Source organism: Aspergillus campestris, assembly GCF_002847485.1.
Source record: "Aspergillus campestris IBT 28561 chromosome Unknown P168scaffold_1, whole genome shotgun sequence".
Lineage (NCBI taxonomy): Eukaryota > Fungi > Ascomycota > Eurotiomycetes > Eurotiales > Aspergillaceae > Aspergillus > Aspergillus campestris.
Genome location: NW_020194336.1, coordinates 3,927,824 through 4,445,014, shown reverse-complemented (window position 1 = coordinate 4,445,014; position 517,191 = coordinate 3,927,824). Strand labels below are relative to the sequence as shown.

Genomic DNA, 517,191 nt, shown 5'->3' with positions numbered 1-517,191 from the left:
CCCACATTTAGTTTCCTTTCGTTCTCGCTCAAATTTTCCCTTTTTTTTTCGTTTCCCTCTGAAATTTGAACCCTTCTATGGACTGACTCGTAATTATAGTTTCAGGCCTTCAGCTGGAACAGCTATCTATAGCTCCATTCGCACGCCTAACCGAGGTCATACCAGCTCCCTAGGGCAGTATACAACCAAAAAAACCAACACCCTCTAACAACATACAACATAGACACCATAAAAAAATACACGAAATACACAATACAGTAACCACCTTACTACCATACTACTAGTCAACCAGTTAGTAGCCAAAAAGGATCAGTTAGTCGCAACCGCCAGCAGATCAAAGTAAGGAGTTCCCGCGTGATCGACACAGCAAACGTCGCCCATCCAGGCCTCTGATTCGGGGCTTTCCTCTGCCAACCGCGTCACTGCGCTTGACACCGGGGCGGACGACGACGGGGCGCAAATCACCCAGCTATCTTGCGTGTTTCAGGATTTCCATTCGACGGGGCAGCAAATCTTCTTCCCCACAGCCTTGGCTTTTCGCCGTGAACGCAGTGGGAGGTTTGGGGGGGGGGGGGCTCCATTTTGGTTCCACTTGTTTGCTTGGCCTGATTTGTTTGTTCGACTGTTGGGAGTGGGAACTTGAGGGCTGGATATTGTGTTGGTTACATTTGTAGACGGGGTGGTCGTGGCTTGTACCAAGTTGCCCCTCAAAAAAAAAAAGAAAAGAAAAGAAAAGAAAAGAAAAGAAAGAAAACGAAGAAATTGAGAATGTTGAAATGCGTCCAACAGCCTGTATTGAAATGGGTGTTCTGAACCAATTAAACAGGTTACTGATTTGACTATCATTTGACTATCAGGAGAGATTCCGTTCAAGGAAGGAGAAGGAGATTTTCCCGGTCGATCCATCTTCAACAGCCCACAATCCCCCTCCCAAAGTTTCCTAACTTCCTAACTTCCTCGGAAAATCGAGGTTTGGAAAGTGGAGAAAACGTCGTTTTGGATAAGCTTGGTACGACTAGCTCGGTAACAGTCAATTACGGGCAGAAAAATGTCCAGCTACTTACTAGCTATAAAATGTGGAAGGGAGCAGCTTCCTTCGTGCGGAGAACTTGCGCACGCCATTGTTGGTTCTGCTGGCTTTAGTTTAGCTGCTGTGAGTCTTCCACGGTGTACGGGACAGTGCATACAGACTATTAATATCTGTCTAGCATTAAAGTACTTATGTCGTGGAGGTTCTTCGCAATCGGTATCTTTCTCTTCCAAAACCCGGCCGCCTGGGGAAGTAAATTACCAAGTATGGAAAATTGGAGATAGTCAAACCAGCCAAGGCGACGGCCCACCCCCTGATATCTATCCCAACCATGGAATGCCAACCCTTCTTTTCGTAAAGGTTGAGCCGCTTCACTTACAGTATGTCGCTTAATGTCATGCTGTAGGATAGTGTCTCGGGAGTTGCCAAGCGGAGACCTGCGTCCTCACTTCCCAGAAACCAAGAACTCGGATCATGGAATTCTACATACAGTAGTTAGCCCCTGTGCCTAATGCATAGTCTAGGGGGCTCACACGAGGCGACAAAGGCCACAGTCAGCTGAGGCTGTCAACAGTCCCGATGCGGCTGTAGACGATCATGGTAGTGTTAGCGATGGCCCGCTCGCTCCATTCCTCAAACCCCCAAGTCATGTACATGCTTGACTCAGTCCGCAACACCTTGTACCGTAGCGGAATGCGGAACCAAACTTCCTTCGATGGACCCCACTCCCTGGAATCTGTACCACTGTATGACAGGCGTCAAACTGCCATTGAAGTCTGAACCCAGCCGGTATTGACTCAAGCGCGCGAGACGCATGACACACCATTGTCGATTTACCTCCGACAAGATAGTTATCAGACCCGTTCGTTTCCTTCCCTCCTACCCCAATCATCCATATCGTGTTAGATAAATCACCCCCTCTTTGTGTCCCAAGACCCAAGCGAGCTTCTCAACCAGCACCTACCTAGTGACGATACTGGTCCGATATCGTACTCGAAGACACCTCTTACCCGTTCCAGACAAGGGGGCATCGCACTACAGGAGTCAAAAGAGGAACTCAAACCGCCCGTGCTGGGACCGGATCCAACAAAGGGACGATCCCTGACCTATTCGGATTAGGGGTGGGGGCAAGAGGGATGAGCAGAGCCCGTGAGGTTGTGTCAATGTGAACGCCGAGCATCCTTCGGAGGAGCATTATCTGGGGAAAGAAATTGTTGTGGAGTCGGCCGAAACTCGAGCTGGGGTTCCTAGTCTAGTATGGTTGGGAGATTGCTTGAAATGGAATGAGTGAGTGTAAAACATGGTTCTGATCTTACCGGCTGCTGGGCGGTTCAGTATTCCTTCCTTGTCCGATGGAAAGGTTTGGTATAGGGATGTACTGCGCAAAGAATGTGGTAAAAGTGTTCCGACGCGGCGGAACAACAAGACCAATTATAGCCTGGCACTTCCGGAGCAGCTGGAGGTTGCAAATACCTAGATCAATACTGAGGTAGGCTCAGGTACCACCATCACCCCGCATCAGAGATAGGTTCTGACCATTAGATTGAGCTAGTGGGATCCTAGCGGTGTAATCATGCAATGAGATGATGAGATCCCATCTCCCCTGTCCGAAGTAAAGACACAAGCCAATGACCTAGGTACAACAGCAGAGCCACACAAGCTGATATCATTGGTGGTCTGTAAACTTGCTCCGATCCGCTCCAGGTGGAATGTAGGTAGTTAATATTAGGATCTTTATAACCCAAACACAGCACTATGGTCCTACCTAGAGAGGTTGCGAGTCATGTTGATCACTGAGAACAATTCACTCTGCATTGATGGATAGTGACCGGCCAGTGCCAGATCAGTGTGAAACGAAACAAGACCCTCCCAATATGTAACTCCTCCAATATGTTTCGAGATATTGTACGGTGTAGTGACTGGACTCATTATGACCTCAAGGCTAGGGAGAAAATAAATAAATAAAAAATAGCGCACAACACATATCTACCATCTCCAGGGTAATCAACTTAGACATCTGCATAATTAGCCTGTCTAACACCTTAGTGACTGTATATTGCGACCGGGGTCAAATCAGATCATATGACGAACTTAACGGCCCTAGTCTCCAAGCTAAACTTATCTTATAATCGAGCACGAAGTATCCTTACTCGCCTGGACTAGTTGACCGTAGATTTAAAGCCTCTCTGCCCAGAAGTTAGTTAGGTCATCCGGCGGAGTTTAGGCGACAGGGGACCCGGGCAATAACTCCAAAGGTATCCATTGGTATGTTGGTGACCTGCATGTCGCTGCAACCGGAAAGCCACCGAGCGGGGTCGGGAGCCCGGGAGGGGGGGAGAGAGGGGAATGTCCGGCCTCCGTATATGATAGTATCTTGAATGTGAGGGGCAGATAAGTTTAGGCGACCCACCTGCTGTTCGTTGATAAGTTGATAAGCGCTGGAAGCGTGTGTATCTCGTTCCGATACTCCTGGAGGCGTACTTGGAGGTGTGGTAGTGGAAGGGGTGATTGGGTGGTGATTTACTTGTTGGCTCTACAGTGAATGGATGATGTCAGGGGTAGTAGAGTAGCTGCATTGTCTCTATGCTTAACAGGGTGGTATTGGTAAAATCCACTAGGTCTTAGATGTTGAAGACAAAACCCCACTTTATAGTGCTGTTGAGTTGTCTATATTCTTACAAGCCAGTCGCAGCACAGTTGTTCCAGATATAAATATCTTTTATATTAGCGAAAACTTTCCTCTGACCCACTTCGAGATCCACATGAAAACGCGGCAAGTATCATATGGTCGGTAGCAAATATGTAACGAGGGTATGTAGTGTCTATCATTCCCAAGTGTCCTTATCCACTATACTCAGTACTGTGCGGTGACGGTGGCTTACTAGAATGTAAGAAGATGCCCCTCGGCTTAAGCGGGGAATTCTGCGGCTATAGAATGGCTTAATCCTAGGAAATCGTATTGGGTTTGAATTTACATTGCATTCTCTTCTTGCTCTGATATAAGGAGCCGATGAGAGCTCCGGAGTGTAGCACTGGCATACACGGGCATGAATCCGTCCCTGCGATTATTCTTCGAAAATATGGAATACCTCCGGCCATTGGCTCTGCATATCACCAGAACTTCTCTTGGGTATATCAGTCAGGTTGAGCCCGATACCAAATGTTGATCAATGCTTTGGCGTAGAGACTATGGTCTTATGGAGCAGATTCCAGGTCGGCCTTAAACGAGCCCAGAAAATCACCCGAAACCTTGGCCATTTTGGTTGATCGCTCATCTGACCGTCGCTCATTGATCTTCGAGGTCTTTCCCAGCTTCAAATCCACCTTCTCGCGGAGCACCTCGTAGATAGAATGGAACTGCATCTCATTGTACACCATCATCATGCGTTGCTCGCGCATCTGGTTGACGGTCTCGAAGACGGGGTCCACATCACCAGTCACTCGGAGCAATTGTCCCGACTCAAGCTCCTGCAAGAGATGATCGAGTGCGATAAACACGCCTGTGCGGCCGACCCCTGCACTGCAGTGCACAATTAGCGGGTTATCCGGCGTGCACTTGGACGTCGATAGCGGGATTAGATGGAGCAAGGCGTCGCGATCCTCGCCCTTGAGTTCGGAGTAATCTGCCCATCTGAGGAAGAGGAAGTGCCAGACAATCTTTGACTCGGATCCAAATGTGAGCTGCAGTTTGCGAACTTCCGAGTATGATTGAACATCGACCACTGTTTCTAATAACGTGACATGTCCCAGCACCCCGTCATTCATGTCCTCCTCGGAAGCATCGTTCGCAGAATGGTCGCTTTCGTCTTCACGCAGGACCATGGTGGGACTCTCGCTGCTGAGAGGGAAATACTGGGAGCACTTCTCCCGACTAGACTCGAAGGTCTGGGTGAGCATGACGACCACGCCGACGTCCTTGGTCTCATGAAAGACCATCTGCCAGAAGTGTGAGATATTTTCGAGTTTCGGGCCCTATGTAGTAGAACGGGGTTAGAGGCAGCCTTTCACAATGAAGTAATACCGCCACACTCACCTGGGTGGCAATGTATCTTCGTTCCTCCTTGGAAAGCGAATCCGTCAACACGATGGGCGACGCATTGATGAAGTCGCACTTGCCATCGGGAACCTGCAGATGGATGCGAGAATTTGCCCACGCTTGCACGTTCAAGAATCGATTTCTCGCCTTGACCTCTGGGTCTTTCTCCAACGCCCAGCGATGCGACGGATCCTGTGCCATGATGCCTTCGTTGAATCGAGCTCTTTGGATCTCTTCGGCTTCTTCGAATCTTTTGTGAATTTCTGAGACGACACTATGAGCCACGTGACCCAACGACAGCCCGACCAAACGATCCGCCAAAAGACCGAAAGAAAGGGAAAGAAAAAAGTCAAAAGAACCAACCTTGTGGTGACTGGCACAAAAATGGAGGAACCTCATCGGTATCTCCCAATTCCAATGCTGGTCTGTCCAGCTCAAGCCCGTCCATAACTTCCACCCCCTCTTCGTCATCATCAGGCAGACTGCGTTTGTTTGCAGAAACACTGGTGCCGACCTCGATAGGATGCGCCATTTTGGAGGTCAGGTCTACTACTTCGGTGCTGGAGGCCTGTGAGGCATTGTCAAAATGACCACCTTGAGCATTGATATCGGCCCCCTTATCCGACAGTATCTGCATAGACTCGTTGATTCCGTCCTTCCTCTGTTCATCCTCGACCAGAGAGGGGCGACCTGTTAATCTTTTATCTAGGAGCTCAAAGTCTGTCGGCAAATCTTTTGGCTTTAAGAATAGCCAGTTTTCCGGCTCGCTGAGACGTGGCGGATCGTCATCGTCTTGGATGTCGAACTCAGAGGGGTTCGGTCCATCAATTATTCGTTTCCCGTCATGAGTAACTGCTACAACAGGCATATCATCCAACGGTTCTGTAAGGTGATGCTGCGGGGAGCTTTGGGTCTTTCTAGCGTCTGCATTAGTGCTGCTCTCGTCCGAACCTTCCTGAATACTCCACGTATCGTCCAGACTGTCTTGTACATATGACAACGAGAGAAACCCCAAGAACTTCAAATGCTCTGCGATATGATCTGAGAGTTGTTTGTAGGGCCGTTCCTTGATAATGGGTAGCAAGTTCGCCGGTACACAATCACAGAGAGGACATATGAAAGGGTCACGGGTTGCTATTCTTTTGTTGCGTCTCGCTCGCCCTTGGAGCTGCGATTTTGAGAGGTTTTCAGCATGTTCATCTTTGAGATGGGTTAGAAATGGCTCTTTACGATCGAATTCTAGTGGTTCGACGTGCTCAACGTCACAGTACCACATCTCCGTGTGAATCTTCTGTGCCCAGTTGATAGTATGTCGCGTATGCATATGCTCCGTCCAATCATTCTTGGATTTGAAAAACCGGGGCGGCTCTCTGCATTCTTCAGAAAGACAAACATATGGCTCGAGGTCCCGGTCGATGTGAACCCTAGTTTAACTTATTTAGTCACCTGATTGTCAAGTATTAACTGTCTACTCACTTCCACGAGTTTTCTGATAGCTTGCTGCTTTTCAATGGCTCGGAGCAGATACTGCAGGATATGTATTTCTCTCCGGATTTTGGTCGTGGTCTGGGGGGATAATAGAATGATGTGTCTTGGTTTTCTTGGACAGTAGAGCCTCGGCTTATCATAGATCCACTGGGTTTCTTGCCCCGGGAAATATTATTTCGCACAACATGAGACGGCACGGTGTCGACTGCTGTGCTTGCATATTGTCCACTATTGCCTCTATCGTGGAATATTATGCTTGGACCATCCGGTTTTCCTGGCTTATCATTTGCACCGCCCTGTACTGAAGATTCTGGATCTAACAAGTCCTTCCGTTCATACGCTAGTTTCTCATTGTGTCTCTTGAGATACTGCATAGATAACCCACGGATATGTATGGATGTGCCGATTTGGTCGCAAAGGGCTTGCCGTGCGTGGGGGAACTTCCTAATCACAAGCATACAACAGAGCGACTGTTCGTGTCCACTGCTGTGGGTAGAATATCTTGGCTGATGGCTTTGTCGTCCCGATCGGCGTATAGAAGCTCCCAAAACTATAAGTTTATTGATCGCTGTGCCGGCGGCTTTCAATCCTGGTCTGGCTATAGCGGAAAAGTCCGTCTCGTCGACTTCGTCATCAGGAGCTAAACCGGTCTTCTCCTGGGCCTCTGAAGTAATATCAAGTTCTGTGGTCCTGTTAGTTCTGAATACATTCAACCTCTGAAAAGGTGTCTCCCACACGTACCCCATTGTATGTTTCTTTCCACCATATCAAGAAGCTCGATAACCATGTCTTTTATATCCGGAAATGGAGCCAGTCGAGAATCCAGAGATGCTCTTTGTGCCGCAAATACTCCAACATATTTTGCCCAAAGATAAAAATGTCCCTTCAGCTCTTCGATAATCAAGCTTTTTTCGCTGTTGTTTTCGGCTTTTGCGAAGCTTTGCTCAAGGAGTCTGGAACATAAACGCGCGGAATCATAGATAGTAGTATGGTCCTCCATGGAATACATGCCTACTATCATATGTAAATGGATGCTTAGGATTACCAAAAAAGAGGGACAAGGATAGAGGTGTGTTTGTGTGATGAGACACTTGGAAAGGATGAGAGAGCGCCAAGGTGGGCAGCGAGGATTGGAAGAAGCGCTGATTGTTAGTTACCCCGCCCCGGCCTCACTGAACTTCTGATATTCATTCTGCTTCAGAAAGAAGGTGCTCGTTGTCCGAGCAAACTTCTTTCTAGAGCTGTTTATCGCTATCCTTTCTGGACAACATGCGGCTTTGCGATGATCCAAAAGGCTATGCACGACTATTTCTCTCAGTTCTCCCTGAATTTGTGAAAGCGCTTCCCCGTCCTCCTTCTCCCTCTGTCACCACCGGGTTGCAACACGCTGCTTCGCGGGAGAGTGAAGCATTGAAGAACTCAATCACTTTGTTGAGGATTGAATTCAGGGAAATGCAAAATACTTTCGCCGAATCATGTTGTTCTTCTAACCTCACTGTCGACGAATTCAATACCGCGAGGGATGCTTTGGAGGATGTTCTGTACTTGCTGGAGGGATTGGCAGACAGCTTGATCCCTGTTCATCAAGGTAATGAGCACCCCCATTCTCATATAACCACCTTTGTCCACTCTTTTTTGACCTCCTGTCTAGTAAATCAAGCCAAGGAACGGGAGTTGCCAAAGCTTCATTCTTTGAGTGATACTGTCCTGACATGCGAAACGTCCATATCGTTCGGACCGGCAGCAGCACGTTATCGATTAGTACACTCTCAAGCTCGGCAGTTCAATGAGACCATGAGACGAATATTTGATTCGCCAACAGTTGACACAGAGTCACAAACTCGCCCCTTTTATCATGAAGAGGAAGCCACTTTGGAGGGAGACAACTTAGCTATGGGCGAATTAATTCAGGCCAAACGGCTCTCTGATACGGCAAATGCTCTGTTCAAGTTGTTGGCAGAGGAACTCAAATCTTGCGAGCCATCCCACTCAGCTCATATTCATCTCAGTGGCTTCAGTCAACCAGAAATTGACATGCTCATGTCCCTCTGCGGCCCAAATGGGACTCGAAATTGTCATGGTGTTTCGTGGAGGGGCAGAAGCCACAACCGCCCTTCGGTGGGAAACAACTCCCCTAGGCATGGCATATGTTCTACCTTGAAACGCTATTGCAAGTTTAAAAAGCGCCTGCTAATCGAAATAAGCCAGGATGGAAGCTGGAGCAATGCTGAATCTTCCAGTGGCCGAGTGAAAGACGACGCCACAGCACCGACATTAAAACTGGCAGAGCTACTCCATGTGAGGAAAGGCACAACGATGTCTTCTGCTAGATTACTTAGAAAAGACCGCCTCCACTTGGCAAAGTGCATTACTAAATCTTCACTTTACCTCTTGGGCGGCCCGCTGTCACCAGAGGCGTGGAGAATGGAGGAAATCTATGTTACACAGGATCATGACTCCCAGACTTGTTCTTACAAGCCTTATATTCTCCAGAAATTTACAGATCAGATGTTGAGAGAGCCAAAGCGGGGCTCTGAATCACTTCTCTATCTTGGAGTTCTCCTCTGGGAGTTACTATTTGGCCGCAGAGTCACGATAATGCCTGACGACGAAGAGTACGACGATGAGTATCAAGATATTTCACTGTTCAACGCTCTGAGCCGAGAGGAAAGCGAACTGCGCGAGACTTGTGTTGAAAAACCTTTTCTAGACATCATAGCCAACTGTCTCAACATCTACCCTGAGGTCGAACTGGATGACCAGGAATTACGAAACAAGGTGTACTGGGAGGTCCTGAATCCACTCCTTAGCTATGTCGAAGCCTACCAATCCAGCATGTCGACAGCAAAAGTCTGCAGAATGGAGACTACGTGGCCCTTATTCCAAGGCTATGCGGAGGAACACTTGGACCCAAAAGCCGGAACGCCTAAATCTTCCCCAGAGTCCAGTTCACTTCCTTACAAACACCCAAAAAAAGATCTATATTCAGATAGAGGCTCTTGTCGTGATTATCATGATGTTACAGTCGAGTCCCGAAGCTCTCAATCCTTGCCAGAAGAGTCTGAAGATGAACCTTATAACGGACTTGGGAAGCGAAAGATGTCTCAAGTCCCAATGAGCGAAAGAAGCGGGAAGTCACGCCTAGAACCACAGAAATACAACATTGCCATTGTGTGTGCTCTTCCCAAGGAACATCTTGCGGTTCGTTTACTGTTCGATGAGAAACACCGCAAACCCGATATTCCCTCGGAAGACTCCAATCAATATGCATTTGGCTGTATTGGGCGTCATAATGTTGTTACTGCCTGTTTGCCTGTTGGAAACTACGGAACAAGCCCTGCGGCTCTCGTCATTGCTAATATGAAACGGACTTTCACTTCCATCAAGTATTACCTCTTGGTTGGCATTGGTGGTGGGATACCGAGCAAGCGGAATGATATACGTCTCGGAGATGTTGTGGTGAGCATCCCAGAAGGGGCCTTCCCTGGAGTCATTCAGTATGACCGTGGAAAGCGTCTAGGAAATGATGAGTTTGAAAAGACAGGTTCTCTTCCGCCTCCACCGCATGAAATACTGAATGTTATCAGCTACATGCAATCTGATCCAGGCCTCCCTCCGGAGCCACTCCAATCGTATCTCAAGGCGATCTCAGACCTTCGGCCGGAATATGGACATCCGGGAATGGAGGACAACAAATTTCTTCAGGGCAACGGGCTCCCTGTAGTTGATGAAAGTCACACATCTGAGTTGACAAACAGCCAACGAATCAACGCCAGAGATCATCCAAAGATTCACTATGGTTTAATTGCATCCGGGGATCTGGTTATAAAGAATGCGGAGTTCAGAGACCGTCTAAGTCAAAGATACAATGTACTTTGTGTCGAAATGGAAGCAGCAGGAATCGCAAATGTTGCCAGCTGTCTTGTCATCCGAGGTATTTGCGACTATGCCGACTCCAGCAAAAGCAAAGTTTGGCAAGAGTATGCTTCTGCTGCTGCTGCATCTTACGCTAAGCTACTACTTTTCTATCTCTAATGTCAACATTTCTAATTTAATTGTTTATTCCAACAAAAAACCAACGCCTTTCCACTGTGACCCACAGTGACTCTATAGTATGCACCACCGTCAAAACTCGCAGCACGCGGCTTGCATATATTATTACCAGCCGTAATCATTCCTCGGGGCCTGTAATATCCAGACTTATTCCTTGCCTGGGACACTGCAATAAAGTTGTTCCGCAGAAAACACCCTTAGAAACCGGTGGATACTTGCATACCTACTGCTTATATGAGATATGGCACAGATTGACCAAACCCGTCCATACTTACAATAGTATATAGGAGTTTAGCTGGACTTACACTCAATTGGCATGGAGAGTTTCTACCGTACAGACTATTTCAATACTTTGCGGACTCGGACTCATTTAACAAGTAGCTAGAGATCCTCTCCTGTGCATAAATCATTACCCTTGCATCGAAAAATAGGTAACGTGTACTAGAATATCAGCATCTGTATATTGTACTATTCTGAGATGGCTTCTTTCTCTCAAATTCTTGAGTATTCACTGAGAACTTCTTTTCGAGATCGGAAGCCTGTCTCTCCAGGTATGAAGTCAAGTTACTTGATGCTGTTATCATGCAGCATAGAGAGCAAATCTCTCGACTAAACGAGTCCAGGTATAATCCTTCAGTCTTATTGGATCGACTTCACAAAAGCCCGTGACAGGCTAGAAAAGGGCGCTTACAATATCGTGGAGACCTGGCTACGTCACAGCCCCTGACATACAAATCCTTTACATTGAAAGAGCCTTTACATTGAAAGAGCTTTTACAATGTATAGGCCTCTTTTTCATCTACATGTTTGAAGTCACTTGTTCTGACGCACTCTGCCAGCTTGTAAAAAGAGATTAGCTACAGGCTTTCTTTCATGAGTCTCCGTCGAGTTCATGCCCTTCACTGAAAATAAGTTCTACACCCTCTCAATGTGAAGTGAAGGCCACGCGGGTCCGACGCGGAGCCCTGAGGTCATACCCAATATTGTTACTTAGTCTTCACGCTCGGCGACGACTCACGTCCTAACACGGTAAAGAACTCATGATGGACAGCGTCATGAGTTAATTTGCTATTATTATGGCACCTGTATATAAGCTCACACGTCCCGTGTTTCCTATCTTCAATTCTGTCTCTGGGTCTTCTTGTACTGCAACATCTATCAGAATATCTCTAAACAAGGACGTGCATTTACTACCGAGATCGGGTTTTTTTTCCTGATACTACATTTCTAATGACCCAAAGACCCAAAAGAAGAAGAATACAAACGAGCCATGTGTCAGATGATTGTGTTTTGGCATTCCTGCGGCCATCTCTATGCTTCCTACCTACAGTGTCCTTTCAAAGAGCTAGACAGACATGAGGACAATTTTGCTACAGCAGCCAATGTAGATGTCAAATGCTGGGCGTGCAAGATGACTGAATGCCCCGTGACCAAACAACTGAAGACAACCCTTCTGACCGTCGAGCACCTCGAAATTATACTCGGAGAGTCGTCCACTGACCCAGGTTTCCTGGAGTCGGTCATCGGGTTCTACGCACACGGAGACCATTCCCGCTACTGGGACCAGCCAGGGCCCCGCAAAGCCGAGTACGTGTTGGACGATCCCTATATGGAGGATATGGAAGACGAGGCCTATCTAGAAGCAGCTGCCCGGACAGGGGAATTCGCAGGTAACGCGGGATTCGCCTTTGATCTGGAGATCGCGCAGGCTGCTCGAAACGATCCCCAGAACCACAATAATCTCAATTGGTTTGCGAGAGGCGCTTACTCGACATACCCTTTCTACTACCAATTGTCTGATAAGTCTGTGTTCCAGCCCCCAGGAAATGTGCCACGCCCCGAGCCCAGGGATGCCGGCGAGGTCCGACGGCCCCTCACTCTCCCAGAGGAATCTCTTCACAAGAGACCGGCATCGAATCCCAGGTACGGTAATACGACTACACTTGGTGAAGACAGTCTTCTGGCGTCTGCATTTCACCCGGATGATGGCACCTTGTCTACAGAGAACAGCCCCACGAGCGAGATACCGCAGCTAAGCAATAATACCACAGGCCCCATCCAGAACGATCCCGCCTTTGATGATTTGAACAACATGCTGGTTCCCATGTCAGCAAACGTCAATAACCCCATGTCCAATGGTGTTGAAAGCTCTGCTGAGAATAACCTCGCAGTTCACTTTCAGGGCAATGTCGTGGTGCCTACTCAAAGCGACGTCGCTGATCCCTTAGTTGACCCTGTCACTAGTTTTGTTCCTAACGCCACCACGCCTTCCTTCTCCAACGGAGCTACCATCCCTTTCCTGGAACGGTTGATTGACTCTATGCAGAATGGCACTGCGAGCCCCACCCAGGGTGAGCTCATAAGCATCCAGACGAACGCAGTTGCTCCCATTCAAGAAAACGAAAAACACATCATGGACTACGAGTATACCCCAAGGACGACCACCAACAGAATATTCAGTTACGACACAGAGCTACCAATAGAGGAAGACAATGCCAATGACCTAGCCATTGACAGCCCTAAAAACGACCCCGAATTGCCAGACCACGGACATTCTTCCACTGGGGCACAGAGAGAAGGCGAACACTTCAACAACCAGCAGCCTCAAGACCCCCAGCAGCATCAAAATGCATTTGTATCTTACCAAGCTTACTACCAATTCACCCACTCTACACCCACCTCCACAGCAGGGGCTTTTCCCGAGCTGTCCATGGACTCAACTTCTCCTGAGCTGCCGCCGACCCAGCATCCCCGTTCCCAGTTTTTTTCTGGGCTTGACGACGTTGGCGACTTCATGCTAGACAATGTTTCGATGGATGGTAATCCCCCATCTAGCGATACAATCGAGGATTGGTCAACTATCTATGACCAGGATAGTGTGGGGGATGTGATGCAGGATGACGACAGAGAAGCCGCGAATGAAGCTTACTCTCAGACTGAGGAATGATTCTCTACCATCTCTTCGATATTGATCGTTCAGCTGGAGCTTTTAATTTGGGGTGTTCCTAGTGACACACAAAGACTACCTTCATGGTTGTTGTATTTGGGACGCCCCTAGGTCGGTCCTTATGGATATGTTTGCTGGAAACCTGGCTTGTCAGTTAGTGGGGGGATTTTCTGCAACGAAGGGGAAAGGAAAAGCAATGCTCCTGCAAAGTGAATTACAGATAGAAAAAGAAGAGAAACCATCTTCAAATAACGTCCTTTCTATGACTGTATAGTCGACTTTCAAGTTGGTCCTGTCTTGCTGTATCTCCGCGTCACATACTCCAGAACAGACCCAATACTGGACATCTTCATATTTCCACCATACTTCGTCTTCTGCCGTTCATCAACACTCAATCCATACATAATAGAGCTGTATACCAATTTCACTGCCATATGCCATATATAGCAGTCTTTTATTCCTGATATCCAATGTTCCTCACTATGTTATTTCAAGCGGGGAAGCAGTCAAACAGTGCAAACACTGGTAACCAGATGAACACCCGCTTGATATGGAATCCCCCGGCTTGACCTTACCCGATTGGTAAACACCGCGGTAAACATAGACATCACCAGCCACATGTATTCTCGGCTCGTCCGAGGCCCCCCCCCCCCCAGCCCTGCGCAAAGCTCCCTCCTTTCTTACTCAACACCCCTTTGTATTCTATGATCCCCCTCAATCCAGCCTCCCTTTTATCTTGCTCCCAATCCAACGCTCGTGAGATGTGATTTGAATGCATTGCAACCCACAAAGTTCTATGCGCCACCTCTAATTGCCCATCAGCGACCGCAATGTCTTACCGTCAAGATCCTCGTCGGCGGGTCGCACCTGGCACCGGTTTCAGCTCCTCGGGGCGACGAACGGTCCTAGGATACTACGCCCCTCTAGCTTTAACTGTCAGCGTGGCGGCAATCGGCATTGCGGCGTGGATCTGGAGTGAACGCAGTGAAGATGACGATGATGAACGCGACCAACCCGGAGACGACAATCGCATCCCCGCGTCCGGCCCCGATGGGGGTGTCTACCCCCACGACACATATCCTGATGGTTTCGCCAGGGCAGAAGAGGGTGAGGGCCTCCCCGGCGACCCTGGCGTGATGGCCCGCTGGCAGGGAGCTTTGCGCCGCACCCCCAGTCCTCAGCAGATCTTCGACGGCGCAAGCAAAAAGGTCGCCGCTGGCGTGGCTGCTGCGGGAGCGTTTGTCGGCGGTGCCCTGACCTCGATCCGGGAGGAAGACCGAGGGGCCTTTGAGGACCATTCTCGGTGGTCCGAAGAGGTGGAATCTAGAAATCAGCGCAGGGACCAGCCCCCTGCCCCGTCTATGAGTGGAGCGCTCCCAAGTCGCGGAGTCGGTAGCGTCGATAGAAAGAAGACGGTAGCGATTGTGGTTTCGTCGGAGACTTTACCGGTTGACCCTGAAGATTTAACGTCCGACCATGTGGTAAGTCATCTCGTCTGTGGTCCAATCTTCTTCTCCAAGTGCCGCCTGCTGATGATTGGGACAGTCCATTCTTTCTCACCTCCCTGAACATGTAACCCCCGAGACGGCTAAAATCTTCGTCATGATCTACGCGCCCGGCCTCAAGCATGCTCCCCACCAGGGGAATGATTCCCGCCCTACATTGTCCATCGCTTCGTCATATTCGAACATTGCCCATGAAGAAGCTGCCTCTGCCGACCTCGCCAGCGGCGATTTGGCCTCTCCCGGTTCCCACCACGGCGATGAGAGCGAGGATACCTCCCCGCTTTTCAAGACCCTTTACACCCAAGCCCAGGCCATCGTTGAGAAGGAGACCACCATCATGGCGTTCAGCACTCCCGGAGGCTACGTGCACCTGGTGCGCCACATCTCGCCCGAAATTGTGTATGTCCAGGAGTCCTTGACCGGGAAAGAGGGGAGCGCCGCACAGCACATCTCTGGTTGGGTCCGACAGGTTGTGGTCGTGGTCGGTGATCGCGGTGGTCTAATCGACAGCGAGGATGAGTCGGCCCTGGCAGACAAAGGCGAGAACTGGTGGGAAAAGGAAGGCATGACGGGTATCGGCAAACGGATTGATGTTGTTGATGTGCTCCGTGTGGGCGATGATTGGCGACGAAGGGTGGCTGGTTTTGACTAAATGGCTGAAGTGATGCCCACACGGTCTCTAAATGAGACACTGTTGATATGCTGGGCTATTACTTGGATGTTTATATGACTTGTTGTTTTCTGTTTCTTATTATCTTTACCTGACGATCGATTTGATTCCCCTTAATGAAATGTGTATACTCGCGTGATGCGTGCATTCATGGATGATTGTGTAACTTCTACTTTTTGCAGAAAGGAATCGTGTATATAAACAAATGTACATCATTGAGCTCCACCAACCTTTGAGCCTTTGTCTACCTCTTTATTCCATCCTCATTCATCCAGAACTGAATGACTACATGTCATGTGATAAGGCTCCCCAGATGCCGCTAAACCCCATGCAGGTATCACGTGCCCCGACCTCCTTCACGCCCGCGGCTTGGCATCACCAAACTCCCTCTGACGAGCCACCGCAGTCGACGGGAATCAGCTTCGCCGCATCTCCCCTGCACTCCTTCGCAGGTTTTTGGTCTATGGCCGTCCGTGTCCTCTTTTTCTAGCGGCTCCGGGCTTGGTGCAAATTTTCGATTCAGCTCCGGCGTGTTTGTTGCGGCGCGGTGACACCCTCAGCTCCCCACATGTCTCGCGCCCCGGTCATATCATCCACGATTTCCGGAGTTCGGCTTCCCACCATCGTCATCCGATCTGCCCTTCCGAGAAGTCGCATCCGCGAGATACCGACTGTAATCGCGTCGCACACCCTCTACCGGCAACATGGCGACCGCGATCTCTAATCATACCTCTCACCCGCCGAAGATGAAGCGACCGCCCCCGCCTTTTCCCCAGACGGGAGTGAATGGCGTCAAGGCTCAGCAGTCCTCGTCCCCGCAGCCTGCCTCGAAACAGCTTCCGGGTTCGAGTCATACCACCTCCGCTAGCTCTACCGGGCCACCGATTACAAACGGCGCCAATGGCGCCGTCGATTCGAAAGGTGCCCCCGGCAAGGGCCCCCTGAATAAATCGAGGAAGGATGCGCAGAAGGCGAATGATCCAGCCGCGCGGATACCAAAGCATTTGGTAAAACCATTGTCAACTGACATTGAGCGTCGGCTGGGCAAGAAGTGCCCCGAGCCTTATGGTGAGACCTCGCAATGCTGTGTGCGGAGAACCCCTGTTTACTGACACTCGCGCGCCCGTCAAAAGTCAAAACAACTTCCTATATCCTTAAGAAATTCTCCAAATGTCCGCCATCCCTTATCGTACACCTACATCCGACACATTTTCGTTTCGAGCAGCAGGACGGAAGCTTTCCCTACAATTCCGAAATGAAAGTCATCATTGAGCATATCCGTGCTGGGACCGTTCCGCACGATATGATGGAGGAGCTGCTGCGGGCTAATGTTCGCTTTTACGAAGGTGATTCCACATCATATGGACGACGAGCTGTGGACTGTGACTGATTCTTTCTTTTTTCTTTGTTAGGCTGTCTCATTGTTCGTGTAGTCGATCACAAGTCGGCGGTAGCGCAGGCGAGGAAATCGGCCGCAAAGTCATCGAACGAGAACAACGCCCCCTTTTCAATCCACAACTACAACGAGCATATTACTCCGTCGGCCTTTGTACCATACCCGAAGCAGAACCAATTGACTTCGGAGAAATCAAGCTCGAAAGAACCCGCGTCAAACCAGTCCGGCGTCAAGGCTAATGGGGATCCGTCGACTTCTCCCGCCGCAAGAAATGAGTCAACTTCTACCCAGCGAAACCAGCCTCCTCCGAAGCCTCGTGTTTTCACCACTGTCCTTCACCCTACCCCCCGTTCTTTGCAGGCAGAGCTCACTTTGCTTGCCACTACACCCGATCCACGAGCCGCGAAGCAGACCAATCAAAGTTCGGCGACCTCTGCTCCGGGAGCGGCATCTGGCCAGACCGACCGCGGGCATGTCGCAAAGAAACAGAAAATGCTGGTTGAGCCGTCGGAGCTCGTGGAATGCGAATCTAAGCTTACGAGGGCGCTGGCACCGCCCCTCTTCCTGGAACCTGTTAATAGCTTTGATGCTGTTCAAGATCTCCTGAAATACATGGAAAGCCCTCTGCATCGCGATCCGCCACCGTCACCGAAGAGGAGAAAGAGGACTGTGGCCGAGCTTGCCGCAGACGAGGCGTTGGCCGCCGAAGAAGAACGATTTATGCTTATCATGGATGATCGACTGGAGCCTACGACGTCAGGAGGCGCCGGTGCGACGAAATCTACTGTTGATGAGGCCGGTGGTGGTGCGCCTTTCGAACCGCGCTTTTCGAGATTCAAGACCTTGGAGAATATCCGCATGCAGCACGAGGAGAAGGCGAAACGCGAACACGAAAACAAGCTCAAACAGGAGATGGTCAAGAGACAGCAGCAGCAGGAGCAGGAGCGAGAACGACGTCGCCTCATGGAACAACGACAAGCGGAAGAGCATGCCAAGGAAGAAACTCGAAGGCAACAGTTGGCTGCCCAGCAGGCACAGGCACAGCTTGCAGCAACCCAGCAACAAAATCGGCACATCATGGCACAAGCCAACGGGGTCAGTCAAGGGCCGCAGTCCTCGCCAGTGGTCCGCCACCAAACACCCCACAATACCTCATCGCCTCTTGTTAGCGTTCCCATGAGTATGACACCGTCGATGCAGGGTGCGGGGAGTCCACCGAGACCGCCGTCTGCTCTACAGCATGCTCACCCGAACGTCATGAGCCACCCCATGGCAGCTTCCCGAAGTCAACAAGGACAGAGCCGTCACGGAACTCCGCAGATGACCCAGGGCACGCCAGCCATGTCTCATGCGACACCCATCATGCGTAATGTAACGCCTACCCAACGCATGAGCCACGCCAGCCCGAACCGTCCATCGATGGCCCCGACCCCCGTTGTGAACCAGTCGATGATGGGGACTCCGCAAATGGCTGGTGGGATGGGCCTTACGCCTCAGCAGCAGCAGATATTGATGCAGCAGAGACAACAAATGCTAGCTCAGCAGGGCCAGCTGACACCGCAGCAGTTGGCTCAACTGCAAGCTAGCGCCCATGCCCAACAAAATATCCAATCCCACCAGCACAACATGATCCAGGCTCAACACCATAATCAGCAGATGCAGCAGCAAAAGGTTCAGAATCCGCAGGCATACCAAGCTCAGTTGATGCGGGCGCAGCTTGCGCAAATGCAGATTGTCCAACAACAGCAACAGCAGCAACAGCAACAGCAACAACCGCAACAACCGCAGGCGCAACCTCACCCCCAACCTCAACCACAACCACAGCCGCAGGCCCCACAGCCGCAACAAGGTCAAATGCACCAGGCCAGCCCGCAGTTGAACTCTCAGCAACAGATGTTAATGGCAGCTGCTCAAGCCAACGGAGGCCAAATTCCACAGCATCTCCAAGGAATCAACAGGGCCCAGGGCGCCATGGCCCAACGGTACAACCACCTTTACCAGCAGCGCTTACTGCAGTTACGGCACAGCATGGCGAACCGTCTCATGGCACAATTCGGGCCTCCTACGCAATATCCACCGAACGTCTCACACCAGTACCAGGTTGGGCTGGAACAGACAGCCAAGACATGGATCCAGGAGATCATCCGACGCGAACGAGAAATGGCCCAGCAACAACGAGCCAATCAGGCTGCGGCCGTCCAGGCCCAGGCGATGCAGCAACAGCATCAGCAAAACATGATGCAGGGCGGCATGGGCAAGTAGACGTGACATCTCTTGAACTCGTACCCCCGCCACATGCACACTTCCATCCTTCACCTCTATGCCTATCCTTCTTGTTCTATCTATTTAGACATCACATCACGATCGACAGCGAACTGGACTCAACAGGGTCCCAACTTCTTCACTTCATTGGGCTATGTACACGGGACTATGTGTTTTGCTATAAAACAGGGCGGCGTTTAACAAACGATCGATCGACACTCGATCTTGGAGTTCATCATTTTCCTCCCTTCAATTTGCTTTTCTTCATTCCATTCTACCCTATCCTATTCTATTTTATTCATTTTTTACGTTTTGTACCACTTGGGAAGCGTGGGTTCGGTTGGCTGGGATAGCCTGGTTGGTCGGTCGGTCGGTCGGTTGGTAGGTTTTGTTAGCTGGCTGATTACTTACTTACTTACTTACTCGCTTACTTACTCACTTATTGCTTGCTTGCTTTGCTTCGCTTGAATTTCAAGCCCGGGAATGGAGAGCAAGAAACAGACTTGATACCATTTTGTACAGATGCTCCCCCGTTTTGCGTTGACTTTTGTTGGCAGATTTTGCCTTCACATTTTTGTCGTTATAATGAGATTTGATTAGTTTTTCTTTATTATTGATTGTCTGGTATTTGGTGCTGTAGGGGCGCTATTCTGAATATATCATTTCTTTGACTGGATTTTGTAGTGTTGTGATGTATGTTGTAGTGTTGTAGAGTTTGTTTTGGGCTCTTTTGTTTGGGCTTATTGTGGATGTGTAGTAAATATCCAAAATCCCCGGCTATAGTCACTGTTATAATTACTAGTAGATGGTATAGGATTACTCCTTATTATAAGGCATGGTTTAATATAGCCGTTGTGGAATGATTTTCCGAGAATAGGGGTTGTATATATATATATACCCCTGATCCTATCTGGACAGGTATATACACCACAGACATTACTCTAAACAGATATATCGGAGCAGAACAACTACAGCGATGCACGATACGAATAGACCTAGTGTATATCATGATCTGATCAAATAGAACCGAAGAAAATTGATTATCTAGAGTCATGGCGTCGAATACATATCCCTAACACTCACTTCGGAGCTGACTGACTATACCAGTCTTAATACCTATGTCGAATTTACTAGAAACCTATTCACTCTCTGAAAGAGACAATTCAATTACTATAGTAGAGCTCTAGATCTTTTGGGTAACAGGTAAGATTGCTTCTACGCCCCTAAATCTGCATGGTACTCGACATCCTGGATGTAGCTGGTGTATATAACTACACTACCATATGTGCCATTCTAGATATTATCATGCTAGATATTTCCCATGGTAGATATTTACTACTGCTGCTAAATATCTTGATCCATCATAGAAGCCGTTCGAGCTCCTTTCCTTAAACTACATATCCATCGATCAACATCAGCTCGTCCAACAATTCGCTATCATCTCACCTCCAGTTAAAAACCCCAGAAGAGAGCAGCAGCTTCTGCCTCCTCCACCTCCACCTCCACCACCATAAACTCCCAATACAACCAAATAAGAAACTCACGCACTCGCTCACCGACTACTCAAGTCAGCGAGCAAGTGACCAACCAGCCAACTATGGCCTAGACTAGCCTACCTACCTATCTAGGTAGGTAGTTGACTATCCAATTACTAACAAAAACGACCTAGATTCTTCGGTGCAACACGCCACCGCATTTCCCAGTACAAAGATAGACAGACAGACAGACAGTCAACCAACCATCCAGTAAGCCAGCGAGTCAACCAGTCCAACCAATCTCAAACGAATCGCGCTCAACATGGCATGCGTGTGTGCGTGCGTTCGTGCGTTCGTTCATGCGCGCGTACATACTTGGATCTCCGTCGCATGTTACATGCATATCGAACTATGTATGGCGACCGTCGTGTTGCATCTGGAGGACTGTCTGCCTGCCAGCCTGCCAGCCACTGTTTTGTTTTCTTCTACCTGCAGTAATGGCTGGCCTCAGTGAGTGGTTGTGACTATCCTTTACTATTACTGGTACTGGGACTGGGACTGTTGCTAATGTGGTCTTTACGAGGTTATGTGACGCTACATGACTACACAACTACTGCAGACCTAGACAGTCAGTTCCACACCACTATTTCCACACTGTATACATAATATAACCAGCATATACGGAGTACACAAACATAACAAAGACAAAAAGAGCAGAGACCACCATTACCTGCGGGAATAATCTCCAACACAGCCCACACCTAATGACACAAACCCATTATCTACCTACCCACCGATGCAAGAAGGTGGGCTCGCCGTGCTGCTCTTTTTTTAGGCCGTCCTTCTCATTCATTTCATTTCATTCCAATGCGAGCTAGACGCAGAGGACCCGCTTGTGGATGATGGTGGTTCCAGAGGACTGACTCACCTCTACTTCCCGGTCCCAACCACCTCAACCCCAATGCTATCTGGTGTTGTTCTGAGAAGGAATGGTTTCACTTTCTCGGGGAGAAAAAAAAAAAACGGAACTAGCTATTTGTTGATGAGACAATACGGTAGGTATGTATGTATGTATGTATGTATGTATCCTCCGAACAAGCTCGATCCTATTACGGATACAATAGGCTAATATCCGCGTGAGTCAATCGACAAAACAGTCGAAGCCGAGAAAGCCCCAAACAAACGACTAGATTAGCTTAAATCGGCGTGTCTACCTAGGTATTCAGTACCCAGCTAGTTCGCAGTCATTAGTGAGGTTAGGTAGGTATTCAAAAATAAATAAAACAAACTGACGTATTGGAGAATGGGAGTACTACCACCTGATGGACGGTCACGCAAGGACGCAATGACCAGCAGTTAGTTCGTTACTCCAGCGTTTGATGTATTTATTTATTATTATCATAATAACCCATTAATTTATCCTATTTTTATTTTTTCTTTCTTAGGAAGAAGAGTCCACAGGCCGTTCGTTGCCTATCCACACCCCCAACGGGGGAAAAGATAAGCATGGACGCACGAGACGTAGAATTTAGGATTGGGGGGCGGTGATGATTATTTTCCAGGATGATCCATGTTACCTTCCACCGAGTAGGTAGACAGATTGATCTGATTTGGTCTGGGTATTGTTCCACCCCCACACACCGATGGGCTCCAAGAACCGGGAATGGAGATGCAATGCAATGCAACCCAAATCAATGATATTGATTCGAGCTTGAAAGACGCAGGCTGACTGCCACGGTGGCGAGAAGGGACGAAAAACAAAACAAAAAAATGAATAAAAACAGCACCACCTCCCGGGGACGCAAGGGGGTGGTTAGGTGGGAGGTGGGAGGGGAAAAGCCAAAGGCACAGATTGCGCCCGCCTTCGAATCTGGCTGGCTGGTTCTAGGGTAGGGTGGTAGGGTAGGAAGTAGAAGGCCTGAGGTAATTTGCCTTTACCTGCAACAGATACCTACTGGTAAGTGGCTCATTGGGCCCCGCCGTTCGTGCCCTGCATAAACATCGACGAGATAGGAATAGGTCGAAGCATGGGAGAGGAAGCTGCATCGCAGGTGAGACATGGGAGAGTTATTGAGAGAGGAAGGGGGGTTCGTCCTCTGATCTCGGTGTAGATCTTGATGGAAATCATCCGAGTCGCCCCCTATATTGATTTTTTAATGGCCGTTAATCCGCCTAGAAGGATGTTCTCGACTCCGAGAACTTCCAAAACAGAAAAGTGTAAAGCCTGTTTTATGCACGACTATTGATCAACGTAACCCCAAGAACTCTATCCCTGTACGTACCTGCAGCAAAAAGGTAGGGAAACAATGAAGACAAAAATAAACGAGAGAACCAAAGAATAAGATATGGACTAATGTCGGAATTTCCATATTCAGTCTGCAGTCCCACACACCACCTCCCTGCTTGTTAGGACTAGAGATTAGTAGATCGCGCAACTTCGTCAATTAGGATAGGATGATTTTCCATTTGTCACCGGGCAACTGCTCGAGGCTACTAAGACTTGCTATTATCAGTCAATGCATTGTGTAGGATACGTGATCTCTGAAAACTGGAAGGCTGGTAGGTAGACAGTGGCTGTTCATGCCTCGTTAATTCCTAGCTGCTGTTCTTCGATCGGTCTATACAGACCATTCGCTCTGCAATGGATGTTTGGCACTAAGTGTCGTTAAAGCGAGGAGATCCGTCATCAGATCCCTATTTTAGCAGCGTTGGTTCCTGGTGTTGTACGTATCGTGCCTGGTCGGCCCATTATTTGGAGACGATCGGACAAATGTACGGCTGGTAGGGACTCTTTTCTCCAAAGCCCCCCCCCCAATGTCTTACAGGCAATAGAAGGAAATTGACAGATAGGTTCATCTGAGGGTGGGGGAGAAACTAGCATTCAATTAGATAGCTTGGTCCTGCGTAGACGTAGACTCATATCGACTGAAATCCCATAGTTGGCATGGATCCCGACGCAGGAACTAGACCGACTGGCGCTATGCATGATCTCCGTTTCCCGTTTCTGGTTGATATGCTCTTTTGTCGTCAATGATGATGACTACCATTGGTGCTTCGTCAAACCGTTGGGATTCAATAGTTCGTGGATAATGGTCGTTCAAGACACCCCTCGAAAGGTCACGTCATCCCAGAAAAGTACCCAGAAGCTCGGCACTTCTTAGGGACTGGTTTCCCTTGCTATAGCTGATCAATATATTGATTGGAAGGGGGCACCTACCTATACTAGAACGCTTGAAACAAGATTCACTTATGCTCTTGGCGACCCCGCCCATGGAGTTTAAACAAGGAACAGAAAGGAAGCAAAGTAATATATCGACATACAACTAGGGGGAAATCCGGGGATGGATTTAATTGTCCGGCTGATCCTTGCTGCATACAGGGCCCGTGTTGCAGGGGCTTTGCTTCCAGGTTCGTAAGTAATCAATCTATCTGGTGGCGGGCCTGTTTTCCTCCTGGAGATGAGATGAGCGGGGTATTTATTGGTTTCTTGGCGATTTGGGGACAAACAAGGGCAGTTGGTCCTGGCTGTAACGTCATCTACCTTTTTCTGGTAGGGACCCCAGTATCAGCCCTATAGTCACTGAGCTGGCCATTCTAGCAAGGATATGGTGACGGATCACCAACCGTTGAGCGGGCATTTAGCACGCTGGGTCACCATTCTGCTGTGATTGTTATTGGCTGTGTTAACCGGCTATGTCGAGTGGGTTAGTTGCCTTTCAGCCATGGTATAGAGATGCGGCTCCGAGCCAAACCAGCTCCGTCGGCCCCCTCGTCGGACAAGCGGCATGACTTATCGATAATTGAACTATAAGTCGCATCTCCCGATACTTCCTGTCCCCCTTCAGTGCTTTCGTTAGAATTGGCTATTGCGATGCTTTTCCATAAGGCTCTACGTGTAAACAGCGCTAGGCCGGGGTGTTTGGTTGAGTCGTAGAGTCGTAAACGTAGATTTGATAAGAAAATGGCCAAGGACCCACGAAGTAGTTTTTCTGTAGCCGAGTGAGCCGCTTGCGTAGATGATCGTATGGTGCTGGCTGTACCCGTCGAACTATACATTACCAGGGTTTTGATGGGGTTGACGGATGATCAGTGGGTTTTTGTCCTGATATGGCAATAGCCGAAGCCTTTCAAATGCCGAACCATTGTACCACAACGTATTTCCCGTATATACGTTCCTGCTATCGAGACAGGGGTAGAGAAAGTTTTGACCGAAAAATAAGAATCACTGTTGTAACCAGTCACATGTGGCTCATCAGCGTGGCTTGTGGCGAGGTAGGAGGGGAATGCCTCATTGCCGAAGGGAACCTCCGTAGCGGCCCAAGATCAATAATATTGGCAATCTAGCTTCCGTCTTGCCTAATGTGACTTCCCCTTGTACAGATCAGCCGAAGGACCTCGGGATAATTGGAACGTAGGTCGATGCATCGGACCCCCTATTTTCAAATTCTATTCATGGCACAAAGCACACAGTGTGGGCTGATAATGGACTGCAAAAATGCACGTCTGAGGCTTGTGGGTGATTTCTACTCGAATATGAGATGACGGCGCGGTGCACTAGCAAGAATCTGACGGATTGCTTCGCAGGGGAGCTATCAGATATTCCCCACTCGGTCTCCTGCCAAGGCCTAGGATCATGGCGTATGGGGCACATGTCGGTCATGTAGTTCACAATATTCTGGTCAAAGTCTGCTGAGCGGTCATTGAGGTCTACGTCGTTTGTATCCAATAGTCGATGAGGAAAGGATCGATTTCTTTGCTATGATCAACAATTGCCGATCGTATCAATGGGGCTCAATATCTTTGTGTTCAGTGTACGCTTAGAATGCGTCAAAAGGATATTTTCGGGAATGGCCCTAAATCTGGCTGGTTGGCAAAATCTCCAACCAGAGACCTATCGTCCGTAAGAAGCATGACACCGAGATAACAGGCTACATCATGCGTGCAACGCCCTAGGCTTTTGGCTCAAGTTGCCAAATCCCGACACGAGAAGCTCCCAGCGGCTCGTGGACATTCTGACAGTGTAGCAAAATGTATATAGATATACGATTTAGTTCGACACAAACAAGACGCAGGTGATGCTTTCACGAGACGGTGGCTTTCGTAGATTAAACTTCAGTATGTTTTGATGCAAACCTCCCGCGCCCGGAAGAGACAAGCAATCGCCGATGTAACTGCTGAGCTCAGTGGCGATTCGGCTCAAACGAGACGGAATGTGACTATGGTTTCGTTTCGGTCCACCAGACAGTAGAGTCCAGGGGGCTCTTGGATAGTCTGATTGGTAGAAATCGGGCATTTGGTCTTGCAGGAGGGTCAGGCCACTCTGGTAGGTTTAACATTCGATTGACGCGTGACAGGTCAAAACTTTGCTGGTCTTGTCTTGGCCAGGGTGGCTCGCCATTTGACCGCTGACTTGTAGTGCTAGAGGGCCAAAGCAGCCGTCGGCCAACCTGGCGACCAAACAAAAGGGAGGGGCTATGGGAGAGAAGTGTTGTTGACCAGCCATTGGACGGCCTTGGAGCGGAAAGCGATTGCCGTTGTGACGGTGTGGATGGTAGTAGGTATGTGACCATATTGGGAAGTCAGCCAGCCCGGGGTCGCACATCCCCACATTCCAATGGGTGGGACTTTCGTAGGTCAGATAGGGTGAGTAAAGTACCTGGTATCTAGACACCTAGTACGAGGCTATTACTCTGTATTGTACTGAGACTGTAAATCATCGGAGGGTTCCTGGGACGGCGGTTGGGGAACAGTTGGAGAGCGTGGCTGTTTGCCCGACCGGTGACTGGTCGATCCTCTGCTGGTCCAAGCCTTGGGGCGGATGATGTGCGTCTGATCAGGGATCGTCGGTCAAACAAGTCCCACAATTGTCTGGGCTCAGTGGTTCACTGGTTAGTCCCGTCGATCCCAGAATGAATGGGTTCCCAATTTAGCATCCCGAGTCCAGGCTACGTCCATTGGGGCACCCTGAAGTGGGAAGCTTCGACACCTGGGCCGAGAAAGTATGTTATTTTCTGTTGCCTTCTACCCACTTAGAGTCGGTATACGCTCTTGTCAAAATTGGGTCAAGAGTAGTTGGTAGCACAAGCAATGAGTTCGAGCTGGTAGGTTGGTCGCCTTTGGCGAGTTAGAATGACCAGATCGGCGGAGATGGATCCCGTGTTTCACTGGCGTGCTCTGGAAGTTCTGCATGGTACGTAGAATTGATGTGAAACCCAAGACGTGATTGATTGACATTATTCAGAATCACGATCGGGTCATACACACTAGGTGGTCGAAGGCAGAGAACGCAAGAGATTCTTTTGTGGAAGGAAGCCATAACTGGTTGGTCAGGAAGGAGAGAACCTCAATGGTTACTAATTGTTTGGATGACTCATGTCATTCATTACCATTCATAAATCTCATAAATCGAGGTTCGCACAGGCCACGCTAGGCAGTAAACCCTTGTTACATTGGGTTCCGAGTTTATTTTTATTGTTTATTTATGTTGTGTTTTGTCCAAGGCTTTTGCTTTCTGGTCAATCTATTATTCCATTTTACTAACAATCAACCAGGATAGGAAAAAAGAAGGGATCAAGAGGAGTTATAGATAGAACCACTGGGTGGGCGAAGACTGGCTCTGATGGCAATCCCGAGGAATCTGTTGACCCACCTTGCTGTGAACTGATACTAATTCTGCTGAACTAGAGGATGGGCAGATATCTCTTCATATCGTGCTATTTGATTTCTGTATTTTCATAATGGTTATTATAATGAATTTACTTTCATGCTCCTTGTACTCTTTAGGCGCTATCTAGAACTGAGTTTTTGCTGAGGAATCCATTATCCTTTCAAGTTATATATGGTGTGGCTCTCGTGTTTGGATACCAAGCTGCGCCAGTAGCATCGTTCTAGCGTAGATCATTAATCCTTCCACCTTGGTTCTAGACTGAAGCGGTCTGGGGAGAAGAGGTGGAGGGTGTGGAGGCGGCCCCAGAGCTTGGCCGATTGGGATTAACATTCATGACTATGGCCTCAGTGGCGTCACAGTGCACGGTGCATTCCATTGCTATTATCAGAAATTAGATGAAGATCTTCAGGCGAGGGCGGTCGATAAGGAAGAAGTCTGTAGGAACGCTATGGAAATTTAATTGCGCAATCCTGTTTCGTCCCCCACGATCTTCCAGTCCGCGTTATCGTTGAATCGATCTCTAATTATTTGGTCCCTGGACATCCCTTGGCGGAATTATTTGATCAAGAGAGTTTGGAGGGGAGTATTTGCCTTTACCTTGATTTATCTCGATAGTCTGTTTGCCAGGAAGGTGTTCCTGGCAAGGAAAACCGGCCTCCCTCTTTTCTCCATGTGGAGATGGGAAAATGTCGATCATTCAGGGTCTTGGAACTTGGACTTGGGGCGGATACGATGGTTGCACGGTTGCACAAGAGAGACATTCTCAAGACATTGTCCAGAGCATTAAAAAAAAAAAAAAAAAAAAAAAAAAAAAAAAAAAAAATAGAACAGAAAAAAAAAAAAGGTCAACTGGCAATGGTCCAAACCCGCATGTATCTGCTGATGCTCAGTTACGTTGAGTCTCGTCAGGATGGAGATTGATGCGCGATCCAGCGGGGCCGAGTGGGGACCTGGTACCTGCGATACGTCCGTACCGGCGTCCTCTGTAAACAATACCAATAAGAATCGACGTACCGGTATGGATCAGGTACTAGGGGGGGGGAAAGTTAGTACCTAAACATGGAAAGGTATATACTACGTACCTACGTCGAGTCTCTCGGGGAAGCTCCCGAGTATGGTGGATGTGTGGATGACGAGTGTCGATCCCTTCTTTGGTTCTTTGGTGCTCAAGCCCCTCCCCAGTCATGGTCGCGAAGATAGTGGACTCGGGGCGTTGGGGAACATTCCAGCGGTCCTGTTAGTCTCTGTTACACTACTACACCCTCCTCCTCCGTCCCCGTCTCTCCATTCCTCGGAAGAGGGGAGAACTGACCGGTGTGGTACGTGGACATTGGTTGAAGAGAGCGTACAGGAAGGATCTAGTTCGACCATGAGGCATCTAGTTATCGTTTCACCCCGGCCCACCACTATGGAACGAGTCGGTATGTTTTATCGGGAGTTGGCTCAATAAAGTTAAATGAAACCAATGAAGATTCACGATAGTAATAATAATAGCAATGGTGAATGAAAACCACGCTAAGAACAATGGCAAAGACACCCGGTATTACCTTATATTGATTGCAGATTGAGACTTGATGAAACCAAGGTCGATGAACCCCGTCCAACGGTTGAAGCATGGATTAAGAGAAAAAGAAAATATCAGAATCAACCAGAAGACAATGAATGCCATTATGATGGTTGATTTTGTTTTCCTATCAATATACAAATCAGAAAAGAAAGAAAACAGAGTAAAAGACGCATGATCAAAGACAGCAAGAGCACGAAAGGTTGGAACAACAGAAACCAGAAAAATAGATAATAAAATCAAAAAAGACAGAAAGCCGAAAAAGAAAATATTAAAAACAATCAGAAAATAATAAACAAGAAAATAGAAAATAGAGAACGAAAAAGAAAATCAAACAGAAATAATAAAAGAAAAGATCCACTTCCCAGACAGGTATAGGGCCACCTCGAATTCCGAGAGGGAACAGAAACCTGAGGTTGCTGTAGGGCGACAACAGCCACAGACAGGAACATAATGTTGGAGGTCTGGATCTTCTGCGTCCTATAGTAGGCCTATACCTACCTGGCCCATACTAATCGTCCTCATAAATACCATGGTTAAATTCGTTAACTAATCTTCCTATAAACCTCCTTCCCCAGCCTGATCTGAACGACTATTACCATCACCTCCCTTGGTATACTTTGCTCTCTAGGTCTCCTACCTTGCCTCTCCACTATATCTATTCTATCCTTCTTCTTTCTTCCTCCACTTCGAGTCAGGAACCACGCCTTCAAGGGTCAAATAATCACGGATTATACTTCTTCGCCGCTAATAATCCTGAGACATTTCATCCTACCTGCGTCGTCGACGGCTGTATCCAGTCGTCCCCTTGCTGGTGTTTCCCTGGCCACCCTTTTGGCCTATAACTACATCCCCCTCCGGCACATCTGAGACCAATTCCCACCCGGTTCATCACCCCTCGATCCCTCAACCCTGAGTCCAGGATCCTCCCGTATACCGCGTCAAAGGGTTGCTTATCACCACTCGACTCTCGCCCTGTTTCCTCCGTCCTTGTCTTTTATCTCAGACACAGTCGCGCCTCCTAGGAAACGGTGACCTTGAGCTCCGCCTCTCCAGATCAGGTCATTCGCTCTTCGTTACTCGAGGAACTCTGTGGTCTGCATTCCTGGCCTTGCTTGGGCCTCTCAAGGCACGCGACGCGCCTCTCATTTTTTTGGATCTTGTCTTGACTTTGTCGCTCTACTTTGGGAGAAGAAAAAAGAAGAGCGATGATGACTAGCTGTAAGTCCGACCGCCTCCCACCCCCCTCCTCCCTCTGCAACCCTGCCACATATATTGAATGTCCTGGCATTTTGTTTATTTCATCTCGTCCGTCCTCCTCCTCCTCCATTCCCCCAACCTCACTTCCTTCTTTCCCTCCCACTCTCTTTCAACTATTCTCATGTCGACCATCCTTCATTCCTTCTAGCGATTGTGCTCAGCACATCAGTCTTTCTCTTTCCCCGTCCCAGATGCTACTCTCCTTCAGTCCTCCACTTGCTGCATACTGATCCTCCTTGCCTATTCTCCACATTCTCTAGCTCAAGATTTCCTTGTGTTGTAGTCTTTCACTTCTTGTTCGTTTACTTGCATCCTTGGACCTGTCATCGTCACAACCTTTGGTTCTCTATCAGTCATATCATTCTTGTTCAAACGAAGACTAAACGGTGTGGTGTATAGGTGGAAATCAGGACAAGCCTCTTGAAAAGGAACTCGTGAAACCGGAAGATATGCGACACGCCTCTGATCGGTTGACTGTTGAAGTGGACTGTCCGTCATTGGGTTCCAGCGAGTGCCCGTCTATGAGTTCGAGTTTCTCACCTCTGGAATCACCTACCCCCACCCCAACGAGCATCTATAGCCAAGGGTCGCTTGCCTCGCCCAGCTGGCACGAGACCGGGTCATATCCTGGTCACTCCTTTGACCGAACGACCGGACCGGCGCCAGTTCGAGGCCCTTTCCGCTTAGCCAGCATGAATTCCAATGAGAACATGGCGTTGCCTCACTATAGCGGCATGGATCCGCACGAGCGCATGCCGATGCCGGATTTCCTCTCCGGATACGACGACAACGTCGAACAGTTCTGGATTCCTTCGGATGCGCCCAAGACCTATGAGCCTGGACATCAGGGTCTGCCGTATCCGCCGGCCATGCAACAGTACCCGCAAATGGTTCGGGGAAGCTATCGGAGCCATGCTCCTTCATACCTCCCAGAGTCCGCTACCAATCCTTGCCTATCGCGGTCTATCTTCCACCATTCCGAGCGTGTGCCGACGTCGATGTCCATGAGCAACATGCTCCCGTGGATGCCCCCGCCAAGCGAGTCGATTGCGCCTCAGACTATCGCTCCCTCACAGGTCGCACCCGTGACCCCGCCGCCTTCATACACGGACTTCCCGGCCTCCATGAACAATTTCAAGATGCACACGCCAACGACTCCAGTGCGCTCATGCTCTCTCGGGACCGCTTCTGGGACCGACACGCCGATGAGCCGTCTTTCCGGAGGTGCTGCAGACTACATGGATGACTTCCAGCAGTCCCCTGTCTACGCGGATGGCATGGTACCGCCCCACCGCCAACAGTCACGGAAGGTTGCTCGCAAGCAGTCTTCCCGCCAGAAGATGTCGCTGGATGCCCTGCCCCATATCATTCGACAGGTCCAGTTCAAGTGCCAAGAGCCCGGTTGCAAAGGGCGATTCAAGAGACAGGAGCACCTGAAGCGGCACATGAAGAGCCATTCCAAGGAGAAGCCCCATGTCTGCTGGGTTCCCGGATGCCAACGCGCGTTCGGACGAAGCGACAACCTGAATGCCCACTACACCAAGACCCACAGCAAGCGCGGCGGTCGCAACCGATATGTGGCGACTCTGGATGAGACGAGCCCCGACTTCGATCCCGACTTCCGCGGGCAACTCTCCCAAGATGGTCGGCCTATCTACGGGTCAAAGCTGGAAGACGTCATCCCCGACACTCGCGAAGTCAGTGTCGACGCCTGGGATGACTGAAGTACATATTCCTACTGGAACAAGCATGATACCCCATGGCATGTCCGCTTGCCAATTTCCTTCTGTCGTTAGATGGGCACAGATATGCAGGGCCAGGCGAACCTCGGTCGGCGCGTTGCGGCGTTTCATGTAAACCATGTCCTGGCACTGTTTACTGGACCGCTTGTGCTTTATTTCCTATTTATGTTGCATACTTTTTTTATTTCCTATCTATCATGTCCATTTGGTGAGGCTTTTTACATTTCCTCCAAACTCAATCGTCTTTGTTCATTGCTCATCTTTCCTTTGTTTGTCCTTTTATTCTTTTTTTTCCTTTCTTTTCTTTTTTCTTTCCACCTACAAAGGTCGAATAATTTTGCATCACTCGGACAGGATAAAAATGGAAAAGGGGGGGGACGAGGGAAGCATTGTATGATCGTGTTGCTTCCGATCTGACAGATCCACTAAATCACTCATCATTATATGAGATAATACCAGCCATATACTATATGTTATTTGAACAACTCCGCCAGCGGTACCCAAAAAGAAACCCGAACCAAGTAAAAAGCAGTAAAAGCAGACTCGTCTTCTGACAGCTATCATCCATCCACATCCGCTTTGACATTGTTGTATAGCGGGCCACGAAGTTAGTGAGTGATTCGTGACGCATCAGCTGCCCGCTGCAAGAGCCCCTCAGCCTGACGAAGTCCGATCTGGCGGCGATCGTTCCTTGATTGCCCCGTAGGCGATGAGTAGATGGCGCATGGAAGCCGTACCGAAGTCAGCAAGACCATGACACGTCATAAACATGAAGTGTGCATTGCTGGAAGGTAGCCATTCCCCGCCTCTTTTTTCACTTAACACTCCTACTTATTCCTTGAATTTATGATTTGTTTATTTATTTATTGATTTTATTAATATCATCGTTATGAGACTGTATATTACCTATACCAATCCAACCCCCCAATCTCCCACCAAGTAATTCCAAACGCAGAGCAGAGTCGATCAGCCGACGATCGATATCAGACGGTGTCATATACGACGCACGGGTGTACTGCCGGTGTCATCCTTCAGGGCAGTGATTGACCGTCGATCCGCGATCATTCCCGCAGTGGGTTCATTTCCCAGGGGTGCTGTTTGTTTGGTTCGGTGTCTAGTCGTGCTCCACATTCCGTCTTGTCTTGGATGAGAGATGTGCTTATCTTATTGGTGGGTTACCAGTAGACTGGGTGCCTACTAGATAGAAGTGACTGGTGCCCGAGAATGGGGCAACATTGTAGTACCTAGTGACCTTGGCTGTAGTAGCAATAATAGGTATCTGGGTGTCTGGTCCTCGTACGGAGACTTTGACCTCATTTTGTCTACTTATTTCAGCCACCTAGCTGTGAGGTATGCCTACTAAAGGCCAATGCTACTGAGTGACGGGTGTGGGCAGGAAGGTGGGTAGTATTGCAGTTGCATTTCCATTGCGTAGTAACGGTGTCTATCTACCGCTGTCTTGTCCATGATGTATGAGCATGGTTTAGGTGAATAGGTAGGTAAGGTGGGATCTGCGCATACATTCAGTGACATACATACATACATGCCGTATACTGGGTCTTAGTGGATAGATCGACACTAGCTCTTGATTTGCGCTGCACTATGGAGTACGACTGGGTACTACCCCCGTCAGGTTAGTGGTGAGGATCACTGCCAGGTTGTGGTTGCCTTCAAGTAGATATAATATTTGGATTGTTGGTCTTTAATTACGGAGTAATGGATGAGGGCATATTTGGTGGTTTTTGCTTAATAAGATAGGGTTACAGAAAATATAGCAAAAAGCACCTTCGACAATAACATTAACAGCAATAATACTAATGGTAATAGAGAGTAGTAATACAGAATAATAATGATACTAATAATAATACTAAAAGAAGAATGAACGCCACATGATTGGGCCAAGAATCCCGGATACCTGGATATTCATGGAGCTTAACGCCGCTAATGGTCCCACATGCCAGGATATGTATTTCTATTTCTTGAAATCGCAGGTTGTGTCGTCTTATTTATTTATTTTCTTTCTGTCTTGGTTCCTAAAACATCAATATATAAATAGGAATGAGCTAGATGGATTTATCTGATCTACATAAATAAAAAAACACCTAGCACTACCGTCATACACCTTGAGTCTACTTCAAGGGCAAGGTGCCCGACAGCCTAACGCTGCGGGTCGATCACCAGGAGTACTGTACCTAGTATCCGTAGATCACTGGCACTAAGCCACCTACTCCAGATAGCACCTACTCCAGATAGCATTTCAATGTCTGGGAAGTATCTGTAGCACCTTCCCATTTGTTACACCGAGTAGTCCGTAGTTCGTTGTACTAACCCCCACTGCCACGCCCCAAGAATGCGCATATCCCTATCCCTGTTCGGTGTGATGTCGCACTGCAGCATCTCGCACAGATGATCGACGGCAGTGAACTATTCGGCTGGCCTGGTATCTTGGCAGGAGGCCCATACATTTATCTGATTGGCAGGGTCTTTTATCCATTATGTGGACGTGCTTCGTGGGCTGACTATCTGCTAATAGACTAATCTTGGGAAGGAATTCGGAGACTGGACCTGCAGAATTGCAAATAAATCTCTCTTACTCTCTCTTTTGGGTATATAGTCTTGCGCTAGTCGGATTTGAGGATGGATTGTGGGGTGAAGGAGGTGCAGTGCAGTGCAGCGTGTGCCCTGAATAGGGGACGGGGCGGTGTTGTGGAAAGTTTGGATGTAGGCACTAGACTGAATACAGATATTCTGCTGTAGTGCCCATTACAGCAGGTTATTGATGGAATCACAATAGGTTAATTGTGCCGAGTCTGGCGGTGTGGTCGCATACCAACCATGCATGCCGACTTCGCCGATACTACCTCGCTATGTATGTGTGTACTTTCTGCCTTCGGTAAACAAGCTTCGCCGGAGCTCTCGGGCCTCTGCGTCATTAAAAAGCAATAGCTCGTGGGCTAATGAATCAATTAAGCCAATTAATGGAACGGCCGTTGGTGTTGTACTCGTATAGCATGCCAAGGCATGCACCTCGAGAATCCGGCGGTATCAATCAATTGCACGGTAGTAATCCTACTAGATATGCATCCATGATCTCATCTACAACGACCAGCCACCCAGGCCTACCCTGAAGGTTAAGTTCCGTGCGGTTGTTGACTATTCCCAGCCTATCGTGCCGTGGATACTGCGTGGAAAATCTCGGGAAGGCTGAGAGAAAGCGGATCGAAGCCGTGGAATGCCAGGGATGGCCAGCTGGCCGGCCTGGTCGTGCTCCATCCTGGTATGCATCATGTGCTACCACATCTGACTAGGCTGGCTGAGTACATTAGGTTCTTATCCAGAACTGGAGGTAGCCTGAGACAGTAATTTACCAAGCAACTCACGATCCCCTCCTGGTCCTCCTATTTGGCTGCCCTTCTTCTTCATGCGGCGGGGACCTGACCGGAATGGTTTGAACTCGGGGACAGTACCTAATTTCCCATGAGTTTCTCAATGCAAGAAAAAATAAATAAAAATAGATGATCAAAATAGTCTCACCGACTCCTTCTGTCGATCCACCTACTCTGGTTCTGGTGTTGTGCTCTTGAGCCCTCTTGCTCTAGCCCTCGTGACCTCGTCCTTCCGTTCAGTGTGGTTTCTATTTCCATTTTCAGTTTCTTATCAATCTTGCTTCTACAATTATTCCCCAAACCTCGATGTCGTCAGACAGGGTCCAAGGCAAGGCAACCACTGATAGCTGAAGATAGCCAGCTTCCGTGATGTGCCCCTAGGCCAGGATTGACACAAAATCACCACACATACAGAGAAAAGAATAGCCACTACCCCAGACCAAACTCATTAATTCAATCTTCAAGCCAAGTAAGTACCACACCAACGTACTAACTCCCATAGCAAGAAGTCTGGATCCCCACTTTGTGATATGTGATCTCACATGCGGCCATCTGGAAAATATTGGGTCGATAGTCTGCCTGAAGCCTCCTCTCGGTGTTTGGTGGGACCTTGTAGGGGAATTTCTGAGGGACATTGTCCGGAAGGATCAAAAGAAATCAAGTTTTTCAGCCACGAAAGTGTGGCCGTCGTCTCGCACTTGGCAGGACAGCAGGTTTGAGGGCGCGTCGGTTGGTTCTCATTTCAATTATTGCGTTGAGACTTTGGTACGATTGCGAAGCTAGTGTTAATATCTGGATAGTCTGGATAGTCCCAACGGTCTCGAGAGGCTTAACTTACTGTATCCAAAAAAGCGGACAGATGAAGAACTTATTGAGGTATATTGAAGCCTACTGTTGACGACAATGGAAACAAAGGGTATTGTTCTATACACTTATGCAGTGCACAGTGTCCGTATTAGTCACGTGCATAACTATGGCCGGTTGAAAACGCACTAAATTAGCGCGCTTACATAACCTCGCCTTTATAAGCCCACATTCGCGAAGCAAATTCTTCACCTTCCAAGCAACAGCATTTATCGTGCGTTTCTCAATAATGGCCTCCGAACCACGTTGAAAGACTGTATCCAAGCGATATAGTACTTTGTACTTCACGCCTAGGATGTTCATTGATCGAGAGTCAGGTCTACAGCCTGTTAATGTGCAGGATTAAGACCCTCCGAATATGAACCCATAACCGACGCAAAGCAAAGCAAAGCAAGAAAACAAACGTCTCGCATTACTATGATGACTCTCCTTCTTTCTGGCACGATGCAGACTCTGCAATGGGTGTCCATTAAAATATCAAGCTCAACAGTCTGAGTTCCATCGAGACGTTTGTTTGCTTGCCTTGTCTTCGGATATGATCGGTTCATAAAACTTTTTCCATATAGCTGCTATACAATCAATATATCATACCATGACCGTGCAAACCGAATCTAAGAGAGTAAAATCAAAGAAGCAGATCAAGACAAATCCAGTCCTAAAAACAACGTCCCCTCCAACGGCGTCTCATAGTAAGCCACGATCTCCCGAAACCCAACCCGCCGGTACAACCCAATCGCCCCCGCCATCATAGGGAGCGTATCGAGCCGCATCTCTCGATACCCCAGCCCCCTCGCCCGCTGCACAATAGCATCCACCAACGCCTTGCCCAGCCCCATGCCGCGCGCCTCGGACGAGACAAACAGCCGCTTCATCTCACAGCATGTCGCCGTGGCGTTTGCGTTTGCGTCCACATCCACGCCGGGCTTGGTGGGGAGCGGGCGGACGGCCACGCATCCGAGGGGCTGGTCGGGCTTGGTGGTGCTATATGCGAGGAGGATCTCGCCTTGAGGAGCGCTGTATTTTCCCGGGAGGGATTCGAGTTCCTCGGTGAAGCCTTGGAAGGTGAGGTCTAGGTTGAGCCACTCGGCGTAGGCTGTGAAGAGGGCTTTGGTGGCGGTGATGTGGGCTGGTGTTTCAGCGGGTGTGATGCGGAAGGGACGCGCCTTCATAGTCTCTTCCATCGTTTCTTGATACCTAGTATATGTGCGGAGGAATATAGGCCTTGTTCAATCTCGTGGATGTATGCGATGCGGATGGATGTTGCGTCACGTTGCCCGGGGTCAACTGATGATTGGTTGCGAGCCTGATCACGAGTTGAGATTGTGCTATAGGATTGGTCTATGGATAGTGTGAGTCTTCAAGTCGTTGGAGATTCGAAGCACTTGTCGCCCCATATCACATCCAGTTGAGCCTGGTCAGTTTGCTGATATCGCCGACTGTGAGTCAGAGCTTGACTCATAGACGGGTATATGACAGTCAACAAGCACATGATTCAGGTGTGAGGAATGCTGCAGATAAATCTCGACAAAAAATGAAGATATTGGGACATAGCTATTAGGCTAAGATGATCGTAGTGTCGATATTGGTATGGGCCTGAGACCCTAAGCCAACAATAGTAGCAAATCGCGGCTGAAATAATCCTCTCCTATTGACTTGCAGGCAATCGTCACGTCAGTCTTCTGGTCCAAAGTTCGTTATGTTTTTTGATCTGTATCTTCAAGGTGTTTCAAGGGACACGGACCCATTTCTGATCTGATAGATCTTGTTAACATGGGTGTAGTCCATATCTGTGGATGACTTCAACCTCTTCATATTGAGAATCTCCGTCAGCTCAGCCACTGACGCCCGAAGTGGACGAGACAGCCCACTAACCCGTCGAGCGAAGCTTATCGTCCGGTTTTATTTTGATTGATGGCCTGTCAAGCATAACCCCTGTCTCCAGTGCGGGGGTAAGTCTCCCAAATGCAACTCCATCTTCGTATCATACCCTGCCTGAAGTTGTGGGCAGAACGTCCTAATTAAACACTGTCGCGCAAGCTCCCCGTTGAGAGAGACTGTTAGTATGCTTCCATTCTATTTACAAAAAGGTACTGTACGAAGAAACCGTTGTTGATTCGCTTGATTCCGCGCAATCTGACAATCCAGAGTGAAGCTGTCAATCAGTTTCACGGAAATCCTATGACGATCACTTCACCAAACACAACGAAACAAATGCAAGATACAGCGAGGAAAGACTACACGATGCAACGCTTTGATACATGGTCCTGGATTTAGATGACCCTGGGGTACTCCGTGATCATCAATTCCCTAATTCAGCGTTATGGTGCACTCCGTTCCCGCCCAGTGCCTGAGTCTCGTCCGATGGCCCCCCGACGGCCATCGCCGGACGCTAACTGCAGACGAGCGGCGCGTCGCGCCATTGGCTGGGCCCTGTTTTAGCACGAGATTAACCAAGAGACGAAGAGTCTGGAAAGGTGACATCCGATCGTCCATTGCCTTTGGGATCTCCGCTTCAATCACAACTCCTGCCGAATCAGCAGGCGCTTACCAGAACATGTGACGTTGTCTGCAACGTTCGATGTTAATTGTCCGCAGCGCTGGCCAAGTCGCGGTCAGACATATGGTGGCGTGAACAATAGGAAAGGAAAAGACATAAATTGAGCCATGTGCCGGCCATCCCCCAATTCGTATTGTTCCTAGGCGCCCCTCCCCCACAACTCGGTCGCTATCATTGACGAAAGCCACAATCCGCCAATATGACCGCTACAGTATCGAAGCCGATGGGCATCTTTGCCCTCAGCACCCTCGTCGCAGGTGTCCTGGCTGGCCCTCAAGCCTGCGAGGCCGACACCCCGCTCAGCTGCCAGGGCGACGCCAAGGCCAGCTGCTGCTTCAATGCGCCTGGCGGTGCGCTTCTGCTGACCCAGTTCTGGGATACCGACCCGGTGACCGGACCCAAGGATTCGTGGACCCTCCACGGTCTCTGGTTAGTCAGACCCTGTTAGCCCTTGCAATGTGACTGCATTTACTAACAGCATGCTAGGCCCGATAACTGCGACGGCACCTACGAGTCCAACTGCGACAGCAGCCGTGAGTACTCGAATATCACGGATATCCTCGAGGGCCAGGAGCGGACCGAGCTGTTGGCCGATATGAACAAGTACTGGAAGGATTACAAGGGAGATGACGAGACCTTCTGGAGCCATGAGTGGGACAAGCATGGTACGTACTACTCCCCAACTAGGCCTGATTGTCTGTTTTGGTGGATATAGTCACTGACATACATGATGCAGGCACTTGCGTCAACACCATCGAGCCTGACTGCTATGAGAAGTACACCCCCCAGGTGGAGGTGGGCGATTATTTCCAGAAGGCCGTCGATCTGTTCAAGAAGTTGGACACCTACAAGGTAGGCTCCACCCGATAGACTCACAGTCTATCAATCCCAAAGCAACCATGCAAAGAAATAAGAAGAAATACCGGAGATGCTGACCTCCAACGCAGGCCCTCGCCGATGCTGGCATCAAACCCGATGAGTCTAAGACCTACAAGCTCTCGGAGATTGAGGCTGCCTTAGCCAAGCTGCACGGCGGCAAGAAGCCCACCGTCGACTGCGACAGCGGCGCCCTCAACCAGGCCTGGTACTTCTACAACGTCCAGGGCAATGCCATTGACGGCAAGTACGAGCCGGCTGAGCCTCGTAAGTTCCATACACATTTCTTTCCCAACGCCTTTCGGGCGTACATGAGCAAAGTGCTGACTTGCCATAGTGGCCGATTCTGGTTGCCCTAAGGACGGCATCAAATATCTGCCCAAGTAAATTACCACGAGTGCCACGATTCCTGTGAGGCGGTCCCCGGCAAGAAAAGCGTACGGGCTTTCCCAGTGGGTGCGAAGTGATCAATCCAGCTCTTTTGAGAGCGGGTTGTAGCAGATCGGTAAACTCTGACGGGCTTTGAGATTCGATCGGGAAAATATGTATGTATTGGCTTAGCTGGAAACCGCATGTGACCTAGTATTAGATTCATGAAGACCATTGAAACACTGAGAGCTGTACAAATAAAAAGCCCACTGTATACCACTTTTTGACCCATCGAGATTCTAAGCCACCAATAGTATAATTGCCACCGTCAAGCTTCGTCCCAGAGTACTATTGACCGAAGGGTAGTACGCGCAACCTCTGCTCGTATACTGCGGTTGTATTCGACGGTTTGCTAGGATTTGAGTAGCAACGATTGTTTCTTTGTTCTCTTTAATAAGACTTTGGTCATGATGGTTTCGAGACAATGATATCTCTAGCTGGAAATGTCCACAGTCCATTCGGAATCTTTCTTCGCGTAGAAAAAACCCTTATAGTGTGACATGATCGAGGAATAGGAAGCCGCAGCCCACGCAAACCAGAATGAAAGTTTCCGTGTTGTCTTGCAATTTTTGCGACACTCTTTCAGGACTGAGAATTGTCCGCAATTGGACATGCGCTGTGGTTGGGCAGGATACAGGATATTTGATCATGCCTGCTTGTTCTGATGCCGTGCCAACTCGACACTATTGGATGGTTGCCTGTACACACGTTTAAGTTATCAACCAAGTATACTGGACCTTTCGTGGAAATCCAATAGATTTGTTGGGTTTGTTGTTGGGCAATTCCGGAAATATTGGTCTCGGGGCGACAGGGCTACCCGTAGGCGGGATAAACGAGTACACCCACGAGTTCATCCCGCAGCCATCTGCTATGGATAAGGGCCATAGGGCCATTCCACTGGAAGGACATCTTTGGTGTATCCAGTAGAAGTAAAGACGTAAACAGGAGTCCGTAAGAACCCCTAAATCCCCTTCAAACGGACATTTCTCCTGTCTTCGTCCTCCTTGGCGCCAACACGGTCCAAGAAGTCCATACGACCAAGGAAGCCCTCTTTGGCTCTGCTGTGGACGGTGAGCTCGTCCCGGATGCCAGCCTGATCCACGTATGCAGCCCAGTCCAAGCGCGACTTCTCGACCGTATTGATCTTCGGGCCACGAGCATTCTCCTCCTGGCCTGTCGCATCGATCGGCTGCTTCTCCCAGCTTTTTTTGATGGCTCCAGTGGGGTTAGGATCAAATCGCGAGACCTTGCGAAGTGGCCTGCGCAGTTTGATGCCCGGTATTCCATTCGCGTCATCCTCAGCATTAGTGGCCACCGCTCCTGGATTATGTTCGTTTGCTAGAAAGAGCCTTGCTTCGGCCGAGTCCTTCGGAACGACCTTCTCTTCGGTGATCATCTCCCCTGCAAATTCATACGTCCGTTTGATCTTTATCATCTCATCCGTATGCTGGGGTTTCTGCTGTGTCTCCTCGGTTGGTGCTTGCTGCTCGCGCATGGCGGTGTCTTGTCTTTCTCCGTCCGCCATGTTATCGTCTGTTTTCTCGGTATGCGAAGGTGCCGCGGGGGAACCGGAATCGCGTTCGTTCATTTTGGCCCATAACGCGTCAACGTCGACTGTTGCGCCATCGATCTTAGCAAGTGGTTTTCGTTCTTCCTTCCTATAAGCAATATAGTCAGAATAGTTTCTTGTGATCCACGATCCAACGAACCTACATTTGCATCTTCATGGCGCGTGTCCGTACAAACCCTCCCGGGCCACCCTCGTCGTCGTCGAGATCCAGATCGTCTTCATCGTCACCTTTAGCCTTAGACTTGTTTCCCTTTCTTTTTTTCTCTTTTCTCGATTTTGCTTTCTTTATCGTGACTTCGTCTCCGGAATCTAGCGCAGCGTCTTCTGTTTCGGCCTTTCGTTTCTTGCTGGCCTCCTCATCGGAATCGGAAGACAACACCTCATCATCCTGGCCGTCGAGCTTGAAGTCTTCGTCCGCCTCCGAGTCATATTCGTCGTCATCTATCTCCATCTCAGGATCCTGAGATACTGGTTTGGCTGACATTGTTGCGCAGAGATAAGGGAAAGCAGTGATCGAATAATTAATTGAATCTTCATCGAGGGTAAAGCTGGAAACCGATGCGATAAAAGGATTCTGCCAGGCGGTGTGTGGGCCCAATCTACGCATGTTATGTAAGTAATCTTGACCAATCATCAATGACTATTCGAGTACCGAGGTATATTATGGTGGAGAAGGGTTCAGGTACGTTCGCGATCAACTTACACCACCAGCCTAGCATCTACGCTGTATGCCACCAGCTCTTCGGCATGTTTTATATTCTGAGATAATACCATATGGAGCGGCTAAATCAGGGCAGGCATCCAGCCCACCTGGAGCCACTGGAGCTTGAGATTCTAGAGCGGAGAGATGCCTTCGGCTTGCCCCCCAAGGCTATCTGCGACGTCTTGGTGGATGTCTTCTTTAGATGGGTATCTCCAATCTTGCCCGTGGTGAATCGGCATGATTTTATGAAACACTATCACCATACTGAAGAGCGTCCGTCGATTCTTTTGCTGCAGGCAATGTTCACTGTGGCATCTAGATTCATAACGGGTCAACAAAGTCAAACAGTTACAGCAGTTTCACCGCGCTGGTTCTACAAGAAAGCGAAGGCACTGTATGATGCTGGATATGAGCAGGATCTCCTAACTGTCATACAGTCTGTGACACTTCTGGGGGTCTACTGGGATGGCCTTGATGGTAAGATATCCTACGAGTTAGTTGTTATGAAGTGTTGACCTGTCATAGATCTGACAGAAAGTGGTCTCTTTTATTGGAGTCGGCTGGGGATTGCATTAGCACAGGAACTAGGGTATCACGAGAGGTAACAAGTAATCAGGTTTCTATAAATTGCGAATGCTCACACATCCTGCAGAGAAAAGTATTTGAATCTCAGTCAGCCAAAGCAAGGTCTGTGGAAGCGCATCTGGTGGACTCTTTACACGCGAGACCGCTCTGTTGCTGCAGCTTTTGGTCGCCCACTACATATACACGCGGATGACTGCACAGTGGAAGAGTTGACAGAAATCGACTTTGTCGAGCACGACGAAGAGCTCCAAATCGAGTACCCTACTGATGAACTCGGGGCGCGATTCTTCATCCAGTATGTCAAGCTCTGTCAACTCATGGATCTAGGCCTATGTTCGAAATTGTCATCTCGGTCAGATCAGGCTAGTCGACAAGTTGAAACCGCACAGTGCGAGCTTGGGTTGAACGAGTGGCTTGTATCTTGTCCACCCACACTGGAGTGGAGGCAATCGCGCCATAACTTCTTATCCGCCATGTTATTCTCTACATTCCAGTAAGTACTACTTCTTCAAAAATAAGCCATTGCTTTGTCGCTAATGTATAGCAGTACACTTGTATGCCAGTTGCACCTCTTACAGGCACCAGTGTCTTCCGTGGAGTCTCGAAGCTCGGCATTTCATTCCGCCTCGACTGTAATCTCAATTCTGGAAACTCTGCAGTCTCACGACGAGCTCCAGTACAGTCCTTCTTTTATGTAAGTCCTGACTCTGGTCTTCATCTGAACAATAGCTAATGACAACTAGTATCTGCCATGCCGTCGTGTCCTTTGTCACTCTCAAGTGTCAAATGGAGGCTTCGGTGCCGTCTCTCCTTCACGCGATTCGATCGAAACTCGAAGCCAATCTCGAAATAGTGGAAATATTATCTCGGACATGGCCCATCGCCAATATATTCCTGGAGCTGTTCCAGAGCATGACGAGTCCGGAACGGTTCAACCACTTGCTGTCGGCTGCGGTGGAAGAATGCCGAAAACGCGCCGGTGGTGAGCAAACAGGCACATCAAGACCAACTGGACCTTTCAGAAGGCCGAAAGTAAAACAGGTGATTCTTCCGCAAAGCAGGCTTGTTCTCCAGATCCTACGAAGGGAAACCTTTAGGCAACCGACCAACCTATACCAAGCGTCAGATGCAGCCAACCAAGACTCGACGCTCAATGGAGAATCTTCCTCACATAATGCTACATCGGAAATCTTAGACGACTACGAACTAACTTCAGGGGCACTCGAGCCTTCTGCGGTGTTGCGAAACCTGCAGGAGATGATTCGGCTCCGTCAGAACCATACCTGAGTCGCTTTTAGCTCCTCTATGGGTATGGTGTTACGGAATGGTTTAGATTGTTCTCGCCTTGCAGTGGGAGACCATGACGGGGATTACTTCTCGCAAAGTTACTGGGGCTTGCCTCGTCTCGAATCCGTTGTGGATGGAGATGCTCGTATACATCCAGAAGATTGCTACGCAGTTGAGCTTAAATTTGGACCCAACGGTGCTTATTCTGGGCAGCGGCCTTATGCCCACCCAATACTCTCCCGTCGCCGGATCCAATCTCGAGTTTGTGCCCGTCTTTCATGAGTATATTTATCAGGTCGGTGCCCTGTATACTATCTTACAAGACGCGACATGTGAAATTGATGCTGGCGAAGCTGAATACGAGGAATGAGCTGGTATTAAAAGCGCCCGCAGGCTCATCAGCTATTGACGCTGTGCGACCGCTGGTTCCCACTTCGATCTATACATAAGCGAATATAGATGTGACATTGGGGCTAATTAGATTAATTAGTTTGCTAGCTGATTTGTATTAAATGCAGTTAATGCTGGGAACAATTCCATTAATGATTAACAGGCACATCATTTATTAACCCCTCCCTTATTGCTAATAGCATTCAATAACGTAAACCCATCATCCCCAATCTGCCCAAGCACGTATTCTTCCTGTGTTCCGAACCATATTGCCGATGTATCATCCTCATCCAACGCCGGTGGAAGCCACCGCACATCATATCTCCCACTATCACTGTGCGCAGCATGGACCGGAATGATAGACGGCTGACGTGAAAGACACCAGTGGCGAACAGCAGCCACGGCACTATTAGATGTAGTGATAAGTAATCGCGTTTGCGAAGGATGCCACACTATCTGTCTAACAGGGTGTTCATGGACCAATATCGAGACCAGAGCGGTCGTCGGTCCCAGCTCCCAGATCCATACGATGTTGGGCCGGATTTGGTCGACTGTCGTTAGAAGGTTGCCGTTAGAGTTGAATGCGATGAGGGAGACGCCCCGTGGGGAGCCCGTTGGCTCTGTGATGACGCTGAATGCTTGTGGCCCGGAACAATCACCGTATTCGAGACTGCCGTCGTTGGCGTACCGTTCGCTCCAGACGGTTGGGGTGTGTTGGTCGATCTGGAAACTGTGCGAGAGGGAGGTTGAGCAGGAAAACTGGAAACTCTGCAGTCAGATACATTCCCCCCAAGATATGTAGAGGCAGTTAAGGTGTTCTCACGGTTTTGGTACTCAACAAGTCGACTGATCCATCAACCTTTGCAATAGCCAGATACTCTGACGCACCTCTCCCACCATCGACAGGTCCCCATTCAAGGCCTCGGACGCCTAGATCAAAGGAATCGTCAACTCCTGGAGGACCAGTGTACGTTCTAAACAGCTGTCCATCAGCCGTGAAGATCAACACCTTGGTGCCGCAGCTAGCAGCATCCCAGACGGCAATCCATCGCCCATCCGGGCTCCACTTCAAGCCCTGTGCATCGACTGTTGGAAGCACCGAGCGTCCAATCACTTCATAGGATCGAAACCCATGGATCGTGAGGATGTCTGTCGTGTCGGGCTTGAGGAGAACCGCAAATTCCCGGGTCCTCGGTCGGTAGCCGAAGCCATTATAGTGGGCGAATTTCGGGCTCTTGATAACCTGGCTGCGACCAGTGTCCAGCCCAAAGATGGTCAACTTAGTGTTCCATGCGTGGAAGACGATGACCTCGTTGGAGTCGCCGCCGAAATCGATGTTCATGAAGCCCGGCTCGAGACTTTCGATTTCAGCATGCAGGTCTAGTGGATCGAGCTGCCAGACAAGAAGACGCGTATCGCTTGCATGGAGCAAGCGTCTTCCGGGCTCGTTATCGTCCCCGGGTGATGAGGAAGGTTCTTGTCGTGAGAATTTTAAGAATTTGGTGGTGTTTTCTTTGACCTTGACGGTTTGTACATCCTTGAATTGGGATGAGGTTGGATTGAGATGGACGAAGACTTCTTTGCCATTGATCTGGGCCGCATATGCCCCATCATCAGATAGTGATATCGACGGTGATACTGATTCCATGAGTCAATTGATATCCAGCGTGTAGAAGATAGCGGGAGATTCACCCCCTCCAGTAGAGTCCATTATTGATCCACGACAGACTACTGGTCGTGATATGCACAATTTGAACTGTGATTAAAACACAGTAAATCAAAATGTCTAGAAATCATAGAAAAATTCCCCTTGATATGTTCATAATGCGCATCTTATACTAACAATTGACTGCCCGAGAGCAAGTCCGGTGTCATGTAGATAAATCCCACTCAATGCGGTGGAACGGACGCCAAGCCTCAGATAAGATAAAGGCAACGGGTCAAAGATAGTCCGTTCCGCGATAACGCCGCCAAAAAAAAGACCGATTCCCAATCGAGAGGAAATCTTCGGTATTGAATAGCGACAGCGCCTCTTTGCCCATTACACTGTGTTTGGCCTCCATTCGCAAATATAGGCATACTACGACACCTTGTCCCCCTCCTGGGGCGATTTTTACCCGCCGTTGAACGTTCAAATATCCTGAAAATGGCTGTTCCCGAAACCCAGGCTCCGCAGCAAGCCCCCGCCGAAGCGCAGAATGCGCCGGCGAAGCTGAGTTCTGAGCCCAAGAAGAAATTGCTGGGCAGGGAGCTCTATAAGAGTCTTGGGAGCCCGAAGTACATCGTTGCGCCTATGGTGGATCGGTCTGAGTTTGTATGTGTTCTTATCCACTCGTCGCGAACTATTCACTGACATTTTGATTGAAATAGGCCTGGCGCATGCTCACCCGATCTTTCATGCCGTCCGATAGTCCGACCCCACTGCTTTCTTACTCTCCTATGTATCATGCGCGAATGTTTGGCGAAAATGCGGGTTATCGTGACTCGTGCTTCAGGCCTACTCGCGCGGAAAACGGCGACGAGAACAACACTCCCTACCTCGACGGAAACCCCTCGATCGATCGACCGCTCTTTGTGCAGTTCTGCACTAACAACCCGGATGAGTTCCTGGAAGCGTCTAAGCACGTTGCACCATATTGCGATGCGGTGGACTTGAACCTAGGGTGCCCGCAGGGGATTGCGAGAAAGGGACATTATGGAGCATTTCTGCAGGAGGACTGGGACCTGATCTACAAATTGATCAACCGGTTACACAACGAGTTGCCAGTCCCAGTGACTGCCAAATTCAGAATTCAAGAGACGAAGGAGAAGACACTCGAATATGCCAAGATGATCCTGTCCGCGGGCGCAAGCATCATAACGCTGCATGGACGCACGATAGAGCAGAAGGGTCACAACACTGGCATCGCAGATTGGAGTTACATCCGGTACCTGCGGGATAATTTGCCGCCAGATACCGTTATCTTCGCCAACGGCAACATCTTGAGCCACGATGATCTGGAGCGCTGCCTTGAAGAAACGGGCGCCGATGGCGTCATGAGCGCTGAGTGTAATCTGTCGGACCCAAGTGTCTTCAGTAAGCCACCTGCAGAAGGCACTCACGGACGAGAATACTGGCGCGGTCGAGACGGGCGAGGCGGGTACCGAATTGATGCGGTATTCCGTCGGTACCTCGACATCGTCTATAAATATGTTCTAGAACAGCCAGCACCAGAACGGAAGCCACTCTACCTCCCATCTGATCCCGAACAACCCGAACTGGAAGCCGATACATTCGCCGAAGAGGAAGGCGAGGGCCCACCAAAGAAGAGGCTGAAGCGGGAAAGGAACAAGAGGCCGGCCTCTCCTAGCTTAGCAGTCATGCAAGGCCATCTCTTCCAACTCCTGCGGCCGATGATCTCCGTGCACACGAATGTCCGCAACGCACTAGCAGCCTCACGGCCCGGCGACATGGCCTCCTTTGAACGTGTCCTGTCGCTCACCGAGAAAGCGGTCAAGGCAGGTCTAGACGAGTACGAGGAGCACCCCGAGCGTTTCGAGACACCCGCAGATGCCGAGCTGAAGGGCTCCAAAGTGACAATTGCGGAGTACGGGCGGCCGTTTTGGGTTTGCCAACCGCACATTCGACCACTGCCCGAAGAAGCTATGGAGCTCGGGGCGCTCACGGCGAAGAAGAAGGGGAAGGGCAAGGAGAACAAGCCTGCTGCAGACGAGGAGCCTTCGGACAAAGAGAAGATCCCGGATACGAAGGGAACTGCCACGCCCTCTGACAAGCCAGTAGAGCCGGATTCGGCTACGGCAACGCCAGACCGCTTGGTGAGCGGGTGAACAAAGCGTATGTGGTTCAGGAGTATGGGATATCATATTATTATGGGTTGAGCGTTGGGCTTGATCTACTCATGTTAGTATATACTTAGATATTAGAATTGCATAGCGTCTGCTAGTTAGATAATTGCCAATGCATGTGTCCTATCACGCGTGGCCAGGAAGTCATCTGATCAATTGGTAGGCTTGAAAACAATTGGTATCACGAAGTCAAATACAGAAAAATTTAGCCAACCCAAACTCCAAACGAAACCCTTATCAACACACAGTGTACTCAGAAATCCATCGTAAGCTGCGGCGCCATCTTCTCAAGATCCTCAACCTATGCCAGCATGTCAGTTAAAACGAAGAAGAAAGAAAAAACATATCCAATCCAAGTATACTTGTAAAAGGGGAGACAAACCTCCAAAAACCCATCCCCCCCACCACCCTCGGCCCTCTCATAAGCAGCCCTCGCCAACGCCTCCCTCACAAAGACATCCACATATTTAGCAATGACCGGATTCGCCTCCTTCGCGACCTTCGTCTTCGGATTCTGGAAATGCTGGTGCAGCAACCGCGTGAGCAGCTTCGTCGGGATAGCAGGCTCACTCGAGAGGACGTCGTCGGCTTCGGCCTGCGCGTCTGTTATCTCCGCGAGGATGTAGTCTGGCTCTGGGGAGGGTTCGCGACTGCTGATGCTGCCGTTGCTACCGCTGCCTGATTCGGAGCCGGATGCCGATCCCGGTGGACTTTCGGTGCGCGCGGGGCGCTTGTCTTTTTGTTTCTGTGTTTGCGGCTTCTCTTTTGGTTGCGCGGGTTGAGAGCGTTTGGCTTTTGGTTTAGATGAGGAGGATGAGGCGAATGCTGCTGTTGATTCTTTTGGTACTGCGGGATCGGTAGGCTTGGAGGGCTTCGTTTTAGGTTTCGCTTTGGATGTGCTCGTGGAGGGGCCGGCGGCGCTGGCGCTTGGGGATGCGCGACTTGGAGGATTAAAGGGAAGGCGGCGTCTCTTTTGGGGAGGTTGTCTTTCGGGAGGCATTGCGGCTGACCGTGGAAAGAATAAGCCCTATGCAGATGTGAGAACTTATTTGGTGGATTTACTTCTTCCTTTGATGCGGCGGGGACGAGATGAGATGAAATGAGATGCCACGATAGATGCGGATAGATACGCGTGGGCCAAAACGCGTGGTCATGTGATACTGCTTATATTTGACGTCATTTTCTACAATTACGGGGTATATATATATGCTACAACACACAATTGCCCCAGTAGAGTGTCTTTGAGGATACCAAAATACAGTCAAGGTTGACCTAAAGACCAAGTGGTTCCCCTTGTGGTCTCACGACCGTCACTTCTAACTCCGCCTCTTCCAACACCTCCCTCGACAACTTCCAGTCCACCCCGAACAGTCCCGAGTTGAACCGACATGATCGCAGCTCTCCCAGGGGTACACCATTGTCGGGCTGAGACCGTAATTTCTCTAGCTGGCTTTTCATGTCCGCCACCGCGAGTGCCGTGTTCTGCAAAATGACGGCAGGCGGGCTGACAGAGCGCCCAAAGCCTCTCGACGTGAAAAGACAGATGATCCAGTGTCTTTTCTTTCCGTGGTCTTCTTTGTAGTCTTCTTCTTGTGGTGAGATTATGAGTGATGTGCCAATTGGCAGTTGGATCTTTCTAGTGGTCTTTTGCTGCTGTGTTTCACCAGAATTCTCAGCCCCGGTTGTCAAGAATTGCTTGTTCTCGAGATATTTTTGACAGTGAGCTCTGTAAATTTTGAAAGCAGCAGGATACTGTACTCCATTGGTTCTTTGTTATCAACGAGTGGCAACCAGAGGGGTTTCTCTATGACCTACCTTTTTCTTGAACGCTTCAGCGATCCCCTTCCCCCAGCTTCCTTGGCAGTTACACGCATCTGAGCAGTGCGAAGACGATTAGCTTATGTGCTCTCTTTCTGTGGTAGAGAGGGAAAACCACATACGAATCAAGGCCGCTCCGTCTGGCGCGTCGAAGAGATCGCCTTGGACTTCACTTATCTTGCTGCTCGGGCTAGAGCTCATTGTGACTGGATGTCTAGAACACAAATCGTGGTGGACGGATGGATGGAATTTTGAGACAAGCGTGCTATGTAGCAGGTGGGGATGCGAGAGACTTATATGGAAGGTAGAAACAGGAGAAATAACAGATGGGTGAAAACAGTGCATAGCGTCGAACAACTCGTATTGGCCAAGCGGGATAGCAACCTAATCAACAGGCAACAGCACGTCATTGAGTCATTTCACACGAGCTATGGTATACTCAAATTCATTTATTCATACAACATCTATTGATATGCACGCCTTTTGTCTTTTTGTCATAAAACCCAAAGAATAAAGTGCAGGAATTTCCATCCAGGACATCAAAGAAGAAAAGGAGAGAAATGCGTCACTAAACATTGTCCGAAGATCCAGGAACCGATCGTCTGCGCGAAAGCAGGCGTCCCAGATCGTGTGCCTTCTTGACAGACCAGGACCTTCCGTCTTCTCTGCCAGCGGAAAGCTCGCTGTCTTGGTGCTCGTGCCCTGATGCAGACGCAGCAGTTGATTCTCGAGATCTATGTCCGTATCCCCACGAGGAAGAAGTCGTCACACTGCTAGATTTCAGTCTTCGAGTCATCGATCGCGAGATGTTTTTGAGAATCCCTGTCTCCTGATCATAACGCTCCAGCCGGGCAATTTCACCCATAACAGTCACCCCGTTGTTTGCAAAGTTTTCCTCATGAACAGGGATGTACAGAACCACACCGCGGTTTGGGGGGACTTGAAGCAAATCTTGAAGGGCCGACTGAATCAGGATGGTGCTGCGGAGGTTTGTAATCGGGGCTATAAGGTATGGCAGCGCATATATCTTCATCAAATAAGCCGGCGATCCCAAGACGCCAAATTGGATACATGCATTCTGCTGGAGTGTGACCATCATGAAAGGGGTGGGTTTCTGGTAGACCTGTGCGAGGCGAGACGTAATTTGTGAGACGAGAGTTTCGTTATCCTTGATCTGTCTTGATCAGTCCTGATCGGACAATTGCACCCTTGATCACGGTTACATACCCTGGTATTGTACTTAATATCCACTACAACGATCGACTCTTGATTGATCCGGGTCCTCGGTGACACCATCGGCCCACGAGCGCTGAATGCATCCTCGAAATATCGAGTCTTCACTCGAGAAGCCGGCTCCTCCTCGAAGCTTTTATTCACCAGGCGAGGGGGCTTTGTATCTGTCGATGGACGGGATTTCATTTCCGGAACCGTGCTCTCTTCCTCTTCTGCCTCGTCGATGAACACCGAGGGGATGATAGGGTTTCTCTCCAAACTGGACTTCTGCTTCAGAGTTACTTCTGATACGGTCCCAGGCATCATCGCGTGGAACATTACAGGAGACTCGAGGACCGGGATTATGGGATCCAAATTGCTCGAAGAGTCGGAAGTGTTGTGGTAGCGCTTGAAACGACTGAGGTCCAATCGATGGTGTTTCGAGCTCATGATTACCCAGATCGAATGACCGCTAAACACTCAAGCCAGTCCAGCCAACCCTTAACGTGTTGCAGCAAATGGTGGGTTGAAAGAGATGCCGCTGATGCTTTGTCGGAGAGAAGAGCGAAGGTATCGCATGATCCCTTGTAAGATACTGGCAAGACTTCATGCCTGGACCTTCCTATCTAGTTTGGCCGAATCTGTCTTCAACGTGTGAGGTTCCGAGTTTCGCCAATTTAGGTTATACACGAAAAGAGGAAGGAACAAGTGGCACTCCTGCCATTATCAATACCAACCATGCGATAAATCGGTGCTTTCTGAATGACCCTGACGCGATGCAGGAAATACAAATCAAGTTCATACGATAGCATAACCCAATCGCCTAAACACCATCCACGAATGCACGCCAGTCAAGTCAAAAAAGCCAGATAGTCAAATGCCGAATTCCCACTGAGAAAAACCTTGTCTACCCTGCGTCTCTTGTCCCATACCACGTCGCCGTCGGAGATGCGTTTGATATAGATGATGCGATGCTGGGGGATAAACTCCTCGTCTGTGGTCTCTCTCTTCCACGACCCCAGACCAAGCTCCAAGCGCCCTTCAAATCGGTCTTCGTATCCGATTATGTAGTCGTCATTGTCATAATTCTCATCCCAAATAAGGCGATTGATCACATCTGTGCTCACCAGGTCAATATGGATCTATAAAAGGGATTTGCAATGATTGTGAGGCTGTACCAGACACGGGGCGCAACTTGTTCTCTTTGGCCGGGGAAGTGTAGCCGGTGCTCTTCGGTGATCGGCTTGCAGGTGATGGAGTTCGTCTTGGAGACGAACTTTCTTGAGGCGATCTTTCTTGAGGCGAGCTTTCTGAAGGTCGATACTCGATCTGCTCTGATCCTGGGACTTCTAGGTGTTGCTCCGACGCCATGACTTAGGACTGATTTTTGTTTTCGGTTATAGAAATATGAAGAAATTTTTGTGATGCTATTGAATACAACTCCATTCCAACTGCTTTCTCCTTATAACATTTGAAGGGTTCCTATTTACACATGTCACTGAAGCCTAATACGCCTCAGGCCCCCTTCCTAGAAAGCATTTCAGGATCGAGTCACGTCTAGCTGAGCGTTGCATCACGCAGGATGGTTAGGCTCCCTGGATTCTGACACGAACTCCAAGAACGGAGATTGAGATGTAGAGAATATGGGGATACAAAGCCATTCGTGGTCGACCAACAAATCATAGTCATCGTGTCGTTACTGCGATGAGTCAAAGGCTGTGGCTGTGGTGGTAACTATCGAACGCCTGGTTGATGACACATGACTCATCCATGCGCATTGAGCAAAAGTAGACTCATGCCTTGTGGAGCATGATCATGGTGCTTATCATACTTTTTTACTGAACAACACAACAGGTTTAATGAGTTGTCGCAATCAATGTCAAGAAAAGAGTATTGAGACTTTGTCCTGATCGGGATGATGATCCGCCCGCGGTGCACCCAACAACGTTCGCTTGGCTCCACCATCTCTCCCGCTGTCGCGCCCGACGCGTCCCTCATGGAAAACCTCCAAAGACCACACTCACCACTGCGCTCCTCCATAATTTGCAATCTTATTATTAATGAGGCTGTCAGGACGCTATCAATATGAATGACACGTCGACTTCTTTGCTCACAGAGCATTTCAGCTACACCCCTTTGGTCAGTATACCTATCCTCGCCGAGTTGTACCGTTTTGCGCTCTGCACCAACGCGCAGCACCCCACTTGCTCTTGCTAACCCAGCGCAGTCCCTGATAGACGACATAATCAACTCGATCAACAATCTCATCTACCAGGCGATCTCGAGTTTAGAGTCTGGTCTCTTGTCGACCCCGCCAGAACGGCTAGGTTTCGGCCACGCTCAGAACGGCTCCACGATCCCTGACACCGACGAGGACGGCAACGTTGTTTATCCAGAGGCGCAGTTGGAGATCGAAAATGGACTGCATCAGTTGGAAACGCTCCTTGAATCGACCGTTGACAAGGCGTTTGATAAGTTCGAGATCTACCTACTGCGAAATATCCTTACCGTGCCGGAGGATTTACTGGGTTGGGTGAGGCTGAAGCACTACGAGGTGGGTCTCCATTTTTGTCGCGCATAATCGTGTTGCTGCATTATCAGTCGTCTCTGTGCGCATGTTGCTAACTAATTCCTCCCTAGAACCTTCAACTGACCCCTCCTCCCGATGCGCCGACCCCAGAGACAATCCAGCTACAGCGCAAAAAACTACACGAAACCAGGAAGTTGAATCATGCTCTAAAGCAAGAGAGTGCCCGAAACGAGACTATCATTTCGCAGCTACAGTCAATTCTATCGACGGTACAAACGGCGGATGGCGCAAATGGCACCAAAGAGGAAGCGCAACCCGCAGACACAACCACCCCCTCCGCGCACCGAGGCCTCGACCTATCCTTCTTAACCTCCAGTCCAGCTGCGCGGCAATTACGAGTTGGTGTTGACGCTGGCTCCGGCACTCAACACACGCCCCTCACAACCAACACAACGTTCATACTCTCCCAACTCCCCGCTCTGCAGGCGGTGCTGCGCCAGCTTCGGCCGAAGCTAGCCACGCTGCCCAAGTCGGGAGACGCCATGGAGGTGGATTCCAAAGGCGACGAGCGACGAGAATACATTGAGAGTCGGATCCGACTGCATCTCGAACGTACCGGACAACTGGCCGTCGGTAGCAACGGCAATCCGGTCGTTGCTGGCCGGAAGATCGACATCTCCGAGGCGCACGCCCTGGAGATGGTCACCGGGATGCTTACCCAAGGCGACAAAATGACCGACTAAGATGGATGGCAAAGATCAATGAACAAAATCCTTTAATGGATCTTCTCTATCTCATTTTTGGTTTGCAAGCATCTAAAACCTATGCCGACCAGGACACGCTCCATGTCTGCTGGTTTCTCCGGAACGGAACGACGTCCACCTTGTCCGACTGCAGGATGTCCATGATCGTCTCGTCTTTCCTCTGGAGGGTAATGAACTCCTTGGTTTCCTCGCCAATGCCGTAGAAGGCTCGGCCAAATTTGCTCATGAAATTCTCAATAACCTGGGGAGTGATGTCTTCCTCTTTCAACACGCCGTTCTCGCAGGCCTGCTCAAAGGCGTCGACCACGAGCTGGGTCGTGTACGGCTGCGTAAACACGCCCGCTGCGATCTTGTCCCCTCCCCGCTTGGAGGCAGCCGGGTGGGGGGCACTGTCCGAGCCAAAGAAGAACTTGGGGTCGCCAGAAACTGCCGCGCGGAGGAGGGCGTCGCGGTCAGCGGGCGTCTTGGCAACGGGCTTGCAGAAACAGAACGGGTCGCCGGCCCAGTGGTCGATGATGATCGACAGATGGTGTGCCGTGATGGAACCGGCCACCGTGGGACCGCATTTCTTGACGGCCTCGACAGCCGCCGCCGTGGTGCAGTGCTCCAGGATAATGCGGAGCTTGGGGAAACGCTCGTGCAACTGCAACAGGGTAGGCAGGAAGCGCTCCTCCGCGGACAAGACCGTGACGTCACCCTTGGAAGGAATCTCGCCGTGGAGGTTCAGGACCAAGTCCTGACGCTCCATCTCGGCGAACACGGGATAGAACTCGGTGTAGTCTACCACACCCGAGGAAGAGTTAGTGGTTACACCGGCCGGGTAACTCTTGACGCCGGCGATGCCTCGCTTCTTGGCGTCGATGATCGTCTCGGGCGTGACGGTCTCATGGAGGTACAGAGACATGAGGAAGGTGACATTGGGCTCGATGGCCTGCAGGCGCTTCTGGTACTCGAGCGCACGGTCGACAGTGGTCACAGGGGGGACCAAGTTGGGCTACAGATGTTAATGGCTAGCCAGAGTAGATAGACACAACAGGCCTCTTTCTCACCATGACAAACACGGTGTTGACGCCTCCTTGTCGGATAGTGGGCGTCACAAGCTCCATCATATCTCCTTCGCGCAGGTGCACTACATATAAATCAGTAAGGCTGTAACAAAGGGGTAGTATACCGTAGAGTAAGGTAATACGATCGACGCACCATGAAGGTCCGCAGAAGCGGGGAGCCTGACTCCATTCAATTTCGACAGCGGCATTCTGGCACGAGATAGCAGACGCGAGGTCAAAGACATTAATCAAAATGCTACTTCAACCGCGGTGTAAATCAATAGAATATAAACAGCAATATAGGGAGAATTCCGGGGGCGAGTCCAAAGATTTTCTGCCTTTTTTTTTTCTTCCCCGCCAAATTTTATCGGCCGTGGGGGTGATTGTCATCGGGGTTTTGATTGGCTGGTGGGTCTGGTGATGTCACGGGATTGGGGATGCACGTGAAGTTGGGGAAATACTGAGCCTGGTATTCAGACGTCTCTTCATTCTGTTTTGTTTCTGCTTGATTTCGATTTCCATGATACCCTGCTGTCAGACCATTCCATTCGTACGACTCCACCTCGGGTTTGATCCAGGTTCTCCTGATGAACCTTAGCTGGTTAACAATAGAGACCAATCACAATCATCTGGGCCTGATGCAGCCGCCCATGTGCTGGAAATGAATGAATTAGTGGCGCTTCCGAGGCCAATAAACAGCCATATTCGACACCCCTGATGCGATGAAAGGGAGCGTGCCTTAGAGTTCGTCAGAATGGAAATCCAGTTCTAGCCTGCGACGCTCATTCGTTCCCTCTTGAAGGACAAAGTTCCATATAACCGCCCACTCGGATCCTTTGCCCTGAAGATATCCACAGTGGTTCTGCAGAAGATGTAGTCTGGTCTCTCCGCATGCAGTGACAGACAAACCAGCGCCTGGGATCTGGTCAGCGGCTCGAGGGTGTCTGTTACTGGTGTTTCTGCGCAGGTCTAGAATCATGAGGGTGTGTGATGATATCTGTATATCGGGTATTTTTTTACTGTGACGGCTTTTAAAAGACTTCATTGTCCGTTCCTTTGAATGTATAGATAGGTGTTTTTTTTTTCTTTCTGCAACACTTGTTGTTCTTTCCTACTTTCCTTCCTTTCGCTCATGCTTCTATAACCCAACTTCTATCCATCCTTAGTCGTTTTGGTCTTCTGGAAAGGCCATTTCTGAAATATCATCCATTTTTCATCCATTCTTTCGACACATCGGTTGACTCGCCACGATCTACTTCTATCTCATCACACAACCCCTACACCTACCATCTTAGCTTCCCACTTAGCTTTATAATTTTCAACACATCAAAACACAATGAGCTCAAGCTCTACCACAGAATCCTACCACGCCTCCTACGCATCAGACGAAGCAGAGTCGAGCTTCCTCCGTCGTGATCGTTATCTACGCGTAGTACGTCTCGGACTCGCCGTCCTCATCTTCTCGCTAGGGGTTTCCATCATCGGCTGCGAGGGTGCCCCGCTACACCACTACCGCCAGACATCCGTTTACCAGCAGGCCTGGCTGCCTCTGTGGCCGCTGAACCTTGATATCCGTCCCACGATAGCGATATTAGCCTGTGGGTGTGTCGTTGCGGCCTTGAACCTGGTTTACATTGTAGTGGCGCTTCTTCCGTCGGTTAGTCTTTTATTCTTCGACCCATATATCTTATGTCTAGACCTACGTTCCCTACGACCCGAAACCATGTGAGCAATTAACTGACTGACTCTGATCCAGCCCCACTCAAACATAAAACGCCTCAACCTCCTCGCATCAGCAACCTCCATCGCAGGTTTCCTAGCAGCCCTTATAACCCTCCTCTTCACAATCTACCTCCCCAACTCCACCCAGCCCAGCAAATTCACCTCATCAGAAACGCTCCTTTCATGGACATGCAAGTGGAAGACTGTCCGCGGCAGCCCATCCACCATCCCCGCGGCCGCGCACTTCGGGCGCGACTGCGCCGCCAGCCGTGCGGGACTGCTCCTTCTGGGGGTGCTTTTGGGACTCGAGGTTGTGAAGGGCGCTGTTGCTGCTGTGGGGGTTTGGTGTGGGTGGAGGGTGGCGAGACTGCGCGGGGCGCAGCTTACGCAGGCGAAGGTTGAGTTGGTGGGGAAGTATCCGGGGGTTTGATTTCTCTTTCACTTTTTTATCTCGTTTTTTTGAGTATGTGTTATTATGGGGATGGGAGGGGTTGGGGTGAGAATTAACCACTGGATTGGTTTAGTTAGTTAGTTAGTTTGCTTGTTGGGTGTTAAGGGGTATTTGAGGATATATGGCGCATGAGGGACACGCTACTGCGAACTTGAATTATGACGAACAATGCATGCTTTAGTTCCTTGGTAGGTTAACAGTATATGAACTATATCCAAGAAGCTCAGACTATATACACCCCAGACACTCACACAGTAACCTACAATCAAAGCAAACTACAGCTTCGACCCCCCAGCAGGAAGCAACCTCAAATCCTCAAACGGCAGCCCCAAATACTGCCACATAAAATGCCACCGATCGCTCCCAAAAAACGGCTCCGACGTTCCCTCCTCATTCGTCACCCAAAACCAAGGGCATCCGTACGCGCCGAGCTCCTTGACAGCGCGCTCCGTCACGGCCGACAAATCCGCCTTGATCTCCGGGGACGACGCGGCCGCAATCACGTCGCGGACTTCCTGCTCGGAACGGAAGACCTTGCCCAGGGCGGTGGCTAGGTGTTCGGGCTTGGAGATGTCGACTTGGCCGTTCCACATTGTGTCGTAGCAGGCGAGGAAGGCGGCTTCGAGGGTTGGTGTGGGGTAGGATTTTTTGATGTGGGTTAGGGCTCTTTGGGGCTGTTCTTGCTTTAGCGTTCATTTCATTTGACGTGGTTTGTATAATAAATAGTTCAATACGGAGAGGAGGGTATGTACCAGTAGAGACAAAATGGGGAAGAAAGAGGGTATTTGGAAGTCATGGCCGAAGTACTTCTGGGCTCGTTGGCCGTCGAATTTGGAGTAGGCTGCTTTTGCGGGGAGGGTCCAGGGAGGTTTGTTTCCTGTGAGGAGAAGGTGTGTTGGTTTCGTTCACTCCATTACTTCGTGGTAGTGGTTGTAGGTTGGACTTACCGCTGCCCACGTTGATCCCGCCCAAGAAGACAGGAATGTATCTATTAGGTGTTAGCATAGCATTCTGGGCTCTGTCTGTATGTGGTAAGGTAAGTATTAGGATGATAGATAACATACTCAATCTCCACACCCAGACTCTCCAGAGCAGCCTTGTTTTTCTGGAGATAGGTGAGAGCGTAGAAGCTGTATGGCGATACTGATATACACGTGATTAGCGATTATGCTTTCAACTCAGTATTTTATCATGTTGACTCACCGCAATCTAGGTAACATTCAATCTTCTTGCCCATTGTGTCTGTCTTGTTCTTCTTATGATGTGTATCCGTACTTGAGTTGGTGGTTGTAGATGTGTTTCATTCCAGGCACGGGTATGGTGGATGTTGAATTGATGTTCTTGTGACCGTGTGGGGAACCGAGGCTGCCGATCTACACGGTTGCCGACGTCGGGTCGGCTGGGCAGCTTTCCGTGAGGGGCCTGATTGCCTTGAAGTATACTATAGTCTATACTGTACTTACGGAAGTTTTACCCCGGAATTATTGTTTTTCTAGGTCCTTTGGTTGTCTTGTCTTATTAGCTGGTACAAGAAGACGGAATCATTTTCCTTGTTCATCCTGCGCCAATCATAATTCAGAGTTCCATATAGATCAGTCCGATTGTTCTATGTATTCCTGTATATCACCAAGATATCGCTGTTCGTTGATTTCGAACTCTGGGTTAACACTGCAGTGTTTTCTATCGAATTTTACAAATTAAACACCCCCCCTCCCCCCCCCCCTTCCCCGCCATGTCCATCAAGGTCTCTTTCGCACTACTCGTCAACCAGCAACAAGTATCCCTAACATCTTTGGCTGCCGTGAAGACATTCTTTACGGTAAATTTGTTTGAAAGGTCCGAAATTTCTGAATCTGAGCATGCATGTAACAAAGAAGGCAATCCTAGCCTGACCGTGGCTCATCTTGATATGCTCAATACCCAGCTGTAAGCCTACAAATTGGGGCATTGTCTAAACCTACATCATAGTCCTCGCTACATATATCTTTCATCTGGGTCATAGTGCCCTCTGTCATCTCCTTCCTAGTCTCTCAGCCACGCAGACCAAACCGCAGACTAAACCCCCAGCCTCTCCACTAACAGGATCAGCTCGTATTATCCTAGAAACCTCCGTACATCTTCATGGCTCCCCTCTACCTGATTTTTCGCGGACCCTCTTCCAGCCCACCCACAACGCCACAAGTAGAAGAAGCTAGAAGGAGGAGGAGGAGGAGATCATCTCCAGATCCGTGTCCCTGCAGGTTTTCGTCAGCCTGCTCGCCCTGTCCAATGAGCCATATTCATCACACCAAGAACTACCGGCAGTACCCGGTCACACTCGGTCCGGTCCGCTGCTTAGCAGCCAATGTAGAGGGGGTCACACGTGGCATATATGGAGTTAGCGGTTGATTTTCATGGAGAAATGCGCTGTAGTGTCTGGCATGCTTGCTGTGTCGATCAGTGTGCTGGCTGAGCCTGCGCTGATCATGACCTGGGAGGTTGGTCTACGGGGTCGTTGTGTATTGTTGTGTTGAAGTTACGGGAAAGATAGTGGTGTCAGGGAAGGAGATGTAATTCGTTACTACTTATTCTCAGCTGTCGCATTGGATGTAGGGATGTTTGCGAAGGTTAAGAGTGGCATGATATCTTTGTAGCAGAGTGGTAATTTCGAAAGTTCCTTTATTTGTAACACTTGTCAGTCGTAGTCGTTTATAATTCAAGCCAGTAAGCCACGGTCAGGGTTTATTACGATATCCAATGCGAGGAATGTTAAGTGATGGTTACTGGCGACTGGTCCTATTGAGTAAGATGAAAAAACAACAAAGCAATATAATGGCCTTGACAGCGCATCGAGACGAAGGATGTCGGACGAACGGAAGGTTATATAGAAAGAGGGCGTATGGCGTAGTGGGAATGTTTCGGCCGAAGATACGAGAGGAGCATCCCACTTTGATTATTGCAATTTTGGCGATCACGCCATGGGGGGGCTTGTTGTTATGGAGGGATGCTTTTTTTTGAATTCCGCCAAATAAGGGCTGTTGTGATGACGTTTCTCAGCCCTTTATCGTTTTGCTTGTGTAGGGTGGGGGCAAGAGTTCTTGGATTCATCCTTGTCACTGAGTAGACTATCTTGTGGTTTGCATGATCAATCAGCTATTGACTAACTGGTGAGCCGCTGATTTATATATTTGATTGTAGATGGTGTTCTTCAGTGCATGTATGGTGGGGGGCCATTGCAACCCAGCTTTCAAATTAGCAATTTTCGTCGGCCACCCCTGGTTTGATCTATTGGGGCTGATAGAGGGGTTGCATTCACTTAGGCTGTGACTGGACCGGAAATGCATATCCTTGCTGGGGCATTCCAAGGTCAAATTATTTATTCATGGACACTGCAGTCAGATCGGAGATTCTAAAGTCATGCGGAAACATGGATATGATGAAAAGCAGGTTGGGCTTCCACTGAATGGGCGGATTGGATGGAGTATGCGATGATACGTGAATGAATATCAGTGATCCATAGGTATATCTACATATTGTATAGTCGGGTTTGATTAACAAAAAAAATAGAAGTAATCTATATGATATATACTCAGTCAGAATACGTGATGCAACCTATTGCTTACTAGTAAGAGATTCAGCTGGTCGAATCCTTCATGCATGTTCATGTAGCTAGCCATAGATCTTCTCTGTCCAGGTATGCATTATGCTGAATACCTACCATAGTGCCAAACATGCCGCAACTGAAAATACGAAACTACGAATGAACATTTTGAAATCCAATATCTTGGTCAGGTCTACAGTCATGGCACACATCCATATTTACGTAGCTACCAAGTGACGTATTAGAGAAAGTATTGCATTCTTGGAGAAGTCACATCAAACTGCATGATCAACGATTGGGATGAAGGATGCTAGGGTGTTGGACCAAGCAATCCCCCAGAATAAAAAAACCAAAGAGGCAACCCAAAAGAAGAACCAGGCGCAATTGCAACCTTATCAGGTAAAGGAGGGTTGAAGATCTCCGTAATTCAGTCAACGGGCCAGGCCGCCCCACTCCATACTTCGTAAAATCGCCCACGACTGTTTCACCTGTTGAAGGTATGATCGCCAATCTAACATCGAATATCCTGCTTTGACGCATCCCTGATGTCTAAGTCCTCAGCTCAGGACTGGCTAACAGCTCCCGTCTATCCTCTCTGATCATTCGCTTGCTGGTGATACGATCTGGATAGTTCCGCATAAACATGTTCGTAAAATGCGTTCCATAATGAATACCCTCCCTAGGCTTTTGCCCCCCGTCATATCCTGGGAGAGGACGCAGCACTGATTGGAAGCTCGGCTCATGAAAGTAGGCGAATGCAAAGCGCTCCCGAGTGTTAAGACCCACCTTGTGTGGTGTGGAAGGGAGATAAGAGTCGGTTAAATATTGCATCATATCACCTAATTAACAGTCAGTCACGCGGCTCGAAGTCTTGTTGAAGAGTCAGCTTACCAGGAAATACTGTGAAAACATCGGGCATTGGTGGCACGTAAACCCAGCCAGAGTCGTCCTCGTGGAATCCTGCTGCACTTTCTTCCCAATTTGCAGTAGCTTCGTCGGCCGAAGGGGGGCGGATGAACAAGCCTGACCCTGTTATTAGCAACAGCTGTGATTGCAATATCCGGATACTAACCTCCCACTTCATCTTGGGCAGCAATGACCAGCAGACCGTAGTCTGTATGAGAGCCAATGCCACGACCTTCTTTGCCTTTCCCGTTCGTGTTGCTCACAGCGGGGAACCTGCACACTTTGTCAGTATCTACCTTCAATGCGGCTAAATCGGATTGATATACCTGAGAATACGCATGTGATGCCAGCCATCGTTTGTGTATTTGGTCAGAGACCCTGGTGGGACACCGAGTCCACACTCAATAAGCTGGAGGAGCTTCTCTCCGCTCTGGCCAAGGTATTCCATATACTGCTCCATGGGATCTTTCATCTCCAAGTCTGGCCAAGGACACGGGCCATGGCAGGGCCAGTGGTTTCTCACCCGTGGCTCAGACAGATCCAAATCTTTCGTGACGGTGAAGATTTCCGAGTAGTCGGGTATACCGTCCGTAATCTCTTCGGCGGACGCTATATAACCAGAATAACTCTGCGAGTCGACACAGGCCGCTTTCTCACTGTGAGGCTTTCGAAAGAATCCTTTGCTGGCATCGAAAACCTCATCCATGAGAGACTTTTTTGTGTCTTTCATGGAGATCTGGAGGATGCCATCACTGCGCCAGGCATCTACTAACGCTTTTCCCAGCTCGACATCTGTCGGAGTGCCGGTGACCTGGGCCGGGAGCTCAAATGTCTGCAGCTCACCAGGGCGAGCGATATAGTTTGGCGGCATGGTGGCTCCAAGGTCTTGCTTCGCGGGAGTAGCCGCGGTGGCTATGCCGTGAGAGGTAACCATGGTTCTAAATCTTCTAGAGTAGATGACACGGGATCTGGTTATAATCGATAGCATGAAAGATGCGGGCACAGAATAAGAAAAGTCTGGTCTGATCTGATGAGATAAATGCTTTGTCTCCGCTTTTTTACTTAAGTGGCTGATGATGGTACGCAAAGAAGGAGGGAGTTGGGCCCGTATAAATACACTTATGGCCGTTGCATTGACATCAAAACTGTCGATCTCAAGCCGAACCAACTTCTCGCTCATGACCATTGTCCCCCTCCATCACACTAACTGCGGACAACTCGGGTCTTCGCACCATTGGAGACTTTAGAAAGATTATGTGTCTCTATCTAGAATTAGAAAGAGCCGACCCTTTCCACGTCGGGAAATGATGTCACTAGTCTGTAGAAAAGCAAGATATGTCCAGTCACGATATGCTTTTGTCGCTTCGAACGTGCCCCAAACACAAGGAAAGGGATATCCTGATGTTGTAATTCGTGACACTGCCTGTATGCACTGTCTCACCATTGGGGAAACAGAGCTGTTCATCTTTGATAGTGTATTCTATGAGCTCTCTGGCATGGTCTGCAGAGCGCCTGGCCAATGAGGCAGAGATTCCGCCATATTCCGAATCTACGACTGAGAATTCTTGCGTACCAAGTCCGTTACCGTTCCCTGCAGCTAATACTCTTGCAGCAGCGGACCTTCCCTTTGAGGTGGTCTCCGGTTTCTGAAGCACACATCTATGCCCTCGATGTAGTCACACGCATACACCACTGCATACTGGGGCTACTGCTGTAGGTGAGGATCGGACTGTATCCTCATTTATCGTCCAGTTGGCAGATAGTCAATGTAATCAGTTTTATGAAAGAGCCAATATATATCTGCAAAGTCTGAATTTTGTTTATTTTACACCTCTATTAAGTGATTGAGTGGGTGAGGTTGGGTAGGTATAATGTGAGGTAATAAGTCATATGTCCAAATGAGCTTACGGATTACAATAGAGACCATCAGAGGTTCTACTTCACTTGTAATCAAGAGTTGTGAAGAGATGAATATCCAGATCTGTAGGTATATGCTAGATTTAATCACGATGAGCTTCGGTTGCGCAGAGCTATAATTTAAAATTCATATGACAGTAGCCCTAATGCTTCCCCTCAGCGATATTGTAAGTGGACTATACCTCAAGGGTGAGTGTTAGAAACTTTGATAATAACCATTCTAGGAGCAGGCTGGCCAGACAATATCAAATACATAGATATTTCGTTCTTCTCTTCTACCTTAATCAAATTACGCGCAATGCTTCGCAGCAAGTATGCTGCACGTAGCCAATGCTCTATTTGGATCAATTATTCAGAGATTCAGAACCAGCGTGATGATCGTAAATATGCATGCTTCAAATGTCACTACTAATGAGATAATAATCCCTATCTACAATTTCGCCTTCCTCATTTTCACGCTATCCATTCTATTCCCTTCATCATCCTGCTCTGCCACCTCCAGAGACGGAAGCTCCTGTGGCATGATTCGTCGCGGGCTCGACCCAGGCACAACCGAGTATCTCGAGAAGTCTGTCACGCCACGATGCTGACGTAGGAAGTCCTCGTCGAGCGTCAAAAGTCCATTGACCTTCTGCGCGGGAGAATCGAGGATAGCCAAGATGGCATCAGAGAAGATAGTCTGCATCGTCTATCAGTTGAAGCTTTCTCGTATATTACCAAGAGACTTACAGGTTTTCGGAGATCCCGTTTCATAGACTCGTTATTCGCGGTGGTCATTTCCGTCGCGGCAGATTCAATGGACTAGTCACATTGCATCCAGCTGTTAGCCTGCCCCCCACATAAAGCTCAAGGAAGAAGAGTGCAACCTACCACAGCCGGCCAAATACTAGTAATAGCCATACTCCTCGCATCCTGGCGCTCAAAATCCATCGCCAGACCGCGCGTCAGAACGCTCATACCCACCTTACCTAAACCATTCAGTCAATACACGATCAAATTCAAATATAGTGAGCGGAACAATAAACAGTGACACACCCATAGCATAAGCCGTCTTTCCCCGGAAAAACCGCGAATAGATCGGCGGCGACACAACAACGATGCGCCCGCGCCGCCCGTTCCGCTCAAACACAGGCAGCACGGCCTGCACAGCCGCATACAAACCCTCCGGGTTGACGCGCTGCATTAATTGGAACCGCTTCGTAGGCGTCTTGGCCACAGACGACCACCAGATCGCACCGGAGTTGTACACGAGGACGTCCAGGCGGCCGCCGGACAGACGTGCCGTTTCTATAACCAGACGCTCGACCTCTCCAACATGGCGCACGTCAACGGAGAGGGCATATGCCTCTCCGCCGGCTTCGACGATTTCGCGTGCGACGGTGTTGATGGTTGAGTGCGGGGAATTGGGGTCTGGGGGGAAAGGCTTCCCCGGGGCGTAGGCGTCTGAGGTTGTTTTTGCGGCGACGATTACTATTCTCTTGTCAGTGTACTATATCTGATCGTAGATATGCTCATTTGTTATGGTAATTATAGAAATCATGAGGAATAGTAGGAATAATGCATACCCTTGTAGCCAGACCGGGCCAAATCAATAGCGATCTGGCGGCCGATGCCTCTCGAGGCGCCGATGACGAGCGCGACGGGTTGAGAAGAAGACATGTTGGAGTATGATATGGGGTTGTTCTAGAAAACTAGAATACTTTTTCTAATCCATTGAATCAGGGAATCTCCGCTTTTAAGAAAAGTGAGGGACTCTGGAGTATCCTCGGCTGACAAGGTAGGTGACGTGTTTTGTCGTTTCCCCGACGCCCAACTGACGGTGAATCGCCGAGCTCGGGTCGGCCCGTCGGCGATGCTGTTGTGCTATAGATAGTAGTTCTTGGTCGATTCATCACAATTATTTCAGCTCGATCAAGTTCCTATATTTTCTTCACTTTTACTTGGAATTTACTGTAGACTTGCAGCTATATTGGATTTGTGGATTCCCCAACCTCTATGTATCGGATGAAGGCCTACGTTGCGCGAAGAGAGTACAGTTCAGAGTACTCTACAGTTTATTGCAAACAATATATTCCTAAGTCTATTCTTCTGAATCTAAGTCACAGAAGCTGTGGTTTTGCATTTATTGTGATAATGACTTCCATGCTCGTCTTTGCATTTGCGACCAAATCATGGAAATGGCATTCAGACTACTTTGGTAGATCCAACGTGGGCCGTCTCCATAGTTAGGCTCATCACTGCGGGGAACCAAATAAACTCCGAGGTGAAACTCGGAGTCTTGTTGCTGAAACAATCATATATCTAATCTAGTCTATAAATGTCAATGACCCGAGCATTGTGGATGTCCAGGCTAGAACTCAATCATACATCTGCATGGTAGAAGCCCTACTTCTAACTATATATTTCGCAAAAGAGAATACCGAAGAATTCCCTGTGAGATAGGTAATCATATTTTCCATGGATTGGGGGTGAGTGACACTGAAAAGTTCTATGCATGATCTCGTACACTGTTTGATGTTGGCAAAACAGCGCAATGCGACACCGAGTATGCATGCTTCTATGCGTCATGTGTGTTGATCAGTAACACACATGCAGTATCTTCGGGATAGGGCATGATACTGTGTGTAACACCAACATGTGTTTCATTCTTCAGGTTATGCGAGTGCCTACATGCGTATGTCAGGATCGACATAATATTGATATAATATAACTCCAGCCTTATCATTGACACACTACGAGTTCTTGGATAGCTTACGCCTTAGCTCTCTCTGGCTAAGTGCTTTTCATGTAGATATTCATAGATGATATATACTATGACACACTCAATCGGTCTTGTCATCCAGGTGACTTCAAACTTTAGTAGGTTTTAGTATTAGAGTTCGGCCAATTCACTTTATTGGAATCTATAAACTGTCATCACATGGAGTATAAGGCCACAGGACTTATATTAAGTTGCTTGGGGCACAATATCGAATTTCTAGGTGCGGTGCGTAGTTACTGAAGTTCTAATGACTGGGGTTGCCACCGGATGGTCGAGGTTCAGGATATATACACCAGGGACACAAGGGTAATATCTGATAGTACTCATATGACAGGCCCTACGCATGACTTAAACACCTTGGCCGAGGCATGTTTACACGAGAGATCTTTCTCCGCTATATGCCATGAATTACACAGCTTGACAGAAAGTATAGGAGGCGACTTGACATGCCGAACCTCTTGCACTCGTGACAAAGCTATAGAAGGACTTCTATTACTCCCCATCGAGATATATAGCTTTTGTTTGAGCATAATACTGACGTTTTTATATAAAAAGGCATACAATGACTAACAATCATGGTAATATAGAAACTGACCATCTTAATGAGGTATTGACATTTCGACAAGGCACCTAAATATGTACCTGAAAAGACGCCCTAAACACCAGTTCAGGCATGATCCATATCTTATCGGACCCTATCTTATCAGGCACCAGTGCTGATTGCCATACTAAAAAAATAGAGACACACCAACCAATCACAGCGCCCCCGCTAACCGACAGCGGATGAGGGCTTAGGGTTTGCTGTCACGTGCGGCTGAGTCACGCCCCACGGGAATTTCACACTCTACCGTAGGCTCTGGGCGAGTTCACTTCGATTTGATCGATTGTCGCGCAGCTCTTTCCGTCGTCGAACAACCGCATCACAGACAAAATGGCCCCCGCAAGAAAGAAGTGGTCCAAGGGCAAGGGTACGTTTATCTCTACTTTTCTCCCAGGGTGTTTTTTTGTTTCCCATCGGCGAGGGGATAAGCAACCACCTGGGATGATTCGGAGACCGCCAGCGAACTATCATGGAGGTCATGAAGAAGGATAAAACTAACGCATCGAAATACAGTCAAGGACAAGGCCCAGCACGCCGTCGTCCTCGAGAAGGCCACCGCCGACCGTCTCAACAAGGATGTCCAGTCCTACCGTCTGATCACCGTCGCCACCCTTGTCGACCGTCTGAAGATCAACGGCAGCCTTGCCCGCAAGGCCCTTGAGGATCTCGAGGAGAAGGGCCAGATCAAGAAGGTTGTCGGCCACTCCAAGATGAACATCTACAGTATGTCCCCTACCACATATCGCATGGGAGTCAGTCCTACGAAGAAAGAAGATGGAAAACTGACCGGTACAGCCCGCGCCCCCACCGCCGAGTAAACGTTTCGAACAACGCTGGTTTCCTCTTTTTCTCGCGGTTTTGCTTGTGTTTCCCTTTACCTACGAATGATATCAATATTCGAAGTTGGGCGGGCGAATGATGGTTGTATCTGAGTGAATGACAAAAATTCAAATAAATCAATCCCGGAAGTCAGTCCCGACAGTCGTACGGTAGCGGAGGCAAAAGAAGTTTAGGAACGGACGGCGAATGATGTCCGCGGGGACACGCATAAGCACGTAGATTGAGGAACAAGACAACGACAAACAGACTTATATGCAACTGTACACCCAGTGTACAACATAACACTACCCAATAAATCCAACCAACAAATCTACCAACCTACGCCCTCCCCTTCAAATCCTTCCTCAGAGGCCTCTGTTTCCTAGCCGCCTCACACAACACCCTCTTCTCCTTCTCCTCACCCTCACCATCCGTAACAACCTCCCCCACCCAAAAGTACTTCTTATGATTCCTAAAGAACCCCTCCCAATGCGCCACCTGCTTGTGCACCCTCGCCCTCGCCAGCCTTCTATCCTGCTCACGACGCACCTTCTTCTCCCCCGAGGTCATCCCCACATCATCCCCCTCCTCATCAACAGGGATGAACATCTCCTCAACGCCTTCCAGATCAGGCGTCAGGTCCTCCTGGAAGCAGCCAGTGACGAACGCGCGCGTGGCGTCGCGCCCGGCGAAGAAGTTGTAGTTGCCGCCAGGGCCGTAGACCATTCTGTTGGCGGAGACGTCGAAGATGGACCCGTTGACGGCGATGTAGAGCGGGAGGGTGGTGTCCGTGCCGTTGTAGAGGGTGAGTTGGGTGGGTGTTAGGTGGATGGGGCCTTGCTGGTGGGGGTGTTAGCTTGTTTTGCTTTTATTGATAGGTTGCTTGTGTATGTGGGTAGATAGATAGGTGGGTTATAACGAAGAAGTAATAGGGGAATGTCTACCAAATATTGCTTCATAACCGGCCACCGCGTATACCACGGTCTGTATCCCCACAGGACAGACTCGCCCGTCATGTAGTAGGACAGGCCACACGAAGCGACCACCAGGGTAAGCAGCACGCGGAAGATATCCAGAACGCTGATGCCGCCGCCGCGACTGCCATTGTTTTTCGAGCGGGGGGTGGCGGACGAGGATGGTGATTTGGGGGTAGCTTTCGCGGTCTGTCGCTGGCGGAGGTCCGACATGGTCGTTGTCGCTGAACTGGCGGTGCCAGTGTAGAATTGGCTTATGAGGGTGGTGTTGGGGGATCGATTGAGGAGAAGAAGAAAGTCATTTGGGATGGGGTCATTGCTTTCTCGGCGTTGCGGTAGATGGTGAAACGACTGGCGGCTCTTTTAGACCGAGGTCCTTCCAGTAAACTGCCTACTAGTAACTAACCATGAACAACAAACGCGTCTCTACAGAATCCCCCCAAACTCACCCACAACTAAAATGACCTTCAGCATCGAACTCACCAAACCCCGAAAACCCAATACAGAGCTCTCCTCCGAAATCCGCGCAAGCATCCTCCCCGGCCTACAAAACAAGATCCCCGCAGCCCAACTAGCAAAGCAGTTCGGCGTCTCCCGGACCACTATCTACGCTACAAGACAGCGTTTCCAACTCCATCAAACTGTCAAGTCTTGTCCTCGCAAGGGGAGGCCTGCAAAGTTGAGTGATGCGGCTGTACGTTATATATCGCTTATAGCGCGTCGACAGCCTGGGATCTCGTCGAAGACACTTATGGAAAGCGCTCCTGAGGGGGTCTCGGAGACGACGGTGAGGCGGGCTCTATGTGAGTATGGTTTACGCGAGGGGGAGGGCAAACTTTGGGTCGTGGGACGGCGAGGAAACGACGTGATAAAAAGGTTGAATAATGCCTTCATTGGGCATTCATCGTTTCCGACGAATGCTCACGTTGCGAGACATGTTAAGACGCAGATTCCGGATACAGATTATTTATTATGACATCAAATTACTTCGAAAATATCTTCATTCATAAGCACAAGGCTATTTCGTTTCCAACTAAAGCGCAACCTGTCATCCAAGTCGCCCATCGTATCAACCACTCCAACTGTCTATCCAATCCTCTATTATAGCCGCTTCCAACTCGCATCAATATCTAGAAAGAATCTATTAAACCACGTTAGCATAATTCAAAGCACACAGTTGAAAGCAAATGAATATTGTGGTATTTCTCTCAGACATCCAAGGAAGTAATGCGCACAGTGCACGTCTGAATTAGGTTCGATCGACGGCTAGCGTGGAAACTGCGAATGTAGGAAGTTTTTCATCATCGAGAAGGGATGTGAAGTAAAATATGGGATGGGAATGGGAATGATAGGTGCTGGTGTCCATAACATTCGCGAAGAGAAGAAAAAAACAAGCACTGCTTACCTTGCTCATAATTCTGGTGGAATATCCCTGCTGTAATTAGTGGTCAAACAACATTATGTTTGGGGACAATGTCCATGTCGGAAAACCGACGTTGGCTGGCAGGAAAATATTATGGGAAAGAGATGAGAAGGAGGGAAAGTAGAGCTTTTTGTAGTACGACAGAAAAAAAAAAAAAGTGTGGGTCAAGTCTCCGCCTAGTGCCGACTGCCTTGGTGCCTGAGGTGTCTGTTACTGTCAACCTAAGGCTGCCAGCATTATGGCCAATCGTGGATTATTGCTAGGGTATTCGGTCGCATGGATATTAAGCACCATTTGTGAACTTAACAATGCAACCATCAGAGAACTACCAGAGTCCTACCAAATCGCACAGAGGAGAGGTGGTGACTGAAAACAGGCCAGCCCACTACAAGGAACCGTACGGCGCAAGAAATCGAACCGGTACTTGATCAGTTAGATTTATTCGTCTGGCTGCCCTGACGCCTTTGTTATTCTTGGCTCAGGGTCCTGGTCTTGTTCCCAACTGCGAGAGAAAACATCATTCAGCGCCTCCTGGAAAGTGCGGCAGTTCATGTCGATCAGGCCTTTCTTTTCCTTCGCCTCGGGGTTGCGGATGACGGAAACGAGACATAGATATCTAGCACTGTCAGCGGGATTCGTTGTTATACTGAGAACGACATCACGTACTTGTTCATTTCGAGCAAATGTATCATCGTCTCATCATGCAGCACCACGTGGCTCTCGGCTTCCTGGCCCTGCTCGCCCCTAGGCTTGCGGTCGGGATGGTCCCACGAGTACAGCTCTGAAATGTCCACGATCACGTCGATGTAATCCGAACACATCTCGTAGCACGACATATCTACCGGCCTGGTGTCGGATGCAATGTAGATTTTGCTCAGCACATCAAATAAATAAGTCTTCTCAAAGCCGCAGTTGTTGGAAAGCGTATTGATCAAGTTCTCAAGGGTCGATAGATTAGGTATCAGCTTCTGAATGACCTTGCTAAAGGCCTCAAAAACGGAATAATCGTAGATGGATGTCAGATAGTAGTGCACAGGTGCGTTCTCGTATCCCGCATCGCTAAGCTCGTCCGAAATCAGCTGCACAATATCCTGGAATGTATCCGTGCGGTATTCATCCGAGAGCCCATCCACCTTGTGAATGAACACCTCAATGTTGATGTTGGGATAATATTGCTGGACCGTCAAGATTGTACGATTCAAGCGCGCGACCGCATCCAAGTAGTCATCCTGGGCGTCGATCACCCAGACGAGGGCACCCAGGCTACCAAAGATGTCCTCCAAGTCGAATGACGGCTCCAGGTACTCCAACTGGCCGGGGAAGTCCCACACTTGAAAATCCATGAACGAACTAGAAGGTGACCGGTCAGCACAAGGTCCGACACAGCAGAACTAGATCCACTTACTGGATAGAGTCCTTTTGGATGCGCGTGGTTGATTCCAAAAACAGTGTCTCATTTGGGGGCATTTTGTGAAAAACAACACTGGCAATGGAGGACTTTCCGCTCCTAAGATGGGTCAGTATACCGTAATCTTCATGCCGGAGAGGAAACCTACCGGCGCAGTCCCATGAGGAGAAGACGCGGTTTGGCATTTTGAGCTTTGCTCTTCGCGTGCGCGGACGGGGCCGCCGGCTGATTCGCAACCTGTAGGAGATCCTCCAAATTTAGCTCAGCACTAGATTTACACACGCGAGGTCTGCCATGCAACATGGATTCAGCGAAGACATGTCTCTCCGGGCCAGGGTCCAGGTACCTGGACCCGTGGCGTAAAGGGGTAATCATGAAAAGCAGAAGTCGGACTTGAAGGGGTCACGGGTTGCGAGTAGGGGATGACAGGCTCAAACACCAAACATATAGAAACAGTTCCTTTTATATGATAGATGATCACGGGATTGTGACAGCGAAAGAGACAGGCGTCCATAGGTGCCAAAGCACAGTTTGCGATACCCAACAAGATGACATGGCTGTGGTCAGGGTAGCAACGGGAAGCTGCATACTCCTGGAAACGCACGGAAGGGGCGTTCGTCTCATTTTACAACCAAGAGGGCCATGGCGTCTTGAAGTTCGGGTGCCCCTGGAGCAAAAATAAAATGAAGGTATCTCAGGGGTACTGCCATCGCACCACGTCATGGCAAGATCGGGACAAACACGGCCAAGGCATGAATCGGCAAGAACAACGCCGGAATCCCAACAAAGATTTCAGAAAATAGCTTCTTACCTCCATAATATAAGATCTTTGATCAATAGATTACAAAATCGGAAAATAAAGCATGGAAAGATTCTGGACGCCAAGTCAGCTTCGTGGTTCTATCTGGCAATGCCCGCTCTGACCCATCTTCGCGAATCCTATGTGAGGGCAACGTCATGGAACATACCAACAACAGCGCCGTGGCTCTTCTGTCGATTAACAGAGCTTGGAAATAAGAGGGAAAGAAGTAGACTATTTGTAATACGATGCCAAATATTTCACTTCTTTTGGCGAGCCTTCAATGGCATGGACAATGCCAGTCAGGGACCGTGTAACGTGAGCCCTAGGATTGATTGATTAAGCTCCTTGCTGCACAGGATCCGAAAGATAGTTCAGCACATTCCGACGATCATGGCTGGTAGACAAATTGTTCTGCCACACTGAGGGGGAGGAGAATTGGCGGGATGGTAAGAGGGTCCTGGATGATCCCCGGATTTATGTCCTACACATGAATGAGGTAGATGAGGGGAACCAGGAAGAGATGTGGGGGGTGGGGAAATGTTGGCCGTGGATGATGTTAGGTAGAGATCAGCGTCGAGAGTGGTCGTCAGCAATTCCAATTGACCGGATACATGCGAGATGGGATGGTTTGAGCGGAAACGACGTCTATCTCTGGCAAGTCGTGTCGAGTAAGAACGAGAGTTGCGGCCTGGAGTGGACTGACCGATGGAGCGGAGACCCCAGGCGACGGGCGAACCTCAGGCAGAGATAGCGAAAGCGGTGGGCGATCCCAAGGCTTGGCGGATTTGTCAGAGAAACAAACCCATTTTCTCTTCTTATCATTCCTAATCATTCCCAGATCTACATAATGAGATCATGATCTACTGTAGGATAGATAACTGGAGGTGGACATTCTAATAGTCTTGTTGCTGGGTTTGATATCTGTGGAGTAGTCATTGCAATTTATCAATCTGAACAGTCATTTCGACCATGCCGAGGTTCGTCATTGACAGGCCCTCTATTCGTCCGAGCGCCGACGTCCTCATAGGCTCATACCTATACTTATCATGACACTGGCATTCGCTACTTGTTATTCTATCAATAGATTACAATACATCAAATGTATTTTTATATAATTCCATGCAAATAACGACTCCAGCCTTGTCGGATCCCACGTGGTCCACGATAGCCGGTCCCGGTCACCTGATTGGTCACAGCCGTCTCCAACCTGAGGCGGCCGGGCCTTAGTATCTCATCCTCATTCAGGTCCGACATTGAGTCAGTCCGCTTCACTCTCCTGCTCTGTTCAGTCCAAATTGATTGAATTGTACTGGCATTTGGAATTGACAGGAGCTTTTTTGTGTTTTCCTTTGACATTTATCCAATTCCCGATATCCCTCTCCAGATGACCACCCTCATTCCCCGCGGGCCGTACTCCGAAGACGAGCTTGCCCAGCTCTACCCAAAGGAACTGAAGCTGCAGTTGGTGCAGGTGGTATGTCAATGCCCTCACAAATTACAGGATCAAAAATTGCTAACGGAAAGACACTGTATAGTTTCTTCGACATGGTGAGCTCCTAGTCTCGCACCATATTGCGCAAAATCCCTATTGACCGCTTCTTGTGTAGGTGAACGGACCCCAGTGTCATCGCGTTTCCAGAATGTGCAGTACCCTCTCGATCAATCTATAATTGTCTAATCGACATTATACTAACAGCACTTTCTATTTAGGCTGGCCTCGCTCCATGTAAATCCCCTCCGAACCCGATTCCTTCCCAACCAAACAGCTAACTGACGACTTTCCCCCGCAGACTGGTCATACTGCAATGTCGCCCGCCAAATGGTCCAAATGGCCGCAAGTCGGAAAGATCTCAAGGCTTGGAATGGATTCGAATTCCGTCGCAAGATGGAGTCGTTCGGAGATAGAGACCAGGCCGTAGTGACAGTCGGTCCGAGAGGCGATATAGAGGGCATCTGGCAAGTTGCAATTCCGAAACATCACCTGCGGAGAACCCACCGCTGACGGAAACGCATATAGTCAACACGGTGAATTGACCGACAAAGGACGGGAAACCACCTTCGCGCTTGGGCAGCGTCTCCGACACCTGTATATCGACCAGCTGGGCTTCCTGCCCAAGATCAAGTCCGACACCGAAGACATGTACCTCCGTGCGACCCCCATTCCCCGCGCGCTCGAGTCCCTCCAAGAGGCCTTCTGGGGCATGTACCCGCCGAATGCGCGAACGCAGGACTTCCAGCCGCCGGTGATCGTCGCTCGGTCCGTATCAGATGAGACTCTGTTCCCGAATGAGGGCAACTGCCGTCGATTCAGACAGCTCGCCCGGTTGTTTGCCGACCGAGCAGCACAGCGATGTACGCGGCATTCTCCCTACCCAGCAAACACAATCTAACCTAACAAACCGGATAGGGAACAACACGGAACAAATGGATTACATCAACAAGAAAATCTCCAAGTGGATGCCTGAAGAATCCCCCAAGGTAGCCGTCGACGCGCACCCGCGTCTCTCAGGAATCATGGACACGATCAACGCCACAGACGCCCACGGACCCGCCACCAAGCTCCCCGCCGAATTTTACGACAAGACCGCAAGGCAATACATGAACGACATCGCCGTCGACGAATGGTTCAGGGGCTACAACGAAAGCAACGAATACAGAAAGCTCGGCATCGGCGCCCTCCTGGGCGATGTCGTCGACCGCATGGTCAGCACAGCCGTCGACGGCAGCTGGAGCAGCGCGACGTCAGCATCAGGCACCTCCAGCGAAGCGAAGCACATCAAAATGGCCCTCAGCGGCTGCCACGACACCACCCTCGCCAGCATCCTTAGCAGCGTCGGCGCCTTCGACTCCAAATGGCCACCCTTCACCTCCTCCATCGCCGTCGAGCTCTTCTCCCGCGCCCAATCCGCCGCTCCCTCCTCCCAACCCACCTCCCCCAAAGACGCAGGCCTTTTCTCCCTCTTCTCCAACCAGCCATCCCCCACAGAAACAGCCCGCACACCGCTCACCGACCTCCCATCCTCCGCACGCACCGCCCTCCAATCCCACTACGTCCGCATCCGCTACAACGACGTCCCCGTGCGCATCCCCGGCTGCGCCGCCAAGCCCGAGAACCACCTCCCTGGAGACGACACCTTCTGCACGCTCGACGCGTTCAAGGAGATAGTGGATAAGTTCACGCCGAAGAGCTGGACGAACGAGTGTATGCGGAATTTGGATCAGGGGCTGTATGGGCCTGACGGGCGGGAGAAGATTCCTGCTGGGTTTTAGTTTATAGGCTGGATTATTTACCCATGAGTGGGGAAGAGAAGAAGATGATGAGGATGATGATGAGGATGATGTCTGGATGAGTGGAGTGGTTCAGGGTAAGACTATGTGGTCAGTAACATCTAGTATGAATAGATACCTGCTATATCTGCTACGGTCTAGTAGGTTAACTACATGCTTGGTTTGTAGTCTCGTCTCATATTTCTAATTCTCGTACTATAGGCTAAAGGACAGAAGGTCAGCGGCTCTGTTCTATTATATCTGGTACAATGAAGAAACTCTCCGGGGAAGAGATGTGTATATAGTACAATCCGTATCTAGAATGTCTATGTATATACAAGACCAACAACAACAACAATATGCATCTTCGTATAGAACAGTTCTAGTTTTATTTCAAGACAACCGAAAAAAACCCTCAAATGCAATCGAGCTCATAAGAAATCAACAAATAGAAATCAAAGCACCATATACAATACTAAAAAGAGTGGGGGGATTTCTAGTCGGAAATCAAGATATAAACAAGCCTAAATCCCAAACGAAAAACTTCCTCCAAAGTAATCGTAATCACCGCCCACTAACATCTCCCTCCCCATCACTAGTCCCCCACCCATCCTCACTCTCACTCCCAAACCAAACCGCCCTCTCCTTAGCATCGTACAACTCCTCGATCTCCCCAGCGGAAGGCAACGGCGTCGGAGTCGTCGTCTGCTCGGTCTTCTCCTCCGCCGCCTTGGCCTTGGCCTTCCCCATATGCTTCAGCCTCTTCGCCTCCGTGAGGAGCGCCTCCTCGCGCTCGCGGAGCAAGCGCTGCTTCTCGGCCATCAGGGCGACGTGGCGCTCGTGGCACTCGTGGAGCTTGTCGATGACGCCGGCGTAGGATTGGGTCGTGGGCATTTCGCCGACGCGGATGCGCATGTAGTCGTAGGCTGCGACGATGGGGATGGTGAGTTTGGGGCTGCGGTAGATGGTTATGGGGGCGTTGTTGGGCGTGTTGTTGGTGGCGGTGGTGATGGGGGTTGGGTCGTTGTCGATGTCGTCGGGGATGTCGGGGGTGACGAGTTGGCCGGAACCGCCGGTGGGTTTGATATTAGGTGCGGTGTGGTTTGGTTCGATGGCGGAGGTCTTTTGGTAGCGCTGGCTGAAGTGGGTGAGGACGATGGCGCGGGCGTTCATGAGGCGGCCGACTTCGAGGGCTTCGGCGACGGTGGAGTGCTTCTTGGCGATGGCGGAGCCGCGCATGTTATCTAGGAAGGTGGCTTCGTGGATGAGGACTGTCGAGCCGTGGCCGATTGTCGCGAAGGGTCGCGAGGGGCGGCAGTCGCCTGAGAAGGAGACTTTGAAACCGTGCGGGAATTCGAGGACGAGGGCCATTGCGCCGCGGCAGTGCGAGACTTTGACGGCTTGGAGGTTGGAGAGACCGGTTGCGGAGCGCAGGTTGGGATCGTCGAACTTGAGTTCCGTTACTTGGGGGCCGGGGGGCTGCGTCTCGTTGTGGCCCGGGTAGGTGCCGTCCGCACGGCAGTGGCGGTAGGTGAGCTTTGTTCGGAATTCGCCGTCCTCGGTGTAGGGCGCGACGCTGAGAGGCATTACGCGGCCGAAGCCGAAGTCTTCGACGTTGGCGTATTCTTCCAGCCACATGGTCATGTGTTCGTCGGAGACGACGAACAGGCGCTTCTCTTGCAGGAGCTTGGATACGTCGGTCTCGATGGCATCCGAGGCTGGGATCCCGTCGGGGTAGTTCTCCCGGTACCAGGCCTTGATGATGGACGCGGTGCCGAGGTGGTGGTCAGCGTGGAGATGGCTGATCCAGACCATGCGCAGGTTTTGCAGAACCTCGCGTAGCTCCTCGGGGTTGTAGACTCGCTTGAGCTGCCCGAGCGTGTTTTCACCGGCGTCGAGCAGGTAGTATCCGTAGCCGGGCACCTTGACCAGGGTGCCAGAGACGTTACGGTACTTCGACGGGGAGGATGACCCTGTTCCCAGGGCGATGATCTCCGCATCTGCCCCCGGCGTGTCCTGCTGGTATTGCGCCAGCATTTTGCGGAAGGGTTCTTTTTTCAGGCGCGTTTCGACCGTCTGTAATCGGGTCGTCACAGAGCGAGGCATCTTGCCCAACGCCGATGCAGCGTTGAACAGCGGCACCACCTCCGAGGGATTGAACGCGAAATTGGGTTCCATGTTGATCACGAGACCGGACTCTAGTGGCGAGAACAGCGACGCACCAGTCGGCTTTCCAGATCCGGTCCCCGGCTGGGGGAGAGTCACGTTATCGTGGACAGGCACGATGTAGTTATCTTTGTTGATCCGTGCCATGTTGACCGACAGTCGGGCGATACTGGCCATGGACAGGTAGTTTGGAGAATAATCGGAGCTGGCCACGGTGTGCTTGCAATGGGGCGTACTCTTCACGAATTCGTGGAGACGAGGGTGGTCTCCAACTCCCGGTCCCAGAATCCAGACGAACGCCTCCAAGTTCGTGGTTACGGAAGGGGACTGCCATTCCGGCCGGCTGACCAGGTTGTCCACGTACTCCGGCGTCGGTAGATCCACGACTGCGAATCCCTTTCCAAGCCGCGCCGGACCTAGGACCATGTCCGGGGTGATCTCCTTCCCGTCTGTGCTGGTCACGGTTTCACCCTTGGTCAGGCGAGCATAGTCTGGCCCTCTGGCAACGTTCAGTGCAGCTGCTTTCTTGGGGTCAAATTTGCCGCGAATATCGTGGCTCCGCACGACATAAGAAACAGCTTCGTCACACGGCGTCGAGGCCGGGAGCCTCTCGACGGTGGCGCCTGGCCAGGGCCGTCGAACAAAGACGTTGATGTCGGGGAGCGGCTCGTCACTTCCAGGAGCAGGGCCCTTGTACTGTTCAAGGTCTTTGGTTTCCGGGTTGCGGACAAACATGGCTGCAGGCATCTTCACCTCAGCCAACGGAGTCTCGGTCAAAGCGTCCATCTTCCACGTCGAGTTGAACATGTCGTTGACGATCGACTGCCTAGCAATCTGGTCCTCGGCGTGCCGATCCATGGCGGTGGGCTTTTCCTGGAACTCGTCGAGACTCCGCTTCCTCGCGCTGTTTTGACTGGAACTGGAACTGCCCCGCGACCGCGACGAAGACTGCGGGCTGACGGGCATAGCCCACACTTTGATATTGCTATCCGACCAAGACGGCTTCTCAAAAGGATCACCGCCATTAGTCGCGCCATTGGCCGCGCTTTCCGAGTCGTACTCCCTCGTGTAAACGGGCATGCCCTTCCGGAACACGAATCTGCGAGCAGTGGCCAGGGTGTGAGCCAGATTCCGTCCGCCGTGAAGAGTCAGATGCTGTCGCTGGTCGATCAACTGCCCATCCTTGATCGCGTACGACCCGCCATGCTCCTCCTTGACACCCTTTCCCTTCGAGATCCCCTTTTCACGGTTGAGCTCCTCCAGCGCCGTTGCCGCACTGGCGAGCGCATCCGCCTGCGTCAGGATGACACCGATCATTCCACCGGTATTCGCCCATTCCATCCGCCCGGAGAGAAACACATCGGTGAGGTAGGAGAACTTGACTCCGCGTTCCGTGCATGCCCGCTGGAATCCCTCCGAGATCTGCCCAAAGATATAGCGCTTGTCGGGGAAATGGAGGAGAAGGGCGGTGCCGGGGGTGTCGGCGGTGGGCGTCGTCACCACCTGGATGTAGGACTTCATTGGCTGGTTTCCCGTGGGCGGGGTCGGCAAGTATTCGATTCCGTGATTCTTATTCCAGATCTCCTGGTTGTAGATGGGGTAGGTCTCCCTTCCTCCTCGTCGAGAGATCGTCAGCGGCGGGAGTAATCGGTCCCCCGGTGTGCCTAGCAGGCGGCTGACTTTGTGGAAGTTCGCGGTGCTCTTCAGCGGGTAGACCTGAGTAGGCGTCGTCTCAGACTTGTGGGCTGCCTTGCGCGGTGGTCTGGGGACCGGTTTGACTGTGGGCGGCGTGGATGGTACGGGCTTGGGGGTCTTGGTTATCCGCTTGGGTTTCGACTCGGTCGCGGTACTGGACTTTGGCTTTTCAGATGGCGACGGTTTCTTGGATGGAGGTTCGCGCTTGGGAGTGCGTATGGGGGAGCTGTCAGTCTTCGCCTTGGAGGGCGTCCGGTAGCCTCGAAGAGCGGGGACCGTCGAAAAAATTGAAGCGGATCCTATCCGGGAAACGACAAATCCGCGCTGGGCTCTGGCAAACAGGCCCCCTGATAATGGAACGTAAGCCAACTTGGCTGGTAGGAGGGAAACAGAGGGAGAAGGGTTTTGAGGTCAGTTAGGCAGCATCTCAGAACGAGACAGCTCCAGAGGGAAGGGGAAAACAAGGCGACTGCTGGAGTGATTGGAGAAAAAACGCGGCGGTTGAGGGTCGGAGAAGGAATGATGATTGGCTTTAGCCAGGATGGATGGAGACCCGCCACTGAGCCTCAGTCCACTCTCCCATCCACTAGTACTACTGGAGTGTACTTCGATGTTTACGAGCTATGCCATGCTTATTACTTCATCTTAATGTGATTTGATTGTATTTAATCTCATTTCAACATCATTAGATTGGACCATCTTTCACGGTCTGCACTTTTATTCTTGTATTGCTGGACAATCCGTCCTGACAGCCAGCTCAGTAAGGTATCCATATCCCTAGATCGCAATTCCATAAGGCCGGTCCTAAAATCACAGCCAAAATCAAACAATCCGGTAACCCCTATATAATGAAGCAAAGAAGAAGAAAAGGTAGAAGATAAGTCAAAACGACGGCAGACGCAATACAAATCACGGGGTCATAACAAAGGAAAGGCATCTGGGTCTACAAAGAAAGCTTGGGGTGAGAAAGTAAAAACTAGAACTCCGAGTAGGAAGAAGAGGAGGAAGACGAGTATAAAGGTAAGGTAGAGGTGGGGGGGGGGGGGAAGGAAGAGAGAAAAGAAAGGCACAGAACAATGGGCCAGAGAGCATCGATCGGCTCAGGCTCACCCAGAGTATACGACGTGGGGAATCATTAGAGATGAGAGGTCACCATGGAGACGCGTTGGAAGGCAGCTTCCATGTTGTGGCAAAGGTAAGCAAATCGGTTCGCGGCTGCCCGAGAGTCGGTTTCGACCACCAGTTCAAAAGTAGGTGCGGATTTTCCCGAAGAGAGGTCGCCAGGGAACTCCATGGTGTTGCTGTCGGGGGTGGTCGGGGCAGGAGAGTCGGCGAAGAGAGCAAAGGCAGGGTCAGATTCGTCAAAATGGACGTCCGGGTTCTCAACGCCAATGGTCGACTCTTTCGTTTCCTCTGCCGCCGGGGCCTGTTCCATAACAGGAGCTTCAACCTTGGCTCCCGTCACCTCCGGGAGGCCAGGCACACCGAGATCCGAGGTCTTGCCAGAGAGAGCGGCGGTATCGACAACCGGAGGCTCGGGAACCTCGAGCACAGCAAAAACGGGGGCGTTGCCATAGCTGACGTCGATTCCGGAGTTCCAGCCACCGGTACCGTTCAGGCTCAGGGTAGACATATCCACGTTCTGGTTGGGCACCATCACCATACCGACCTGGGAGTTCTGCTGCATGGCGAACTCCTGGGGGCCGTGGGCCGAGTTCGTCTCCTTGGGAAGATGAGGCTGCAACGACGACTGAGGCGCGGTGGGTTGCTGGGATGGCATTTGCGACTGGGACTGCTGGGGTTGCTGGACCGACTGCTGCTGAGGCTGCGATGGCGTGGGCATCGGCAGGCCACTGGGGTTCATCTCGTCGAAGAACTGAGAGAACTGGGGCGAGGAGAGAAGCATGCGAGCGAGGTCGGTAAGGCGAGTATTCTCCTCACACAACGCACGGTTGTGGAGACGGAGATCATGGGCCTCGTTGGTTCGAGCGGCAACTTCACTCTCAAGCTGACCAATATATTCTGCATGATGTGTTAGCTCGCTGTCCGGTCTTTCATCGGTTATGTGCGGAAGATGGACATACCCTTTCTCCGGGAACGGAAAGCACGCGCAGACACCTTGTTGCGGAGCTGACGGCGCTCCTTGCTGCTGAGTTTCTTCCCCTCCTCGCTGGCGAGCAGTCGCTCGTCTTCATCCATATCCTGTTCTTCCTTTCTAGCCTTGGCCATCTGGGGCAGCATGGATGGGGACGGCGAGTCATCGGGCGAACCCATGGCGTTCTGTCTCATCTGCTGCAGAAGGCGGGAGATCCGCTCATCGACCGCGGGGTTGGAGTTGCGCGACGACTGGCTCTGGGGAGATGATGCCTGTGGTGCCTGCTGTTCTTCCATGTGGCGTTGCTGCTGCATCTGTTGCTGGCGGAGCATCTCCTGCTGTTTCTGTTGGGCGGCCTTGGCCATCGCAGCCTGCTGCTGATGCATTCCCGGGTACATCCGACCGACTTGGGTGGGTGGGCCAGCGGAAGCGGCCTCCTGGCCTCCCAGGGCACTCGGGTCGACAAACTGGCTCTTGCTACTCGGGCTGGGAGAGGAATAGTAGGTCGGGACGGCCCCCATGTTGTGGAACTCCAGATCCATCTCGGAGTTATTGCGAGCGGGGATGGTGTTGAAATCCAGAGGAGCATCTTCCCGCTTCAGTTGACCGGCATACATGTCGCCATTCATGGCAAACCCGGAGTTGGCACCGAAGCCCATGCTGTTCATCTGCTGGAAGGGCATGGCCTGGGCCAGGGCACCCGGGGGGAGACCGGTCTGCTGTTTGTGCTCGTCATACTGATGACTCGGGCCCTGGAAACTCAGCGGGGATTGACCATTCTGGGGGAAACCAGCCCCGTGGATCTCGGCGGTGGTGTATTCTGTGCTGGGGAGGGCGGGTTGACCACCGAGGGCGGCTTTTGACCGGGCGGGTTCGGAGGAGGTGTAGGTGAGTTGGTCGAGGTTCAGGAAGCTATCGATGTCTTGATCATACGACGGAGCGACCGCGGGATGTTCTGCGAGGGTAGCCATGATGAGAGATGCTGAGAGAGGTGTGAAGTTGTGCGAGGGCGTATCCGAATCCGGGGAGCCCTCTTAACGAAAGACTGGGAGAGTTGCTACAATGCGGCTCAAGTGACGAGAGAGACGAAGATGACGATGTGTCGAGGAGTGCGGAGGTAGGTAGGCAGATAGGTAACGATCGCAGAGTAGCGAGCGACGATGGGGAACGAGAGACGAGGGTAGTCTGATGGGCGGATCCAAGGGCTCAAGAGGAACTAGGGAAGAGTCGAGACCACGATTCTAGAACGAGGGAATAATGACACCCGCAAAGCAAGAAAGCAGTGGATGGGGGTGAAATCAGATCCAAGGTTGAGGGAGAGTTGATGGAGAAGGTGTAATAAGAAAAAAATAAATTAGGATAATAATAAAAAAAAAAAAGGGTAATGGTAACTGATGAGGTGGTAGGATGTGAGGATCGACAGGAAGGGTGGATGATGGGAAGGGTTAAGGGAAGAGGAAGAGGGAGGGAGAGAGAGAGAGAGAGAAGAGAGGGAGGGAGGAAGAGAGGGAGCCAAGTGAGAGTAGCAGAATGGGGTTCGTGGAGCGTCCAGGGGAAGGTTGGAAGGTTGGAAGGGGATCCGTCTCTGCTCCGTCTCCACGCCAGGAATAGAAATTCAGGCCAAAAGGGATTGCGCGGCCTCCTGACTCAGCGGGACGCCTGCCCAGGTGGGCTGCTGATTGGTGGAGACGGAGCCCTGAAGTAGGGCTTATCGATATCCGGCTAAGGCAGCAGTTCTTAGTCAGCCGGGCCTCTCCACTCTCCCAGTGTAACATTTGCCCCGTCGGCGATCTCCAACAACAACAATAACAATAGTCTTTAGTATGTATGTATTTACTCCGTATGTATGTACTATGTAGGTAATGCACAGATGCTTTGACTCCATCAGAATCCATGACTCGATGGGGATCGAATGTTTGTTTATCATGGTCAAAACATCACCCTTGGTGTCCCGGTTCGGTGGTCGGAATGGAGATAATAGCCACTAGTGAAATACCTCTTACAGAATTTAATCTGTCCCAAACAACAACAATGAGACCGACACACACCAAAGGGAATGGACAAGATGTGGCCCCTCCTCCCTTGGTGGTTGCCCTGCCCTCTCTTTCTTTCCCATTATGTACGGAGTATTGTGATTGATCTCCTGCCTCCCCACTCCGAGACTTTTCCGTTTCAAGCCGATTGCTCCCCCCTCCGGCTTCAGCTTCAGGTTCAGGGTAACTGAAACGGCGTGTTGGAAACTTTGGTTAGGGTCAGGGGCCGGTGGGCGGCCTCCATGGGACTCAGACAAGACCCACCCCCCATCCCCCCAATGACGTGAGTGGCTCTCCCTTGACCCAATCGCGCCCCCCAGCCAAGAATCGGTGGCTGTTCTTCAATTGCAAAAATCAAGAATGTGGTGTCCACATGGGTTGGCGGAAAGATCACACTCAGACGAGTGCAGAGCATTCCGGACGTATCCAATTCCTCTGTTTCATCTCTGCGCTGGTATCCTCAAGGGAGTGAGTCAGGTTAATTGGGCGATATATCTGTTAATTGTGTAGGCGCTCAGTGTCAGTGATGGCAAGTAAGTACCTAATTAAAGGAGCCATGTATGGGGGTTCCCTCCATACCTGATACCCAGCTAGATATGTACTCCTTACTCAGACAGCCTCTCTTTCTCTCTCTCTTTCTCGGTCTCCCCACCAGCGTCCACTCCACTTCGCCGCCATGGTCTAGAATCGGTCAGTCATTCCACTCGTCCCAAACAAAATCCCGCTAGGTTAATTCGAAGACCCTCAGGAACGGGTGCTCGCCAAACCCACAGAGAGTCTTCGACCGTCCTAAACTAGTCGATAGTGTCCGATGGGATTGGCGGTGAGATCCAGTGGGAAGATCGGAACAGCCTCTGGAATTACCGCATGCAAAGCTTGGCACCGGCTTTCCTACCGGCTGAAGGACCCGCCGGTCGGCCGTCTCTTGGTCAACGCAGGCCGCAGGGTTCCATCGCTTGTTTTTCTTGTCTGCTGTCTGCTGTCTGCTGTCCGCTGTCCGCTGGTCCGCGCTTAGGAGGTCATTTCAAGCTGGTCTGTTCTCCCATAGATGGGTCAGAAACGTTGTTTATTTTCTGTACTTCTCTTTGGTTCCTCTCTGCAGTGAAGCTAGTGTTGGCGTCTGAAGAATGGAATTAACTGCCAAAACCTCCAAACCACGCATCTCACTATCGGAATAACCTATCGTAGCAGGACAACAATAGACCTCAAGCTCCAACGTGTAATACACTCACCGCGCGAGATCAACAATCAAGACGCGATAGTCAACTTAGAATGCTACTATCATGCCCCAAACTCTAGCTACATGATCAAACGAAAGTCGGTCAGCATCATCATCATGCATAGAGTAAATAAGCCACGCCACGATACCAACAACATATGCACAGCTTCAATAGATACGCATAAGGATAGCTAAATCATACACCACCAATCCAAAACCCAGTTCGCGCGGATCTCCCGGTGCCTGGTATGGAACAGAGCCCAAGACCTCTTCGTCCCAAGAAGCTGGTGGCAACCGCGGTTGGTATGGATGGCTTATACCTCACTGGCAACTCACCTTAATCTTACTAGTTTGAGAAATTAGATACAGTTACTTCAGATCAGCCCTAGGGAAATGACAGTCTAACACTGAGAACAGCAATCCCATCTCTATTCCTTACTCATCACATCACCCAAACAAAACAGGCAAGTAACCCTCGATAAGCGCCACCTTGGCACTTCCATTCTCAAAACGGATGAAGCGAGAAACCAGCCCGGCCCACATAGCAACTTAAACGAGGCGAAAGAGGTGTGGATACTAGATACTAAATCCAGGAAGATGCTACCCACTCTCGCTAGTTTGCGTGAATTTCTCTCCATCCTACGGAGTAGTCCCAATCCTAATCCTAATCCTAATTCAATCCTTCCATACGTCATTTGTGAGAACTTGCCGAGTACGGAGCAAACTGTCAGATCCCGATCGTCGGCACTAGCTGGTATTCGCTCAGTGGAGCTGGTGAGACAGTTTGAGGCGAGAAGAGAGTCAGTCCACTTTACTATATCCAAGCTAGCTGGTTTGGGGTGGTGGAGACGCCGGGGCGGACAAGCCGGCTGGGTTATGGTTGGTTTTCGGAAGCTCCGTGGTATGGATGGTTGGATATGGTTTATATTGCTGCCTTCATACTATCTATCTATCTATGTACAGACTGACAATATCAATATTGATTGTGAACAAGGCAGTAACATTCTTTGCTATATTTAGCAGCTATTGTCTAGATTGTCTACGCATATATGTTCGAGTAATGCACATGGATTTTGATGTCGACATGTTGGAATCGCATGGCCATATGTCGGCTGCTATAACGGGTTTAATCTGGATCAAGTACGGAGTAGATAGAACATATCAAATTAGGGAGCCCGAGTAATATCCACCGCACTGTATGTTAGACATTGCAATAGCATTCAAGCTGTCGCTCGGGCCCGATAGGTAGACGAGCGGTCTGATTTGCCTCTACCCATTGACACCATGAACTTGCCACTCGACTTTCCAATGCGGTGTATGCTATGGATAGAAATAGAAGATGATCATAGGCAGGCGACCGAAAATGGAAAAGGAGAGAGATAAAAATCCCACATCCATTATCTGATCTCCACGGCGTGATATTCGTCATGCATGTGTAGAATCATTTCCTGGAGTAGGTGTTTTGGCTTCGGTAAACCCGAGTATCCGATGTTGGAGAGTCGATCGCAAACGACCATGAGATGATGTCAGGATCTTCACTATATCACTACGCAGCACTACTGATGATTGTGGGTTCTCTCCTTAGACAAAAACAGATCCCAATATTGATTGATATTGGGATCTGTTTTTGTCTATGGGGCTTCAGGTTATGACTGTCCTCTACTCAATCTCATGATTATGCCAACTATGATAAACTACTACAGAGGGGCGTGTTCGTATAGACCGTCCCCAATCACTTCCTTTTCAGAAATTAATATCATTCAACATTAAGGACTTTGTTGTACATGCATTTTCCCCCTGATAAAATGCCACACAATATACCACCACATTGATCTTTAAGATCTGGACGACATGCCACGATCACATATATTATACACTACCACCGCTATCCAACATCGAAGAAAAACAACATCCCATGATCACTTTTCGCGACGGCCCAACATTACTCGTCAGGGTGACTCAACTGGTCATGAGTGAAATGGTATTTGCCCGCAACATCAGGCTGGTCGGTGTCTGGGTGGCTCAGCTGATCGTGCTGCAGCTCATACTTGCCCGACACATCGGGCTCATTAGGACCGGTGGAGCGAATCGCAGTGGACTGGCCCTATCCTCGACTCAGTACTCCGCTTTGTTTGGTCGGACCTCAATCCGGCATAGATCACATACCTGGCGGTAGGGGTTCTGGAATCCACTCTGTTGTTGACCCTGGCTGCGCTGGCTCTGCTGGCCCTGCTGCTGCGCTTGATCCTGGGATCGGGTCGTGACGTTTGGGGGGATATTTGAAGTCATAACGTTTGCTGTGTGGTTGTAATAGTATACCATTATCTTGAGACTAGGGCAGCGTTTGGAGTTGTGGGTTTGGTCTGCTTGCTTGACTTTATATAGGTGGCGGGCTGTTGCGCATGAGGTCATGGAGGTTTATCTGACATCAGAATAGATGGATAGACATGGTTCATGGTATAATGTGATTTATTGGCGGGGTACTCCATATGATCTAAGAACAATGACCGCTGAATGCGGGGGAAATTATGGGGTTCCATGGTCGAAAATGCTCTTTGTGTATTGTAGTAGGCCAGGTGGTTCAAGTGACATGGTTCATCAATGGCGAATCTCGATCGATTCAACATCTCACTGGGTGGTTACGGACGCAGTAGTATGGTGGTTGTGAGTATAAGGCGTGACTGGTCTATGGCGTCCTGGCTAGAATTTCTAATACCCAGCAGCAGTTCTCAGAGAGTGGTTTCGTCATCGGGAGTTCAATATGTGAGTGACATTGGAGTTCGAATCTTCGTGGCAATAAATTAGGCAGATTTCCTCGTCTGTGCTTTTGGATCAACCTTCTACGACTTTATGTAGGTGTGTAATCATAAAATGTTACTTGATGTTATAGATATCCGCGCTCGGCAATATATATAGGTGTGGTGTCATGGCTACGCGGAAAACAAAACCTCCGAAAGCATCAGATACAATGAAAAACACACACTCTAAGTAGGAAAAAAAAAAAAAAAAACAAAGCATTAAGTCTGATGAAGCATCTATAGACAACATGATATTGGAGACATGAAGAGAAAGAGTAAAATCTGCAGCAGAAAATGTATTAAAAATATCTAGTTAACTATGGAGTAGGTAGACTGCATTCTAGATAGGTGACAAACCGAGTATTCAATCCATCAAATTCACTACCAACATTACAAAAATTATTATACCATACAGTTTATTTACAATACACATAAGCAGCAAACTCAAAACTCGCATATCCCTCTCTGGGTCAGCATCTGACATACTGTTGTCATTGACAGTGTCATTAACCGGTCGCTAATAGAGCAATAGATGGCATCAGTATTTCATCAATTGGGGCTGTGGCGCAGTTGGTAGCGCGTGTGATTCCAGTCCAGGAACATCCACAAGGTCGTTGGGTTCGAATCCCACCAGCCTCATCCTTTTTTTCTTTTTGTTTTTTTTTTTTTTTTTTCTGTTCCCGTCGCCTGGAGCAGATATGCTGGTTATGCCCAGTGCAATTGATCCCACGTAATTTTTTTGCTATACAGATCTGTAGTATGACCTATCGAATAACTGAATGCTCACAGGGGCAAAAAGAATTTGTGAAAATTCTGTTACTAGAAGAGTAATCTCTCACATATTTGTAAGATGTATCTTGTTTGTTCTGTACAGGAACTAAATTACAAAGAATAAAGATGCTGCGCTATTGCATGGAATTATACCAGTCATCTCCCGATAGCCGTGTAAGGCACACAGTACTGACCTGTTTGTGGAGTTTTTCAGCACCCCTTACTGTAAATGTCTTGTCGATCAATATTTGGAGGCAAGAGTGCAACACAAGTCAATTTATGGCCAATCCCTTAAAGGGCTGCCATTTTGCATCCGTAACTGGTTCGAAAACCATTTAAGTTCCAGAAAGGCTGAAAGAACTACTCATTCAATGTCCATCAATAGTGACACATAGGTAACTGATCGGAGGGGTTCCCCCTCTGGCCATCAAGAAACCCTTCCAGAATCGGATATTCAACAAGAAGGGGCTGTGGCGCAGTTGGTAGCGCGTGTGATTCCAGTCCAGGAACATCCACAAGGTCGTTGGGTTCGAATCCCACCAGCCTCATCCTTTTTTTCTTTCTTTTTTTTTCCTCTCACTTACATAGTTTCGAATTCGCATGCTTCCTTCTCCTCTGATTTATCTTGCAATGATTTCTCCCGTTGGAGGGCACAGGCAGTACTAGGTAGACTCGGTGATATGCACCCCACACTACGAGGTCTGTGACATGCACGTAGTATACTGTCAACTTTGGTGCCTCTAGCCCTATTGTCTTCGATTGCCGATCTCGAAATGTCGAACAGTTCATGTTTAAATGAAGATTCCGGGACCCTATTGAATATTCCCGTATGTCTCTCTACATACAATTTCCATAAATGGATCCGACGAAAGCCCGACAGCCATGCATATTTATTTACCCTGTGATCTACTTATGACATTTTGGTTTGATCACGACTCACATATTTATACAGTCTCAATCACATGCAATCAGTCACCACTATTTCTGTAATCTTGCACATGAGTACCAGTATTGATTCTTATTGATTCCTTATGCAGCAAGGGACCGCTATCCCTATCTAGGCCTGAGATTCACGGAGTCAAAGGACCAAACCTTTCGGGAGAGATGTATATCAGCTCGGATTCCCCGTCAACTACGTGCTTCCTGATAGCTGACAGCGGCGGAAGGAAATGAACAGTCTCAGTAGATATGTCCAAAGAAGTAACCAAGTCGTTCTAGATGCCTTATAGCGACTATAGACCCAAGTAGAAGAGGTGAGTCAATAGGAGGTCTGATAGACTTAGCCATCACTGGATAACTAATTATTTTCAGACGGGTATTGTCGAAGGTTGAGCAGAAGATCAACAGATATTGACTAGGATTTTTGGAAGCTGTGCGAAAGTTCGTAAACTATAGTTATTCGGTCCCCATGACCGCGACCTTGTCCATGTCGTTTGTGAAGGGATTATCATCCTGCATCAAAGCAATCCGCCGACCTGTGAAAAGGGCTTTGAGAAATAGAAGCCACGACCAACCTATTAGGGTAAAGTGAACTGCCACAGGCACACATGGAGGCGCCTCTTCGCGAAAATATCCAGCTCGGGAAGACGAAAGATGAGAAACATTTGTAAAAAACGGGGATAGTGTAGGGTACAGATGACTTAGACCAGTACAGCTGATGCAGGTATAAAAAATATCCATGCACAAGTAAGGAGAATGTTGTGACCCCCAGCTTTACAGGTAGATGGCCTATCATGCCTGAACTGATAGAACAACCCTATAGTTAGCAGGAGATGCCAAGCCGGCGTGATGATCTCGAACCATCAATGCGGTCAACGACTCGGCCCGCCTTGCTCGGACGATTCCTTATCTGCATCGCTGATTGGTTCTACCGCGAAGCTTACTTGATCGTCGTTTCTGGCCTGAGGTTGCTAGTATACTTTTTTTTTTTCCTTCTTTGTTCAGTCTTTCCCCTCACCGCATCATCCCAATATATTGACGATCTCTGAAACTACATCTTCTATTCACACAAGACCGCTGCAGAAATGGAATAACACACGCTACCCTCAGTTTAAAACCACCGAATCTATCCAGATACCAATCAATCGAACCCGAATCGATCAGAAGACGAGCCAATACTGAACACAGCCTTGTTACCGCGCAAAGAAAGAACTTTACCGTGCCATCAAAAACCCCGCATACACTCACACCATCTTCTTATTGGTCTCAATAAGCACTCAACCGATACTATACCAGATTGTACAATGGACATACGTGGAAGATTGAAAACAGTCCAGTTTTTCCAAAGTCCATTGGGGTAGTGGTGCACCCCAAAGAAAGGAGTAGGGCACGAGGTGTGCTCGACCATATCATCCGACTTTTACATACATAACGCATACGAGATACCCTCCGGAGAGACCATCTATAACCGCAAATTTTTGCCCCTTGCTTAGATACATCGCCCAAGTTAGGGCTGGGCGATTGCATTACATTTCCGTGCCTTGAGGCCGGAACAGCCGACATGATCATGGCCCGTATGTTCTGTACCCCGTCAAGTGAAATGCCCTCAACCCTGCACGACCAGGCTACACTGTCAGTCGCTTTGATCCGTTGTCTGACATGATTGTATAGTCCGGAGGTGGCAGAATCTCCTTGGTCGAGGCGTCATGGCGCTGCTTCCCCCAGCAAACTTTCTCACCCTTCACTATGCTTATTTCATAGCTGTATCCATTGTATGCAGCGTCATATTTTGGGGCGCATCTACGCCTCCCCGCAGCGTATCATACGCGGATTCGCTGTTTATGTGCGTCAGCGCCATCACTGGGGCTGGTTTGAATACTGTATGTCTTCCTTCCCATCTCAGATGTTTTGAATGCGGACTGACCTTTCAGGTGGATCTATCTACACTGAACACCTTTCAACAGGCTATCATGTTCACACTTCTCATTGCCGGGCATGCTATCCTGATATCTATCACCGTCTTGATCGTTCGGAGACGGGCCTTCAAGAAAAAGTTCAAAGGCATCTTGGAGGACCGTGACATGAAACGCGCAACCCACGGTGCTGTCGTCACGCATAATGGTGGGGCGGCTGTGGACGTTGAGAGCCACAGGAAGACACTGTTAGCTCCCCCGGCTACTATGGCCGAGGGGCAGCCAAGTTCCCGCAACGATGAACACATCCACTGGGCTGATGATGGAGATGTGATTACTCTGGCGAGCATGCAGACCCGCCAAAGCCAGCACCACCATCGGGTGTTTCCGATGGTAGGAGTCGGCGCGCGGTTGGATTTGAACAACCACCCGCGAGACGCGGCCCCAAATACGCCCAATAATGACGAGAAGGAGGAACCCCGGCTGACAGGTGTGCTCTCGGGAACGCCCAAAGATCCTGCATCGGAAGCATTGGTTTCACGGAACTCGCAGTTTCATGGCCTCACCCTGGAAGAGCGGGAGCAGCTCGGTGGGGTGGAGTACAAAGCCTTGTGTTTCTTGTCCGTAATCGTTCCTCTGTACTGGGGAATGTTCCTTATCATCGGTATTATCGGGGTCGGAGGTTGGCTGGAAGTAAATCATCCTGATATACCTGGGAGAAACGGCCTCTCTCCATTCTGGACGGGCGCCTTCTTCGCGGTATCAGCTTTCGTGAACAGCGGAATGGCCCTCTTGGACGCGAACATGACCGCCCTGCAGACAAGGTTCGTTTGACGCTCGGGACATCTCCCACGTCCTTCAGATACTAATTGATATCTGTAGCGCATACCCACTGCTCACCATGGGGTTGTTGATTCTTGCCGGGAACACACTCTATCCGTGCTTCCTACGCCTCATCATCTGGACGATGAGAAAAATGGTTCCGGATCAGCCGTCGTGGGCGACCTGGAAACTGACCTTGGACTTCATCTTGAACCATCCCCGGCGGGTAAGTACAGGAAACTCATTTCTTCACTCACTAGAGCTAAAGAACGACTTAGGTGTACACGAACCTGTTTCCGCGACGCCATACCTGGTACCTACTAGGCACGGTAATCATCCTGAACGGGATCGACTGGGCTGGCTTTGAGATCCTCGCGATCGGCAACAAAGCACTCGAGAGCCTCCCCCCAGGCTACCGCGTCCTCGACGGACTATTCCAGGCCCTAGCCGTCCGCGCCGGCGGTTTCTACGTCGTCACGATCGCCGACCTTCGACAAGGCCTACTAGTCCTCTACGTCCTAATGATGTACGTCTCAGCATTCCCGCTCCTCATAACAATGCGAAACACAAACGTATACGAGGAGCGCTCGCTGGGAATCTACGCGCACGAGGACTCAGTCCACGAGACCAACCCGTCCACAGCATCCCCCAACGCCCTAATCGACCTAGTCCGCCACCACTTCCTAGGCCGTCAAGACGCAGGCACAGCCGAGTCCTCGCGCGGCTACTTCGTGCACCAACAGCTCCGATCCCAACTCAGCCACGACGTGTGGTGGATTGCGCTAGCCGTGCTATTCATCGCCATCGCCGAGGCGCCCCACTACACCGAGAACCCAGTCGCCTACTCGACCTTCAACATCATCTTCGAGGTCGTCTCCGGGTACGGCTGTGTGGGCGTCAGCGTGGGCTTCCCTGGTAGCAATTCGTCGTTTTGCGGCTCGTGGCACACGGTCAGCAAGCTGATCCTTGCGGCTGTTTGCCTTCGTGGGCGCCACCGCGGCCTCCCTGTTGCTATTGATCGCGCTGTCATGCTGCCTAGTGAGTCGCTGGCGTGGGCGGAGGAGGAAGATGCTGTGTTGAGACGGGAGCAGACGCGTACGTGGGGGCCGGAAAAAATGCCTGTTGGGGCTGCTTAGTGGGCTGGTTGGAGTGGGATTTTCTTTTCTATGTTCAAAATTGCAGTTTCATTTGGTATATTGTATGTTAGTCTTTAATATTGTTGTGATTGGCTGCTTGGGAAACCAGTCGAATCGAGTTTGCGTGTGTGCACAAGATTGATGGAATTTATCAAGATTTCGGAGTTCTAAATAAGGACTTGCAAATCTGCAAATGTATGAAGAGGCAAGTGTATTACAATAAGAGTATATGAAGAATTGGGAGAGACTTCATTCGTAGTCAGGTGACGATTGCAATCATCCATCCTTGTTGAATCAAAGTCAACACATCCTTACACCAAATCCAATACACAAACATGTACACATGTCTCTACCACGAACAATCCAAGCCCAACTTTTATATTGACAATATAACATATAAATAAACATACCCCACAAACCACAGGGAATCAAACACAAATAGGGAATCAACAGAGAAGTGTCGGTCAACCACTACTCATCTTCCATCTCAAACTCCCCCTCATCCTCATCCTCACTCTCCAGCTCCTCCTCCTCCTCTTCCTCCCCCTCATTCTCATCATCAGACGAACCAGCCTGTTCATCACCCTCCCCGTCCTCACTTCCGCTAAACCCATCAATCATAGCCTCATCCTCATCGTCCTCCTTATCAGCCGCCCGACGGCGCTCCTCCTCGCGCCGGCCCTTCTCAAGCACAGCAGCGCGCTCCTCCCGCAGCTTCCGCTGGGACTTGACGAACGCGCCAAGCGGCGTCGACTCCCAGGGGAGGTCCTTAAGGAAAGTCTCGACCTCGGCGCGGCTGCGCGGGGCGTAAGAGACGGACGCACGGCGCTCCTCGATGAAGCGCGAGTTGGACTCGACCTTCTGGATGAGCAGCAGCACCATCTGGTTGACCTTTGTGTTTTTGTTTCCTGAGGCGCGCGCGCTGACCTGTTTGAGCCAGCGCTTGAGCGCCACGACGACGGGCACGGACAGCTCCGGGAAGGCGATGTGCTTGGTCCAGAGGACGAAGAACTCCGAGAGCAGCTCGGTGACCTGCTCGGCGAGGCCGTCTTGGTAGACGCGCGTGCGGAGGTAGGATTTGGGCGCGCGGATGGTCGTCGAGAAGTCGAGCTGGCGCAGGGTGCTGGATTTGGGCGACTTGCGCATCTCAGTGAGTTGCAGGACTTCGATGAGGGCTGAGGCCAGGGGGATGTAGGTTCCTGTGGAGCGGGAGAGACGCAGCAGGGCCCGGACGAGCTGGAAGCGCAGCGGGAGGTATTGCGCTGTGGGGATGAGGCGCATGGCGCCGAGGGTGATCTGCACGACGGGGTAGATCAGCGGGCGCATGGCGGATTGTTTGCCGGCTTGGGCTTCGACGAGGCCGTCGCAGTGTTGCGAGAGGACGCGGGACCAGAAGTCCAGTGAGTGCACGTATTGCCAGTTGTAGATGGTCTTGTAGGAGTCCTTGGAGGGGTGGGTAATGCTGCTGCGGAGATGCATGGCGAGCTGGCGGATGAAGTTGAAGCCCGCTGTGTAGGCGACGTTCTGGTCGATGCCCCACAGCTCTGCGGCGGAGTTCTTCATCAGGTTCACGCCGGCGAGGGTGTGCACCGTCGTGTTGCGGCTGCCCTTGATGACGCCTTCGTAGGTTGTCTTGAGCACGGCTTCCCTGATGCCCGCGTCGCCGATGATCATCAACCGGCGCAGGAGCAGGAAGCCCGTGATGCGGGTAACGTCGGTGGTGGCGACGTCGGACCAGATACCCACCACCGTCTTGACGAGCACCTTGAGGAGCTTGCGGAACTGGAGGAGGTAGGGCAGCATGGGCTCGATGGCGGAGAGCGTCAGCTTGAGCGTCTGGGCGTCCGACAGTCTGTTGAGCAGCTCGTGCACCGACGAGACGAACGATTTGATGAGCGGGGTGAGCGTCTTGAACTTCCTCGAGTCCAGCGACACTCTCACCTTGCCGGAGGCGGACTCCTTGACGGGGAGGTGGTGTGCAAGCACGCGCGGCACGGTGCCGAGGGCCGTGACAAGCACCTGGTGGTAGACATCAGGATCCGAGATGGAATATTTCTGCTCCTGCTGGTCGGCATCGTTGAGGTATGCTGCGGCGCGGAAGGCCAGGACGGTCTGCCGCATGGCGCGGATCGAATGTTGCTCCTCCATCAGCTTCTGCCACTTCTTGACCATCGGGATGGTCAGCGTGTTGTCCGTCTCCATCTCCTCCTCCTGCGCGGCCGCCTTCTTCTTCTTCTTCGCGGGGGCTTCCTCCTCGCCCTCGCTCAGCTCATCAACCTCCGACAGGTCACCATGGTCGCCGAAGTCGAGAAGCTCCGCGTCGTTTTCTTTCAGATATTTGTAGAATGCAGGATCCTTCTCCTTCAAAGCCTCCAGCTGACCCAAGTGCTCCTCAATCCCATCGGATCCGCTAGCATCAGAGTCTGCGGCCTCATCGTCGTCCTCCTCCGCACCGCTAGACGCTTCCTCATCACCCTTCTGTTCCTCGGATCGCTTTCGTTTCCCGATCTTGGGCGTGACGTCCTTCTTCGAATTGCCCTTCTTGGCCTGATCGGGCGTGCTATCTGCGATGTCGAACCCGCCGGCGAAGAAGTCGTCGACGTTCATCTCGGAGAAGGAGTTCTTCTTCTCATCGTCTTCACTGGCGTCACCCGCGTCCTCTTGGCCGTCTCCTCGCGACCGGGCATTTTCCGCTTTGCGCTTGTCCTTGAGGTGGTTGCGTTGCTTGACCTTGGCGTGGGCCTTTCGTCGCTCGAGGGTATCCTTGAGGTGCTTCTTTTCAAATTTCTTGGTGGATTTCTTTTGAGTACCAGCCATATTGTCAAATAGCTATCCGTTCACCCGGACAGCAAGGTTATCAGACAATCGGGTGGATAGGGATAGGGGAATGAGATGTATGGACTGAGACGGGGAATGCGATTTCTTTAGGCGGAGAGAAAAGTCCGAAAAAAAAAAAAATCGAAGGGTCGGCGGCAGAAAAAGGCGGAGCCAATCCGCCCGATCGGGTGACCGCCTTTGGCTCTCCGCCTTCTTCTGCAGTCGTTTCTATCTACTCGCTATCACCGGCTTCTATATCGTTGATAGTGGAGGGTTGATTTGTTTTATTGAACTCCATCTTGCGTGATGTACACCCAACGCCCCCTGGCATATGCCCCTACCCCCTACAGCTACACCCCGAACCCGGCCCGGTCGGCCTCCATCAATCTCGACGAGGTACGACTTGTGTAGTCTCTCATTACGTCTGTCCTCCGCTCACTGCCCCGCAGGAAGTCAAACTCGCATCCAGCTCAGCACAGCGCGATCTGTACGAATCATTAGCAGAAATCTACAGCATTATCATCACACTCGACGGCCTCGAGAAAGCCTATATCAAAGATGTCGTGACGGAGGCCGAATACACGGAGACCTGTACCCGGCTCCTGAAGCAGTACAAGTCGAGTCTGGGCGATGATACCGTCGCCCGCGAATTCGATGACCTGGAGACTTTTAAGCGGACATGGGGGGTATGTCTTCTCTTCACTTCCCTACTTCTTAGCGAGAAAGAGAATCCATATACTTTTCGAAAGTGGTAACTGACAACAACCCTCCAGTTGGAATGCCCCCGCGCTACCGAACGCCTCCGCATCGGTCTCCCGGCGACAGTCGAGCAAGCCACGCACAGCGCCCCCACCGCGACGATCGGGCCTTCAGCGTCGGGCACCGTGGGCGGCACATCCGGTAGTCTGATCCTCACGGCGACGGAGAATTTCATCACCTTCCTGGATGCGCTGAAGCTGAACATGGTGTCGAAGGATGCGCTGCATCCGCTGCTGAGCGAGGTTATCCAGTCGGTCAACAAGGTGACGGACGGAGACTTCGAGAACCGGGGCAAGATCATCCAGTGGCTGATCACACTGAACCAGATGCGGGCGACGGAGGAACTGAGCGAGGAGCAGGCGCGCGAGTTGGCATTTGATATTGAGCAGGCGTATCAAGGGTTCAAGTCGACGTTGGGTTAAGTGTCGTTCTTTATATGGAGGGAGATTTTGTTTTTGATACCTGGAGTTATGCGGAGTTCACCAATACCCTACCATGGTTTTTCTACTTGTGTATAATAGTTGCAATACAGAAAATAAATCCCACATGGATATAATTTGGGCTAGAAACCAAAGGACATCGGATCTTTGGGCCGCAGCGGAGCCGACCACGGAACGCTGCACGCGAACCTTTCCCGATTGGGAAACCACGACTTTTTTTTTGCATATTTTTTTTCCTTATCCGCCGGCATAACTGCCAGGCGCCGGTTTTGCCACGGGGGCCCGTGGCTATTCATATCAAGACGACAGCAGATGTAATTACCTCTCCATACTCAACAATCTTCATCTACCCCCATTGACCCCTTCCAAGCCTCACCGCCATGATCAGTGCCGATCCCAGCGAGCCACTTCACGGTATGTGCGCTGCTTACTCTACGATAGTGGGAGCGATAATGGTGCTGATAAGATCGCAGTGCTCGACCTCCCCCAAATCTACACCAAACCGTCCGGCACTGAACTCCTCCGCGCCCTAGACGTCCTAGCGATCAAACCACGCAGTTTCACTACCCGGGCTGCTGAAGAGCCGGAAAAGGCCCAGACTGTCCTGCCGGCGGGCGTCACTCGGTATCTGACGTCTATCATCTCGAGTCCGTTATCATGGTTGGAGACCGATGAACTCCGCGAGGCTGTCTGGGATGCGACGGGTGCGAGACTAAGCGAGCGGTCAGGGCGAACAGGTACCGTACATTACCCTCATGGCGTCTCCACCGGGTGATGGAGCGAACCAAACTCAACCCTTATCACGGTCTAACGTGTCGTTGCCTATAGCAATGCCTTCCATGTCCCGCGTATTCACAGTTCCCAGCCCATGGGGCGAAGAACTCACCCTCACGCTGCACGAGCCCTCCCTAACAGCCGACAACCTGGGCATGAAGACATGGGTGTCGTCGTACCTGCTCTCCCAGCGCCTGCACTCCCTCCTCGAGCCCGCACCGCAGCTAGTCCCTACATCATCTACAACCCCCAAGACCAGCGGCGATCGCACGCTGCGCGTCCTCGAGCTCGGCGCAGGAACAGGCCTGGTAGGCCTCAGCCTCGCGGCCATCCGCGGACACTCAGCCACAGTGCACCTGACGGACCTTCCCGTGATCGTGCCCAACCTCGCGCACAACGTAGCGCTCAACGTAGAGATGCTGGCGAAAACAGACGCCACCGTCACGACGGGCGTGCTCGATTGGTCCGTTGACCCCGACCCGTATCCCACCGCAGACGACCAGTACGATGTCATCCTGGTCGCGGATCCGCTGTACTCGCCTAGTCATCCGCAGTGGCTGGTGAACACGATCGGCCACTGGCTTAGCCGCGGGCTCGACGCGCGGGTCGTGGTCGAGATGCCGCTGCGCGATGCGTACGTGCCGCAGCGGAGGGAGTTCCGGGAGCGGATGGGCGAGCTGGGGCTGGCGGTCGTCGAGGAGGGAGAGGAGGTTGGGTACGATGACTGGGAGACGGCGGACGGGGGGGCCCTGGCTGTTAAATGCTGGTGGTCTGTTTGGGGATGGAGCGAGAAGCTTTAGGTGGATTTCTTTTCTTTTCGGCCGCTCACTATGATTTCACGAGGTCAACGATACACGATAGAAAGATGGACTAGATTGATAGAATACTAGAATAGAACCTATCATTTGAAATTGTTAGTCAGGAAGGCATTAATACATCTCTCTTGAAATCAGCTAGGCCAGAACGACATGTGTAACGAAGATATATCAAGAAGAGGGGTCGTCGAAGTATGAAGAGATCAGGTTGGTCAGTCCCATGAACCGAACGAACGCCTCATGATGAAATTGTATGCCTCAGGCATACATTGACGCCACCCAGCATGGCAATTTATTGAGCGGCTTGAACATGCATGAAACATTCCATCACTCCACTTTATACTTTATTTCTTATAAGTTTGAATCAATTTACGTCGATTTTGTGTTCATTCCAGTGATACACCTCCGAAAGCATATTTGAAGAACATACTATCCCACTACATCCACATCATCCACAACCAAGACTAGACAAAACCAACCGACATCATGGTCATAGGCCTCCTCACACTAGCAGCCATACCGACGGTGACGGGCTGCGCGATGGGTGTCAGCGAACAGCGCAAGGCCAACGAGCGCAAGAATGACGCGCGACGCATGGCAAAGTTCCACATCAACGTGGAGTGCAGAGACGGTGCGCAGACGGAGGAAGACGACGAGGTACAGGGGCGGAGGTTGGTTTTGAGGGCTGATCATAAGGTATGTATAGTAGTAGATTTCCCCGCTCTGACTCCCGCTTTATGGCTCAAGTTCCATGATGGTGATAATATGTACAAAACTAACAATACCCCAAAGGTCTACCTCTCCGACCCAACAGTCCCCTCTCACACAGCGACCACATTCTACATCGAATACCCCGAGCTCGAAGAAACGAAGCACCTCAAGCGCGGACTCGGCCTAGTAACATCCATATCAGACAACCCGCCCATGCTGGGCTGGATCTACGTCAACAAGGACACGCACGAGCTGAAGTTCGGGAACCGCACGGACAGTGTGATGCAGATTCCTGCGCCGTGGGACTGGGCGGACGACGAGCGGACGGTCACGCTGGAGGGTAAGAAGGGGTTTTTCGCGGTGGAGGAGGACGGTGGGGGGTGGGCTTTGTATTTTGATCGTGATGGGGATGAGCTGGAGAGGGTGTTGGAGGAGCAGGGGAAGTTGGAGAATCGGTTTGCGCCGGTTGTGTTTAGGAGGAGGTTGATTGAGGTGCCGGCGGCGTAGGGGGTGTTGGTGGGGCTGGTTAGGGGATGGGATGGGGAAGGACGCGATGGTGGTGGTGATGATTATAACGTTGTGAAATGATAGCATTATGATAATGATATTGAAAGAATTGGGAATTCGTAATATATTTAGGGTCTCTTCGTAAATTCTAACCTTCCATCTGTACAGCACGAGACTAATCGTCTAACCCACTCCACTCATCGCCACTGTCCTTATCCGCGACGCCCTGGTTTTGGGATTTCCGGCTGCGACTAGCCGCGATAGCAGCCTTCTTGTTGTTCTCCATGCGCCGCTCAAAGCCACTCTTCGTACTGATTCGAGACTTAGCGCGCTGCTTGTCGTCGTCGCCCGTGGACTGGGTCTGCCGGGCCTTGACGCCATGCTTTTTCAACTCCTTCCGGCTCTTCTTGCTGAGGTCCGGCAGCGAGTCGAGCAGCCACTTCTGCACGGACTTCTCGCCCTCCGTGCCGCGCAGCTTCTCACTAGCGTCGATGATGTTGGCGATGCTCTTGACGTACGGGATATCCTCCTTGGTATAATAAGTCACTGCGACGCCGCCTTCTCGCCCGGCGCGACCCGTGCGGCCGACGCGGTGGACGTAGGCTGCTGCGGAGGTCGGGATATCGTAGTTGACGACGCCGTTGATGCCGCGGAAGTCGACCCCGCGCGCCAGTAGGTCCGTGGTGACCAGGATCCAGATTTCGCCTTTGCGGAATCCTTTCATGATGTCTGATCGCTGGCCGTCGGAGAGGTCGGAGTGGAGGACGGCGATACGGGACGAGCCACCGGCTTCGACGGGGATGTCGTAGCGCAGTTCGGAGTGCAGGGCGACTGCTCGTTGGATGGTTTGGGTGAAGATGAGGAATGGAGGACGGAGGCGGACGTCGGTTGCGGACGCCGCTGCTGGGTGAAGGAGCTGTCTCAAGCCTAGCAGTTTGCCCTGCTCCGTGGCAGCGTAGATCAGCTTGTGTTGGATGTTGGGGATGGCTGAATCCTTCAGGCCGACGACGAGACGGATGAATGGGTAAGATGTGGTAGCGCCAGATGCCTCTTTCCGCTCCGCGATGGTCGACTTGGCCATATCCTCGATGTTTGACCCCATCGTAGCGGACCAGAGACTCGCGCGGAGCTCGGGATGTGTGCATGCGCGCCAGATATCGAGGGTTTGGTCGCGAAACAGGGGGTCTAGGAGAACATCGGCTTCATCCAAAATCAGACTCCGCACCAGCGGCAGCGCGGCTACCGGTTTGGTCTGGTGGGCGGAGAGCGCATTGACCAGTTGCAGCGGTGTCGTGACCAGGATGTCGCTTTTCGTGACGGCAGCTTTCGCCTTGGTCTTCTTCTCCGGCTTCTCATCGTCTTCGGATTCTTCGGATTCGGAGCTGTTCTCGTTGAGAATATCTTCGCCATCCCCATCAGTCTCCACCACCTGCATACCCTTCTTCATCAGCGTGATCTTCACGCCAGTTCCCTGGACCAGCTTTCGCCCTTCGTTAACAATCTGGCTGGCAAGCTCCTTAGTCGGAGCCACAACGACAGAGAGAATGCCCCGTTCTTCCGAGCGTTCATGGTGATGTCGCACGACCTTGTTGATAGCCGGGATCAGGAAAGCGAGCGTCTTGCCGCTCCCCGTAGGCGCAACGACCAGCAGATCCGGCTCAACAGGCGCCCCAGTCCCAGAAACCTGCGCAGTAGCAGAATCACCCAACAAAAGCGGCAAAGTACCCAGCTGCACCTCCGTCGGGACCGAAAACCCCTGCTCCGCGACATTCTCCGCCAGACGGCGCGAAATGCGATACTTGGACCGCAGCTCCTTGAACGACACGAGCGGCTGCGGGAATAACCGACGGGCATTCTTCTGTTCTTTTTTGGTAAGCGCGCGGGGTGTCTCCTCTTTCTGCTTGCTCTTCTTCTTTTTCTTCTTGGGCTCCTCAGCCGGCGCCGCGGGCTGGATGTCCTCGAAATCGCGCATATCAGTGACCTTAATCTTGTGCGCATTCAAGATCGTCCGGCACTGAACATCATCTATAACGTCGCTGGCTTCATTGTCGGACCCTGAGGCGGCATCCTCCTCGTCAGACGGCGGTTCGTCGATCTTTTCTTTCTTCGCCGACGAGGGCTTCCCGGAGCCGAAAAAGTCTAACTCGGCGTCATGGGCGTCGTCTGCGTCGCGCGCTTTGGAATCATTGTTCCTCTTTCGCTTCGTACCGTGCAGGAGCTTGTCTGCTTCGGAGTTCTGGAAAAGCTGCGGGTTGGCGGCCTTGCCTTTGGACGGGAGGGTGGACGCAGTTGTAGATGGCGTCGCACGGCCTGTTTTCAGTTTGGTGGAGCGCGTCAGAAGCTTGAACGCATCCATCTTACAAAACTGGGGGGTTTTGGGACCCAAACAATTCGGCGCAAATAATAGTCGACTACTCCGATTAAACAATCTCTAGTAGGAAGTCGTAATTAGTCAATGTCGCATAGAGTCGACTGGTGGTGGTTGCGGACGGCAGTATTCTTAGCAGGGGAGAAAAAATGTCACTCCGACATTGAAATTCTTTTCCGCACGGACCAATCAGTGTCCGCGAGCATCAACTTTATCTCTGACCAGCTTTTGAGCAGTGTAGCCCATATTTCTTGATATATTAGGTAGAGTATTGCATATAGTTGTCTTGCTACTAGGGACTTGGATACTTTTATTTCATTTATGGATCCAATTGTCGTGGGAACAGTCGTTTTCTCGACATGTTCTGCTCTAGGAACCCAATGTGAATGGCTCGTAAACATCATACTTGCGACTACATTTCTTACAATTTTACAGAGGAGCGTGCAAAGGCACTCCGCACACGTAGCGTAGAAACAAAGGAAAGGTCTATTTCCTGATAGTACAGGCAACTCCATGCCAACCTCCACACACAGCCCTCGCCGGATCCCTCGAGAATCCAGTCATAGTAAGACAACCAGATACCCAGAGATCTCCAAAATAACCTCAGACAACAGTTATATTCCATCGTCTATCATACAATAGTACAGGACACAAGGGAAATAGAAAAGGGAAGAAATGACTAAAGGAAAGCGGGGGAAGGAACAAGACGGGGCCAGCACGACTACTCAATCACGCTTGATTTAGTGGTCGCCGTGGTGCTCAGCGTGGCCCCGGTAGCCGACAATGTTCATGCGGCCGATCATCTCGCCGACAGTGAAGAAACCGATAACCTCGGCGGCGGTCACACCCGCCAGGGCGATCTCCTTCTTGCTGGCGCCGCGGACACGGGCCAGGATGTCGCCGGGTGATACGAAGTTGGCGTTCTTCAGGGTCGCAGGGTTGCGGAAGCCGTTGATCAGAGGCTGGAAGTACGACTGGAAAGTGACCAAGTTCCTGCCGAGCAAGTTGCTAGTTAGCGGATGGTTTATGGTTGCGGTCTTCGCGGACACTCACGGGGGGCTCATGTTCTGGCCACGGAAGACGAGTCTGGCCAGCTCAAGGCCGACTTTCGAGTAGTAAAGAGTGGGGGGTATCATGGCTGTCCAGTACGATGTGGTTAGCAATGATGGACAAAAAAAGATGGAAAAAGGGCAGGCAGGGGATGGCTTGCAGCATACAGCACACAGCCAATGAACACATTTATCACGCCGATGTCCTTCACTTTCGTCGAATGACCGATATCAAGAGAAGTAGATCGAGAGATTGCTATGAACAGAAAGTAGAGAAAGAAGGGTCGGCTTACAGTCGATGAGAGAGATGACCTTTCCGGTCCGGCCGCCAATCTTTCTGAGCGACTGGGCAGCGCCAGACAGGGCAGGACCAGCGGTGGAAGAGACACGCGAGAGACCATCAGAGGCCTTGGAGGCAGCGGACTGCGCAGCTTCACCGGCCTTCTCGGAGGTGGAGGAGGCGTGTCTCACGGCAGTCCTCCGAACGAGGAACTGCGATTGCCGGAGCACTGCACGGGACGCCGTGGCGGGCATCTTGAGACCTCTGAAAAATGGAAAAGGGTGAAAAGAGGGAAATTAGTCGAGAGACAGGACACGGGAGTCCAATGGAAGGTAGGTCAAGAGCCAGGGACACAGAGTCGTCGCGCAATTGCAGAGAGATGGACTCGACTGAGATAGGATTTGATTTCGGGAAGTTCAGGGAATGGCGCCTCAGGTAATCAGATCACGTGCAGAGATCTCCTCACCCGGCATTTTCTCACTGACCGCCCCACAGTGTTCACGTTACAAACCCTTGATTGAAACTTTTATACTAGAACCGTCTTGTTGTTATATTGACTTTGTCGATATACTGTGCACTCTATCTTCTCAGCTGATACGATATTATCATGACTTAGCACTAGAACTGGCAATTACTCAAATATAACAGTACAACCTCTCACCACCACTATATATTAAACCTGTGATCCCGAGCCACCTCATAAAAGACGGCATATAAACATTATGTTCAGAAGTATATGGCAGATGTGGCGGTATTCCTTAAATAATTCTAGAAAATCCTCAACAAATTTGTACGTCAATTTTTCTTTTGAGAATAATTAACTTCGGATGTTTAGCTCAATTACTACCTAGTAAATAAGGGGAAGCCATGGATATATTATATTACATGACAGCCTCAGGTAGAGGGCAGTTATTATAGTGGTCTTTGAGCGTCTGGTATAGTAAACTGCTACTGCAGTAGGCAGGAGGGCAGTCAATTGAACATCTAATGCAATGGAAGAAACAATTTTGCCGTGTTCAATATAATTTGATAGATACCTTAATCATGCAGAGTCATAATGCAAGGAAGTCATAATGAAAACGGAACGTGACACTGTAAGATGCCCATCTACATGAATCTATACAGTTTTCAACAGAATAGAAGTTAAAAAACGAGATATACTTTATGTTGCAATAAATAAGGAGGAATTACCACTCGACCACCAAAGATATCATGACACTTTGGGCCTTCTAAGTAACCCTCCGTTCAGTACGTCACTTAATATCTAGAATAGCTCCTGGCAATACAACTTCTCTTGAGCATAATCACAGTCTCAATTCATTCAGGAACAACATAGAACTATTTCATATATCTATTCTACTACGTAGGCAGTAGTGATTAGATACTACTATCTTCAGTTTCCATGTAATCAATAAAATGACGTGTGAGTAAAAAAGATCACTTGTGGGAAGTGCTTTTACTGTATCTGACCCAATTAGCCCACACACTGTGATAATATCTATGAGTGTTCCGAGTAAGAACTAGTTGGTTTTCTTTACAGCATTTTGCACCTGCTAAGGTATAACTGTTTCTGTCAGTTCTTCCACAACTATGTGATCAAGCCTTAACCCTAACTTGTATAACAGCGCGAAATCCTAGCTCTGATATATTCACAATAACTTTCTATATTCAAAGCAACAAATGGATTACTTGTAAAACCAAAGCTCCTCACATGCTGCTTCATAATATCTCTATAGCCAAAAACTGAATATCCTTTGTTTGCGACAAGCGTTGGATCCCTGACCGTCATGACCTGACGCTACACACGGCCATCTATGCACCATATCTATTAGGCGAACAGAGCAATCCCTAGCAGTAAAGCACCTCCTCCCAACTGCATAATCTGGGGATAATCTTGCAGCAATATAGCCACCCAACCTAGCCATGGAACAGATCCCTTGACAACCCCGATGATCTCTTCACGACCAAGAAACTCCTTTCCAGCAGGGTAGAGCAGCGTGTCGTCCACGACGTTATTGTCACCCTTCGTCATAATACCTTGTCTAAGATTGATACCGCTTAGTTTCGACTCTCCCACTTAGTAGTAAAATTCATCGATACCAAATCCGCTAAATACGTGGTTCTTACCTCATGGTATCTAGAACCACCGTTCGAACAGCACGGTGGACCATTGGAAGCGGTAGGCCCTTGAACCAGCAAACTGGAATCTCGCCGACTTGGATCCAGGGTTGTCTATTCCATAGAAATAGAATGTCGCCGCGATTAAAGGTCGGGGACATTGACTCTGAGATGACCACGATTATGGGATGCGTGGAGCCGGTGATGATTGTCAACGCGTTCCAAAACATGATAGGAACCGCTAGAGCGAGTGAAGCCCTTAGACATAGGCCTATAATTCGCCGAGTAAGCATTTTTAAAGGGAATCGCAATTGAAAATCAGTAAAATGTATGAACACAGCCGTCTTCGTAAGGGGGGGAGGGCTGCATTTATAGTGCGCTTAAGGGCTTGGGGGCCACATATAAGCCCCAACTAATGAAGTTAATGGTAACTAGTAACGTTGTTATTGGCAGCCTTGTCCTCCAAACGTCAGGATCAATGCGACGTATAATCAAATTTATGGAGTTATATAATTCTTAATCAGAGTTCGTTCCGTGAACATTTCTATCTCAGCAGCTACGTCGCTTCAAGAGTCTGGATGAGAGCGAAAAAAAAAAAAAAAAAAAAAAAAAAAAAAAGAAATATTATATATATATATATATATATATACAACACCAATATCTGATAGCCTTGCGCTTCATGTCTGCATTTGTTGAGCAACACAGTACATCTTCCCATACTCCCACTTAGGAACACTCCGAAAGAGAAAATTAAACACCCACAACGCGCCCAGCAGCTGATACAGCTTGCGAGCTGTGCCCGTTTATTCTTGGGTATTGTGGACGACTTGTATCCACAACTTGGTCACCACCGTCTCCCCAACCGTAGCGACGGCGTTGAGCAAAAACCAGAAGACATCCTTCCAATAGACACACCCCATAGTTTGCTAGGCGACCAGCGCATGAGCTACACAAGCGATGCAAAATCTTGCTTTGGTATATGGCTGATGATCTGGCGTACGGTGCCTCCTTCAATAGTTCTATAAATGGCAGTAATGAAGGCGCCCGCCGGAGGAGTGGTCCTCTGAACGAGGCGAGCCAGGCCCGCAACGGAGACAATAGCAGCAGATGTCGACAAGTCTAAGAATAGTCGCCAGTCGTATACTCTGATCTCAAGATAAGTCAATAGCTAGAGAAGAGAGGAGGAATACCGAAACGACCGGAGGATCCAACGCCAGAGACTAACCTGTATAGTCGCCCCCGGCTTCCTTCTATGCCTTGTGTTATCCACTACGCAATCCTAAGCTGACACGATATGATGATATCTTGAATCAAGTGTCTTTTAGTCCGAGTGGAAGGGCCACATCGAGTGTACGCAGGCCAGTGCCAGATGTGTACTAACCAATAGTAAGTTTTTCGAAATACCCGGCTCATTTCTGTCATCTCGCTTCTTCACGTAGCATGAGGACCAATGGGACGATGGTCTCAAAGAACAACCGAGGGGTGCAGTAGCGTAAGGACGACGGTTGGCTACCACTGGATTCAGTGTAATAGTTCCGAGAAAAAGCTGTAAAGGACATCGGAGTTATGCAATATGCTGACTTCTTTCCTCTCAATCTCTTATATATATACCAAATTCCTATTTACCCCTACCTAGAACACCATAGTGCGTGTTCCTATTCCAGTGCAGGATCTTTGCAGGGATTTTAAGAACCCATATAGATTTAAACTTTCTGTCAAATCGATCAAATCTCTCGTACATATTGCAATAACGTCTAGAGATGGGGTCGGGCGAAATCCGGTTAGGGCTTTGTTCGGGCCGTGGGGCGTGGCGGAGCCCGACCCGCAGCCCTATAGTACATGCTAGCCCGAGTGTTTTCGCCAATCGCCCGACATCCCGATCCGACCCAACACGAATGGCCCGTGCTGAGTTGGCTGTGGACTCACGCTTATCTGTCCGTGGTAACTTCGTGCGCCTGACTCGCGGCTAGATGCCCGTTTGGGGGCCGAATGCACTAGCGGTAAAGAATACTTAACTGTTTCGAGCCCGGATAGGGCGCCGCGCGCGTTAATGCTTACAGTCTTTGTTTCAAACAAGTCTACTCCACTAGGGTTTATTTGGTGTATGACGTACATGGACTTGTAACAGTGTGAGAACAGGGTAGTACTCTGCAGAGAGGCCGGACATGAAGCACGGGCCGCGGCAGACTTTTGGCTGTTGCCATACATAGCCTAACGTTGTCCTTGATAACACCATCAAACGAAGTTGGTGATACCTGTTCAAGTGTGAATGGCAACTTCCAGGGCTACATATCCACACCGCGAGACATAACACACAACAATGGAAGAGTTAACCGACCTCAAACAACCCATTGCCATCCGCAACGAGTACATTGCATCCTACCCAACAACCATCTATGTCAAGCAACATAAGAAATCCAAAAACAGCGCCGACGAAGACATCACAGTGTGGAGGGGGCTAGACGGCAGCAACAGGAGCCCAGACGAGAGAAAACTATTCGCCATCGACAGGGACTCTGCACCGTTGACTCAATACCGGTATTTCCGCGGTGCCTCAGGCCTTCCGCTTTTCGAGCTCGCGCTGAAGAAATATGGCGTAACGTGGTTTGTACATCTGCCGGGTGGGAAGGAGACATCGGAGTCGATTGCTGCGATCGCTCCAAGATGGAACCCGCTTAAGAACATATTGGACGTCTACGTGAGGAATTCTGCGGGGGACGGGGAGGAAGTAAAGCTCAAAGTCCGCGGGCAGGATTTGTCAAGGTCGAAAACGCATGTCTACTTCAACGGGGCGTTGGTCATGACGGCCCTGAGAATGAATGGGCATATATCACTCACCGAGCTGGAATGGGAGGTCCAAGTTACGAGGGGGTTGGATGTTTCGCTGGTACGTTCCTCGTGTCTTCGAATTGAATGGACCGTAATTAGTCTAACGTTATTGCTGCACAGGCATCGGTGATTATGGTCGTCATGGCCTATATGTTGCACATAACGGCTGCGTCTTCGTACCGTGGAGCCGGTGATTGCCGTGCAGATGGTAAATAATTTGTAGTGGTCATTGTGGAAGCTCGCGTACCTTGGAGAGAATACTCCTCCACAAGTCGGACTGCTTAGATTGTCTCCCGAGTTAGATACCCTTATTTTGACCCTAATGAGGGACTATTATATCATGTGATTTTCAAGATTAATTGTTTTTAATTTCACTCAAAGAACTTCTGCATGGCAATCAGCTGAGAAGATACTGGAATTAGCGCAGGCCAGCGCTGAACTGATCGTAAAATCTGATCAGACATGGACGCAACTTGCCTTGACTTTAGGGAGAACCGATGGAACACGGTCGAAATATTGATGATATTGATGATGATGAAGAGGTTTCAAGATTGCAAGACAAGTCAAGATACAGATAGGGTGGGAATCTCTTCAAGTCAGCTGACACGGTGGCCTATTGCAATTCCACACAATCGATCGACTTGGACATACGATCGGACCAGTAGAGTTCGGGAGGGAGATCGGAATAAGTGGAGAGAAACCCACGTAGCGGATCACTTAAGGTGATCTCCTGGGTCATCCCTGGTTATAAGCCATATGTCCGCTGCAGTAGTACTCGCCTGGATTTGTTTAAATCAAGGCGTTGAGGGTATCAATAATGTAAGACCCAGACTTCAATTACCCCAATTCTACGGCGCTATAGTAATGTATCTCGTAAACAGACCATGGAGAGACTCGGAACCCTAGAGTATGTGTATGACTATCGCGTCAACAAAGTGAAATACATGACTGCGATGCTCACTTGGCCTCCGTGCTAGATAACTGACTGAACTGGGCAGATGCCTTCTATGATACAGCTGTACCTGGATCATATCTCTATCGTTAGTGGGAACCGTTTAAGGATACTTGCTGCATTGATACAGTAACAAAAAAGTGTAAAAGCCCGCCCCGGATGCTACCTTGACCATTAACTCGCAAAGACATTACAGAACCCCGAAAACGCCGTATCCCAGACACCCTTGACCCATGATCAACCCATCAAGTCCGGACCGCATTTCTCGACGTATCACCAATAGGATCGCCCATCAACCATTGTGCAAACGTCTTGAACCCAGCTTCATTCAAGAACGTAAAATCATAGCGGTTAGTGCGGCGCACCAACAGCTTCTGGCCATCAAAGTATGCTTCAATGATACGTGGATGCTGTTGATTCAGAGAAAAGAGTAGAACCTGACATCATGATCAGCTTTTTGTGTTGAGGATGCTCAGAAGGAGGTAGACTTACCGGTGCAACCATATCATCAACAAACTCCTTCAGCTTCAGTTGGCCCAACATGATGTGGATGACAGTAAATAGTTCCCCATAAAGTAGATGACTATCATCTACATCAATGTCATTGTGCATGATGCATTTAATGTGCGGCTTGGAGCCATCAGAGACGTGACGTATATCCAATGTGCCAAATTCAGGCTCGTAAACTCGGTATAGAATATCATCACCAAATATGTAATCGCCGATCCTGGAGACACGATGAGTAAAGGAATATTTGAATAAGGGGTAGTACAGGGGACTTACTGATAACGTGACCACGTGTGTGAGACCTCTGGGAAGTGAAACCTCAACTCGCTAACATAAGACTTTAGGTAAATGGAGATCAGTCGCCCATATTCGTTGGACAGAGTTACGTTGTGATTGTCGTATTGGTTGTCAACGTATTCCTCCGTTGGCTCTGGCATATCTTCGGGAGCAAAAGAAGTGAAAAATTTTGGTGCAAGCGAGTCATTGGCATCAAGGCTTAGGGGTAGGACTTGAACTCGGTACCGTTTCAGCATGCTTTGATCCAAGATAAGAGTCTCCTTTTCCAGGGCTTTGATGTCCCTTTCCATGATGGTGAGTGCCTTGCGGAGATTATACCGATCACGAGGCTCGACGGGATCCATGGCCATGATTTAGGTAGGACTGGCAAGTAGAAGAAAACAAATACTATGACAGAGAGCTGTCCACTTTGAAGGAAATGAAGAGAAGAACTGTATAGTCTTAAATGCTCGCGGTCAACCTGATGATGTACCATGAAGGGTGGTGGTCAAAGCTCTGGGGTTGATGATCTTCACTGACGGTGGATGGAAATCTCCCAGCGTTGCCCCGCAACGGGTTCAGACCCAATCAAAGTCGATCCCCGTTGCTGCTGCCACAGCCCTGCCTCACCACCTGCAGGTCCAGGCCTCAATGGCCTCATCTCCATTCTCTTTGTTTGGTATCTTCATTGGCCACGAAGCATCGTGAGCTGTCAGAAGTAAAGCGCCATGCACGAGTCTTCTCCTAAGTCACTTACTTGTGGTGATAACCAACTTCAAAATGTCATGTCTATTGGTCAAGGAGGCGCTCAGTCACAGCAGTCGGGCCAGGTCAATCACCAGACAACAAACCTGACTGAGTGATATGGAGGAACAGTAGTGTCGCAAAACTAACTAGTACTTATACAGCACGCTATGATGCTGAGTATGGCATACTTGAAGAGGAGTATTCATGCAAGAGCGGCCCAAGTCACCTAACCACCCGTTCGCATAAAAGGCCCCGTATTCTCTGGGACCATAATCGTAGGCAGTGTTGTCCTCCTTAGCCAACTTACTCTCCTTCACGATCTATTCTGTTCTCCGCAATTAACCACCCCATTTTTCAACATGATTGACCCATCCACGCCCGTCCCAGAGACACATAAGGAATGGCAGGAGCAAGTTGACATTTTGGGACTGGGCACCCAAACCATCCATGATATCCAGTTGAAGTCGGCTTCGCATGTCTCCAGGGAACAATTCCTATTACTCCGAGTGCTTTGGAAAGTCAATGCCATCTCTAGATTACCGTCTTTCCTTGACTTGAACCAGTGGCTGCCAAAAGCCAGCGAGAAGTTGGAAAGTCTTTCCTCATGGAAGAAATACTGCCAAAGTTTCACGGGCTCCATCCCCGAAGGGACATTTGCACCAGCCCGTCATTATCAGCTGGAAGTCTCTAGAACAACACAGGATTGTCTTACTGGCAGTGTTGTCTTCACTCCCAAAGTTCACATGACTCGTTCCAAGAAGCACGCCGCACAGCCTCCGATCCGCCAACCTGATTTTACCGCCGTGACTCCTCCCTCGAAGCCCTACCAGGGCTTCGAAACACCCCATGTTGATGACGAGGAGGATATCAGTTACCTAGTTTCTTCGTCGCTGCCTCCATCTCACCACAGTACTGTCAGCCCCGACGATGAATTTATGTACCCCCCAACGGAAGATGAGCAGATTGTGAATACAGCTCTCTTGGTCTTTCTTGATTCTATCACACTCCATTTCAACCTTTCTGTTAGATGGTCCGTGCATCGTATAAATTTGACGGCGGAATTCACCAACGCAGCGTTCCAAGCAAGAACAGACGGCTACCTTGTCGATCGCAGCGGGGATGTCAAGGCCATCATCGAAGTCAAGCCGGTACTCAGGCAGACAAAAGCACCGCAGATTCGCATACAAGAGAGCCACCAGATGGTAGCTGGCTTACTGAAAGACTATAAGTCATTGGTTCCCGCACATCAGAAGAAGCCGTAAGTGAACGATTCCCCTATCATTTATTCCTCAGTCCCGAAGTAGCACTGACTCGACAGATGACAGTCGTATTATCATATCACAAGATAGGCATGAGATCTGGATTTCCGTCGCTAAGTACGATGATGAATACATCAACTATCTCCGGACAGGGGATATGAGCAGCGATCCTTTCTTGGTAATGCATCAATTCGGTCCCTGGAGCATTAACAGCGCCTCTGCCATGTCCAAAATAGGTCCAATTCTTCTAGCGATCAGCCTTAGTGCCCAGCATTACTAAATGGATGACCGCGTTTTTGATACTTGTCCTTCTTCTTGCTTTTTGTATTTATTCCCCTGCTCTGCTAGTACTAGTATGTGGAAAAGAATTACCACTCGACTGCAAAAGATGTCATGACACTTTTGCACTTGCAAATAACTTTGTACTATGGCATAGCATTTGTAGTTATATGATTTACAATATCACTTTAGTTCCTTATTTGACTTTGAGACCTCCTGGGAAGTATGTTTTTCAGTTTCTTTATCCCTGGCAAGACCCATCCCAAGCACATACATAACCAAGAACATACTAGCCGGACTTCAAAGGAGTCAACTAGTAGTTAAAGGATCTATAACATCTAAGCCTAATTTTTCTCTAACTTCCGCTGATAATACATGTATAGGGATCACCTTGCTGCGCTACTGTACCTTATGTTCGAATTTTTGTTCACTTACACTCCCCACTGTGTGAAAAGCCAAACTGAGTATAGAGCCCATCCTCGGGTTAATGTAAGACACTACGTTAACTTGCATTTCTGGGGAAGATCACTTTTATTAAGCTTTTTGGTAGCATAAGAGCACTGTGATTTGGCTCACCATAATGGTATGTTGCAGTATACAGTGATGATACAGTCCCGCTCAATCACTCAGTCATATGATCGCAGATCATAGATTCATTTATCTCGATTGACCTCTTCTTGCGTACCAGACATGATTATAGATATAGGTGGACTTGCGCCGCCTTAGAAGTGAATCAAGGCTAGTGAATCTGATCCAGGACAGCCAGTTGCTTCACCATTAGTTTGCATGAGTGATGAACAAACTGGGTGTTTCTTGTAGGTACTAGGCGACAACACTTGACCGGCTCTTAATAACAGCAACCATATATCAACATAGTTACCTTGCAACAAGAGTCAAAAGCGTGACTTGATGAGAAAGAACGGACTAAATGGGAGGTATGGTAAGTACACTATTAGTGACAGAATCCATCACTGTATTCTCACACTTAGCCTTCGATAGACAAAAGATGCATCTCCACATGGATCTAGGCCACGTCATGTTAAACATGATGTACTAGTAGTACATCGTTGTACTCTCCACCTTCCACGACAGCTTCAACGTCGTTAGACTTGGTCTGACATTGCTGTCGATGGTACCGCACACGACCATGAGAGATTGAGATTGCCGTGCGTTCCCGACTGAGTCTTTCTGTGAGACTGATACGCGTCGTCAATGCCCTGCTTTTGGGTGTAACTCTCTTCCACAAAAACATCATCCCACTAACCTACGTCAACCGGCTAATTGGACGGAATGGGATTTGCAGTAGAACAGAGCCATGGTGGGACGAGACATCCGTCCTTGGAAAATGCATGACCGACAGCGCAGAGATAGGAAGAAAGCTTGCAAGAAGCGACGGTCAATGTCCTCTTTGTGAGCTCAGCGCCCCAGCAGACGTAGCTGTTCAAAATTGAATCAAGGCTCTCATATATGGTAATTGTGAGTCATGGATATCATTCTTGAATTGAGGAACATAATTCTCATCTTGACTGCAGTGGATTTAGGGTCATCTAGGCTGATGGGGTGTGGTAAGTGTATAGCCCGCGGATTTGATGGACTGGTATCATACAGTGAGCAGAAGGCGTGAATCACAACAGACTGAGAGAGGGAGAAAGGGGCCTTTACATTATAGTCGAATATAGTCATCGCCGCCTGGGATCCTGCAGAGTACATAAACGCCAAGAGCAGTAGTAAAGAAAAAAAAAAGAAACTATTCCTATACCGGTCAACGCGTTTCCATCCTCTCGCCAGTTGCCAGTTGCGACTGGCCACTCTATTCCCTCGCTCTTTCGTAACTCCATGTTAAAACCCCCCACACAAAAATCCATAACATTCCAGAATCTTGAGAGATGCTGCCAAGACCACTGCTCCACGTCAATATCTCCGACGCCAGACAACTCCGCGCCCTCCGCGCAATCCAACGGTTGGCACCGACGATTGTCTCCACTCAGGATCATGGAACCGAAGGAAGGGAAAAATAGAAGGAAGGAAAAGAACGGCAGTAAGAATAGCGGACTGCCTAGTGTTCCCCGGTACGGTTTATGTCCGGCTATGGCCCCATGAACGGCCCCAATAGCTCTCCGACTGGTTCACAGATGCATCTCCCGGGCTGCTGGAAATACTGCCTAAAGTGGTAAGTACTTCGGCTAGCCTGGAGCCCTGTATCCAGTAACTCATGAGGTACCTGGATGTACGGATAGACTTCAGGGTGATCATGAGTCTACCAATAATGTGAGATCACATACAACAGGGCTAACAATCAATAATTGTCGGAGATTTCAATCCAACCAGCTCGCGGATTCACTATTCAACCGGTTACTTTCTGTCCCTTTTCGATTACCTCAAATATTGTTTGATATCATCACTGACTAGGCATAGAAGAACCATGCCTTTCCCTAAGCACTAGTAGGCATTGTTATATACATCTACAACTGTCTATATTATCCTTTCAGGAAGCGACATCCGACAATGCCTCACTTCTAGATCATTCTACCCATGGAATTTCATGAGGTGATCAAGTTCAGACACTAAGGTCGGACAACTACTCCACACTCTCGAATACTACGTTATCGAGGATCTTACCGGGTTCGGGATAGTTGGTTGGCGACCTCGACCATAATAGGGCATCTATTGTTTCTAGCGCCAAGTTGTGTTGCATTGTCCCTCCACCCCCGTCTATCCCCTCATCTACTTTCATACCTATCTTCTTACACGTCTAGTATACACACATCATACCATCGTACCTCATATGTCAAAACCACTCAATATCCTCCCCCAAACTCGATCATCCGATTCGAGGATTACTCCGTCTGCGCCTCCGTCTCACTTTCATCGTGATATCAAAGATCGAGCCAAGTCAACCAACCCCAAATGGGTAGACCGCGATATATTGGCGGTCTTGGGAGTGGGAAACGGGCTGGCTGCAAGTCCGACAAATGACCGAGATGACATGCACGGCAGTCTCTCGACAACGTCCGTGGCGTCAGCGTCCGTCCTAGTTTCAATGCTAATATCCCACGGGGTGCCGTGCGTCCCTGCTAGTCCACTAGGGCCTCAGCGGAGGAACCCGTACCCATGTCGTGAGACACCGTCCGATCTGACCAATGCCCCAGCCTCAGCACAATCTCCGATTATTGCATCTATTTCCCCCGCTGCCGAGCTCCGTCGTGCTGCATGCGCCCCCCTTCTGGAATGTAGCCGACGTCTCATTTTTAATTTATCTTGAACTCAATTAAACTTGTGGTCTGTGCCAAGTCTCTTCCCCGACCGACATCTGGCATAAATACTCCATGGTTTTCCCGGTCGCCAATTCTCAGTCTGGTTGACATCCACACCCATTCACTACACCGTGAACCTCAAATTACGCGGTACAATGAGAGCATCAATGCTCTTGCTGGCCCCCCTGGCTGCGGGGGCCGCCGTGCTTGGTTCCCGCTCGGAGGAACAGAGCGATTGCCCGGGATACTATCTCTCCAATATCCACGAGAAGCACAACTCTCTGACGGCCGATCTGACTCTCGCTGGCAAACCCTGCGACACCTACGGCAAGGATTTGAAGGATCTGAAGCTTCTGGTGGAATATCAGTCTGGTAAAAAAACCCCGCATTTTGATTCACCCGTCGCTTTCTATTGTACTCATGGGCGACTTTAGATGAACGTCTCCATGTCATGATCTATGACGCCGATGAGCAAGTTTACCAGGTCCCGGAGTCGGTTGTCCCTCGCATCGAGGGAGTCGATAGCACCCGCCATGACTCGGAGTTGAAGTTCCACTATGAGGAAAATCCCTTCTCGTTCACCGTCACTAGAGGGCAAGAAATCCTCTTCGATACGAGCGACTCGACCCTTATCTTCCAGTCGCAGTATCTGAACCTGCGTACATCGCTCCCCAAGAACCCTAACCTGTATGGACTGGGCGAGCATATTGGCCCTCTGCGTCTGCCGACCACCAATTACACTCAGACTTTCTGGAACCGCGATGCTTACGGTACTCCCGAGGGCACCAACCTGTACGGTACTCATCCGGTGTACTATGACCATCGCGGCGAGGCCGGTACCCATGGTGTCTTCTTGTTGAACTCCAACGGGATGGACGTCAAGATCGACAAGACCGAGGACGGCAAGCAGTATCTCGAGTACAACTCCCTGGGCGGTGTTTTCGATTTCTACTTCTTCACCGGAGACACTCCCAAGGAGGCCAGCATTCAGTACGCCGAGATCGTGGGCCTTCCCGCCATGCAGAGCTACTGGGCCTTCGGTGTAAGTTCAATTTCTTTTACCTTCCTTCCACCTGCTCGATGCTAACTGCCATTCAAGTACCACAACTGCCGTTACGGATACCGGGATATCTTCGAGGTCGCAGAAGTCGTGTACAACTACAGCAAGGCTGAGATCCCGCTGGAGACCATGTGGACGGACATTGACTACATGAGCGGAAGACGGGTGTTCACGCTCGATGAAGACCGGTACGACCTCGAAAACGTGCGTTCGGTCGTGGATTACCTCCACGACCACGACCAGAAATACATTGTCATGGTCGATCCGGCGGTGAGCGTCAGCGGTACGTTGAGACAAGTATCATCTTATGCCGGGCAACACTGACGATCGACAGACAACGTTGGGTACAAGAAGGGTGTCGAGCAGGATATTTTCCTCAAGAACTCAACGGGCGACCTTTTCATGGGTAGGAGCCTACAAGCTACCCCTACCACTTATTGATACTAATGCATTGTAGGCGTCGTGTGGCCCGGTGTGACTGTCTTCCCCGACTGGTTCAAGGAGGGCACTCAAGAATACTGGAACGAGCAGTTTGCCGACTTTTTCGACGCCGAGAAGGGCGTGGATATTGACGGCTTGTGGATCGATATGAACGAAGCCTCCAACTTCTGCCCGTTCCCCTGCGCGGATCCCTTCGCCTATGCTGAGGAGGCAGACATGCCCCCGACACCGCCCCCGGTGCGACCGAGCAACCCCCGCCCACTGCCCGGCTTCCCGGAAGACTTCCAGCCGTCCTCCAAGGTCCGACGGGATAGCACCAAAGGCAATAAGCTTGGTCTTCCCGGCCGTGACCTGCTGAACCCGGCGTACAAGATTCAGAACGTCGCCGGAGTTCTTAGCAACTTGACTATCCACTCGGATATCATCCACGAGGACGAAGAGTATGCCGAGTACGACACGCACAACCTCTACGGAACGAGTAAGTTGAAAGCAACCCCAGACTTGGCAATCACTGACCATTTCCAGTGATGAGCAGCGCATCCCGCGAAGCCATGGAATCCCGCCGTCCGGGCCGGCGACCCCTGATCATCACGCGCAGCACGTATGCTGGCGCGGGCAAGCACGTCGGACACTGGTGAGTAGCCACTACTCCCCCATTAGTCAACATGTTACTGACGCATAAACAGGCTGGGTGACAACCTCAGCGAATGGAACCAATACCGCCGCTCGATCGCCCAGATCACGGCATTCGCCTCGATGTTCCAAGTCCCCATGGTGGGCGCAGACGTGTGCGGCTTCGGCGCCAACACCACCGAAGAGCTCTGCTCGCGGTGGGCTGCCCTGGGCGCCTTCTACACCTTCTACCGCAACCACAACGGCCTCGACAGCATCGCGCAGGAATTCTACCGCTGGCCCAAGGTCGCCGACTCGGCGCGCAAGGCGATCGACATCCGCTACCGCCTCATGGACTACATCTACACGTCGTTCTACCGCCAGTCGCAGACGGGCGAGCCCTTCCTGCAGCCTCTGTTCTATCTCTACCCCGAAGACAAGAACACCTTCTCCAATGACCTGCAGTTTTTCTACGGCGATGCCCTGCTTGTTAGCCCCGTTCCCGACGAGGGCGCTACCTCCGTCGAGGCGTACTTCCCCAAGGATATCTTCTACGATTGGTACACGGGCGCGCCCATCCTCGGCCAGGGCGCCAACATCACGCTTGAAGACATCGACGTCACGCACATCCCGTTGCACATCCGCGGCGGCAGCATCATCCCCGTGCGCTCGTCCAGCGCGATGACCACCACCGAGCTGCGCAAGCAGAACTTCGAGCTGATCATCGCGCCCGGCCTGGACGGCAAGGCCTCGGGTAGCCTTTATCTCGACGATGGCGACTCCCTGGAGCAGGAAGCTACGCTCGAGGTGGAGTTCACTTACGAGAAGGGCAAGCTCCGCGTTAAGGGCAAGTTCGAGGGTGGCATCAAGGCCGTTGTGGATGACATCAAGATCTTTGGGGCTCACAAGCACACTGGTGTGAAGACTGCTAGTGTTAAGCACCGCGTGGAACTTACCAAGAACACTGAGGTGAAGTTGCTGTGAGTGTTGACGTGGTGAAGTGTTGAAGTTGCTGAAGTTGTTCTATTCGGTACCTTGTGTTATAGGGTGATATATCACCATAGAAATTAATCTATCTTTTTTGTGAGAAGACCGACGACGAGTATGACTAGAGCGTAATAGAGGGGTTGAGATCAACAAAGAACCTACTGTAGTCCGAGCGAAGGGATGAACCAGGGGAGCTGAGCTACTGATACGATGACATTTACTCACTCACCTTGACCTGGCTTGTTTACACAACCCTAAAAGAATCATACTGCATAAGACCCCAATGATCGACAAGTGCAAGTCAACAGATCAGTCATTCGGAGCTTTCCATGCGCACATACATGCACCCCAAGATTGATCCATTCTGCAGGTTTACAGTGAAGATGCCAGACATGCCCTCGAGGCCCAAAGCAAGGGATATCCCCCAACTCAACCAACCACACCGTCTGAAATACGACAACATAGGTACGTACCTAGACTGCCTAGCCACCCCCTAGACAGACCTCCTTTACATCTGGGACGCAGGAACAGAGATAAAATCCTTCCATCTGAGCTCTCCCCCAAACCCAACTCGATCTATCTTCAAACCAACCACTACCCTCACCACACGTTCTCTTCCAAAACCAAACAACAACACCAACAAACAAGATGCATCTCTCCTCCCTCCTCGCAGCATCCCTCCTCTCAGCAACAGCACTCGCCCGCAACCCCTTCGTAGACTACTTCTGCGACCTCGCCGCAGACAACACCAAATTCATCCAGCAGCCATACTGCTGCTCCGATCTGGTGCCGGCGCGACACAACGACAAGGGAATGATGGGTGATAAATGTATGGCTGTCCTCACCTTATTATCTATTCTATCGTGTTTGAGACCGATGGACAGGACGATGCTAACGTGTGTTTTTTCTTTTCCGGATATAGGCGAGCAACTCAGTGATGAGCATGTTATTGTTAAGTGTAAGGATGGGACGAAGCCTGTGTGCTGTTATACTGTTGTATGTTCCCCCCCCCCCCCCCCCCAAACCTCCTCCTTCCTTTTCTCCTGGTGCTATTCTTGGGTGTGTTTGGGTTGGGCTAATAGATTTTCTGTTCGATGCAGGGCCCGAAGTTCATTTGCACTACTGTCGCCAAGCTGGAGACGGCGGCTGATGAATGAAATCTCTCTGTGCTTGGAATGACACGATGCTTTTTTACTGATCATGCAACTCCCGGCTGGAAGAAGCGGCGGGTGGTGAGTGGTTGATGTATTATGGCTTGTCTGCTGTTATGTGATATGGATAAATATATATATATATATATATATTGCTTTGAGATTTGTGTGTCGCTTTTATAAGTTCTGTATAATGCGGTAAGCTTTGGATTTATTGTGTAGTGCTGATAGAATGTACGTCCCTACAAACGCAGTGTCGTCGAGAAAAGGCTCGCATGGCAAAGATGCACAGGTTCAGTATAGCGAGTTACTGTCACCGTAATGGGCCAAGTCTTCTGTTGGGAATATCAGTCATATCTAGCCTGTAGTATAGTTGGCTTGAGAGATATTTCACTAGGAACTCTACAATCAGTTCGCTTTCCAAGCCTGGCTCGATGGTACACGGATAGGCAGCTGGACTAGAGAATGTTATTGATTTGTAGTGATGTATCGAAGCAAGGCTTATCTATAGTAGGCTGGCATGCTCCTTGCTGGACCTATGTTTGTACAATTCAGGCCATCGACCTCCGTATAGCAATATCAATATATACTATAAGCCGGAGCATGAGTCTCCCAAAGGAAAGAAGTAAAGTCTAGAGAAAAAAATCGTGTGAGCTCATGTGGAAAAGCATTTCCCACACACGGCTCGATAAACTTTACCACAACCTTGGACCCACATCTAGCATCTTTCACCTCAGGTCCACCTTGCCTCCACCGACGACTGACTCCGTTTGTTCCATTTCGGGTCAATTCTATAACCCCAGTAAGCCAGCTCCATCGGTGATATCCAAGGTCTTCCTCCACCCTTGAGGGTTCGCGCCCATGGGTTGGGCATTGGACAGGTCACGATGGACTACCCATCCCTTCTACGCTCTAGTCATCTTGACCATTGCGTGTGGCAGTATCCCAAAGGGTTAGCTTCCATTGACATCGGATATTCTCCCCACTTTTCTAACTGTCACCGTTTATTGATACAGGCTACGACGAAGGTGGTTTCAGCGCCAGCGTCAAACTAGACTCCTTCGTAGCCGACTACAACCTTGGCCCATCGCATTGGAAGGATGACCCGACTGGCTTGGCAGACCGCAAGGCCAATATCACCTCGTTCAATGTGCTGGGTGCTGCCTTCGGTGCCCTGTTCACTTTGCAATTGAATGACCGTATTGGTCGGTTGTACTCGTGGCGTGTCGCTGTCGTGGTGTGGGCTACGGGTTTATTGGTCCAAGTTTTCTCGTCTGGGATGTATGGGATGTTGCTGGTTGCGAGGATATGGAGTGGCTTGGGGACTGGTGCTTTGACTGTTATTGCGCCGCTGTATTTGTCTGAGATAGGTGAGTTGTTTGATAGGGTCCCAGAGTCCTTCTAACGGATTTGATAGCACCGGCACGGACTAGGGGATTGGTTGTCAGTGTATACATGGTGATATTGCTGGCAGTCCTTGCCATGGGTATGTCCATCCCCCCACCCGCTCTATCAATACCAATTCTAACTATCAAAAGGCTTCTTCATCAACTACGCCGCCAGGCTACACATGCCTTCTACACGCACCCAATACCGCCTCGTCCAATCCATCCCCTTAATCCCAGTCGGCCTAGCCTTCCTCGCCTCATTTCACATCCCCGAAACCCCCCGATACCTCCTCTCCAAGCAACTCCACGACGAAGCACGCATAGCCCTCGCCCTGCTCCGCGGCAAACCCACCACCGACCCAGAAGTGGAATTCGAATTCACCTCCATCAACCACCACCTGCGCGCCCAATCCACCCCAGTCTCCCACTGGGCCGCCCTCAAAGAAACCCAATCCAACCCCAACTACCGCCAGCGCTTCTGGCTCCTAATGACCATGCAGACCATCGCCCAATGGACAGGCGGAAACGGCATCACATACTACATGGCCACTATCTTCGAATATGCAGGCGTAGTCGGAACAGAGCAGGCCCTCATATCCTCCGGCGTCTACGGCATCGTCAAGCTGGTCTTCACGATGGCGTTCACATGGGGTCTAATAGACTACATCGGGCGTCGACGCTGCGCCCTCACAGGCCTTACCCTCCAGCTCGCAGCACACATCTACATGGCCGCCTACATGGGCCTCACCCCCTCATCAACAACAACCCCCACCCTCACCCCAAAAACAAATCAGCCTCCACAGCAGCAATACTCTCCATATTCGTCTACGCAATCGGATGGTCCATCGGGCTGTGCACAATCCCCTACCTCTACGGAACAGAGATCTTCCCAACACGCATCCGCAACATCAGCTACGGGCTCAGCATGTCGCTGCACTGGTTTTTCCAGTTCGCGGTTGTGCGCGTCACGCCGAGTATGTTTGTTGAGTTGCGTGTGTGGGGCGCATATGTTTTTTGGGCCTGTGTTTGCTTTGTGGGGTTGCTTGTGCTGGGGGTGTGGATGCCGGAGACGAGGGGCGTGCCGGTTGAGAGGATGAGGGAGGTGTTTGAGGGAGTGTGGTATATGCGGTGGGCTGGGGGGTTAAAGCACTGTGATCGGGGGGACGGGGAGGGGGTTGGGGATGGTGAGGTTCGTTCTGAGAGGGAGGTGATGGCGAAGTAGATATAAATATAAGTCCCAGGATGGGGTTTAGGCGTCGATGGTCAAGTCTGATTGTCTGGTTGTGACTGACGAATTAGTAAAAGTAGTCTGGGTGTAAGATTAGTTTTCCCTGCGAAGAAGCAAGCCGTGATACTCAAGTTAGACAGTGTGGGTCCAAACTGAGGAAGGAACGAAGTTCAACTCCGAAGTCCTGTACTTTCTGAGGTTGCAAAAGCTCACTAAGCTCTCCAGAAAGACCCTTAACAATAGTGTTTATAATGTCAGCGCGTAGCCTGGTTTCCCCCAGTTTGAAGGCAGTAACAAGAAACGAGTGTAGCATAGCCTTCTGGGCCGGCAAAAGGTCTCTTAAATTATGAAGTGTGCCTCCAACAGTCCTGCGCCCTGTTGGTGAGGGTAGACATGTAAGAGTGAATATGTCCTCAGACAACTGGTGTGCGATGCTGGATTGTGCCAGCAGTGCACGAGGATATGTAAACCCAAGGTGCGAGAGGACTAATTCCATGCAAACATCAACTAAGGGGTTTTGATTGCTAGGTGTCATATTCTTCGGAATGATATGCATGCTGTGACGAAACCAGCTAGTGGAACCAGCCATGTGGTCATTCAGAGAGCATACTGAATCGCAAACAGTCAAGGGTGTGTCAAAAAATCTCGTGCACAGGTCCGTGAGGCACGTCTCAACCTCTTGAAATTCTGTAAAGGCACAGCTCATATGAATGTCAGCATGGAGTTTACCCCAGAAGATAGCGTGACATGTCTCAACTTCTTCCAATCCGGTGTTAGCTGCAAGTTCCTTCAATCGATATTCGGTATCATCCAGGCCCACTCTGAGGTTGTTATAGGAAATTTTCTGTTTCTCAAGGTCACATCTAATTTTTATGAACTTATTCTCAGCACTCTCAGCTCTCTCGAATAATGCCTTCTCCCTGTCTTTTATGATTTTATTTTCCTCATCAGTTGGATTCTGAATTTCGAGCTTTGATTGATCATTCTCAGCTCCCCAAATACGGCAGAATTTGTGAAATTTCTTATCAAGCGCGTCGTTCTTAATGTTTTCCTCGTCCAATTGCTCCTTTTGCGTAGCGGCAGTTGTGTTTGCACTGTCTAACTGCTGCAGCAGTGTTTTTATTTGGCCCTCCAACTCGTCAACTGCCGTTATTTTCCTGCTAGTCTGCAATTCCTCTATCGTCGTACCTAAGTTGTCCAGCAGTGCTTGGAAGCTTTTCTCTCTTTTGTTTGTTGCCATGTTGATTCTGTATAAAACTCCGTGCTTCAGATTTAAGTGCCCCTTGTCAGCGGACTTGAGATACATTGTTAAGTTAAGACTGATACAAAACAATGTAACAAGTAATCAACCCCGGATTCCGACATTTTGTCCACGTTGGTTTACACTCGACCGGCTTTGTGGTTTGAGTCAAAGTGAACTTGACGACTCGCGACCCTGATCAGGGCTAATTGCGAAGTCAAATAAAAATGCTCACGCCCTTTCACTGACCTTGGAATCATCAGATTGCCCCGCTTTGTGTTGTCTTCCCAGGATCTCGGCTTGAAGTTCAGGATACCATCGCAACCCTGTATCTGCGTGGCTGGCTATATAGTTTGTCAAAAGAGCCTCGCCAATTGTGCCCTTGTAAATCTCTGCCAGGAACGCATTTACATCTGAATTGCCTTTGTCTCCCCGTAAGGATAAGATATGATCTGGCAATTCGATTTGCATATCCTCTCTGGTAACATCTAGACCCAAACTTTGGAAGAACGGGAAACTTAGACGTAGACCAGCAGAAGTATCCGATTCTTCACGACAATAATGCCTTGGTTGCAGAATGACACGGTGGGTGGTAGCAACACAAACTCCCTGAGTCAGGTTTTCGAGTGATCGACCAATATTCACGACCAGCGTGTTTGCAATAGGTGGAGCAGTGATCCACTCCCCAGCTTTGTTCTGAACCTCCAGACAGGAGTGGTCTGTGCCTTGTAAAAGGTAGGTTAAAAAGCTACCATCTTTGTGAGCGCCGACACCTTGAACCCCCCCTTCTGTATTTCCGAAGACCTTGGGGCAAGGATAAGCAGCGACCCGAAAGTTGATATAACGGGTTTTTTCCAATAATCTGGTGAATACGGTGGGATTTATCTCCAGCGCCTCTGCAATCAGAATCACAAAGGTATCTGCTAATGATTGGATCTGATGCATATATGTGTCGACTGCTTGTTGGAAGCTTGGAACAGTGGATTCCGGAGGCCACTATGATACAGAGTTAAAACAATGGTCATGTATATCGAAAGACAGGACAATATACCTGGTTTGGTCCAATTAGATTATGGTAATTTGGCGCATCCGGACCTGGTGCTAGGGAATCGAAGGAAACCTTCATAGCCATTTATCTTTTAATGATTGTATTCATATTTGTACTAATCTCATATCGTACGTACTGTAAATGTCTCCCGTGCATCGCTCTTCATCCCTGTTTCTTCACTTGCCAAGGAAGCGTACCCTCGAAAGTGTTTACTCTTGGATATAGCCACCTCCTGTTTCTTGGCCGTTGGTAGATTGAAGAATAAAGCAGATTTTTGGACGAGGGCCTCCCGAGCTTCGACTTCTATCGGGGGATTTCGAAGGTAAAAGAATCCAACGCTAACAAGAGCATGTCTCAGGGCACTTAGAAACCTAGGTTTCGATGTAGGAGATACCGCATCGTCATACTCTAGTATAGGGATCGAACTGAAAATTTCTGCCATGGTCAGGCTCGTGGACGAAAAGGGCTGTGCACCACAAAGCCTATAATAGTACGGAGTAGTGAGGCTGCAATATATAACCCAAACTGCTATTGACGTGGGATGCTCCTACACTTATACACTTATGAGCGCTTAGCCAATATTCCCTCGGCTAGAATTGCAGCAAGACCCATATTTTACCGGCATAGAAGTGTGCCCCTTATCCGGAACTGAACGCGACGATCATGGATGACGTGTCTGACTGATAGGGTGTTATACTGACGCTGACCGACTTCTTGTTACATTCGTTCCTGTAATGTTTGGAATGTGAGCCTACGCTGTCCTACTCTGGTAAGAATGACCAGAAACGCAAGGGCTTACAGAGGTTGCCAGCTTCTCTATACGGAATGGCAAATGCATGCTTCTACGTTGGTGATGCCACATCAATGCAATCACACCGATCCATAGACCGATTTGCGACCTATCATCTACGACCGCAGTGAACACGGTAGGGGCATTTGCCTGGATGCTTTTGAGCAAGGGGTGGGGGGATTTAGCTAATCCACTAGTGGAATCCTAGGTCTAGGTCTCGATGAAGAAGTGGTTTCTTCACCTTTCCACCTAGGGGATCATAAGGCGCTGGGACTGCTAAATAGGGTAAGGTTAGGTTTTCTTTATATGCAGAATGCTGCTGTTCTAAGGGCTTAGAGAATCTACCACTTCAGTTGGGACCGTAGCGGGACCTGATCCCAACCCCTAGCCATATGTATTCGATGAGACCATCAGCGCCCTGTGTTCTCCTGCGAAGCTCCAGCTAGCCACAGAAACTAGGTTTTCGATTAAAATGTTCTAGGTTCCTCCACATATTGGAAGTAAGGGTGTCGGCGCATAGGAATCCTTTACTCATAGTCCAAGTCAGCGTATGACGTGTCAAAATATGCCCACCCAACAGTCTCCTGCTATCGTGGAACATCGATCACTTAATGTCGGTAATCTGGAAGGAATCAAATCTACAAATCATACTGTGAGAGATGCCGTCAAAAAGTAACAACTTGACGAGACTTCGAGTCTCTTGGACTCTTTTATCGTACTTCTAAAATGGTCTTCTTACACATTATAAGCATTCGCATTAGGAGACCATCCTCACCAAACCTTTGGCCTATATCACACTTCTGCCAACATTACCCATACTGACAGATTGCTTCCTTTGCTGTGGTTAGGAAAATAAGCGGATCTGGGAAACAGTAAAGTCATAAGATCTGCCCTAAATAATAATATATTGACGTACGGAGCAAAGTATGAATTATGCATAACGGTGGATCCTGACTTCGTATCCCGGTGAAAGTCGCGCATCAACTCTTGAACGCAGTCACAATGCTGGTAATGCTGAAAAGAGATGCGTGTTCTCAGTCCTCAAACCTTTTACAGAAAATCATTCTCATACAAGATCAGATGGAAACGGCTATCGATTCCGACCTCTGACGTCCTTGAGCTTTCATTCAAGGCTTGTAGTAGCTCACTAGTCTTCGCTTTAAGCAAGCTGGTTTAGTAGGCATCTGCCCCTTCCCTCCTCCTCCTTCAATGTCGATCACGGGGTATGCCTTCCGACTATGTGCAGGCGGTGGTGTATGTTTTCACGCTACACATACCACGATGGATAAGAACGAAGTGGCTTGCGCAGTTCTTATGCATTTAGGTCAATCGAGGGCAATATGCTTTGACCGGCGACAAGGGCGGAATACGTCTTCAAGCGCATGTCGACCGTGAAACATACTGACTACTTACTCACGAACCAGGAGTGAGTCCACAGGCGGCACCCAAGCCAAGAAGCTCAAAGCTCGGCAATGGCGGGCATCTTAAACAATGTCCTAAAGGATACCCTACGGTTGCATCCGGAGACTGTTCGTGGGTTGCCCTTATCCCGGATGGACTTATTATACCCAGGGAACCCTAATCATGATCTCCAGTTCCCCCAAGCTCGATGCGTCCATCTGGCCTGGTCGGGATGAATTCGACGGTTATCGATTCTTCCATCAACGCCAGAAGGCGGGTTCCTTCCTTCACAAGCCAGGCATCGTATAACTTTACATTACCCTCCCGGGACTATTTCAGTTTGGACTACGGATGTTAAGCGCGTTCTGGGAGATTCTTTGCGTCATATATGCAGAAGGTACTTGTCTGCCATCTAGTCATAAGTTATGGAATTTTGGTCACATTTCGGAGGAGCGCGCATGGCTTCTTTTTGAAGACCCGTGTCCAACGAAAGCAGGAGGAAATTATAAAAAGTCTAAATGTTCCCGGTCTATGTAGGGCTGAAAGGGCCCCTCTTCGCCAGAATCTCACGACTGATCTATCTCGGCATAGATTCGTAAATATATCATGCATCAACTTGATAGTGGCATTTATCTGTCGCTATATACTATCATCCTAACCCACTCTACCACGAAATATTATCCTTCCCTCATGTAACGGGTCTAGATATTTCTTGACTCTGATAGCGCTAATTGTGGCTGGCCACGCCCCGGCAGATCCATTGAATAAAAAAATAAAAAATAAGAATGAAAATAAAAATAAAAAGAGGCCGCAGCCACCTACATTCCGAGTACTCAGCAAGCAGGTCGTGGACACTACATTGAACTAATTGAGGCTAATTTAGTCACAGATTGAAGGCCTAGTTGGCGACCGTATCAATTGTTTCGCTGTTTATTGAGGTGCCTAGATTGAAAGAATCACCATGATCGCCGAACAAAACTAAGGTGCACAATAAAATAGTTGAATAATCTCAGTCAAGGTTAAATAGCCGCTTAGCCTCTTCCTGGAATGCTGCCGAAGCGACAAACTGAAGCTTGGGTCCGATGCTAATACGGGAAACACCGAGGGACGCAACTTCCTTGGTTGTGAATCGTCCAAAAAGGGACACATTCAAACGGCCCGCGAAAGCCTCTACTAGCTCCGTGATCTGTTCCTTTGTAAGGGCTCCAGGATGCGGCCCCTCCAGAGGACCAAGGACGAAGATACTTGTCGCACCAGCAGCAAGGTATACCCGGCCGCGCGAGATGACCTCCTCAATTGTGCCGCCATATAGAAGCGGATCGACCCTTGCATTGACCACGAAATCAGGAACGCCTAGGGCGCTCGCGGTAGATAGCACCAGCTTGATTCTATTGGCGGCATCGGTTGCGCTATAAAATCGCTTGTTCTCTATGTCATAGTCTTCGAGATTGACACCGACGGCACCAGCACTAATGACTTGTTTGATTACGCCTCCAAGCTGTTCACCGTATCCGTCTTGGATGTCGACGGTCAACGGCTTTCCGAGCTCCTTGGTTGCCAATGCAATTGCTTCAACACCTCTCATATTTTGTTCACGTGTCAGCTCCTTGTCAACCGTGCCGGCGGCTTCGGCAATCGCATAACTGGCTGTTGCGATAACTTTTGTGGCGGGCAGGGATCCGACGGCTTTTGCTGAGATACCGTCGTATACATTGGCCAAGATGACTGGTTGATGTGGCTTATGTAGACTTTTGAATGACTTTGCTAGGATGTTCAAATCAGAAGACATGATGGACTTGGTCACGTGGATTGTTATTGCAGGAGGGGAAGAAGGTAAACTTGTTGACACTGATATGAAGTATTTAGTGGGTGAATAGTCGACATATTTATGTTCTCCTGATCACTTCTACCTAAAGTAAGGCTTGGGTGTTAACCAGACACCACTGTGCGTGAGTGGATATCGCGGATGGTTCAAGAATCGAATTTTGATATTATGCCAAGCCTGCCGGATGAGCCAACCTGCCCTGCTTTTTCTGGCAATGTGCTGGCTGTGCGCCTAGCCTGCATTGGTCTGCACAATCTATAGGGCGAGGAGGAATAGGTTTCACGCGAGTGCATCAATCGACGTACAACTCCCAGTTTGGCATCCACACAGTCTGGCATCCATTATCCCGCTCCTCAAATAACCCCTAGTCTCTTGTGAATGGGATGAGCCAGAATTTTTACTTCCCTGAGCTGTTTGGTTTGTGAGGCACACGGCACTGCTCCAATCATGATCTATACTGCAAACAAAATGACACCTGTAACTGAAACTGCTGATAGGAACAAGATCTTTCTACGCTGAGGGCTTATAGGAGCTGTGTGGCTTCCCATATTAGTTATCTAGATGGCAGTCGGAGGTGAGCCCGGGTGGTGTTTGTTTTGGAGGAGAGGGGATCGCATTAAGAGGTTCGGACCATCTCCCTGCATAATACACGCTCACAAGAGTCATCAAAGGTCCTATTTTGCATGCCATGTACATATTCAAGAGTTGCTGTAGCTTCGGGCACTATAATTCAGTGAGGGGCGACTTTATTAACAAATCAAATTGATATAGTCTCTTAGGCTTCCAGTTCAGATTACTGTGCGTGTTGATTGCAGGCACATTCCTGCTATATGATAAAAAGTAACAGCGACATCTTTCGACAGTCTAAAGGTTTGAAGGGCGGCATGATAGTTTCTACAAAGTAACAGATCCTACCGGAACTGGTCGATGCACGCGCTGGAACCCAATAGAGATAGCCTTCACACCGCTAAACAGGAAATGTATCAAAGGCACAGCAGACGCTGATTGTGTTGACCCACCCTTGATGTCCTTCTATGGCTACTTAGTTTGTGTTCTCATACGCAGTAAGATCCTCATCGCTCTTTTTTCGAGGCACACTGTCTTGGCTACCTACACATGTCAGCAGCCAGTCATATGATCAATGCCCCCAATAGGGAAGCGAACAGCAAAGTACAGCACCATAATGTTATTGAGAACCGCGCTAACGCTTGGATGTATCACCCTCGTTTCTAATAGAGGGGTCTAAACGTGGTATGGTCCTTACTCCCCTGATTGCCCTTCTTACAGCTGGTGTGAGAGAGAATAGAGATGCACTCTTATCAATGTGAAAGTCAATATCTGAAAGGCAAAGTCACTGCTTGGACGAAAGCCTATCTCCTACATTGGGAGATAATTAGAACGGAGTGATCTTGCCTTATGACAACCTGTCCAACAAGGCGTCTCGTATCAACTGCCGAGACTTTACGCCTCATACAAATTGGCTTAGCAAAGCAGTCTCTGCACCTCGCTGGATGATACCAAGCCGGACCAGAAAGTCCCAAAAAAAGACTCACGAATTGAGTATAAATAGATTCATTATAGGTTAGATGGATTCGAGTCCTTGCAGCCATCCAGAATAAGCGGTGGAATACGCAGTATTTCAAGAAACACTCGCTTTGGCACGACCCAAGCTATCTGAGGCAGCCCGCAGTATTACCATCTGCATTACGCCCCTTGGTTGGAGGAGAATGCAGCTCTAGACTAGTTTTGTCCAAAATACAAGCGCACTCTCTAGTGAAAATCTCAAACACGAACCAGTATGATGGATCTAGGAATCACTCCACGGATTCTCCACGATACATGCTTTCAGAACATAGTTTCATGGATCTCCCTCCTTACTGAGCACCTGGGACTCTATTCACTTGATAACGTGAAATATATCTGCGGGAAGCTGCTTCGTATCCGAATCATTCTTTTCCCCCGGCGTAATTTATGACTATTTGAGACGCTTGCTCCTAGTTATGCAAAGCAGTCCGAATGTGTTTGCATTAGCGCGCATTCCGGCCCTGCCCGGGACCCTTACGTACTCTTTCTTACCCTTACTTCCCTCCTTGTAAAACTTTGGTGTCTTTTCCAGCGTAATGGGTAACCATCAGCTATCAGAGGTGGAGGTGTGCTTCCTGCTCTCTCTAAGAGCATCGTTCCAAACATGCCGCCAATGTGTTGCGGTACATATAAGCTTATACATAGCCAACGTCTTGTTAGCACATGATACCTACCATCCTTGTTTCAAGCCCGAGTGCAACACACTATCCCTTCCCCAGTGTCCGTGGCAAAACTGCCTTCAACAGATTCGGAGATGGCGAAAGACTCTATCACTGTTTTCCCCAGAAACACTGGGACTACCGAAGATATCGGCGCGCAGTTTGCTCCCGACTTAAATAAAACAGATACAACCGTCTGGAAATCTTTTTCCAAGTATGCATGCTTTGATTGTGAAGCACAGCGACAATGGTGGAACGACAGTGGAGCGCTTATTGCACGGTTCCTCAACTTGACAAATGCGGATATTCATGAGCAGTATCAGTATCTACTCTTCATGCGAGAAGTGATTATTCCAGCACTTGGCCCGTACCCACCTCTCCGCCGCTCCCGTATGAATGCCACGGAAATCGGGTTCGAGTTTAGTCTCAACTTTCAGGGGGCTGAAAAGCCAGTGTTTAGGTTCAATATCGATCCTATCAGCAAAATCACTGGCACACATATGGATCCCTTGAACATTGATACAGTCAACAGTATGGTAGCGCGACTAGCCGTCATTGGCTTCAAAGGCTTTGATCGCACACTTCATCATCACTTTACGCGCGAATTCTTCATGCCCGAGCAAAGCATGAAGACCCACCAGCAAGATATTGGAGAGGCCAAGGCATGGTCGCAGACGATCCTTGGGCTTGACTTCAAGGACGGCAATGTGGTAGTTAAACAGTACATCTGGACCCGATACGCGGCTCATACGTCTGGACTACATCCGCATGCTCTTATTCGTCGTGCGATCTCGCGGGTGGACGACCAGATGCGTTGTTCCGCGGCCGTCAATACTGTTCTAGATTATATGGAGACATACAACGCTGATCTGCCGGTGAAATTCTTCAGTTGGGACTTGGTCGACCCGTCCAAATCACGACTGAAGCTTTACGTCATTACCCGTCAATGGTCCTGGGACAAGGTGAGAGAGGTTTGCACGCTTGGAGGGAAGCTTCACGGGCCGGTGACGGATCGCAGTATTGGCCTCTTGAAGAGGTTATGGGACATCCTGGAGCTAGACAGATTTACACCATCAATGCCATTCACATGGAACTATGAAATCCGTCCTGGCCGAAACTACCCCGATGTCAGAACATACTTCCCGATTTGTGACCGAAGTGATGAAGAAGTTGCACAGGCTGTGTCACAGTGGTTCGAACTTCTCGGGTGGCATGAAACTGCAAGCTCATACTTAGATACTTTGCGATATCTCCAGTAAGTGATCCTTCGTTGCTGTTTCTCATGGGGAATAGATTAGCTGACGAGGATGGTAGGCCCAACCGTGACCTTAGGAATACCAAAACCGCTCACACATGGTTGTCGGTTACAGTCACGGAGAAAGGCGTTAACACGTCCGTTTACTATCACAGCTTGGGAAATGGACCGGACAACCATATGATCAGCAAACCATAACATTGAACAAAACACGGGTTGACGATTTGGTTCCTGGTTCAATGACTCCGCAGCGAGGTAACAATATTGCTAGTGTCTATCTTTCAAATGCTAATGATTCCGTGGTGGTCTATAATTAGTGTGACATTTTACATTCCTACACAGCTTGGCGAATTCCTTAGGGGTATCTCTTGAGAAGGTCTTGCTTGTTGCCTGTCGCCTGTATGCTTTAGGCTGGCAAGTCTCCATGCATGAATCGGATAGGATTTTTTTTGGATATACTGTCGCTGGGACAGAGAGACAGATTAATTATCATGAAGATTGAATTGGATTCTAAGAAAAGAGCGTGGAGTTCTTAGATTGTTCAGTTTGAACTCCCATTCAAGAGCACTTAGATTTCTTGGTTATTGGCTCCGGCCACCTGAAAATTATTACCATAGACTAGGTGTGGGAGGCGCTTGGCACGGATAAAGAGTAGGGATTAACACCAGAGGCCAGAGGTCAGCGGTGGGGTGATTCTCTGTTCCCCGAATAATCGTTGCTGTTGAAGACAGTGACCACTATCACATTGTCCATTCTTAGTATGTAGCCTCCTCTGCATCATCTCAAGAAGCAAGAGATAAGCAGGCGGACCAGGTAAAGCAGATCTCAAGGGACATCGGGCAAGGTGCTTCCCTGGTATCAGGGGCTGAGAAAAAGATATAATCCTTCTTGCCTATTGATTTGGCTATGCAGTGTCCTAAACAACTATACCTGGCTATATATAGAGAGAGAGAGAGAATTGTATTATCCTTGAATATATTGCTATTTCCAGGATCCTTCCAAGATGCTGATGGCCGAGGGGCCCAAGTAGGGCCCGTCAGCTCGTATTAACATTGTGGTCATGAGTTTATATTATCTTGGGTACTTAGTATAGGAGTGAGAGAATAGTAATACTAGCAGGCTACTTAAGTCTTCCTACACAGGTGCTGAAACTATGGTTCTTAGTCTATTCTAGCTTTATAAGCCTAGAATTAATGATAGAGAGGGAGATACGGCCTGCTAGACATGACCAAAATTTTAGTATTTTATATATAAATATAAAGAGTATTATCAGTTTGATATAATTAAGATAATATAATATAATATAATATAACTGTAGTTTTAAGATCTCTTAATAGATATATATTAGGGTATAGTAACTAGAGTGTCTATAACTTAGATTTTTAAGAATATTTATTAAGTCTAACTCTAGATATATAATATCTATAGTTACTTAGTGTTCTTAGCTACTTTAAGCAAGTCTATAGCTTATATATATACCAGGTTGAGTACATGGAATAAGAGATTCCTTTGGAGATCTAAGCCTATTTAGCAATGGGTGATCCTTATGGGACCCCTAGGTAGGTAGCTAGGTAGCTAGGTAGCTAGGTAGCTAGATAGCGAGAGATAGCCAGGGATAGCTAGGGATTTTCAGGAGTATTCCCAGTACCCTGGTGATATAGGTATAAATGGCTTTTCCAGGGGTGCCGGCCACGCTCGTTTCGACCGATTCGAAGGAGGAGAGGTGTAGAGACGAGCGGCTGCGTGGTTGAAAGGATGCAAAAGCACCTGGCTATATAATGATGTGTTTGCTTGGCTAGAATAGTTGGTTCTGCCGGTCTCCACTGATGGCGTGCGTGATCCTTCGTGGCTCAACAAGATCCCTCATCAGAGCTATGCTTGAACGATTTCTAACAACTTGTTGGATAATATTCGAGATCCTATGTCTTATCCATCATGATATTATACGTGTAATAGAGATAAGAGCTAGATAGAGAATAGAACTAAGGCGCCAAACAAGTTTTTTCTTCTCTATAATTGTCTCTATGACTACCTCAAGACACAAACCATCGTGTTTCCAAGGCTCCCATATCAGTCCCGTCATTTAAGAAAGCTGCAAGTCAACAAAGTCCACGGCATCTTGTTTGTACTTAGCAGCATAGCTCGCATGTATCGCCACGGAGTCGCCGTCGGTACAGAACTTGTCTCCCTTATCACAGTATGACTGGATCATATCTGTATATGGGGCGCAGGATAGGTTTCTAGATCGAGACCGGGTCTATTCCAATGTTAATACTAGTGCAGGCTAATTGCTATATTCAAACTTACCCCGGATGCGGTGGCTGTTCCTCGGTTGAAAGGCGCACCAATTGTATAACGGGGATTGCCCATCCAGATCATAGCCTTGACATGCAACCCAACTATACTAGATATCGTAGGTTCGGTGCTACTGATGTTCACTGTGGGATCAGGGCCACCACACAGGGCGTCATCCATAATTTCTGCGCCCTAGGACGGTATTAGAGATGAGATATGCCAGAATTTTAGTGGTAAGATAGAGGGCTTAGTATACCTGGGAATACCCAACCAGGACAATTTGAGTATCAGGACATGCCTCCACAAATTCAGTAACCTGACTAGTGACAGCTTGAACACCCAGCTGGGCAGACCACGCGAATTCATCCTTAGTCGCTCCCATAGCAGGGTAATGAATGGGTTCGGCCGTCGCTCCAGGGTTAGACGCTAGGATCAATTCCACAACCTCCTTTGCGCCGCCATAATCATCTGTTGCACCTGTGTGGCGTGCCCCAAAGATATGGATTCTAGGACAACCCCACTGGTGCTTTGCAGTCTCAGAAGTAGCAATAGCGCCACTGGCGAGCAAGAGAACCGTCAACTTAGATAGCATTGCGGAGCGCGAGCGGGAACTTGATCGTAGCAGGAATGTATTCTCGATATTCTTGCGGTGGCAGGTAGGACTTGTAACTAAGAGGGAGGATGTTCGCCTTTATACATACTTTCAGTACAACAGATGTCTGCTGTTGCTGGGGCAATTCTTCTTCGTCTCATTATATGTTGTTTCCAGGGATATCAGCCGGTCTATGTAGGAGCCATCGTGGTTTGTAGGTAACACAATGAACATGCTTCAACTGTGCTTGGTATGCCAAGCAGAATGCGAACTTTGAGGGAGCAGGAAGAGCATGACTCTGCAATATGCTTGGCCTACTTCAATGCCACAATTGAATTAGTGAATTCTCCCAGTTTGGCATCCATACAGTCTGGCATCCATCATCCCGCTCCTCATATTCTTCAATGTATGAAATACTGTACTATTCCCAAGGTGTCGGTTCCAATACATACACACATTGTACACGCACAGGCTGACCATTTATTCAGAAGACAGAATCAGTGCATTGATGCAGATGAGCAATATCTAGCAAACTAAATAGAGACTAGAGTGGTGCATGTAACTTCTCTGCCAACGTGGCGCTGAAGCGCTGAAGAATGGTCGGTCGTAGTGGTTTACAGCGCATAAATTTATTAGTAGGGCACGTCAGATATCTCCCTCAAGATATACTGCAGGAGGCCATGGAGGAGAACATAATTGGCCACCGGAGAGGGCCCTGGCTCAACGCAAGAGGCGTTCTCCGACCGCCCCAGGAGAATCGCCAGGGCGTCTAGTAAGAGGCTTTGCTCGTTCGGAACGGTTCGCCGGATTGAAGTCCATTCGTTCTCATCGCGAGCGAGCCACTCCTGACAGGTACACGGAAGACGCAGGTTAATGTCGTGGACGAGGAAAATAGAAGGGACATTGTAAGCAATAGAATGGATATTAAGAAAGCAGAATGCGGCCAGTTTCACGCGCCTAGCGGATTCAAGCTCGATCCAAGAGTGCCAATTGAGAGATTTAGGGCCGGGACGAGCCTCACAAAGACCCGCCTCTTTAATCAGCTGAATCCAAACGACTCTGAAGACTGAGAGCTTCACTCAGCATCTTGCGGCTCTCATGCCAAGTGGCAAGGATGACAAGGATAAGCAAGGATCTTATGAGGGATATAAGGCGATTTCCTTTGTGATTGTGGGAGCTGGAAGAGTCGACGGAGTTGGCTAATGTTTCCGCCTCTTCCTGGTATTGCCGCTCATGCAACATGGCTAAGGCAGCCTCGAACAACATGAGCGCTTTGCGACGCTCGTAGCGATATTGAGCGCCCATTGCAGCCAACGCCAATAAGAGCTTTCGGGGTCGCAGTTCTGCATCTGAAAGGTGATCGGATGTAGGAGCGGGAAATGCGGATGGAATCCATCAAAGAAGGCGTTCAAAAACCGGCTCAGTGAACATCGGGAAGGCATCGAAAAACCCCACGGAACTCGTTGGAACCGATTCATAGCCTGCATTGGTTGATCCCTTTGACTTTCTGTAACCTCGATGGTTGGGAAGTAATTCACCGCTCGGCCAGCTGCGTTTTAAACCCTATCGGCTTATTTGAAGGGTTCAAAGTCATGGAAGGTAGGACACCAGTACAAAGTGGTTTTGTTTGGAACCGGTAATAGTGTTATTGACTGTATGTGGTCATCGACATCCGGATCGACCTCGTCAGTCGATCCATGCAGTCTGTGGTGACCCTCTATATGTGGATCGCGGGCTTGTGTTGCAGGCTGAAATCCATCCTCCCCACAAAGACCGGTATCCCACCCAATGGAGAGACCCATGCTGTTAATGAAAAGTGAGAAGCCTTCCAAAGTGTCATGTTCTTCGAGGGTTTGTGAGAAGCTAAATCTGTTCTCGTCGCCTGGGTCGAAAGACGACACTGGATCTACTCGACTTACAGGTAGTGCTTGAGAAGTTGGGTGCTGTTCATGGAGGATTGTGGCATTTGCTGGGACAATGAAATTCGGTACTTGCCGCTCCACGTCTAATCCATGGGGTGGATAGGTGTCTCCGAGGCCAAGTACGGGCTCGTCGTGGCTTGACGCCGGACAGATGGATGGGTGCCTTCTGCGTTCAACCAGGTGTTGGCCCTCATGACGGCCCGCCAGAACGCCGGCACGAACCTACCCGCCCTACTCGGTGTGGGGTAGGAAATTGCATACATGGAGGTAGTATGTGCACGCAAGTGCGATGAGAATGCGAGATATCGCCTCATTTTGAGAATAAGCAAAAGAAAGAGAGCAAGGTAACTACTGTTCCAGCTCTTCTACTTTATTACCTGAGCCACTTACCTATGATACCTATAATAACCATTTGATTATAGAGTAGAAGGGGCGGTTTGCTTAACAGTTATGTTAACATGTTTTTCCCAACTTGTATAGAATCACCAAACGTAGTACTTCCAAATTATAAACCCACCCCGCATTACACCATCCATGCATTCCCACAAGTATAAAGGCTAGATAACCCAGTATAATATATCACATCATCGACTCCTCAAACTGCGTCATATTCGTCGTAATAGGCTCCGCATACGAGAACGCCTCAAACACCTCTGGCGTAATCTCATACGAGCCGGGACTTTCCAGCGCCATGACTGCGCTCGGAATCCCTCCTATCAGGTGGGTTGTAGCCATGTGGGGGTTGCGGGCGTGGGAGGGGTCGAAGTTGGCGGCTGCGGCTGGGGTTGGGGTTGGCGCTGGTGGTGGGGGAGGGTGGAAGGGTGTGTATTCGGGGAGGAGGGAGGCGGCGGGGGGGACTCCCAGGGGGGGATTATGGAGCCTGGGCCTAGGGGGGGTGTGGGGTCGGTGGGAGTGGTTGTTGTTGTGTCTGTTGTTGTTGATGGTGGTGGTGGTGGGGAGAGGTCGAGGCGTGTGTGGATGGGTTGGAGAGGTCGAGGGGGATTTGTTGTTGTTGGTTGAACTGTGGGGAAGGGGTGTTGGTCTGGTGGGAGTGCGATTGGGGTTGGAATGGCTGAGTTGACTGCGTCGGAGGTAGTGTGATGTTGATATCGACTCGAAGCTTTTGGAGTTCCCGATAAATGAGGCCTAAAGCCGTCGCCATTACTGATATCTTGGTCAGCTTCAAGATCTATATAGAGATAAACCCGATATATAAATGTAGACATACCCGGATTCGAAATCTTAACCCTCTCCAAGGCGTATATGCAGAACTTCAACTTCTCGAGAGTGCCCGGCGCCACATACTTCAGCGCCTGGATCTCAAGCAGAAATATCGAAGCAGCGGTGTAAACGCTGTAGGCTAGCGACAAGACAACATGGCCGTCGCCAAAGGTGTTGGAGAACAGGTCGAAGAGAGATAGGATGGCGGTTGCGGAGATCATGCACTGGACTAGGTGGCTTTTATCGTATGATTGGCGAGACTTTGAGCAGAGGATCGGGCGGTGGAGGAGGATGTTGATGGTGTGGTATAGGCAACTGACTCGTCAGTGATCTCTTTCCCTTTCTTATGAGGAACAGGGAACTATGCTTACTTTAGTATGACGATATGCGCTGGAGGCGAGTAAGGAGGAAGATCCGAAACTATTAGCTTCAGGAAGTCCGGTAACTCTTCCCACCATTCGGCCAGGTTCTGCGCCTGCTCCTCGACACAGCTGTAGAACTCCATCTCCGACACCTGTCGGATCGGATCGTAGATGTGGATTAGAATCTCGTTCAGGATCTCTGCAAGCCCACACATCTTCACAAAAGCGGATGTGGAATGGGCCTGGGTAGGAGGATAGTGGAAACCATCCGGGAAGACGACGCCATGCGGCGTCCAGTTCTCGATCTCCGCAGTATTATCCAGTATCGTCTGCGGCGGACTGACTCTGGAATTCTGCATTGTAGGCGATCTCCCAAAATAAAGGGAGACCATCTTATCCCAGAAGTAACAGCTCCAGAACAGCCTGTTCCGGATCTCAATGTCTTCATCATTGAGCTTCGCCGAGTCCGAGTATTTGAGACTATCGATCGATACTCCCAAATCGTCCAGCATCCGAAACGCCATCCCACTGTACAACCAAGCCTGCGTCCTATTCCCCCGCCCACATTCCTGGGCACTGAGGAGGAGTAGAGTCTGGATTGTGGGGATGCCGACATGCCCCACTTTGAGCGAGTCATACAGCTCCGTGACAGCTCGATGCGAGAACTGGGCTCCACCGTCGAACGAGTCGAGGATGGGCCCGATTTCAGGCTCGGTTTTGCACCATCGTACCGAGTGGGAGAGAAGCGCGTTCAGGAGAGCGTCTGAGTAGTAGGGCCCGTTGATCTTCAAGTCTCCTGGTTTTGTATCTTGGATTAGTGTCTTTCTTAATTCCAGCAAGGGGTCGGACACGAACGCGTAAATGCAGGCCGGTAGACGAAGTTGAAGAGTGGGTGAATCCAGCACCAGTGTGAGTCGAGGAGGTATTGGTATGGTTCCTGTTCAAGATTAACGGCGTTGGAATGCGTCCCTCGATGGCAGTGGATGGATCAGGGGTAACGTACCGGCATGGCCGCCATTTGCTCATAAGCTCTCTGACGCCAGGCATTGTTGACCAGGCGTTCCTTACGTCCTTCTATGGGCGTGATAAGCTGAGATGCTGATGATGTTTCACTGAACACTCCTCCCGGCAGTTGAAACAAGCTGGTCGGTCCATGGAAGGATATCCGGCCATCATGCTCGACCTGTAGCCCGTCGAGATCCCTCGCAAGTTCTTCGCTGCTTTGCCGTCTATCCCTCAGGGGGGTCTGAGAGCCCGGGCTCCTCGTGCGCTTGGCAGGCGAGGGACCCTCGCCGGAATCCGTTTCCGATGGCTGCCGAGCATGCACATGGGACAAGGCATTCTCCAACTGTGCGACCCGGGCTTCCAACTGCTTCGTATAAGATAATGTCGGGGCTCTAGAGAACAAAGGTCAGACTGAACGTGATCGGCGGTAGAGCCCGGAGAGGCCGAGACAGGGGACCCTCGGGCAGCTAGGCAGAAACCAAGAGATGAACAAACTGACAGGCTGTAAACACAGAGTTCCCCTCGGACCGCACAGCGCGAGCAAGCCGGACTGGCTCCGTTACATTTCACCTGAAGGCATTCATCGAGTCATCAATCATCATGTGCAGACAAATCTAAGCGAGGGATCCTACAGACTTGTATCTCGGATTCCACCCGAGCTCGGGTAACAAGGATGGAGTCAGACAGGAGGGAAACCCACCTTGCGCTTGCGACAGACCTCGCACGAGAAGGCGCTCTTCCGCGGGAGCTTGGCTTTCAGTGACGCGTCGGCCATCCCTAATCGATGCGGCTTGACCACCATTGACTTTGTATAGAGGAGGCGGCGGATCGTGAAAAATCGAGCACGATGCGCCATGAGATGAGGATCACACTCGTCCGACACACGAAGAAAGACGACAGGTTGCCTACTAGTGCGAGGGGGGCGAGGAAGCGGAGTGGGGATGGGCCAAAACCGATTCGATTCTAGCACTGAGCTAGTAAAAGGTAAACTTGTAGGGCAGACCGGCTTTCCTCCCGTCTGGTCCTGGCGCTGTACCTGTTGCTTTTTTTTCATATTACGCTGTAGTTGGCTGCGACCAACTTCTAGGGCTAATGGATAGCCCGGACGTGTTACTCGAGAGGGATAGGCCGACGATATCTGGTGGGTCGAACCAAAGGAGATGCAAAGCTTCTTCTGGATCCTGCCAAATAACAGGCTGCCACCACGGAGCTAAAACCTTAGTGAAATCCATGACAGATGACAAATGATTAGATGATGGATGTATCGGGCAATTTTCACGACGCTGACCAACTAGTATGCAAGCCAAGGCTTCACGATCAAACTCTAGATGAACCCGTCGTGGCAGCCTACTGAGGCAGGGGTTACCCATGGCTCCCAAGTCCGAGGAGATATCTTGAAATGACTCACCATGAGAATCTGGTTCTGAATATCGTACATCTATATATTACACCCCGGATATATTACATGAGTAATAGGTATCATACAAAACGTCTCTCTAACTGGACCAAGAGATCGTGGACACGGTCCACCCGCAGTGGAATTCCCCGAGGTTTTTCCAGGGCCCCCCCACCCAAGTGGCTGGAGATCACCTCTCGAGTTTTCTCGGCACTCCCATTCGGCTTTCCCCGGAGTTGGCCGCTGATATCGAGCGAGATGCGGGATTCGGCGATGTCCTTCGGCCCCATAACGAAGATGAGGTTATAGTTCATCTGCTTGGCGCGCTGGATCTTCTTTCCGAGCGTCTGGGCGCTGTCGTCAATGTCAATCAAGAAGGTCGAGTCGACGGAGGTGAGCGGCTGTGGGACTGCGCTAGAGTTTAGGCCGGGCTGAAGCGCTTTAAAACCGGAAATCTGGGCCACCGCCTCGTGCGCTTTCTGGACCACGGCCTCATCCTGGTTGACGGTGAGGACGATCCCCTGTCGGGGGGACATCCAAAACGGCCAACGACCCGCATACTGTTCGATCAACAGGGCCAGGAAGCGCTCGATCGAGCCAAAATTGGCCCGATGGACCAGCACGGGTCGCGCCCGCCCTGGTGTCGCGGGGTTGTAGTCCTCCTCGCCTTCGGCCACCTGGTACTCGAGTCCGAACCGCTCAGGCAGGTTCATATCCAGCTGAATGGTCGATAGCTGGTGATATTTACCCGCATGGTCCTGAAGCTGGATATCGATCTTCGGGCCGTAGAATGCCCCGTCGCCCTCATTCAACGCCCATTCCCGCCCCGTGTCGTTGAGGGCATCGCGCAGCTGCGCTTCAGCGCTGTTCCACAGGTCGAGACTCCCGATAAAGTCCTTCTCCGGGCGCGTCGACAGCACCAACCGATACGGCCCCAGTCCAAACGTCGTCATCACCAGATCAACGAACCCGAGCGCCGATGCAATTTCGCCCTTGATCTGCTGCGGCCGGCAGAAGATATGCCCGTCGTCCTGGTGAAAGCGACGCACTCGCGTCAGTCCACTCAGCGCGCCCGAGACTTCGTTGCGGTGGAGCGGGCTGAAGTCTGCGTAGCGGATGGGGAGTTCCCGGTAGGAGTGGTTCTGCGATTTGAACAGGAGACAGTGGCCGGGGCAGTTCATGGGCTTCAGGCCGTAGGATTCGTCCTCGCCCAGTTCGCCCTCCCCTTCATCCATGGCGCCTCTTCCGCGGACCTCGTACATATCATCCTTGTAGTTTTGCCAATGGCCGGATACCTCCCATAGCGATCGTTTGTAGATGGTCGGGGTCAGAACCTCGCGAAATCCATACTGCAGGTATTGGGTGCGGAGGAAGGTGATGAGTTTGTTGATGACATGGGTGCCATTGGGAAGGAAGAGAGGTGATCCAGGACTGTAGGGGGACGTGGTGAACAGGTCTTGTTCGAGTCCGAGGCTGCGATAATCCTGCGCCGAGGTCGACGGTTGAGTTGGAGCTGAGGTTTGTGTTGGGCTAGACTGCGGCTCGGAGCAGGAACAGAGTCGCGTCGCGGTTGTGGAGAGCCATCGTGCTCTGGGGATCCGGAAGAGGTGATGTCGGGAGACAGGTGACTGGTGTGAGTAGAGCCGAGACTGCCGTAAAAGCAGGTGTAATCGACGCATAGTGAGGAGGTGGCAGGGCTGAAGTACGCGTGAAGAAGCGTTGAAGATGCAGTCGTCGGCGAGGATGGAATTTGTGCCGACCGACGATCGGCCCAACGGGGACTAGTGTAGCCGTGATGTGTCTGCATTCCCCACTCTGAGGATTGTTGTTCTTCACCCGCCGCCGCCGACGTATTTACTCGGGATTCAGCAATCTGGGGATAGTGATCCCTTACATTTCGAGGAAATTGAGCGTATATAGTGGGCTAGGGTCCACTGTGGTGTCTTGAACTTCCAACCAAAGTCTGTTTCCCGTCTTGATCTTCATATCGGCCAACATCCGAGATACACCAAGTACCGATGTCAACAAACGCCCCGCGTCCCGAGGAGCGTCCGATCCTGGGCGAGTCCTGGGTCGTAGCGTCCAGCCAGCCGAAGGAGGAAGAGCAGACCATTTTACAGACAGCGTCGCCGTCCAAAACCAACACCTCAGAACACAGTCCCCGACCCAAAAGCGAAAAGCGCAGCAAGGACCGCAATGGCTCGGACTCGCTGGCAACCTCTGCGTCCTCGCTCTCGGGGCCAGAATTGATCATGCCCTCGATATACGAGGCGCCTATCTCCGAGGGATCATGGGTTGCGCCCGTCGTGCGGTCGAAAGGGCAGCTCAAACAGCGACACCAACGGCCAACACAAGAGACCAAGCGAGACAGCCAGGCCTATACTACAACCCCCAAGAAGGACCAGGACCAGCCTACAGCATCAAACACCTCGCGAAAGACAAGCGCATCGAGTCCCCAATCCACCTCACAACTCCTAACCACCCTCCGCCACGTCCTCAACGCCCTCCTCATCCTCGCAATCGCCCATCTGCTCATCCTCCCCGAACTCACCCAACAATACCAATCCCTGTGCAACATACCCGCAATCCCAACCCTCTACCCAACCAGCTGCACCCCACGCTTCCCCCAACCCCCCACCCCGCAACAACCTCACGACCCCATCCAAAACGCCCAAGCATCCCTCGAAATCCTCTTCAACACCACCCTCCAAGAGATGTCCCCCCTCAGCCCGAGCCTCAAACAAGCCGAGTCCAAGCTCCGCGCCGTCCAGTCCGCCCTGAAAGCCGCCTACCCAGGCACCAAGCACGAGCTGGACCTCGAGTTCGACGGCTGCTGGACGGCAACTCGAACCGCAGCCTGGAAGTTCGACTCCCTGCAAGCGGATATCCGCTCCGCCGTCGACAACCTCGTAGTGACGGGCGCCGCCTCAGCAGCTAGCAGCGACAACGGCGCGCAGCCCTCCGACGTACGCCTGTCACTGACGCAGATGTCGCGCCGCGAGCAGTACCTCGACCAACTGACCGCGCGCATGCAATCCAAAGCGGAGGCGCTATCCAACGATCTAGCCCGACTAGACGACCATATAAAGTCCATCGACGCCATCGTCAACAGAGAAACAGGCCGCACCCCACCGACAGGCTCCCCCGGCCCATCAGGCAGCATCAAAAGTCTCCTCAACTCCATCATCCCGGGCCGCGCCCTCGGAACCTTCCTCTCCTTCACCGACAGCAATCAGGAAATCCCGGCTCCATCATCCCTCCTAAAAACATTCCGCGAAGCCGCCGCACAGCACGAACCCGTCTCAATCGTCGTCGACAACCTTTCTTACCGGTTACACGCGTATCAACAGAAGAAGGGGAACATTATTTAACCAGTATTGCCTTTTTTTCTTTTTGTTGTTTTTGTTGTTTTTTTGTGGATAATGTGGACAACCTGCCACGTAACACAACGGTTATCATGATGAATACGGACGATTAACGGCTTTGTTATATGTGCGTGGCGTTTGGACGTGTCGATGTGAGTTAGCATTAATTTATTTACGAAAGCTTTAGTGGCGATCAAACATGCGTATGTTTACGTACTCCGTAGCTAATAGAGTTATCCCAATCCTTGGCTGCATGATTGAGTTTATTAGTTGGATGGTAGGTGCATAATTGTACAAGTCAGAACAACTTTGCCCGGTGATATCACCGTTAGATGGGTAGTACGGAGGGTGGAGGTTGATTGAGTCCGATAGGAGGAAGTCAGTAAAGACGAGTGGGATTGACACTTCACAGTGGCCCGACTGATTGACTGCCTTAGAAATGCAATATTTGCGAGTTAGAAAGGAAGAGAAGGGTGATCAAATCAAGACCTACGACTAGACCATTTTAAAACAGTTCACTAGGAAGTTAAGGAAGTTAAGAGTAAGAAGAAGACATACGGTAGCCAAACCGCTGAATGATATGTACTATAGCTACAGACAAGCAAGCACACACAGAGGTATTCAGAAACCAATCAAAAAAGAAGACAAAAAAAAAATAACACAAAAAACCCGCATCATCCCAACCCAACCAAGACATAAAAGACAGTAAATAAATTAATAAATCATTAACCTAAGCACCTGGATACGGACCAGTTAGCATCCAGTATAATCCCGCTTAGAGTATTCAGAACTGCAGCATGGCAGTGAAGAGGCCTAGGATGACGAGGGCAAGAGACGATCCGTCCATGGAGGTCCTGGAGGGGGCGGCGCTGTTGAAGGAGCTGGGGGAGGGGGTAGAGGCGCCACCAGAGGGGGAGCCTGAGGGAGATCCTGATCCAGAGTGGGAGCCAGAGCCGGAGCCAGAGCCAGGGCCCGTTGCAGACGCGCCGTCGCTGTCTTCGGTTTTTGAGGCGGCGCTGGATCCAGTTGGGCTTGAGGCGGACTCGCCAGTGGTGGTCGCCTCGTCTGAGGAGGTGGACTCCTCCTTTGAGGAGGATGTAGTGGAAGTGGAGGAAGAGGTAGAGGAGGAAGAGGAGGAGGTGCTTGAGGAGTCTTCATCATCATCATCATCATCATCGGAGTCATCCTTACCGCCTTCCTTCTTGATGCTCTCAAAGGAGCCGCTGTTATCAGAGTAGCTGTACTCCGAAGCGGGGTTGTCGTTCTCGATCTTGACGGACTTGATGTAAGCCGTGAAGGGGGCAGCGCTGTAGTCGGTCTCGCCGCCGGCCCACTCGATGGTGCCGGGGTCGTTGTCCGGGTCGCCGCCGGCCCAGGTACCGATCTTGACGCGCATGGGAGTCTGGGGGAAGCGGGAGCCGCCCTTGGCGTCCTGGAAGGCTACCGTGCGGATAACGTTGCCGTCGATGGACCAGGTCATGGCGTCCTTGTTGTACTCCACGGTGTAGGTGTGGAAGGTCTCCTGGGGTCGGTCCACATCCGCGAAGGATCCTCGGTCGTAGGAGGAGTGGTCGCCTTTGCCGAAGTAGTTGGTTTGGATTTGGGTGGTGTCGCCTCCGAGGGTTTCCTGTGTGTTATTAGAATGGGGTTTTATGCGCGTGCGCACTTGTTTCCCTCGAGTTTCAACAGGAAGGCAAGAAAGAAAAAAAACATACCCAGTCAATCTCATCCAAAACATCCGACTCAAGCACAATAGTGCTCACGATACCCGTCCCCGGCGCAGCCTTCATCTCGACCTCGACCTTACCAAAGAAGATATAGAACTCGGTCGCAACAGTCGGGTGATCACCCTGCTTGTCGATAGTGAGCTCCATACCCTGATCGCCGAAGTTGATCGACTTGGACTGGGTCTTCCACTTGTCGAGGGCCGACTCGCCCTTGGTGAAGTCGGCCTCGTAGGACGAGGTATCCAGGCCCTTGTCGTTGGGGCAGGTCTCTATAGCGCTGTTAGTGGTGTTCACCAGATGGTAGAACGGGCGGAGCGCAACCGCCTGGAAAGCGTAGGCTTACTCTTTAACGGATCGCACTCTGTAAAGGTCTGCGCTGAGGCCAGAGGCGCCAATGCAGCTAAGGCTGCGGTCGCATACTTGAAAAACATGGTGTGCACGGCAGGTCAGGTCGACCAATGCGAGTCGCGGTTGCGAACGAGGGTAAGTGTGGAACAAAAAACGGCGCCAGTTAACGATGGATAAAGGCGACTTAATCTGAGGAAGGTTGGTTGAGAGAAGCGAACGTTTAAATGAGAAAAAAACAGAACGACAGAACGAATGACCGATCTATGTAACCACGACAAGCGTTGCTGGAGAAATGGGGAAGTAAGAGACTAGGAGGTTACCTGGCGATAGTGTCAGATAGATATAGTACTCGGCTTACGGAGGTCCCCTGCTAAATTGACTTTCGCATCCCCTGAGAGACAAAGAAGGCTGGTTAATCAACCGGAGGGACTATTACTGGTGGATAAGCCTAGAGGTCTAGAGTTTGGATGATTACGGCCTATTGGAGGAGGGAGCAGCACTGGGCTTCCCCTGGGGCAAATCGTGGGATTGTCCGAGAAGGAAACAGCGCTGACAAAGGTCAGGCTGCGTCACGACATGCAATGGCTAGACAATGTGATTGAGCGAACGGGTGGGTAAGTGAGTTGACCGGCCACCGATCTGATGGAGCCCTGGATGGAGACGGACCCATTCATGGTTGGTGAAAGGAGTGATGGTGATAGGACGTGAGGCCACCCACGAGTTGACCATGACCCACAGGGTGACTCTAATGCAGTCGGGAGGATCACTGGTTGCGTAGGATGGGGAAAGCAGCGCATAAAGAAGGGGGGTGGCACGGGAAAAGCTTGTGCTTTTGGACAGCTGATCCAATTGTACGGAGTATGTCAGAATGACTGGCTTGATTTAGGGTAGCATTGCTCATGAGCTCGTGTTGTTTGGGTGGTGATTTGACAGTTATCCTCGCCCAGCCCATAGAGAGTAAGAAAAAGGGTCAGTGCTATCTTTGGTACTTTGACCGGAGGAGGCGTGTACTACTCAGACACTAGGAGTAGACGGTGCTACTGGTGTAGAGGGGCCAAGGAGCACCACGGTAGGACGCCAAGTCGAGGAAATGAAGAGATCGTTATTTGCCACTGGGAGAGTACGTGGAAGGGAGGACAAAAGAACATGGATGGAAGAGGTGAAAGGAAGGGAAGGAAGCGTGCCTGGATGGTGTCACGATAGGCGACAAGATACTGGATAGAGAAAGAATCAACAGAGGAGCAGAGTCGATCTGTTGATCATGTCAGGGAGTTGTCGCAGGTTGACGGGGCGAACCCACCCGAGCCGTGGGCCGGTGGAATTAGTCTGATTTCTGCCTTTTTATTCTGCTTTTTGGATGATTCGCTTAAGGGAAGGAAGAGAGAGCTGGAATGGATGAGGTGGAATAGATGGAATAACAGGAATGGACGGGAATGGCTAGAATACTACGGAGTGCTCCGTACCAGATGATGTTCTTGGCTGTCACAGGATTGAGAGTTACACCTGAGAGTCAATATAACGACACTAATCAAACTAGAGATTCCCATTCCTCTAGGTTGCTGACAGAGGCCTGTGCGCTGAGACATGGTACACCACCTACTACTTAGTGTCTACCAGGTAGGTATTGGTAGACGGGTTAATGAGTACGACTCAGTTACTTTCCTTCTCCAATATTGTCCAGGTAACTGATAGTCCAATATTGGTTACCTGGACAATATCAGAGGAGGAAAGTAACTAAGGTAAGGGACCCTATGCCTATCAGCAAATCATCATGATAATCAGTACGACTAGAGTGGAATCCCCCCTATCCACTCCAAATGTAATAATTTCTAGTCTGATTGGACTCATGACCTCATACTTCAATACTCTGTATGAGAGAGAATAAAATGTGGATGTTGATTTCAGTAGAATTATTGAGGGTGGATGATATGGGGAAGACCCTCCTTTTCCCCTCTAGAATGATGGAGTCTACCAAACCCCATGATGAACTTCTCAAGTAATACATCATTTTGTTCTGGTGGCCATAGTGGAGGCCATTTCCCAAATGGACCTCTCCCACAGCCACACCCCGGTTCAGGCTGGTTTAACGGAACACCCCCACAGATGAGACCACGGCCGTCGGCTGAAAGTCCCACCTTTGGACCACGTACTGCATACTCCATATTACGAGTACGAAACAGGACATCAGATGAGATGTTGCAGCTGTATCATGGCCACGTCGGACAAAACAGTTGGATTGTGTAATTCCTGCGTGGCAGCCTCAACTGACATGTCCGTACGGATCATGGAGTTTCAGGTCTGGAAAGGAGATATAGGTGGAGGTGAACATCGATAGTTTGCTGTCTTGGTCAAATTCACGGGACAGGGAGAAGTGGGCCGAGGAAGGTCCATGGAACTCGAGAACCCGTAACAAAAAAATATAAAGAGAGAAAGATAAAAGGGAAAAAAAGAAAAAACTGACACCGGCGAGGCTCGAACGCGCACGCTCTGGGTGTCAGTCAGCTGACTGATTACTACCGTCGGCCTTCACATGACTCGACCAACAGGGGTGCGCATTATGTAAACATCTGCTTAACAGATTTATCCAGCCGACATAATTAATGTATCAGGAGGTAGGGAGTACTGCCTGAATCTACAGGCACAATAACCTTTCCTAATCGGACTACCCCGCGACCACCAACCAATGGCCGGATGAATCTGTTGGGGATGCGGCATGTTGGGGCGTCATTGGGTGCCACGTTGAATACAATGACCCTGGCCCCTCTTCTCCTTTATTCTTCATCTCATTCCTCCTCACTTCCCTCCTCTTTCCCTTCGTATACTACAGCATCAACCACTCTAGAAAGATTAACATGGGCCACTCATCCTCCAAATCATCATCCCGCCACTCACACTCCCGCTCCGTCACCAGCGCATCCTCACCAGTTCCCAACCCGGACATGGATCGGAAGGTCTTTATTCCGCTGTGTTTCTGCCTAATCTCCTTTGCGGTGATGGTCTACGTCAACTGAGCGACCGTCCGGACCCATCAGGTCGATTTGATATCTTGATATCGACGTATTCTATTCTATCCTATCCGATACTGTGACACCCGACGAAACCCTGCAACGACTCCGTGTTCAACACACATCCATCTCCCCACCCATGCTGGAGTACCACGAGGCGATGTCCCCACCCTTTCTCCGCCCTACCCGGTGCCCGACATCTGGACTGTATCGCAAGCGGACCGGCTGTCCTACCGCATGATATCAAACGTGACCACCGTCTGTACGATGGGCAGAGACGGGCATGTTGTGCGATGACGCTAGCTACCGTCTTGTTCGTAACCTTGCGACGGGGCTTTTACTATCTTGAGGACTAGACATTATCCCATCCTCCTCAATCACATTGAGTTACTATGATGCTGTGGAACACTGAAGCGTGAACATACGACATAGCCAGTGTTGACCCCTTGATGATCGCTTCTTATATTCGATATCCACCGATATGATGCGCATACTTATCGCGACATGCCCTTGACTGATGTGCTTGATTGATTGCTATACCCCAAACCGACATATCTATGAAACTGGTTGAACCAGTGTCTTTCCCTTTGTCTTCTTCCCTTCTGATCTATTGTTTGTTTTATTCATTCTGCCCATATACCCCGACTGCATGTCTGTCTGTTTGTTTCCTATGTTTATGTTTCTACATTGATATCTTCCAGAGCTCAACACTCAACATTCAACACCCAACATTTAGGGATAGTTTATATTTGACTTGAATATTCTATATTTCACTTGACTCAACCGTGGACTAAGGAAACGCCTAATGTCATAAAACGGAGTAAACTGCATCTTGCCTAATTTCAAACTTACATCCAGCAATCTCACACCTACTAGAACGCGATATTCATATGTTATACCTATGTTACTAACTGAAGGAACTACCATATTTATATACAAAGAACATCATCGTCCAATGCTGATGCTATTACAATCCGCCAGCAAGTCAACATAGGATAAACAAGCCAACATAACATAAACAATGCCGGGCAAAAGCCAGACGTTTAAAACGACTGTGCTATGCTTGAGTGGAGATATCATGCATTGCTAATAGTCTATCTACTACTCCTACTACTCCTACTACTCTGCCTCATATCGATCATGACTATGGGGTAGACACCAAAGATATACACTTATCTTCCTGTTATCTCAATCAACATTAACAAGGAAGAATACCAAAAAGACCATACTAAACAAAGGGTATATCGATTATACTATATCGCTAACAATAATTCAAAACACCACACCACACCAACCTCAACAATACACAAACCAAAAGCAAAGGTCAAACCCACGAATCCATCCTCTCATACTCCAAACCCTACCCCGTCCCATCCCAAACCAACCTATCCCATCAATCAACTCATCAATCAATACAAGACAGACAAAACTATTCATTCCTCCCCCCCTGCCCCATCTCCAGCACCCGATGCGAATCACTCATCTCCACGCCCCCAGTAGTAGCAAGCAACTCAGCAGGCGGATACGCCACAGGGACAGGCGGATGAAGCGGCGGCGTCATCTGCGACGTATTCGAGAAGCTGTCGACGTGTTGTGGTCGAGTAGGTGGACGCTCTGGGGCCACAAAATTCTTCTTCTCCTCTTCTTCTGCCGCCGCCGCCACCGCCGCCGCCGCCGCAGCAGCAGCAGCATCTCCTCCCCCAGCGCCAGCAGCAGCAGCCGAATCCCCCTCCACCCCAGCAGCACCCGCACCGCCCCTCCTCCCCAAAAACCAGCCCAGCAAAATAAAAGCCACCGCACCAACAATCGCCCCGACAATCGCGCCCGCAATCGCCCCCGCACTCGGCGGCGCACTCACCGGCACCTCCACATCCCGATCAACCGTAACCGTCTCCGTCGCAGTAGCCGTCGGCACCGTCGCCTTGGACGAGAACCCTTCCTCGATCTTAAACGACTTCAGATCCGCCTTCGCGGTGGTGACCCAGTCGCGGTTATTGCACTCGTGGCCCTTGCCCTGGGTGCAGTTGTCTTGCATGTAGAAGTAGATGCACCAGTCGCCGCCCTGCGCGTCCCAGTCGAATTGCTCGCCTTCGGCGTGGTCGATTTGCTTGCATGGTTGGATTTCGTTGGTGTGTTCTGTGCGAGGGAAGCCGGAGGCGTTGCGCCAGATGAGGGCCCATGCGGATGCGGTTGAGGCGAGGGTTAGGGGGAGGAGGGGGGTGAGGGGGTGCATTTTGGTTGGTTTTGTAGTGTTGTAGGTATTGTAGTGTTGGCGATGGGTTTCTGTGTATGGTGGAGATATCCCTATGGAATAGGCATAATTGTAACGATATGCAAAATGTAGCAGCAACAGTATGTAATATGTAAAGAAAGAAAGAAAGAACTGAAATAAGAAGAATATTTCCCCCTATAGCAAACCAACCAACACGACCGAACTAACTAGTTAACTAGATTTTCATCCCAGGATTCAACCTCTAGTGCCTCCCAGCCTACTAACTGACAGCAGCCCGTGCTCGTGCCCACGCCCACGCCCTCTTCCCCTCGCATATATCCACCCCATCCATCCACCTCCCCCTCGTCCATTCTGCAGTTAACAGTAACAGTTAGAGGACCAAAGAAGGCTAGTCACGGATTTCACCGCGCTGATCACCTTTTCCTACCCAGAGAGGCTAAGTCAGCTAAGAAGGACCAGTAATCCCGTTCGCTGATTCCACAGACGGGGCCCCCGTCTTGGCTGCATGAATACGAGGTTTTGGTCCCGTCCTTCATTTTCCACTTCAGCCTCGTTGACTTCAATTAGTTGGGAGGGGGCTGAAATAAAGATTAAGATGTGGGGGGAGTGAAGGGAAGGGAAGATTCTTTCGATGGCATCGACATGACATGACACTTTTGTGAAATGTAGGGTTAGGTAAGTAAGTACCTTAGGTAGGTAGGCTAGTGCAGACGGAGTCCTCCGCCCTCCGACAATGCTTTGTTCAGTGGATTATAAGTCCAGACTAATACCTACCTACCTAAACCTAAACCTAAGACTAACTAAGTTGAGTAGGCTAGAGAATAATTACCCAGTGGACCAAAAACACGGGATAGCAGTAAAGCAATCCTGCCTACTATCCGACCCTCGGAAAATTAAATAAATTCAATGGCCAGAATTCTCCACCCAGCCTCGTCTTGGCCTGTTGGTTTAAACCCAGGGATTTCACCGTTCATTTCACCTATTGGTCTGATCTACTGCTTGTTGCAATGAGAACAAGAGCTGAATGGTCTGGACTGGACTGTTGGCCGTATATAACACCCTGGCGGAGTTCGTATCGAATCTACTTCCAACGCAAGCGTGAATCTCTCATCTAATCAGATTCGATTCGATCCAGATATAGTCCGCGTGTGTCTGACAGGGCCGTTTCGGGGTCCCCGCAAAGTAGATTAACTCGCTTATCGTGTTACATGTGCCACCGAGACTAGCTAGCTAGCTATCTTACGAGATTCATATGTATAGAAAGAAAGGAAGGAAGGAAGAGAGAAAATATTAGTATATCGTTACAGTAGATGATCTTCATCAATAATGCTTGAGTAATGTGCTATCCGAAATCCATGCCATCCCACCTGCGGCTAATAAATGATATCCAATGAAAGGCTGATAAGGTAGAGTCTATTGACCCTTCTTGTAGGCCTTCTCGACGGCCTTTTCGTTCTTCTGGAAGATCTTCTTGCGCTGGACCTTCTGGGCGGCGGTCACCATACCCTGTTAATCGTGTTAGCATTCTGTACAGTCGTTGACAAACGGAGGAGACAAGGATATACGTACGTTCTGGGGAGTCCACTCGTCCCTATCCAAAACAACACCTTCGATGATTTCAAACGCCGCCAGACGGCCCTGTCGGCCCGCTTTCTGCAGCTCGGCCAGGACGAGGCTACGGATCTTGGGGTTGTCGATCACGTCCTCCATCCCCTTGCCCGGGATATCATTGTCCTTCGCAAGTCGCATCAGGGCAGGCTCCGCCGGGACGATGATAGCGATCGGTCGGCTCTGGTCCGCGGCGGCGAAGACGCAGATGTTGGCGACCAGCGGCGATGCCCGGTAGATGGACTCGAGCTTCTCCAGCGCGATGTACTCGCCGTTGAGCGTCTTGACGAGGTTCTTCTTGCGATCGATGATGCGGACATGTCCGTTCTTGTCGAACTCGGCAATGTCGCCGGTCATGAACCACCCGCCTTCTCGGATGGCGAGCTTGGTCTCCTCCTCGTTGTCGTAGTACGCCGTGGTCACCGGGTCTCCGCGGATGAGGAGCTCGCCCTGGGGCGGGTCGTTGGTGGTGAAGTACCCCGCTTCCGGGAAGTCCACCAGCTTCTGCTCGATTGAGGTGGGGATGTCGCCGTGGGCGTCGAACGTCAGGGCGAGGGGATCGCAGAGCGCACCCATCGCGCACGTTTCGGTCAGACCGTACCCGTTGATGACGGGGCAGACGGCCATGGAGATGAACCGCTGGGTGTCCTTGGCGAGGGGCCCGCCGCCGGACATGGTCAGGCGCAGCCGCCCTCCCGTGGCGGCACGGACTTTGTCGAAGACCAGACTGTCCAGGAGCCGGATGCCCGGAAGGTTCTTCCCCACGAGGAACTGTTTGAGAGAGAGAGCGCCCCAGAAGAGGTTGCGGGTGAGGAAACTGCCTCCGTTGACCTGGTTTACGATGCCCTTGCGGATCGTCTCCCAGACCGCCGGGACGCCGACGAGCACACTCGGGCGGAATTCCATGATGTCGCCCTCACAGTTGCGGACCGAGGCCTTGGTCAGGGTCCGGGGAGACCCATAGCCCATCGTCGCGCCCCAGAACAGAGCCGCGTTCTCGAAGAGGAACTCGATGATGTGCGCCTGCGGGAGATAGGTGAGGAGCCCATCCCCGGGGCCGATGTGGGGGCCGACAATCGAGGTTGCACCGGCAATCGCCGCCACGACGGCTTTGTGCTTGATGGTCACGCCCTTGGGCGGGCCCGAGGTGCCAGAGGTGTACATGACACAGGCGAGATCCTCGGGTTCCGGGAGGACATGCTCCGCCGGGTTCTCCTCGCCTAGCTGCTTGATTTCATCGAACTGGAAGACCTGGACATGGGGGAATTGGCGCTGGAGCCTGTCCAGCTCGGGCTGGCTCGGTTCGGACTCATTGTTGAGGATGACGTATTGGATGGCGGGGGCCTCGGACAAGGCATCGTTGAGCGTCGACAATAGGCTCGCATCGAGGAAGATGGCTTTCGATTTCGTCTGCTTGAGGGACCACTGGAGACCCTCGAGGCCGAGGGTGTCATAGGCGGTCACGATGGCGCAAGATCGGGTAAACGCGCCATGTGCCATGGAGAACCAGTTCATACTACAGGGGTCAGCTTTATAGTACACTCCATGATCATGCGACGTACCTGGTTGCGCCGTAGAGATGGATCTTATCACCCTGCTCCATCCCCATCTTCTTCAACCCGGCACCAAGGGTGCTCACATGGGCCTGGAACTCGACAAACGACAGAAAAGAGTAGGGACTCAGTTCGAAGTAGGACCACTCCTTGGGGACGTCCCTCTCCGCGCCATCCACCACCTTCTTCACGACCTTGGTCTCCTTATGCACCTTGAGGACCTTCCGGGTTCCGATACATCTCGCGTTGCCGAACTTTTTGGCGCCGTAGGTGACGACGTCGTAGATGGTTCGGACCGAGGGGTCGGGCTGGTTGATGAGGCCGTCCTTACATCTGATGTTCCGGCGGGGGAGGGTTTCTCCCGAAATCTTCTCCACGTCGGAAACCTCGAAGGAAAAAGGAGGTTTCTTGTGCATCTTGGGGATGTAGTGCTCCCGCTGGTTGGCCATGATGTCGGGTCCGGAGGATTTCCGAGACTATTATATTATATTAACCGAATCGTGATATATATAGAGTCGGATCCAGCCTGCTGAATCGAACGGTGGATCGTAGGAATGGGGGGTTGGTGAAGGCAAAAGCGAGCGACCAAGCGAGAGTGTGAGTGAGAGAGTGAAAGGAAGAGGAAAAGGGAGGAGAAAAAAAAGACAAGGTGAGGAGCTGTGGCAACAGGTTCCAAACTAGTGAGAAAGAAAGACAGTCCGTCGAATTTATTGCGGGGAAGGGAAAAGTCAGAAGACCAAATGGACAAAAGAAGACGGGAAAACGAAAAAGAGGAAAAAGAGAGCACGGAGCTCCCGCTCGAATTAGCCCAATCCGACACGCGGTGGACACCAAAACACCAAAGCAAGACCTTCCATGGTTCATCTAGTCCACTCTAGTCCCGGATCATCCATCCACATGTCAGATATTAGCGCCCGTCAACAACGCACATCCGCACCGAGGCCAGCCCGACATTTTGATTAGTAGGCCTTCATTCTTAGCGTATCGGTTCATGGGACCGAATCGAGGTCCGATCTCATCCGGTCAATCTAGGAACCGGAAATCATTCCCTATACTGCCGGGGGGTATTAGTTATTCCTCGGACTGATCGTATAGATTGGATGCAGGAGACCACGCAAGGTACAGACCTCGAGACCAGTGTCAGTGGCCCGAAGCAAAGATAATAGAATAATCAAACAAATCCACGGTTTGATAAAAAGAAAAGTGTTCCAAGAAATATACAGGTCAACTCAGCTTCACTACATGGTAGCTCAGGAGATCAGTTGTTATCTCACGCTTCAAATCTCCACTCCGCTACTTATCGTCGACACTCGACGGTAGGCTATGCACCGCATTGACATTGTGACACCCCGCCACCAAACGGTCGTTACACCCTCCAACCCCACTAAATCAGCCGTATTTGTGGTCAGCATGACCCGGTGGTCCGCTGCTTCCAGACCACAACAGGGTCTTTATTCAAGCCAAAGACGCCATGTACTGATGCGCCACGGGCTCGTTTTCAGGGTCATCTGCCCTCGGTGCGAGTCGAGAGCCCTTGGCACCGAAAGGGTCTTATCCGTGTCGGTGTACGGTGGATACGGCGCCGCCTCCTGCGCTGCTAGCCAGATGCTAAGGGTAGCCGAGTGCTAGGAGGTGAGTGGGGTAGGGTGATGAGCCGAGAGACGATAGTAATCGGCCAGATGGTCTGTTGTTTAGTCTGGATATCGGTAGTTTGGACCGAGTATCGAGCTAGCAGTGATGGCTGGGTATGGTATCCTTGTATGTCGGTTTCTGGTGATTAGTTCGGGGATAGAGTATGTTAATGCCAGGAGAATAGGAATAGAAGATATAATCTGCTGTGAAGATAGTTCTCGATAAACTCGCTAATGGATGAGGATGGAATATCACTGGTAGTATAGCTTGATAAGATCAAGAATGTCCAGTATGAAAGACAGTAGATAAAGACTTAACGTGGCATAATTAATGCACAATCATAACTAGTCAGAACTGCAAATGGCTTTGCTCATAAACCAAGCTACGACTCGAGTATATAAATTCGAGGCAGCCCATGGCCCAACGTGAAATACAGCTTACCAAGCCTCCATCACATCAGCTGCTGGTTTAACAAACTTATCATACTAGACAATCCAAATGTTCCTGTCATACTTAGTGAAGTTCCTGTATGGTATTTTCCACATATACTATGCGACTCCTGGAACAGAAGATGCCGTGTATATGACTTTTGAATAGGCATAACAGCTCTCAACAACCATACCAGTATGCCGATAATAGAATATACTCTCTGGAAAGATTTTTAATATTTCTTCTCTACTCATAACAGTCCAGAACTGATAATTCTCCCCAGTTGGTTGACCAGATATACAGGCTTGGCTAACAAACAATGCAAACAACCGCCATCACAGCTCAAATGACATAACCCATCAATTCAATCAATCAACTATCAACCACACCAGTTCCTAAACAACTTACTCCCTTGAAACCACCATCATCAACCAAAATGGCCGACGGAGGCGGCTGGAGCACAATTGAGTCCGACGAGGTATGTGCATCATGACCAGGAAATAGGAAACACAACTAAACCACTGCAGGGCGTCTTCACCTCGCTGGTCGAAAACCTCGGCGTCAAAGGCGTCCAGTTCGAAGAGCTCATCTCACTAGACGCAGACACCATTCGCTCACTTAGGTATCCCCCTCCCAATTCCGTTCCATTAAAGAATACACCAATTCCATGGCACCATCTAACAGACGAGTCCAGCCCCGTCTACGGCGTAATCTTCCTCTTCAAATGGATGCGCGACCAAGCGCCCACCCAAACCACGACAACCCCCCTAGACGGAACCTACGACACCACGCCCCCCGAAAACCTCTTCTTCGCCGCGCAAACAATCCAAAACGCCTGCGGCACGCAAGCTGTCCTCTCCGTGATCCTCAACCAAGACAGCAATCCCAAGCAAACCCAGCCCATCGAACTCGGCCCCACCCTCCACTCCTTCAAAGACTTCACAACCGGCTTCCCCCCGACCTCCGCGGCGAAGCCCTCTCCAACAGCGAAGAGATCCGCACAGCGCACAACGCCTTCGCGAAGGCGAGCCCCTTCGTCGATGAGACGACGCGCGACGCGAACGAGGAAGAAGGAGACGCTTACCATTTCATCGCGTACACGGCTGTGAATGGCACGTTGTACGAGCTGGACGGGCTGCAGCCTTATCCCATCTCGCACGGGAGTTGCGCGGGTGCAGAAACCGGTGGTGGGGAGGACTTCGCGGAGAAAGTCATCGGTGTTCTCCAGCGACGTATCGCGCGGTACCCCGAGGGCGAAACGCGGTTCAACCTCATGGCCGTCGTGCGGGACTTGCGACTCCGGGCGAGCGAGATCGGCGACGCGGAGCTGATGGAGAGGGAGGAGCGGAAGAGGCGGGCGTGGGCGTGGGAGAATACGCTGCGGCGGTCGAACTTTGTGGGGTTCATCGGGGAGGTGTTGAAGGGGGTTGCGGGGATGAAGGAGGGGAGGGGGGAGTTTGAGGAGTGGGTTGAGAAGGCGAAGGGGGAGACTCAGAGGAGGTTGAATAGGAGGTAGTTTCTTCTCTTTCTTTTTTTTTTTTTTTTTTTTTTTTTTCTCTATTCTCTATTTCTTATTTCTTCAGTTACTCCTTTTATGAGATATGTCTGGAGTATCTGTGTCTTTATGGCTATATTATGAATAGACATGATTGACGTCCCTACATGGCTATAGGTATTGGCTCCTGTAGTACCACTTACCACTCATTATATAACCCCATTCAGTATGTGATATTGAACCACTCTACCCTAGGAAATGACCTCGATACTTTGATTTGCCCATTCCTATATTTCAATAGAGATAGAGATAGAGATATAGATATAGATAGATACAGATCAATATCATACTACCAGCAAGACAATACCTTACCTATACACCACCCACCTAATCTCCCAATCACCCCACCCATAAACTAACTACACAAATCCATGCAGATATAAAAGCCCTCGTTGAACAGAGCCATGTAGATTATTAGAGCTAAATCCACTCGCTATCATCATACTATGTAACCAGTTATATGTACATCGTGAGTCATGATATCTGCAGAACAACATGCTGACCCTGTTGAAGAAGTCGTTCCTCGCATTTGTCCGTTCGAAGCTGTATCATTCATATCGACATGCACCCCCATCACCCTCTTATCATCAATGCAGACTGTTGATCGATACAGGTTAGATCAATAACCAGTCATTCGCGCTTTGGCTTTCTCGACTGTCTCTGCGGGCAGCTCGTCCTCCCGGATGAGGTTCATCTCGAGCAGGTCGGCCCAGAAGAACATCGCCCTATCCTGGGAGTAGGCCAGGTAGTCGAACTCGTCTTCTTCGTCGTCGGCTGCGGTGGAGTCGACGGACGGGGTGCGGGAGTGGTTTCGATTGGCGGGAGATTCCGTAGGCGAGCTCAGCCCGCTGGATACTGCGTCCGCTGCGATGCCCTCTTCCATGCCGTCGACCTTGGCCTGCACGATGCCCCAGGCCACCCACTGCGCGGAGTTGAACACGCGCCAGAGTCGCGTCTGGTGCATCAGGCTTTGGATCTTGGTTTCCATGCTGTCTTCGTGCGCGCGCACTGTATCGGCTGCCGCCTGCGGATCGGCGTCCGGCGTGTCCAGATCCAATGGGGCGAGGGTCGACATGTGCGCGGACGCCATGCCGCGCATGAGAGGAGTGATTGAAGGAGAGGATGACGGTCCTTTCATTCCGGGACGATGAGTCAAGTACGCCGTGATGAAGCGACGCTGCTGCTCCGGGGTGGGGAAGGCTTTGGTGTTGCACGCCCAGGATCTCTCCGGGTCGTGGTAGTTGTAACACCATTCAGACTGTTTCGTCAGCGTCAGCGAACAAAATCAAACGCAACCTGCGGGGGCACTCACGAAATGGTTGGCGAACTCAAAGCCTGGCGTGTTCGCCGACGCATATTCAAAGTCGATGACGACCAGCTGCTTGTGTTCATTCTCGGGGCGGAGCAGAGGCGACTCTGAGGCGGGCTCCAAGCGAAGTAGATTGCCGTATTGGGTCTATACATCCATGAGCCTCGGTCTATCACATCGAAGAAGGGGTACTCACATCATTATGAGCGAAAACGAGATTCTGCTCGATCTCGGTGCCTCCCCCGCAACTGGTAACCAGCCACTGTCGGTAATTATCGACGGCTTTGCGGAAGGTTGTCCACGGGACCCCGCAGACAAAGCCCCGTCGGCGCCAGGGCTCCGACGCCGATTTCGCCTCGTTGTGACGGGATCGGATCTCTTTGTCCAGCCAGTTGATGACTTGTTCGCAGCGGTCCACCCACTTGTCCCAGTTCTTGAACACCATCGGGCCGCCTTCTCGCTCGTCCTCCAGTAATTCGACACCCTCGTGCAGCTCTCGCATGCGCTTCGCGATCTGCACCATGGTCGCGGGGTCGCGCAGATCGGGCGGGGTCAACGTCCGTGCTTCGAAGTACTCCTCGAAACGACCGTTCTTGAAGGTGCCCAGCACCTTGGGTCCGATGTTCTTCCGTCCGAGGCGTCGCAGGATCTGCAGTTCTTTCTCGCGGTCGATCAGGTGGTCCACCTGGGGCCCATAGATCCGGAGAAGAAGTTTGCTAAGGAAGTTAGCAAAGAAAAAAAAAAAAAAAAAAAGGCCGCATAAGGACTTACGCGGGACGCTTGGCAGGCACCAGGGTATAGGAGCCATCCTCCGCTTTGGGCGGGGGAATGTTCTGTGGGGGATTGACGACGTAGACAGCATTGGTCAAGGCGCCGCTGAGTCGGACCACTTCGATGTCGCCGGCCAGGTCCGCGGGAAGCTTGCGCCATCCCCGGAGCCGGAGCGTCTGCGTAATACGAAGGATCTCGCTCTTGAAGACCATCCAGGCCTCCCGGTCCGAAGCTTTCCGCGACAGCTCACCATCCTCGCCGTCCTCTTCCTCGGCGCCACCACCGGTATACGCCAGGGTCTTGGAATTATCGAGCACCGCATCGACCGCGGGGGGAGCCGCTTCGACATCCGTGCAGTCGGAATCCGAGACGGAGCCCCGGCGGAGTCCCTTGCGTCGACGGCCCGGGCGACGAGCCGGCGGCATTCCGTGGGTCGCATACTGCAGGAGGATCTTTTCTAAATTTTCCAGAGCCAACGGTGGGGCGGCGTCATGCGACGGCGGCTCCCTGGACGGTGCCGCGGGGGTATCCTCGTCGTCGTCATCTCCATCGCTTCCCGGGCCATCGGTCTGTGCAGCGCCACGGGACTTCTGCTTATATTTTTCGCGTTGGAGCCATTCGTAGACCTGACTGAACAGGTTGTACTGGATATCATCCTCGCCATTCTTCTCTCGGTCCTCGCGGGTGAGGGGTTCGTTGAAGGTGCTGGAGGTTTGGCTGCTCATGGACACGGTATGGCGATGGGAACGGGACGCGGGTCTCATGCTGATGGAGGTACGGTGTCTCCGGGGGAGGGCATGATCGGGCGCCACGGCGGGGGTGCCGTTTCCATTGGCGGCGGGGCGGACTTTCGGGAAAGGGACACTCAGACCGGTACCCAGGATGGGCTGCAGACCTTTGGAAGAGGGGTCAGAATCCATCAATCTCGGTCGGAGGAAAGAGAAGAAGAGGTTCAGATGTCGCGATGGATGGAAGCGAGAGAAGAGAAATTAGGCGCAGAGGGGAGAAAAGATCGGGTAGAGCATCTGGGCAGAAGAGAGAAAAAAAGGAAGGTCGCAATGGGTGGTTTGATTTGATTCCCGGCGAGAACCGCAGAGAATCTTACTCCTACAAAAAGAGGGGGGTGGGGGGGGAGGGAGGCAATGGGGCAAGGTCAAAAACCAGAAGGATTTAAGAAATTAATAAAAAAAAATCCGCCTACCTTCAATCTCACGACCGGAGTCAGCACCATTGGGGTCGGCGAAGGAAGGCATGGCCAAGTGAAGTGTAGAACACGAGACAGGTGTTCACAGAAGGAAATCGGTCACGTTGGGGATTGTCGAGCTTTTTAAGGCACTCGGGAGGTCCACCGTAGACCCGGACGATGGAGCATGTAGCACTCGTGGCCTTGAGGGTACGTCCCCTCCTGATTCACTCAGGATGATGGAAAAGATCAGAGTGGATAATAGGGCGGGACAAAAATAAAATCAAATCAGAGGTTGAAGAAATAGTAAGGACGAGGGAAGGAAAAAAAGGAGACGATCGCGCCAAAGTGGGGGCAAAAAAAACCAAATCTCAAACGGGTTAAAAGGCACGAGAGTCAGAACGTGACAAGTGGAGAGAAAGAGTTGTCAGGTTCAGGGACAGACCAAAAGATGGAACACTTAAGGTAACCAGCGATGGATGTGGTGACTGAACAGGAACAGGAGGCAGTTCCAGGAAGAAGATATGGTCGGAAGTGGTCGTGGTGGATGATGCAAAGTGGCGACAGTCCAACAGTCCAACAGTTAACAGTCAAACGGTTAACAGTCAAAAATCAGGATAAAAGAATAAAATAAAAGGATCAAATAAAAATCAAAGCCAAGACTCATGGAAAAGGAAATTCAAATAATAAAAAAGGAATAAGATAAAAGTACCAAAAAGCCGAAACGAATGGAAGCTTATCAGGCAGCGAGGTGTGCCTCAGGTGACCCGATGTCACCCCAAGATGATGCCATCATCGATACTAAAGAGCAAATTTGATGGCTTTGACACTGATCTGGGCGATGTTCTACCATGCCTCATCCAGAGTCTGATCAATCCATCTTGAACAGCCTGGTGATGGATTCAATCTGGTTGACAGACACTCCACAGTATGAAGATGGATGGTGGTGGCTTGATGATGCATGACGCATGCACGGCTAACAATCCGGGGCGGTCGAGCATACAAGATAAGACCGTCAATCAATCCATGATAGGCATCGTGGATCAACAGGGAGATAAGGGATAGACCGTTCATGTACGGAGACTCCGTACTCCGTACTTGAAACAGCATCGTCCCGCTGGTCTGGGAGCTGATCCCGTACGATGGAGAGATAGTCGCATGGGAAAGCTGGAGTTGTCGAACCAAACTCCTTCAGGATAGAGATGGCCCCTTGATAGGTACGGAGTGCGCTATCAGGCACTATCATAGGTGGATTGATTCTCCTTCTTTCTTTCTTCCTTCTTCATCGCTTGTTTTTCTTCATCTTGGAGTAATTATTGTCGCTTTGGGATAGTTGTAGCTGTAGCTGTAGCTGTCTGTACTGGAGCTGTAACTGTAGCCGGACAACCGGATAGCCGAATATTGAACATCTTAAGGGTCATACAATGGCGCATGGGATAATAAGCTGCAAGGGCAATATTTCAATCAATCAATTCTTCCATGGTGACTGGACAGTGGACATGGACAGAAAAGACAGTCGATGGTTTGTTTGCTGTTGGTAGTTTGAAAGAAGAAAGAAGAGGGGAAATTCCAAGTGGGGAGAGGGTCTGCATTAAAGAAGATTCCGAGAGGGGAACAACCACCACCAACAACATTCTTGCTGTCTCACAAGCCTTTCCCTTTTTCCCTCCGAAAACCCCGTTTGTCTGCCTGAGCAATTTCCTGCCGTCGCTGCCCGGTCGGCTTGGCGTGCTGATGTGATTGTGCCTGAGGCATATATGGTGTCTTTATCATCTGCCTCGGGCATTACAGTAATTACTTGTAGTTAGTTAACTAGAGATATTGTACAGAATACTCCGTAGAAACCATATATTATACTATATAGACGCTATCAATCCTGACTGTCAGATAATCCAGGACAATAGGTAAAAAGTACTAATGATAAGTCACACTCCAAATCGTATACTCCCCGCTCTTCCCCAGCGGGCTCCCGTCGGTATACTCCAGCTTATACCCCCTCCCATTCCCCAAGAACTTCGTCCGAACATCCGCCGCCTTCTCGCGCTTCGACACCAGCGTCCCGCGCGGTCCAAGCCACCTCCCATCCAGCGCGCTCGACACCCGGAAGATCTGGCTCTCCTCGTCCTCCGTATAGTGGATCACCCACCGCTGCTTGCGATCGCGGTGGTCAGCATGCGCCGGCGCGCGCGTCACCGCACTCGCATTGTGACCGGGGTTGGTCAGCGCCTTGCCCTGCTGTTCGAACGTCAGGTATCGGCCCTCTGTCAGGGCGCCAACAACTTCCTTATACCCGTCCTCGAACCACAGCGCCTCAGTCACGTTGTCCTGCTTGCCGAAGGGTGCCGGCGGGCGCGTGAGCGGGTGCGTCGCCGCGCAGTGCGCCATCCCCGTGTAGAGATCGCCCAGGGTGCGCGGCTCCTCTGCCTCCGGCAGGTCGGGGAGGGTCGGATCCGGGTGGTCGAGGTCGAGCGCGCCCACGAGGTTGGACATGTGCTCGCGGCGCCAGGGGACCATCTCCGGTGTGCGGACGTCCTTGTACCCGCGGGCCTCCAGCCACTCCTCCACGAACAGGATCTGCGAGTTGTGGTCTGCGCGCTCGGTGAAGACGCGATTCCCGCGCGTCCAGGGCGAGATCATGTAGAACGGGACGCGCACGCCGGGCCCCACGAAGACCTTGCCGTATTTGCCGTATGGGTCTTCCATCCATTCGCCGGGGGTGTCTTCGGGGGAGTGGAAGGGGCTGACGTGGTCGCCGAAGCCGCCGGATTCGTCGTAGCTGATCATGAGGAGGGTGGAGTTGTATTTGGGGCTTTTGGTGACGGCGTCGACGACTTGCTTTTGGAGCCAGGCGCCGTCTTTGGGCTGGTAGGGCGGGTGCTCGGACAGCGGGGCCGGGCCGATCAGGAAGCTGATCTCGGGGAGGGTGCCGTTGCCGGCGGCGGCGTAGAATTCGTCGAAGGTTACTGTGGACATGCCTTTCTTGGTGAGGGGGGAGTCGTCCGAGGCGTCCTGGTATTGCTTGAACCAGGCGAGCGGGTTGTCGTCGAAGTTGTCGTTCATGTCCTGGTACAGCTGCCAGGAGACGCCTGCTTTTTCGTAGATTTCGTAGATGGTTTGCCATTTGAGGGGGTAGCAGTTGGTGTGTGCGGGGAAGCAGCCTGTTGGTTAGTCTCATGGATACGGGGCAGGAAGAGAAGAATATATACACACCTGGGATTTCATTGTTGTCAATGTAGGGACCGCCTTGGTCGGGGGTCTGCGGACCGCCTGGGATGTTGATCGAGCCGCTCACGAGAGAGACACGGTTGGGACTGGTGGAGGTGATGTATGACTCCTACTGATCGTTAGAACAACCCTGCAGCCGATCCCACTATCTACCAACCTGATACATATCGCCCGTCGTCCACCCTTCAGCCAGAGCATACTGGACAGGAAGATCCTGGCGCTTATAGTACCCCCAACTCCACGCGGTCTGAGTCTTCGCCCAGAGGTCATTCTTTCCATGGTTGACGGCGCCCTGGTTACCGTAGTAGAAATTGCTTCCTGCGATGAGGCACTGGATCGCGTCCGTCCAGTATTCGGTGTCTTTGTATCCCAAGTGCCACGGGAGGAGGTGTTCTGCGCCTTTCGACAGGACGGGATTCACTTTTCTATACAGATCAACGGGTCAGTGTGCGCCAACACTGATAGGTTTTGTAGGTCTTACTGGTACCACACCGGCTGACCATCATCGTTAATCTGCACGTTGGGATCATTGAATCCTCGAACACCGGCCATGGTGCCAAAATACTAGCGAGCAGAGCATTAGCGATAACCAGCCAAAACCATATCCAATCAATCAATCGACCAATCAATCAAGTGAGCATACACTATTCCACGACCGATTCTCCTGCATAAAAATCACAACATGTTCAATATCTTTCAGCGAGCCCGCCGCAACAGGCGTGCTAGCCCCCAGCAGCAGCAGCAGGGCAGAGCCCAGCATAAAACCCATTGCTCCGTTGAATAACCTCCGAAGGAACGCGGCGCAGAAAGTCAATTCAGCGTCGAAGGATCCATGCTGGCGGGGTACCCCATGATTTAAGTAGCTGACAGATTTTCTCACTACTTCGACTGCGATGGAGACGATGGTCGCGATCGGCGCATCGGATCGGCCTCCCCATCGTCAGCACCATCTCGGACCCCGGATGAGGCCTCCTCCTATACTATTCTTCTACGGTGGGTTAGCTGCAGGGCAGTCCTTCTTATTATGGACTGCAGGACATCACGGCCCGTCTAGGTACCACGTAGCAGGTACTAGGTAGTCTATTGGACGACCATTAAAAGCCATTTAGTATCCAAACGGGAGACAACAAAAACCTAACCGGGGATGTTTAAGCGAGAAACTCCAGCTTTCCAGGCAACGGTCGGTCTGTCATCCGGACATCCGCCAATAATGGGGCAGAAAGAACTGGGGGGCCCTCGGTTGTGGTTCAGGGGCATGTGGTTCGTTAAGGGAGAAATCCGGTTGCGATGTCGATCTTCTGTCTGCAGTAACTGCACTAACTAACTAACAGGATGGTTGGGGTTGGTTTATTGATAATCGGAGCTCTGTCAGTTGTCGGTTACATCCGCTTGTCGTCCAGGGGAAGTGGATCTTCCTTGATAGGAGAGAGAATTGAAGGGTGTGTTTAGGAATCGGTGTCAATTGGATCAATTGCACGAGGGGAAAGTTGCATAAATAGAACACCCACAGACCAAGGGTGGACTCTGTCAAATGATCGGACAATTAAAAAGCTGAAGACCCATAATAGCAATTAGTAGCAATAATAGTAACAATAGCACGGTCAATGCCGAGGGAAGAACTGATCTGCGCTTTATGTAACGGTCAAGTTTGCTTCCCCACAATCGCACCACACTAGCCTGACGCCCTGGATGCTGTAAGCATCATGATTCAACAGACTGCACCAACCTGGGTCTTGATACTGTTTTGTAGACAATACTAGACTGGCAGTCTCATCGCCCGAAAGCTTAGACAACCACAGAACAGCAGAATCCTGGAACTACCGACAATACTCTGTTCTGCAAAACATGCCAACCAGCCATCATGAAAAAGCGATCCTATAGCATCTTTCTCTACCCATTAACAGTATGCGCCTTGATCCTGGTAGTCTTCTGGCAACAGACCAACACGCCAGACCCACTGCACTTTATTTCCCCGAAGATTTCCCCTGCAGCATATCCAGCAAATCCAGCAAATCAATCACACCAGACAAACACCAACCCTGATGCTCTCCGTCCAAGCATACAGCTCCATCCAGAAGACCACATCCACCGCGCCCCGACCACCCAACACCTAGATTGGACCGTAACAGCAGAGGGCATCCGTCCAGATGGGGTACTTAAGCGCGTCTATCTAATTAATGGTGCATTTCTCCTCTTCCTGTACCTCACACCTCCAACGCTAACAACAACAGGCCTCTTCCCCGGCCCAACAATCGAAGCCCTATCCGGCGACAATCTAATCATAAACGTCACCAATGCACTCCAAGATGTGCCATTTACCATCCACTGGCATGGCCTCCACATAGCTAGTGAGTCCAACCCCCCACCCCCCTGTCAAGACTACAGCTAACAACAAACAGACTCAATGGACGGTGTAGCCGGCGTCACACAATGCGCCATCCCCCCAGGCTCATCGTTCATCTACAACGTCTCCATCCCGTCTGACCAGAGCGGTACGTTCTGGTATCACGCCCATACAGGACTAGCCCGCGCAGACGGGCTCTACGGGGGTTTAGTCGTGCATGCCCCGTCTGGGGCCGGCGTAGCATCGGAAGGAATTCACGATGCAAGTGATGGAGATATGCTCCTCCTCATCGGAGACTGGTACCATCAGCCTGCGGAGGAGGTCATGGAGTGGTATATGCAGCCGGCGTCGTTTGGGAATGAGGTACCCTTTGCCCCTTTGCCCCAACTCTCAGACATAAAACGACATGAACAAAAACAAATCTGACTTACTGGAAAACGGGACAGCCCGTCCCAGACTCCCTCCTCATCAACGGTGCAGGTATCTTCAATTGCTCAATGGCAGTCCCTGCACGGCCTGTTGATTGCGTTGATCATCATTCTATGAGTCTGCCGTATCTGCATCCTGGGGATGATACGTATAGAGTACGGATTGTCAATACGGGGTGAGCCATAGTATCTATAATGGATAGATAGGACAAGCTAACAGAACGTACAGATCATTAACAGGGCTCACCATCACTTTCGACAATATGGACGTGACCCTCATCGCAGTGGACAGTATCGCTGTTGATCCGCTAGATGCTGCTCATCCTAGCTCGCTGGGCGTTCTGTATCCGGGCCAGAGGATGGATGTTCTTCTTAGACGATCTACCAGCGCGAGCACAGATGGAGTGTCTGCATCTGCGTTGAGAATTGACCTGGATGAGGAGTATGTTCAACCCTACCTATTCTACCCTACATATCTATATACCTACCTACACAACCACACAAACTGACACTAAAACGAACAGATGCTTCAAATACCCCAACCTAGCCCTAACACCCACCCAACTCTTCCCCATCTCCCCCCTTCGTCCCCTCCCCTCTCAATCCCCCCAACCCCAACCCCAAATCCAAACAAATAAACATCCACACAATCCCCTCCCCCCAACACCTCCTCCAAACCATCCCCCCCACCGCATCAACAACAGCAGCAGTCTACACCAAAATCCAAAAGCTCGCCATCCGGCATAACGCTCCCTACGGCTTCTTCAACGGCACGTCGTGGCTACCGCAGCGTGAGCCGCGGGTTCCAGTTGCTGCGTTGGATAGGAAGTTGTGGGATGAGAATCAGTTTGGGGTTGGGGTTCCGTACTCTGGTTCTGGTGCTGGCGATGACTCCCCCAGTGCGGAGGTAGAGCGGGATGGAGACAGCGGAGAACAGTGGGTCGACCTAGTAGTCAACAACCTCGACGACGGGGGTCATCCGTTCCATTTGGTTAGTACTGCCTACCCTACCCATCTACCTATTCACCTATCTATCCCCTACCCACCCACCCCCACCCCATCTACATCACCTATATAACACCAAAACCAAACCAAAACCAAAACTAAGAAGCAACAGCACGGCCACCACTTCTACATCCTCAGCACCCACGAATCCCGCACAGGCTGGGGCTCTTTCAACCCTTTCACCCCCTCAGATTCCACCTCCCCCTCCACCCCGAAACAACAATATGATCTATCAAAAGCCATGCTCCGCGACACAGTCTACATCCCGCGGCGCGGGCACGCCGTGCTGCGCTTCAAGGCGAATAACCCCGGCGTGTGGATGTTCCATTGTCATATATTGTGGCATTTGGGGAGTGGGATGGGGATGTTGGTTGATGTTGGTTATGATCGAAGGAATAATACTTTGGGAGATAATGGTGGGGTTTCAGGGGAGGTTTGTGTGGTGTGATTTGGTTTAGCTGTTGGAGTGGATTGGATTTATTGATAGAGTAGAATTTATTAGAGTAAGGAAAGTAGGTAGGTCAGTACCTATACTACTAGGCTAATATGGATGACCAAGTTCATTTCGTCGTAACAGTTGAAACATAATTATAACAATACCGAGAAAAGAGAAAAAAAAAGCAAGCCAAGCCAGCCTGTTAACGCCACAACCACCAGCTACGCCGAATTAGACGCCCACTCCACAACCTCCATAGCACACATTACAAGTACAAGCGTTGAGGGAAGGATCCTGTCCTTATTAGCGAATGAAACTAACTTCGAGTATAGAAAGAATACATACCAAACCACATAGCTCTGGAACAGAAGCTTCGACATGGCGGACACATAAACGTTATTGATCTGGCAGATCTGCGCCAGCTGCAGCGCCGACGGCGCCCCCGTGAGCAGGAAGCAGACGATGATGAAGATCGGGTCGTCGAGGATGCTGACGGGGACGTATTTCGCTAGCAGGGCGAGGAAGGGTGCCATGATGAGGGTTGGGAGGAGCATGCGGGCTACCAAGGAGGCAAAGATCAGTTTGTTCTCCTCCTTTGGGTGCTCCATTTCTAGTAGGGCCTCCTCTGGCAGTGTGTTGCGTGCTAGGTTGGCGCCGAGGACTACCAAGATCAACGGCACGGCTACCTGTGCGTTTTGGCCAATTGCGCGCGTCACGGAGTTGTGGACGAAAGTGCCCTCGTCGAAGAATAGGTGTTGGAGCGATGGTACGGACGCTGTCACGATCGCGACTAGCATGGCCCACAGCGGCGGATTCATAAAGTCCCACAACCCCCGGAAGAACCTCCGTGCGCCACTGGAGCACGCAGACAAGGTTTTCTGCATGATCGGGGGAAGCTTTTCGAAAATCGCGTCCATGCGCTTCCCTCCGCTGCTCGCGACACGACTACCCATTCGGGAGATAGAAGCCCTGGCTCTGCCTACCGATCCTCTCTTCCGTTGCTCCCGAGGAGGAATCTCCACGCTGGGGAAGCACAGGATATCCCCGCGCGAGCTCAGACGGGGCAGGAAAGGTCCCCGTGGAGGGGCGAGATGCGTCGGGCTGCTGGGTTCCGTGTCGGCTCCGTCCTGCTGGGAATACTTGGAGTAAGTGTGCGCGCTGACAGGGGTTTGCTCCCCGGAACGGAACCCAGGACCTGGTTCCCCAGGACTGACTGGCGGGCCACCCAAAGCATCCTCGGAAATTCGCGTACGGATCAGTGGCTCCTCAGTATGCTCAACCTCATCTGGATTATCCCGGTATGGCTCCTGCGCGTCTTCGACAGATTCCGCCTGCTCCCGTTCGCCATCCTCCACGTATCGCTCCCGCGGAGCAAGCAGGACGTGGTATCCCCAACTCCAGCGGACGAGCTGGCCCAGCTGTTGGAAGATGAGCAAGTAGAGAATACCCCGAGCCGCCACTTCGTCATCGTTGTCATTGGGGACGCGGTCCCAGTGCAGGCCTTTCAGAGTCTGGGAGAGCGACATGACTAGGGAGATGGGGAGCGAATTGGAGTTGCCGAAGACCTATCATCATCAGCAATGCAAAGACTGATGTCGGGAAGGAAAACTTACAGCCATGGCTGCCACGAAATTTGCCGGCCGTTTCTTGAAGCGGAGACATCGCGAGACCGCCCAGGCGCAAAAGTACGAGACACAGGTCTGGACCACGAAGATGAATGGAATGATGGCGAGATCGGTCAACTTCTCCGCGGTGAGCTGGGACCCAAGCTTGGTGAAGACTATGGCCAATTAGCAAGATGGAAATTCCTGTTTTACGGGTCACATACTTAGACACGGAGTGAACAAGAAGACGTTGAGATTGGCGACAAGTTTCTGCGCCTCAGCATCAAACATCCCCTGCTTCGCAACGATATACCCCGGCAAGCTCACGCAAACGACCTCCAGAACAGCTTCAAAAACGAGAAGGACGAGATGAAAAAAGGGCGGGTGACTGGAATGTGGAGCCTGGACATCCTGAACCAGGTTGACGCCCACCTGCGCCTGCGTCAAGAGCGCGTCACGGGGAACCAGAGAGGCGGCATTTTGCAGAGATCGCGGTGCCGTAAAAAAGGCCATCGAAGGGGGGAAAGTCAAAATTGAACAGGGGGTTGGTGTGGACGCGATGTTGCGAAGATGAGGGTTGGACAGGCAGATTGATTCCAGCTGGTCGGGTTGACGAAATCTTGCCCGACCAGGAAGGCGGCAGGCAAAGATCTTCGGAAAGCAGGTTTTGTGGCGGTTGAGCTTGCTGATAAGGTTGATAGCTCCGATCGGGGAGATAGGGAGATGAATCCAGGTAAAAACCTAATCAGAGTAAGGGCGTAGGACGTGGAGAAGGTAGAAGTTAATTTGAAGATGAACAGAATATAATCCAGAGGTGAGCCTGGCAAGAGGCGGAGCTTGATTGACGACCATAACATCACATCATGTCATGCCTTGCATCCTGAGGCATGCTCCTTATCTGGATTAACTGTGGCGACTTGGCTCATTCGCGGCCCCTGATAGGCGGGAAGTCACTGCCTGAGGTTGGCGATCGCTGCGCCCAGTAACCCGCCAAGACCTTGCCAAGCCCTTATCGCTCACTCTAACCCAACGGTGATTTGTGCCCCATGGTCGGGTTGCTGATGGGTCCTGGATCAAGTTGGATGACGACATTGAACATTCTGGGCCGGTTCTGGGATACGATCTGGACTATAGCCTACTGCACAGTAGTTACGGGAGAACCGTCCCGTCTCTGTAGATCTAAACATGATGAAACAACTGGCTGTAAAGGTATGTGTCGATCGAGGCAACTGGCAAGTAGTCACCATCCTGATGATCAGGACTGGGACAACCTAATTTCATTTCGCGGGGTGTTTCAAATGTGATGTGAGGTGGACCAGTAATGTTGATGCAATATGCAGCGCGGGACGGCACTCCTTGAAGACCCCTAGAATCTACCGCGTCACATCACATCCAAGACATCGAATCGAGCCTTGCGAGTGGTGTGATATGGCTGTAGACAGTCTTGCCTCACTCCAATAAGTGATGTCTCTATTTGACTGATTACGCGGTCCGCATGTCTCTATTGATTGAGACGGATCTGGATGTTCAAAGTACGGAATTCAAGATAGGATGGATGGATCATGTTGCGCCATGGCGTCCTTGTGTTACTCTGCCAAGATTGGTGCCAGACACGGGAGGAATAGCAATCGCAGTGACTCCGTTGATAAGCAGTAGGGGACTTCCCATTGGAATTTGAGATTGACCCTTACCATCAGAATGCATATTGATTCGTTTTCAACTGCCATATATGTATGGTCTTCTCGTACCCTTCGATTCCAAAACGCAAGGAAAGCATTGAAGAGACTGTATGTGCAGTGCCCCACCCCGTTACTCCGCCACAGCGGGAAGATGGTGGGATCAACAGCACTAGCAGCCAAAATAGTTAAAGCCAGTTTCGTGGTGTAGCACACCAAGCCAGTGTCCCCTGAGGGTGAGGCGCACGGTTTCAGGGCATTGGTTCAGATCCCGACCGAGTGGTATGCTATGTGGTCGATCGAAGCAACCAGGGGTGGATTAAACTTTAGAATTGAATTGGGGGTTTTCAGATTGGAAGAATGAAATGACCAGATTATGGTAAGTATACGCAGTTTTGTGACGAAAGATTGGGGAGTATCCCAATGAACGTATGGATAAGAGGATGTTGCGGACATATGGATGGGAGCTGGAGTTGGTTAGCGCCAAGGGTACTTCCGGTTGGCTTGAAAACCAAGTTATCCCAGTCGTAACCAGACTCGGGAACCCCGTTATTGGTGATACCAGTGGTGGCGCGGTACATTAGTCGGTAGGTTGCTCTACACCGTAGGTGCTAGTCGGGTATTATTGTCCAGACAATGCCATAGTCCGTCGCATTGCTCTCTCTGAGGCGGGACACGGCAGACAGACAGTATTCTACAGTGGCTGATATCAATGAAATCATAAGTGTCAATTACTCATGCAGTGGAGACCGATGGGAATAGATGGGGATTAACCAGGAAGACAGTGTACAGGGTTCAATTCATCTTGAGATCCGCTGGAGATTTTTACCCCCTATCCCTACTCCTGATTGGGCCCCATTTTGCGGTATTTTTGACTCGGAATCCGGCTGCGGCAGTCTTCCCATCCGACCCTCTCAGGAAACGTCCTATCATCTGTAGGAGATGGAAGGTTGAACGGAATCGGGCGGAGCGGGGACCGGTTGGCCGTGCGTGGCAACTGCCATCTGCCAACGATGGGGCAGAAATGAAAGATTCGCCACCGATCCATGAAACAAACCCAGGGAATTCCAGGGTAGCACGGTCCAGCCGGCCGCACCAGGACCAAACCGCTCTGGGATGGACTTCAACAGAATGACAGTGGATAGGAGGAAAAGGCTTGTTTGATGCCCTTTGTCCGAATTAGAGTTTAAACTCTCTTCTAATACATGGTCAAGTACGGAGAAGTAAAGACCTGGAAAGACTACTAAGATATTGCGAAGGTGAAGTTAAAGAGGCGACCATCCGGGACTGCTGATTGGCCGGGGAGTCATGCCACAAAGTCCAGGCAGGAAATCCAGAATGCATGCCTGGAGAACCTGAGGTTGTCGAGAATCTCCTGATCGGCAAACTTTCAATATTTCAATAGATGTTTCAATAGGTACTTGAATAGATATTTGAACGACATTTCGATCGATGTATGATAGATATCTTAATAGAGAATCAACAATATAATATTGTTAAATTGGACAGACTTGGCTTGGCTTCCATACCACCCCCTATAATTGAATTTGATATCGGCCTAGCTGGAGCTGGATCCAGTCATCTGAATCTGGTGTTTTGGTCCCGCGGCCCAATATGATTATTTTCTTATTTTTTTTCGAATTTGCCTCTCCAACTATACCCCATTTCTTCCTTGACCTCACTTCTCTTCCTGTTCTCGCTTTTCCCCACCAACGACTGCCCACTTCTCTCCCTCTTCCCACTTCCACTTCTCGTCCCACTTAACTCCCTCCCTACTCCCGATCCAGGTTTTTTCTCCTCCTGTTTATCCTCTCCTTGAACTCATCGATCTATTCTTCCTTCCTTCTTTTCTTTTCTGATTTACTCGTCGTTCGATCTGACTGGTTCTGATTGATTCCCTTGGACGGGTCCATTATCACTCCAATACATGTGATTATCCCGACCGCAGTTGGTTCGGCTTCCTAAGTGTGCGTGTTTTGTTCCCTTTCTTCCCCCATCCCGTATTTTGCAGTCACACCCGTTGCCCCGCGCCAAAAAAACGAACGTGTCCGCCCGAGCGATCATTCTTCCCTTCGAAAAAGACACCACTTAATTGTTGCGAATGTGGTCTCGATCTGGCTAGCTGACCCGGTCTGCCTTTCAGGAGTTGGCAACCACTCTCCAATACAAAACGGATCCCGCGATCCCCCCCTACACAATGGAAACAGAGCAACAACCGTTGCCCGACGTGTCTCCCTCGCATCCCGACCTCAGCGCCTCGGAGGATGATGCCTCGCCCTCCATGACCCCCCAATCCGCGTCGGTACCCTCCCTCCGTCCGATCTCGCGCGATACGGTTTCCGCCCCCGGCATCACGGCGTCCTCCACACACATCGGCCAGATCAATGCCGCTCGACGTGGTGCCGGGACCCCGCCCCGACCGCAGCCCTCCATGAGCGGTGCGCAGCCCGGTGGACTGAACCAGGATATCATGGCCAAGATGAAAGCCTTTTCCCTGTCCCGTCAAGGCGCACCCCCCAGCTTGTCCCATACCGCGTCGATGGGGGCCGTTCCCAGACCCTCTCCGGGCGTTCCCCCAAGCCCCGTGACCGGTCCCTCTCCGCCTCCCGTCAATGGCCCATTAGCCGGTGCCACCTCGGGGCGTCTTCCGCCGGTCGCTCGTCCAGGCACCAAGAATTGGGCCTCCTCCCCAACAATCCCGGCTAGTTCGAGCCCCGGTTCCTCGCCAAGACCCGGAGGGTTGGCTGCGAAACGGATGAAACCGGGGCTGAAACTGTCCGATGCGACGGGGTCGTCGAATGAGTCGCCGGGAGCCGACTCCGCCGCGAAAGGTCCCAGTGGGTCGGGCGAAAGCGCCTTTAGCAAATACTCGGAATATATCGACACCAAGACCGGGACATTAAACTTCAAGAACAAGGCGATCCTTCACGGAGGGGGTGTGGAGTTTTCGTCGGGGCATAGCTTCAAGATCTCCTTGGATGAGGTGGACCGGCTGGAGGAGCTGGGCAAGGGAAATTACGGGACGGTGTATTTGGTCAGACACCGGCGGCCATCAATGCGCAAACCGGGCATGGGGCTCGGTGGGATTGCAAAACGTCCAGAAGCGCTGGAGGCGGGCTTGAGCCCCCCCAAGGATCATCTGTCCGGGGTCGTCATGGCGCTGAAGGAGATTCGCTTGGAGCTGGATGAGAGCAAATTCGCCCAAATCCTGATGGAGCTGGATATCCTTCACCGTTGCGTGTCTCCTTTCATTATCGACTTTTACGGTGCCTTTTTCCAGGAAGGGGCGGTCTACATCTGTGTGGAGTACATGGATGGCGGTTCGATCGACAAACTCTACAAGGGCGGCATTCCCGAGAACATCCTCCGGAAGGTGGCCCTCTCGACGGTCATGGGATTGAAGACCCTCAAGGACGACCACAACATCATCCACCGCGACGTGAAACCGACGAACATCTTGATCAACTCCCGGGGGCAGATTAAGATCTGTGATTTCGGCGTCAGCGGGAATCTCGTCGCCAGTATCGCGAAGACGAATATCGGCTGCCAGAGCTACATGGCCCCCGAGCGGATTGCCGGTGGCGGTGTCCAGCAGTCCGGAGCGAGCGGCGGCGGAACGTACAGCGTGCAGAGCGACGTCTGGAGCTTGGGCCTGACCCTCATCGAATGTGCCATGGGTCGGTACCCATATCCTCCGGAGACGTTCAACAACATCTTCAGCCAACTCCACGTAAGCTCCTTTACCAAATTATGTCAACTTTATGAAACAAGAAAGCTAACCTCAATAGGCCATCGTCCACGGCGATGCCCCGACACTCCCTGAAACGGGCTACTCGGAGGAAGCGCACGCGTTTGTCCGCGCCTGTCTGGACAAGAGCCCGAATAACCGCCCGTCATACACCATGTTGCTCCGTCATCCCTGGCTCGCCCCGCTCATGAAGCCTCCCACCGAGTCCAATGGCAGTGCCGAGGGCCATGAAGAAACCGGCGCCTCCGTGACCGAAGATCCGGAGGTGGCCGACTGGGTCAAGGACAGGCTGAAACTCCGTCAGCAGAGTCAGCAGAACGGGTCTGACAAGCCTGCTTTGCACGCTGTCGCGTTGGATGCGGTTCCTGGTAGTCCTCTTCTTGACGATCCGTCTGCGATGTTCCAGGGATAGACTACACTGTCAGGGATACACTACAATATTCAGGAATAACGACGTGTCTTGTTCTTGAATCTAGGGTTATGAAACGTCTCGCGTCGAATTAACACCAGGGTTCCATTTTGCGAGCACGATCCCTAGGCAGGATCGGCGCAGCCAACATATCCCTGCGTCAACGTCTTACCAATATGAACCCCAACAACCCTGGTCGACTTGAAAATCATAACCATTGAAACAGTGACAGATCTGACATCGGGTTGGGTTGTTGGATTTCTCTTTCTGATCTGATATCTGATATTTGATATTAATCATGTGTAACGAGTATGGAGGGATGTAGTACTGGGTATGATGTTTACAGCCATTTCTTTCATTTCTTCTATTTCTTTCATTTCATTTCAATCAGTTCATTTCGCATTGGCGATGAAGGGTAGGGATTTAACGATGAATTATATCATGTTATTAGGATCTAACGAGATAGAGCAATTTTTTTTTTTTTTTTTTTTTTACTATACTATACAATATGTAGGGTGGTTAGTAATGTGCCATTCACTGTGGTATTGGTGGTATTGATGTTATGTGGGAAGGGGAGTGAATAACCAGGTTTGTATGTACCTTGTGAGCTACCTACGTATCAACTATCACCAAGGTCCTTGTTCTGATATCACACTTGCGTAATCAATTCCCTGAAAAATCCTACATCTTTTTTTTCTACAGATCTACAGACAAATGAATAGTAAGAATGACATGACACATATCTTTCTCCGTTTAGAGGCTTTGGCTGCTGCTCATTGCTTTTGTATAGCTTCCCTGCCTATATCTTACGTAGCTAGCTAGAGTAGAACTCGCTCAGAGATGAATGGGTTGTTGATTACCAGCTGGCTGGGACACCTGCAATGATTAGATAGATAGATGACTACTTCCAAAGTGAAGTCAACCTGTCTATCTGGCAGTTTGTTATTAGCGTAGAATAGTGAAGTCAAGTCTGTCATTGATATGGAATAGTGAATGGATATCAAGCACGCAAGCAAGCATGTCAGCTGGTCTCAAAGAATTTCCCCCACAGATTATACTTTTTTGACTCCTTGACTTACAATCTTGCAAGTACTTCTATATTCTATTATTTCAAAATCATAAAACTGATATTGCCTTTGTCTTCTTTTGTCACATAGAGAGACATACAATCAGTAAACAAACAAGCGTGCCAGCTGACACGCAGTGGAAACTCCTCGCAGGTTGTTTCCCTCACTGCCTCGTGTCTTCTTGCAATCTTGCAACTACCTGCAGCTGTGCGGCTCTTTTCCTGGTCTTGGATCGCTTGAGGTATTGGTGCTTAGGCTATTTTCTTTAGTCCCCCCCTTCTTCCCTTGGTTGTTGATATAGGGATATATATATATATATTTCTCTCTCGAAAGGGTCTGAGACTATATGTCATATGTATCATACGATGTATATATGAGCAACCAGACAACAATATCACACTTGCTGTCTAATAAGCTCGATCACGGTTCTACCTGTGGGTAGGGGCGCTTTCACATTGATAGTCAAATTGACACATTCCCACCCTACTGATCACGGATACCACCAGGGTATGAACATTTCCGAAAAGAATAGAAGAGGAGTATACTAACTGGAGTTAGGGCCCATCAAGGCTGCTGGTGCTGGTCTTGCTGGCATCCATATGTTGAGACTGCATGGGGGGTGTATCTCTATCACATATTTTGGAGGTGGATTGGAGGTGGATAGAGTTGAACTGGTATAGTTGTTGGATCCAGCGAATGTGCGGCCTGGTTTTTGATATGGTGATCTTCTTTTACGATATATACGGGTTATATATTGAGGTAAGTCATGGCCCAGTTTATGTTGCGGAACTAATCTGGAATACAGTCACCGTTGAACAACTTTCCCGTGGAAGTATCCATGTCTATGAAAAGGATGCAGATGAAAAGTAAGTATATACCAAGTTAACATCAAGTCTAAGCTAACATGAATCAGGGCCCTCTTCCGCTACATTCGCAACAAGACTAGAGAAACGCAGAGTTCTTACACTGACCAGAAGAATATCCCATGGATACTATTTTATCTGATACACAGAGATCTGTATATCTGTTATATCTGTGATGAATCTATGGGTTTATTGATCAAACCACTACCTCAGGAAAAGGTCGACGAGGACGAGCATGAGGTGCGGTGAAAGTAGGTATAGTATTTATCAAGTTGATATTAGGTCTGAACTAACTAGAAATAGTGGGGGTTTTGAAAGACATTCAGACCCAGCATAGGAGACAGGCGGACTTTCTCCACGAGCCAGGATTTTACTGCATGGTTTTGGTTTTACCTGGTATACAGTAATTTTGCATGATGGTGATTCATTCATGACTTCATGAATCGTTCAACACGCTCATGGAAAGAACGTATCACTTTTGAAATGAGAGAGCGAATCTAATAAGTTGTTTAGATATTTAAACATCTCAAGAGTTGCTATAGAGTATTTCTACAAGCTATTCGAAGAGAACAGCAAGTAAGCAAAAATCTCGTTTATTAGAATGCTGCCCGAGTGCATCGCTTTCTGCCAACCCATCACAGGGGGAAGAGCGATAATGAGTCTGACTGTATTGATTATAGAATGCTCTCTGTCGGCAATCACAGAACTACCCAGATGGTCCAGATTTGCAGAGTTCCCGAACATCAGGATGTTGAGAGCACGCAGGTCATGTTCGCTTTCTGGATTTCGGAGAATATGGATACAGATCAGCAAACCCCTACGGAAGCCAATACAGATTGGATTTCAGATGCAATCGGGTATGTAGTATCTCTGATTTAGTGATATATGCTGATAGAATGAGATATAGGTGCGTCCCGAGCACGCTGCTCTGGCGGCCGAGGTGTTCAAGCTGGTGGCTAGGGTTGAGTCAGCCCCCTAGCTCACCGCAACGCTTGCAGAAATAAGATAATCAGAGAGCTTTGTTGAACACCATAATTGCTACCCGGCATGTGCAACTGGATATAGCTGGACGAATTGACGAGGCGGCTTGCGCATCAACAGGGTTTCCATAGCTGATGAACTGGGCGCCTGTGGATTGCTCTGAAGACATCCGGCTGCTAGTTCTCCACGATCTTCCAAACCGTGATACATGCCTTGTGACCGCGCTGTCTGATATTGAGAAAAAGGCGAGTACGGTATCCAAAGACAATCTGATACTGAATTCCACGCACCTGGATGCCACCGAACGACCGGAACCGTACGTCGACGCGTCCCATCAAAACCATGAAGATGTAAATCCTCCGAAGGATATATCATCTTCCATTGTGAATCATTCAACATATCTTACAGCTTGATTCGCACTTCAACGCCCTGGTGCCTCGGCGCTTGTGATTCCTCACCGCTACGCCCATGTATAATCGTGCAATCGATTTCTGCGGATATCTGGCAATGCTGTGAAATTCAACGTGGGAAGAAGACCCTCGATGGCCTTTGGCAAATGCGAATTCACACTGTTGATCTACAATATCCGGCAAAAGTCCAACAGCGGCACATGAGATCTACATTGTCCTGGAGTTGCAGGACCGGATAAAGACTGACAAGAGGCTCACCACCAATGCCACTACCATCACCACCATCATACCATTGGTGCTAGTCAACAGCAGAACAAAGGAAGCAAAACAGATATAGAGATACTCCGGCGACTGGAGCTGCTAGTTTTGATACCACGCGTGAAGAACACTCGACGCACGCAGGGAAACTTTCCACGACCAACATGGTTGCATCTTCGGTGAAAGATGACGCCAGCTTCACCTTCTGGTGCTCGATAGATATATATCCCGGCATTTTACTATCACGCGGTTTATCTCAGCGTGAGTTACCTTATGTGGCCTTGTCCAAGCTCGCTTTCTATGGTGCATGCACTGCCTACGGACGGCGGTAAAGAATTTCGACCCAGCGGCCGACGAGTCTTCTACTGTCAAATGCTTCATCGATGGCAAGACTTTGGTGTTGTGTCGCCAATGCTCCTCAAGAAATGCGGTCTGTGATGAGGTAGGTACGTTTCCGCAACTCTGTTTTTTGTATCTCTGACTTATATATTTGGTAGGCCATGACTGGCATTCTCGGAGACGGTCATGATCTTGTAAAGATCCGCGAATTTCTATGTACGAAGAGTTAACTAGAATATCTGCATGATTAGCTAACGCGCTGGACCGATTGCAGTTACTGATTCTCTCACATCTCGAGTCTTATAATGCAGTGCCAGCTGCAATAAGAAGAGTCTATCTATACCAACACCTCACAAATGCAGGAAAGCTGCGAGCACGCCATTACGATTTTGTCTTCTGCGAAAGAAGATGTGTAGTGCTCTCCACATCAGCAGAAATCTCCCAAGGAAAATGGAGACAAAGTCAGGCACCGCTATTGACCATTACGAAAACCCAGACTGGTACAGTCGACCGCGAACAGCTAGAAGATAAGCTACGCGGCTGTATACTCAGCTGTGTAATAGAAAGGGAAGATCATGGGTGCAACATTTGAATACTGGGTTGGACATCGAGCAACAATTACACCAGAATTGAAAGCGACAATTAATGCAACCATACAAAAGCGGAACGTCGCTCCAGAAAATTTGACAAACATGACCCATTTTGGCAATACACCCTTGTTACAGCCGGTCTCCAGAATAGTGGAAGAAGAGCCTGATCCCTTAGATCTACGGGAAGAGACGCGATCAACCTATTTGCGCATTGCTACAAAATGGACGTCATAGATTGCTTGAGTGGGGGATTACTTTTTTTTATTACTCTTTACTCTTTATTATTACAATCGGACATCATCTCACAATAACTAGTAAACACACAAATCCACATATAGCACCACCGACTTGACTCCATCGTGTCTGTCTAAACTAACCCAATCTGACCCACATATATAATGCCCCACAAAATAATGATTATAGTAGTTCTCAGTCTCCATAGTACGACGTATACGGAGTAGCAGTAGGAAGGTAAATAGCACGATCTAACCCACACTATAATCAGAAAGTGTACACAACCCAAAGGTAAAAAAGAATTAAATAAGTAATTACCTAATTTAATCCTATAAGCGTTGAAAATCCACCCATTAATAGCACCAAAGTCCAACTAACTAATTTAGACCGATGTAAGATTTATAAAAAAAAATATATTCCTGAATCATGGGAGGTGGAGAGCATTAGGTTAGTACAGTCGGTACAGTAAGTGCTAGGTAGGGCTGATGAGATATTATCATCCTGTAGATGCCACGTGCGTGGTGGTCTATATATAGAATGACCCCGGCATCCACCACACTCCGCACTTACACCCGGCCTAAGTAGGACTAAATAAAGGTACAGATGTCTCGCTTTGATTATCTATTTTTTTTTTTTTTAAAGGATACACTAGTTAGGTCAGTACTGATTCGTCGGATAAATTGACATAAACGAGCACAATATACCCAAAAAAAGAAAGAAAGAAGAAGGAACGAAAGAAATGAAGAGTCCCTGCATATACGAGAAGCAGTCAGTCAGTCAGTCAGTCAATCAATCATCTCAAGTGGATACGGTATTACCTACCTACCTAACTACCTAACTACCTAGTAGTACCCACACAACCCTACCTATCCTACCTATCCTCCCTAGTGCTAGCCCTAACCTAGCCTCAAATCTACACTAGATATGCATGACGATGTTAGTTCAGCTACTCCGTATGGAGTTGACTCGGGGAGATGGGAACAAGCTAAGTTAGTTTATGCTAACCCAGTGTAGTACCATACTACGAGATCGTATACGATCTGTATATGTGAGGGAGATTACGGATATTCCTCCTACCTATATTTAACATGCATCCCTGCTTTTCGGGTTCTTGCTTGTTTGGCTTGGCTTGAGTACTCATTTGAGGTTTTTTAGCTGAGGGGTATCTGTCTATATTTTATCATTATAGTAAAGAGTATACGATAGATTATTATACTACAGATACCAAGTCTATCTACTTTCAGTAACTTCGTATTCCGTGATTGAAGGACCTACCTAAGCAGCTAGATATACATGAAACCCGCGTTAAAAAACTACCTGCACACAAACAACCTAACTAACATCCCACCTCCCTATAAGGATAGATAATCACGTTGATCACCATGCAATCCGAGCTTCTGACATCAACCAACCCCTTCCCCCCCCTTCATCCCCCCTCATCCCCACTTGGTCACTTCATGCACTGGCTACTTAGTACCTACTTAGTACATACCGGTTTGTTTGGGGTCTATTTATAGATCGGGTTAATCAAACTTTATCCAACATTTTACTATACTACATACTATACTAACCTAAACTAGGCAGTTGGCACCTGCGTCGAAGACCCATTCACTGAGCCCTAGGTGGTTAGCTACCTGCGTCGATCGCTAAAGATCGATTCCGCTAGATAAATCAAGACTGGCTGGTCAGATTTTAGAGCTATTCTATCACTCTTGACGATGATCATGATAATGATAGTGGTAAAAATAGTAATAATGGAAGCAAAAGTAGTAGACCAAAATGATGAGATGGTTTTTATTTAGCGCTAATTGGTATCAAACCGTGGCGGTTTCTCCGCAATACGACTCGCTGTAGCATGGCAAAATGAAAACAAGAATAGAAAAAAGTGAACTCCACATCTCGTGACTAATTCCGTAGCGAGCGTCCTGTATGCAATATCCCGTAGCTGGTCAATCAATCAATGAGAAAAAAAGAAAACGTAGAAAACGTAGAAGAAAAAAAAAGAAGAAAAAGGTATAGCGCATGCCTGCTGTTCAAATACAAAGTGGGGAGAAAATAAATCAAACTGGCAAGGGGAGAAGGGGAAAATGGAGAAAAGTGGCCCGCCTTCTAATCGCCCAATATCAAACAAAATATCAAACACAAACTATCCAAAAACGTTGGTTCCATGACCAATCGTAGGTATAGGTATATAAATAGAATATCATATCAATCACACGGGGATAGTGCCGGTCCAGCACGGCTCGGCGGCGCTATACCCCCCGACGATAGCCTGTGGTTCGCTGTAGAGGCCCAGGTTCAGGCCCAGGGTGTTGTCCACCCGGGAGAGGCTTCCGCAGGCTAGGTCGGTGCTGAATGGGGGTGGGAATGACGGGGAGGGCTGGAGGGAGCCGGCGTGGCTGGAGTCGGAGTAGTCCTCGTGAGGTTCGGAGAGGAGACGGGGGGAGGGCGGGTAGAGAGGCTGGCAGGCTGGGGCGGTCACGTACGCGGCGGAAACGTCAAAGGGCGAGCTCGCGACGCTCACGGCTGGTGGAGATTGAAGGGGTGGAGTGTATGGTGGGTAGGTCGCGGAGGTTGAGGAGGGCGAGGACGAGGATGCGAGGCGGTAGTCGTGGTAGTGGTATGGGCTGGGTGGGGGAGGCGGAGAGAAGTGGTCGATGGAGGTGCGTGGCGACCAGTGGATGCGGGTTTTGTAGTTTGCGACGATATGGCGGGGAAGCTCGAGGATGGCTGCTGCGAGCTGCAGCTCGGCGTTGTAGGGGTCGGCGGTGCTGGTGGTGAGCACAATGCGGTAGATTTCTTCGATCGGGGCCACGGAGAGCGGTCCTAGATAGGCGCCTCCAAGGTCGGGGAATAGACTGTCCAGCGCGACTCCCACGCCGAAGAACTGAGCGAGGATGGCCAGTGCCGGGAAGTCTGCCTCACCACCGCGCAGCATCGCAGGCGGCAGCCAGAACAGCCACCGGCGTAGCGGCTGCATCCGCTCAAACGCTTGCTGGGGGGTCTGCAAGACCAGGTCTCGGCGGAAGTGACGGACGAACTCGACGAGTTCCGCGATCCGGCGGTAGTGTTCGTGGTTGTGGGCGACTCGATCCTGGATATTCTGGAGGGCCAGGACGGTCTGATCAAGACTGGTCAGGTCTTCATCCTGGAACTGGTATCCTGACATCCCGGGGGTGTTGGTGCACCCCAGAAACCGCTGGTTCTCGAGGAAGAGGGCCAGCTCAGACTCATCTTTCCAGGCGGGATGCATGGAATCTAGGACGGTTGTGAGACCTTGTTGCAATGAAGCCCAGCTTTGCCTGTGCCTGGTTAGTACCGTTGACATGGTGTGATTCGTAGAGTCACTCACCACTCTGACGCTTGCCAGGATAGGAGAATCGAGGCAGCCAGGATCGCATCGCAATTCTCCCGCGAAAAGGCCCCAATTGCCTTGTGTAGTCCTTGGATAGCAACACCTCTGTGATGGTAGGCCAGCTGCTTGGTCTCCTTATTTTGCGTGATCCACGCGAGATGGGAAGCCGACAGAGTGAGGATCGAGCTCATCACGAAGTCGTATGACAGGGCGAGGGATAGAAAGCTGCGAAAAGTCAGTGCCATCATTTCTGCCAAAGCGCACTCTTAACAACTCACATTGGCATCTTCGGGGCCCAAACCGTGCATCCACTCAATCCTCGCCGGTGCAAATCAATAGATAAACCGATAATATGGTGAATGAGTCTCAAATCGGTTCGCGACAGCCTGCTCCACGCATTGCGCGGGAAGTGCATTAACTCGGGGAAGGGTGGGATGCCCGTGAGCTGCCAGTTCTTGATCTCCATTTCGATTTCGGCGGACATGAGAAGGTCAGGAACTTTGCGGACCGGATGGGAGTCGCCCTGCACTGCGGTCACATCCATGTAATCGCAGCGACAGTTGTGTTTGGTGCAGTTCCGGCTGGGGGATGTCAGCCATTTCCATCAGTGCAACGACCACGAACAGGGGGGTGTCTACCATTGAGGGAAGTTCTCATCGCAACGAATGTGTCTTCTCTTGCATGTCCGGCAACCAAAGCGCGACTTGGTATGGCTCTTGCGAGGGGGGCCACCGCCAGGGCCAGCCATGTTGTCTGATAGGAGAGGTGTAGAAGGAGTGAAGGTAGGTTTGAGAATGTTGAAGTAGACCACACTACTTCGTGCAAAGCAAGTATCAACAGGGGGAAGCAACGAGTTGTTTGATGGGTATAAGAATAGAGACGACAGATGAGGTGGGAGGATAGAGGGATATATAATGACGAGGATGGGAACCGAGACGACGGGTCAGGTCAGGTCAGGCCAGGCCAAGCCAGGGTATATAAGATAGCTCGGAGGACCAGCCTAGGGCGTGACAGAATGCAGACTCCAAAAATAACCTCGAGCCGCAGGGCCCCAGGATGTGGAGGGCGGGAGGAGGACGGACGGACAGATAGGCACGTGGAGAATACGAGAAAACGGTAAGGAACAGAGGTTGGAGGAGCAAGTAGGGGAATTATTTTTGATGTGGATCTTCAGAGAGCACGGAGGAAAACGAGGTGGAGGAGATCGAGGTCAGAGATATAGATAATAATAGAAAAGAAACAGCGGTTGTGAGTTCTCAGCTGAACGTTATGGGAGATAAGATGGAGAGGAGGAAAATAACGAGAGAGGGAGGGGGTCCCACTGTGGTTAAAAACCGCGAGACTAAGAGTTATAGTAGAGGAACAGTTGAGGAGAAGATTATCATGATGATAATATTAACAAGAAAGACTTTGTAGGGTTAGGGGGAGAAAAGAAGATGTAAGAAGATTAAAATAAACCAGGAGGGGCGCAAAATAAATAAATAATATAATCAAAATAAGAAAAGAGAAGAGAATGAAATAATAAAATCAATAAAATCAACCCGTAAGAAAAGACGGGAAAAATAATCAAAAGAAAAAAGGAAGTTCAAGACTAGTCAGCCTGGGGAAAGGTCTGTCAGTCTGAGAGAGTCGTCGAAATCGACCAGGCAGTCCAACGCCACGGTACAACCAGTCAGATGTTGATCTCTGGAATGCACTAGGAGAGGTAGGTAGAAGTAGGTAGGGGAGGAGAACCAAGGTTAGGAAGAGGACAAAGGAGGAATAGAGGAGGAGGAGTTGCAGGAAGACCGAGCAGTAGCGGGATTGGGTATAGTCTCAGGAACTAAAGACTGGCTAGAACGATGAGTAGATAATGAAGGAGAAGATCAGAGGAGAAAACAACAGTCCAAATAGTGGAGGGTGGAGAAAGTGCAGAGGATCATGACTTTGAGCCTCCTCGATAATCTGCTATTAATATTAATATGATATTATCTGGTTGAATGCGGGCTAATCTAGTCTGCATGCCTCACTTGTCTATATTATCTCATTTGCTATTGATAATATTTTGATATTATTAAAATTATCATATATTATACTAATGAGGATGTTTGCCCAAGTTTGCCCAGCATATTAACGTGATCAGGCTGGACTGCACAGAGGTTCAGATCATGGAGATCGTTCAGTAAAAGTACTTCTTCACTCGATGTGATACCTACAGCTACTGAATACTGAGACTAGAATGACCCCCCGTCCTCAGCTGAACCAGGGCTACTGCAGACGGACCAGTTCCATCCGTCCCAAGCCCCACCCACAACCCAGTGCTCGTCCCCAGTTGGAGGACAGTCATCCTCTTACAAGTTAGGCCACATGGACTCAGCACCAACTACCAGACAAATCGGGTCGTACTAATTCCTACACTTTCCCTCTCTGGTGAGAAGTGTCATGGTCCGGCGTGCTAAGACCACGGGCTACCAAATACAAAAACAATCCACAATAATAACGATGTGGATGATGATGACGATGACGATAACAATGCTAATAATAAGAAAAACGGGAGAATCTGACAGGGTCAGCCAAGAAAGACCCTTTTCCAGCCTCTAGCCCATCAAAGATCATTGGTTACTGGGGAGTTTCGTCCAAGGGGATCCCATCCGTCCCCCCGGGTGGTTTAGATTCACACCGGGATCCAGGATGGATGGATGGTGTCTGCGAATAGACTAGTTGGAAACCTTAGTCACATCTGAGACCGACAATCCAGTGCTTTGTCCATCTGGATGATGGGGAAATTCCCAATCCCAAGGATGCTGCAAAGTTAAAATAAATGTCCATCAAAGGATACATCGATTCGTCGTTCTGGTCCCCGTTCTGGATCCAAGACAGATGCAAGAGACACAAAGCTCCCTCTGTCGCCTTCCCCTCACTGGCGGTGGCGGCTGGACCCCAGATCGTCAGGAAACCCCAGACACAGGGGGTGTGACGGATCACTGACAGAGAGCACATGTATGTAGGAGTCATTCCAGGGTCAGGGTCCGCGGAGATCGCAACCATCCTGTTTTCTCAAGAGAGACGGGAGGTGAGAGATCCACAACGACTTCTCCTTCTGTGGAAAGGAATGGCACTGAGGAACAAGATCATGGATCTCTTCCCCCCTCTCGGGAATAGTGTGTTTTTCGGCCGGGGCCTTTGATTGCCAAGCTAACGGGACATTTTTTTTGTTTTCTAGTCCACCCGCTCGTGCTTCGCTTACTCCCACTGTCCCTTCCTAGTCAAGTTATTTGCTGCGTGTAATTAGGCCCTTGGAGGGTTATGATGACACATTGCATGACAGCCAATAGCCAGACAGAGCTCTTCTACCCTTTTAGGAGAGAAGGGAGAGACACCTCAGAAGGGGACAGAAAAAAGAAAGAAACAGAACAAAAGATCAATTGACGGGCGAGGAAAAACAAACCCTAAGACGACAGGCCCAAACGCGACACCAAACGCGAAAAGGAAAAAGAAGAAAAAGACTAAAAGAAAGAAAGAAAAAAAGAGAATTCATTTGCTGTCTTGGGAAGGGGCTCGCTGATCCTAGCTAGGCCGCCATGCTTATTGTTCCGCAGTGTCAGTCTAAGGAATTCTTCTGCTGAACCTACCTGCCTACCTACCTATTCAACAACCAGGCACTAAGTACGAGTAGACTGTACATATCTCAGTTGTTACTGTCTCACGCCCTTCGCTTGACAAGGGGGAATGGGCACAGGCATGGGCATGGGCATGACGCTTTACATGCTTCAATCAACAGTCCCATCCATCCATCTCCCTTGACTACTAACATCCCATTGGCCACGCGATCCTTCTCTCCCGTGAACAAATCTCAGATGCCCCTGAAATTGCTTCTTCCCTTGGAATTGATTCAATTCCAATCCCCATTCCCATTCCCCGTTGGCATCGCCCTCCCATCCACATTCTCAACCCGTCACAGCCATATATTGACCCACTAGTCAGTTGCCTACTAACTCCGAACCGAATCGTCTGGGGTTAAGTTTCCCAGGAGGCGGTCGATGGTTGCTGCCTCGGGCGGATCGGGCGCCCCAGCACAGTCTAATGGAAACCTACTACCTTACTTCCGCGGGTGGGTTCATCTATGCGCCGTTTCTATCCGACGGGGGAAAACTGTCTTTGTGCCGCGGCTCAATGAATGCCAAGTCCTCAATCACTATGAACTCATGCTCCTTCTGGGGAAAATATACCCTCGTGACGCGCATGATCACTACTTACTTACTTACCTTCCCAACATCCAAAGCTCAAAGCAGGAAGAACAGCCGAACACTACCACCAGAATCAGCCCAAACGGCGATAGCTGCGGTGCGGCATCGACAGGTTTGGTCGATGAGGGACAAGGCGCGTTCTGTGATTCGTCACGTTGGTGCCCGGGTCGATGCCAAGTGTCTGTTTTGGGTATTCCGTACCCTCGTTTATTCCTTAACTCAGTGTTTCTTTAGACAGAATTAAATAGATGGGTGAAATGGTACTGTACTATATATAGGTAATATAGAATAGATAGTTCCCCGTTCGCATGGCTACACTACCGATCTCTGTGTAACAGCGTGCGGACCATGTTCAGTCCTCGCTTGTGTGACTGTTAGTTACTATTCCGTCGTACTGAACCATTTCTCGAGAAAAGAAACCAAGAAAAGACGCCAAGCCGCCAAGACAAACAACGCATTTCCACACGCAGAAAAGAGTATAGGTCAGGGTCATGGCGGCCTGCGCGAGGATGTAATTATAGTAGGACTAGTCTGTTTACGGTTTAACCTTTTAAATCAAGGCAAATCATCTTGAGGGGCCCCGAATCATGGACGCGGCTGATTCAATAAGTAAATAAATAAATGAATAAAAAGAAAGGAAGGGTAGGAAAAAAAGAGAAGAGGAGGAAAAAAGCAAACCATGGTTTGTCCAAGTCTGGACTTGGGCCTGTCTGCCTTTTTGGAGTAAACTTGCGGCTGACGGGGCAAAGTCAACAAACACCAGATGTCAAACCAGGGTTGGAGGATTAATTAGTAAGAGAAATGAAATCTACTCTTCGACATCCTTGCCTGTTGTAAGGAACGCTACTAGTCGAATCTGGACTAGGTCTCCAGGATGGATGGATGGATAGACACACCAAGGGATGATGGACGATGGATGATGGATAGATTCAAGGGGTGACACAACGGCAGTCATGCCCTCTCGGCAAGAGTAAACGACGGTAGGTAGTTGTAGACGGTAACACCGGTTTCAGCCGTCGATGCAAGATCCAGACTCCGTGTTACAGCATCCCAGGCGGTCGGATGAAACACGTCCTGGGCATCCATGGTGATGTTCGCTTATTTTGATCGAAATCGGATATGACCCGCGGGTCCTGGCATGATATACGTCTTGTTTCTTGTCAGGTGGGTTAAATGACAGACAACGTTGTGGCTTCCTCACCGGTCAACTGAGACGTTGTCCACAGCCTGGCTACAGAGAGAGTTAGGGTGGTGTGATGATTGGCGGATCCAGACTCAATCAAGGTTGAGGGGAGATTGCCTGGAAGCCTTCCGTCGGGTCGACGCTTGTTGGCCCGGCGAAGGAGAGAGCTTGAAGAATATGATGGCCAATTGAGGGGGGATCTCCGACCATGGTTCTTGGGACGAGGCTGAGCACGTCCCAGATTTGGGCTTGACGTCCTCCACCTGTCCCAGCACCAGCACGGTCAATCCATCATCAACCATCATTGTCGTCTTCTGACTTGAAAGCTGATAGAGTATGGGACTCATCCTGCATTGTCCAGACCACGGTTGCATGGATTTGTCGCACAAGATATCATGCCACGTTTTTCAGAGTAATCCTAGTATTGACGGATTAAGAGATGATCATGATAAAAATAACCCGAATAATCATAATAATAATCAGAAGGCGTGGACGTCCCCAGATCAAACCGCCATGTGATCACCATGGCTGGGGATCCTTGTCCGTAACTATTGAAAAGTTAAATTCGAGAAAATCCACTGGGAAGTCTGGATGGAATGTCGGTTCGAGGGATCAACACTGTCTGTCTTGTCTTTATTTCTGTCCCTGTCTTTATTTCCGTCCATAACATTCTTTAGATGTGAGTCTACAATCTGATCGGGTTCCCCGAGATTAGCTAAAGCAGGTTAATCAAACGGAATGACTACTTCACCATAGTGACCACCAAGCAAGGCTATCCTAGGTATTCCCAAGTAAAGCCGAGCCCACCATAACCCCCGGCGTCATCCCCATTCCAGTAAAAAGAACGACGGCAATTCCCGACCCGCAAATCCACCCCAAACCCACCCCGGTGTCCAACCACTGGCTCACCACCATTCTCCACATCCGACCAGTCATGATCGGTGGAAGCAAAACCGGAGATCGACCCAATGAAGACCCCTGGTCTGGTGCCCTCCCAGCGAATGATTCCTCAACCCGGGGACCACGCCTATTTAGACTCGCGAGATGGCACCTAATCTGGCTAGAGGGGTTGCTCGCTGGGTCACCGCTGATTGTCTGCTGTTGGACCTTGGGATTGGTTTGTTGGCGATTAACTCTGACTATTGCCCCCGTCAGGCCTAAGTTGGTTTGGGGGACTATCAACTTTAATTTTATCCAGCTCCTGGCCAATGTCTGTTCGTTGTTACCAGATTGGTTTAAGGAGGATCTTCTCCTGAGAGTTGATTTAGGGTGTTCTCCTGAGTTTGAATAAAATCACCGAATCTGTTGACATATCGATAGCGGTAGATATGGCGACAGTCTGACTCGACTTGTCAGGCTTCTGTATCCCGACCGTTACACATGCCAGGTTGCCATGTGGGCTGACAGTCGCCGATCTCCACGATTCTTCCCCGTCAACCTAGATGAAGAGGTAATCAGCACAAGCCATCTGTCGAAACACCACGACTCTCCTTTCCCTTTACAGGGACAGCCCAGATACCGGCACAATAGTAAATAATCTTCAACGATAGCCACGTCAGAACCCAATCCGTGTTAGCGTCCTGGGCTAGCTCGGTCGATAGGCAAGAAGAAGTGTATCGAAATTAAGATCCCCAGTCGAATGACGGCTGACAGGCTCATCAGAGATTCTTTCCCTTCTTTCCTTTTTTTTTTGCTCTTACCCCATTTCCCCCTTTTGGACGAGTGACTGGATGCCTTCCCCTAAACTTGCGGTTCGCCCGACATGGCTCCAGCTAGGAAGATTCCGCTCCAACAGAACCAGTCCCGATCGAGAATTAAGCTCTGCCCAATCAATGACATATCCGCGGGCGAATGGTCGACCCAGACTCGATGTGTCGCTGTATCACGTTTTTTTCCCGTCCCAGCATTCTGTTAAGCAGTCGTGTCTAGAGTGCGATGTGGGAATCTGCAAGGGCTGATTGGAATGGAATGGTTGAGTCACTGGAGTGTAGTCCTATCAGAGGCGACGACGGGGTTACCGTTTCGGTCGACGACATGTCTTGGTCAGCATGTGCGAGGCAAGGCAACTGACTGGTACAACACCTCCTAAGTTGTCCTGGGTGGTTGAAGGGAGGTTGCAGCTTCAATGGGGATCATCCTCCCGCGGTTCCCTGGGTCAGGACAGCCACATCTAGTCATCTGCTACCTGCCTTTTATATTGCTATGCTGCTACGGAGTACAGTTGAGGGCTTCAACTTCGACCAGCTGCCAGTCAAGCTCAAACTCAACTCATAGTAAAGTATGTAGCCAAAGATCAATTTTCATTCATTTCTCGTTTTGCTATTCTATCATTATCATAGTTTTTATCATTATCATTTTATCATTGGATAATATGTTATGTGCCAATACTCTCCAATCAGGAAAATACTGAACCACACCTATAATGAACGACATAATTAATAAAATCAAATCGAAACATCCATCTATAATAAAATTAGTATGGAACGGTGTCCTCTCAACCAGTTTGACCCCCCCATCCCCAGCCCGCATTGTATACTCCCTGTGTGGCGAGTTCCATGAGGTTTGCCCAGCTAGATGGAAACCTAACCTACAAAGTTGATACTACTGTAGGTACTCGAATCCTGGTGGCATCTAACCTAACTCTACCTTCGTCACGTCGATTCTAAATAGTATATACCCAAGTACCTGTCTTGCCTCTCTATCAGGGTATCATTGATGAATCAAATGATCCGGTGTACCTTACCAACATCTGCCACCGAGTATAGTAACAGTATACTATATATATCTAACATCATATATCGCAAAAGTATCCAACATCTACCCCAATAATCCCAACCCAAGCATAGACCTCGTCTGTGCTCCAGTCCCTTCCCCACCATCTCACCCACTCATTCCCAACCCAACCCACCAACTAACCCAGTAAATTGTAACCCACTACCTAACCAACCCAAGTTACATACAATCCCAATCTATAAATACCCACTCCCAAAAGCGAACTACCCACGAAAAGCAAAAGCAAGAGCCAAAGCTAGATACTCAAAATCCTCCCCCAATCTCCAAACCCGAGGTTTATTTCTATACTTAGCCTTACCACCCCACTTAGTCCTCCCGTCTAAACCCACTCCGGTATGGACTGTGATGTTAGTTGCAGTACCACACCTGCCTGCCCTGTAGTTACTAGTGATAGTCCCTGCCTGTCCTGTCCCTAGGGGTCAATGAATCTCGGGGAAAACCACCGCATGCGTGATCCCTGGAGGTTTAGCAGATGCAGCTAGTTGCTAGTATAGTATTCATACTGGGAGGAGAACGGACTAGCTGGGTTGAGGGAGGTTTTGGGAATAGGCTAGGGGATTGCTTGCTTGGTTTCTGGAGTGGGGTGGATTGAATTGGGCTAACTGGATGTGGTGTCCGAATGGTTATATCTTTTTTTCTTTTTCATGTTTTCATATAAAAGTGTTGAAGCCAAGACATGATAATCCTCTCATCCCCTCGTCTCATCGTCTCATCGTCTCATCACCTTTTTAACATCAAGCTAGTTAGTTAGTTGCCTAGTTAGCCAGCAAGAAGAAATGAAGCGGCTTACCCCGTCTATGCTTTCCTTTAGAGGCGGCATGTTGCGAGATGCATATACCAAGAATATCTAGATGCTCCATATATAGATATAGATCGATATAGAAACAGATATACGGATAGAAAGGCGAAGAGCTATTCTTGTCATCGTATACGGAGTACCCTGTTTCTATTCTCGTCGAGAAGTGGACTACCTATCCTGTTCTTCATAGCTTTTTATGTTATTTTATCTCATTTTGATTTTGATTTTATTTTCCTTCCCTCAGTGCATTCCTCAGCTTCCATCCCCGTCTATCTTTGGCTAGTAAAGTAAAGTAAAGTAAAGTGACGGACCAGGAAGTGAAGTGACCTCGACGACGATGCCTTTAGCTAAACCCATCAACAAAACAATATCTCATTTCAATCCATCATTCATCCGCATGACATAGGCAGAACATGGTCACCACCCTCGATTGGGGAGAACTACTCCCAGCCTTGTGCGGCTGAAATGTCTACCACCATCACCTTATTCAATCATCTTAATCATTGATTCTTCCCGTCTTTTGGCTGCCTATTGCCTTTCTTTACGCTTCCCCTTGCCCTTCCTCACTCTTGCCGATGGGTTTACACAATAGGTTACCAACTGTGGAGACTAGGACTGGGATTAGTATAGGTATGTACATAAGGGTATAGTTAGTTGCTACAGCCCAAGTCTTTCTCGCAGTTTTAGTCATGACTTTAGCCATCTCATCGAGGCCAGTATACTATACCCAGTAAGTAAGTGGTGAAATGTCCTCCCGGATTCGAAGATTCCTCCCTATCCTACATGTACGTCAAATATCTGTTCTTGAAATACTAAACATTGGTATCTATCTAATTGGGTTCCTACTAAGGTGATGTAAGGTAAGGTAAGGAAGGTACCTAGTCTATCCCATAATGAAAATGATACAGGTAGGAGGTAGGTAGGTAGTAAGGTACCCGGGGGGTGGTCAGGTCATCGTCGTGAGAGTAGTCCGTTACGCATCGCTTCATTTGTTCCATTCCATTTCCAGTCATTCATTCATTTCCTTCTCTTCCCTGGTATATAGTTTCCTTAGATCTGAAGGTGATATCCCAGGCTGGAAACATTTCGGGCTTTTAAAAAGAAAACAAAAAGAAAAAATGAAACAAGAAAAAATGACAGATCTTTCATCACATGTTGCATCCATTGTCTGGATCGACACACTTGAGCTCCCAGTGTTGATCGGACAATCAATCAAAGGTTGGGGGAAGAAAAGAGCACGCCACAGGCCAGAAGCAGGAAACGTATGTCCAAGGGATCGATATCGGCATTTCCCCCAGCACATAGTCTGGTCCGGAATAGAAAGAGAGAAGGAGAGAATGGGGGAACGAGGGAAAGAGAGAAAAGGAGGAAGAGAAAGAGAAAGTAAAAAAGAGAAAGACCACATGCATGATGCAATTTTGATTACGCCTTTCGCCATGATATATCCCCAAGGGACGAAAAAGAAAGGTGGAAATCACAAATGCCGCATATAGATCTAAACCTGGTATACAGAACGAAGCTTCTGCGCAACATGGGCCGGAAGTTGCGAGAGGAAGGAATCGAAATCGGGTATCATATTTTTGTAGCCTTGCAGGACCTATGCAGCAGTTAGTACTGGAAACCCCGCCAGTTCGCGCATTGGACGCTTACCTGCTGGAAAGAGCTCTGAATATCACGGTAGTCCTCCTGACTGATCGTCTTGGCCGGAAAGGATGCGATGGCCTGGAAGTATTGGACCAGAGATGCCTCCATAGCCTGCGGGTTCTTCATGACGACCTGGTTGAAGCCCAAGAAGGCAGATGCCTTTTCCCGCGTGAAGTCAATCCGACTCATCGACTTCAAGAACACCCCGGCATACTCGCCCAGGTGCGGAGCGAGCTGATCCGAGCAACAGATCCCAAGTCGGCCCAGCGCCATGGCGGCATTCTCGATCACCGAGTCAATGATCTCCTCGTTGTTGAGAATAGCGACCAAGCCGTGGTACAGCTTCTCCACGTACGGTGACAAGGCCGCCTTCTCGTTGACGGCAATCTCTCCGCAGGACCAGCAGGCATTGTTGAGGACACTGAATCCCGTGTGGCGATCATCGTCCCGGATCAAGTCAAGATCGAGCTGCTTGATCAAGATAGGAACCACGTTGGGGATGAACTGTTCGAGTTGGGGGAAGATGCTGATGGCGCAGTCACCCAGCAAAGCGTATGATGACTGGCGAACCTCGTAGTTGGGGTCCTCCATGCAGAAGCAGAGAAGATCAAAGAACCGGGGCTGCGAGCCGTTCACCAGCTCGCCACTCTTGCGCGGATCGATAGCTTGGATGATCGCACTCAGCAAGTCCAAGCTCGTGACGAGGAAGTCCTTGTCAGGCTCATCGATCGCCTGGTTGTTCACCGAAGCCATGTACCCCTGGAGATTCTCGTAGATGATCTTGGTGCACCGCTGGAAAAGAGGGGCCGCGAAGGGCGAAAAGGCATCGCCGTAGGCGGCAGCGACGTACCCCAAGCACTCCAGCAGAGGGAAGAGCTCCCGAGACTGATCCGACACCATGTTGTACCGATCAATGAGCGCGGGCATGAGGATTTCCACCAGGTGGGGCTTGGCCAGTTCCGTCATGACGCACTCCGCCAGAGTCTGCACGCAGTCGTACAGAATGTACATGTTGCGATCCTTGTATTTTCCGAAGCACTGGACGAACTGGCGAAGGATCGGCTCGCAGTACGGGATCAGGTTCGCATCGGACTTCTCCTCCAGACTGGCAAAGGCCGAGGCGGCCGCCTCCTGGACCTTCTTGTTGTTGTCCAACATGCGGTGCAAGATGCCCTCCATCATGGGCTCGAAGAAACGGGCTCGCTCGGAGGGGTCCGCCAGGTGCGAGGCCCACTCGGAGTACCGACCCAGGCACCAGCAGGTGATCTGCCGGACGACGGGTTGCGAGTCGTTCAGCAGGGAAATCAGATACGGGACCAGCTCGGGCAGGTGGGGGGTGACGGCATCCATGCATCCGTCAGCCACGGCACCCAGGGTGAGGACAGCGGCTTCGCGCTGGGGCCACTGCTCGTGGCGAATGGTCTCTTTCAGGTAGGGCAGAATGACTTCGAAGATGGGCTGGTGGTAGACGTTGGCGAAGATGTCCAAGGCGGCCGCGGAGCATTTCCGCAAGGTCCACTCGCCCTCGGGGTCGTCCCCGAACTCGGAATCTTCGATCTCGCCTTCACTCAACTCATCATCCTCGTCCTCCGCCGCGGGCGGCGCATTGCCGTTGGCCTGCGCCTCCGTCTTCGACCCATCCATGCGGGCGCCCTTGGACTTGGCGAACTGCGGTTTGAGATCTTCCGCACGGTCGTCCTCATCGGCGTCGTCGCCCTCGTTCGTCAGGCGGATGGCTTCGTCCTCATCGTAGACCATATTCTGCAGGAGCACCGGCACGATCTTCGACATGTGGGGGGCCAGCGGTTGCTGCAGCTTCGCCTGTTCACCGGCCACGAGCCAGAACTCTGCGGCATCCAGAGCCAGCTCGGGATCCTCCTGGTTCTGTTGCTGCATGATGATATAGTTGACCAGGCCCTCCATGTGGGGGATCAGTTTCTCGGGCGCAAAGTCCACGAGCTGCGCAAAGGTCTGGCAGGCCTCGCGTCGCACATCGGTACTTTGGTCGTTGGCGAGTTGGAACAGCTGCGAGAGAAACAGGTCCATCGAGGCGATCAGGGCTTTGGGGCGGTGAGGCAGGAAAACGTGGATGGTGCTCAGCGCCAAGGATCGGACCTTGGAACTGGGGCTTGAGGTGAACTCCAGGAGCTTCGGAATGATCACGTCCAGGGGGCATTGGCCCTGGTAGTCCCGGTCCAGGATGCGACGGTTGTCCTCGCAGACCTTGGCCAGCGCGGACATGGCGGCTTCCTGCACCATGACGGGGGCATCCTGGGAGCTATTATCCACGAGGGAGAGGAGTTGGTGGAGGACTTCGGGCCAAGCCAACAAGCCGGCTTGTGAGACCAATTCGGTGATAATGCTGCCCGCGGAGTTGCGGACCTGGTTGTTTGCGTCGCGGAGACCAATAAAGGTGGCCGACTGGATGTAGGACAAACTCGGTTGGGGAATTGTGTTGTATGCTAAGTGGATCTTGGTCTTCAGGTTCATCGCGGCTGCGAACCGCACGTAGTTGTAGGTCTCGCCATCCATGGACACCGCAGGAGGGACCTGCGGCGTGGAGAACAAGTATGTAAGATAGTTCACATAATCCGGTGACGAGGTTGCTTGTACTAGCATCTAAGGTAGAGGATCAACGTCAGTTGGCTTTCCCAAATATTATTTTCCAATATTGGAGGGGGAAGAATTCAAGTCGATAGTCAAATGGTAACATGGTGGGGGGATAGAGCGTGGTCAACTGGGTAGAATAAAACCATATATAGAAGTAGAGCGAGATAGAGTAAAGGAAAGGGAACAGGAAAACATAGAAGTAAAAAAAGAGAGAAAGGGAGAGGAACTGACCTGTTCAGCCTGCTTTTGGGCTGTGCGATTATAAGCGTTTAAAGAATCTTTGAGACAGCCCGAGAGCTGCCTCAATGGCTCATCTTGAGGTTGCCACTCCATGATGAAGGTGGAAAAGGAGGAGAGGAGGGGGGAGGAGGAGGAGGGGAGAGAGGGAGGGCGAGGAGAAATGACGGGATTAGAGTAGAGGAAGAGTAAGAGGAGGAGAAAGTGGTGGAGAGAGAGAGAGAGAGAAAGAGGAGAAGTGCGGTTAGTGAGAGTGAGAGAGAGGGAGGGAGAAAGAGGGAGGTGGGTTGTAAGTGTAAGGTACGTATGGTCATCCTTTTCTAAGTGGAATACCGTAATTATGGCCGTAATCTAGGTCTTGATAACCCCGCCGTCCTTGCATTTCCACTATCATAGGTTATCGTCTGTTCCACACCCACCTCCCTCAGAATTTTCTTACGCCGTACAGATGGAGGATAATCTGTATGTCAGCCACAAGAAACCTATCTGACCAATTCTGACATAGGGATCATTATCGAGTATCAGAATTTCAATCAAAATGACACTACAAAGAAGTGGTTCTGGTGGAGGAGCATCGAGGGGCATATATTACAGTCAAAGATCGAATACCAGCTGTGACAGAACCATCACATATCCAGATAATGAAAGTTTTATGGTTGGTTGGATGGGCGGTTCCTGTCCACTCAGGGTTGTGAACGCTACTGGATCATCCATCTGGTTTCGGTATAGTGTCCTCGGATGATATGTGTCTGTCATGATAATCACTCCGCTTGAATGAGCCCATAGGACCCATTGTTTCTGTGTCAGTTGGTTCCAACAACGTATAGAAGAAGACACGGAGGGGTTCTCATTTGGCGGGGAAAGTTGGGTACAACGGAGGTGGTATCGTATCAGTCACTGGTAACGGACAGATTAATGGCGGGGAGATATGTTCTGTATCGAGATTACCTTTCTTACCCGGGTTATGGGGCAATGGTGATGTAACTATAGTATTCTGTATACCATCATAGATCAACAGATTGGCATCCTTATTGATGTTGTTTGATAACAGTGCAATGTTTGTGCTTGCTTTGATTGCTTGCATATATATAACAGAATATTATATCCTGTTTGTTTGAACACTATCTTAGTGGCTGGCTATATACAAAAGATCCTAATATCTAAGAGCATCCAAATCAGGTGTCCTTTCCTTGAATTGTACGGTTTGAAACTGGGGGTTTCTTCAGCTATAGAGTAGCTACTGCTTTATTACGCTTACGAATGATTTTAGAGTGGCTGTTGTCTACAACTGTCCCTGGACTTAAGGTAGCTCGTATTGTCCTTGCATGGCATCCCTTCTACACTTATCAAGTTCAATCCAGGTTTATTCACCCTTGGATGACCTTCCAGAATGCCAAACTATGGCTAGCCAACAGTGTCATAAGGCCTAATGATGAACTTCCAGAAGAAGGTTCGGAGTTGCATGTAGGACTATTCGTTCTTATATACTGGCCTACATATAGTCGTTATCAGCCCGATTGTACAAGGTTAAAGTCAAAATATTGATCAAGATGCCTCGTGACTATACAAGATACGATTGGTAGATAAAGAGATCAAGGTGAATCAATATCTCAAAGTAGGCATAGTCATATTAGCCTTGATAACCCGGTATGATCATCTCCGTACATACTCCGGTCAATGGCCTGGACCATCCAATACTCAGTACTCACCAAATACCATATAAACATAGGAGCCTAGAATAAGTGGCGCCATACCTCAGAAAATTAGAAAATAAGACTAATAGGGGAAACAGTCTGCCTCTAGCTAACTAACTAACTAAGGGACTAGATTAGTCACTGTGATATAAGTGTACCGTCATACAGAACGGTGGGCCGATTGCACTGCAAGGGCACCCGTTACTAAAGCCATCTTTCCCCATATATCGCCATTGACGGAACTTGACCCTTCCGACCTCACGTGTCGGATATACTGATTCCTATATATAGAGAAATACCACCAAATGTCTCCGATTGTGCTACCAGTCTTTACAGCCCACCGCATAGGCGTCAATTGTATGCATGATGGACGTCCTCCTTGATGTCCTCGATACTTTCCTACTCGACCGGTTCTACGCCACGGTCCTCCCCAAGTCGACAGACCAGTTCCAATGGACTCCCATGAATGGCACTGAGATCCCTAGCACGTTGAACGAGAGGGTCAATCGTTACATGCCCTTGGAACCGTCGAAATGGGCGACGGAGAGTCTCCTACCTAGAGACCATATTGTTCGCCAATTCCTGAGTCTCTTCGCCGTCTCATGGTATGCATCCCGCTTTCTAAGAAGAGGATAATAATGATGATAAAGACCAAGTAACTAAAGTATTCACGCACAGGCTCTTCGCCCTCATGCTCTACTACCTAACAGCAACACTCTCCTTCCACCTCGTCTTCGACAAACGCTCCATGAAGCACCCCAAATTCCTCCACAACCAAGTCCACCTCGAAAAGCAACAAGCGTACAGCGCCATCCCAGTAATGGCCTTACTGACAGCGCCCTTCTTCGTCGCAGAGGTACGCGACTACACCAAGCTCTACGACTTCTCCACAGACGCCCCCTTCCCGCTCTACACAGCCCTCCAGTTCCCTCTCTTCATCGTCTTCACCGATTTCGGCATCTACTGGATCCACCGTGGACTGCACCACCCTTGGGTGTATAAGAACCTGCACAAGCCGCACCATAAGTGGATTATCTCGACGCCGTTCGCGAGTTACGCGTTTCATCCGCTGGATGGCTGGGCGCAGAGTGTGTCTTACCATGTTTATCCGTTTCTCTTTCCGCTGCAGAAGTGGGCTTATCTGGCGCTGTTTATGTTTGTCACGGTTTGGACCGTTATGATTCGTACGTTCTCCCTCCCTCTTCTCCCTCTTACTTGCGAAAAACCGCAAGTCGCCTCTAATAGAGATCAATCAGACGACGGCGAATACGCCATGAACTCCCCCCTCGTAAACGGCTCCGCCTGCCACACCATCCACCACTACTACTTCAACTACAACTACGGCCAGTACACCACCCTGTGGGATCGTTTGGGCGGTAGCTACCGCAAGCCCGACGCCGCGCTCTTCAGCCGCGAGACGCGCATGAAGCAGTCTGAGATCGACAAGCAGGTCAAGGAGATGAACAGGCTTGTCAAGGAGGTTGAGGGGACTGATGAGCGGTGTTATGAGGTAGCTACTGAGCCGAAGAAGGTGCGGTAGTTTTACTTTCTGGATGTGATTGGGTTTGGTGGGTTCTTTCTTGAGACTGCGTATTCTCAGGGGTGGATTGTAGGTATTTTTAATTCATTATTTGTACATTATCTTATTTCATCAACTTTCTTTTGAATAATGAAACATACTAGTAGATAATATGCTCCTTTGATCTACACCTCTAAATACGACTTGTCAATTGGTGATATTCGTTAATTCTATATCATACCTACAAATCATCCCAACCCCCTACCTTAAAATACCACACAGCATGCTGGTCGGGCTTGATATAACTGATATCCCAACAAATCAAGACTTCTCCACCATAAACTGATCATACTTAACGACCGCCTCCAACAAAGCCTGCGTACCAATAGCACTGCAACCATATTAGCGAAACTTCTTCCCCAAAACAACCCAGGAAAAACTCACCAATCCTCAGCCCGACAATACTCCTCCGGATGATGGCTAACCCCATCCCTACACGGCACAAAAATCATCGTCGTCGGACAATGCTTACTCGTATAGACACTATCATGGCCCGCCCCGCTAGTAATATCAAGCCAGCCATCAGCACCCACCAGCCCCTCAGCGGCATCACGCACAGCGCCGATGCAGCCCTCGTCGAACTTCGCAGCGGGTGAGTCTGTATCGAGCGTCCAGTCAAAGGTAACGCCCTTTCCGTCTTGCGCCGCGATGCGCGCAAAAGCATCCAGGCACGCGTCTTGCACGGCGTGAACCACGCTGTCCTCGGGATGCCGGATATCCAGCGTGAAGGTCGTCTCAGATGCAACCGTGTTAGTAGATGCGTTCGACGGGATCTGCAAAACACCCGTTGACGCCAACGCGCCGTGCACCTGCGCGATGTCGTTCGACGCAGCGATCATCCTCGCGGCCGCGAGGAGCGGGTCCTTGCGTGCGCTGAGAGGCGTCGTGCCTGTGTGCGCGTCTCGTCCGTGCACGGTGAACTTCAACCATCTGTAGCCCTGCGCGCCTTGCACCACGCCGATGGAGCGTCCCGTCTCTTGCAAGATCGGGCCCTGCTCGATGTGTAGCTCGAAGTGCGCGCCTAGCGGGTGACCCGTCGCCGGATCGCTTGAGCAGGCCAGCTCACCGAGGTAGCCGTGGCGCTCGAGCTCGGAGCGAAGCGTGACGTTGTGGTTTTGGATATCGCGTAGCTCCCAGGCTTGCTCGATGGGGATGGCACCTGCCCAGACGCCGGAGGAACACATCGACTTCGGGAACCGCGCGCCTTCCTCGCTGCATCGCCACTGTCAGTATCTATGTAAACCCCCGGGGGTGCGCAAAATCTACACAGCAAGCAAAAAAAAAACCAGGGTCAAGAAAGAAGGGGCCATACTTAGTCCAATTAACCAACCCCACATCGAACCCCGTCCGAAACCCACTCTCCTTCATCGTGCGCAACACCTCCAAAGCAGCCATCACACCCAACACACCATCATACCGCCCGCCCCGCGGCTGCGTATCCAGATGGCTGCCCATGGCGATCATAGGCGCAGACGAGCGCAGCGAGCCCGCCTGGCGCGCGAACATGTTGCCCATCTGGTCGACTTGCAGCGAGCAGCCCAGTTTGTGGACCTCGTCGGCGAGCCAGCGCCGCGCGTGCGCGTCGTCGTCTGTTAGTGTTAGGCGCGCCATGCCTGTTTCTTCGGGGTGGCTGGGGCGGGTTAGGATCTATTGATATGGGGGTTGAGGTGATGGAGAGACGGGCTTACGGTCCGTAGCGGTGGGCGGCGCCCCATTGGTTGCATGTTTGGTGGATGGTTTCCCAGAGTCGGGAGGAGTTGATTTTTAGGCCAGATGGGGGGTTGGAGGTGGTTGATAGGGTTCTGGATGGGTTGGAGAGGAGGGCCCGTTTGGGGATGAATCTGGTGGAGGCCATTCTGATGGCTGGCTGTTTTTCAAGTCTTGATTTTTTTTTAACGTCCTTGAACCTTTGATGACAGAAGTAAAAAGGATAGATTTTGATATAAAATATGTGTAAACTTGTATGGTCACCCGGTCATTCACGGTGGCAGGAGATGTTCTCGAGAAGGCGCGCAAAAAACATCCTTCAAGACCCACGATGATGTCGCGGGAAGGCGCGCGGGGAATGTTCAATCTATACAGCGATCAATCGACCCCTCCACTCAAAGCAAAGCACCTTTCTCATCTTGAAAAAATTCCAAATATATTTTCGGCGATAATTGAGTCCAGTCTAATCCACATCGTCCAACCATGTCCTCCCGACGCCCTATATACTTCAATCCCGCCGCCGCGACAGCGCGCTGCGCAGAACCCCAAACTGCGTCGCTCAAGGCATTCCATCAGTCGCTCCCTGGGTATAAACGCACGCGCTTAACTGCGTTGCCGGATTTGGCAGCGCAAATTGGCGTTCGTGCTGTGTTTGTCAAAGATGAGAGTGATCGGTTTGGACTCCCTGCTTTTAAGGTGCTGGGTGCGTCGTGGGGTTGTTACAGGGCTATTGTGGCGCATTTGGGCCAGGCGCCTACATCTAGTTTGGAGGAACTGGCGGTGCAGCTAAAGGGTACTTCGCTCACTTTGGTGGCTGCGACGGACGGTAATCATGGTCGCGCTGTTGCGTTCATGGCGAGATTGCTGGGTCTCGGGGCGCATATCTATGTACCTCAAGCGATGGACGAGACTACACGCGGACACATTGCTGGGGAGGGTGCCAGTATTTCTGTGGTTCGGGGTGGGTATGATCAGGCGGTGCAGGAGGCTGCAGATGCTGTCAAAGCTATGGACGGGGGACTCCTTGTTCAGGATACCGCGTTCGCGGGATACGAAGAAGTCCCCTCGTGGATTGTGGAGGGATACTCTACGATGATGGCAGAGGTGGAAGACCAGCTGGCGGAGAAGGGCTTGAAATGCAGCGTGATGGTTTCCCCGGTTGGGGTGGGCAGTCTAGCTCATGCTGTCGCGAAGTACTGCAAGTCTCGGGACTCGCCGGCGACGATGGTGGCCGTCGAACCGGATACGGCGGCCTGCTTACACTCCAGCTTGACGATCGGGAAAGCAGTGAGCGTCGACTCCTCGTCCACGATCATGGATGGCATGAACTGCGGGACGGTTTCGGCTACCGCGTGGCCCGACCTTCAGCGACTCGTCGACTCGTGTGTGACGGTCTCGTGCCAGGAGACTCACGGCGCGATCCAGTATCTCGCGACGCAATCTGTGGCGGCTGGACCGTGCGGTGCTGCGTCGCTTGCTGCACTACGACGCCTTGCTTCTACGGGCGAGGCAAGCTTTCTAGGCCCAGATGCTGTTGTCGTCTTGCTCAGCACGGAAGGACCACGGCCCTATCCAACTCCATTGGACGTGACTGTCGAGGACTCGGTTGGTCTGACGCAAGTTCTCACCACCATTAACTCCTCTAATCCATCTCTATCCGTGACCGACGGAATTGGAGAAGACCAAATCGTAGACTACCTAGCTGGGTGGTTCGCCCACCGCGGCATCGAACATCACCGGATTGAAACCGTCCCTGGCCGACCGTCCATCGTGGGCGTCATACGTGGCACAGGGGGAGGCCGCTCACTAATGTTCAACGGCCATATCGACACGGTCAGCCTTTCCAGCTACGAGAAAGATGCCCTCGCCGGGTCACTCGACGAACGAGACGGTCGACAGGTGGTTCTGGGCCGTGGCTCTCTCGACATGAAAGGCGGATTATCAGCAGCTCTAGCTTCCCTGGCCTCGGTCAAGGCCAGCGGAAACCTTCCTCGTGGCGACATCATCGTGACGGCGGTTTCTGACGAGGAAGACGCTTCCCAAGGCACACGGGATGTACTCGCCGCGGGGTGGCGGGCAGACGCCGCCGTAATCCCCGAGCCGACCATGGAGACGCTCATGACCGCGCACAAGGGGTTCATATGGGTTGAAATCGACATCCTCGGCGTTGCCGCTCACGGGTCCGACCCCGCCAACGGAAAGGACGCCATTCTCTTAGCCGGGTGGTTCCTCCAGGCCCTGGAGCAGTACCAGCGTTCGCTCCCCGTCGACGAAACTCTGGGCGCGGCATCCCTGCACTGCGGCCTGATCCATGGTGGACAGGAGCCGTCGTCCTACCCAGCCAAGTGCACCGTAACAGTTGAGTTCCGGACCGTCCCTGTGCAAACGGAAGCGTCCATCCTGTCGGACCTCAACTCGATGCTGGAGGGCATTGTTCAGGAAAACCCACAGTTCCGGTACGCAGCACCCCGCATTACGATGGCCCGTCCGACCCAAAAGCTGCCCACGGACCATCCGTTTGTTGAGATGGTTCGGGCTTGCGAAACCGCTGTGTTTGGACGTCGGTCGACGCCGTCTGCTGCGGCTTTCTGGTGCGATGCTGCGCTTCTCAGTCGTGAGGGGATTCCGTCTGTTGTATATGGTCCTAAGGGACATGGGCTACATGGAAAGGAGGAGTGGGTGGAGGTTGAGAGCTTGCAGAAGCTGCAGCTTGTTTTTGAGAATCTCATCCGTGAATTTTGCGGTTGATAGAACATGTGCCAGATAGTTGTACATATCCATATACTGGGAGTTCTTAGAGATAGACATCATCAAGTTATTTCAGCATGATAATTAGCAAGAAGTAGAAATGATAGAAAAGAAGAAGCAAGAAGATGCGCTGTAGATGTAGATAGAGAATCCACTAGACTATAACCGGCTAGACTGCCAATAGTACTCGCTGAGTCAGCCGCCTCTTATCAACGACGCATATCTAACTATCTATCATATCTATCTGAACGACTCCATCACTTCCCTCGACAGAAGACGGTATATCCAAGATGGTCGATCGTATGGGACTAGATCCCTTGGGTCTATCTACGCAAGAGGCCGTCTTCCCTGCCGGACCCGACGACGAGAGAAATACAGTGGCGACGGAAGAAGAGTGTCCGTTTTTCGACTGGGACTTGTTCACCCACGATACATACAACTCGTCCACAAATCAGCCTGAACTGCAATGGGACTCTTTAGAGAGCAACACTCTGAACCCTAACACCGTCTTCTCACCTCCCAATCAAGGCGGTGGCTTCACAACACAAGAACCCAACAGCGAGTTCATTCCACCCGCCAATCCTACTACGACCGCCAATCTACGCCAACCCAGTCATGGGTTCTCCGACGTCTCCCAATGGCTCGACGGGGCTTACTCTCCACCCCACCCATGCAGTTACTGTCGCAGGCACAGACTGCAGTGCCTGATCTTACGCACGACATCGGCAAACCCAAACCCCATCACATCATGCTCCAGCTGCGCGGCGCTCTTCCGCGAATGCAGTCTGGCCCTCGGCGAGAAGCGCCAAGCGTCTCGATTTGAGACGGAGGTGCCGGTCCTAGGGCACCTTCACGGCGTCACCGAAGAGGGCGGTGATGGCTTAGCATCACAACCAACAAGCACGAGCATCCCTATCAATCCAGGCCTCCCAACCAGCCAAAATGAGAACGAGTCCGCTTCAACAGACTCCAAGCACTTCATACGCAAAGGCGCCCGCGTCCTGCGCGCCTGGTTCTCCCAAAACCAAGAACACCCCTACCCAACCGACGAGCAAAAGGCGCACCTCGCGCGCGAAACAGGCTTCACTGCCAAACGCGTCTCCACCTGGTTCGCTAACGCGCGCCGTCGCCAGCGCCTCAAGGTCCAGTCTGCTATTACCCCCCGGGTTACCCGCGCTGGGTCTCCCATGCCGCAGCCTGTCGTCGGCCGCTGGACGTCTATGACTCCGCTTGAGCGGTGGGAGGCTTCGCCGCCGGATGATGAGGCCGTGCCGGAATCTGCTATTAGGGATGCTTTGGCGGCTTCGTCAGAACCTACTACCTCGGCTGCATCGTCGGCGTCTGCGCAGACGGATGAATCCTTTGCAGATGCTTTCCTAAACTTTGAGGATACATCCTCGTGCTTTGACTCGTCCCTCTCTGGCAGTGGACTCGGCAGTCACCACTCCGAGACATCCTCCAGCAGCGTCTCCTCCGCATGGAGCCATGGCTCCTCACCGGCACATGTAGACCCCTCCCCATGGTCTTCCTCCACCAGACACCGCCAACGCGGCCGCCCAATACTATCATCTTCATCATCACCAACGGCCAAAATCAGCCACCACCAATTCGAATGCACCTTTTGTCCCAAATCCTTCAAAAAGAAAAGCGACTGGACCCGCCACGAAACCACCATCCACCTGCCCCCAATAGCAACCTGGATATGCACCCCAGATCTAAACCAACTCCTTCCACCTTTTCCCTCCTTCAACTCCGATACCAACCCCGATGCCAACTCCTCTCCCTCCCATCACCACCAACACAACCCCAACCCAAACAAACAAGAATGCCCCTTCTGCCCCTCCCCTCCCCCCACCCACCCACCTCCCCACCCACGAATTCCAAACCTGCGCCTCGCGCCCCGTCCACGAACGCACTTTCAGCCGCAGAGACCACCTCGCGCAACACCTGCGCAAATACCACTCCTGCACAAGACAACACCCCCTACCATTCGCGCTAGACGAATGGCGCCGCACGCGCCCTGACATACGCAGTGTGTGTGGCTTTTGTGGGATGCAGTTAGAGAGCTGGGCGGAGAGGGCGGATCATTTAGCGGGGCATTTTCGGAGCGGGTGCAGGATGGGGGGGTGGGTTGGGGTGTTGGGGTTGGGTTGGATGAGGGGGTTTTGGGGGGTTGAGGGGGTTGTACCGAGGGGGAAGGGGTTGTTGGTGGTGGTGATGGTGGTGGTGGTGTTGGTGTTGGTTGATTAGGGTGTGTTTGGTAGAGGGTTGGATATACCATGTTTACTAGGTTTTGATGATGATAATGATGTGGTGTGATGTGATATGATATGATAATGGTGTGAGATGAGGGAATATAGATGTGTCTATTGAAACATCAAGTCAATTCACAATGCACTATAATAAGATATACTAGATACTATTAACACTATTAACACGATCTTGGCCAGAGACTATACTATCAACTATCAACTAAATATCATAAATCATCAAACTCATATACACAACCAAGCAAACCTCTGCACCAACGCATCATCAATAATAGTAATAACTATAAATATAAATGTGCCAAAAATGTGCAAACACAACTGCGAGAAAGATATATTCTGGAAAGAAACAGTCAACCTGAAGAAATAGTCGACATGAAAAGCAGTCGCACTAGGAAAGCAACAAACCCTGTCGGGGAGAGAGAAACAGGTCAAGCCCACACCAACTTCTTAACGTCATGCACAAGCGTCTCCAGAATCCCCGTCCTCTTCCTCGCATCCTCCAGCGAAATGATCTCTCCCTTCTCAACAACAAGTTGATCAAGGCCTTCCGTGTCCGGGCTGGCCAACACAGCCCGCTGGATCTCCTCGCAAATGGACCGTACCCAATCGCCCTCGCTCACAGCGGGACTCCCCGTTCTCGTCTGGGTCACGGAATTCGAAACAGGGAGCGCCTTGAACGCCATGAGCCGGGTGGTCGGCGCGCGCAGGCCCTTGAACCAGGAGGAGACGGGCCATTCGGAGGAGCGGGCCGCGCTGGTATTGTCGAGCGCTGTGGTGTCGACGCTGCTGTGGAGGGAGCGGGTGTTGACGCGGAGGTCGTGGGTGTCGCCTTCGCGGTACTCGATGACGAGGCCGACGTTGTGCCGTTCGGAGGTTTGAGCGGTTGTCAATGTGGAGGTGATGTATGTGCCGTGGTTGATGCGCGAGATGGAGCGCAGGGAGACCCGCTCGGAGGACATCACTTTGTCCGTGTCCCAGTCGAAGCGGCAGTTGTAGACGGCGGCGTCGGTGAGGAGGAGGACGGATTCTTCGAAGGGGAGCGTGCGGAGGGTGTTGGGCTCGCGCGGGGTGAGCATTGTCCAGCCGCCGAGAAATTCTTCGGATGGGTCGCTGATTACGATGCGGCAGCTTGTGTCGATTGCGTTCTGGCGGAGTTTTTGCACGGAGATGCCTGGGTCGGCGGTTTGGAGCTCGGTCGCGAATTCTTGGAAGACTTGTGTGGAGACGTTGCCTAGCAGGTAGTCGATGCAGGCTTGCGAGAAGTAGTCGTTGACGATGTTGTTGAAGTACCGGGTGAGCGTGAGGCCGAAGTCGTTCAGCGCCCCGCGGTAGTCGCGCTTTCGTGTCCGCGTGTAGTCGCCTTTTAGGGCGGCTGTCGAGGAGTATTGCTTGGAGATGGCGTCGCCGTTGTCTGCCCAGAGGGTGTTGAACCACTGCGTGGAGGAGTCGCTGGCCAGGTCGAGGTCGATGCCTTCGGATTGCAGTTCTCGCTCTAGGGCCCATTGGGCGAAGGCGCATTGCGCCACGCCGGTGCGGTCGAGGCAATCCATGCAGTTGGTCCGAATGATGCCGGCTTGGGTCCGGAGGACTGTGTTGCTCTGGACCATCGTGTCGCCGTACTCTTCGAGCGTGGGCTTCAGGCGATCGACGAGTCGACTCACGTTCTCGAATTTCATCCCGCGGCATTCGCTGTGGAAGTCGAACCACTCCAAGCCCAATGGCTTGCCCTCGATCCCCCGGCCTCGTTGAGTGACTTGGTGTACTTGTCAAACTCATTGCCCAGCTTGAGCTCTCCGGCCAGCTTGTCGATGAGGGACACGGCTTGGACCTTCCCGTACCTTCGGCTCAGACTCCGGAAATGCTTTTCAAAAGCCAGTTCGTTCGTCTCGGTCGAGTGGTGGAGTATGGGAACCGGCTTGAGCGCATACGGCGACTGAGAAAAGTACAGTGGAATGGATCCGCGGATTTGGAGATAGGAGTATACCCGATGCGCAGGATCCCAGTCGGGAACCGAAAGGATCTGCTCCGTCTCCACGGTGTTGGCGGTGTTTCCATCATCGTCGACCCCGCGTCGCAGATAGCGCAGTCCGGGACGCTTGACGGACCGTCGTGAGATCAACGTGAGCAGGAAGTCCCGCTTGTTCGCAGCGGCCTCCATGGCCTCTGCCGCAGATGTCTCACCCAGCATCCGGCCCTCCGGCCTAGCCGAATCTGATGCTTCAGTAGACGGGCGTCCAGCACCAGCGACGGTGAACTCCCGCTGACCGACGAACCCCTGCATGAGCGGTAGCACATAGCTATGAGCGCCCGCTCCAATGAAAGGCGCCATGAGATGCCGATTCCAAAAATACTGCGATAATCCATGATTAGCGAACTATATCAGACAACAACACCATCACACATACCAACTCATCAGCAACCTTATGCGGCGGCAGCAAGCTCTTAGCCGACAGATCACTCGTCCCATAATTCCTCGTAAGATCATAATCATAAGCGAAGAAGAAATTATGCGACGCAAAGATCAGCTTCGTATAGCGCAACAACTTCGGCAACAGCTCCACACCCGACGGCGAAGACGACGGGCCCTCTCCCCTCTCAGGACTCGATTCACTCCCCGACGCAGCCAGCGCCTCTTCCGTATCAGATCCCGTCGGACTACCCTGTACATCCGCATCCTTCGTATCCAGCCGCGACCCATTCCCATCATGATCGACCGTCCCGAGACCAGGTAATCCCAACGTTTTCCTCGACAGCCAGTTGGCCGCGAAGCGGCCAAAGGGAACCCGTTTGCCCATCACGTCCTCAGCGATGCTATTCGATCGATTGTGCGGGGAGTGCTCTGTCTGAATCGGCGAGGACGGCGCGGTGCCAACCTCGGTGTCCCCTGCATCAGTCTCCGAATCGGACGCCGTGCCATCCGAGTCTATCTCGTCTTGCTCGTCATCGTCGTCGTCGTTCCCCTGCCGGGAACTCTCCCTCGCCTGGGCAATCGCATGCGAGGCATCTTTCATCGACGACGTAGGGATAACCGCAATATTAGTGACAGCGTAAACCGGCTTTCCTTGAATCTGCGCCACCTGCTGCCGCTGCGTGATGGCGATCAGGAACGAATACGACGCGACGGACAAGAGGCCTATTCATCGGGTGTATTTGCTTAGCATAATCATCATCACGTATTGGCCCAGCATATCAAAAATGACATGAATGCATTCCAAAAGCAAGTAGCAACACTGGCAATCCTACCAACAAGACCATACGCCTCCAGCCCCGAATCGCGCTCGCTTAGCTCCGACGCGGAAGCCGGCAGCGACGAGACCCGCCCCGTCTTGTAGTCGATGAGCAGGGCGGAGTCATTGTTTGCGTAATTTCGCAGGTTCGCGGCCGGGGGCTGCAGGATGAGGCCGTCTACCGCTGCGAAGATGACCAGTTTTCGTAGCAGGCCGGGCATGGTGGTGGCATTGATTTTCGTGCGGGGGAGCGGGGCGGAAGGAGGGAGGGAGTTGGTTACGTCGTCCTGTCGAATACTCCAGATACGTCGCGGTGTCCGCTGGGCTTCATCACTCCCAGTTTGGAATTTAAAAAAACGATCGCGGTGGGTAGGTTTAGGGAGAAGGTGTACGAGTACGAGTGGTTACAGTGGCAGACGACGATCGGAACGGTGACTGAGCGGGACAGCTGATCTCGGCTGCAAACCACCACCCCATGTGGGCCGCTCGGTCGACATCGTCACCAACTCCAATCTCCGCCACGTGGTCCCCACCATTTTCCCCTCTCAGGGAGTTTTGGCGTGAGGTGGATTCGAAGATTAAGTTCATGGAAACCGTCTCAAAAAATAAATTTCGGGATTTTACACCACTATATACATTTCAAGTCGGTTTGCAGGGAGTGTGACTACCCGATCAACGGTGTATATCATGCCCACACCAGTCCCAAACAACGTCCCAATCCAGTCATTCATGAGCATGTCTAGTCTCTCTTGCTGGTATCTCCATGCGCGCGGAACGAAATAAAAATACAATGTATCCAAGGGATAGCAAATCAAGCAAGGAGGGACATAAGACGGCCAAGTATCGGCAAAATGAGAAGGAGAAAATATAAAGATATAAAAGGGGAACAGACAGACAAGGAAAAACGTAACCACGATATGTTTGTTCGTCAAGCGATATCAGTAAAATAAGGAAAAGGAAAAGAAAAGCAAAAAGAGGATCAAGAACGAGATCGATTCGGTCGTAGCAGACTACCGCTCATCATGTTTATCTGGCGGATGCGACGTGTGTGTGACTTCCCCATCCCGCTTATATGTCGGGCCTGGTTCTCCATCACTCTCCTCGGTCAAGTCAGACATGCCGAATGCCTGGTTTTCGACGTCATAGGCATGCATCAGACCTTCCCGGTCCCCATGTCCATTCATGTAGGTGGCCGAATTCCGGCCGTCAGTGCTGCGGCGGGTCTGCATCGAGCGCCGGGTCTGGTAGCCGGCGATGCCGTCCGTCGGCACTCCGTCGTCCTCCATCTTGGGGTTGACCAGCTGGTGCCCGTCTGGGTCGTACCGCGAGAGGTTCAGCAGGTAGACGCCCGAGAAGATGATCAAGAAACCACAGAGCAACGAGATCGTGTTCACGGCTTCGGTGGTGTTGAAGCCCTTGAAGAGGATGAAGGAGGCACACAGCGTGGCGGTGGTGAAGGTGACATAGTACAGCGGGTTCACGCTGTCCCAATCCATTAGTGCCAGCTTCACCGGGGGGGGCTAGCGGTCAACTTACATCGTGGTGGAGAACTGGTTCAGGGCCTTGTTGAAGTAGTTCATCTGCGTCAGGATACAGAAGCCGGTCACGATCATAAAGACGTAGGTCGAGGCGTGGGTGAATTGGTTGTTGCCGCCCAGTGTGAGCTTGACCGCGATGCCGAAGGCCTTGACGGACATGACGGAGACGGAGCCGACGGTGGAGCAGATCGAAATGTAGATGAGGGGGTTCTTCTTCCCGTGCGCGGGCGCAACCCGATAGATCATAACGGTCGAGAAAACGGATACCACGACACAATAGAGAAGGAAACCTGCGGAAGGCGCTAGATTAGTACGGTGCCGCGCGATCTCGCGAGAAGTCCGTGACCAACGTACCGGGCTGCAAGGCGTAGGCCAGAATCTCGTCAATTCTATCCACGGGCTTATCCGGGGGCGCATGAAGGACGATGACGACCGATCCCAGCAGGCACATGGCGCAACCCAGCTTGCCCAGCGTCCCTAGTCGCTCGTGCAGGAAGTATGATCCCAAAACGGCGCTGGAGAAGCGTTAGCGAGTCAACCCAACCACCACCCCACGGGGCGCAAGGGGGGTTCCATACCCGATCAAGACACTCAGCGCACCCAGCGGCGTCACGAGAATCGCGGGAGCGAATGCATATGCGGCGAAATTTGCGATTTCACCCAATGCCACTGCCATCCTCAGTCAGTCCGGTCGGTCTTTGGTCCAGGGACCGGGGTAATCGCAGCTGGGGGAATCTGGGGATCCGTACATGTAATGACACCTCCCCACCACACGGGACTTTTCAGATATTGAAAACCTTCGCCCTCGAAACCATGTCTCTCCGAGGCTTGCATCAAACCCTGGTGGTGGCATTGGTTAGTGTCGTGTCGAGGACCGCGGAGGACCGGCGCCCGGGCGAGGCCGTTGGATTCGGGGGATCGAGCGACAGGGCGAACGAACCTTCTTGGTGATGACAAAACTGGTGCCTAAGGCGTGGTCAGTGGCAATTGGAGACGGGGCACGGGGAAGAGAGAGCATACCGATTGCCATTGTTGACAGAATGGCCAATATGAGGCCGACATACCTACACATGACGGATGGCATGGTTAGCCTGGAACGAAACGCCTCGCAAACAGAGGGCGGCGACCCGCGAGTAAGCCATACTTGTCTGATAACATCCTGGGACTATCCGAGGAGCCGAATGCTCCTGCTGACGTAGAAACTCCAATACTCGAGACGGACGGAAGAGGAGTGATCAAATCCGATCGCGAGTCGCAGAAGACGGCGGAAACGAAAGCGCGAGGGGTCCAAGAATGGTGGTAGTTGGAAAGCTGAGTTGAACCGGACAGTGGACGACGGCGGGTTTTTGGGGGGGGGTTTGTTAGGTGGTAGGTGGTTGGTTGGTAGGGTCGGGCAGGGCTGGTTGGTCAGAGGTGGGCTTTTGAGTGGGTGGCTAGCCAAACATCGGGAGGAGCGCAAGCCAACAACAATGAATAAACGAATGTCAAGGGAAGGGTAGAATCAAAGAGAGACGGAGTAAACTGGGGGAGAGAGAAAAGAGAGAGGGAGGGAGGAAGTGGATTGAGGATGGAAAGGGATCTAAGGAGGGATGAATCTGCAGAAAGGAAGACACGGGGGATGTATTGGCCAAGGGAGGCTGTGGCGTGGAATGAATGGGGGAGAGAAGAGGGTTTTGTTGGAGGGATGAGGTATGCTGTAGAGTAGTAGTGGTGGTCAGTGGGTTGAGAGTCTGGTCGGGTCTGGGTCGGGTTAGTTTGGTGAGGTGATCAGTAAGAGAACCGGTGGCAGAACAAGAGAGACCACTATCTGTCTCTTAGTTTAGTAGAGTAAAAGCTGCGCTCGTGCGGTGGGGTTTTCTCTTAGACGGAACCAGGTCGATTCTGGACGCGTAAGTCCCACAGGAATTGAACATTGGCACGTCTAACTACGGTTGGGACCTTCTGGTTTTGATTAGGTATTACGTTTCTGATTGCTATCCTCCTTTTACATATCTTAGCTGATCGATACTATCCGTATTTATTTATATTTTTATTTATTTCTTAATGCTCTTTCTTCGAGGGTTTGAGTATATCAAGGAAGACAGACAGAGATGAGAATACATGTATGGTTGTATCAATACCCCAGGTGCCTGAGGATCCATCACTCCATTACACAACATCAACTACCTAAGCAGACCAGAATAGGAATCAATAAGACAAAGAGAAGCCCAAAACAGCCAGTTCAAGATGAATCGTAAGGACTAAGGATAGGTGGCCACAACCAAATCATCCTGACAATCCAGACCAGCCACCCCCAATCATCGGGTAACCCGAGGGACGATCGGCGTTTCAGCTCTGTTTGTACTTTGGACTGATACCTAGTACTATGAGTAGTACCGTCTGCGTACGGCGTATCTAAGAATATCAGTTGGCTCCTGCTTCCGTCGAGTATTATTATCATTATTATTATTATTATCATTATTTTAGTATTGATTATTTCTCTTCATAAATATCCTATAACATCAGTATCATCAGTCTAATATAAACATCCATCCAATATCTATAAGGATACGACGATCCACCACGAGCCCAGGAGAATAAACAGTGGATAATCCATGTGATCTCTCAACCATTCAATAAATCATATACATTCTACTCCGTATCAATCCATCAACTCCAATCCTAACGAAGCATCGCCATAGGTAGGGATCATTCAACCATCTCCTAGATTCAATCCTCAGATCAACCCTCAATATATCTCCGACCTACGAGCGAACCCGTCTTGGCCCTTACCTAACAGATGGACCCTGACGCAGTAAAAATAAAATAAAAGCACCCAGCCAAGACAACCAAGACATCCCTTGCTCCCCCTTCACATGGAATCGTCCATCTTCCCATTCGTTCATCTGGTGGAAAAAAAAAAAAAAAAAAAAATTTTAAAATGGCAGGGAACCCTGCAGCTGCGTCGATCTATTCCCCCATAGTCTCGACTGATCGGTTGCTCAATATACATTATATACAGTAAATACCTGAGTCCTACCCTGTGAGGAGACAGATAGGCCCGGCCGATAGGGCAAGGCAGGCAGGCAGGCAAGCAGCGCCCGAAATCAACCAAAATCAAGGGGTGGGGAATTGGCCCTGCCGGCCCTAGCGTCTAAAACGGCTTCCCCTGTCTATTACCTACTTAGTCCTACTTACTTTACTATATACATACTAGCCTGGGTTGCTCGGTAGCATCTTGTCTTCCCCAGCTTCTGTGCAGTATGGGATCTATTTAACCTCCAGATCGGATATATCAAAGCATACCTATCCTCGTTCGTAAAACGGGTCGTTCGGATCGTACGGAAGTTTTGCGCACTTCCCTCCCTCCCCACCGAGCTAATTACTCCCAGGGCAGCAAGCTCCGTCGTTGACCTTGGTTGGGGGCGCAAACCCCTCCTCGACTTGACTGGGTGGTTTGAAGATACTCGCATAGTCCATGTGTGCCACGTTTACTACCAAGTGGGTGGTTTGTATGGGAAATTTATCAACAGAAAGAGAGAAGTAAAAACACCATTACTATCAAGCAGTCACATTAGAATAGTCATGGAATGTACAGTCAATAGCAGGTCCGTCACCGAAACTCCCTAACACCAGCCCCCATGATACCTTGTAGATACCCACGATATCCACGGCCCATCCAGATCAACCCAAACAGTCCAGTTGGAATCGTATTTCCCCACACGGTACCACCCATTATAAATAACTGAACAACGCAGGAAATGGACAGGATCGGAAGTGACAAAAACTAAATCTCATTGTGCGGACCAGCAAGCCAAGACGTCAAGGTGTATATCACCCATACGCCATCGGAGGCTAGCTGCCGTAAAACGCTTTTTGGTATCAAGCATACGCACTAAAAACACATGCCCTTTCGCAACGCCACTAATCCACAGGGAAGTATCGGGGTATCGCTAATCCAGGAATCACGAAGGGGTAAAAACAATCAAAACACAGTCCTCCAAAGAGGAATAAAAAGAAGTACAAACCTAAAAGGCCGATCGTGCATGGATCGACCGAACGACACACGAGGTATGCTATGGAGCAATACCTCCTGCACGAGGGTTAAGTGTTAGTATTCCGCGTAGAAACACTTACCTATTCATCGGAACCGAAGGAGGCAGTCTCTCTAGCTGATCAGGTGACGCAAGAAGACTCCTCGCTGCCTTGAGGATAATAGTTCCTATAATATGGCGCGGGTATTGGCCGGTGCGAAACCTTTGGCCAGTGTAGGTCGAACGCTAGATTGGTTAGACGTGGGGAAGAGAGGCAAGGAATGTAGAGATGATGAAAATGTGGGCGAGGTATAAAAATGTTCAAGGTGCAATCATGAGCGTCGCCGTTTGGCATCGGGCGAAGGACCTTCGTCCAAACCAAACTCGTCGTCTGGCTCGCGGTCTCGTTTGGTGGTCCCCTGGCCCTGGGAGGTGCCAGTTTCTTCGTCACCGAACATGAAGTCTTCCGGAATGCCCAGATCTAGGTATTCGTCTCCAGCGCCAAAAGCCAGGTCCTCAGCATGCTCTAGACCAGCATCCGGAGATTGGCGTTCATATTCTTCATGGACCTCACCGGACTCATCACTCTCCTCATCCTTCCCAGGACTTTGAGCGGAGTCTTCTGGTATGCCTTCAGTGCGACCCACTGATTCGCCGCCGACATCCGGAGTAGGGAGGACGCTGTTATGTGGAAATTCCGACAGAGCTTCGTCGACAACGGACTGGAGATCTTGATCAAACTCATCCTCATCGTCCCCTTGCAACGTTTGTTCGCTAACATCTTCATTATCTTGAGAAGCATGTTCTTCTTCATACTCATCAGGCTGAGCAGCATCATGCTGGGCGTTTTCGGGAGACGCTTCCACGTTTTCAGGGGCATCGGACTCATGAGTCTTGTCGAGATCATCGCGCCCATTTTCTGCTACATTATCCGAAGGCTCTGTAGCATCCAGTTCACCTTCTTCGGGGTACCATTCAGTGTCAGCGCCCTCTTTGGAATGATCGTATTGAGCTTCAGAGCTATGCTGAGCGTCACCAGCAATATGCGCAGATTCATCAGCAGGCTGTTGCTCATCTTTCGACTCAGAAAGAGGTTGCTGATCAACGGCAGCCACGGAAGCGACTTCTTGCCCCTCCAGTGCGTGAGACTCTTGCTGGGATCGGTGATTATGTTCGTCATTCTCCATTCCTGGATGACTAGTTTCTCCGTCTTCTCTGTCGCCTCTGTCGCCCTCTGCAGCATCTTCAGTGAGTATGGAAGGGGCTTCTTCATCAAAAGAAGCAGACTTGTCAATATCACCAGCTTCCTGGTCCTCTTCCTGGTCCTTTTCTTGATGCTCTTCTTGATGCTCTTCGTGATGCTCTTCCTCGTGCTCTTCCTCATGCTCTTCTTGGTGCTCTACTTGATGCTCTTCCTCGTGCTCTTCCTCATGCTCTTCTTGATGCTCTTCTTGATGCTGTTCTTGATGCTGTTCTTGATGCTCGTCTTGATGCTCGTCTTGATGCTCTTCTTGATGCTCTTCTTGATGCTGTTCTTGATGCTGTTCTTGATGCTCGTCTTGATGCTCGTCTTGATGCTCGTCTTGATGCTCGTCTTGATGCTCGTCTTGATGCTCGTCTTGATGCTCGTCTTGATGCTCGTTCTGATGCTCTTCATGCTCTTCTTCATACTCTTCCTGACGCTCTTCTCGATCCCCTTGCTGGACCTCATCCTGAGTGTCCGTAGGTTTTTGCGTTGGAGCATGCGATTCGGCGTCGGAAGCATCGTGGGCTTCAAAGGGGAGCTCTTGCTGCTCAGTGGTGTGCTGGACGTGTTGCTCGGATGTAGGCACCTGCGCCTGTTCGAGAAAATCTGCTTCGGCTGCATCCGTGTCGTTATATTCATCCCAAGAGTTGACTTCGGAGAGGCCTTTCCCTTCGCTTGCAGCTAAGAGAAGATCAGACATTGCACCGGCAAGGGTCAATCTCGTGCTCAGCGTAAGGTAAAGCGCCTCAGGCTCATCAATCCCATCGTTATGGCACAGTTGCAGATACAAATGAACGATCTGATTCAATGTCACCTTCGATGTGTCGTAGGTATCCTAAAACAGTAAAGATCAGTTTGAGACTCCAGCAACTATTCCAAAGAGAAGACAAACCTCGTTTAGTTGGAGATTCAAGGCATCCACGTCCATCACTAGGACTTCATTATCTCCAATGTGGTCCCGAAGCACTGCACGGCAGGATTCAAAGAGTTTTGTGAAAGGTCCATGCGCAAGTGACTCATCTTCGAGAAAGAATGTCTCCGAAGCGTCACCTTCCCGGGGTGGAAACAAGGAGATTTCATTCTCCTGGTAATAGACTTTGATCGGATATAATGAAGAATCCCCAGTCGTATTGGGCTGCGGTGCTGCTTCTTGCTCATTTTGAGCTTCGACCTCCCCTGACGCAGGTGCCTTCTTCTCTTCCTCATTATCCTGTGATACTCCCCGCTCTTCATTCTTTTCGGCTAGATTCGATCCTTCCACCTCAGCACTGTCTGCATTTTGTGAGACTTTAGGACTTGCAGCGTGGTCAATAGGGCCACTACTCCATGCTTCCCGTGAGCCTCCTTGACTATCTGCGTTAGTTCCGTCGCGGCTTTCCTCCGCGTGCCAGGATGCAGGTGCATCTACTCCCTGTGCCGCGGAACCAGACTCTTTTTGATCACCAATTTGTTCCTGTCCTTGATTTACCTCCACGCTGGGCTCATCCACGTGTTCCACTGTGATTTCCGGTTGTGTTGTCTCGGCGGGCTTTTCAATCTCTTCGATATCGACGTCGGTCTCGGTCGGTGCCGGGGGCTGGTGGTGTTCACGTTCAACAGGCGGGGCGGGCTCTTCTCGTTGTTCCGAGACAGGAGCATCGATATCCTCATCGTAGTCGTCTTCCAGCATATCGGCTTCGTAGGATTTGTCTTCGTCCTTCATCTCCATGTTATAGTCGTTCTCCTGGTAGTGGTCTTCGGCATCGATCATGACCGACTCCGCGTCATCGATCATGTCCGCGTCCTTTGTCCCTTCCTGGTTGTATTCTGTACCGTCGATCGATTCTATGTATTCATCAACTGCAGTCATGTCTCTATCTGCGTTCGAGGCCTGATCCTCCATGATATCGATGTCGATGTCAAAGTCATCGGCATGGCCTTGATACGGAGAGGCCATCTCCATCGAGTCATCAAGCGTGGGAACCTCCATGACAGGAAATGCTACTGATGGAGTAGATATCATGACATGAGTGATGTAGGGGACAAAGAGGTCAGGGGGGGAGGAAACGCGTCCGAATTCAAGCGTGGCGTTTCGAGTGTCGGGGGGTAACTACGGACGTGGATACAAGCGAGAGAACAGTAAGGGAAAAAAGAAGGGAAATAGAGAAACAGAAATATCACCCAGGTATTTCCAAGTAGGTTGTAGTTACTGAGAGATGGGTCAAAAGATCAAAGGGATATGATATGAAAGAATGAAGTCGCAAGCGGCGACGCTTCTTGTGGTCTGAATGAGAAAGTAAGCGAGGCGGTAGTGTTGTGCACGGGCCAAGGGCGGCCGAAGAGAACAGCAAGCAGTTTAGTCAACTTACTTGTTCGATCTATCCCGATTGTTGTCCGCTTTCAACCCCCTTTGCCTCGTTCTGTCACTGTCGCCGTCGTGCTAGATCCCTTTTGTCCCAACGTTGCCTACCTCTTGAACAGACATGGTATGTTCAAATGCCTTGATTTCCCGTTTATAAGGGCGTCCCAATTCCTCCCCCGGCGCTAATCACCGTTCACCCTTCAACACAGGTTGTCCTCGCAGCGTCGATATGCACCCGCGGGGGCAAAGCTGTGCTTTCGCGTCAATTCCGCGAAATCGCCCGCTCGAGAATCGAAGCCCTCCTCGCGTCCTTCCCTAAACTCGCCGATGCCGGTACTCAGCACACGACCGTGGAGCAAGACAATGTCCGTTTCGTTTACCAGCCCCTCGATGAGCTCTACATCGTCTTGATCACCAACCGCCAATCGAACATCCTCCAAGACATCGATAGCTTACACCTTTTCGCCCAAGTGACCACCAGCATCTGTAAGAGTCTGGATGAGCGGGAGATCTTGCGCAATGCATTCGAGCTGCTCAGTGCCTTTGACGAACTGGTGACGCTTGGCTACCGGGAGAACTTGTCCCTTTCCCAGATCAAGACATTCTTGGAGATGGAGAGTCATGAGGAGAGGATCCAGGAGATTATCGAGAGGGTAACATATCCATTGGACTTCACACCGTTACGGCCGGCTGATTTGTCAAACAGAACAAGGAACTCGAAGCCAGCGAGGAGCGCAAGCGCAAGGCAAAGCAACTGGAGATGCAAAGAAAGGAGGCCGCCCGCACTGGCCGTAACATGGCCCCCGAACCCCCTCATACCCCGTCTACACACCCCCCGCCCGTCCTACGGTGCCAGATACATACGATACCTATGAGGCGGAGAAGAAGAAGTCGTTTGCTAAGTACGTCATCCCCCTTCCGCTAGCGCCTGTGCCATTCACTAATGCAGTTCCTACCATAGGCCATTGGTTACACGGGGCAAGGGCATGCAGCTGGGCAAGAAGTCCAAGGCTACGGATATATACGAGAAGGTCCGGGGTGATTTCGGGCCCGAGGTCGAGGAATCGAGCCCCTTAGTCACTCCGCAGGTGTCCACACCCGTTGGGGACAATGCCTCGTCCGCTCGCGCATCCCTGTCGGCCGACAGGGACCCCATCCACGTTACTATCGCCGAAACGCTGTCCGCCACACTAACCCGTGAGGGTGCGCTGAAATCCTTTGAAGTCAAGGGTGATCTCCAACTTCGCATTTCCGATCCGTCGCTCACCAAGCTCAAACTTGACCTGCTGGCCAATCCGACCCACGGAGCTCAGTTCCGCACCCACCCGAATGTCGACAAGGCCGTCTTTACCAACTCGTCCGAAATCCAATTGAAGGACATGTCGAAGCGCTTCCCGGCAAATAACGCAATTGGTGTTCTGCGCTGGCGGGTAGCCGGCGGCGGGGATAATGCCGACATTCTCCCTATCACTTTCACTGTCTGGGTGAACAAGGGTTCTGACTCGACCACGGTGACGATCGAGTACGAACTCACCGGTTCGGACACCTTGCGCGATGTTATCGTTACCATCCCGTACGGTGCGACAGAGCCAGCCGTGTCTAGCTTTGACGCGGTCTACGAGGTATCGGGCGATAGCCTGGACTGGAACGTCGGAACCGTAGATGAGAGCAATGCCTCGGGTAGCTTCGAGTTCGAAGCTGCTGGCGACGGCGACGAGAACGATTTCTTCCCCATGAACGTCCGCTTCTCCAAGGCCACCCCCTTCGTCGAGGTGGATGTCAACAACGTTTATCTGCTGGAGCAGGAGGGCGAGAGCGCCGAATTTGCTAAAGAAGTGAGAACAGTCGCGGAGAACTTTGTCATTGAGTAATTCCTGTTCAGTTTGTATAGAGTAATAATGATGTTCGGACCGGCTCTGAGGCTCGCGGCGAGTTTCCTTTCTTTTCTCTTGTTCTCTTTTTGGCTTCCCTTTGCGAAAGGGGCTTATTATCCTGTTCTTATTGCGCCAATGCAGATTTTATCCGTTTTAATGGTCCTTACATTGCTTTCTCCCTGTAATTGTGAAATTGCTGCGAGCTTACTACATACAAACGCTATGTTGCACTTGGCCCAGGAACTGATATCGTCCAGAGTTCAAAGACGTCGACAATGTTCTACGAATTTACCTAAACACTATTCCGCAGTATAACCTCCGCAGTGATTGTTCAATTAGGGCTATGCAGGCAGGTTGCAAACACAAGATGTCAGGTGATGACAGTCCACCAGGGGAACCCAGCCAGCCCCAGAGCTAAGTCAACTAGGTAATTGTGCGAGGTTCTATAGGTTTCTCTAATATCAGGACATATCGGGTTGGCGGCTTCCCTTGCCCGGGTCAGGTACGGAGGTGAAATTTTGGTACTGTCATCAAGACCCAAACCCAGCGTCATAGTCTTCGAAATTTGCTTATCATCACGTCAGGGTTCCATGAATTGGCTGACATCAATATTGCGGAAGAATGTCGGCGGTGGGTGGTCGATATGTGACGGAAAGCACTACCGATACCAACTCTATAAGTCAGCCACGCTGTGACTACAGAACCATCGCGAAGAGAAGATAATCCGCTTCACACGGTGATGACATGATGGAGAGTCATCTGCCCGTCTAGACGGATTAGAGGTGGCCGCCAGCTATACCAGCGGGTCACGTTGGCAAGGTCTGTATTCTGAGCTTGGAGTCTTTCCTATACCAAGGCACAATCAGATCCATGATGTTTGATTCACTATAACTGCTACATCAGACTGCAAGATGGACTCCTGTGATGCCTGACTCGATGATCGAGATGCGTACCTTCCAATCTGAATGGCTCACGTTACATGTTAGAGCGGTTGGAACAACGTTGGCCCTTCCCTCCAATGCGCTCATAATTCCGAAAAACTTTAGACCTACTAGGAACCAGGAACCTTAGCTGAGCTCTCTGTGCGGTATCAAAATTTACGTCACAATTCGTGAAGAAGGAACTACCGGGAGGTCATTGTTTTCAACCTTCTCGCTTGCACTGATCTCCATCATACTTCCATCCTCCTCTCCACTCAACGTTTTTGCGTCCCTTTCTTTCAGCCAAATACTCTGAATTTCAGGTCTGAATACTAGGCACGATGACTGGCACAGCTGAGGAGAGCTCGATGGCCGAGTTTATCGATATCCCAGACAGCTCTTACACCTCACCTGCTATTGATCCTAGGGGATTCCAAGATGTGCCGGAGGACGATACTGACTTTCCTTCTCCTTGGTTTCCTGGGCACCAAGTCGATATTCCAGGATCTCCGTCAGGAAACCCTGAGCTTGTTGCTAGTTACCCACAAGCCAACGTTCCGGCTTCTTCTGGATGGTCCGGTCCGGGGTTAGGATTAGGACCCGGCAATCTTAATCAGACGTACGATCAACACGCTGTCCCTCATTCCGCACATGCTGTCCCTCATTCCGCACATGTCCACCCCTTTTCTTTTCACAGTTTCGTCCACGGTAACCCGGGCATGTCCCCTGTCCTGACATTGGGAAACCAAGGCGCTATGCCCGTTGTGTGGCAAAATAGCACAGTGCCTGGCGGCGGGAACGTGAACTATAACCCAGAGCCGGTCAGTGACTTTGACCGAAGGCACTCAGCGTCTTCTCTTGAAAGCGTACAGCATAGTTTGATGTCCGTGCCTGGTGCCAGACAGAGCGTGTCGGAATACTACGCGTCGGGTCAACCCCCTCAGCTCAGCGGCGATAAAATGCCCATTCCTCGTTTGAATAAGAGTGCTAGATCCTCGCCAGAGAGGTCCCGTCGCCGTTACGTTGAACAGGCTTGTGAGAGATGCAGGAAAAAGAAGCGTAAATGTACGGGACAGGAAACTGGCTGCGATAGCTGTACGGAACAGAAGGTCCATTGTTGGTATAGCGAAGCGAAACGGGGAAGGTCGAGGAGGGGAGGATGATCCTTCAAGCGACCTCTCGTTCTATGTGTTGATTTCTTGCAAGGGACTCAACAAAGACGGTGAGCAAGTTGGAAACATACGAACGTGTACTTGGAATCATTTATCAGCACCTTGACACGTCTCTTGATGAGTTGACTAACCAGGCAGACACAGATGAAGTAGGCTATGATTTCGGCTATTGGATGAGGGCGACCTGGCAGCTGGAGCGTCTTTCTTTGATTGGGCTGCTACTTATGGGCTTGTTGATTCTGAGAGAAGGCGTTGGATGGAGAGAGGGCGCTGTTCGTTGACTGATCTATTAAAACTGGTTGTATACTAAGAAACTTGGCTATCAAATTTGATTTTACTTTACCTCTACATCGATCTTGACTTTCCACTCTTTGACGGCAATGAGTGGAGGGCATAAGATCCTCGGAAGCAGTTTCAAACCGTATATGCTCCCAGTCTGTAGGTTGGTTGGTTTGGATTAGGGGTGGATTTTGCGGTGGACTCTGTACGTATCTCGTAGGGTTTTTGTTGTCTCGTGGGCTGTCGACCTTTGTAGAATCTGTCGGGTCGACACAGCTCGTCCGGTAAATATATCGGTAGACATTGGACCAATTGATGGTAGTCTGGGAATGTAGCGTTGAATAGAATCGGGTTTCGCTGGTATACTGTTTACCGCGGTCTACGAATCAAGGAGGGGTTTGATATGTTGATTCCATCTGTATAAAAGGTCGGAAGTATATATGTATACAGTCTGGAGCATGTCAAAAGCGTCAACGTAAATCAACGATGGTCAACATTATTCGTCTCATGGGCGATGTCATAATATGATAGAAATCATTTACAATAAAGTAGTGAGTCAAATAATTAGAAAGACCTACTATCAGATGAACAACAGTCATATGTGCAATGTTGTTAATTTCGATGCTACCTCTATGTAGGTCTGTTAACATATCAGTGACTGGGCTTAAATAGCCTAACTAGGATTTCGAAAGACAATTCGCTGTTATAATGGTCGAATGGAACAGACGGTCCTATGATGTAGAGGTTATCATGCCAGATTTTGATTCTGGATACCCGCGTTCGAATCGCGGTAGGACCTTAATTTCTTTTTTTCTTTTCTTTTTAGTTTTTGTTCTTATCAATTGCTATCGACTATTGTTTTTCTTTTATTGTCAAATTTCTTGATTTTCCATTCTGCTCTTACATCTCTCCTGTAATCTGGCAGTATTCATTACAATTTCCAGTCCATGTATAATATACCACCCCTTACCTATCTCTCTACGAGGATTGCCAGCAGTATTAATATATTACTGCACAGGGAAGGAGCGAATGTATATACTAGATGCACCCATTAGGCAGGCCGCATCTGCCCAGTCTTCTTACGTCCCTAGGATTTTGGGTCAGCTCGGCAACATTCTTATCCTGCGCAGCCGCGACGCAAACATTCGAGTATATGATCAAAAACGGGCTGGAGTTTGGTTGCCTGACCAATGGCCGTGTCAAAGTCGTGTGGCTCGGATTGGCGAGGACTCTCATATCCTATCGACTTTCGACCACCTTACCTGTGACGACCTCGAACAGGGGACAAGGTGGATTCCATGACAGTTAGAGACCGGTCGCCTTCGAGTGAATCTGATCCTGGCAGACTGCGTCTTACTTGCAGCCCTAATTCATGTTATACAGAGGCCGTTGATGGGGTGGGGTGGAACCTGTCTGAACCACGACAACTATATCCAGCTTCATCGAGAAATTGATCGCACACGGCGCGAGATAGAAGATGCGGGCATGCAACACCTAGACCTACTGTACGCTCCCAGAACATGCTATGGAACCAGGGGCAACAGCGTATAAGGGCCCAACACAAAGAAAGGACCCTGCCTCGCCGCGCGTTGCATCCAAGCCAAAAAAAAGGTACAGGATATACATGATATTTCCGTACAGCACCAACCCAGGCGGTAGGTTCGCATATTCTGTTCGATATCAGCCATGTGCAGACTGGTCAAGTGACGATCCGGTATTTGGTGCAGTGGCTGAGACTTTCTATTGCCATTTGAGCAACCGAGTCTTTGGTCCACAGAGTATTGGAACGGGTCTATTAAGCTCAGGGCCATGCATGAAGTCTAAGATGCCCAGTCACAACTAGACTAATTGAAACTATATACAGAATAAGCCCATGCTAAACTGGCAGGACTAATCCCGGTAAATCGCAAGCTATAGGTTGGTCGCGTGCGGGCCCAGGGAGTTCCGGCTCGGCGAAGTTGAACCCCGAGGATCAAGTGAGCTGGCGGAACTCAACGGTTTCTTCGGAATGCCCGAATTTCTAGAAGATCGCGATCATTTTGAGATATCAAGAGTCTCGGTCTGACATGGAGAAGACTTATACTTGATCTTCTATGTTAATGTGGAGTACTGTCGGAAGTATATGGGAGCATCTGCAAAATGACGGTTTTGAGGATACAAGGCATTGAGAAGACCCTGACTTCGTGCTACTCAATCGGAATCAAACGTCATGATTTCAATCTCTCCAGGAGCTTTGAGTTCCCCGGCTCCGTAATCCGGCCGAACAAGGGTTCTTCACGCCGACACGCTAAGCATGTCGAGATAACTTAATCCAACTCGTTCATTCTCTGCAAATTGACCTAATTCACTCTAGAAATCATCCAGTATACATCGCAAGCACTGATCCGACAGACAATTCCATTCAATATCGTCTAGTCCGCCAAGGGTGATCGTATAGAAACATGGACCCATAGTGGAGACGGGGGTGTAATTGACTCTATCGCCGATTACACATAAGGCAGGCCGCCCTTCATTCGCCGATTGGCCACCATACAAAACCATATTTGATGTCAACGACCGCATTTATTCAAGTTTTTATTCTTCTGTTTTGCTTGCTACAATCACTTGAGAATATTGTAGACTATCTTTGCAAAAGTATAATATTTAAAAATGTTCGTGGCACGGGGAAGTACACGGCTTGCTCGTACTGGCTTGCCTTGTATGGCTGAGATCTCGGCCTCGGCCTCCGCGTCATGTCATCATCAACATCATCATCATCCGCTACGAGCTACCTCCCAAGCTAAGGCGCTTTCACCACAAGCCACGCGGGCATTCACACGCTCTGCGGGAATCATCAGCCGCTATGGTTCATCACAGCTCGGAGGGCAAAAGTCCCAAATCCCCTGCTCACAGCGCATGTATACCACCCCAGCAGGAGGAACATCCCCCAACAACCTAGGCGACCGCTGCGGCGTGGAATCCACCACAACAGGTGAACCCACCATCCACGCGATCTTCGAAGAAAACACCAGCACATGGCAATACATCGTGTCAGACCCGGCATCCTCCGCCGCAGTGATCATCGACCCAGTCCTCGACTACGACCGCGCCACGCAAACAATCACCACAGACAGCGCAGACGCCCTGCTGCAGAAGGTGCGCGACTGCGGCTACAAGATCGAGATGATTCTTGAAACGCATGCCCATGCGGACCATCTCACTGCTGCGTCGTATTTGCAGAATCGGCTGGCGCATCTGCAGCATGGTCTGAAGCCGCCGATTGGGATTGGGAAGCGCATCGTGCAGGTGCAGAATCTGTTTGGGGCGCGGTATGGGGTGCCGGTTGAGGAGTATAAGGGGGTGTTTGGGAAGCTGTTTGAGGATGATGAGGTTTTTCACATTGGGGAGTTAAAAGCTACGACTGTGCATTTGCCGGGGCATACGCCTGATCATCTTGGGTATCGGATTGGAGGTATGTCACAGCCTAGCCATCCCATGCATGCCAACAACCAACTGATAAAAACGAACAGAAAACATCTTCTGCGGCGACTCCATCTTCCACGCCGACATCGGCACCGCCCGCTGCGACTTCCCCGGCGGCAGCGCGCACGCGCTCTTCCAATCCTGCCGCAAACTCCTCCGCCTCCCCGACAGCGTCAAGATCTGGACCGGCCACGACTACCCGCCCGAAGACCGCCCGCGGCCCTGTCCCTGGATGACGGTCGCAGAGCACAGACGCCTCAACAGACACCTGCGCGACGGGACCGGCGAGGACGAGTATATTGCGCTGAGGGAGGAGCGCGATGCGCAGCTGCCGGCGCCGAAGCTGCTGCATCAGTCGCTGCAGTTTAATATAAGGGCGGGGAGGTTGCCCGCGCCTACGAAGGCGGGCTTTAGGTTGTTGCATTTGCCGTTGAGGTTGGATGAGGTTGAGGAGTGGTAGTTTATATGTGCTGAGTGTGTAGGGTGGGGAAGCTGGGCTTTGGTTTGCATGTAGTTCTATTTTTTGTGGTATATATTTGGTTGGGTGGGTTGTATTTTAATATTACTATACTCTATACTCTAAATTTCTCCTCTGGGTACGGCGTACTACAGAATATTAGGTATGACACCCTCCAAAAAAAACAGTACCAATCGATCCATCAATCCCAGCCCAGCCCCGCTAACGAAAACCCAAGCACCGCATCTGCAATCCTTCACATACACGCAAGTCCAAAAAAACCCATACGTACTTCTGAAAAGCCCAGCCCTAACCACCAGTTGAGCAGTCCGTGCACTCATATTTCCAGGTGAAACACGGGGCGATGCATTAAGCTAAATCCTTGGATTCCGGCGGGCCGGTATGCGGGTGTCTCTTTTTGTCCACTCGCTAGATAGGGAAGGAGAGATAGTGTTTCGGATGCTTGGTTGAGACCAGACTAGCTTGATAGGTCATACTATGTGGTGCTAGGTCTATTTCTAGTGTTCTTGGGTGGTGTTTTGATGGATGGATGGATGGTATGAAGTAGGTACTATAGGTAGTAGATAGGTAGTAGGTGGTATTAAGAATTTGATCAATCGATCGCTGATACTAGATTTATACAGTAGTGAGAGCAACCCCCCAATGCATGCGTAGCGACGTATATCCAGGTGGCCAAAGCAGAACAAGGTTAGTTAGTTCGTAGAATTGAGTAGTCGCCTAGTAGATTATATTCTCAGACACAGGTATGTAGGTAGGTAGGTAATGAAAGTTTCAAACATCAATATTCCCAGACAACCACTAAAACTCCAGACTCTCGGCACGGCCGACGACAGCTGATTTTGATTTCTCCACGAAAGGAACCCCGAGACTTTGAATGAGATGACACCAATAAAGAGAAAAGAAAAGAAAAGAAAGGAAAAAGAAGAAGGGGTTCCACTTCACGGTAGAGAAACCACGGGGATATGCATAATCTTAGGCCTACTCCCCGGTGCCCGCCTCGTCTGGGCAGTGTTGGAGTCCCGTTGGGGCGCGTCGCGGAATTTGAGGGCTTGCGCGAGAATCGAGTGGAGCTTGACGGCTAGGGGGCTTGCAGGGTCGGATGGCGAGTCTACTGTTACGCTGGTGACCTGGTTGTTGTGGTTGTCGTCGTCGTCGTCGTCCGCGTAGTCGTCGATTTGCTTGCCGTTTAGGGAGTTCATCCGGTGGGAAACGAAAGAAAACAGGGCGAAGGAGGGTAGCGTCTCTTCGGCGTCGCCGTTTGATGAGCACGGGCTCAGTGGCTGTTTGGCCTCGGGTGTCACGGGGTCAAATAGGTCATCCGTCCTCGAGACGAGATGCCACGGTAGGCTGCAGAGGAAGCCGATCACGAAATCGGGGTTGGCGCGAGCGGCGGCGAGGCAGCTCTCTCGGTATTCGCTTGTGAAGGAGGTGTCGGACGCGGCGGGCAGGAGGAGGACAAGACCACGGGCGAGGATAGGCGGGGGTGGAAGGTTACCGTGGGGGGTGGAAGAGATCGCTTGCTCGTTTTCGGAGATCTCGATCTGTTCGGTTGTGTCGATGTCCAGGAGCGATTCTGTCGAGTCTTCCGTGTGTTGTGAGATCGTCTGGGTCAGCGAGATCGTCGACGCCTTCCGGGGAGGGAGCGCCAGTCCGCTGTCACCCGCGGCGTAGTCGGAGGTGAGATAAGGTTGGGGCGAGCCGTCGTCATCTCTCTTGGGTATCGATTCGTGCACACTTGACGGACGCTCGTTCGTGCCATTGGCTGTGATCTCCGTTCGGATGGTTCGCACCGAGTCTGCGACGGCCTCTCGGGCGGCGGCCTTCAGGGTCGGGATTAGGATGTCCGCTTCTTGATTATCCACCGCGACGCCCGATGCCCACGCCGTTGCGAGACTGGCCCAGGACGCTGCTTTGACGACACCCTTGGTGTATCTTTTCCGAATCATATCGATCAATTCATTCCGGACCTCGCGCGTGTCGGATTTCTGCCGGCCGACGACGTCGACGGTGGAATTGAGAACGCGACCGGCTTCCCAGATCAAGAACGAATGCCGCTTGGCAAGCGCGGTCAACTGGCGGACGGTCTCATCCGACCAGTCATCGATGATGTCGGCATTGAGTTGCAGAACGGCGATGTGCGGACCGATCAGAGAGGTGAGGTGAACTAGATCGTCGGTGGTGGTGATGGTGTGGGAGGGAGATGCGGAGACGGGCAAGCCGTACGGTAACCCTGGTTTATTTTCCGCCAAGTGGTTTAGGTAGGCGATCAGACGGTTTTCGGGAAAAACCGACGACTCAAGGGTAGGCGAATCCATCTTGGAATGATTCTGTAGTGGGAGAGGAGATTGATGGGAGGGAGAAAGAGGGAAAGAAGATGAGGAGCTGTCCCTCTTTACGGGCGATGAGAGAAGCTTGTCCCAACAAGGTTGGCCCCTGTGATAACCCCGAATAATAAAACAACAACAACAATAACAACAACGATCACTGGCGTCGGGGAAAAGGATTATTGGGTCAACTGGGTCGACTGGGTCGAGACAAAATGATTGACGGGGGGAGAAAAACTCCACTTTTTTTCCTGACAGTTAGCTCGAGTCGAACCAGATAAACCGGCAATTCGACAGGGTACTTTGTCCGTGATTATTTATTTCCTTGGTAATGGACCCTCTGTACTCCGTACAGAGTACATGGTCTCATTTGGTCTCATCTATTTACTTCCTCCTTTGTTGATTTCAGATGAATCAACTTTGTGATCGTACATGATTGTCTGATGAAGATCGGCTGGCTTTCTGTTTCATTTCCCCCCATTTCTCTGACGGTAATTAATGGCGTCGTGTATCAGGGACTATCCACCTTTGGCCGCCCTATCTCTCTATCCACCAAGGACGGTCAGGGGGGAAACAGCGGGATCCGCCTGACTGGGGCGACTTTGCCGTCACTTTGGTACCGGATTTCCGCCCATGTTTCAGTCCCTGTTATTGATAGTGGGTGATTGATATGCAAAACGGTCTAAAGAGAGGAGTCAGGGGATCAAAGGATGCTCAAGTCCTCGGTAGCGCAACGAACGGGCCAGGAAAAGGATCTTCAATCTCACCAGAGTATTGGATAGTAGTAATTTACCAGGTAAAGGCTAGTACCGTTGAATCCATCATCGGATGTAGCTCAAACCCTCCGTGGATACATCTCCAGCAGTTGGTCGTACATCATGTAATATGTACGCTGGGACAGTCGCAATGTCTGTACGATATATCCACTGGAAGACAAAGAGCGAGGGAAAGAGAAGAGAGAACCTCCCCAAGCCTGCGAGTCCTCATCAGGAAATCGAACTGATCCCTGTAGACGCATTGACGACCATGCAGGAGACATGCACGTTGGACGCACCAAGCGTCTCCGGACAGGAAAGCTTCTTCAGCCTCTCATCAAAAGTCCTGTCTGTATCTGATATACAGGTTATTATGGGTCGGATAGCTCAGGCTGTACCGCAGGTGACGTACCATACCATACATACATCCAATACCTGGTGGCAAATGCGGTAGGCAGGATGTACTATGGATGTACTATGGAGATGGAGCGGATGGAGTAGGGAGTCCCGGCTCTGTATCTCCGTCTTCCGCAGGTCTTTCTGTTCGGATCCTTTCCCACGAATAACGTCAGGGATGTTCAACCCATATCATACTGGGTGATGCAAGACAGGAACAGGGTACGGGGCGATGACAGGATCCGATTTGACCATCACATAGTTTATGGTCTGACATTCTCAATTAAGGACACCGTAAGATCAATTCAAGCCATGGTCTGTCCAGTGTCATCCCGTCATCCCATAGTAAGACCATGGATGTCTTGACTGGTACAGAGAAACTATAACCAAGAAATCAATGACAGTCGCAGGGATAAAACCTGAATCGCATATTCCTAGTGCATAAAACTAGGCGCCTTAATTCTTTGGCTCAGGGGTGAGCAAGAGTCCCAAACAGGACTAGCGTCTCTGCGACGAGACATCTCAGTCGGCGATCTCTAGTTAAGTCTCTGGAGTCTTGACTCTGTAAGTTCAAGTCCTTCAGCCACATCGACCATTTACAACCTACTTTAAATTTATTATTTTATTTTGTTTTATTTTATTTATTTTCTATACTCATTTCAGACTCCTTGAGACACTAAGTGAGAGCAGTAGTCTATAGTTTTAAAGAAACCGTCCAACGTCAATTATTGTTGATTAACTCTCCTGTCTTCTGCTTGGTCAGCTTTTTTACTCTTTTTTTTTTTAGTGCCCTCGTGCGGAGCCGTCGGACCCGATCCGCGACCTCACGCCACTCCCTTGTTGTCTCCAGATCTATCACTTATCCTTTTCCCCCTACAGCCTCACTCAATCGACTCATCCCTCCACCTCCATCCTTTGGTCACACTCGCTATTCCTTTTCTCCAACCACTGCGAATTTTCAACAGACGTTCGACCGTTGGCAACCATGCCTGGAAGGGTCCTACCCACGTTCACCGCCGCCGAGGTCGAGTCGCATAACAATGCCGACTCGTGCTATGTGACGATCGGCTCCCAAGTTTACGACATCACTCCGTTCGTCGAGGACCACCCGGGAGGCGGGGATTTGATTTTGGAATATGCGGGCAAGGATGTGAAGGAGATTTTGCGCGACGTCGGATCCCACCAACACTCCGAGTCCGCCTACGAAATTCTCCAAGATAACCTCGTCGGCTTCCTCGTCTCGGATTCGGAGGCGAAATCCTCCAAGACGCAAACTTGCTCTTCATCCGGCCCCGTTTACGCGACCACCGGCATGTCCCGCGAAGAGGACCTCTCCGTCGACACCGACTACACTCACGACTATAAGACACACAAGTTTCTGGATCTCAATCAACCGCTCCTGCTCCAGCTGTGGAATAGCGGTTTCAGCAAAGAGTTCTATTTGGAGCAGATCCATCGCCCGCGTCACTACAAAGGAGGAGAGTCGGCCCCGTTGTTCGGCAACTTCCTGGAGCCCTTGAGCAAAACTGCATGGTATGTGGTGCCGATTGTCTGGTTGCCCCCCGTCTCCTACGGAACCTACTTGGGTTTTGCTGGACTGGGTAATGTACCGGCAGCGGCCGCCTATTGGTTGGGTGGCCTATTCCTCTGGAGTCTCATCGAGTATCTCATGCACCGTTTCTTGTTCCACATCGATGGGTACGTTCCCCCGCTTTCTCCCACCTCCCGGTCGGACCCTAACAACGATCCAGTTTTCTCCCGGACAATCGAGTTGGACTCTGCCTCCACTTCCTTCTTCACGGCATTCACCATTACCTGCCGATGGACAGGTATCGACTCGTGATGCCTCCGACCCTGTTCGTCGTGTTGGCGGCGCCGTTCTGGAAGTTGGCCCACACGGTCTTCTTTTACAACTGGCATGCGGCGCTGCTGGTATACTGCGGTGGTGTCTTTGGCTACATCTGCTATGACCTGACCCATTATTTCCTCCATCATCGCAAGTGAGTTTCCCATGGACCCCGCCTGGTATGCCGCGTATATGCTAATCACGTTGTTCTCAGGCTTCCCTCGTATTACCAGTCCCTCAAGAAATACCACCTGGAGCACCATTTTGCCGACTATGAGAATGGGTATGGAGTCACGAGCCGCTTCTGGGACCGCATCTTTGGTACGGAACTGGTGACGCCGCCGCCCAAGGATGTGAAGACCCAATAGATACTGTCGTCCCGTCGGTTTTTCTCCTTGCCCACTTGGGGAGGATGGAGAGGTCACTTCTCCGTCTAACACTCATCCTCCATCTATACGAAGTAATGCTGGGTTTGCATCTGGAATCGTTTGAACTGGACTTTCTTTGACTTTGTTTTCTTTTCGGTCGTCGTAAAGACCACCCTTCCCTTCAATCCGCCCCTCCGTGTACAGTGATCCCGCCCTGCATCCTGCATCTTCTGGATGATTATTCTGGCTGGAATCGTGCCCGTGGCAGGGATTTGTTTATACATAGTGTTTGCATGACAGCATGATCATAATACTTAATACATACATATCTAATACAATAGTGTATTTCTCACTAATTTCTGTTTTCATTGCTTTCTTCTATGTTTCTGAGACGCTCTTGTCCTATATCAGAAATGGTAACATGTCATTCCAATCTATGTCACTTCACAGAGCCACAATAAATCAGCTGTGCACCTGTGTTCATCTGAGGCATTGTCAATACATTGCATGAGAGTAACACTGATATTAATAGCTGACGCAAGGATCTTGGGCCCAGACCCCATGGTTCCTGTCTCAAAGTGTGGCTCAACTGGCTATAAAGAGGCAAATGCCAAGCTGCACGTGACATGGTCGTTTTCCCACCTCGCCCAACTGGACCGACTTGCTCGGTGCCACCCGATTCATCCTGATCCTTACTTTCAACTCAAAAACCCAACCCACTCACGACATCCCATTTATCATCAAGAAACAGACCGTTGCTCTCCATAGAGACAGTTTGAAGATTCGGCGTTGATACAGAAGGGTTCGCTCAAGTCAAAACTTCACTGGCCGGCGCAGTCTAACCTAGCCACAAGTGATCCAACTCCCCTCCAATACACGACCTCCCTTTTTCTATTCAGGTTTCATCCAGGGAACAAGGGAAACCAACCAGCCATCCTATCAATCATGTCGGGCCTCGACGTAGAAGCTTTACTCGAATCGACCGCGGCCCCAGCCCAGGACACCCCACGCTCTCAAGAACCCGATGACCGCTCCAAGGCCGACAGCGGCGAACGCCGCGATCGCTCGCGCGACCGAGAGCGCCGGCGTCGCGACCGCAGCCGACGCGACGCTGACGGGGACGAGGACATGAAGAGCCCGAAGAGCGAACACGGCAGTGCTAACGGAAGCCATAGAAGCAGAAAGAGGAGCAAGAGCCGTGACAGTCGGAGGTCCCGTCGCGACCGTGACGACTACCGCTCCGGCGGCGGCGACTTCTACCGTGGAGGTGGCCGGGCCCGCACCCGTTCCCGGTCCCCGATTGATGATCGCTACTATCGCCCTGGGGGCGGCCGGTCTCGTCGTGACGAGCGGGACGAGGATAGACGATCGCGACGTGAACGCAGACGCTCCCCGAGCCCCCGTGACAAGACCCCGCCGCTGAATGAGGACGAACGTGACAGGCGCACTATTTTCGTACAGCAGCTTGCTGCGCGGCTGAGGACGAAGGAGCTGATTGCTTTCTTTGAAAAAGTTGGCCCTGTTAAGGAGGCTCAGATTGTCAAGGATCGTGTCAGTGGAAGGTCTAAGGGGTATGTCTTTTTCTTCTTTTGTCTTGTTCTTATTTTTCTATCATTACCCCTGCTAACAATCACAGTGTCGGTTATGTCGAATTCAAAAACGAGGAATCCGTCGCCAGTGCTATCCAGCTTACAGGACAAAAGCTTCTAGGAATCCCAATCATCGCACAGTTGACTGAAGCGGAAAAGAACCGCCAGGCTCGCAATCCCGAAGCCAGCAGTGGGAGCAATAACGCTGCCCCCTTTCATAGGTTGTACGTGGGTAACATCCATTTCAGCATCACTGAGAGTGACCTCCAGAATGTGTTTGAGCCGTTTGGCGAGCTTGAATTTGTCCAACTGCAAAAGGATGAAACCAATCGGAGCCGCGGCTATGGTTTTGTACAGTAAGTGTCCATCCGCTGATTGAATGTCTTTCATACTAACGAGGTATCCAGATTCCGCGATCCCAATCAGGCTCGAGAAGCGCTCGAAAAGATGAATGGTTTCGATCTTGCTGGTCGAGCGATCCGCGTTGGCCTTGGCAACGATAAGTTCACCCCTGACTCGAACGCACAACGCATGCAGAGCCATGGTGCAAACCAACCGAATTTCCAGGGCTCTTCGTTCTCTGGCCAGGGAGGACGTGGCGTCCAGGCCGGCGGCACCAACAACTTCGACCGTGCTGGAGGTCGCGAAACCGAAAAAGGAGCCGGCGCCAGTGCGTTGGATGACACGGACGTTGCCGGTGTGAACTTCAACAACTACAGTAGGGACGCATTGATGAGGAAGCTTGCAAGAACAGATGAACCTGCGGAGCCCACCGCCGATAATAAGCAGAAAGTGCTTCGCCCTAAGACAGAAACCAAGCCGTTACCCGTCAATGTCAACATGGCGAGTCGATGTGTTATGCTTCGCAATATGTTTGATCCTTCTGAGTATGTCTCTATTTATATCCATCCTCTCTATTTTACATGATACTAACAGTTCACAGGGAAGAAGGTGACACCTGGGGTAAAGAGTTGGAGGATGACGTCCGCGCTGAGTGCGAAGATAAATATGGCCATGTTGTTCACATTGCACTAGATCCCAATTCCCAAGGCGATATCTACTTGAAATTCGACCGAGTCCAGGGTGGTGAGAACGCCATCAAGGGCCTGAACGGACGGTTCTTCGGTGGAAGACAGATAACCGCTCAGCCGGTCGTCGACGCTGTCTACAGCAGTCTGTTCTCCCGGACCAAGGCGATCTAGTGCTTACCAGATGGCAACGCAGCCTACCAAGATTTTTCTTTAATGGTAGGTATTCATCTAATCGTTATTAGGTGCCACCTTCGTGCTGGTAGAGCCCACACACTGCCTGCCTTTTGTTTATTATCATGGCCCCCGTTTGAGCTGCACCGCACCGACGTGGTGCTTGGTTTGGCTTGGATGACACTACCCCTGGTAGGTGGCAGTCCTTTGACCTTTCGCTCTTCGTGGTCGTCTATAGCCGAATGGCTTTGTTTGCAATGATATGTTTCTAGGTGTTTGTACATCCATAGCGAAAGCAATTTATATTCTGAACTTAATCTTACCGCAGTATACGTAGAGGGTATTTAATGTAGAGCTCGTCAGGACTGTAAGTTAAGTGAGACGCAGATATCATCTTATGTTTCCATTCTTGCCACACTAGCCGATCTATCTCATCATAGAATTCCAATGCCGTTTGAATACAGGGAATATCCAGCTATGATCAGCGTTTAGACAAACATGGAATGGCAGGGATATAACAGACAATGCAGGAAGTCACTCTAGAGCAAACTGTATATATTCCAAAAGTTCAATCCCTCCTTCACTGCCATCTATCTACTCTCTCCTTAGGTAGATCTGACTCATAGTCTCTGGCAAGCTTTCAAACTTCCCCTTAAGTTTACTATTAGAAAGTGCGCTTGATATTACTCACTCTACTATATATTGCTCATGTGTGTCCTTTATTTCTCTGGAGACTTTCCTGCAAGAGAATGTGCATAATATATAGTTTCTCGGATTTCATGATATAAGGCTTATTAAAGAATATGGAAGACAGTTAACCCTGTCCACAGCTAGTGTTCGGAGTACACTGAGGGGCGTATTGATTTATCAACATAGAGCCATGATCTTCTGTGCACTCCATAGACAAGCTGAACTTTGTAGATCAAAGAGTGACAGCATTGCTTTGTTTTCAAATAACCCACAATTTGTCATATTTTCTCTTGTCTATATTCTGACAATACTACATAAGGGCTTGTTCCAGGATCCAGCCCCCCTTCCCCCCCGCGGCTCGCATATAGGGATTATCCTTATAACCCATCTTCTCCCTAATCTTCTCTAAACAGCATCTGAACAGTGCAACTGAAAAGCAACAATCTCAAACAGCTGTCATATTTTCATGAGGGAACGCTAAAGAGAGGCTCTACAGCCATGCTGGCATCGCTCATGCCACACCACGGACCTTCATGTTACCACCTTGGATATGTGACAAGATATCCATGTCACGTAACGTCTCATCCAGTCGCCTTTCGGGGTGGCTTAGGGAAGGAGACAGGGGAGGACCGGTGCCCCCCAAGGAACAAACCCCCATGCGCAGGCACAGCCCTCAATTACATGACCAAAACACAACGAGGTGACTTTGAAATACTAACTTACCTACTTAAGATGGTATCAAACGATGTTTTGACCAATCCAAGAATCAAGTGGATGTGCCAGTAGCCTGGCCGGTACCTATGGTAGGCATGGGCGAGGCTGATATGGCTATAGCGCCTTTCACGCTTAATTCCCATCCAATGACGATCATCCTCACCCATGTACAACCCGTCAAGGCCCTTGCAGCAAACGTGGGGGCTGTCACGGAGGATTTCAAGCCTGCGCCGGGATCTAGCGCCGCCTCCCGCAGATAATCGTAGTGCCTAGGCTAACTTAATAGGGTAAATGGTGAATTCTAGGATGACATGAAAATCAGACCTTGAGAGACCGGGTTGTTGATCTCTGTGGGGACAAGTATGCTAACTCTAGACTTTGACCTAAACGATGTACTCTGTCAGAAGAGACACTGCCCACGTAGCTACTAGCCAAACCGGCATAGAGTCACTAGCTGGGCTACTACATCCCTAATCAAACCTTCATATGCAGGACAAAGAGAATAACAATTCCAATCTAAATATGAGGAAGCACGCACATGTCCCGTACTAATCCACTGCCACCACCACAACTCCCACTATCTGCATAGCCCCGCGGAGGCGTGGTGTGCCTGCTGGGCCCGGAACTTTTCTAAATCGCCGAAGATCTTGGCTGGCCATATCTCTCTCCTGCGTCGGTGTCAGTCCGATGTTTATTTTCTCTCTCTCTTTAGATTCCCCCTTTTTTTTCTGAGGGGAGAGGAGGGATACGAGCATTGCAGTGGGGGCCGTAAGCTAGCCTTGGGGTTCTGCGACGGCCGCCTCCCGGCAAAGAGCGCCCCCGTCCCTCCTCCAGCCTTGGAGAACTCTCGCTAGCTTCCTGACTATAGAGTTCTGTGTGTCTTGGGGGAATATGTTTGTCTAAGTACACCCGGTGGACTGGCTGTATCTGGTTAGAGCAGAGGGTAGGATGTGAGAGTGATTCTGTGGCATGGTTGTCAGCGGGAGTAATGTTGCCCGAGGGTCGCTGTCTTGGTGCTATCTTCTCTTTTTGCTACTGTTGGCTTTGTCTCTGTGGACGAAAGGAAGAAGAAAGAAAGAAAGGACGAGGGTAATGTGGACCCATAATATAGCAGTCTACAGACGTCGTGATTTTGAAGTAGACAGACGAACACAGGTTGCTTTGTGTAAACTTTTCTAGAAGATAGATAGATGTACACATGCGATGCAGAGAGAGGAATTTCCAGTAGTTACTTGACATTCATTTGTAAGCCTCCACCGAACCGTACAAGCCATTACGATATAAGCCCATTATCAAATCACAACACAGTAAATAAGCAGTTCAGGCAGTCCAAGGCTGCGCAGTGCGTTTCTTCATCGCCAATTCATCTTCTAGCCACTCTATCATGCCGTCACTTTTAATGCGGGCCGCTCTGTGGTTGATGAGCCAAGTCCCTAGGCATTTTTGTCAGCCTGCCTTTCTCTTATACTATGTCCATATACTTTTTTTTGGGTACTTACCGAGAGCTAGAAGCGCATACGACTCGGCATTATCAAGGGCTTTGTCTTTGGGTAGCCCCGTCGCATCATCCCAGAAGTATCCATGATCATCAATTTGCGGCTTTGGCTTGACCTTGGGCGTGTGAACAAACTGCGCACCCCTTGTTAGAATAACCAGATGGTATATATGTCACAGCAAGCTGTCCCTTTTTATTGCAGATGCTAGACGTACCTCATGGAAAAGCGTGAGCTCGAGACCCGCAAAGTCGTCGATGTGGACCTTATGTCCGTACATATTCATCAATATCTCGTAGCTGTCGTGCATTTTCTTGTTCTGCGGCTTGCCTTTGCCGTCGAGTATCGGTGTTTGGCGAATATCCTTGAGAAACTTGGGACATAGTTGCATAGTCGTCTGGCCTCGCCCTGCTTTGGTCTTTTCCCAAAAAGCGATCGTATAGGCCATAGTACCCTTTCCCTCCGTAGTATCCTTTCCCTCCGTAGTATCCTTTCCCTCGCAATCCTCGAATAATTCCTCGCTGATAGTGAAATGGCCTAAGGTGTCGTTATAATACACTTCCTGGTTCGAAGCCCGAATCTTTTTCTTAAGTCGTTTCTGCGTGCAATAGATTATCTGTAGTCACATTTCAAATTAACACAACGATAATAGGCCTATGAAAAGAGAAGAGGCTCACTGGATCATCGACCTGGCTGTTGCCCATGGCGCTTTGAGCGCCAACTTTCGCGATGATATCTGGGAAACAAAAGGCGTGAGCAGTAGAACTGGATACCGTGGGTAAGATGTCAATCCTACCTTTGACGTATGGGAAGTCTGCCGTGTTGAACAAACGTGCTGCGAGTTCATCGACATCTTTGTCCTTCCCTAGAGACTTGGCGACCTCTGCTGGCCACTTCATGACGTTCTCTACGGCCTTTTCAATGTTGCTTTTCGCAGCTGATCTTAAACTTAGCGGGACTCTGGATGCGAAACTTGAACAACCCAACTTACGACCACACGATTGGTCGACTGACCACCCAGCCCAGGTCGGGGTGAGAATAGCGCAAAAGACCACGGCGGAGAGGGCGGACTTGACCTGCATGGTTGGAATGCTTGCAAACAACAGGCCTTGGTCAACTGAAGCCACTGGAAAGACGGTAAGAAAAAAAAACAAGACAAGAAACATATGAGATTCCACGGGTTTACTGACGCCCTTTTAAAAGTATTTGGCGAGCTGCTCCTGGGCCAGTCTCATTCGCTTAGTTTATCGGTTCTCGTCAAGTGCAGACTACGAGCCTATGCCACCACGCCTCCGCCCCGAATTGCATCTATAATTATCACAGGAGAATCCTGCAACAAAGTGATATCTTTGACCTAGTTCAACACCACTCCTCATGGCGTCGGGCTCCCAAGTTGAATCTAGACTTATCCCACAGGCACTGTCGAGTGCACTCAGCCCCAGGAACTATTGAGTCTAACCCTAGAATCTTGTTGGGCTCTAGTTATTGGATGGATCATCCCTGTCAAAGATTAGGGTTCGGATAGAGGAGCAAAAACGGCCCGCTTCCGGCCGCATGGGGAAAATGGTCCCGCGGGGCCCCCGCCGTTCCTGCCTGCGTCTCCAAGGATATACAGGGGTTCATAACCCGTGTTGCAACGTGGGGTCCAAGAAAACATCATGTTTGCTTCGCTTTGATGTTTGCTGGCCATGGTATGGTGCGGGATTTAACACTAGTCTCCCGTAGCGAGTATGCCTTGCGGATATCCAACTATAGCACGGCACTTTGGATGGAATTGGATTTTTTGAAGACAGCTTGTCGAGAGCGTTCAGGATTCTATAAGATGCGGTGTTGGAACTCGGATTCGAAATCTCTCCGTCCACCAGCTCTTTTCTTTCACTTCTGCCAGTTCGCTCACCATGCTTCGTCTGTTTCTCTTTGTCTTGGGCTTTCTCACTTTGACCTCCAGGGTCTGCGCCCAGATTGACTCTTACTCCGCTGCATACTATTGCCGCGAGGAAGTCGGCGAAGAACCATGGAGATGCGACGACAAGTTCTGTGGAGGCGAGCATAAGAGAAAAAAGGGCTATTGTGCGCGCCCGATATATCGAACGACGAAATCGAATAACCAATGGGCCCTTGCAGCACCGCGTTATTGCAAATGTGGGGATAGCAAGGGGTATGTTACCTTCTGCTGATGGGTGCAAGCGAAAGCCTTATTGACGGTGAAATTAGCGACGGCGGTGGCAAAGTGCCTCCCATAATCCCGTTCCCTCCTCCCCCGCCCGGTTTCCTTATTCCTCCCGAGGGGGTGCCTAATCCCAACGACCAAGACAGCTGCCCGGAGGACTTCACCGACACGAAGTGCAAGGATTGCAAAGACAAGTCAGGGTGGTGCACTGAAGGGCCCCGCGCCGGCTGTCCGTGTCGGGATGAATGTCCTGCTGATGATAGCGACGATGTGCCCCATTGTAAAAATGAGATATGTCTAGGGAAGGATGGAAAATGCACCACGGTGAGTTCCAGTGGATATGTGGCGTGGGGAAATGATGACTGACTATGATATAGGGTCCTCAAGTTGATTGCAAGTGCAACGAACACTGCCCAGACCCCGAGAAGAACGAAATCGTTCTCTGCAATGAGGATGAGTGCAAGAGTGAAGATGATAAGACCTGTAAAGAGGTTCGTGATATGTCCATGAGCCTGATCTGTGGTCACCCACGCTGACCGCCTGGATAGGGGAAGTTCCGTGGATGCAAATGCGCATTTGTTGCCAGTACTGGCCCGCCGCAGCAGAGAGATACCAACAAGATGAAGCAGGGGCTGGACAAGCTCAAAAAGCTGAAGGATATTTATGACAACTTCGACAAATATAAACAGAAGCCAGACACCAAGTGCGACGGCACCTACAGCGACGCCCTTCCAATCGAGAGAAAGCAAGCATACGAATTGGCTGACCAGTACTGTGACAAATTGGACAAGAAATCCAAGGACACGAGCAAGGAGCTCAAGTTGGACCGTTACACCTTTCATTTCAATTACAAGGCCGGCAACAAATGTTGGTCTGAGTGCAAGGAAACTGTGCACGATATGATATGTAAGGACTCAGCTCAACCACCTCACACAGATGTGGTTCACATTCCAGAATCGTCATCTAACAAAGCCCTACAGGCTCCGGATACGACAGCCACTCCATCAAGCCCGAAGCCAAAGCGACCTTCAAATGCGGCGATGAATACAGCCTCAAAATCACGGACCAATCCAAAGATCCGAGCGGACTCGATCTGAAACACACCTGCGTGGACCCCAAAGAGATCAGTAAGCTCCCCGGCAAGGTATCCAGTGAGCTCCAGGAAAGGTGGGGCGCAGAATTCTGCAAGTCGATGGCAGGCAAGAAGATCAAAGCCGGCGATAGACCGATAAACAAACTCAATGGGGATGATGAAAATAATCTCTATTCATACACGGTGGGGTGGAACGGGGATTGCAAGAGCGAGGTCACGGAGCTTGATGTTCAGTTTCCTTTGGGAAAGGATGACAAGAACACCTGCGAGTCACTCATGCGGTCCGCATACAAGCTGTGTGATAAGAATGGTGGCATAGGTGGACGTTATGAGCTTGGTTGCGCGAGATATTCATTTGTTGCATCGAAGAAGTCAAGGCCAATCCGGCCAGGCTAACGCCACACCACGCACCTTTATGTAATTGGTCGAGATGATGAATTCAGATACTTTGGAGATATAATGTCATCCTGGAGAGAACCTGCTACCTGGGACGAATAAGTGTTATAACATCTTTTATGATCGAATGGTATGGTCTTTCATTTGCTCCACATATGATAAATGATCAATGTCACGTGATATTGGATACAGACGCCTTTGGGGGTGGCTTGCAAGGAGGAAACTTGGGAGAACCACTCCCCCCAGGAACACCCCGCTCTTTTGGGTGGGCAGGCACAGCGATCGATTACATGCCCGGAGATAAAAAAAAATAAGCCCCCAGTGACAGTAGATTGAAGTGGGATTGTGTTTATAGGGGGAAGTTCGTGTTTGGCTCGGGATAGAGAAGGGTTCCCGAGGCCGCCAGTGACTAACTGAGTTAGTGGTAAGTAGGACAACCAGAGCTGAATACTCATGCATGGCTAAAAGACAGCCAACCACTATTCGAATATGCAAATAAGCCCAAAATAGAAGACGGAGGCCAGGTACTTCAGGTAGTGTGATGTTCTAATTCTATGATCGATGTTGGATTTGAATGTTGCCTCCAGATTGGGGATTTCTTCCTGCATCGGTTATGCAATATTTTCATAACCACCTACCTAGACCAATGTTACTCTACAGCTATATCAATATGTAATATATCCAGGCAATGTAACTGGTGGCCGGAAACAGCCAGTGTTCAGTCATCCTGAAGCCTGAGGTTTGTCACCGTCAGCCTGAGGCTGCCAGCCAATGACGACCTCATATCACCTGATAGTCCGTGATGGCCACCACGGGGCTCTGCTCATCCCACCTCAATCCGTTTGGTATTATATCTTCACCTTCTTCCTCACCGTCATTCTGTCTCCTGCACCCGGACTGGTGGACTGAACCAACTACGGCTAAGGAGGATCCTACATTAAAAGGGGAAGTCGGCCTTGCTTATCATATCAACCTTATCGCCAACCCTCCCTCAACACATGGCCAAATAACAATCGATCTTTCCCCGGTTTTCCCCTGACGACATATCGAATCCTAAATCGTTCCATCCAGGGATCTCCTTGATCTCATCCATTTTCCCACTGTTCTGGTTCCTCTGATCTGGCAGATCTCCCACGTCGAGCTGCCGGTCTGCGTTCCCCCCCAATCCCTGTCGATCGAAGCTCGGGCCCGGAAAAAAAATTAGGGCGTTTCTGGAAGGGTTGGCACGAGGCATCTACGTGTAAGTGCATTTGCTCGAATACACACTTCTCGGTGGCAATAGTTATCGCTCCTTTGACGCTGTAAGACCATCGCAGCTTGAGGAGATCCCCGATCTGATTTTGCTGACGAGTCCTGTACATCTGACTTTCTAGGCCACCACACATTCATTTCCAAAAGACAACGCGCTCGGCACCCCGTGGAACCTTCGGAACGACCTCCTGTTCCCACCCAACCTCCGTGACGACTCCGCTGGCTTTCGGTTCACCATACACTCCTTTCCCCGATCGCTCTCCTCCACAAATCCACCTTTCCACTACATCACCCGCATATCAGAGATAATGAGTTCGCGAACAACGGGACCGCAGGCCGCCCAGGCCGATGAGTTGCTGTCCAGTAATGGCTCGGTGCAACAGCCACTGAAGAGCGACGTCGCGCAGAGCGAGGAGGAGAAGGAAAACGTATTCTTGTTTGCTCCGAATCTCATCGGTACGAGCTTCCTGCTCTCTGTCTTACCCCTCCCTGTCGACTCGCAATGACCCTCTGACTGGGATTAGGCTACTTCCGAATCGTCCTCGCCATTGCGTCGCTTTACTACATGCCCCTCCATCCTCGGACTTGCTCCATCCTATACAGTGTGTCGTGCCTGCTGGATGCGTTGGACGGATATGCTGCTCGGTACTTTAAACAGTCCACCACGTACGGTGCCGTCTTGGACATGGTGACCGACCGCTGCACGACCGCGTGCCTCCTGGTCTTCTTGAGCTCCGCCTGGCCGCGCTGGGCGATCGTATTCCAAGGTCTGATTTCTTTGGACATGGCGAGCCACTACATGCACATGTACGCCACCCTCAGCATGGGGGGGTCTGGCCAGAGCCACAAGAACGTCGAGGCCACTCGCAGCTGGGTCCTATACTGGTACTACCATAGCAAGGTGCGTTCGACGGCGCGGAAAACTCGATCAACACGACGTTTTCGATGCTGACCAATCCCTAGACCGTGCTGTTCATCTGCTGCGCTGCCAACGAAATCTTCTTCATCGGCCTCTACCTCCTGTCCTTCTCGTCGCCGATGCTCTCCCCATCCCTGCTCCAGCCCGTGCAGGGCTCTGACAACCCCTGGAGCGCCGGAGCGCTGGAGCTGGCCCGCGCCAACAAGATCGACAGCTTCTGGCCGTGGGTGATCACCGGCGTTTCCGCTCCCATCATGGCTCTGAAGCAGTTCATCAACGTCGTGCAGATGGTTAAAGCCAGCAAGTGGCTGGTGGAGGGCGACGTCGCCAACCGTCGGGCGGCTCGCCAGGGGAAGAAGAACTGAACTGGACGACCGGCCCGGTGGATTGGTCTTGCCTTTCCCTGGGGCTGTTGATCCGGACAGGGCATCCCGTGATTGACGCCAACGTTCTTTCTTCAACCGTATCATCTTCTCTGTGCATGGTTTTGGTGCTCTGGCTGGTTTCTGGGGATCGTGAGCAGCCCTTGTCTTTTATTCGCTTATCTCCTGCGGATCCAGAAGGTTTTGGATCCGGTGGGAAGACTTGGGCGGCTGTGTTCGTTCGGACCATCCCAACCTTTCTCGAGTATGGATTTTTAGTATACTTTTCTTTTCTCTACTTTTCTTTCTCTGTCTTCTTATTTCCAATCTTTGATCTCTTTTATTTTCTTCACTTTCACCTCTTGATACTTCTTGTGATTAGATTTATTGTTTGGCATGGTTATTTCTCTCTTTCTTGAATCTTTGTTGTTTTTTCCTTTTTGCTCCTGCTGCTACTTCTTCCCTGTTGTCTTCAGATCCTTGTGTATAAGAGTAGGAAACAGTATGTAGTTTTATTTGGGCAGGGGTCGTGGAGACTCCCTGATGCAATGTGACCAATGATGATAACAATGCTCGAGCTTAGTAACCAGCGCTCTCCGGTGTCGGCGGCGTGGGGGGAAACTGATCGGAGCTTCGGACACCCCGCCATTTATTTCACTTTGGTATTTATTCCTGATTCATTCGTCTTTCTGTTTGCGATACCAATTGCTTCATTTTTGGTTCCTGCTCATCCCCTGATAACTCCTGATCATCATGGCCCCCTACAATGTTGTCGTCTTCGGTGGTGATCACTGCGGTCCTGAGGTACGGCCCCACCACACTGTTGAGTTCTGATGCGAGGAACACGTACTGACCTGACTCTGGTGATAGGTGACCGCGGAGGCTGTTAAGGTATGAATGGAGTATCATATTGGGTACAAAGCCAAGAGGGTTCATTATCTAATTTATCATTAAGATCCTCCGCGTGGTTGAGAAGGCCCGTGAGGGTGTGTCGTTCAACCTCCAGGATCATCTGCTCGGTGGTGTAAGCTCCCGACTTTCCTCCCTGAAAATACCGTCAATTGATAACTGTACACTTACACAAGACCCATACAGGCCTCGATCGACGCCACTGGATCGCCGTTGACGGACGAAGCCCTCACCGCCGCTAAGAACGCCGACGCCGTTCTCCTGGGTGCCATTGGTGGACCGGTACGTGTGCACCATATTGGAGAGATCGAGAGGGGGAAGAAAAAAATCAAGAGACTAATAGGGCACAGAAATGGGGTACGGGCGCTGTCCGCCCGGAGCAGGGCATCCTGAAGCTCCGCAAAGAGATGGGCACCTTCGGCAACCTGCGACCATGCAACTTCGCCGCTCCCTCCCTGGTCGAAAGCTCTCCGTTGCGGGCCGACGTCTGCCGCGGCGTCGACTTCAACATCATCCGCGAGCTTACGGGCGGTATCTACTTCGGCGAGCGCAAGGAGGACGACGGCAGCGGATTCGCTATGGACACGGAGCCTTACTCGCGGGTCGAGATCGAGCGCATCATCCGTCTGGCCGCGCACCTGGCTCTGCAGCACAACCCGCCCCTGCCCGTCTGGAGTCTCGACAAGGCCAACGTGCTGGCTACCAGCCGTCTGTGGCGCAAGGTCGTCACCGAGGTCATGGAGAAGGAGTTCCCTCAGCTGCAGATCGGACACCAGCTGATTGACTCCGCTGCTATGATCATGGTCAAGGACCCGCGCAAGCTGAACGGTATCGTCGTCACGAGCAACCTGTTCGGTGATATCATCAGCGACGAAGCGAGTGTCATCCCCGGCTCGCTGGGTCTGCTGCCCTCTGCTAGTCTGAGCGGTATCCCCGATGGCAAGAGCAGGGTGAACGGTATCTATGAGCCCATCCACGGTATGTCTTTTCTATATTCTTTCCCTTCCCTTCTTTCCCCCTTATAATACGCAAATGAACCACAACCCTAACCAAACGGAATAAAAGGTTCCGCCCCCGACATCGCCGGCCGCGGCATCGTCAACCCCGTCGCCGCCATCCTCTCCGTCGCCATGATGATGCAGTACTCCTTCGGCCTGTTCGACGAGGCCCGCGCCATCGAGAAGGCCGTCAGCAACGTGATCGAATCCGGTGTCAAGACCGGCGATATCGGCGGCAAGGCTACCACCGCGCAGGTCGGTGATGCTGTTGTTGCTGAGTTGGAGAAGTTGTTGAAGTGATTATTTTCCTCTTTGGAAAAAAGAAGGGAAGAGGATTATTGATGAAATTTATTAAATGAATAATAATAAAACAATGCATGGATGAATAGATTTTGATATCTCTTCCTTTCCTCTTTTATGATCAGTATGTGGTTTGAAACATACGACCGTACATAGAACATATCAATATGTAGCTGGGATAGAACTAAAAGATGTGAGTATAGCAAGGCAATAAATCAATCATGGGTATCTGAATTCTCAACTGAACTCCGAACAACAACACTATCCCTTTGATAAGAAGAAAAGACAAAACAAACTCCCTCCCCCGAACCAACCCCCCCACAAGACAGAAGAAATACTACCGAATAACAGGCTCCCCCATCCACTCCGGCTCCTCCAACCCAGAGACCTTCCCCCGATCAACATCAGCGCCACCACTCCGCCCATCGAGCCCATCATCCTGGGTACTCCCTCTGAGCGAGCGGCGCGCACTATGCCTGCGCACGCGGCCGTCAGCAGACGCAGACGGGGCGTTGCCCATCCGCCGACGGTCGTCATCGCGGGCGAAGACCTGAAATCCACGCACGTGCGTGTCTTTCCCGTTCTGGTGGTTCTCCATTATGCGCATCTGTAGGACCATGGCTTTGAGGACGTTGCCTGCGTAGGGGTCGTCTTCGTCGTCTTCGTCGGCGGTTTCGTCCGCGTCGTCTTCGTAGGCGTCCATGTCGTATTCGACGGGGTTGTCTGCGTCGGAGAATATGTAGTCTGGCCAGGCTTTGGAGGAGGTGGGGCCGCGGTGTCGTCGGTTGTGGTCTGTTGTTGTTTTGTGGGGTTTGGTGGTTGTTGGGTGACGACGTCGGCGCTTCTTCCGGACCCAGCCTTCGCTGCGGCCACCGACGCCTTCGAGAGGTACGTCGACCCAGCCGCAGGGCCCTTCGCCTTCCCAGGTTGCGAACTCGACGAGGTCGTTGCCGCCCATGCCGGCTAGGAAGTTCATCTTTGTGGGTGTGTAGCTTTCGTCCATGTCGAAGTCGAGGTAGACGCGGATTTTGACCACCGCGACGAGCTTGAAGAAGTGTAGGGTGAGGGTGTGGGGTTGGGGCCCGTCGGACTGCCAGTATTGCGAGGGGGAGGGGTTGCGCAGTGCGGATACGCCGCAGCCGGGTTTGTGTGTTGAGACCGTCCAAGATGCTAGGGAGGAGATTTCGCGCAGATTGGCTGGGAGGGGGGAGGGTGATTTTTCTGTTATCGATCCGGTGTTGTTAGTGTTCGTTCGTTTCTTTGTTTGATGGGGAATTGCGAAGAGTGCATATATACCTCGATCATGCATCGGCTCGTCCTCCTCGACAAAATCCTCTTCTTCCTCTATATCGTCCCCGACCATCCCTTCCATCTCTTCTTCCGACGCATCGACCACATTCCCCTCGACATCCACATCAAAGTCCCTGTGGTATCCATTCATCGTGTCCTCCCCCATCTCCTCCTCCTCCTCTTCTTCTTCGTCCTCGAATTGCCCTCGTCCATTACGGCCCCCGGTTGTAAGTGCCGACTAGGGACGCCCCGTCCAAACATGGAGAAGACTGCCGCCTGCGCCGCGACATTGGGGTAGACGGGGTCGCGGTCTGAAGCCTCGAAGGGCCCGGACGACGGATGGAGCTGGGGGATTGCCTGAGACGGAGGCGTCTGGAACTGCAGGTGGGCGGAGGCATGGCCGAGGTGGGCGCGCGGGGGACGCGGATGGGGGGAGTCGCCGCGGACGGAGGGCGTCGTCGCGGGGGGTTGCTGTTGTTGACGGCGGAAGAGATGGTGTTGGTGACGGGGCATGGTAGAGGATTGAATATCAATTGTTTGAAAGTATTAAGTATTATGTTGGCATTGTTGAAGCTTTATCGGGTGGCTCCAGAGTTTGAAGCTCTGGGTCTGTCGATTGTTGTCGATCTGATAGATGGAAGGAGCTTGGGTGGGTTCGTCGGGCGGCGCGTCCCTCCGCGATATCACGTGCTGGCGGGATATCTACCAGATTTATGAGAACAGCAGAGATACTTCTTTGCCTGAGTATTGGTTGGAAAATTGTAGCTACAGCTCATGCGCTCTGCCTTACTCTGGAATCGGTTGAACCTGACATAGACCCTGCATACGATCAGGAATCCATCGTGGATGGATCGATCAAGTTTCCGATTCTCTTTTACTTAGCCCATACGTGTTATACCTCGATTCCTGTACACTAGAATCTGTCATACAGATTAGACTATAACAGACATCGGGATATGTATTCCTAGACATATAGACATGTAAAGACTAAGGAAAGAGTGAAAAGACAAAGTCAATTAAGATGATATCGTGAATTTCTCACCGCCCGTCCTGACCGCCTACAATCACCAGCAGAACAGCACACCGCCTTCACGGCTCATGATTGGCCGGTCGTTTATCCTGATTACTTCTCGCTCTCTCTCTGTCTTGTTGTTGTTTCCTCTCATCGTTTTTTCTTGTTCTTGTCTCTTCCCATCTTTTGCTTCTCACTATTTCCTACCGCTGTCTCTATCGTGGGGCTTCTGCTCACTTCATCCCAGTGGAAATCCCGGGGTTGGGCCGGCGCATCCTCCCGTTACGGAAGAGGACACCCAACCGCTTCAGAGCCAGCCTCCCAGCAACCTACCTACCTTACCTAGACAGTGATTAGAGTCATTCGGCCAATCTGACTAGACGCTCATCTGTTTAATCCTAGCGGTCACATACGTTTTCTTTCTCTTCTCTACTGCCATCCTTCAAATCATCGACCCCGCGTGTTGCCACACTGCATACTATGGGCCGTTGCTAGACTAGACCAAACAAGCAAGCGTCCAAACGAGAATGCCTTCTATGGTTGAACCTACGGCGAACCCGCCCCTTGCAGCCGGGGACCCTGGAACTGATAATCCCCTGGGCTTCACGCTGCATGTCCTGTGTCCTTCGCTCCCTCCTCCTGGCCGATTCAGCTTCAACAACCTTGCCGCATCCACCTCCATCGCGGAGTTGAAGCGCCTCATCCAGGCAAAGATCCCCGGAAATCCCGTCCCGGAATCGCAGCGCCTGATTTACAGCGGTAGACCGGTTGTCGATATTGGCTTGACCTTGCAGTCGATTCTGGAGCCAGAGGAGGTAAGGATAATCCGTCCGCCTACGATACATGCGACTGACAAGTGTCTATTCAGGGTTCACAGCACTCGATCCACCTCGTCTTGCCCCCAGCCCCTCCACCCAATCCTCTTGCGGCCACAGGCACCGAATCGCTGATCCCGAACGGAACCTCATCGGCTCCCCAGACTACCGCTTTGCCCGGCCGTTCCCCGCAGTTCGAACAAGGCTTGCGACTGAGAGGCCAGCAGGCTCCTCTGACCGTCAATGAGGCCGAGCTGGGACATGCACTTCGCCGCAACATTGAGATCATACGCGAACAGCTCAACGCAAGAGAAGGAGCGCGACCAAGACCCACCCACCTTTCTCGGGAGCTCGCAAGCCCCGTTGCTCCAGGGCCCTGGCACCAATGGCACCCACAATCGTTGTCCGCAGCGAACGCCTCGAACATGCCGAGACTGGTCATCTCCGGGACACATGCGCAGCGCGCTGAACAAGTCAACCGTGTTCTGACCACCGTCCGGCCTCGCATAGAGCAGATGGAAGCAGAGTTCGGGGAAGGACTTATCCCGTCGCTGGAAATGACTATCGCTGCCCGTACTCAGCTTCTGGAATGCCTGGATGAGCAGACCCAGAACCCCCTCATGCCGCGCAATGGTGAAATCGAGCGCCTCCTCGATCGTCTCTCCATCATCTACCGTCGTGCCGACACCCTTCGCCTTAGCCGTGGAAGCGGACCAACCGCCACGAATGTGGCCGAACGCAGTCATGAGAGGGCTCCCGTGTACCTGTTGACTTCCCCAGACGGGTATCAAGCGCTCGTGGCGTCCCCGGAAACGCAGATCATCCCGACGTCGATGGCTGCCCTCCGCGCAGGACAGATCCCGCAGCCCACCCCGACCACCGCCCCGCTGCCCAACGTGCCGACAGCCAACCCGGACCCCAACCCGAATCCCGCCAACCTGAACCCGAATGCGATGGTGATGGAGAACGCCGTCCGCCAGGCCTTGATCAACCAGCGGGCCGGAAACAACGACCAGATGGGCATGGCACGCTACGTCCGACGCATGTGGCTGTTTATCCGGCTGTATTTCTTCTGCTACATGCTCAGCGAACCGGGAACCTGGACACGGGCGATCTACGTGGCCACGGCCATCATGATCGCGCTATTATCCGACACCACCATTCCCCAACAAGTGTACCGCACCCTGGTCACGCCCTTGCAAGAGCACCTGGAGGGGTTGGCCCATCCCCTGGAAAATGAACACCCGCCCAACACACACGCGGCTGGTGCGCCGAACGCCGAGAACCGAGTTACCAGAATTGCCGGCGTCAGCCTGGCCGACTTTTTCAGCGGCGTCCGTCGATTCGAGCGCTCCGCCGCGTTATTCCTAGCCAGTCTCGTTCCCGGCGTGGGAGAACGGCAGGTAGCAGTCCGCCAGGCAGCGGAAGCTGCTCGGAATGAAGAGCGCTTGAGGGCAGAAGAGGACGCCCGTCGCCAGGAGGCCGAGTCGAACCGTGAACAAGAGCCCGGGCAGGAACAGGATGGGGGAAGTCAACCTGCACCCGAAGCTGAAAGCCATCCTCCGGGAAACGGCCCCAACGACCATCCACCAGTCGAAGCCGCTCGCGCTGAACCTCACGCCCACAATGAATAGTTATGCCCCTTCCCTTCCACAATACATGATACCCCAGACCGACATCGAACAGTTGGATTTCCATTCGCCAGGCCTATTTCTAGTTTGGTCTATTTCTATTCCTAGTTCTACCTCTAGCCAGGTAATAGAGTTAGACTCCACAAAGGACGAAGACGACTGGAGAAACCCCCTACCTCATTGTTCCACGCTCGGCGTTTCTTTTTCTTCCATGTTCGATACTGATTTTGAATTTCGGTTTTTTTCCTGTGTAGCTTTTTGATCATGTTCTTGATCCCCTTTTGTCGTTGGTTTGGCTTGGCTTAGCTTGGCTTGGCTTCACTTGGTGACGATTCGATTTGTATCTATGTCTGCAATTGTCAGTGTACATAAGATTTGAGATTTCTGCGTTTAAGCGAATCGAACTCGAGTGTGAGTGAATACAAAGCGTGAGGGTAGTAATGATAGCATGGATGCTTTACTTGTTATTTACTACTCATCCTATCTGTTCTATTTCAATAAGACTGTACCTGCCAGTACCTATCCACTCCTCGAATAGTCCCCGAAGTTCTCTTATGAATAACAGCTACACACAGACGACAGAGTGTAAAACGAATGCGAGGGTATTTAGCCCTTGAGACTTGGCCCCGTCGATATCTTTCTGGGTATGTATGTATGTATGTATCTGCCTATTTACATATCTGTCTGCCTGTCTGTCTGTCTGTCTGTCTATCTATCTATCTATCTATCTATCCGCAGGCCTCCAAACCAGGCCTCCAAACCAGGGAGTCTACCTGCCTACCTGCCTTTCCACCAACCTAGTCTATCCCTCCATCTACTAGTAACCCTGGGTATACCAACAATATACAGCAACACCACAAGATGGCTCAATCATAGCTTCGTCCCCGTCCTAGACCCCGATCCCTCAATCGACGAATCCCGTCCCGAAGTAGGGAACGCAGAAGGTGGAGCCATCGGTCCTGTATCGAAGGATTCTTCGCCGCAGAAGTGCCTATCCATGTTTTATTAGTATCGTTATTGATTGGTGTTGTAGGTGTGGGAGTGAATGTGGCAAGACGGAATGAACGAGGTAGGGAAAAAAAAAAAGGAAAATATAAGAAGGAAAGAAGGAAAGAAGGAAGGAAGAAGAAGGAAGAAGAAGGAAGAAGAAGGAAGAAGAAGGAAGAAGAAGGAAGAAGAGAGAAACATACCACCCCCGTTCAGCACCCTCGCGCAGAAAACTACAGTCCCCGTTCGCAATACAATCCCACCCCCCGCCGACACCACGACCGCCTCGCCATTGCGGGACGGTGATTGTGTCTTTTGTGAGTTTTGTTCCTGGTGCGAGGCTGGATGTGTCTCTGCCGCTACTGCCGCTACCGCTACCCTCGACAGGAGAAGACATCCTCCGCCGAAAAGTACTCAAACCCGCCGTAAAAACATTAAAGTCCTCCACGTCCGGGTCATCAGGCATGTTACCGGTCAAGGCGCGGCCGATAGCGATGAGAGGGGCCGCATGCGAGCAGATAAGGATGGCTTTGCTGGAGTGTGAACCCGTGGCTTGCTCGTGGGCGGCTACCTCGGCGTCGACGTCGGCGATTATGGAAGATAGGGCTGTTGCGAGGCGGTCGTGGAGCTGAGCGATGGTTTCGCCGCGGGTGGAGGGGATCACGTTTGGTTGTTGCTGGGGGGAGATTGTGTCTGTATCTGGGAGGATGGCTGGGAAGTGTGTTTTGAGGGTGCTAGGCGTGGAGGGCGAGGGGTGGTGGAAGAAGGAGGTTGGGCCGAACCATTCTCTGTTTTTTTATACTTGTGTTAGCTTTGGACTTTCAGTTTGTTTTCGTCGCGACGAAGAGGAAAGAGAGGAAGTAAATACTAACCCAACCCCATTCTCAACCCTAACATCCAAAACCGCCCCCTCATCAATCCCACTCCCATCCCTCCCCATCCTCCCCTTCAACGCCTCCACCCCCGGCTGAATAGTCTGCAAGCACCGATAAAACGGACTACTATAAACGCGAAACGGCTTCGGCACGACCCTCTCACTAACCAAATGGTCCGCCAGCTCGCGCGACTGCCGCACGCCGTGCGACGTGAGGGTCGGGTCCGCGGGGTTCCCCGTGGGTGTTGGGAATTGCGATTTGTATTCGCCGGTTTGGTAGTTGATTGTCCAGTTTAGGCGGTGCTAGACGGTTATTCTGGGTTAGTTATGGATGGTATAAGACCGGGGATGCAGGGAGCAATTGGAGAGTGGGTTGCAGGGTTGTAAGGGATTGGTTGGTGACGTACGCCATGGCGGGTCAAATATATTGTGTCTAAGGGCATTTTCGAAGCTGTGTTTTTGCAAATTGAATTGGGATTGGGTTGTTAGAAGATTGAAGTAATTTGATTGAGGTAAGTTGAGCGAGAATAAGATATAGTTGCATGTGGATAAGACTTGCGGGGAAGAGATGGCAGAATGGGGCGGTCTGCTTGTACCTCGGTCCGGTTTTTTTTTTTTTTCCTTTCTTGATTATACTAACGAGTACAGGCTATAAACTACAAAAACTACAAGGAATACAAGCAACTACAGCTTGAATATATAAAAGATGACCGGAAAAAGTTCACTCAGCTATCTATCAAGTTTGTGTACAGGTATAATCCCAACCCGGTAGACAGATATTGAGTACCTCTCTCTCACCCGACCATTTCAAAACTTTTCAGATTTTTTTGTTACCAGACAGGCGAACCCATCTAGTAGAAGAAGCCGAGGAGCTTGCCGGCAACGTGCTTGCGGCGAGCCTCCTCGTGGTCCATGATACCAGCGGAGGTGGTCAGGACGACGAAGCCGAACTGACGCGAGGGGAGCAGCTGGACGGCCCAGGTCTCGAGGTCACGGAGCTGCACGGGGTAGCGGGGGTTGATGACACCACACTTGTTGAGACGGCCGTTGAGCTGGATGACGATCTTGCCGGAGCGGTGGTCGTCAACCTCCTCGAACTCGCCGATGTAGCCTGAACTTTATGTTAGTATTTGCGAATACAACACAAAGCATAATGATCAGGTTGAAGAATGTAGCAGGAATATAAAGGTCGCCGAGCACAGAGAATAGAGTCCCGGAAACTTGTAAGATTCCCGCCATGTGTTTGATATCTCGGGCACTTAAAGGGCAGACGTTCGTGTGAAAATTGAAAGCGTCGCCTAGTTATCAACCCGAATTTTTGGTTTTTTTTCCAGGACTCTCATCTCATGCCGACAACCAGGATTTTCCCACATTCCCTCTGAACCCCGCATTGAACGTAAAAAAAGGAGTAAGAACATACCGTGCTTCTGCATGACCGAGAGGAACTTCACAATAACCTTGGAGCTGGGGCGGACCAGAACCTGGCGCTTACCAGCCTTCTCGGCATTGTTGATAGCGTTAAGCGTATCGTTGAGGACGGAAGTGCGGACCATTGTGGCGGGTGAAAGGAATCGAGATTCTCAAATCGAAAATACGAAGGGGAAATGAGGTATCTAGAAAAGGGAAAAGTCCTAATGAACTCCCCCTCCCTTTACCAACCAGGAGAAAAGAAAGAAAAAACCTTTTACCAGCATTTCTTTCCCCCCCCCAGTCGATAAAGGAGAGAGACATCGGGACCACACAAGTCAGCCACCAGTAGTCTTCGAGCGCAAAGAGTGCCCCTTCAGTGGAAGAGAGAGGAAAAGAGAGAAGACAATATTTCAGTTCTACTCTCTCTTTCCTCCTCGCCAGGGTTCTTCAGCCCGTGCCGTGATGAGAGATGCGTATCACCGGATGGCTTCCCCCTGGCTCTAGTCCGTCATTGAGCATTTCTGCTGCCGGAGAGCCAAAAGGCAACCCGGTGATTGCTCTCCCAGACTAGCTGTGAGGCTGGTAGAAAGGGACTTTCGACATGTAACACATACCTCGAGGTGGGTTGGGCGGGAGTGTTGACGCTGGGTGAGGATCGGAGTCGGAGCAGAAGTTGAAGGGTTTTCTCGGGTGTGCGTGTCTAGGGCTCCACTCTTGGCATGCCCTAAGCGGGTCACGTGACCGCCACTTATGCATGCCTGAGGCATATACTATTGCCCTATCGACTCATACTCCAACTACACCAAGGCTACCATGAATATGCAAGCTTTTCTCATTCTCTCTATACAGGGTCTTTTTTGGATCACACTGGATTATACGTGGAACAGGGTCAAAAAATTCGTGGCAATATCTTGGCAGGGGTTACATCACTTTCGGGCATACATGAATCGCTATAGGGGTCTTGGTCTAATGGGGAAGAAAATAAAAAAGCAGAGGTGGTGGATAATGATGGAGGAAATCAAGTGACAGGGAGAAGGGTAGAAAATGCATGAATAGGGAAGAAAAGAAAAGGAAAAGGAAAAGGGTCATAACAGGGACGAGGGTAAAAGATCCGAAAGGGGATTGGCGGGTGGGGGAGAAAATCGGTTGAAGGGGGGTGATGAAGGGGATGATTGTGTTGATGCAGTGATCATTAAACACCAGGGCTGCTGCCAATAAGCTGACAGACCGTTGGGCCGGTGAATTTTCTGCCAATCGTCTGATGCTGCACAGCATCATCCCATGGGCGATGAGCGCGCTCCATGGGTGGAGTCATCCAGGACGCAGATCCGTGACTGTATCCAGCGAGAAGTCGATCCGAGACGGGTGCTCCCGAGAGGACGGGTTGAGGATGGAACCACGGTCCCAATTTACGCCATGGACTGGGCGGTCGCCAAGCTGATCTGTCGCTTGACCTGCTCGCGGGCCCAGCGGGCGGTATCGATCGTGCGAGGTCCGAACTCCCGGCTCATCCGGGTCTCCCGGACCAGCGAAGTCACCCAGTCGTTGCGGAAGAAGTTAGCGAATTCACCGTTAGGGAATGACTCCGCTAGGTCACCAATGACACCCATGGAAGCCCGCATCAAGCCTTCGCTGCGGGTGGGATCCTGAGAGATCAGGTGCAGGAGCTGGAAGATGGACTCGATGAAAGGCTGGAGTTGACCAACTGCAACTGGTTAGCACTGGCTAAGGACACTTAAACTCGGGACTCATACCTGAAGGCGTGCCCTTGTACGACAGAATAATTCCACCCCAGGCATCCATGATACCCTCACGAAGCGAGATGATGTAGTCGAGCATCTCCATGGTGACGTCGGCACTGACGGTGACCACCGAGGCCTGCTGGAGGACCTGGCCCACCACCGCCAGGTAGGTGTCAAACTGGGTGCCGATTGCCTGGCAGATATCACCGAAGCACTCGAGGATGGCGGGCTTCAGCTGGTTGGAGGCGCTCTGTAGAGCAAGTTAGCGTGACGTTCTTCCGAGCAGATTCGTGCGCGGGACTTACGCTCAAGTCGGTAAGTAGGTAGTTCATGAAGGTGTCGCAGTACGGCTGGACCTTCTCGTTCAATGCACGAGAAATATCGCTGACCAAGCCAATGGCCATGGAGCAGAGACCAGGCTCCTCGAGGTTGCCCAGAGCGTTGTAAAGGAAGGGGGTGAAAGGATCCATGTACTTGACGAAGTCGTCTTCCAGAGCGCCAGCGATGGCACCCACGGTGGCGAAAACAACATCCGGCACGCTGGACTTGGGGGGAACCGTCGTGAGGATTTGGAGCATGACGTGCATGATACGGTCGGCCTGCGGCTTGACGTCGGTCTCCAGGCGTTGAACAATGGCCTGCAGGATTAGCGAGCGAACTTTGTTAAAAGGGAAAGGGATCTTACGAGAACAACGCTGGTCAAGCTGGTCTGCATCTCCTCCAGGGTAATGCGGTCCTCCACGCTGACAACCTGCTGTTGCATGGGGATGGTGTGCTCGAGACGCTGCAGAGCGACGTCCGAGAGAGTGGCAACCATGGGAAGACTATCGTTGGCGGCGTTGGTGACGAACGAGTTGAGGACTTCATATCCGGCCGTGCGCAGCTGGTTGTCGGCATCTTGTCTGTAGGGAAAAAAGAGGGAGGGTTAGATGATCCGATCAAAAAGGCGGGGTAAGATAAGTCTCACCTCTCGGTCAGGGCGAGGAGCGACTTGACGCTGTCCTGGAAGTGCTTCGAAAGGGGGTTGGTCTGAGCACCGACGTCACCGGCGAAGCGGTCGGCCACGTTCATCAACGCCCAACAGCAGGAGCTGGCGATCTTGGGGGTGCTGGCCAGGCCGTTGAACAGGCAGGAGATGAGGGGCTGGAGGTGCACCTCGGGGTCGAGGGTCTCCGAACAGAAGTCGCACACACGGCCGAGAGCGTAGGCAGCCGAGTCGCGAACCTGGATGGAGCTATCCTCCATCATGCCGATGAGCACACCGAGGGCCTGCTTGATGAGGGGCTCCAGAACCTTGGGGTCGGGGCCATCCATGATGGCGCCGAAAGCGGCGACGGCGGCATCACGGTGGCGCCAGTCCTCGTTGCGGATGTTCTCCTCCACGAACGTCAGGACGGGCTGGATGGCATCACCCTGCACACACTGGGCGTAGAGTTGCAGAGCCTGGTAGGCAGCGCGGGAGACGTTGTACTCGTCGTCCGTGGCGTCCTCATCCTGGCGACACATGGTCTGCAACAGGACGGGAACGACCTCTCGGCAGGCGATCCGAGCAAAGCCGTAGAACGGGCGAACCTCGGGGGCGCCGTCAGCTTGGGCCTGTTGAATGATCAGTAAGAAAGAAGTTCCCGCAAAAAGTTATAAGGATGTATAAAAGGGAGGGGAAAACGAACCTGGGCATTGTCGTCTTCGATGGCAATTTCCTCCTCGCACACGGTGCACCAGAACTCGATCGCCAGCTTGGCAACATCTTCCTCCTCGCTGCGCATGCCCATCACGCTCAAGCCAAACAGAGCCTTCTCCATGTAGAAGCGCATCTTGTCGTAGTAAGCGCCCATGATGCGGTTCAGACAGCCGAACGCGCCGGACTGCACGCGGAGATCCTCGGCCTGGGTGGCCTCGCAGACGACCTGCATGATGTAGTTCCGCTCGCCCTCGTTCTCCATGTTGGACCGGACAAAGTCGACGGAGTCACTGAGGGCCTTGATGGCGGCGTTCCGGATGTCCATGTTCTGCTCCTCGCGGCGCGCGCCCTGAACGACAGCGGTCAGGATGGCGTTGGAGTGGGCGCCCAGGCTTTCGCGCAGCTCGGCATCCTGAGACTCGCAGATGAAACCGATGGTGACCAACGAGGACTGCTTCAGCTGGTCGGAGCCGCTGGCGACGTTCTGGACGAGAATATTCATCAGTTCGGGCCACTCGTTCCGCGGCAGCTCGATGGCGGCGACGGAAACGATGAACTGGGCGGCCGATTGGCTGGCCTGGCCATGCTTGGAGCTCAAAGTCTTGAGAGCAAGTTCCTTGACCTGCGACTTGATTTCGGGGGTAATTTGCTGGAGCCATTTTGCTTGCACTTCACGCAGTTTTGCGGCATCTCTGAAGGTGAAGGCGTTCTTCAGGGCGATACCGGCGGCAGCCCGGATGGGGGGTGCAGTATCTTCGTTAGCCAGTTCCTGGCCGAGAGTGACGAGGTAGCCGGCCTAGAGAGGAGAGAGTTAGTGAGAACGGAGATGAGATCATGGTTAAAGGATAGAGATAAAAATCCAAGGGAAAAATCTTCAGAAAAAAAGAGGAAAAAACGGAGGGGGTAGAAAGTGGGGGGTAACGTACGAAGTCAACTTCCGCCGCATGGGCGAGCTGCTGTTCGGCATTCGAGCGCGCCGTCGCATCTAAGAAGCAGAAGAAAAACCGTCAGCGAGGATATTCGTATCAAAATATATCCAGCAATAAGACCAGAGGATCCAACATACCAGGCGACAGGGTACTCTCCAACACCTGCGTGACATTCATGTTGCCTTATGCGGGAAGAAAAAATAACAGGCCAGTAGGAAAAAAGGAAAAGGAAAAAAAAAGAAGATCAGGAAAGGAAAAGAAAAAAGAAAGAAAAAAAGTTCGAATAGGGGGTCAATCCAGTGAGAAAGAGAATCAACTCAAGAGACTAGAGAAAAGGGTGGTTGAGAGAGAAGTCCAACACAAAGGAATGAGAGTGCGGACCAAAAGCGGGCTGGGATGGATGAGATGGAGGAGGAGGTGAAGGTTAGGTTAGGTTGTTTTTGTGGATGCGGATATATGACGAGGCATGCACCAGGTCTAGTTCTTTCCGGGGGGGGGGGGGGGAAGTAAGTGGCAGTAACACAAGAGAGGGAAGCGGTATATGCCAGAACAAGGGAGGATTAGCCCCAAGGTAACTAGCTTAGTTAGGGTTGAAAAGATCCTGAGATGAAGAGAGTAGAAAGTAGGAAGCGAGGTGAAGAGATGAAGATGGAAAAGAAAGAGACAGAGAAGAAGAGAGAGAGAGAGAAAGTGATGAGGGCGTTCGCTTTACTTTCTCGAGCTGTACAGAAAAAAGACTGAACTGAAAGACTGAAAGAATGAAATCAACGAAACCGGCGTGACAGCGCACGTGATCCGTGGCGGGTTATGTAAGACACCCGCCCATGACCATGACAATACCATACCCATTTTCTCCATACACCCTTAATTCCCCTTCCAGTCAATTTACTTCTCCAGAGTACGACCTAACTAATGATCTATACCTCCAACAGATACTTATTAACTATCCGTATATTTCTCAAAATGAGATAAATACCTCTAAATCGACAGATCCAATCCAACCCCCTCATCAACCAGCAGCAGCTGGCCCCCTGATAGAATCCTGAGACAGCAGCTCCAATCACAAATCACAGACGTCACCATTGCGATGCCGAATCATACCTATCATATCTTACCACTCCATACACCCCGTAAGAAAAAGACACCCAGACCATACAATACCCTTTCTGTGTGTGTATTGTAACGATTTGCCCCTCGTTTTTGGCTTTGTTTTGTTTTGGTTTTGCCGCTTGGAGCTGTGGCCGTGAGGATTTTGCCTGGTGGCCTGGGCGACCGTTTGTTTGGTTTGGCTGGTTTTTACTGCTGCTCTGCCTGGCTGAAGGAGAGATGGTTCTAGAAGGTTATATAGGGAGTTATTAACTGAGTTATTAGTGTTATTTGCTATATGAATTACCTTATCTGTTAAGGAAGATACTCTATTTTTACGATGATTGTTTTTTTCTTGGATTGCTTTGATTCGCTTATCAGGAGTGTCATGAAGTAGTGATGATTTAACCTGTCAGGGGTCATGGTGATCGTTGAACTATATTAGTATCTAGGAGGGGTTGATTTGTCCGATAAATTTAGCAACTAGTATCAAACAATAAAGAAAAGGTTTACTCCTTCACAGGTACTACTTGATAGAATTGAAATATATTGTATAAAATACCACCCATCTCTATCAGAATAAAAAGAAAGAAAGAAAGAAAGAAAAATCATCACTCATAACAAACAGTCCACCCTCCATACCACACATAGACAAAGAACTATTCCATCTCATCCTCCTCCACTTCAGCGTCCAAATCCAGCACCTCGTAGCGCAGTCCATCCCCATACACCACACAGATCGCCCGTCGTCCCTGTCGCCCGTTCACATCGATCCGGGCCGGTTTGGCCTTGACGCCGCCGGTCGCAAAGCGATGTTTGATTCCCGCCCCCCCTGTTGAAGACGAGACTGACATGTCTAGTGGTGTCGGAGGAGGAATAGCCGTGGTGGCTGTAGTATTGCAGTCGGTGTAGGTCACGGCCGACGGGCCTACTTCTGGGGATGATGGCTGGAAGGGGAGGTTGAGGAGGTAGCTGGATCCTTCTGTTGTAAGATGTGAGTGGGTGGGATGATTAATCGTATTAGGAAAGGAAGGGCTTACTTTTGCTAGTCCAGAGTACCATAAGAGTGTCGTCTTCGACGAACTGGATCTGTCGGATTTCTCCGTCATGGAGGGTTAAGGCCCCAAGGGAGGTCGTTCGGGTCGAGCTGACGCCGTTCTCCGAGTCGAGGACTACGCGGTATATGTAAACTGCGACATATGGTTAGATACTCCTAGTATAACGTCAATACGTAGAGGGGTGCGTACGTAGATGCTTGGACGAGGTCGACCGGGTCGCCAGATAGACCACGCATGGGCTGTCCTTCTCGGCGTCTTCATACCGCATTGTCATATCAATGACGTTTCGATCGCAGTCCGAATGCAGAGCAAGAGGCGAGCGGTGGAGGATCCCCCTCCGCTGCGTCAAGGCTATCTGTCCGAAGACCTTCTCGAACTGCAGACCCAGCCGCTTCGTCAGGTCATTCATCTTGGGAAGCTCGACGTGGTTCGCGTCGTCGTCCACCCCCTGGCTTTGCTGCCGCAGGAGCTTCTTGAACGTGTCGTAGAATGACCGGTCGTGGCTCTGGCCGGTGGGCGCCCATTTGTCCATCGAGGCGGCGGACGGTGGTGGTGGTGGCGGCCGAGGGATACCCATCATGGGCAGCTGCTGGATGTAGTAGCGGAGTTTGCTTTTGGCTAGGGCCCCGCGAATGTATTTGAGCGTCTGGGGGTATTCGACCAGGTCGGTCTTCTCCATCAGCTCTTCGAGGGTTTGCGACATGGGCTCGGCGCTCTGCATGTCGATCTCGTGGCGGAGCCAGCGCGAAAAGCTGTAGAACTGACCGAGCTCCTCGTTGGTGTGGATGAGGATGTGGTGTGCTAGAAGGTGGAGGCAGTCCATCGTCTCGACGATGGCATTGAGGTCGGACGTCTCCAGTCCGAGGACCTCGCTCAGCTTTGTAAACTTGGAGAGGCCGATAAGCCGGCTGAGCAGGACCTCGCATCGCTCTAGAGCTGGGAGGAGACATTCATGGGTCAGCCGTCGAACGTTTTCATAACCGCTCGAGACAGCCTTCTCCCATCGTTTGTGACCCTGTACACATCAGTACCCATTCATATATCAGACTTTCAAATTGAATGCGAGAACCTACCCTCTCTCCCACAATATCCACTAAGAACTCCCTAAGCGGGTCGAAACAATCCCCGGTGACAACCAAATGATACGCAGCAGTCACGAAATCACAATGGCACTTCTCCTGCAGATCCTCATTCACACTGCGCATATACCGCGCAGGGAGCTCCTGTGCATTCTTCCATTCCAGCTCAATCTGCCTCTGCACCTGGTTGATGTAGCGTAGCAGATTCTGCAGCTGGGTGGTCTTGTGCGCCAAAAGCGACAGGTAGCGGCCGGACCTCGTGATGAAGCGCAGATCCAGTGTCACCAGATGCAGAGAGTTCAACGTCTCAGCCAGCAAGGCATGCGTCGAGCTGAGCGGATGCGAGGCATGCTGCAGAATCTTGCAAGGTGCTGACCCTACAGGGCTAGCAATCTGGATCGAGCCAATCTCGAAGCAATCAAAGATACGGAGATGAACGGTACCGTCCTCAAAAGCCACTAGTAACACGTCGACCGCATCGCTCGTGTGTTTGGTCGACGAGTGGAAGATGGCGTCGATGGACGGGCGGGAGCTGAACACATCATCGCTGGAGGGTATTAACATGTTTCTTCCAACGGAGATTTAAGATAAAGAAAAGGAAAAGAAGAAAAACATACTCTCCACCCGTAGCAGGCAGCGTACTCAACTTCGGCAAAGAAGACTCAACATCCAGCAAAGCCAACTCACGCGGCAGATCCGCCCCAAGCAACGCCGCGGCCTTGGACGGATGCACATCCGGCGACAAGAGATCCTCGACGGAGACTTGGCCAACAGCCTCACGCAGATTGGCGCGCGCGACGCGAGAATCCGTGAAGTTCACACCCCACCCGAGACAGGAGACCTGGGCGGGGACATTCTCGTCCGGTGAGCGGTAGACGTCGTAGTGGTGGACGGTCTTGCCGCTGTAGGCGCTGATTATGCGGACGGTGTTGTCCGCGCATGCGACAGCGAGAAGATAGCCTGTCTTCCTGTTAGAAGATATCTGTTTGTATCGTCCAGCGAATTGGGGAATGGAGGAGAGAAGAAGGGAGGGAAGAGAGATACCATTATTTTTCCACGCCAACCCACGAATCTCACCATCAGCTTCGTCCTCCCCAAGATAAGGATCCCCCTTAAACGAGCCCCCAAACACGCGCTGCCCATTCAGCCGAAAGACACACAGCTCGTCATCGTCGGTGACAAGAGCAATGAGGTCCATCGTGGGACAGTAGGTCAGGGAGCCTGGCTTGCATTTTGCCGGCAGCGATTTCTCCGCGATGGGAGAGAGCTGCGGCTCGTGGCGCGTAGACTGAGACGCATCTTCAGCCATATTCATTGAGATCTAGATTTCTATTCCATGCTTTTGGGGATTGAATGTGGTGTTGCTTGAGCGGGACTATCTTTGGCTGGGTTGTTGTTGGTGAAGTACCTTATTTGCGGGTCGGGACTCTTGGCATGTGGACGACCTTTCACTCACTTTATTACTCCTGTACAAGCCATAAACCCTCACTTCGCTCAGCGATTTGATCACGTGGCTGAAATTACTCATGAATATTTTATAGATTTCATCCATATGAAGAGATGTTGTTTGATCAATATTGTAAGAATGAGAGATATAGTTATACTAAATAACTGTATAGTTTTTATAGCTCTGCAAAGTACTCCGTAGCCGCAAACCCCCTAAAAGCATTCACGTAGGAAATTCCTACATACCTACTAGATAGACTGCCCAGCCGGTGGAGTGCGGATCCCGAGGTCGGTGGACCCTGAGGTGCCGGCGAAAACCCTAATGGGGATTTCTTCTCCTACCGTCACCAGAGTCCATTTGGATATTTGATATCGAAGAGCAATGAGGAGTGATCGAGAAACGGCATGTCGTTAAACAACTTAACTACGCCTTCAGAGCATGTGACTAAGCCTAGGCCCCATTAGACTGTTATTGGATCGGTGGACCCACTTTCCCTGAAAGGCCACTACTACCTTACCTACGCCATCGCCTTAGTACGAAACCTGTCTGGCTGAGGTTTGGGGTGTATAGTCCAATACCTATAACCTAGCGACGGAAGGGCGCGTTTAAGTTGAACACATCCGCCCCAACCAGCTAACCAAGGCCGGCCGTACCCAACATGGCAGCTTGCGCAGTAACACTAGGCCGTCAACTTAAGGGCAAAGCAGGACTCTACACAATAACGAAGCAATTACAAGAGAGCGTTTGGCTAGCAACGTAATGTCCCGGTCCTCACCTCTTACCAGTTTCTAACGCTTGAAGCCCTGCAGAGCCCAGAACAAGGAGACTGTCGTTGTGAAGAGCGTTCGGCATTTTCGCCTACAAAATGAAAGGGACGTTCTTCTTCGTTTCCAATCCCAGTCTCCGTACCTCCGTCCCCTTCTCGATGAAATTGAAGACCCTCCAGGACCACCGGCTCTCATCCTAAGACACCTCGATGACGATCTTTTGCATGCATCAAACAGCAAGAAACTCTCACGACTCGAAGTCAAATATGTTGCAAAGAGGGTCTTGGAAGCGTTAGCAATATTGCATGGGGAAGGTTACGTCCACACTGGTATGTCCCTGAGTGCTTCGACTTCGACTTCAAATGGCTGAACGCGTTTATCAAAGACATCAAGCCTAGCAATATACTAGTGAACTATCGACATAGTGGAGCTCGGTTTGGCGATGTTCAGCTTGCAGACTTTGAAAGCACCGTTCACAGGGACTCTCCTTATGCTCGTCGTGGAGACTCGATTGGAACGCCTATCTTTAGGAGCCCTGAAGCACATTTATCAATGAGATGGGGTACTGAAACGGACATTTGGTCCTTTGGCACAATGGCATGTCCCTGTCACATTCGACCGCCTTTTTTTTTTCTCGAGACTAATGCATTATATTGGATTTCAGCTCATAAGCTTGATGTACGGGGAAGGGTTTCACATCTTTAAGCCCGATGTTTCACCAGATGACGACGAATATGAACTCAAGATCCTCATGAAGCATCATCGGTGCTTCGGGCCATTTCCCACATCATATGAGCAGATCGCCGACCAGGACCGAATCGCAGCCCTGTTGTGGATAATGCAAAATAGTCCGACCGAGACACTTAGACCCTTCCATCTCACAACAGCGCGAGAAATTTGCCAAGAAGACAAGGAATTTGTGCTCAGAATTATGAAACTCGACCCGAGAGATCGACCAACGGCCAAGGCACTTTTGGAGGACAGTTGGTTTGATCAGCTCTGAAGCAATCTCTGACTATTCCTACAATATGTATTCCCAATATTGTGTTGTCATAACGTATGTGATAAGGGAAACTTTCCCTGCACCATTTTTTTTCAACACTACCTACTGAAAAGAAGAAATAATTGCTATTATATTCCTCCTCGGACAGTTGGTAGCCGCAACTTTACAAGATTTCATTGTATCAGACGATCTGAATCGACGTCATACCAAATCCGGGCGCAGATTTACTTATATGTAGCTCCAGCCGCCTGGATATCAAGGTACTATACGGTGAATGAAGGCTCATCCGATGGACCTTATACGTCCCTTGCGGCTGCTGTCGTGATGTCTCCATGTCCCCAGACGTCCAAAGGCGCCTAGCAATTACCTACCAGGTGTATTGTAAACATAATACGGAGAGCCTGCACAAATATCAGCCACTAAGCCTGTGTTCTGATTCTCTCTTCGACCGCAATAAAATAATTCCGCCACCGAACATCCCATCACTTCTATAGACTATAACGTGTCCGGCCACTTGCGTTTCCACAACCTTTGATCTTGAGATTCGCACTTAGGGAAGAGATGGGGAGAGATGGCAAACGTCGGGCTTCGACCACAAGGCAGCTGGTCAACAAGGTATGTAAGTAAAGGGGTCAATTTTGCCGCCATCCTCACGGGGGCGTGAGCCTCTCATTCTTGATTGGATTGTTCTATATGATGTGGCTCGAGCTCCAGCCCGCAATTTAATCGCTGATTCGTTCCCATTTGACGATCCATCTTGAAGTAATGGCGTATCGCTCTAAGATTGTCTATTTGAGATTCTTTTTGGCCCCTGCATTCGAAGAATCCTCCTCGAACACTTGGAGCCAACCAATGTCGCCTGATAGAGAATCGCCGGCCACTACTCTTCTTTCAAAGCTAGACAGGGGTCGAAGCTATTTCAAGAATCGGACGAAGAGGGCTCCTTGGAAAGAAACGCAGGGTTGGCGCGAGCCGAAACGCCTGCTGCTTCTACAACGCGCATATGGCTATAAATGTGTAGGGGACTGTGGGCAGCTGGCCTTCTGGGATGAATATAAATACTTACCTTCCTGTCCTGGTGGAGTTAAAAAACAACTTCTACAAACATTGCTTCTGAAGTTCGTTGGCCTCAAGTCATGACTTTCAATCGCGTTTTCAAAAAGATCCCTATCGGTGCCATAAGAAAAGGCCGCGACGACATAACACTATCTATCGCCACAGAAACGTCGCTTTGGAAGAGGCCTGAATCAATGGCGATCCAACAAGGCCCCGGCTTCCAGAAGGCCGTCGAAGCTTCACCGCATTGGTCCCAGAAGGAACCAAAGATGTTTGCCAGAGGTATATGAGAATACCCCCTATTAATCATTGGCCGAGTCCTCTGACATTCTATACAGGGAAGCTCAGCACACAAGCGACGATCCACGCGATCATTATACTGGTGTTTGTTTCGACGACAAAGGGGAAGGTAAAAGCGTTCACTTCCCCGTCGAAAACACTTGAAAGATGTTGGATATCTATCCAGAGTCTTTGTCATTGGAAGAAGGGAGATCATCAGTCGAATATCTACATCTATTGTTAAGTAATTGTGGACGAGTGAGGCATGCAATCGGCCCGATGTCAGCAGTCTTGCGTTGTTTTCCCACATACATTGTTATCTTGACTCTTCAAATTGTCTTTTTCTGTTTCTTTCTCTTTTGAGCAATCTTACAATTGTTTTCGCACTTTTCATAGTCATCAAGATCATTATCGTGACCTTTTTCATCAGTTTTCCTATAGTAGTTAATTACTATATAACTTTGGATAGAAGTATTAGTGGCACTATATATATATAAATTGAAACACCACGTTACAGACTGTCCGTCAAATGCCTGGGAGAGGTAAATAGTCGGCCCGTATTGCTGACATAATTGATGTCTTGGACATAAGCATTCTAAAGGGAACCAATCATTAATTGGAACAAAGAAGTAGGTACTAGTCTGATGTCTTGTGTTGTAGCCTTTCTAGGTGAGGAGAAGTTTCCTTCTACCTGGTGTGGAAATAGGGGATGAAAACGCGCCCAAAGCGATGAAATTGATGATATTCGGATTATGGAAAAGCTTGCTTGATTGTTGGAATACAAACGGTCAAACTGTGTGGGAAAAGGACTCGGCAGGTCAGCTGACATGCCAACCGATTGCCGTCACTTCCACACCGGGGGGGAACCTTGCTTTATATCTCTCCAAATCCCCTCGGTCATCGTCGGTAGGATGTCATCGACCCTGGCCTTTTGGAAGCGGTTGTCCTATCGCAAACGTGATCTGTAGAGAAAAGCGTACTGCGCCTCTATGAGTTGGCGCTGTAATGAGCCCATGTGGGCATAGTGGTTTGAAATTTGTTGTTTCATGCGACTAGGTTGCCTAAACCCTACAGTACTAAGGTACCAGTTTATGTAGTAGAGTCGCAGCCGCCCTCTGAGGATAATTGTGGCTTTATATTAGGAGTGTAGTCTATAACATTGTAATATATATTTGCAGTACTGCTAATATTCCAAACGATATGAAGAGAAATGTTCTCAAGACATTCAACATGCAAGGGTTAATAGTCTGGAGTATATTTTTGATGATGTCTTATAATTTATTAACTTATTATAGCAGTTATAAGTGATAGTTCAGAAGTGCTGTAATGAACTATTGTTATCATCATCATCATTTTTATTTACGTATGATGGGGAGTATGTTGTAGAGTGATATATAGATAGTCTCATTATTTTTATGACAGATATTCGAATGTCAATGCTCATATAATATAGAACATACAAAACGCTAATACAACACAACAAATGAAACAGTCAATACATCTTACATAACCACCCACTCCCTAAATCATATTCTTCAAATAACTCAACTCATCCAACATCTCCTGCACCGCATCCTCAGACCTCCCCGCACGCTCACTCCCCCCCGCCGAAACAGCACTCCCCTTCCTCGACACAGCCGCATCCGACCCCCGCTCCGGAAAACGCAACACAGGCGCATCAGGACTCCTCGCCAGCCCCAACGCCTCCAGCGGATCCATCTCGCCGAAAAAGGCTGCGTAGCGCTTGGGATTGGTCTCGACGTCGTCGACGGTGTCTTCGATGGAGAGGCTGGGGATGTCGAGGTCGTCGGCGGAGTGGTGGTGTGGTGGCGGGAGACCCGGCCAGCAGGGGGAGTCGTCGCCGCCGATGACTGTTGTTGGGGACGGTTTGCAGTTTAGGGGGAGGTGCGGGGTGTCGGGGTCTTCGGTTGTTGTGGAGGGGTTGAGGAGGTCCGGGACTTCGGTGCTGTCTGGGACGGGAGAGGTGGCGTCGTGGTTGTGGTTGTGGCGTCTGGTGTTGGTGGTGAGGGGGAAGTGGGTGGATGGGATTGTGGAGTCGTGGGTGATTTCGTTGTCGGTGCTCCATGAGGAGAAGCGGCTGCGCTCGCAGGGGGGACTGCTGCTGGCGCGCGATGAGGCGTCGGTTTCGGTGAGATCCGAGAAGTGGCTGCCGAGGTTTTCGACGTCGAGGGCGCGTTCGCGCTCGTCGAGGTCTGCGAGGGCGTCGTCCATTACGGAGGAGGGGGAGTTGGGGAGCGTTGGGAGGCGCTTCTCGGTGAATGGGGATGGTCGGGGCGTGGCTGCGCTGTCGGACAGGGCCAGCTCGGCGGCGGTCGCTAGCAGCGGTGGGATTTTGGTGTCGAGCGGAGCGAGGAATTTCTGTGCTGGGCGGGCGTGTGGGCCCTGGTCGCTGCTCGTGGTTCTCCGCGGGAGGCCTGGCCGGGTCTGCACGGTCAACGGCACGTGGGAGGACGAGGGCGCCGAGGAATTCGAGCTTTGTGCTCGTCGGTCCTGGATCGATAGGGGCTGCGATTCGCGGCTCCCGGCGGAGGCGGGTCGTCGGAGAAGCAGCGTGTCGTCTGGGTACCGCGGGGTCCGGTCACGCGGGGGGATGCGGTCGGAGGCACTGCGCTCGGGTCGGTCCCCAACCAGGGCATGGCCATGTCGGCTGCGCGGGCGGGATCGCGCGAGGGCAGTGGTGGGCTCCACGGAAAGTTGGTCCGCGGATGCCAGATCCGGGGACGACGCGTTCCACTGGCGGAAGGCGGAGCGGATGCCTCTCGACCGAGGCGGGGAGACGGAGCGGGCGGACTTGTTGCCCAGGCTTCCGCTGGAGTGGGTTGCGCTGCGCGGCTGGGAGGCGCTCCGGTGGACCAGGGCGCCCAGGGGCGAGGCGTTGAAGGACCATGCGGGGGCCGGCTCTTGCAGGTGAGGCGGCGAGGTGCGGAGACGGGACGCCTTGGGTTTGGGGGGTTGACGCGGATTCATGAATTTATCCTCCGGGTTCATCGTTCGGTGGTCGTTTCTAAAACCGGCTGGACTCTGATCGCGCGAGCCGGTCGAGTGCGTGTCGGGGAGGATGACGGGGACGTGCAGCACGTTGACGGGTTGGCCGGGCAAGAAGGGACAGCGCGAGGTGACTGGTTCGGCCTCGTTATGGTGTTCTACATCATCGTCCAGCAGATACTACCGTTGGTTAGCGCGGATCTAACGATAGAGGAGGATAGGGAGACGAACGTAATACCAGTAGGTGGCACCCATTTTGAGACCCCCTGAGCGGGACGAGGGACTCTGGGATTGTCCGTCGCAGACGATGTCGGTAAAGGTATGGCAGCCCCTCCATTGTCCGGCGCCGGTGCGTCGATCCCTCTCCATGACGTAGGGTTTGGAGAAATTATCCCACGAGCCGAGTAGCTTGACGGAGCGAACGTGCGGAGGGGCGCATCTGTGGGGGTTAGAGCATGTCCACGAGGTTTCACTGAATGTGACTTACAGGAGAAATGTCATCAAAGTCGTGGAAGTCATGATGTCGGTCAATTGCAAGAAATCACCATGAGAAGAACACGAGAATCAGAGAGTGCAAGTGGGCGACGGAGATTATATGCAGGACTCGAAAAACTCCGACAAAAGCAATATGACCAAGACCAGCCCGGATAAAACAGGAGTAAAAGGTACAAGACGAATGAAGATACAGAAAGAAAAGACAAGGATAATAAGAAGGAAAGGACTCGAAAGGGGTTAATGTTTGTGTTTGTATTGCAATCCGGACGAGGATCAGGGTCGAGGTCGAGGTCGAGGTCAATATTATAGTATCGGCTGGAGAGAGATTGGCGGCAACACCACGCCACAAAATGCGATACGACGACGAGTGCTTCAGCAGGCGCGATGGCACAGGCTGAAGGCGCAGTACCTGACGATCGATGTGTTGGAACCAATCAAAGTGTGGACGAAGCGCCGAGGGTCTGGGAGGAAATAAGAGGGAGAGGGCGCTTGCAGCACGATCCAGTCGGAGGATTGTCCTTTAATAAGTGGTTTCACACGTGGGATGGGGAGAACTCCGGGCGATCAGGGGGGAGATATTGAGATCGGATTGAGATAGGATTTGAGATTGAGTATTCGAATTGAGTATTTGGGTGGGACGAGAGGAAATAGTTCGGTGGTCTATCTCTTAGGCCGTGAATAGTCCGGGACGAGACAGAGTGGAAAGAGGAAAAGAAAAGATGAGGATGAGGATTGAGATTGATGGATCAACAAAACCCCAACAGAGCGCTTATTGATATTTATGAATTATGGTTGAACCTGGTTGACCCTGGATCCACCAGAATTGACCAGGATACGAATGGATCGACAAGGGACCAGCTGGAGACGTCACAATGTGCTAGAGAGCATTCATTCTGTTCAATCTTAAAGAGAGAAAGTGGCGAACTGAAGCCGCTGATCATGGATCGAATTGATCATAGTCAGGCCCTAACATGCCGTCCATCGGTGGAGACTTTTCTTCATTCTCTTTTATCGTGAGGCTGGAGATGGCTTGAGCTGATCCGTTCTGTCGGAGAGACCGAGACTGAGACTATTGACACTATGATCGTGCATTCCGTCGTGACAAATTTCAAACTCTATCTTCTTTCTCCCTTCATTGTCCAAATGGATAGAGAGTAATTGACTGGAGGCATAGATTGTCAATCGTGAAGATCGTTCCCTCCCCGACCACGGTTCGCACCAGCCACCGTCGATTCGGTCCCAGACTGTTGGGTTTCCCCTTAATATAGATTAATCTATTATGGAGTTCTCTGTTAGACCATTCAACAGATACACAATCAGATCCACGGATTGATGTCAACTATTCAATTTCCCCTGATTAAATTCCTATTGATCAAACCTGGTTGAGATCCACCAACACCATCTGTAATTATTCCAAAAACCAACCAAAACACCCAAATCAAATCCACCATAAAACCAAATAAACAAATCAAAATAAACCAAAAAGACCATCATAAATCAAATGAATTAAAAAACTACCAAACCTCTCGCTGATCAAACTTCCGATTAACCGCTCCCAGCACACACTTCAGAATCCCCTCCGCACTGAGCGTCCCCCCAGACCGACCTCCCCCCCGCCAAGGCACCGTATCCACAATATCCCTCAGCCGATCCTGCTTCGACAGCCGCACAAGATCATCATCCAGCGCCTGCAGATACAGCCTCGCCGCTTTATCATCCCCCACCTGGAAGAACTGCACGCCCACCTGCCACGGCACAGCCGCGCAAGCATCCAGCCGCCTCGCCGCATCTATAAGCACGCTCTCCGCATCGTCGGTGAACTCCCCGTCCGTGATGGCGATGATATTCAGCGGCTTGACGCGCTGCGTGTCGGACTCGACGCGGCGCAGGTAAGGCCGGAGCAGGTCGTGCAGGCGGGTTCCGAAGGGCGTGAGGCCTTGCGGGTGCACGCTGTGGAAGATCTCGCGCACGTCGTCGGCGGTCGTGATGTTCGTGTAGCCGCCGGCGGGGTTGTTGCGGTTGGAGCGCCGGTGGTTGAGGAAGTAGATGTCGATGCCGTCTTGGTCGTGGTGGGTGCAGATTGGGGCGATGGTCGCGATGGCGGATTCGGCTTCTTTCCAGCGGGAGCCGGCCATGCTGCTGCTGTCGTCGACGATGAAGACGGTGTCGAATTCGGAGAGGAAGGCGTAGGGCGAGTGGTCTGTTGTTGTTGTGGGTGGGGGGGAGGATACGGTCGTGGTGTAGGCTGGGGGGGACCATGGGCTGGGGGCATTTTGAGGGGTGCTATTGTTTACTTTGGTGGTGGAGGAGATGGGTTGGCTTCTTGAGGTGTTTGCTGTGGTGTTGGGGGTGTAGTGTTGCTGATGTTCTGCTCGATTGGTCTTGGACTTGGACCGCGAGAAGGGGTGAGAGAGGAACTTGCAGAACGACATGGTGAAGAGATGGTATAATTCCGATATCACGATAGCATGATAGCACGATGTAACGCGATGCCTCTAGGAACAGCCCGTCGTCTTATATATATAGTATACCGAATCCCTACGTATGTACGACGTATGCGTTCCACAAACCCAATCACACAAACAAGGCCGAGCAACAAACAAAGCCTCCTTGTCAACCTTGGTAGAATTCTACATATCCGGCGGAGTTGCACAATCCACAGCCTGTATCTGAATATCGCCCATTCAATCTGTGGAGTTAACCCGTATGTTGTACAATCACCGGGTTATGTGGACAAGGCTGAGGCCACATGATAGTGAATACTCTGGAACCGGACCGGGCGTGATGGCGCAGTTGATGTGGTGAACCTAAGGGGTAAGGCAGATTCAACACTGCCTCGCCGGCTGCGGGGGAACTAGGGTTTGTGGTCGGCCAGAGCATTTGGTATATGTCGTAATGATGATAAAATCATTAACAAATGGAAAACAAAAAGATTGACTGAATGAAATGAATGAATAGAATAAAAACTCAGATGTAATAGAATCAAAACAAGAAAGAAAAGGTATCGGTAGTACTGTAACTAATAGCATCTCGATCATTTACCCAACATGAAACCAACGCTTATGCCAATAATTGCACCCCACTTGCGGCTCTGAAAATGAAATGTAAACAAGCTCTACTCTATAGATCAATCATCTCCACCAACAATCTACAAAGCCTCCACCTCCCGATACTCCTCCGGAATCTCCGGCCACTCGTCCACCCCATCCAGCAGCACCACTCCCATCCCCCCAGTCAGATGCACCTGGATATGACAGTGTAGCAAGAACGCCCCAGGATTAACCACGTGGTACCGAATGGCCATCCACGTCGGCCCCGTCGCCGCCGGCGGCGTAGTGGCCGTATCGCGGATCTGCGGCGTCTTGAGGTTGAAGTCCCCCGGGCGGTGGCGCACGGCGTCCGCAACAGACGTGTAGTTCCACTCGCCGTCGCCGGCGCCGATAACGAAGAACTTGTTGGAGTGTTTGTGGAAGGGGTGGGGTGGCTGGAGGGGCCGCACGGCCGCGAAGACCAGGTCGACCCAGGTGCCGTTTTGGGTGGAGATGGTTAGGTCTTTGGGGCCAGAGTCAGGGTGGAAGAGGAGCGGGTGTCGTGCTCGAGGGAGAGTGGGAGGCTTGATTCCGAGTCGCCTAGATACCACCGGTATGAGGCTTTGTAGTGGTCCATCTTGAGTACGTGCGTTTGGGCCACGTCTTGGCTGGGGACCTCTACGGGGAAAGGTACGAGCTTGTTGTCGTTTAGGACGGTATGCTTGCCAAGGGGCACGCCGGTGATGTCGATGGAAGGGGTTGAGGCGCGCCGTGGGTTTTTGGGAGGGCTAGTATAGGACATCACGGCTGTGGAGTTGATGATCTGGTTGATGCCTTGGTTGGCTACGCGGATGGTGTAATCCCCTGCTGGCTTGTCGAGCGCGACGAGCACCGAGTAGCGGTTGCCGTTGGCGATGATGAGGGAGTCGGCTTTTGCCGGTTCGACGTACCGGCCGTCTACTGCGTAGATCCACATGGGATGCTCGTCAATCGAGAAGACAGTCATGGCCAGCCCGGCTGCGCCGATCAGATCGTAGCTGACATATTTGTCGAAGGGCTGGACGGACACCCTCTCATGCGCTCCTTGGGACGGGACGCAGCCTGACCAGAAGGAGGATGGCACATCAGTGAGGTTGTGGGGATAGTCCCCTTGCACAAGAGTCGGAGGCATGCACCTGATTAAAAGTCAGTGTTCGTTCTGCTTTCAGAACTAGTAGTCTACAGAATAACCCATACCCTATGTCCGACAGGCTCTGTTTGCCCAGAATCATCCGGTGCTCGGGCGTAGTGGCCTCGTCCAGCGCCTTCTCGCCTAGGCAATTCACGGAGCCCTTGCCGTTGATCAGGAGTGCATTGACACAGTATGCTTCGAGCCCAGTTTCTTTCTGGACGCGCCACATCTCTTCAGAGGTCACCTGGCGCCAGTCCGATAGAATGATCGGACGGGTCTGGTCCTCGGCTTTGCGCATGGCGCGCAGGTCGTTCTCGTCGTCGGCAATGAGCTTGAACGGCCGTTTGATGGTATCGTCGGGCCGAATATAGATCGCTCCATACAATCCGTCTTCGACTTGACCTCGACTGTGAGCGTGGTAGAAATAACTGCCGTATTCCGTAGCGCGCCATTTGTAAAGGAACTGTCCACCTGGCGGGATGGGTTTCTGCGACAATCCAGGCACGCCATCCGACCAGGGTGTGCCGGTTTGGGAGATCCCTACGTATCCGCATTAGAGAGAATGTGATTTCACGACAAAAGTGTGTGTGTCTGTGTGTGAGAGAGAGAGAGAGAGATTGCGTACCATGGAAATGGACAGCACTAGCCACAGGAAGCTTATTCGTGACGAGAAATTCCACATTGTCGCCCTGACACAACTGCAGTGCGGGCGCTGGAAATTGGCCATTGGTGAGGATCATCTTCCGGGGGGCGCCTGTCGCGGACCATTCTTCCCAGGTAAGGGTGATCTCGAAGCGCACAGCCTTGTTTGATTGCGCGATCGGTTGATCAAGACCCTGCGCGTTGGCAACCCCGCACAAAAGCAGCCAAAGCAAAGACAAAAAGGAGTGAAATGGCGCCATGTTGTAGAAGCAGGTGCTGCCGTGTCGAATGAACAGGGAGACGGACGAGGAACGGCATTGGGGATACAATCTTCAAAAGACTGATCTGATCGGGCGGCGATGGAAACAGTAGACTATATAAGCACGATCCACTAACCTATTGACAAGGCTTGTCCGCAATCGCAATTCTAAATAAAGAGCGTAAACAAGAAGCCTCGTCCCCACCCCTGCAGCAATATGTGTGATACGAGTACATCGTGCATGAGACGGCCGACCCATCTGTTGGATCTCCCTTTTCAATTGCCCTTATCCAGACTCACTGGCTAGATCATGCACTGGGGGCCTGATGATGTTGTTTGGAATGTAAAGGCTCGCAGGGAGACATTTGAGGCTGCAGGAATGGCGCTGCCGACGGTGATTGATCCACGTTGACGGAAGGCAGGTAGTGCATCATGTGGATCTGCCCGCCTCTTTTCAAATCTATCCAGTCAATGAAGGGCATTATCGAAGGTTTTGTGTTTAGGTTTGTTTATAGAGAAATAGAAACGGGATTGTTCGGAGAATAGAAAAGGGGTGATGGATCACAGAATCAACCTGAAATGGCTGGGCCGCACCGATCCACGTGTTTTTGGTAGCCCTAGATTTATCAGTTGCAGAATACGATCCGGCAAAATTTCCTAGGCGAACCAGAACGAGAGCCTAGAGGACTATAAGTTTGCCTGAGAAGCTCTAGTATAGTAAACTGATAGACTTTCAATCTTCCTGTACGTCATATTTCTGGCTGACTCCTGAACATTTTCAGACTCCTGCGTCATGAATATTGCCCTACCGATTTTGGGCCACTATAATCTCACCACCCTTAACATCCAAGTACCAAGAGAGCGCATGCCTACTTGAAATGAATCTGAAAGATGATTTTTTCTCAGTGTAGAAATAATAGACACAAGAATATTGAATTGATTTGATGATGAAAAGTTCCGCTAGAATGGAGAGCGATAATGTTGACTAAAACAATAGCAAGAGGGATAATAACAACGACCACCTCTGCTTGTGAAATGTGGGGGAAAAAAGGAAAGAAAGAAACCATCAATAACAGAGGGAACACCGGAAGCAAAAATAAGATGAGAATAGGTAAAAAAGAAAGAAAGAACAGGAAGAAATGGGGTGATAAATAGGGGAAGAAGCGTAAAAGCATATCCAACCAACTCAGCCATGGACAATGAACGGATACACCAGCTTCTTCTTCACCTTCTCCTCAGTAGGCACAAACACAGGAGCGTCAGCACGGAGAGCACCGCTCGAAAGCTGACAGGCTTCGTGGCGTTGGAGGCGGCTGTCAATGTGGTGAAGCTGGGAGGCAGAAGGTCCGAATAAGCTCATCTCCTCGTCGAGAGGGCGTCTGTGGTGTTCTGTAGAAGGGGCCCGAGGGTACTCCTGCTTAAAGTATCTGTTAGTGGTGCTGAAATTGTCTTCATTGGTCATTAGAGATCTATGTAGAGAACACGCACCGTCTGCATTCTAGGGGATGGATAGCCGTGGGTAGCCGCCCTTTCCATGTCCATTAGATATTGCTGTTGCTGTTGCTGTTGCTGAAGCTGGAGCTGGTACTGCTGACGCTGGTGGTACTGCTGTTGATGTTGGTAATTCTGATGCTGCTGGTAATTCTGATGCTGCTGGTAGTGCTGTTGCTGGGGGCAATGCGGATGCTGCTGATAATGGGGTGGCTGTTGAAGATGCGGCTGCTGTTGATACTGCGGCAACTGCATGTCCTGAAATGGATACATAGATCCAATTTCACCACCCCCAAAACCGCTAGCAGAAAACACCATTTGCGTTGGGGAGGGCCGACTAACACCAGGACCTGCGCTGCAATCAGGGTATCCCATCATTCCGAACGGCGCAGGACTACCAACCCCGCTACCATGACGAGACCAGTTCGCACCCGCATCGACACCCGCTCCCATAGCATAACGAGGAGCATAATCTGAGAAACCCCGACGGGGAGGCATCTGCTTATCAAAGCCACGGTTGTGACCATTTGAACGAGGATAGCGGCCCCCGTTACGACCCGGGTTGGAATGTGATTTCATCTGGGGACGCGGATTGGGATTAGGCCTGTTTTTGGGAAGAGGAAGTCCTGGAGGTAGCGGCCAGCCCTGTCTAGCCGGAAGAGCATGCACGGACGACGAAGACGACGATAGTCTTGACGCTGATCTCGATATCGATTCTGAACTAGGGGGCTCCATTCTGGGAGGCTCGTCGCAGGGTGGTCCCGTAGGTTGGCCGAGGAGATAGGGAGGGCCATCGTCAGGGAGAGGCTCGTTGATGGTGGAATTGGAGGTGCGTTTCTTGAGGCTTTCCTGCAGTAGATTTGGTAGTGGTCAGTTTGCCATACTCTTTCTTCCTGTTTGTTTTTGTTTTGTCCTCTGGAACTGCTTGATGCGCATGTCTCAGGCATTCTCAGGCTTTGGGGATAGATACCTTGCCCTTTCGCGACTTCTGAAATTTCCCCATTTTGAAAATATGTCTTGTGTTTGCTTAAAATAAAGAGTAAATGTAAAGGAAGTAAGATAGGAGCAAGTAGAGATACAGACAAAATCCCTGTATAGGGCTGAGAAGAAGATGGACCACTACTCCATCCTTGTTGCGCAAAGGACTTGAAATCTCTGCTTGATGAGTGAGACGCGTATGTAAGTAGCTCACAGCAAGATCAAAACAAGACTGAAAATTTTCATGGATTTTTCATGTCAGTGTAAACAGTATCCATCGCTTAGTCGTGCATCAGTGATTCACTCAACCACTGTGGCGGATGGCTTCTTTGTGAGTGAATCATTTTGAAGCGAGTTATCTGTGTAGAAGCGTTAAGAACAGAAAGAAGTCCCAAATAAAACATAGGGGATTTAGGATTCAATGTGGTTTGTCAATCAGGAGTTTTGGAAGGTGTAAGGGGGACCTCTGAGAATTTGATATCCAAGGATTTTTCTACCAAAACGCCTGACATAGCACATAGGAAGATTCTTGGAATGGCATTCCAATTTTATTGCAGTTTTCGTAATCATACATGACTTTGTTTTCTTATCATTATTCTTCTTTTCCCTAGACAACCTCCTCTCCCCCTCAGGCCCAGGCCCGCTTACTGCTGGTTCAGCTGGGCCTGGGCCTGGGCAAGCTGCTCGCGAAGGACAGCGCCGGCCTCCTCCTTCTTTTCCTCCTTCTTCCTTGCCTGCTCTTCAGCCTCGGCCGCCTCCCTCTCCCCCGCCTGGTAGTCGCTCAGCTGCTGCTGGAGCGACAAGGCTAACTACACACAAACAAGCGTCAGTCAATATACAAATGTAGGAGATAGTGTAGTAAAGTCCTTACCTGGAGGAATTGCTTCCTCCTGCCCGCCGTCGTCTCGTCACGGGCGCGAGCGCACACCTTATCGATGCACGCTCGCGCGCCCTCAACCCCTTTGCCGTCGGCCTGGGCCGGTCTCACCGAGCGGGGGCCGCCCGGAGAGACCGTCATCCCAGACCGACGGTACGCCCGAGGGTGCTGCGGGCTTCCAGTGGAAGTGAGCGCAGATTGCACCCTGCGGACTCGGGGGTCGGGGGCGCCGGTGGGCTGGACGAGAGTGTCCATAGATCGCACCGACCCACGACCAGGCGACGGCGCCGACGGCGGAGTCTGGCGTGCCGAGGCCGAAGGGTAGGCGTCTTCTTTCTTGCCCTTGGCCTTGAACATGCTGCGGAAGCCACCCAGGACCCGGCTGCCTCTTGAGGGACTCTTGGCCCGCTCAGGCCCCCCCGGCACGATGTCGTCAAAGGTGACCTTGCGTGCGCCAGCATCGCTGAGGCCAGGGAGGGGACTGGATGGCTTTGCAAGCGTGGGAAGATTGGTCATCGCACCGAGAGATGACTTGCGTGGAGGGTGGGGGCTGGAAGGCGAGCCGCTAATGTGGCGGAAGACGCTTTGCTCGGGGATGGTAGCAATGGGGGCCACAGGGGTAGACTGTTCGGTGCTCGGAGGAGTGGTGGCTTCGGTTGGTTTGCGGGTACCCTGTGCGCTGATTTTCGGATCCTTAGTGAGCATTTCGAAAGTAATTTGCGGCCGACTGAAGTTGCGCGGTTTGGGAGTGCTTTCATTGCTACTCTGTGTATTCTGGGATGCCGATGTGGTGCTTTGCGGGTTTGGTTGCTGGGATGCTGCGCCGCTGGGTTCAGGCAGATCCACATATCTGATTCTGGCTGGGCTGGATCTCTGAGTGATCGATGAAGGAGACCGGGCTGAATCGTTGGCCATTTTGGCCGCGGAGGAGAGACGCGGACGGGTGCGATACTCACCAGTGAAGATGGTTCTCACCGGCTTGACTTCGTCGTCCGAGCCAAAATCCCAACTATCGACCGACGACGAAGAGTCGGATAGCGGATGCACAAGCTCTTTGGTTCTTCCCTGGGTAGCTTCAGACTCGGAGACGCTTCTCTTGGTGATGGGGATACGGGATCCAGAGGCGTAAGGTTTGTAAGGGATATTAGCTCCGCTGGCAGGGCTTTTGGACGCTCCTCTCTCAAGAGTGTCGACCATTCCGGTGACACTGCGTCTACGTATGGCAACAGGAATTGCACTGCGGCTGTCTGGAGTAGATCGAGCACCGCCCAGCGGAGTAGCTACGCGCCATTTGTCAGTCGCCTTGGAGACATCGCCAATTTGGGTGTTTTCTGTTTCCTAGTTAGCCGAGTTCTTACATAGAGACAAGGCAAGGCGTGTGGGTTATTACCGTCATCTTTGTGAGCCATGGCCAGTGGCTGCTCCATGGGAGACGTTTCGGCGTAAGCGAATGGGTAAGGCAAGTCTTTGTCAAGGCCTGAATGCTCTATAAAGCTATTAGCACTCGAAGAGTCAGACACGGGAACTTGGGTCATGATTCCAGCGAGGACGCCTGGAGGGGCTAGAACTCCTACAGACTGGGACGTAAGAAGAAAGGCTCACCTGAAAGAGAGGCTTTGGTACGACGGTCATCGGTCTGATGTCCTTCAGGACCTTTGACATCCACAAAAGGATCGAGAGTCGCAGGAGACTGGTTAGCGGGCATTTTGTAGTACGAAGGGGTAATCGTGATCTCTGATGAGTTGGAAGACAGAATATCTAGTTGATTTTCGTCGGAAGTGGGATCTACTTCAAGAAGGTGTTGAGGAAGAGGAGAAGAGTCAGAAGGTGGGAAATAAATAAGAGGACCTCTGTGAGACGAATTGGTGAATGAATCCGCCGTGGACGATTTGTCGTTCATTTCCTCAGGGGAAATATTCTGGTAGTCACGCGAAAACGCGCCCACTTCTTCTTGAGGCAGTGAACGGAAATGACTAGTGGTTTCTTCATTATCATAATTCACCCAAGCAGCAAAGCGGGTCTGTGGGCTTCCTTGCTCGGCGACGATGTCAGAGCCTGGTGAGAAGATACCAGTAGATGGGCTTCCAATGCAGGAATGACCTTCACTGTTTTGGAGGAGCACAGATCGGCTCTACATCAAGTAAGTAAAAGCTCAAAACCGAATAAGGATTAGATTGCTAACATACGCTTGTAGTTGATTGGGGTCTTTTAGCCCTGGACAGACCAAGATAGGATGGAATGCCTTTAGATGTTCGACGAATTCCTAGAGTGTGCTAGATGAATCACCTTGTTAGTATCCCGTTATACGTGGAGTATGTCTAAGAGATCCACATACCTTGACATCTGGAACTTGCTTAGAGGTCTCCTCTTGACTCTCCTTCTCGTGACCACCGACGCGTTGCAACATTTGAACCGGTGTGATATTGGCAACCACATGTGTCAACGTCTTCTTAACCTTGGAGCTGGGCTCCTTGATCGAGTTGCGTATTCTATTTCCTATTCCTTCATGCTTGGCAGCAGCTTCGGAGGCCCCAACTCGACTTGGTATGTATCCTGATGCAGCAGGTGGTATTCCTTTTGGGATTGGAGGTGCTTTGCGTGGTGATTCAAATGCCCCTGCTGATGTTTCCCAGGGACGTTGTGGTGTTGTCTGAGGGTACTTATTAGGTTGGTTATCTTGAGACCCATGTCTATGGAGAGGCCCATTTTCTGGGAGCGGCCAAGATGGTTGCACAGATTCTGGAGGTCCAACAGCTCTGGGTATTTTGGAGGTCTTGGGGGAAGGGGCATGGTGGCTTGCAGACGTTGTCTTCTGTGACACTTGCTCCACTGTTTTCCTCTGAGCAGATGGAATGCCTGATCTGAGAAAGAGCTCCAAGGTACGCACGCTTTCGGCACAGTCCATATTGAAGATTATCGCAGCAGACCCTAAGAGTCAGTGTTGTCCCCGGCGAGGTTGAAGAAAACTTGCTATCCCAAGCATTCAAAGAGGACACCAACAATTTCCCCGAGTAGAGACCAAACCAACAACGTGGAGAGACACCAACCGTGTATTTTAGAGACACGAAGTGCTTTTGTGCTCTAGAATGTGTGAAAACAGGCACGTGTGTATAGGGTGTCCTTCTAAAAGATCTGATACAGGTAGGATGGCGAGAAAAGGATGAAAGATGGTGAGACTCCAAAGATATTTGATGGAAAGGAAGAGAAGACTGACTGGAATTCTTTGTGAGAGACAGACTACAGTACTTATACTCATCTTCTGGATACAAACATGCATCTAAGCGAGCGATCCCATATTGGGAAATCTGAAGCTGGTGAAATAGCGCACGTGCCCTATGTGCTGCTTTGTGAAGACGGTGATAAGAATACCTACTATCACGGATTAGGCACAGCATTCATGAAAGCCAAGCGTGTATATCTGGTGAGTATGGTTCACAATGATATTCATGATAATGGGCAAGGACCTCTTCTGAATCTTTCTAGCATGATACTATTTAAATCCCAACAACATTACACATTCCAGGTGTACATACGTCGTTTTGCAAGAATTATCATGAAATCAGACATGTTGTTTTATGGCTGTATTAGATTCAAACTGAATGTATTATCTGAACATTATGATTACTTGCGCTTTTGAGAAGAGCTGCCCTCAAGACTGGTACGTCCGCGCTTTCTTTTCCCTGCCGGCTGAATGGCATCTCCAGATCCATCGGTCGACCACTCGCTTACCTCCCATTCAAAGGTGGTAGACCGGTCATCGCTAGCACCAACTCCGTGCCTAGATTTCATCAACCGACCCAGTTGGCTTCCCTCAATCATCTCCTCAAACCAGGGAATCCCACCCACCGTGCCCTGTCGGAAACTGCGCGTGAGACCTTGTTCATTCCCACCAGAGGAAGTGATGGCGTTGGCAGTAGTCGAGCGAGATGGGATCACCTCAACGTTACCGGTTTCCTCTTCCTCTTCACCCGATGCCTCGGGAAGCAGATCGAGATCTTCTAACGTTCGCTGGTCCTTCCCAGACAGACTGCCCAGTGTCACCGACATGAAGTCTGCATCCTCCCGGGGGTCTTCGCTCCAGTGCGTAAGTGGGCTACCGCAGAATCCACAGAAGACACGCTGGGTTTGTGGTGCATGGAGGGGAGTGTAAATCCGCCGGATGCTGCTATGTGTTTCGTCGGGGAAGAACGATTCGGTGTGCGATTGGTACCAGCTCAAGGGGACTCGCAACCATGCCGTCAAAGGACTTCCTTGGAATCTCCCTAGTCAAATAGAAGAACAACAAGTCAGTTTGGAGTGTCTATCTCATCATGGAGTTCGCATGTGGTATCAGAAATCCAATCAAAACGTACGGTTGTCCCGGCTGTCGTCGAAGTATATCTGGGCGTGATGGGTCACATCTTCGGGGATGTTGATCGTATATTGGTTACGACCACAGAAACAAGAGCCATGCAAAGGGTCAAGGGTATCCATCTTGGGGGTGATTTGAGTCGTCCAGTGTCCGAGAAGCAGCGATGTCGATCACAACGGTGTGGTCTTGGGTCTGAGTTTGTACTAGGAGTATGAGGTCATAGATCGCTCCCATCAATTCAATTGACGGTTGGTCCTTCAAGCACTAAAGGCGAAAAACTAGTGGGCATATAGTCAAGTATCTCGCATGTCGATATTTCCTCAATGCCGCAGTCAATTGTTCGGAAAAGGCAGAAATCGAAGGGAGAAATGATGATAACTACAGAGTTGCAGCAGGTCGATGACGTCGCATCCACCGAACTACTCCGTGGTCGGAACCCGCATTGGCATAACTGACAGCATAAACTGCTTAGTAATTATACAAGCATAAATTGTTTACTTCAATCACTTCACCCTCCAGGCTTCATCCACGGTTCAATTGCAAATCATCCAAGTTGATTCCTTGAAGAATAATCACTCTTCTCTAGACTATGATCCACTAGTCCACCTTCACCTCTGCCAATATAGATGACAGTTCTCCATTTCCAGTCTCTCCAGCCAGTTGGGGTGTCATGAATGTGTCAAAAAATCGAGACATCTCGGCATAGTCATCCACCTCCCCGACCCAACTCACATACTGATCCGGTCGAATAATCATGCTGGCTCCATGGTCTGGGTTGATACCATAGTTGACATAAATATGGCCGTGTCCCTCGTGGTAGGACTGGTCATCGACAAACACCTTCCAATAATCCCAGCCTGATTCCTTGTCGTACGGGTGAAATGCCTCCGGGAGATCGAGGAGCTCGACTGCTGTTCGTGGCCCAGCATGGACAGTCAGAACTTCGATCAGGCTGTCAATCGGTTGCCCCGTTGGTGTATATCGACGAATAAACGAGTCTGGACCTGCTAGTTTCGCGCCGAGGTCTTGCATGCGCTCCATATTTCGGGGAGTGGTGAGTTCGCCAGGAAAGACAATCACTCGCCAGCGTCCGTTGCTCTTCAACAGTTCCTGGAGATGCCATGGGCGGGCATCCGACTGATTGAGTACCTTAAAACTAGGAATACGCTTGCCAATGTCGATTCCTCTGGCTAGCTGCGGCTTGCTTTTCGCATAGGTCCCATCGCCTTTCCCGGATGCTTCACTCTCTTTCGCAACGATGACACTGGCACCGTAGTTGACCGCTGCAACAGTCAGTATACTGTCATAGTCGGGGAGAAAATGAGTCTCACCGATTCCGCTTGCAAATTCGTTCCCTTTCTCAAATGCACGCTTAAACTCTTCCATACTGACACCCTCCTCGTCCATGACATCCTTGGCTGGACGCCCAGAGAATAGTCTCGAAAAGCGATGGTCAAACGCAATAAGGTCTTGTGCGACTTGCCTTCGTTCGGATTCATACGTCTTGAGGATTGACCCGCTGCTGTACCCATTCACCACATGCGCGATCTTCCATCCAAGATTGAAAGCTTGTTATAGTATTAGCAAATGACCTTTCGACACCTTTGTTGCAGACTTACTATCTTGCATGCTTATGTTCATCCCCTGTCCTGCTTTAGGCGAATGGGTATGAACCGCATCTCCAGCCAGAAAGACTCGCTCCTGCAGCGAGAATGCATCCCCCACTCGTTGGCCGATTTGATATGCAGTCCACCAATCGCAGTACGAATAGTCCAGCTTATAAGGATGCATGATTTGCTGCGCGGATTTCAGAATAACCTCAGGGGTGATGTGTGACCGATCCACCTTGGCCCCGTCTTTGACATCGGTGGACTGTAGCTGGATGTAGAGTCGCACGAGCTTGTTCTCGCGCGGTATAATCATGACGCTACCAGAATTGGCGGAGTGGATGGCACACCGCTGCCGAACGTCCGGAAAATCAGTGATTGGGACGATGTCCAAGACACCCCAGATGTAGTCGGTGGAGTCCCCCTCTAGTTTGAAGCCGAGCTGGCGCCGCACCCACGAGTGCGCCCCATCGCATCCCACCATGAACTTGGCCCTGACCGTTTCCACCGGACGGGAGTGGTCTCCATTCTTTGCGGCGCGAATCAGATCATCGGTGTCGTCGGCAGCCAAATTACTTCGGAACAGCCCGTCGCTGGTAGATCGCTGGCCATCTTCGGTCTTCTGATGCTGCAGCCGCTGCTGAGGTGTGGCTTCCTCGTCAGACAAGGTACGCAGCGTCACAGCGATAGGGTAGTCCCCAAAGTCGGCCGCTTTGGCTTGGTCGAATTGGAAGGAAGTTGGTAGCACACCCCTTTCGACAACAATGTCGCTATGCTCTTTGATAGAATCGAGGAAGAACCTTTCGATACGGCCCTGATGCAGGACTACCTGTTGGAAGTGACTAATTCCTGGGATAGTATCAGGAATACGATCCGACCGCCGAATCGTACCGGTTTCATCAGGGTTCCAGAGGCAAATTTCTAGCATATGATTTGACTCGCGCCAGACACGGTGGCCGAAGTCGAAAGAATCCAGTATCTCTAGGGTGCGGCATTGCAGGCCATCAGCTTGGCCGCTGAATACCTAATTCGGTCAGAATGTAATGAAGCAAACACCATGCAATATCGAAAAGTCCCACCTTGGTACCACGCTTGTCGACAATGCGAGTCTTGATGTTGAAGCGACTTAGCCAATTTGCCAGCATGAGACCTGCTGGTCCAGCTCCGACGATGAGAACATCGGTGTGGCTCTCTTTTGTTGATTCAGGGACTGTCATAATGCTCACTTGTGCGCAACGATATGTGTCAAGGGAAAATGCGAGGGAGAATGAGAAAGTTCGTTGACGAAATCTCCCAAAGGCACCTGCCGTGTTTAAATAACACACCCCTTTGCACAGCCTAGCCAATAGTCAAATTTTCGATATAGGCGGGGGCCGTAACATACCCCAAGAGACCCCTGCATTTTCACCAAAAAGGATACGACATGGGGTCACCTAACATCGATCTGTCGGCGGAGATTCGAATATGTGGGCCGTACCGAACCCGATACTCGGACCAAACGTTCCAACCTGGGGAATTCAATGATCAATGTGACTATCTATTCTTGGATACACCCACCACTACGTTTGAAAACCGTTTACTAGCTTCCCCGAAGAAAGTTCGGGACAGGGTCCGTCGGACTTGGCTGGTATCCACTGCAGCAACCACTATGAGGAGTTGACGTCGGTCATGGTCCAATGAGACCCATTTCAATCCTGCGGGGTGGAAGATGACATGGAAGGATCAATCTGGGCTTTACTACAGTCGCTTCTGATTTGCCTGATTTCCATCCTATCTTATGGGCTATTTCACCAAATTCCTCCTTCGGAAGTAGTCAGATCTGCAGTCCTAACCGGGTAGGCTGTTTGACGCATCGCAGCATTTGGTGTACCCGCCTGTCCCTTCTTTGCCATTGTATCATGTCAAATGGCTGTGGGAGAAGATCACTCATGTTGGATTTCTACGAAAACACTAGTACTTATAGATACGATGCTCGTGCCGTATTTCCAAAACAAGTCAACAGGCTAGCGACAAGCCTTTCTCTTCTCCATCCCCGCCTGACAAAACGCCGCTCCCGTAGGAGACAATGCTCTTGATCCTTATATATGCAAAGGCCTCCCTGTCTAATACACAATGCCTCTTTTGGGCTGAGAGTTGTCGAAGAACAGTGATCGTCTACATAGGAATGATGTCCTGTCAACCACGCCCGCAGCCATCAAGGGTCCTTGTATTTGTCGGAGTAGAGGAGCTTGTGCGAAGTGCATGCAGATGATCCAAGAAGAAACACTGCGAGCACCGCACTGAACGAAGATCACCAGAAGATAACAGACCTTCTCTCCAACGTATGGGACCACGTCAGCAAGCGTCATCGCGGTTGTCCCACTCAGTTCTGGGAGTTTTTCTCAGATTTCATCGCGTCTAATGAGGCTCCGGCGCAGAAGGTCGAAGTGGCCTTGCATTGGGCTATACCATCTCGAAGAAATCTTCGTACCACACCTTAACGCCAGTTGGACATCAGATGGCGACTCTGCCCTGGGTCCTCTCAGTTAGCTGACTTTAGGGAGATTCTCAGCCGCATTTTCGACGGAGACTCCGATTTAGTTTGCTGAACGGGACCAACGCACAGCCCATGGGTGTACGGATATCGTGGAATTTCCTGTTCCGAATCGCGCCGTTGTGGCTCGAACAGTCTATCTTTGCTCGATGCAGCAGGATGAGGCTGAACGAGTGTCGAGTGGGCCGTACCCCGCCTGAAGACCCATTCAATGATCTGGTCTCATTGACGAGTAGTATACCTGATAGTCACGCATGTGGGACACGACCATGCAGATAACCATGCGGGAACAACATGGAATTTTCCGGTCTCGCTATCTACCTGCCCGCTTCGCGTCGACGGGGAATCCAATTGGAGTCAATGCCGTGGATTTAGCTGCTTTGGGAGGAGGGGAAATGGGTTGAACGAGAAAAACGACACACCACTACTCTTTCTGGACAAGGCTGCGTAGTGGTCACGCAGATGCGACATGACCATGCAGAAAACCATGCAGGGGGATCTTGGCAACGAGTAAGGAGGCTGTCAACGTACTGCTTATAGTGACTGAAATCATCATCTATAGGCTAAAATCATGAAGGATCAACAATGAACCGTTGAAACTAGTGATGACACTCTGCATCGGCGCCATCTACCATCCACTAAGCACCGGCAACCGTCAAGACCAAACTTGGAAGCTAGTCCTCCGTAGGTCTGACAGCCCACTAAATTGGTACTTTCTGCAACAGATATTATGCTGCTACCTTGGGGTATGGCTTTAAGTCTTGCTCTGGGAGTTCCTTGGAAGTGAAGTGTGCGTGACCTTGTTTCCTAGCGCGATTTATATTAGGCTGATCCCTCGGAGGCTCTGGCCATGTTAGCATGAACCGCATGTGCATTGTCCGTTCACACACACCTAACTAAACCCTTTGCCACTTACTTCTTGTCCCCCACATCATGGGCTCTCTCCCCACTGAAGATGTCCTGGACGCGCTAATCGTGGGCGCCGGCTTCGCAGGCGTCTACCAACTCAAGCGCCTGCGCGAGGAGGGCTACAAAGTGAAGCTGGTAGACAGCGCCTCAGACTATGGCGGCGTATGGTACTGGAACCGATACCCTGGGGCCGGGGTCGACAGCACCGTCCCACACTACGAGTTCTCCGACCCTACGCTGTGGAAAGAGTGGACGTGGTCGCAGCGCTTCCCCGGGAGTGCCGAGATCCGCGAGTACTTCGCATTTGTCGCGCAGAAGTGGGACCTACGGCGAGACACCGAGTTCAGCACACACATCGCCAGTGCCAAATGGCACGAGCCGAGCCTCACCTGGGTCATCAAGAGCAGTTGTGGCAAGGAGTACCGCTCCCGGTTCTTCCTCCTAAACACGGGCTTCGCGGCCAGACGATACATCCCGGACTGGAAGGGCATCGACTCGTTCCAAGGCACCTTCGTCCACCCCTCCTACTGGCCCAAGGAAGAGCCCGACCTCCGCGGCAAGAAAGTCGCTGTCATCGGCAACGGCTCCACAGGCGTGCAGATCGCGCAAGAACTCAGCCAGGTAGCGGAGGAATTCGTACTCTTCCAGCGGACGCCGAACACAGCGCTGCCCCAGAAGCAAATCAACTTCAAAGACAACGAGCACGAGCGGGTCCCCAAAGAAACCTACCCGGCCATCTACGCCGGACGCACGACCAGCTTCGGCGGCTTCGACTTCAACTTCCTCCCGCGGAACACATTCTCAGACACCCCGGAGCAGCGGCAGCAGGTATACGAGACCCTCTGGCAACACGGCGACTTCCGCTTCCACCTCGGCAACTACCAAGACCTAATGTTCTCCGCCGAAGCCAACGAAGAAGCGTACGCCTTCTGGCGCGACAAGGTGCGCGCGCGCATCCACGACCCAGCCCTCAAGGAACTGCTCGCCCCCCAGAAAAACCTCTACCACTTCGGCTGCAAGCGCATCCCGCTCGAGATCAACTACTTCGAGATGTTCAACCAGCCCAACGTATCCCTCGTCGACGTCAACGCCACCCCTATCGAGCGTCTCACCCCGCGCGGCATCCAGACCACCGAGAAGGAGTGGGAATTCGACTACATCGTGTGCGCGACGGGCTACGACTCCTTCACGGGCGGTCTGAAGCAGATTGATATCGAGGGCGCCGGCGGCGCGGACCACACCCTCGCTGGCAAGTGGAAGGCTGGCACAAAGACCTACCTCGGTATGTCGGTCTCTGGGTTCCCCAATATGTTCTTCACGTATGGGCCCCAGGCGCCGACGGCGCTGTGCAACGGGCCGACGTGCGCGGAGTCGCAGGGTGAGTTCCTCGTTAGCATGATGAATCATTTGGCGAGGGAGGGGCGCGGGAGGATTGAGGCTGGGGAGGAGGGCGAGGCTAAGTGGGGGGATGATGTGAGGAAGTTTGCGTATTCGTCCTTGTTGCCGGGGACAAAGTCGGTTAGTTTTCCCTCTTGCTCTTGGATCAAGTATTTGAGTAATGCTAACTACCACAGTGGTACATGGGCGACAATATCCCCGGGAAACCGCGCGAGCCACTTATCTACCTGGGGGGCGTGCCGAACTATTACAACTCGCTGAAGGAGTGTGCTGAGCAGGGGTATGCTGGGTTTGCGATATCGTGAATCCGTCTTCCTCTACTAGCTGCCTTTGACTGGATTATGAACCTACTATGACTTATCACTTGCTACCATATCAGTTACTGTTATTGGGTATCAGTATGGAGTTAGTGGATATGAATAAATGAATATATTGACCATATTGATGACTTTTGAAAAAGTTCATATCATACTAGCCAGAAGTCACAATGCTCTGCGCATATAATAAAGATAGTACTGAATAGACATATCGATCAACAGTGATATTGATATCCAGTACTAGTTAGGTAGATAGGTGGTAGTATAGTAGTTGATACAGACAAGCACACCTATGCGCCCAACGCCAGTGATCCCCAAACACCAGGGTAGACAGGGCAAATTGACCGTCAAACAGACAGAGACCCACGTGTCCAGCTCAGTGAACTAATTCCATCCATCTTGAATCAAGATGGAGTAAGCTGGAGCAGGCTTGGCGCGTTCTCCTCCCTTTTGGAGTACCCCGGACGAAATCATCCCCCCCATGTGATAAAAATAAACCGATCCAATCCCATCCCGGCACATCCAGTTCCAACTCCGCAACATAGATAATAAAGACAAGACGAGACAAGACTAGGACGAAAAAGAAGAGGACAAACACTGAGGTCGTCCGGAGAAGAAGGATCGGACCTCGGTTGGTTGGGGCAAATGCGCAAGTGCCGCGGTGGGCCCATCTCCATCTTTCTCCATATCGTTCTCCATCTCCATGAACCGACGCCACGGGGTGAAGCGCACAATACAACAATGTCCCCTAGGTAGATATATACCATACATAACCCATCACATCGTCAATCATAGTAGTAGTGGTGGTAGTAGAAGTAGAAAGTAATCCCTCAAGTAATTTTACTCCACTCAGAATTTAACACCCTCTTGCGAAAGAGAGCAAGAAAGAAGGAAGGGGAGGGATGAATCATGACAAGCGAAACCCATCCTCAACTCTCCCCCCACGGCCCTCAATCTCCGCAATCAAGTCCTGCCGCTCCTGCATCTGCATCTGCATGAAATCGACCGTCTTCTTGAGCACGATGCTCTCACTGCGGCCCTGGCCTTCAAGGCCCGGCACCAGCTCCGTCAGACGGTCGAAGCCCTCGCGGATGGCGGCGCGACGCTTCTGTTCCGATGCGATGTGGTTGTTTTTCTTCTCTTGCTCCGTCAGTCGCGGTTTGTCTTTCTCTTGCTGGGCGGCGGCCGCTGCTGCTGCTGCTGCGGCCGCGGCGGAGGACGAGGCGCCCTGTCTGGCGAAGGAGGCTGTGGGGGTTGTGGAGGAGGAGGGGGAGCGAGCGCTTCCGGGGAAGGGGAGTCGGAGGGGTCGGAGGAGCTGGAGGCGAGGGAGGCGATGGAGGGGGGTTGGGCGGATGGCATGGTGGATATTCTGATTATGGGACGGATATGTCAATGGCGGGTGCGATGAAGGGTTTGTTGGAGAGAGAAGACGGCTTTTGAGCAAAGGGGGCGTCGAGGAATGCGTGGTAATCGAGGTATTGCACGAGATGCGCCGGGGGAGCGATTTTCATGTGACGGAGGGGGGTTTTGTATAGGAGTTCGTCAGATGGAGAGTAGTGTCAGAGTTGCGGGGACAATCGTACGAAAGGAATGGAAAGAGTGAAAACTCAAGATGCAGTTGAATGTCAAGGAGAGAAGAGAAGAGAAGAAGAGCCAGCTTTGCAAGAAGATTGAAGAGAAGGAGAGGGAGAAACAACAATCGGCGGTGATGGATTTACTGATTACTGATTAGCGTGCGGAGAACGAGCCATATTGGACCGCCAACTGGTCTATCCACTTCCTCAATGGCCATACTCTATACTCTCGACTAGTCAACCAAACTCCGATATAATACAAACTCAAACGAGGTACAGACCATACAGATTATTCCATAATTAAGATCTAAACATAGTACTCAAGTGTAAAGATCAAGATAAACGCTTATCAAACTGCCCCCACTGACCGCTTTCACCCAATATCTCCAACTCCACTCAATCCACTTTCACTACAACAACCACAACCCAGAAAGAGAGAAAGAAGAAACCAGAAAGAACTGAGAAAGAACGAAATGGCCGACTCCAAAACCCACCTCCTCTCCTCGGACTCCTCCCCCGAGGACGAACCCCAACAACAACAACAACAGCAACTCCAACAACAGCGCGCCCCCCTCCCACGCCCCCCACCCTTCTCCCTCCCCTTCCTCACCACCCTGCGCGAAAAGCGCACCATCCTCGCCTCGCAATCCCCCCGACGCCGCCAAATCCTCTCCCTCCTCGGCCTGCCCAACCTCGAAATCATCCCATCCCACGCCGCCGAAGACCTGCCCAAAACGCTCGAGCCCTACGAGTACGTTCTCGAAACAGCCACCAAAAAGGCGCAAGCCGTCTACGAGCAGGAAATACAGCGCGCGAACACAGAAGCCGACGAGCCGGCGCTCATCCTCGCCGCTGACACAGTCGTCGTGGACGCGTCGACGGCGACGATCCTGGAGAAGCCGCGCAGCGAGGCGGAGCACATCGCGATGCTGAAGGCGTTGCGCGACGCGGGGGATTACCACCGGGTTTATACGGGGATGGCGGCTATGGCGCCGCTGGCGAGCGCGCGGCAGCCGGGGTATGTGCTTGAGACTGCTTTGGAGGAGACGAGGGTGCGGTTCGATCCGGAGGTGTCGGATGAGATGATTTTGGCGTATGTGAGGACGAGGGAGGGCGCGGATAAGGCGGGGGGGTATGGGTTGCAGGGGTTGGGGAGTGTGCTTGTGGATAGGATTGAGGGGAGTTGGGATAATGTTGTTGGGTTGCCGCTGCGGGCTGCTGTTAAGTTGATGGAGAGGGTGTTGGTTCGGGCGGATGATGATGATCGGTTGGAGCAGGAGGGGTTGGCGGGGGATAGTGAGGAGGAAGATGAGGATGAGTAATTCGTTTCTTTAGGTATTTACTTTGGATAGTGAAATGATATAGAGATGTCTATTATATGAGTAGTAGACATGTATGCCTATCATATGGAGTGATATACATGTATGCATGTCATACAGACAGCATGCATATCCACTACAAGACAAAAATAAAAAAGAACAGTTCTCACTGACCTAAAACATATACACATAGACAGAAGAAATCTCAACGAGAGAATATCAAAAAACAACACCAAACAGTCAAATCAAACAAAGGGTAATTTTTACGCCGTCCACACCCTCCGGATAGCCTCCGTCAAGCCCACATCGTTCGTCTCAAACTCATACAGCCCAACAGCGGTACCGAGGGTGAAGGCGCGCAGGAGCCAGTTGCAGGTGGTGTGCGTCTTGGGCACGCGACGGGTGGGGAAGTAGTCGATGATGGAGGCCTGGAAGCCGATGTGCGAGTGCAGGATCAGACCGGAGCAGAGGACGGCGTCCATGACGGGGTTGAGGGAGCCGGCTGCGAAGGGGGCGACGCACAGGGGGACGAGGCCGAGGGCGACCAGACTATTGTAGTCAGTATTTCTCACTTTCTTGACTTCGTTTTCGGACGCGACAGGGGTTGACGTTGACGTACCGCTCAAAGGTCCAGTGGTAGCTGCCTTCGGAGGGGTGAGTCTCGGGGATGGGAGCGGGGTCGTTCACTGAATTGATATTGGTTAATTCAGCTCAATTCAATTGATTGTTGAGACTTCTCTCTCTATCTCTCTCTTTCTTTCTCTTCGCATGCTTCAATCTCGGGATATGACGGTGTTTACATACCAGTTCCCTCCATAGATTCTACTCGCAATTAGCACACACTCTCACTCCAACCCCAATCAACACCATCCCCTCAAAGATTCAAAAACTCACGAGGCAAAGGAGGCAGAATCTGCTTCTTCGCAGAAGCATGGAATCCAACCATCTGCGACACACCGGCCGGCCGGATCGCCAGCGGGCGGGCAGCGGACAGCCGCAGAAGGGGAGACTGGCGGGCGAGGGAGGCCATGTTGACGTATCTCAATTGAGACAAAGGAGGGTATAAAATCAAGAAAGTAAGGAAAGGGGTGACTCCGCAGTGGTCCTAGACTCGCACAGGTAACGATCCAAGATGGAGAGAAGTGAAGTCGAGATGGAACCTCGGGAGTCCGACTCGGGAGTCAGCGCTTTCTCGTGCCGCTGATTGGTGGAGGGGCGATGGGACAGCCGAAAATGGCCGAGATGAGTCAGCTTTTTATTCTGTGTTTATCCTTCATTTATCCACCTTATTCTTCATCTTCATCTTCATCTACTTATTATCTACAGAGACATATCTACTACATCTACTTAGGTGAATTGTATCATATAATTTAGATTGATTCATATCGACTCATATTACCCCCTTCAAAGAGAAATAATTAAACAATTAAAACTTCAACACAGCCTTCCCCAGGTTCTTTCCATGGAAAATGCCCACCAAGCCCTCAGCAGCATTCTCAATGCCCTCCGTCTCATGGATAAGCGACTTGAAAGATCCATCCGCAATCCACTTCTGCACATTCTTCTGATGCTCCTCCGCATACTTAGGCCCCATCCCCTCATCACTGACAATAAAGCCGCGCATCGTCAACTTCTTAGTGAGCACATTCGCAATGTTCGTAATCGGATAAGGCGCCGAGTTATACTGCGAAATCATACCGCAAAGCACCACGCGGCCGAAATCGCGCAGCGCATCCAGCGCAGCGGCCATGTGCTCGCCGCCGACATTCTCATAGTAGATGTCGATCCCCTCGGGCGCCAGACGGGCCAGCGCGTCGGCGGGCTTCTCCTTCTTGTAGTTGAAGCCGCCGTCGAAGCCCAGCTCCTTCGTGATGTAGTCGAGCTTCTCGTCGGAGCCGACGCTGCCGATGACGGTCAGGCCCTCGTGCTTGGCGAGCTGGCCGACGAGCTGGCCGACGGCGCCGCTGGCGGCGGAGACGAAGAGCGTCTCGCCCTTCTTGGGCTTGCCGATCTCGTACAGGGACGAGTAGGCCGTTAGGCCGGGCATGCCGAGGGCGCCGAGGAAGACGCGGATGTCTTCGATGCCGAGCGGGTTGTCGACGGGGCGGATGCGCGCGATCTCCTCGCCGGACAGCGCGATGTATTGCTGGATGGGGACGAAGCCCAGCACCAGGTCGCCTTCTTTGTAGGACGGGTTGGCGCTGCGGAGGACTTTGAGCACGGAGGAGCTCTCGATGGGCGCATTGAGGGTGAAGGCCGGCGCGTAGGACTTGATGTGGGCGGGGCGCATGCGGCCGCGCATGTAAGGGTCGAAGCTTGTGTAGAGCGATTGCAGCACGACGCCGTTGGCGGGGGCTGGGGTGTTGGCGTCATAGCTGACGGGCTCGAGGACGAGGTGTTCCCCGGGGATGGGGTAGGTCTCGGGGACCTTCTTGAAGACGAGGGCTTGGTTGGACATTTTGTTCTTTTTCGTTCGTTGTTTCTGTCTTGAAAGAATGGTTGAATGGTTAGGTAGGGATGATGGTGGAGGGGAATAGTAGTATTTATGTAGGCCCAGTGGAGAGGAGATGATGCAAGCGGGGCGACATACAGCTAACTAAGATAACTGCAGCAGATTACCAAGCACGGTGCAATACAAACCACCGTCCCAACAACAGAAGTGGAGACACCTTCCCAAAGAGTCCCTCGCCATCCGTCACGAACGGGACCGATGCACTTTCTAGGCAAGAAGACCGTGCCGAGGAAGGAGGGGCACCGGAGGGATTTTTAATCTTAACAATCGAGCTTAGCGATCTGTTGAGAATGAGTTGTACAGGTTATTCTAAACTGTACGGAAATATCTAAGAATTTTGGGGAGTTCTACTCGGGGTTTTTGGGAGTTCTACTCGGGGTTTTTGGGAGTTCTATGACGGAGGTTTTTAGGGGTTCTACGCGGAGGCTTTTAGGGGCCATACTCGGAAGCTTTTGGGGATCTACGCGGAGGCTTTTGGGAGTCCTATGCGGAGGCTTTAGGGGTCCTACATACATAGGTGCTTTCCAGGGCTATACACAGGGACTTTCGGGGGCCCAGCTTTCGGGGGCTCTAGGTGGGGGCTTTTAGGGACGTCTACGCAGGTGCTTTACAGGGATATAAAGTAGTAAAATCCAACTACCTTATAAAATAATCTACAAGTATTCTAGCCATTCGATCAAGCGGCCGAGCGAAACGAGGATTCAAGGCTTGTTCTGTATAGGGAGGTTATACTACCTTGGCTAGCTAGTCAGTTAATAAAAAACCTGCTTCGAAATGTATGGTGTCATTGACAAGATTGATAATCTGGGGTCGGAGCCGGATTGATTAGGTTAATGATCCGTGTGGCTTGCATTATGGTTATTTAGTGGTCATGTTGAGTAACCTTGTCGATTCTTACTTATATACTCTATATTTGTATTGATAGGGGTCGTATTATTTGTATATTCTTATTTATGTAATATGCCAATTGTATCATGAAGCAATCCATTCAATGCTACATCAGGATATAAAAACAAAAGCCAAAAAACATGCTTGGAACAATCCCAGATCTACCTCTTAACTCTATAAACCCGGGCCCACATCTAGACAACCCAAGCCAAAACCAAAGAAAAAAAATATTGAAAAAAATGAAAAAATGAAATGTAAAAGATGAAGAGAGATGAAAGAGATTATATCGACCGAGCAATCATATCGTCCCGGGCAGGCCCAGTACCGATCCACTTCACGGGAACACCACCCAGACCCTTCTCGATGAAAGCAATGTACTCGCGGGCCTTCTCAGGCAGCTCCTCGTAGCGCTTCACTCCCATGGTGTTGCACTTCCAGCCGGGCAGAGTAACGTACTCGACCTCGACCTTGTCGAGGACGTCCGAGTCCGCGGGGATGGTGTTGGTCGTGCGGGTGCCGTCGGGCAGGATGTAAGCGACGCCGACCTTGATCTCGTCAAAGTCATCCAGCACGTCGAGCTTGGTGAGGTTCAGCGCGGTGTAGTGGTTGATGGCCTGCGAGTAGCGGCACAGGACCAGGTCGAACCAGCCGCAGCGGCGCTTGCGGCCCGTCGTCACGCCGAATTCGCGGCCCACGGACTGCAGCTTCTCGCCGTCGGCGTTGAGCTGTTCGCTGGGGAAGGGGCCGGATCCGACGCGCGTCGTGTACGCCTTAACCACGCCGATGATGGACGAGATGCTGGTGGGGTTGAGGGACAGCGCCTGCACGGCGCCGCCCAGGCCGGTCGACGACGACGTCACGAAGGGGTAGGTGCCGTGGTCGAGGTCGAGCATGAGCGCGTTGGCGCCTTCGACCAGGGTGTTGGGGGAGTCTTTGTACTCCTGAAGGAAGGCGAGTTGGTCGACGATGTGGGGGGTCAGACGGGCACGGAAGTCCTAAACAACATTAACCCCTGATCCATAACCAGAATAAGCAAGGCGAAAAGAAGATACCTTGAACAACGCAAGCTCATCCTCCACATTGTACTCCAGATCGCCAAAGCGCGCACGGTACCCAGCATCCAGATTGCGCAGCTTGCGCTCAAAGACAGCCTCATCCAGGATCTCACCGACACGAATACCGCGACGCGCAGCCTTATCGCTGTAGCAGGGACCGATACCCTTACCAGTGGTGCCGACCTTACGGCCACCCAGACGGGCCTCCTCGAGGCCGTCAACCACAGAGTGCAGGTTGAGGCAGACGTGGGCGCGATCGGAGATGAAGACACGCTTAGCGGCGCCCTCAAGACCCTTGGTCTCCAAGGAAGCCAGCTCCTTGAAGAAGCTGGGAACGTGGACGACGGTGCCGGCGCCGATGAGATTCACGCAGTTCGGGGAGACGAGGCCGGAGGGGAGGATGTGGAAGTCGTAGGTCTTGTTGCCGTGGACGATGGTGTGGCCGGCATCTATATACGGTCAGAGTGACTCATCGCAGACCCGGTTTGCGAGATGGTAAGGGGTGGGTGATTAAGAGAGGAACATACTGTGACCGCCAGCAGCACGAGCACACAGCGTCGCCTCCTGCGACAGCATATCGGTGATCTTGCCCTTTCCTATCGTTCAAACAAACCGTCAGTATCATATCACGACGACCGCGGGGATCAATCAATCCATCTCAAACCTACCTTCATCACCCCACTGACTACCCAGAACAATTGTGATACCCATGATGATCAAATAGAAGCAACAACAACAGTAATATCAATCCAACACTCGAATATCAAATCCGGTCAAATTCGGGTTCGCAATGGTCGGAGCGGAATCGGATGGTGGGGATGGCGTCGGAAAGCTAGATAGCCAAACAACCGATCGAAAGGAACAGAGAAAGAGAAATAAAATAGAAAAGGCCAGACCAATTCTATGTATAATACAGTAATGATAATGTCAATGTCAAGAAAAGTAAGGAGCAGAAGCGAACAAATCGCGACCGTCAAAGATCCAAAAGCCGAAAACAGGAACGAAGGAGGGGAAGAGGGGGGGAATCTGGCCGAGAGATTATATACTACCCAAGTTTTCTCTGCCAAGGGTTCTTTTCATTCCGTGACTCAAACCGATCGGCCGGTATTGCCCGTATTTTTCCTCCTTCCATGCTTTCTCCGATGCGAAATCTATGTATGTGCCAAGGCGGTGACTGCTGTAAATTACCGTCACATGAGATGGTTCTGAATCGCCACATCGGGCAGGTGGCGGCCTCAGGCGGGGTTGTCTCGGCGTCGGACCTGAGGGCTTGGGGCTCAGGGTTAGGGCCGGGGGGGTCATTCATATTATACTATTATCATCATTCCTGGTCGTTCTATATGAAGATTGAATACTCATATCGATTGGTAGGATATCTTAGTATATTACAATAAATCATGAATAAATCCCCCAGCGCCGTCCATGCATTTCATCGGTCCTTCGGTCCATCGGTCCATCGATCTATGCAATCACACAAGCTTCCCCCCGTTCCGGATCCATTCCCGCATCTCTCCTAGCTGGAGGATACAATCCCTGTGCATCTCCCGCGCTACCTCCCAATGCTTCTGTACCTTGGCGTCCTCCTCGATCGCCCGGAGATAAGCACTGAACCCCCCTTTACCCGCGCCAGCAATCATCTCATCCGCGGTATCATCCTCCGCCCCATCGCCATCACCATCGGGACCGGCCTCCTCATCGCCATCCGCACCGGCGACCCCGAGACGAGTCGAGTCTCCCACGGCGCTGACCCAGTTCGGGCTCATACCCGTCTCGATAGCCTCCTGGCGGGCATTGAAGTGGCCCAGAATCCGCCGCTGGAACCGGTTCCAGTCGCGCATGTAAGCGTGCATCTCAGCCACGTAGCGGTCCCACGCGACCCGCGGCAGGCCCTGCTGCTGCGGGTCCAGTCCGAGGGGTACCTTGGCTGGTGGCTGTGGCCGTTTCGGCGGGTTCGGACAGATGAGGTTCCGCGGGCGTACGTCGCGTGCTGTCGTCTTGGGGACCTTGGCGCGGGACTCGAAGGGGAGCGTGGCGAAGATGTCTTGGAGGTCGTCGATGCCGCTGCCGGTTGTGTTGGTGAAGGGCACTGTGTTTTTGAGGTTGGTTAGGTTGAAGAGGTGGTTGGGCTGTGCGCGGTTGGCGCTGTTGGTGCCCTTGTTGGCGGTGGGCGGGGTTTTCGGTACTGGGACTTCCTTGGGTGGGTCCTTCGGGACACTCGCGGGCTCCGGGGTAGTGGGCTTGGTGCTTCGAGCTGGGAGTTCGTCGTCAACATCCATGGCCTCGGCGTCGCCGTCGCCGTCGCCGTTCGCCGTGGGCGCTGGAGCTGGTGCTGGTTCCGGCGGCTGGTCTCCGTTGACGGTCGCGTGGGCCTCCTCGTCCTCCGTCGCCACGCTGGCCTGCTGGGGCACAGGTCGTGCCTTGACCGGGGGGCGAGTGTGTTTGCGGGGGCTGCGTTGACGCTGGCTGGCTGCGGGCGGTTGCTGAGAGCTGCCGCTCTCGGGCACATCCCAGGACATGTTCTTGAGTTTCTCGACCCAGTCTTCCGTGAAGAATTGGCCAGAGGGGAATGAAGTCGGTGGTTGTTGGGAGGCTGTCTCGGGGCGCGGGGACTCGTTGTGAGAAGCACTGCTGGAATAGCCGCCCCGTCTGCTCGAAGGACGCCCACGATTGTGAGTCGGGGTTTCGCCATTCTCCGATGATGTCCCTGTGAAGAAGGAGGTCCGACCCCAGTGCGCAGCCGAAAATGGCCTGCGGAGATCGTCATGACTGGTGCTCTTGAATGTCCCATGGTGCGAAGGGTTGGTAGAGGCGTGTGTCCTGCAGCAGTCAGTAAGAACCTTCCGCATCCAATGGGAGGTAGTCACATACGGGTCAAAGGGATTGCCCGCCTTGGGGAAAGAGGTAGACGCGAACCTGTGACTGGGGGAAGCAGCACTATCGGAATCGTGGCCTGGACAAAGATTAGCATCCCTACAACACTCTAGACACCACAAAATGGAACCTACCTCCCCGGTAACTCCACTGATTCGGCACATGAAAGTTCCCAAACTTCTGATTCGGCCGCATCCGACTCCTCGGCACAGCCTTTGGCTTCCGCCCCAGCACCTCATCAAGCTCATCCTCAAGATCATCCTCGTCATCATCGTCCAACCCACTCGAGCTCGTCGACGAGTAATTCCGACTCCGCTCAGCATTAAAATCCGGACTAGCACTACGATGCCGTCCCGAGCGCGGAGGCACCGGACTCGGCGGGGTAGTCCGCGGCTGGGGTTTGGCGCTCTCAGGCGAATTCCGCACGCTGGAAGAGCGGCCCATCCCCGCGCTGGAAAAGAACGCCCGCTCCCCTCCGGTGCCGGCGTATTTGCTGCCCGTGCGCTCGATGTCGGGTGTCCGCGTTTGCTCGGTCCGGGCCTGGAACCCGGCGGCGCCGGCTGCTTTTCTTGCGGTCGGGGACGACGCAGCGGGCGCGAAGAAGGGCTTGGAGGCTTGGGCGCGCTCCGCGCGCGGGACGTTGGAGTAGGCGGAGGTGTTGGAGGCCATGGGCTCGTCTCCGCCGGTGGCTGCCCGCGGGGCGAATCCGGACTTCTTCTTGGCGAAGGATGCCGACGCCCGCGGGGATTCCGTGCTAGCTGTTGGCTTGGGCGACGTCTTGAAATACTCGTAGGCGGACTTGGGGCGCGCCGACTGGCTGGAGTTGGCGCTGGGTCGGGGCACGCCGCCGGGATGTTGGCCGGAGCGGCCTGTGTGAGGATCAAACTGCGTCCAGCCGGGCATTCCACTACCCTTCATGTCCTGGAACCCGCGGTATGCATCGGCGCGCGTCTGTTGGTCCTCGTGCCGCCGCTCCCACGGCTGCTTGGGGGCCGCTCGCGCGTAGCTCGCATAGCGCTGCGCACCGGCGGACGGGCCGCCCTGGAAGCTCTGCGGGCGCGACGCGAAGTTCGGCTTGGGCGGGGTGGATTTCGCGGTGGGAGCAGCGGTGGAGGTTCGTCGCGGAGGGGGTTTTGTTTTGGGCGGGCCGTAGTATTTCCCGTAGCCGGCGCGTAATCGGTCGGTGTCGTATCGGAGTCGTTGCTGGGGGTCGCTGAGGATCTCGTTGGCGGCTTGGATGGACTGGAACTTGGCGATGAAATCCACCTCTTTGCCGGGGTTCCTATCGGGGTGATATTTGAGGGCTACCTTGTCAGCTACCTGATTGCAACCCTGTCCTCCCCACGGGACATCCTACCTAGCTTTCTGAACTGCCTCTTGATATCCTCCGACTCCGCGCTGGGCGTGAGACCCAGGTCCGCGTAGTAATCCCTCCGTATATCCGTCTTGACCATTGTGAAGGGCGGATCTTATAGTTTGCGAAAAGAATGTGTCCTGCTAAATTCGCACCAAATCGGGGTCGAGCTGCTCATGACCTTGTCGCCGATGGAACAAGTCGCAGATATAATGAATCGAGAGAAAGAAAAGAAGAAAGCGACGTCGAGCGATCGAATAGGTTTCAACCGTCCAGGGGTGAAGGCGATGGAGCGACACGACACTGAATAAAGTACAGCTCGCCTTCGAATTATAACCCAACCCCACTGTCAGAAAGCGGATTGAACGATCTTCTCACCAGACAGCACCCAACCGAGCATGATAAGGGAGATCCAAGCAAGGGTTCGTTCGGTTCGGAGGTAGAGAACTCGAGGGGAGGGATGGCGGGGAAGGAAATGGAACTGGAAATGAAGCCCACGACAGAAGTCTTTGAAGAAAGACTGCGAAATAGGATCGACCGTAGCAGCGACTCGAAAAGGATTCCAAGAATAAAGAAGCCGAAATTAGCTACCTAGTTAGTACCAGGATCCAAGCCGAGGGGAGTTCATCCGTCCCAAAGGAAGAAAATAAAAATAAAAATAAAGGGCCAGTTGGTCCAAGCGCAGTTCGACAAAGAAGATCCTCAGATCTCTCTTTTCCTCAAAGAACTGAAACCTGCTTCTTCCACCGTCCCTCTTATGTTCGAACCCAAAGAATTGCAGCGATAGAGAGTGAAACACACACTTCCTCTCTAACTGTCTGTCTGTCTGTCGACGCAAGAAGAAATGCGCTGGCTAGCGCCAGAGAAGAAGAAGAAAAGACGATGGTTCGTTGGATTGTTTGATTGTTTTGCCGGTCTTTGTCTCCTTGGGAACCAACCTTTCTGCCTCAGTCCTTACTCTCCGCCCTGGATTTGTGCCCAATTCCTGGTTTCTAGCTGGTGTAGCCTCATTTTGTCCCAAAATCCAGTTAACTGATGTGGAGCATGATAGTAATAGTAATAATAAAATATCAATTAACGAGAATGGTTCTATTAAAAGATGAAAGTCTACTATCCCAGCAGTAGATGGACGGGATAGATATATATCAGGTACAATACGTGGTATCGACAGTGGATTGAAAAATATCTAACAGTACAAAAGCCGATTTCAAGAGAAACAAATAGATATAGGTCAATGTTTGGGGGAAAGTAAAAAAAAAAAAAAAAACAAAAAAGTTCATAAGTCATACAGTCCAGTCAGTCCTTGGGTATATCAGGCCTCCCTCCCTTCAACAAATCTCCTCTCAACAAAATAGCCAACACATCAACCAATAAATCCGATTACCGACGAAGGAAGCAAGCAAAGAAGAAAGGCTACTCCTCCCCGCCCGGCCCCGGCCCCGATCCCCCAAAGAAATACCCATCAAAGATGTCATAATTCGCATTCTCGCTCCAATCATGTTGGAAATCGACCGCCATTCCGAACCCCAGATCGATGCCCACGCTGTGGCCTGCGCCATGGCCCAGGGACGGAATGATCCCTTGCATGTTACTGCCCTCGCCCTGCTCGTCGGGTCCGAACGGCACTTGGCTCTCGGCTGCGGTGGGGTCGAAGTCTAGGAAGTCGAGGCCGATTCCGGATGCGTTTCCTTGGTCGGTGGGTGGGGGGAAGGCGGCGTTGTGGGGGTGGTGGTGGTGTTGATGCTGTTTGGGGAGACGCTTTGGGGGGAGCCGCTGTAGTAGTATTGCTGGTGCTGCTGTTGTGGTTGTTGTTGTTGTTGTTGTCGCTGCTGTTGCTGCAAGGTTTGCGGAGAAGCAGGATTCTCGTACGAGCCATAAAACTCCACCGGAGACGTAGACGCAGGATGAGATTGCGCCCGCTGGTCGGACGAAAAAGGCGGGGAAGATTCAGGGTAAGGCTGTACTTGCACGGGCTTCCGCTTATCCGCCTGCTCGGGAACAGCCCCGTTATGATCGCCGAACAGATCGCCGAGATTCATATCAAACCGCGGCATCGGACGAGCCTGGCGCATCTGGGTTTGCCGGCGGTTTTGACCAGGCCATGGGCGCTGGCGGTACTGTCGGGGGCGGCCGGCGTATAGCGGAGCTGGGTTTTGGGGTGCTATCGCGGCGGCTTGGAACTGGGTTAGGTCGACTTGGGAGCCGAACCCGGTTGTCGAGAGGCACATTTGGACGGTCGCTTTGCTCATTCGCTCGAAGGCGTCTCGGCATGCTTCGGCTGGTGGGCACTTGTGCATTAGATCGCCGAGGACGGATGTGGCGGCGAGGACTGTGAAGTCGACCTCATCGAGTGTCTTTGACTCGTTAGACATATCCCCAAATATTGCAACAAGATAGAGTCAAGAAAAGGAAAGAAGGAGTGAAAACGTACCAAGCGACTCCGTACCAATGGAGAGTGCCACAGGGCATACAAGAAAGAAATACCAGCCATAAAAATATGGTGCGTAGCCAAATAAGTATAGTTCACCAGACGCACCCGATGCATCTGGCGATATATACGAATGACCTTCTGACCCGCCTCCGCAACCTTATAGTATATATCATCTTCATCGTCAGCCTCATCGACATTCGAGAACGACGGGCTAGATACATCCTCAGCAGGAGTCACCTCATCAGCGAGCTCCGCCGGCGCCGTCAAACTCTGCTGATACAGCATAATGACCGCCTGCCAGTAATTCAGCTCGAGGAACTCCACAGAGAATTGCACCCCCGTGTCGCGACGCGTCGGAGCAGACTGCTTCCACTCCGCCAGTCGGCGGTGGACGTCCTTGCGCCAGGACCGGAACGACTCGAACCCATGAAGGAAGGGCGATGTCAGATCAGAGCGCATGACTCGCCGGGCCGCGTAGGGCACCCTCTGACGCGCGAATCGCGCCTGCTGATACTGGAGCACGTCGTGGATTTCGGACTGCAGAACCCGCAGTTTGAAGTAGTGGTACGAGGCGTACTTGTAGCTCGGGGTGCCCTCGGGCGGCTCCGTGATGCCGGTCTTGGTGATGTACGTGTCCTCGACCAACGAGGGGAATTCCGTGCTGATAGCCTGGTCGCTGATACCGAACGGACGACCGACGCAGCAGCTGACAAGGCGGTCGAAGCTGTATACACACCACCACAGCCGCCGCCGGAGGTCGCGGACCCATTCCCGCCGGCCGCGCTCGCGCTCACCGATCCGAACTTTAGCCTCGTCTTCGGGCTTGCCGGGTCCACGACCAAAGCTGTCGTCGCCGGGCGAGTCGATACCCGCGCCGTCCTCATAGTGCAGGCCAAGGTCCACGGCCAAACGCGTGGCCACCCCAACGATATACCACAGACCCGGTGCAACAGGCCGCAGAAGCGCGAAGTTAGCGAGAAGAAGAACCGCTTGCAGTTCCTCCAACGCGCCGAACCCGTCTCCCCCAGGTGAAGTCGCGCCCAGGAAGGACTCAAGGTGGATGACAGCCGACGCGTGATATTCCTCCGGTTGGTATTGGTGGCTGGAGAATCGAGGTTTCTTGGCCGTAGAGGCCGAGGGCGACTGGTCACGGTCTGCAGCCTTCTCATCGCCGGCCGGTTTATCATCAAAAATAATCCCCGCGCCGATGGCAAAGACGATGTTCAGAATATAGAGACTGCGAGGAGAGCGGCTCCTCTCGTCGGCCGCGTAGGTGCGATCCATCATCTCAACGAATTCGTTCCGGTGGAGGATAGGCATCTGGGGATTCGCGTGTTCGAAGTACAGGCCCGACAGCTTATCGGCCAGCTCGCGGTCCGGGAAACCAGCGCACTTCATCATCGGTCTCGTCTGGAGGCCGAAGAAAGAGTCCCGCGTGGTGCTGCCCCCCGTGCCCGTCGCGCTGTGCGGCAGACGCTCGCTGGGACGCGCGGGACCGCGTTCCGCCGGGTTCCCGGGGACGGTGCTCTTGACAGCGGCGAAGACGACACGGGCAAAGGAGATACCCGACGTTGAGCCCAGATACCGGGGATCTGACGTGCCCTGCACGGATACCGTGCCGATGTTCGACACGAGGTTGTTGATGCGCCAGGAGTCATCCTTGTCGGGATTGCGGCTGCTCTCCGAATCCTCCACGTTCTCTGTCCCGCCTTCGGGCCTCGCAGCGGCCTGATCGTCTGTCTCCCTCTTAATACGGGGAACCTTCCCTTCAGTCCCGTCCGGCGCGGGCGAGTCGGTAACAATGGACGCACCCGTCTGCTGGACGGGGTTATATCCCGTCTCAGCCTTGACAGCCCCTTCCTCATCAAACGGCGCCGCTTCCATAAACGTAACATGGTTCTCCATCAACAGACTCTCGAGGTACGCCACACGGGCCTCAAGAAAGTAGACATAACTGCGAGGGATCTCTCGTTTCGTAATAGGATCATAACCGACGCAGCGGACGCCCGCTTTTTCACAAGACTGGCACCGCGGCAGCCGCTGATCGCAGCGATTTTTGCGCAGCCGGCACCGATTGCATGCGGAGACGTTCCGGAAGGAAGAGGAATTGGAGGATGCGGAGACAGAGGGTGACGGCAGAGCAGCGAGGCCGTCGCGACGGGGAGGCGCGCGCTGCTGCTGGGGCGGCGGCGGCGGGGACGGTTCGATATCAGCAGAGGGGTGCGGTCGCTTTCTCCCGAGAGAGGTCGGGGAGACCGGGGAAGCAGGATTTAGCATGATCGGAGCGGGAACGTAAACGAGTGAGCATATCTCGTAGGTCGTTTGATTCTGTGAGAGGTCAAGCAGTGAGGTGAGGAGAACGGATTGCGACGAGACGGATCAGCGTTCATGTTAAGCCATGCGCCGATGACTCGTCTCTCTCTTTCTTCCTGTTTGTATCCCTCCTGCTTATATCGCAATAGAAGCGCGCCTAAAAGTCGTGCGACAGTGCAAGATCAAAACTCAACAATCTGTATCCCGCAACACAGGCGATTCAATCCCGGAGCGGGAAACGGTCAAGGCGTCGTCTATCGTGGTATGGGCAAGACACAGTCGCAACGGCAGCCCATGACGAAGAGGGAAACCAAACCTGATCCCTCCACAGCGAAACCAATTCAAGCTATATCACCTCGAACAGTATCCCAAAACAATCTCAAAACAATCCAATTGCGTTGAAAGACCACAAACCCCATCAAAGTCCAAAGTGGGGGATGCAGTGAAAACGACCAGAGCGAGATGGAGATTGCGGTGCCTAGGCCACTGCTAGCGTCGTGCTAGTGTACCACTTCCTAGTCAACGGCGCCAACGTGCCGGAATCGATATATACTCCCTCCAGTACCGTAGGTAGTAGACTCTCGGGCGAGCATGCAAATTACTCTCCCGCAATGGAATCGACATCATAGGAGGGGAAATGCTCGCCGTGGAGAAGCGCGACTGGAAAATCAAATTTGGAGATGGATGCGTTACTCAAGCATTAGTCACCCGGTCACCATGCTTAGATCACGTGAGGTTATACCGCTGATTGGCGGGTGGTTAAGCCTCGGCATGTCCAGCTTTACTGGACACCTCAGGCTCGCCAGACTGGTCGAGATGGGGATATCTTGTATTGTGGGTCGAAGACCCTGGAATGTACTTATGTTCGACATTTCTGGTTCTCTGGAATAGATGATACCTATACTGCAATTGTGTCGACCCAAGGCAACTGGTCCCAGTCCATTCCACCTGCTAGATGACGTTCTCCGAGCCAGCCTGCATATCGACCACCACTGTTCGTGGAATGAGGGGCAATGCAGCCAGCCAGCCATGATCCCTGTCTCTGTCCTCGCAAAGAGGGGCAGAGGGGCACTCATGACATCTGGCAAGCAATGGTGGCTTTGATTCTATGACTACATTTTTGCTACGTATCAACGACATTGATGCAGTTGGGCATCCAAAGCAAATAGAGCACAAGAGAATGATGTCAGTGAATCACAATAATAACAGGGACTAGGGTGAACCCCGAGCCCCGTCGCGAATGAATTGTGCCCTCATAAGAGTTGGATATAATGGTAATGACAAAAAGCCTCCCTGATGCATAAAGTGATGCGTACCCACGATACCTCCGAGCAATCCCAGAACAAACGAACGAAACAACAAAAAAAAGACCCTGCCGACATGCTGTGTTTTTGTGGGGGATGCATCCAATCTATCAAACTGCGCCAGTACCAAATCTTGAATCATGATCTAAACGAGAAAAAAGGGGAAAGTGAAAGGGACATAAAACCGACGGAATCCGGGAAATAAAAAGAATACGGTAAAAGATGGGTGGGAAAAGGGGAGAAAACAGCCAAGGGAAACGAAGGCAAGTAGGCTGGATGAAGAGAAAGATGTGACAGAAAAAGGCTATGCAAAGAATTGAGGATGCGATCGAAAACAAAAGTACGAGGGGAAAAAATAGACAGAATCCACACCAGAGAAAAGGAAAGATGAGAGATGGGGAGGGGAGATGAGAAGAAGGCAAAGAGGGGAAGTGAGGAAAATAGTAGACCCTCGAAAATCAGACATCTTCAACCTTTGGGGTGACCGTGGTCAAAGACACATTGGGGATTTCCGAGTCGTCGACGCTGGTTCGCGTGGAAGAGAGCAATCGCCGCACCTCTTCGGGAGTGGCTTCTTCTTTGCCGGCCGTGTAGGCACCCCGCAGAGGGACTTTGCTGACGTGCAAGTCGCTGGCCTCGGGTTTCTTCTCGGCGTCTTCCTTGGGCTGCGTCTCCTCCATCCAGAAGCTTTCGATCACGCCGACGACGCAGACCAGGCCGCAAGCCCACCAGGCCAGCACCGAATACCCGCTCTCCAGACCCTTGGAGTGGAGAAGGCCGGTGACGGTTGGGCCAAGAGCACGGCTCAGGCTGGCCGTCGAGGCGGCGGCACCGTTGATGGAACCCAGTACTTTGGACGACGGGGCGGCGTTGGCGAGTAGGATGGCCGTGGCGGGGAAGGCGATGACATGGAGGGTGATCTTGGAGATCAGGGCGACGTAGACCGCGGCGGGCTGCAGGACTTCGGGCAGCAGAATCAGGTAGGGGACCAGCAGGTACAGTGGCGGCCAGACCATGAGGACGAAGCGGAAGGTGCGCAGAGTGCCAAAGTGTCGCACGACGAAGGGGAACAGCCAGAGTTGCGCGATCATCGAGTAGACGCCTTGTACCGCGAGCATGAACCCGATGGTTTTGGTGGCAAGGCCGAGGCCGCCCGTGAAACGGAAGGGGAGAGCGGTGTCCTCAGTCGGCTTGGGCGTGCTCAAGAAGACGGGCATCAACTGATCGAACGAGACGCTGTGGCTGTGGATGATGTTAGTATCGGGGGGTGGAAATGTACAGCGGTCAGCCCGCTGACAGGAGAGAGCGCCCACTTACTATGCGAGAATTCCGTAGGCGATGATGTTGAAGATCACCTGCCGCGTAAAAGCCTTGGGCGTCGCGCACTGCTGGTCCTTCTTCTGCCCTTCAATGTCGTCATCGCCGGAGAAAGTGTCCACCTCCTTGGTTGGGCCCAAGCGGGGGGAAGACTCGGTGCTCCTGTATGCGGGGGGCGGAACCTCCTCAGCATCGTAGGGTTCCTCGTAGAAAGCGACAGTGTTTGGCGTCGCTTTGGCGTCGGTGACCTCGGCCACCTGCGCACGCGAGGCGCTGAATATTCCAACCAGCCAATGACCGAGTTCCAAGCCAGGGTCGCGGCGGTGTTTCTTCTCCGGATGGGTTTCCTCGAGAAAGAGGAAACCAACAACGATGCCTAGTACCAGGACGACAACGCAGACGAGGTTGGGCAGCAGGAAGGGGAAACTGTCGAAGATAGTGCCGCGTTGGAAGAGCCAGGGATAGCTGTCGCAGGGTTTTGCCAACGCACCGCCCATCGCCGGACCAACGATAGAGCCCAAGCACCAGACAAATGGCATAATCGAATAGGCCCGGGGTTGGTGCTCCTTGACGGTCACGATCTCCGCCACCGTAGTCTGCAGGACGCCAATGTTCCCATTCAGCAGACCTCCGAGGGCTCGGGCAATCATGGCGACGGGCAGGTTGGGAGCAAATCCGAAAACAATCATGCTGATGGCGGTTCCAATCAGCCCCATGACCAGGACCGGCTTCCTGCCAATCTTGTCGCTCATCCGGCCCCAGAACATGCTAGCAGAGAACTCGGCGAACGTGAAGGACGAGGTGATCATTCCAGCGTAGAGGGCAATCTTACGGTCGTTATCCGTCACGTGGAAGGATTCGACCATGTGATAAACGTAGGGGAAGATAGACATGAATGCGATTGGCTCGCAGATTCGGCATAGTGCTGATACAGTTGTCAGTTTGTTTTTCTTTTTCCGATCCTTCGTTCAAGAACCCCCGGTTCTCCATGGGTCATAGTCCAACGTTGGAGAAAATTGAAAAGAACAAGCCAAATCAAAGCAAATAACAAAGAAAAAAAACCAAAAAGGGGAAGGATCCTGCGGGAAACAAGTAACAAATACAAATGGCAAACAAATCCATATTTGCCATGCCAATGCATAAGTGGTGAAGGTCTAGGCGCAAAAGCAGGTAGCAAAACACTGTACGTACCGAGGACGAAAAGTTGGCGTAGAGGGAACGCGGGCCAATCAGCACGTCCATCACTATGCCGGCGGCCTTGTAAACATGACGGACCCTTAAACATCTTGTCGGAGTCTGTGAGTGAATGGGTTTGGATGGAGTTCTGTTGAGGTTCGAGCAGACAAGCTCGTCGAGATAGAGACCCGTCGATAGGGAATATCAAAAAGGAACGAAAACGAGATATAAAAAACAAAAAATGAGAGCCAGTATCTCTCAGAAGATACCAGGTCGGTTTCACGGAATCGCAAGGAATGTGTCTTTCGGTCCAAATTCTCCGCTGTTTCAAGAAGGGAGGGAATGCAATGACGATGATAATATCATGCACTGAAGAAAGGAGCACCTCTTTTCAAAGGGGTTTGGGCATTTCTTGCCCCCTGTCGAAAGGTTGATCTCGGGTAATTCCTTCCTTTTTTTTTACTTTTTTCTCTTGCTTCCTGTCCGGTTTGGATGTTGGACCTTGGAAGGTGGTGACGCTGTGACGACTGCAAGGGAATCAAGTCATGCAGATCTTGATTGGGGATAGATACCCGCAGGAGGTAGATCTAGGGAATTGCGATTGGGCGGTGGCGCGATCTCAGTTGCAGGTAGACGGGATTGGATAGTCGAGGGAGATGGGGATAGAAGTATACTAGGTAGGTATCGCTGTGATGTGATGCCGGAAGGGAAGTTCAGGTTGTAAGAGAGCCAGGTAGGGAATGTCAAGGGTTGGTAGAAGTATGGGATCGGGAAGAGGTAGAAGATAAGTAAGGTTGAGAGGGAGGAGGTATAGAGGAGCTTCAATGGAGGAGACTAAATCAACAAGAAGGATATGGACCGGAATATAAGTAGGAAGCTTAAGTGTATTTGAAAAATAAAGATGAAAATAAAATCAAATCAAATAAATAAAAAAGAAAAAAAGGAAGGGAAGGAGAAAAAGAGATAAATAAAAATCAAGAAATAAAAAAATAAAATAACAGAGAAGGATTTGACCGGGAAGGGGAATTAAATGAAGTATTTCAAGTGGATAAGCTACTAGATATGTGATCAGGCGAAAGACTAAAACGTCAAACGGTTCAACATCACAATGGAACCCAATTCGGTTACAGCTGTACAGAACGAGAGACACAGAGAGCAAGAGAGAGACAGAGAAGACGGTGGGATGTAATGTCAACAGCAAACAGTCGAGGAATAACAGGCCCCACTTTTGCGATCTCTGTTTATTCATTTATTTGATTTTATTTATTTCTCTGGTTTTATAATTTAGGATTTCTTTTCTTTTATTCTTTTATTATTTATTTATTATTTAGCGTTGGTGGATATATTATAATTTTGATTATCTCCATACTAAACTACCAGTATGATGCTTCCAACAGACAGATAGACATACAGGAAGACACTAAGATGAGAGAGATGGGTCTGCGCCATCCGACTGGGCCACCACTTAGTGCTACAGACCTGGACATGGATACCCAGACGGCAGGGGTAGATTGAAAGAGACCAAGAGACTGGTCATGAACAGGTAGGTAGTGGAAAATCGAGATTAGAGATGGAAGGGGGAGAAGATAGAGAAAGAACAACAGAAAAGAAAAAAAATAAAATAGGGGGGTAAAAAAGAGGAATGAAAAATAACAGTCATCATAAGAGTTAACAATGATGAGATCATAAGAGGAAAAAACAATAAATCGTAAACTAATAAATCCAGACAGAGAGAGAGAGAGAGAGAGAGAGAGAGGGAAAGGGACCTGAAAGGGGGTGGAGCCAAACGGCAGACAGAGAGAATCCGGTCACTCCATACATCATTTTAGGTACTCAAAACTAAAACTTCAGGTCGCTCTTTAGTTCGTTAGGTACGACACAGATCGGAATCCTAGTACCGTACGGAGTACGGAATACTGTACCAACATTAAACAATCAATAATCAATCAATCAATCAAGCGCCAGCTGGCCCGGAAAATCTGCCCTAATTATGTTTCCGTTTGCATCCCCATCTTGCCCTCCGATGATCAGGATGATTCTTCCCCAAGCTAATGGGCCATCACATCATACCTTGAGGGGAGAAATGGGGAGATCAGATTTCGATCCCAGCTGAGTCGATTCATCTACCTAGTTTATTATTGATCATTTCCTTCCCTCTTTACCCAGACAACGAAATAAGAAAATAGATCAGAATAACCCATTCAATAACATCATCGTCATCCTCTCATCATCACCAAGAATCAAAGAAGGGGGAGACAGAGAGAAAAATAGAGAAATAGAGCCGCCCACAGATTAGCCGGTAGTGTAGTCGACCCATCGACTTGATTCCTGGCTCCGGGGAACCGTGGAAAAGTTGCCAATCTCCTTCCTCTGTAGAAGCGCGCTAAATCCGGCCCATAAGGCAAGGATGATCGGCTTTCCAGAAGTCTGGTTTAGTGTGACTTAGTGAGATGATAGATCTAACGCACCCCTCCACCTCTCTCTCTTTCTCTGTCTCTCTTTTTTGGTCTCCTTGGGTGTCCCGCCCCAGCTTAAGTCGCAAGGTAGACCAGAGATCGTGACACTTGGAGAGATCGAAAATGAATGGGTAAAAGATAGAAAAAATTATATTAAAAAATAAAAATAAAGAAATAGAATAGATAAATAAAAGGAGAAACATGAATATCTTTCTCTTTCCAGGGTTATGTACCTTTCCGTCGGTCCACACCTTCGGATTCTGGAAAACCAGCCGGTTTCCACATCCAACTCCCGCCTGTGGATAGTCCTACGGAACAAGCTAAGAAATGAAAGCCAGAAAAGTGGAAAAGAAGGGGAAATCAAAAGAGAACCAAATAAATAAATCAATAAATAATAACAATATGGGTGGGGAGAGAAAAAAAAAAGGGATGGATCACCTTGCTGAACTCACCGCGATGTGTCATTTATCTCGGGAGCCCGGGTGGTCAACCAGCCAGGACGGGGTTGCACAGAAACTAGGAAGGGAGACCAACGGCCGACATCCGTTGATTATGGACAGGTAGAGTTAAGGAATTTACCGGTGATTTCTGACAGCCAAGTCTCTGTATCGAAAGTGAAACTGGGAAAAGAAGGCAAACCAAACAACAAAACAACATCAACCATCATAATGACAATACAAGATAGAATATAATAAATAAATAAAGGTAACAGCAAAATAGCAGAGTCGGACATTAGGCATGCATTGTTTAGGGTACTGATAATATGCGGTGTATCCCAATCCCCAGCATCCAACCACTCACAGCCGGAAGAGGTGAACTCCCCGTCGGGAAGTCGGGCTCAGAGAGGGCCTAAATGGGAGAGACTAGAGGGTGATGATAATCCGATGTGAAGGAGAGAGAGGGGACCTCACTGAAAGGAGGGGCTAGGACAGGACAAGACAAGGCAAGACAAGGAACAAGGGGAAGGCCGAAGAAACGAAGAAACGGTCTCGTAATGGATCGTAAGAAAGAAAGAGAAAAAAGTAAAAAAAAAACCAACAAAAGGTATAACTCTCCACTGTCATTGTTCGAAAATCAGTGTGGGCCCGATCATCCATCACAACTGCAAATAAGATATGAAGGCGAGCAAGCAGTCGAGCAGCCAGCCCTTACGGTGAGGGAGGCGCTATTCCTCTCGTTGCTTGACTTTTAAGTGGGCCGGGAAAAACGGGGGAGAAGTTGATTGACAATTAGTGCGAACATGACCCCGAGATACATGGACAGATACCGAGAACAAAAGAAAATCATTCATTCATTCTTGCTTCTTTGTAGGGAGTTCGGGTTCTCAGCCCGACCGATGGATTCGACAGATACGGTATCTACGTAGAGATTCATGGAGATCTTCTGATCCGAAAGAAAACAAACATAACCTAACTCCCTTGTAAGGATAATACTGTGCCTGGCAAATTACCGGGAAATGACCACCACACCAACCACCTTGAAGGGTGGCGGTCTCTAATCGTGAAGAAACAGAATGTCAAGCTTCTGAGGACTTCTGAGGACTCCTGGGAGGAAATGGCAGTGTATGGAGTACGATACATACAGATACACTCTGATCAACACAATGATATGATAGCGATTGGCAGTCCGATCCAAACTCTAATCAACTCCTTTTCTTTTCTTTCCATATTCATGCTTTTTACTTTTGTGCTATACCCCGCCAGTCAGGATAACAACAAGTAACCTACCTAAATCCAAACGAAGAAACCCAAGACAAGACAGACACAATCCTCGGATTGATAGATGGCTACCTAAAAGACCAAGCTACCGTTTGACGTCACTCAACAAGTACACCTAAGTATTGGACAATCCTCCACAACTAACTGGCTAGTCTGTCGCGTCTAGCAGTAGCCTCTGATCCTGTCAAAGCAACCATGACTCCTGAAATCCCCCCCGATTCCCCCAGGTTGAAGTCGGAAATAAGATATCTACCTACTAGTTCGGAGCGTCGAACCATGGATACATGCGGTCTGGTACAGCAGCACATAGTTTGGTAAGGTATAAGGTATGTATGGTACGGCGGATCCTCCGCACTTTTCCCAGAAACTGAAATTCTGCGCTAAATGGAACGACAGCTGGTGGATTTGTCGTTGGGCCCGTCCCATCCGAAAAGTCGGTAAAAGGTCGGTCAGTTGTTGATTGCTTGAGCGGGGGGAAAGTATGGGAAATACAAGAACTACTAGTCAACTATGATTGGATTGTTGGGATACCTTACTGTAGCCCAGCATTCCTAAAGCTTTGAATTAATTAATATATTTGACATATTCATTATCTGCTTTCAGATCATACTATCGTAGCGCTCATTGTAGTAGGTATTGTTAGGTGACTCTGACGTAAGGTACGGTAGGTACTAGGTACAGAGTACGATACCAAGTTGAAACCGCCCGCGTTTGGCCAGATCACCGGATTAGGAAAACAATATGATCGCGTGGGTGGGTCAGGATATAGTGCCTGACCTAGTGCAGCTCTGATCAGGAGCCACGCGAGTTAATTAAGGGTCAGGAGGAGAGAAGAAGAGTCAAAGAAGCCTGATCGAAGGACCCTCCCCAGGGCCCCAGCTGCAAGTGATAGTTTGACCCTCACGATTGATGCTCTATTATTCCGGTATGGGGGGGGAGTCAATCAACTGACCATACATCTTGCGAGAAAGTCAGCCCCAAGTCAATAAAAATGAAGGTGGGGTGTAGGAAAAAAAGAAGACAGAACAAAGAAATCAAAAGAGGGGGGGGGTAATAGTCACGAGAATACACCGAGAAAACAATGAAATATTGAAACCGCCCAAGAAAATGGAAGAAATTAACACAAATACAAAACAGCGACGTCATCGCACCTTGACAGCACTACTGACTATCCTGTTTCCCAAACGTCTAAATTTCTAGAACTCCATGACCCCAGATGTGCTGACCTGGCAAGTCCATTCTTACCCTACTCCGTACAGCAAGATAGAAGGAGAAGAGGGGGGATTCATGCCGCCCACGCGGGGAAATGCAGCCTAATCCAGGTCATCGCGAGGGAATAAATTAAAATGAGTTATGATCCTTCCCAAGGCCAGGGTCAACTGGTAGATCCCGATGACTAGGGCGATGAAAAAAACAAGACAGATAAAAGATAAGGCAAGCAAACACGACATCCTCCTGCAACTTAACCACTAGCCCCATTCAATTCCCAGACCAATACTAGCGCTTCCTTATGAGCCCGATGCGTCAGGTAGAAGTAAACACTGCTGCTTCTGCTGCTGATACTACGATGATTACAAACAAAAGCACCGAGATGAGTATCAGGGTGACGTGCGGCCGATACTTCCCCTCTATGCATGAAATGCATGTGGCCGCAACTTGGTTGCTTAATCACCATTGAGCGAGAGAATGAAAGGGAGATAACAGGAAATGGGAAAAGAAAGGCAAGGGAAAATCAAGAAAGAAAGAAAATAATTGAATAGAAATAAGAAAGGAAAGCGAAAAAGAGATAGCCATGAGAACTGACTCGTCCTGTAACTCCCCTCCCCCGAGGTAATCCCGAACGGAAGATATGAACATGGTTACTCACTAGTTCAAGAAACATAAGCGTGTCCATCACGATATCCATTCGGACAGTTCGGAGATCGAAGAGCGGGGGATAGACGAAAATGCATTATTAATAATAATACTACGGAGTAATGTGATCAAGACTGGAAAACCCCCTAGTAAGAGAGAAAAAAAGCAATGCCTGACGAGATACGATCATGTGTAGGAGGAACTCGTGCCCCCACGGAGTTAACGGGCTACAGACGGATCATGTGAGCAATGTGCTGCGACTGTCAACTCCAGCTGGCATACGGGGTAGCATGGCATGGCATAAGCATGGTGGTCGCCGCATCCTGTCGGGATTTATTGGCCGGTCGGGAAGATGGTGAGACAGCTAAAGCCGACTAGGAGCTGGCAGTAGCTCACTCGGATTAGGTAGGTCAGATAGGCTATCAGCATCGGTGAGCTGGGAGGATTGTTGGGGGGTTAGACTTCTCCGCTTCAGCATAGAGAGGGACCCTGCAGGTGCGATGTTAGTGGTGCGCAGTCCAGTCGGGAAGTAAGCAATCAGACACGACATCCTTCATCGTCAGGATCAGGATCAGGGTCAGGATCATCATCTCAACAGTAGGATTGGCAGGACCGGTGGTAAGCGGTGAGCGAAAGGCATCAGGAGGGGAAGACCGGAGGAGGGGGAAAAAAACAGAGAGAGAAAGAGAGAAGAGGGGCTTGCATTGCAGCTTCTGTTCCCCTCCGAGCTTGGGTACAGATGACATACATCCAACAATTGGCAGTGACTGGCAAGATCCTGGACGAGTTGTTGACTGTTGGCTGCAGTGCCCGTGCGTGTTTCCAAAATGTTATTTCATTATTATTATTATTATTATTATTATTATTATCTATTTTATGTACCCTGATAGACTGATCTGTCCAGGCGGTTAGCTTGGGCAGAAACCGAACTTACGGGTGATTTCTGACTTAATGCCTGGATGATTTTCTTTCAGACGCAGTTAGCCCTTGAATCATGCGGGCACCTCGGCAGTGGACCTTGAAAATGGCCCTGGTTCAACTTGCAGCGGCCGAACCCAAAACATACGGTGAGCATGAGCATGACAACATGCCTAATCTGATACACAGCCACCATGGCGGTCTCTCGGAGCTTGGGAGGGCAGCAACTCTTCCTCGATGGTCATTGACTACTTTCTCATGCACGGCAGATAGTTTTTTTGATTGCTGTGTACAGGAATTAGCGGCTTGACTTGGCCACGATCGCACGGCGGGGCAAAGGTTACCATGCCCCGCAGTTCAGTACATCCATCGACTTTGATAGGTAGGTTGGCTGAGGGCTCCTTAGTTGTTATCGAGTCGGTGAACCCGCCGTCTCGCCGTGTTAGCCTACCGAATGCCTATACTCCCCCTCACGGAGTCGGATCAGGCCATACTACGTAAGATATATTGTCCAACAAACTCGTTTCGTCTTTTTTAAGTTTCATCCAATGGGTGAATGCATTGGGACTATTTGTCTTGTTGGGCTGACATCTACCCGCATCCCCTTCTCCCTTTCTTGCTAGTAGGTATCTGCCCTATGTGTATGTGCTGCTTGCTGTCTTGTTGATCGCCGATTTGCGGGACTGACATGGCTGCAGTTGGTGCCATGCGTGTATGCCAGGAATCCCGTTTCAGTGAGGGGCAAGTCCATTTAAATGATCCCGTCGTGACGAGATCAATGACTCCATTGACAAGTGGGGTGATTTACTGGTCCTCCTTGATTATTTCCCCTCGTCTCCCTCCCTCTCGTCCACCCGTCCCAACCCCACCACCACCACCCGCCCCCTTTTTATTTTCACCCTCGGTTCAAACATCCACGATGTAGATGATACACACCTCCACTTACTATGAACTAGGACTAGGACTAGGCGTTGGGTTCTAATTGTTTTTTCGCATGTTCTCAGCGTCCAGAAGCAAGCCACGACGCCGTCGATGTGACTCTGTCGGTTTGCGGAAGTGGATCGGTTTCAAGCGCAGCTCCTGTGCCAGACTGTCGGGTCCGTTGTTGGGAAGTTTGCTTCAAGGTCATGGGTCTGACTCCTGGCAGCAGTTGCATTGGGCATTGAAGCGGTGTCTACCGTCGGAATGAAGAGGAAGAGATTTTTTTTTATCCCATTTTAAAATTTCTAATTTTTTTTTTTTTTAATCTTTTTTTTTCTGTCCTCCCCTGTTGCTATACCCCCCAACCATCTATCTGGCTCCCAGACTGGGTGGGACTTATTGATGGGTCCATTGATCAACATGGATGGGCGGATGGATAAGCCGGCGACATGTCACGTGGCGCAGCGCTCATCCCCCACGGGCGGTGACAGAACGTCCGGTGTCCCGTATCGAATCCTTCTAGAAGGAAAAGGAGGTTACCCACTGCATCCATCATTCCGTCCACATCAGATGGGCGTTTCCAAGAACAGCTGATGCTAGCGCGGATGTGGCGGGTCAGGAGTGGTCCCGACCCGTTTCTCGAGATTCTGTTTCCACTTCCTTGGTTTGGGATCTGGTGTCTTATTCATTTCATTTCCTCGGTCATTTTACTATTTTGCCTCTTCCGTGGTGAGTTATCAACCACTGCGTGTCATTGATTGGATGGATATTGGTTCCACCACAAGCAACACCATCCGATAGGTACAATAGATTATGAAGTTGGAGTTGAGTTGGAGTAGGAGGATACAGAGGTCGAAAGACACGCATCGCTGACTTCATCCAGATGAAGGGCTACCAGGATCACAATGGTCTCTTTCCTTTCTCGTCAGTCATGGGGAATTAGTCTACTCAGCTGAGGCAATCATCGAGTCATGACCCCATTGCATGCGGCGACCACGCAGTATCGAGTAGATAGATGGATCCTTCGTAGTATATCTTTAGGTCTACTAGTAGGTTAGTCGGCACGGCAGACATCATCCACCAAGACAGCCAGCCACTCACTGACCACAGTAGCCAACCATCCATTGGTGCCAACTAAGGAGGCAGGTACAAAACCCACGGCTCTGTACCTGGGACCGGATTCGCATCCCCGACCAAATCACATCTATCCAACTACCCCACCAGCGTGTGATATGAAACAGCTCTCTCAGCGTTTTGAGACGCCATTCGCCGGCCGAGAAGGGCGACGATGGTCGTTGGAGGTGTGGGGTGGGGGGTAGTACCTTAGTGGTGTCAGACTTTCTCGACTCCGGGGAAAGCAACTTCGCTTCGGGACACCCAAGGTACACCCACCCGTGGTACTTGTGACGGGTAGAGTACCAAAGTACCTTATTGTGGATTCGCTTCTTTTACCAGGAACCGAATGGAATGGAAGGAAACAAAATTAAATAGTACGGAGGGGGAGGCGATGGTTGTGGGTACGTTGAGGACGGTAGTGTGGTAGTGTACCAAGGTTCATGTCCGTACTTAGTATGGACGGGACTTGTTATCCGTCGCCGCGGCATCGGATTATGCATTCCGATGGGGGCAACTTAAAAGGGGAAAGGAAAGGAAAGGCGGAAAAGCCAAGCGAATGGATGGACGGGGATTCCATATTTCCATATTTCCGGTTTTCGAGAAAGTCAATTGTTTCATTTGTTTATTAGACTTTTTTAATCTATTTATTTATTTAGATATTATTATCTTAATTAAGTTTTTATTTATTAGCTGGATACAGAAAAAATGAATGGAATGATGAACCATTCCCCTCTTCCCTGCAAACATGTTGTTGATTGATTGATGGATGGATTGATCTTCCAAGACATACATCCACACATGCATACGTACGTACGTACATACAGACATACATACATACACACATACATCGGTACATGTTCCGTACTCCGTACGTTATGTACGTCCGAGTCAAGGGTGTGTGGCTGGTACTTTAGTTTAATCATCGTCATCTTTATCCTACGTCGATCCTGTCTTTTATTGATTGATTTTATTTTTCTCTCCTTTGTCCCTTGCTTTCTTTTTTTTTTCTTTTTTTTTTCTCCTCTAGGAATAGTTTTCTCTCTCAGGGATAAACGTTGTATGGGGTTGGGGTTTTTTGATGGATCGGTCGATCTGTCTATCTTGATTATCTTTACCGTTTTGAATGGTATTTTCTGTCGCTGGTACTGGTAGATACGTACTTTTGAGATTCTTTCCTACCAGGAATATCCAACAAACTGACTACCCCTCATAGCATCTAGTAGATACTATCTACTCCGTACTGACCGGTATTCCATCTACCTACTAAGAGTAATGTACCTGTTACATATCTCTCTCCCTTGGAAAAAAAGGAGAAACAACCCGTTCCACTAACATCAATAGGTCCATACCATAACCCGGTACTTTGTTAATTTGCCCGAATCAACCGGCGATGATGGCATCCCTGCCTCCAAGTCCAAAGTAATCAAACGACGGAAGATACTATTGTTTCCGGGACCCACAATGGATCGGCTTCACCCCCCGGCTGCAGTCATGTGAGCTGCAGGAGAATCAACCTCCCCTTTCTCGCGGTACCAGGAACGCGCTCCCATTCGTCTATCGGGTTGATGGCTGCTGTGCTCCACTGTGGGACTCCCTGTCGTCTTGGTCGAACGGTCTTTTCTTTTTTTCATTCTTTTTATTCTCTTGGTGCCTTTCTTTGATTGGATTGGGGGTTCTTTCTTTTTTAAATGGATGGGGCCGTAAATGATGTCGATGATGACCTTGGGGGCGGCTGGGAGGGTTTGAATGGAATGCGCGACAAGCGTTCCGTCGCTCCACCCCTTGGGTGAGATAACCCATGCTTGACGCGTCGGGTTGTTGGGAAATGGTTGGTTTGGATCTATATCACCCTGACTGTGTCTGACTAGTAGGGACAGAAGGATGGGATGAAAATGAATGAATTTGACTGATTGATCCACTGATGAATCCAGACTGATTGGTTGTCCGTGCCGATCCGATATCATACCTACTCTACCTAGCAAACTACAGCTGGGCAATTCCTCTCACACCATCGTGGCATTGCCGCGCCAACCTTGCCCTGGTTGACTGTTGGTTTCACGATGATGCTATATCCAGGCAGCGAGCGGAGCCAACACACCGCCATCGGTCCATTCCACCAAGCTCGCACTGCATCCAGCGGCATGGAGTGTATGGATCATCTCGGACGCGGCTGAGACAGGCTCATCAGCAGCAATCAAGACACACGTTGCCTTTCCTGCGTTGGTCAGGCAGGCATTGTTCGCCTCATGGGGCTTAGTGACCTATATTTGGCACCAACAGGGAGGCGTAAGCGCAGGCGTAGGCGTATAGCAGATCATTTCGTCTTTCTCACGGGCTGAGCAAGATCGAATTATGCATGCCGTGCAGACCAGGATGACTTCCCATCCCAAACCACCTTATCATGTCTGTCGGTATTGTCGCACCAACATCTCACCAACAATGGGACAGGACCCACTGGGCGAAACGCTTCTCACCGTTTTCCTTTTCCATTATTTACTTTTTTTGTGTTTTGTTTTCTTGTTTTCCAACTGTTGTGCAACATCCAACGGGGCGTAATCTGGGCAACAACCGCCCGAAGTCACCGCTGGTTTGGTGTAACAGGCCACTGGAGGGTATGGACTAGGGATTATTGTATGTACGACCTTTTGCCTATCACGGATACTGCAGAGATCACCAACCACATGATTGATAAGGGCCATCACGTCACCTTGTCGCTTGTTACTCTGTCACCGCTTGTTATGATCAGTATACGGAGTAATCTGTACTATATAGGACGTTTTGTTTCCTGTCCAATTTCTTCCAAACATGACTAGACTAGGACGATGAGAAGATGCTAATCGAGTAGATCAATTCCATGTTAGCAATAGTTGCCTGGCATAGTCTATAAGTCAGAGGACTGTAGCGTAAGGGTGGAAAGATAGAGTCGATCCAGAACCAGCCTCGTTTCTTTTGCATACCATCGCACGATCTGGTCTCGGTGTTGGGCGGTGACAGCTCTGCACGCTGCACAGGATGGTACTTTTGTCGCAGGCCCACTTTCTCCCCGTCTGACCATTTGCCTCTAATGATGATCTAGACTCTCTCGGCTGAGACACCCATAGCAGCTACCCTAGTGGCTAGCCTCAGCTATGTGCCAAGCTATACATTAGTGGAAGGGCAAGAAAATAGAAAATCTAGTATGCAGCGGTAGTAGATGGATCCAGATGGAGCCGTTGATAAGCTAGTGAAGCTCGGATGGGGAGGCAGACAGGTATCTTGTCGGACAGTAACTGAGTGACTGAGTAACGTACAGTAAGAGATGGATCCATCCATAGATGGAGAGATGGATAGATCGAGAACTCCGACTAGTGGAGAGGACAAAAGTACGCCGAGTCCACCAGTCTGGTACCTTTTCTTTGTTGATTTTATCTCTATTCTATTTTTTCCTCTCTCTAAAAATGTGTTTTGATCCACTTTCCCGGTTCCAGACCGATCTGAATCTCCAATTCGTTCCTTCTCCCCCATATCAAGTCGTACGTTGCATCGGATTTTCCATCTCATCTCTCGAATGATCTCCCTCCGCCTCCCCCTTTTCTTCTTCTTTTCTTTTTCTCTTCGCCAGGGATTCTTCTCGATCGGAGCGTTTCCGGTCCCCATGATTGGCCCCGTCGATCTGTCATCATTGCATTCAGGCAATTTCGTCCAGGCTTGGCTGAATGGGTGGCGCCAATGATGCCACCGATGGCGGCGGATGGCGCATCTCTGTTCAGCATTGGAATCGCGAGCGGTCTATAATGATGTACATCTTTCTTTCTTTTTTTCTGTTTTTTTCTTTCCTTGGTCTTGATCCATCCCATGTTGGCTTTCTGTTTCGTTTCTTTTCTCTTTCATGTTTTGTCTCCGTTAGTGGTTATTTTTGGCCCGTCTATCTTAGTTAGTTCCCATCCCATGACAATGTGACACGTCTAGTTCGGCTTCCGCTCTTTCAAGTCGGTGAATCCTTCTTTCTTTTCTTTCGGGCATGACAAGGAAATTGTATGGGCATAAACGGCCGCCTTCCATTCCGTGGCTTCATGCGAACTGCCTACGTGCAGAATAAGACAAAGGATGTCATTCTCTCTTTCATAGTTGGGTAGCTACACTGTACACCAGCAAGATGTGCCTCACGATACAACCAACTACGAAACTACACTCGGTAATCGGGCCCCCATAGCCTCTCACACTATCGTGCTAAGCTAACAGATCCATCCCCGATCAACACCGACAAAGAATCCACACGTCCAATGAAGTCCGTCCCGGGTAGTGTCTCCCAGCGAACATCCCGCTGAAGAGAAACAGACCGGTCGAACCGATCCTCGATGCGTCCTCGGGAAGAAGAGATGATGAGTCGGCTCGTGCGTGACTAGCGCCTCGCATCCCGGAACCGGTCGCGCAATAGTCATCCCTTAACCTTGTCGCTATGGATATCTGCGTCGGCTCTGGGGTTGGCAGGTCCCGGCACTACTTTGCTAATATACTAGCTTGGAGACGACGGATGGGGGCCGGGGGAGCCGATGACGGCTATTCCTTTATCATGACGCTAGATGCCGACTCTGACTCCGACACGAGATGATGGCGATCTTCTGCTGGGGTGAGTCGCTTGCGGTTCTGTCAGCTGATGATGGATGGAGCTTATGGGTCCGTCTGACTGGCGCTATTGGGATGGGATGGTGGGGAGGGATATAGCCGACTGGGTGGGAGCTTGGAGGACGCGTTGGTGGACAGGTTGGAGGACGGGCTGTTGGCCGTGACTATCTAGAGTCTACGGGTCTGGCCGGTGCTCTGGGCTGTCGATTGTGTATAATGTTTCTTGAAGATTGTAGAGTATTCGCTTGGATCTAGTCTAGATGGATGAGGAAGTAGTGGTTCAATGGAAGAGTAACGGTCTAGGATATGTAATTGCTACCATGCTGTTGTTTTCGACGCCTTCTGCTTTATGGCTCTTTTGATGTCTTCGATTAGAAAACAATTGGTCTACACGGCGGGGAAATCTAACACTGTATACATGTTTAGTAGTGTTTAGTTGATTTGGAGTCCTTGATACTGTACTCTATATATATATATTGCGCTTGATGTTCGAATAATGATGTCAACTTCCGCCGTGATATATATTTAGTGTAAGTAGAGCCTGACTTACTTGTACTTGAGTAAATAATTGATTGATTATGTTCACTATCAATCCATTCCATCGGTTGGAAAGACACTCTACTGTATACTAAGAACTGTTGATGGTTCCTTCCCCGCATTACGTTGATCGCGTCGGGACAGAAAATGAAAACTCAAAGCGAACGAAAGAACCAACTTCCTGTCAACAATACTCTCATCGCATAAACAACCTTGGATTTATGGTTTATCTCATTTATCCTCCACAACTTCTACCTTACATCTGTATCAATCTGATCTGAGTCGCTCTTCGCCTGGTGATCGCCAATCGCCATTGATCATGGTCTATCTCCCTCACCTCCTCGCCTCCGCTTTCTCCGCTCTCGCACACCCGGCCGCCGATGACCCCATCTTGCAATGCTTCACTTACCACCCCGAAAGCCACCGTCACCTGATCCTTGGTTCCTCAAATGAAGCGCTTCGCTTGGCAACAGAGAAGCTACACGCTTTCCCCTTCAAAGATGTCGAGATCTGCTGGCGACGACTCTACACGGACGCGAGCATCGCCAAAGCCTGTCTGAAGGTGATCGACGGCTGCGGGGTTCCACGCGACGGCATCACACGGTGGTCCTCGATGGTAGAGCCCTTTTTCTCTCGCCTGATCCTTGATCTGAGCCAAGCTGTTCCCCCAGAGACCGAAGAAGGGGAAACAAACGGAGTCTCATGGAAGATCGACCCCAACGCACCGTGGCTCTCGCCCACCATTCACCTCCTCGACATGGCCTCGATCATGGCCGGAGCCCCCTGGCGCGAATCTCTCATTGAGGACTTGATTGATGCGCTGCAAGCTGCGACAGTGACGACGCCTTCGCATCCGGATCCTGAGCAGCTCACGCGCGACGACTCCGATGGCGCCCGCTCCACAAAACGTAGAAAGCTATCTCCAACCCTGTTTCCGCAAGACGCGATCCCCGCACCGGAGCTCCAATACCCCATCCCGCGTGTCTCGGCCCCCACATTTGACGCCATGGAACACCATATCCATGAAATTAGAACCCCCATCGTTATCACCGATGCCGTCGACCACTGGCCGGCCTTGTCTGATCGCCCCTGGACGTCCAGGGACTACTGGTTTGAGAAAACATTTGGTGGTCGCAGGCTGGTTCCTGTTGAAATCGGTCGGTCTTACACAGACAATGACTGGGGGCAGCGTATCATGGAGTTTAGAGAGTTTGTTGACCGCTACGTCTGGCAGGGAGCATCGGGTGCGGGGCCCTTTCAATCGAGACCTGGCAATGATAACAACCAGGAGAGCAGTTCGAGCGAAGGCGAAGAGGCAGGGACCGGATACATGGCGCAGCATAACCTGCTGGGGCAGATCCCCGACCTGCGGAAGGATATCTGCGTTCCAGATGCCTGTTACATCGACCCGCCTGCCCCGGATCCTGGGACCCCCGTGGACCTGAAAAAGCGCCAGGAAAGAGAAGAGAAAGCGGAACAGGAGCGGCGCGGCAGAACACGAACACGTAGTGACTCTGACACGGCATCGCATCCCCAGGACCAACGCGACCGCGCGAAATCCTCTTCTCCCTCGTGCACGGGTGACCCGATTCTGAACACTTGGATCGGACCTGCGTGGACCATCTCCCCTCTGCACCACGACCCATACCACAACATTCTCGTCCAGGTAGTCGGCGCGAAGTACATCAGGCTCTACTCCCCCAAAACCCCCGCCTGGCGGATCCACCCCAAGGGGATGGAGCCCGTCGGCGATCCCAACGAAATACTTGACGAAAGAGGGCCCCTTAACGAGCCGGATAATTCATCAGAAGAAGCGACAGAAAGCCAGTCCAGCTCCTCAGGACACAGCTCCAGGCTCATCGACATGTCCAACACCTCGCAGGTCGATCTAGCGGCCATTGAGCTCTCCCCGGCCGAAACAGAGCACTGGGACGAGATGTGGCCGGGCTTTTTGGGCGCGGAGTATGTGGAGACGGTGTTGAAGGAGGGCGAGTGTCTTTACATTCCGGTTGGATGGTGGCACTATGTGAGGGCCTTGAAGGCGGGTGTGAGTGTTAGTTTTTGGTGGTGATATCCTTTTTTTTTCTTTTTCGTCCTTGTATTTTGTTATTGGGTGTGAGGTGGGTTCATGCTGCTGGTTATAGATATTATTGTCTTGCTAGAAGGCGTATGTTAGCGCTTGGGTGTTATTGTTCCTTTCTCGGTTTCTATTCCAAGCCCATTATGCTATACCATACTTCGTTGACTTCCTCGAGTTATGCATGCTGTAAGCTGTACTTTGTTCAATCTATTCCAGTCATAAATTGATGTCTATGCATACATACAGGGTGTAAAGCCCTGTCTAATCATTCTAATAACTAGATTATAGTATCAACAAGCCCCCGCTCCCTTTTCCTACAGGATGAAATGACATATCTATACAGCAAGTCTCGCCCACTGACCCGCATCACAGACCATATCTATAGCAAGTCAACCCCTCCGCACAAGCATCAACGGCTTCCCAGCCTCAATAGGATCCCCAGACTGAACAAGGACCTTCTCAACAGTAGCGCCCACGACATCGGACTCGGCACGCACAGCGATCTCCAATTTCATCGCTTCGAGGATGACCACCACGTGGCCTTCGTCCGTGAGGCGGTCGCCGGGGCTGACTTGGACTTTCCAGACGTTGGCGTTGAGGGGGGCTTCGATGGGGGTTATTTTTGGGTCTGTTATTTCCTCGAGGGTTAGTTTGGGGCTCGTTTGTATTATAGGAGGGAAGAGGGGAGGAAGAAGGAAGACATACCCTTAAGTAACTCATCAATAGCATCAGCCGGAACACCCCTTTCTGCCTTCTCAGCAGCCCACTTAGTGAGAAGCTTGCTTTCGAGGCTATCCATCTCAACCTGCGCTTTGCGCTGGCGCGCGCGGATCTCGGATACCTCGGCTTTCGTATCGCTGAGAAGTCTATTGTGCTCTGCCATGTCGAAGGTGACGTCCTCCCACTGGTACTCGTAGCGGCCGCTGTTGAACAGCGCGAGTTGTTTCTCGTACTCGGCTTCGCTGACGCGGTAGAAGGTTATCTGGTCGAAGTCTTCGAAGAGCCAGGGTTGGTTCGCTGTGTAGCCCTTCTTTGAGCCCAGGATGTCGACGCCCGGGATGGTCATTCCGGTCATTTGGTACCCGCCGGGGGAGTCGACGTTGTATAATCTGGGTTGGTTAGCTAGCTGCTCCACTGGGTAGGGGTGGGTGGGACAGGGGTAATGAATGACGTACGCCATGCAGCTTCCTCCCCATGATATTGACCCTGCCGGTGTGTGGACCCGGCTGGGATTCATCTTTGGACAGTTCATGCGCTGTCGTGGATCGACGGGGAGGGACAGCGGGAGTGCGGTGAAGAATCCGACGGCGACGACCATGAAGCTTGCGCTGAGGTAGATGTTTTGGAACTCTTCCATGGTGAAGGCATTGTTCTTGGCGACGAAGGACATGTTGTCTGGGAGGTAGGAGGCGTAGGGCCGCTGCGTCTCCATGTACCGCTGGAGTGCGTCCTTTTGTCTCTGGCTTTCGAAGGTGAGGGGCAGTTTGAAGAGTCGACTGGGCATTTTGGCTGCGCTGAGGTCGCCGAGTTGGGCTTCGATGGTGCAGAGGTGGGTTATGAGGTCTTTCTGAGGGATCTTTGCGCCGTTGTAGTAGAGCATGAGGGCTGGAAGTGGTTAGCATCATGTTTTTGGTTATGATCGCGGAAGACGTACAGTTGCCACATCCGACCATTGCGATGAGCCCATTTGAAAAGGCTATGTCGCCCGTCCCATCGTTTAACGCTTTCTTGAGAGCAGTGACTCGGCAGCGATGGTTGAGGTCAAATGCGCCTCGTCCATAGTCGATCAGGATGTAGTCATCACCAGCCTTAAAGCTCAGTCAGTTTCAGCCTATAGATGGGGATATACAATGTCCTACCTGTCGATATGAAACAAGCGGCTGATTGCCCTTCTCCTGGATTTGGTGGACGACACCATTACCGCGACTATTGGCTGTCACTTCAGGCGGTAGATCACTTGAAATGGGAGTTACGCCGCTCCAGCCACTCCCCTGGGAACAGCACTGGACGACCTTACTGACGAATCGTTCAACGTCATTGCGGGAGGCAATGGCATCTGCCAAGGAAGTAGCCCTGTACTTGAGAGTGTCTCCTGCTTTCACCTGCCCCAGTTTCCATAGATCCGCCTTCACAATGGTATGACTGCTGATAAACCCGCCAAAGTCTGGTGCATCCTGCGGGAATATCACGGGGTCATCCCCAGTCCAGTTGAGTGATCCGATAGCGTATCCATACTCGATCAAGTTGGACGGATGAGCGCCGCCTTCGCCTCCATCCGAGCGCGCCCAGGTGGGCTTGGGGCCGATAAGTCGGATTCCACCTCGTGCAGCATTGTGTGAAACTTTCCATTCGGTGGTATAAAGCATGTCGATGCTTTCCGGCACGAGGTAGCCTTCGTCGTAGGGCCCAGGCATAGCCAGTAGCTCCCAGTGGCTTGGATACTTGGGGATGAGGTGCTCTGGGAGACGAACGTCCTCATCGGTATCTGGGATTTGGTCGGTGATTGAAAGGAGATCGCCCGAAGCAAGCTGTCGACCTTGGTAGCCTCCTACTCCGACCATAGGAGAGGTAGATTTTGATCCGAACCATTCGGCAACGTTGGAGAACCCACCATACACTGCCAGATAGGCTCTGCAGCCATTTCCCACCGTTTTGCCTATCTTCAAACGCTGGCCAGCAGAAACTCGGACCCGGGCCCACATCGGGATAGGACTGCCGTCGAGGCTGGCCTCAATCGGGGCTCCGCAAAGCGAGACGACCGCTGGCCCCAAAAAGCGCAATTCGGGTCCGCTAAGGGTAATTTCGAGCCCTTCAACGCCGACAGGATTCCCGACCAGCGCGTTCGCTATCCGGAAGGCCAAGGGATCCATAGGGCCAGAGTGACAGAACCCACGACCGAGAGTAGGACGACCAGGCCAGTCCTGAATGAGCGTATAAGCACCCCCAGAGAGCACGTCCACAGCCGAAATATTGTACTCGAAGTTGCTTAGAAACTTGGTGATCGTGTTCCCCGAGGCAAATCTCGCATCGGCGAGAATTGCGGCCAGAAATTGTAGGTTTGTTGGAGGACCGCAGATTCGTGATTCTGTCAGTATAGTTTTCATTCCCTCGATCGTCTCCTTTCTGCTGGGCGAATGGAACATGATTTTGGCGAGGAGAGGGTCTGAGTCTCGTTAGTCACCTGTGCTGGAATCATAATATACAACCGACGTACCATAATTCGCTGACACTTTGATTCCTCTGTAAACCCAGGTGTCGATCCTGGACCCCGGCAGCTCTTTCCACTCAACGCTCTGTAAAGTTCCTGGACATGGTGCGAAATCCTTCACTGGATTTTCCGCGTAGACTCTAGCCTCGATAGCACTACCAGACGGCGCATCCGTGGGTATCGAAGCAAGGAAAGTCGCTTCTAAGCCTGACTTTCCAGAAAGTTGAGCGTCCGCTTGTTTCAGCATTAGCTCTACCAAGTCAAGACCATAACACAATTCCGTGATCCCATGCTCGACCTGAAGACGGGTGTTCATTTCAAGGAAAAAGAACGCCCCCGTCTCGTCGTCCACGAGATATTCAATTGTCCCAGCTGACGCATAATTGATCGATTCGGCGAGACGGACGGCAGCCTTGCATAAGTCTTCTCTCAAACCGGGATTCCTTGTGACAAACGGACTCGGGCATTCTTCGATGACCTTTTGGTGTCTTCGTTGGATCGAACATTCGCGTTCGCCAATAGATATAGCTTTACCGGCGCCGTTGCCGAATACCTGAACCTCAATGTGATGGCTCGATGGATAGTAGCGTTCGATAAACATCCCGGCATTCTTGAACAGAGCTTCTCCTCTGGACCTAACGGTCGCAAACGATTCTCGAACTTCCTTCTCCGAGTGGCAAGTAAGCAGGCCCATTCCACCGCCGCCAGCTGTGGCTTTGAGCATAACCTGGGCCATATTAGCCTTGCGTAAAAGAAGTGGATTGGACCGTAGAATTGAACAATGAAAGTACCGGAAAGCCCAAGTCATTCGAAGTTTTGACGGCCTCATCTTCGCTCGTCACGAGCCCCAGCGAGCCTGGGACAATAGGGACTCCAGCTTTGGTAGCTAAATCCCGTGCCGTGTGCTTGAGTCCAAATGCCTCGATACTCTCCGGGGAAGGGCCCGCAAAAACCAAGCCAGCGCTGGACACGGCTCTCGCAAAATCGGCATTCTCAGACAAAAACCCATAGCCTGGAATGATTGCGTCGGCGCCAGCCCGCCTGGCAATTTCGATAATTTGGTCCCTGTCTGTTGTTAGAATTGCTACGCTGGGTATCTTCTTTACAGATATCGGTATACCCATCGATGTATGCCTTGGAAGGCGACCCCGAAAGCAGAAACGCCTGGTCTGCTAGGTGAACGTGGGACGAGGCAGCATCGGGTTCGGTATAGATAGCGACTGTGTGGAGGTTTAATTTCCTAAACGCAATCAATTAGCCACCTTGGACCGAGCTATGGAGACGATTTATCATCCGGCCTTCAGTGTTGCGTACTTTGCTGTTGTCAAGATTCGAACCGCGATCTCGCCACGATTCGCGACGAGCAACGTTTTGAGTGAGTGCATTGTAGGTGGGGTGCAATCAAGAAATAATTTCCCAAGGGCTATGTTCTCGTTGGAGACATTGCCTTTATATGGGAGGGGCCTCATCTGGGGACCTTCTCTATCGGCGGTTCTTTTAGTCAGACGAGAATCGGAGAACCGGCGAGTCGGTATTATAACCCAATGGCATTTGATGATTGCACCGATAATGACCGCCAAGACTCATGATGTAGTGAGTTTGGGGTCAATGTGGACCGAATGGGTTGGGGAATGTGGGTAAAAGTGCGGAGTTGCTCCTCCATGTGGCAATGATAAGGAAGAAGGTCCCCTTGGCCCGATTATCTATAAAGCGAGCGGGACAATGAACATTCGGAGTGTGGTCCAAAGTTTAAAAACCCCGCCCGACTCAGCTTGGATAATAATTCCCAGCAAGTTGCACGCTCCTTATTTTCGCTCTTTCTCCGACGGGTGAAAAAAGGGAAGGAAAAGCATCGAAAAAGCTATTAAACAACCGCAACAATGGCCCCAGTACAACATAAGGCGTTGATCAACTGCGATATGGGCGAGGCCGTAAGTCAAACCAAAAGTTGCTCTGTCTGGCAGTAATTATGACGTTGACGCATTCGATAGTACGGCAACTGGGCCTGCGGACCCGACCTCGAACTCCTCCCCATGGTCGATATTGCCAACATTGCCTGCGGTTTCCACGGCGGTGATCCCCTTATCATGATGGAAACCGTCCGAAACTGCAAGGCCCATAACGTTCTTATCGGGGCGCATCCTGGACTGCCGGATCTCCAAGGGTTCGGAAGACGGGAGATGAAGCTTTCCCCTGAAGAGCTCACGGCCATCACCATCTACCAGGTGGGCGCATTGCAAGGGTTCTTGGACCGGGAGGGAGTCCGGTTGAACCACGTGAAACCGCATGGGGTGCTTTATGGAATGATGTGCCGCGACTATGAGGTGGCCAAAGCGGTGATGCAGGGAATCCCCAAAGGGGTGCCGGTTTTCGGGCTTGCGGGCACCCAGATGGAGAAAGCGGCCAACGATCTGGGAATCGAGTTTTGGGCGGAGCTTTATGGGGATGTCAAATACGATGCTAAAGGCATGCTCGTGATCGACCGGAAGAAGAAGCCGTGGGATCTAAGGGACGTGGAACGACACGTGGGTCAGCAGGTGGAAGAGCAGTCAGTCACTGCGGTGGACGGGACTGTCGTGCAATTACCTTTGAAAGACTACCCGTTGTCAATTTGTTGCCATTCTGACTCCCCTGGCTGTGTGGACATCATCAAGACGACCCGAAAGGTGGTGGATGCCTTTAACCAAAAGTATGGGAAATGACTGTGTTGGCGATGACGTATGTATATATGGGCATGTGCAAATTGGGAGTCTGTACGGAGTAGATCATGATATTAAATATTAGAAATGGAATTGTGAGTAATAAACAGGTTTCAGAGGCCAATTGACGTCGCGTGCTTGATGTAGACCAGCCAGGGTATATGTAGTGGGAAGAACAGATCAAGATCAGAAGAGGAATCCATCATGGACGAGGAAAGTGAAGTTTAATTGATGGACAGAGATTGAGCACCTGAGGCAAGTGTTTGTTTTGATCTGTTTGCTGGATTTGTTTCTCTCCACCACGACCATCCATATATCTCTGACTCCTCCCATCTATATTCGGATTTACCCGACATGGCCTTTTCTGTATTGTTTCCCTTTACTGTCGCTTTCCAAGATCTGATATCCACATACATGGATCAAACATACTCTTCCAAGAAATGGGATTATGAGCTTGTCTAGGATAGCTGTCAAGAGATCAAATCACCTGTTCAGATTGGATAGATCAAACATCAAAGAACTCACGAGATGGTCCAGCGCACGTCCACACGAGGGCCATCGACGTCAAACAAAAGGGTCAACACGAGAGCCAGCCTCGGGATACGAGGACAGCCAAGGCATGCGACTGGTTGATTGGGACAATCGGTGAAAGCCACACAAAATCTGAAGGCAGTTTGGAACCTGTTAATGATCCAACAACAAGAGATGCTAAGCGTTTCAACAGTGCCTTCCTCTATATGGTGACGATCTGATACCCATGTCAGAGTGGATAAGGGTATAGGCGGATGATTCATACCTGCCGTGTTGGTGTTAGCGGCGATGCAGAATGTTCCCCGCACTAAGACACTTGCCCAAAATAGGTTTAGAGTTGTCATTCGAAGGGCGTCGCAAGATGCAGGGAGGAATATTTTCACCTTTCGGACGCCTAGGACAACTCCGGCCAGCCCCCATCCATGGATATCAGTACCTAACGCAGGACGGCGAATGACCGAAATACGGTGCCCCTCATCCACCAGACACTAGTGTCTGTGGATACAACCTCCCACAGGGAGGTAAACGATAGCATGGGATCCATAGTTTCGCAGGAGACATTGTCCTCTAGTCTACCTTCTGGCGGACCCACTGACCTGCTTATTCCCATATACTTGTGATATTCTAGCCGGTCTTACATCTGGCTTTCTCACGTCGTCAACACATTAATCCGTCCATCCACTTTCTTTATACTTTCCTCAATTTTGCTTTGAAATCTAATATCCTGCAAGAATTGACGTTGTACTGATCAGTTGAATGCTTCATATCTTTTTCAGATCAAGGATCACGTCGACGAATTCCTGAACTCTGTTTCATGGAATATTTCGATTTCGACGAGGCCTCCCATGGCTTTCGCGGACGGGACGATGATGTGGCTTCGGACCACATCGAGGTCGATGAGGATGACAACGCGGCGGCCAACAATTGTACCCTTGCCCTGGAACAACCGCTAGACTTTTCCAACGATCCCCAGGAACCACCGGTGGCAGAACGAGATCCCCAGAGTACCTCCCATCCGACCGTGGACAATCGAGTTTATCCCATGTTCCGTGCCAAAGATTCCTGTGACTTTTGCAGGAACATGGGCTTGGACTGTTTTGTTGCGACACGCGGAGTCATGCAGAAGAACGGCTGCACATGCTGCATATCTCTCTATCGCGAATGCAGTTTCAACCATGCGAAGGCACCTGGAAAATTCTTGGACACCTTACACCCAATCAATGAGAACGTGGACATCCCCACCGGAGGTCTCACGGGAAAGAAGGCGCTCAAATCGCTCTCCGGCGTTGCAGTCCCGGAAGACGTGGACACTCGGTCGAGGAAGAGCACGTCTCGACTGTCACGCGAGGCTGTTCGCATCCTCAAGGACTGGCTCTACGAGCATAAAGACCATCCCTACCCCAGTGAGCAGGCAAAGGATGAACTAAAGGAGCGCACAGGCTTGAAACGCATCCAAGTCTGCAATTGGCTTGCAAATGCCCGACGGCGCGGCAAGGTTCGCCATGCCCCGCGAAGCAGCTCCCCCGTCCCGGGAGCGATTGACATCCCGGACCAAGACAAGCAACGGAGGGACCTCACCCTCATGACTCCAATGGAACGATGGAAGCACTCCCCCCCCGAAAACGAACCCGCCGCGACCACAGATATTTTGCGAGCTTTGGTCAATACTTCGTTGGATTCTGTAAGGGAACGATCGTCCAATACGGGTCACGTGCGTTCTTACTCTAGGGTGACTGGGTCTAGCAATGACTCAAGCCATGCCAACTCCAATATGTTCCACACCCCATCCGTCTCTAGCTTGGAGACGAGTCGGTCTGCCACTCGTTCCTCAGCCTCCTCTCTCTCTCTTGTCTCGGACTTCTCTCATCGGTCGTCCCTTGGATCGTGGGGCTCAATGGAGCGGAAAGAGCGTCGCCGCCGTCGCAAGGCGTCGGCGCCCATCAACCCCTTCAACCAACAGAAAGCCCGAAGTGCCCGTATCTTCCAATGCACCTTCTGTGCCGACTCCTTCCAGACCAAGTACGATTGGCAGCGCCACGAAAAGTCATTGCATCTGGCCCTGGAGAAGTGGACGTGTTCCCCTCAAGGTGGGATCGTTCACACGGATGGTGCCAGCCGCTGTGTCTTTTGTATGGCTACCAACCCGGACAATGCTCACTTGGAAACCCACAACTTCAGCAACTGCCAAGAGAAGTCCCTGGCCGAGCGTACCTTCTACCGAAAAGACCATCTCAACCAACACTTGAGACTCATGCACGATGTCAAGTTCCTTCCTGCCATGGAGAAGTGGCGCAGCAACACCTGCGAGATCCGATCTCGCTGCGGTTTCTGTGCCAAAGAATTGGTGACCTGGAAGGACCGAGTGGATCATTTAGCCAGCCATTACAAAGACGGCGCTAGCATAGACCAATGGCAGGGTGATTGGGGTTTCGACCCCAAGGTCCAAAGCCTGGTCGAGAACGCCATGCCCCCCTACCTTATTGGACAGGAGCGGAGTTCGTTGGATCCTTACACGACTGCCGACAGCCTAAGTCGGCCACCGGGCCTCAAGGTACCCGACGACGCCAACTGCTTTGAACGTCTCCAACGTCAACTCACTGCCTTCGTTCATTCCCAGCTGGCAGGCAATGTCATTCCAACGGATAGGATGATCCAAGATGAGGCCCGGCAGATCATCTACGGGACCGATGACCCCTGGAACCAGACATGTGCCGATAACCCTGTGTGGCTGAGTGTGTTGAAGCGGGATTCCGGGCTGACGTCTCTTCCCAAATCGGACCATATCCAATTCGACAATCTTGGGATGCGACCTCCCTATGCCTCCGACCACGGTCTACCACGGGCTCCCATGGAGACCAACTTCCTCGCCCGGACCTTTTGCTCCCAACCGATGTTCAACTCAGGGCCATTCAGCTCTGGGATCCACAGCCCCGCCGCTCTAGGTACCGGGCAATCCTCCGCTGCTCCTAGTTTCCCCGGTAGCTCCTCTGGAAGCTACGTCGGGGGTAGTGGAGCAGTGCCCGTGACCCACCGCGCGGGATTGTCCGCAGACTTGGGAAGCAGCTATTCCCCCGGCTTCTCATCCGAGTCGACCCCAGCTAGTGGATCTGCCGATCCACTCGTGCAGATGGGATTCGAGCCGGCGTTTTTGCGGCGATTGGAGGAAAATTATGATGGGCTGCAGCTGGAAGACCTGGAAGGCTTGACCTCTGAAGACAACCCTGTCCCTGGAAGCGAATGCAAGACCGTGAAGGCTGCAGGAAAGCTTCCGGAGCCAACCCCCGAGTCCATCCGGATCTCGAACTCTAAGCAAGCCGACTCGATGGTGGTTGATGATCCGTGGGAGGATCCCGCACAAAGCATGCGCTACTGGGGATAGGCGATGAGGTACGGATGACGACTGGGAATTGCGGACATGATCTATTGGAACTTTGGCGGAACCAAAAGCGGTAAAATATTCTTTCCTTCTCATTCTCCCCTCTTTTAGTATTCTTTGTGGGCATATCCTGACCACGGCGTGGACATTAATGTTTCCCTGTTTCCCTGACCAAATTGAACATTTGAGACATAGTAATATGCAAGATCAGAGACATTTACTAATGAAAGCTACGGAATGGAAATGTAACCTCTTTCAAAAACAAGTCGTAACAATATGCACCTTCCCGCGACGTAGTTGAAGTCAGTGGCGTGTGATAGTACGACGTCGGATTTGTTTCAGGAACACACAAGCGTGGCGGAGAATTTCCAGCGCTTATCGGGTTTTACTTGATCGGCCCCACTGCCTGACATGTGATGATCGGCTCATTTCCTCTTGTTTCCCCTGCTTTTTATGCCTATTATCTTACTCCAGTTCGTAGTTTGCTTTATTTTCTTTTATCTCTCCATGTTCCACGGTTGCAGACCCCCATATTCCTGTCGGATAGATCGTTACCTTTTTGTCGGACCCCCACGGGAACCATGATCATCTAGAGGGGCAGGTTCTCAACCAAGGAACTTCTTTCCCAGCCACTATTCGGAGTCCATGGCGTCTATCAAGCTTTCTATCATTGCGCAATTCCCATCAGATTGATGCTCTCGCCTCTTTCCAAAGGTTCAAACCCCGCTCTTGCGTACCGCTATATATCCCACCCCGAAGAAGAAACCACTCTAGCAAAATGGACATCGCACCATCACCGCTGGCCGATACCATGCTGTGTCCGCTACCTGTCCTGGGCCTCTTCCAGGTAATACCCGCCTCGATCAGGCAGCGGATCCCTAGCTTGTATCCCTCCGTGCAACTGAAGACGGGCTTGGAGAGGACCGATCTGCCGGCGAAGGTGGGGAGAGACTGGTCGACCCTCCGTTCCGTTTCGGAGCCAGAGCTCGACTACTACGGTACGGAGCCGATCGCCACAGCAGGGGATCTACAGCGTCCTCAGACTGCGGGGAGCACGGCTGTCGACCAGGTGTCTTGCCATTCGCGGGTTTCGGGGAAGCACTCGGACTGCGGGAACGATCACCAGGTTGCTGACTCGGTGTCGCTGACGGCGAACTATGAGCCGCACTCTGGTATTGGGTGGAATCGAGTGACTCCGGGTTCGTATCCTTAGTTTCTTTCGGGCTGTGCCGCACTGGGTTGCGTAGGTGCACTCATAGTGAGTATCGTCATTACTGATCCCGGTCAATAGCGTTGAGCCTCCTGCAGAACTGCGGGAATGAAGCCCGACGACCCAACTGCGACGGCCGTCTGGCGCGTTCTCTGTTCCTTCACGCACTCGGCTATCTCCTCGGCGCCCTTCCAGACGACCTGTCTCCGGATGAAGCAACAAGCCTCAAAAGCAGCATTCCTGGCAAAGTCAAGCGGTCGATTGCGCCGTCGTCCGTCGGAACAGGCCACGCACCCGGGTCTATGACACGCCAGAGCGTACAGGACTCCGTGCAGCCGTCGTGCATTCATCGACTCCTCGCTTTCACGATCATCCAGTTCTCCCTTCTCGTGCACTTTCTGATGCCGTACATCAAGGTGCTGCTGCAAAACATGTACCAGTATGAGCGGTCCCACCGGATCACAGAACGGGTGTTCTCGACGGCCCTGGGCGCGGCCGATCACCTGGGAAAAGGCGGTTGTAATCTCGGGTCGAGGGTTATGACCATGCAGGAAGGGAAATTGGGTGCCAAGGTGTCGGGAGCGGCTGCGTGGTGGATGGAAGGCGTCGCGGGTGGGGTCTGCGAGGGCGTGGGGGAAGGAATGGCAATCCTGGGGTTCACTCGACCTGATCCTGACAGCACGGCGCCAGCGCAGTCGCCAGAAAGCTGATTTACAAGTTTTAGACTGTCTCAGATGAGCAGGGCGCAATTGGAGTTATTAGAATGGGAGTATTCGTGGTTGTTTCTGGGCACTGCATGTACTATGAAAATGTACTATCAGCAAGTGAAACGTTGGTTCTAGTCTGTGACGATTGATTCTGATTCTAAATAATCATGAACGCATCGATGCTGTCCTTCACTATTTGATACAGAATAATATTGTCCCCTTCTTGTTTAGTTTTCAGGTTTATACTTGCCCATGACACTATATACAACTACTCGGCTAACCTCGGAGATAAGGCCTATGCTTAGCTCCGGGTCAACCCCCGATTCGAGCGGCTGATTCTCCGCGGCCTTCTCCGCCATCCCGACCGCGACGCCTCCACCGCATCTCGAACCTCATTTCACCTCGAATTCATTATGTCGACTTCCAGATTACCCAACATCCCGGCCCTGCGCAAACATCAGCTGCTCCTGGAATTGTATGTTGTGTCCAAATCGTCAATTCACACGATGCGATACTAATTGTAACCGACCTGCAGCGCCAGCTTAAGACATGCTGCCCCTCCGGGTGTTTACGTGAGCCTTGCGCCGAATGATCCGACCCTCTGGAGTGCGGTTGTGTTTGTCCGCTCTGGTATGTAAGATGATACCGTGCTATCTATCCGGTCGGATTGCATCAGAGACAGTTTACCTGGTACTCGGGTCCCTTCAATCACTGACACGTGTTGCATTGCGCCAGGTCCCTATGCGTCGGCGATCCTCCGCTTCCAGATCAAATTCCCTCCATCCTACCCCGACCTTCCTCCGCTGGTGACCTTCTCTACCGACGTCTTCCACCCGTTGATCGTGCCCCTTACCACATACACGTTTAGCACGAATGCGTCGAACGCGGACCCTGTTAGCGCTACAGACGAGGAGCGGTTACCGCCCGGCGGGTTCAGTCTCCGACATGGGTTCCCGCACTGGTTCGGTCGGGCGAAGCGGAGTGATGCTACCTCTGATGGTTCATTGGGGGATGTCAGCGTGATTGAATCAAGCGTTGCTGCTGAGACTGCCACGGCTGCTGGGACGGAAGACTCCACGGCCGGCGACGAAGGGTCACCGGCGTCTCCAGTTGATGGAGACGGTGAGGCGACGCCTAGTGACACCACTATTTCGCCTCCGGTGGATAAAATAACAGAGACCAGGAAGTCAGTTCCAGTGCTAGTTCTGTTGGATTATATCCGATCTACCTTTGACGACGAGTCGGTTCTGGATTCCCTGCCGCTCGAGGCGGCTGGCAATCCCAGCGCATGGCATGCCTGGAAGGCCCACAGAAGAGATCATGGTGACAACCAAGCGCTGTATAGTTCCAAGAAGGGAAGCCCGCAAACGCGACTTCCCGGCGACTGGCACTGGGATGGGATCTGGGCCAAACGGGTCCAGGAGGAAGTGGAAGCAAGCCACTCGGAGGCGACCCTGTTCGGAACTTCGACTCGGGGTGGAAGTGAAGATTTGGTATGCTTACGCCTGAAAAGCCCACTGGATACTTTTGCACCGGGATAGATACTGACGCGACACAGGCATCACAGATTCGCTTTTCTCGACTAGACGATGCGACGCTAACGAATATCAAAGAGATGATCATTCCCCCGATGGAGGAGGCGCATGAATAAATAGACCGTCTGTTTTATTATACCCAAGATCGCAGTTTACCAATTCGACGGAAAATTACTCTACAACGCTTGATTTCAATCCCAACTTGCTGGAAAGGTTCTCGCACCTCCCCACCTCGCCCCTTCCCAAGTGACACAAAACACAAACTGCACCTCGCAGGTAACCCGGCAAGACCAACGGCCCCAATCCCAACCACTAAGTCGCTACCATGGAGTCTTACCTCGATGCACACACATTACCTATCCATAACACCCCCAATATCTAGCCCACTCGCACTGCATGCAGTATCCAGCTCAATATGCCTAAGAGTCTATATAAACTCCACCGCACCCCAATTATCGTGATCGCACTAGTCTTTATCCCAATCATCGTCCTCTTCTGCGTCCTCGCCGTAGCGCTATCATGCTCGGAATTCTGGAGCTCCGGACGGCCCAGCGTCTTGTTCGCGAAATTCACCTCCCGGATACGATGGACTAAGCGGTCTGATCATCAGAGTCAGACTCTTCCGCCTCCTGTTCCGTCACGGAGTCTTCCTAGTGTGCGGAGTCCGGGGAGGGCGAGTCGTGGTTGAGTGGTGTTGTTTCTGGTGGTCGTTTGTTTCGCATCACGGCCTGTGGATGGATGGATCATCGCCGTTTGGACCAGAACGACCTCTACACTTTGAGCGATTGCATAGCCGCCTCGTCTACCATTTTATATACCACGAAATCGTTCGATATGGAAGACCGGACCCCGAAGACCGAAGAGATACCATCGCCTTGGGGGGCTTGTTCAGATTGAAGTCAGTGTTTGGTCTCACCATGACCAACGGTGGAAGGAGGCTAAAACAACCATACGAGCGCAAAACAGACGGGGAGTTACGGCGAACAGCGACAGTCTATGCACTTCCTGGGTAATAGCATGCGATCAAGACCGCCATTAGTTCTTCTACTCAAGTCAGGTACGGGACAATGATTCGACAAGATGGCGATGAGAGGACGAGACTATCACCAGTATTGGTTGCGTTGACTGTGATGCGACCCCTAGTATACCCTCCTGTACTTTTTTCTGTCTCGACGTCTGTCGTTTTTTATCCTTGGAAATGACATTGCATTGCACGGCATCTTAATGGAGTCTACCTGGTACGGCAAATAGGAGATATATTCCTCCAATAGTTTGATCAACACATAAACAAATGGTCAGCCCAACTTGATATGACACGCAAAGTAGCGATCGTCACCATACTAGATAATAAACTATTGCACAGCATGAATCATGCGACAGGACAAGACAGGACAGGCAGGTGCATTATGATCCACAAGGCAAAATAAATAACCCCAAAAGAAGAACAGGCTACGTACCTGGTCCTATAACATGCTACAAACCTACTACAGAAATAATCGAGACCAGAGCCAATCGTTTCTCGCGTGGCAGGCTAATTGTCCGGTCGGAGTTGACGGAAACGGACGAGGAAGGTCATGTTGTCGTCATTGTTGCGAGACGGATGGCCGGGTTGGGGATAGATCGAATTCAGGTACGAGGATCGTGTACTACCTACATCTCATGCCACCCTGAGAGGGGTATTACTATCTATCTATAATCTAGTCGCATTGCTAAAATAATATCAATTCCCTCTTTCTTCATTTAATATCACCTGGATATAAAAGAAAAGATACCAATAATAGGAAAATGCCATCCAACATACCCGGCGCCACAGACGACGACATCTTCCACGAGCCAGACTGGACCAAAACCCACAGTCACCGCATCGGGCTGTACAATCGCGACGATCGCTTCCCAGGTCTGACGCATGCCGGAGACGATTGGAGAGCTGAGCTGGAGGAGGAGGCGGAGGAGAAGATCAAGCAGTTGAGGGAGAAGGTTGAGAGGGGAGAGTTGCTTACTGTGAGGGATTATTTGGCGAAGCAGCAGGTGAGATCTCTTTCTTTTTTCTTTCTTTGATAGGCTTGTGAAGATGGGATGGGGGTTTTTGTTGAAGAAGGATACAAGTTGATAGAGCCTTGATGTGAGTGTAGGACTTTCATCTGCGACGTCCGGAAGTACACCCCGAGCATTGGAGATATGTTCTCCACACAACGGAGAATCATATCAAAGAGGAGCAGCCGTGGTTGATCAACGAGAAGAAGAGAAAAGAGGCAGAGACCAAGCAGCGAGAGCAGCAGCGGCGACAGGATAGCGGGATAGAAATAGACGGCGCCGCTCACCCAGAGGACGAGAGCAAGAAGTACACACCCGAAGAGCAGGCACTCCTAGATAGCCTGCTCAAAGAACGCGAGCATTTCTTAGCCATCAAACCCAACGACGGAAAGGGGTCATCGCCATTCAAGACAGGATACTACGAGCCAGCCGAGATCGACGAGACCGACCAGCTCACCCCAGACAACTGGGTCCCCCGCTCAGGCAACCTGATCCGACTAACAGGGAAGCATCCGTTGAACGGGGAGCCGCCGCTGACGCAGCTGGTAGACGCAGGGCTCATCACGCCGAACTGGCTGCACTTCGTGCGCAGCCACGGACCCGTGCCGCACCTGCTGTGGGAGAACCACAAGCTGGAGATATCGGCGGGGCGGTCGCTGACGGTGTTTATGGATGATTTGCGGGAGAAGTTTGACAGCGTTAATATCCCTGTTATTCTGGCTTGTGACGGGAACCGCAGGAAGGAGCTGAACATGATCAGACGGTCGAAGGGCTTCAACTGGGGGCCTGGCGGTGTTAGCTGCGCGTACTGGAAGGGTGCGCTTCTGCGAGACGTGCTTTTGAAAGCTGATATCATGGCCTCAATAGAGGAGCATAAGAACGAGACGCTGTGGGTGAACTTCCAGGGATCGGAGAACCTCAGCGAAGGAAAGTACGAAACGTGTCTCTCGCTGGACTACGTCATGGATCCCACGAACGACGTGCTGCTAGCCTACGAGATGAACGATCGCCCCTTGCCCCCAGACCACGGGTACCCTGTGAGACTTCTGGTGCCGGGCTTTGTCGGAGGGCGCAGCGTCAAGTGGCTGGGGAAGATCTGGATCACAAACAAGGAGAACGACAGTCACTACCATGTGTACGATAACCGCGTGGTACCGAGCTTCGTCACGGATCGATACACGGAGATCGGAAAGGCGTTGTATAGTCATCCTAGTACGGCGTGCATGGAGCAGGTGCTGAACTCTGTCATCGCGCGGCCTGAACAAGGGGAGAAGCTGGATGTGGCTGATATCTCTCGCGGCAAGAGCACATATAAACTGCAGGGAATTGCGTATAATGGTGGTGGGATGGAAGTTCAGAGAGTGGAGGTCAGTTTTGACGGAGGAAGCACATGGCTGTACTGTATTCGTCAGGTGAGTTAGCCCGACTTCTGCTGTCTGATTTCGGTCGATTGTGTAACTGACACGCCCAGTACCCCGATAAACCACTGCGACATGGCAGGAAATACTGGCCTTGGCTCCATTGGCATTTGGACATCGACGCCGTGCGGTTCCTGCGAGCAGATAGCATCATGGTACGGTGCTGGAACGCGAACAAGAACACCCAGCCCGAGAAGGCAACATGGAACCTGGAAGGGTAAGCGCATAAACTCTTATAACATGTATCGTTGAAACAAAGCTGACGAGAACAGAATGATGAACAACTGCATCTACACAGTAAAATTAGAACTAGTATCAGACTCCGAGACAGGAAAGCAGTATATCATGTTCCGACACCCCTGCGAACCAGGCACCGGTCAGGGCGGGTGGATGAAGCCGTCTGCAGAAGACCAAATGGAGGACATGAAACGCGACGGGTCGACTCCGGATAAACAGTTCACTCGCGAGGAAATCGAGAAGCATAGATCTGCTGATGACTGCTGGATTGTGGTTAATGGGAAAGTTTACGACGTTACTAGTGTGCTTAGTTGGCATCCTGGGGGCAGCGCTTCCATTATGCCCCATGCGGGACGTGTCCATGCTGAGACGACGGAGGAATTTGAGAGTATCCACGATGATTATGCCCACGAGAAACTACAAGGTGAGCATGTCTTCTATGCGTGGTGCGAACGTGCTGACCGGATGTACGCAGAATGTATCATTGGCGTGGCGACGCAGAAGACACTGGACTTTATCAAGTATGAGGAAGAGCAGAAAGCCAAAGAAAGGGCAGAATCAATACAGAAAGATTCTTCTATCGCATTGCGACGCCACAAGTATGCCCATCACCTTGCAGTTCTAGATACAGAAAGCTAACCCTTTCACCAGATGGGTCCAGGCCAAGCTCATCTCCAAGAATCGCCTTTCCGAGGACACAAGCTGTTACACCTTCGCCCTTCCCTCCAAGGACCAAAAGCTAGGTCTCGCAACGGGCCAGCATCTTTTCATCGGGTTCCACTTCAAAGACCGCATGGTCTTCCGCTCGTACACGCCGACGAGACCGGTATCCGCAGAGGAAGAAGACGGCACCTTTGACCTAGTGGTCAAGACGTATAGTCCCAGCCCCGCCCAGCCAGGAGGCACCATGAGCAACATCCTCGATTGTATCGAGATCGGCGAAGAGGTCGAAATCAAGGGGCCAACGGGCGAGATCCAGTATGAGGGAAATGGCAAGTTCCTCCTCGATGGCAAAGAGCGCACCTTTGACAGGATCACACTTGTCCTCGGAGGGTCCGGCATCACTCCCGGTTACCAAGTGCTCTCTCGCATTTTGAAATCGGGCGGAAAAGACAAGACGAGAATCCGTGTGGTCGACGCCAACAAGACTGAACAGGATATCTTACTGCGCGGGGAGCTGGATCGGTTTGCCCAGCTGTATCCGGATCAGTTTGAGGTTACCCATGTGTTGTCGGACCCTGATAAATCCTGGAAGGGTGAGAAGGGCTTTGTTAATAAGGATATTCTGCACCGGTATTGCTTCCCGCCTGATGAAAAGAGTATTGCGCTTCTCTGTGGCCCTCCGGGATTGGTTCAGCATGCGGTGTTGCCTGTGCTGTTGGAATGGGGGTACAGCCAGGATCACAATCTCTTTGGATTCTAGTCATTTAGTTCTCATGTATTTGTCTTGCATGATTTGTACAGAATCACTTGTAGTATAGTAAGAAATTGACCTGCTTCGCATCTCCACATGGGCCTTGGGGTCAAAGTTGTTATAGATTTAATATCAACCCGACAGGCTATTGCACACTATGTACCATCTGCAAAGTTCGCCAGTGCAGGAGCACAATCCTCAATCGGCTTCCTCTCCCAAAGCGGCTCACCATCATCATCAAACTCAGCCCATTGAAAAAAATTACACGTTTGCTTCCCCGGGGCAAAGCCAGCATAGCACGTCCACATGTACCGACCCCGGGTCTCCTTTTTGCGCTGAACGCACCGTAAGATTGCATGTTGACCGCATTGGCACCGGGGGGTGTACTGCGGATGCAGCGAATCCCGGTACCACCGGTATGTGACATTGATGCGGCGGTTTCCTGACAAGGGGTGTGGGGAGATGGTTTGGGCCGGCGTGATGGCGTGCTTCCATTCTTCTTGCATTTCGGCATGCATGACCAGGAGGGAATTATGTGGGAGATGGATGGATATTTGGCCTTGCACGTCGGCACGGGTTTGTGGGACCTTTTGTAATTTTTGTCTCCGGGTTGGATCCCCTCCACTGCCAGCGGTGAGCACGTCAGTGCTGCTTTCTGACGGAGGGCTACTTGTGCCTTCCTCATCTGGGGGCACAATGCGTCGGACTCGAAACTCCCGTTCGACTCCCAGACTTAGACTGCCGATTATGGCTTTTGGACCCAGGTAGGTGAGTTCATCAGAGTGATACCCAACGCTCTCAGCCGGCCCATCGTAGCAGTTGACAAAGGCTGCATTTGGCATCCACTCTTTGGGCGATTGGAAACGAAGTTTCTTCCCCTCGGGGTATACGTTACGGATCCGCTTTTGAACTTCATCGTTCACGGTGCGCTGGACCTTGGCGGAGACTGTCCGCATGTGAGGCGTGATCTGCCTCACGTTGGAGCGATACGTCCCGCCGTAAGTGTACACGGAAGTATGCTGCCGATGTTCCTCCGGCGTAGAAACGTACACACTAGCTGAGTGTGGACTTTCCACAGTCTTGTCGAACACTTGAAATTTATACCTGGAAAAATGATGCGACTCATCCAAGAGTTCTAGAAGAAGTGCATTGGCGTGCTCTGGGGGGAGGAAATTGTGGATGATGGTGCATGGGGTGTGGGCCGCGACATCATCCGGAGAGAAAAGATGAAGGGTTTGCCCTTTCTTTGTAGGACGCCGCTTCGGTTCTGGAGTCCCATCCCCGAGTGTGGTGATGTGGGAGATTAGGGAGGTCTGTATTGAAGAACCTGACACTGCTCGCTTTTTGATCGGGGCTGCTGCCAATTGCTCCGAGATGATAGTCGCCGTGGCTTCAACAGACCCCGCAGACGAGACCAGGACATCGAGCAGAGTATCCTGCGACAGGTCGGGAAAGAGAGATACGAGCTGGGCCAGCTTCACATCCGTCGACTCCTCTTCCAAGAGGGGATTATCAGAATGGCGTGGTGCATCTGGTGCCCCAGATGAAGAGGACCGTGGTCTCTTTCGTGTCACATAGCGGTCCATCGATACGGTGACAGTGTACTGTACATGGCTAAGGAACTCTGATATCAAGAATGGTTGGATTGAAGAAGTTAGAGAAACCGAAGATATCCCATAAAATAAGAGCTGCACCCGATTATAAATACAGACACGTGATTGCTCTGGAAGTGGCCAATCAACATACGACAATGTACTTGTACTTCATTACTCGATATGTCCCTTTTATTCAAACAGGGTTTATGCCGATCCCATGTTTTGCAACTATTAGATATGAACGCTAATGGAAGGCTCTATAAGAGGCCGCTGTGCACGCTTCGCTCGATACACTATTATGCAATCAAACCCACTCCCCATTTCCAATATACACCCTCCCGGGCCGGTGATAGCTTTGGAGTCCTTTCCCCCACTGCCGTAGACCATCAAAGATTTCAACCAACGAGGACAGCACGACTGTGGTCCAGCCAGGATAGTCTCCCACTGCCGGATTCGAGTCCGTACGGTAGAGATCCGGGAAATTCTCCTCCACCATTTTCACGGGGCACAGTCCGTACTGGGGCGCTTCCCCCTTGAACTCCGCATGTTCCAGTGTAGCCGCCAGGATGCCAAGGACCCAACTATCAATCACCAAACACACTCTCAAACGGACGGGAAGCTCAATTGAGGGCAAGGTCAAGGCGACTTTGAAGTTATGGAATGCACTGCGCACAGCGCCCTCACTCGCCTGCTGGAACATCTTCTGGCTACTGAAAAGCCGAGACGAATAGGTATGTATGAGCATGCCAAGCTGCTCCGCTGTCCCGGGGAGGCAGCGTGGTAGCGCTTTTCGAATCTCTCGGGCGAGGGCGTGCAGGAAGATCGGGAGAAGGTCATCGGACTCAGGCGTGTAGATGGTCCGGTATATAATGGGACCCCAGGTCAGGGTCAGAAAGTCCCGCTCCGACCCTGGGGGAAGAGAACGCAGGCCGGGCTGCGCGCCCAGCTCGTAGACTTCGGTTTGGAGGAACTGTTCGGCAGCGGATGGCTCATCGATAGGTGATACAGGGGATGGGGGAGATCCACTTTGGGAGGACATCGTCCTAAACGAACGGGAGGAGGTATCTGACAGTGAAAGAATTTTGACCTACCTACATGGTTCATGCACTTCGAGATATATACTGTCGTTTTGATCAGTGGAAATAATTTCCACGGAAACTGAGTTCTGATTTTCTGGGTCTCGGACGAGTATCCTCGTCATCGATGGCAAATCCAAATATGAACTGTTTGTTTATTTGTTGTCCCCCTCGCCCGATGTGTTCTGGACTTTGAACGAACAGTGTCGGTCCGAATGAGCCTATATGAGACATGGAGTTCGCGAAAGGTCCTCTGAGGATGATTGCAAGACGATCCCCAAGCTCTGCAGATCACATCCTCGCCCATCTGACAATGACGTCGGGGGAAAATATGGGTTCATGTCATGTGTTACCGATAGCGTGCATTATCAGGCATAAATCACGGGTTCTGCCGTCTCGCCACTATGAAGAAACTGTGGGCTGTAAAATCCATATTCCACACCTACAGTGTACTGAAATTAGAATTGACCAAAAATAGAACGATAGAAAAAGCTCTTCATAAAGTTTGATCGAAAATTGGATCAACCAGAGTGTGATAGTTTTCGAGGTTGTCTGGATCGCCACACCATGAGTCGACCAATTCGGCAGGCGGTGAGGCAGGCGGTAAGCACCCCGGCATATGTGCCTCAGGCGCAACCTCGGCTCAGCGAGTGACCCAAATTCCTCCATCCATCCTACTCCCCCGCAATCAATTCAACTCGATCACTGCACCGCACTCCACTCAGTCTTGTCCGACGGCCATGATCATTATCAACGCTCGCTAATTTTGGTCTGGTGCTCATTTCCCCTCCTTGCCTTTTCGCCCTCCGCGTTTCCTTGCTCTTGAGACTTCCCCGCTTCGCCGACTTCCGCCCGAACCATGCTCCACTTCCGTACCGAAGGCTACAACGGCTGTGCGGTCAAGTACTCCCCGTTCTTCGATAACCGGCTCGCCGTCGCCTCTTCGTCAAACTTCGGTCTCGTGGGTAATGGACGGCTGTATATCCTGGAACTGACGCCCAACGGCATTGTTCCGACAAAATGGTACGCGCCTGCCGGAGTCGGCGGTCGTCCCGCCGGCAGTCCTCCCCGCAGCCCACCGAGCAAGCGATATGCAAAGATACTGACAGACCAGGTTCACCACGCAAGACTCGCTATACGACATGGCCTGGTCGGAGATGCACGAGAATCAGGTTCTCACGGCGTCGGGTGACGGTAGCATAAAGCTGTTCGACATCGGGCTAAACGACTACCCGATCCAGAACTGGAAAGAACACAACCGCGAGGTGTTCAGCGTAGGCTGGAACCTCGTGGCCAAGGACCGCTTCTGCTCTTCGAGCTGGGATGGCACAGTGCGCGTGTGGTCGCCGCACCGCCCGCACTCGATCGCCACGCTGCCCACCCACAGTTGCACCTACTCCGCGGCCTTCGCGCCGCACTCGCCCGACCTAGTCTCCTGCGTCACCTCCGATTCATACCTAAGGTTATTCGATCTGCGGCTACCAGCCTCAGCCTCCAACCACCTAGCCCTTCAGATTCCCATCCACGCCGCCCCCGTGTCACCCATCCCCGGCAGGCCGGGCGTGCCGCCGGCAGCGTGCGCACCGTCGGAGGCCCTGACACACGACTGGAACAAGTACCGCCCGTCGATCGTGGCCACGGCCGGTGTTGACCGCACGATTCGCACCTTCGATATCCGCGCGCCCCAACAGGGCCCACAGTGCGTGATGACCGGCCACGAATACGCCGTCCGCAAGGTAGCCTGGTCGCCGCACCTGTCCAACGTCCTACTAAGCGCCAGCTACGACATGACGTGTCGCGCGTGGAGCGACCAGACCGCGCCGGGGGCCGTCGGCGACGTCGATAACATGCGCGCGGGGCCGGCCCCGGTCATGGGCATGGAGATGGGCCGCATGGGCCGGCACACGGAGTTCGTGACCGGCGTGGACTGGTGTCTCTTTGGGAGCGAGGGTTGGTGCGCCAGCGTGGGGTGGGATGAGAGCTTGTACGTGTGGGATGTACGGGCTGTGATGGGCTAACTAACGATTACGGTCGTCTCTGTTTGATTTGTACTTTTCTTTTTTTCTACGTCTGTATTGGATATTAGATTGCATGATACCATACTACTATCTGTTATGTTAAATGCGGTTGACGGCATGAATATACTAGCTATTGAATACTTTGGATTGGTGGAAGTGGTGGACGTCAACCGACTGGTTCGACACAATAGGCCTGAAAAGTCCGTGCTAGATCCCAATACGGTGGGGCATAGTTTACCACCCTGTCTACGGAGTAGACGTGGGGCTTAGAGATGTGACTTACAAAGATATGCTAGTCATACTAATGTCACAAGACTATTCCTCATGCACTGATATAGAAGTCTTAAGCTTGACATGGGAGTCTGAAATGTTATAATGAATGGATATAAAACATCCTATAACAGGGCAAGTAGCCTACTCTCATCGTTTGGACCTGGATCTGGAAGATATAGGTATAGACAAGAGGGCCATAATGATATACACGACGTCTCAGTCGCGAACTAGTCCCCAAAGCATCCAATTCCAGAGACATGGACGGAGATGAACATATATACTTAACGCGATCCAGACATGCATCTGCTCTCAGCCCTCACTCCAGTGACCACGCCCCAGGATCCAGGACGAAACCAGTATAGAACACACGGACAGACAAAAATTTATTTAGCCAGTCTGCCCTCGACCTTCTTCCTCTCTGAGTCGCGCACACCCGCAATCTCCTCTCGGGTCGCATCGAACGCAACATGCGCCTGGTTGAACGGATTCTCATCACTCTTCTCAAACTCCTTCCTGCAAAGCTCGTTGCGCTGGTTCCGCCGCAGACCAGGGCTCTCCTGCTCGATCTCGGGCATGCGCCGCGCCTCGTAAGCCGCGTAGGCCGCCTTGTACCGCCGCTCCGGGTGTCGGTCAATCTTGGAGGTGTCCTTGTTCGTGAGGGAGAGCGCGTCCAACGCGTTGTCGATACCGGTCGCGTTGAGGGAAGCACCCTTGCGCCCGTCGTCGTCGAGCTGGGACAGGTCGAGGCCTCGCGACGGCGCGGCGGTCTTCTTGCCGGCGGATTTGGCGCCCGCGCCCTTGGGCTTCGAGGGCTGGGAGGCTTCTTCGGCTTGCAGTTGGGCGTCACGTTCGGCTTTCTTGCGCGCGGCTTCGGCTTTCTTGGCTTCTGCGTCTTCCCTGTTTTTGGTTCATTGTTGTTAGTTTTTTTTTATGTTATTCTTCATTTCTTTTTCATGTGTTACCCTCTTTTGCGATGGATAGCACAGATAATGTAGCATATATGTGATGAGATTTAGGGAGATGACCGGACATACTTCTTAGCATTGCCTCCCTTTGCACCCTTCTGCCACTGCTTGGACTCCTCAGCCTCGCGCTTCGAGTCCTCAGCGGCCTTCTTGCCCGCAGCGGCTTCGGCTTTCTGTTTCGATCATAAACCTCGTTAGTCCTAGCTCATGACTGGCCTCTATACTCATTCTCTGAGCCAAGCGCACTGAAATGAAGCGGGAAAAAAGTATCTCAGAGCAAGATAGTGGGGGCGGGGTAGGTGAAGCTGCGGCTGCTGCCGCCGTAGGGAATAACGTACACGGGCATTTCCCGCTGCCTTCTTGGAGTTATCGGCTCCCTTCTTGCCTGCCATGGTGGATAGAGTGTTCGTTCCTTTTTGTACTGTTGGGTGGGTGTATAGCAAACGTTGCGGTTAAAAGATCAGGTATGACTCTGATTCGGGTAGGATGACGGAGGAGCGAAATATGTAGGTGATCGAATCGGGTTTGGCTCGTCGTAGAAGCTCCGATCGGAGGATGACTAATGGGAGGGACATGTGATCTGGTGAGCCCTTGTTTGGGATGGGATCATGTTTCTGATGCCAGTTGTATTAGATTGGGATAAGTGGATTGTGACTAGTAAAGGATCTCGTGAATTGGTGATTATAATTTTATCGTACAGCATATCATCCTCAAACATCCCCAATACATAACCTGACCTCCATGTCACACGTACCTCATAATACATACCGGTCGAAGAGCAAACATCATCACAATGGACCGGCGACGAAGCGATCTACCATCACTCCACAGCAGGAAGCAAATATCCGTCAGGAACCTCTGGCCACGCATCGTCCCCATCCAGCACAGCCAGAGCCATACCTCCGTTCAGGTGCATCTGGATATGGCAGTGAAGCAGGAACGGGCCCGGATTGACAACATGATACCGCAGAGCCAGCCAGGTCGGGCTGGTAGTGGCCGCCGGAGTCGCGTAAGTATCGCGCAGCTGTGGGTTCTGCAGATTGAAGCTCTGCGGCACGTCCTGGATAGCCTCGTCGACGGACGACCACGTCCAGGGCTGCGACCCCTCCCCGATGACAAAGAACTTGGTCGAGTGTTTGTGGATCGGGTGCGCGGGCTGGCGGGCTGTTGTCACGTTGAGAATGAGGTCAACCCACGTATTGTTGTGCGTGGTGATCGTGTACTCGGTCGGGATCGAGGTGCGATTGAGCAGCAAGGGAGTGGCCTCTTCGGCTTCGAGCGGGAAGCTGCTGTTGCCCATCACCCACCGGTATGAAGCGTTGAAGTGGCCCACATTCAGGATGTAAGTGTGGTCAGCGTGCGGTGCGGGCGCTATAGCTGGGAATGGAACGATGGTAGACTCGTCTAGCAACACGGCGTCGTTGATCGTTGCGGCCCCTGGCGTGATGGACGGAGTCGAGGGTCCGCGCTGGTTATCCGCGGTGCGGTAAGACAAGACACCCGTGCCACTAATGAGCTGGGCGCTGAAGCTATTGGCGGCTCGCAAGGTGTAGTCTCGAGGCGTCTTGTCTAACTTCACGAGGACGGAATATCGTGTCCCGATGGGCATCGTGATGGCATCGACTGCGACTGGCTCGACGTAGCACCCGTCGACCGCGTAGATGTACATGGAGTGTTCATCTATAGAGAACACGAGCTGCGAGCTTCCGGTCATACTGAGCAGGTCAAAACTGGCATATCGGGTATCAGGGTCCACTATAAACCGCTCCTCTGGACCCTGACTGGACCTGCATCCATCCTGGAAGGTCTCAGGCAAGATGTCTGCATTTTGGGGGAAGCCAGAGCTATTGCCAGTAACAGCAGGTATGCAGCTGTCGGGATAGCTTAGTACATATCGAATAGCATAAACAGAATAGCAAAGCTTACCCGAGGTCGGTCAATTGCCCGTCTCCAAGGAGTAGTCGCTGTGTAGGGGTAGTGCCTGCATTGAGCTCGTCCCGGGAAAGACACTTCACGGACCCCTTCCCGTTGAGCAAGATTGCCACGGAGCAAGTACTTGGGACGCCAGAGTCCACTTCGGCCTGCCAAATCTCCTCGGCCGTAAGGTGGCGCCAATCCGAGAGCATAATCGGCTGGGTGTTGCGCTCTGCCTCCAGCATGGCGTCAAGATCGTCTTCGTCTTCAGCAATCAACCCAAAGGGTCTCTCCTTGGACTCATCGGGCTGGATATACATGGCCCCGTAGCAGCCGTCGTCCGTCTGGCCTCGCGTGTGCGCATGGTACATATAGATCCCATACTGCTCGGCCTTCCATTTATAGAGATACTGGTCGCCTGGCGCGATCTCATACTGCGATAGACCAGGTACGCCGTCGGACCAGGGGGTACCGCGCTGTTCAATACCTGAAGTTGGTGAGTATAGAGTCGGGATAGGCGAAAGATTATACAAAAGGGGGGGGAGCCAACCATGAAAATGAATTGTGGACCCAAAAGGCATCGAATTGTTCACCAATACTTCAACATCGTCACCTTGTTGGATCCACAACGCGGGACCAGGGATCTGCCCGTTCGTGGCAATGGCTTTCCTCGTAAATCCGGCGACTTCCTTATCTTCCCATGTAATATTGAGTTCAAATTGAACTACCTTGCATGAGACCAATTGAACTAGAAAGATCAATGTCAGCAACGGGAGCTTGCTCTGGAAGACAGACATGCCGCCTCGGCGCGCTCAAGATTAAGTCTTGCACACAAAAGAGATGAAGATATATATAAATCAAAACAGTGAGAAACAAACAACAAAAGAAAGAGAAACAATATGGAAACCAAGAAAATCAGAAACTTTTGAGCCACCACCTACTGATTCAAGGACAGCAAGATCATCTTATATGTGAAGTACTTGTATCTTGATCCCAACACGATTCGACGTGCCATTATCCTAAGCGATACATGTTCCAAAATAAACGACACGCCAAGCTAGGGAAAGTAATGTGATAGCTCGATGGATAGAGAGCACCCGAAGCTCACACTGAGATGATGTCCTGCGGGTATATGCCTAAACGAGCCGAGCAGCACATGTCTGCGCTATTGCAGGTGGAATTCGACAAAGATGCCTGTCGATGTCTGCAACAGGATGTGACGCAAGGGTCCCTGTAGGAGGATTCAAATAGCGGGCAATCATTCAGTGGACTAGTTAGTGGGGACGGAGGCAAAAACGAGGAAGGAAAGACGAATAAGGGTAGGGCAGCCTGTGCAGTGTTACGGGGCATGATAGATCAGATTGGATTGTCCTGACCTGGCTGGTGGCTGAGCCGAGGGCCTCATCGACGAGTCGGCTAATATGTAGGTTGGTTATCTACGCGGAGAAGATTCATTGTCTTATGAAGATCTCGATTGACACGAATGAAAGAAGAGATAAAGAAAATAAAGAAAAGAAAAACATGCGCTAATTTGCAATGCGTAACATAACACGTCCACGGCGATATAAATCCCAACCATGCCATCATAGAAGATCGAATGAAAGCTTGAACAACACATTATTAAATAGAAAAGCAATAGCCAAACTGTTCAATGAAAAAAGACAGATCTCGTCAGTCATCAATCATATTTCTGCGTACCCATGCATGAACATTGATCTATTGGTTCAGTTATAGAACACCGGACATTGAGCATAGACAGCTGCAGCTGCAAGCTCCAGGTCCATTAATTCGACCACTTCCGCTGTCTTGACAGCGGCATCCGTCACGGTGCGTGCAGGGTCTTTGGATTCCGTCAAAGGATTTGGCGGTGCATATGTGTCTGCACGCTCCTCAGTGAGTGGCAGATCAGTCTCGGGCTCGGATTCCAAGTCAGATTCAACCACGGACTCGGGAGTGCTCCTCAAAGGGGTCATATCTGCGGCGATAGAGGTCGCAGCTCGTGCCGGGAAATCATTTTGGGACTCGACCTGGGAATCGTTCGGGGAATCGTTTCGATAATCGGTCTGAAAGTCGGTCTGTGAATCATTTTGGGACTCGACCTGGTACGAATTCTGGTATTCTTTCCGAGAAACGGATGTAGGAGAAAGAGGCACCGAAGTATGCAGCTCTAGTTCTGATCCATCCAGATCCTCCATGCCCGGGGATTCGAAAGGATATGCAGAGTCCGCACTGGCTACAGAGGAATATTGCTCCAAAGACACGGTTTGCATAGAGTGATAATTCACCATGTCCGAGCCGGACTGTCGTAGCCCAGTGCTGGTGCTGTCAACTCCAGATCTGGAACCAGTCACCAGGAAAGCGACAAGAATAGCAAGGAAAGCCAGGACGACATTGCGCGGATCGCTGGCCAACACCCGGACATAATTTACCAGCAGCGTGTTGAGGTCAATATCCGCCGGAGGCGTACAATAATATTGACTCGATATATGATCGCTCGGCGACGGACGGCGGTCTGGTGGCGTCTCCGAATCCAGATTGGGCGATCGTCGCTTCTCGGTGTCGAGGCTCATCGGGCGTGGTTCGTGATGCACAGTGGAGATCGGTTCGTGCTCAAAGGTCGGCTCCGACTCGCTTAAAGGTCCTCGTAATTGCGGTATAGGCAGGCGGTTCTCCATTTGATATATCTCATTTTCGAGCAGTCTCTTCTCCAGCTCCCTGCGCACCTCCGACGGAAGCCAGAGTCCAACTTCCACATCCACCTTCTCCATCTCCCTCCAAGCTGCAGCCCAAGCCCCGGCCCGCATGAGGCCATTCGCTGCAAAGACTTTGATCTCCCACTTGCGTCCAGTGTCTCGGTGACGGACTACTCGGCCCCCACAGTCTGGACACGGCTCTCCTTGCTCGTCGTCTGTGGCGCTTTCCTCCTCACCGTGAAGTGTATCTTCTTCCTCCTCGGACTCAGTCTCGTCTCGACCCAAAAAGTGACCATGGTCAAGCCGCGGTCGCTGTAGCTCCAAACTCTCCAATAACCGATCCTCAAGTAAGTCGTACATATCCTCCGGATGGGATATAAGCACGCCCCGGTCGCGAAGCACCCCCGAACCGACCTTCTCCTGCAAAAGTTTCCACCGCCGCCAATACTCCCCAGGAAGCACCTCCCTCAATATCTTCTGATCAGGTTTGTCCGTTGATCCCGGGATAGGAAGCGACGGCGGCAGCAAGGTGCAGTGGAGAAGAACGAGCGGGTATTCCTTCTTGGGCTTGGGCTTGCTGGCGGACCCACTGGGCGAGTAGTACGGTGACCGCTTGATCGGAGACGAGCCCGCAGATCGCATGGAGATGTCGGAGAGACGGGCGCCGCCTCGCCGCTTCGGGGGTGTCAGAAAGTCGTCGTCACCTTCGTCTTCGGTGTGCATCTGCATGGCTCGCACTGAGCTGGGCTTGCGGAATGCGGTTTCGCGACGCCGGATGGCGTTGATGTTCTTGAAGGGCGAGTCCATCTTGTCGTAGCTGCTGTGGTTGAACTCGTCATCCCAGGGGTGAAGGGCTATTTGATCGTGCGTTGCGTCTCTGTTGAATGGTTTCATGCGATCCGGTGGTTGTGTAAACACCGAGGCTGGGAGCGACGAGATAGAAGATCGGCTCGACGCTCTCGAATGCACACCACCTGCCAGATCTCCTTCGTCTGGAATCCCGCTCAGTATATCACTCGAGTGTTGTGTCGAAGAAGCCGACGACTGATATCCACAATCCTGGACTACCAACTGCCCATTCTCGCCGTCTAGCTCGTCGTGGTGGAACGATCGATCCGGTACATATTTCGCAATCGCTAATGTCGGAGACCCCGGGGTCGGTTCGTCAGCCTGGTAGGTGCTGGACAGATCTCCGGATTCCATCCACCGGAACCCATGCGCAGAGTCGTCCATCGGCACTGGCTTACGCCCTTTCAGGCTTTATATATCAGTCACACGCAGAGCGAGGGGTATTCAAATGAATGTATCCGAATTCCGAATCACGTCCGGGCTGTCACACATGGAAGCTCGGGAATGCAGGGGCAGATTCCTCAATTGACAATAAAACTGAGGGACAAACCTCAGCGCCTGGAGATAAATTGGAATGATGATGTGTCGTGGGCGTTTATGCGGTGGCTGGTGATGCTAGTATATTGTTGGTGTTTCACCGCTAGGGCCGTTGTCTGGGCAACGATGATCTCCCAGCCACATATTTATCGTGTCGATCTTGGATAGGGTTGGTTTTTGGGCTCAGAAGTGTTGCGATTCATTTTCTTGACTCGTGGTAAGGAGGGTAGTTCTAATTTGATCTTGGTATTCCCGGTGCCCTTAACTACTAACACCATTTGGTTGCCAAGTGAACAATTCCCAAGATAGTTTACGCATGTAAAAGTCGACCTACGCCCAAGAATGAATGTAAGAAACTTTGTTTCATGCAGTAGTTATCAGGTCAATATGGATACAGAGATAAGGGCTATATGCCACCAAAGACATCCACCAGGTGCTATAACTCCGACCGCAGATCTCACCGTAAGTCGTCAAAGCCGTAACTAATAACTCATAACAGAGATACTCCTTTGCGCTAATTCAACCCTTGAGAAGAAAACGAGGGGCCGCAGAACATGAAAGGCAAGATAACAAACGCGGCCGTTAATCGTAGAGGTCTAATTTTGGTCGCAAAGACCCAATATTTCCTAGACGCCGAGGGAAATGCTCTCGCTAAACCCTCAAAGAGCACATGGTATGGGTCACATCATAGGGTAAGGTTGGTGTACTTCACTGAGGGGGTCGTGGAGTACTGTCATGGGAATTCATCATAGTAGGGTAATGTTGATGCTCGCCAAAATAGCTGAGGACATCCGGAGGAAGATATTCGAGCCAGGGGAGAATATCCCCGCTGAGAGCGAAGGGAAGTTGGTCCTGCTGTTGAAGGGTTGCCATGTCGATATCCTGGCTCTCAATCAGAACGTCACGACCCCGTGGGGCGAAACTAGTGTGGTATTCAGGACCCATGGGAGTCCCACTTGTGGACTGTTCCGCAGCGGCCGTTGGCATATGATAACCGTACGTCGCTGGTTGACCTCCCATCCCCGATGTCGACGGCAAGTCCTGGCTATAACGGGACTGCGCACCCGGTGGATGGGATCTCGTGGTCGGGTACGTTGTATTCAGACCCAGGAGAAGATTGGCATCGGAAGTCGAAACCCGGCCAGTAGGTACAAGCCCTGGGTACTTCTCTGCAGCTGCAGCGATGGACGCGCTGGGGGTGGACACCGTGGTTCGCGCTGCGTCCACTGGCTGCGAGTAGGAGCCGGAGACTTGACCAGCACCAGGCGGAACGGAGAGATTGGCGTAGCTATGACTGTGCTGGGACGGGAATGTAGGCTTGTCAGCGGCCGAGTGAGAAGGTGCGGCAGGCATTTGATACAGCAAGCTGAGGTTGGGCTGCGACGAGTCAATCGCTCCGGTAAGTGCCCATCCAATGGCTGGGAGCCGGATAAGTTAGTCAATCATCTGGGCGATCAAAAGTACGAGGAAGGATTCTCACCTTGACCGGGATCAACCCTCGGGGACTGCGTGGTATCAGGTGTCGCCTGGCCCGACACTGCCGAATTCTCTGCATTTAGCGGGGGCCCGAGCCCTCGTCGGTGAGGAGCAGGGAAGGACTGCATAGTGGACATCTCGGCCGTGTTCTCCATCTCCTCCACTGTATACAATAGGGGATCAACAATCCCCTTGGCCTTCTGATCCAAGACCGTGATAATATATTTGGTACCCTCCCAGTAGGTCTCAAGTGCCTTTAGCGCCTTGTAACATCGCTGGTAATTGTCCTTTGCGGCGGATGCAAGAAGAATGTGCTTGGCCGTAGCTTTTCGTTCCGCCCCGCCCGAGCAATCTATAGTGGGTAGAACGAAATTACTGGTTTGGTTGGGAAAAAGTGGCTGGCTTGGTGGGGAGCCAGACCCCGACGAGGGCGATGTGTAGTAGGCACTCTCCATCAGGAAGGCGCAAGCAGCGATATACATCGGTTGGCTTGTGAATGGATTACCAATAAAGCTTTTCCCATCCACAAGCTCAGAGAACGACAGAATATCCGCAATGGTCTTAGCCGACGACATGGACAGCTCCCTGCTGTTCGGATAGAGGTGCTGGATCGTCCCACCAAACGAATTCAAAAGCGTTGGCTGGTGCAGTAAGACAATCAAAGTGTGAAACCAGAAATGAAGGAGTATGAAGTTCGTCCCCTCTTTAGCTTTGACATAGGCCTGGAAGTTGGCCGCATTAAAATGAAGCCTGGGGGACAGTCGCTGATAAATGCCAGTCAGGTCACTTTCCATCCCGGCGAGCATTTTGAGGGTCTCTGTCGTGACATGGTTGACAGCCTGTATTCCATTTATGAGGTCGGTCACCCGCCCGTAGAGGTGTATGATACGGATCAACGGCGGGAATGGGGCCGGCCAACCGTTTGACAGCTGCGATTCGGACTGGGTTGGAAAACACAGCTCGATATCTTCATCCCGTAACGTGACCGGGCGACCTGTACCAGACGAGATCACTCGATCTAGGAAGAATATGCTCCAGAACGTGTCCACTCTCCCGCGCTCCCAAGCGCGCCGATCTTCGATGTTCTGTGCTTTTTTGGCGGGGCTTGGTGGGACCTGGAGATCGCCATATTGATCTTCCCCGAACTTCCCCGCCTGTCCCGTCATGACCGTATTTGGCGCCACCCCACTCTGGCCATAATTATACTTCAATCCCTGGGGTTTCTGCATGCCGAGGTCCTGTGCCATCCGAATGGCAATGCCCAAATACATCCAGAGACCACTATCGTGGTTTGAGCCAAAGCGCTCGTAAGCAAGTAAGAGACACGCTTGGACAACAGAAAGTGTGGGGCACGACAAGGAGGCTACCAGGGCGCTGATGGCTCTCTGCGCGAATGATTGACCACGGTTCGACTTCTTCACGTCGAGAGGTGGTTCTGATCCATCGATCGATGGTGCCTGTGGGGGACTCAAGAGAGGATGCGGGGAAAACCTAGCAGACAAAGCGCAAATGGCATCCACGAGCATAGTATCAACCTTCTTTTCTTTGAGCTCGTGGAAAAACCGTTCACGCTGCAAGAAGGGGAAATTACAGCCCAAATGTGCAAAGAAGAGCTCGCACAGATGCATCACCAGATTGCTAACCGGTAGCGAGTCATCCCGATCGTAAAATGGAATGGTATTTGCATCGCGGGCGTCACGGTTGTCAAAGACATTCAAAGAGTTGACCCCGGCTTCAGTAAGCTTTGGGCTGCGGAGCGGAGATAGCGACTCTGTAGGTCCCGGGAATCAGCATGAGAAAACCAGTTTATAGCTAGAGCCAGGACTATAGCGGCGTGTTGTCTTCTGCCAAAAAAGAAATGAGGGGAACAAGAGAGGCAAACCTGACGACTGTGACGGGTTGCTCCTGCGTGAGCCTCGCACCTGGACGACCTATAAAAGGTTAGGTCGCAGTTAACCGGAGAAACCTGTGTAGTCCAACCATTTGTTTAAACCCGGGAACAATAGCCGTGGGTCCGAAATATCGAAAGTAAGGTACGTGGGTGCGAGCGCCTGAGCTGAGAGATGTGCGACCTATGGAACCACGCCGTCGTTAGCGTTTGTATAATTTGGCGTCGACCAATATACGGGCCACCCGGGCACATACTGCTTTCAGGAGTCTCCCCCGTCGTCTGCTGTTCGGATTCTTTCGTTGTTCGTGACATGTCCCTTGAAACAGAGCCAGTTTGAACTTCGAGTAGCTTAGCGCCTTCGAATGACTTTTCAACGCTCGCAATAGGTGGTGGTGGTGCGTTGCGAGGAGGCGAATCTGACGGTCCGCTCTTCACTTGGGTATTTGAGCGCAAACCCGCTGGTTCGCCGGCGTCGGGCAAAGTGCGCATTGTCGGAGCTCGTGATGCGACCTCGGGCGGTGGCCGAGCCGAGGGCGGCTGATCGCTGTATCCCAGACATTCATGGTTGTAATCGGAGCAGGTCCTACACACTATCCACGAGGTGACATCTGTTAGAAAACGGCCAGCTACTGCGTATTTGGCCCTCACTCACCTGGCTGTTCCCCCGAGCATCGTATCTTGCGCTTGCGACATGTTCGACAGCTGCACAACACATGAGGACGTCAGCTAGAGCTGAGAGAGGGAAACACTTGTCAGGAAGGGCAGGGGCATGCATACGCAGCATTAACCCGTCGGCGTTTGGTCTGAGGTTGACCGTCCGTAGAGACAAAGCGGATCTGTTTCGGGGGAGGGATATTGTTGCCGCCGTTCTTCTGAGGAGAAGGGTGGCTCATCGCGAGCAAAGTATCATCCGGGGTCACGACACATTGGGCACCTAATCATTTATCGACGTTACGGCGAACAGACGACGACAAGTGTGCACCTCAGGGGAATCGCAAGCAGGGAGCGAAAGTGGAAGGTAGGGCGGATGGCAGGTCTTTCGAAAGAAGCACTAAGCAAAGAGCAAAATCCATGGGCAAAAGGTCCCACGCTATGTAGCTGTCGTTGTTGGGCGTTGACGTCGGACGATCCCTGGATGACGAGGACGAAAGGAGCGGAGGTGGGTAGTGAGGGGAGTGTAAGGTCAGCTACAGAAGGAGTATCGGTGTCTGGCAGGAATCGAGTAGTGGGGATGAGAGGTTGATCGTCCTCGAGGATTCGATGTGATTGAACGATGGGGTTTGGTTCGATAGATAGAGATGGACAGGTAGATGAGTTGGTAGATCGATAATCGCGGTGAAGGCCGTAGCAACGAACGGTTCGACGAGAGGGGACGAGGTCACCTTCCCGGGGGAGCAGATGTTGGACGGGGGAGGAATAAGAAAGGCGAGGTTAAAGGGAGCGTAGTGAAGGTGGTGAGATGTTACGAGGATCCGAGTTCCAACAGTGACACTATCGTCGGAAAGCCACAGAAACGGCCCAAGCCAAATGTCTAGCCTGACCGCCCAGGTGATCATTCCCCTTTCCCCATCAATGAATCCATCAAACAAATCTCTGTTATCCACCTGACTGTCTTTCCCATCGAGGACCCGCAAATGAATCCACTTTAAAAAAAGGAAGTATACAAATCAAAACTGATGTCTACGGATTAGGGCCAAGGAGCCGCTAAATTGGGTTGAATCCATCTGTCCAGCCCATCTATGTCTTTGCAAGGCAATCTCATATTCAACGTCTAAGTTGTCCAATGTCCTCATGGTCTGCAGGTGAAAGAGGAGCACCAATTTAGGCTTATGGTTCCTGCAGGTACATGGTATCGGATTTCGAGAATGTTCCTGGTCACGGCTCCAACGAGATGGAAAAGATCATCAGGATAATGATCCCATCGGGGATGGGGGGATTTAGTAGAAGTCTGGGCCGGCAAGAGTGGGTTCTGTGGATTCTCCCCCTCTCCCCGACCGGGGGTAGCGGGGTGAGTTTACCCACTTCTCTACTCTGGTGGTTCCAATGTCTCCGCGGTTCGTCCAGCTCTGCCGTCGGTCGGGGTCATGTTCAACTCCGATGCACGATGCTCAGCCTGGTCGAGCCAAAAAGCCTATATTACCATTCCCGGTGCCCGGTAGACATCTAAATTGCGTAATGCGATCTCCACAGGGCTCAGGGTTGCCCGGTTCTGGGAAGGGCATACAAAACTCATTCCATGAACCATGATTACTAAATACTCCGTGTGTCCATCGTATAGAGACGATTGTTCAAAGAACCTTGAGCAGCGTCTGTCTTATAATGACGTCAACACGCGATAATAAGGAGTAAAACAAGAAAGATAAAAATAGACTGACCGGGACAAGTAGACATTTTTAGAGAAACCTGGGCAGAGTGAGAGTGCCTAGTTATGCTCATATCCTGATACTATCAGCGCTTGGATAGTGGAAGGAGGGGTTCGATGAGGCCAGCGCATCTCTCCAGGTTTATTCTAGTCTGAAGGACACAGTAATAGAAAAGGAACTACCCCGTTGGTGCCATGGAGATTGAGTTCCATCTGACCTAATTGTTGACAATGGTAGCAGCAGCGACAAGTGTTTTCTCGGACGAAAAGATTAGTAAATGTAGGGCTCAAACCCCCTATTCAATGCATGTGCATCTACGACGCATTGCATTAATCGAAAATCGAATGAAAAACGAGAAGTCTGCTTTTCACCGTGAAGAACTGGATATATAATACAGCAGTCATATGTACTGAAATTGATATCATTTCAACATCTGCAGATCAATGTCATTTCCACGGCCCTTAAGGTGATAACGCACTTGAAAACAAGGATTTTGTGACGATTGACTGACCACATACAGCACGTTACCTCTCAAACTCAAGATAGAAATGCGGAAGAAATTTGCCATGTATCCATAACAGTGTTTTAAGTGATGTGTTCACCATGATGCATGTCCCAATTGGTCTGCGCACACCCACCCCTGAAGCGGTGGACTCTCTCGGGCGAAAGGCTTGAGTACCCATATACTCAAAAGTATAAAGTAAGATGATCACATGTTCTGAGCCCCGGGTCACAGTTGTCCTATCCTATGAGTAGGAAAAAGCAGATCAATAGGTGTGATTGATGGATTGGAACGAGTGAGGATATGGGGCCTGTATCGCTGAAGAGATGCCAGCTCATCGCGCAGAAGATTTGAAAACATGCCCCCTTCAAGGCATCATTCTCTAAAATGGTAAATGTGGTTTTGCGGGCGCTATATGCTCGAGATCTATATATTTCCGATCGCGCTAGTATTTGCAGAATAAATTGTGTTTTTGCCCCCGTAGATACAAATCGAGTAACGTAGATTCAGATCGAGTAATGGCCATGTATATCCAACTCGATAGCTTATGACGCATTGTAATTTGCAACAGCATGGTCGAGAATTAAAAACCCTGCTATAGAGACCCAATATTAGCACAGAACCTTGTAATATGAGTTCGGGCTTCCCTCTCAGTGACTAGGCAGATCTTAGCTATAACATTAGAGCAACCATGGATCCTCGAGCAGTTGCTTTGCTGTCTTGCGTTCCTCCGGTAGCCATTTAAGCATTGACCTCATAAACTGGATAAACGATGCTTTCTCTTGCCCAGACAGTCGCCTCTCCACGCTCTCCAGCGAGACCAATGGTATGGCTGCATCGTCATGGGCCACCCAGGCGCCTACGTACTCGTCAGACAGCTGTGACTGGGACCACAAAATTTTGCGAAGTCAGGATACTTACCCCTGGGGTCAAAACACTGCTCCGTCGTCTCACTACGTCTGATAAATTCTTGCGGTGGCGGTCCAATCAATGCAACCATGAGCGCCAGATGTTTGAAGGGGTCATGACCTCCTTTTCTATCAAATATCTCCCCAAACAGATGCTCCCCTTCGAAGAGGTCCCAAATCTACCTAGTGATCAGCAAAGGACCTCCATGTCGGCTGCAGAGGCGCTGTACATACCAAGCCTGCCAAATTCCAGATATCGACAGGACTTCCCCACGGCATCTCGAAAATTATCTCTGGTGCTCTATAAATATGTGGTTGGACGAATGGGCCGGACTCCTGTCTTTTTCCAATTCGTGCCTCGCCAAAGTCACAAAGTATAGGGAGCCCTTAGCTTTCACCTCCAGTGGGCCGACGGAATTTTTTCTACTCTGGTAGATAATATGTGACTCATGAACCTTCTTCCGAGGGCTTGGATCTTCAGCTTCTGCCTTTGCAAAATCCGCCAGCATACTATCATCCTCCAGACTGAGCATCAAATTATCAGTCTTTAGATCTAGTTCAAGTTAGAAAGGAGTTGTTCCCGGGATATAGTGACCAGGCTGAATACCAGTATGAATGATCTCGGCGTCAGTGTGCAAAAAGTCAAGGGCTAGTAGTAGTCGCTTGACAGTCATCTTGAGGAGGGGTAGGTCAAACGGCCTCGGATTTAGTCTCATCATCTCAAGAAGTGTCATGTGCATCGGTTGCAGCACTAAACAGCGGTGCTTCCCAACAGGACCTTGAATAACAATTGAATCGTAAAGCTCGCGGATTAGTGATTGGCCGGGATGCGAAGAATTGACATTCGCCAGATGCTCATAGATCTTCAACTCGCGATCGGTTGCAGTTGGGTGAGTTGGCAGCGACGTAGACACCTTCAATATTTTATACTTGTTCTCTCTGGGCATTCTTGAATTGTTAGAGGAGAAGTTGCTAGGGAAGGTCGTAAGAACGCACTGAAGATCTCGGCATAGCCAACTTGTGGAATACGCCCCATAACCAATCTTTCCTGAGACCTGGTATCTGGCCTCATACACATCTCTAATGTTGACTGTGTAGTAATGCTCGGGTTTATAGTAAGGCAGAGTCTCTTCCTCCAAAGGTATCCCGAGCGGCAGAGTAGAATATGAAACGTTGGGAGTTCTTCTCGATAATGAAAACTGTTGCCGCAGAGGGTTTCCCCACGCGCTTAATCGTGATGCCATGCCTACATTGCCAGACCATTTACCGCTAAAGCACAGCTGCAAATAACAGGTGAATGGAGGTATAGGCACTGTTGTGGGTGGTGGGCCAAAATTCGAAGAGAGCCAGCTGGTCGCTAAACTTAACAAGGAGCTGTGCCATGAGCTGTGACATACTTAGTCACATGACGCCCTGATAAATATAGAGCCAACAATAGTATATAAGCAAGTCTATGTTATCTATCATTAAATCTAACAATATGAAAAAACAAATGAAGATTGCAAGGAGATAAAACAACCCAAGCGATCTATCCACGCCTAGATCTGAGGCCTAGGAATCTCAAAAGCCTCGGTGGTCCGGCCATACTGGATGCCTCCCAGTCGACTGATCGGCTTCAACACCTTAAGGTCGATGACACTCTTTTCCTCATTGATGGCATCATCACGCACCCAGAACCTGACGCCCTCAATAATAGCCAAGACGCCCGACTTCTTGCCGGGATTGGCGCGACTCTCAAACTCCTTGACCTCGACGAGCTTGCCCTCGATCGCCAGAATGGACTCCTTGACGCGAGCAGGCTGCACGACAGAGGTAGGCGCCTGGTGCAGACCAGAGATCTCCCACTCAGAGACCCCATAGGGGGCATTGACAGCGGTGGCATTCGCCGCCTCCACGAAATGTTCAGAGATGATGTTGATAACGCACTCGCCCGTCTCAGTCAAGTTTCTCAGCGAGTCCTTGGCCTTGTCGAGAGCGCCGACGAACCCCACCGTGAACATAGGTGGGTCGTAGCTAACGACATTCGAGTAGCTGAATGGCGCCAGGTTGGTGGTCTGGCCGTCCTTGGACTTCGTGCTGATGAGCGCGATCGGTCGCGGAACAACCCCCGAGATCAGGAGCTGGTAGTTGGATGCGGGGGACCGACCCTCTCCATAGGGGTCGATTTCGACATGGTTCTTTCGCAGGCTTTCGCCGCCGTCGTTGGCGCCTTCGCCCTTTTGCCAGGCGGGATGGGGCGGCTTGGTGTACACGGCCTCCGCGTGCTTGAAATCAGGTCGGGAGGCCTGGACCTTGCTGAAGTCGACTCCGGGCTTGGACATTGTGCGGGTGTGGCTTGATGAACGAAGTTGACGGCTGGCTGCAGGTGCTGTTTGGCAAGAGGAAAAGCGGTGATGCCTGCGTCGTCCTGTTAATAAATATGTACAGCATTGCTACCAGTCTGCGGGACCATCATAATGATTCTAACTAGCCCTTACTTGGTGATCGAGAACTTACAATGGCAGACAGGGTACTCGAATGAAACTTTGCTGAAAACACTTGGAGAGAATACAATGCATTAAGGCTATGAAATTGCCAGATGGTTAACCAGTGGGGTGAGCATCGTGGGGTAGTGAAGCTCGGCATCTACTAATTCCACTCTGATATTGACTCAGTATTTCCACACCTACCTGGATGTACTACCAAAATCCCCTTGGGCCTAATACAAAGTATGTGGAAATAAACTGTGCAGAGATGATAAACGTTTGTCAGCGCCCCGCAGCGGGACCACATATTGCCCGTTTAGGTTATAGAGCATGCCCTGAGTGGTTTGGACAGTACTAGCTTAGCCCTCCAAGCTTTTTGGCCTTTAAAAGCGCACAGTGACACTTTAAGTATGTCTCCCTTCATATTCAAGACTTATCATGATCAGTGATTGGACAATATGAGATTAATAGGAGTTTACCAATGCTAATTTCGTCCAACTTTGGTTCTGGAAGTATCCTGCGGTGTACATCCCGAATATAAAATGTTCTAGTATGATGCTACCTAAGTAGTGACCTAGCATGTGAATACTAGTTTACTGTGCGAAAGACGCATGTCGCATATACATACATGAATTGCGACTTTGGCGTAGGAATAGTCATACCCTGTATCCAACATTTGCAGTACTGGCCCTGGATAGCCGTGGATATAATTTCTGACTCATGAGATTTGGCGGGCACTATGCAAGGACTAGGTACCAAGTATTAAAGTAGTAGTGTCCCCCACAATCCTGCGTTTCTCTCCAGTATCCACACTTCATCTCTCATGGAAGTCAAAGGGCCAACCACTGACTCTGATGTCACCAGATATAAGTTCTCTCAATGGCGAAAATGCCTCCTACTTGCAGGTTGCAGCTTCACGGTGTTTACTAGCGCATCGGCCCTAGCCTCCATATTCCCCGCGACCGCACATGTCGCCTTGGAGCTTTCCACTACGGCCAAGGTGCTTAACATCGCAAATGCATGCGTCCAGGTCGCAATGGGACTGTCAGTGTTTGTCTGGCAGCCGGTGCAGGTCTTCATTGGGCGTAGGAATGCTTTTCTTTTGGCCTTGCTGATCCTGCTTTGCTTCTCTATAGGCGCTGCACGGGCTACTAGCACTGGTATGTTCATTGCGATGAGGGTTATTGTGGGAAGTACGGGCACTTTCTTCCTTCTGGCGGGCCAGGAAATACTGGCTGAGACTTTCGAACCGGTAAGTTGGATCTTTAGGACTCGCGTCATTCTCGGGTATCCGCATGTCTCTGTACATGGGGATATTATCCATAAGAAGAAACCTTTGACTTTTGTTCTGATCTATAGGTGATTCGGGGTACTGCATTTGGGTTTATACAGATAGGGAATACCGCCGGCATGACGATTGGTAGGCCAAACACCAAACCCTACTATAATCCAAACCAGTGGGACTGATTCGGCTGACACTTTGCTTCACAGGCCCCTGTATTGGTGGCGCCATTGTTTATTATACCCATTGGCGTGTGATATACTGGGTACAGGTTGGCTTGGCTGGATTAAGCTTGATCCTATCTTTTTTCTCCATTCCGAGTGAGAAAGACATGAGCAACGACCAGCCAAAAGTAACGGGCTCAAAGTCTGCGACTCTGAATCCACTAAGGGTCCTAAAGCCTCTCCTCCATCCAAACGTCCTGATCACAGTGAGTCCTGGTTCCCATCTCTCGATCCTAGCATTCCCGTCCAGTATCTAAGATACTACAAATCTCGGCCAACCACTAGGACCTCGCGTGTGGCGTTCTGTGCTTCTTCCAATTCGTAGTCCTCACATCCATCCCCAATACGCTCAACCCGCGGTTTAACCTCACATCGCCACTGGTCAGCGGTCTTTTCTACTTAGCGCCTTTCGGCGGATTTGCTCTCGGTTCGCTTGCCGGAGGCGTTGTATCTGATCGCACCACCCGACGGTATATCAAGAAGAGGGGAGGCGTCCGTCTTCCCCAGGACCGGTTAAATGGCGCGCTACCCATTTGGCTGGGGCTTTTGCCTGTAAGCATGGTGATATACGGGTGGACTTTAGATAGGGAGGTTGGCGGAATGGCTGTTCCTATTATCAGTATATTCTTCGTTTCGTGCGGAATCGTCATGGCGTTCAACGGGCTTAACACGTATTGCGCTGGTAAAACTACCTTCCCAGTTCTCGAATTCTTGACAATTGAATTGCTGATCATCCCAGAAACACTTCCGGAACAACGGTCTGCTGTTATCAGCGGGAAGTACGTCGTTCAGTATAGTCTCGGAGCTGTGAGTACAGGCGCCGTCGTACCGATGATCGATGCCATGGGCGTGGGGCTGGTGTTTACTATCTGTGAGATGATGCTCTCTACTGCCACCGTTCCGGTGTTATAGCGCCGACAATACTGATATAGATATAGGCACTGTAGTCAGTTTCATCGGCGGAATTGCCGTATTCCTGGTCGCCAGATATGGGCTGCAGATGCAGAAGTACAGGATCAGCTGGAGGACATGATCTCATGGACCATCAGCAGTGATAGCAATTGTTACGATCTTAGAGGGCGCGGACCATTAATGTCCAGTCAGAGAGTGATTAGATAGAATCCCATTCCCGGTCTTTATATGGCAATATAGAAATCGTTTCAGTGCTTCGGTCAAATAGAAGGCCCTCGTCATAGTCTTGCATACAGGGGAGCTCAACAGCTTACTATCGTCGTAATTACGGGTTTCATGATTGGTACTAGGGGTAGTGTATCTGCTTATTATTGAGAAGAATGTTTCTAGTCCCTTCGGTGTTACTTGTTGAAACCAAGGCGCAAGCTTTGGGATCCAGCCTCGGAAGTGTTTTGTCAATGGATGCAGGAGGTATAATTGTATGGTACTGATGGAATACGGATATTAATCTCAACATGAGGAACCAACTGTATGCTTGAATGAGCTCTAGAGACAGCGGTAAAATGAAAACAAAATTCGATGATACTTTGAACGGTAAAGATGATGCAAAAGCAGGGAATCAGGCAGTGATCTAGGCAGGCTACAGCCGTAGTGATGCCTAACTACAACGGTACTGTACCCTTTAGATCTATGATGTTAACCCTCAATCTAATTTGAAACATCATCACAGTTCGTTGACCCCACGATCTCCCCCCAGCTATCCAGCATTTCTTGCTCCCGGGCGATACTCCCCCCTATGGCAGCCAAGGCATCCCGCCCCAAGGCCAACCTGCCAGGGAGACGACGTCCCTCGCATCTACCGGTCTTGGTAAAGGCCTCGAGCAAAACCTGGGCGCCCTTGACGGGATCGCCAGGCTGGTGCAAACTGTAGGCGGCGAGGGCGTCGCGGGTAGCCTGGGTTCCGGGATCAAGCTCCGGGATGTGGTTCTGGGCCGTGACCTTGTGGCCAGAAGTGAGGAAATTCGTGCGAAAGTAGCCTGGTTCCACACAGGTTACTTCAATGTTGAAGGGAGCCAGTTCGTTGCGCAGCGACTCGGTGTAGATGGCGATGGCAGCTTTGCTGGCACAGTAGAACCCCGCCGCGGGGATCCATTCCAGCCCCCGATTGAGCCAAAGTTGGCGACGATGCCGGATTGACGAGCGCGCATGGAAGGCAGAACAGCGCGTAGGACACGGATCTGCGAGAAGACGTTGACGTCGAATTGGTCGACGATCTCTTGGTGGCTGCATCCATGGTTTAGGGTTAGGGTTCTGAGGGGATTGACTCGACCCAGATAAGATAGACGGATTCGTACCTGCACTCCTCTACTCCTCCTTCCAGAATATATCCCGCGTTGTTCACCAGGATGTCAATTGGTCCAACCGTCGACAGGACATCGTCGATAACAGCCTTGACTTCAGCATCGCTGGCGCGCACGTCCAGCTTCTTCGCGATAACGCCCTGCGAGGCCAAATCAGCTAGCTTGGTAGGGTCGCGCGATGCAGCGACAACGGTGTCTTTGTTCTGGGCGGCTGCAATGGCCAATTGGCGACCGAAGCCGGAGGAACAGCCGGTGATGAACCAGATACGAGGCATGGCGGTTCAGGAAGGACTTGGTTTGACTGTATGTGGATATGGAGGATGTCGCAATTTAAATACGAAGCAGAAGAGGGCCGCGCGCGAGATGTAATCGACGAGTACTCAGTGTCAGAAATGGAATTCGAATGGAACTGGCTATCGCACTTTAAGTCGACGGAATATATCTCTATATATATTAACGTGTCGATCGGAGATACAACTATCTCCGATTAATTCCACAGCATGCCTTCTCTGTGTCAGCTCACACTAATTGCTTGGTCGTGCACGTTGGCATCTTCAATCGCGATGCCGGCTGTGGAGATACGGGATGGGAACGCGTCAGGAACAATGAAAATGATGCTATTAGGACTGTATAGAAGATTTAAAAATGGTTGCTCAAGGCACAAGATGGTCAAATGTGTGAGAAAAGGACTGCAGGGACGTCTACGCCGGTCTGGATCCGCACAACCTCTCCACGATAATAGGCCGCTACGACACCATCGGGCTCGGCCTCGCCCTCGGGGCTGGCATTTCTTTCTTCTTAGACAGCGAAGGCCTCACCATCGACAACGTCCTCAACTACCACGTCGTCCTCGCCAACGGGAGCATCGTCGACGCCAACGCAACCAGCAACCCAGACCTCTTCTGGGCTCTCAAAGGCGGCAACAACAGCTTTGGCGTCGTCACACATTTCGACCTCCGCGTCCTGCACACCCCCGGCGACGTCTACGGCGGCATCATCTTATACCCCGAGTCCTCGCTCGACATTTTGCCGGCGTAGTCTACGATTACCACATGCGTCAGGCGGTAGATGGTGTCTTCACGCACGCTTTGCCTACATACGGCTGCAACGGGACCACCAATGAGACCGTCAACATCACCCCCCTCGTTTACAATGCGAAAGAGAGTAAACCACCTTCCGACTGTCATGAAGGGGTGGACGGGCTATGCGGATTTGACACACGAGGTGAATCACGGCTTGCCCAATGGGTCCGTGTGAGTATCTCTGATCTACTCTCTTTGCTATTCTTCAAGACCTGGCCAGGGGTAGATGCTAACCCAAACGGCCAGGCAAGAACAGCGCATTCTCTCCGTGTACGCCGACGTCCAGCCGTACAAGGATATCCTGGAGCACCACCGCCGGTTCCTGCAGCGGTTTCATGTCGGCGCCTGGTTAATGCTTCCATGTAGGATGCTCACGTACTCTGGGTGGAATCAAGATGCCATCGCGATATGGAGAGAAGAGCGTGGCATTGCGTGAGGTGCAGGGCTTGTATGATCCCACGCAGGTCTTTCGGCGCCTGGTTCCGGGTGGGCAGAAGTTGCCGAAATAATAGGAGCTATTGATGGATTTGTTCGAACGTTGCATCTAGGGCGGACCTTGTAGGGGAATATGAGTCGCATTATGCAATGACGTCAAACCACACGGTTTGGAATATCTAGACAGTTAAACAACCCCTCACTAATGATTTCATTTGTCATGATTGTAAGCTGTGATGTATTCTACCCAATATCCCTCCTCCACTCGTAAGCACGATCCATAACCGTCACATGTGCGGGGTTATACGAGAGTTTGTCATGACCAGAGAGGGTTCATTTGTAACAACTCCTTTCTTCGCTGAAAAGTCCCAAATACCAGTCAAGATGACCGACGGAGACTATGGAACTTATCACCTGGGGGACTGGGAGCTCCAGAGTGGAGAGAAGCTTCTGAATGCACACCTGGCATACAAGACCTTCGGTGACCCCAGCTCCCCCGCCATTGTTTACCCGACGTGGTTCTCCGGACGTATGTCTCTCTCCACATCAACACAACATATATATACGCAGTAGAAACAAAGAACTAACCCAGCGCAGTCATCTCCGACAACTTCTGGCTAATCGGGGAAGACAAGACCCTCAACCCCCAAAACTACTACATCATCATCCCCGCCCTCTTCGGCAACAGCCAGTCCACCTCACCATCTAATTACCCCGCCCCGGGCCCGTTCCCAAAATGCTCCTTCTACGACAACGTGCGCGCGCAGCACCAGCTCGTCACGCAGCACCTGGGCATTACGCACCTGCGGGCTGTCGTCGGCTGGTCTATGGGGGGCGGGCAGACCTACCAGTGGGCGACGCAGTATCCGGATTTCATGGACCTCGCTGTGCCCTTCTGCGCGTCCGCTAGAACGTCTCTGCATAATCAAGCGTTTCTTGAAGGTGTCAAGGGGGCACTCCTGGCGGCGAAGGGCGTTCCATCGGCGGGGCCAGGCGAGGGCGGGATCTTTCGCGCGGATCAGAACCCGCGGCTGTGGTCTGCTGGGGAAAGGGAGATTGGGCTCAAAGCGTTTGCGAGAGTTTACGCGGGATGGTGAGTGATAAAACACAGTATTCGTTAGGGTAAATAGGCGCATACTGATCACGATGCGCCGAACAGGGGTTTCAGTCAGGCTTTCTACAGGGAGAAGCTGTATGAAACCGCACTAGGCTTCAAGGACTTGGAGGACTTTTTGCAGAATTTCTGGGAGGCATGGGCTCTGTCTAAGGGTAAGTGGCTACATGCAAGTCTATAGATACCATGTAATAATTTACTGATGAGTGCCCATAGACCCGGAAAATCTCCTCGTCATGCTTCAGACGTGGCAGAATGGGGATGTCGCCCAGCAGGCCCCGTATGACGGTAATTTCGAAAAGGCCATGGCCTCGATCAAAGCGAAGACTTTGGTGCTCCCGGGAAAAACGGACCTATACTTTCCGTGAGTCTCTCTTTCTTCGTTTTTCTCTTTGCTTTCTGCCTCTTTCGCAGCGGAGGCCTAATATCTGTACAGACCAGAAGACTCGCAGTATGAGCTCGTGTGCATGCGACCGGGAGTTGGGACACTCGATGTTTTCCCTTCTATCTGGGGCCGTAAGTGTTCAGCAATGTATAATGGTCATTGTTCCTGCTAACCTCTTTAAACAGACTGGGCTGGCGGGCCGGGGGATAGTAAAGATGACGTCCAATGGTTGGACAAGAAGCTGTCAGGATTTTTCCAGATAAAATAGTTGTACTGGCACTCAATGGGACAGGAGGTCTGAACATTCAACAGCGTAGGAGTAACCGATGGTGAATGGAATACGGGTGGAGATGGCGGTATCAGAACTTTGCATGATTCACTATTAATAGTCTCTTCCAACTAGCAGGGACAGAAGAGTAAGAAGGGCTGTGAATTGATTTGTTTCAATACTCTCCAGGGGATTGTGATAGCCATTGATGTATCTACAGTGAAGTTGAAAACAGCCTGAACTGGTGAATGGGTGAGTTTTGGACTCATCACCAAGCTACCTGCATCGCATAAGATAAGGATAAACCAGACAGAAGCAAGGCGTGGTGTCAAAAATTATCTGTTTAGCCGAGTATACATATAAAGATCTATTCGCCCATTGGCACCTGCAACATTGACGAGACCTCTACTCTAATATGTAAGCCATACATCTAGACCAGATGTCAGGAGATTTTCCCTGAGTTGCTAGCAATCTGGAAACGCTATATATTTACAAGAGGGTGATTATCTTGGCGGAATGAGAATTTAGTCAAGCACATCAGCCCATCGAGATAATTCTATGTTATTCAATTAAACTGGACAAATAGAAGAAGGGATCCAAGTCCCAGCTTCAAGGAAAGTATCAGAGGGCTCTTCTAGAGGCAAGATCCTCACGCAGTGACTTCTGCATCTCCGATTTCTCTCATCATTTTTATTCGCTTATTGCTGTCTATAAACTGTCTAAACAACACCAGTCACTCCTCCATCACAAAGATTGTCTTACCCAATCCGTAACCCGAGAATTTGAGACCCTTGTTGGTAAGAAAGATGTCCCTATGGTGAGTTTACCGTAGTCATCCGAGGAGGGACTATTAGTGGCATGAAGGAGGGAACAAAGGACTTTTGGTCAGATGTGGCATGGAAATCATTAGAGATGAGAGGTTGATTGCGTGCTAGGGTACATATCAAAAACAAGCAGAGATGGTAGTTCTTAATGAAGCCGATATATGTGTCTTTCAGTAATCCAGCTCCATAGCCAGTATGATGTCTGTTACAGCATTTTATCTCTCCATCCATTCCTCAAGGTGGTCAAAGAATGCCTCATGGTAAGGATTTCTACCAAGCCAATCATCTGGTGTAAACATGCGCCCAGATTCAAGATAAAACCGTGTCAATTCTTGGTTCAAACCTTTATCAATTAGTAAGTCTTTCCTTGCGAAGGACATTGTCAAACATACTATCCAGTGACATGGGACGGGCCGGTTGTAGGGAGAAGCGAGATTCTCGCTCACGAAGGAGATTCAGTGATTTTGGAATATTGGTGCCTTTAAGAAGTCAGTTCGGTTTGAAGAAGCAGGGGGGGTTGGTCACCTTTAGGTATGCATAGGTAATGAGGTTCAGCCGCGGGCTGACCACTTTCCAATCCATCCAAGTAATTATCCCACGACCTTCGTGTAATTTCTTGCATGAAGTGTGTATTTGGCATGAATAATGCACCATTTTAATCTATCCAGGTCAACATTTGAATGAGCCTTATTTATGATTGCGTACCATCGATCGTGATAGTCGGGTGGACCAAGCCATCCTCAGATACTTTAATTCCATCTTCATATTCCCAATCATCTTGTTCAAAGGCCCTGTTGAAGAGTCTCGAGTCACGGTGAGTCTGAAATCGATACAAGGTTGCCGGGAATGTCCTGTGCATGGACATGTAGGAGAAAGCTCGCTTGTTTGGGTAATGAGCGAGACCACGGGCAGGGCCCTGCGAGATACGAATGAGATTCTGAACCAAGAACATGGTATCTAAATAAGTCCCATGCACTGAGAAACTTGAGGGTTTGATAGGGATATATAGAGGACATTTGCTTGTCAGATTGGATGGGGGTTTTGTGGAATGTCCAACACCTTGGAGGCGAGCGGCCTGAGGTCACGAATCACATACTACCATCTGTTGCCAGAATTAGGCTTCTTGAGTAACATGATACTAAGCTTTAGAAATTTGGCTATTATTACATCTGGTTATCATAAACAAAAAAAAGGCTTGACCCATATGAAGAACGGCAAAGTATGTGGACTTAAGAATCAATCGTGGAAAGATTTTCCATACAGACGATATCATGACACTATTGAAATTCGTAAGTAACCCTATATTCAGTGGGACATTGCTTAATCTTGCGGTTTGTTGGACTAAATTACTATCAATCAATCATCTTCTATGGCCTGAGGTGTTTCTCCACGCTTTCCTCCTTCGTGAATCGTAGACCATTTTCCGCCAGAAAATCGGTGATCTTCTCGTTCACTTTCTAAATCCCGCATGATGAGCTGTTTCCCTTTTTAATCACCAGCGGGCGAGCTCACCTTCAAATGTTATTACCTCCCGGTGCCTATAGGGAATAGTGATCAAGAAGCCCGTAGACCATGGTGAGATCCTCGAGTAGAGGTATGTCTACGGAAAAATCAGCATTGATGAAGAAAGCGCTGAAGGCCTCGCGGAACAAACCCGCAGGGATGTCATAGACACACATATTGGCTCCCTTGAAAGAGCGCACAAGTTTTTGATATGTCAGGGACTTTGGATGCATAAATGTGTCGTTCGGCCATGTAAGGATGTATTAGTTATCCAAGGCAAATATTCCGAGTCTTGATTGCTTACATTCGTATGTTGAGGGGTCGAGTGCTTTGGAGCAAACTCTTCCTTGTTTCGTGAGGAGATCGAAACTGCTTGGTATTCGAACAAGACCTGACACAGCACGGGGCGAATTGGGGCCATTGTTGACCCTGAAGAGCTGTTTGGGTAACGTTGAATAAGACTTGGTGAATCTGTTGTATGACGCTCCGATATCTATATGAACAGAGTTATGACTCTTTCTATTAGCCCGGTATTTCCAAAATACACTATCTCATGCCGGCAGGTGGTCATAGCCGTCTCTGATGAGATATATAGTCAAATCTCCTTGGCGAGATGGCCCAGTCGACCTCCGGCTCTCCCCGGGCCTCGGAGAAAGCGTATCATAGGCAAGACATGAATCAAATGCCCCAATGACCGACTGGCCGGGCAAGGAACCAAGCAACAAGCACTAGCGTGTGTCAAAGCTGTTGATATATAGCCCAATTGCCTGCTTCTGAAAGAAAAGGCTAGAATAGCTGAACTAGGCTGCGGCAAGCACTAAAAAGACAGATAGGATGATATATCAAGTCGTGTAGGATTTCTTGGTCAATGTGGAGAGTTGCAGAAGAAAGAAATAGAAGGAGAGAGCGAGAGGGAGAGAGAGAGGAAATTTTTGGAGGAATATACAGGCAGCCAGGAAGCAGGCTTGTATGGGAGTAAGCTTGGATCTCGGGAGGTTTATAATCACCTTTCTTACTGATATAATGGATTTATCACTATCACATGAGGGGTCACAAAGTATGTAGTGATGTTATTACTGTGCTGAAACAAGGGGCTGTGTAGACTGACTGAGAAGTGACTAAAGAATTTGTCACATTAAGCTGTATAGACAAGCTGAAACATGAAGCTATTCACAGCTGTAGTCTGTCACTGCAGAGACCACTAGCCTACTGGAACCACCACATCATACAACTATTTCGAAAATTAGTACTAATATTATTACTATTAAGAAATAAAAGAAAAATCAATCAACTTCGACTATGATAATGCTAGGGACGCTCCAAGAAACGGAATATTAGTAGTTATGATAACAGCCATGACACGGGATGTAATCCACTTGCACTACCAGGTGGATCTTACTATAGCCGGCATGGCCTGCCAAACAGGTCAATTATTGGTCTTTTATAACATATATCCTCCTGCTTCTAATAGCCTCCACCATCACCACTTCTTATATCATGGAACAAACTGCCAAGAATAGCATATATAAAAAAGTGGAGCCGGAGTGCAATTTCGACGTTTGGGAGAAGAACGGAGCTTGTGGGCTGTAAGACGTGACTATGAGCGGAAGCAAACAGAAGGGTCCCGTGTTCAACCTAGACAGCTGTTAGAATATTTGAGCAAAGCATAGAAAAAGCTACTTTGTACTCTGTAGTCGGAGATGATTTGGCCATCTCTGAATGAGAAAGAGGAGATGAGATAGAATGCTGAGTCAGCCGACGATCGGGTGGCTAAGGTAGTTAACGAACTGAACGATCAGCCTTTGATTCTCTGCTCGACCCTGTCCGCTGTTCCCCGTCATCGAATCGCCCTCCTTTCCTTTTATTTCCTCTTCCTTCGTTGCTCTTTCCCTTGTTCTCGGTTTTCTTTGCTCTATTGATCTTTGTCGTCGTCTATTGGGTTCCGCTCTTTTACTCCGCCCTCGACCTCATCTAGGCGCCTGTCGCTAACGTCGGCACATCGTCAGTCCTGCTGCAGTGTACCTGGAATAATCAGAATGGCAGCACCCTCAACTCGACAATGGGGCGTCACGCCTCCGATCTCTACTGTCCTACCGACCACAGATGAGCTGGCTGCAAATGATGATTTGATTGCGGAGCTGAAGGCCCAGAACAACTTCGAGAGTCCCGCGGAGACCGAGCGAAGGTGAGACACGCACCCCCCAGGGACTCGATTGACTATGGACACTGATCGACTTGGTCGCGTAGGAAACAAGTCCTCGAATTGATCCAGCGCGTCATGCTCGAGTTCGTCAAAACCGTCAGTCGGAAAAAGGGGCTCTCCGCAGCCGCGGTCGATGCGGCCGGGGGGAAGATTTTCACTTTTGGAAGCTATCGCTTAGGCGTTTATGGGCCCGGTATGTCGTGCGGACTAGTTTTGGGTGGACTTATCCTCCGTGCGTTGCTGACCGTTGCTGTGTGACAGGATCGGATATCGATACCTTGGTGGTTGGCCCGAAGCACGTTTCGATTGATGACTTTTTTGCCGAGTTCCCCTCCGTCCTAGAGAAGTTGGCTCCAGCCGGTGCCATTGAGAAGATGACCCCGGTCCCAGATGCCTTCGTTCCCATCATCAAGCTCGAAATGTCCGGGATCAGCATTGATCTAATCTTTGCCCGTCTCATGGTTCCGTCTGTTCCGATCAACCTCGACCTAAAGAACAATGACTATCTGAGGGGGCTGGATGAACGCGAGGCCCGGTCGCTGAACGGCACCCGTGTAACCGACGAAATTTTGGAACTTGTTCCTCAACAGAAGACCTTCCGCTTCGCATTGCGTGCGATTAAACTTTGGGCGCAGCGTAAGTGGTCTTGTACGGAGTTCTCGAGTCCGTCAGCTAACCGCTCGCTTCCAATCCATAGGCCGAGCTATCTACTCCAACATTGTGGGCTTCCCCGGTGGTGTTGCCTGGGCAATGCTTGTTGCACGCGTCTGTCAACTCTATCCGCAGGCTACTGGATCTGTGATTGTGGGCAAGTTCTTCCGTATCATGAACAAGTGGGCCTGGCCTCAGCCCGTCCTGTTGAAGCCAATCGAAGATGGTCCTCTGCAGATGAAAGTGTGGAATCCGAAGGTATCAAATAGACCCGGCCATCTTTCACCCTGTGCATATGGCTGATTTTCCTTAGATATACCACGGTGATCGATTCCACTTAATGCCTATCATCACCCCCGCCTACCCCTCCATGTGCGCGACACACAATGTGTCACTGTCGACCAAGTGTGTTCTGCTCCGCGAGCTCCAGCGTGGCGGTGACATCGTGGACAAGATTTTCATGAAGCAATTGACTTGGAGCGACTTGTTCGCGCGCCACACATTCTTCACGAAGGACTATAAGTATTACCTCAGTATCACTGCTTCGAGCAAAACCAAGGAAGCAGAGGCTGTGTGGTCCGGTCTCGTCGAATCGAAGATTAGACTTCTGGTGGGGGCCTTGGACAGAAAAGCGACTATCGCAGTGGCTCACCCTTTCCCCAAAGGGTTTGAGCGCACCCACATCGTCGCCAATGAGGCAGAGCTGGAACAAGTTAAAAACGGGTCGACCAAATACCAGGACAAAGGCATCAAAACCGAAACCACTGACGAGCAGAATGATGCAACCCATCAAGCTGTAGCTCTGAATGGGGTGGAGAGCGAAAACGCTGAAGTCCCGGAGGCTGCTCAGAAAAAAGCGAACGGCGACAGTCGGACCATCTACACCACCACTTACTACATCGGCCTGGAACTGAAACTCGAGCCAGGTACGCCAGTCGTCTTCCCTGCGTGATTCCACTGACTTTGGTAGGTGCGTCCCGGTCGTTGGATATTTCCACCGACGCACAGATCTTCAAATCCACCTGCACGTCCTGGGCTGGGTATCAACCCGGTATCAACGATCTGGCCGTTACGCACATTCGCAAGTGAGTCATTACTCCAGGGTCGAGTTGAGCGTCGAAATTAATCTGCTTTAGCTTCGACATGCCCGACGATGTCTTCCAACCTGGCGAGACCAGACCGACACGACCCAAGAAGAAGGTTGTCAAGAGGGTTGACGGCGTCAGCGGTCAGAAGCGCACCCTCGAAACCATCGACGTAAGTGCATATAAGAGCGTTAAGACAAACCACGATCAGCGAACCACCCGCCATGAGTAATACAGAAAGCTTTCACACAGCGTGTGGCTGCCGAGTTCGAGTATCTGGGATTTACTGATATCAACCGTCTGTTTTTCAGGACCCGTCGCACCCTTCGAAACGCCAGGCAACATCCAACACTCCCAGCGCCGCAACGCCTGCCTGAGTGGTCTATCCACTGCAGGTCCGCCCGAATTCGCGTCGGGGCTGGTCCCCACGCTGTATTGTGCGCCAGACGCGACAGCACTACTGGTTTGAAATCCGTGCCCCGGTCTTTGGGTATACGTAGATACAGGCCGATCGATCCCAGCTGGTTCTGACTTGGGGGTTGACTCGATATCACCCGACGTCAGAGGTTCAAGGTTGGTTCTCGTCTTTCTTGTTCCTACCTCTTCCCCATAACGATCCCATCTTTCTATATCTTTCTTCCCGGCGCCGATATCGCCTTCGCAGATAACAACGGCTACAATAACGGCTACAACCACGCGGCCAACACTCATAATACAAAAACTGCACCAGCAAAGAACAGCCTGCAATCCCCTCCCTCGTTGGCAAATCCATTCCAGAAAGATGGATGTTAACTTTTTTTTTCAATGTCCTTCTTGCACCATCCCAGCTTGTTTAATTTTGCATGCCGCGCTCAAACACCGAGAGTAAGATGTCTTTCGTCCTTCCCTGTGGGTGATTTCACCACTGTACATATTCAGTTTGTTTGGTTTTTGTTCACTTTAGTTTTCTAGCATCTTTGCTGGCTTACCTAGGTTTAGTTGAATGAAGGCATCGTATTTCGTGGCCTACGGGTCACTTGAAACATTCTTCTGTGCGTTGCGCTGTAGACTGTAGGAATGGAAGTGGTCCACCATATCAGAGGACACACAACACAACTTTCCAGCTATCAACGCCTGGACTTGTAGCAAAAAGAAAGGGATAGGGAAAGTAAAGGAAAAAGGACAGGGAGTTAAATCAAATAATTAAGCGCAATGAACTGTAAAGTAAATCATCCTGATCATTCTAGAAAAGCCAAAACACTATACAATACTATACTACCAACTACAGCTCACATATTCCGAGAAAGCCGAAAGGATTAATTAGATAGTTGAATTAATTAATCTAATCATACGCCGAGATATATAGCCAAGTATAAGAACGACAGCCCCAAAAACCACCTCATAAACGCCGTATGGCACTCCAGGCCACAGCCCGAGCTAGGAATCTCCGTCATCGACGGCGTCAACTTCTTCCACAGCTCACAGCTCTCAACCTGCGCCTGCGGCACAGTCTCCATGTTCGTCGCACCGGTCTCAATCTTCAGCCTTTCGCCCCGCCCCTCGCCCCACGGCTCCCACACAGGCGCATCGTCGCTCTTGAACGGGTTCGGATCCAGGAACTTGACGAAGCTGATCCAGTAGCGCATGGTGACGGGGACGATCGCCGCGTTGGCCTCTCTATAAGTGTTATCAGGGGCATTATGCAGCGTGAAGGCATTCCCGGGGCCGAAGATAGCAGAGCTCTCCCACGTGTGCGGCGTGCCGTAGCCGCGATCCACGAACTGCGGATCCTGCACGTTGAACCGGTAGTTCCAGACTTTGTTGGGGGATAGCGACTTTGCGAGGGACTCGGCCATGAAGTTCCCCGGGCACACGAACGCGGCGTCCCCGTAGGCGGCTGCCGCCGACGAGAAGTACTCTGCGTGCTGGGCCGCGGGCTCGAGTTTCGGGTAGGCGTCGTTGATCTCGGCTAGCTGGGCGGGGCTGAGACCTGGGTAGTTGGCTTCGAGGAAGGCGGAGACGTCGGCCGGGGTGGCTGCGTTGTGGACGAAGTAGGTGCCTTCGTCGGTGTCGTCGCCGATGAGGAGGGGGACGTTGAGGTATTTCCCGTCTTCGAAGACGCGGTACAGGTAGTCTTGGACGAGGTCGCCGTCGACGACGGGGAGGAAGTACCATAGTGGGGGCGTTTTTTGGTTCGGGTAGGGGGAGGGGACGTTGGCTGCTTGGATCTTGGTGATGTCTGCTGAGCGCAGACAGGACATTGTGTCTCTTGGGCCGCTGCAGCCTGCGTCTTTGACGAAGCGGTCGAATTGGAATTCGGAGTTCTGGATGGTTGAGAGCCCCGGCCAGAAAGGTGACTCGACTGCTGCGCCTATGAATAGGCTGTCGTTGCGGCCGCCGTAGGCGGACATGTGGATGCCTACTGAGGCAGCGCCGGCTGAGGCACCGTGGAGGACTACATGGTCTGGGTTTCCGCCGAACTATACGACACGTTAGCACAACTTACATCCACAAGGATGGGACAGGAGATGGGTTTCTTTTTTTGTTTGTCCATACCTGACTGATATACTTCCGCACCCACTCCAACGCCTTCCGCTGATCCAAAAGCCCAGCATTCAAATCCCCATTGGCCCTGACCTCCTCGCTAGCCAGAAAGCCCAGCGCCCCAACCCGGTAGTTGAAATTGACGAACACGATGTCGCCCCCAGACTCCTCGATCACCGTGGTCCCGTTGAAGTTGGCATTGGAGTTGGACATGAACCCCCCGCCCTGGATGTAGACCCAGACGGGAAGACTGGAGTTCGGCGTCGCATGCGACGGCTTGAAGACGTTGACGAAGAGGCAGTCCTCTCCCTTTGTCGCAGTCGGCTTTTTGGCGCCCGTGCTGATGCAGATGGGTTTTAACTAGCAAAGCGTTAGTCAAGATTGATCTTCGCGCTGTCGACTCCGTCTGATCCGTGTTTAACTATATGGGGGCAAATAGGCAGATAGGATACTAACACTCGACGCGTCCTGTACAGTGGAGGTATTAACGGGGTCGATCGGAGCCCTGAATCGCAAATCCCCCAGCGGAGGGGCCGCATACCGCATGCCCAGAAACTGATCCACCCCGGTGTCAGCAACATGGCTGCCGCGGTATGTGGAATACCCCAGGTCGACGATTGGCGCGTCGGGGTCCACGTCTCGCTTGTGTCCATGACCGCTCCATAGCGTCTGGATCATCAACACAAGGGCGAAGAGGGTATACATGGCATGATTCCATGCATGGGCTGGGATGAACTGGGGGGAGGAAAGAATAAGGCCAGGTTGATCTGAGGGTCAGAGGTTGTTCAAAGGATCCAGGGCGTGTTGCTCCGCCACTTTTATGGGATCGACGTGGAATACTTCCTAGGCGGGTATAGTAACACGTCATCTGACGTCATGATGTGGTCCACTTTTCTCAGGGACCAGGGGAAATGTTTTACAGGGAGATCGAAAGAAGCTTTTGATTACTTTAATTATTTTAATTAAGTAGATGGATCTTCGTGATCATCTGTGTCCTAAGTACGTACTTGTGAACAAATGAACTTTGACATGAACCCTCAATCCAAACGTGTCATCATGACAATTTGACCACATCTCTCACTTTGATCCAACATGATAGGAAAACAGATAGATGAAAATAGAAATAAAAACCATCCTGGAGGTCCATGGAGCTTATCCAAAAGTTCAATTGACCAACACTCTCACCTCCTGGCTACCCTTTTGAGGTCGCGAGAAGAACAACTCTGCCGAAGCATCCACGTCTCTTTCTCTGATGGTGTCAAACAGAGACAATATCGGTCCCTGGTCGTTCGCACCGGGGCCTTGGTCAGGGTTGCAGCTCCGCACGATGCCGTAGAGGATGGTGTACATTTCGTGGTGCGCCACGTTGATACTAATCCGTGAGTTAGCAATAGTCCTATCACATCACCACTACTAAAGAAACGAAAGAAAAAAAAAAAAAAAAAAAAAAAAAAGGATAACCTACCCAATACACATCCTACTCCCCTTCGAAAACGAAAGCAAGTACCTCTCAAGTCCCGGATTTTCAATCCACCTCTCTGGAACAAACGATCTCGGAGACAGAAAGACCACCGGATCCATGTGCACCAGGAGTGGTGTCATACTAACGCGTGTTTCGGCCGGGATCGTCCAGGTGGCCCCATTCCGCTTGTCGGTATAGACCATTGGGTCGCGAGCAACTCGTTGCATGCGGTAGAGGACCCCCGGATGAAGTCGGAGGGCTTCCTTGACCACGGCTCTGAGGTAGGGGATCTGCTCGAGCTGGGCGACAGTCGGGGTGCACTCTGGGTCCGGGATCATGGCGGTCAGTTCGGCCTGGAGCTTTCTGTACATGGTGGGATTCTGCAAGAGGTAGAACATGACTGAGGACATTGCCATTGCTGTATTTCAGATCTATCAGACTGGATATTACTTAGTTAGGGAGATGAGAGATGGACTCACCGGTCGAGTGCTCGCCTGCGATGCGAAGAGTATGTATCTCATGGATGAGTCTCAGTTGTTCCTTTTCCGGCTGAGGAAGTTTGCCGTTGAGAAGGAGATGGAAGATCGTGCGATATTTGCTATCTTTCGTAGTCGGTTCTCCTTCTACTTCCTTGAGCTTCAGCACCCATTTCTGTATTACCAGTCAGCTACCATCATACGAACACCAACGGGAAAGAAAGGAAAAGACCAACCTCGTGCACAGACACCTGAGTCTTGAGTTTAGGAACAACCCTACTCTGTAACCAAAACGGCAAAGAATCGAACGCCGCCGCTATCCAAGGCAGATGCGCAAAAAGGTGTGCCTTTTCCAAGCTGCGCTCAAACTCGGCCCCAAACACGCGGTTATAATCATCTTTCAGCACATCGCCCTCGGATTGTCCAAAAAGAAGAGTGGTGATGGCCTCGCTCGTGGCTGCCTTGAATGCCGTCGTCAACGGCATCGCCTCGCCTGATTTCCTGTATGATTCTATGCGCCGAAGCAAATCTCGCAGCACCCTTTGCATGACTGGTTCGAGTCTTCTTGCGGCGGCTTTGGAGAAGATGGGGCTCAATGCTGCGCGTCTTCTGCGGTGGAGTTCGTGCGATTCGGTGCCGAGGGTTGATTGGCGCCCTGTATGGAGTATGTTAGGTTTTTCCAAAAGGGGGGGTCGATGGGCACATACATGACCATAGGCCCGTCATCAGGGGTCCCTTGTCTCGCTTTTGAAGAGGACCAGTGTAGAGGATGTCGATGAAGTCGGGATCGTTGACGTGAATTTCATGCGGGTTGATGCGGACGATGGGGCCTAGCCAGAAGAGAGATGGTTAGCGTTGTAAAGCATGAAGAGAAAGCTAGAGCATACCATATTGCTCGTGCATCTGCTGCACCTTCCAGATGTACTGTCCTCGATGGCAGATATCGTAGTAGGCCTGGTACAACCCCGTAACGGCTATCGTGAGTTAGCATGATGATGATATCCTTTTCATGATGGAATCAGTGCATACCTGCAAGCTTTGGTCCTGGAAACCCTGACAGCGGACTGAAGTACACTAGAAGACACCACAGTCAGTATAGAACGCTAGTTATAGCTGATTGATTGTACATACGTCGATAAATCATGGTAGAGATGATCACCGCTGGGCATAGCACCACGGCGATAGAAACGACCTCCATGAACGCTGACATTTGGCGATGAAACCACAGTTTCTACGGATGTAGAGGATGGAGAGGATGATCAGGGTTTAAAGGATTAGAAGAGAGCGATGGTGGGGAGGTTAGCCATTATATACAGAGATTTCTTTCTAATTTTAGCAGTCAACGTGATGGTTGATGCTCGAGTGAATGGATATTCATCAGTGATCATGGTGTCTATTATAAGCCTGGACTCAGAAGCCTTGGGTCTACCAGTCAAAAGATGGCAATGTAAACAAGGAACACCTGGACATGGGTTAGCATGGAAATATATAGAAGTCATTCTATACAGAGAAAGAACGTTTAGCTCTACAGTGTAAATCTCTTTGGGAAATCCTTTCAACTCGTTGATAATCAGAGATATCTACACTGGTAGTGAGAAATGATACTATTCCCCTGCACAAAGGATCTAATTCCAGTTTGTCGACAGTCAACATCTCTATATACACTCACATAGGATCATAACCCCATTCTGAAAGATATTATGCTATATTCTGTTATGCATAGTGGCATATGGCTTAGATTACCTAGTTGCCTCAAACCAAGCTCTAGCATGTATATCCTAGGACAGCTGGCTTTAGCCACCTAGTATAAACTATGACTCACAAAGTCATGTTTGAACAGATCAGTGGAAACAGTTACTTTATATTCTTATTCACTCCTACCTTCCTCTGATCTAACTGATCTAGATACTCACCTCTTTATACCGCAGCTCTAGCGCACGTGCAAGTCTAAGTCCACAAAAACAGTATATACCATGCAGCTCACCAATCAACTCCAAGCCTCAACAACCTCACACAGAGTAGACTCTCCCCCAACATTCCCCGGAAATACAACAAATGGCACGCCCTGGTGTCTCGACGTCGGCTCATCGCACCGCCACAAGGGTACACCCGGCGCCGCTTGGCCAATAACCATGGCGCGCTTGATATTCAAGCCTTTGGTTGCAGCATCGGAGGAAGTAATCCCACCCTAGAATCCTGTCAGCGCGAATCTCCACAACCGCTATATGCCATCAATCTGGTCCCACAAGGAACATACCTTCGTAATAATATACCGCGGCCTCACCTCAACCCCCCGCAACACTCCCACCAAAGCATCAGCGACCTTCGACCCAATAGCCAAAGAAGACAGCTCGTCTTCGCCAGTAATCAGTGTACGACTAGTCATGACCAGCGTATCCATCCCACTCCGTAGATGGCGCTCCGCCTGGCGCACAACCTCCTGGATCGACTGTGTTGTTCTCTCAGGTGAGGCCACGATCAGATCTTCAACCCTCATCTCGATGACGGCTAGCTGCCCGTTGCGTCCACGCGTATCAGTCAACGCCTTAAGCTGCGTCGTCGTCTTGGGCACATACGAGCCCGCGATGATGAGTCCACCTGTCTCTCTCGGGCTGGGGAGGCCCAGCTCGGAGGCTGTCTTGGGCGGTATCGAGCGGATACCGAGACGAGTAGAGACGAATGTTGCGCTTGTTCGGTAGATGTAGTGTTTTCCCTTTGCTTCGGCTGTAGTATATATCTGCGTCAGCAATGCCATACTCAAAATCTACTATACTAGCCGTATTGCAGAAGACCAAAACAACAAGAATATAGTGAAACCCACCCATCAACACACCCGCCACAAAAACACACATATCCGACTCCGCCACGGCATTCACAATAACCACCCCACCCCTCGGCACGCTCATCAGCTTCTCATAAACCGCGGCCGGCCCACCTAGCCTTATATCCCCAAGCGACACACTCACGACCCGCTCCGCGCGGCCCCGCCCAGGCGCCTTCTCCAGCACATAGTCCCTCAGACTAGAGCTGCGATAGCCGAAGGTCGCGTCGCGCGCAAACTGCGTCTTCCCAGCGGGGACGAGCTGGTCGCCCTCCGCGACGTAATGCACATCGTCGATGGTGACTCGACCCCCCTGGAAGAAGAACGGCGCGAGCACCCACGCGTCCGCGGCGCCGAACACGGACTCCGCGACGTCTGCTTCGAGCGGGAAGTGGCCGCGGAGGGTGCTGTCGCTGCGGAGGACGATGTCGATGGTTTGGTTGCTTGCTGCGGCGGCTTGGGCTAGGTTTTCGCAGATGGTGCGGATGAGGGGTTTGGCTGTGAGGGGCGGGTGCGCGCGTGAGTTCGTTAGGATGAAGAAGCCTGGGGGTGCGGGGGTTCGTTGGAATTCTGCGATTAGGGTGGGCGTGTCCCAGGTTGTGAGGACGGGGATGTTGTGGCTGGTTTGTGTGCCTGTTGGGTCGTCGTCGAGGATGACGAGGCGGTTGAGGCGGATTGTGGAGAGGAGATGCGAGATCTGGTCTTGGGCGCTTGTTGGGGATTCGGGGGGAGTTGCGAGAGGGTTTGCTCGCGGGGAAGGGGTGGGTAGGATTGTGGGGTGAACATGTTGCTGTTGTCTTCTTTCTTCTTCTTTCTCTCTTTGCTCAAATGGTAGGTGAGGTCTAGCATGGGTTATATAAAACATGCAGATGAGGGGCAGCCAACGCGGGGATCTACCGATGATCGGACCTCTTCTACAACTACAATATAACATCAATACGGTACATTGAGAAATCCAGACATACTAAATAACTAGTTATATCTGGGCATCAATTGGCTGAAATCTGGACGTATATCAACAAACACACGACAGGATAAGAAAATATGCAGAACCCCATAGCGCCGTGACATGTGTAGAGAATATGCAAGAAGGTCATCATGGACGAGAAAGAGCAGCGACAATGGGACAGATGCTGGTGCAACCACATAAGAGAAAGAAGAGATTGAAAAAGAAGGGGGAAAAGAAAGAGAAAGGAAATCCCAAAAGAATGACAGCATTATCCCCAATCCGTCATGACCCATACCCAATGATAACCCAACAACCCCAGTGAAGAGAAAGAAAAGTAAAGAATTATTGCCGTGCACTCCTTGAAGCCTCATCCCGCGCGGTGCTGATAGGAAAGGTATATGAAAGCAGATCCGAACGAAAGTTCAGAGCATGTCACATCAACAAACACGAACATGAACTGACAGGTCCATATCAACCCACCACACTGCGGAAGCTCAACGCTTCAAGGAAACCCCCAAGATCCTCCTTCTGCACTTCAACCACGCAGTGTTCAAAGCTATCGATGCGGACCCTTGTGTTAGTCTCCTGCACGACCTCCTGGAAGGCAATGCCAAACCGGTTGCGCAGGAGATGCTTATTGCTCTGATCGCTCTCCTCGTCCTCGGACTCGGACTCAGATTCCGACGACTCGTCTTCGCTCTCCTCCTCTTCGGAGCCATCGTCGTCTTCTCGCTCGGCACGTTCAGCCGCCCGCTGTGCCCGGCGGTCCTCCCGGTCCTTGCGCTTCTTGTCTTTCGCTTCTTTCTTTTTCCGTCGCTCCTCGCGACGTTTGGATAGCGCTGCGAAGTCCACGACGCCGCCGCCGCCGCCGGTGCCGACGACCACGTAGAGGTCCCGGTCTTCGTCGAGGCCGGCTAGCACCAGAGGGGTTCCGGTGCTGCGCTTGCGTCCGACCTTGGTGTCGCCCCGCTCTCGTTCTTGCACTTTGATCGCCTCGGCGATCCACAGCGCTAGCTTGGTCAGGGCGCCAGGGTTGGTGAATAGCTTGACGTCAGGGCCTTCTTTGACCACGGCGATCCGGAACGCGCGCAGATGCCGAATCTGGTGCTTCGAGAGCAGTGACGTGCCGGTGCGGAGGATGGCACGGTGAAGATGCTGGGCGAGGGGCAGAGAGGCGAGGAGTAATGTGGGGGACTCGGACGTGAGGGACAGCGCATCGTAGGCGCTCCAGAACCGGGGGAGAAGGCTAGACAGGTCGGACCCCGTTCCGGCCAGATCACTTTGCTTAGGTTGCGACACACGCTTGGTGTCCCATGAGCCCGGGGCCTCTTCCGGTCCAACCTCAAGAATCGCACCCACGATGACACCAACGTCAGTGGCTGATAGACATGCCTTCCAGCCCCAACAGCGGACAAATCCCCATCCCTCGCGGGAAGCGGCATGTCCGGATGCCTCCGCGGGAACGAGTCCGTCTAGGCCATACATCGGAGCGTACTTGAGCAAGCGCTGTCGCAGCACTCGCTTCAATTCCATGTCCATGTGGGTGTAGTTCTGGTGGGACTGGCTCAGACTGATGCCCATCTTGGCCAGAAGCTTGTGTAGGCGTTTCCTGCCGTTTTCGGACCACACGTGGAGTCTCGACGCCAGGTAGGGACTGTGAAGCATGCTGTCGTATAATGACCAATGTCGTACAAGGATGAAACGAGGCTCGGGAGACAGCCGGATCGACTTGTCCGTGGGAGATTTAGCCGTCGTCGGGATGATGCCGTTGATCTCCCCTCTGATATCGCGATCTCGCTCGTAGGGGTCTGGTGGATTCAACCGATGCACTTCGTCGCGCATGATTTGGCGTACTCGCTCTCCCCGTTCGCCGCCCCAGCCGGCCGATCCTCCCAGTTCCAGCGAGTTGGATATCCCGACGCCGGACATGGTACGACCGCTCAGTTCTAAGCTCGAGACTCCCACAATGGCCAGCCACAGTAAGTCGTTATCCTCGCGGCCAAGCTCCGACGCAAGAGAGTACACGAGGGAGGATATTGGTTCCGAGTATGACGTGCCCGCAGAGTAGTATTTCTGAAGCACACCCTCGTGTTTCTTCTTCATCCGGATCAGGCGGCGCCTTAACGAGAGAGCGGACGGCTGTCTTGGCTGCGCAGGGGACGGTGAATCTGACACGGGAGTAACAGAGCGCGAAGAGTTGGAAGAATCGTGGGCTGGTCTTCGGTGGCGGGTGGGAGACGAAACGAGGTATGAGGAGTTCTGTGAATATTAGCATGTTGCCCTCATATCCAGTAGTGAATGAATGACAAAGTCATCAAGCACAGTTCATCCCCGCAACAAGCACAAACAAGGAAGCACACACCGAATTACTCCGCCGTCGCTGACGAGGCGGCCCATCCTCCTCCCCCGACTCATCCTCATCATCCTCCCTCGACCACGACTTGCGCTTCTTCGAGTCCGAGCTCGACAAAAGATCACCACCACCCCCACCACCCCCACCACCATCCTCACTCCCCGAATCATCCGCACCCACATCCACATCCTCCTCATCCACATCCGGCATCTCCAACAACGCACAATAAGCATCCCTCTCCCTCCCCATCTCATCCTCAATATCCCCATCATCAAAGACAACAATCCCCCCCGCACCCCCAGGATAAGACGGCGAAATACACCCGCGATCAACACCGCGCGTTTTCCGGCGCGCAGTAGCATCAACAACCTCGCCCCCAGCCTCGCCGCCAAACACATTCGACAGATTCCACGGCCGCCGCGCATCAAACACCCACACCTCAACACCGCCCAGGTCCTCCTCGACGTCTTCGTTCTCCGGATCGTCGCTACTGTTCAAGCTAAGCAGCTCGCTGAGATCGACTAAGCCGCCAACGCCCAGACACACGACCACGCCGCCGCTGCCGCCGTTGGTGGTCTGCATGGGCTTGATCAGCTCGTCGCCTGCGCGCGCGAGATCGCCATACCCGGCTACCGGCTGGATCTTGTGCGGGATGTAGTCGCGTTTGAGGAGTGCTGTCAGGATGCGGCAGGCACAGAGCGCGTCGGGCTCGAGGGCCACGAGGATCAGGACGGGCGGGGAGAGCGGATGGTGCGAGCGGAGGAGTTGCAGGTAGAGGTGCGAGATGAGTTGGCGCGGGAGATACATTGTTGATTAGGTGTTTTGTATGTATATTATCTCTTGTATGTATGTGGGTATGTATGTAGAGAGGGAGGGCACACAAGAGGGGTGGGCGGACGCGGTTCGAAGGAGCAATTAGAGACGAGTAAAGAGGCCTGCAAGAGGCCTCCCAAACACAATCTCAGAGATGAGAGAGTATAGAATTACAGGCAGAAGACCGTAGACGGCTCCATCGCCCGTTATTTGTTGGCTGTGTTGGGACTGTTTGGTGGTGTTGGTTTTGGTGGTGAGGTAGTTCACTAGGGTAACAAAGGCGCCTTCTCTGCTCCGGCGCGCGCATCTCTTCCAGCCCCGGGACGGACAACGCGTCGCAAGTTGGTTCGGGACCCGCACGTGCAGAGACCAGCGCCAAGCCTGTCCATTCGTTTAATTAATTAGTGGCAGGCAATTGATGCAACATTATTCATGGTTGACCTGGAGAACATCCTGTGCGCAGATAATTGTCCAGGTTTTTTGTAAGTATGTGGGTTATACAGGAATTATGTGGGTTTGCAGGTATTCGAGTTTCACAGTGGCATTTTTTCCAGCTTAATGATCCACCCCGTCGCGTCAAAATAATCAATCAGTACTTACGCGTTGATGACCATACGATTTCTAGTATTGTGAAAGGATATCATAGGATATTGATTAGATACATAGCAAAACACCAATGACAAGTAGTATATACACCAATGAAGGAAATCGTAGATCACGGCTGTACCCTAACGCGCAAGTAATGCGACCATTCCCATCTATGCGGATGAGCGACCCAACTTCGAACCGGCAAACCAAATCGCAGCACAAGCGCCTAAAACAGATGTCCCGATCAACCGTTTCTCCCAGATAGCAACATCGGTCATCTTAGCAGGTCCAACTTTGGTCGTCGTGTCGTAAGAGTGCGGCTTCTGCGTCTGCGACTCGGCATCGGACAACGGCACGTCGGTGCGGTTCTGGGACACGTCGGCATGCGCAGCAAGATACTCCCGGTCGTGTGAGCGCCATTTCTCCACCAATCGAGCGATTTCGATCAGATCCTCCTGCAAAGAACCCGGCTCCGTGGCATTCGCGTTCTCGACCTCGACATTCTGGACGTTGCCAAAGAAATCCACCAACGTCCGCAATCGCCCTTCCTCTTCACCACCGGGGAAAAGGTCCCATCGCACGCCGGGTTGAGAGTGGATCTTGCTCTCGTCGTATGAGTCGAAGAGGTCGCCCAGCGTCAACTTCGAATTCGCACTCGTCACTTGGGTTTCGAGGAAGTCGAGCACGTAGTACGTCCACCTGGAACCGTTATCAGCATATACACACCATAATCCAGCATTTCTCGTAGGGAGCCATACCTGTCAATGACCGCAACACCCACGTCACTATCCGCATGGTGAGAGTAGGACGACTGATCGAGCGCACTGGAACCTGTCGCGACAATGTTGGGCGAGTAGAAATTGGTGTACATGGTGTTCGCCTGGCACGTATCGATCATGAAAAGCAGCTCATGATACCGCTTCTTCTCCCACATCTGACCGAACGCATCCGCCAGATCCCAGGCACCGATTTCCTCCGCATCCTGAAACTTCAAGAACTGGTCTCCACCGTGGCCCGTCATGTATACAAGAACGTTACTCCCGGCGTCAGACCCCAGCCGTTTGCTGCGCGGCACGTCCTCGTCTAGTCGGTCGGTCAGGAGACGGATAAAGTTCTCCACCGTCACTTCGTACCCGCGGTAGTCCACCTCGATGTTGTCTCCGTACAGGTCGACGGCGCGGTCGGCGTTACTGTAGACGGTCCCCGGGAAGGCGTTGCGCGGGTTGCAGGCCATGTCGTCGGGGAGCATCAGGATGATCTGCGAGTCGGGGATCCCCAACCGCTTGACGGTGCGGTACAAGGAGAGTACATTGGCGAGGTGGCGGTAGTTGAACCAAAATCGTGATGTTGAGACCAGGACCGCCCAGTTCGATGTGTGTTCCGCGGAGCTCAGGACCGCAAGGAGGGGGAGGAGAAGTAGGAGGACTCGCGTGAGTCCGAGAAGGTGTAGGGCCATAGCGAACGGTCGGAGGTCAGATCATCATAGGAGTTGGTACAGGGCTGGGTGAAAAAGAAAAGACACCAAAGAGGTGTATACCGCAAGCGAAGATCAGCCCAGACCCAGTGGGCTATGATTCAAGTTGTTTCAGGTAAAGAGAGGATGAGAGGGGATCTCTGGCAGTAGATGAAGCTGGGGAAGGCAGAAGACAGATCGGGAGTTTCCTTGGGCGGGTGGAGAGCCTTTGACCCACTGGCCGATAGCTGATAAAGCGCTTTATGTGCCAAGTTGTGCTTGATTTGTCAGCCTGATATGAACATCTTTCTTGACTCTACGGACTTCCAGCCTCTTTTAACCAGATGGCGCATCTAATGATCATATCTGAAGATCATAGGTACAAAGAGTGCGGAATAACAGCATAACTATTTGTTCCTAAGTTTATCAACCTGTAATGATACTAAGTATGCACATACACCTTCTGTATCGTCCTAATTAGTTCTAGCCCTGCGGTCATGCCGTATCACCACCACCATGACAGGACTCAATCTTCGAGCTTCTACATTCTACACGCCCTGATGGAAGAGCTTGACGCAGCCCTCATTGGAGCAACTTTAAATCATACTCAAGGCCAACCTGCATATATAGTGTCAGAGGTGGTTTCCCGATTACCCAGGTGCATCACGTGCTAGTGTCTGGAACGTAAGCAATTTTTCAGCTTTATACATAACAGCAGATTGGAACTGATGTTGCCGCTGTATACGTGCTACTTGACCGCTGAGAACGGATACACCAATCTAAAGGATCAAATAAGTAATCCACTACGTGATAACCGTAATCTATCGCAAACAAATATTTTGGAAAAATCTAGGAATATGTATAATACACCAATGTCTTCACCTGTATATCCATCTATTTGGAGATCTCAACGCCACCGGTGACGCCCAGGAGACGCTTGATGTCACCGTAGATAGCGAACTGGCCAGCAGTGATGCTACCAACCATGAACAGACGGGCACCGATACCGGCGTACGAGCCACGGAAGCCAAGCTCCTTGCCGATCTTGAACAGACGGGTCATGGTACCCTCACCAGGGGCGCCCTTGGTCTTGTTGATCTTGCTCAGCATGGTGTCAGCGGGCTGAGAAACGAGAGCGGCGGCGAAACCGGCGATGAGACCGGAGCCCAGGTTGATACCGGTCTTGGTGCCGTCGGAGGCGGTCTCCTTGTCGACGGTGCGGTAGATGCTCTCGGCAACCTTCTCGAAGACGACGAACTTGGCCATGGTGTAAGGGACCCTGAGAAGTGGATTAGCATCGTGATGGTCGCGTTCCAATGCGGGGACTGGACTTACTGCTTGAAGAGCATGGGGCCGAAACCAGAGTAGAAAGCGCCGATACCCTCGTTCTTGAGGATCTTGCCGAAGCCGCTGACGAGACCGCTGGCGAACTCGGGCTGAGAGACGAGACGGATACGGGTGGCCTCGAGGGGGCACAGGGCGATATCGGCGAAGAACTCAGCAGTGGCAGACGAGGCGAGGTAGACAGCGGTGCGGTTGTTGGAGGCGGTCTCCAGGCCGAGCTGGTTGATCCACTGCTGCTTGAAGAACTCGTAACCACCGAACTTGAAGGCACCCTGCAGGAAGTAACCGGCAGCTATTTTCCACGTTAGCACGACGGATCTATGTGATCGAACATGGATAATGGCGTCAACTTACCGGTAGGACCGAAGCCAGTGAGGAGAGCGCCAGCACCCTCTTTAGCGACGACCTGCTTGAAGCCGCCGATCATGCCACGGTTGTAGGTGGCAGGGTCAAGCTGGATACGGGTCTTGACGCTGTAGTATGGAAGAAAATCATGTTAGCGCTACCGTCGGTGAAAACAGGAATCCGGATGGGCGCGGTTCAATGACCACCAGGGCTGATTGAACTCAAAAAGCGCGATCAAGGTGGACTTACACATCGACAGGGGTCAGAGCACCGTGAGTGACGGAGCAGCAGACGGCACCAGCGAAGGCGAAGCCGGAGTAGAGCTGGAGACCGCTCATCTTCTGGGGAGCAGGGGCGACCTTCTCGGCGACCTGCTGGACGGGGGCGGGGGCGTTGGAAGACATTATTATGATACAATCTCTATATTGTATTCAAGCAAAACAAAAAGGAAGAAACGATGGACAAGAAAGACAGGAGAAGGAGAGGAGAGTGTGGGGATGCGACAGCACGAAGCAATTGAAGAGGAAAGAAAAATGACGGAGGGAGAAAAGAGAGACAGGATTTGAAAGGGATGGCCGACTAAACAAGTGGCACTAGCGGCACCGAACCCGAAAACTTTTCGCGGGCCAAGTGCGGGAGACGCTCGGGCGGCCGGTAGTGTTCGTTCTTGGTCCGCTTGCCAGTTGCCACTCATCTGGTCTATTTTCCGATCACCCGGTCAACTGATGATACTATATTATTTCTTGGACAAGAATCTAAATGGTTCTGATTGGAAGACCAAGTCATTGTCTGTCAAAGACGTTCTAGTCTCTGGTCAAAATGACTAAATTCTATCCAAATTCCAGATCTCTCCCAGAGTTGCTGATGTCATCGCTTGGCTTTCTTGACGATGGAAGTCACCTGATTGGCCGTCCAATCCTCATGGGTTGCCCAGTCCATCTGTTACCTCATTGATACTTGGCATTACAATCATCTATTCCTCCAAATGGGCCATATTTATCAAGCATGGGTGTCTATTCCACCTCTTCTCCGTGTTATACTAATTGACTTCTTGTGGAAAGTAAAATATACAAAACAGAATTTTCATCCAGTCGATTATACACATGGTCCACGGTAAGACCGGAAGGTTTCTTACCTAAGGGAGCGCCACAACTCAAACGCTGCGGCTCCACTGCCGCTCCAACAACCAACTTCTTCAGTGTGTATACCAGAGATACGAGTATATATAGGATTTCTACATCCTAGTCCCCGGGGCGCATTGCGTCGTCTCTTCCACCATCTAACCATTCCATCTGATGCACTGCGCTTGCGACAGATCTATATTTTCAGAACTTCTCGCCACAAGCAAACGAGTTCCTCTAGGCGATGTGCGCGCAAACAGCAAATCACAAGATGTTACAATCCTGGCGCATCCATTAGCAAATACCAAGTCTATCAGTTGACGTGGTTTGCAATGTTGGTTGCGGTGCCAAGTCGCGTGTGGAGTGTTGGTCCGTATATATGACACATAAAAGGCGGTCTCGGCCGGATGACGCTTCCTCAAACCCCCAGATTGCAAAGGACATCTATAGTCCTGCCAACAAGGGGTTTTTGTCAGCTTGGTTTATTGTGCCTTTCGTATGAGCTTGTTGTAGTAGCAGACAACATGTTGAAACTGGTTGGTAAGTTGAAACAGAATGGTGAGTCGATCGAGGCTTGCTTTTGAAAGAGTGACCATAACCATATCTGAGACAAGAAAGAGACGGGTTTGTAGCTTCTAATTTGCCAATATAGCGAGACTGTTCAGATAATTCAGACAGGAAAGGATAAACTTATATAGGTCCTCCTATCGCACATTTTACCATGCATACAGATATATGGCTCAAATTCATGCCGTCTTGTCTTGTGGTATATACCATAGTGGTCATCAGGCGGTGACATACAATGACATCTGGAATTTACCTCTGTTCAGATACTTTTAGATCGACTGCTAAACTACTTATTCATATTGGGTAAATACTAGCGTTTTCCCTTGAGAGCTCCGAGTCAGATATAGGATCACGAGCGCACACAAGAACATAGAAAGTTCGAGTCCTACCGTTTCCGACACTCTACTAACAAATTTTGAAGTAATGTCGATTTCTAGACCCGAAAGTGGCACGATATCTTGTATAATCTGGTAATCATGATCGCCGTCGTCTTGATCGTACATTATATACTTCGATCATCCAACCAATTAGAGCTAGAAGGCCCTGGAGTTGAAACGAACCACTCTGGAGTCGGTGTCGATCACTGCATATATGGATCATATTTACCAGAAATAATCACCCATAAAAGCCCATCATCCAACTCTACCTATAGTCTAAAAGACTGACTTACTTTCTTCTATCCCTGCAACCACACCGACACTTGACTCCGAGTATTAGTAATACTGGCGGCTTGTGTCATTTTTCATGCAGATGTTGGATTGCTACTATTGAAATAGTCAAGAAGATCTCTTCCAAGTGACACCCATCAGAGCGCCCAATACTCGGAAACACACAGTAGCCACGCCGATGAGATTGTCAGACTCTGCACATTAGGTTGGTAGGATCAATATTTGCTGTCATGTTGCTGCAATAACTCTGAATCCGGTATCAAGCATATCTTGTGATCATGGTGCTATCTGTTTCTTGCATCCACAATACTGCAGGCCATTCGCTTAGTGACATGTGTTGCATTACGGTCTGGCGGTTTATAAATAGCATCACCCTCCCGGTTTTGATAGCGCAGATCCATCCCCCCGTTGAATAACCGCGCATCAGCGATTGACATTGTGACTGGAATCCTGCTGGATAATTATTTTGCAATCGTCGTACCTGATCGTGTTTCCTTAAATAGCTAATCACACCATCAATTCGCCAATGTTGTCTCTGCTGAGGAGTTGCAGTCCCAAGACAAAGGACGACAAACAACGCTGGAAGAAGATCGAAGGTGTGATCATCTCCTCTTCAGGTGTACATGGGTCCCGGCGAAGCGCAGCTAACTTCAACCAGACGATGCCGAACAACTCCACAAGCTCCCATCATGGGACGCCCCCGACAACACACTCCTCATGCAGGCCTTTGAATGGCACGTGCCGGACGATCAACATCACTGGAGTCGTCTCCGGCACGCACTGCCCGGCCTCAAATCAATCGGGGTTGACCACATGTGGATCCCCCCAGGCTGCAAGAGCATGAACCCTTCCGGCAATGGGTATGACATCTACGACCTGTACGACCTAGGAGAATTCGATCAAAAAGGAGCACGAGCGACGAAGTGGGGGACAAAGAAGGATCTACAGGAGCTTGTGTCCTGTATGCGAGAGCTGGATATAGACGTCTACTGGGATGCCGTCCTGAACCACAAGGCTGGTGCGGACCACACGGAACGTTTCCCAGCGGTGAAAGTAGATCCGGAACGTGGGTTTGATTCCAATCACTACCTTCCTTGGAAGTCTGTCAAGATATACTGATCCATGCTGCGGATCTTAGGCCGTGACATGGATATCATGCTACCCCAAGACATCGAAGGGTGGGTTGGGTTTGATTTCCCCGGGCGCGGGAACCTCCACAGTCCCATGAAATACCACTGGCGCCATTTCAGTGGCATAGACTGGGACCAGTCTCGGGAAGCGCAAACGATTTACAGAATCGATGGTCCCGGGAAACGCTGGGCTGACGATGTAAGTAAAGAGAATGGGAATTATGACTTTCTCATGTTTGCAGATCTGGATTACTCCAACCCGGAGGTGCGAGAAGATGTCCTGCGATGGTCTAAGTGGATTGGAGACCAGCTACCAGGCATCAACGGGATGAGACTGGATGCAGCTAAGCATTATTCGGCCGGTTTCCAGAGAGAACTTATTGACCGTATCCGGGCACGGTTCGGGCAGGAGTATTTCTTCATTGGGGAGTATTGGTCGGGCGAACTCAAGGCTCTGATAGAGTATCTGGAGATTATGAACTACCGACTGTCTTTGTTTGACGTCCCTTTGGTGGAGGCCTTTTCGAAGAAGTCGCAGGTCAAGGCTGCTGATCTTCGCACTGTCTTTGGAGACACGTTAGTCGCAAGCAAACCCGAGCATGCAATTGTAAGTGTTTCATCCATCTTAACTCCGAAATCCAAGACTCACTATCTGTCAGACATTCGTGACCAACCATGACACTGTAAGGATATCTCACACAGAGACCATCACAACCAATATATGTACTAACCCGCAATAAGCAACCAGGACAGTCTTTAGAGGTAAGGAACACCACGTCCACATGTCAGACTTCACACCGCGATTGGGATCTAACGAACCTTAACAGACTCCAGTGTTATCCATTTTCAAACCCCTCGCATACGCATTGATCTTACTCCGGGACAAGGGCCAGCCCTGTATATTCTACGGAGACCTCTACGGCATCCGACGCGGCGTCAAACAACCTATGGTCCCATCTTGTGGCGGCAAACTGCCAATTTTGTGTCGTGCTCGAAAACTGTACGCATATGGGCATCAGCAGGATTACTTCAACCGACCAAATTGCATCGGTCCGTATCTCACTATATAACGAAGCGTTTTGCAGAACTGACCATGCCAGGCTTCGTCCGCTACGGCAATCTTCAACATCCGTCCGGGCTCGCCTGCATCATGAGCAACGCAGCCGCATCGCAAAAACGTATGTATGTCGGTCGACGACGTGCCAAAGAGCAATGGACGGATGTTTTGGGGTGGCATAAAAAGACTGTCGTTATCGACAAGAAGGGGTACGGCGTCTTCCCTGTTTCCGCCATGAGCGTCAGTGTTTGGGTAGACTCAGCGGCGAAAGGGAGAGATACTCTCCAGAACCCTTTGTATGTTGACTGACCTTGCCTTCTTCCGTGCTTTGTGAACATTCCACTGATGGTACTCATGATAGTGATAGTGATATTTATGGTAATCGAGAATTGGAAAAGTCGTGCGTATAAATATGGTAATAATATCGGATGTTTTGAATATATACATCTGTACACCGTACTTGTTGACCATCAAATATCTATATTACTAAAAGGATAGCTACAATACAGGCGTCTCTGCTTTATATTGGGCTGGGCGACATGCAACAACCATTTAACCGGCTCACTTCAACACCGAGGGTAAAGCGTTCGTAGTCTAGCGTTGTTCGCTAGCAAGAACACCCTGGGAAAAAAAGGGCACACTAATAAACGTCCTACAGGTGAGAATTAATCCAATGAAGCTCTTAGCCTGAGAATTGGCCAATCTCCTAAATCTAGGCCGGGACCGATCCCTGTTCATCCTCCACTCGTCGGGTTGACTCACCGAATCAATCAGGACAATCTATTTTAGAACGAACCATGCCCCTCTCCTTGGATTTTGTTCCCTCACCCATCGCTCCAGACAATTGATTCACCATGGATCATCTCAAACAAACCTTTGCCCAATGCCATCAGGAAAGCCGTCCAGCGCTGGTCACCTACGTGACGGCCGGGTTCCCCACGGCGGAGGAAACCCCAGACATCATGCTGGGCATGCAAGCCGGAGGAGCTGGTGAGTCATTCGATCTACAATCTCTAATTTGATCCTGACAAAAAGATACAGATATTATTGAGCTGGGTCTTCCTTTTACCGATCCCATCGCCGACGGCCCAACCATCCAGAAATCGAATCTAAAGGCCCTCAAAAATGGGGTCACAATCACCTCCATGTTGGAGATGGTGCGGGAGGCCCGGCGGAAAGGGCTCAGGACGCCCGTGCTCTTCATGGGCTACTACAACCCGCTCCTCCGCTACGGCGAGTCTAAAGCCCTGGCCGACTGCAAAGACGCGGGTGTCAATGGCTTCATCATTGTTGATCTGCCTCCGGAAGAAGCGGTTCGATTCCGCAATGGTTGCGCGAAGACGGGGTATACTATTGCCACAACCCTAAACAACGGGCGAGTGACGAATTGACTCATTTTGACAGCCTCTCCTACGTCCCTTTGATCGCACCCTCCACCACCGAGGACCGCATGAAAACCCTCTGTAGCATGGCCGATTCCTTTATTTATCTTGTCTCCCGCATGGGCGTCACGGGCGCCACCGGTTCCCTCAATTCGCAACTGCCCGCCCTCATCCGGCGCGTCAAGGAACTCTCTGGCAATATTCCCGTGGCTGTCGGGTTTGGGATTAGCACGCGCGAGCATTTCCTGAGCGTGACCTCTGTGGCCGACGGCGCCGTCATCGGCAGCCAGGTTATTACGATCCTTGCTGACACCCCAGCCGGACAGGCCGCTCAGGCAGTCGAGGATTATTGCTCGCAGATCACACAAAGAAAGGTTGCTCGGGATGATGGTGTCTCAACGGGTGCACTTTCTGCAGCTACGGAGACGAATGCGGTCGCTCAGCTGGTGGAGGAAAAAACGGCTGCGACTGACGAACCAGGTCGGTTCGGTGCCTTTGGGGGTCAATACGCCCCAGAAGCCTTAACCACTTGCCTTGCCGAACTCGAGGCCGGTTTCCAGGCCGCTCAGGGCGACCCCTCATTCTGGGAGGAATACCGATCGTACTATCCTTACATGGGTCGTCCCTCCAGCCTGCACCTGGCTCAGCGCCTGTCCGAGCACGCGGGCGGCGCGAATATCTGGCTGAAACGGGAGGACCTCAATCACACGGGATCGCACAAGATCAACAACGCCCTGGGCCAGATCCTGATCGCTCGTCGACTGGGGAAGACGGAGATCATCGCTGAGACCGGCGCGGGCCAGCACGGCGTCGCCACTGCGACTGTCTGCGCCAAATTCGGCATGAAATGCACCATCTACATGGGTGCGGAGGACGTCCGTCGACAGGCCCTGAACGTGTTCCGGATTCGCTTGTTGGGAGCCACTGTGGTCCCGGTCGAATCGGGGTCACGCACGCTCCGGGACGCCGTGAATGAAGCCTTCCGCGCGTGGATCGTGCGCCTAGATACCACGCATTATATTATCGGATCCGCGATCGGACCCCATCCCTTCCCGACGATGGTTCGCACATTCCAGCGCGTGATCGGCGAAGAAACTAAGGCCCAGCTGCGCGACCTGGGCAAGAGCCCTGACGCTGTGGTCGCGTGTGTCGGGGGTGGGTCCAACGCGGTTGGCATGTTCTATCCGTTCTCCCAGGATCCCTCCGTCCAGCTGGTGGGCGTGGAAGCCGCCGGTGATGGCTTGAACACGGAACGGCATTCCGCTACACTGAGTGGAGGCTCCGTAGGGGTTCTGCATGGTGTTCGGACGTATGTCCTGCAGAACCAGCATGGCCAGATCTCCGAGACGCACTCGGTCTCCGCGGGGCTGGATTACCCTGGAGTCGGACCGGAGCTCGCTCACTGGAAGGAAACTAACCGGGCGAAGTTCCTTTCGGCTACCGATGCCCAGGCCCTGCAGGGCTTCCGGCTTCTGAGCCAGTTGGAGGGTATCATTCCTGCGTTGGAGACATCCCACGCGGTCTGGGGAGCGATTGAGACCGCCAAACAGCTGGGGCCTGGAAAAGATATTGTGTTGTGCTTGAGTGGCCGTGGAGATAAAGACGTGCAGAGCGTGGCCGATGAGTTGCCCAAGATCGGGCCTCAGATTGGATGGGACTTGCGGTTTTGAAGCTGAAACAGGGTGCTGTGCATGCTCCATAAGCAGTGGGATGGATACTTGATAAATGAGGATATGAACCACAATGACGTTAATCAAGCACAAAGATGCAGACCAAAGCAAACACTCGCTGTCGGCCTGTCTCGTCCTTTTTTTGTAAAATTGCAATGTCAGCTGACTTGCAGTGCATTTCCCACACTATTTGTATCTCGACTTTTCTTGCAACCTCGTAACCTTTGCAACCTCTCCATATGCATCAATTTCATCAAACTTCTCAGTACTTAGACCGTTCTCACCAGTCTCCCCACACTAGAAATACTTCACGGCCCAAGTCACCCTTTCGTCTCCTGATTTTTCGCCTTATCTCTTCTGTCCTGCATATGCATTTCTAAGCATATTCGATTATCATTCAGGATCAGCCTGCTTTTATATTGAAACTCAATTTAATGGACCTCATTCAATGATACTGATTGGAGCGCTCAGGCATGTATGAAATGACACACCCCACCCTGGATGACTTGCCAAGTAAGATTGAGGACTCCTAGAGACACTAGTTGAATCCTACACGCTAACAAAGCGTTTAGTCGAGGTCGGTACGATATTCGCATGTCTTGTATTCCAGGGCTTCTGACTCGGATTGGACGATGCTGGACCTTGTTGGAGTAAAATGGAATTGCACCCTGGTCGACTTCACCGGTATTGGAGTTTCCAAATGGCTACGGGGACGACATTCGGAAGGATAGCAAGCTCGGTCAGGGGCTGAAGTGGCTACAAGCTCTGAATGTTGGTGAATAATCGGTCACTTACTGCTGACCGATCGCCGAGGACTCGATGATCGAAACGTATCTCGGATATTTGAAAAAGCGGGGTGTTCAGTCGTGATGCTTCCGTTCTCCTGCTCCTTCTCGCGTTCTAGGCCTACCTTTATCTATCAGAGGATTTTTTGCCTTCCACTAGCTCTTGCTGGATTTACCCCTGCATGTTTTTTTCTCTTTTGAACAGAAGGGTAGAAGAGTACCTCGAACGATCTTCAATCGTCTCGCATCAACATTGAGCACACCCAACCAGGAATATACGTATACAGGATAACGGCACAGTATCCGTGTCTGGCACCATGCAGCTATCTAACAGTCTGGGGTTGACATCCCAACGCTGATCATTGCATACGAAACAGGACCTGCATGCGATCAACACGCTCGATTTCTACCTTGGAACCTCAGCTGAAGGCCTAATACGAAACGATGAGACATTGAGTCGATGGACTCTGCACAGCATGGATGTGGCTTGGCCTGATAAGATCATAAGCCAAGGAGTATCTATAGTCAAGAATGGAATGCCATCGGAAGCGAGACATTGTTCAATTCTGCAGTCATGCAATCAATTCATCTTGGCCAGACACCGGCCCACGCTAAGAGACACCTGGGAGGGTGAAAAAGGAGACTACGGAGATGAATGGAGAGAACGCGGTTAGACCACCCATGATCGTCTTTTTAGTCTTCTCGCTATCTTTTTGGCCCTTCTTTCCCATGCGTGGATCAGGAGTCAGTCAGTGCTGGGGATTTTTACAGCTCTTCATCCTTCCTCTCCTCTCTTTTTCCCGTCAGTTGTTCGATTGATCATGTCTGCATTCGTTTAATTCATTGATCACTGTTACTCTCTTTGCTGTCTATCGTTCTTTACTTCTGGGCCTGTTTGATACAGACGCCCAATGTCCACTCGTTATAATATTGATCAACCCACCGGGTACAAAATGAACAGCCCCTCCTACACAGGCGTTTGGGGGCAGAATACCAGCGGCCTGTCCTCCCCTGTGTACCCGGGCTCTGCATGCCTGCCACAGGAATTTCCGACTGAGTACCGGGTCGCGGTCGGATCAGGGCCATCTCAGCGCCCGTGGAAGTTCCTGGCGGCTGTCTCTCCATATCTGCTCCTTGTGGGGTGCGTTCCGAACTTGGCAGGATGACCAGATCGACCGATCCATACTGACACGCGATTGTCTCCACTATCCAGATACCTCGTGCTGCCTCTTTCGTTCAATGATTCGAAGTACAACGACCATATCGACAGAACAGGCGCCGCCGTGGCCGCGGCGGTGTTCATTGGAGCGGGGTACGCTCTACCGATCATGCTCCTCGCTGTCCAGTTTCGCGACCGGCACTATGTGATCTACTCTTTAATTCTGTGGGTCGATTCCAACCGTCTTGTCCTCGTTTTCACAAGCAATTCCAGTCTAATGCACCGCAGTCCTCAGATACCCACCAACCTGCTGGGAGTCCTCAATGCGCTCCTCAATATTTTCATTCGGGGCCTGCTCCCCATCCACTCCAGAGAGGTGGCGGCGATCGCTCTCCCCGGCGCCGTCGCTTTTTTCTGCACCCTTGCGGCATTGAGCCTACACGCCTTATCCTCCATCAGAATCACCCGCCGCAGTACCCCTAGTCGCGAGAAGGTCCTGCCCACCGAGGAGGAACTGCAACGGCAGCAGCTTCTTCGGCTTCTGCAGGAAAAGAACGGCAAGAGAGCTTCGAAGGGCGTGCATAGTACTTTCAAGATGAAGCTCTCAGGTCCATGAGATCTACGCAGACGTACACCTTCACGCTTTCTTGTGTCAGCTGTCAGAGTTGATGATGTCTTCGTGTACACCGCACGGCTTGAAATGATGATCTCATGCAATTCGTATATTTTTATGACCTTAATTTTCGCTATAACAGTACCGGATATTTTGAACACTGTGTTTCTGCTCGGGTGATGATGGGTGTGTCGCGCTCTCCCTCTTGAAGTCTCTGGGCCTAGGGCTGGTCACCCTTACTTGTCTCAGCGAGGGTACGTCGAGCGACCCAAATGTACTGATCCAGGGTTTCTGGGAAACGACAGCATCCCACGAGATCTGTGTCTTTCACATGGGGTGTCAGTCATTGATGAAGAAACGCGATCGTCATGAATCGGGGTATCTGTCTGGCCGGTTCTTGTTCTTGCCATCATGATTAATAATCATTCCGTTACTGAATGTATACATTCTGTGTTGTTCAAAGAGACGTCGCTGCATAAGACGTGAAATGCCGAGGATTCTCAACAAAATTACTGTTAGTGCCTAATACCATTCATCTCACTGGTTTATACACCGTTTGTGCAGAGCGGATACCAAATCCCATTACTCAGCAACATCCGACCCATGGATTGACGTAACGCCTCGGCTATTACCCGATTGGGAATCCCAACCTTACCCCGGGCCGACGCGTGGAAAAGGGAAAAAGGATCTCTCTGCCACCTGAAGAACTCCTTTGCCCCTGATCCTGCCCTTAGATCTACACTTTGCTGTATATTCATTCTTTTATTTTGCTTTGCTTATCGTATCGCGCTTGTCTTTTGATTTGTAGACCTCCCTCCATGGCGAACCGAGTGACCCTGTTTGAGCCCCCGCCACTGGATGCCTCCAGGGCGCCGATCGAAAATGTTCTGGACCTGACGCCGGTAGTCGATATTGGGCCGGTATGTCTCTTTGAATCGCTCTTCTGCTATTTAATGGTCCCTTTCTGACCCGTATTTCTCTTCACCCACAGGATGTCTTCACGAACACCCGTCCCCTCTGGCACCCCCCCGGTGCGCGGGGTATATACGGTGGCGCGGCCATCGCGCAATCACTTGCCGCGGCAATGCGCACGGTGCCCACCGATTTCGCCGTCCACAGCATGCACTGCTACTTTGTCCTCGCGGGCGACTCCGAGATCCCGATTTTATACCACGTCGAACGAGTGCGCGATGGAAGAAGCTTCATCACCCGGACCGTCCAAGCGCGCCAACGCGGCCGTCCCATCTTCACCACCACCCTGAGTTTCAGCAAGGCCAACAGCGGAGGAAAGAAGACCCTCCAACATGCGGCCCCGATGCCCGATGTTGAGCTTCCGAAGGAGCCTACACCGGGGTTGAGGGGAACTTTCGACCAGTCGGCTGCTGGTGGTCCTTTCGAGTCGAAAAAGGCCGGCATCGTGAACCGTAAGCCAACCCGCCTGCATCTCGTTCCCGTAACCAGTCCAGATGCTAATGCGCAACATATTAGGAACCTCCACCAACGCCGAAGAAAAGAAGATTCGCCGCTTTTTGCGAGCCCGGGGGAAGATCTCTGAGACGGGCGGCCACCAGGCGAATCTCTCCGCGCTCGCGTACATCACCGACAGCTTCTTCATCGGCACCGTCACCCGCGTGCACGACATCCCCCGGTTTACCTCGCCGCAGGAACTCGAGCGGGCGTTGAATGCGCTGAAGAACCCGTCTGACCTGGACGACGAGGACATTGCGCGCGCGCTCAAGGAGCTCAAGGAGGAGGAGACGCTGGAACTCCGCCGTCGGCTCGAGGGGGCCCTGAGCAAGGTGACGGCGGAGAAGAACAATGCCGACCGCAAGGAGGTCGGCATGATGGTCAGTCTGGACCACTCGATCTACTTTCACAACCCGTGGGCGTTCCGCGCGGACGAGTGGATGCTCACCGAGATGGAGAGCCCGTGGGCTGGTGAAGGTCGTGGTCTGGTGCTGCAGAAGATTTGGTCTAAGGATGGGGTGTTGATCGCCACATGCACGCAAGAGGTATGTTCTTTTCTTTTCCTTTCTCCCCTTCTCGATTTTAACTTATGCTAACTTGTAAAAGGGTGTTGTGAGGTTAAAGCAGGATGAGAAGCCTCGCTCAAAGATCTAGCAGTACTTGTCTGTCTTAGATCTCGTTTCTTTCCTTTCTTTTTACATTCCGTTATAGAGCTCTTTGCACAATGTCTTTCTTTCTTTTTTTTTTTTTTTTTTTTTTTTTTTTTTGTTTATATTATATACACCGATACACCGTTTGATGTTTAATCACCTTATATATTACTTATATTTTTTGTTGCAGATCCTTGCTTGCATGGCTTTACATCCAGCACGAATATACATATTTCATATGTACCACTACTCCCTGGCCTTATGTCACTGGACAGTAACAGTAGTACATTGTGGATACAGTTGAACCTAGGTACGATTGCATGTACAGTAAACAATACTCCTTCCAGCTGGGACTATGGCAAAGTAGCCTAATGAACTTGGCTATTACTGAGAATCTTCTCCCGTTGACAGTGTAGTCAGACGAATTGATTTGCAAACAGAACATTGATGATGCTGAACGCACAACAAACACATAGCCACCCAGTATGGAAATAAACCATCCAGTCCATGCAGAGATGACTTTTAACAACAGAAATGCAAGATGAATAAAATAAAAAAGGGCAAATCAATAAAAATCAGATAGCCGCCCACCCATTTTAGATGGCCCAGTCCCAGAGACATGCAAAACGAGAACGTCATAAAAAAAAAAAAAAAAAAAAAAAAAAGGTCATAATCCTACAGAAGTTCCATCCTTCCCCACACTTCGTCACTCTCACTTACACTTCCATCTTCTCCATCTTCTCACTCTCCATCCGATCTCTCTGCTCGCAGAACTCCAAGGCCTTCGCACCCCAGATTCCACGCCCCTTATATTCACCCACATAATCCGGCCAGCTTTTGATCTCCTTGGCTAGGTTCCGCAGCTCCTCCATGGGCAGCTCGTCCAGCGGCGTCAGGATCGTCTTGACTCCGAACACGATGGTTCCTGTTTTGGGCAGTCGACGGAATGTCTGTCGCTCGCGCCGGATGACGATATCTTGGGGCGCAGGGTCGGGGTTATCTTCGGAGAGGGTGGTGGGTCGGTAGAGCACTTCGAAGAGGTCCTCGCCTGGGTGTTTCACTTCCACGAAATAGTTGGATCGTTCCATTGGGGAGCTCGGGGTGAGGCGTGCAAGGAACCTAAAAAGGTCGGATGGTTAGTCGATGGTTTCTTCCGTTGTTGTTGTTGTTGTTGTTGTCGTTGTCATTGCCATCTTCAAGACATGGTTATATACTCACTTGCTAACGGAATTGGCCACGTGCTGGTGCCACAGAGGGACCGGATTGTGAAGCTTGGAGATCGTCCATCCGATCCGTTCCTGGACCGTCCATCCTACAGGGAAGAGGCTTGCGCTGGCGGCACTACCGAGAGTATACCCGTCAGTATGATGCGTGCATGCGTCCGCTGGGACAGGTAGGGAACTTTCCACTCACAGGTAGTACTCGTCATCTTCGTTTTTCAGCAACACGCTCAGGTCCTCCATGGTCAGCCGGACCGCAATTTCCAGGGGATCCATCTGGCGGTTGTCTCCGCCAAAGACGAAGGTCTCCCCTGTCATCTTGTTGTAGACGACTGTCTCGGGCCCGGATTTCTTCCGCTGGAACATATTTGGGAACCGCTCGCAGAGAAACTCCACCACTTCGTCCAATGCCTCCACGCACCCGTCATGCGACTCGGGCAGACACTGGAGGACCTTGCTCTTCTCTTGCTGCAGCAATTGGCTCCGGATATGGTGCTCGTCCATGTAGTTCTTGTCGATCGTGAGCCAGTTCTGGGCGTCCAGCTTCCGCACGTCCATCATGACCCGGTACCGCTCTCGGCCTCTGATGGGCTGTGCAGGGTACGGCGCGATGTGTTTGATGTCATTGCAATTGGTATTCTCAGGGCGTTTCGGTTCGGCACATGATGGACCTTGGCGCCGCTGTCGGAGCTTGACAATGACGAAGGACAGAATCAGGGCTACAATCCCAGCCCATGTCAGGTAATTCATCGCCTTGTCCCCGCGATCCAAAGAACACGGAGAAAGAAAAAAGAAAAAGGTTCACAAAGGAAATGAAGACCAATGGTTGAAAGAACAGACTCTTTTCTGGCGTCCCTCAAGTCATGCGGCAATCCACGAGGAGGATCTTATGAGGCAAGATGAGAAAAAAACAAAAGAAAGATGGAATGAAAGGAAAACCGCAACATGGCGAACCCTGGTCTTCATGAGGGCCATGGCTCCAGTTATATTGGTCCGGTGAAGTCTTGGACCGATCATCAGAAAGCTGGGTCAGACGATTAAAACTACACGGCGCCTCTGCTCTCCTCCCTCTCTCTCTGTCTCTACATGGGGGGAGCTGGGTTAAACTCTGATACGATCTGCCCTTTTTTTTCCCCGCAAAAGCCGCAAGACGCCGCCCCATCCCCAAAAGAGAAAGTATCCACATGATCCAGCGGGCTTTCTCAGCTGTCTCATTTTTTCTTTTGTAACCCCCCCATGTAGCTCCACTGGGGGGCTCGTTTGGGTGGACGGGGGTGGGTGGTGTGGTTGGGGAGGTGGAAGCAGGATCCGTCAGGAGATGAGCTTCAAGTGGGTAAGCAGCGCGAAAGAGGGAGAGCGACAGAGAGGAGAGGAGCAAAATCAAGACGTAATGCAACCCGTTTTGATCCGCAGCTGATCCAAGGCATGTATCCAGACTGCTACGGTACTATCGCTAGTCATGTACGTACTAATCTAAAACCCAAGGACTAAAGGGGGCAGGAATGAGGAGGAGAAACGATCAATCGTCAAGGCTACAGCGGCGAGAGCTTAGAGGATGTCCGTGCGGGGATACCCGATTGATTGGGGCTTTTTTTTTGGAGACAGACCAAAGATAGACCTCGTGAGCTAGGGAGCAGACCGAGAGAGAGCGATGCCAGTGTCTAACAGTTCCTGCGGTTCCGCTCCAGCGGTATTCGTCTTTTTTCTTCCGACGCAGACGCAGAAAACTACCGACAACGCGTATGATCTAAGAATTACGGGAGAAAGGGGGGAAAGCAAAGAAATACCGCACGCAGGTGGTAAAAAAAAAAAAAAAAAAAAAAAAGAAGAAATCGAAAGAGGAAAACGCAGGAGCTCATCGACAGACAGCCGATACCACCACGACCAACCACTACGAGGTAATACGTTGTTGTGCGACCGAACAAACAATTAAATTGCAAGCTGACTGGGATCGCAACGCGTGGGATGTGCAGCGTGGCCGAGAGACCATCATCCCCAACAACCCCAGTGAAGTCACACACGGTCCATCCTCTGGGACGACCGTCGGCTTCCCTCTCTCTCGAACACACACATATACGCTACCATTGAAGATGGCCATTCCGAGCTCTACGACTGGCTGGTCGAGACCTAAGCTAGCCGGACATCATTCAGTAGTCTCGCTGGACCAGAGACGCCCGAGAGGGGTGGGTTCGGTTTGCGTATGATGCATGGAGGCGACATTTGACGTACTATGAGGTGTCCTTGCAGTCGTCCCCAATCTGATCATCCTCACTAACCCTCCGCTCTCCGCGGCGATATTGAGCCCAGTGGCCCACTAGGGGAGGGGAGGCGCCACGGAGACGGTATAGGTCCTAGGCACCGACGACGCTTGCCATTGAACCCGACTAGTGGGAATCGGCCCAGACGGAGGTGCAAGGGTAGGAAGTAGAAACTGTTTGGCCATGCCAAAAACAACCCCGGCCGGCGATCCACTCCAGTCTGGATTTGCGCTCTGCCCTTGTTTTTTTTCCCCTTCTTTTTTTGGACTACGAGGCGAGTGGACCCAAAGGACCGAGTTGCACGACTCCACACTTCCTTTCCATTGAGTCCCCACTATCCAGTGTCCACTCACCCTGGCCAGACAGGGACCGAAGACCGACAGGACATCTGGGGTTTGCGCTGCAACCGCTTTGAATCTCGCGCAAAAGCGCGCTTGCCGCAGGGTAATCCAGACTGGATCCAATGATACTGTGGAAACGACCCCATCAATTAGTGAGTAATTTAATCAATTATCTTTTGCTCTTTTGAGATGGTCCTGATGGAGACTCTTGCTCAGGAATGCGCTTTTTTCTCTCTCCCTCTCACTCTCTCTCTATGTTTCTCTTCTTGTCGCTCACGGTTTATGCAGCATGCCCCTTTGCTGATGTAGCATCAGCCGAGCTTGATCTTTTTCCATCTTTTCACCTTTTGATATTTTCAGATTCATTCCTCTTCCTATTTCCTTTCCTGTCATTTTTCTTTCCTTTTTCTTTTTTTCAATTATAATCATGATAAATACTATCCCCCCATCGTTGCCTAATCCCATCCATCCCCTGATTCGATCGCGTCCCCTACCGAGCGACACGTTGATGTTTACTTTTTCCTTCTCTTCCGTTTTTTCCCTCGTTCAGTAAAGCCAACCGTCCAGTCAGTCGACTTCCACCCTTACGTCCTCCTGCTAAGTGGTCTGACGCAGCTGGAGCACCGACCAACTGGACGGAAGGGCAAAATGCTCCGAGTGACATTCGCACCAACGCGATGACATCGTCGTCTCGTCGTTGCTTTTTTGCGATGCCAGGTTGTCCGTTTCTGGGGATGGAGGCAGATGGCGTAGCGTAGCGGAGACGATGATTCTATGTTTCTCCGGAAACTTTTTTCCTTCTTTTCTTTTCTTTTGATTTTTTTTTTTTTTGTTTTGTTGTTCTTACGTAGACAAACACTGGAGCCTTTGACTAGACAACCCTGCACATACTCCGACCAAGCCATGGTCGAAACCCAAACTCGTCCATCCTGTCTTTCGCACACACACACACACACACAGAAGCGAAAAGTGAAACAAAAAGAGAAAGAAAAAAGAAAATCGATCGATCCTCCCTAGTGATCATCAAATGACAAGCCCAGGATTGACACTCACAAATCCCCCAGCCAAACGGGACTACTCCGATGCTGGCTGAGTGGGCTGGCTGGCTGGCTGGCAGTCTGGGCCGGGCTGGGCTGATGGGAGGAGAGGAGAGGCGAGGAGAGGAGACGGGGAAGGGAAGGGAAATCTCCCCGACGAGACATCATCACCATCACCATCATCATCATCGACTAATATATATTGTAACAGGTGGAGAAGTTATGGCCTGACGATGGTCGAGACGGGTCTTTTTCTTAGGGTCTTTGTCGAACGTATACCTACTTATTTGGGGATTGGGGTGCCGCTGTGCCAATGGTGGATCCATCCACCATCTAGCTTTTGAGGGGCAGCTCAAGCTGGAGCTCACTCACTCGACTCGTTCTATCGTAGAGTAGAAGAGGTAGCGACTAGCTAGCTACCTAAGGTGATAGCGAACTAAAACTAAAGACACGAAGTGAGTGACTAGCCCGCACGAAGGAAGGTGGATCACGAGTTAGTTAGCCAGTACTTTTGCCTTTTGCCTAGCTAAACTAGCTTTCGACCGGGGCTAGTTATTGCATGCGCCCTACTCTTCAGGTATAGGGTATAGGACCAAGCGCAACTTAACTTTTTGTTGTTCGTTTTGTCAGACGGAAAGACAGAGTTCGGGCGATTATGGGGTATATTCTGGGGTATACTCCGGGGTTGAAAAACTAGTGAGGCTGTTGGAAGTTGATTGGGAGGGTTGGGTCTGCAGGGACGGGATCGTCGTTTGGATGGAGGGTTGGCGGGATGTATGGGGGTTGGTGGTGAGGTGGGTGCCGTTGGCGTAGGTGGCGTTGGCGTTGAGATAGGTTATACTGCGGTTTTGGGAATATGGTGTGCTTGGTGGTATGTTTTGTTTGTGATGATACTGTGGTTTGTATGGGTTGGTAGAGGTGGGATGGTGGTGTGTTACTTACTTACTATATAGCTACTATACAAATGAGATAGTCCAGGCATCACAATGATCGAACATGACTTAGCAAATAGATAACAGGAAGACAGTAGTTGTCTATTGTATGAAGTGTACAGAAGTGGATACTCGTGTAGGGGTAGTATTGACTAGAGAATATACACAAAAGCAAACATCATAGTGAAGTATACAGACAGAAGTAGTAACAACCTCAGTCCAACATCCAACCCAACAACCCCAATCCCCCATTTCTATCCATCTACCTACTACCTACTACCTATCTCGTCCATCTACATATATACCCCCAAGCATCCATCCACCATCCATCCCAAGCCACACATCCCAAACCAACAACAACAATAACCCCAGCAACCCAACCAGTCAATCAAACAACCAAGCAGTACGTAAAAGAAAGGCATTCATCGAAGTTACTCAACCAAGTCAGTCAGAATTTAGTAGTCAGTCACACGGGGATGGAAACGTCCAACTTGCCTACGGGCTAACCAATGACTTTCTATGCCTGTATCGGGGTAGTCATAGTAGTAGTCATAATAATGGCCATTCTATTACTTTAGTGATAGTAGTGGTAGTCGGGTGACGGTGATGACGATGGTGATATCGTTTTAGTCCCCGCTTTATATCCTGGCTCGGCTCGTGTGTTCGTTTTGTCTGTCTATCTGTTTAGGTATTTCCTGGGTTTGCATGTGCTGGTGCTGATGCTATTGCTAATGAGGCTGATGACGATGATGCTGATCCTGATGCTGATGCTGATGCTGCAGGTGGATGTATGTAGTAACTAACTAGTAGTGGGTAGTTACTCGAGCAGAAAAGGAATCAGTGAGAGGGGGAGGGGGAGAGGTGAAGGAGAGGAGAAGAGAAGGTACATCAGACATGATCTAGCTATTCGTCCTTCAAGAATGGATCATTCAACAATTTCCTTATAGTCATATCTATACCTATACCTATGCCTAGCTAGGCACCTACCTCCCTACTTCTCCATGGTGTAAAGTCAAGACTATATGTCATGCGTGATCCATACTATACTAATCTAGCACTGTATATACTATCTAATACTTTATTCATTGACTACGCTACTCTATCCGTCTATGCTCGAGAGAAAGGTTGGGCCTAGGTACCTACTCAATTTTCTCTGTCTATAGACAGTGGCTTAAGATGTATGTATACTTGATGGCAATGTCATATAGTAAGTATACCCAAACTACCCAAGTTTGTTGTATATCCATCTACATCATGATAGTACTATCCTACCCTAACCAGCCAATACAACAGATACCAGAGTCATGTCAATAAATCAAAATAAATAAATTTAAAAAATCAATAATTCGGCTTAGCTCGTATAAAGGTATCCGGCAAGAAATGAAGAAGAAAAAAGAAAGAAAGGAAACTACTATAAGCCACGAAGAAAAGGGTAAAAAGCATCATCTCCTCAAATCAACAACCCATCCCCGTATCAACATGTATAAAGGTAATGAAAGAAGGTTGAAAGGTAAGGTAAGTAAGTAAGAGCAACGCCATCCTGTGCAATGTGGATCGTATATTCGCTCGAGCCCATGATCTGATATCATATCATATCATATCATAATATATTGTATCATATCGGTCGGATGAGGCTGGGCTGGGACTGCACTTCTTTATTGGATTTTTGGGTTTTTGGGTTTATTGTGGATGCTTGTTGAAGCTTGCTCGCAGCTTCGTTGGTCAGATAAGGCTCGATTGATCACCGGAATTTGGCGCGGCATCGGCCCATGATTTCGCCCTGGCAGACCAGCTCCGCGCTGAACTCGCTGCCGTCTAGCGTAAGGTAGATGTCGAAGTAGACTCGGTAGAAGGTTCCCTGGGGTGTGTCCATGCGTTCAAAGTCGGTTTCGAGGTTCTTGCGCGAGAGATCTGAGGTGAGAGTGACGACTTCCTTGATGCCTGTTGGGGGTTTAGTATGTTTCACGATTTCTCCTCATCAAAGGGAAAGAGCAGAAGGTAGCTTACGAGGATCCTTCGTATATTCAGGACAGACATCCTCATCACAGGCGTACAAGATATCCTCGTACATGAGGGTCGCACCGGGCGCGACCTGTCGGAAGAAGCTGACCTTGACCGGCTCGCCAATCTTGACCCGCTCGCCCTTTTGGACGAAGATCTGCCGCGTGTACTTGCAGCGATCGCGGCCATCCAGACTGGGGACCCGGTATTGCTCCGGGTGGTAACCTTCCTTGAACGGCTGCAGCGTGGCCATGAGGTAGTGGCGACGCGCGACACGGTGCGTAACCACGCGTTCCGTGATGCCGGCCGTCACGGCGCCCTTGACGATGGCGGCTACGGAATCCATCGGCCGAACCACCTTTGCTTGGTACTGCGGCGGCACGTGGAGCTTGATCTGCTGGAACAGATACTCCGATGCACCGAAACCACCCACGACGAGGACGTTCTGCTAGGGTTAGTCGGTTGATGGGATGAGAATGGATGGTGGTCATACCTGAAGAGATCGGTTCTGCGCCTGGATGGCGATGATCTGGTTGCGGACCAGCTCGAGGATGCGGTTGACGACGGGCTCGAAGCACTGCAGGATCTCCTCGTTGGTGAACGTCATGTACCCCTCCTCGATGCCGGCATCCGGAAAGTCCGCCTCGATGCCCACGTCCACCGCCCACTTCTGCCCGTTGTTCCGGAAGTCGGCCTTGATCCGGTTCTCAAAGTCCATGATGCACTTGGCGTAGACTTTGCCGGCCGTGCGCGATCCGTCCGGCAGCTTCATCTTGCGGATCTTGGCGCGCAGGATGTTGCTGAAGTTGCGGTTCAGCGCGGTCGAACCGCACGAGTCGCCCGATCCGGCGGTGCATTCGGCGACGCTGAAGGGCTGCTCCTCCTCGACTTCGTAGGCGATCAGATCGACGGTACCACCGCCGCAGTCGACGATCAGAATGGCGTCGCCGACCTTCAGGTTCAGCAAACCGGTCTTGGCGCAGAAGATGGCGGCGGCCTCGGGCTCCGAGACCAGGGTCAGACGGTTGTCGTTCTCGTCCCGCAAGAACCCCGCCTGGAGGGCGGCCGCGCGCGTGGCGGCCTTGCCGGCGTCGTTCCAGATGGCCGGCACGGTGATGTAGTATCGGATGTTGCGCTCCTCTCGCGTAAATACCTCACCCAGCGTCTTCTGCAGCTGGGCGCGCATGGCCTGGCGCAGCTTGAAGAGGTAGTCAGCGGCGACATCGATTTCGGACTTGCCGGGCGGCAGGGGCGGGAGGTTGATGGGGTCGATGTAGGTGTTGCCGGACAGCATGAGCTGCAGCTTGAACCACTCGACCTTCTGCACCCCTTGCTTTGGATAACCGGTGGGGGCGAGCGCATCGGCGATATCAGGGCCCCAACCCACGACCTTCTGGTACTGGTCGTAGTACAGGACGGTGGGGATCTATGACAAATGAATCAGACGGTCAGCGGGATTTGTCTCACCCGGGGGGATTCTCTCAGGAGGGGAAGGATGTGCCGCAACCCGGAAGGGCGGTGGGGGAGAGGGGAGGGAGAGTCAGGGGACGAAGAGTAACCCAACCCACCTTTTGTTTGGTGTGTGTCCCAGCCCCAGCCCATTCTGTGATAATATCTTCCCTCGCCTCGTTGTTCGTGGCAAACGCAAAGGCCACACCGGAGAAGGTGGTGCCAAAGTCGATCCCCACGATCAGCTGGGCCTTACTCCGACCCGCACCTTCAACCTCGACGGCGGGATTGCGCATGGGGTACTGCTGAGCCTGGGGCATCCCCGGGGCCATGCCATGGGGCGCCGGGGGTTGCATCCCATAGCCGGGAGGCGCACCCATATGGGTTGCGCCCGGGGGGGCGTAGGGCATGTTGGTGTTGAGCGGGGGCGGGTGGTGACCGGGCGGCATGGGACTCGTGGGGCGGGCGGCGGTGTTGTAGGTATAACTGGGGGGGCGACCCAGTTGATTTTGGTTATTCATGGGGAGGCTGGTGGAGGAGGAACTGTGACCGGAGGGCAGCGAACTGGGAGAGGTGGTGGAAGCGGGAGCGGCGACGAGGGTATGAGTGCTGGCCTGACCACTGGAGACGGAGGCGTCGGGTGAGGTGGTGGGAGAGGAAAGTTGTGGAGGAGAAAGCTGGGGTGGAGGAGCAACAACGGGTTGGGAGTGATGTTTGTTGCGTTTCCCAAAGCCAAAGGACTTTAACCGGGAACTCATCAGGTCCATGTGAATGATTTAGGGGGACAATTCTGGAGGGAGATATAAGAGGGGGGGGAAAGAGGAGAAAGTGTCGGAATTCGCCAAACACAAAAAGAAATTCAGAAGTAAAAATGGAAAACCAAAAAAAACCAAAAAGACAGACCAAAAGATGACTGGAAAACAAAGAGTCAAATCGAGGGGGAAAAAGAGGCAGTGTTGGTTCTGCTAAGCCGCACGGTGAGAAAGTGAGAGCGGGGGGAAAATTACGGCCAGCGAAGGAATACGAGATCAATCAAAGAAATGGGAGGATTCCTTCTTCATGATGGACGGGGGAATGCAGCAGAGTCTGGAATGTAGAGGAGGTTATTTCAATATCTACATATCATCTCAATCCTACAAAGACAGATAACTACCAACGGGAGGAAAAAGAAGAGATGAGAAGATATTAATAGATGAATATCAATTGATGCCATGTCGGGCATGTTCATCGCCCCCCCAATCCATCCTGTATCATACCGTCTCATACCGTATTTGGTTTCTTACCAGGTCAGGGGACTCGCTCCTCTGCTTGTGATCAGATCCTATTATTCATCGTGGCTCCTCTTGGCTGTCTCTCTGGCTGTCTCTCTTGGCAACGTTTTGATTCCGAACGATGGAGAGAGGCAGGCCACAGTCCCTGAATGCTGGGAAGTTCTCGTGGTCGGATATGCCCAAGGGAATAGAATGGAGAACGTGATCAACCCCAGGTTCAGGTGGGGATAGAGCCTCAACCAAACTCCTGACCGAACGGGGTAACCGTTAAACCCCATCCTCAAGTTTTCAACCCGTCAACCCATCAGGCTCCCTAATCTCCCAGTTCTTCCCCCTCCATCCCACATACCTGTCTACATCAAACCAGGAAGAAGGACCATGGAGCCTGATCTGGCCTGACAACCCATCGGGCCTATCTTCATCGCTCCTCGACTGCGGCTGAAGATGGTCGTGCCGATCCCTGTCACGTTCCGTACTAGTCCATACCGTCATCCCCTTCCTTTCCCCCCCATCAGCCTGTATCGTGCATTCCCTCTCTCCCCCACAAGGCAGACTGCTCTATACATAGTATCCTCCTCCTCCTTATAGGGCTCGCATCTGACTGTGTCGGGGGCGCGTTGTGGCTTTGCGGATTCCCTCGGTGGCTGGTCGGTCTATCGTTTGGTTGAGACTATGAAGGAGTCTCATGCTTGATGGATGGACGTGGCGGAGTTGTACATATATCGCTGGATTCCATGTGATTTGTTAGACTTCTGTGCTTGCTGGATTTGGTGGTATTATGCGATGGTTGATAATTCTAATCAATTCCAGACAAGATCATGTCACTTGGACTGATATCTAATCAATCTAAACTATCAGATTGAATAATGATAGTTATACCTATCATGGCTGTAGTGCGATATTATAATTGTTTTGGTCTTTTCCTGATACTATCCACGACTACTACTTCATCTGAGAGTGATTCGGAGAGCGAGGGTAGATCATAAGACTGATAAGCACCGTCAAATCTTGATAAAATTGGTGAAATCAATGCTATAGAAACAGTCATAAATTGTATAACTGACTGAAAAGGGGATATATAGACTTGAATGTGGAACTTGGCGTGACTAGCTAAGATGTTTAACTGATTATATCACTGAGTCTTCCATCTATCACAGTATATATAACTTGTGGTTCATATCTATCATCCATAATCTCTCAAATAGATTGACATACACCCTTAATCTTGGACACCAACTAATGTATATAAACCGAGTTCAATTGTACTGTAGCATTATCATGAGCGATAATTAGAGTAAATCACAGTACCAAATAAGCTTATATATGGCAACCAAAGTATCCATCTGACATATGGGAAATGATAAATCAAACCTGGCAAAAGTAATGTAAGGCTAGGAAAGATAATGATTGTATAATGAGACACAGATCTGTCAGATATACTACTCAAAGGAGAAGGAAATAGTGCCTTACATAGTCAGTAGATAGCTAACATAGTCACCATTCTTCCATAAAGTATAGTAAATCATATAACCAGCTAAAGCATAATCAGCATCGACCTATCGAAGATCTCTGACAATATTCATGTTTCTAAAGCTAGCCGCTGTTTAATATGCGCATTTTGATTGACTACCACAACTCACTGGCTTTACAAGGCCTGCTATGAACGCATCTCAAAAACACATCAAGATTCTTGAGCACCACTCACCATCGATCCCCACCCGTACGCGTGATGAAAGAGAAGGCCCTATTATCTCCAGTATGAATTAAAGCCTTTCTACTAAAAAATTGCGATAATACTGTTCAGAAGCAAGACGTGCAATCAGGCAACATGTTGACTGACGTGCACTTTTGACTACTCATGTTTTGTTTGCAAATACTCGCAACCCTTCCATCAATTACAACAACCACATCGACATCTTGACCGTTTCCATTGGCCCAGTACCAGCCAAAGATGGCCCAGACCTATGAGTTGTCCAAAGCTCGGTCTCCATTCTTGGTAGAAATCTACGCAGCCATATCAAGGACCGACTTGTGGGTTAAAAGGGACTTGTGGGTTAGAAGGAACAGCACATATAGTCAATATGCCATGTAATGTTGCTTGTACTAGATGTGGGAGGACCGATGAGAACAGTCCATAACCATGATGCGTTCGATGATCTGGGAAAATGCTATGGAAAAGGTTACGAATGGTCGCAAGATTGCAAGAAAATCCGAGATACAAAAGTGTGGGTGGAGTTCTGCGAGTAAGCTGATGTTGGCTGATTGCAAGTCAATCTTCCACATTGAATAGCACTGCAGATATATGGCATAATGTGTTAGAATCCAGTCAGTTCAAGCCCTCCCAGAAGCTATTCAGTATCTTGGTGCAGTGGCTGTTATAATGTAAGTAGCTCATCTGAGCTCTGGTATTGCCATGTATATAATCTAGTCTCAAGTATTAGATTGAGCTCTGATAGACTGGACAGGATGCCAACAAAATCAACTTTGCTTCCATGGGTTCATGTTCTACGGAATATCCAAATGACCCTCAAGGAGGATCAAATCTGTGAAACAGGATAAACAGATTAGACCCTGCTCTGTAGCCAGTGGCTGATCATGCTTCCAATTATATGCTTTGACTTGTTATGTTCTCTATATTGCATCGTAAATGGGTGGCTCTTATGTTTTTGAGACAACATATCAGCTTTGAAGATTAAGCATAACAGGAAGAACATCTTACTGGTTCGTGACTAGCACTTGATACCCATTGGTGCTGGCTCTTTTCTCCTTAATCATGCTTTCTCGGAAAGAAGAGATCTATGTCTACTTAGTGATGTATACTTGGACATGCAGTTATCTACATTTACTATCTCTGATGAATTACATGATCAGAATTCTTGTCAGTCCCGTGTCATCTGCAAGACGTGGAGGTTATAACTACCATAAGAATCCGGAAACATCTAGTATCTATGCTTGTTTGTCTTTTAAAGATTCGTCCTATTCCATTCACGTGGCCAAAATATCTTGATTCACTGTCTCAGTTTAGTTCTCTTTCATAGAGTTTCTAGGTATTCATCTATTCATATGTACAGATAAACCTTGAAGATGTAGTATCTATCACATCTCATAGAAACTGCAGTGGCTGTAGGTAATAACATGACATCCAACACACATGTCCTATTCAAGTAATTAGTCTAATGACAGATGACAGAAACGATAGTTTATACTCTTGCATATATGATATATAGAAACCATAGCTATACAATCAGCACTTTGAACTGACAGGCTTAGGTCAGTATCTTGCTAGTCCCTGCACGACTTCCTATATCCGAGAGTGAATAGTGGCGTACTCATCCCCAGGTCAATACTTGCTAGTCATTCCATGTCGTTTAATACTTGAGTGAATATTGAGCAAGCCATCCTCAGGGAAGAGATATCATGGCAGTTTGGCCTCCGTAAGTAAGCATATACTCACTGGGACAGATTGTTATATAGGATATGCTCCATCCTGATAGCTAAGAGTTTGAGATGGTAGCTGTGTAGTGTAGGTTAAGCTGTTGGTATACAAACAGCATGGTATCTTTCATCGAGTGCATATCCAGATAAACCCTTCCTTGAAGTATAGCATGGATTTTTGTGCCAACTTCGAGCACTACACCATTGACAGCCATACAAATCATAGCTTCCGCCCATAACTCAAACCCACAAATCATAAACAAACAAACAGACAGAAGTCACCCAGTGCGAACATCCCTTTTCCCTGGCCTCAAATAGCCGCCACACCGAATACTCTCCTTACGCATACCACAAAAGCCACGATATCTTCCACAGCCCAGCATTAATTCCTCCCTTCCATTATCTGTCAACATCAACAAATCAACCATGCCCCTACCTACGACTTGTCCAAGAAAAGCCCCTACCACAACCCTAATACAAGCACAAAAACCTGACTCAACGCGCAGCTCTAGAACCCCACGTCGTACGCGCCACGCTCTACCCGGGGATTCCGATTAGCTGTTCTCTCATGTGGATCGATTAGATTACCTATGTGTGTAGCACTGGAGATGTTGGTTGGATGGGTCGAGATACGTAATAATCTACCCTAACTTTACCATGCTACACTTTATGTGTTGGAATTGTTTAGTAGTTGGTTTTGGATATTTGATGTACAATCTTCTATCTGTGTGTCTAACCTACAGTACCTCGGGATAGGTCACAGAGTATTCCACCAACTACTAGCATCCAACCTCGATAGTAGGTATTGACATAACCAACCACAGAATAACATTCCCAATCCAAGAACAAACTAAACACTGCAAAGTAAGGTACCTTCCAATTCCATGGAAAAGTCGCCACCCAACCACGGTTCTCCCAATTCGGAAATCCTGCTCCGAGGCCGGCATGCGCAAAACAATACTAACCAATAGTGACGATGGGGGGCAGAAAAAAGGTAGGGAAGAAAAAGGGCTATGATGTGCGACGGTAGTGCTCGGAACCCATCCCGAGCCGCTCGTCCGCACCAAGGTTAGGCATCCGAGACGACGTGAGTTTGAGTCGGTTGTGGAGCTGTTTGGGCTGTGATTTGTTGACTTTATACGAGGAACGGTAACTCGGTAATGACTTTTTTTTTTTGTGGCTTGATTCTTGGCGTGATTTGTCTCTTTTATTCTTATTATCTGTCTGTCTGTTTGTCTGTAGATATCGAAGTAGGATGTCTTGTTTACTAGTTTTACGGAGGAAATATTGAAACATCATGGTATAAATTAATATCATGACTAAAATAATAATATGACCAACTCGATATCCACGGAAAGTGGACAACTGCAGCTCCCACGTGGACCTCTCCACGGCATTCACCGTAAATTAATATACTACACACTGACCCCTTACCAATTAGGTAAGTAGAAAAAGGTCCATCTTAGCCGTCCCGTGTTCTTCGGTAAGCAGGTAAGCAGGTAGTAGTAGTAGTAGGAACCAAGGTACGTATACTGTCGTATGCAGATGTAGACGGTTGACAGACGGCTGTCAGACGGCGCAATCAACACGAGACGAAGACAGGACACGTAGGGAAACTCCTGCAGACCAATCACTAGCCTAGGCTAGTTTGAATTAAGATTTTATCCTTAGTATGGAGGAGGTAATTGGGATGGGGTGGCTGATGATGCCGATGATGACGACGAGGGACGGCAGGAGGGCACCGTGCTCGTGCTCGTGCTCAGACCTAGGCTAGTATCCACGGATGTCTCCGAAGTAGTATCTGAGTAGCCAACCAGTAGAAGAATTGATAATATTTAACTTCCGGTAGTGAGTCCTCGGTTAGCGGGAGGAAAAGTTAGTCCTCTCGTTATGGGGACCGGAGTCCGGAGAGACGGAAAACCCCTCAAGGTGTGAACAGCCTAATACCAGTCCGGCATTGACTGCGAGGATTTAGAAAGGATTGGGAAAATTAAGGTGCAGCGGCCGAGTGTCACGGGACGGACCACAACCACATGGAAAATTCAGTCGGAGGCAGGCGATCCAATCATCTTTATACTTCTTACCACTTAGGTACTACAGTACCTATATATCTACCTAGTATAATCTATGTGCCTACTTTAGATGTTGATATCACTATCCGCATTACTATGCTATATGATATAGAATACTATACTATACAATGTTATATTTATCATATATATTATCTATTCAAATACTATACTCAGTCCCAGGTCCAGAGATGAGATCGGTAACCATAAACGGAGACTAGTCCCCCGGCTGAACGCCGAAATTAGAGCGCCAGGATGACGAGCCCAAACCCCCAAGACGGAGTAGTTCGGTCCCTTGTTTTAAATTTTTCCTGTGCGTGCCATGCTACCACTGTACGCACTAGTCTCCTAGTCTACTAGCCGCCACAGGCTAACTCCAGAGTCGTCGTAGCATCGACGCGGTGGCTCACGGTCCGTATCATGATCGGATCTCGGTTAGGAGTAGCTTATTGACTACCAAGTACTAAGTTAACACCACACTACATACGGAGTTCGGAGTACTACGTAGTTGTTGAATATCACGTCACCTTGGGTTTGACGGGGACCATTTGAATCTGGATCTGTTTCGATAGTTGATTCCTGCGATGGGCCCGAGTTCAATCCGTGCCATGCTGTCTATCTGATCGTGCCGCCGGTCAGTCTGCGGGGAAGGTTTATCCTCCTTGTTCTTGTCTGGTGGTTGACTTTCCTAATCAGTTGGTGGAAGATATTTCTGGAATATTTATCATCATGAGATTATCACATCATGATTTTTTAAATAGTTAGAAAAAGAACGAAAAAAAAAAAAAAAAAAAAAAGAAAAGAAAAGAAAACAGCGGCTAACCACCCGAACAATCAAGCTGGAGATTATTTCCGACTCGACGCAGGTTGGACGAGAGCCGAGTGCTCAGGCCTAGCTGCAACTGCAGGCACACTTGGCTGTAGGCTGTAAAGACTATCACGGGGAGACACGGCCGAGATGTGACCATGCATGCTGTTCCGTCTAGTCGCGGGGTCGTCTAAACCTCTAGTTTTGCTTTACTACTACCGGCCGATGGAGTCGTGGGATCTCGAGTCTGGAATATGTGGTTTTCGGCCGAAGATGGGCTGAACTGAAATGAGCCACTGGGCTGATTGCGTGTGGTCAAGCCACGCAGCCTTATCCATCTCCATCTATTCTAGAGTTCCTGTCCGTGGGCTGGATAAATAGGTGGGGTTATGTCGGTCTCGGCCGAGGATTTTGTTTACCTTACATCCTTGTTGGTAGAGGTAGGTATAGAATGTATCTAATGACACGAGGAAACTCGAACCCTCGATATGAGATTCGTCATATCATCAATACTACGTCGTCTACCTTACCCTAGTAGACGTGGACCTGGCGGACGGGAAGAATGAAACTCGGACGAAACACGGAAAAAAGCATGGAGAGTGAGAACGGGAGCGAAAAATCTCCGGGTGGGGAAGTAACAATGAAAAAGATAAACAAATAAAGGGAATAATAATACCGAATCGATTCACCCGGACCGAAAGGTGTGATTGGAGGCGGGGACCTCAAATCGTCGGGGTTCATCCAGGTCAATCGTCGCCGGATCGAGTAGTAGTTTAGGGCTCTCGGGCCTTGGGCCTTGGTCGTTTGGCCGTCCCGGTTGAGCCATCCGGGTGTCATATCATAATCTACTGACTAGGGTTGTTTTTGGTAAGTTTTGGATCCTTTGGACCCTGAATAGTGTATACAGTACAGTATACAGTATAGTATACACCCGGTTTGTCCATTCAATGAACCGATAGGAGTCACCCAGTAAATCTTGGTAAAATAATATAGTAGAGGTGAAGATGATGAATTAGACACCATGTGTCCATGGCCCATGCAAAGCATTTCCCACAGCCAGGAACACCCAGTCGGCTCGTCTTCCTCGGACCCATCTAACCGCAGCAGTGGCCGGGATGATCATCGAACCGTCGGATGAGATGTATGGAGGATTCGGTAGATACTAGTATCTAATTAATAACCCTCCATACGAGGATATTAGTGGACGCATTACCCTAGACTCGTATCGATGATCCTGAGGTTGCTTGGGTGGCGACTCGGATGAGACCATGTCTATAGATACACGTACCAACACTAGACTAAAGTCGAGCAAACTAAGTAAAAGTAAATAATAAAGTAGGAAGAAAATAAGAATAAAGTAACAATAAAATAACGGTTATATTGTCGGACTAAAGTCTCAGGCACCCCAGTCCCGACCGGGACCGGAGCGGAAAATAGACCAAGACTAGGGTTTCTCCTCGAGGGGGTTTGGTGTGGGGAGAATGGAGAATATTATTTTATTCTATTTTATTCTATTTTTCATCTTATTTTATATATTCTACGTTTAATTTACACTGCCACTGTCGATCTCGGGAAAGTCCCAACGTTAGTCTCGGTCAGACCTCTGGGAAAAGCATGTCACGAGGAAACGAAGGACCGAATGAGAGACAGACTGACAGACATGGGAGAAGAGGAAGAAGTACGAATGGACAGGGATAATTTCGGAGAGCACAGGAAATGCCAGATTAAGTTCCAGATCAGAACCAAACAAGAGCCCAATATTGAGGGAAGAATCCAAATAATACATGAGATAGAAGAAGAGCAAGTTCAACCCGAGTGACGACCAGTGGACGAAAGGAACGATAGAATGAGATAGAAGGAGCGTTAGTCCCCGACGTGTAGTCATCATAGTCATCTCTATCTCTATCTCTACTCTCGAGGAATGGAGCAAGAGAAGATTCAGGTTCTGCAGGAAGTAAGTCATGGTTGGCTCCGAATCCCCATCCGGAAGAAAGAGGAGCAAATCTCTGGGAAATTTCCCTCTTGTCGATCAGGTTCTCGTCGAATCGTTGTCAATGGTTGGCGTTCGGATATGATTCTCTAGAATTGATGCTTCTCATTGGTATGAAAATATGATTATTATAATAACATAATAATATCGGATAGTATAGTGTAGAATAATGGAACGAATAGGGTGGAAATAGAATCAAGTCACTAAATCAATCTCATGGATAATAATATACCACTGATGGAGTTTCCAAATTATTATTACTATCACCATTGTCCTATTTGTGATTTGATTATTTTATTCGATTTGATTCTAATCTATTTCATCACTCTATTTTTCTATTATTATGCGTCTGATTCGATCTTGATAGGATTTACCCATCGTGTTGGTAAATTAGCCCTCCTCCCTCATCGTCATTCACGATACCTCCTATACCTCTCTTCATCTCCCCTATCTTGTCCGGTCTTTCCTATTTCCAATTTTCCACGGTCCCAATATCCACAGATTCCCGTTTGTCTCTCCTGAGAATCTCCAGGGTGGGTTGACCCCGGCCGTGACATCCCCCACCAAGGTTCAAAACAACTTCAATCAAGGTCAACACACCCGATCCCTTTGACTCCACTCAATTCCCACATCCCCAACTTTCGACAACGAGTAAACCACCGGTTGCCACCACCGATCTGCTTCTCCCGATAAACCCATCCCTCTGCGATCTTTTTACCCTCCCCGTTCCTGCCCGTCATCTGTCCCCGTCATCTGTCCCCGTCCTCGTCCCCGTCCTCTTCCCCGTCTTCTTTCCCCCCTCCCCAATTGCATCTGCATCAACAATCTGCCCCCGGATGAACTGCTTCGGGTGACCATGCAACCCCATTATTTTCGTCCGTCGACGAGTTCCAGTCAGCCGGGCGTGCCCTATGAATTACCCCCCGTGCAGGCGGTGACTTCGTCGCCGAGCCCTTTCCACCCGGGCCCTCCTCCCCCAGCCGCCGCTCTGCTTTCCGCTCCGCCGAGCAGGCCTGACAGCGGCCTGAGGATGGCCCAGATCTTACAGCCCGTAGGCCATCCGGTGCCAAACCCTCCCCCTCCCCCGCCAATCGGCTTCTCTCGCGCCTACGAATCGAGCGGCTCCCCGGCGGAAGGCCACTCCATCCTCCCCGATGCCCCGTTCGGCGCATCCGCATCGCCCTCTGCCCTCCACTCCGGTGGCGGAGGACATCAGATGCATCACCCGCTGCAGCAGAAGCGCGCATATCGACAGCGCAGAAAGGACCCCAGCTGCGATGCATGCCGCGAGCGCAAAGTCAAGGTAATCCTCCCTCCACCTTCTTTCCCCTCCCTGTCCCCTCCCATCCCCTTGGGTTACCCGCTCCCATCCGAAATCGGGCGAACCGAGGAGGCGTCGTATGGCTAACCATAATTCTCCTCTCAGTGCGATGCCTCCGAGTCCTCCAGCTGTACTGAATGCACCAATCGCAAGGTGCGCTGCCAGTTCACCAAGGAGACCAACAGGCGCATGTCTTCCATCAAGTTCGTTCCCGTGGGGTTGTCATTGTGTTCGTTGAAGCAAGCCCCAAGATTCTGATTTCTGGTCTCTCCATCACCCACAGACAAGTGCAAGATCTGGAGAAGCAGCTCCTCTCGACCAAACAGCAGTTGCAGCAGCTGCGCACAGGGATGCTGAGGTCGGATAATAACGGTCTGATGGATCTCGGCATCGACGGTGCCGCAGCACAGCCGCAGCTGAAACTCCCCGAACTCGGCCACCGATCCGAGCGACGGCCCCGCGCGCCCGTCCTGCAGGATCTCTCCGCCGCGCGCGACAACATGCGGAACTACGGCAGGGGCATCTGGAAGGCGCCGACCCCGTACCGAGAACCGGGCCCGGAATCCCTCCTGACCACCGATCCGCCCCCGCTCCCGGCCAAAGACCTCGCGGATCGCCTCCTCCGCCAGTACCACGCCTGCGTGCATGCGGTGCTCCCCGTGGTCCACTGGCCCAGCTTCACGGCCGAGTACGACCAGATCTACAGCGCGGGTTCGCTGTCCGGGGTGCGACGCGATTGGGCGGCGGTGCTGTTCGCCGTCTTCGCCTGCGGGTCCCTGCACTCACTGGAGACGGATCGGGAGCACCGCGGCAAGGAGTTCATCCGCATCTCGTGCGGCATCATCGACGTCTGGCAGGACCACTTCACCCTGGACCGCGCGCGCGCCGCCCTCCTCGCCAGCATCTTCCTGTACGAGGCGAACTCCAAGTCCGCGAGCTGGGTGTGGATTGGGTCGGCCGTCCGCGTAGCGCAGGAGATCGGACTGCACCTCGACTCGGGGCCCTGGCCCGCCCTCGAGGGCGAGATGCGCAAACGAGTCTGGTGGGGCATGTACGCCTGGGACCGGCTACTCGCCCTCGAAATGGGGAAACCAGTCCTAATCAACGACCAAGACTGCGACGTCGACCTCCCCTGCCCAGTCGACGAGAAGTACATCTCCGACGGCGGCGGGTGTCCCCCCGACAGCCAGCAAACAACGCCCCTCCTGGCAACAATCCACGTCGTGCAATCCATCGGCCAGCTAACGCGCACCCTGCGCAGCTCAACCATCAGCCCGCGCACGCTCGAGACCTTCGAGCGCCACTTCAAAGCCTGCCTCGCGACCTTCCCCGCGCAATACCACCCCGAATCCGACCAGTACTTCGACCCGCGCTGCCTCGCGCCCATGGTCTACCTCCAAAACGCGCGCTTCATCCTCCATCGCCACAACATCTCGCCCTTCTGCGCGCCCGACGTCCGCGCCGCCGCCCTCCACCACTGCGTCTCCACCGCCCAAGACACAGCCCACCTGCTCTCCCGCTGCATGCTGCAAGCCACGCCCCCACCCCCAGGGTCCCCCGCCACAAGCGACGACCCCAGCCCCGACTGGCGACCCCTCCTCGCCTCCTCAGCAGGCACAATGCTCTGCATCCACATCTGGCGCAGCATCCTCGTCCTCCTCTTCCGCCAGGACTACGCAGCGGCCCTCGTCTGCGCGCAGGCCGGCTCCGCCATCGGCGACGCCCGCGCCGTCAACGCCGCCTGCGGCCGCCACCTCGCGTTCTTCCTCCGCTGCCTACTCGACCGGCTCCGTCGGTCTGACGTCGACCTCGACCGCGACGAGGAAATGATCGCTTACATGTCGGGCGACATGCAGGGCAACACCGACGGCAGCTGGATCTGGCAGGGGTACGAGAATGGGCCGGGCTCTGCTTCTTCCCCTTCGGCTGTTAAATTTGAGCCTGGCTCGTCACCCGTCGATCACTGCCTTCCTCGTCCTCATGGTAGTCCTGCCGCTGATGAGCCTAGTGGTTGGGATTGGATCGAGCAGACGGTGGGGTATCTTTATACGGAACGGCAGAAACAGCAACAATTGCAGCAGCAGCAGCAGCAGCAACGAGACGAATACGAGGCCCAGGCGCGCTCCCCGCCCTATCTTAGCCCCGGAGCGACGGCGACGGCGACGGCGACGGCTGTGACGGTGACTGCACCGACGGGCGCGTCGGAGTCTGCGCCGGCTAGTTCGTCGCATTCGCGGATGACGATCGCTAGTATTATCTAGCGTATTCAATCTTTGGGTGGATGCATGCATGCATGATGCATGGATAAGATAGACGATATGAGCATGAGCATGAGATACGGGTTACGATTTTTGGAGCGTTGTTTGTGTATATATTGTATATGTTTGATTAGATTCTTGTCTATATTTGATTTATTTTTTGTCTGTATCTAGACTTGTTTGTGAGTGAGTGAGTGTAGGGAGTAGGTGTGGAACGAGGAGAGGTTAGTAGTGGTTTTATAGAAATAGGCTTTGAAAAACACGCTATGCAAGACCTCCGCCATCTCACCTTCACCATAGTGTACCAAATAAAGGCTGACACAGACAAGATTCTAAGGTTCATTTCTATCTTATTTACGTACACCACCACCCTATTAACAAAAGTGATACACCCCAAGATCGACCTAAACCTCCAAATTAATACTCCGCCCAAACCGCGCATACAGCGCGACCTTCAACTCCTGCAGTTCGTCGCGCACCTCGCCCAGACTCTCCTCCATCTTGGCGACCTCGCTGTCGATGGTCTCTGTTGATGTGGACAGGAGGGACTGTGCTTCTGCTAGGGGGAGTTGGAAGAAGGTGTCGCCGATTTTGTACCTTTTAATTATCAGTATTTTGTATTTGATTCGATTTGATTTGGGGGTTAGGGGATTGGAGGTTAGGAGGGAGAAGGGAAGGGAATGGGAGCTTACGGAACGAGGTCATCTTCGTCGGCGAGTTCGAGCTCCATGGAGACTTCTTCGAGGTCTTCTTTGTCTTTCTATACAATTAACTAGGTTAGTTTGATCTTTATATCATACCATGTATCTATCTATCATGTATGTCTGGGACACAACACGATGATGATACATAACATATACATATGTATATGTATATGTATGGTGTCCACAGCACACATAGTAAAGAGAGTAAATCAAGAAGAAGAGGAGAAGAAGAAACGTACATTCTTCCCCTGAAGCAGCTCCTCCAGGACCGACTCGCGCTGATGCAGCCGACTGAAGCGGTTGATTTTCTCTTGGTCTTCGCGGCGCACCTCGTTCTCTTCCCCGCCGGCGGCGGTGACTTCTTCGTCTTTGGAGAGCTGTTCTTTATTAGTATTTGATTGATAAATCAGGGAGGAGAGACGTACCATGCGTGTTCGCATCATTTTGGCGGTTGTTTGGTTGGTTGGTTTGGAGGGGATGATGGACGATGAATATTTGGTGGGGAAGTCGAGATTGGGCGGTCAAGGCAGTTGATTGCCTGTTTGGGAGGTGGTATTGTGCCTGGTATGATAGATTACATGATATTCAATGGATTGATTCTTTATTTTATTTTACTTTGAATCTTTGTTGTATTATTATCTATATTGATCTCGATTCAGTTTGAATTCTTTCTATATATTATTTATATACCTTTGTTATATGTGGGTGGTGAGTAGATGCGTAAGTTTGGTACTAGTCTTGTATCAGTCTGTCTTTGCATCTGAAACTCTTGTTCATTTGTTCAGCAGGTAGATATATGAAATCAATATAATTCTGATAGATATTCTCTCAATTAAATCTCGATATATTGTGTTTATAAATAGTGGTCGTTCAATATCAGTTGTCCTTCAATACGCAGGTCAAGTGACATCATCTCCCTCGTCATCTGTTCTGCCTCCACACCTCATCTTTCTTTCTCCTCTCATCTCCAACTTCTCTACTTGAGATTTGCTCCCTTATACCATTACCGTCTCTTATTTATCTCCTCATTTCCACTGGTGGACCACATCCTATCGTCGACCGACACCCCCCCCCCCAGCCAGCCGTACTCGGAGAAATCCCCACCGCATCCCCGACACTTCAATACCGTTACCAGCCACCAACGACACCTCCTCACCTCCGATCCAGTTCCAACCCTTCATCCATCAATCAATCTCCACAAACACACACCATGCGGATACCGCTCGCCCTCACCCCCCTTCTATCCGCCCTCGCAACGGCCTACACCTTCGACTGTCGTCACGTCATCATCAGCGATTACAAGTACGACCTGAGTCCGCTCGGCGGCGTCCACGAGGTCTACCACGCCGAGCAACAAGGCGACGCCCTAATCAACACAACCTACGCCATCAACATCTGTGGCATCCTCAAGGGAGCCGCAAACCGCGATGGCCTGAAGTGCGGGACCACCAAAAACAGTACCGTCCCCATTCCCTCCTAATCTGTCAAATGAACACCACTAACAAAAACCGTCTAAAGTCTGCGGCTTCGAATACAAACTCCCCCTCGACAACAAAGACGCCGAACAGCCCGGTTCCCCCCTCCGAGCCCTCCCCATCGCCGGCCTCGACCCCGTCGGCCACGGCTCCAAAGACACCGAGATCACGCGCCTCCCCGACAGCAATGACAAGCCCGACCAAGACGGCCCCGGCCTGCGCCTGAAGCTCGGCGGCGGAGAAGTCAAAGACGACGCCGGGAAGAAGCAGGGCGCGCGCGCCATCATCGACCTCTACTGCGACGCGGAGCGAACAGGCCTAGAGGGCATCGAGACAATAGAGGACGTCGACGCGGACGGCAACGCCAAGCGGGACGATAGCAATAACAGCAGCAGTCTGCAGTTTAAGAGTTTCCGCCAGTCGGACGACGATGACGCCTATGTGCTGAGACTCGACTGGCGCACGCGCTACGCTTGCGACCATTCGCTGGAGGAACGCACGGATAATTCTAGCCATTGGGGGTTCTTCACCTGGTTGCTTATTATGTATGTCTCATGTTTTTTTCACCCTTCTTCCTATCTTTCTTGCGAAAGATCCCCCTGAATACGTACTGACAAAAGAAAAGTTTCTTCCTCTGCACAGCAGCCTACCTCATCTTCGGCTCCTGGCTCAACTACAACCGCTACGGCGCCCGCGGCTGGGACCTCCTCCCGCACGCGGACACCATCCGCGACGTGCCTTATATCTTCCAGGATTGGTTGCGGAGGGTGGTGAATACGTTGCAGGGGCCGGGGACGAGGGGGGGATATAGTGCTGTTTGATTTTTCTGTTTTCTTTCTTTTTCTTTCCTGATTTCTTTTCTCGATTTCATTCCTTTTTGTCCTCTCGATTATCTTCCTTTTCGGTTCGTTTTTTTTTTGTCGAAATGAAGTTAAGGTTATTTTCATGATATATGTTTTGCATTTGGTATTATGTACGTCTTTGTTAAGTGCGTTTCTAGTAGGGGTTGAAGGCGGAGGGAAAGAGGACGAAGAAAGGTGGTTAACTCACGGTTATATAGTTATGGATCTGATGCATGAGGTGTATTTAGATTTGGTTAGAATCTTCATCTTCTTTTTTTCTCTTTTCGTGAGTATGATAGGTGGATGGGGGAGTTGGTAGTCTTCCTTTTTCTAGACTCGATTGACATTCGATGTGGATGAATGTTACCACGTAGGTATAGTAGATGAGTAGTAGATGATAGGATGTAATCAAGGCTTAAAGTAGATGAAAGATAGTAGATAATAACAATAGATAGATAGATACAGTCTCCCATTCCTAACCATAACCCAAAACAACCGTCAAAGACACACGATACGTAAGTAAAACGAACATGTCATCACTCGTAACGTCTGACCAGGTAGATAGTGCCAGCCAGACGATGATAAACAAGACAGAACTAGTAGACAGAACGCATATATATGATCAAGAATGATTCAAACGGATTCAAGAACAATTTCAAGAACGAGTCAAGAACAAGCCGAGAACGAATCAAGAACAAGTCAAGAACGATTCATCGCAATTCATCAGTCATCGCAGATACGATAGTATCGTCAGTTTACGAGGCTAAACCTTCATCGCAAACTGCTTCAGATACAGGTAATCGGCCATGTTGGCGTCGACCGTCTTGCGGATAAGCGCGGCTGCGTCGGCGCCGTACTTGGCGGTCCAGTCCTGGTCGTACTGTTCTTCGGTTTTGACGGGGCGGGGCTGGTTTGGTTAGTTTCTCTGCATTGACTTTAATGTCATCATTGGGTAGTAGATGGATAGACATACATGTTTCCGCGCCTGTAAGCCCCCAGACTCGATCGCGTCGTTGTGGAAGCCCCTCCACTTCTCGAACTTCTCGCCCACGTAGTGATGCTCTTCAGGGCTGTCCCACTGGAGCATGTCCGGGTCGTACTCGACCCCGACACTGCGGCAGAACGCCTCGATCATGGGCGCCGGCTTGTCGAGTAGGTCGTCCGCGTCGATGACGCAAATCTCGTCGCCTGCGCGGCCACCACCGCCCACTCCGTTGGAGACCACCGCGCGACGGCGGTTGTCGACGATGTCGTCCGCGGAGTCCTCGCGCGTGGCGACGTGTGGGCCGATCTGGCCCTCGGCGCGCAAGAAGTCGAACATGCGGCGCAGCTCGTCGTAGCCCGCCTCCGACGGGTCGTAGTAGTAGAATCCAGTGACGTCGTCAAGCGGCGGGATCGTGCAGCGGTAGTACGACGGCACGCTGAAGTGCGGGTCGCGGATCAGGAACGCGAAGTGGAACTGCGCCAGCGTGGCCTTGGGCATGATTGTTGGGTTGCCTGGTTCGGCAGGTGTGCCGTATGGGTAGGGCTGCTTGGACGCGATTTTGAGCGGCTTCGTGTATTTGTCGGTGGGGGCTTGACTGCGCCGATCCGCGTCGGTGCCGTCGGCCCCAGGGGTGCCGTTGGGACAGCTGCCGCCGTTTGCTGTCCCCACGGCGGAATCATCGCCGTTGGCGACCGGGTTGGTCCCGACGCCGCGTTTGATTCTCTGCAATGAGGGGGCGATACTGGCGGGGAGCCTGTCGGGAGGAAGAAGGTAGTGCATGATGTCCTTGATGAAAATGCGCTTGTCCTGCCATCGGTAAGTGACTGGCCAGGAAGAGAATAAACAAGCAAGGCAAGTCTAGCACGGTAGATGAACAGGTTGGTCACGGGATTGCGGGGATTGGGGGAATGAGTGCATGAGATCCGACCACAGTCCAATGGATGCATAGTGCATGTTGAGGGGGTGCGAGAGTCTTGACAGTCCTTCGACAGACAGGTTGAAAAAGAAATGGCCAAGGAAAGAAGCAAGAAATCAAAACGAGTCGGGTCGGACCTCAGAAGCTTCATTCTCAATCCTCTGCAGCACGGTATTGAAGGTCGAATCAGCGAAGCCACTCTCGATACGGGCGGCTTCGTCATCGGCGAATCGAGTGGCCAGCCTTTCCGGACCATAGTAGAAGGCGTCTCCGAAGGGCTCGTGGATACATTGGATGGTATCCCGACGAGTCATGAAGACCTAGGACGGTTAGATTCGTCCGGGAGAGTGGGATGGAAAGGACTTGCACGTTCGAACGCCGTAGAACAGGCGCGAGGGTGAGTAGCGACGAAGATGGGTTTGGACGACATTTTGTCGGAGTGGTTTTTGAAATATCACGTATAGCAGTATATCGAGTATAGCACGTAGAGCAACAGCGGTAGCAGTGCAGTGCAGCAGGGCAGAGGTATCACGTATGCGGTCGTATATCTAGATATAGATATAGATACCGCCGGCCAGTTCACCAACAACCAGGGAGTCTAACCACCGGCGCAGCGACTGATCAGTGGGTCCAACGGGAATTGCCGCAGGACCGTTCTGTATCTCGCAAGGAAGAATAATCCTCCCAAGCAGAGTGGATGGGAAAGCAGGTGGAAACTCGAATCGTCAGGGGGATCGATCCAGTCAGAGGTGTGAGCGATGGCGAAATCCGACCGGGGGGAGGAGTGATCGGGGGCAACGGCGGTTCTTATATATTGAAAAATAAAAATCGATTTGAAAAAAGGCAACCAAAAAAGTCCACCCCAAAAAAGAAACCGGGAAAATTCAACCAGGAAAAAAAAGGAAAAACGTAAAAAAATCCCAGCAAGGAAGGGAAGTGGATGAGAGAGAAGGCTGTTTCACCCGTGGAACCACCATGCCACCAATGCGCGATATTCGACCATTCCTAACCATCGTGGGATTTGTAGGGAGGACGAGTGGTGTTGGGCCCGGAATTGTTCGCCTGATTATTCGATTGATACTGATAATGGTTAATAATAGCGGGCGTTATAGACAACGATGCGCAAGGCTTGGAGCAGATAGGTCAACTGCACGAGGAGAATTCGGATTGCGATCTGCAGGGAGACCCCTCGCCTTGCGACGTATCCACCAGAGCCTAGACATCATCTCGATGAAGTCAGAACAAATAAGCGTGCGAAGGCGAGCGAAGAGGGGCGGATGGGTTTCCACCTTGTGACGTCAGGGAGGGCGGCTTGGGCGGGAATGACGTGAAAAATGGACGAGTGAGAGAGATGGAAAGGAGAAAAAGAAAGCAGAGAAGGAGGATGAGAATACGAGAGAGTCGAAGAGGAGGATGAGGGGTAAATGTCGCCTTGCAGGAAACTAAGGATTAGATCGGGGAGAGAAGAGGAATCCGTGAGATTTGGTGGATCTTTTGGATTTGACTGGAGGTGCATCGTGCTTCATGTACCCAGGCATGCTGGTACATAAGCGTCGTGATATTGCATGGATTAGTCATCTCTTATGCTGATAGATAACTATCACCACATCAACACTTCAGCTTCACTTCAACACCTCAACACCAACATCTCCCTTACTCGACTCTACTCTACCTCTCATAAGTATATACAATATGTCCCACAAACCTCCCCTCCCCTCCACTACGTGGAACCCCACCCAGTACCTCAAATACCACTCCCAACGCACCCGCCCCGTCCACGACCTCCTCTCCCGCATCCCCCAACTCCCCTCCACCAGAGAAGCACCCACCATAATCGACCTAGGCTGCGGCCCGGGCAACTCCACCGCCGCCCTCCGCTCGCACTTCCCAACAGCGCACCTCACAGCCCTCGACTCCTCCCCAGACATGCTCGCGCGCGCCCGCGCCGCCAACATCCCACCCCCGGTGCACTTCGCCCTCGCCGATCTCCGCACCTACGTGCCCCCCACCCCCGCACCGGACCTCTTTGTCGCCAACGCCGTCCTCCACTGGGTGGACCGTAAGCGTCGTCTGCCGCTTGTGCGCGCCCTGCTCGAGTCTCAGCCCCCCGGCGGGGTGTTTGCTTACCAGGTCCCTGATAATCTGGCGGAGCCGTCGCATGTGCTGATGAGGGAGGTCGCGAGGGAGGAGGGGCCCCGTGGGAGGGGGTGTTGCGGGAGGCGGGGCGTTGGATGGGGGTCGAGAGGCGGTTGAGGATCCGTTGGAGGTGTGTGATTTCTTGGAACCGGTTTGTGGGAAGGAGGTTGATGTGTGGCGGACTACGTATTACCATGTGTTGAGGGATCATGACGAGATTGTGGAGTGGGTTAGTGGGACGGGGTTGCGCCCGTTTTTGGAGCCGCTGGGGAACGGGGAGCTGAGGGAGGCGTTTTTGGAGAGGTATAGGGCTAGGTTGGAAGATGCTTATCCGGCTGCGAGGGATGGGGCGTCGGTGTTGTTTCCGTTTCCGAGGCTGTTTGTTGTTGCGGTTAGGAAGTAGGGGTCTTTATACTTTTGATTATGCCTCTTTGCTCAATTTCCTTTCCTTGGTCAAGGAAAGGAGTGCTTCAATGATGATATGACTAGGTTATAGCGCATGCTACTGCTGAGCTCGATACCACCGTGCAATCTCCCCCGTTTGGCAAAACTCCACCTCGTCTCCCCACCCCTTCAGCCACCCTAGCAGTCGCTCCATCATTCCAATAACATGCGCCATCCCGCTCGTGTCCGGGTGCATCAGCACTGGGAATACGGGGTTTTCCTCGTTCTCGCGGATCCACAGGAACCGGTCGCGCCAGAGGTTCTCGACCACCCGCACGTCCGTGTACCCGTGCGAGTTGTGCGTGTGCGGCAGGTACTGCATCGGCGTCATGTCCTCCATGTACCAGTTACAGGGCACGCAGACTAGGGGGCGCCGGTCCGCCGTCGTGGGTTCGATGGGGTTCATCCACGAGGACGCGGGCTTGGAGAAGTCGATGGTCTGGAGCGGGGGTCTGCGCGGCGCGAAGAACGGGTGGCAGTCATGGTCTGTGAGGGAGGCATCTATTGGCTGATTAGACCAATTCAATCATCACCATGTCCGACAGACCTACCGTATTCAAACCCATACTCCTCCAACAGGTCCAGCGTCGACTCCCGCAGCTGATACAGCGGCGCCCGGTACCCGACCGGCTTCTTGCCCGTCAGCTTGGTGGCGAGGTCGATGCAGCGGACGAGCACATCCCGTTCCTGATCGGGAGTCATCTGGTACGCTCCTTCATGAGCATACCCGTGCAACCCAATCTCGCATCCCGAGTCGACCACCTCTTTCACCTCCGCTGGGAAGCTCTCCGCGGAGTGACCTGGGATGAACCATGTGCAGCGGTCCGCCAGATCTAGCTTCTTCAGCATCTTCAGCAGACGAGGCACGCCCACTTGGGCGGCAAAAAAGCCGGACGAATAGTCTGCCAAAACATTGTCGGGATGGTGACCTTGACTTTGTTTTAGTGTCTTTGATCGAGGGGGGTGGAAACACATCACTCACCCGTGCCCAGCCAGCCGGAGACCGCGTCCAGGTCAATCGACACGGCAATCCGGATCTTATTCCGCTTGGGGGCCGACAACGCCGCGGGAATTGATTGAGTCGTCTGAGGGCCCGTGACCGTACTGGTGCTCGCCCCGTTGATACCCAGGCACTGACCCGAGATATTTCCCGCAGCACGATGAGAAGCAAGGAAAACCACCGTCCGGGCGACATCCTCCGGCCGTGCGGCATTCCGCTCATCCAGGCCAACAGCATTGATCCGAGCATTACCATTCAACCGGACGATATCGTCCTTCACGCTCTGCACCAACCCCGCCTCACCTCCAACCACAACAACCGCCAGATTCTCGAGCTCTTTACCCAGACTTCGCTGCGCCGTCTGGGCCTCCCGCAGAAAGTGCTTCACGGCTAGAAACGGCCCCCGCACAGTCACGCGGTGGACCTCCTCCCATGTCTTCAGGGGGAGGTCCCAGATGGGAGAGTGGCTCCTTGCAGCGGGGCAGTCCGCATTCACGAGTAGGATGTTAATCGGTCCAAAGCGCTTGCCGGCCAGGGCGATGCTAGAGCGAACGGACTCTTCGTCGGACCCGTTGCCTTGCAGGGTGTTCAGACGTGCGTATGTTTCTGTAGGTGTGTTTGGCTGGTTGGGATCTGGCCTGGAATCTGACCGTTTGGGATCCGGTCGGTTGGAATCAAAAGCCGAGACCTTGCAGCCGTGGTCTGGACGTAGATTAGTGACACAGAAACAATAAAAAATAGAATAGAGTGGGATAGAATAGGAATACTAGAAAGACGAACGGAGAAATTCTTGGACTGCCTGTTTGCCAACGGGACTGGCAGCCTCAGTCACAAAGACATGCAGACCCTCCAGGCCCAGAAACGAGGGATGCGCCATTGTTACGTGGGGCCTTCTGGGAACAATACAATATCTGGGGAAGACAGACAGCCGGGCCTCAAGAAACCTACTATGAAGCAGGGAAAGAGTCTGTGCTTAGTAGTTGTTAGTTAGTGTTATCGTAGGCAGATCCTAGCAATAAGGTAGAATGTAAGACAAACTCCAGCGGTCAGAACTCAGAAGTTGTTAGCTAACTTAGGCAATTAGTTGCCTCGACTCGACTCGTCACCATACAGAAAGAAGGCGGCCAGATCACGGGGTGACTAGCCCGTTAGCTGCATTCCTCGCCGTCTTGTCATGTAAGTTGTAAATTTCACGCCTGAAACATCTATACCGTTTTGATTGTTTCAGATGGGAATTTGAACAAAGGATCCATTTGGACTAGGTATGAATTCTTTATGTGGGATGCGACTGGGGTGTAGCCAGGGTGTTGTGTTTAAGCTCCTGCTAATGCACGCCTCGGTATTATCAATAAATTCATAATAACAATCAACAGTCATAATACTCGAATCAAGAACAACAACAACAATGGCAGAAGAGACAGGAGACCAATGTCTTTTAGTGGGGTGAGTCGTGACATAAAGAGTCAAGCCATGCCTAGGTTTCAATTTTTACTATGGCGTACCAGTAGTAAGTACCCAGGGGAGAGATATCCACTTGCTAATATAGACAAGACAGCTCTGTTCTGTTAGTGAGGTCTCACTTTTGACGGGTTGGTGGCTGATGGGGCTTGAATTTTGCGAGAAGACGTTGGCAGTTTACGGTACCACTATCATTATCCATATATTTAATTTATAATTACCTCGTTTAGAGCGAAGTGGAATGTCAGTGTCATTCTCAACGGTGATCGACACGGTTCATGCTTTTTAGCATTTCTATTGAGAACATGTATAATAGAGGATAATATAGGTCACTACTCACTACTCACCTACAGTAGTTGACAGCGACACCACGTGGGTGCGTGGTTGTCGATCATGAATTAACCAAGCCATTTGCTACCTAATGGATATGAGAATAGGAACCGAATACGGACTACCACCGGAAGACGTACGGAGAGAGAGAACGAAAGACAGAGATCCACCCTATCAGGTCAAGTCACCCCCAAGGTTCTCACATTTCCATAAATCCCGTTCGGTCCTGTCTCGGCTCCAGCCCGAAGGACTTCATGTCGGATGGAAGTAGGAGTAGGAGGAGGAAGTAGTGCGGTATTTCTTCACTATACTTTCTTCAGCACTAGCAAACTCCTACTAGCGATTTACTCCAAAATCCTCTTGTATATTCAACCATCTCCTCCTATGAAACTTCCCATACCATATAGGCCGTACACAATGCACAGCCAGAATGAACCGACATCGGTCGGCAGCGGTACCTATCCCGTCCCGTCCGCCCAGGACATACCGAGTATACGTCTTTCACGGAAATAACGCACCAGACGATCTGCGTTCCTGGATCCGTGGACTGCGGTTGTGATCGTTGCCCGACTGGTGGCGAGTGGGTGGGTCCCGAGCTGGTTGATCCATGGGATTGGGTTTTGTATAGGGTTTGATTACAGTACGGATTGGAGTTGGAGTATTGGGGTATTGGGGTATACCTGGTATCTAGTTATTTGAGATAAGAGTTAGATGGGATGTTAGTATATGGAGAATCAAGTGGGTGAAGGGGATTGGGAGTGTAATTGAGCTTACTGAATTAGATACGCAGCATATCTAGGTAGTAACTAGTAAGCAAGAATTGATAAGGTTCGGTTTGTAAAGTCAACATTGAGTCGATTTGGGTAATATAGTTAGTTAGTTAGTTACTTGGTAGATAATTGCCGTCATCAACAAGACTAACTACCAGGTAACACCCCACAGGGCATACACAAGGTAGACCTACAATCCACGGTAAACGATGGATACCTAATTACTACCTACCAGAGAAGTAACTGCTCGGTTAAACCAGCGGAGTATAACCAGCGGGGAAGAATAGAGAAATACAGATCAGATAGCAATACCATACCATATACTAGGTATGTATGGTAAGTATGTAAGTATGTAAGTCAGAACCGGTAACGGTCTTCGATCGGGAGATCGGCAGTTGGGCGCACAGCTCAGCCGGCATCCTTGACTTGACTTTAGCTTTGACTTTGACTTTGACTTCTCGCCAAGGTTAAAGTTGCGTAGGTACTTTCCTTATACACAGTGGTAAACTCAGCACTGCGTTTATGAACATAAATTATCAATCTTTTTACTTATTTGTTACTTGGTAAGAAAACCCCAGGTAACTATCAAGATAGGTAAGTAACACAATGCATCCCCCAGCAGTCCCCATAAACCATCAACATCAAACACCAACCCCGTGATCTACACACACAGTAATCTATCCAGTACGGATGCGCCCCGAATAAAACCTCGTTGTCACCCGCCCTAGTCCCAAGTAGTAAAAAGAAGAGGAATGGAAGGAAAGATGAACCTCCAGAACCACGGTTCGCGGGCTTCGGGTTCTGGTCGGTTTGGTGGGTTTGTTTGGTTCTGCGTTGCGAGGTCCCCACTTTTGCGCGCCGATCGGGTTTGGGGTCGGTGCCGGTGGTTGGTGGCAGGGGGGTGTTTGGGGGGGGGGGTGGTATGGGTGCGGGCTGTGTTTGGGGTACGGTGTGTATACACTACCAATTTGTTGGGGTATGACTCGGGTTGTATGAAGTAGCTGTGTATGTATATGATGGTTTCGAGGCGAGGTTGTAGTTCTTCCAGTGTAGTGGTGGAGCGTCTTATCGGATGATAAGATACGATAAGATAGTACGGATAGTATGTATATAGTCAGATCTGTTCCATCTAGGTAACGCGCATAGGTATCATTCTAACAAATCAAAATGTATACAAGAAATTAAGTAAATTACGGTTCCGGTTGACGGACGTGACCACCATGTTCAACATAATCAGGCGGCCGTTCCTCCCGTTCCACCGTGACAGTCACATCCTGGCGGATACGGAGCGCACGTTCAGAGCCATCCTCGCTGGGCATCCGCTCGTCACTATTCGAGTAGCTGGTAAGGTCCGAAACAGGCTTCTGCGAGGTGACCATGCTGCGGTTGTAGGTGTTCATGCTGACGTCGCCGGACCGGAACTGACTGGGCGGTCCGTAAGGGCGGTGGGCGGAGGTGGCCTTGCTGTTGTTGCCGAAGCGGTACCAGTCCTTGGTGGTGCGCTTGGAGCCGCCTGTCCAGCTCTTGAGGACGGGGAAGACGTCGCGGAGCAGCGACCAGATGAGCGGCAGGTTGGTGACGAGGATGGCGACGGTTGCTTCGCGGAAGTACCAGTTCATGTAGACGTAGGAGATGAGGGAGGGGACCAGGCAGTAGACTTTGTTGAGGATGGCGGCGACGATGACGAAGATGCCCATGCCGAAGAGGATGATCAGGATGAGCTTCTGCTTGAGCTGCACGCGGACTTGGGCGAGGAGGGGGATGCCGATGAGGAGCATGAAGATGTCGGCGGAGATGGAGATGCATCCTTGGACGATTTCGTAGTATTGGTAGGAAGAACATTGGTCTGGTGCTGTTAGCTTCGGGTTGATATGAGGAGGGCTGAGTTGAACTGACAGTCCGGGGTCGGCACGGCCCAGTAATTCGTCAGAGGCCGACAGATCAAGAAGAGAGATAGCTCAACGGCGACAAATCCAAATGCGACGTAGATGGCCAGATAGTTGACCCATCTGCGCTGTTGTAACCCGTTCCTGTCCTTTGTTAGATAGAGATTATAGCGAACAGCGAGAACGGAACGTACGTGATGCGGGCATATATTACCAACATGCAGGCCTTCATTGACCAGACCGCCAGTATAAAGGCGTGCTCGGATACGAACACCCACTTACTCCCACTCTCTCGCTCTGCATGGATGGCCGGCGTCAAGTGCTTAATGTCTTCGTCGTCCATCAGGTTAGATCCTCCCCCGGAGGCAACCTGATTCAAAGCAACACAGAGAATCGTATACCATATCACCGCCGATACCATCAAGTAGTCATCTGCTTGGAGGTTCCGGAAGCCTAACCGTCGTATCCGTGCAATGCTGTCAAAAACGGTCAATACTGGACGAAAGTGGTGGGTATTCAGATGGCACCTACAATCGCATCACAACCCCCAGAAGCCCAACCGCATAAAGCGTCCATGTTTCTTTGGCAAAATCTCGCCCGAATTCCGATCCGAGACTCGACATCTTGATCAGGCACCAATCCGTCGAGAAGAAGAGAGAGAGGTATGCAAGGGCCCGAAGACGACTAGTGGGAAGCGAGGAGTTTAAGAGGAGCCACGCACATCATACCAAGAAAACTGGGGAGTCGGGCTGAGGATGAGGATGAAGGACTATTGGATTGCGAGCCACACTGGGGAAGCCATGTAAAAAAGCGGTAATAAATCCCAGATACACAAACGGCGGAAGGTTCCATGGGTCCAACCTCAGGCCCATAGGCGAGGAGGGAAAGAGTTGCGGGTCGATGCGGACCATTTACATGAGAAGATTTCCCTGTCAGTACGGAGTACTTCATACTTCCTACTTCATATTCGATACAGTAATACAATTTATTTCTCTATTCTATTTAGATTATACTTTGTTTTCTCCCTTCATAACAGGGGTGTTCGCCCCTGGCGGAATTTGGTAGAAACCGACTGTACCTACTGAGATTGGAGTGGCCCAAGAGATCTATAGAGCGCAAATCATACACCACGTGCGGGATTTGAACCTGGACAAGTGGGGATCGGTTCATCTATGGTGTTTTTCTCATTGCATGATGTTTGATATGGAACATCCACTGCTGATCACCATCCTCTCCATTTCTTTTTTTTTTTTTTTTTTTTTTTTTTTCTTTTTCTTTTTTGTCCAGAGCTTTCCCTCTTTGTCCTTTTTTAATTAATCCATTCATTTAATCCCTTCAATCTCGGTGGTCTTCTCCCCCAACTCAAAACACCGGTCTTTACCCATGGTATCCAGGGCCTTGTAACACTCCCTTAACTGGTCGAGGTAAAAATGGTTCCATGGTCATCCTTCTCTGTCGTGCTTCCCCTGGAGATCATCTGCATTTTTCGTCCTTCCACAGCTGATCTTTTCTGTTTTCTCTCCTGTTACTATCACGCGAGGATACAGCTCCAGCTGTCACTCTTCCCATGGCCCCCGCCTCCATCCATAGATCCTTTGACCGGCCTAACTCGGGTTATTGGCTGGCAGGGCAGCTGGATAATTACGTATCCAGTACTAGTGGTACTGTAACACATCGGTATTAAGTACAGCTGAGGGTGCTGACTGACAGGGTGAATGATTTGCCTGATCGATCGGGACCACCGAGTGGGTCCAAAAGGTCACATCGTGCTCGATGACGGACTGCAACCGAACCCTCAACCCTGCAGGCTGTTCCGATGGCTTGGGTGGCCTTTTGACTTCTGATTTGACGAACTACCTTGCCTCTCGGATAGTCTCCGGCTGTTTTTGATAATGGCATTGTGCGGCGGACTACCACACAATTCCAGCAAACCTTCTGTCCTTGGAGATTGCAATTTTCCTCCCAACCAGATCCAGATCTTTGTCATGCCTCTACCAGATCACCACGTTCGCGAGAGATCTTCCCGAGTACTTGATCAATGTGAGAAGCGCTACTGCAGACAGTGTGGACCACACGGGCCTTTAATGTATTTCTGTATATTGCGACGATATGAACGATATTTATAGCACCTTCCCATTCTAGAAGTCATCTCCTGGTCTCCAAGACAAAAATAAATGCAGGGGAAAAATTTCCCTCAACTAAGCTTTTGGTCTGGGCTAGTGGCATGACAAGGTCAGCCATGTACCAGCCATCCATGAGGTCCGATCGGGACTTGTTGCCTTGCGATCTCGCGCGCCCGATCGTACCATTTGAGTGGCTATGATCACTCAGCTGTCGGGTCCTCCCAGCCAGTCGTCCTATAGTGCGCGGGCCTTTGACTTTCGGATGGAAGAACCGGCCATCTACCGACTCAGGAATTCCACATTTACAATGAGTCAGGTCCAAGACATGATCAAGGCTTCTCAGCTGAAAGCACACAATGGCCACCGTGGGCGACAAGTCTAGAACTGTCCGTCTATTGAATGCCCCATTGAATGTCCATTGAACACTCTCCGATGGAAAGATTCAAGATGGGTTTAACCCTGGATGGAAGGAGATTTAAGATAAGGTTAATCTTGTACCGGATTGCCTAGACTTCAGGGGCGATGGTGGCAACACCACCAGCCATGGCTAACAACGCCACTGACAGGGGTGTCAGGGGTCGTTCCATTGCTGTTTTTGACGGGTCGCATTGTCTTGTGGTAACAATGGCATCATGACTATTAGGGTCAACCCATTGAGGTAACACTCTTTTCATCCCATCTTCATACACACAGACACACAGTCGTGATTCAAGTTATTGGGTAGAAACTGAGATGCAGGGGTCAACCAAAAGACCTCCGAGTCATCTGTTGAAGCTCCCCCATCCGGTAAAGGGCGATAATCCCGCTTCTCCGCATTCCTCCGCCCTTCAACCAGTCATGGTCCGTGATAACCACGAGAGAGGAGCACTGCTATTGATTGGATGTGGTTGATGGATTTCCCCGTCTCCACAGTGGTATCTACTAGTAAGATAAGAGGTTCAAGGGAAACGGAGGTTGTATTGATCGCCACTGAGAGACATGGATCCATTCATTTGTTAACTTTTAGCGGAGTACACCACGCTTTAGTGTCTCGTACTGGCGACATCGTCCGGAGTACTTCTCCAATACCCTTGCATTTCTCTACCGATTTCTCTTTTTGTTCAAGGTTCTGTCCGTATCTAGGGGTTTGTCCGAACTTCTCCTTCTTCTAATTGTATCCTCTTGTCGCCCACCTTTCGAAGTCGTCGTGGGACGAGCTCTCTGATCTTGGAGTTTCTGTCATTCCTTTCCCCCCCCGCCGATCTTTAGTAAACATACCACAGTTGAAATCATCCCTCTTTGCTACTGTTCCAGTCTTTGGTCTTGTTTCCTGATTTTGCATTCCCATTCATCCATTCATTCCTTACACTCCTGACATCCCTGACGTCTATCTCGTCCATTCTCCCATTCCTACATTTTTAGTCATTGTTCCACGTCCTTCTCGACGGAACGCTTCCCCCATGTTAGAGATGGATTCTATGGAGGAGTCCAAGGTGGCCGCGACGGATTCGTCCGCAGAGACACGGTCGTCGACGGAATTGGTCAACGCCTCAGGCCATCGCCAAGAAGTCGAGCGGAATTTCAGCCTGATCAGCATCTGTGCCGTCGCCGTCACCACGGGAAACACATGGATTGCCCAAGGAGGGAGTATAACGACCGCATTGAGCAATGGAGGGCTATCTGGGGTCATGTACGAGTTCATCGCCGTGTCGATATGCTATTGGCTGGTCGCTGCGTCGATCGCCGAGCTTGCATCGGGGATGCCTTCGTCAAGTGGAGGTATGTCGGTTTGAAGTGTGCGCTTGACGAAATTCGTTGTCGCTGACTAGGTCGCAGTCTACCACTGGGCTTCCATCACGGCTGGTAAATGGGGACGGGTGTGTGGTTTCTTCGCGGGGTTCTGGAACTGCCTGGCTTGGATCTTGGGTGCCGCGTCTATGTCGTCCATCCTGGGCCAGCAGACCGTCTCCATGTATGCACTGATGCATCCTGGCTTCGAACCCGAGCAGTGGCACATCTTTGTCAGCTTCATCCTCTGTACCTGGATGTGCTGCTGTATCGTGCTGTTCTGCAACCGCATCCTCCCGTATATCGGCAATATGGGTGGATTCTTCATCCTGGCCGGTGTGTTCATCGCCATCGTCGTCTGCGCCGTCATGCCCCACGTCAACGGTACGGGCTACGCCTCCGATAAGGACGTATGGCGTACCTGGGAAAATGGGACGGGATATTCGAGCCAGGGTTTCGTCTTCGTCGCTGGCATGCTCAACGGCGCTTACAGTGTGGGCACCCCCGACTGCTCCACGCATTTGGCCGAGGAGATCCCCCATCCGAGCCGCAACATCCCCAAGGCCGTCCTCGCTCAGATGAGCACGGGTTTCATAACCGGCATCCTGTACATGGTGGCCATCTTCTACGCGATCAGCGATCTGCCGAGCGTTATCGACAGCGTCTACGGCTTCCCCCTGGCAGAGATCTACCACCAAGCCACCGGCTCTCGCGGCGGTGCTCTCGGACTCCTGATCGTCACCTTCATCCCAACCGTCATCACCTGCGCCGGCTGCTACATCACCGCCGGCCGCACCCTCTGGACCATCTCCCGCGACCGCGTCACCCCGGGCTCCCGCTGGCTCAGCCGCATCAACAGCCGCATGCACAACCCCTTCAACGCCACCGTCGTCTGCGGCGTGATCGTCACCATCCTGGCCTGCATCTACGTCGGGTCGGAGACCGCATTCAACGCCTTCGTCGGCGCCTTCGTCCAGCTCTCCAGTCTGTCCTATTTCACCGCCATCTTCCCGCACATTCTCACCCGTCGCTCGTCTTTCGTCCCGGGCCACTTCTGGATGGGCCGCGTCGGCTACGCCGTAAACATCCTGAGCTGCACCTACATCCTGGCCTTTGTGGTCATCTTCTGCTTCCCCTACGCCCTGCCCACGGACGCCGCCACCATGAACTATACGAGTCTGATCACCGGCGGCTTGACCATCTTCGTTGCTGTCTGGTGGCTCATCCGCATGAGAACCTACGAGGGGCCCAAATTCGTCCCGCTGACAGACAAGGTCCTGATCGCGGATGCCAAATAGGCGCCCTCGGGGGCTGTGATAAAAGTTGGTGGTGCTCTATAGATTTCCGACCGCTGTCTTAATTTTCTTCTATGTTTGGCGCATGTCACGATATCCACATGATTTGTATATTTTAATTATATAAGACTTGAAGTTTCAACATTCAACTATCTCCCTTTGGGCGTCTCATCTGATGAGTGTTTCATGTTTCACACTCACGCAACTAACCTTCTAATCCATACTTGCTCCCCACTTCTTCAATCATACTATACACTATACAACATCTACCCGTAATCTATCCCCACCCACTAGTTGCGCAAAGACAAACCCACTCCAGGCATGGAACCCCGCCTTATCGCCGATAAGGGTCACGTGACGACGCGTTTCCAACCGCGTCCTCATCTTTCCCGATCCGTCCAGCCCCAATCCACCCATGAAGATGCGGATACCTCCACGAACTAATCCACCATCATCGCGATGGTCTTCAAACCCTTCAAACCTCCTCTAATGAGGAAACCCACAGTCCCGTCCACGACAGACACAACAGACGGACCAGCGGATCCCGCCCCTCCCCCCTCGAAGAAACCGCGTCTGAGCGACGAGCACAAGCAACCTGCCACCGAAACGAGCAGGAAGCCGTTGGTGCAGGTGCGGAATGTGCGTGAGCATCACCACGACTACCCGGTGAAAGACAAGAACAAGGAGAAGGACAACTCGGTGGATTTGACAGATGATAGATATTTCAACGCTTTGTGGTAAGTGTTCTCCCGTTTTGAATTGACATTCGACAAGTGGCACAGCTAACGCGCTTGGAAAAAAACAGGCGCAAACCGACGACGAAGAAGAATAAGACGTGGGATGGGGACGGCGTGCTTTCTGCGCGTGATGGGTATGTTTATTTGCAGGATGTTTCTGGGAAGGAGATGGGAAGGGCGATGATTGGGGCGAGGCTTGAGCAGGGTGTTATGTTGTCCATTGGGGGGAAGGAGGTTGAGGTCGATGAGGAGATTCCGAGGGAGGAGTATCTTTCTGGGAAGAGGTTTTTGGGGGGGAGGGAGGCGAAGCCTTCTCCCTCGGTATCGTCGTCGACGTCTCTGGTGGGAAAGGGGCCAGCCAGTGTTTCTGCCAAGAGGACGGCGGGTTCTACGGGGGAGACGAAGCTGCCGCGGGCTGGTGCGATTGCTACGGTGCCGAATCCTGCGTCGTTGGGTAGACCTGGGGCTAGATTGGGTGCTTATAAAAGGCCGCTTTGGGAGGGTGCTCCGCTCGCGCAGAATACGGCTTCTACTGCTGAGCCTATTCCGCGGCATGATCCGAAGCAGCCCGGCGCTTTGGTGATGAAGCGGCCGGCGTCTGCGCCCAAGGGGAAGCAGATTGTTGATGTCGTGGTGGATCCTATTCTCGTCAAGCATTTGCGGCCGCATCAGCGGGAGGGCGTTCAGTTCCTCTACGAGTGTGTGATGGGGTTGCGGCCGTTTAATGGTGAGGGGGCTATCCTGGCGGATGATATGGGGCTGGGGAAGACCCTGCAGACTATCGCGCTGCTGTGGACTCTTCTCAAGCAGAACCCTATCTATGAAAGTGGCCCCGTCGTGAAGAAGGCGCTCATCGTCTGCCCTGTGACGCTCATCAACAACTGGCGGAAGGAGTTCAAGAAGTGGCTCGGAAACGAGCGGATAGGAGTCTTTGTGTACGATGACAACAGAAAACGCATCACGGACTTCACGATGGGAAAGGCATATAATGTCATGATTGTGGGCTATGAGAAGTTGAGGACGCTGCAAGAGAACTTGACCAGAGGCGCTGGGGTCGATATTATCATTGCCGACGAAGGCCATCGGCTGAAAACGCTGCAGAATAAGAGCGGTATGGCAATCCAGTCGCTGAATGCCAACAAACGGGTCATTCTCTCTGGCACGCCAATCCAGAATGATCTGAGGGAGTTCTTCGCCGCCGTTGAGCTGGTCAATCCCGGCGTGTTGGGGACTTTCAAGGCGTTTGTTCGGGAGTTTGAGGGGCCGATTGTGAGAAGCAGACAGCCAGAGGCAACCCGGAAGGACATTGAAAAGGGCGAGTCGAGGAACGAAGAGCTGCGAGAGCTCACCTCCAAGTTCATGCTGCGCAGGACAGCGGAGATTTTGGCAGAGTACCTTCCCCCGAAGTCGGAGTATGTCTTGTTCTGCACTCCGACGTCAACCCAGGCAAACATCTACCGGCATGTGCTTGCGTCTCCGGTGTTCCAGTATGCCATTGGAAACTCGGAGAACGCTCTCCAGCTCATCACTATTCTCAAGAAGCTCTGCAACAGCCCGTCCCTTCTGACTCCCAAAAGTGCAACCGAGGCGCCCAGCGAGACGATCTCCGCACTCCTATCTTCCCTTCCCCCAAATCTACTCCGCCACTTCTCTCCCTCCGCCAGTGCCAAAATCCGTGTCCTGGACCAGTTTCTCTACAACCTACGCAACACGACCTCAGAAAAGGTCGTTCTCGTCTCAAACTACACATCCACCCTCAACCTCCTCGCCACCCTCCTCACCGCTCTCTCCCTCCCCTTCCTCCGCCTCGACGGCTCCACCCCAGCCCAGAAACGGCAATCCCTCGTCGAGGATTTCAACCGCCACCCACCCGACCTCTGCTTCGCCTTCCTCCTCTCCGCCAAAGCAGGCGGCACAGGTCTAAACCTGATCGGCGCCAGCCGCCTCGTCCTCTTCGACGTCGACTGGAACCCAGCGACCGACATCCAAGCCATGGCGCGTATCCACCGCGACGGCCAGAAACGCCACTGCCGCATCTACCGTATCCTACTCAAAGGCAGCCTCGAAGAGAAGATCTGGCAGCGCCAGGTCACCAAGCTGGGTCTTGCGGACAGCGTCATGGAGAAGAAGAATACTGCAGCGCAGTTTTCCCGCAACGAGCTGAAGGATCTCTTCCGACTGGATCAGGAAAGCCGGTGCCAGACTCACGAACTCCTTGGGTGCGAGTGCAATGGCACCGGCCGTGTTGGCCTCCCGCCTAGCGATGGTCCCTTATCAGACGATAAGAAAGACGACGACGACGAAGATGAAGAAGAGGACTTCCCTGACCTCCCCACCCTCATCAAAGCCTCCCAGGTAGACATGGACCAGCAAGAAAAACAAATCCGATCCCGACAACGAGGGCGCCGTTCTCGGCAGATAACAACAATATCTTCTTCCAGCGACAACGAAGAAACAGAAGACGGGGTGGAAGAAGAAAAAGATGATGATGATGACGACGTCCGCCCAGGCCGCTCCTCAAAGCAGCTCCAAAACATGCACCAGTCTCTCGCGCAGTACGCGCATATCGATCCCTGTCTACTCTCTGGTAATGAGGGAGAGAGTATCCAGCAGAGTATCGATGATGATGTGCTGCTTTCTGTGCTCAGGGATGAGGATAATCGTGTTGGGTACATCTTTAAGAAGACTAGTGCGGGAGAGGCGAAGGTTGATGCGTGATGGGTTTCCTTTCCTTCGTCTTTCCTGTAGGTATTGGCGTTGGTGTTGTTGTTGCTGCTGCGGCTGGTCTGGTTATTGTGCATTCTCTACGTGCGTTAGGATGATGATCATATATTTTTGCGTTAGGTATACATACATATCTAGTTAGACTTAGACTTGAGGATTTACATACAGCATACATACAGCACGCATACATACAAAGACACTATCTGTGTATGACTCTAGATATGACAGATTGATGGATAAACAATCACACACCATAGATAGATAATGCCCGAGTACCGGATATCAATTTCTACGTAGGTAGGTAAGTAAATACTTAAGTACTATCATGCGAAACTACAAAGAACACACAGCCAGCATGGATTGATTGAGTTAAATCATTTATTTCGTCCATTCATTTCATTGGAACATGAAACAGTAAGTAGTCGTACACGTATACACATGGAAACATCACATAGCATCAATATTGACATCAACATCAACATAAGGTAGTGGTTCAAACTCAGTGGAAATGGAAAGTGTGAGCAAGCAAGGAAGCAAGGGAATTTGAAGTGAGAGACATACGAATCAGATATGATCGTGTAGGAGTGTGATGATAGATAGATAAGTAAAGACTGGGGAGGAGGGGGGCAAAGAGCAATTCTAGCAGACACGAATATCAAAATAACTGGCTTGGGTATGAGTATGCAGAACAAATGAACAGAACATCTTTCAGAAATTCTCAACAAGTAAAAAGAAAATGGAAATGAAAGAACAAATGTGGGAAAAAAGCAACTCCAACCATCAAAATGCAACCACAAAAGCAGAAGTTAATACCTCAACTTCCCCACCAACCCAAAAGTATAAGCCGCCTCCGCCTCACTCTTCATCTGAATCATATATATCTTAGTAACGCCGCTCGTGACGCCCCCCTTCTTCGGCATCGCGCCGTTTTCGTTCTCCGCCCGCATCGACACCGCGATGCCTGTGCGGGCCACGCGCTCGAAGGAGCTCTCGCCTAGACATGCGTCTAGGAGGACTTCGTTGCGTGTCTTGCCCCGGATAAGGATGCGTTTTTCGAGCTCGATGCCGCGCTGGGGGGACATTGCTCCTGAGGCTGGGGGGCTGTCGCCGCTCTCGTCGGGGCCTGTTGTCGCTGTGGCGGCGCCGTCGCTGTGTCGGCTTGCTGCTGTGTCGGGTCGGCGCGGGGGTGCTGGGGTAGCCGGCATGATGGTCAATCGGGCGGCGCCCATGTCGCGCCACTTGGACTGCGACTCGCGCATGTATAGGCGGATCTTGGCGTTGGACAGGCCGATGCCGTCTACGCCCTTGATGGCTGCGGCGATGCGGCCGATGCCGGAGTGTGGGTCTGAGCCCGAGCCGGCGGAGCTTGAGTATAGGCTGTCTTCGCGCTGCCCGCTTCGGGAGGTTATGCTTGATCGGGCGATGCTGAACATTTTGCTGCCGGCGCCGAAGCGCTTGAGCGCCGAGAACGCGCTGCTCATTGTTCCGACGCTGCTGTCGGAGTTGTCGGCGAGGGACCGTGGGGAGGTCGATGCTCGGTAGCTGCGGCGTCGGCGGGGCCAGCCGAAGAGTCCGCCTGTTTTGTTTGGGCGTTCCATTGGGACGGGCTGGTCGGCGAAGGGTCCGCGGGCGTTTTGCAGGGCGATGTAGGTTGGGTTGTTGATGCGCGCGTGGTTGATGAGGCCGTATAGGACTTCGCATTCGTCGGCGTTCCGGGAGCGGAACATGATGTTGTTGCTCCAGTTGATTTTGGAGCGTGGGGTGGGAGGGGACCGGATGCTGATGTCGATTGCCGTGCCACGGCGGATGGGTACCAGCGGCGTCAGCTCGAGGGCGATTATTGGGCGCCATTGCTTGGAGGGTGTGCCGTCGTAGTCCTCTGGGGGCGCGGCGCTCAATTCATATGCCTCGATCAATCCAGGACTGACAAGGATTTTACAGTCGTCTGATAGCAGACTCTCCCATGATCCTTTGTCCGACCAGGCATATACCGATGCAAGCGTGCTGGAGGACTTGCTGGGCTGCGGAGGGACAGATCTATACCCGCCCTGAGAGATGGGGTTCGAAGGAGAGATGGAGCTGGAGGCAGACGTGACGACCGAGCCCTGCACAGTCGATTTAGAGTCTTCAATTGTCCGTGTTGGGGATGATGCCATATCATCGTCAGAGTCATCTGAAGTATCCGATCCGGAATAGTCCGAGTCCGAGTACATATCATATCGCCGAACAGTCGATGTATCCGAGTCGGAATACGAGTCGGACGCCGTGGATGGCTCATATTCGTGTTTGAGGGGTGAGGATCCCCGGCGCCTGCCGTGGATTGTACTGGGGCTGAGGACGGGGGTGTTCGGGAGACTTGATCCGATGGAACTTGGCGAACGGGAATGCGAGGGAGGTGGAGGCGGTTCATCGTCATTGCACTGGTCAGAGTCCGAGTTCGAGTTCGAACGGGAATGAGTCTTGGCCCGCGATGGGCTGGATAAGGTAGAAGTATCGACGGGAGGGTAATCCTCCTCTTCATCAGACTCGGAGGGTAGTGATTGGGGAAGATAAGTCTGGCTGCTGTTCTGTCGGAGCTTCGGGATAAGAGGGAGATTCATCGAGGGAACAGAGGAAACTCGAGGAGAGTCTTGATCGGAGAGCTCGTTCGCCGGGGTTACGGGAGGGACCTGCGCTTTGGGAACCTTCTCACGGGGTGTCTCTGGAGCCTTGTCGGTGCGTTTCAGATCACCATGCTCTCGAGTAGGGGTTGACGGAGGATCTTCTTGTCCTGCGCGAGGCTCTTTCGGTGTGCTTGGGCTTGCTGGTGAGTTTTCTCCATAACGTGAAATCCTCTTGGCCTTGGACCGCTTAAGGCCAGTAGACCCCTTATCATCGGCATTACCAACTTTGCGAGGATCCCGGGCGTGCAGGATAGACGACTGCGGCGAGGCTTTCGCCGGAGACTCTTTTGTTGGGCTAGTCATATCCGAATCCCGAGTAATGGCGGTGTTCAAAGACAGTCGCGATTCTGTGGCCAAGGAAGACTCAATAGTGCTCGGATCAGATAACTGCTCTCTTGGCGAAGAACGGCGTAAGGTACGGGACGTCGCCCTCTCCCCGATCGGGACGTCTGCGCTGGTAGGGCTCGGGGGCATCTTGGGGACGGGGACACTGTCGGTGTTGGTTAGAGTCTGCGCCCGTTGTCTATGTTTCGCCCGCTCAATGAAGCTCTGGCTTCGCGAGACAGTAGGCGGCTTAGGTTCCATCCCCAGCATCTGAACCCATTCAAACCCAACCTCATCCTCCTCAATGCGAAGCAAGAGAATCTCCTGCCATGGTGTCTGCTGTCCAGGATCACTACGCAACATGACCACAATCTCCCCTTTCACATCGCCGTTGCGGGCAGACACATATGCGAGCTCTATGGGAGGAAAGAGGAGCCATCGATCCGCGTGATCGATCTCACAGACAAGCAGGTCACCTCCCAGGGCGTTGCCAGCGCCATTGTCTCTCAATAGCAGCTCCGCTCGACAATCTATGACCTGGCCAGAGGAGTGGTATACGGAGAGATTGAAGAAGTCTCTAGCCCTGACGCGTCGGTCCTTTCTAACGTTCACACCAGCCAACGGCCCTAGTGTGGCAGGGTCGCGAGCGCGAGTTGGGTCGACGTGCGCAGCAGATTCATCCTCGAGCCTTGCGCGCTCTTCCCGTGCGCGGCGCCGCGCTTCTGTGACGAGCTCCTGGAATACCATTGCCGTTTCCTCTGCCTTTGCGGACGGCTGAAGGATGTTGATTCCTTTGAATGTCTTTGCCAGGTATTTGAGGCGAACGAGAGGCCGTTTCAGCAGATATGCGACGTCGACCTTCTCCCCGTTGCTGTCGACCACGTCTCCGTTCTCATCTCTTGCCATTCCTTCATCGAGGCTCTTGGTCTCTGCATCGTTTGAGGCCTCTTCTTCTTCCAGCGGAGCCAAGTTCACAATGACATCCTTGAAACCCAACCTCCAAGCCTTGAGGTATACCTTGTAGACTCGCTGCGCTCCGGTCGCCCAATTCAGCAATGCCTCCGCATCCTCCCTGGGTACTCGCTTATGCAGTGATTTTAAGCGCTCAATGGCAACCCCCATATCAACGATCGGTTGGCTAAAGTTCGCTTCATCCTGCGGGTCGATGGAAGGGCGGAAGAGACCAGCGGCGATAGCCGAGTCGGATTTTGAAAGAACCGATGTCAGAAGCACGGGAATGACACCCCCGACTAATGTCTTGAGCTCGCGCATATATTTCGTCTCGTCCGCCGAAAGCTCCTTCAAGATATCGGGTACCGTCGCATTGGCAATGCGACTTTTGTTGGTTCGGATGCTCCGGGCAGATCGGATGCTCCCACTCCTACCAGTGGGAGCGGAAAGAACCGATATCAAGTCATCGTGGGTGGTGAGACGTCTTTGCAGCTGAGAGATGATCGACGGGAGTGAATCTGGATCAAATCTGTCCCTTTCTTCTTCGTCGTCCTCCTTCTGAGTCGAATTCGAGGTTCGTCTATTTGGCACAACCCCGGGTGGCGGTTCTCGCGACTTCCCAGTAGTACCAGTGCTTATTGACTCCACCGAAACGATTGTCGACAGTCGGTGCGGTCCTGTGGCCGGAAAGGGCTTTTTGCGGCAGAGAGGAACGGGCGCATTGTTTCCAGATACCTCCGAGCCTTCCGATAGAGTTCCTATCTCCGAAAGTTCCTCCTTGTTATCATCCACTCGAGTGAGCTCTTCTACAATGGAAGATGCCCGACTGTGTCTGTAGTCGCCTGATCGCTTCCCGCTGGCAGCTGAAGCAGTGTCCTCGATCGACTTCGCCGGCTCATCCAGTAACGACTCACCCCTACTTCGTACTCGTCGTTTTCGCGTGCTCCTCCGCCGATGATGGGCTTGGGGCGGCCGGTCGGAAACCCGGTCACGGTCTTCCTCCTGTTTGAGAGGCTGCTTGGGTCTGGTCCTGGTGTTCAACGGCGCAGGAATCTCCACCCCCGGTTCCATCTCGTTGTCCATGAAGGGATCCGGGGTGTCCGAGAGCCACGCCTCGATCTTGGTGCCCCGGGTCGGGGTAGGCTTCGGCGGTTCCGGTTTTGGGGCGGATTCCGGCCGTCCAAACATCTTCCTCGATTCATCCAGCATGTGCCCAAATATGCCATTCTTCGGGGGTTTCGGAGCCTCGCGACTTTCGCGGCCCTTCGGCGCCGGAGGCGCGCCCCTTGCCCGTCGCTTGGATAGTTCCGAAAAATCGGCGTCACTGGCCGCCCATTCCGAGTCGTATTCCATGCCAGCGTCCTTCTTCCCGGCGCTCTCGGAGGGTTCTGACTTGGCGCCCGTGTGCGGCCGGTCAGCCGTGCGCGGGCGCGAGCCTGACCGCGAGGACCCATTGTGAGAAAACGCCCCCTCCTTCAGAGCCTTGCTGTCCAGCCGCGCCTCCACGTCTCGCGGTGCTCGCGATTTCCGCCGCTCGCGGGCTACTGACTCGGAGACCGTGCTCGCTCTCTCCCTTGTTCTCTCCCTGCTGCGCGACCGCAGATCACGAGCGGTATCCACCGTCTTGTCGTGATTTTTCCGTCCTCGCGGCGAGGTCTGCATCCCATCGTTGGTCGTGTACTCGGAGATGCGCTTGGGAGGCGCTAACTTGGGGGTGGCGCCGGTGTTGATGGAGGAGATCGAACTGCGATTCAGCTTCCAGTGCTCGTCGCTCACGAGTCGTTTTCGCGGGGCACTCTTGCTTCGTTTATGCGTCTTGGTATCATTTCCCGGTTTAGAACTGGACTCCACCGCGGAGTTCTCGTCATCTTCGTAGTAGACCACCTCGTCGGCCGTGATTACCCCACCCCCTTGCTGTTGCCACTTGCGAATCTTGGAGCGGACGGAATTGGTGTCATGGACCCCCAGCGGCTCACCGATATCCAGCGGTTTCAGCTTGGTCGGGGACGGGGAGGATTTGGCAGCAGCCCCTCCTCCCCCGCGGTTGGAGGGACGATGTGGTGTTGCAGGAGACGGCATCGATACCTGCGATCGAGAGATTCTGTTTAGTATGGTGTTGGGAGACTGCAGCCAGCGTCCAGACTATGGGCTGCTGGAGAGGGGAAAAGTATGAGCGATGTATTGTTTCTTTGTTGGGGCACGACGTCACCGGGAGCGCCTTGTTTGTTTATGCGGAGTGGATGAGGGGAAGATCGATTGATCGGTGGGTCGTAACCAAGCACTTACCACAGTTTACAGCATATCCTAGGTTCCTCGACTGCTGTGCTGGAGGGGATATGCTCAGGAATGTCGCAAGAAATCAACACACCAAGGAGCGATGTCAAGAGGAAGGAAATGGAGGGGAGGGGACTAAACAATGACTTGGCGATGATCCGCAGGAACAGGCGGTCAAATAGCCTGCAGAAAATAAATAAAAAGAAAAAAAACACGATAGACAGAAAAGAAGAGGAAGAAGAACAAGAAGTGGAATCACCAGGCTTGGGGTTCCCACTCGTTTTGACTGAAAGATGCCAATGATCCAGTTGATCAGCCTCAGCTCAAGTGGCAGAGTCAGGTGGGAGAGGAGTCATCCCCAATGCGATCACAAGCACCACCGAGATTATTGAATGACCGCCAGGAGTCTGATGATTCTTGTCTTTCTTCTGTCTCTGTCTCCCACTTGTTATCTCTCTGCCGTGGTTGAATTTCTGCCCGGCGCATCCACAGTTAGGTTGACTGGAGTTGGTCTATACCAAGTGACTTCCTACCATTGGTAAAGCACAGGCTGCCGGGGAAACCAAGACGATCAGCAAGATCCGTCGGTCGCCCAAATGGTTCTCATTTGCTTGGCCGATCCACGGGATTTATCTTATTGGACATTTCCCATCCACTGGGATAAATTGCTTGGAGTTGCTGGCTAGATCGCGACCGACTGAGTCTTATTTCTTGTTTCGATTGTTGTTGTTGTTGTTTTTGACTTGCTGTGGTGGTCATAACACCCGCTGACTACTGTGCATAACGTACAACCATCCTCTTTATAATGTGAAGGCTTGACGGAATCAATGCTTGATCTCCTCGACGATATCTCCACATCGCAACTGGTCGCACTCCTTGATCGAGTTTTGACTTGTTCTATTTTAAGACAGCACGGACGGCACGGACACGCCACTCCAACACCCCCCGACAGCAATAGTTCATGTACTCGGAAAAGTCTGCCACACCACCTGCGTCCCCTTCATTTACTTTGTCAAACCAGCCTCCGTCGAGGCGTCGGGTTCCCGTATCATGGGTAAATGACAACGGTAATGCATTTCTCGTCCATATCCCCGACGGAAATCGGGAGACGCCCGTGTCTCAAAGGCCAGCCAGTCCACATCTCCCACTCGTTGTCGACCCACGTCACGGAGTGGGCCAGACGAGGCAATCCACACCCAACCGCCGTTGCAGAGCAATTAGGCAGTGCAACAATCGTCTATTCTAAACTTATTAAATAACACTATCCTTCCAGAGATGTGCATCATCTTGACATCAAGAAGTTTCACAGGGCGATAACCATGATGGATTGGAAACGTCATTGGGATTTACGTTCCCTCGACAGCTCCGTCAGTCTCTTGGAGGCGTTCGACACCGCCCTCACGCTCTGCACAAAGTAATCTAGAAAGCCGATTAGCAGCGATCGTGGTAAAAGACCCCCCGAAAGACCTACAAAGCGGAATGACGATCCATATGAAGTTCATCAGGAAATAGTACACCCAGAAATAGTAGGGCTCTGGCCGAGAATACGGACGATCATGGGCGTAGTGGTCGAAGAGGCTAGTCGCATAGTACAACGAATCTCCGTAGAGATGCGCCATACAAGCCGTCAGCTGCAGCGGATGCCGCAGTGAACTGCGCGAAAAGATGCTATACGCTACCCAGAGGCACAGCGGGCCCCAGAGGAGCTGGGGGTTCTGGGTCAGTCCCGACGCTCTTGTTTCATTTACATTCACATGGGCTCGAGGCAAAACATACCACGGTCATGGTCTCCATACACAGAACCAAGGTGTCCGAGGTGAGATATCGCGAATCGGACAAGGCATACTCTTTCCACAACTGACCGATGAGGTCTTGGGCAGATGCCATGCGATCATGATTGAGCATGAAGTACCCTTCAAAGACGCAATGGATGGCTCCGGCTGATGGATTTCCGGCATCAGTTTGCGATGGCAATACCATAGACTATCAGGAATACTAACAAAGTACAAACCACAAAATTGCTAACCGGTCTGCATTATTCAAACTGGGCCTTGCTATCGTGACCAGCGTAAACGTGGTTCCCAGTAAACTCATGGCGACAAAGCTTGCGGCACCAAGGAGTTTAAAGATCGTGGCTTCATTAGCCACATACCCCTTGATTTGCGCATCTAGCGGGTAATACGGATGTGAAATGCCATCAAGAGACATGTTCCTTTTTTAAACAATATATAACAATGAAATTGTGGAACTGCGAGTGGATAGTTCCAGATCGATCTCTGGGGAGAAATAACAAATGTATGGAATCGGAGTATCCGTCAATACCTTAAATATCAGGGATAGAGACTAACCCAGTCTAGCTAGTGTCCATTCCTCAGGCAGACACCACTCGACTCCTCACTCCTCAGGCACACCTGTCTCGGCCAAGCGCAAGTTGACGACAGCTTCTCCATCCTCCCTCTAAATGCCGTCACGACTGTGATCCACTCTCTCCTCCGATCACTCTATGGAGGCTCCAATCTTCTATCTTGTATAGCTTTACTGCAATGGCTCACGGACCCTTCAGAAGAAGGCCCCTGGGGCTTGACCTACCCCGCCCGTCGTCGGTTGAGTCGCCGCCTGGCGTTGCGGCGCTCTTCGTCATCCGCTTCGATATCAAAGCTGGGTAAGTCCATGCAGTTGATGCTTCCCCCAATGGTGGTCTTTTGTTGCGATAGTTTGGCTGACTGTTGTTCGTGTGTAGCTATGTGATATCTTGGAAGCGTACCCTCCCCGGTGGTAAGTCGCACGTACAGAATGCCGGTATACTGGTGGCCGGGAGACTAATGGAGTTGGTTGCATAGTTGACGTCGAAGGGGCTGTCGAGTACAAATCGCTCCCGTCGGGCCTACATAATGTCTCGGAAGATCTAGTGTATGTTGAACAGGATTATGAGTCTAGTCTAGGAGCTGACTGGTCTTCTCGCGCAGCTATTTCATCCACGAACAGTATGCCGGCATCAGCGCATTTGTCAACCAACCGGCCGAGGAGGCTGAACGGAATGCGAAGATGTTTGCCATCGGAGTCTTGGTTCCGTTGAGCTCGGGGAGATTAGGGAAGAGCTGGCGACATGTCCCCAAGCTCAAGGAGCTGGCCCGGTGAGCCCCGACTCCTGAGGAATCACATGCGGACCAAGCTGATATGGAGATGCGTTCTTAGACAATACGCGGACGACATGTCGAAAACACAGCCACTATCGGATTACTGGGAAGCCAATGAACTCCGCGGGGGAGACTCTCCGGCCCAACAACCCGAATCCCCATTGGAATCGCCTCTAAGCCTCCGGTTAAGGGCGCATGGAGACCGGTCGGAGAATGCGCATCGCAGCCGTGCATTCAGTGACGCCATTGTGTTGGAATCGCCCAGGCCGGCCCTGACGCCTTTCCATCCAGCTTCTTCGCTCCCCGATTTTCTCGATGCCTTTGGCCCTCTCGTGTTTCCCTTGTATAGAGCAGCGCTACTCCGCAAAAGAATTCTGTTCATGGCGGAGGCGCCCGTCAATATACCCTGTAACTATGGTACGGCTGTCCTGTCCGGGATCGCAATTGCAAATCGTCAGCTAACGCAGCACCAGTGTATGATTTGTCTTTATTAGCATCGCTTCCTAATTCCATCCTCCCACTACTCCCACCGGCCGGTACTCCGCCTCCACGGCCGCGCCCTCTCTTCAACGTTGGCATCCACGACATCCCATACCTCTCTTCCTTCGTGGGCAAGACACCCAACTCCGACCGCGACGCTGCGTGGATCGCATGCAGTACAGACAGTGTCCTGACAATGAAGTCCGACCTGTTTGACGTTCTGGTCACATTGCCCGGGCCCCATACCCAACACGCCGCCGAAAAGACCTTCCCCCAAATCTCCATCTTGCCAACGCCCACTGCACGACACAACACGCCTCAGGCCATCGAATTGCGAGCGACCCAACGCGACGCAAGACGCTACCTCACTCTCCGTCGAGCCATCCACCATTTCTCTCGGGACGAGAGTCGCCAGTCCGAAGAAGGCGAGGGCTACGATGACGAATCAGACGCCGCGTCGACATTCTCCTCCAGCCCCGTCGTCGAGCCTCTCTCCTGGACCCGACTAGCCTACACCTCCTTCATCTGGTGGGCGTCCGCAGGCGAAAAACGCGACGGCCTAACAGAAGAGGAAGAAGAAGAGCGCCGACTCGAGCAAGACACCCGCCTGCTCGCCAGCGTCGACAATCTCCCCAGCCCGCCCTCGGGCTCCGCCGGCCGCCGGAGCATCCAACCCGCTGAGGCCACGCGAGAACCGCCCGAGATCGCCCTCGTCGCCTACTTCCGCCGTCTGACTACCCAGATCTTCGTCACTCTGTCCGACGTAGTCGCCCGTCAAGACAGCAACAACGATCCCGATGACGACGTCGCAAGCGACGCCGACTCCGCCTCCTATCGCGACAACCCAGACGAGGAGCCCGACGCATTAGCCAGACAGCCCACCCATGATAGCATGGATGACAACAACCACAACAGCAACGACGACGACAACGACAACGACAACGCCCCCCTCCTACCACCCCAGGACAACAACAATAACAACCCCGACGACGACCCCGTCACCATCACAACAGAGGACATGACCGAAATGGGCCTAGACGTATGGAGCGGCGCAGACCGCATCTTCGTCGAGCAGCTCGTCCGCACCTGGTGGAACCGCCCGGCGTATATCGACAGCGCCAGGATCCGGTGCTGCGGTGTTTCAATCTTGTAGATAACATATGTCTGACTGTCGCCTTTCCGCCTTCTTTCTTTCATTTATTTGTCAAGTGGTGTGCATTTAGTTCGTATCTAAATGGCGGGGATATATCAATGATATATCCGTTTCGTTTCCTTCTGTCCCTTTTCATTTTCATCATTCGTCTGTTGGTCTATCGGGTGTGGCAGGGCTTTTTTTCGCTTCTTATTGTTTGTATACTGGGCGGACACATCACAATTATAGGGTGATTTACATATTTCTTAAAACTCTCCGTGTTGTGAACACTTTTCCATATCACTTTTAGTAGTAGTAGTAGTAGTAGTAGTAGTAGTAGTAGTAGTAGTAGTAGTAGTAGCAGCAGTTGTGGTGGTGATGGTGATGGTGATGGTGGTTGCACCATGACAACTAAGATCTCCTCCAACACCAAGCCCTCCTGAAACAACCTACCCCAAATAAACTAAACCATTAAAGTCAATGTAGATGAATTCTATGAAAAAAAGGTATAAAAAAAGGATCGAAGATATATGTACAGCGAAATCAACTCTCAACTAACAAAGGAAAATTCCATTAGCAGGATCAAAAAAGAGCGTCAAAACTGCATACGAACAGAATATGCGAGCGAGATTGGAAGTAAAAGAATGCGAAGTATTAAATGGATCAATACCTAGATAGATAGATAGATTTGTCCATGGTGACAAATTGGGGGAAAGGAAGTAAAATGAAGAATGCATCAAGCATAATTAACAGAAACTTGGAATAAGATGGAAAGAAAGAAATGAGAAAAGACAAAACGCGTAGAATATGCAGATGATACCACCATAAACAAAAACATATATATACCAAACACCCCCCGGAAATAACGCCTCATTGCTTGGAGCATCAGGGGTATCTATCATCATAAGGAGTAGGCGGCCCAGATGGTTTCTTTTTTTCTTTTTTTTTTTTTTTTTTTTTTTTTTGAGCCAGGCCATTCCGTTGAGGTCGTATAGCGAGCATGAGAACGTGAGAGAAAAGAAATAGAAGAGACACTACTTATGGTGCATCCGGATCGGTGCACTCATATCCCGGCGGCGTCTGATGTCCTCTCTTGGGTCTGAATTCTGAACTCCCGGTATCCGTCGAGCACCGCGGATCGGAGTGATTCCCATGCCGCCGGATCGAAAGGTGCTTTCACTGGCGCTGACGGACCTTGGCATGCTGTTGCTGCTGTTGCTGCTGGTGCTGGCGCTGTTGCTGCTGTTGCTATTGTTGAGGTTTGTGCGGCTCCTGCGCGCCTTGATCTGGGCGAGTGCGTTTTCCCGGTTGATTGGCATCTGCGCTGGGGGGTCATCAAGGCGCAAGGGAATTTTTCTAAGGTTTTGATGGCTCTCGACATGCTGAGAGGGGTTCAACTGTGGCGGCGGTACAGGGTCAAACGGGACGTCGATAATGGCTGGTGTGGGAGAGCCAGGAGGTGACGCTTCGGTTTGAGAAATCTCAGGCGGCGTGTCTTGTCTGGCGTTTTGGACTTTCGCCAGAGGGCTTCCCGGTAGGCGTTGTTCCTGGGCGGCGGCAGCGAGTCGCACTGGGGATGGTATGGTATGGAAGGTCCCCGTCTCAGGTGAAAACGTGATCAAGGGCTCTCCGGGCTCGTCGTCATCATCGCTTTGCTCGTCCGTCTGAGCGGGCTCAGGCTCTTCAACAATCTCATCGGGACTGGACGAACGGCTGGTGTTCTTAGGCTCGGCAAGCATGCGATGCTCGTTGAATTCTTGCGTAAGTTCAATGAGTTGCAGGGGGTTGGGCTTCTGGGCTTGAGCGGTGTTTGTGTTAGATGAGTTCTTCGGGGTGCGGTTTGGCGAAGAGCCTCTGTCGAACAGTTGGGGCTGCGCTTCTTCGGGCAATCGCGAGTTCGCATTCTTGGATGGCCGCGGGGTTTCCTTTGTATCTTCGATCGTCTCCGAAATATGCGGCGTGTTGGAGTTCTCGATGCTTTGGTTGACTCTGGCCTCCTTTTCCGCGTGCTCCAGCAAGCGACAGGTGCATCGCTTGAAATGGCACTCTAGTTTCAAGAATTCGATCATGTCTTCGGCATCGGATCTCAGTCGCTGCTCCATCTGAAGAGCGCTTTCCAGTTGATTGACCATTTCCGAACGCGCATCGTACAGGAAAATATCCTGGTCTTCCTTGACAGCTGTGATATCCGACAATCTTGGTCGCTTCGGGGGGTGGGCGTCGCATCGACGGTATCATGGGATTGGTTGGTCATTGGCGAGGCGGCTGGTCCATCGGCCGGTCGCTTAGGCCTCCGTGGCGTGGGCGTCGCGAACATGGCGAGATCCCCCTCCGCCAGCGACATTCTCCCGACGTTATCTTGGTGCATCTCGTGGGCCTGGGCTTGCAGATTCTCGGAGTGGTTGTTCGTTTCGGCCGACCGCAGGCGTTCCTTGAGCGTTTCCAGCTCTTCCGTCAAGCCCGCGAGTGTGTATGCCCGCTCAAAGGCTTCTTGTCTAGCTTGCTCCTTCGCGCTGCGCTCATGGTGAAGCTCATCCCTGAGTACTCGAGATTCCGTCTTGGCATGCTTCAGCTCCTCTTGTGTCTTGACTAGCGTTGAACCGGCGCGGAAAGCTTCTTTCCGCGCTTTTCGGATTTCCTTTTCGAAAATGCTTCTCTCGTTGGCCTGGCGCTCCTTGGTCGTGTGCAGCTCTTCCAGCAATGACTCGAGTCTTTCGCTTATCCGACGCTCACGGGATTGGGCCTCGGACAGTTGAGAAGAGACATGAGCCAAGGAGGATTCCGCTTCCTCACGGCCCAAAATGGCGCGCTGTAGCGCCGCTGTATTCGCTGCCGATGTCTGGGCTGCGCTTGCCGGACTGCCGTTGCGGGTGAGGCCGTTGAGATAGGCGACTTTAGCTTGCACGTCAGACATCCCTCTGCTCTTCCGTTGCGTAGCCCTGAGTTCCGGGTAGATCGGCGAGCCTGATCCTGGTTGTTGATTCATCCGTTCGGGCGATAGGGGGTTGAGGGCTTTGGACGGGCTCTTAGATGGGCTCTTCGAGGGGCTCGATCTCGCGCTAGATGGAGAATCCATCGCGCCAGGTGGTGCTATGATAATGTTCTAAGTTAGTAGAATCAGGTTGGTGTTGATGTCGTCAGGCGAGCATGGTAGACAATCTAGATGGATGAAATAGGAAGGGTGGGACGACCGGTTCGTTGTTCATCGACCGTTGTGGAGATGTTTTTCTTTCTCGGCACTCTGGCGTTGTTGATCCCTAATCAGTGACGCAGGCAACAAACACCTGTTGGCCTCGCGTCGAAGGGTCAGGTGACCGTTGCCCTGGACGACAGCGCTAGTCCGCATCGGGTCGACATCTCACGTGTCTGTCGCACCGCGCTAGACCCGATCAGGCCAGGTCAAAAACGTGGGGGCCTGAGGTGTCACTGCCGGGCTTTCTGCGCTGTGATGCCATTGATGCCAGTACCAGGTCGTCATCAATTCCCCAGATCTATCCATCCAGTCGGATATTGAAGTATGCGTGAGATTATTACACTCCAACTAGGCCAGCGTGCCAACTACCTGGCGACGCATTTTTGGAATCTTCAGGTATATCGTCTTTTTCTCCAGTCCCGCCTCGTTCTCACGTGGCACTAACATGCGGAACAGGAATCATATTTCACCTACGATGAAGAAGAGTCCCCTGTGGACCATGATGTTTTATTCCGATCTGGGACTGGAGCTGATGGCTCTGAAACCTATACGCCCAGGACCCTGATCTATGATTTAAAAGGTGCTTTCGGGACGCTTCGAAAGTATAACGCACTCTATCAATTAAGCGAAGATGTAAACCCCGGGCAAGGTTTATGGTAAGCGACCAGGTGCGATCCTTTACCACCAACTGGATCGCAGCAATCAGTAGTCTCGAGGGCTGGGGTATCTGCAGGTGCTAACATGTATGCAGGGATGGAAGAGAGATCATACAACAGCAACCGTCTATCCCTCAAAGTGATTACCAGAAGAACCTAGACGCAGGGCTTCCTGCCCCGCCACTGTCCGCCGAGACAGTCCGGTACTGGTCTGATTACAATAGACTCTTCTACCATCCCCGTTCAATTCTTCAACTGAATGACTATGAGCTGAACTCCAAGGTCATGCCTTTCGAAGATTGGGAAATGGGAGAAGAGCTGTTCAATAATATTGACAAAGAGCATGACCTGCTGGACCGGGATGTACGGCCATTTGCCGAGGAATGTGACCAGATGCGTGGGCTGCAGATCTTCGCAGGATCCGACGATGCGTGGGGCGGTTTCACGGCTAAGTATGTGGATAGGCTGAGGGACGAATATGGCAAGAAGGCAATGTGGGTGTGGGCTATCGAAGATGGTGCCCAGGTCGACCGAGTAAGTACTATCTGATCGATGTCTGTTCGTCTAGTACTGATACTTTGCGCACAGCAAGCTCGAAACAAGCGGGACATCAACAAAGCCCGCTCTCTACATTCGATCGCACCCCAGTCGTCCCTATACACGCCCATCATTGACCCTCCGAGTCGCCTTCCAGGGTCCATCCATCTTAATCACAGGTCACAGTGGTACACGTCTGCACTGATTAGCTGCGCTCTGGAAAGCGTCACCCTCCCTACCCGCCTGCGTGCATACCACGCCTTTGAGGCGTCTCTAGCGGGAGATGATAGCAGCCATAATATTTTCGAGCTCCAGTCCACGATAATCCAAAATCAAGACAAGTATCGCCAACAGCACCCTGTTTCTGCAGGCGTGTCTGAAGACACGGATGATCGGGGGTCACATCCCGCAGAGGCCCAGACCAAGTTTGACATAGATTTCACTTACGATGGTTTCGAAGGCGAAAGACCCCATGTGTTCAATCAACTACTTGTCATGCGTGGCATTGAGAGCCCAGAGGACGAGTCTCCTTCTTACGAAGACACCGGCCTTCAGCGGAAGAAGCGCCACTATGACTCACAGCCAATGTTCCAAAGGTAGGTTGCCCGCGCATGCTAGGTATCTGTGGGTTACTAATTCGTGATGTGTAGCTTCGACACGCCATTGAAACTCCCCATTTTGGACAGCTTCCCCCAGGACATGTTCCGAGAAGCACCACCTGACCGCAAACTCGGTGTCCTTACCGGGTTGACGACTTCCTCACGCACCGCGGAGAAGATCAAGTTGATGGAAACCGTTGCGCGACGGATCATCAGCATCGACGAGCGCGAGACCATTATCAACGGGCTGGGGGAGATTCGGGAGACATATGAGACGGGATGGATGAGTGGCTCTGATTCTGACGATGAGTAACTGTTACAAACCAATAGTAATAGAGGAGTACAGATTTCCAGTACTACGTAGTAGATATATGTACTCCGTACCAGTAGTGGGGATAAATCCGGCCGATCTACGGAGTGATCCGCAACAAACCATGCAAACAGGCCCGCCCAACGTGTCCTCTCCGGTTCGCCGCTCCATCTCGGCCTTTCATCTGCATTCTCTCAGTCACCAACTCTTCTCATTATTCATATTCTATGCTTACTGCCAGGTGGCCACTATCCCAGTGCCTGGTGTCATACTCGATGGCTTTTTGTACCTGATTTTCTGTATGTCTCCTTCTTGAACCCTATATTTTCAATCCCCTGCCGCCATCTGCACCTATCCAGCCAACTGACTTGACTGCATAGCTTATCACATTACGTCGTTGTCCCTGGATTGGATTGCGATCTCAATCCTTGACAATCCAGTCAACTTTTGACTGATTAATACTCATTAAAGATGGCTTCTGCCCGCCAACGGACACGAGGGATTACCTCGTCTCCGATTCTCTCGCTCCTCGTCCTACCGTTCCTCCTGTTTTTCATCGCATTTCCCGCCCCGGCAGCTGCTGCTGGATCCGCAGTCCTCGGTGTCGATGTCGGAACAGAATATCTGAAGGCGACGCTGGTCAAACCCGGAATTCCCCTCGAGATCGTTCTGACGAAGGATTCCAAACGCAAGGAATCCGCCGCGATCGCCTTCAAGCCCACCGGAGACAATGCGCCTTTCCCCGAGAGATTCTACGGCGGTGATGCACTGTCACTCGCGGCACGATACCCGGATGATGTTTACGTGAATCTGAAACCCCTGCTAGGAATACCGTTCAATGGTGGGGAGGAAGAGATGGTCAAGACATACCACGACCGGTTTCCCGCATTGCGACTCGAGAACATTCCCGAGCGAGGCAGCGTCGGACTTCGGAGCAACCGCCTTGGAGAGGCCGAAAAGGAGGACGCTTTCCTTGTTGAAGAGATCCTAGCTATGCAACTGAAACAGGTCAAGGCCAACGCCGACGTTATGGCCGGCCAGGGCTCCGATATCAAGGATGTCGTTATCACGTACCCCGCATACTACACTGCTGAGGAGAAGAGGAGTCTGCAATTGGCCGCTGAATTGGCCGGGTTGCATGTCGACGCGCTCATTAGCGAGGGTCTGGCGGTTGGCTTGAATTATGCCACCAGCCGCACATTCCCTATGGTTTCGGACGGACTCCAGCCCGAGTACCATGTGGTTTACGACATGGGCGCCGGCTCCACCACCGCCAGTCTCCTTCGCTTCCAGAGCCGCCAGGTGAAAGATGTTGGAAAGTTCAACAAGACCATCCACGAGGTGAACGTTTTGGGACTCGGCTGGGATAAGACGCTTGGTGGAGACGGCTTGAACGACCTCATCGTCCAGGACATGATCGCGAACCTGGTCGAGGACAAAAAACTGAAGGATAAGGTTTCTGTCGCGGACGTTCGAGGACACGGCAAGACGATGGCCCGACTCTGGAAGGACGCGGAGAAAGCTCGCCAGGTTCTGAGCGCCAATACCGAGACCGGAGCTAGCTTCGAAAGCCTGTATGATGAAGATGTCAACTTCAAGTATCGTATCTCGCGCTCGCGATTTGAGGAGCTTGCTGGTCAGCACATCGAGAGAGTGAGCAAGCCGTTGGAACAAGCTCTGGAGAACGCCAACCTGAAGTTGAGCGACATCGATTCCATCGTCCTGCATGGTGGCTCGATCCGTACGCCGTTTGTGCAGAAGGAATTGGAACGATTCTGCGGAGGATCCGGCAAGCTGAGAACCAGTGTCAATGCCGATGAGGCCGCTGTCTTTGGTGCCGCCTTCAAGGGAGCGTCGCTCAGCCCTAGCTTCCGCGTCAAGGACATCCGGGCAACCGATGTTGCTGGTTACCCCGTTGTACTGAAGTGGCTCTCGGACTCCAAGGAGCGCCAGCAGAAATTGTTCACCCCGACTTCGCAAGTCGGTCCCGAGAAGCAACTGACAGTGAAGAACTTGGACGACTTTGAGTTCAGTTTCTATCAGCAGGTTTCCACGGACGGCGGTGTAACGGACATTCCCGTCCTTGGTGTACAGACGAACAACCTCACTGCCTCCGTGGCCAAGCTGAAGGAAAGCTTTGGCTGCGTTCCGGCTAACATTACTACCAAGTTCTCCATTCAGCTCAGCCCTGTCAATGGACTTTCCCAGGTTGCCGGTGGCTCTGTGAGCTGCGAAGTCGAAGACACCAAGCAGGGCGGTGTTGTCGAGGGCGTAAAGGACTTCTTCGGCCTTGGCTCCAAGAAGGGCGAGCAGGTTCCCCTGGGCGAAGACGGGGAACCCAGCGAGTCAATCACCCTGGAATCCGAGGAACCTCAGGCTTCGACGAGCACATCTGCTGATGAAGCGGCCTCTACGGCTTCTGCCAAGGATAGCAAGAAGAGTGCGCCGCTTACCAAGGTGGAGAGCATCCCCATCAGCTTCACCTCTACGCCTCTCGGGACTCCTCGGCCGTCACCCGCCGAGCTCACCCGCATTCTCAGCCGTCTGGCAGCCTTTGATGCTTCGGACCGCGACCGCGTCCTGCGCGAAGAGGCTCTCAATGAGCTCGAAGCTTTCATGTACCGCAGTCGTGATCTGTCGGAGGACGAAGAATTCGTCAAGTTCCTCAAGGCCGACCAGCTGGCGGACCTCAAGGAGAAAGTAGCGGCTGCGAACGACTGGCTCTACGACGAGGGCTCCGATGCCAAGACCGCGGAATTCCAGTCGAGGCTCAAGGCCCTGAAGGCGATTGTGAACCCCGCGCTGAAGCGCAAGCAAGAGAGCTCGCAGCGTCCCGCACGCGTTGAGCTACTGCAAGACGTCCTGAAGAACGCCAAATCCGTGATCGACCTCATGGACAAGCAGATCAAGCAAGACGAAGACCTCCACTCGTCCAGCGTCGCCGCGTCGTCCACCGCTGAAGCCGAATCCTCCGAGTCCTCCTCTACCACCACCGCCAGCGAGTCAGCCTCGACCGCCGACCCTCTCGAGGACCTCGAAGCCGACCCCTACGCGACCACCTCCCAGTCCACGAAGACGACCACCACAACCACAACTGCGAAAGTCACGGGACCGAAATACTCCATCTTCCAGCCCTCGGACCTCACCACCCTGTCGAAGAGCTACGAGACCGCCAAGGCCTGGTTCGAAACCCAGCTCTCCGCCCAGGAGAACCTCGCCCCAACAGACGACCCCACCTTCAGCGTCGCCGAGATTGACTCCCGCCTCAAGGACCTGGAGCGCTCCATGAACCGCATCTACGAAAAGATGGGCGCCGCGGCCGCGCGCTCCCAAAAGGACCAGGGCAAGAAAAACGGCAAGAAGGAGCCCACCGCCGAGAAGGAGAAGGCGAAGGGGAAGGGAAAGGAGAAGGAAAAGAAGCCCAAGGATCCGAACCGCAAGGATGAGCTTTGATCTGATCGTGTTGTGTAAACCAATTTTTTTTATACAGCGCCGTCATAGTTTTTTGCTCATTCCTGCTTAACTCTTATCTATATCCTATCTATCTTGTTGACTGAATGATGTTGGGGGAGTTCGGATTCAGCGTTTCTTTTATAAAATCTTTTCTTTCTTTACCACGTTTTCTACCTTGTCTTTTTGTGTTTGTAATATTTGTTGATCATGTGGGTGGGAAGAGACATTGTACTATCGATATTTGGCTCCTTTTTCCTCCGTGTGATCTGATCTGATCTGATCTATCTTGCCCGTGCTTGGTTATCTATGTAAATTAATATCTACCTAGACCTGAATCTTTGAACGTCCGTCAATGCAGTGGCACATAGAAGAAGGGCGAGGTGTTCTCTGATGACAAGGGTAGTACTCCGTACTGGATAAATTATCTGACTCATTTTTTTTTTTTTTGAATCCATAATTTTGTTAACTAATCTATTTACATACATGCTGATTGATAACCGTGATAAACTTGATATACAAACCAGACCGTGATTGAACAAAGACATAGAAATGGGGTAAAAGAAAAAAAATGAAGAATGAAGACAGTCCGGGTATTTAACTAGGCAAGAGAAAGCGCAAACGAGAAGTAAGAAAAACAAGGGAAAATATATGTCAAGATAAACATGCACATGAAGAAGGTAATAGGGACGAGGGCATACAGCCGCTGGATCCAGCCCAGCAGATAGAATCCCAAGGAGACAGTCAAGTAGTAACGAAGAGGCAATCAAACACCACTCATTTGCACTTCGTACTCGCCCGCCCCAGAAACAAACTCCATATCAACCTCCTCGCGCCTGCGCAGAAAAGAAGGTTCCTCAAAGTCGTCCACGTCAACATCCATAGTACCCTGCTTCTGCGCGGCGACGAACCGACGACGCTGGCGTCCCAGCGTTGGAGCCAGGATCGTCCGTCCTGACACGGGCGCCTGGCCCATGTTCGTTGCCGTGGTGTTCATCCAAGGTTCACTCGGAGACCATTCGGCGTTTGTGTAATGCGAGGGGTCGTCCTCGTACTCGTCGGAGTCGAGGGTCCGTTTCTGGCCGGAGACCAGGGAGTCGACGGAGTCTTGGCTGCTGGGAGGGAGGGAGAAGGCGTCGCCGTCGTCGGTGATCAGCTCGTCGGTGTTCATTGTGCATGATGGGCGAGAGAAAGGGCCCACAGCGTCGTGGTGGTGGCCTGGTTTCGTCATCCCGCTGAAGGGGGCCAGTTCGGTGGTGTGGGGGCCTGAGACTGGGTGTTGGGTCTCCGGGGCGGCGAACATCATTGAGTGGCCGGGGGTCTTGGTCTTGTATCCTTCTGCGACGGACTTGCGGACGCGCATGCCGACGGAGAGGAGCGAGGATTGGACTTTGGCGGAGACGATGGGGGTCGGGGAGTAGGTGGTTGCGGCGTAGTGGTTGTGGGAGAGATGCGGGGTGTCTGTTGGATTGGAGGTTGTGGAGAAGAAGGTGGTGATGGCTGGTTGGAAGCGTCTGCGTTTGGAGGTGGGGTCGTTGTGTTTGGGGTTGGTTGCGATGGAGGAAGGCATTGTGGATGAAGTTATCCGGGGATCCGGGTTATCGTTGATAAGGGGGATGTAAATCTCTGCCCCGCTCCAATGAGGAAGATAGTTGGAATACAAGGTAGAATGTGGAGATGGTTGAATTGTAAGACCTTCCAGTAAAGGGTTAGGAGGTATGCAAGGCGCAAGAGGAGTGGAGAGAAAAGAGAAGGGAGGATAAGGAGGAGAGAGACGTGACGGAGGAAGAAATGGAGGAAATGGAGGCTGGGGATTTGCCGGGACGCGTCGCGCCCCCGTGACGCGCTAAGGCACGCTCCCGTGACTTTCAATATGTCCTCTTTGGGATGGTTTAGGGCTTAGGGCTGTCTATCAGGTGATCGTAGTTCTAGGCCTGAGGTATACAGATTGTAGCTATCACTCGTCAGAACATGTAGAGCTCAATGACCTCCAAATCCATATGTAAGAAAGTATAAATAGCTAGATTAGTATTTAGAGCAAGCACCTTTATCGGTACTGCTATGTATAAGGTCTATCTACTGTTTTGAGAACGACTCAAACATCCATCGGCCAACCTATGACTCGGCCCTTCAGCAGAGAACAAGAAGGAGCTGTTCCTATATCAATTTATGAGGCAGGCTTGATAGTGGTACCTTGTTTGCCAATGAGTGGGTGTATCCTCGATGTTTGGAATAGAGGATGGGTGGGTAGCCTGGCAGAATGTAGGTTTGGGGGTTGAGTATACAGATATATATAACATGTCAGGCGGGGGAGACCAGAGGGTGTAAGATGGATAATTGCCCTTCTATGACACAGTCTAGTACAATTCGAATATCGAGATGATTCTATATATTCATATCATTCTCTTAAATTATCTCATACCCCACGAGAAAGAGTAGACACGTTGTATGCTTTGATTGATAGTGAAGTCTAATCTATCATTGAAAAGACATACTACAAGTAACCGTCGTAAAGTACAACTTTAAGGAAAATGAACTTCAACACCAATTCTCATCATCATCATAGTTATGCTACTTTTATATGCTCAACTCAAATACTCTATCTGAAAAAAACCCCATTCAAACCCCACCTCACATACCAATATTACCTCTCCGACCACCCCGCTTCTGTCGGTCTTGATGCGCCCTCAACACATTGCGCGTCTCGACCAAACTCCTCTTGTTCTTGCCCTTCGCCTTACCCAGCGTCATGAACAGATTCTTCCGCCGCTGCTTCTCCTTGTTGGTGGTACTCTTGCCCTGCGACTCCTTGCGCTCCTTGCGCTTGGCCGTCACGCTCTTGTGGTCCTCCCGGTCCGTCTTGAACTCCTTGGCTCGCGCGATACGCTCTTCGCGCGTCGCCTTGCCTGCGGAGAGGGCCGCCAGTCCCTCGATCTCTTCCGCCGTCAGGGGATCGTCGATGTGTCGGGCGGCGTTGGAGTTCTGCTTGCGGGACGACTTGTTACCCGGGACGAGGGCGTCCACCGCGGCGTTCGTGCGCAGCTCTTGGAGCTTGGCCAGGTCGGCGGGGGTCAGGATGCGGGTCGTGGCGAGGGTGGAGAATTTGTTCTCGAGCTTGCTGGCGTCGTTTGACTCGGACTTCTCGTCGGCGGTGCCGTCTTGCTTGGCCTTCTTGGACGGGCGCGAGGGATCCTTGTCCTTTTCGTCCTCGGAGTCGCTCAGCTCGATCTCGGCGTCGCTCTCGACCTCGATCCAGCCGCCGGAGTCGTCGCTGTCTTCGTCATCCTCCACGTTCCAGGCGTCCCAGTTGTCCTCTTCGTCTTCGTCCTCGTCGTCCTCGGCGTCGGAAGCAAGGCCCTTCTCGGCCCGTCGCTTCTTGCGCTCTTCCTCCTTCCACTGCTCCAGGAGCTCAATGCCCTCAATACCGCCGGTTTCCTGCTCGCCGAAGCGCTTCTCCCTCTTATCGCCCGACCGAAGACCCATGGAGGCATCCTTGCCGCGGTCTCTCCGCTTCAGCATCTCGGGACCGACCTCGCGGAACAGGCTGAGCAAGCCGCGGCCTGCCATCATGACACCCTTGTCTTTACTCTTGCGGTACATCACCAGGTCTTGTAGTAGGGTATCGTTCATGGCAAGGGGTTGACGCACACAGATCTCGCGAATGGCGTTGAGACCCGCCGTAGCTACCTCGGATGCCGACGCCTCGGACACGAACTCGTTGGCGATCTTCAAGACCAGCGGCTCCAGGACGTCCGGGGGTACCAAGTCATGCGTCGCTTGCGCAAGCGATGCGAGGAACGACGTGACGGAAGGCTGTCGGGGCGTCAGGTACTTCTGGAAATAGGAGTAAAGGTGGATGATATGCAGCTTGTGCAGGCCGACGAGGCGAGTCACCAGCTGCAGCACAAGAAGCTTCTGATCGAGATTGAGCTTCGACTTGGCGGTCTGCAGGTGTCTCGCGAACAGGGACTCGGCAAATCCCTGGGGATCGTGCAGCAGATGCAGCGCGGAGAAGTTCAGAGGGTGAGGCTGGTTCTTCTTGCGCTCCTTTCGCTTGACGGCGGCCCTTGCCTTCTCGACGGATTTGGCCTTCTTCCGGGTCTTCTTGTTGATGCCGGCCTGGTGCTTCACTTGCCCCATGTCAATGGCCTCTTCGTCACTGCTCTCGTCCTCCGCCTCCTCACGCTCCTTGTCGCCCCCCAAGAAAAAGCGAACGCCGCCCACGACGACCTTCTCGTTCTCCGCCAAGCACGCCTCCTTCATGACCTCCACTGTCTTGGCGTCCGTCCAGATCTGTCTCTTCCACAGCTCGCGAACCAGCTTGATAGCCCACAGCCCCTTGGACGACGTGCGATCCGACGTCACCAAGTTGAACAGAACAGTCTGCATAACCCGGTTGAGCTTGTGGTTGATAGTCTTCTGGTTCGCCGTGCGCAAATCCATCAGGATCTTTTGGAAGATCAACGCCCGCAGTGTCTTACTAGGCGTTGTGATGAGAATGGGAAATAGCGTTTGTAGCAACCTGTAGCACATCGCCAATGATCAGTATACTGGAGTCAAGCATCATCCGTGGAAGAGGGTCGCAAAAACATACGTCGCCGAGTCAACAAGTTCTTTCTTCCTTAGCAGAACCAGACTCCCGACAATCTTCTCCCGCAGCTCAGGTTCCAGAACCAGGTGGTGCTGCGTCAGGATGTCCATGAGTTGCTGGGGAAAGTCCTTGGTGATAGTAGGGTAGCAGTCGGCCACATGGGAAATGAAATCGATCAACTCGCGCAGCGAAATGATGCCCGTATCGTTGGCAGACGTGGGCGCCGCCATGAAAATTTCCCGGTGACTTTCATACTGATAGTGCTGAGCGCGGAAGTCCTCAATGTACGACCTAAGTACGACACAACAGCGTTAGAAACATGAACCTAGAAAGAAACCATAGAGAAGAATAATAGAGAAGGCGTAGAAAAACTCACTTAGGATCTTTGCGAATTTTATTTTGTAAATTAGGCCTGTAGGATGGGGAAAAAGAGTGTCAGTCGAGCGTCCGTCGCAAGTCAAATTTCCCCTTCAGTTTGCAGAGAGAAGAATGCTTACAGGTCAGCTTCGACCTTTTCCAAGGCTCCCAACTTTCTTTTGACCATCGTGTCGGTTGTTTGATGTCCAATGCAGCAAGGATGAAAGCTGGAGGACACAGGGTGGAGGTTGCGATGGGCCGGCAACCACAGTATAGGCCTAGCTCCGTTGATTTTTTTTTTCTCCCTCGGAGGCGGAGGCCGGCCTATCGATAAGCGCCGAACCCACTATCATTTTCTACGTTTATCTTCCATAAAGCACTCCATCAATAGGATGATAATTTCATTTATCAGATTGTGATTGTAAATAGATATGTATTACGGGACCTGGGGCAATTTTACTTTATGTTCTTGCCCTCAAGCGTACAGACAAACATTCACTTTCCAAAACTCTTTACGAAAAAAAGAGCCTGGTAGAGAAGTGCAGTATATTTTTCTTTTTCATACAAATTTTTTTAAGTACCGGCTTCAAAAGTTCGAGGTCTTCATGATCGCATCTTAAACTACTATAGAAGAAAGCCGTCCGATTCTCTCATTTTTGGAACTCGCTCCCTCCCATGGTTGTTGTTCAGGTTATGTACAGCCGCGCAGATGCATGCAAATACGACTGAACCCGAGTAAAACCCCCCGTCCACTCCAGTACACATAAAACCCGGAACCAAACGGAGAATACGCCCAACAAAACCCTTTTACCGGTTGCTCTTGGCAACACGCTCAAGCTCGTCCTTCTTCTTGATGGCGTACGAGTTGGAGCTACCCTTGGCGGCGTTGATCAGCTCCTCAGCAAGGCACTCGGCGATGGTCTTGATGTTGCGGAAAGCAGCCTCGCGAGCACCGATGGTGAGGAGAGCAATGGCCTGGTTGACACGGCGGAGGGGAGACACATCGACGGCCTGGCGACGGACGGTACCGGCGGAACCGATACGGGTGCTGTCTTCGCGGGGACCGCAGTTGACGATGGCATCAACGGCAACCTGCAGAGGGTTCTGGTCGGTCATGATGTGGATCTGTTCAACAAATATTAGCATCCTTCCATTCTCCTTCGATTTCCCTGTCGCTATCACTCGACCCTGCGGTCCTGGAAGATCTGGAGCAACGTACGATCTCGAAAGAGTGGGCAACAATGCGGACAGCCATGAGCTTCTTGCCGCTGTTGCGACCGTTCATCATGAGGGAGTTGGTCAGGCGCTCGATGATGGGGCACTGCGACTTGCGGAAGCGCTTGGCGGCATAGCGGCCAGCAGTGTGAGGAAGGTAGACGGGGTTACGGATCTGGACGTAGTCGCTGTGTGCAATCCCAAGTCAGTAACTGTGTTGTTGCAAAATTTGCTCGATTTCCGGATGTCATTGCGCGGTGTGTTCGATAAATTCCTCCAGTCCCTTCTCTTGTCCCCTTCGCATTCATCCACCAGACCGTATTTTCCTCAACCCCCCCTTCCCAGCGGCCGATTTGATGCAATGTGAAGTCGGGACTCGTTCTCATTTTTTTCGATAGAAAGCATAGATTGGGGAAACACCTACGTCAAGGAGATGTCCCTGATCTCAACATCCTCGTAACTCCAGCGGTTGAACAGCTTGACGCTGCCCATCTCCGCAGCGACGTCCTTGGGCAGGACCTGGAAAGCCCCGGAGGGGTTTTCGACCTCGACTTCCCCGTGGTCAGACATGTTGACGCCGTATGCACCTGTTGTCGGGAGGGCTTGGGTGAAAGGTGACGGACGGTGTCGTTGGGTGATCGCTTTCAACGTCGACAATAGCAGGTCAGTCGGCTGAAATGTTTCCGTAGGCGCAAGGGAAATTCAGGTGTGTCTCGCTTAGGACTGTGGGTGGGGTTAGGGCAGACCGGTAACCAATCAACCACCTGCGGTCATGTGATGGATACCCTAGCCTATACCGGACTAGCGTTGGACTAGTGCATGGATACTGGGGCTTACCTCAGATCTGCATAATCCTCGTTCACTAACTTATGGATTCTCCTGTATCGCATTAATCCATCCAGCCCGTCTTGTCTTGGAGTCGGTGGATACTTACCACTGCTAGTATGAGGTGCCGCTGTTATTACTATGCCACTCCTGCCCCGTCAATCCCACTGGTAGACCAATATTGGATACTGTGTACTCCGTAGACTGTATTCCTTTAATTTGCCTGTGACATTTACATCTACACAATCTCCATTGTAGATACTGGCTCTATAATAAAGTACACACTAGCCACAGTGTCAGCAGCCTCAGTAATTAGGCACCTGAAATACGAGTGACCCCACTGTCAATTCCTCGCATGGACACGGTAGGTGGAAATATTCCGAGTCAAGCACAAAGCCTTTGTGGTATACCCCTGAGACCACCACCCTCCAATGACGACAGCTGCAGAGGGAGGACTGAGTCCCGTTCTGGTGGAAAATGACGATCCTCGTGCTTTCCAGTTCGTTGGAATGGAGAGTCCAAGTTGACGCTAATGTGGCTGTGCTGGTCTTCCTAATGTTCTGATTCGTGGAAACTGTCGAGGTGGGACGCCCTACCCGCCGCGGCAGGTGACGGGACGTTCAGCTGTGGCTCGGGAGGTCTTCAGGCGCGGAGAAACATGACCAGACGGCGACAACTCGAAAGCCAGATAACCTCTCCTTCTCCTGGTCTACTACTAGTAACGAGTCCTTTTACAGACCTTTGAACTCCTGCAGGTCATTTTTGCAAGGGGTCACTCAAAGGATTTTCCACTTCCCTCCCCAAGTGCTTCCCAATACAAAGGACCAACCACCCCCGCCCCTTTTCCGCCCCTCTTCCTCCCCGTATGACTCTGCGATGAGGATAGCTTGGCTTCTACACGCCTAGTCGTACGTGAATTTGAATGAGAACTCCTCAACCTAGGCCACGTTTGGCGGTTTCGTGAACATGGCGGACGATAATCCGGCTCTCCACAATGCATTGCATGCGCTCGACAGGGAGTATGAGGTACGTAACCGTCTGACAATGGTGACCTTGCGGAACGGTGGTGACTGACACCTTTTCGTCGGTTGATAGGATGGTGAGATTACTGAGAAAGGGTAAGTGGCCTGCTGTCGGGCCTGATGCGATGGTCACTCCAAGCGACGACGAGAGAGAAACCGCCCCTGTGAAACAGTCGGACTTCTTTACGCATCCTACCCATCCCACCTGATTAGAACCGACTTCCCGTACATATGGAATCATGGCGGGGGCTAACCTGACCAAAGTTACCAGAAACGGCGCACGATCCTCCTCTCCCAATTCTACAACCCCGGCATGGGTCTGGATTTCAATTCCCCCAGTCCAGGTCCTTCGTCGTCTATGAACAGTGGGAGTCAAGCCCCTCCGGCGATCCTGAACGTTCGCCCACCTACGGCAGACTCCTCGGCCCATGGTTTCGCGGGCGGCCATGATACCATGTACAGCAACGGAGGATTCGGAGCCGATCGAAGAATAAGCGATACTACGCAGGGGTCCATGGAACGAGATAATTCGATGCTGCAGCAGCTGGATCGCATGCCTTCCACGGGATCCTACGATTCCCTGTTCCTCCCGAGACCGCCCCCGCAGCCCGTACCGGTCGCGACGGAGGATTCCCGAACCGCCACCCTTTTGACGCAGAACTACGCCTTCCACCCCCCTCTCGTCCATGATCAGTATGACGACGGTATGGGCGTTTATGATATGCCGCCCGGTGCGGTCACGCGGCAGTCGACCATGCTGGACTCGCAGCAGGGGTTCTTCTCCGACTTCGCGGGTCAGCAGCAGGATGATTACCGGGACAGTTACGGAGGCAGTGGATTCCACCGCTACTCCCAGTCCGATGCCTTCTCCCCGACCGCGAATATGGCGCCCCGCTGATCCCCGCGTCGGAGCTCCCCCACGGGCCCGCCATTGATCACCTACTGCCCCTGGAGCCTCGTGACATTCCGTTCGCGGTCCATGACCCCCATGACCACAATACCACAATGTCCAATTTTGACAACATCCCGGCTGTCCTCCGCCACCGTGCCAAGGCCCATGCGAAACAGGCCGCGTATTGGGTGCTGGATCAGAAGGGCAAGGAGATTGCCTCCATCACTTGGGACAAACTGGCGAGTCGCGCCGAGAAGGTTGCGCAAGTCATTCGTGACAAGAGCAACCTATATCGTGGCGACAGAGTGGCCCTGATCTATCGGGACACCGAGATCATCGAGTTCGCCGTGGCCCTCATGGGTTGTTTCATTGCCGGGGTCGTTGCTGTCCCGATCAACAGTCTCGAGGACTACCCCAGCCTCAACCTGATTCTCACGTCGACCCAGGCACACCTTGCCCTGACGACGGAGAACAACCTCAAGACCTTCCAAAGAGACATCACCACTCAGAAGTTGAATTGGCCGCGGGGGGTCGAGTGGTGGAAGACCAACGAGTTTGGCAGTTACCATCCAAAGAAGAAAGAGGAGGCTCCGGCCCTTGTTGTTCCCGACTTGGCTTATATCGAATTCGCGCGAGCCCCGACTGGCGATTTGCGCGGTGTCGTCATGAGTCACCGCACGATTATGCACCAAATGGCATGCCTCAGCGCTATGGTGTCGACGGTGCCTGGATCGTCGAGTGGGCGGCCTCATGGTGAGACGATCATGAGTTACCTTGACCCGCGTCAAGGGATCGGCATGATCTTCGCCGTGCTCCTCACCGTGTATGGCGGCCACACGACTGTCTGGCTCGAGGATCGCGCGGTCGAAACTCCGGGTCTCTACGCCCACCTTATCACCAAGTACCGGGCCACTCTCTTGGCCGCCGATTATCCGGGTCTGAAGATCACGGCCTACAACTACCAGCAAGATCCGATGGCGACCCGCCACTACAAGAAGAACTCCGAGCCTAATTTCGCAAGCGTGAAGCTCTGTCTCATCGATACACTGACGGTTGACTCGGAGTTCCATGAAATCCTTGCGGACAGATGGCTGAGACCGATGAGAAACCCGCGAGCCCGAGAGATTGTCGCCCCCATGTTGTGCCTGCCGGAGCATGGCGGCATGGTGATCAGCGTCCGTGACTGGTTAGGCGGCGAAGAACGGATGGGATGTCCTCTGACGCGCGATATGGACCAAACCGACCTCCAGGAAGCCAAAGAAGAAGAGAAGCGGCACGAAAAGGCTGGAAGCAAAAGCGGTTTCGGAAGCAGTCTCCTGGGCGGCGGATCGACCGCCCCGGCGCCCAAGGAACAAACAAAGAATGACCTCGGAGAAGTTCTCCTTGACAAGGAAGCCCTCAAGAGCAACGAGGTTGTGGTCTTGGCCATGGGCGACGACGCCCGGAAATATGCTGCCACCATGCCGCATGCCGTGCGTGTTGGCTCTTTTGGCTACCCCATCCCCGATGCCACTCTCGCCGTTGTTGACCCGGAGACTAATCTCTTGTGTACGCCCAATGTCGTTGGCGAAATCTGGGTGGACTCCCCCTCGCTTTCCGGAGGGTTCTGGGCGTTGCCGAAACATACCGAGGCGATATTCCATGCACGCCCGTACAAGTTCGAGGAGGGCAATCCGACGCCGGTCTTGGTGGAGCCAGAATTTTTACGGACGGGGCTGCTGGGATGCGTGATCGAGGGCAAGATCTTCGTCCTGGGGCTTTACGAGGATCGACTGCGTCAGAAGGTCGAGTGGGTTGAGCACGGACAAGAAATTGTTGAACACAGGTATTTCTTTGTTCAGCACATGATTGTTAGCATCCTGAAGAACCTGCCCAAGATTCACGATTGCACCGCTTTCGATGTCTTTGTCAATGAAGAGCATCTTCCGATCGTGGTCCTGGAGTCATATGCAGCGTCGACGGCACCGACAACCTCCGGAGGTCCTCCGCGACAACTCGACTCGGTTCTTCTGGAGTCTTTGGCAGAACGGTGCATGGAAGTTCTCTACCACGAGCACCACCTGCGTGTCTTCTGTGTGTTGCTCACGGCTCCCAATACTCTTCCCCGTGTCACCAAGAATGGGCGGCAAGAAATTGGTAATATGCTCTGTCGAAAGGACTTCGATGCTGGAAGCCTACCGTGTGTCCACGTGAAATTTGGCGTCGAGAGGTCAGTCTTGAATCTGCCCGTTGGGGTCGACCCAGTTGGAGGGATCTGGTCTTCGCTCGCTGTGACCGCAAGGCAGGAACTTCTGTCCCTGCAGGAGAAGCAGTACTCTGGCGTCGACTACCGCGATGTGGTCATGGATGACCGGACGTCTACGCCGTTGAATAACTTCAAGTCAATTGTGGATCTTCTGCAATGGAGAGTCTCCCGACAAGCGGAGGAGCTCGCGTACTGTTCCATTGATGGTCGAGGAAAAGAAGGCAAGGGAATCACCTGGAAGAAGTTTGACTTGAAAGTTGCTGCGGTGGCCAACTACCTCAGAAATAAAGTCAAGGCTCGTCCTGGTGACCATTTGATCCTGATGTACACACACTCCGAAGAGTACGTCTACGCCGTCCATGCTTGCTTCTGTCTAGGCGTGGTGATCATCCCCCTCGCGCCTATTGACCAGAATCGTCTATCGGAGGACGCACCTGCATTCCTCCATATGATCAGCGACTTCAACGTGAAAGCTATCATTGTCAACAGCGACGTGGACCATGTGATGAAACAGAAGATTGTCTCGCAGCACATCAAGCAGTCGGCCCAGGTGCTTCGGATAGGTGTCCCGGCTATCTACAACACAACAAAGCCCTCGAAGCAGTCGCACACCTGTCGCGACCTCGGCTTTGTGATGAGGGACACATGGCTGCAGAGCAACACCCCCGCTATGATCTGGACGTACTGGACGCCAGACCAGAGGAGGATCTCGGTTCACATTGGCCATGACACCATCATGGGCATGTGCAAGGTGCAAAAGGAAACTTGCCAGATGACCAGTTCGCGGCCTGTTTTAGGAAGTATCCGTAGCACCTTGGGTCTGGGCTTCCTCCATACGTGCTTGATGGGCATCTATGTCGGTAAGTCACAAACCTAACTTACATTACCCCGAAGTAGAAGGGGACTAACTATGCCGTAGGTGCTCCGACTTACCTTGTATCGCCTGTCGACTTTGCAACCAATCCCATGACGCTCTTTGTCACTCTTTCGCGGTATAAGATCAAGGACACATATGCCACCAGCCAGATGCTGGACTATGCCATGACGGCAATGGCCGGGAAGGGCTTCCAGCTCCAAGAGCTCAAGAACCTGATGATCTCCTCAGAAGGCCGACCGCGTATTGATATTTGTAAGTATATCGGTTTACGCTGTTTCTGAGCTTTCTAACGTTCAACTGTAGACCAGAAAGTGCGCCTGCACTTTGCCTCTACCGCTCTGGACCGCACCGCAATCAACGTTGTCTATTCGCATGTTCTCAACCCCATGATCGTTACTCGGTCCTACATGTGCATCGAGCCCATCGAACTGTGGCTGGACCTGCGAGCTTTGCGGCGAGGTCTTATCATGCCAGTGGAGTCAGAAACGGACCCAGCAGCTCTTGTCATCCAAGATTCCGGCATGGTGCCAGTAAACACGCAGATCGCCGTTGTTAACCCGGAGACATGTGCCCTGTCTCATGTCGGTGAATATGGAGAGATCTGGGTCCAATCCGATGCCTGCGCCAAGGGGTTCTACGGCTCTAAGCAGGAATTCGATCACGAGCGATTCAACGGCCACGTCTTGGATGGAGATCCCAATGTTTCTTACGTGCGTACTGGTGACCTGGGCTTCCTGCACACCGTGACAAGGCCCATCGGGCCTGGAGGCCAGCCCGTGGAGATGCAAGTCTTGTTCGTTCTTGGCGGCATCGGCGAGACCTTTGAAGTCAATGGTTTGAACCATTTCCCGATGGACATTGAGAACTCGGTGGAGAGATGCCACCGTAATATTGTTGCTGGAGGATCGTAAGTGACCTTCCCCGCTGCTTGATGTTTGACGCTCGCTGACATTGTAATAGTGCCATCTTTCAGGCTGGCGGTCTGATCGTGGTCGTGGTGGAGGTGACGAGAAAGGCTTACTTGGCGTCCGTGGTGCCTGTCATTGTGAACGCCATCCTGAACGAACACCAGGTGGTTGCGGACATCGTGGCATTCGTCTCGCACGGAGACTTCCCACGGTCCCGACTGGGCGAGAAACAGCGCGGGAAGGTTCTGGCGTCGTGGGTTACGCGAAAATTGCGCACTATCGCTCAGTTCAGCATCCGAGACGTGGAGGGCGGCGAGAATCAATTCGGGGAGGCGCCTCAGCATCGCGCCAGTCGAAGCTCCAAGCCAGGCAGCACGGTGGGCAACAGCATCCGCCGGTCCAGCGTCATGCCGGATACCGACTCAGCCACCGTTCCTCGCTCCCCAGCCCCTATCCTTGTCGAACAGCCCGAGGCAACATCCCCGCACAGTCTGGTTGACCAGGGGGCGATGAACAGCCCAACGGTGCATGCAGAACCCGCGCAGTCCATCCCCCAGATCGCCGAACCGACGCGCCCGGGCACCTCTTCCACCGCCGGACACCCTGACCCCTCCCTCGCCGTTCAGAACAACGCGCCACCCGCCAACCTCGGCAACCCCGACTTCGGGTTCGACTTTGGCGACTTCGCCCATGCCGCCACGACCTCCCCGATCGGCGAGTCGAGTGTCCCCGCCCCGGCGACGGGAGCCCCCCTGCCATTCCGTCCCTCCCCAGAACCGACTCCCTCCCCAGCCAGCAGCAACAACAACAGCAAAAGTACAGCGCCTTCCCAGGTGGAGGCATATCCGAACGACCGATGTCACGGGACACACCCAGCCACCAGGGCGACGAGCACGATTGGCCGCAGGAAGCACTGATGTACCAGTCGACGTTGGGCGTCGACGAGCCGCAGGGCGTGCACAGGGCACCGAGCGGCACCAGCCAAGTGCAGAGGCGCTATGACGGGAGTGAGTACGGAGTTTGAAGCCGCTTAGACTCGCATATACAAAAAGAGCAGATTAATCGTGATCGAGTTTACATCTATACCCCTATGTACTGGAATATGCACGACAGATGTTATCTTTCCGTTTTAGTGCTCATCCTTTGCCAACTTTTTTGTTTGCTCACTGGGTAGCCTCAGGCCATACATAATACAGATACAGGTGCATAGTCGGCTACTCTCCCTACCACAGCATCTTTGTATATAGTCACTGTGGTCTGTAAGTTTTGGACTCTACAGGCCGGTAATTAGTTCTTTGGATAGATGAGTTATATGAGTGTATTAATTTGGTTAATTGCATTTTCAGGAGCATTCTAAAAGTAGTTTTACGCTCTAGATATAGTGACCCTACCATATTGATAACAAATAGAGAAAAAAATAGAAGAGAAGAAAATAAATAGTAGCTCAATAACTAACCACTACATTTGCAGAAGAAGATGATGATGAGCAATCACTATCTTACTTATCTACTGGTTGATGGTCACTATCTCATATAGTTATGTACTGGCTAATAGCTCAAACCCCTTACAGCATACACCTCACCTCCCCCCAACCAAACCCCCGGAACCACCCCCCAAAATACCCCTCCAGCGCATCACCCGTCGCCTTCCCCCCCACCAACCCCAAAACACACCCCACATACCCATCCGGCCGCACAACAACCACGCCTCCCCCCCGCGGATCAAACCCTAACTTCCTATGCGCCGCCCCAGGCCCACCCGGCTGGCGACGCGCATCGTCCGAATAGATATGGTACCGGTAGGGTTGGAAAAACGGCGGCAGGGAGGCGATGTCGATTGAGGAGCGGATGGCGTTGAAGATGATGGAGAATGTGTAGAGTGGTGAGTGGGGGTTGTGCCGGCTTTCGAAGGAGAGGTCTACTACCTCTGTGTCTGTGGTGCGGGGGATGCGCGAGAATAGGGAGGTTCGGCGGGTGAGGTGGGTGGATAGGTCTGTTAGGGCCTTGTGTTGGTGGGGATGCTGGCCGGCGAAGATGTATATGTGGAAGCTGCCGTTGAAGGGGACGTCGCGTTCTAGAGGGATGTCGTGGGCGTCGATTACGCGCGTTACGGTTGTTGGGGGGAAGCTGCGGCCGGGTTGGGGCTTTGTATGCGTGGGGATGATAATGGGGTTATTGTTGTTGTTGTTGTTGTTGTTGTTGTGGCTGGCTACGGTCAGCGTGCTGGGCGGATACTCGACGCCGTAGCCGCTCGTCAGTAACGAGTTCTCTTGGAAGATGCGGACGAACTCGTCGTTGGCTTGCTGGGAGGGGTTGTGCGAGCTGAAGAGGCCGGCGTAGGTGGCGTCGAACTCGATCAGTCGGGAGGCTGCTGCGTGGCGCTCTTCTTCATATGTGTGTAGTAGTTCGCGGCGCATTAGGTTGGATTCGACGAGGTGGAGCTTCCAGCTTAGGTTGTGGGCGTCGAGGAGGCCGTAGTTCATCCCTTGGCCTGCTTTGGGCTGGTTTTTTTTTTAGTTCAACCATACATTGATTGAATCCTTTTTTATTTGCTTAGACTGAGATAGATGTGACTTACGCTGTGCGTGTGGCAGGCGTCACCGCCGATGAAAATGCGGTTGTCTAGTGAGTACTTCTGCGAGATGCCTTGGCCAATGTGGTAGGCGGAGTACCAGTCGACTGACACCCATTCCACGCGATACGGACTCAAAATCTCGTTGGCCATGTGCTGGATTCTCTCCGGGGAGGCAGATGCTGAGAGGTTCTTGCTCTCGTCGGGCGATATCTGGACGTAGATGCGTATGCGGTTGTTGCCTTGGGGAATGACCATGCAAGAGCCGCGGGGGGTCCGAACAGTGCATTTGATCTGGATGGTTAGTTTAGACAATGGTTAACTAACGGATAAAAGGGGAGCGAAAAAGAATACAGAAGAAGAGGGAGAAGCTACCTGTATATCGGGAAAATTGGTCTTGACGACCCCGTCAATCACACTCCACACGTGAACGGTTGGATCTTTATAGATCATGGGAATGCTCAATAGTTTGCGCACCGCACTGTGTGCGCCATCGGCTCCGAATAGATACTTGGTCTGTAGCTTCTCCACGGCCGTACCATCCACGCTGACCAGCTCGACGTCAACGGGGTACTCGACGCCCGGCCCACGGTACGTGGCCGCACGGATCGTCCACGGCCGCTGGACCTCGACGCCCCGCGAGCGGAGGTCAGCAAGGAAGACACCTTCAATACGACCTTGGTGCAGAGCCGTGGTGAACGGGTAGCGGGTGTCGACATGCTCGGGGTAGCTCTTGGTGGTGCCTATACGTTGAATGCCCTGTCCGTCGGGAGTGGCGCCCCAGAAGGCGACTTCGTAAATGAGACCCGGCCTGAAGGCCCAGATAGGCCTCTTCAAGTCCATACTCTTCAGCACGTCCAGTGTGCGTGCCTGGATCCCGTCCGCTCGGCCGATGGCCGTCGGCTCGGCGCGGTTGTCGATGTGCTTGATCTTATAGGAGCCGAGACGGGCAAGACAGGCAGAGAACATAAGCCCTACAGGGCCGGCGCCCACGACGACGAAGTCGTACTTCCCAGGCATATTGCTTGATTTAGATTTATTGACGTTGGAGTAGGGGGGGGGGGGGAAGTAAGGGGAGAGGAGAGACAGGTGACACCCTGCTTTGTTTCGTGCCGATCAAAAGGCAAGGTGTGAGAGAAAATTCTTGGAGGACATGGCAGATGATGAATTGGACATGATTGTATGGACTGGACACCAATGCAGAGGACAATGCGATTCAATTTGGGCTTCATTATACGGTGGACCAATGGCTTACTCGGGTCCAGCGCACGCATCGTTTTTTCTTTACTTTTTCTTCTTTGCTTTTCTCTGTCCAGCCACTTTGAAAAGGTCGATTTGCAATAGTGCTGTCTGGGCCAGTCGATCAGCTATAGGGGATCTAAGGCCTTGCCTCGTGCGGGTGGCTTTCAGCTCGCCAATCTGGTCCTTGCAGGAACTAAAGGTTAGCGCTGGTTCTTGTTGTATTCAAATTTGCCATCGGTTAGACTCGCCGATCGCCATCTGGTAGTACAGCTGAGGGTGAGCGAATTTGCGGTGTAAGCGATGATGGGGGCGAGATGCAAGATGCAAGATGCAAGAAGAGACAGGGGGGAGAAGAAAAAAGGGAGTGTTGGTGGTGCTTCTGGACATGTGGTTGGCCAAGCCCTAACCGATCTACCATAGCATTGTCTTGCCACTTGAGGTTTCAATGTAGAGAAGTATCGGAAAAGGACGAATAGAATTGAACAAAATACAATTAAAGAAACACCATATCTATCTTCGTCCAATCTCCACGCAGTACACGTTTCCGTAGTCACCGAAGGGCTGAGAGCTGAAGCACCACGCGCGACGATCCCAGGACGTGTATCTCCAGACATAGCCTGCAGAAAGCAGAAACAAGCTAGTAAAAGTAGACAGATCAACAGCATAGAAGGTAAGAACCGTGATAGTCCCGAGAGAAGCGCAGTTAGCGATTGGTTGCTTCTGTGTTGGAATGGCGGCCGACATGGATGACTTCAGCTGGCATCCGTCGCTCTTGACAATCTTTTCCTCCTGCAAAATGAATCTATTTCCATTCGGTTGCGCCGAAGCACCACGTCATCTCAGGTAGGACAGGAGACTGGTGGGTTTCGAACGGTGGCACTGCATGGGGTGGGTCATGTACAATGCCTCGGATTCCTGCATGTCTATGGGAGGAGGTCCACTAATACGTAAAGCAGCCTCCACAACATCCAGATGTATATAAGATTGGCTGGATAAATGTTATGTGCATGAATATAGTATTGATATGTAAAAGGCTATACGTATACTGCTGAGATATCCCCAGATTTATATGTGGTATTCGCCTATGTAGCATATACCATGCACATACGGAGTACCCCGTACTATTGGAATAAATAGAGACTGGTCTAATTTGATCTATTTCAAATATGTACAGGTACATAAATAATCTCGTCTAATCTCAATAAGACACATAGTAGTCAGTTTCACAATACCTCTGTGAAGCTCATAGGAACTCGATAAACTTGCTGGTAAGGCTAGCCCTACCAGTTCTGGATTATGTATATAGCACAATCAACGTACCAGAATTGTTTACTATCTAGTATTTACTAGTTCATACTACTTTCTGATAGACAAACCTGCTGTAGCCCACAGGGCATTTCCGGTACTGGATCTATTATATGTTGACTCCCTGACTGAGGAAGCAGAGAGAATAGTTCGCCCCTGAGAGTCGTAACCCAGTAAGATTAATAACTCAGCCAAAGATCAGCCACGAGCTAAGATCGGCCGATTAAAAGATCGTGAGGAATAGTCTCCTGCACGAGACGAGCCCCTACTTCTCTTACCCACTTATTCTTTCTTTTTCCCCGTGTGGGTGGGTGGGGATGTAGACGGACGGGGCAAGATGGACAGCAGGTATAAAGCCAACCCTACAGACGGGCTATCCATACAGCCATCTTCCATTCTCCCTGTATCATCCAAACATAATCCTCCAAGTTCCCCTTTGAAAATCAATATAACAATGGGCGACGCTCACTCCCCCCCACCCTGCTCCGTCATCCGCAGCATCAACCCAAACTACATCGGATACGACTACATAGGCTGGTACGTCGGCAACGCGCGCCAAACAGTCTCCTACTTCGTAAACCACTACGGGTTTGCCGTGCTGGCCTACCGCGGACCCGAGACAGGCTCCTACGCAACAGCATCCTACGTCGTCGGCAACGGCACCGCGCGGTTCCTGTTCACTTCGCCGCTGCGCTCGCCTGATGGCTCGGACGGAGACACACGGGTGAGTGACGACGAGCGCCGTCTCTGCGCGGACATACACGCCCACCTAACCAAACACGGCGACGGCGTCAAGGATATCGCGTTCACGGTGGACGACGTGCGCGGCGTGTGGCAGCACGCTGTGGACAACGGGGCGGAACCCGTACAAGAGCCGACTGTGCTTAAGGATGACGACGGCGAAATCCTCCTAGCATCAATCCGCACATTCGGCGACACCATCCACACACTCGTCAACCGATCCGCCTACCAAGGCGCCTTCCTCCCGGGATACACCCAGACCCCCCAGCGCAGCGACAGCTCACACGAATCTCTATCTCTACTCCCCCACATCGACGTCGTCGAGATCGACCACTGCGTGGGGAACCAGCCGTGGAACGGGCTCGAGGGCGCCGTGCGGTATTACGAGAAAGCGCTCAACTTCCACCGGTTTTGGACGGTCGATGATAGCGAGATGTGTTCTGAGTTTTCGGCGATGAATTCTGTGGTCGTGGCGTCGCCGAATGAGGTTATCAAGATGCCTATGAATGAGCCGGCGGCTGGGAAGAAGAAGTCGCAGATTGAGGAGTTTGTCCCCCTTCCCCTCCCCCCTCTTCACTTTCCAATAATCCTTTTACCCTGGAAGGGGAAAAGGAAAAAGGGAAAAAGAGAGAGACTAACAAGAGAGCAGGTTCTGCGACTACTACAACGGCTCTGGCTGCCAACACATCGCGCTCCGCACGCCCAACATAATAACGGCAGTGCACAACCTCCGCCAGTGCGGCGTCGACTTTCTCTCCGTGCCCGAAACGTACTACGCGGACGTGCGGGCGCGTCTACAGCGCGCGGGCACAAACGTCGCCGAGGACATCGACACGCTGCAGCGGTATAACATTCTCATCGACTTCGACGAGGGCGGGTACCTGCTGCAGATCTTCACGAAGCACGTCGGGGACCGGCCGACGGTGTTTTTGGAGATTATCCAAAGGGAGAATTTTGAGGGGTTTGGGGCCGGGAACTTTAGGAGTCTTTTTGAGGCGTTTGAGAGGGAGCAGGCGCTGAGGGGGAATTTGTGATTTATTGTGCTTGGATTGTGGATGTGTTGTTATTGATAGATGGGGTTATGGGAGGTGGTGGGTATGGTGTGATTTAGGTTAGGTTGAGATGGGATGGGAGTGGGATGGCTCTGTGGAGGGATCAGAGATGGTAGACCTGGATGGTGCTGTTATAGTATGGACTGAATGAATGGACTATATCATGTCTCCTGTAACCCAGCTATAAAATATTTTGATTTACTTCCTTATGCTTTATATACTCAGGACAATTCAATCACCCCAAAGTAGTCTAAGAAATGGATATTAAATTCCTACCAAAATATATAGAAAAAAGAAGAAGACACCAAAACGTCACATTTTATCCTTTCGTTTCGTTTCATTTAAACCTCCTACTGATTCTCCGCTTGTCGCGTCAGCTCTTCGATGTTCACCTGCGGCTTGGCGGACCCGGAGCAGGCCGCCTTGGCGGCTGCTACGGCGGCGTCGTTGCCGCTGCCGCCGTGGTTCAGGAGATCCAGAGCTTGCAGGTCATCGTCGGTGAGGGTGTTGGAGCGACGAGGGCGGAAGGGGGCGGGGGAGCCGGCGCGGCTGGTGAGGAACTGCTTTTGTTAGAATCATTTTCGCAAGGAATGTAAAGGAGAAGAAAAGTGTGGGGAAGAACATACAGAGCTGGCGGCGCTGAGGAGGGCGATCAAACTGGCTTGAACGACATCCTGGTGGATACCGACACCCCATACCTGCTCCTTGCTACCGGCGGCCGTGCACTGGATGTATGTGGCGGCCTTCACGTCACGACCCAGACCCTTGGCGTTGCCGATGGAGTGCTCCTTGTAGTCGACGACGTCCAAGTCGATGCCGAGGTTGGCCAGGGCGTGAGCCAGCGAGGAGATGGCACCCGGGCCGACGCCCGTGATGGCGTGCTGGATGCCGTCGATCTCGACGACACCGGTGAAGCGCCGGCGCAGGTTCTTGGTGTTGAGGGCCTTGCCCGGCTCGGGCGGGGCCGGCGAGGTGGAGCGATCGGTGGTGATGTTGTAGTCGACCAGGTTGAAGCGGGGGTTGGACTTGAGGTGGTAGGCCTCCTCGAAGAGAGAGACGATCTCGGCGGCGCGCAGCTCGCGGCTGACCTCCTCGGTGCGGCGCTGGACGACCTTGCTGAACTCGACCTGCAGGGCGCGCGGGAGATCCAGCTCCAGGCTGCGCAGGATGACCCAGGCGGCACCACCCTTGCCGCTCTGGGAGTTGACGCGGATGACCGCCTCGTAGTTCCGGCCGATGTCTTCGGGGTCCAGCGGCAGGTAGGGGATGGTCCACTCCGTCTCCTCGTCGGCGGTCTGGCCGTCCTCGCGCAGCTTAAAGCCCTTCTTGATGGCGTCCTGGTGGCTGCCGCTGAAGGCGCAGACGACGAGCTGGCCACCGTAGGGCCAGCGCTCGTTGACGGGGATCTTGTTGCTTTCCTCGACGAGCTTGATGACGGCGTTGATGTCGGAGAAGTCGACCTGGGGCGAGACACCCTGGGTGTAGAGGTTGAGGGCCAGGGTGACCAGGTCGACGTTGCCGGTACGCTCGCCGTTGCCGAACAGAGTTCCCTCGACACGCTGCGCGCCGGCCATCTGGGCCAACTCGGCGGCGGCCACGGCGCAGCCGCGATCGTTGTGGGGGTGGACGGAGACGACGTAGGTGTCGCGGTCAGAGACGTGGCGGCAGAAGTACTCAATCTGGTCGGCGAAGACGTTGGGGGTGGCCATCTCGACGGTGGCGGGCAGGTTGAAGATCAGGGGGGCCTCGACGGTGGGCTCCCAGGCGGCCTTGACGGCCTCGCAGACCTCAGCGGCGAACGCGGGCTCGGTGTCGGAGAAGGTCTCGGGGGAGAATTCGAAGTGCCACTCGGTGCCGGCCATGGCGGGGTCGTCCTTGGTGATTGAGCGGGCATACTTGGTGCAGCGGACGGCCATCTCCAGACTCTGCTGCTTGTCCATGTTGAAGACAATGCGACGGAAGCACGAGCTGGTGGCCAGGTAGATGTGCAGGATGGCCTTCTTGGCGCCCTTGAGGGAGTCGACGGTGCGGCGGATCAGATCCTCACGGCAGGGCGACAGGACCTGGAGCCAGACATCGTCGGGGACAACGCCGGGGGTCTCGACCAGACGGCGGGTGAAGTCAAAGTCGATTTGGGAGGCGGAGGGGAAGGAGACCTCGATCTCTTTGTAGCCAATCTCGACGAGCTTCTTGAAGAAGCGCCATTTTTGCTCACCGTCCTGTACCAACAATCAGCAAAGTATATTAAGATTGTAGAAGTGACAGTCCCATACCATCGGATCCGGCAGACTCTGATTCCCATCTCGAAGGTCGGTGGCCAGCCACCGCGGGGCCTTATCGATCACCTTATCGGGCCATTGACGGTTGGGGAGCTGGAGGGGTTTATAGGGTTTGTATTTTTTGGAGGGATCTTTCAGCCTGATAATCAATTAGTTCAACGATTGCGATTGAGAGGGTTCTTGATCAATTGCGATCGATTCATGGTGGGGGTTCACGTACATAGGCATGGTGGCGGTATATGTATCGGAGGTAAATCGGAGTGAGAAAGAGAGGCGGGGTAGGGGAGGAGGGGTGAAAGGGACAGGAGGAAAAGAGTATGGAGAGAGGAGGAAAGTAAGTACAAGAAAGAGTATAAGAAGGAATGGCAGATGAAGCCAATAAACGATGTGGTATTGAAAAAGAAGCTGTCGTGAGTCACGTCGGCTTAAAAGCTTCAAGTCGGAGTTTCCACCGCCCGGGCGTGCCTTGGACCCTCAGGCATTTTCTGCTCTTTTTTTTCTTTGCCGCCCCGACAGCGGCCTGGATGGATGATTGCGACCCACTCTTCACCTACTGATGGTACTTCCTACTACTGTACTTACTACTCAGTACGAAGTAGTTAGGTATTTAGTAGATGATTAATTATATCATTTGTAGTTACTCCTCTCTGTATAATATAACACAATATAGAAATTTTGAGATCGTTAATCTAATGAATAGAGAATAAATAGACAGACAGATATAAGTATGAATGTACAGAATAATGAGGCAGCAGCCGATACCGGAGGCCACAGCTGCCTGACGCCGAGAACAACCGGGGGTAACCGAGTCTCCATAAAACGATCCATCCAAACCAGCACAACATCTCCATTGCAATATCCTGCATACACGTCTGCACACACGTCTGCACGCAGTAAGATTGGATTGGACCCATTGCGACACACGGTTCTTCAGACACCTCATTTCTTTCCCTTCTTCTTGTCCTTCTTCGATGCCTTGTTGGGCTTGGGCGCCTCCCGCTCCGTCTTGCCCTTCTTCCAGCCGGGATTGCCCTCCATCCGCTGCCGCTGATCGTCCAGGCGCTTCTTGTCCTTGTTGCTGAGCTTCACCTTGGATGATACCGACGGGCCGTTCAGCAGCTCCGCTCCCACCTTGCGCGCCGCCTTCTTGTCCCGTTCCGTTTCGAACCAGGTGCGCTTGGGCCGCGACTTGATCTCCGCTTCGTGCTTGATCAGGTTCTCGCCTCTGGTCACCTGCATCTCGGCCTGCGACAGCTGCTTCTCCAGCTTCTCTTCCTCCAGAACCGCCTCGACCTCCTCCTCGAGGTCATCCACCTTCTTCGACCACGAGTCCGCCACGCTCTGTTCCACCACCCGGCTGACGATCTTGGCTCCCTGCGACTTGCCCGCTCGCACGGCGGCCTTGACCACCTTGCGGTCGGGCTCTGCTGCGATGGTGCACGCACGACCGGAACGTCCGGCACGCGCTGTACGACCGACACGATGGAGGTAGATTTCATGGCTCTGCGGCGCTTCGTAGTTGATTACCGTCTCGACACCCTTGATATCCAGACCACGGGAGGCCAGATCGGTCGCGAGTAGGAAGGACACCTTGCCGTCGCGGAAGTTCTCGACACTTTTGATACGCTGCGATGGGGTGGTCATGTTAGTATCGCGTTCATCCCAAGGGGAGGGGTCAGTAAACGTACCTGCTCCTGGCTCATGCTACCGTGGAGTTCCGCGGCCTTCAGTCCCAGCAGTCCGAAGACGATGCGCACTCGGTGCGCCTCGCGCTTCTGCCGGAAGAACACAATCACTCGGCCCGTGTAGAGCTCCTTGCACAAGTAGAGAAGGGAGCCGAGGCGCTTTCCTTCGCGTCCGGGGCGTAGTCGCACGAATTCCTGGACCAGCGTCACGGCCGTATTCTTCTTCGCGTCAACCATCAACCGCACGGGGCGGTTGAGCCCGACGCGGATGAGCTTGTCGACCGTGTCCGTCATCGTAGCCGAGAAAAGCATCGTCTGCCGCGACTTGGGGATCGTGGTCAAAATCTCGTTCAGCTCGTCCGCGAAACCGTCCTCCAGCATGCGGTCCGCCTCGTCCAGCACCAGGATCTCGAGCGTGTCCACCGTGAAACTGGCCGAGTTCCGCATGTGGTCGATGAAACGACCGGGTGTAGCGATGATCACGTCGGGTCGTCGCTTCAGGATGTTCTCCTGCTCGCGTAGACTGTAACCACCGACCAGCTGACAGAAGGTGATGTCGGTATATGTCGCCAGCTTGGTCGCCACATTGTAACACTGCACCGCCAATTCACGCGTGGGCATCAGGATCGCCACGCGACTGGTGGGCACCTTGCGAGGACGGAAGAGCAGACGCTCCAGGATGGGGACCACAAAGGCCGCCGTCTTACCGGAACCCGTCACGGCACTACCGACGATATCCTTGCCCAGGAGGGCCACGGGGATCGCCTTGCGCTGGATGGGCGTCGGGTTCGAGAAACTGACCGCGGCAAGACCGCGCAGAATGGGTCGAGACAGGTTGAACTCTTGGAAGGAACGCTTCGACAGATCGGATCCGGCGGGTTCGCTGGGCTTGTCGTCCTCCGGCGCGAAGAACGCCTTGCGCTTCTCGGCCTCGGCTTCATCGACTTCGCTCTCGGCGTCGGAATCCTGGTCCGATGCACCACCTATGTCGTCAGGGTGGCCGACGGGCGTAGCAACGGAGTCATTGTCGGAAGCGGCGTCGTCGTCATCGTCGTCGTCGCTCTTGTCATCCTCCTCGTCGGAGTCCTTTTCTGCCGCAGAGTCCTCGCTCTCATCCTGACCATCAGCGCCCATGCCGAACCCATCTTCAGCCAGCAGCTCATCGTCCTTGAAGTCAACAGACATGTCATCGTTGTCCTCCTCATCATCATCCGCAATACCTTCAAACTCACTCCCCTCTTCCTCCAGCTTCTCCTTCCTCTTCAGCTCCTTCTTCCGCTTGCGCTCCGCATCAACTTCCTTCTTGGCCTGCCTCCTCTCAATAATCTCATCGATATCAACAGCCTTCTTATCCCCGTTTTTCTTGTCCCCAGGATTATTACTATCCGCACCCCACCCGTCGAAATCCTCCGTCAAATCCTTAGTCGCACCAGCGACATCAAACTCAAAGTCAGAGTCCAGCGCGCCGTCGTCTTCCCCAGCGTGTCCCTGCTCTTCCTCCTCCTCACCCTCTTCTTCCTCGGGCTCCTCCTTGGTAGCCTTCCCCTTCTTGGACTCCTTCAATTGCTGCTTCTGCTGCTTCTTCTGTTTCTTGTTCTTCCCTTCCGGCTGCGCAGCAGCAGCAGCAGAAGACGCCGTGTCGCGCTTGCGCTTTTTCGTCGCGGCCTTGTCCGCGCTGTCGATCTCTTCTTCGGCCTCGTCCACTAACGTATCATTTTCGACCTCGTCGTCCGAAAGCGTCAGGACGAAATCGTCGTCTTTTCTCTTGGGAGCCATGGCTGGCTCGTGTTTTGGAGGTAGGTCCGTAGGTAGAGGGAGACGTAGAGAGTGAAAATTTCCTGATCAATAGAATAAAACAAAGTTAAATAAAAAAAAGGCGAATCGACGAATAGAAAAGTTTCAATGGCTTTTCTTTCGTCCCCTGTCTGTCTGTTCGATTGTTTCCAACTCCAGATTCCGATCTCTATCGCTCGGCGGAGACTAAAAAAAAAAAAAAAAGTTCCAATTCCGAAGGCGGTGGGCTGGATATCATGGCAGAATTTAGGCGGTCTCTCCTCCTACTCCGTTTATTACTGTCGTATTGATCGCCTGGATAGCGTACGGAGTACATTTGGGGGGGAATGAGAACAGCCTTCTGCATTACCTCGCTTGAGATTTGGATCTCTGCTTCCTAGACAATCGGTGTAAATTATAGAGACTAAACACGCTCTTGATATCCTATTCTACTGCCTCAAATCGTAATGACTTCCCGTATGTACACCCTCTTACTGATAAATCAACATGCAACTCAATAACACCCACCATCACAGCATCTCCATCCCCATCCCATCAACCCATCGTCATCTCCGGCCCCTCAGGAGTCGGCAAAGGGACTCTAATCCAGAAACTATTCACCACCCACCCCAACACATTCGCACTAACTGTATCCCACACCACACGGGAACCACGACCCGGTGAAGCCGAGGGCGTGGCCTACCACTTCGTCTCTCACGATACATTTCTGTCTCTGATCTCGCAGAACGCCTTCGTGGAACATGCCTTGTTCAGTGGAAACCACTATGGGACTAGCAAGCAGACTATTATGGATCAGGTGGCGAAGGGGTTGATCGTTGTTTTGGATATTGAGATGCACGGTGTTAGGCAGATGAGGGAGAATAGCGGCAGTAGTAGTGGTGTAGATGCACGGTATGTTTTTATCAGGCCGCCGAGTATTGAGGCGCTTGAGGCGCGACTGAGGGGCCGTGGTACGGAGAGGGAGGAGGATATTCGGAAGAGGCTTGCTCAGGCCAGGCGCGAGCTGGAGTACGCTGAGCAAGGTGTTCATGATAGGGTTATTGTCAATGATGATCTTGATAGAGCGTATAAGGAGCTGGAGGAGTTTGTGTTTGGGTCGACGTTATAGTTCTGGATGAACACAGTCACTGCAACTCCCCTTTATTGCTGAAAATGATATGGTAGTAGTAGTTTGCCGTTTCATGCTAATCTTCTTGGGTTTTGACATGGAGGCTGCATGGGTTCCCGTATTGACTATTCTCGTCACAGTAATTGTCAAACAAAGGCAGAGCATCCTGACCATGGCCATTATGCATGATCCTAAGAGTCTCAGCAACATGTCCATCCAGCTCCCGTTTCCTGAAAATCGAGGGTTTTCTCTTCGACAGCCGAAGGGCATAAACAGGTACCAATGTCTTGCATTCATGAGCAGTCTGATAGATGTAATCAGTGTTATTCACGTCGACCACGAAATAGGAGTGTTTTCCGCGGTAGATGTTGACCGCGACGAAACAGGTCTTATTATTTGCATCTTGGTCGTGGAGACAATCTTGGACTCTTGAGGCAAATGGGCGTATGGATTCTAGGTAATCTTTAGGATCGAGAATGCTGTTTGGAGTATCGCCGAGTACGCGCATTGTGCTTGAGCCAGCGTCTCGAAGGAACTCGGATAGGGCCTCTTGGATTTGGCGCATTATGTGGTTGCGAATTTGTTCTGTTGAGTCGTCCATTGTGAGGATAGTAGGGAGTATATGTGTGCTAAGAGATGGGATGAAAGATAGTGGATATTGCTGACCTTCCTGATGCCTATTCAAGGAAGATAGATTCAATCAAGGGATGTCACTACTGAGGAAAAGATAGAGCAAGTTTTGGTACTCAAACATTTTTGTTTTGATTCTTTGAAGCTATTTATCATTTAGAGCTGAGTTGATCGTTGTAAATTTAAAACTCCATATTCGCCTTCCAGCCTCTTCCTTTTTTTTTTTTTTTTTGCTTTGTCTTTTTTTTACTTTTTTTTCTCTTTGTTGCTTTGACTATGGATTCACGAAATTATGCCCAAGAAGAGAACCGTGATAATGAGAACAATGTTGGTAATTGAAAAGTTATGAAAAGATCGTCCTTCCATCATATCAACACTTGACCCGGGTGATAACTATCGCACAAGAATGTCACATAGTGACCCATGCATCGTGTCGATGGTCCTGATCTCCCATCAGTCAATCCAACGTCACTTGGTAATGACCTTCTAGAGAACTCACCCGAGTACAGTACAGTGAAATCTGCTTATCGATCGAATGCCACGCCCTCGCTGTATCCAACGCTGCGCACGAGGTAGCTCACGTGTTGGCTGTCTATATTAGCAGGCGATTCAAGAGAAAATGAGAAGGAAACTCACTATTTGCCAAACTTCACTCTATTCCCTCGAAGGAGACCCTGCTCTTCGAACTCAAACACCCGATGGAGCCATCCTTTGACCCAGGTATATGTCGAGCTATCGTCGGCCGGGAAGCTGAGCGCAAATGTCAGCCGGGCAAGCTGGCGCTCTCCGTTGTTGGTGTATTCCGCAGGGACCTCAAAGTTGTATCCGCCCTTGGGATTGTATGTGGGATCACACATGCCGAGCAGCTTGTCCATCAGACAGCGGCCGATTCCCTTACGTTTGGCCTCTGGCCTGACGAAGAGCTCCAGCTCGGCGGAGTAGCGGGCGGCGGTGCGGCGGCCGACGAAGTCGCACGCCAGCGCGTATCCCATAATCTTCTCGGGGTTGTCGTCGCGGATGGCCCCCGTGCGCCGCTCCACCGCTACAAGGAACGGCAGGCTCTGCTGGTGGCAGTCGTCAATGCGCTGGCGGACGTCGCCGGTCTCGATGGGGTCGACGCCGATGCTTTCGGGGCACTCGCTGATGTAGTAGTTGAAGATTTCGACGAGCTCGGCTGCGTCGCTTGGCAGCGCGTGTCGGAGGTAGATGTTCGCGCGCGGCGATAGTGGGTGCGGCTCGAGCGCTGCCTGTCTGGTCTGGATGTAGATGTCTCGGGCTCTCTCCCTGCGGATTGCCTCTTTGAACAAGCGCTCTTCTTCTTCTTTTCGTTGGTGCAGCTCCAGGTTGTAGCAATAGCCCTCGGCGCTCTCGTGACGGTGCAGGCGGGTCTCTTCCACGGATGTGTCGATGCGGGTTTCGACGTCGTCCAGGCTAGGGATGAGGAAGCCCCGGACGCCGTCCGGATGGGCGGTGCCGTCAAAGAAAGTTTCGTGGTAGATGTCCGTGTAGCAGACTAGGGCCATGGTCCCGTCCATCCAACGGCGGAACCAGTCGATGAACTCAGCTAGGTCGGAGTAAAGGCGAGGCCGGGTCTCCCACTCGGGGGTCCACGCGTCTTCCCACCTGTGCTTGCAGTCCTGTTGTCCGGACCGGAGCTTCTCGCCAGCGGTTCTCGCTTTCTCCTGCATCTCCAGATGCGCCTGGCTTGGCTCGGATGATAACACCACCTTCCCGTCCACGACGTCGGAGTACACAGCGCGGCTGTTATTGTACGCCTGCCACTGGGAAACCCTTTCTTCGAACGTGGGGAGATCAGGCGCACCGGCGTAATCTGCAACCTCAAACGAGGGCTGCTCCCCGCCATCGGGACCTGCAACCGATAGCGCAGATCGGGTTTGTCCGTCGTAGCGATGCACCCCGATCCTTTCGAACACCTCAGAGTTAGGGTCGTTTCCTGGTCCCCCTCTGCAGATCTCCATGAACTTGGCATCGGCCACCGGGAATTCGGCATCTTTGAAACGGTTCTGGTGGGCCTTCTGCAGGATATCTTGCTGCAGCTTTTGTAATTCCGCCATCAACTCCGGATTCGGGGGCTTGTAGTACTTCGCCAGTTCCGCCTCCTGAGCGGATTGTTCCTCGGGGCTGACAACCTTCTTTGCCGGCGTGTTCGGCGGCCTATTGTTGTTTCTGGGGTCATTGGGGAGGCGGGGAGCTCGCTGCCCGGGCTGTCTCGAGCTAGACGGTGTCGCGACGCCGATGTGCGCAGCCTGAGTTCCATCCTGACGATTTCTGGCCCCGTCCTGCGGCGCCCTTCTGCCCTTGTGGATCACGGTTTCTTCCTCCGAAGTGGTGGACATTCTGATAACAACCTGTTTGTTGTTCTCTTTTTGATTGTTAGCCACCGCTTTTGATCCTTGTTGCTTTGTGTGGACAGGTGGAGACGTACTAGCAGGAAGGCCTTTGAGAGGGTGGGTTTGTACTTGGGGCTTGTTAGAAGGAGAAGTAACTTCATTCCGCAGAGTAGAAGGCCTCTGCTGAGGGTGACCTCTTGTTTGGGTCTGTGAAGGAGGCGGGGCTCTTCCCCCAGCAGGCTGGTGCCGCGAAGGAAATTCACTCATTGAAGAATCTGTGGAGTCAAGCATACTGCCTTGCTGTTGTCGCAGTAATCTTTCTCTCAAAGGGGGTGATACATACAACGCGGCAGATGGTCGATGCCGAGACGATGCTGAGGGGGTCTGGGTTGAAGTGATTGGGAATGTTGATGGGGCAGTCTGATTGATCTTTTTCACCTCATCCACCAAACCTTGCTGTCCTCCTTTGACTTGCTCCCCTTTTGGCTCTGCTGTTGGTTCTGACTGCGCTGTCACCATCTGTGACCAGGGGTCCGGGCTGTCGCTCATGCTGTAGGTTAGGGTCTACCAACTGATTGGAGCCTGCCTCTAGGGATTTAGGCTATGATCCTATCCAAAGATAGATTTGCTTTGTACTCTATCTGGTTTCTTTCTTATCAGGGTATCCAAGATAGATAATGATAGATTATTTTCCAAAGTTGAGGAGGGGTTTGTACGAAGCTCGAGGTTGTATGACTCTGGGAGCTTTCTCTAGATATAGGGATATTTATACCCAAGAAACAGAGAGGCAAATCTGAAGTGGACAACTAACATAGATCTTATTATAGAAATATATCACTGTATACTTATCACTCTATGGATAAATATAGGGATTAGTGAAGAAGATTTCTTGTTACTCTGTGCTTTAGTGATATTCATCACAGAACATGCTGTTATGATTTAGTTAGACTTATATCTGTAGGACCTAGGCTTTGTTAGACAATCAAAGATATATAGAGTATATAGAACAAAGAAAAAGCATCTAGCACTAGTATCTACATAATAATTAGCTAGTAGAGGCTGACATACGTGAAATATTAGACATATTCTACACATGGTCTTGAGGATATATAATATATTCAAGACACTATTCTCTATCATGTAGCATGTGCTTGTGTATATTATCTTCGCTGATATGGTACATATAAATATCTAGCATAGATTATCATAGTGAATCTATACCATGAATTATAAAGCTCATTCCTTCACTATGAATAGTATACCAGATTCAACTAGCAGTAAATGTAAGATTATTACTTAGAAAATCTACAACTATCACTGAAAGTCATACTTTAACTTCATTGAAGAACCCAAGTAAGTAGTATATACGTCATACTGCCAGACTAACAACTAGTTATACAAAGACTGCTCAGCATCTTTAGGCACCACTGATAAATGGTCTACAAGCTAGGCAGAAGGCAAAGGTGAAGTTAAAGGCCTGAGGCCTAGATTGACTAATCTGAAGGAAACCATCGAGGATCACTTGATCGTTGCACGAGTGTCGTCATATCTAGATTTATCTGACGGATGTTGCTCTTTCTGTTTACTCTGTTCTAGTACCAGTGGCATTCTTGTACCTCACGAACTGTCATTGCTTTGAAACCTATTGGTATTCTTTCTCTCCCTGACTGGTCAGCAAGGACAACACGGGCTATACTTCACACAGAGTCTCTAACAATGGTAGATACATACGCCTACAGTGTCTCCCAGCAATGCAGGATGCTGCGAGGTGCTCATGCTACGTACTTTTGTGGTTTCTTCTAGACATATAATGATTATACTGACATACTAAGTATTACTCCTTATCACAGGTGTCATCTTCGACTTGTACCCCGGAAACCATGTCACTTAATCAAGAGGGGAGTATCTTGATGCCTGTGGCTGCTCATTGAGCCGTCGGAAAGGAACATTGCCTTTTCTTTGAATAAAATTAAGCAGAAAGCCATTGGGTTCGTATCATCTATCATATCGTATTCTATGTTTTGATGTTTTCAATTGAATGTCGATGTAAATAGCTAACAAACTGGAAGAGTTGTGACGGTATGAAGAGCCCGATGGCAGATTTATATATTCTGATGCTAGAGCCATCACACAAAATCCCCCACAAGAAAAAATTACCAGCCAACCCATCCCGTTCAGCAATTACTATTTCCCTTATTATCTCACCGGAAATTCCATATAATTCGAATCTATTCTATCTGTGTTTACAAAGGTACGAAAGTAGGTCGATCTACGAGTTTCTGACCAGTACCCTAATGCGGATAAGCGATCAGAACAAATCTGGAAAGAGTTTCGAACGAACTTGGAACGAACTCCGAGAGGCACCACTGAAACTTTTGGCGGAGGAATTTGCCTCGGTCTAGGGCCATGATTCACACTCTAGCAGAGCCCTATCTCTTGGAACTCCGACCCAGCCGGTCTGGTCGACGTCACGCCCAGTGGCTGTGCTCTGCAGGCAGTGCAGGGGGATCCGTGGATCTCCGCCAGGTTTTCTACCAGGTACCAGATAAGCATCATTATTTTGCTTTTTCTGATTCCTTTCCTTACAATTACTCTCTCTTAATTTGATTAGTATTGCATGAATAACCATGGTAGTGATTCCCGTCCCTGAATCTTAATTCCCCTGATCCGCGGGGCGGGAGAGAACGAGATTTCAGGTCGAGGGCCCACCGACTTCCCACCGTCCCAGTAAACAACCTACCATCTTGAGCAACATCAAAATAAAGGCCCCGACCATGCCCGACCGGCCCTGAAGAGGATTCTATCGGCCTGCAATCCCAATAACCCGATCGCAGCAAACAATCTCATTGTCATTCGGGGAATAACACCGTTCACCCGGTCCAACTACTCTCAGGAGAGGATGCAAGACCCGCCGCACGCATCATCCAGTTGGACCAGTTGGGCCATGATGCAGAGGGCCATCGTCGAGTTATTGTTTGGGTGGGGCAGGAAGCGACACGGATATGGATTGTGATTAGTAGGGAATAGTTTGGATATGAGCTGGAGGTTCCACCGTGTACGAAAAGGAAGGAAAATCTGGGTTTCGCCGGATTGACGACATGGGTTGAGTACTGTGTCGGTCGGAGAAGAGTCGCGTAGAACGTATCATCATAGGGAGTAGGCTCATATTCAACCGGTGCGAATATTCTCATCAGTATCATCAGTAACAGTAACAACATCAATATCAGTATCCAAGCTGGACCGCCCATTCAGATGTGCCTGAGCCACCGAGACTAAGTCGGGAATAGAAACTCACCCCTCTTTACCCTCCCTGTACTCAGCTCTCTCTCCTCTCTTTCTCCCCCTTCCTTACTGTCGCCCAATCCCACCCCACAATCCCTGGCTGACGAGTGACGACTGCATACGCGACCCAGACTCGATTCTTGTTGTCGTCGTCGGCCTGTGTTTGTCGGGTTTGACTCATGACCTTTTTTCCCTTTCTCTCCCCTCCATTCACTTGATCTCTTTTTCTTTCATCTATCCTTGTTCTTTTTTTTTTGTCTTCAATTTTCTTTTTCTTGTTTTCGTTTTGTTTCGGCTTTGATTTTCTTTGTCTCATTGTGTAGTCCCTTTTCAGATCTCACAACCGCGCCCCCCCGGTTCGACGATCTGACCGATCAACTGCCAAGGTGGCCATGTCTTCCACCACCGATCCCGAGGGCAAGGGGGATGTCAATGATTTCCTCCTGCGCATTCGGGAACTCGGCCAGAAGCGCGACAAGGAGGACGAACAACGCACTAAGAAGTTGGAGGAGGAGATCTTGCAGGGTCGCAGAGAGAGACAGGCCCGAAGAGCTGGTAATTTGTCTCCCCCGTTCTCCGTTCTCGCCGCGGTTCGAGTGGAAACTCCCCCCATCATACCGCAGTGGACAGATTGCCACCTGATCCGGATGAGAGACTGATGAAATCCCTGTGAGGACGGAATATAGAACGTGCCCGTTCGCTCTCACCCACCAAAGACTCCCCGCCGTTGTTCGACCCGGCTCGGATGAGCATGTCCGCACTGGGCCAGCGAGCCATCGATCCCCCGCAACAACTCGAACCGACACCGCGCACCCCGGAGCACATCACCCCTCCCAGACCTGCCTCGGTACGAGGCGACGAGTTTCCGAGTCCCAGTGCGAGCCGCAGAGGCTCCACGGTGGAAGCGACGAGTAGCCTGGAAACGTCCCCAAGACCTGCATCGCCCAGTCTGCGGAGTAGGACCGGGACCCTGTCCTGGCAGCAACGACCGGCCTCGCGCGACCTGCATACCAACAGATCGCTCTTTTCGACCTCCCCGACGCGCACAAACCGCCTGCGAACCATGTCGACCGCGTCCAACAACGACACGGGAATTCCACCGAATCTTTCCGCTTCCTCCCCTTCATCCAAAGACACGCGATCGCCGCCGCGGCCGGACACAATAGGACTAACATCCCCACCCCGGGAAGGGTCGAAGGAAGATCAACATCACGGCTCACCCTCCGGCGCAAGTACCAAGGCGACCGCCATGGACCGTGAGAAGACTCCCGAACCGACCAAGGAAAGCGCCCAGCAGGAGAACCTCGATGAGCGATCCCGCTCCCCGTCAAGAGCGAGCTCGATATTTGCGGAAAGCAGCCAGGGACAGCGGTACTCGAGTGTATCGTCTGTCTCGACGGCTACGGGTCTAGGTTCCCCGGTACCTCTGTCCAACGCGCAGAAGTTCGAACCCCCACAAACGGAACCGGCATCTGAAGAGCAAACAATGGGCCCTCCGTCCCCACGACGAATGTCCCCCGAACGGTCCACATCACCGACAAAAGGACTGGGTGGGTTCGTCCAGAGCGCCATGATGAAGCGGTCCGACAGCGTGTCTAAGCGGTGGAGTGCTCAGTTACCATCTGGGCTGTCTAGGGCAGACCCCTTTGCGAGCAATCGCAATAGCTTTGCCGCGCCTACCGGCACTGATGTGCTCTCCCTTTCGCCCACCTCCAAGGCGGCTCGGGAGGGTTCGCTGTTACCCTCTCACCGGCCCGGCTCGAGCCATAGCGAGGCAACGGTAGTCCGTCCGATGAACGACAGCGAACGCCCCGTCACCCCGCCGGTCCCTGGCAGCGTCACCGGCACACGAGCCGATGAGAGCCCGAGACGCGCTCCCCTTTCCCTCCATACAAGACCGGGCAGTTCATTGGGCAGTGAAGTGAACTCGGAGTCCAATCCGCCATCATCGTCAAACCCCGCGGCCTCGCGGACGATGGACCCGAAACGGTGGAGTCCCACCAAATCAACCTGGTTGGAAAGCGCCTTGAACCGCCCCGATTCCCCCCGTCACAAGAAGAGCCCATCCCAGCAAGCCACCTGGTCTCCGTCCCGGCAGTCGAGGGGTAGCACTGATCTGGGTCGCGTCAACAGCTTCAAGGAGGTCACACCTGTCGGGCTGATGCGCACGGCTGCTCCTGGTCGCCACTCCAAGAAATCCAGTGTGTCCGGCATTCCCGACGTCTTTGGTATCGCGAATGACGCCGCCAAACCTAAGGCGGACCCAGCCTTGAAACCGACGTTGGAACCAGCCTTGGAATCGACGTCGGACTCGGCCTCAAAATCGACGTCGGACCCAGCCTTGAAGTCGACGTCGGACCCAGCCTCGAAATTGGTATCGGACCCAGCCTCGAAAGCGGCAACGGACGAGAAAGCCAACGTTCCTACCCCTACGGAACGACCGTCCGAGTTGCCTGTGGAGAACAAGGACTCGGTGCCGCGCGCAGAGGAGAGTACAAAGCCTCCTGCTGAGTCACAAACGCAACCTGATGCCACTGAAGTCTCGGGAGCTCCTCTGTTAAGACCGGAAGCGGATACTACAGGCCGAAAAGAGATCACTCGCAAACGTGCCCCATCTGTCTTGGCTCCGGTACCTAGGACGGATAGCGAACTGCCCCTGTCTACCTCTAGAGATCCTCTGCTCAACCGACCGAAACCGCAGTCCCCCGTCATCGATTTCCGAGCGAACTTGAAACGGCGAGAAGTTGTCAAAGATGACTCCCCTCGGGCAGAACCCGAATTCAAGAATGTCTTCGGAAGGCTGAGAAAAGCGGAGTCTTCGACCTATGCCGCCCCCGACGAGCTCAAGGATAATATCCTCAAAGGGAAAGCAGGTCTCAACAACTCAGGGGGCCCGAGAAAGACACAAAGAGTCGATGAACTCAAGGAGAGCCTGAACAAGCAAAAGGAAGCCATGAAATCCGGTGGAGGGTCTACGAGAAGGAGTACAGTCGGGCAAGACGATGCCCCCGCAAAGATTGTCGTTCCAGAGGCGATTGCAAAGCGTCAGAATCTGGCCAAGTCTAATAGTGACAAGACCAACGAGCATGGCGCCGCGTTGTCCCCCCAATCTCCGCGGGAAACAGGAACGTCTTCAGGGTCCCCGGACCCGCCCTTTTCGGCGCTGTCACCACTGTCACCTCAGCCTGACGAGTTCGGGGAGAGTCTTCGCAGCCCCGAAATTCCCACTTCGGGTACGGACGAGGACCGCAGCCAGGGAGCATCTCCGGCTAAGGAGGAAGAGGGGACTAAGCGGGACCTTGTAGATGCCACGCCTAAGCCCGAGCCTGCGGGCGACACCCAAATTAAGCAGGATATATCAACCGAGGAAACCATGAAACCGGTGCGTGACTTGCCGTCGGGGAGTGTCGCTCAGGCTGCAGACACGCCTGCAGCGGCTGCAGCTCCTCCTACTAAAGGGAAACTTGCAGGCCGACTAAATCCTGCTTTGGCGGGTCTCTTGTCGCGTGGTCCTCCCCAGGTGGGCGCCATGAATACATCGTCCTCGCTGAACGCAACAAGCAGCGAGACTGGATCGTCGAAAAGCGAGCCTGCGACACTGACACACATAACGAAGAGTCGTGCAAGAGGCCCTAAGAGACGTCTGCCCAAGACCGTCGTCCCCGAGGCGGCTGCACCAGAAGCCCCAACTTCGCCTTCGAAAGAGGTGCCTCCAAAGGATGAGACCACTCCGACATCGTCGTTCGATATCCAACGATCAGAGACAAGCCCCTCGCCGGTGGAGGAGCCCATGCCCAACTCTAGCAACTGGCCCCTCCCTGATAAGGTCCTCGACACGCATGCTACCGCACCGGACAGCCATGCGTCCCAACCTACTCAACACAGGATTAGCAAGCCGACAGAATTCAAAAGAAGCTTGCCTCGTCTATCAGAAAACCAAATCAAGTTACCTTTGGAAAGTGTTAGCTCAGATCCTCCCACGGAGGCGGCCAAAGCCCCTCATGATCCTGGGACAGTTCGTGGCGACTTGGGAAACACGAGAGAGACCCCCTCGAACCGGTCGTCTCTCATGTCTAGAATGGCCGCCTCTCCATCCACACCTCCGGTAGGCCAAGCGCGCAGCTCGCAAATTCACTACTCTTCTCCTTCTCCGTCCCCTCTCCGAACGAGCCTCAACGGGAACCAGGCCCCGCCACCTCCGACGCCCCCGAAAATTTGGTCTGGCATCCCCTTCATGTCTTCACGAGAGACTTCCCCCAAGCACAAGTCCTTACCCTCACCTCCTGTGCCCCGGAAGAGCTCTAGCCCCTCCGTCGATCAGTCTGCCTCACCTAGATCCTCGGGGTCGCTGGTACCCCAGGCCGACGAATCATTGGCGGCCATCTCGAGTTTCTTCAATACGTTTCCCAACTCGAGCGACCGCGTGAACATTGATCCCCAGTTGATGCTGGCCAGCCGGGGCGAGACCGACCGAATCCGGACATTGAAGATGCAGATATGGGAGATCACCGGCGATGGCCGGAAACAAGACCTCCCGGTCAACCAAGAATACATCCTTTACGAAGGTAGCATGTACCTGTGCGTGCATGTGTTTGAAGACGAGACGAGTCAGCGATCAGAGGCCCAGCTTTGGTGTGGGGACGGGGTCCCCGATTCCGCCATTGATGATGCGCAGTCCTTCTCCCGCAAAGTCGCCAAAGAAAACTGGTGCAAACTCGAGGTCATCAAGCAAGGCAAAGAGCCCGCTCGTTTCATCCAGGCTCTGGGAGGGATCCTGATCACCCGTCGGGGATCCAGCTCGCGGTCCAGCTCGTCTGCGATCTTCATGCTCTGCGGTCGCAAGCACCTGGGCCAGATGGTGTTCGATGAGGTTGATTTCTCTCGACGCAACTTGTGCTCCGGATATCCCTTTGTGATCTCTTCCATGTTCGGCAAACTGTTCCTGTGGAAGGGACTGGGCAGCTCCGCCGAAGAAGTCGGCGCTGCGCGGCTCATCGGGATGGATCTGGGACTGACTGGGGAATTTGAAGAGGTGACCGAGGGGGAAGAGCCCGAGAGTTTCTCGGAAGCTTTCCCCCTGAGCGATGACCAAGGGGACTACATGAAATCCGACCACTGGAAGCTCAAGCCTCATCACAGCCATTTCCAAGCCCGGCTGTTCCGCGTTGACCACGAGCTGGGCCAGCGGTCCGGGTTCTGGATTCGACGATCGGGCTCCAATTCGCCCATCATCCGGCCGAATGACACCGTCCAGGAAGTCGAAGTGTTCTGCCAGAAAGACATCTCCGCCAAGGGTATCTACGTGCTCGACACGTTTTTCGAGATCTACGTGTAAGTTTATTCAATCTCCGCTCGCTCCCTATATCTGAGCTAACCCTAATGCCTTATGTAGGATCGTTGGCGAACAAGCGTCCAAACGACCCGCGGAATTCGCATCCGCCGTGGTCTTTGCGCACGAATACGGCATCTTGGCGGCGTCTCTCCAAGACCGACCTTTCATCCCCAAGAGCTATGTCTCTCTCGGTGGGGTTCCGGAATCCTGTCGCAGCGCGCTCCGCAAGTGGGACGGGGATGCTTCACGGCCGGCCCCGCAGGTGTTTCCACTGAACGCGGCCATTGAGGCCATCCGGTCCTCATAGAGCGCCTTCCAGAGCCTTCTACTTCCTTCCTCATTCTCTTATTTTTCCTTTGTAGCTGAACATCCTTGTTCTTATGGACAATTTCCTTATCTGTGAATAGAGTTGCATCTGGCCCGGTCCATATGGTGGAAGAGAGACACGACGACCCGGGGAGCATCTTTCAAGGAGCCTGGGCGAAGGGCGGGGCGAATTCGGGTTTATCTATCCATGTATCTCTCTATCTGTTTGATGGGAGTTTATCTATTTTTGTTTCTGGCGTGATTGGCGCTCGGGGTGGGCGGGGATTCATACACTGCTTGCTATGTTGTTGTATCATTCTCAGATGATCTAGATGATCTGTGGGAGTGAGTGGATTGTATGATTAACTCTCCTACCATGATTTGAAAGGACTAGACTAGGTATATGCCTAGGTGTTTACCTGACTGCTTATGAGTATTGATAATAGTCATAGCTGGCTAGCGCATGGCATATATTGGTTTTCTTAATGATATTGCATTTCTGTATTGTGTTTCTCTGCCACGTGGGAGGGTAATGGAAAGATACGCGACACGTCCACTTATTTAGACTGTCTTTGTTTGTTCTCTCCGTCAGATGGGTATTTGTCTGAATTGCCCATCTCTTCAAGTATACCATTCCACTGTTTCGTTCCTATATTCGCTGACTTGTGATCCTTACAATGGTCCATACTTGCACTTGAACTACAGGATAAAATGAACCCCTTCATCCGACTCAGCCGCTTCCTTCGACGACCACCATCATCACGACGCAGCATATCCACACGCACGCCTCCTAAGCTAGATTCCTTCACAAAAAACGAAGAAGAGCGAATGCCTGCATTTACACGAGGATTATACTATCCCGTCAACCTAGGCGATATCTTCCATTCCAGATACAAGGTCCTCAGCAAGTTGGGGTATGGGGCGAACTCAACCGTGTGGTTTTGTCGGGATCTGCAGTTTGTAAGCCTTTCCTTCTTCTCTCTATAAAAAAAGGGATGGCTAATGGCGATTATGTAGACATCATCAATATGTAGCGCTGAAGATCTACACCGGCAGCAGCAACAGAAACAGTAGTAGTCCTAGGGCTAATCAGGAAGTACGCGTACTAGAGCATCTCGCTAAAATGAAGACAAACCATCCGGGCAGCAGTTGCGTCCACAACATGAAAGGGAAGTTTGAACTGATCGGGTCCAGCGGTGTCCATCAGTGTATTGTCTTTGAACCGCTCGTGACGAGTCTTTTGCATTTCCAGGCGACGCTGGACCCGAAGAGCTTGACGGAGGATATGTTGAAAGGGGCGTTGCAGCAGTTGTTGATGGCGCTGGATTATTTGCATGCTGAGGGTGGGGTCGTACACACTGGTTGGTACTGTTTAGTAGCCTGTGGTTAATCAATGGCTAACGTCTGATCCAGACATACAAGCGAAGAATATCATCATCAGCGCAAAGGATGATTCAATTTTCCACGAGTGGGAGAATCAGGAAGCGGATGATCCCAGTCCCCGGAAGATCGACGGTGGGAGTAACTACACCGTCTATCAATCGCGTCCATTCCATCGAACGAAAGGTTGGAATCGCAGTTTCGGGATGCCACTGCTCTGCGATTTCGGGGAAGCCCGCCTGGGAAAGGGAGTCCACGATGGACTGGTCCAGCCGGATATTTATCGGGCGCCGGAGGTTATCCTCGGATTACGATGGACGTCGAAGGTCGATATATGGAATGTTGGGGTGCTAGTAGGGAGATCACATGGGTTTCATGTTTATTGATTGACATTCAGGCTAATAGGGTATTGAAATGCTGTAGATATGGGACCTTTTTGAGGATCACCATTTGTTTGATGGTCGGGGTCCCGACGGTAGACATTCGGATGTGCATCTGCTCGCGGAGATGGTCGCGATGCTGGGTCCTCCACCGGTTGGTTTTCTGTCCCAATCTCCTCACAGCTGGAATTATTGGAATTCATCGGGTAGGGCTTCTATCATTATGGTGTTTGAGCTTTCTAGCTGATCAATCAATAGGAGAGTGGATAGGGTCTGCGGGAGTCCCCGACATGTCCCTGGAGGACTCGGAAGAGTACCTGGCAGGCGAGAACAAGGAGACGTTCCTGCGCTTCATGCGAAAGATGCTGCGATGGGACCCGGAAGAGAGACAGAGCGCCCGTGAACTTCTGACGGATCCTTGGTTGACGAGTCCGTAGTTGATGTCCTATCTTATAGTCTCTGAAACGGACAGTATAGAAGGAGCAAAGGCGGAGTCAAGCATATGCAGATGATCCGACATAAACCCGCTTGATAATCTCATACTGGATCTGAATGGCGAAAATCGTCCGGACCGACCACTGACCCACAACTTTCCTCCAATCTGCTGCATTCGTCAGTCCAGTCGGCCCACTCGGATCGAATTTGCATTTCTTTAATTGACGGTTCAATTCTTATCAATGGAGTGATGATGATAATATCATTGTAACCCCTCTTTTGTTAACGGTCTGGGTGAGGTATGTTTGGTTGAGTGGTTCCTTTTTCTCCCTACATTCTTCGCATCAAATCAATATCAACACTGACTCGACTATAACAGTCATAGAATAACCAGTCAGAAAGAAAGAAGAAGAAAAAAGAAAAGAAAAATGGACCCCACCGTCCTCCGCGAACTCTCCCGACTCGACCCCGCGGTCCCATTCCGCGCGTCCACCCATCACATCCATCACACCTGGGCCAAAACGTTATACTCCCGCCCCGAGCTCTACATCCAACCGCAGTCGCTCGCAGAGATTCATAAAGTGGTGACCTTGGCGCGACGATGCCGTCGACGACTCGTAACTGTCGGCAGCGGCCACTCGCCGTCCGACCTGACCTGCACGTCCGCCTGGATGGTGAACCTGGACGGGTTCAACCGCGTGTTGGAGGTGGATCGCGATACAAGCATGGTGACGGTGGAGGCGGGTATCCGGCTGCGCGACCTCGGAGAGGAGCTGGAGCGACGCGGGCTGACGCTGTCGAATTTGGGGAGTATTGATCATCAGTCGATCGCGGGGGTGATCGCGACGGGGACGCATGGGAGTTCGCTGCGCCATGGGCTGCTGTCGGAGTGTGTTGTCGCGTTGACGCTGATGCTGGCCGATGGGCGCCTGGTGCGGTGCAGTGAGACGGAGAACCAGGCGCTCTTCCGCGCGGCGCTCATTTCGCTCGGTGCGCTCGGCATCGTTGTCGAGGTGACGTTCCAGGCGGAGCCGATGTTTAAGGTCGCGTGGCGACAGGCTCGGGTGGACTTGTCCGAGGTGTTGGCCAAGTGGTCGGGCCCGCTGTGGACGTCGCATGAGTTTGTCCGTGTCTGGTGGATGCCGTATCAGCGGAGTGCGATTGTCTGGCACGCTGACAAGACCGATCGTGAAGTGCGTGCGCCGCCGACGAATTTCTATGGGGGCTCCCTGGGGTATCATATCTACCATAATCTGCTGGCGCTCTCTAACTACTTCCCGCGCATCCTGCCGTGGGTGGAGTGGCTCGTGTTCGGTTTGCAGTACGGGTTCAAAGCAGGCGCGACGGTCACGGAGGCCGTGCAGCCCGCCCGCGACGGACTGCTGATGAACTGTCTCTATTCGCAGTTTGTCAATGAGTGGGCGCTGCCCCTGGAGAAGGGCCCCGAGGCTCTCATCCGTCTGTCGGCCTGGTTGAACGGAGATGTCGAGACGGCGCGCATTCCCTTCCCCGTCGACGGTCTGTGGGTGCATTGTCCGGTCGAGGTCCGCGTCGCCGACTCCACGCACAACACTAGGCCCCGTCCGTTCTTGGACCCTACCTGCCACGATGGACCGACCCTGTACCTCAACGCCACCCTGTACCGGCCATATCTCCGGGACCCGCCTTGCACGGAACGGTACTATGAGGCGTTCGAGTGGCTCATGCGGGAGGTGGGCGCGAAGCCACACTGGGCCAAGAACTTTACGACCGGCCGCCAGGAGCTGCGAAAGATGTACGGCAAAGACATGGACGAATGGTTGAAGGTACGACAGGAGGTCGACGCGGAGGGGATGTTCCTCGGCGAATGGCACCACCGGACTCTGCCCCTGCCCGGTGTTAGTAATGACGATGAATCATCGGAATCTGCGAAGTCGACTGCTCTGCCGCTCTTGGAGCGCGAAAAGGCTCGTCGGCCGGCTAACTTCCGCGGTGCCGGCGATGGCCAGGAGTGGATTGGCGATAGGGCAGGCCAGGGGAGCACAGGGCTCCAGGATGTGTTGCTCAATCGATCTGAGAAACCATGCCCCAGTCCTCCCACGAGCGAGGAGAGTTTCGACTTCCTCGCTGCCAGCGAGGCCAGTGGGATTCTTCCTAACGAGCGCACGTGAGACGGTGGAGACGATCTGACTGGGGAAGAGAAGCCTCAACGCAGAAGCAACCGGCCAGATTTTTTCTTTGGCTGGATATGAGTTAACTTGATGGATGAATTTTTTCTCTTTCTTCTTTTCCCTTTTTTTCTTTTCTTTTTTTTTTTTCACGTCTTAAATTTTTCCCATTCTTCTTCATACCTTTTTGTTTTCTCCCACCATTCCCGGTCTTCTGACTCGGTACTATTGCTCGTGGATTGGGCCTCTGTTTGCTAGATTCGGGATTTGGGCCGGCTCGCAGTCGCAGCGAGTCAGATGGATAGAACCCTCCTTCAGTCCAGTGGAGGGCATGACGTCGGAGTATCCGCACTCCGTATGGGAGATCGACTTGAGATTCGAACCACATCTTTACTGGTCACGGTTCCTTTCAGCCTGTTTCTCTGGTTGGAAGGGTTGTGATGTAAACAAAACATCATTCAACCCTGTTTAAGCCAACTACGGGTCAACAAGTCTTGCCCCACGCCCCGATATCACGGAC

At 51.3% G+C, this 517,191-nt stretch overlaps 174 protein-coding genes and 3 non-coding genes across 177 annotated transcripts; 80 read left to right on the top strand and 97 right to left on the bottom strand.

Moving 5' to 3' along the window:
* Positions 1-4,131: 4,131 nt before the first annotated feature.
* P168DRAFT_308841 (protein-tyrosine phosphatase) lies at positions 4,132-5,598 on the bottom strand (the record flags this gene model as incomplete). The annotated part of the gene is made up of 3 exons (XM_024839242.1): positions 4,132-5,002; positions 5,064-5,329; positions 5,430-5,598. The coding sequence occupies 3 exons, from the start codon at positions 5,596-5,598 to the stop codon at positions 4,226-4,228; spliced, it is 1,212 nt and encodes a 403-aa protein (XP_024697838.1). The 3' UTR covers positions 4,132-4,225.
* Positions 5,599-7,823: 2,225 nt separating this feature from the next.
* P168DRAFT_301791 (5'-methylthioadenosine/S-adenosylhomocysteine nucleosidase) lies at positions 7,824-10,596 on the top strand (the record flags this gene model as incomplete). Its single annotated transcript, XM_024838569.1, has 2 exons — positions 7,824-8,142; positions 8,206-10,596. The coding sequence occupies 2 exons, from the start codon at positions 7,824-7,826 to the stop codon at positions 10,587-10,589; spliced, it is 2,703 nt and encodes a 900-aa protein (XP_024697837.1). The 3' UTR covers positions 10,590-10,596.
* Positions 10,597-11,877: 1,281 nt separating this feature from the next.
* P168DRAFT_278744 (uncharacterized protein) lies at positions 11,878-13,554 on the top strand (the record flags this gene model as incomplete). Its single annotated transcript, XM_024835713.1, has 1 exon — positions 11,878-13,554. The coding sequence occupies one exon, from the start codon at positions 11,878-11,880 to the stop codon at positions 13,552-13,554; it is 1,677 nt and encodes a 558-aa protein (XP_024697836.1).
* A 683-nt stretch (positions 13,555-14,237) lies between these two features.
* P168DRAFT_324241 (uncharacterized protein) lies at positions 14,238-15,867 on the top strand. The gene is made up of 2 exons (XM_024840805.1): positions 14,238-15,035; positions 15,100-15,867. Exons 1-2 carry the CDS (start codon positions 14,385-14,387, stop codon positions 15,709-15,711), a joined length of 1,263 nt encoding a protein of 420 aa, XP_024697835.1. The 5' UTR covers positions 14,238-14,384; the 3' UTR covers positions 15,712-15,867.
* Positions 15,868-16,433: 566 nt separating this feature from the next.
* Positions 16,434-19,387, top strand: P168DRAFT_229273 (uncharacterized protein; the record flags this gene model as incomplete). The annotated part of the gene is made up of 3 exons (XM_024833179.1): positions 16,434-16,797; positions 16,863-17,075; positions 17,142-19,387. 3 exons carry the CDS (start codon positions 16,434-16,436, stop codon positions 19,385-19,387), a joined length of 2,823 nt encoding a protein of 940 aa, XP_024697834.1.
* Positions 19,388-30,304: 10,917 nt separating this feature from the next.
* On the top strand, positions 30,305-32,472 carry brlA (C2H2 type transcription factor BrlA; the record flags this gene model as incomplete). Its single annotated transcript, XM_024838568.1, has 2 exons — positions 30,305-30,314; positions 30,753-32,472. 2 exons carry the CDS (start codon positions 30,305-30,307, stop codon positions 32,075-32,077), a joined length of 1,335 nt encoding a protein of 444 aa, XP_024697833.1. The 3' UTR covers positions 32,078-32,472.
* A 4,384-nt stretch (positions 32,473-36,856) lies between these two features.
* On the bottom strand, positions 36,857-37,716 carry P168DRAFT_287304 (GNAT family N-acetyltransferase). The gene has a single exon (XM_024836547.1). The coding sequence runs from the start codon at positions 37,524-37,526 to the stop codon at positions 36,984-36,986; it is 543 nt and encodes a 180-aa protein (XP_024697832.1). The 5' UTR covers positions 37,527-37,716; the 3' UTR covers positions 36,857-36,983.
* Positions 37,717-39,051: 1,335 nt separating this feature from the next.
* P168DRAFT_287302 (T2 family ribonuclease) lies at positions 39,052-40,357 on the top strand. Its single transcript, XM_024836546.1, has 5 exons — positions 39,052-39,331; positions 39,389-39,567; positions 39,639-39,754; positions 39,850-40,045; positions 40,116-40,357. Exons 1-5 carry the CDS (start codon positions 39,102-39,104, stop codon positions 40,163-40,165), a joined length of 771 nt encoding a protein of 256 aa, XP_024697831.1. The 5' UTR covers positions 39,052-39,101; the 3' UTR covers positions 40,166-40,357.
* Positions 40,358-41,168: 811 nt separating this feature from the next.
* Positions 41,169-42,261, bottom strand: swc5 (putative Swr1p complex component (Swc5); the record flags this gene model as incomplete). Its single annotated transcript, XM_024839880.1, has 2 exons — positions 41,169-41,865; positions 41,921-42,261. 2 exons carry the CDS (start codon positions 42,259-42,261, stop codon positions 41,169-41,171), a joined length of 1,038 nt encoding a protein of 345 aa, XP_024697830.1.
* Positions 42,262-42,551: 290 nt separating this feature from the next.
* On the top strand, positions 42,552-44,352 carry P168DRAFT_263633 (transcription factor domain-containing protein; the record flags this gene model as incomplete). Its single annotated transcript, XM_024834813.1, has 5 exons — positions 42,552-42,957; positions 43,006-43,081; positions 43,133-43,558; positions 43,613-43,759; positions 43,809-44,352. The coding sequence occupies 5 exons, from the start codon at positions 42,552-42,554 to the stop codon at positions 44,350-44,352; spliced, it is 1,599 nt and encodes a 532-aa protein (XP_024697829.1).
* Positions 44,353-44,903: 551 nt separating this feature from the next.
* P168DRAFT_263631 (WD40 repeat domain-containing protein) lies at positions 44,904-46,580 on the bottom strand. The gene is made up of 3 exons (XM_024834812.1): positions 46,435-46,580; positions 45,566-46,380; positions 44,904-45,501 (listed from the first exon to the last, which is right to left on the bottom strand). Exons 1-3 carry the CDS (start codon positions 46,451-46,453, stop codon positions 44,911-44,913), a joined length of 1,425 nt encoding a protein of 474 aa, XP_024697828.1. The 5' UTR covers positions 46,454-46,580; the 3' UTR covers positions 44,904-44,910.
* Positions 46,581-46,888: 308 nt separating this feature from the next.
* Positions 46,889-48,581, top strand: P168DRAFT_263627 (tRNA-dihydrouridine synthase family protein; the record flags this gene model as incomplete). Its single annotated transcript, XM_024834811.1, has 2 exons — positions 46,889-47,056; positions 47,113-48,581. 2 exons carry the CDS (start codon positions 46,889-46,891, stop codon positions 48,568-48,570), a joined length of 1,626 nt encoding a protein of 541 aa, XP_024697827.1. The 3' UTR covers positions 48,571-48,581.
* Positions 48,582-48,771: 190 nt separating this feature from the next.
* P168DRAFT_301781 (CENP-X/MHF2 family protein) lies at positions 48,772-49,669 on the bottom strand. Its single transcript, XM_024838567.1, has 2 exons — positions 48,971-49,669; positions 48,772-48,889 (listed from the first exon to the last, which is right to left on the bottom strand). The coding sequence occupies exons 1-2, from the start codon at positions 49,586-49,588 to the stop codon at positions 48,842-48,844; spliced, it is 666 nt and encodes a 221-aa protein (XP_024697826.1). The 5' UTR covers positions 49,589-49,669; the 3' UTR covers positions 48,772-48,841.
* A 141-nt stretch (positions 49,670-49,810) lies between these two features.
* P168DRAFT_287297 (putative ADP-ribose 1''-phosphate phosphatase) lies at positions 49,811-50,796 on the bottom strand. Its single transcript, XM_024836545.1, has 3 exons — positions 50,529-50,796; positions 50,404-50,462; positions 49,811-50,340 (listed from the first exon to the last, which is right to left on the bottom strand). The coding sequence occupies exons 1-3, from the start codon at positions 50,605-50,607 to the stop codon at positions 49,861-49,863; spliced, it is 618 nt and encodes a 205-aa protein (XP_024697825.1). The 5' UTR covers positions 50,608-50,796; the 3' UTR covers positions 49,811-49,860.
* Positions 50,797-50,862: 66 nt separating this feature from the next.
* Positions 50,863-52,408, bottom strand: P168DRAFT_33081 (MIF domain protein). Its single transcript, XM_024841630.1, has 2 exons — positions 51,634-52,408; positions 50,863-51,580 (listed from the first exon to the last, which is right to left on the bottom strand). The coding sequence occupies exons 1-2, from the start codon at positions 52,066-52,068 to the stop codon at positions 50,975-50,977; spliced, it is 1,041 nt and encodes a 346-aa protein (XP_024697824.1). The 5' UTR covers positions 52,069-52,408; the 3' UTR covers positions 50,863-50,974.
* Positions 52,409-52,469: 61 nt separating this feature from the next.
* On the bottom strand, positions 52,470-52,989 carry P168DRAFT_278731 (DUF504 domain-containing protein; the record flags this gene model as incomplete). The annotated part of the gene is made up of 2 exons (XM_024835712.1): positions 52,470-52,735; positions 52,797-52,989. 2 exons carry the CDS (start codon positions 52,987-52,989, stop codon positions 52,470-52,472), a joined length of 459 nt encoding a protein of 152 aa, XP_024697823.1.
* A 357-nt stretch (positions 52,990-53,346) lies between these two features.
* On the top strand, positions 53,347-54,931 carry P168DRAFT_33099 (MIND complex subunit MTW1). The gene is made up of 3 exons (XM_024841639.1): positions 53,347-53,757; positions 53,846-54,172; positions 54,259-54,931. Exons 1-3 carry the CDS (start codon positions 53,704-53,706, stop codon positions 54,889-54,891), a joined length of 1,014 nt encoding a protein of 337 aa, XP_024697822.1. The 5' UTR covers positions 53,347-53,703; the 3' UTR covers positions 54,892-54,931.
* A 39-nt stretch (positions 54,932-54,970) lies between these two features.
* Positions 54,971-56,167, bottom strand: P168DRAFT_229579 (dihydroorotase; the record flags this gene model as incomplete). Its single annotated transcript, XM_024833192.1, has 3 exons — positions 54,971-55,906; positions 55,962-56,041; positions 56,113-56,167. 3 exons carry the CDS (start codon positions 56,165-56,167, stop codon positions 54,971-54,973), a joined length of 1,071 nt encoding a protein of 356 aa, XP_024697821.1.
* A 1,127-nt stretch (positions 56,168-57,294) lies between these two features.
* P168DRAFT_278728 (uncharacterized protein) lies at positions 57,295-58,110 on the top strand (the record flags this gene model as incomplete). The annotated part of the gene is made up of 2 exons (XM_024835711.1): positions 57,295-57,615; positions 57,715-58,110. 2 exons carry the CDS (start codon positions 57,295-57,297, stop codon positions 58,108-58,110), a joined length of 717 nt encoding a protein of 238 aa, XP_024697820.1.
* A 261-nt stretch (positions 58,111-58,371) lies between these two features.
* On the bottom strand, positions 58,372-59,406 carry P168DRAFT_33066 (putative DSBA family oxidoreductase). Its single transcript, XM_024841608.1, has 5 exons — positions 59,335-59,406; positions 59,196-59,274; positions 59,079-59,119; positions 58,884-59,008; positions 58,372-58,805 (listed from the first exon to the last, which is right to left on the bottom strand). Exons 1-5 carry the CDS (start codon positions 59,366-59,368, stop codon positions 58,407-58,409), a joined length of 678 nt encoding a protein of 225 aa, XP_024697819.1. The 5' UTR covers positions 59,369-59,406; the 3' UTR covers positions 58,372-58,406.
* A 2,854-nt stretch (positions 59,407-62,260) lies between these two features.
* On the bottom strand, positions 62,261-63,551 carry P168DRAFT_301774 (putative 2OG-Fe(II) oxygenase family oxidoreductase; the record flags this gene model as incomplete). Its single annotated transcript, XM_024838566.1, has 4 exons — positions 62,261-62,550; positions 62,603-62,740; positions 62,784-62,890; positions 62,944-63,551. 4 exons carry the CDS (start codon positions 63,549-63,551, stop codon positions 62,261-62,263), a joined length of 1,143 nt encoding a protein of 380 aa, XP_024697818.1.
* A 1,362-nt stretch (positions 63,552-64,913) lies between these two features.
* On the bottom strand, positions 64,914-66,294 carry P168DRAFT_287291 (short chain dehydrogenase family protein). Its single transcript, XM_024836544.1, has 5 exons — positions 66,100-66,294; positions 65,570-66,004; positions 65,405-65,502; positions 65,264-65,335; positions 64,914-65,213 (listed from the first exon to the last, which is right to left on the bottom strand). The coding sequence occupies exons 1-5, from the start codon at positions 66,191-66,193 to the stop codon at positions 64,965-64,967; spliced, it is 948 nt and encodes a 315-aa protein (XP_024697817.1). The 5' UTR covers positions 66,194-66,294; the 3' UTR covers positions 64,914-64,964.
* Positions 66,295-66,526: 232 nt separating this feature from the next.
* Positions 66,527-66,826, top strand: P168DRAFT_287290 (uncharacterized protein; the record flags this gene model as incomplete). The annotated part of the gene is made up of 1 exon (XM_024836543.1): positions 66,527-66,826. A coding segment is annotated over one exon (230 nt), but the record flags the coding sequence as incomplete, so codon positions are not given.
* Positions 66,827-68,185: 1,359 nt separating this feature from the next.
* Positions 68,186-68,714, top strand: P168DRAFT_324224 (40S ribosomal protein eS25; the record flags this gene model as incomplete). The annotated part of the gene is made up of 3 exons (XM_024840804.1): positions 68,186-68,263; positions 68,410-68,619; positions 68,692-68,714. Exons 1-3 carry the CDS (start codon positions 68,227-68,229, stop codon positions 68,712-68,714), a joined length of 270 nt encoding a protein of 89 aa, XP_024697815.1. The 5' UTR covers positions 68,186-68,226.
* A 146-nt stretch (positions 68,715-68,860) lies between these two features.
* P168DRAFT_324223 (putative heme/steroid binding domain protein) lies at positions 68,861-70,024 on the bottom strand. The gene is made up of 2 exons (XM_024840803.1): positions 69,660-70,024; positions 68,861-69,555 (listed from the first exon to the last, which is right to left on the bottom strand). Exons 1-2 carry the CDS (start codon positions 69,900-69,902, stop codon positions 69,055-69,057), a joined length of 744 nt encoding a protein of 247 aa, XP_024697814.1. The 5' UTR covers positions 69,903-70,024; the 3' UTR covers positions 68,861-69,054.
* A 125-nt stretch (positions 70,025-70,149) lies between these two features.
* On the top strand, positions 70,150-70,457 carry P168DRAFT_315236 (uncharacterized protein; the record flags this gene model as incomplete). The annotated part of the gene is made up of 2 exons (XM_024839879.1): positions 70,150-70,312; positions 70,417-70,457. The coding sequence occupies 2 exons, from the start codon at positions 70,150-70,152 to the stop codon at positions 70,455-70,457; spliced, it is 204 nt and encodes a 67-aa protein (XP_024697813.1).
* A 1,093-nt stretch (positions 70,458-71,550) lies between these two features.
* P168DRAFT_294889 (GTR/RAG family Ras-related GTP-binding protein) lies at positions 71,551-72,682 on the bottom strand (the record flags this gene model as incomplete). Its single annotated transcript, XM_024837989.1, has 4 exons — positions 71,551-71,728; positions 71,779-72,462; positions 72,518-72,619; positions 72,669-72,682. The coding sequence occupies 4 exons, from the start codon at positions 72,680-72,682 to the stop codon at positions 71,551-71,553; spliced, it is 978 nt and encodes a 325-aa protein (XP_024697812.1).
* Positions 72,683-74,578: 1,896 nt separating this feature from the next.
* P168DRAFT_324220 (putative acid phosphatase) lies at positions 74,579-76,732 on the top strand. The gene is made up of 7 exons (XM_024840802.1): positions 74,579-74,796; positions 74,858-74,870; positions 74,930-74,964; positions 75,033-75,048; positions 75,113-75,278; positions 75,340-75,674; positions 75,730-76,732. Exons 1-7 carry the CDS (start codon positions 74,707-74,709, stop codon positions 76,590-76,592), a joined length of 1,518 nt encoding a protein of 505 aa, XP_024697811.1. The 5' UTR covers positions 74,579-74,706; the 3' UTR covers positions 76,593-76,732.
* A 407-nt stretch (positions 76,733-77,139) lies between these two features.
* On the bottom strand, positions 77,140-83,988 carry P168DRAFT_324219 (uncharacterized protein). Its single transcript, XM_024840801.1, has 3 exons — positions 82,535-83,988; positions 81,604-82,472; positions 77,140-80,819 (listed from the first exon to the last, which is right to left on the bottom strand). The coding sequence occupies exons 1-3, from the start codon at positions 83,514-83,516 to the stop codon at positions 77,154-77,156; spliced, it is 5,517 nt and encodes a 1,838-aa protein (XP_024697810.1). The 5' UTR covers positions 83,517-83,988; the 3' UTR covers positions 77,140-77,153.
* A 3,430-nt stretch (positions 83,989-87,418) lies between these two features.
* Positions 87,419-88,285, bottom strand: P168DRAFT_287282 (uncharacterized protein). The gene is made up of 2 exons (XM_024836542.1): positions 87,839-88,285; positions 87,419-87,778 (listed from the first exon to the last, which is right to left on the bottom strand). The coding sequence occupies exon 1, from the start codon at positions 88,207-88,209 to the stop codon at positions 87,913-87,915; it is 297 nt and encodes a 98-aa protein (XP_024697809.1). The 5' UTR covers positions 88,210-88,285; the 3' UTR covers positions 87,419-87,778; positions 87,839-87,912.
* Positions 88,286-89,150: 865 nt separating this feature from the next.
* P168DRAFT_t17 lies at positions 89,151-89,234 on the top strand. The gene has a single exon. It is a non-coding gene; the product is annotated as a tRNA-Trp (tRNA).
* Positions 89,235-89,830: 596 nt separating this feature from the next.
* P168DRAFT_t18 lies at positions 89,831-89,914 on the top strand. Its single transcript has one exon. It is a non-coding gene; the product is annotated as a tRNA-Trp (tRNA).
* A 1,516-nt stretch (positions 89,915-91,430) lies between these two features.
* On the top strand, positions 91,431-94,402 carry P168DRAFT_287279 (putative potassium transporter). Its single transcript, XM_024836541.1, has 5 exons — positions 91,431-91,879; positions 91,977-92,185; positions 92,237-93,042; positions 93,101-93,266; positions 93,319-94,402. The coding sequence occupies exons 1-5, from the start codon at positions 91,873-91,875 to the stop codon at positions 94,174-94,176; spliced, it is 2,046 nt and encodes a 681-aa protein (XP_024697808.1). The 5' UTR covers positions 91,431-91,872; the 3' UTR covers positions 94,177-94,402.
* Positions 94,403-94,492: 90 nt separating this feature from the next.
* P168DRAFT_287278 (mRNA-binding ribosome synthesis protein NOC2) lies at positions 94,493-97,079 on the bottom strand. Its single transcript, XM_024836540.1, has one exon. It carries the CDS (start codon positions 96,991-96,993, stop codon positions 94,648-94,650), a length of 2,346 nt encoding a protein of 781 aa, XP_024697807.1. The 5' UTR covers positions 96,994-97,079; the 3' UTR covers positions 94,493-94,647.
* A 220-nt stretch (positions 97,080-97,299) lies between these two features.
* Positions 97,300-101,069, top strand: P168DRAFT_308827 (S-adenosylmethionine-dependent methyltransferase; the record flags this gene model as incomplete). The annotated part of the gene is made up of 8 exons (XM_024839241.1): positions 97,300-97,389; positions 97,443-97,679; positions 97,767-98,164; positions 98,563-98,606; positions 98,666-98,929; positions 99,021-99,721; positions 100,250-100,477; positions 100,574-101,069. The coding sequence occupies 8 exons, from the start codon at positions 97,300-97,302 to the stop codon at positions 100,997-100,999; spliced, it is 2,388 nt and encodes a 795-aa protein (XP_024697806.1). The 3' UTR covers positions 101,000-101,069.
* Positions 101,070-101,147: 78 nt separating this feature from the next.
* rok1 (RNA-dependent ATPase ROK1) lies at positions 101,148-103,459 on the bottom strand. The gene has a single exon (XM_024836539.1). The coding sequence runs from the start codon at positions 103,353-103,355 to the stop codon at positions 101,175-101,177; it is 2,181 nt and encodes a 726-aa protein (XP_024697805.1). The 5' UTR covers positions 103,356-103,459; the 3' UTR covers positions 101,148-101,174.
* A 381-nt stretch (positions 103,460-103,840) lies between these two features.
* Positions 103,841-105,080, bottom strand: P168DRAFT_301760 (F1F0 ATP synthase subunit g). Its single transcript, XM_024838565.1, has 4 exons — positions 104,710-105,080; positions 104,592-104,672; positions 104,421-104,505; positions 103,841-104,360 (listed from the first exon to the last, which is right to left on the bottom strand). The coding sequence occupies exons 1-4, from the start codon at positions 104,948-104,950 to the stop codon at positions 104,108-104,110; spliced, it is 660 nt and encodes a 219-aa protein (XP_024697804.1). The 5' UTR covers positions 104,951-105,080; the 3' UTR covers positions 103,841-104,107.
* A 1,444-nt stretch (positions 105,081-106,524) lies between these two features.
* Positions 106,525-107,107, bottom strand: P168DRAFT_332804 (S26 family signal peptidase; the record flags this gene model as incomplete). The annotated part of the gene is made up of 2 exons (XM_024841664.1): positions 106,525-106,738; positions 106,824-107,107. The coding sequence occupies 2 exons, from the start codon at positions 107,105-107,107 to the stop codon at positions 106,525-106,527; spliced, it is 498 nt and encodes a 165-aa protein (XP_024697803.1).
* A 1,902-nt stretch (positions 107,108-109,009) lies between these two features.
* Positions 109,010-109,980, top strand: P168DRAFT_301759 (uncharacterized protein). The gene is made up of 2 exons (XM_024838564.1): positions 109,010-109,701; positions 109,764-109,980. The coding sequence occupies exons 1-2, from the start codon at positions 109,135-109,137 to the stop codon at positions 109,857-109,859; spliced, it is 663 nt and encodes a 220-aa protein (XP_024697802.1). The 5' UTR covers positions 109,010-109,134; the 3' UTR covers positions 109,860-109,980.
* A 722-nt stretch (positions 109,981-110,702) lies between these two features.
* P168DRAFT_324209 (uncharacterized protein) lies at positions 110,703-111,883 on the bottom strand. The gene is made up of 3 exons (XM_024840800.1): positions 111,379-111,883; positions 111,088-111,322; positions 110,703-111,032 (listed from the first exon to the last, which is right to left on the bottom strand). Exons 1-3 carry the CDS (start codon positions 111,747-111,749, stop codon positions 110,841-110,843), a joined length of 798 nt encoding a protein of 265 aa, XP_024697801.1. The 5' UTR covers positions 111,750-111,883; the 3' UTR covers positions 110,703-110,840.
* A 141-nt stretch (positions 111,884-112,024) lies between these two features.
* P168DRAFT_332802 (uncharacterized protein) lies at positions 112,025-113,387 on the top strand (the record flags this gene model as incomplete). The annotated part of the gene is made up of 1 exon (XM_024841663.1): positions 112,025-113,387. Exon 1 carries the CDS (start codon positions 112,485-112,487, stop codon positions 113,385-113,387), a length of 903 nt encoding a protein of 300 aa, XP_024697800.1. The 5' UTR covers positions 112,025-112,484.
* A 3,697-nt stretch (positions 113,388-117,084) lies between these two features.
* agdC (putative alpha-glucosidase) lies at positions 117,085-120,014 on the top strand (the record flags this gene model as incomplete). The annotated part of the gene is made up of 7 exons (XM_024839878.1): positions 117,085-117,289; positions 117,352-117,959; positions 118,017-118,260; positions 118,312-118,383; positions 118,435-118,896; positions 118,944-119,052; positions 119,105-120,014. 7 exons carry the CDS (start codon positions 117,085-117,087, stop codon positions 120,012-120,014), a joined length of 2,610 nt encoding a protein of 869 aa, XP_024697799.1.
* Positions 120,015-120,597: 583 nt separating this feature from the next.
* On the top strand, positions 120,598-121,289 carry P168DRAFT_301755 (uncharacterized protein). Its single transcript, XM_024838563.1, has 3 exons — positions 120,598-120,846; positions 120,940-121,013; positions 121,118-121,289. The coding sequence occupies exons 1-3, from the start codon at positions 120,666-120,668 to the stop codon at positions 121,172-121,174; spliced, it is 312 nt and encodes a 103-aa protein (XP_024697798.1). The 5' UTR covers positions 120,598-120,665; the 3' UTR covers positions 121,175-121,289.
* Positions 121,290-122,029: 740 nt separating this feature from the next.
* On the top strand, positions 122,030-123,778 carry P168DRAFT_278705 (putative MFS quinate transporter; the record flags this gene model as incomplete). The annotated part of the gene is made up of 5 exons (XM_024835710.1): positions 122,030-122,120; positions 122,185-122,538; positions 122,586-122,654; positions 122,707-123,396; positions 123,438-123,778. 5 exons carry the CDS (start codon positions 122,030-122,032, stop codon positions 123,776-123,778), a joined length of 1,545 nt encoding a protein of 514 aa, XP_024697797.1.
* A 1,357-nt stretch (positions 123,779-125,135) lies between these two features.
* P168DRAFT_332791 (Clavaminate synthase-like protein) lies at positions 125,136-126,514 on the bottom strand (the record flags this gene model as incomplete). The annotated part of the gene is made up of 3 exons (XM_024841662.1): positions 125,136-126,020; positions 126,076-126,144; positions 126,209-126,514. 3 exons carry the CDS (start codon positions 126,512-126,514, stop codon positions 125,256-125,258), a joined length of 1,140 nt encoding a protein of 379 aa, XP_024697796.1. The 3' UTR covers positions 125,136-125,255.
* A 2,631-nt stretch (positions 126,515-129,145) lies between these two features.
* Positions 129,146-130,102, bottom strand: P168DRAFT_287267 (isocitrate lyase/PEP mutase family protein). The gene has a single exon (XM_024836538.1). It carries the CDS (start codon positions 130,050-130,052, stop codon positions 129,273-129,275), a length of 780 nt encoding a protein of 259 aa, XP_024697795.1. The 5' UTR covers positions 130,053-130,102; the 3' UTR covers positions 129,146-129,272.
* A 2,324-nt stretch (positions 130,103-132,426) lies between these two features.
* On the top strand, positions 132,427-133,784 carry P168DRAFT_230563 (putative DMATS type aromatic prenyltransferase; the record flags this gene model as incomplete). Its single annotated transcript, XM_024833244.1, has 2 exons — positions 132,427-133,586; positions 133,664-133,784. 2 exons carry the CDS (start codon positions 132,427-132,429, stop codon positions 133,782-133,784), a joined length of 1,281 nt encoding a protein of 426 aa, XP_024697794.1.
* A 1,885-nt stretch (positions 133,785-135,669) lies between these two features.
* P168DRAFT_278701 (putative acetyl xylan esterase (Axe1)) lies at positions 135,670-136,473 on the bottom strand (the record flags this gene model as incomplete). The annotated part of the gene is made up of 3 exons (XM_024835709.1): positions 135,670-135,843; positions 135,894-136,073; positions 136,138-136,473. The coding sequence occupies 3 exons, from the start codon at positions 136,471-136,473 to the stop codon at positions 135,670-135,672; spliced, it is 690 nt and encodes a 229-aa protein (XP_024697793.1).
* A 1,172-nt stretch (positions 136,474-137,645) lies between these two features.
* P168DRAFT_287265 (uncharacterized protein) lies at positions 137,646-137,926 on the bottom strand. The gene has a single exon (XM_024836537.1). The coding sequence runs from the start codon at positions 137,913-137,915 to the stop codon at positions 137,718-137,720; it is 198 nt and encodes a 65-aa protein (XP_024697792.1). The 5' UTR covers positions 137,916-137,926; the 3' UTR covers positions 137,646-137,717.
* A 1,048-nt stretch (positions 137,927-138,974) lies between these two features.
* P168DRAFT_228674 (putative C6 transcription factor) lies at positions 138,975-141,758 on the bottom strand (the record flags this gene model as incomplete). Its single annotated transcript, XM_024833143.1, has 8 exons — positions 138,975-139,323; positions 139,418-139,559; positions 139,624-139,931; positions 139,988-140,774; positions 140,834-140,915; positions 140,982-141,375; positions 141,483-141,553; positions 141,669-141,758. 8 exons carry the CDS (start codon positions 141,756-141,758, stop codon positions 138,975-138,977), a joined length of 2,223 nt encoding a protein of 740 aa, XP_024697791.1.
* Positions 141,759-142,220: 462 nt separating this feature from the next.
* Positions 142,221-144,221, bottom strand: P168DRAFT_32742 (threonine--tRNA ligase MST1). The gene is made up of 2 exons (XM_024841241.1): positions 142,392-144,221; positions 142,221-142,333 (listed from the first exon to the last, which is right to left on the bottom strand). Exon 1 carries the CDS (start codon positions 144,056-144,058, stop codon positions 142,463-142,465), a length of 1,596 nt encoding a protein of 531 aa, XP_024697790.1. The 5' UTR covers positions 144,059-144,221; the 3' UTR covers positions 142,221-142,333; positions 142,392-142,462.
* Positions 144,222-144,238: 17 nt separating this feature from the next.
* On the top strand, positions 144,239-145,931 carry P168DRAFT_287262 (uncharacterized protein). The gene has a single exon (XM_024836536.1). It carries the CDS (start codon positions 144,398-144,400, stop codon positions 145,748-145,750), a length of 1,353 nt encoding a protein of 450 aa, XP_024697789.1. The 5' UTR covers positions 144,239-144,397; the 3' UTR covers positions 145,751-145,931.
* A 597-nt stretch (positions 145,932-146,528) lies between these two features.
* P168DRAFT_315214 (glycoside hydrolase family 16 protein) lies at positions 146,529-147,902 on the bottom strand (the record flags this gene model as incomplete). Its single annotated transcript, XM_024839877.1, has 3 exons — positions 146,529-147,371; positions 147,460-147,740; positions 147,815-147,902. The coding sequence occupies 3 exons, from the start codon at positions 147,900-147,902 to the stop codon at positions 146,529-146,531; spliced, it is 1,212 nt and encodes a 403-aa protein (XP_024697788.1).
* A 4,351-nt stretch (positions 147,903-152,253) lies between these two features.
* Positions 152,254-153,325, bottom strand: P168DRAFT_324199 (uncharacterized protein; the record flags this gene model as incomplete). The annotated part of the gene is made up of 1 exon (XM_024840799.1): positions 152,254-153,325. The coding sequence occupies exon 1, from the start codon at positions 153,055-153,057 to the stop codon at positions 152,254-152,256; it is 804 nt and encodes a 267-aa protein (XP_024697787.1). The 5' UTR covers positions 153,058-153,325.
* A 1,007-nt stretch (positions 153,326-154,332) lies between these two features.
* On the bottom strand, positions 154,333-156,948 carry P168DRAFT_247743 (acyl-CoA synthetase). The gene is made up of 3 exons (XM_024834092.1): positions 156,228-156,948; positions 154,627-156,181; positions 154,333-154,563 (listed from the first exon to the last, which is right to left on the bottom strand). The coding sequence occupies exons 1-3, from the start codon at positions 156,665-156,667 to the stop codon at positions 154,471-154,473; spliced, it is 2,088 nt and encodes a 695-aa protein (XP_024697786.1). The 5' UTR covers positions 156,668-156,948; the 3' UTR covers positions 154,333-154,470.
* Positions 156,949-158,672: 1,724 nt separating this feature from the next.
* P168DRAFT_324197 (putative 26S proteasome-associated ubiquitin C-terminal hydrolase) lies at positions 158,673-159,795 on the top strand (the record flags this gene model as incomplete). Its single annotated transcript, XM_024840798.1, has 4 exons — positions 158,673-158,757; positions 158,807-158,901; positions 158,974-159,130; positions 159,160-159,795. Exons 1-4 carry the CDS (start codon positions 158,716-158,718, stop codon positions 159,793-159,795), a joined length of 930 nt encoding a protein of 309 aa, XP_024697785.1. The 5' UTR covers positions 158,673-158,715.
* A 658-nt stretch (positions 159,796-160,453) lies between these two features.
* Positions 160,454-162,834, bottom strand: P168DRAFT_294869 (putative choline kinase; the record flags this gene model as incomplete). Its single annotated transcript, XM_024837988.1, has 4 exons — positions 160,454-161,092; positions 161,147-161,290; positions 161,340-161,859; positions 161,915-162,834. The coding sequence occupies 4 exons, from the start codon at positions 162,832-162,834 to the stop codon at positions 160,454-160,456; spliced, it is 2,223 nt and encodes a 740-aa protein (XP_024697784.1).
* Positions 162,835-165,011: 2,177 nt separating this feature from the next.
* P168DRAFT_301745 (nonhemolytic phospholipases C family protein) lies at positions 165,012-167,091 on the bottom strand (the record flags this gene model as incomplete). The annotated part of the gene is made up of 5 exons (XM_024838562.1): positions 165,012-166,255; positions 166,308-166,431; positions 166,480-166,747; positions 166,804-166,886; positions 166,966-167,091. The coding sequence occupies 5 exons, from the start codon at positions 167,089-167,091 to the stop codon at positions 165,012-165,014; spliced, it is 1,845 nt and encodes a 614-aa protein (XP_024697783.1).
* Positions 167,092-168,183: 1,092 nt separating this feature from the next.
* On the top strand, positions 168,184-170,547 carry P168DRAFT_301744 (uncharacterized protein; the record flags this gene model as incomplete). The annotated part of the gene is made up of 6 exons (XM_024838561.1): positions 168,184-168,670; positions 168,722-169,029; positions 169,113-169,270; positions 169,324-169,540; positions 169,825-170,085; positions 170,212-170,547. 6 exons carry the CDS (start codon positions 168,184-168,186, stop codon positions 170,545-170,547), a joined length of 1,767 nt encoding a protein of 588 aa, XP_024697782.1.
* Positions 170,548-170,606: 59 nt separating this feature from the next.
* P168DRAFT_263589 (Auxin Efflux Carrier superfamily) lies at positions 170,607-172,981 on the bottom strand. The gene is made up of 4 exons (XM_024834810.1): positions 172,364-172,981; positions 172,149-172,315; positions 170,881-172,100; positions 170,607-170,829 (listed from the first exon to the last, which is right to left on the bottom strand). The coding sequence occupies exons 1-4, from the start codon at positions 172,650-172,652 to the stop codon at positions 170,757-170,759; spliced, it is 1,749 nt and encodes a 582-aa protein (XP_024697781.1). The 5' UTR covers positions 172,653-172,981; the 3' UTR covers positions 170,607-170,756.
* A 2,699-nt stretch (positions 172,982-175,680) lies between these two features.
* pbs2 (mitogen-activated protein kinase kinase PBS2) lies at positions 175,681-178,441 on the top strand. Its single transcript, XM_024834091.1, has 2 exons — positions 175,681-177,545; positions 177,604-178,441. The coding sequence occupies exons 1-2, from the start codon at positions 176,013-176,015 to the stop codon at positions 177,973-177,975; spliced, it is 1,905 nt and encodes a 634-aa protein (XP_024697780.1). The 5' UTR covers positions 175,681-176,012; the 3' UTR covers positions 177,976-178,441.
* Positions 178,442-179,651: 1,210 nt separating this feature from the next.
* On the top strand, positions 179,652-180,881 carry P168DRAFT_278689 (uncharacterized protein; the record flags this gene model as incomplete). The annotated part of the gene is made up of 6 exons (XM_024835708.1): positions 179,652-179,798; positions 179,845-179,905; positions 180,206-180,305; positions 180,416-180,478; positions 180,583-180,766; positions 180,810-180,881. 6 exons carry the CDS (start codon positions 179,652-179,654, stop codon positions 180,879-180,881), a joined length of 627 nt encoding a protein of 208 aa, XP_024697779.1.
* Positions 180,882-181,715: 834 nt separating this feature from the next.
* On the top strand, positions 181,716-182,482 carry P168DRAFT_278688 (uncharacterized protein; the record flags this gene model as incomplete). Its single annotated transcript, XM_024835707.1, has 4 exons — positions 181,716-181,812; positions 181,842-181,993; positions 182,049-182,106; positions 182,142-182,482. The coding sequence occupies 4 exons, from the start codon at positions 181,716-181,718 to the stop codon at positions 182,480-182,482; spliced, it is 648 nt and encodes a 215-aa protein (XP_024697778.1).
* A 2,453-nt stretch (positions 182,483-184,935) lies between these two features.
* On the bottom strand, positions 184,936-186,973 carry P168DRAFT_247730 (putative C6 transcription factor RosA-like; the record flags this gene model as incomplete). The annotated part of the gene is made up of 4 exons (XM_024834090.1): positions 186,708-186,973; positions 186,348-186,650; positions 186,067-186,294; positions 184,936-186,016 (listed from the first exon to the last, which is right to left on the bottom strand). Coding segments are annotated over exons 1-4 (1,722 nt in total), but the record flags the coding sequence as incomplete, so codon positions are not given.
* A 6,547-nt stretch (positions 186,974-193,520) lies between these two features.
* Positions 193,521-193,946, top strand: P168DRAFT_32514 (uncharacterized protein). The gene has a single exon (XM_024840958.1). It carries the CDS (start codon positions 193,604-193,606, stop codon positions 193,886-193,888), a length of 285 nt encoding a protein of 94 aa, XP_024697776.1. The 5' UTR covers positions 193,521-193,603; the 3' UTR covers positions 193,889-193,946.
* A 2,619-nt stretch (positions 193,947-196,565) lies between these two features.
* P168DRAFT_294865 (putative importin beta-2 subunit) lies at positions 196,566-199,657 on the bottom strand (the record flags this gene model as incomplete). Its single annotated transcript, XM_024837987.1, has 3 exons — positions 196,566-196,667; positions 196,721-199,333; positions 199,556-199,657. The coding sequence occupies 3 exons, from the start codon at positions 199,655-199,657 to the stop codon at positions 196,566-196,568; spliced, it is 2,817 nt and encodes a 938-aa protein (XP_024697775.1).
* A 1,739-nt stretch (positions 199,658-201,396) lies between these two features.
* Positions 201,397-202,795, top strand: P168DRAFT_308811 (sterol desaturase family protein; the record flags this gene model as incomplete). Its single annotated transcript, XM_024839240.1, has 3 exons — positions 201,397-201,860; positions 201,934-202,439; positions 202,512-202,795. Exons 1-3 carry the CDS (start codon positions 201,619-201,621, stop codon positions 202,793-202,795), a joined length of 1,032 nt encoding a protein of 343 aa, XP_024697774.1. The 5' UTR covers positions 201,397-201,618.
* Positions 202,796-203,095: 300 nt separating this feature from the next.
* P168DRAFT_301738 (M20 family metallo-hydrolase) lies at positions 203,096-204,763 on the bottom strand (the record flags this gene model as incomplete). Its single annotated transcript, XM_024838560.1, has 4 exons — positions 204,523-204,763; positions 204,147-204,464; positions 203,219-204,046; positions 203,096-203,165 (listed from the first exon to the last, which is right to left on the bottom strand). The coding sequence occupies exons 1-4, from the start codon at positions 204,687-204,689 to the stop codon at positions 203,096-203,098; spliced, it is 1,383 nt and encodes a 460-aa protein (XP_024697773.1). The 5' UTR covers positions 204,690-204,763.
* A 261-nt stretch (positions 204,764-205,024) lies between these two features.
* On the top strand, positions 205,025-207,289 carry P168DRAFT_324188 (putative diaminopropionate ammonia-lyase; the record flags this gene model as incomplete). Its single annotated transcript, XM_024840797.1, has 1 exon — positions 205,025-207,289. The coding sequence occupies one exon, from the start codon at positions 205,025-205,027 to the stop codon at positions 207,287-207,289; it is 2,265 nt and encodes a 754-aa protein (XP_024697772.1).
* A 264-nt stretch (positions 207,290-207,553) lies between these two features.
* Positions 207,554-209,409, top strand: P168DRAFT_324187 (homeobox domain-containing protein). Its single transcript, XM_024840796.1, has one exon. The coding sequence runs from the start codon at positions 207,580-207,582 to the stop codon at positions 209,311-209,313; it is 1,734 nt and encodes a 577-aa protein (XP_024697771.1). The 5' UTR covers positions 207,554-207,579; the 3' UTR covers positions 209,314-209,409.
* A 287-nt stretch (positions 209,410-209,696) lies between these two features.
* Positions 209,697-213,179, bottom strand: P168DRAFT_287250 (SacI domain protein). The gene is made up of 4 exons (XM_024836535.1): positions 212,803-213,179; positions 211,965-212,692; positions 211,314-211,909; positions 209,697-211,248 (listed from the first exon to the last, which is right to left on the bottom strand). The coding sequence occupies exons 1-4, from the start codon at positions 213,005-213,007 to the stop codon at positions 209,988-209,990; spliced, it is 2,790 nt and encodes a 929-aa protein (XP_024697770.1). The 5' UTR covers positions 213,008-213,179; the 3' UTR covers positions 209,697-209,987.
* A 200-nt stretch (positions 213,180-213,379) lies between these two features.
* P168DRAFT_287249 (DUF803 domain membrane protein) lies at positions 213,380-215,527 on the bottom strand. The gene is made up of 8 exons (XM_024836534.1): positions 215,469-215,527; positions 215,345-215,388; positions 215,265-215,290; positions 215,074-215,164; positions 214,903-214,993; positions 214,679-214,839; positions 214,323-214,614; positions 213,380-214,268 (listed from the first exon to the last, which is right to left on the bottom strand). Exons 2-8 carry the CDS (start codon positions 215,352-215,354, stop codon positions 213,797-213,799), a joined length of 1,143 nt encoding a protein of 380 aa, XP_024697769.1. The 5' UTR covers positions 215,355-215,388; positions 215,469-215,527; the 3' UTR covers positions 213,380-213,796.
* Positions 215,528-219,345: 3,818 nt separating this feature from the next.
* On the bottom strand, positions 219,346-221,802 carry P168DRAFT_32389 (uncharacterized protein). Its single transcript, XM_024840747.1, has 3 exons — positions 220,476-221,802; positions 219,625-220,418; positions 219,346-219,460 (listed from the first exon to the last, which is right to left on the bottom strand). Exons 1-3 carry the CDS (start codon positions 221,583-221,585, stop codon positions 219,439-219,441), a joined length of 1,926 nt encoding a protein of 641 aa, XP_024697768.1. The 5' UTR covers positions 221,586-221,802; the 3' UTR covers positions 219,346-219,438.
* A 158-nt stretch (positions 221,803-221,960) lies between these two features.
* Positions 221,961-224,050, top strand: P168DRAFT_287247 (coatomer subunit delta). The gene is made up of 5 exons (XM_024836533.1): positions 221,961-222,048; positions 222,134-222,577; positions 222,631-222,715; positions 222,781-222,826; positions 222,886-224,050. The coding sequence occupies exons 1-5, from the start codon at positions 222,046-222,048 to the stop codon at positions 223,793-223,795; spliced, it is 1,488 nt and encodes a 495-aa protein (XP_024697767.1). The 5' UTR covers positions 221,961-222,045; the 3' UTR covers positions 223,796-224,050.
* Positions 224,051-225,059: 1,009 nt separating this feature from the next.
* P168DRAFT_278677 (Zn(II)2Cys6 transcription factor domain-containing protein) lies at positions 225,060-226,171 on the top strand (the record flags this gene model as incomplete). Its single annotated transcript, XM_024835706.1, has 2 exons — positions 225,060-225,827; positions 225,989-226,171. The coding sequence occupies 2 exons, from the start codon at positions 225,060-225,062 to the stop codon at positions 226,169-226,171; spliced, it is 951 nt and encodes a 316-aa protein (XP_024697766.1).
* Positions 226,172-226,896: 725 nt separating this feature from the next.
* Positions 226,897-226,968, top strand: P168DRAFT_t19. The gene has a single exon. It is a non-coding gene; the product is annotated as a tRNA-Gln (tRNA).
* A 120-nt stretch (positions 226,969-227,088) lies between these two features.
* On the top strand, positions 227,089-227,787 carry P168DRAFT_287246 (uncharacterized protein). Its single transcript, XM_024836532.1, has 2 exons — positions 227,089-227,118; positions 227,188-227,787. Exon 2 carries the CDS (start codon positions 227,212-227,214, stop codon positions 227,476-227,478), a length of 267 nt encoding a protein of 88 aa, XP_024697765.1. The 5' UTR covers positions 227,089-227,118; positions 227,188-227,211; the 3' UTR covers positions 227,479-227,787.
* A 1,082-nt stretch (positions 227,788-228,869) lies between these two features.
* Positions 228,870-230,091, top strand: P168DRAFT_315195 (MBL fold metallo-hydrolase; the record flags this gene model as incomplete). Its single annotated transcript, XM_024839876.1, has 2 exons — positions 228,870-229,620; positions 229,679-230,091. 2 exons carry the CDS (start codon positions 228,870-228,872, stop codon positions 230,089-230,091), a joined length of 1,164 nt encoding a protein of 387 aa, XP_024697764.1.
* Positions 230,092-231,047: 956 nt separating this feature from the next.
* P168DRAFT_315194 (uncharacterized protein) lies at positions 231,048-232,424 on the bottom strand (the record flags this gene model as incomplete). The annotated part of the gene is made up of 1 exon (XM_024839875.1): positions 231,048-232,424. The coding sequence occupies one exon, from the start codon at positions 232,422-232,424 to the stop codon at positions 231,048-231,050; it is 1,377 nt and encodes a 458-aa protein (XP_024697763.1).
* A 1,678-nt stretch (positions 232,425-234,102) lies between these two features.
* Positions 234,103-235,903, top strand: P168DRAFT_32337 (fatty acid alpha-hydroxylase). The gene is made up of 4 exons (XM_024840683.1): positions 234,103-234,148; positions 234,464-235,282; positions 235,336-235,562; positions 235,703-235,903. Exons 2-4 carry the CDS (start codon positions 234,570-234,572, stop codon positions 235,705-235,707), a joined length of 945 nt encoding a protein of 314 aa, XP_024697762.1. The 5' UTR covers positions 234,103-234,148; positions 234,464-234,569; the 3' UTR covers positions 235,708-235,903.
* Positions 235,904-236,482: 579 nt separating this feature from the next.
* Positions 236,483-238,902, top strand: P168DRAFT_263567 (putative RNA splicing factor (Pad-1)). Its single transcript, XM_024834809.1, has 4 exons — positions 236,483-237,369; positions 237,435-237,743; positions 237,795-238,274; positions 238,331-238,902. The coding sequence occupies exons 1-4, from the start codon at positions 236,744-236,746 to the stop codon at positions 238,587-238,589; spliced, it is 1,674 nt and encodes a 557-aa protein (XP_024697761.1). The 5' UTR covers positions 236,483-236,743; the 3' UTR covers positions 238,590-238,902.
* A 2,411-nt stretch (positions 238,903-241,313) lies between these two features.
* Positions 241,314-242,568, bottom strand: P168DRAFT_278672 (uncharacterized protein; the record flags this gene model as incomplete). Its single annotated transcript, XM_024835705.1, has 6 exons — positions 241,314-241,426; positions 241,493-241,622; positions 241,704-242,102; positions 242,164-242,222; positions 242,283-242,423; positions 242,478-242,568. The coding sequence occupies 6 exons, from the start codon at positions 242,566-242,568 to the stop codon at positions 241,314-241,316; spliced, it is 933 nt and encodes a 310-aa protein (XP_024697760.1).
* An 816-nt stretch (positions 242,569-243,384) lies between these two features.
* Positions 243,385-245,442, top strand: P168DRAFT_301728 (uncharacterized protein; the record flags this gene model as incomplete). The annotated part of the gene is made up of 5 exons (XM_024838559.1): positions 243,385-243,644; positions 243,674-243,980; positions 244,034-244,147; positions 244,205-244,562; positions 244,637-245,442. 5 exons carry the CDS (start codon positions 243,385-243,387, stop codon positions 245,143-245,145), a joined length of 1,548 nt encoding a protein of 515 aa, XP_024697759.1. The 3' UTR covers positions 245,146-245,442.
* Positions 245,443-246,704: 1,262 nt separating this feature from the next.
* Positions 246,705-247,680, top strand: P168DRAFT_278670 (CDP-diacylglycerol--inositol 3-phosphatidyltransferase; the record flags this gene model as incomplete). The annotated part of the gene is made up of 3 exons (XM_024835704.1): positions 246,705-246,852; positions 246,921-247,297; positions 247,360-247,680. 3 exons carry the CDS (start codon positions 246,705-246,707, stop codon positions 247,678-247,680), a joined length of 846 nt encoding a protein of 281 aa, XP_024697758.1.
* A 750-nt stretch (positions 247,681-248,430) lies between these two features.
* leu2A (3-isopropylmalate dehydrogenase LEU2) lies at positions 248,431-249,884 on the top strand (the record flags this gene model as incomplete). Its single annotated transcript, XM_024833137.1, has 6 exons — positions 248,431-248,481; positions 248,548-248,568; positions 248,633-248,701; positions 248,773-248,868; positions 248,937-249,564; positions 249,652-249,884. 6 exons carry the CDS (start codon positions 248,431-248,433, stop codon positions 249,882-249,884), a joined length of 1,098 nt encoding a protein of 365 aa, XP_024697757.1.
* A 337-nt stretch (positions 249,885-250,221) lies between these two features.
* Positions 250,222-251,687, bottom strand: P168DRAFT_324176 (anaphase promoting complex subunit DOC1; the record flags this gene model as incomplete). The annotated part of the gene is made up of 3 exons (XM_024840795.1): positions 250,222-251,105; positions 251,181-251,354; positions 251,414-251,687. 3 exons carry the CDS (start codon positions 251,685-251,687, stop codon positions 250,222-250,224), a joined length of 1,332 nt encoding a protein of 443 aa, XP_024697756.1.
* Positions 251,688-252,359: 672 nt separating this feature from the next.
* On the top strand, positions 252,360-255,020 carry P168DRAFT_301724 (uncharacterized protein). The gene is made up of 2 exons (XM_024838558.1): positions 252,360-253,001; positions 253,055-255,020. Exons 1-2 carry the CDS (start codon positions 252,714-252,716, stop codon positions 254,633-254,635), a joined length of 1,869 nt encoding a protein of 622 aa, XP_024697755.1. The 5' UTR covers positions 252,360-252,713; the 3' UTR covers positions 254,636-255,020.
* A 387-nt stretch (positions 255,021-255,407) lies between these two features.
* P168DRAFT_324174 (phosphoglycerate mutase family protein) lies at positions 255,408-256,968 on the bottom strand. The gene is made up of 4 exons (XM_024840794.1): positions 256,901-256,968; positions 256,492-256,796; positions 255,823-256,407; positions 255,408-255,623 (listed from the first exon to the last, which is right to left on the bottom strand). The coding sequence occupies exons 1-4, from the start codon at positions 256,934-256,936 to the stop codon at positions 255,503-255,505; spliced, it is 1,047 nt and encodes a 348-aa protein (XP_024697754.1). The 5' UTR covers positions 256,937-256,968; the 3' UTR covers positions 255,408-255,502.
* A 235-nt stretch (positions 256,969-257,203) lies between these two features.
* P168DRAFT_287237 (40S ribosomal protein uS8) lies at positions 257,204-258,544 on the bottom strand. The gene is made up of 2 exons (XM_024836531.1): positions 257,914-258,544; positions 257,204-257,604 (listed from the first exon to the last, which is right to left on the bottom strand). The coding sequence occupies exons 1-2, from the start codon at positions 258,044-258,046 to the stop codon at positions 257,345-257,347; spliced, it is 393 nt and encodes a 130-aa protein (XP_024697753.1). The 5' UTR covers positions 258,047-258,544; the 3' UTR covers positions 257,204-257,344.
* Positions 258,545-259,312: 768 nt separating this feature from the next.
* Positions 259,313-262,432, bottom strand: P168DRAFT_294854 (karyopherin beta; the record flags this gene model as incomplete). Its single annotated transcript, XM_024837986.1, has 8 exons — positions 259,313-259,608; positions 259,658-259,895; positions 259,951-260,283; positions 260,331-260,547; positions 260,613-261,241; positions 261,316-262,122; positions 262,253-262,311; positions 262,393-262,432. The coding sequence occupies 8 exons, from the start codon at positions 262,430-262,432 to the stop codon at positions 259,313-259,315; spliced, it is 2,619 nt and encodes an 872-aa protein (XP_024697752.1).
* Positions 262,433-264,000: 1,568 nt separating this feature from the next.
* P168DRAFT_308798 (putative anaphase-promoting complex component Cut20/Apc4) lies at positions 264,001-266,810 on the bottom strand (the record flags this gene model as incomplete). Its single annotated transcript, XM_024839239.1, has 6 exons — positions 266,523-266,810; positions 266,096-266,438; positions 265,473-266,025; positions 264,589-265,414; positions 264,382-264,531; positions 264,001-264,323 (listed from the first exon to the last, which is right to left on the bottom strand). Exons 1-6 carry the CDS (start codon positions 266,791-266,793, stop codon positions 264,001-264,003), a joined length of 2,466 nt encoding a protein of 821 aa, XP_024697751.1. The 5' UTR covers positions 266,794-266,810.
* A 671-nt stretch (positions 266,811-267,481) lies between these two features.
* P168DRAFT_308797 (kinase-like protein) lies at positions 267,482-268,811 on the top strand. Its single transcript, XM_024839238.1, has 4 exons — positions 267,482-267,681; positions 267,735-268,021; positions 268,078-268,289; positions 268,357-268,811. Exons 1-4 carry the CDS (start codon positions 267,584-267,586, stop codon positions 268,693-268,695), a joined length of 936 nt encoding a protein of 311 aa, XP_024697750.1. The 5' UTR covers positions 267,482-267,583; the 3' UTR covers positions 268,696-268,811.
* A 940-nt stretch (positions 268,812-269,751) lies between these two features.
* On the bottom strand, positions 269,752-270,549 carry P168DRAFT_32046 (uncharacterized protein). The gene has a single exon (XM_024840367.1). It carries the CDS (start codon positions 270,338-270,340, stop codon positions 269,825-269,827), a length of 516 nt encoding a protein of 171 aa, XP_024697749.1. The 5' UTR covers positions 270,341-270,549; the 3' UTR covers positions 269,752-269,824.
* A 1,002-nt stretch (positions 270,550-271,551) lies between these two features.
* Positions 271,552-273,555, bottom strand: P168DRAFT_278661 (uncharacterized protein; the record flags this gene model as incomplete). Its single annotated transcript, XM_024835703.1, has 3 exons — positions 271,552-273,216; positions 273,268-273,475; positions 273,524-273,555. 3 exons carry the CDS (start codon positions 273,553-273,555, stop codon positions 271,552-271,554), a joined length of 1,905 nt encoding a protein of 634 aa, XP_024697748.1.
* A 1,304-nt stretch (positions 273,556-274,859) lies between these two features.
* Positions 274,860-276,010, bottom strand: P168DRAFT_287230 (uncharacterized protein). The gene has a single exon (XM_024836530.1). It carries the CDS (start codon positions 275,961-275,963, stop codon positions 275,046-275,048), a length of 918 nt encoding a protein of 305 aa, XP_024697747.1. The 5' UTR covers positions 275,964-276,010; the 3' UTR covers positions 274,860-275,045.
* A 669-nt stretch (positions 276,011-276,679) lies between these two features.
* Positions 276,680-278,633, bottom strand: P168DRAFT_278659 (multicopper oxidase; the record flags this gene model as incomplete). The annotated part of the gene is made up of 4 exons (XM_024835702.1): positions 276,680-277,144; positions 277,207-277,735; positions 277,797-278,271; positions 278,357-278,633. The coding sequence occupies 4 exons, from the start codon at positions 278,631-278,633 to the stop codon at positions 276,680-276,682; spliced, it is 1,746 nt and encodes a 581-aa protein (XP_024697746.1).
* A 1,185-nt stretch (positions 278,634-279,818) lies between these two features.
* Positions 279,819-281,126, bottom strand: P168DRAFT_315179 (uncharacterized protein; the record flags this gene model as incomplete). Its single annotated transcript, XM_024839874.1, has 3 exons — positions 279,819-280,046; positions 280,121-280,972; positions 281,094-281,126. 3 exons carry the CDS (start codon positions 281,124-281,126, stop codon positions 279,819-279,821), a joined length of 1,113 nt encoding a protein of 370 aa, XP_024697745.1.
* Positions 281,127-281,745: 619 nt separating this feature from the next.
* Positions 281,746-283,683, bottom strand: P168DRAFT_315178 (uncharacterized protein; the record flags this gene model as incomplete). Its single annotated transcript, XM_024839873.1, has 4 exons — positions 281,746-281,910; positions 281,973-283,309; positions 283,369-283,464; positions 283,581-283,683. 4 exons carry the CDS (start codon positions 283,681-283,683, stop codon positions 281,746-281,748), a joined length of 1,701 nt encoding a protein of 566 aa, XP_024697744.1.
* A 1,862-nt stretch (positions 283,684-285,545) lies between these two features.
* Positions 285,546-286,707, bottom strand: P168DRAFT_287227 (uncharacterized protein). Its single transcript, XM_024836529.1, has 2 exons — positions 286,331-286,707; positions 285,546-286,240 (listed from the first exon to the last, which is right to left on the bottom strand). Exons 1-2 carry the CDS (start codon positions 286,449-286,451, stop codon positions 285,600-285,602), a joined length of 762 nt encoding a protein of 253 aa, XP_024697743.1. The 5' UTR covers positions 286,452-286,707; the 3' UTR covers positions 285,546-285,599.
* A 219-nt stretch (positions 286,708-286,926) lies between these two features.
* On the bottom strand, positions 286,927-289,153 carry P168DRAFT_308796 (putative FAD monooxygenase; the record flags this gene model as incomplete). Its single annotated transcript, XM_024839237.1, has 4 exons — positions 286,927-287,612; positions 287,661-287,897; positions 287,949-288,960; positions 289,016-289,153. 4 exons carry the CDS (start codon positions 289,151-289,153, stop codon positions 286,927-286,929), a joined length of 2,073 nt encoding a protein of 690 aa, XP_024697742.1.
* Positions 289,154-291,402: 2,249 nt separating this feature from the next.
* Positions 291,403-293,081, top strand: P168DRAFT_294849 (flavin-containing monooxygenase; the record flags this gene model as incomplete). The annotated part of the gene is made up of 2 exons (XM_024837985.1): positions 291,403-292,896; positions 292,953-293,081. The coding sequence occupies 2 exons, from the start codon at positions 291,403-291,405 to the stop codon at positions 293,079-293,081; spliced, it is 1,623 nt and encodes a 540-aa protein (XP_024697741.1).
* A 919-nt stretch (positions 293,082-294,000) lies between these two features.
* On the bottom strand, positions 294,001-294,744 carry P168DRAFT_324166 (uncharacterized protein; the record flags this gene model as incomplete). Its single annotated transcript, XM_024840793.1, has 2 exons — positions 294,476-294,744; positions 294,001-294,408 (listed from the first exon to the last, which is right to left on the bottom strand). Exons 1-2 carry the CDS (start codon positions 294,602-294,604, stop codon positions 294,001-294,003), a joined length of 537 nt encoding a protein of 178 aa, XP_024697740.1. The 5' UTR covers positions 294,605-294,744.
* Positions 294,745-295,025: 281 nt separating this feature from the next.
* P168DRAFT_324165 (nucleotide diphosphatase) lies at positions 295,026-295,995 on the top strand. Its single transcript, XM_024840792.1, has one exon. The coding sequence runs from the start codon at positions 295,141-295,143 to the stop codon at positions 295,987-295,989; it is 849 nt and encodes a 282-aa protein (XP_024697739.1). The 5' UTR covers positions 295,026-295,140; the 3' UTR covers positions 295,990-295,995.
* A 58-nt stretch (positions 295,996-296,053) lies between these two features.
* Positions 296,054-296,954, bottom strand: P168DRAFT_287224 (CybS family protein). Its single transcript, XM_024836528.1, has 4 exons — positions 296,881-296,954; positions 296,791-296,808; positions 296,606-296,672; positions 296,054-296,535 (listed from the first exon to the last, which is right to left on the bottom strand). The coding sequence occupies exons 1-4, from the start codon at positions 296,930-296,932 to the stop codon at positions 296,250-296,252; spliced, it is 423 nt and encodes a 140-aa protein (XP_024697738.1). The 5' UTR covers positions 296,933-296,954; the 3' UTR covers positions 296,054-296,249.
* A 458-nt stretch (positions 296,955-297,412) lies between these two features.
* Positions 297,413-298,444, bottom strand: P168DRAFT_278651 (MDR family NADP-dependent oxidoreductase; the record flags this gene model as incomplete). Its single annotated transcript, XM_024835701.1, has 1 exon — positions 297,413-298,444. The coding sequence occupies one exon, from the start codon at positions 298,442-298,444 to the stop codon at positions 297,413-297,415; it is 1,032 nt and encodes a 343-aa protein (XP_024697737.1).
* A 1,031-nt stretch (positions 298,445-299,475) lies between these two features.
* On the bottom strand, positions 299,476-301,429 carry adB (adenylosuccinate synthase ADE12). Its single transcript, XM_024834807.1, has 4 exons — positions 301,110-301,429; positions 300,969-301,037; positions 300,439-300,890; positions 299,476-300,381 (listed from the first exon to the last, which is right to left on the bottom strand). Exons 1-4 carry the CDS (start codon positions 301,150-301,152, stop codon positions 299,668-299,670), a joined length of 1,278 nt encoding a protein of 425 aa, XP_024697736.1. The 5' UTR covers positions 301,153-301,429; the 3' UTR covers positions 299,476-299,667.
* A 481-nt stretch (positions 301,430-301,910) lies between these two features.
* Positions 301,911-304,766, bottom strand: P168DRAFT_315169 (DnaJ domain protein; the record flags this gene model as incomplete). The annotated part of the gene is made up of 4 exons (XM_024839872.1): positions 301,911-303,258; positions 303,310-303,391; positions 303,447-304,616; positions 304,670-304,766. The coding sequence occupies 4 exons, from the start codon at positions 304,764-304,766 to the stop codon at positions 301,911-301,913; spliced, it is 2,697 nt and encodes an 898-aa protein (XP_024697735.1).
* A 1,555-nt stretch (positions 304,767-306,321) lies between these two features.
* Positions 306,322-309,374, bottom strand: P168DRAFT_278648 (Zn(II)2Cys6 transcription factor; the record flags this gene model as incomplete). The annotated part of the gene is made up of 2 exons (XM_024835700.1): positions 306,322-307,020; positions 307,098-309,374. The coding sequence occupies 2 exons, from the start codon at positions 309,372-309,374 to the stop codon at positions 306,322-306,324; spliced, it is 2,976 nt and encodes a 991-aa protein (XP_024697734.1).
* A 1,798-nt stretch (positions 309,375-311,172) lies between these two features.
* P168DRAFT_294845 (MFS transporter) lies at positions 311,173-313,316 on the bottom strand (the record flags this gene model as incomplete). The annotated part of the gene is made up of 3 exons (XM_024837984.1): positions 311,173-311,956; positions 312,032-312,956; positions 313,223-313,316. 3 exons carry the CDS (start codon positions 313,314-313,316, stop codon positions 311,173-311,175), a joined length of 1,803 nt encoding a protein of 600 aa, XP_024697733.1.
* Positions 313,317-319,558: 6,242 nt separating this feature from the next.
* Positions 319,559-320,028, bottom strand: P168DRAFT_287216 (uncharacterized protein). Its single transcript, XM_024836527.1, has one exon. It carries the CDS (start codon positions 319,979-319,981, stop codon positions 319,739-319,741), a length of 243 nt encoding a protein of 80 aa, XP_024697732.1. The 5' UTR covers positions 319,982-320,028; the 3' UTR covers positions 319,559-319,738.
* A 2,837-nt stretch (positions 320,029-322,865) lies between these two features.
* Positions 322,866-323,502, top strand: P168DRAFT_31757 (uncharacterized protein). The gene has a single exon (XM_024840116.1). It carries the CDS (start codon positions 322,953-322,955, stop codon positions 323,340-323,342), a length of 390 nt encoding a protein of 129 aa, XP_024697731.1. The 5' UTR covers positions 322,866-322,952; the 3' UTR covers positions 323,343-323,502.
* P168DRAFT_287212 (uncharacterized protein) lies at positions 323,309-324,508 on the bottom strand. Its single transcript, XM_024836526.1, has one exon. The coding sequence runs from the start codon at positions 324,152-324,154 to the stop codon at positions 323,663-323,665; it is 492 nt and encodes a 163-aa protein (XP_024697730.1). The 5' UTR covers positions 324,155-324,508; the 3' UTR covers positions 323,309-323,662.
* A 3,044-nt stretch (positions 324,509-327,552) lies between these two features.
* On the top strand, positions 327,553-329,562 carry P168DRAFT_287208 (putative JmjC domain protein). Its single transcript, XM_024836525.1, has one exon. The coding sequence runs from the start codon at positions 327,652-327,654 to the stop codon at positions 329,401-329,403; it is 1,752 nt and encodes a 583-aa protein (XP_024697729.1). The 5' UTR covers positions 327,553-327,651; the 3' UTR covers positions 329,404-329,562.
* A 239-nt stretch (positions 329,563-329,801) lies between these two features.
* Positions 329,802-334,005, bottom strand: P168DRAFT_294844 (bifunctional urea carboxylase/allophanate hydrolase; the record flags this gene model as incomplete). The annotated part of the gene is made up of 9 exons (XM_024837983.1): positions 329,802-330,040; positions 330,118-330,521; positions 330,588-331,017; positions 331,067-331,220; positions 331,272-332,575; positions 332,627-333,347; positions 333,412-333,685; positions 333,741-333,860; positions 333,935-334,005. 9 exons carry the CDS (start codon positions 334,003-334,005, stop codon positions 329,802-329,804), a joined length of 3,717 nt encoding a protein of 1,238 aa, XP_024697728.1.
* A 606-nt stretch (positions 334,006-334,611) lies between these two features.
* P168DRAFT_287205 (LamB/YcsF) lies at positions 334,612-335,323 on the top strand. Its single transcript, XM_024836524.1, has 2 exons — positions 334,612-335,124; positions 335,207-335,323. Exons 1-2 carry the CDS (start codon positions 334,654-334,656, stop codon positions 335,210-335,212), a joined length of 477 nt encoding a protein of 158 aa, XP_024697727.1. The 5' UTR covers positions 334,612-334,653; the 3' UTR covers positions 335,213-335,323.
* Positions 335,324-335,471: 148 nt separating this feature from the next.
* On the bottom strand, positions 335,472-336,467 carry P168DRAFT_31624 (uncharacterized protein). The gene is made up of 4 exons (XM_024839986.1): positions 336,171-336,467; positions 335,845-336,115; positions 335,657-335,777; positions 335,472-335,578 (listed from the first exon to the last, which is right to left on the bottom strand). The coding sequence occupies exons 1-3, from the start codon at positions 336,268-336,270 to the stop codon at positions 335,699-335,701; spliced, it is 450 nt and encodes a 149-aa protein (XP_024697726.1). The 5' UTR covers positions 336,271-336,467; the 3' UTR covers positions 335,472-335,578; positions 335,657-335,698.
* Positions 336,468-336,664: 197 nt separating this feature from the next.
* P168DRAFT_324154 (putative homeobox and C2H2 transcription factor) lies at positions 336,665-339,229 on the top strand (the record flags this gene model as incomplete). Its single annotated transcript, XM_024840791.1, has 1 exon — positions 336,665-339,229. One exon carries the CDS (start codon positions 336,665-336,667, stop codon positions 339,227-339,229), a length of 2,565 nt encoding a protein of 854 aa, XP_024697725.1.
* A 477-nt stretch (positions 339,230-339,706) lies between these two features.
* P168DRAFT_287203 (uncharacterized protein) lies at positions 339,707-341,288 on the top strand. Its single transcript, XM_024836523.1, has 2 exons — positions 339,707-340,425; positions 340,518-341,288. Exons 1-2 carry the CDS (start codon positions 340,005-340,007, stop codon positions 341,144-341,146), a joined length of 1,050 nt encoding a protein of 349 aa, XP_024697724.1. The 5' UTR covers positions 339,707-340,004; the 3' UTR covers positions 341,147-341,288.
* A 268-nt stretch (positions 341,289-341,556) lies between these two features.
* P168DRAFT_278641 (putative ubiquitin-conjugating enzyme) lies at positions 341,557-342,794 on the top strand (the record flags this gene model as incomplete). The annotated part of the gene is made up of 4 exons (XM_024835699.1): positions 341,557-341,618; positions 341,679-341,773; positions 341,879-342,636; positions 342,702-342,794. 4 exons carry the CDS (start codon positions 341,557-341,559, stop codon positions 342,792-342,794), a joined length of 1,008 nt encoding a protein of 335 aa, XP_024697723.1.
* Positions 342,795-344,463: 1,669 nt separating this feature from the next.
* Positions 344,464-347,790, top strand: P168DRAFT_278640 (putative nitrate reductase; the record flags this gene model as incomplete). Its single annotated transcript, XM_024835698.1, has 5 exons — positions 344,464-344,706; positions 344,811-346,124; positions 346,184-346,347; positions 346,403-346,966; positions 347,019-347,790. 5 exons carry the CDS (start codon positions 344,464-344,466, stop codon positions 347,788-347,790), a joined length of 3,057 nt encoding a protein of 1,018 aa, XP_024697722.1.
* Positions 347,791-347,936: 146 nt separating this feature from the next.
* P168DRAFT_315158 (putative CUE domain protein) lies at positions 347,937-350,415 on the bottom strand (the record flags this gene model as incomplete). The annotated part of the gene is made up of 2 exons (XM_024839871.1): positions 347,937-349,276; positions 349,842-350,415. 2 exons carry the CDS (start codon positions 350,413-350,415, stop codon positions 347,937-347,939), a joined length of 1,914 nt encoding a protein of 637 aa, XP_024697721.1.
* Positions 350,416-351,017: 602 nt separating this feature from the next.
* Positions 351,018-352,600, top strand: pex7 (putative peroxisome biosynthesis protein (Peroxine-7)). Its single transcript, XM_024836522.1, has 2 exons — positions 351,018-351,475; positions 351,567-352,600. Exons 1-2 carry the CDS (start codon positions 351,312-351,314, stop codon positions 352,468-352,470), a joined length of 1,068 nt encoding a protein of 355 aa, XP_024697720.1. The 5' UTR covers positions 351,018-351,311; the 3' UTR covers positions 352,471-352,600.
* A 199-nt stretch (positions 352,601-352,799) lies between these two features.
* P168DRAFT_287196 (DUF1014 domain protein) lies at positions 352,800-354,189 on the bottom strand. Its single transcript, XM_024836521.1, has 3 exons — positions 354,047-354,189; positions 353,778-353,881; positions 352,800-353,640 (listed from the first exon to the last, which is right to left on the bottom strand). The coding sequence occupies exons 1-3, from the start codon at positions 354,098-354,100 to the stop codon at positions 353,127-353,129; spliced, it is 672 nt and encodes a 223-aa protein (XP_024697719.1). The 5' UTR covers positions 354,101-354,189; the 3' UTR covers positions 352,800-353,126.
* Positions 354,190-354,528: 339 nt separating this feature from the next.
* Positions 354,529-356,419, bottom strand: P168DRAFT_230569 (putative L-ascorbate oxidase; the record flags this gene model as incomplete). The annotated part of the gene is made up of 3 exons (XM_024833246.1): positions 354,529-355,579; positions 355,635-356,109; positions 356,173-356,419. The coding sequence occupies 3 exons, from the start codon at positions 356,417-356,419 to the stop codon at positions 354,529-354,531; spliced, it is 1,773 nt and encodes a 590-aa protein (XP_024697718.1).
* Positions 356,420-357,145: 726 nt separating this feature from the next.
* On the bottom strand, positions 357,146-359,715 carry P168DRAFT_287195 (uncharacterized protein). The gene has a single exon (XM_024836520.1). The coding sequence runs from the start codon at positions 359,546-359,548 to the stop codon at positions 357,347-357,349; it is 2,202 nt and encodes a 733-aa protein (XP_024697717.1). The 5' UTR covers positions 359,549-359,715; the 3' UTR covers positions 357,146-357,346.
* A 694-nt stretch (positions 359,716-360,409) lies between these two features.
* On the bottom strand, positions 360,410-363,961 carry P168DRAFT_229080 (putative C6 transcription factor; the record flags this gene model as incomplete). Its single annotated transcript, XM_024833169.1, has 7 exons — positions 360,410-361,119; positions 361,182-362,948; positions 363,060-363,108; positions 363,158-363,249; positions 363,323-363,676; positions 363,721-363,770; positions 363,846-363,961. The coding sequence occupies 7 exons, from the start codon at positions 363,959-363,961 to the stop codon at positions 360,410-360,412; spliced, it is 3,138 nt and encodes a 1,045-aa protein (XP_024697716.1).
* A 2,652-nt stretch (positions 363,962-366,613) lies between these two features.
* P168DRAFT_294836 (putative protein kinase) lies at positions 366,614-368,085 on the bottom strand (the record flags this gene model as incomplete). The annotated part of the gene is made up of 6 exons (XM_024837982.1): positions 366,614-366,792; positions 366,855-367,020; positions 367,076-367,227; positions 367,269-367,394; positions 367,449-367,780; positions 367,838-368,085. The coding sequence occupies 6 exons, from the start codon at positions 368,083-368,085 to the stop codon at positions 366,614-366,616; spliced, it is 1,203 nt and encodes a 400-aa protein (XP_024697715.1).
* Positions 368,086-368,306: 221 nt separating this feature from the next.
* Positions 368,307-369,397, bottom strand: P168DRAFT_301692 (flavin reductase family protein). The gene is made up of 2 exons (XM_024838557.1): positions 369,338-369,397; positions 368,307-369,238 (listed from the first exon to the last, which is right to left on the bottom strand). Exon 2 carries the CDS (start codon positions 369,160-369,162, stop codon positions 368,380-368,382), a length of 783 nt encoding a protein of 260 aa, XP_024697714.1. The 5' UTR covers positions 369,163-369,238; positions 369,338-369,397; the 3' UTR covers positions 368,307-368,379.
* Positions 369,398-370,045: 648 nt separating this feature from the next.
* P168DRAFT_308783 (putative MFS transporter) lies at positions 370,046-371,992 on the top strand (the record flags this gene model as incomplete). The annotated part of the gene is made up of 8 exons (XM_024839236.1): positions 370,046-370,065; positions 370,171-370,558; positions 370,666-370,726; positions 370,798-371,018; positions 371,098-371,494; positions 371,552-371,683; positions 371,751-371,820; positions 371,965-371,992. The coding sequence occupies 8 exons, from the start codon at positions 370,046-370,048 to the stop codon at positions 371,990-371,992; spliced, it is 1,317 nt and encodes a 438-aa protein (XP_024697713.1).
* A 313-nt stretch (positions 371,993-372,305) lies between these two features.
* Positions 372,306-373,360, bottom strand: P168DRAFT_324142 (NAD(P)-binding protein; the record flags this gene model as incomplete). Its single annotated transcript, XM_024840790.1, has 3 exons — positions 372,306-372,839; positions 372,923-373,008; positions 373,080-373,360. 3 exons carry the CDS (start codon positions 373,358-373,360, stop codon positions 372,433-372,435), a joined length of 774 nt encoding a protein of 257 aa, XP_024697712.1. The 3' UTR covers positions 372,306-372,432.
* A 288-nt stretch (positions 373,361-373,648) lies between these two features.
* On the top strand, positions 373,649-374,654 carry P168DRAFT_324141 (FAD-binding domain-containing protein; the record flags this gene model as incomplete). The annotated part of the gene is made up of 3 exons (XM_024840789.1): positions 373,649-373,680; positions 373,781-374,119; positions 374,414-374,654. The coding sequence occupies 3 exons, from the start codon at positions 373,649-373,651 to the stop codon at positions 374,601-374,603; spliced, it is 561 nt and encodes a 186-aa protein (XP_024697711.1). The 3' UTR covers positions 374,604-374,654.
* Positions 374,655-374,962: 308 nt separating this feature from the next.
* P168DRAFT_301689 (homoserine acetyltransferase family protein) lies at positions 374,963-376,615 on the top strand. The gene is made up of 6 exons (XM_024838556.1): positions 374,963-375,131; positions 375,200-375,695; positions 375,762-375,871; positions 375,933-376,080; positions 376,153-376,232; positions 376,287-376,615. Exons 1-6 carry the CDS (start codon positions 374,987-374,989, stop codon positions 376,367-376,369), a joined length of 1,062 nt encoding a protein of 353 aa, XP_024697710.1. The 5' UTR covers positions 374,963-374,986; the 3' UTR covers positions 376,370-376,615.
* A 749-nt stretch (positions 376,616-377,364) lies between these two features.
* Positions 377,365-378,179, bottom strand: P168DRAFT_301688 (uncharacterized protein). Its single transcript, XM_024838555.1, has 3 exons — positions 377,899-378,179; positions 377,586-377,672; positions 377,365-377,536 (listed from the first exon to the last, which is right to left on the bottom strand). The coding sequence occupies exons 1-3, from the start codon at positions 378,143-378,145 to the stop codon at positions 377,409-377,411; spliced, it is 462 nt and encodes a 153-aa protein (XP_024697709.1). The 5' UTR covers positions 378,146-378,179; the 3' UTR covers positions 377,365-377,408.
* A 479-nt stretch (positions 378,180-378,658) lies between these two features.
* Positions 378,659-379,117, bottom strand: P168DRAFT_332709 (uncharacterized protein; the record flags this gene model as incomplete). Its single annotated transcript, XM_024841661.1, has 2 exons — positions 378,659-378,917; positions 379,001-379,117. 2 exons carry the CDS (start codon positions 379,115-379,117, stop codon positions 378,732-378,734), a joined length of 303 nt encoding a protein of 100 aa, XP_024697708.1. The 3' UTR covers positions 378,659-378,731.
* Positions 379,118-380,732: 1,615 nt separating this feature from the next.
* P168DRAFT_294832 (polynucleotide adenylyltransferase) lies at positions 380,733-382,867 on the top strand (the record flags this gene model as incomplete). The annotated part of the gene is made up of 7 exons (XM_024837981.1): positions 380,733-380,881; positions 380,944-381,092; positions 381,161-381,535; positions 381,597-381,808; positions 381,864-382,476; positions 382,521-382,635; positions 382,687-382,867. 7 exons carry the CDS (start codon positions 380,733-380,735, stop codon positions 382,865-382,867), a joined length of 1,794 nt encoding a protein of 597 aa, XP_024697707.1.
* A 619-nt stretch (positions 382,868-383,486) lies between these two features.
* P168DRAFT_294831 (putative carboxylesterase) lies at positions 383,487-385,863 on the bottom strand (the record flags this gene model as incomplete). The annotated part of the gene is made up of 4 exons (XM_024837980.1): positions 383,487-383,539; positions 384,098-385,094; positions 385,171-385,518; positions 385,615-385,863. The coding sequence occupies 4 exons, from the start codon at positions 385,861-385,863 to the stop codon at positions 383,487-383,489; spliced, it is 1,647 nt and encodes a 548-aa protein (XP_024697706.1).
* Positions 385,864-386,138: 275 nt separating this feature from the next.
* Positions 386,139-388,306, bottom strand: P168DRAFT_301685 (cytochrome P450; the record flags this gene model as incomplete). The annotated part of the gene is made up of 8 exons (XM_024838554.1): positions 386,139-386,530; positions 386,624-387,038; positions 387,100-387,271; positions 387,333-387,751; positions 387,804-387,926; positions 387,984-388,070; positions 388,126-388,170; positions 388,228-388,306. The coding sequence occupies 8 exons, from the start codon at positions 388,304-388,306 to the stop codon at positions 386,323-386,325; spliced, it is 1,548 nt and encodes a 515-aa protein (XP_024697705.1). The 3' UTR covers positions 386,139-386,322.
* A 777-nt stretch (positions 388,307-389,083) lies between these two features.
* On the bottom strand, positions 389,084-391,201 carry P168DRAFT_332706 (uncharacterized protein; the record flags this gene model as incomplete). Its single annotated transcript, XM_024841660.1, has 4 exons — positions 390,842-391,201; positions 389,918-390,627; positions 389,354-389,820; positions 389,084-389,284 (listed from the first exon to the last, which is right to left on the bottom strand). Exons 1-4 carry the CDS (start codon positions 390,862-390,864, stop codon positions 389,084-389,086), a joined length of 1,401 nt encoding a protein of 466 aa, XP_024697704.1. The 5' UTR covers positions 390,865-391,201.
* On the bottom strand, positions 390,866-394,282 carry P168DRAFT_263521 (cell division control 45 family protein). Its single transcript, XM_024834806.1, has 2 exons — positions 393,229-394,282; positions 390,866-393,125 (listed from the first exon to the last, which is right to left on the bottom strand). Exons 1-2 carry the CDS (start codon positions 394,024-394,026, stop codon positions 391,338-391,340), a joined length of 2,586 nt encoding a protein of 861 aa, XP_024697703.1. The 5' UTR covers positions 394,027-394,282; the 3' UTR covers positions 390,866-391,337.
* Positions 394,283-394,661: 379 nt separating this feature from the next.
* On the bottom strand, positions 394,662-396,265 carry P168DRAFT_324135 (GPI-anchor transamidase). The gene is made up of 2 exons (XM_024840788.1): positions 395,379-396,265; positions 394,662-395,319 (listed from the first exon to the last, which is right to left on the bottom strand). Exons 1-2 carry the CDS (start codon positions 396,074-396,076, stop codon positions 394,791-394,793), a joined length of 1,227 nt encoding a protein of 408 aa, XP_024697702.1. The 5' UTR covers positions 396,077-396,265; the 3' UTR covers positions 394,662-394,790.
* A 702-nt stretch (positions 396,266-396,967) lies between these two features.
* P168DRAFT_263517 (putative mitochondrial phosphate carrier protein (Mir1)) lies at positions 396,968-398,370 on the bottom strand (the record flags this gene model as incomplete). The annotated part of the gene is made up of 4 exons (XM_024834805.1): positions 398,012-398,370; positions 397,772-397,890; positions 397,409-397,709; positions 396,968-397,352 (listed from the first exon to the last, which is right to left on the bottom strand). The coding sequence occupies exons 1-4, from the start codon at positions 398,164-398,166 to the stop codon at positions 396,968-396,970; spliced, it is 960 nt and encodes a 319-aa protein (XP_024697701.1). The 5' UTR covers positions 398,167-398,370.
* A 2,029-nt stretch (positions 398,371-400,399) lies between these two features.
* Positions 400,400-402,855, top strand: P168DRAFT_287178 (alpha-amylase). Its single transcript, XM_024836519.1, has 8 exons — positions 400,400-400,714; positions 400,777-401,184; positions 401,257-401,855; positions 401,908-401,931; positions 401,990-402,010; positions 402,076-402,298; positions 402,349-402,601; positions 402,667-402,855. Exons 1-8 carry the CDS (start codon positions 400,645-400,647, stop codon positions 402,713-402,715), a joined length of 1,647 nt encoding a protein of 548 aa, XP_024697700.1. The 5' UTR covers positions 400,400-400,644; the 3' UTR covers positions 402,716-402,855.
* Positions 402,856-402,955: 100 nt separating this feature from the next.
* On the top strand, positions 402,956-405,608 carry P168DRAFT_31049 (tryptophan synthase beta chain). Its single transcript, XM_024839399.1, has 4 exons — positions 402,956-402,963; positions 403,022-403,295; positions 403,347-403,650; positions 403,710-405,608. Exons 2-4 carry the CDS (start codon positions 403,160-403,162, stop codon positions 405,355-405,357), a joined length of 2,088 nt encoding a protein of 695 aa, XP_024697699.1. The 5' UTR covers positions 402,956-402,963; positions 403,022-403,159; the 3' UTR covers positions 405,358-405,608.
* Positions 405,609-407,298: 1,690 nt separating this feature from the next.
* Positions 407,299-408,401, top strand: P168DRAFT_287175 (uncharacterized protein). Its single transcript, XM_024836518.1, has 2 exons — positions 407,299-407,526; positions 407,590-408,401. The coding sequence occupies exons 1-2, from the start codon at positions 407,471-407,473 to the stop codon at positions 407,915-407,917; spliced, it is 384 nt and encodes a 127-aa protein (XP_024697698.1). The 5' UTR covers positions 407,299-407,470; the 3' UTR covers positions 407,918-408,401.
* Positions 408,402-408,639: 238 nt separating this feature from the next.
* On the top strand, positions 408,640-410,104 carry P168DRAFT_324130 (Thioesterase/thiol ester dehydrase-isomerase). The gene is made up of 4 exons (XM_024840787.1): positions 408,640-408,834; positions 408,906-409,338; positions 409,403-409,926; positions 409,988-410,104. Exons 1-4 carry the CDS (start codon positions 408,733-408,735, stop codon positions 410,033-410,035), a joined length of 1,107 nt encoding a protein of 368 aa, XP_024697697.1. The 5' UTR covers positions 408,640-408,732; the 3' UTR covers positions 410,036-410,104.
* A 643-nt stretch (positions 410,105-410,747) lies between these two features.
* Positions 410,748-412,001, bottom strand: P168DRAFT_294823 (heme-dependent oxidative N-demethylase family protein; the record flags this gene model as incomplete). The annotated part of the gene is made up of 3 exons (XM_024837979.1): positions 410,748-411,150; positions 411,250-411,372; positions 411,445-412,001. The coding sequence occupies 3 exons, from the start codon at positions 411,999-412,001 to the stop codon at positions 410,748-410,750; spliced, it is 1,083 nt and encodes a 360-aa protein (XP_024697696.1).
* A 2,008-nt stretch (positions 412,002-414,009) lies between these two features.
* On the top strand, positions 414,010-414,354 carry P168DRAFT_30994 (uncharacterized protein). Its single transcript, XM_024839352.1, has one exon. It carries the CDS (start codon positions 414,069-414,071, stop codon positions 414,273-414,275), a length of 207 nt encoding a protein of 68 aa, XP_024697695.1. The 5' UTR covers positions 414,010-414,068; the 3' UTR covers positions 414,276-414,354.
* A 2,772-nt stretch (positions 414,355-417,126) lies between these two features.
* Positions 417,127-420,387, bottom strand: P168DRAFT_287171 (Hsp70 family protein). Its single transcript, XM_024836517.1, has 4 exons — positions 419,389-420,387; positions 418,314-419,246; positions 417,827-418,265; positions 417,127-417,760 (listed from the first exon to the last, which is right to left on the bottom strand). The coding sequence occupies exons 1-4, from the start codon at positions 420,034-420,036 to the stop codon at positions 417,561-417,563; spliced, it is 2,220 nt and encodes a 739-aa protein (XP_024697694.1). The 5' UTR covers positions 420,037-420,387; the 3' UTR covers positions 417,127-417,560.
* Positions 420,388-429,698: 9,311 nt separating this feature from the next.
* Positions 429,699-432,424, top strand: P168DRAFT_228337 (transcription factor domain-containing protein; the record flags this gene model as incomplete). The annotated part of the gene is made up of 3 exons (XM_024833126.1): positions 429,699-430,145; positions 430,269-430,366; positions 430,447-432,424. 3 exons carry the CDS (start codon positions 429,699-429,701, stop codon positions 432,422-432,424), a joined length of 2,523 nt encoding a protein of 840 aa, XP_024697693.1.
* Positions 432,425-432,740: 316 nt separating this feature from the next.
* On the bottom strand, positions 432,741-433,677 carry P168DRAFT_324127 (tubulin-binding prefolding complex subunit GIM3). The gene is made up of 4 exons (XM_024840786.1): positions 433,551-433,677; positions 433,365-433,502; positions 433,114-433,181; positions 432,741-433,018 (listed from the first exon to the last, which is right to left on the bottom strand). Exons 1-4 carry the CDS (start codon positions 433,566-433,568, stop codon positions 432,826-432,828), a joined length of 417 nt encoding a protein of 138 aa, XP_024697692.1. The 5' UTR covers positions 433,569-433,677; the 3' UTR covers positions 432,741-432,825.
* A 520-nt stretch (positions 433,678-434,197) lies between these two features.
* P168DRAFT_287165 (autophagy-related protein 27) lies at positions 434,198-435,616 on the top strand. The gene is made up of 3 exons (XM_024836516.1): positions 434,198-434,582; positions 434,644-435,145; positions 435,226-435,616. Exons 1-3 carry the CDS (start codon positions 434,336-434,338, stop codon positions 435,419-435,421), a joined length of 945 nt encoding a protein of 314 aa, XP_024697691.1. The 5' UTR covers positions 434,198-434,335; the 3' UTR covers positions 435,422-435,616.
* A 240-nt stretch (positions 435,617-435,856) lies between these two features.
* On the bottom strand, positions 435,857-437,619 carry P168DRAFT_287164 (uncharacterized protein). Its single transcript, XM_024836515.1, has 2 exons — positions 436,416-437,619; positions 435,857-436,349 (listed from the first exon to the last, which is right to left on the bottom strand). The coding sequence occupies exons 1-2, from the start codon at positions 437,205-437,207 to the stop codon at positions 436,206-436,208; spliced, it is 936 nt and encodes a 311-aa protein (XP_024697690.1). The 5' UTR covers positions 437,208-437,619; the 3' UTR covers positions 435,857-436,205.
* Positions 437,620-439,035: 1,416 nt separating this feature from the next.
* Positions 439,036-439,882, top strand: P168DRAFT_315131 (S-adenosyl-L-methionine-dependent methyltransferase; the record flags this gene model as incomplete). Its single annotated transcript, XM_024839870.1, has 2 exons — positions 439,036-439,540; positions 439,587-439,882. 2 exons carry the CDS (start codon positions 439,036-439,038, stop codon positions 439,880-439,882), a joined length of 801 nt encoding a protein of 266 aa, XP_024697689.1.
* Positions 439,883-439,981: 99 nt separating this feature from the next.
* Positions 439,982-441,800, bottom strand: P168DRAFT_294820 (SDR family oxidoreductase/polysaccharide deacetylase family protein; the record flags this gene model as incomplete). Its single annotated transcript, XM_024837978.1, has 4 exons — positions 439,982-440,424; positions 440,475-440,852; positions 440,906-441,625; positions 441,704-441,800. The coding sequence occupies 4 exons, from the start codon at positions 441,798-441,800 to the stop codon at positions 439,982-439,984; spliced, it is 1,638 nt and encodes a 545-aa protein (XP_024697688.1).
* A 2,871-nt stretch (positions 441,801-444,671) lies between these two features.
* P168DRAFT_308768 (uncharacterized protein) lies at positions 444,672-445,990 on the bottom strand (the record flags this gene model as incomplete). The annotated part of the gene is made up of 4 exons (XM_024839235.1): positions 444,672-445,327; positions 445,378-445,511; positions 445,562-445,843; positions 445,899-445,990. 4 exons carry the CDS (start codon positions 445,988-445,990, stop codon positions 444,672-444,674), a joined length of 1,164 nt encoding a protein of 387 aa, XP_024697687.1.
* A 2,939-nt stretch (positions 445,991-448,929) lies between these two features.
* P168DRAFT_315128 (putative choline transport protein) lies at positions 448,930-450,555 on the top strand (the record flags this gene model as incomplete). Its single annotated transcript, XM_024839869.1, has 2 exons — positions 448,930-449,248; positions 449,306-450,555. 2 exons carry the CDS (start codon positions 448,930-448,932, stop codon positions 450,553-450,555), a joined length of 1,569 nt encoding a protein of 522 aa, XP_024697686.1.
* Positions 450,556-450,970: 415 nt separating this feature from the next.
* P168DRAFT_263498 (DEAD/DEAH box helicase) lies at positions 450,971-454,007 on the top strand (the record flags this gene model as incomplete). Its single annotated transcript, XM_024834804.1, has 3 exons — positions 450,971-451,289; positions 451,358-453,755; positions 453,813-454,007. Exons 1-3 carry the CDS (start codon positions 451,012-451,014, stop codon positions 454,005-454,007), a joined length of 2,871 nt encoding a protein of 956 aa, XP_024697685.1. The 5' UTR covers positions 450,971-451,011.
* Positions 454,008-454,660: 653 nt separating this feature from the next.
* P168DRAFT_30706 (uncharacterized protein) lies at positions 454,661-460,496 on the bottom strand. Its single transcript, XM_024839078.1, has 2 exons — positions 460,238-460,496; positions 454,661-460,103 (listed from the first exon to the last, which is right to left on the bottom strand). The coding sequence occupies exon 2, from the start codon at positions 460,028-460,030 to the stop codon at positions 454,820-454,822; it is 5,211 nt and encodes a 1,736-aa protein (XP_024697684.1). The 5' UTR covers positions 460,031-460,103; positions 460,238-460,496; the 3' UTR covers positions 454,661-454,819.
* Positions 460,497-461,561: 1,065 nt separating this feature from the next.
* P168DRAFT_315125 (EXPERA domain-containing protein) lies at positions 461,562-462,433 on the bottom strand (the record flags this gene model as incomplete). Its single annotated transcript, XM_024839868.1, has 4 exons — positions 461,562-461,644; positions 461,697-461,931; positions 462,002-462,165; positions 462,226-462,433. The coding sequence occupies 4 exons, from the start codon at positions 462,431-462,433 to the stop codon at positions 461,562-461,564; spliced, it is 690 nt and encodes a 229-aa protein (XP_024697683.1).
* A 335-nt stretch (positions 462,434-462,768) lies between these two features.
* On the top strand, positions 462,769-464,995 carry P168DRAFT_294814 (uncharacterized protein; the record flags this gene model as incomplete). The annotated part of the gene is made up of 6 exons (XM_024837977.1): positions 462,769-462,887; positions 462,966-463,000; positions 463,066-463,135; positions 463,192-463,359; positions 463,421-463,779; positions 463,836-464,995. The coding sequence occupies 6 exons, from the start codon at positions 462,769-462,771 to the stop codon at positions 464,993-464,995; spliced, it is 1,911 nt and encodes a 636-aa protein (XP_024697682.1).
* Positions 464,996-465,906: 911 nt separating this feature from the next.
* On the bottom strand, positions 465,907-468,211 carry P168DRAFT_287157 (uncharacterized protein). The gene is made up of 2 exons (XM_024836514.1): positions 467,205-468,211; positions 465,907-467,145 (listed from the first exon to the last, which is right to left on the bottom strand). The coding sequence occupies exons 1-2, from the start codon at positions 468,048-468,050 to the stop codon at positions 466,009-466,011; spliced, it is 1,983 nt and encodes a 660-aa protein (XP_024697681.1). The 5' UTR covers positions 468,051-468,211; the 3' UTR covers positions 465,907-466,008.
* Positions 468,212-468,441: 230 nt separating this feature from the next.
* Positions 468,442-470,300, top strand: P168DRAFT_324115 (misato family protein). Its single transcript, XM_024840785.1, has 5 exons — positions 468,442-468,563; positions 468,624-468,823; positions 468,919-469,357; positions 469,412-469,956; positions 470,011-470,300. Exons 1-5 carry the CDS (start codon positions 468,492-468,494, stop codon positions 470,270-470,272), a joined length of 1,518 nt encoding a protein of 505 aa, XP_024697680.1. The 5' UTR covers positions 468,442-468,491; the 3' UTR covers positions 470,273-470,300.
* A 193-nt stretch (positions 470,301-470,493) lies between these two features.
* On the top strand, positions 470,494-474,117 carry P168DRAFT_263490 (Hsp70 family protein). Its single transcript, XM_024834803.1, has 2 exons — positions 470,494-470,568; positions 470,650-474,117. Exon 2 carries the CDS (start codon positions 470,741-470,743, stop codon positions 473,720-473,722), a length of 2,982 nt encoding a protein of 993 aa, XP_024697679.1. The 5' UTR covers positions 470,494-470,568; positions 470,650-470,740; the 3' UTR covers positions 473,723-474,117.
* Positions 474,118-474,210: 93 nt separating this feature from the next.
* On the bottom strand, positions 474,211-475,468 carry P168DRAFT_287154 (uncharacterized protein). Its single transcript, XM_024836513.1, has one exon. The coding sequence runs from the start codon at positions 475,287-475,289 to the stop codon at positions 474,486-474,488; it is 804 nt and encodes a 267-aa protein (XP_024697678.1). The 5' UTR covers positions 475,290-475,468; the 3' UTR covers positions 474,211-474,485.
* An 847-nt stretch (positions 475,469-476,315) lies between these two features.
* P168DRAFT_247633 (SDA1 family protein) lies at positions 476,316-478,900 on the bottom strand. Its single transcript, XM_024834089.1, has 4 exons — positions 478,808-478,900; positions 478,687-478,722; positions 478,314-478,601; positions 476,316-478,241 (listed from the first exon to the last, which is right to left on the bottom strand). Exons 1-4 carry the CDS (start codon positions 478,852-478,854, stop codon positions 476,351-476,353), a joined length of 2,262 nt encoding a protein of 753 aa, XP_024697677.1. The 5' UTR covers positions 478,855-478,900; the 3' UTR covers positions 476,316-476,350.
* A 437-nt stretch (positions 478,901-479,337) lies between these two features.
* Positions 479,338-480,510, bottom strand: P168DRAFT_287151 (40S ribosomal protein uS7). The gene is made up of 3 exons (XM_024836512.1): positions 480,307-480,510; positions 479,887-480,070; positions 479,338-479,792 (listed from the first exon to the last, which is right to left on the bottom strand). The coding sequence occupies exons 1-3, from the start codon at positions 480,450-480,452 to the stop codon at positions 479,475-479,477; spliced, it is 648 nt and encodes a 215-aa protein (XP_024697676.1). The 5' UTR covers positions 480,453-480,510; the 3' UTR covers positions 479,338-479,474.
* Positions 480,511-481,435: 925 nt separating this feature from the next.
* On the top strand, positions 481,436-487,965 carry P168DRAFT_301659 (putative AMP binding domain protein). Its single transcript, XM_024838553.1, has 7 exons — positions 481,436-481,733; positions 481,803-481,825; positions 481,994-482,523; positions 482,586-485,726; positions 485,786-485,995; positions 486,047-486,650; positions 486,704-487,965. Exons 1-7 carry the CDS (start codon positions 481,674-481,676, stop codon positions 487,566-487,568), a joined length of 5,433 nt encoding a protein of 1,810 aa, XP_024697675.1. The 5' UTR covers positions 481,436-481,673; the 3' UTR covers positions 487,569-487,965.
* Positions 487,966-488,157: 192 nt separating this feature from the next.
* Positions 488,158-490,242, bottom strand: P168DRAFT_324108 (FAD/NAD(P)-binding domain-containing protein; the record flags this gene model as incomplete). The annotated part of the gene is made up of 4 exons (XM_024840784.1): positions 488,158-488,174; positions 488,245-489,151; positions 489,229-489,516; positions 489,598-490,242. 4 exons carry the CDS (start codon positions 490,240-490,242, stop codon positions 488,158-488,160), a joined length of 1,857 nt encoding a protein of 618 aa, XP_024697674.1.
* Positions 490,243-490,384: 142 nt separating this feature from the next.
* P168DRAFT_287149 (uncharacterized protein) lies at positions 490,385-490,764 on the top strand (the record flags this gene model as incomplete). The annotated part of the gene is made up of 2 exons (XM_024836511.1): positions 490,385-490,641; positions 490,713-490,764. Exons 1-2 carry the CDS (start codon positions 490,469-490,471, stop codon positions 490,759-490,761), a joined length of 222 nt encoding a protein of 73 aa, XP_024697673.1. The 5' UTR covers positions 490,385-490,468.
* A 1,459-nt stretch (positions 490,765-492,223) lies between these two features.
* Positions 492,224-493,544, top strand: P168DRAFT_228975 (4-hydroxyphenylpyruvate dioxygenase family protein; the record flags this gene model as incomplete). The annotated part of the gene is made up of 2 exons (XM_024833162.1): positions 492,224-493,056; positions 493,160-493,544. 2 exons carry the CDS (start codon positions 492,224-492,226, stop codon positions 493,542-493,544), a joined length of 1,218 nt encoding a protein of 405 aa, XP_024697672.1.
* A 270-nt stretch (positions 493,545-493,814) lies between these two features.
* On the bottom strand, positions 493,815-496,221 carry P168DRAFT_263483 (2-isopropylmalate synthase). Its single transcript, XM_024834802.1, has 4 exons — positions 496,062-496,221; positions 495,836-495,980; positions 494,189-495,781; positions 493,815-494,122 (listed from the first exon to the last, which is right to left on the bottom strand). Exons 1-4 carry the CDS (start codon positions 496,067-496,069, stop codon positions 493,913-493,915), a joined length of 1,956 nt encoding a protein of 651 aa, XP_024697671.1. The 5' UTR covers positions 496,070-496,221; the 3' UTR covers positions 493,815-493,912.
* Positions 496,222-496,550: 329 nt separating this feature from the next.
* On the bottom strand, positions 496,551-499,364 carry drs1 (putative ATP-dependent RNA helicase DRS1). Its single transcript, XM_024838552.1, has 2 exons — positions 497,530-499,364; positions 496,551-497,467 (listed from the first exon to the last, which is right to left on the bottom strand). Exons 1-2 carry the CDS (start codon positions 499,300-499,302, stop codon positions 496,781-496,783), a joined length of 2,460 nt encoding a protein of 819 aa, XP_024697670.1. The 5' UTR covers positions 499,303-499,364; the 3' UTR covers positions 496,551-496,780.
* Positions 499,365-499,650: 286 nt separating this feature from the next.
* On the top strand, positions 499,651-500,428 carry P168DRAFT_301655 (guanylate kinase; the record flags this gene model as incomplete). The annotated part of the gene is made up of 2 exons (XM_024838551.1): positions 499,651-499,776; positions 499,836-500,428. Exons 1-2 carry the CDS (start codon positions 499,767-499,769, stop codon positions 500,426-500,428), a joined length of 603 nt encoding a protein of 200 aa, XP_024697669.1. The 5' UTR covers positions 499,651-499,766.
* Positions 500,429-501,316: 888 nt separating this feature from the next.
* Positions 501,317-502,750, bottom strand: P168DRAFT_287145 (GNAT family N-acetyltransferase). The gene is made up of 3 exons (XM_024836510.1): positions 501,695-502,750; positions 501,558-501,646; positions 501,317-501,500 (listed from the first exon to the last, which is right to left on the bottom strand). The coding sequence occupies exons 1-2, from the start codon at positions 502,744-502,746 to the stop codon at positions 501,583-501,585; spliced, it is 1,116 nt and encodes a 371-aa protein (XP_024697668.1). The 5' UTR covers positions 502,747-502,750; the 3' UTR covers positions 501,317-501,500; positions 501,558-501,582.
* A 4,232-nt stretch (positions 502,751-506,982) lies between these two features.
* P168DRAFT_263476 (putative gelsolin repeat protein) lies at positions 506,983-512,786 on the top strand. Its single transcript, XM_024834801.1, has 5 exons — positions 506,983-507,246; positions 507,378-508,919; positions 508,959-509,183; positions 509,262-512,022; positions 512,084-512,786. The coding sequence occupies exons 1-5, from the start codon at positions 507,084-507,086 to the stop codon at positions 512,328-512,330; spliced, it is 4,938 nt and encodes a 1,645-aa protein (XP_024697667.1). The 5' UTR covers positions 506,983-507,083; the 3' UTR covers positions 512,331-512,786.
* A 254-nt stretch (positions 512,787-513,040) lies between these two features.
* P168DRAFT_294804 (putative protein kinase) lies at positions 513,041-514,526 on the top strand (the record flags this gene model as incomplete). Its single annotated transcript, XM_024837976.1, has 5 exons — positions 513,041-513,285; positions 513,347-513,690; positions 513,743-514,062; positions 514,133-514,295; positions 514,348-514,526. The coding sequence occupies 5 exons, from the start codon at positions 513,041-513,043 to the stop codon at positions 514,524-514,526; spliced, it is 1,251 nt and encodes a 416-aa protein (XP_024697666.1).
* A 173-nt stretch (positions 514,527-514,699) lies between these two features.
* P168DRAFT_30472 (D-arabinono-1,4-lactone oxidase) lies at positions 514,700-516,715 on the top strand. Its single transcript, XM_024838872.1, has 2 exons — positions 514,700-514,823; positions 514,904-516,715. The coding sequence occupies exon 2, from the start codon at positions 514,953-514,955 to the stop codon at positions 516,672-516,674; it is 1,722 nt and encodes a 573-aa protein (XP_024697665.1). The 5' UTR covers positions 514,700-514,823; positions 514,904-514,952; the 3' UTR covers positions 516,675-516,715.
* Positions 516,716-517,191: the final 476 nt, after the last annotated feature.

What these genes read in the sequence shown, in the direction of transcription:
- P168DRAFT_324241 (XM_024840805.1), top strand. Translation starts at nt 14,385, where the DNA reads ATGTCTTACCGTCAAGATCCTCGTCGGCGGGTCGCACCTGGCACCGGT. An exon ending in ATTTAACGTCCGACCATGTG is followed by an intron (nt 15,036 to 15,099) that starts GTAAGTCATCTC and finishes TGATTGGGACAG; the next exon opens with TCCATTCTTTCTCACCTCCC.
- P168DRAFT_287304 (XM_024836547.1), bottom strand. Translation starts at nt 37,526, where the DNA reads ATGGAAGAGACTATGAAGGCGCGTCCCTTCCGCATCACACCCGCTGAA.
- P168DRAFT_287302 (XM_024836546.1), top strand. Translation starts at nt 39,102, where the DNA reads ATGACCGCTACAGTATCGAAGCCGATGGGCATCTTTGCCCTCAGCACC. An exon ending in AGAAGTTGGACACCTACAAG is followed by an intron (nt 39,755 to 39,849) that starts GTAGGCTCCACC and finishes CCTCCAACGCAG; the next exon opens with GCCCTCGCCGATGCTGGCAT. An exon ending in GTACGAGCCGGCTGAGCCTC is followed by an intron (nt 40,046 to 40,115) that starts GTAAGTTCCATA and finishes GACTTGCCATAG; the next exon opens with TGGCCGATTCTGGTTGCCCT.
- P168DRAFT_263631 (XM_024834812.1), bottom strand. An exon ending in ACTTGTTGAGTACCAAAACC is followed by an intron (nt 45,502 to 45,565) that starts GTGAGAACACCT and finishes CAGAGTTTCCAG; the next exon opens with TTTTCCTGCTCAACCTCCCT.
- P168DRAFT_301781 (XM_024838567.1), bottom strand. Translation starts at nt 49,588, where the DNA reads ATGCCTCCCGAAAGACAACCTCCCCAAAAGAGACGCCGCCTTCCCTTT. An exon ending in GGGGGGATGGGTTTTTGGAG is followed by an intron (nt 48,890 to 48,970) that starts GTTTGTCTCCCC and finishes ATGCTGGCATAG; the next exon opens with GTTGAGGATCTTGAGAAGAT.
- P168DRAFT_287297 (XM_024836545.1), bottom strand. Translation starts at nt 50,607, where the DNA reads ATGAGCTCTAGCCCGAGCAGCAAGATAAGTGAAGTCCAAGGCGATCTC. An exon ending in AGACGGAGCGGCCTTGATTC is followed by an intron (nt 50,463 to 50,528) that starts GTATGTGGTTTT and finishes CGCACTGCTCAG; the next exon opens with ATGCGTGTAACTGCCAAGGA. An exon ending in CTGAAGCGTTCAAGAAAAAG is followed by an intron (nt 50,341 to 50,403) that starts GTAGGTCATAGA and finishes AATGGAGTACAG; the next exon opens with TATCCTGCTGCTTTCAAAAT.
- P168DRAFT_33081 (XM_024841630.1), bottom strand. Translation starts at nt 52,068, where the DNA reads ATGAGCTCGAAACACCATCGATTGGACCTCAGTCGTTTCAAGCGCTAC. An exon ending in ATATTAAGTACAATACCAGG is followed by an intron (nt 51,581 to 51,633) that starts GTATGTAACCGT and finishes TGATCAAGACAG; the next exon opens with ATCAAGGATAACGAAACTCT.
- P168DRAFT_33099 (XM_024841639.1), top strand. Translation starts at nt 53,704, where the DNA reads ATGAATGACACGTCGACTTCTTTGCTCACAGAGCATTTCAGCTACACC. An exon ending in ATTTCAGCTACACCCCTTTG is followed by an intron (nt 53,758 to 53,845) that starts GTCAGTATACCT and finishes AACCCAGCGCAG; the next exon opens with TCCCTGATAGACGACATAAT. An exon ending in TGAGGCTGAAGCACTACGAG is followed by an intron (nt 54,173 to 54,258) that starts GTGGGTCTCCAT and finishes ATTCCTCCCTAG; the next exon opens with AACCTTCAACTGACCCCTCC.
- P168DRAFT_33066 (XM_024841608.1), bottom strand. Translation starts at nt 59,368, where the DNA reads ATGGGCAAGAAGATTGAATGTTACCTAGATTGCG. An exon ending in TGAATGTTACCTAGATTGCG is followed by an intron (nt 59,275 to 59,334) that starts GTGAGTCAACAT and finishes CGTGTATATCAG; the next exon opens with TATCGCCATACAGCTTCTAC. An exon ending in CGGGATCAACGTGGGCAGCG is followed by an intron (nt 59,009 to 59,078) that starts GTAAGTCCAACC and finishes TTCTCCTCACAG; the next exon opens with GAAACAAACCTCCCTGGACC.
- P168DRAFT_287291 (XM_024836544.1), bottom strand. Translation starts at nt 66,193, where the DNA reads ATGTCTTCTTCTCAACCCGTCGCGCTCGTCATCGGCGCCTCGAGAGGC. An exon ending in GGCCCGGTCTGGCTACAAGG is followed by an intron (nt 66,005 to 66,099) that starts GTATGCATTATT and finishes ACAAGAGAATAG; the next exon opens with TAATCGTCGCCGCAAAAACA. An exon ending in CTAGTATTTGGCCGGCTGTG is followed by an intron (nt 65,336 to 65,404) that starts GTAGGTTGCACT and finishes CAATGTGACTAG; the next exon opens with TCCATTGAATCTGCCGCGAC.
- P168DRAFT_324223 (XM_024840803.1), bottom strand. Translation starts at nt 69,902, where the DNA reads ATGTCGGACCTCCGCCAGCGACAGACCGCGAAAGCTACCCCCAAATCA. An exon ending in CGGTTATGAAGCAATATTTG is followed by an intron (nt 69,556 to 69,659) that starts GTAGACATTCCC and finishes CACCCCCACCAG; the next exon opens with CAAGGCCCCATCCACCTAAC.
- P168DRAFT_324220 (XM_024840802.1), top strand. Translation starts at nt 74,707, where the DNA reads ATGACCACCCTCATTCCCCGCGGGCCGTACTCCGAAGACGAGCTTGCC. An exon ending in GGCGATATAGAGGGCATCTG is followed by an intron (nt 75,279 to 75,339) that starts GCAAGTTGCAAT and finishes AAACGCATATAG; the next exon opens with TCAACACGGTGAATTGACCG. An exon ending in CGACCGAGCAGCACAGCGAT is followed by an intron (nt 75,675 to 75,729) that starts GTACGCGGCATT and finishes CAAACCGGATAG; the next exon opens with GGAACAACACGGAACAAATG.
- P168DRAFT_324219 (XM_024840801.1), bottom strand. Translation starts at nt 83,516, where the DNA reads ATGGCTACCCTCGCAGAACATCCCGCGGTCGCTCCGTCGTATGATCAA. An exon ending in TTTCCGTTCCCGGAGAAAGG is followed by an intron (nt 82,473 to 82,534) that starts GTATGTCCATCT and finishes CACATCATGCAG; the next exon opens with AATATATTGGTCAGCTTGAG. An exon ending in CCTTCCAACGCGTCTCCATG is followed by an intron (nt 80,820 to 81,603) that starts GTGACCTCTCAT and finishes CTACCAGCCAAG; the next exon opens with TTGGCTTACGTTCCATTATC.
- P168DRAFT_287282 (XM_024836542.1), bottom strand. Translation starts at nt 88,209, where the DNA reads ATGACCTCATGCGCAACAGCCCGCCACCTATATAAAGTCAAGCAAGCA.
- P168DRAFT_287279 (XM_024836541.1), top strand. An exon ending in ATGACCGCCCTGCAGACAAG is followed by an intron (nt 93,043 to 93,100) that starts GTTCGTTTGACG and finishes TGATATCTGTAG; the next exon opens with CGCATACCCACTGCTCACCA. An exon ending in TCTTGAACCATCCCCGGCGG is followed by an intron (nt 93,267 to 93,318) that starts GTAAGTACAGGA and finishes AGAACGACTTAG; the next exon opens with GTGTACACGAACCTGTTTCC.
- P168DRAFT_287278 (XM_024836540.1), bottom strand. Translation starts at nt 96,993, where the DNA reads ATGGCTGGTACTCAAAAGAAATCCACCAAGAAATTTGAAAAGAAGCAC.
- rok1 (XM_024836539.1), bottom strand. Translation starts at nt 103,355, where the DNA reads ATGGATGCGTTCAAGCTTCTGACGCGCTCCACCAAACTGAAAACAGGC.
- P168DRAFT_301760 (XM_024838565.1), bottom strand. Translation starts at nt 104,950, where the DNA reads ATGCCCGCCACGGCGTCCCGTGCAGTGCTCCGGCAATCGCAGTTCCTC. An exon ending in GATAAATGTGTTCATTGGCT is followed by an intron (nt 104,506 to 104,591) that starts GTGTGCTGTATG and finishes CGTACTGGACAG; the next exon opens with CCATGATACCCCCCACTCTT. An exon ending in GGCCAGAACATGAGCCCCCC is followed by an intron (nt 104,361 to 104,420) that starts GTGAGTGTCCGC and finishes CTTGCTCGGCAG; the next exon opens with GAACTTGGTCACTTTCCAGT.
- P168DRAFT_301759 (XM_024838564.1), top strand. Translation starts at nt 109,135, where the DNA reads ATGGAAGAGTTAACCGACCTCAAACAACCCATTGCCATCCGCAACGAG. An exon ending in GGGGGTTGGATGTTTCGCTG is followed by an intron (nt 109,702 to 109,763) that starts GTACGTTCCTCG and finishes ATTGCTGCACAG; the next exon opens with GCATCGGTGATTATGGTCGT.
- P168DRAFT_324209 (XM_024840800.1), bottom strand. Translation starts at nt 111,749, where the DNA reads ATGGCCATGGATCCCGTCGAGCCTCGTGATCGGTATAATCTCCGCAAG. An exon ending in CACACGTGGTCACGTTATCA is followed by an intron (nt 111,323 to 111,378) that starts GTAAGTCCCCTG and finishes TCGTGTCTCCAG; the next exon opens with GATCGGCGATTACATATTTG. An exon ending in TTGATGATATGGTTGCACCG is followed by an intron (nt 111,033 to 111,087) that starts GTAAGTCTACCT and finishes TCATGATGTCAG; the next exon opens with GTTCTACTCTTTTCTCTGAA.
- P168DRAFT_301755 (XM_024838563.1), top strand. Translation starts at nt 120,666, where the DNA reads ATGCATCTCTCCTCCCTCCTCGCAGCATCCCTCCTCTCAGCAACAGCA. An exon ending in GGGAATGATGGGTGATAAAT is followed by an intron (nt 120,847 to 120,939) that starts GTATGGCTGTCC and finishes TTCCGGATATAG; the next exon opens with GCGAGCAACTCAGTGATGAG. An exon ending in CTGTGTGCTGTTATACTGTT is followed by an intron (nt 121,014 to 121,117) that starts GTATGTTCCCCC and finishes TGTTCGATGCAG; the next exon opens with GGCCCGAAGTTCATTTGCAC.
- P168DRAFT_287267 (XM_024836538.1), bottom strand. Translation starts at nt 130,052, where the DNA reads ATGTCTTCTGATTTGAACATCCTAGCAAAGTCATTCAAAAGTCTACAT.
- P168DRAFT_287265 (XM_024836537.1), bottom strand. Translation starts at nt 137,915, where the DNA reads ATGCCTTCCCGATGTTCACTGAGCCGGTTTTTGAACGCCTTCTTTGAT.
- P168DRAFT_32742 (XM_024841241.1), bottom strand. Translation starts at nt 144,058, where the DNA reads ATGCGTCGATTACACCTGCTTTTACGGCAGTCTCGGCTCTACTCACAC.
- P168DRAFT_287262 (XM_024836536.1), top strand. Translation starts at nt 144,398, where the DNA reads ATGTCAACAAACGCCCCGCGTCCCGAGGAGCGTCCGATCCTGGGCGAG.
- P168DRAFT_247743 (XM_024834092.1), bottom strand. Translation starts at nt 156,667, where the DNA reads ATGGCCAACCAGCGGGAGCACTACATCCCCAAGATGCACAAGAAACCT. An exon ending in CATCTCTACGGCGCAACCAG is followed by an intron (nt 156,182 to 156,227) that starts GTACGTCGCATG and finishes TGACCCCTGTAG; the next exon opens with TATGAACTGGTTCTCCATGG. An exon ending in ACGAGTGGACTCCCCAGAAC is followed by an intron (nt 154,564 to 154,626) that starts GTACGTATATCC and finishes CACGATTAACAG; the next exon opens with GGTATGGTGACCGCCGCCCA.
- P168DRAFT_263589 (XM_024834810.1), bottom strand. Translation starts at nt 172,652, where the DNA reads ATGGCCTTTTTTACGGCACCGCGATCTCTGCAAAATGCCGCCTCTCTG. An exon ending in ATTTCGTGGCAGCCATGGCT is followed by an intron (nt 172,101 to 172,148) that starts GTAAGTTTTCCT and finishes TGATGATGATAG; the next exon opens with GTCTTCGGCAACTCCAATTC. An exon ending in TTCCAGAGCTATGTGGTTTG is followed by an intron (nt 170,830 to 170,880) that starts GTATGTATTCTT and finishes TAATAAGGACAG; the next exon opens with GATCCTTCCCTCAACGCTTG.
- pbs2 (XM_024834091.1), top strand. Translation starts at nt 176,013, where the DNA reads ATGGAAACAGAGCAACAACCGTTGCCCGACGTGTCTCCCTCGCATCCC. An exon ending in ACATCTTCAGCCAACTCCAC is followed by an intron (nt 177,546 to 177,603) that starts GTAAGCTCCTTT and finishes TAACCTCAATAG; the next exon opens with GCCATCGTCCACGGCGATGC.
- P168DRAFT_32514 (XM_024840958.1), top strand. Translation starts at nt 193,604, where the DNA reads ATGGGGATCATCCTCCCGCGGTTCCCTGGGTCAGGACAGCCACATCTA.
- P168DRAFT_324187 (XM_024840796.1), top strand. Translation starts at nt 207,580, where the DNA reads ATGGTCGATCGTATGGGACTAGATCCCTTGGGTCTATCTACGCAAGAG.
- P168DRAFT_287250 (XM_024836535.1), bottom strand. Translation starts at nt 213,007, where the DNA reads ATGCCCGGCCTGCTACGAAAACTGGTCATCTTCGCAGCGGTAGACGGC. An exon ending in ATAAGGTTGCTGATGAGTTG is followed by an intron (nt 211,910 to 211,964) that starts GTATGTGTGATG and finishes GGATTATCGCAG; the next exon opens with TATTTTTGGAATCGGCATCT. An exon ending in GAGTTTGACAAGTACACCAA is followed by an intron (nt 211,249 to 211,313) that starts GTCACTCAACGA and finishes CGACTTCCACAG; the next exon opens with CGAATGCCGCGGGATGAAAT.
- P168DRAFT_287249 (XM_024836534.1), bottom strand. An exon ending in GCGCTGAGTGTCTTGATCGG is followed by an intron (nt 214,840 to 214,902) that starts GTATGGAACCCC and finishes ACGCTTCTCCAG; the next exon opens with CGCCGTTTTGGGATCATACT. An exon ending in AACCAGTTCTCCACCACGAT is followed by an intron (nt 214,269 to 214,322) that starts GTAAGTTGACCG and finishes GGATTGGGACAG; the next exon opens with CGTGAACCCGCTGTACTATG.
- P168DRAFT_32389 (XM_024840747.1), bottom strand. Translation starts at nt 221,585, where the DNA reads ATGATATCTACTCCATCAGTAGCATTTCCTGTCATGGAGGTTCCCACG. An exon ending in TGAATCTCCAACTAAACGAG is followed by an intron (nt 220,419 to 220,475) that starts GTTTGTCTTCTC and finishes TTACTGTTTTAG; the next exon opens with GATACCTACGACACATCGAA. An exon ending in GAAGCTGGTGATATTGACAA is followed by an intron (nt 219,461 to 219,624) that starts GTCTGCTTCTTT and finishes AGGGGCAAGAAG; the next exon opens with TCGCTTCCGTGGCTGCCGTT.
- P168DRAFT_287247 (XM_024836533.1), top strand. An exon ending in TCCAGGAGATTATCGAGAGG is followed by an intron (nt 222,578 to 222,630) that starts GTAACATATCCA and finishes TTTGTCAAACAG; the next exon opens with AACAAGGAACTCGAAGCCAG. An exon ending in GGAGGCCGCCCGCACTGGCC is followed by an intron (nt 222,716 to 222,780) that starts GTAACATGGCCC and finishes CTACGGTGCCAG; the next exon opens with ATACATACGATACCTATGAG.
- P168DRAFT_287246 (XM_024836532.1), top strand. Translation starts at nt 227,212, where the DNA reads ATGCACCCATTAGGCAGGCCGCATCTGCCCAGTCTTCTTACGTCCCTA.
- P168DRAFT_32337 (XM_024840683.1), top strand. Translation starts at nt 234,570, where the DNA reads ATGCCTGGAAGGGTCCTACCCACGTTCACCGCCGCCGAGGTCGAGTCG. An exon ending in TTCTTGTTCCACATCGATGG is followed by an intron (nt 235,283 to 235,335) that starts GTACGTTCCCCC and finishes ACAACGATCCAG; the next exon opens with TTTTCTCCCGGACAATCGAG.
- P168DRAFT_263567 (XM_024834809.1), top strand. Translation starts at nt 236,744, where the DNA reads ATGTCGGGCCTCGACGTAGAAGCTTTACTCGAATCGACCGCGGCCCCA. An exon ending in CGCGGCTATGGTTTTGTACA is followed by an intron (nt 237,744 to 237,794) that starts GTAAGTGTCCAT and finishes CGAGGTATCCAG; the next exon opens with ATTCCGCGATCCCAATCAGG. An exon ending in AATATGTTTGATCCTTCTGA is followed by an intron (nt 238,275 to 238,330) that starts GTATGTCTCTAT and finishes AACAGTTCACAG; the next exon opens with GGAAGAAGGTGACACCTGGG.
- P168DRAFT_301724 (XM_024838558.1), top strand. Translation starts at nt 252,714, where the DNA reads ATGCCTTCTATGGTTGAACCTACGGCGAACCCGCCCCTTGCAGCCGGG. An exon ending in CGATTCTGGAGCCAGAGGAG is followed by an intron (nt 253,002 to 253,054) that starts GTAAGGATAATC and finishes GTGTCTATTCAG; the next exon opens with GGTTCACAGCACTCGATCCA.
- P168DRAFT_324174 (XM_024840794.1), bottom strand. Translation starts at nt 256,936, where the DNA reads ATGCCCTTAGACACAATATATTTGACCCGCCATGGC. An exon ending in AGGGTTGAGAATGGGGTTGG is followed by an intron (nt 256,408 to 256,491) that starts GTTAGTATTTAC and finishes ATAAAAAAACAG; the next exon opens with AGAATGGTTCGGCCCAACCT. An exon ending in GAGGGTGCTGAACGGGGGTG is followed by an intron (nt 255,624 to 255,822) that starts GTATGTTTCTCT and finishes AAACATGGATAG; the next exon opens with GCACTTCTGCGGCGAAGAAT.
- P168DRAFT_287237 (XM_024836531.1), bottom strand. Translation starts at nt 258,046, where the DNA reads ATGGTCCGCACTTCCGTCCTCAACGATACGCTTAACGCTATCAACAAT. An exon ending in CTCGGTCATGCAGAAGCACG is followed by an intron (nt 257,605 to 257,913) that starts GTATGTTCTTAC and finishes CATAAAGTTCAG; the next exon opens with GCTACATCGGCGAGTTCGAG.
- P168DRAFT_308797 (XM_024839238.1), top strand. Translation starts at nt 267,584, where the DNA reads ATGGCAGCTTGCGCAGTAACACTAGGCCGTCAACTTAAGGGCAAAGCA. An exon ending in GAGAGCGTTTGGCTAGCAAC is followed by an intron (nt 267,682 to 267,734) that starts GTAATGTCCCGG and finishes GAAGCCCTGCAG; the next exon opens with AGCCCAGAACAAGGAGACTG. An exon ending in TTTGGTCCTTTGGCACAATG is followed by an intron (nt 268,290 to 268,356) that starts GCATGTCCCTGT and finishes ATTGGATTTCAG; the next exon opens with CTCATAAGCTTGATGTACGG.
- P168DRAFT_32046 (XM_024840367.1), bottom strand. Translation starts at nt 270,340, where the DNA reads ATGTGGGAAAACAACGCAAGACTGCTGACATCGGGCCGATTGCATGCC.
- P168DRAFT_287230 (XM_024836530.1), bottom strand. Translation starts at nt 275,963, where the DNA reads ATGTCGTTCTGCAAGTTCCTCTCTCACCCCTTCTCGCGGTCCAAGTCC.
- P168DRAFT_287227 (XM_024836529.1), bottom strand. Translation starts at nt 286,451, where the DNA reads ATGGATACCCTTGACCCTTTGCATGGCTCTTGTTTCTGTGGTCGTAAC. An exon ending in CGACGACAGCCGGGACAACC is followed by an intron (nt 286,241 to 286,330) that starts GTACGTTTTGAT and finishes CTATTTGACTAG; the next exon opens with GGAGATTCCAAGGAAGTCCT.
- P168DRAFT_324165 (XM_024840792.1), top strand. Translation starts at nt 295,141, where the DNA reads ATGGCCGACTCCAAAACCCACCTCCTCTCCTCGGACTCCTCCCCCGAG.
- P168DRAFT_287224 (XM_024836528.1), bottom strand. Translation starts at nt 296,932, where the DNA reads ATGGTTGGATTCCATGCTTCTGCGAAGAAGCAGATTCTGCCTCCTTTG. An exon ending in TACCACTGGACCTTTGAGCG is followed by an intron (nt 296,536 to 296,605) that starts GTACGTCAACGT and finishes TGACTACAATAG; the next exon opens with TCTGGTCGCCCTCGGCCTCG.
- adB (XM_024834807.1), bottom strand. Translation starts at nt 301,152, where the DNA reads ATGGGTATCACAATTGTTCTGGGTAGTCAGTGGGGTGATGAAG. An exon ending in TCGTGCTGCTGGCGGTCACA is followed by an intron (nt 300,891 to 300,968) that starts GTATGTTCCTCT and finishes GACCGTATATAG; the next exon opens with ATGCCGGCCACACCATCGTC. An exon ending in ATGAGCTTGCGTTGTTCAAG is followed by an intron (nt 300,382 to 300,438) that starts GTATCTTCTTTT and finishes AATGTTGTTTAG; the next exon opens with GACTTCCGTGCCCGTCTGAC.
- P168DRAFT_287216 (XM_024836527.1), bottom strand. Translation starts at nt 319,981, where the DNA reads ATGTCATCTGTACCCAAGCTCGGAGGGGAACAGAAGCTGCAATGCAAG.
- P168DRAFT_31757 (XM_024840116.1), top strand. Translation starts at nt 322,953, where the DNA reads ATGGATGGATTGATCTTCCAAGACATACATCCACACATGCATACGTAC.
- P168DRAFT_287212 (XM_024836526.1), bottom strand. Translation starts at nt 324,154, where the DNA reads ATGATATCGGATCGGCACGGACAACCAATCAGTCTGGATTCATCAGTG.
- P168DRAFT_287208 (XM_024836525.1), top strand. Translation starts at nt 327,652, where the DNA reads ATGGTCTATCTCCCTCACCTCCTCGCCTCCGCTTTCTCCGCTCTCGCA.
- P168DRAFT_287205 (XM_024836524.1), top strand. Translation starts at nt 334,654, where the DNA reads ATGGTCGATATTGCCAACATTGCCTGCGGTTTCCACGGCGGTGATCCC.
- P168DRAFT_31624 (XM_024839986.1), bottom strand. Translation starts at nt 336,270, where the DNA reads ATGGGGGCTGGCCGGAGTTGTCCTAGGCGTCCGAAAGGTGAAAATATT. An exon ending in CAACTCTAAACCTATTTTGG is followed by an intron (nt 336,116 to 336,170) that starts GCAAGTGTCTTA and finishes CCAACACGGCAG; the next exon opens with GTATGAATCATCCGCCTATA. An exon ending in GACGTGCGCTGGACCATCTC is followed by an intron (nt 335,778 to 335,844) that starts GTGAGTTCTTTG and finishes CAGCTATCCTAG; the next exon opens with ACAAGCTCATAATCCCATTT.
- P168DRAFT_287203 (XM_024836523.1), top strand. Translation starts at nt 340,005, where the DNA reads ATGGACATCGCACCATCACCGCTGGCCGATACCATGCTGTGTCCGCTA. An exon ending in GTGGAATCGAGTGACTCCGG is followed by an intron (nt 340,426 to 340,517) that starts GTTCGTATCCTT and finishes CCCGGTCAATAG; the next exon opens with CGTTGAGCCTCCTGCAGAAC.
- pex7 (XM_024836522.1), top strand. Translation starts at nt 351,312, where the DNA reads ATGCTCCACTTCCGTACCGAAGGCTACAACGGCTGTGCGGTCAAGTAC. An exon ending in GGCATTGTTCCGACAAAATG is followed by an intron (nt 351,476 to 351,566) that starts GTACGCGCCTGC and finishes CTGACAGACCAG; the next exon opens with GTTCACCACGCAAGACTCGC.
- P168DRAFT_287196 (XM_024836521.1), bottom strand. Translation starts at nt 354,100, where the DNA reads ATGGCAGGCAAGAAGGGAGCCGATAACTCCAAGAAGGCAGCGGGAAAT. An exon ending in AGGCAGCGGGAAATGCCCGT is followed by an intron (nt 353,882 to 354,046) that starts GTACGTTATTCC and finishes TGATCGAAACAG; the next exon opens with AAAGCCGAAGCCGCTGCGGG. An exon ending in AAGGGAGGCAATGCTAAGAA is followed by an intron (nt 353,641 to 353,777) that starts GTATGTCCGGTC and finishes AACCAAAAACAG; the next exon opens with GGAAGACGCAGAAGCCAAGA.
- P168DRAFT_287195 (XM_024836520.1), bottom strand. Translation starts at nt 359,548, where the DNA reads ATGGACGACTCTGCGCATGGGTTCCGGTGGATGGAATCCGGAGATCTG.
- P168DRAFT_301692 (XM_024838557.1), bottom strand. Translation starts at nt 369,162, where the DNA reads ATGTCCAAGCCCGGAGTCGACTTCAGCAAGGTCCAGGCCTCCCGACCT.
- P168DRAFT_301689 (XM_024838556.1), top strand. Translation starts at nt 374,987, where the DNA reads ATGACCGACGGAGACTATGGAACTTATCACCTGGGGGACTGGGAGCTC. An exon ending in GGCATGGGCTCTGTCTAAGG is followed by an intron (nt 375,872 to 375,932) that starts GTAAGTGGCTAC and finishes GAGTGCCCATAG; the next exon opens with ACCCGGAAAATCTCCTCGTC. An exon ending in AAAACGGACCTATACTTTCC is followed by an intron (nt 376,081 to 376,152) that starts GTGAGTCTCTCT and finishes ATATCTGTACAG; the next exon opens with ACCAGAAGACTCGCAGTATG.
- P168DRAFT_301688 (XM_024838555.1), bottom strand. Translation starts at nt 378,145, where the DNA reads ATGTTCTTGGTTCAGAATCTCATTCGTATCTCGCAGGGCCCTGCCCGT. An exon ending in CCCGACTATCACGATCGATG is followed by an intron (nt 377,673 to 377,898) that starts GTACGCAATCAT and finishes GACTTCTTAAAG; the next exon opens with GCACCAATATTCCAAAATCA. An exon ending in CCGTCCCATGTCACTGGATA is followed by an intron (nt 377,537 to 377,585) that starts GTATGTTTGACA and finishes TAATTGATAAAG; the next exon opens with GTTTGAACCAAGAATTGACA.
- P168DRAFT_263521 (XM_024834806.1), bottom strand. Translation starts at nt 394,026, where the DNA reads ATGTATCTCCCGCGCCAACTCATCTCGCACCTCTACCTGCAACTCCTC. An exon ending in AGCGACGGCGGAGTAATTCG is followed by an intron (nt 393,126 to 393,228) that starts GTGTGTGCTTCC and finishes TAATATTCACAG; the next exon opens with AACTCCTCATACCTCGTTTC.
- P168DRAFT_324135 (XM_024840788.1), bottom strand. Translation starts at nt 396,076, where the DNA reads ATGGCCCTACACCTTCTCGGACTCACGCGAGTCCTCCTACTTCTCCTC. An exon ending in GGTGTTGCGGTCATTGACAG is followed by an intron (nt 395,320 to 395,378) that starts GTATGGCTCCCT and finishes TAACGGTTCCAG; the next exon opens with GTGGACGTACTACGTGCTCG.
- P168DRAFT_287178 (XM_024836519.1), top strand. Translation starts at nt 400,645, where the DNA reads ATGTTGTCTCTGCTGAGGAGTTGCAGTCCCAAGACAAAGGACGACAAA. An exon ending in TCGTGACCAACCATGACACT is followed by an intron (nt 401,932 to 401,989) that starts GTAAGGATATCT and finishes ACCCGCAATAAG; the next exon opens with CAACCAGGACAGTCTTTAGA. An exon ending in AACCAGGACAGTCTTTAGAG is followed by an intron (nt 402,011 to 402,075) that starts GTAAGGAACACC and finishes GAACCTTAACAG; the next exon opens with ACTCCAGTGTTATCCATTTT.
- P168DRAFT_31049 (XM_024839399.1), top strand. Translation starts at nt 403,160, where the DNA reads ATGGATCATCTCAAACAAACCTTTGCCCAATGCCATCAGGAAAGCCGT. An exon ending in CATGCAAGCCGGAGGAGCTG is followed by an intron (nt 403,296 to 403,346) that starts GTGAGTCATTCG and finishes AAAAAGATACAG; the next exon opens with ATATTATTGAGCTGGGTCTT. An exon ending in AATGGTTGCGCGAAGACGGG is followed by an intron (nt 403,651 to 403,709) that starts GTATACTATTGC and finishes TCATTTTGACAG; the next exon opens with CCTCTCCTACGTCCCTTTGA.
- P168DRAFT_287175 (XM_024836518.1), top strand. Translation starts at nt 407,471, where the DNA reads ATGCTCCTCGCTGTCCAGTTTCGCGACCGGCACTATGTGATCTACTCT. An exon ending in GTGATCTACTCTTTAATTCT is followed by an intron (nt 407,527 to 407,589) that starts GTGGGTCGATTC and finishes AATGCACCGCAG; the next exon opens with TCCTCAGATACCCACCAACC.
- P168DRAFT_324130 (XM_024840787.1), top strand. Translation starts at nt 408,733, where the DNA reads ATGGCGAACCGAGTGACCCTGTTTGAGCCCCCGCCACTGGATGCCTCC. An exon ending in CGGTAGTCGATATTGGGCCG is followed by an intron (nt 408,835 to 408,905) that starts GTATGTCTCTTT and finishes CTTCACCCACAG; the next exon opens with GATGTCTTCACGAACACCCG. An exon ending in TCGCCACATGCACGCAAGAG is followed by an intron (nt 409,927 to 409,987) that starts GTATGTTCTTTT and finishes AACTTGTAAAAG; the next exon opens with GGTGTTGTGAGGTTAAAGCA.
- P168DRAFT_30994 (XM_024839352.1), top strand. Translation starts at nt 414,069, where the DNA reads ATGCGCTTTTTTCTCTCTCCCTCTCACTCTCTCTCTATGTTTCTCTTC.
- P168DRAFT_287171 (XM_024836517.1), bottom strand. Translation starts at nt 420,036, where the DNA reads ATGGACCTGATGAGTTCCCGGTTAAAGTCCTTTGGCTTTGGGAAACGC. An exon ending in GGACACACACCAAACAAAAG is followed by an intron (nt 419,247 to 419,388) that starts GTGGGTTGGGTT and finishes CATTTGTCATAG; the next exon opens with ATCCCCACCGTCCTGTACTA. An exon ending in CGCAGAACCGATCTCTTCAG is followed by an intron (nt 418,266 to 418,313) that starts GTATGACCACCA and finishes TAACCCTAGCAG; the next exon opens with AACGTCCTCGTCGTGGGTGG.
- P168DRAFT_324127 (XM_024840786.1), bottom strand. An exon ending in AGCTGCTTCAGGGGAAGAAT is followed by an intron (nt 433,182 to 433,364) that starts GTACGTTTCTTC and finishes TTAATTGTATAG; the next exon opens with AAAGACAAAGAAGACCTCGA. An exon ending in GACGAAGATGACCTCGTTCC is followed by an intron (nt 433,019 to 433,113) that starts GTAAGCTCCCAT and finishes GATAATTAAAAG; the next exon opens with GTACAAAATCGGCGACACCT.
- P168DRAFT_287165 (XM_024836516.1), top strand. Translation starts at nt 434,336, where the DNA reads ATGCGGATACCGCTCGCCCTCACCCCCCTTCTATCCGCCCTCGCAACG. An exon ending in GTGCGGGACCACCAAAAACA is followed by an intron (nt 434,583 to 434,643) that starts GTACCGTCCCCA and finishes AACCGTCTAAAG; the next exon opens with TCTGCGGCTTCGAATACAAA. An exon ending in TTCACCTGGTTGCTTATTAT is followed by an intron (nt 435,146 to 435,225) that starts GTATGTCTCATG and finishes ACAAAAGAAAAG; the next exon opens with TTTCTTCCTCTGCACAGCAG.
- P168DRAFT_287164 (XM_024836515.1), bottom strand. Translation starts at nt 437,207, where the DNA reads ATGCACTACCTTCTTCCTCCCGACAGGCTCCCCGCCAGTATCGCCCCC. An exon ending in GCTTACAGGCGCGGAAACAT is followed by an intron (nt 436,350 to 436,415) that starts GTATGTCTATCC and finishes TAACCAAACCAG; the next exon opens with CCCCGCCCCGTCAAAACCGA.
- P168DRAFT_30706 (XM_024839078.1), bottom strand. Translation starts at nt 460,030, where the DNA reads ATGCCGTCTCCTGCAACACCACATCGTCCCTCCAACCGCGGGGGAGGA.
- P168DRAFT_287157 (XM_024836514.1), bottom strand. Translation starts at nt 468,050, where the DNA reads ATGGATTCTCCATCTAGCGCGAGATCGAGCCCCTCGAAGAGCCCATCT. An exon ending in CCAACCAATCCCATGATACC is followed by an intron (nt 467,146 to 467,204) that starts GTCGATGCGACG and finishes ACAGCTGTCAAG; the next exon opens with GAAGACCAGGATATTTTCCT.
- P168DRAFT_324115 (XM_024840785.1), top strand. Translation starts at nt 468,492, where the DNA reads ATGCGTGAGATTATTACACTCCAACTAGGCCAGCGTGCCAACTACCTG. An exon ending in CGCATTTTTGGAATCTTCAG is followed by an intron (nt 468,564 to 468,623) that starts GTATATCGTCTT and finishes CATGCGGAACAG; the next exon opens with GAATCATATTTCACCTACGA. An exon ending in TCACAGCCAATGTTCCAAAG is followed by an intron (nt 469,957 to 470,010) that starts GTAGGTTGCCCG and finishes CGTGATGTGTAG; the next exon opens with CTTCGACACGCCATTGAAAC.
- P168DRAFT_263490 (XM_024834803.1), top strand. Translation starts at nt 470,741, where the DNA reads ATGGCTTCTGCCCGCCAACGGACACGAGGGATTACCTCGTCTCCGATT.
- P168DRAFT_287154 (XM_024836513.1), bottom strand. Translation starts at nt 475,289, where the DNA reads ATGCCTTCCTCCATCGCAACCAACCCCAAACACAACGACCCCACCTCC.
- P168DRAFT_247633 (XM_024834089.1), bottom strand. Translation starts at nt 478,854, where the DNA reads ATGGTCAAAAGAAAGTTGGGAGCCTTGGAAAAGGTCGAAGCTGACCT. An exon ending in GAAAAGGTCGAAGCTGACCT is followed by an intron (nt 478,723 to 478,807) that starts GTAAGCATTCTT and finishes CCCATCCTACAG; the next exon opens with GCCTAATTTACAAAATAAAA. An exon ending in GAACTTGTTGACTCGGCGAC is followed by an intron (nt 478,242 to 478,313) that starts GTATGTTTTTGC and finishes GATGTGCTACAG; the next exon opens with GTTGCTACAAACGCTATTTC.
- P168DRAFT_287151 (XM_024836512.1), bottom strand. Translation starts at nt 480,452, where the DNA reads ATGTCTGACCACGGGGAAGTCGAGGTCGAAAACCCCTCCGGGGCTTTC. An exon ending in ATCAGGGACATCTCCTTGAC is followed by an intron (nt 480,071 to 480,306) that starts GTAGGTGTTTCC and finishes GATTGCACACAG; the next exon opens with CGACTACGTCCAGATCCGTA. An exon ending in TTGCCCACTCTTTCGAGATC is followed by an intron (nt 479,793 to 479,886) that starts GTACGTTGCTCC and finishes TTTGTTGAACAG; the next exon opens with ATCCACATCATGACCGACCA.
- P168DRAFT_301659 (XM_024838553.1), top strand. Translation starts at nt 481,674, where the DNA reads ATGGCGGACGATAATCCGGCTCTCCACAATGCATTGCATGCGCTCGAC. An exon ending in CGCTCGACAGGGAGTATGAG is followed by an intron (nt 481,734 to 481,802) that starts GTACGTAACCGT and finishes GTCGGTTGATAG; the next exon opens with GATGGTGAGATTACTGAGAA. An exon ending in GGTGAGATTACTGAGAAAGG is followed by an intron (nt 481,826 to 481,993) that starts GTAAGTGGCCTG and finishes ACCTGACCAAAG; the next exon opens with TTACCAGAAACGGCGCACGA.
- P168DRAFT_263483 (XM_024834802.1), bottom strand. An exon ending in AGAGTCTGCCGGATCCGATG is followed by an intron (nt 495,782 to 495,835) that starts GTATGGGACTGT and finishes TTGTTGGTACAG; the next exon opens with GACGGTGAGCAAAAATGGCG. An exon ending in TCCTCAGCGCCGCCAGCTCT is followed by an intron (nt 494,123 to 494,188) that starts GTATGTTCTTCC and finishes TAACAAAAGCAG; the next exon opens with TTCCTCACCAGCCGCGCCGG.
- drs1 (XM_024838552.1), bottom strand. Translation starts at nt 499,302, where the DNA reads ATGGCTCCCAAGAGAAAAGACGACGATTTCGTCCTGACGCTTTCGGAC. An exon ending in GTAGCATGAGCCAGGAGCAG is followed by an intron (nt 497,468 to 497,529) that starts GTACGTTTACTG and finishes ACCCCATCGCAG; the next exon opens with CGTATCAAAAGTGTCGAGAA.
- P168DRAFT_287145 (XM_024836510.1), bottom strand. Translation starts at nt 502,746, where the DNA reads ATGCAGGAGAAAGCGAGAACCGCTGGCGAGAAGCTCCGGTCCGGACAA. An exon ending in AGAGTGAAGTTTGGCAAATA is followed by an intron (nt 501,647 to 501,694) that starts GTGAGTTTCCTT and finishes TAATATAGACAG; the next exon opens with CCAACACGTGAGCTACCTCG.
- P168DRAFT_263476 (XM_024834801.1), top strand. Translation starts at nt 507,084, where the DNA reads ATGTCTTCCACCACCGATCCCGAGGGCAAGGGGGATGTCAATGATTTC. An exon ending in CGGCATTCCCGACGTCTTTG is followed by an intron (nt 508,920 to 508,958) that starts GTATCGCGAATG and finishes AGGCGGACCCAG; the next exon opens with CCTTGAAACCGACGTTGGAA. An exon ending in GGTGCCGCGCGCAGAGGAGA is followed by an intron (nt 509,184 to 509,261) that starts GTACAAAGCCTC and finishes TAAGACCGGAAG; the next exon opens with CGGATACTACAGGCCGAAAA.
- P168DRAFT_30472 (XM_024838872.1), top strand. Translation starts at nt 514,953, where the DNA reads ATGGACCCCACCGTCCTCCGCGAACTCTCCCGACTCGACCCCGCGGTC.